The sequence below is a fragment of the Mobula birostris genome, chromosome 9, assembly GCF_030028105.1.
Source record: "Mobula birostris isolate sMobBir1 chromosome 9, sMobBir1.hap1, whole genome shotgun sequence".
Taxonomy (NCBI): Eukaryota; Metazoa; Chordata; class Chondrichthyes; order Myliobatiformes; family Myliobatidae; genus Mobula; species Mobula birostris.
The window spans coordinates 13,117,008-13,631,472 of record NC_092378.1 but is presented as its reverse complement, the minus strand read 5'-3'; the positions used below and the strand labels follow the sequence as shown (position 1 = coordinate 13,631,472).

Genomic DNA, 514,465 nt, shown 5'->3' with positions numbered 1-514,465 from the left:
TATATATTTCAGGCATTACCAATCTTTGTTCCAAAATCTTTTTTTGATAAAGTTGACTCAAAAATTTCTTCATTTGTTTGGCAAAATAAAAACCCGAGACTGGGTAAAATACATTTACAGAAAGCTAAGAGAGATGGAGGTTTATCATTACCCAACTTTAGATTTTATTATTGGGCAATTAATATTCGACATATGAAATTTTGGTTACTTGACCAGGATATACTATCCATTCCTAAATGGGTAGCATTGGAATTACAATCTGTTCAGGGCTATACACTTGGCTCTATTTTAGGTTCCTCTCTTCCTTTTGATTTGAAACGCCTCAAACAGGTATCTAACCCGATAGTTAAATATATCTTACGTATTTGGTTTCAATTCAGAAAATTTTTTGATCTTAACCAATTTGGGCTAGAAATTCCTATTTTAGGTAACATATTTTTTCCTCCCTCTTTTACGGATCGTGCTTTTCAAATTTGGAAGATTAAGGGTATTTCACGGTTTTTGGATTTATTTTTAGATGGTTTCCTTATGTCTTTTGAACAATTATCTAATAAATATAATTTATCAAGAATACATTTTTTTAGATATCTACAAGTTAGGAATTTCCTAAGTACTATACTTCCTTCTTTTCCAATGCTTCCTCCTACATACATTTTAGATACTATAATTAACCTTAATCCATGTCAGAAAGATGCATCGACAATGATTTATAATATCATCGACAATGATTTATAATATTATTATGAAGCTCCATTTGATAAGATTAGGGTAGATTGGGAACAGGAATTGGGGTCTATCATTTCCGTGGATGACTGGGGGCAGATTTTACAATTAGTCAATACTTCCTCTATTTGTGCTAAACATTCCCTAATTCAATTTAAAGTTGTTCATAGAGCACATATGTCCAAAGATAAATTAGCTCGCTTTTATTCTCATATTAATCCTTTTTGTGATAGATGTCTGGGGCAGATAGCCTCTCTAACTCATATGTTTTGGTCTTGTCCTACTCTGGAAACTTTTTGGAGAGACATTTTTAATATTATCTCCAAGGTATTGAATATAGATATCTCTCCTCACCCTATTACTGCTATCTTTGGACTACCTAAAATTTCCAGTAATCTTTCTCCTTCAGCCCGTAGAATGATTGCATTTCTTACTTTAATGGCGAAAAGATGTATCTTACAACATTGGAAAGAGCTTAATGCTCCAACTACCTTTTTTTGGTTTTCTCAGCCGATATTATACTTGAACTTGGAGAAAATTAGAAGCAATCTTTACGATTCCTCACTTAAATTTGAACAGACCTGGAGATCTTTTATTCAATATTTTCATTTAATGCAATTTTTTTTTCTCCTCTTTTTTTGCTCCATATTTATATACCCTTCTTGTTTTTTTTACTGTTTTTAATGGAGGTCGGGATTGAGGACGTGATTTTAAGTTTTTAAACTCTGCTTGGTTCCAAGTTAGCCCATTGCTTTGCTTTGCTTTTTAGGTTAGTTGCACGGTGGGTTTTTTTTGGGGTTTTTTTTTCCTTTTCTCTATTGGTATATATATATAAAATTAGTATACTATTATGTTACCTTAGTATGTTATGTTTAAATTACATTGTTTGTATCATTTTTTTTTGTATTAATATCTCCTGTAATTTTATTATATTCTAACAATGTATTAGTGCCTATATGGCTTACCTTTTTGTATACTTATTCAATAAAAAGATTTAAAAAGAAAAGAAAGACAAGGTTCCACACGGTAGGCTTATTCAGAAAGTCAGAAGGCATGGGACCCAGGGAGGTTTGGCCAGGTGGATTCAGATTTGGCTTGCCTGCAGAAGGCAGAGGGTTGTGGTGGAGGGAGTACATTCAGATTGGAGGATTGTGACTAGTGGTGTCCCACAAGGATCTGTTCTGGGACCTCTACTTCTCTTGATTTTTATTAACGACCTGGATGTGGGGGTAGAAGGGTGGGTTGGCAAATTTGCAGATGACACAAAGTTTGGCGGTGCTGTAGATAGTGTAGAGAATTGTCGAAGATTGCAGAGAGACATTGATAGGATGCAGAAGTGGGCTGAGAAGTAGCAGATGGAGGTCATCCCGGAGAAGTGTGAGGTGGTACACTTTGGAAGGACAAACTCCAAGGCAGAGTACAAAGTAAATGGCAGGATACTTGATAGTGTGGAGGAGCAGGGGGATCTGGGGGTACATGTCCACAGATCCCTAAAAGTTGCCTCACAGGTAGATAGGGTAGTTAAGAAAGCTTATGGGGTGTTAGCTTTCATAAGTCGAGGGATAGAGTTTACGAGTCGTGATGTAATGATGCAGCTCTATAAAACTCTGGTTAGGCCACACTTGGAGTACTGTGTCCAGTTCTGGTCGTGTCACTATAGGAAAGATGTGGAAGCATTGGAAAGGATACAGAGGAGATTTACCAGGATACTGCCTGGTTTAGAGAGTATGGATTATGATCAGAGATTAAGGGAGTTAGGGCTGTACTCTTTGGAGAGAAGGAGGATGAGAGGGGACATGATAGAGGTGCACAAAATAATAAGAGGAATAGATAAAGTGGATAGCCAGCGCCTCTTCGCCAGGGCACCACTGCTCAATACAAGGGGACATGGCTTTAAGGTAAGGGGTGGGAATTTCAAGGGGGATATTAGAGGAAGGTTTTTTCTCAGAGAGTGGTTGGTGCGTGGAATGCACTGCCTGAGTCAGTGGTGGAGGCAGATACACTGGTGAAGTTTAAGAGACTACTAGACAGGTATATGGAGGAATTTAAGTTGGGGGTTATATGGGAGGCAGGGTTTGAGGGTTGGCACAACACTGTGGGCCGAAGGGCCTGTAATGTGCTGTAGTATTCTATGTTCCATGCTCTATGAGATGCTGGAGCCAGTGTGGGAGAGAGCTGGTGTTGGTGCTGGGATGTGGGCTGGCCTCCAGTATCGCTCAGTGGAAGACAAATTGGATTGCATTTGTCTGCAGCTGCACTAGTGCATGATGAGAATTGGTCATCATCAACCTACAGGGCACAATACTCAGAGACAGTATATATACTGTATACGTGCATTTAATTATTTTTGTGTCAGTATGCTTTTCTGCTACAGAGGCAGAGCGAAACGCCAGGTCCGTCTCAATGGCCAAGCAGGGCCAATGGACTCATTGGGAGGGCCTGGAAAAGCGGAAACTTAGCTGGCGTGACATCTGGGAGGTGGAGGGATCTCGGCTAAGTTTTGTCATCAGAGCCACTTATGACCTCCTACTCACACCCCAGAACCTGAATCAGTGGTGGGGAGAAGACCCCGCTTGCTCTCTTTGTCAAGCACCTGGATCACTAAGGCACATTTTAACAGGATGCACCACGAGCCTCACCCAGGGGCGGTACACTTGACGGCATAACCAAGTTCTCAGACAGCTGGCATCAATCTTGGAACAGAGGCGAATCACCACAAATGCTCTCCCACAAACATCGGCAGGAAATGTCCACATTACACGATTTGTTCCAGCAGGCCAACTTCCAGAGCACCATATAACATCAAAAGATGTAAGCATTCTGCAGGTTGCTCAGGATTGGAAAATGGATGTGGACTTGGGAAAAAAAGCTTGTGTTTCCCCCAGGCATTGCGGCTACAACACTCCAGCCAGACACGGTCCTGTGGTCCACAACAGCCAAGCTGGAATGTGTTGTGGAATTGACAGTCCCATGGGAAGATGGTGTCGAAGAAGCTTATGAGAGGAAAAAGACCAAGTACTCTGAACTGGCAACTGAAGCTGCCCAGGATGGCTGGAAGACCAAGATTTTCCCTGTAGAAGTGGGATGCAGGGGATTCGTTGTTAAATCTACGACCAGTCTATTGAAGAAGATGGGGGTGAGGGGTCACTCCCTCTAGCAAGCAATCAAGTCCTTGTCAAATGCAGCAGAAGAAGGCAGCAATTGGATTTGGATTAAAAGGAAAGACAACAACTGGGCTGCAAGATGAAGACAGGAGGGTATGGAACTGAGTGGGGTGTATTCGGGACGCCAGGTAGCACTGTTGAGCCCTCTGGAGACGTCGTGGGCTTATCAACGAAACGTCAAAGAAGGAGGGTGCCCACTTGATGACCCCGATGACGTACCTACCCTCCCTCCTTGTCACCACTCCAAGCCCACTGCCAACATCGAGAGTGTCAACTTACCATAGGGATTGAAACATCAAGTCCTAGTAGCTCTACTGCGCTGTGTGCTGTTTGTAACTGTTGGTACTGTCTTTGCAACTTGACCCTGTAGGAATGCTATTTCATTTGGCTGTATTCATGTGTAGGGTTGAATGACAATTATACTTGAACTTGTAATGTATTGACAATATTAGCATGTAAGTATGAAATCAATTCAACACATTTAAGACTTGAAAAACAAAAAGAAAAGTGGCTGATGATTTCATATTTGATATCTCCATTAGTGCAAACAAGGTCTTATGCTTGCATTGCTCTAATCAATTTTCCTCCCAAGCATAGCACTGTAATGTCATGATGTAAATTATTATCTAATATCTCTTGGCAAAGCTTAATATCAATGTTAAAGGAGTGCAGAAAAAAAAAGAACACGCCTCATTTATCAATTGCATGCTCCCGATGCAGAGGAGATTTCATAAATCATGTTTGTAAAATCATAATGCCAGTATAGTACTGATTCAATCACCACTTGCTTTTCTGCTGGTAATAGGTTATTAAATATACCATCTGATGGTAGTTAGCACTTAATTTGAGTGTAGTGTGAAATATTTAATATATGTCATTTATGCTACAGAAGTGCAAAAATTGTTCTTTATGTAGTTTCAACTTGGTGACAATTGCACAATGCTCTCCACTTAGTGTGCTGGGGGAAATTAGAGCAGCTTAAAATGTACAGATCACTGTTTTGACATTTAAATGTACTGTTATGAATTGAAAATTGAGTGTCAAATTCATATGGTTTCAGAGAAGAAATTAGATTTCATTAGTACTGGTAATAGCAGGTATGGATTAATATCAGTGTGGCATCATTACGAATTCTGACGCAGGGACCTGGACCTGAAAAGCTTAACTGTTTCACTTCCAGAGGTATGGCCTGACCTGCTGTGTGTTCCCAGCGTGTTTTTTTTTGCTGTTGTGCCATCTTTAGGACGTTTTCAAACAGTTACTGAGCCAAGGAAAACGTTAATGCAGCCAGACAAAATAAGTTTGCCCACAGCTACTTATTTATTATCACTCATGATTAATGTTGTGCATGATGTTTGAGAAACGGTAGGTTAGTCTTGGCCTAGCTCTGAGAACAAATAATTCTATCTGATTACCTGTTTCCAGAGCACAGAGGTAAGTGGTGCATGAGAAGGACAAGCAGCTCAACCAATAAGCAAACAAAAGAATGATTATCTCATTCTTACAAAACTGGTTAGACTTAATAAAAAAAAATGTTTTTCCCAGACCTTACACATTAATAGTAATGCTCTGATGTATTTGACATGACATGCTTTTGTTCACACAATTGTTATGTTCTTTTTAGATTAATATCCGGCAGAAAAGATAGCTTAAATCATGCCTTATGTGAAAACTTGTTGTTATGTTGGATACAGATTTTAGGGTCCACTTTACTTTTTCATGGGCTTATTGTCTTTTTCACATGAACATAATACACTGTTTCTATGAGTAACTATGTCAGTGAAATGCAAACCCAAGAAAATCTGCAGATGCTGGAAATTCAAGCAACACACGCAAAATGCTGGTGGAACATAAGTGAAATGTTACACTGTCAACCTCTTGCCTTTTAGCAAACATAATTGGAGTTAAATACCTACACTGCTTTTATTTTGATGAGCAGAATGATTTGCTTGTTAATTTTGGCAAATTATAAGAATGCAAGAAAAGTAATTATGTAGAATTAAAATTATTATGAATTATACTGAGGTGGTATATTTCATCATTTTGAAGTTTTTTTTCATTTGTTTCATTACATAGTAACAACAAATTGTTTTCATTGGAATTTACATAATCACTAGGTGACTGAGACAATGTTACTGAAAAATTCTCCTAAAATTGCAGAGTAAACAACTTTTCAGGATACTGCTCTTGATTGCCTAAAGCTAGGCCATGAAGACTTCAGTTCTGAATTCATGTTCTGTTGTCCACATGTAGGAAGAGGAAGATGTTCCAAATGGTCTCAGAGAATGCGTAATGTGACCATTTTCGCAACGGGTTGTTGTAACAACAGGAAGTCTCCCTGCTTTGACGAAAGTCATTGCAAGGGTTTTCCTTAGTGGCTCCTCCCAGTGTCCAAAAAGCTACTTTCTAATTCACAGTGTGGATTCAATTTGTCTAGAGGCATAATGGACATGAAGCTTCCAAGCATGGCTTTGAACTTGTAAATTGCAGAGAGCGCACCAGCTACCATACATGCTCTTTCCCAATACCTTTGGCTTCATTGATCAGGAAAGACTGTGGAACAGTCTCCTCAAATTTAGTTGCTGGCAAAAAATTGTCCCCATTTTGCATTTGATCTACAATGACACACAAGTCACGATACAGATCAATGCAGACACAAGGCATCCTACGGATGCTGGAAATCTTGAGACACACACACACACACACACACACACACACACAATGCTGGAGGAACTCAGTGGACAGGCAGTTCATTTCTCCCCATAGATACTGCTTGACTTGCTGAATTCCTCCAGCATTTGGATGTATGATATTAAACAACAGGTCTCAGTGAACACCATTGTCAAAAATGCACAAACACTTTTCTCAATCTTTCTTGACCCAATGCTGCATCGCACTTCTATTGAGATAGTGTGGGAGTGGGGTTTAATGCGCTATTCCACGCCCACACTTCGGAAAGTCTGATCACCTGGCTGTACTTCTACTCCCTGAGTATTGGCAGAGACTGAAGTCTGCAGCACCAGTAGAGAGGATCAAGGAGGTATGGGCAAGGAAAGCACTTGTCTTCTCTGCTTTGGATCAGTGGACTGGACTGCATTCAGGGATTCATCTTTGACTTCATTAAATCCTGTGTGGATGAATGTGAGCATGTGAAAACTAGCTGTACGTTCCCAAACCCAAAGCCGTGGATGAACCAGGAGGTTTGAGAATATAACCAGAGCTGTGAAGATCCCAGCTGCACCTGGTGACCCTGCGATCTCTGTCTTGGAGGCCGATGTCAGGCTGCCTTTCAGGAGGGTGAACCCTCACAAGGCAGCGGTCTCCGATGGAGTACCTGGTAAGGCTCTGAATACTTGTGCCAATCTATAGGCGGGAGTATTCAAGGACATTTTCAACCTCTCACCGCTACAGTCAGAAGTTCCCACCTACTTCAAAAAGGCAACAATTATACCAGTACCCAAGAAGAGTAGTGGGAGCTGCCTTAACGACTATAGTCCAGTAGCACTCACATCTGCAGTGATGAAATACTTTTAAGAGGTTGGTCATGGCTAGAATCAACTCCTGCCTCAGTAAGGACCTGGACCCACTGTAATTTGCCTATCGTCATAATAGGTGTATGGCAGATGTAACCTCAATGGCTGTTCACACGGCCCTAGATCACCTGGACAATACAGATGTCAGGAAGCTGTTCCTTAACAATACATCAGCATTGAACACCATCATTCCCACAGTCCTGATTGATAAGCTACAGAACCTAGGCCTTTGTACCTCCCTCTGCATTTGGATTCTCGACTTCCTAACTGGAAGACCACAATATGTGTGGATTGGTAATAATATCTCCTCCTCACTGACGATCAACATTGGCGCACCTCAGGGATGAGCTTATCCCACTGGTCTGCTCTCTCTACACCCATGATTGTGTGGCTAGGTATAGTTCAAATGCTATCTATAAACTTGCTGATGATACAGTATTGTTGGTAGAATCTCAGATGGAGATGAGAGGGTGTACAGGAGTGAGATATACTAGTTAGTTGAGTGGTGCCACAGCAACAACCTTGCACAATGTCAGTAAGACAAAAGAGCTGATTGTGGACTTCAGGAAGAGAGAACATGAATCAATTCTCATAGAGGGATCAGAAATGGAGAGAGTGAGCAAATTCAAGTTCCTGTGTGTCAAGATATCTGAGGATCTGACCTGGTCCCAACATATCGATGCAGCTATAAAAAAGCAAGACAGTGGCCATATTTCATTAAGAGTTTGAAGAGACTTGGTTTGTCACCCAAAACACTCAAAAACTTCTACAGATGTACCATGGAGAGCATTCTGACAGGCTGCATCACTACCTGGTATTTGGGGAGAGATGTGGGGGCGGGGGGAGGGCTACTGTACAGGATCAAAAGAAGCTACAGAAAGTTGAAAAATTAGTCAGCTCCATTTTGGGTACTAGCCCCCATAGTATTCAAGACATCTTCAAGGAGCTGTGCCTCAAAAACATGGCGTCCATTATTAAGGACCCCCATCACCCAGGACATGCCCTCTTCTCATTGTTACCATCAGGAAGGAGGTACAGAATCCTGAAGGTACGCACTCAGCAATTCAGGAACAGCATCTTCCCCTCTGTCATATGATTCCTAAATGGGTATTGAACCCATGAACACCAGCTCACTCTTTTGTTTGTATTATTTCTGTTTTGCACTGTTTTAATCTATTTTATATATATATATATACACTTAATGTAATTGATTTACTTTATTCTATATTTTTATTGTACTGCTGCTGCTAAGCTAATAAATTTCACAACATATGCTTGTGATACTAAACCTGATTCTGATTATTAAGAAGTAGTGCTGAGTATATTCCAGGAACACACAGACCTAAATCTCAGTCAAACAAAGGTGTCAAATGCAAACAATGCCTACATTTGTATAGGCTTGGAAGCCAAGATCAAAGACATTATCAATCATTTCACTAAAGCTTTGGAGAGGACGAACTTGCATTCAACATCTGCAAAATAATGTTGTCTACCAACCTCGCCCCACTGTGCACAGTTACACTCCTCTGAGAACACGAATCTACCTCAGAACAACAAGCAAAGCAATAAAATAAGGATAACATTAGCACAGATATTGGAAAACTAAATTTGAAGATCCTTATCAAAATTCCATCAAATATTAATTTTATGGTCATACTTATTGCATCGTCATGTATTTATTTAACACAATGTTAATCCATTACATAACACTTTCACATTTTCAAGGTGTCCCAAAAAGGTTTGACAGAGAATTAATTATCATTAAGACTACATACCATTGTTTTGTTGATAACCATGTACTGTAGTCTAATTGATGGAGCCTTGAAGTCAATGAAGTCTTTCTGAGATTTTACAAATGTTGTAGGAATCATAATCAGTTCCACAAACAGCCACAGCTCTACACACTACCCTTGCGCATCTGAAGAAGGAGGATGCTTATGTGAGAATGCTGTCCTTGGACTACAGTTCAGCACTCAACACCATAATTCCCTCCAAGCTCGACAAGAAGCTCAGAGATCTCGGCCTTCACCCTGCCTTGTGTAGCTGGATCCTGGGCTTCCTGTCAGATTGCCAGCAGATGGTAAGAGTGGGCTCCCTCACACCGGCCTCTCTAACCCTCAACGCAGGTGCCCCTCAGGGCTGTGTCCTAAACCCCCTCCTTTACTCTCTGTATATCCATGACTGTGTCGCCACCCACAGCTCCGATCTGCCAATTAAATTTGCTGATGATACTACAAATCTCAAATAATAATGAGGCAGCCTACAGAGAAGAAGTCATCACCCTGACACAGTGGTGTCAAGAAAACAACCTCTCCCTCAATGTCGCAAAAACAAAGGAGCTGGTTATGGACTGCAGGGATGGGCTAACCCCTATTGACATCAATGGACCTGGGGTTGAGAGGGTGAACAGCTTTAAGTTCCTCGGCATACACATCACCGAGGATCTCACGTGGTCTGTGTGGTGAGAAAAGCACAGCAGCACCTCTTTCACCTCAGACGGTTGAAGAAGTTTGGTATGGGCCCCCAGGTCCTAAGAACTTTCTACAGGAGCATAATTGAGAGCATCCTGACTGGCTGCATCACTGCCTGGTATAGGAGTTGTACTTCCCTCAATCACAGAACTCTGCGGAGAGTGGTGCGGACAGCCCAGCACACCTGTACATGTGAACTTCCCACTATACAGGACATTTACAAAAACAGGTGTCTAAGAAGGATCTAAGGATTGCTGGGGACCCGAGTCACCCCCAACCACAAACTGTTCCAGCTGCTACCATCTGGAAAACGGTACCACAGCATAAAAGCTAGGATCAACAGGCTCCAGGACAGGTTCTTCCACCACCCTATCAAACTGATTAATCCATGCTGATACAGTTGTATTTCTATGTTATATTGACTATCATGTTATACGTACAATTTATTACAAATTACTATAAATTGCACATTGCACATTTAGATGGAGACGTAACATAAAGATTATTTCTTCTCATGTATATGAAGGATGTAAGTAATAAAGTCAATTCAATTCAATGTAAAATGACCAGTTGACGTGAATTTTGTTTATTGGCAGGGGGCTGGGGACCACAGCAGCAGAGAAACAGAGCAAGTAAATTGGTGGGACATAGGACAAGTAAGACTGAAAGGAAAGTAAGGAAGCTGAGCAAGGGTGTAGCTAATAAACCTGGTAGGATTGATGGGCTAAGATATGTTTATTTCAATAGCCAGTGTATTACAGGTTAGGAGGATGCACTTAGAGCCTGGATCAGTGCATGGAATTACAATGTTTTTGCCATCACCTTATATTCCAGCTGGATAGTCTCCAATCTGATCGCGTGAATATTGATTTCTCCTTCCAGGAAAAAAATCTGCCCCTCTGTTCCCCACTCTGACATTTTACCTCTTTTCACCTGCTGATTACTTACCCCTGGGTCTCCTCCTCCTTCCCTTTCTCTTCTGGTCTCCTCTCCTTATCAGATTCCTACTTTTCCAGCCCTTGTCCTTTCCCACCCACCTGTCTTCACCTATTACCTTCCAGCTAGCCTCCTTCCCCTTCACCCACCTTTTTATTCTGGCGCCTTTCCAATCCCGAAGAACAGTTTTGACCTGAAACGTTGACAGTTTATTCATTTTCATAGATTCTGCCTGACCTGCTGATTTCCTCCAGCATTTTGTGTGTGTTCCTCAGAGATAAATTGATTTTATCTGATTGCTAGTCTAAATTAAGAGACAAACATTTCCCAACAATAAAGCAATAAAAGAGTAAAATGGCACTTGTACTTACAAATTAAGAGTTAGATGAAAAGATTAGTTTTATTTGCCGTACACACAGCCAAATGCATCATTTGTGTCAAAACAAATTAGTACGGATTCTGCTGGGCAGCCCGCAAAATTTTTCACCACAGGCGCCAGTATAGCATGCCCACATCGCACTAACTGTGACAGTGCATCTTTTGAAATGTGGGAGAAAACCAGAGCACCCAGAGGAAACCCACATGGTCACTAGGAGAATGTACAAAGGAATTCTACTCAAGTAGACTGCAAAGCACCTCCAGCTTTCCTTCCGCTCAGAGAAACCTCTCCTGAACATTAATACTTCCCAATATACTGGGTCAATATGCTGAGGAAAATTTTGTTTTTGATCTTGTTTTGTACCATGTGATGGAGTTGATTGATGATTGCCTTTGGAGAAAAATGGCAATTAGACAATCAATATTATGTTGAGTTTAAAAATGATGTTCATTCTGAAGCTTGGACCCTAAACTGTTTCAATGGAATCTATCAAGGATTGTGTTGCGAGTTGGCTGGGCTTGATTGGCAAAATATTGTGAAAGATTTGATAGTGGACAGGCAATGGTTAATAAATAATAATAAATTGCAAAGTAAAAACATTCCCTTAAGGCACACAACTCCAAAAGGAAGCGAGATTCATCTGTGGCTGTCAAAAGAAATTAGAGATAGTCTTAAATCAAAGCAAGGGTTTCATAAATAGCATGAAGCTTTGGAATTAGGAACATATTAGAACTCAGCAAATGAGACCAAGAAACTGATAAAGAAAAGCAAGATAGAAAATGAGAGCTGACTGGCAAGAAAAATAAAATTGTACTGTAAGCACTTCGATCGGTGCATAATAATGAAAAGACTGGTGAAGGGAAATTCTGAGGGACAGACCCAGAATTTATTGTAGGAAGTAAGGGAATGGCAGACGAATTAAATAATTATTTGTATCTGTCTTCAGGATGATCATACACAAAACCTGCCAGATATTTGGGGTAAATCAGAGGTCGAATGTGTGGTGAGGTGGAGATACATCTCTACCAAAGGAGGTGTAAGAGGCTCCTTCACTTCGCTAGCCTGTAGGCCACCCTTGCGCAAGGTGTGGCACCTCCTTAGCCCCTCATTCAGGGTCATGTGAAGCCATGGGAGCAGGCGGAGGATGTTCATATGAGCAGCTGGTGCATATCACATTTTTGGTTATGTCGCCACTGATGCCAAGCAGACAACCTTTGAAGAGTGCTGATAATGGCTGGGGTCACCGGTCTTGTAAAGACACTGCCCACAAGAAGGCAATCAAACCACTTCTGACGAAAAATTTGCCAAGAACAATCATGGTCATGGATAAGACCATGACCACCCATGTCAACGTGACACGGTACATAATGATGATGATGAATGTGAATGGGGAATTGAAAGAATGAACAGTTGGTTTAAAAGTTCATATTAGAGAAGTAGATGAGTTTGCAATCAGATACATTTCAAGAACCCATTGATGTATATCTCACAGTTTTGAAGGAAGTAGATTTAGAAATAGTGATTGATACTTCAATTATCATCTTTCAGGATTCTAAAAATTCTGGAGTGGTTCCTGTGGATTGGAGAGTAGCAAATGTGACCCAACTATTTAAGAAAGGAGGAAGAGATAAAACAGAAACAACCAAACAACAGGAATTCTGCAGATGCTGGAAATTCAAGCAACACACATCAAAGTTGCTGGTGAACGCAGCAGGCCAGGCAGCATCTCTAGGAAGAGGTACAGTCAACGTTTCAGGCCGGGACCCTTCGTCAGGACTAACTGAAGGAACGTCGACTGTACCTCTTCCTAGAGATGCTGTCTGGCCTGCTGCGTTCACCAGCAACTTTGATGTGTGTTACAGAAACAACCAACCTGTTCACCTAACAATAGTGGTAGGGAAAATGTTGGAATCTATAATAAAAGATGTACTAAAAGAACAATTTGAACAGAATTGAGCAAGGTGAAAAAGGTAATTTGAATTTGGCTCATCTACTGGAGTTCTTTAAGAATAAGCCTTATAGAGTAGAAAGTAGGGAACCATTAAGAGATAATGTACAGTCCAGATGAAGGGTCTCAACCCAAGGTCTTCCATCAGCGTGGTTTTTGTCCTTGAACGTCGACACTTCTGAATCTCTTTCATTGTTTAACAACCACTCTGCTTTTCTGTAATATTCACCAACGTGGACCTCACGTTTTTTCCATGTACAAATCCATCCACCAAATTTGTACCCACTCACTCAGCCTTTCCATTCTCCTTCTGAAGCTTCCTTATACCTTTCTCATACTTCTAATACCACCCCTGGTCCTCTCAGCCAAATTGTTGATGTAAATGGTGAATACCTAGGGCACACATACTAACTTATTTATCACTTCTCTATTCTTTCAGACACATCTTCAAAGAACTTAATGAGTTTACTTAAAAACCTATTGTGAAACCTTGTGACTCTGCCTAATTCTTTTCAAAGTATTCTGTTAGCTGACAGCTGGAAAATGATCTATTTATTCCAACTCTGCTCTCTGGTAACTAAGATGAGAATTATTTTTTTGCTCTGGTTAAAGTGGACCCACTGGAGGACTTTGCAAACTGAATCACTGGGTTCATTCAAAACAAAACTTTGATAGATATTTGGATATTCAGGGAATTGCGGGATAGGGTGATAATTCTAAAAGATCAGCCAGGATGAAAGGAGATGCAACTTGGCAGGGCAGATGGTCTAATCCTCCTTTCTCTGTTACAGTTACGTTGACAATTAGGTGGCAACATTAGTGCATCTGTGATATCAGGTGAACTGAGGAATGAATTAAAGTGAAGTATTCACACTAACACTATACAGAAGTAAATGCATTAGTTTGTGTAGCTTTTAAAATATTTTACTAAACATGTAATAGATGGAAGGCACATGGGGTGGTAATTAAGGGGTTATAGAAACAAATTTCTACAGATGTACCATAGAGAACGTTGTAACTGGTTGTAGCACTATCTGGTAAGGAGGCTCCAATGCACAGGATATGAAAAAGCTGCGGATGATTGTAAACACAGTCAGTTCCATCATGGGCACTGGCCTCCTCACTGTTGAGGACCTCTTCAAAAGGTCATGCCTCAAAAAGGCGGCATCTACCACAAGGACCCCCACCATTCAAAACATGCACTCTTCTCATTACTACCACCAGGGAGGAGGTACAGGAGCCTACAGAGACGCATGCAACATTTTAGGAATAGCTTCTTGCCTTCCTCCATCAGATTTCTGAACAGGCCATTAATCCATGACCACTACGTAATTATTTTGCTCCCCTTTTTTTTGCACTACTTTTTAAAAAATATTTCTTATTGTAACTTAGTATATTTTTATTATTACACTGTATTGTTGCCATAAAAGAATAAATCTCATGAGTTATGTCAGTGATAATAAATCTGACATTGATTCCGATATTTTTAAAGATATCAGAATTATACTTGAAACCATTGAACTATGAAATGTTAATCTGCTTTACAAATAAAATTAGTTTTCATACTGGGGAGGTCGTTTTGTCATGATCTTAGCCTAGCCAGTCGCTAGAAACCAAGTTACACAGCCTTCAACTCCTGCATGGTTTCTAACCAGGAGAGTAGTCCAGTATTGGAGGGCCTGCATTTAAGGTGAAATGAGAAAAGTTCAAAGAGATGCGTGGAGCTGTTTTCTCCCCCATGGAGAATGTGGATGCCTGGAATGTGCTGCCGGGTTTGGTGATATCTATACTTCTCACTGCCTCAGTAATGCAGACACCAAAATCAGGGATTCCACACACCCCGGATGTTTTCTGTTCTCCCCCTTCCCATTGCCAGACACAAAGGCCTGGAACCATGTTCTACCAGGCTTAAGGACAGCTTATACCCTGCAGTTATAAGACAAACTGAATGGTTCCCTGGTATGAGAAGGTGGACTTCATCTACCTTGTTATGATCTTGCACCTTATCGTCTACCTGCACTGCACTTTCTCTGCAGCTGCTGCACTTTATTCTGCACCCTTTTTACCTTTTTACCCTATCTTGGTACATGAGACAATATTAAACCAATTCCAAAAGGCATTTAAGAGGCTCTAAGATAGGCACCGGGCCAACTGGTTAGGGTGTTGGGCTCACGATCTGCAGGTCGTGGGGTCGAGTCTCGGCCAAGGCAGCGTGTTGTGTCTTTGAGCAAGGCACTTAACCACACACTGCTTCAGTCCACCCAGCTGAAAATGGGTACCGGCAAATGCTGGGGGTTAACCTCGCGATAGACTGGCATCCTATCCGGGGGGGGGGGGGGTAGTCTCGTACTTTCAGTTGCTTCACGCCACAGAAACCAGCATAAGTACCGGCCTGATGGGCCACAAAGGCTCGGGGCAGACTTTGACTTTGATTAGTTAGGCACATGAATATGCAGAGGGGCATGTGGACCATGTGCAGGGATAAGGAGTTACTAGCTTAATTAGTTGTGCACACATCATGGGCCAGAGGACCTGCTCTTGTTCTGAATGTTCCGTGTTCTACATTTCCTACTGTAATAGTGCACCAAGATTGAATTTCATGTCACCTCCTGCATTGCTAGCACCTGTGGCGACCACAACATCACATATTTTTGAAAAGCAGGGTACCATTGAATGAATATTCTGGATTTCCATGTATAATTGCATATGTGCCATTACAAGACCTTGCCATCAGATACAAAGTCATTAGAGTAATGGTAGTTTTATCTTTGGCACAGCTGCTGTTTGGAATTAAATAAATGGTTGGAAGTGGCCTGAAAATCATAGCTGACAGAGGTCAGGTTGAAGACCTAAATACCACTCAGTGCTATACAGTACTTACACAATGAAATTTGATAATCCAATAATTATTTCTTTGGAAATTACTGTGGTTTGGTACCTGACCAACTGGGGCCCCATTGCCCACGTTCCTTTTTAAACTCTTTATTTCCAGCGCTCCTTACAGAAACCAACAGGATTCCATTCCATGCTCCTTTTAACTTTAACTGGATGATTCTGGGCCAACATTTTCTCCTCTGCTATCAGATTTCTGAATGGACATTTAACCCATGAACACTACCTCCTATATTCTTTGCACTGTTTATTTATTTTAGCTATTTATTATATATACAGTATATATATTCACTGAAATTCATAGTTTTTTATTATTATGCATTGCAATATACTGCTGCTGCAAAAACAACAAATTTCATAACATATGCTGGCAATATTAAACCTGATTTTGATTCTGAAATTGTATTGTTGTGTAACACCTGAAAATTTTTAATTAAATGTGGCATGGGGTAATCTGGAAAATCTGTCAGTCCAGCACTACCAAAGTTCTGAGAGTGTCTAATTTAACGAGTTGTACTGCATGTTGTATTGAACCAAGCATTATAGTTGTGTGGAACAGTTCAGCTGAGCCAAAACCTTTGTTCCCTATTATTTGTATGCTTGTAATGCAACAAGCATTTAGGTTCTGAGCTACTCTGTTTGCTATCTAATCCCTGGGAGGATTGGAGTGTACCAGATAAGTTTCAAGTCTGAGTGCTTCATGTTGTTTCAGGTTTTCTGAAGCCAATTTACTGTCAAATTTGCTTTGAATTAGTTGATCAGCTGTAAATAAAGTGAGGTAAAATTGCTCTATATCTATAATTTTGTATTTTTACCAATCTCCAGTACACTTAAAGTGGCAAATATGTTCCAAAGAACTCTGTATAATTTTTATCAAACGAAGATGCACAACAATATCTTAGGGCAGATAACCAAAAGAGATTGAGACTTTGGTAACCAAACACATGTTTATCTATGGTAGAAGTTGCAGGTCCGAGAATGGTTAAATGGACAGACTATGGACAAATAAGCAGAGGTGTGGATCAGCGTACCATTATATATTCTGTTTTAATAAAATAAGACTGTAATAGCAATAAAGCATGGAAATTTAAAAAAACGTATTTTAGGTGATCATTTTCAGCAAAAGGCCTCAGCACTACATCCTTCCTTTTATATTCTTGTCCTCTCGAGATGATTGGTAACATTGCATTTGTCTTCCTTGCCACCGACTCAAACTGCAAGTTAACTTTTAGGGAATCTTGCACGAAGACTTGTAAGTCCCTTTGCACCTCAGATTTTCTCCAGCATCTCTTTCCAGCAGTCTGATATCTATACCTGCCCCCTTTTTACTTTTTATATATCTGAAAATACTTCTGGTATCCTTTTTGATATTATTGGCTAGTCTCCCTTCATATTTAATCTTTTCCCTCCTTATGGCTTTTTCAGTTGCCTTCTGTTGGTTTTTAAAGCTTCCCAATCCTCCAACTTACCACTAATTTTTATTCTATTATTTGCCCTCACTTTTGCTTTTATGTTATCTTTGACTTTCCTTGTCAACCATGGTTGCATCATCCTGCCTTCAGAATACTACTTCTTTGGGATGTATCTCTCCTGTGCCTTTTGAATTGCTCCCAGAAACTCCAGACATTGCTGCTCTGCCATCATTCCTGCTAGTGTCCTCTTTCAATCAACTTTGACCAGCTCCTCTTTTAGGCCTCCGTGATTCCCTTTACTCTACTGTAATATGATATGTGTTGCTTGAATTTCCAGCATCTGCAGAATTCCTCGTGTTTGCATCTATCATAGTATGATCACTTCCTCCTAAGGTTTCTTTTACCTTAAGCTCCCCAATCAAATCTGGTTCATCACACAGCACCTGTGACAAAAGACCAAGTTATCAGAAGATTGATGCCGATAAGAGAGACAATGGGGAAACATTCAAAATGCTAATATGAGAGACGAGAGAGATTAACGAAAAGAGACAGAGTTCCGAGTATTGTCAGACCGGTTACTTTGAACCTGAACTGTTTGAAGTTTGATGGACAGGCGATACTCCAGCAGGGGGATAATAGGAACAGGTTCGCTAAGGCACGACAGACACCATGACACCACAAGATAACGAGACCCTAGAAGTGCGGTGCGCCCCCCCCCCCCAACAAGTTGGTGGGAGTTTTGGAGGTCTGATTGCGGGACCGACCATAGACGCACAGGGTGAAAAGGTACGATCGGCGGGAACCTGGTGTGTGTGTGTCCGCCCTTGCCTGGGTGCCGGGTTCACCGCAGAAGAACGATCGTATCCGGAATGGAGGGGTCACAGTCGGTGACCTCAGAAGACATTACAAAGGGCTCGCTCGAAAGCTAACTGCAAGGAATATCAAAGGTCTGTTTGAATCCGATTTGAATATCATCATTCGCTCTCTCTCTCCCCAACGGCACAACAGCAATTACTGCGAACTGAACTAAACTGAACTGAACTCTGCGTCACTTGAGACTGATCATTTTACCCCTAGACTGCGATAGAGCTTGATTCATCCTATTATCCTAGTTCTGTGTACATGTGTGTTTTATCATTGCTAACCTGTTGCATTTATATCCCTACTATTAGAGTACTGTGTTACTTATTTCTTTAACAAAACTTTCTTAGTTCCAGTAATCCAAACTCCAAATAAGTGGTCCATTTCTGCTGGTTTGGCAACCCAGTTACGGGGTACATAACACACCCAATCCAGAAAAGCTTTGCCCCTAGTGGATTCAACCACAAGCTGCTCTAAAAAGCCATCTCATGTGCATTCTACAACTTCTCTCTGTTGGGATCCAGCACCAACCAAATTTTCCCAATCTACCTGCATTTTGAAAGGTTTATTATTTCATGAACATGTGAAAAGAGTATGTCTTTCATGCTGAAATGGAACCAAAGTACTATTATTACCCTTAGACTGTATGGTTCCAAAACAGGAAAGGGTCATATTTTCTTTAGGAAATGAGAATATTTCCCAGAATCCTTCAGTATTCTCAATTGCTACTTGAACACTTAAAATACAATCCATTTGTCTTAACCTATTTGATTTTTTTCTATGATGATTTGGGAAAAAATCTTCAATTTAGTCAAAGGTAAAGATAAAATCATTAGATTTGTAAAATATTTATATGAAAACCAGTCATGCATTGAAACGAGTAATTACTATGACAATCTTTATGTATCTGAATAAGCCTCTTATGATTCACCGTCCTGAATTACTCACCTAGCATTTAGCAGACTACCAAGATGTGAGTTAACGTTCTTCAGAATAAAAATATTATTTTCGTCTAAGGCTGTGGAAGAAAAAATGAGAGATTCAATATAAGTACTGCCCTGAAAGCTAAAGGCAGTGTGTCTACAGATCAGAGACATGAAGCAACAGATGGCAAAATTAATCTCAAAATAATTGAGTCTGAATTTCAGTGCTGGTGCAAAGGTCCTATTCTAAGGTTAGCTTTATACTAACTCTGATTCAGAAACCCTGGCCAGGGCATCTGAATATGTAGTCCAAATGAAATTAAAATGAAACAGATAGTTTGCACTATTGGTATAGTAGGTTACTGTCAGTGGAGTCTGAAAGGATAAAGAGGACATGCCGATACAAATTACGTTCATAATATTTTTATGTATCATGTTTATATCATATACTGTTTTAAAAATAATTAATTGTCCTAAATTTAAGTAAGAGTTAAAAATGGACATTATGTTCTGTATTCAAACGTATCTCAGAGTCATAGACTACTATAGTACAGAGACAGGCTCTCTTGCCCATCTAGTCTATTCTAGCCTAGTCTTTTGCCTAACCCCATCTACCTGCACCTCGACCATGCTTCTCTATCCCTCTCTCATCCATGTACCTATCCAAACTTCCTTGACTCCCACCACTCCCACTGGCAGTTTATTCTACACTTGTACCAAGTCTGAGTGAAGAGGATCCCCCTCAGATTCTCCACAAGTATTTTACCTTTCATCCTAAACATGACCTTTAGTTCTAGTCTCACCCAATCTGAAGTGAAAAAGCCTGCAGGTATACGCCCTATCTACTCCCCTCATAATTTTGCATACCTCTATAAGATCTTCCCTGATTTTCCTGTGCTCCAGTGAATAAAATCCTGACCTATTTAATCTTTCCCTATCAGTCAGGTCCTCAAGTCCTGGCAACATCCTTTACATTTTCTCTGCATCCTTTCAAGCCTATTTATATCTTTCCTGCAGGTAGGTGAACACAATGTTCCAAATTCAGCCTCACCAGTGTCTTATACGACTTCAATATGACAACCCAACATCTGTACTCATTTCTTTAATTATGAAGGCGAATATGCTGGGGTTGCAGGGTGGAGATACATCTCTACCAAAGGAGGCGTAAGGTGCTTCTTCCCTCCTCTAGCCTGCAGGTCACCCTTGGGCAAGGTGCAGCACCTGCTTAGCCTCCTGGTTGTGACCATGTGAAGCCATGGAGGCAGGTGGTGAATGGTCATATGAACAGCTGTCGCATATCACAAATCATGGTTATATGACCACAGACGCCAGGTAGGAAACTTCTGAAGAGTATTGATAATGGCTGGGATCACCTGTCTTGTAAAGACACTGCCCAGAAGAAGGCAATGGCACACCACTTCTGTAGAAAAATTGGCCAAGAACAATCGTGGCCAAGAGCATGATGGCACGTCATATGACATGGTACATAATGATGAAGCTTGTTAAATATCATTACGACCCTATTTACTTGTGATGATGACAAGAGTTTTGAAAAGAAGAAAGAAATTCTCTTCCTTGTTAGGCAGTCCATTGAGACTGAGGATGACTTCCTTCCATTCATGGTTTATAAGTTCTGAGGAGATTGATGAGGCCAATTCTGGAACCACTAACTCTTTCATGGATCAGGAGGTCAGAGATCTGAGTTGGGTAGGTGGATAGTTTGTGAGGTAGTGCATTTTTATCTTCACTCACCCAGCACTTTCATGAGCTCCTGATACTTTGATTCAATGTTCTCAAGCTCATTTGAATGCTCCTCTTCTTTGAGCTGTCATGGACTAGAGGTTCCCAGGGGTCAGCGGTGATGCTGTACCTCTTTGAGGAGGATTTGAAAACATCCTTGAAACTTTTTTCACTCTCTGGTTGGTAATTCTCCTCCCAGGACAGAACTCAGAATAGAGAGCCTGTTTCGGGATTCCGGCATCAAGCATGTGACTGATGTGGCCTGCTCATCATAGCTGACCGAGAGTAACCAGATGCTATCAGTGTCAGAGATATTGGGCTGGGGAGAAAATGGTGATGAGGGTTCATTTATTTTGCAGTGAATTTGGAACATTCTGTGAGGAGAGTGTTTTTTTTTCTAGTGTCTACTATAGGTATACCAGGTCTCTGAAGCATATAAAAGGGCAGGAATCACAATGTCCTGTGGGCAATCAGATCTTGATCTCCATTAGAAAGGGCAAATAAAAATAAGGCAGCAGCCAGTGAAGCGGCCATTGTGTGAATGGGCTAGTGTTGGAGTGGCTTTGGCTCATCAGGCTTCAGCGAGCTCAGTCCTAGTAAGCTTATTCTTCTGATTCTTCATTTCTCGTCTGTTAGGTCATCATTAGAGCACTGAGAATGGCTCCAGGGTCTGTGCTTTGTTCTGTTTGTGAGGTGAGGGAATTCTGGGAGACCTCCAGCCTCCCAGACAACCACATACGCACCAGGTGCACCGAGCTGCAGCTCCTCGGAGTACGTGTTAGGAAAATGGAGCTGCAGTTTGAAGACCTTCGGCTCATACGGGAGACTGAGGAAGTGATAGATTGGAGCTACAGGGAGGTAGTCACCCCTAGGTTGCAGGAGGCAGGTATTGGTACTTGCACAATCAATTCATCTTTCAAGTTTTTCACCATTATCCACTATTATGGTGTTACAGGAATAACCAGCATAGATAGAGGACTGGCTGATTGGCAGAAGACAAAGAGTGGGAATAAAGGGAGCCTTTTCTGATTAGATGCTGGTGACTTGTGGTGTGCAGCAAGGATCAGTGTTGAGCCTGCTTATTTTTACATTATATGTCAATGATTTGGATTACGGAATTGATGGTTTCATGGTCAACTTCCCAGGTACAAAGATAGGTGGAGGGGCAGGTAGTGTTGAGGAAGCAAGGAGGTTGCAGAAGGACTCACCAGAATGCATGACCTCATATTTTCTCACATTAAACTCCATTTGCCACATGTTCACCTACTATGTCAGTGACTTAGATGAGGGAATCGATGGCATTGTTGCAAAGATTGCAGATGACCCGAAGATAGGTGGAGGGGCAGATAGTTTTGCGGAAGTACTGCAGCTACAGAAGGACCTAGACAGATTAGGAGAATGGGCAAAGAAGTGGCAGATGGAATACAGTGTCTGGAAGTGTATGGTCATGAACTTTGGTAGAAGAAATAAAAACAGAGACTATTTTCTAAATAGAGAGAAAATTCAAAAATCTTAAGTGCACAAGGACTTGGGAATGCTCATATAGGATTCTTCAAAGGTTAATTTGCAGGTTAATTTGGTGGTGATGAAGGCAAATGCAACATTAGCACTCATTTTGAGAGCACTAGAATATAAAAAGCAAGGGTGTAATTTTGAGGCTTAATAAAGCACTGGTGAGGCCTCCCTTGGAGTATTGTGAGCAGTTTTGGACCCCTTATCTAAAAAATGTTGTGTTGGCATTGGAGGGGGTTAAAAGGAGGTTCCCGAAAATGATTCTAGGAATGAAAGGCTTATCATATGAGAAACATTTGATGGCTCTGGGCCTGTACTCACTGGAATTCAGAAGAATGAGGGGAGATCTCATTGAAACTTACTGAATTTTGAAAGCCCTTGATAGAGTGGATGTTTTCTATGGTGGAGGAGTCTAAGACCTGAGTACCCAGCCTCAGAATAGAAGGTTGTCCATTTAGAATAGAAATAAGGAGCAACTTCTTCAGCCAGGGAGAAGTGAATTTGTGGAATTGATTGCTGTGGAGGCCAAGTTATTGGGCATATTTAAGGCAGAGGCTGATAGATTCTTGCTTAGTCAGGGTATGTAGGGATAAGGGGAGAAGGCAAGAGATTGGGGCTGAGAGAGAAAATGTATCAGCCATGATGAAATGATGAGCATATTCGATGGGCTAAATAATTTTGTTCCCATATCTTATAGTCTTATGGTCTTCATTAGTCCTTTAATTCAATTGACACCAGGCTGTTCTGGTGCATTGAAATGGTCATGAATTTCATCATCAATACATTTTTTTGCTGAGCTATCGCCCTGAAATACAGGAAGAGTTCTAAAGTGTAATGCAGTGTGGTAGCCTGGTAGATGATTAACATCACTTTGCCTCCACAGAAACTGCTTGACCTGCTGAGTTCCTGCAGCAGTTTGCTTTTTTTTGCTCCAGGTTCCAGGATATTCTTTCACTTGTGTCGGGCTGTTCCATATTTTTGTCTTCCTTGGTGAACTTCCTGGAATCTAGCCTTCATATATGTACGAATACAAGTTGTATCTGGACTCACCTGCTGATGTTTAACCCTAGCTTTAGAGTGCAGGCTGAACAGGTTCCCATCATTCCTTAATTTTAACCACATTCCTACACAAACTTAGTTAGTTGTAAGGTTGAACTGTTACAACCATGGATTCAGCAGTGCAGTAGTTCTTTTGTGAATTTGCACGTGTCAGGTAATTGTTATTTAATCATGGTAGTACTTAACTCCACTCTTGTCGTCATAGTGCTTGTCGAGACTTGGACAGAGCCTAGCAATGCTTCGCTGCTGTTTTGCATTCGGCCTCCCTTGAGCTATTGGACTTTCAAAGTCAACTGACTCTGAAGACCAGCGGTATTCATTTAATGTTTAGATATTCTTTTCAGCCACAGTGTTTTCCTTTTGAAAGTTTTAATTAATGGCCCTGTTTGGCCTAGCGTTTATTGTTTTATTTTCCCTTTAACGCTGTTCGTATTAAAGTCTGTGAGCTATCGACCTGCTTCAGTGTCTCTCACTCCGCACTTGGGCCATATCCGAACCATGGTGACACAAACACCACAGGAACAAGATTGAGAAGGTTGTTGGGATGTTATCTCTAAGGAGGTTAAATGTAATTCCTCCTTGGTATACGCTAGAATAAAATGTTAAACTGAAAGGCAAAATGGTGTTAGCTTGGAGCGGAACTGCTTTGAGAAAATACAGGAGAACCAGTCCACAGCAATATTTGAGAAAGTTAAGGGAGTACAAGTTTACAACCATAACAGTGGATAATGGTGAAAAACTTGAAAGGCGAGTTGATAGTGCAGGTACCAAATATATGGGAATTTCATGGGAAAATACTAGCATAAAGGGTTTGATGGGTATAAAACCACAGAAATTTCTTTTGTGCAACACACATCAAAGTTGCTGGTGAACACAGCAGGCCGGGCAGCATCTCTAGGAAGAGGTGCAGTCGACGTTTCAGGCCGAGACCCTTCGTCAGGACTAACTGAAGGAAGAGTGAGTAAGAGATATGAAAGTTGGAGGGGGAAGGGGAGATCCAAAATGATAGGAGAAGACAGGAGGGGGAGGGATGGAGCCAAGAGCTGGACAGGTGATAGGCAAAAGGGATACGAGAGGATCATGGGACAGGAGGTCCGGGAAGAAAGACAAGGGGGCGGGGGGACCCAGAGGATGGGCAAGGGGTATATTCAGAGGGACAGAGGGAGAAAAAGGAGAGTGAGAGAAAGAATGTGTGTATAAAAATAAGTAACAGATGGGGTACGAGGGGGAGGTGGGGCATTAGCGGAAGTTAGAGAAGTTGATGTTCATGCCATCAGGTTGGAGGCTACCCAGACGGAATATAAGGTGTTGTTCCTCCAACCTGAGTGTGGCTTCATCTTTACAGTAGAGGAGGCCGTGGATAGACATGTCAGAATGGGAATGGGATGTGCAATTAAAATGTGTGGCCACTGGGAGATCCTGCTTTCTCTGGTGGACAGAGCATAGATGTTCAGCAAAGCGGTCTCCCAGTCTGCGTCGGGTCTCGCCAATATATAAAAGGCCACATCGGGAGCACCGGACGCAGTATATTACCCCAGCTGACTCACAGGTGAAGTGTTGCCTCACCTGGAAGGACTGTTTGGGGCTCTGAATGGTGGTAAGGGAGGAAGTGTAAGGGCATGTGTAGCACTTGTTCCGCTTACACGGATAAGTGCCAGGAGGGAGATCAGTGGGGAGGGATTGGGGGGGACGAATGGACAAGGGAGTGGCGTAGGGAGCGATCCCTGCGGAAAGTAGAGAGAGGGGGGGAGGGAAAGATGTGCTTAGTGGTGGGATCCCGTTGGAGGTGGCGGAAGTAACGGAGAATTATATGTTGGACCTGGAGGCTGGTGGGGTGGTAGGTGAGGACCAGGGGAACCCTATTCCTAGTGGGGTGGCGGGAGGATGGAGTGAGAGCAGATGTACGTGAAATGGGGGAGATGCGTTTAAGAGCAGAGTTGATAGTGGAGGAAGGGAAGCCCCTTTCTTTAAAAAAGGACATCTCCCTCATCCTAGAATGAAAAGCCTCATCCTGAGAGCAGATACGGTGGAGACGGAGGAATTGCGAGAAGGGGATGGCGTTTTTGCAAGAGACAGGGTGACCAGCAACTTTGATGTGTGTTGCTTGAACTTGCAGCATCTGCAGAATTCCGGTTGTTTGAAATTTCTTTTGTGTAGGGGGAGAGGAGAAGGAGAGGAGAAGGAGAGAAGCGGTGGGGGGTGGGTGCGGGTAGAATCCTCTCCAGTGTTAGTGCTGAGTTGGATAGTGAAAAGATGGGGACAAGAATGTCAAAAAGGCGAGAGTATGGAGGGAGAGAGAGATGCATGCAAGTTTGGCATTCTGGAGATCAGCTCATTTAGTAGATGAGAAGTATTAGTTTGTCTTCTGTACAGCTACCGAACCATTTGTTTTCCCTTTGCTATTACATTTTCTATAACATAAATAAAATGATTTCTTATGGTTTGACACATGTACAATGTCTCCTTTGTTTGTGATAACTTGCGCTAATAGCTATTGCTGAATTAGGAAAGAACACAAATTAATTTTAAAATAATTTTTATTACAATAGCACAATCTCATTTGACACGGGACTTCATTGAAATTGGTTCATGCTATTGTAGGACACACATGAAAATGAAGACAAACTTCCAAGAGCACTGAATTTCAGGAAGTTATCCACCGTAGCTTTCAATTGATGAAGCCAAAGGCTTCAGTGAGGTTGAAGAAGTGAAGATGATTATTGCTGCTCCCTGCTTTTGTCTTGGAGTTGCCTTGTGGTAAAGTTCACATCTGCTGTGCTTCTATAATCCACACTGTGATTCACAAAGCAAGCCTTTGACCACTGGGAGGAGATGATTAATGGTGATCCTGATGATAACTTTCAGTGCGGCAAATGTGGGGTGGAAATATGTCTCTACCAAAGGAGGCGTAAGGTGCCCCTTCTCTTCTCTAGCCTGCAGGTCACCCTTGGGCAAGGTGTAGCCCTTGTTTAGTCCCCTGATCAAGGTCACATGAAGCCATGGGAGCAGATGGCTGATGGTCATATGAGCATCTGATACATATCACAAGTCCTGGTTGAGGGGCCATTAACACCAGGCAGACCATCTCCAAAGAGTATTGATAATGGCTGTGGTCACCCATCTTGTAAAAACACTGCCCAGGAGAAGGCAATGGCAAACCACTTCTGTAAAAAACTTTGCCAAGAACAAACATGGTCATGGAAAGACCATGATCGCCCACGTCATATGACACAGGACAAGTGAGCAGAAAGCCTCCCTCAAGTTACCAGTTTTTGACTTGTCCACTTTCTTGATGATGTTCACAATTCCAGCATATGTTAGGTCCAGTAGGATTTCTTTCTGTTTCCAGATGTGGACAATGGGAATGGAGATTTTGTGACTGAAGCTCTTCACTCTTGAGTTCTTGGATTTTCAGTGGGGAAACCATTTGTTCCCAAGGATTTTGTGTTCACTGACGTTAAAGAAATAGGTGTGAAAGTGGAGGAGGCAGAAGAGCTTGACATTATGTTGGCCCAGACCTCACCGAGCTGTGGGTGCAAGGGTATGAAGATGGGACCTCTGATGAGGTCAGACTGCCCAGCGTCAGAGATGGAGAAGATAGATGCTGAAGGATGGCAGAGGTTGGAGATGGGTAAAACATGAGGTCAGAAGTGAATGATGGGAGAGGGAGCTTGGTGAGTAGAGTGGAAGAGGGGAAGACATAGGAGAAAGGGGAGAGAAAGGTAGAGGTAATTTTTAGGCACTGGGTGGGATATAGTTTCAGTAGCAGCATGGGGTGGACGGAAGGAAGAGAAAGAGGGGGGAGAGGAGGGGGCAATATCTGGGCTGGACTTGGACTGATTGGGAATGTGAGCAGGCTCCTCTGGAACATCAGGGTCTGCAGTTGATGGAATTTCAGGATGTTAGGAACATGAAATTTGCTTCGGGGTGTGCACTAGGAATTGCAGATGTATTTGTTTTTGTGGGGGGAAAGGAGGGAGTGGGAGGGGAGAGGGAGGCAGAGGAGAGGGGGAGAGGAGATGGAGGAGAGAGGGAGGGGGGAGAGAGAGAGAGAGGGAGAGAATCAACTCAAGCATTGATGTTTTTATATTTATTAATTGTTATTGATTGATTTTATATCTTGAAAACTATGGTTCACCAGAAATCAGTTCTTACAGTTCCCAGCTGACACCACTGGTGATCAGGGTCAATTGATATGATGTGGACTCTTGTGTGATTGTCGCTCATGGTACAAAAGGTATGGGTTGACTTGAATCACCTGTACAAAGCAGACGGGTTGCATTTGGATCTGAGGGGGACCAAAATCCTTGTTGGCAGGTTTACTAGAGCTGTCTGGAGTGGTTTAAACTAATATGGGAGGGGGATGTGAACCAGTACGATAGAGCTGAAGATGAGCCAGCAGGTTTACATGTAGGTGGTGGGTGTAATTTGAATGTAAGGAAGGACAAGCCAATGATTTGGTACAAATGCAGACAGTGCAAAGAGTTAACTTGTACTACAGAGGCAAAATTCAAAAGGCCAAAGAATGCAGGACTGAAGGCACTGTATTTAAATGCACGTATTATTCAGAATAAGGTGGATGAACTCATGGTGCAATTAGAGACTGGTCAGTATGACGACGTGAGCATTACTGAGTCACGGCTAAAAGAAGGTCATAGTTGGGAGCTGAATATCAAAGGATATTCTTTATATTGAAAGGACAGGCAGGAAGCCATAGGCAGCGGTGTGGCTCTGTTGGTAACAGATGGAATTACATCTTTAGAAAGAGGTGACATAGTGCGAGAGAATATCGAATGTTTGTGGGTGGAGTTAATAAACGGCAAGGGTAAAAAAAAAGTATGGGAATCATATGTAGGCCTCCAAGTAATAGCCAAGATGTGGGGTTGAGATTGCAAAGGGAGCTGGAAAGGGCATGTAATAAGGGTAATGTAACAATTGTAAATGGGGACTTCAATATACAAGGGGATTGGGAAAATCAGGTTGGTGTCAGATTGCAAGAGATGGAATTTGTTGAATGCCGATGAGATGGCTTTTTAGAACAGCTTCTGCTTGAGCCTACTAGGGGAAAGGGCATGTTGGATTGGGTGTAGTGTGATAATCCAGATTTTATTCGGGGTGTAAGGTAAAGGAACCATTAGGATACAGTTATCATAACTTGATAACATGAATTCATACTACTATTTGAGAGGGAGAAGCTTAAGTCAGATGTATCAGTATTGCAATGGAATAAAAGAAAGTACAGAGGCATGAGAGAGGAGCTTGCCCAGGTGGATTGGAGGGGGATACTGGTGGGGATGACGGCGGAGCAGAGGTGACTGAGATTTTTGGGAATAGTTCACAACATGCAGGACAGATATGTCCCACAGAAGAAGTTCTCAAGTGGCAGGGATTAGCAACTGTGGCTGACAAGGGAAATTAAGGACCACATAAACCCAAGGAAACGGCACATAATGTGGCAAAAGTTGGATGATTGGGAAGTTTTTAAAATCCAACAAAAGGCAACTAACAAAGCTATTAGAAGGGAAAAGATGAAATATGAGGGCAAACTACCGAATAACATAAAGCAGGATACTAAAAGTTTTTCTAGTTATATAAAGAGTAAAAGGATGGTGAGAGTTGATATTGAACCACTGGAAAATGATGCTGGTGAGGTAGTAATGGCAGATGAACTTAATAAGTACTTTGCTTCAGTCTTTGCTGTCGAAGTCACGAGCAGTGTGCCAGAGGTCCATAAGTGTCAGGGAGCAGGAGTGAGTGCCATTGCTATTACAAAGGAAAAAAAGTGCTAGGCAAACTCAAAGGTCTTAAGGTAGATACGTCATCTGGACCAGGTGGACTGCATCCCAGAGTTCTGAAAGAGGTTGCTGAAGAGATAGCAGATATATTGGTTATGATCCTTCAAGAATCACTTGACTCCAGCATGGTTCTGGAGGGGTGGACAATTGCAAACGTCACTCCACTCTTTAAGAAGAGAGGAAGGCAAAAGGAAGGAAATTATAAGCCAGATAGCCTAATCTCAGTGGTTGGGAAAGTGTTGGATTTCATTATTAAGGATGAGGTTTCAGGGTAGTTAGAGGCTAATGTTAAAATAAGTCAAACACAGCATGATTTCTGTAAAGGGAAATCTTGCCTGACAAATCTGTTGGAGTTCTTTGAGGAAGCAACAAGCAGGGTGGACAAAGGAGAGGCACTGGATGTCATTTACTTAGATTTCCAGAAGGCATTTATTTGATAAGGTGTCACACACGAGTCTGCTTAACAAGATAAAATCCTAGGGCATTACAGGAAAGATACTGGCATGGATAGAGGAATGTATGACAGGCAGGAGGCAATGTGTGGGAATAAAAGCAGCCTTTTCTGGTTGGCTGCCAGTGACTACTGGTGTTCCTCAGGGGTCAGTACTGGGACCATTACTTTTCACATGGTTTGTCAATGATTTAGATAATGGAATTGATGGCTCTGTGGTAAAGTCTGCAGATGATACGAAGATAAGTGGAGGGGTAGGTAGTGCTGAGGAAGCAATGTGATTGCATCTGGACTTAGACATATTGGAAGAAAGGGCAAAATAGTGGCAGATGGAATACAGTGTTAGGAAATGTGTGATAATACATTTTGGTAAAAGGAACAATAGTGTGGACTATTATCTAAGTGGAGAGAAGGTTCAAACATCAGAGGTGCAAAGGGACTTAGGAGTCATTGTGCAAGACTCCCAGAAAGTCAATTTACAGGTTGAGTCTGTGGTGAAGAAAGCAGATGCAATGTTGGCTTTTATTTTAAGGGGAATAGAATATAAATACAAGGAGATAATGTTGGGCCTTTATAAGACACTAGTCAGGTTACACCTGGTGTATTGTCAACAGTTTTGGGCCCCGTATCTTAGAAAGGATGTGTTGTCATTGGAGAGAGTCCAGAATAGGTTCTCGAGGATGATTCTGGGAATGAAAGGGATAACATATCAGAAGTATATGGTAGCTATGGGCCTGTACTCACTGGAATTCAGAAGAATCTTTCTGGAACCTCATTGAAACCTACCAAATGTTGAAAGGACCAGTTAAGTTGGATGTGGAGAGGATGTTTCCCATGGTGAGAGTGTCCAGAACTAGAGATCACAACCTTAAAATTGAGGGGCCACCTTTTAGAGCAGAGTTAATGAGGAATTTTGTTTTAGCCAGAGTGTAGTGAATCTGTGGAATGCTCTGCCACGGTCTTCGGCGAAGGCCAAGATTGTGGGTATACGTAAAGCAAAAGTTGATAGTTTCCTGATTGGCCAGAGCATCAAAGGTTATAGCGAGAAGGCAGATGTATGGGGTCGAGTGGGATCTGGGATCAGCTATGATGGAATGGCGAAGTGGACTTGATCGGCTGTATGGCCTAATTCTGATCCTATGTCTTATGGTTCCAAGGGTGAATAATCTGACCCATACGGATGTAGCTCCAGAGACTGTTTCCAGCCCCTTTACCTCTGTTTATGAGCTGGGACTTTCACTTATCTGCTAACACACCACTTATCAACTAACACACCTTTCCCCGTCAGTGAGTTGTACATAGTTTCGGGGATTTGCTTTTGTCACTTCCCCAAATAACTCTGCCAAATTGGGAATCATTTTTCTAGATTAAGAGTCTTGTCCTGGAATACCAACTGCCCATTTTCTTCCACAAATGTTGACTGACTCAACAGGACCCCTAACAGGTCTTTTTTTGCTCCAGATTCCAATCACGTGGAGTCTCCATCTTCGGGCTTAACTCTTTCATCCACTGCCCATTTCAAATAGAGAGACATTTGTTTCAATAACCTTTTTCTAACCGTCTTCTACGTTCTCAGTGTCGAAGAGAGGGACCCAAGTGCATGGTTCCTTTAAAGTATTGTCACAGATAGAAGGATGGCGAAGGAGGGTTCGACAACTGGCATTCCTCAATCAGGACAGTAAGTACAGAAATTGGGCTATAGACAGAGGTTGAGACTACTCATTGCAGCCTAAGAGAATGAGGGGTCATGGAGAAGTGTATGAAATCATGAGGGGATAGATAAGGTGAATGCACACTGTTTTTTTCTCCTTGGGTGGGGGAACTGAGAACTAGAGAGTAGAGGTTTAAGGGGAGAAATTTAAAACAGGCAACTTTTTCGCTCAGAAGGTGGCCCGTAAAGGGAATGAGCTGCCAGAGGAAGTGGTTGAGACAAGTACAATGACTACATTGTACAGGACGGGAGAGGTTCCGGAGGATTGGAGGGTTGCGGATGTTGTTCCTTTATTCAAGAAAGGGAGTAGAGATAGCCCAGGAAATTATAGACCAGTGAGTCTTACTTCAGTGGTTGGTAAGTTGATGGAGAAGATCCTGAGAGGCAGGATTTATGAACATTTAGAGAGGTATAATATGATTAGGAATAGTCAGTATGGTTTTGTCAAGGGCAGGTCGTGCCTTACGAGCCTGATTGAATTTTTTGAGGATGTGACTAAACACATTGATGAAGGAAGAGCAGTAGATGTAGTGTATATGGATTTCAGCAAGGCATTTGATAAGGTGCCCCCTGCAAGGCTTATTGAGAAAGTAAGGAGGCATGGGGTCCAAGGGGACATTGCTTTGTGGATCCAGAACTGGCTTGCCCACGGAAGGCAAAGAGTGGTTGTAGACGGGTCATATTCTACATGGAGGTCAGTCACCAGTGGAGTGCATCAGGGATCTGTTTGTGATCTTTATACATGACCTGGATGAGGAAGTGGAGGGATGGGTTAGTAAGTTTGCTGATGACACAAAGGTTGGAGGTATTGTGGATAGTGTGGAGGGCTGTCAGAGGTCAGAGCGGGACATTGATAGGATGCAAAACTGGGCTGAGAAGTGGCAGATGGAATTCAACCCAGATAAGTGTGAAGTGGTTCATTTTGGTAGGTCAAATATGATGGCAGAATACAGTATTAATGATAAGACTCTTGGCAGTGTGGATGATCAGAGGGATCTTGGGGTCTGAGTCCATAGGACACTCAAAGCAGCTGCGCAGGTTGACTTTGTGGTTAAGAAGGCGTATGGTGTATTGGACTTCATCAATCGTGGAATTGAATTTAGGAGCCGAGAGGTAATGTTGCAGCTATATAGGATCCTGGCCAGACCCCACTTGGAGTACTGTGCTCAGAGGCTTTTTCCCAGGGCTGAAATGGTTGCCACAAGAGGACACAGGTTTAAGGTGCTTGGGAGTAAGTACAGAGGAGATGTCAGGGGTAAGTCTTTTACTCTGAGAGTGGAGAGTGTGAATGGGCTGCCGGCAACGGTGGTGGAGGAGGATAAGATAGAGTCTTTTAAAAGACTTTTGGATAGGTACATGGAGCTTAGAAAAACAGAGGGCTATAGGTAAGCCTAGTAATTTCTAAGGTAGGGACATGTTCGGTACAACTTTGTGGGCCGAAGGGCCTGTATTCTGCTGTAGGTTTTCTATAAAAAATTTAATAAACAGTTGGACAGGTATGTGAATGAGAAAAGTTTTAGAGGAATGTGTGTCAATCGTAAGCAATTGGGACTCGTTTAGGTGGGCATTTTGGTCGGAATGGACGAGTAGGGCTGAACGGCTGGTATTGTTTCAGTGCTGTGCTGCTCCGCTCCCAAGTACTGTACTAATCAGAAGCTTTCAGAGAATTCCCATTTGATTTCCCACTCTCAGCAGCTCTGACTCTAACCAAGCGGGATGTAAAAGGAAAAGCACTGCTTGAAGCGGTGAAATGAAACTTTTAAGTAACACACATAAAAGTTGCTGGTGAACGCAGCAGACCAGGCAGCATCTCTAGGAAGAGGTGTCCTGATGAAGGGTCTCGGCCTGAAACGTCGACTGCACCTCTCCCTAGAGATGCTGCCTGGCCTGCTGCGTTCACCAGCAACTTTTATGTGTGTTGCTTGAATGTCCAGCATCTGCAGAATTCCTGTTGTTTGCGAAATGAAACTTTTATATGTGCGCCGCACACATCAAAGTTGCTGGTGAACGCAGCAGGCCAGGCAGCATCTCCAGCAACTTTGATGCGTGTGGCTTGAATTTCCAGCATCTGCAGATTTCCTCGTGTTTGCGGTTTTGTATACGTGCGCATTCACTTTCCATTCTGCCTTTTCACTTTGTTTTAGGTAAGATTCGCAGGTGGGGAGGGGGAATGAATTTCGGTTTCCTCTACCGCTGGGTGGCGTTAATCATGGCAAAATCCTCTCATTGTGACGATAGCACTTTTGTAAGGTTGAGCACTTTGAGTTGCCAAGCTGCGAGTAAAGTTCTGGGGGAAAAATGCAACTGAATTCACTGAAAGCGAATAGGTTGTCCTTGGTCAGACTTTCCGAGCTGATCCGACAAGTTGTGCACTTGGGAACAGAAGGTTGTAGGCTTGACTGTAGCGGCGGGATAGTGCGGAGGGCTCGGCTGCAGTGGTCCGGCGCGGGGTTTAGGACTGCGTGGGTCCGCTCGGCATACCTCATCGGGACTCCCTGCTTGCTCCAGAATCACGGGACGCGGCGGAGTTTTCACCGCTCTCTAAGCTGTTCAGTCGCAGACTCAACTTACGAGGATGCGTTTCGCAGATCTGTCGAGGAACCAGAAGACTTTTGGAGCGAATGTGCCCAAGACATTGTCTGGTTCAAACCGTGGCAAAAGACTCTGGATTTTTCAAACCCGCCTTTTGTGCGCTGGTAAGTTACTGTAACAGAAGGAACTTCTGTAAAGACTAAATGTCCCCGTGCCGGCATCCGGGAGATTGCTGGCTGTAAACGTTTCATCTTTCCCGGAGTGGTATGCGACCGAGCTGAAAGTGGATTTGAACTGGGGACATTGCCAAAGGCGGATGTTAGTTATCCATTAACAGTACCCACGTGGGAGGACAGTCGGCAGTTCACTGCTGGTGCCAACTGATAAATTCTGAAAGAGATATGACTGAGAGATTAAGGTGACAAATTTTCAGGAGGTAAAACGGTAATAACTTAAAAAAACGCTACCTGAAGCGAAATCAAGATTGTATACGCTCATGAAATTAAGGTGGTGTTTGAAATTTAAACAAAAATAACTGGAATATCAACAAAAATGAACAGTAAAACAGTTTTTAATGGTTGTTTAGCGAGAAGTATTTCCAAGTTAGAGCTGCTCCCTCCCAGCACCAGGGATTTGCGTTCAATCCTGACGTCCGGTGTTGATCGTGTCCATAATCTTCCGTTGATTGTATGAATTACCCCGCGCGCTCAACTTCCGCCTGAAGACATGCGACGGGTTACTTGGTGAACTGTAAATTAGCCCAGAGAGCAGTTAACTGGAAAAAAAGGCATCAACCCAGACATGATGAGCACGCGAGAAAGGCTGGATTGCATGTTGACTGGGAAATAAAGAGAATGGGACTGATGGGACTACTGCGCTGGGAGTTAGTTTAGGCACTTTGGGCCAAATATGTTGCAGCAAGTGAGTAAGAGGCCATTCAACATTGAATGGCATCTTTGATGTCATATTAAACCGTGAGATAAATCACAGATCACATTCTGCTGGAAGAACAGGATTAGATTCCTATAATGTCATATTACTTCATGCTCATTCCTGCAGAACTGTGCCTTCGTCTAGGCTTGAATATTGCGCATCACTTCTGGCTGGCCGCCTTTAGCGCAGTTGTGGTCATGTGGTATTTGCGTTTGTGTCCCAACATGCACCTGGTACTTCTCACCTTCCCCATGCGTGTAAGTTTGCTTTCCACTCCAGTTTTACCGAAGCCTTGATTTAAAAAAAGTCTGCATTATATTTTAACATTTAGGCAGGAAATTACACTCCCAGTGTCTTTAATCGCCATCTATGTAAGACACCTGTGAGATATCTGCCCTTGTATTGCAAGTAAATTACTTTGCCACCACTGGCAAAAAAACATGCCTTTAGCGAATGATGTAACCTCTATAATTCCTTCTCCAGTCTTTGTCTCTCTTCCTGTCTTTAAGATGCAGCTCTTAAATTATTGCTCTGACCAAGCTTTTGATACTAGGGCTGATATTTCTTTTGTGCTAAGCTGTCATGTTTGATAACGCTCGTCAAGCTGCTTGGGATGTCTTACTACGTTTTTGTGCAATTAAGAGTGGTAAAAAAAATCGGTCTCAGTAAATTACTGTTGACAACAAGTCACTTTCTCTGTCTATTACATCCTCAAGGATTGCCACAGCTAACTGGAGGCCCATAGACAGCAACACCAGACTTTGTATCGTTTAATGTTCAAAGTTCAACATAAAATTTATTATCAGAGTACTGTACATGTATGTCACTACCTATTATCGAGATTCTTTTTCCTGCAGGCATAGTCGCCAAATCTATAGAATAGTAACTATAAACAGGATCAATGAAAAAGTAAGTAGAGCATAGAAGACAACAAACTATGCAAAGGCAAATATAAATAAATGGCAATAAATAAGGAGAGCAGGAAATAATAAGATGAAGAGTCTTTAAAGTGAAATAATTGGTGTGGGAACATCTCAAAGGATGGACAAGTGGGTGTAGTTATTTGCTTTTGTTCAAGAGCCTGATCGTTGAGGGGTAGTAACTGCTTGAACCTGGTGTTGTGAGTCCTGAGGCACTTCTACCTGATGGCAGCAGCGAGGAAAGAGTGTGGCCTGGGTGCTGAGGATCTCTGGTGATGGATGGTGTTTTCCTATGACAGCATTTCACGTAGATATGCTCGATGGTTGGTGTCTGTCATTCATTGTGATGGTGCTAGATTCGTTGTCATTGCAACTGCAGATTCCTGGTTAAACATAATATTTCATCAGTGAATCTAAAGCACTTGCATCAGTAATTTGGAGCCAACACGTGGAATCAAAAAGTTTAGGTAGACTGAGTCAATTTACAAAATGGTTCAGATGGCACAAGAAGGGTTCTTAAATCAATATTCAATATAGCTTTATTTCAAATAAAAATATGTTTATAGAATCATCATAAAGGTCAAACTAAATTTATCACCGAAGTATATATATGTCACCATATACAACCCCGAGGCTCATTTTCTAGAAGCCACACTCAATCCATAATAGGATAATAACCATAATAAAATTAATGCACCAACTTGGGCATTCAACCAGTGTGCAAAAGACAAGATACTGCAAATGCCAAAATAAAGAAATAATGAATAAGCAATAAATATCGAGAACACGAGATGAAGAGTCTTTGAAAGTGAGTCCATAGGTTATAGGATCATTTCAATGATGGGGCAAGTGAAGTTGAGCGAAGTTATCCACTTTGGTTGAAGATCCTGATAGAGGGGTAATAACTGCTCCTGGACCTGGTGGTGTGGGTCCTGTTCCACCTTCCTGATGACAGCAGTGAGAAGAGAGCATGTCCTGGTGACGGATTTTGCTTTTCTGCGACAACACTTGTTGTAGATGTGCTCAATGGTGCTTGCAGCAAAGTTACAACATTTAACCCAATATGTCTGTTTTAGCTGTCTAAAAGAGTTATCCGCTGTGATCAACATGCACAAAATGCTGGAGGAACACAACAGGTCAGAGAGTGTCTATAGAGAGGAATAAGCAGTCGATGATTCAGGCCAAGACACTTCTTCAGGATTGGAAAGGAAGGGGGAACTCACCAGAAACCTTTCCTTCCAATCCTAGTGAAGGGTCTGGGCTCAAATCAAAAGCTGTTTATTCCTCTCCAAAGATAATCCTGACCAGCTGAGTTCCTCCAGCATTTTGTGTTTGGTGCTTGGGATTTTCAGCATCTGCAGAATCTCTTGTGTTTACGTATCAACTAAGGTGATACTTTTCCTCGTATTTTCAACTATTCTTTTTACAGATGGTTAAACACCTTTTGAAAGATACCAGTTATTCTGTCAATCAGTATTATTTGTAGGATGCCTAGCTTTTCTTTTAACTTTTGTTATAAAAGAAAATAAACTTTGCATGCAAGACAACATTTTCCATCCTTTATTCCCATTAGAAGGATGTTGGCAAGCTGCCTTTTTGGATCTCTGCAATCCTTGTCTACAACACACTCGCAAAATGCTATTCACTTGGAACAGTTGATGTTTTCTGCTGAGACCTTTCATAATCCTCTTCCTTTCCAGTCCTGATGACCCGAAAGGTCAAATGTTTATTTCCTTTCATAACCGCTGCCAGATGTGCTGAGTTCCTCCAGCATTGTGTGTGTGTGTGTGTGTGTGTTTGTGTTGCCCAAGTCTTTTAGTAGTTTTGTAGCCACAGTTACTGGTAGCAGCCCTCCCTCCCCCCACCCTGTGAATTATTTAATTACTTGAATTTAAGTTGCCCATGATGGGAATTGAACTCTTGCCTCTGGATAAATAGTCCAAGATTTGGGTTACTCATCTAATAGGATAAGTTTTCTTCTGTCATACCATTCATTCTGCATGACTCATCTTTCATTTTCCATAAAAGACTGCTTATCCAAAGTGAGCTGCCTCTTTCTTACCCTCCGGCAAGTAATCTGTCAACTTTCCTCCCTGAACTGCATTGATTCTAAATAACCGTGTCCTTCAGTCAGAACTAATTTGCATCTTATATTTTTGTGGGATGAGAGTAATGGAGGACTTGAACATTGTTAATGTTATCCATCAATCAGTTTTCACACAGGTCCCTGTGTGTGTGTGTGTGTGACAGACAGACAGAGAGAGAGAGAGAAAGAGAGAAAAAGAAAGAAATGTGGTGGATATTTCCTTTTGTTCCACACATGCAATGACAGAGAGAGAACCTGGTATGGGAGAATAATGAGTCCTGGTAGAAACAGTGGAGATGTTATATCTCCCATACAGTATAATAAAATAATCACTGAATTTACCCAGAGTATACAAATCTTCAAAGGGTTTGATGCTGAAGAGCCATCTACTGACCCAGCAATAAACATTTATGCACAGTTCAACTGAGTTAATGAGGAAACTCAAGAAATGCTTGCCTTTCTGCTATGTATTTCAGGTTTGCTGATGGTGAACTTAATGTGTGCTATAATGCACTAGATCATCATGTTGAAAGTGGGCGGGGAGACCAAGTTGCCATCATTTACGACAGCCCAGTCACAGGGACTACACAAAGCATTACTTACAGAGAAGCTTTGGAACAGGTAATGCAGACTTCTCATTAAATTGTGTTTCGATGTCACTATCGTTGCCTTCTGGTGTCTGCTTTACAGACATTCAAGACATTTCCCTTGCTATTTGACCCTCATCTTACCTATACCCTGGGTTTTCACTCTCCTTTCCAAATCCTCCTTTTCTAATCTTTAAATGGTTCTTCCATATAGTCATTATCTGTACCCAGTCCTGAATCTCTTCGTGTGGGGTAAAGCAAGCTAGAAGTTGTAGAGCAGCATAACGCCATTATTTTTAAAAGTTAGTTAAACCCAAGTAATACAATGCACATCACATGACTGGTGGTGTAGTGGCATCAGCACTGGACTTTGAGGCAGATGGTCCTGAGTTCGAATCTGGCCGGGTCCCAACATGGGCAACAGCAGTATCTGTGCGGAAGAAAGGCCTGCTATCTACTTCTGTATCTTGCCATGAAAACCCTATCCATACTCTCACCATGAGTCATCAACGAGTCTTCGAGGTCTCAGTTGGTCGAGGTGGACCATGGATAGTGTGTCCTAGATACCAAGATAGGGCAGTATAATATGGAGAGCAAGCTGTTGCCGATGCAGCAGGCTCACCCCTCCACATATCTGATGAACCCAAAGGAACGACGGAGACCGATACATTTTGGCACCAGCAGTGACATGGGAGTTGCCAGTCAGCATTGAACTCAATATAGATTTGCCTTAGGGACTCCAGCTCTGGGATTTTTTCTTGGGGTTTACTCCCGAAGCCTTCCCCTTGTGTGGGTATAGTCACAAGGCAGCGGAGGTTTGAGATCAGAGTCTTATAGTCATAGTCATAGTCATACTTTATTGATCCCGGGGGAAATTGGTTTTCGTTACAGTTGCTCCATAAATAATAAATAGTAATAAAACCATAAATAGTTAAATAGTAATATGTAAGTTATGCCAGGAAATAAGTCCAGGACCAGCCTATTGGCTCAGTGTGTCTGACCCTCCAAGGGAGGAGTTGTAAAGTTTGATGGCCACAGGCAGGAATGACTTCCTATGATGCTCTGTGTTGCATCTCGGAGGAATGAGTCTCTGGCTGAATGTACTCCTGTGCCCAACCAGTACATTATGTAGTGGATGGGAGACATTGTCCAAGATGGCATGCAACTTGGACAGCATCCTCTTTTCAGACACCACCGTCAGAGAGTCCAGTTCCATCCCCACAACATCACTGGCCTTACGAATGAGTTTGTTGATTCTGTTGGTGTCTGCTACCCTCAGCCTGCTGCCCCAGCACACAACAGCAAACATGATAGCACTGGCCACCACAGACTCGTAGAACATCCTCAGCATCGTCTGGCAGATGTTAAAGGACCTCAGTCTCTTCAGGAAATAGAGACGGCTCTGACCCTTCTTGTAGACAGCCTCGGTGTCCTTTGACCAGTCCAGTTTATTGTCAATTCGTACCCCCAGGTATTTGTAATCCTCCACCGTGTCCACACTGACCCCCTGGATGGAAACAGGGGTCACCGCTACATTAGCTCTCCTCAGGTCTACCACCAGCTCCTTAGTCTTTTTCACATTAAGCTGCAGAGGATTCTGCTCACACCATGTGACAAAGTTTCCTACTGTTTCCTACGTTTTCCTTCTAGATGAGCTGCCAACCATGGCTGATGAGCCCCATCTGCCCAAAGCGACTGGTTTTAAGGTGCCAGTAACCTGCCTTTGTCCCTTCTCCTATCAATAGAAACTGTTCTGCTGTGCTTAGTAGCTAAGTTACATGTGAAGGCCAGGAGCTGGACTTAGTTGTTAGAGGCTATTTGAGGTAAATGCCACTGAGAGCATTTTGTAGGTAGTGGGTGCTTATCCCCATTACTACACCCACCTCCCCCCAGCTATAACAACCTCAAACAACCATAAATAACATAGCATAAGATACTGCAAGAAACAATAACAGACAGTTGATGTAACATTATATGATAAGTGTTACAATACCGATATATTGTTGCAGTTTCTGTACTTCAATGGTTCCATTTAATATCAGAGAATGTATACAGAACACAACCTGAAATTCAGAATCATGTTTATTATCACTGGCATGTGACGTGAAATTTGTTAACTTAGCGGCAGCAGTTCAATGCAATACATAATCTAGCAGAGAGAGAGAAAAAATAAATAAAATAAAACATAGTAATAAAGAAACAAGTAAATCAATTACGTATGTTGAATAGGTTATCAAAAAATGTGCAAAAACAGAAATACTGTATATTAAAAAATGTGAGGTAGTGTCCAAAGATTCAATGTCCATTTAGGAATTGGATGGCAGAGGGGAAGAAGCTGTTCCTGAATCACCGAGTGCGTGCCTTCAGGCTTCTGCATCTCCTACCTGATGGTAACAGTGAGAAAAGGGCATGCCCTGGATGCTGGAGGTCTTTAATAATGGATGCTGCTTTTCTGAGACACCGCTCCCTAAAGATGTCCTGAGTACTTAGTAGGTTAGTGCCCAAGGTGGAGCTGACTAAATTTACTAGAACCTTCTGCAGCTCCTTTCGATCCTGTGCAATAGCCCCTCCATACCAGACAGTGATGCAACTTGTCAGAATGCTCTCCATGGTACAACTATAGAAGTTTTTGAGTGTATTTATTGACATGCCAAATCGCTTCAATCTCCTAATACAGTATAGCTGCTGTCTTGCCTTCTTTATGACTACATCAATATGTTGGGACCAGTTTAGATCCTCAGGGATCTTGACACCCAGGAACTTGAAGCTGCTCAATCTCTCTACTTCTGATCCCTCTATGAGGATTGGTATGTGTTCCTTTGTCTTACCCTTCCTGAAGTCCACAATCAGCTCTTTTGTCTTAATGATCTTGAGTGCCAGGTTGTTGCTACAACACCATTCCACTAGTTGGCATATCTCACTCCTGTACGCCCCGTTGTCACCACCTGAGATTCTACCAACAATGGTTGTATCATCAGCAAATTTGTAGATGATATTTGATCTATGCCTAGTCACACAGTCATGTGTATACAGAGAGTAGAGCAGTGGGCTAAGCACACACCCCTGAGGTGCACCAGTGTTGATCGTCAGTGAAGAGGATATGTTATTACCAATCTGCACAGGCTGTGGTCTTCCGGTTAGGAAGTCGAGGATCCAGTTACAGAGGGAGGTACAGAGGCCCAGGTTCTGCAACTTCTCAATCAGGATTGTGGGAATGATCGTATTAAATGCTGAGTTATAGTCGATGAACAGCATCCTGACGTAGGTGTTTGTGTTGTCTAGGTGGTCTAAAGCCGTGTGAAGAGCCATGGAGACTGCATCTGCAGTTGACCTATTGTGACGATAGACAAAATGCAATGGGTCCAGGTCCTTGCTGAGGCAGAAGTTCAGTCCAGTCATAACCAACCTCTCAATGTATTTCATCACTGTTGATGTGAGTGCCACTGGGCAATAGTCGTTAAGTCAGCCCACATTATTCTTCTTAGGCACTGGTATAGAATTGGTTTGCCCACAGGGCTGCAGGGTCTTACCCTGAAGCCGTGTGTCTTCCAGGTTGCACACTCAGGATATCAAAGATGGCGGGGCAGTGAGCTGTGGGAGCAGGAGACATGGCTGTAAAGAACCAAAGTTTGAGAGTAGCTATAGATCACAGACTCTGACAGAACCCCATCTACCTTGAAAACGAGAAAAAAAAACATTAAAGGAAAGAAATGAAATTGTTTCACAGATGAGCTCGAAGAAACTACTCTCTGACAACATCTTAGCTCCGCCCAGTCTCTCGAACAATATGACGCAAGATTTTAACCCTTAACTAAGTATAATTCCAACTCCTATGCAAACAGTTCTGAATACAGCTTGTCCTGGTGTTGGCCCCTAGCTGTACAAGTTGAAACCTGCCTAGAATTTCTTTGAAAGCTGGCATTTACTGCTGTTATAATGGTCTCCTTTGCGTCGATATCCCCAACTCACGTGCACTTCCCCTGCAATGTTGCTGATCCTTGCAGACACCTTTTTCATGCTCTTGCAGAAGTGATACCTGACTGATCTGTCACAAAGTCATTTGCTTCTATATAGTTTAAACCTTTTATCATCTCTCCTCATCCCAGTTGATCAACATGTAAATTCCCATTATTTTAAGTGGGTTGCATAACCACCTGAAAGTGGTCGTATCAAAGAGGTTTTGATACTCATTATCATTATATGTCGTATGACGTAGGTGATCATGGTCTTATGGCCATGATTGTTTTTGGAAATTTTTTCTGCAGAGGTAGTTTACTATTGCCTTCTACTGTACAGTGTCTCTACAAGACGAGTGACACCAAGCCACTATCAGTACTCTTCAGAGATTGTCTGGCGTCATTGGTCACATAACTAGAACTTGTGATATGCACCAGCTGCTCATATGACCATCCACCACCTGCTCCCGTGGCTTCGTGTGACCAAAACTGTGGGTGGGGGGCTAAACGGGTGCTACACCTTGCCCGATGGTGACCTGCAGACTAGCAGAGGAAAGGAGCATCCTACAGCTTCTTTGGTAGAGACGTTTCTCCACCCTACCATCCAGTTTTGGTAACATACCTTGTATAAAGTCATTGGAGTTATTAGACCTCTGTGGTTCCTTGCATGGATCATTGTATGCTTGCCCCTGTATTTACTAGATATTCCCTTTCTTTCCTTCTGTGATCAGATGTGATTGGTTTTCCAGGATTGTCTAAGCTAATTGGCACAGATATCATAGTCAGCTGTTAGAAGCCGTTCTTTGTTCAGTAGAAGCTCAATGTGCTAGTTTTGTTTTCAGTCCATCAACCCAGGTCAGTTTGCAACAGGCTGACCACCGTCTTTAAGAGTTGGGCTAAATGGTCAGTCAGAGACTCTCCACTGATTTGTCCTTTCAAATGACGCAGCACAGAGCAACCCTGAATCAGATGTTTTGCAAAGGAAGTGTGAACAAGTGCAGTGAACTTGTACAGATGGCGGGCACTATCAAGCTAAGTTGTCTCTGGAATCAATGTTAAACCAGTTCTGTAAGAGTTGAAGTTGCAATTAATTAAAGGTTAAAACTATGCTCTGTTGCTGCTAGAATGTGTGCTGACACTTGTCGGCTACCCCCAGCACATCCTTATGTTGTTCAAGTTCAAAGTAAATTTATTATCAAAGTACACACATGTTACCATATACAACCCCGAGATTCATTTTCTTGTGAGCATACTTAATAAGCCATGATAGAACCAATAGAAGGCCGCACCAACAGGGCAGACGACCAGTGTGCAAAAGTCAACAAACTGTGAATATAAAATAAGAAAGAAATGATAATAATAAATAAATAAATATGCAATTAATATCCAGAACCTGAGATGAAGAGTCCTTGAAAGTGAGTTCATAAGTTGTGGGAACGTTTCAGTACTGGGGCAAGTGAAGTTACCCCTCTGGTTCAAGAGCTTGATGGTTGAGAGGTAAAAACGGTTACTGAACCTGGTCGTCTGAATCCTAAGGCTCCTGTAACTTCTTCCTGATGGCAGCAGTGAGAGGAGAGCATAGTGTAGGTGGTGAAAGTCCCTGGATGCTGCTTTAATGCAATAACGCACCGTGTAGATGTGCTTAACGGTGGGAAGGGCTTTACCTGGGATGGAGTAGGCCATATCCACTACTTTTTATAGGATTTTTTGTTCAAGGGCATTGGTGTTTCCATACTAGGTCATGATGCAGCCAATCAATATACTCCCCAACACACAGCTATAGAAGTTTGTCAATTTTAGATGTCATGCCAAATCTTTGCAAACTGCTCAGGAAGAAGAGGCACAGCCAAGCTTTCTTCATCATTGCACTTAGGTGCTGGGCCCAGTCTAGGTCCTCTGAAATGCAAACACTGAGGAATCCAAAGTCGCTGATCCTCCACCGCTAATCCCCCAATGAAGACTGGCTCATGGACTGCTGGTTTCCTCCTCTTGAAGACAATAATCAGCTTCTTGGTCTTGGTGCAATTGAGTAAGAAGTTGTTGTGTGGCACCACTCAGACAGATTTTCATTTTCTCTCCTATTTGCTGATTTTCTCTCCTGTTTGACCTTTGATTTGGCCTATGACATTGGTGTCATGAGCAAACTTGAATGTGGCATTGGAGCTGTGCTTAGTCACATAGTCATAAGTGTAAAGTGAGTAGAGCAGGGGGCTAAACACACAGCCTTATGGTGCACCTTTGCTGATGGAGACTGTGGAGGAGATTTTGCCAATCCCAACTGGCTGGGGTCTGTAAGTGAGGAAATCAAGGATTCAATTGCACAAGGAGATTTTAACCCCATGGACTTGAAGGTTGTTGATTAGTTTTGAGGGGGTGATGGTGTTGAATGCCAAGCTGTAGTTGATGAAGAGCATCCTGATGTATGTATCTTTGCTGTCCAGATTTTCCAGCATTGAGTGAAGAGCCAATGAAATGGCATTTAGCTGGTGAGTACCTCATCCTGCCAAAGCAAGAGGTTGAAGATCTCAGTGAACACTCCATCCTTTTGATCAGCACAGGTCTTTTACTTGGCCGGGTACCCTGTCTAGGCTGGTTGCTTCCTGTGGTTCACCCTCCAGAAGAATGTTCTCGTGTTGGCCTCAGAGACTGAAATCACAGGATCATCGGGGGCTGTGGGAGTTCATGAAGGTTACTCCATGTTTTGATGGTCAAAGCGAGCAGAGAAGGCATTCGGGTCATCTAGAAGCGAAGCTCTCTTATCACCTATGTTGTTTGGCTTCACTTTGTAGAATGTGATAGCATTTAAGCCCTGCCATAGCTGTAAAGCATTCTTCAGTGACTCACATTTGTCTGAAATTGTCACTTTGCAAGTGAGATGGCTTTCTGAAGATTGTACCTGGACTACTTGTAATTCTGTTGGTCGTCAGACTTGAATGCTTCTGATCTGGCCCTCAGCAGAGTGCAGATCTCATGGTTCATTCCGGGCTTCTGGTTGGGGAAAGACTCTGAATGATTTTGTGGGGGCACACTCATCTACGACTGTTTTATTAAAGTCCATGACAACGATGGTGTATTCATTCAGAGCCTCAGATGAGTCCTTGAACACGACCCAGACCACCTACTTGAAGCATATCCATAGCTGCCCCTCTGCCTCCCATGACCACCTCTTTCTTGTCTTAATCTCCGGAGCCTTGCTCTTTAACATTTGCCTGTAAGCAGGTAGGACAAGGGCAGACAAGCAAGCCAGTTGTGTTGGTTGTTAACTCAAACAACACCCTTCGCTGTATGTTCTGTTGTGCACGTGCTAAATAAATGAATCTGAAGATCTGAAACTGTATACAATCATGTTGGATCTGGTGATATTGATCCATAGGTTTTTCAGAAGTCAAGAAAAAGGTGTAAAACCCGTTTGCATATGGTTGATTATTGAGTGTTACAAGAGCAAAGAGTGAACAAAGAAAAAGAGAAAACAAAGAAGTTTTGGTCATCTTGTACAAAAAACTAGAAAGTAAACAAGATATTCCAGTGATGCCAGTTAATGTATATGATATCCAGTTTTGAGTGGCATGACATCTGCTACAGAAAAACTAAGAAGCTTCTAGAAAAATACAGAATCAACTACACTACAATTACTGGAAAATTCACCGAACAATTACACATTGGGTATCTCTTGTATCTAATAAAGTGGCTACTGAGTATCCTTATGGTCTTCTGTTATAGCCCAGCCACTTCAAGTTTTGACACGTTCTCTTTTCAGAGATGCTTTTCTGCATACCACTGGTGTAACACATGGTTAATTGAGTGATTGTCATCTTGCTGTCAGCTTGAAATAGAGGGTCATTTTCCTCTTCTGCCCTCTCTCATTAACAATGCATTTTTGCTCACAGATCTGCTGTTCACTGATTGTTGTTTATTTTTTGGTTTTTTTTGCACCATTCTCTGTAAATTCGGGAGAAAGCTGTACATGAAAATCCCAGGAGATCAGCAGTGCCATCCCATGTACATCTCCAACAGCTTCTGACAGTTTTCTGTTTTGGTGTGGACATATTAAAAAGGCAATGCCTCAAGAAGGCAATATCCATCATTAAAGACCCGCACCAACCAGAATCCGCCATCTACTGTTTATTATCATCAGGGAGGAGGTGTAGGAGCTTGAAGACACACACTCAGTCATTTTAGGACCATTGAAAGGAAGAGATCTAAGTCGCACCTACATGGGTAAAGTGTGTTGCTTTCAAATGCCAGTGTTTAGTTCTAACCACTGGTAACAAATTTGTACCACTGGTTACACACAGTCTCAATAGTCACAATTACACTGTTCATGACAGGAGAAGGGGAAAAGTCAATAGATTTTTTTTTGCCACTGCAGTTCCTGCTTTATCGAAGAAGGGAAAGAATCTCAGTGGGAATAATACTTGTTCACCAATGGGATCATTCCTACAAGCCTGTTATTTTTAATGTTATCTACAGTACTCTAACAGTAAAGTTCAGGGCCATGGTTATATTGATTCAAATTAGAAGATAGAACATTACAACACAGTACAGGCCCTTTGGCCCATGATGTTACGCTGAGCTTTTAACTTACTGTAAGATCAATCAAATCCTCTCCTACATACCTTCCATTTTTCTATAAACAAAACACACAAAATGCTGGAGGAACTCAGCAGGTCAGGCACATCCATGGAAACAATCGATGTCTTGGGTTGAATCCCTTCTTAAGGACTAAAAAGGAAGGGTGAAGATGACAGAATAAAATGGTGGGAGGACGTGATTGGTGAAGCCAGGTGGGTAGAAACAGTAAAGGGCTTGAAAGGAAGGAATTTGATAGGAGAGGAGAGTGGAATATAGGAGAAAAGAAAGGAGGAGGGGACCCAAAGAGAGATGATAGGCAGGTAAGAAGTTTCCTCCAACCACCTTGAAATTATTCTCCATTTTTAGGAGCCATTTCGCCCTTGGAAAAAGTGTCTGTTTTGGTGTGGTCGTATTAAAAAGTTAGTGTCCTTATAAATCTCCTCTGCACCCTGTCCAAAGCTTCCACATCCTTCCGACCATGAGAACTGAAAACAATATCCCAAATTTCATCTACCCAGAGCTGCAACATTACCTTACGACTCTTGAACCAACCACTGAAGACCAACACACCTTCATAATAAACTCTATAATCTTGTGTGGCAACTTTTAAGGGATCTATGCACATGGGCACCGAGATCCCTTGGTTTCTCTGCACTGCCATTAACCCTGTATTCTGCCTTCAAATTTGACCTTCCAAAATGAATCACTTCACACTTTACTGGGTTGAACTCCATCTGCCACTTCTCAGCCCAGTTCTGCATTCCTTCTATGTCCCGTTGCAACCAACAACAATTCTCTACACTACATATGTCATCTGGAAGCTTACTTACCCACACTCCTTCATTCAAGTTATTTATGAACATCACCAGGAGCACGGCGGGTCCTCAGTCTCCAGCATGACACTCTCTATCTCCCACTGTTTTGAAGTAGCGATTGAGAGAGTGACATCTTGCAGGGCAAGAGCCATTTGAAGATTGCAGGTCTTATTGGGAGTGAGTCATTGTTTGAGCCAATAAAAAAAGGAGGTGTAAGTGAAGTGTCCTTTGTATTAGTGGCACAGTGTTAGAGAGGTCTGGCTTTGGCAGAACAGGCTTGTGGTGAGGACAGTCTTGGGCAAGCACAGACGCAGGCTTTAAGTAAGTTTCCATTAAGTTTTTTTTTCTGTTAGTACACAGCTAAGGTGCTGAGAATGTGTCCAGAGTTAGTGATACGTTTCTTGTGTGAGATGTGGGAACTTTGAGAGACCTCCAGTCTCCATGATAACTACATTCATTCCTGCCTGTGGCCATCAAACTTTACCACTCCTCCCTTGGAGGGTCAGACACACTGTGCCGATAGGCTGGTCCTGGATTTATTTCATAATTTACTGGCATAATTTACATATTACTATTTAACTATTTATGGTTCTATTACTATATATTATTTATGGTGCAACTGTAACGAAAACCAATTTCCCCCTGGGATCAATAAAGTATGACTATGACTATGACATCTGCCTGAAGTGTACCAAGCTGCAGCCCCTTAGAGACTATGTTATACCGTTTTGGATACAGCTTGGTGTTGGGGTGGGAGCTTCAGTGAGCAGGTTTCTGGCACTGAGTCTGGATTTGTGACTCAAAAGGGAAGGGGTGAGAAGAGATGTGCTGTAGCGATAGGGGAATTGTTGTTCAGGGGGACAGAAAGGAGGTTCTGTGGACGAGAATGAGATTTGTTGCCTCCCGGGTGCCAGGGTCAGGAGCACGTTGGATCGAGTCCGCAGGATTTTTAAATGGGTTGGTGAGCAGCCAGAGGTCATGGTTCACGTTGGTGCCAGTGACATGGGTAGGATGGGTGGTGAGGTCCTGCAAAGTGTATTCAAAGAGTTTGGTACTAAGTCAAAGGACAGGACCTCTAGGATTGCTACCCTTACCTTGTGCTATTGAAGCCAGAAGTAGGAAGATCACACAGTTGAACACCTGGCTCGGGAGATGGTGCAGGAGTGAGCAGTTCAGTATTTTGGAACTTTGGGTCTTTTCCAGGAAAGGTAGGATCTGTACAGAAGCAACGGTTTGCACCTGAACTAGAGGGGAATGAACTAAAGTGCCAGAACAGTTAGTGGAGTGGTTGTGAGGAAAGATGTTGTTAAGCCTACTTACAAAGTCAGGAATTGAAAGGTTGAGTCTGGTGGGACTAATGTTCTGGGCTACGTATATTCCAGTGTGAGGAGTATTGTAGGAAAGGCGGATGAGCTTAGGGCATGGATCAGCACATGGAATTATGGCATTGTAGACATTACTGAGACTTGTTTGCAGGAGGGGCAGTACTGGCAGCTCAGTGTTCCGGGGTTCTGTTGCTTTCGATATGATGGAGCGGGAGGGATTGAAAGGGTAGGGATGGCATTGCTATTCAGGGAAAATGTCGTGGCAGTGTTCAGTGATAGACTGGGAGAACTTGTTCAGTGAGGCTACATGAGTAGGACTGAGGAATAAGAAAGATACAACCATCTTAACGGGCTGAAAATTGGCAATGGAATTTAACGCAGGCAAGTGTGAGGTTTACACTGTTGAAGAACAAACCACGATAGGTGCGACAGAGTGAGTGATAGAGCACTGAGTAGTGGAGGAGTGTGGTAGAGCAGAAGGATCTGGGAATACAGATCTGTAATTCCTTGAAAGTGGCATCAAAGGCAGGTAGGTTCGTAAAGAAAGGTTTTGGCACGTTGGCCTTTATAAATCAATGCATTGAGTACAGGAGATGGAATGCTACGTTGAAGTTGTGTAAGATATTGGTGAGGCCCAATTTGGAGTATTGTGTGTAGTTTTGGCCACCCACCTACAGGAAAGATGTAATAAGATTGAAAGTGTGCAGAGAAGATTTACAAGGATGTTGCTGGGACTTGAGGACCTGAGTTCTAGGGACAAGTTGAATCAGTTAGTTTATTTTCAAGAACCTTGAAGACTGAGGGGAGATTTGATAGAGGTATACAAAGTTATAAGGGGTGTAGAAATGGTAAATGCAAGCAGGCTTTTTCCATTGAGATTGGGTGAGACTACAACTCCAGAGCATAGTTTAAAAGTGAATTTTTGTTCACCTCTTTACTCAGAGGATTGTGAAAATGTGGAACGAGCTGCCAGTGCAATTGGTGGATGTGGGGTTGACTTCAACATTTAAAAGAAATTTGGATAGATGCATGGATGGTAGGGGTATGGCGAGCTATGGTCTGGGTGCAGGTCGATGGGACTAAGCAGATTAATGGTTCGGCACAGACTAGGTGGGCCGAAGGGCCTGTTTCTGTGCTGTAGTGTTTTGTGAGTATGACTCCACTACTATTCCCTGCCTTCTATGGGCAAGCCATTTCTGTATTCCTACAGTGAGGTTTCCCTGGATCCTATCCCTCCTGACTTTCTGAATGAGCCTACTGTAGTGAATCTTATCAAATCTCTACTAAAATCAATATGCACCACAATTGTTTGGATTAATTCTCCCATTTCATCTGCGACTTCCTGTAATCTTGCTGGATATTTAATAATCTGTTTTGACCTAAAACATATGTATAGATTATTTGTGCTGTATTGATTATCTGTTTGCAATTTGCATTGCTTCTAATATCATAAGATAAGGTATGACTACGAGAAGTGTTTTGTGGATCTGGTTCTCGCAGATGGTACAATTTGTCAGATTCGTACCTGAAATGTTAAACCTCTGAGGGTTTAATTCTTAACTGTGGTCAAGGCAGTCCTGAGCAGCATGATGTCCCAAATTGTCCTATCTTTGTTCTTGTCAGTTTTCCACTCTCCCCTTAAAATAAATCACCCACCTGCTTCTCCATTGTGTTATATTCTGGATTGAAACAGCTAACTTTCTCCTGAGATCTGTATGCATCTGTTTGGTGGACATTCTTCTAAACGGAGTCTGTAGATCAGCAGATTGCTGGTATTGAAATGTCTGAACTAGGATGCTGGACCTATCTCTGGTAACATAAACTTCTGCAGACCTCCGATTTCTCAGGATGGGAAATGTGCCTGTTGAACTCATTTCAAGTTAACAGGTTAAAGGTTAAAGAGATGTTCTAGTAATGAATGGGAGAAACAAACTAGTGGTCAGACTGTGTTGGTCATTGATACAAATGATGCATTTCACTGTATGTTTCAATGTACATATGACAAATAAAGCTAATCTTTAAATTTTTATTCTTGGATTTAAATCTTTATATTTTAATTTGTTATTAAGAGTGTACACATCCTTTAGGCTTCTGATTTCAAATTTATTTCTCATAAATGTAATATGTTCATGATAATTTAATTTAAATGAAAGTTTTGACAGTTAACGAGCTTGGGGGAACTGCAGATCTCATTAGCTGTCAAAGCTACTCTATCAACACTTGTGTGAAGAGTGGCCCTGTGGTGCCTTGAGCCATGCCAACAAGCAGCGAACTGGTCCCCAGGTGGAAGATTGTGTCTTGGACTGAGCTGGATTAAAATAGTGTGGTTCAGAATCCAGCACTTGTGCAAATTTCACTTATCTGTGCTGGCTGTGGCTACTTTTCCTTCCTGCTCGAATGTTCATCCATGTACAGTGACATTTAGGTGGGCCACACACACACACCCTGCTCTCACTTATCCTCACAGAACTGCTGCACTGTCGTTAAATTGTTTGAGTACTTGTTGCCAATTTTATTGGTGGTGTCAAAATTGAATATTCATTGGCGCCACTAATAAAATCCAACAAACTTTCCCAAGCAGATTCAAACATTGAAACCTGAGTCATAGACCTGCCTTATCATTCCAAGAATTGATTGACTTGTTGCACATTAAAACTGTTAAAACAATTGTTTTCTCCCTTAGATAAGGAGACCAAAATGGGAGTCAGTGTGCCTCTCAAAGCCCTGTACAACAGTAGCTAGACTAGTTCAAGGTGACTGGCATTTCTAGGAACTTGTACTGCATTCTAATTTCTAACATTAATTCTTGTTCAAAATATGTACAAATGCAAATAATGAAAAGATAGTTTTTCTTTTTAAAAATGTTCCTTATTTTTGGTTTCCTTACTGAAAAGAATCACCTACTACTTGAGAATATAGTCCATTTGCCACCTTTCATTTAGTAAGCAGCTACTTTGCGCTATTTCTGCCAATGGAAGCAGTTCAATGTTTTCACTTTTTCTAGGCTCTTAATCATTGTGAGCATTTCTAATTGTTTCTCACAGCAGCTATGCCATTATATGTAAATTTAGAGTCACTCAACTAACCCTAGGATGATTCAATTAAATCATTTCTGCATCCTATCTGGGACCTTCATTTTCTTGATGTCCAGAAGTGAACTGAATTGGGGGTAATATACCAGTTGTGGCCAATAGTGATTCAATAAAACCACCCTGTTCTACTCCATGCCTTCTCTTGTGTCAAGATGAGGCCATGCTGAGAGTGGAGGAACAATACCGTATATTTTATCTGTGTACCCTCCAATCTGATGGCATGAATATCGCTTTCTCCTTCCAGTATTTTTCCCCTCACCCTGCCCTCTTCTCTTCCTTTATTCCGTACTCTAGCCTCTTAGCTCTTCTCACATGCCTATTACTTCCCCTTGGGCCCCCTCCTCCTGCCCATTCTGCTATGGCCTACTCTCCTCTCCTATCAGATTCCCCCTTCTCCAGCCCTTGACCTTTCTCACCCACCTGGCTTCACATATCACCTTCCAGCCAGCCTCTTTCCCCTCCACCCACCTTCTAATTCAGGCATCTCACTCCCTTCCCTCTCAGTCCTGAAGAAGGGTCTCGGCCCAAAACGTAAACTGTTTTCTCTTTTCCATAGATGCTGCCTGACTTGCTGACTTCCTCCAGAATTTTGTATGTTACTTTGGATTTCCAGCATCTGCAGATGTCTTCAACCTGATAGACACATGGAGCTTAGAAAAATAGAGGGCTATGTGCTAGGGAAATTCTAGGCAGTCTCTAGAGATTACATGGTCGACATGCCATTGTGGGCCGAAGGGCCTGTAATGTGCTGTAAATTTCTATGTTCTGCATTTTGACTGCTATCTGCAAATTTTGTCTCCATAGGGTATATGTTAAAGTTTCACTGTTCCTGCAGGCAGTATGACTTTCGCGTAGTCGTCTCTTTGCTAATTCTTTTCAGCAGAGCTTCTGATTTTGCGTATTCCTGCACTGGCTTTTATCTACCTCGTGTCTACTTACTCCACTATCGGTTTTAATTCATTTGAACTTGATCAGTATCTTCCTAATGCTTTGTTGTACTTTCAAGCTTTCTGTTGCAATACCTGTTTCTCATTTAACACTATAAGAACTTATTATAACCCAGTGGTGATTAGTATTTACCAGAAAGATTTTGTGGGAACAAACCCAGTTTTCCTATGCAAACCATTCTTTCCCAAGTGAAGATCAGCTTGTACATCTCATACTTGTTAATCGTTAACTAAAAATACGACTGCACAAGTGAACTTTAATGTCTTTTTGAAATAACGGTTAATTAATAATTACAGTCTTGTGAGACTAATATCATTCTTGAAAAGCTAAATTGTGGCTAGATCAGATAATCCTTTGATAATAAAACTATCTGATTTATGCCTCAAGGTTTTCTGTCTTTTTTTTTGTGATCTGAGTATTGACAAGGTTACTGTTTATTGCTGGAATTTATTGCTGAAACTGCCCTTGAGAAAGTGGGGTTGAATCAGTCTTTTAAATCACTGAGGTATTGTGTAGGGAGTTCCAGCATTTGAACCAAGAAAGATCAGTGCTGTTTCCATATCAGAATGGTGTGCATCTTGGTGGAGAACCTGCAGGTGGTGGTGTTCTCAAACGTTGACTTGCTAAAAGCAATTGCAGGTTTGTGAGTTGGTGTTGGAGTATCCGAGGCAGCACATTTTGTAGACGGTGAAGCAACTGTCAGTTTAAAATTCAGATTTATTTATTAACATGTGCATCAAAATGTACAGTGAACTGCGCTGTTGGCGCTGACAACCAACACACCTGACGACGTGCTGGGGGGTAGTCCGTAAGTGTTGTCACACGTTCTGGCACCAACATAGCGTACCCATAATGCTCAGCAGAACAACAGAAACAGCAGCAAAACAGACCCCTTTCCACCCTACGGCCACCCACGTAATCACATGCACACGCAGAACAGTCTACAACCGCAGGACAGGTCACCTCTGGGTCTCCAGTCCTTGAGCCGGCATTCTGAGACTCATAGACAATTGTGTGCCAGTGCTGAGGGGAATGAATTGAGGGGGTGCCAATGAACTAAGTGGCTTTGACTTGGATCATGATGAGCTTCTTGAGAGTATGTTGTGTTGCACTCATCAAGGCGAGTAGAGAGGACTGAAAATCAGAATCCAAATCAGGCTGATTGTCAATGAACTATGCCGTGAAATTTGTTATTGTGCAGCAGGAGTACAGTACAATGCACTTAAAAAAACTACAGGTTATAATAAGAAATATGAAAAAAAGTTGTGCAAAAAGAGAGCAAAAATAGTGAGGTTGTGTTCATGGGTTCATGGTCCATTCAGACATATGATGGTGGAGGAGAAGAAACTGTTCCTAAAACATTGAGTGTGTGTCTTCAAGCTCCTGTGCTTCTCCCTGATGGTAGTAATGAAAAGAAGGCATGTGTTGGAAGGTAAGGGTCCATATGATGAATGCTACCTTCTTGAGGCATCACCTATTGAAGATGTCCTCAAATATGGGGAAGATAATGCTTAGATGGAGCTAGGTGAGTTTGCAACCTGCTTCAGCTTTGCAGTCTTTCCTCCATACCAGACTTTGATGCAACTAGTCAGAATACTCTCCATGGTACATCTAGAGTCTTTGGTGACATACCAATTATCATAAAGCTCTGAATGAAATATACCTGCTGGCATGCTTTCTTCATAATTGCATCAGTATACTGGACCCAGGATAGATCTCCAGAGATGTTGTCACCAAGAAATTTGAAGCTGCTCACCCTTTCCATCACACCCTTGTCCATTGTGGAAATGCTTTGGAATGTGAGGTGGTAAGTTTCATACTATCAGATTTCCAACCTCTTGCAGCTGTGGTATTTTTGAGGTCGATCTATTTGTGTGTCTAGTAAATGGTGAACCTCTTAGGAAGTTGCTGGTAATATCATGGAAAAAGCTGGTTAGATTGTCTTTATGGAGAAACTCACTGACTGGTACTTTGGTGGTGTGAATTTGGCTTGGTGATGCCTGAATGTTCCTGAGGCCATGCTTTAAATGGGGTTACCTTACTCCATTTGCTAAGAGTTGGGAATTTAATGTTGTGGAATCAACAGTAGTCACCTTTACTTCTGATTCTCTGATGGGAAAATAAGTCATTGATGAGGGAACTAAAGAACTAAAGATAGCTGGGCCTAGGTCGATGTTCTGAGTATTGGAGTTGGGATGCTATATTGAAGTTGGTGTGCTGAATTTGGAGTATTGTGGGCAGTTCTGCTCACTTCCCTGCAGAAAAGATATCAATAAGATTGAAGGAGTGCAGAGAAAATTTGCAAGAATGTAGCTAGGACTTGAAGACCTGAGTTATAGGGAAAGATGGAACAAGCTAGGACTTTATTCCCTGAAGTGCAAAAGAATGAGGGGAGATTTGACTGAGGTATACAAAATTAAGGTGTATAGATAGGGCGAATGCATGCAGTCTCTTTCCTCTTGGGCTGGGTGAGACTGGAATTAAGAGTCATAGGTTTAGGTTGAAAGGTAAATATTTAAAAGGAACTTGATGGAAAACTTCTTCACTTGGAGTTTATTGTGAGTGTAGAATGAGCTGTGGTGGTAGATATGAGTTCAAATGCAACATCTAAGAGAAGTTTGGATAGGTATAGTGCATGGATGAGAGGGATGTGGAGGGCTGTGGAAATGGGTGCAGGTAGATGGGACGACTCAGGAGATCATGTTGGCATGATCAGAACCTGAGGCAGGATCCAGGCCAGCTGGAAAAGTGGGCTGAAAAATTGCAGGTGGAATTGAATGCGGACAGGTTTGAGGTGCTGCACGTTGGGAGGACTTGCACGGTGAGTGGTAGAGCACTGAGGTGTGTGGTAGAACAGAGCGATCTGGAGTACAGATCTGTACTTCCTTGAAGGTGGCGTCACGGGTAGATAGGGTTGTAAAGAAAGTTTTTGGCACATTGTTCAAAGCTCAAAGTAAAATTTATTATCTGAGTACATACATGTAACCGGGTGCAACCCTGAGATTCTTTTATTGTGGGCATACTTAGCAAATCTATAGAACAGTAACTGTAAACTGTGGACATCAAGAACTATGAACTGTAAACATACTGTGCAAATACAGATATAAATAAATAGCAATAAATAATGAGCATGAAATAACATTATTCAGTCTATCAATATAACAAAATAACAGAATCCTTAAATGAGTGTTGCTGTCCCATTTTGTACAAGAGCCTGATGGTTGAGGGGTAGTAACTGTTCTTGAACCTGGTGGTGTGAGACCTGAGGCTTTTGTACCTTCCACCTGATGGCAGCAGTGAGAAAAGAGCATGGTCTGGGTGGTGAGGATGATGGATGCTGCTTTTCTACGGCAATGTTTCATGTAGATGCACTCAACGGTTGGGAAAGTTTCACCTGTGATGTACTGGGCCCTATCCACTACCCTTTTATAGGATTTTCCACTCAAAGGTATTGGTGTTCCCATACCAAGCTGTAATGCAGCCAGCCAGAACACCTCAGATCGACAGAAGTTTGCCAAGGTTTTCGGTGACATGCCAAACCTCTGCAGACTCCTGAGGAAGTAGAAGCACTGTTGTGCTTTTTTTGCAGTAATATTCATATGATGGGTTCAGGACAGGTCCTCTGTGATAGTGACACCCAGGAACTTAAAGTTACTGACCCTCTCCACCTCCGACCCTCCAATGATTACTGGCTCCTGGACCTCCGGTTTCCCTCTCCTGCTCTATAATCAGTTCCTTGGTCTTACTGACATTGAGTGAGAGGTTGCTATTATTAAACCACTCAGCCAAGTTTTCAATCATCCTCCTGTATGCTGATTCATCTCCAGCTTTCATGCCGCCTACAACTGTGGTGTCATCAGCAAATTGTATATGGTGTCGGAGCTGTACTTAGCCACACAGTCATAGGTGTAAGGTGAGTAAAGCAGGGGGTTAAGTACACATTCCTGCTGAGCTCATATGCTGGTGGGGATTATGGAGGAGATGTTTTAGCCAATCCAAACTGACTGGAGCCTGCAAGTAAGGAAATCCAGGATCCAATTGCACAAGGGTATATTGAGGCCCAGGTCTTGGTGTTTACTGATTAGTTTTGAGGGATGATGGTATTAAATGCTGAGCTGTAATTGATAAAGAGCATCCTGATGTATGTATCTTTGCTGTCCAGATGTTTCAGGGTTTTGTGAAGAGCCAATGAGATAGCATCTGCTGTTGCTTCGTTCGGTGAATTGGAGAGGATCCAAGTCACCATTCTGACAGGAACTGATGTGTTTCAACACCGGCCTCTTAAAACACTTCATTGACCTTCATAAATCAAAGTATTGAGTACAGGAAACAACAGGAATTCTGCAGATGCTGGAAATTCAAGCAACAAACATCAAAGTTGCTGGTGAACGCAGCAGGCCAGGCAGCATCTCTAGGAAGAGGTGCAGTCGACGTTTCAGGCCAAGACCCTTCGTCAGGACTAACTGAAGGAAGAGTGATCCCTTACTCACTCTTCACCAGCAACTTTGATGTGTGTTTATTGAGTACAGGAGTTGGGATGTTATCCTAAAGTTATTCAAGACATTAAGTGAGGCTTAATTTGGATAATTGTGTGCAGTTCTGGTCACCTACCTACAGGAAAGATACCAATAAGATTGAAAGAGTGCAGAGCAAACTTATGAGGATGTTGCTGGGACTTGAGAACCTGAATTATAGGGAAAGGTTGAATAGGTATGGACTTTATCCCCTAGAGCACAGGAGAATGAGGGGAGATTTAATAAAGGTAGTACAGATAGTGTAAATGTAAACAGGCGTTATCCACTGAGGTTGGGTAAGTCTAGAACTAGAGGTCATTGGTTAAGGGTGAAAGGTGAAAGGTTTAAGCAGAACATAAACCTCTTCACTCAGACTGTGGGTTCATTTTCAAAATTTAAGAGTAATTGACGGCAAGGGTATGGTGGACTATAGTCTGGGTGCAGGTCAGTGGGACGAGGCAGATTAATAGTTCGGCATGGATTAGATGAGCCATAGTGCCTGTTTCTGTGCTGTAGTGCGCTATGACTTTATGACTCTGCAACTATTGTGATAGCCTGTGTGGGGGATATTTGACCTCTAAAGACCAGAACTATCTTCCTTTCTGTTACGATTACTCCAGTGTTGCTAGCATTTTATTTAGGTACAGTGGGGAATAGGCCCTTCTGGCCCTTTGATCCGCACTGCCCAGCGATCTCCCCCAATTGAATCCTAGCCTAAATACAAGGCAATTTCCCTTCCAGCCGGTTTGTCTTCGGACTGTGGCAGGCAGCAGCAGGAATTGAACCTGGGTCACCTGAACTGTAAAGCGTTGTGCTAACCACCACACTACCATGCTGCCCTCCCTTGGAACCCATTGACTTCTGTTTTACCAGCGCTCTTGTACAACATCAAAAAAATGAGGCCAATCAAAGTGCTCATTCTGATAGGAAGAATGAAGAGAGGGGTTTCTTATAAGGGGGTATGGAAAGGGATGTATCTGACCATATCAGAATTTGGGAAATAGTTAGAAAGTCATAATGTTTTGCCAGCTTTATAGAGTTAGTCATGGATTGTGTGAGAGTGAGAGTAGGACGGTCATTGTCAGCAAAAATGATGGCATTTTAGAGCAGGGGTTCCCAAACTTTTTTATGCCATGGACCCTGACCATTAATTGATTGGTGTGTGGACCCCAGGCAGGGTGCACAGAGCAACACAGTACAGTTGTCAATGTACTGGATAAAGAGTGGAAAGGAGGAGGATGAGAAGGATTGAAACAAAAACTGTTGTTTCCAAATTTTCTTACGTTCTCACCTCTTCCCATTTTCCAAGGAAAACTTCCTCAGCTTCTCTAGTGTTCCCCTCGTCCCTGGAACCGTTTGGTAAATCCCTTCTGTCATTTCTCTAACTTACCTGAAGTGCGGCACCCAGAACTGGACACAGTACACCGGTAGTGGCCAGCTAGTGTTTCTAAAGATTCCTCGTGACATCCTACTCTCGTATTCTGTGCCATTGTGCTCTTTTAATCTGCCCTTCCTCTTTCACTGACTCGATATATATATATATATATATATATATATATATATATCATACAACCAGAGCTCTGTGCATGCAGCATATTTAGAATTATGCCACTTGGATTAGACGGCATCTTCTCATTTCTTCTACCAAACTGTAGTTCTCAGTACTGAGTCCCTCTCCACACCTCTATATCCTGGACGATGCAGGCGTCGTCACCTAAGCCAGCATTTATTGCCCATCCCTAGTTGCCCTTGAGAAGGTGGTGATGCTTCTCAGCTTTATGTTAATGTTATGCTCTGCACAAGTGCAAATCATTTGTATAGAAGTAAAAACAAACACAGGTCTTGGTGCCCGCTTGCACTGTACTCCTTCTTCTGGTCAAGGAAGCAGCCGTTTACTACTTTTCTCTGTTTCCTGAAGTTAAGATTTTTTTCCCCGTTTTATTCCATCTTGTGGCATCTTACCAGGAAAAGGAAATCCACACAATCCATATCAACCACACTTCCCTCAGAAATTCACCTTTACAAGCTAATCTGTCAAGTTGCTTGCCTTAAGGAAGGTTTGCATGCCTCTGTGAGAATCATTTACACTGAGGTGGTGCCACAAGCTCTGTGCCAACATACCGTTCTGACAAACCTCTTGGTCTTCAACCTGCCTTTTGAACTAGTATCAGAAACTCCTATTTCAAATACACAGGAAAATACAAGATCTTATGGTAATCTTGCTTTTGTTTCTGAATATGCAGAACTGGATCTTAAAAACTTTAAGTTGGTCAATTTAACTTTTATATGTTTAGTCCACTACACATGTATATTGGCTGTCACTGGGGATGAGGCAATAATTTATCTTTCTATATTTTCAAAGGATTTTATAGAATTTCAAAGTATGTTTATTATCTAAGAATGTATAAATTAGATTTGTCTTGCGTCTTGAGATTTGTTTGCTTACAGGCAGCCACAAAGCAATAAACCCAAAAGAACTCAAAAAAAATAAAGACTAACACCTGATGAGCGGAGAAAGGCGGTGGGGGAGGGGGATCACAAATCATGCAAACACTAGAGGTGAACAACAACATACTGAATCCTGGAGCGGCCCGCAGTAGGCCCAAGCCTCGGTATCAGTCCATTGTGAGCATGGAGCACAGCAGCTGGGGCAGTCTTCATAGGCTGAGCCCCATGGAGAGAGGAGTGAACTTCGCGGGAGAATGAGTGAAATTGGCTCTTGCTTCTGATCCTAATGCCCTGTCTTTCCAGTATATCGTTTAAATTGTCCTTGTACTGGGACCCGGCACCGCTGCAGTGAAAGGCCTAGAAACACGCCACCACGCGACTCGCTCTGCCCCCCCAGATTTCATCACCCAGCCCGAAGCCGCTCTTGATTTCTGCAAATTGGCTTGACACCCAGAGCTTTCCAACCTTGCACCCGGGCATGTTGTACGGGTATCAAACTCCTCTGTCTTGACTTCTCCTCTGCGAATGTTTCACTCCATCTGTGCGCATGCAACAGTGGTTTACGACCTTGCCCTGTACGCACTGAGATGTCTCTGAATTCTCTGAATCTTTTCACAATATTATGTACTGTAGATGTTGAAAGACCTAAATTCTCTGTAATCTTGCGTTGAGAAATGTTCCTTTTGAACTGACTAACAATTCTGTCACGAATTTTGGCACAACTTTTGTTGTGTGTGTTGTAGCCGTCAAATTCTAAATTTGTGTATATTTACAAAATACAATTAAGTTGGTCAGTAAAACTATTGAAAATCTTTTCTTTGTACTTATTTATGTCAGTTAAATAAAGGTTCACATGAATTAACATATCACAGATTTTTGTTTTTATTGCATTTTGGAAAATATCCCAACTTTTCTGGAAATGGGGTTTGTATGTGAATTGCATACGTCATAACGTGATACGAGCACGCCTCACTTAAACATGAAATTAGACACGGATTCCCGTGTCCTCATTTGAATTAGTTTCATATCTTGAAGTTCCAAGTATACACTGCTGACTCTCTCCACCACCAATCCCCCAGTGTAGAGTGGTGCATGTTCACCCTTGTTCCCCTTCCTGAACTCAAACATCAGCGCTTTAGTTTTACTGACCCTGCATGGGAGGTTGTCGTTGCAGCATCGCTCAACCAGGTGTCCTGTTTTGCTCAGATAAGCTGATGCATCATCACGTGTGATTTGTCCAACAACAGTAGTGGGCCTGTGTCCCTTCATTTCATCAATCTGGGATATTATTTTGCAAATTCCTACACAACCTGTCAGCATTTTTACCCTGTTATTCTCATGCAGTTTTGATTGCCTCTATCCCCTGTAAAGGGAATCAAATTTGCTAGGTTCTTATGAGGTGGACATTGTGTGCGAATGTCCTTAACTTCCTTGTGATGAGGACAAGGACTTTGCCTTTCCTCGTGCTTATCTCTACCTTTGTTCTTCTTGGTATCCTCTGAGGACTCATTGGAGCACTTGCCAAATAATTAACTGTCTTGTACTTTTCTTTAGTTGACCTTTCTACCCAGCACACTGACTGTACTGTCTAATCTAGGCAGCATCCTTGTAAACAACAGGAATTCTGCAGATGCTGGAAATTCAAACAACACACATCAAAGTTGCTGGTGAACGCAGCAGGCCAGGCAGCATCTGTAGGAAGAGGTGCAGTCGACGTTTCAGGCCGAGACCCTTCGTCAGGACTAACCTTGTAAATCACCTGTGCACCCTCTCTAAAGCTTCCACATCCTTCGTAAAAGAAACCGACAGAAATGAATACAACAATCTTAAGTCTCATCTAAGTGGAGTTTTATGGAACTACAATATTACCTCACGGCTCTTGAATTCAATTCCCCTGCCTAAATAGGAAGACACCACCTTAACCACCTGAAGAATTTGCATGGAATTTTTGAGGAATCTATGGATATGAACCCCAAGGTCCTTCTGTTCCTGCACAGTGCTAAGATTGATGGTTTTTTCTCGGACTATCCATTGCAGGTGGGAGCTCTGGATCACACTGCATATATAAAAAGAGAATACAACAGATATAAATAGTAAAACTAATTGAGCTGCTGGCTCCAAATACACAGGTCATGGAGTTACTGCCAGGTGCAAAAAAAGGTCATAGGCTTGTTCCTAAAGCAATCAAATTATGAAAGAATGCTCTCTTTTCACTGCTGCCATTAGGAAGAAGGTACAGGAGCCTGTGAACTCATACACAAGGTTTAGGAGCAGTTACTGCTTCTCAGCCATCAGGCCCCTGTACTATTGGGAATAACTTATGATGATTATGATTATGAAGACACATAGTTCTCTTTTATTGTCATTTAGTAATGCATGTATTAAGAAATGATACATTATTTCCTCTGGTGTGATATCACAAAACACAGGACAAACCAAGACTGAAAAAAACTAACAAAACCACATAATTATAACATATAGTTACAACAGTGCAACAATACCATAACTTGATGAAGAAGTCCGTGAGCACAATAAAGTTCAAAGTTTCTCAAATGTCCCACATCTCACGCAGACGGGAGAAGGAAGAAAAACTCTCCCTGCAATGCCGACCACAATCCAACTCTGAGTCATCTGAAAACTTCGAGCTCTGATCAGCTCTCCGACACCGAGTACTGAGCGCCATCTCTGTCCGAACGATTCGACCTCCTTCTCAGTCGCCAAAAGCAGGCGAGGCCGGGGATTTTGAGGCCTACCCTCCAAAAGATTCACGACTACACAGTAACGACAGCAGCGAACGGGTGTTTCAGAAATTTCTCCAGATGTTCCTCTGTGCTTTCACGTCCATTCTCCATCAAATCAGAATTGTCCACGACCCCTATTTAACAGATACGATATCATTTTCACCGGAGAGCTGCGCACGCGCAGGCGCGCCACCATCTTCTCCTCCTACCGGTTAACTTCACTTGCCCTATCACTGATCTGTTCCCACTACGTATGGACTCACTTCCTAAGAACCCTTCGTCTCTTGTTCTTAATATTTTTTGCTTTTTTATTTATTACTATTATTTATTTTCCTTGCTTTTTTGTATTTGCAGTTTGTTGTCTTTTGCACGTCAGTTGTTTGTTTGTCCTGTTTGGGTATGGTCTTTAATGGATTTTGTTTATCGTGCTTCCTGGATTTTATGAGTATGTCAGCAAGTAGATGAATCTCAGGGTTGTACACACTGACATATATGTACTCTGATAATAAATATACTTTGAACTTTGAAAGTTGATAGGTTTATGGATGGACATTCTAGTAAAGGAAATATGGCTACTAATAACGGATCTATTTAGTATGTGACCTTTGGAGATGTCTGATATTGATTGGTAGAATAAAAAACATTTTTCAAGATGGGGTGTCTCGTTGGGTTATTAAAAGACTGAATAAAGCCCCAGCCTACCCGACCTCTCTCCATGAACTTGGCCCCGTGAGTCTCAACAGCATTCTCATAGATTTCCTTTGTTCTCTACCCAGCTTTTTGCCGTTCATTAATTTATTATTGAGATACAGCACAGAATAGGCCTGACTTCCTGGCAAACCCTAATTTAACCATAGCCTAATCATGGGACAGTTTACAATGACCCATTAACCTACCAACAAGTACACTTTTGGAGGAAACCCACACAGTCATGGGGAGAACGTACAAACTCCTTACAGGCTGTGGTGGGAATTGAACCCAGGTCGTCAGTACTGTAAAACGTTGTGCTAACCGCTACGCTATCGTGCCGCCCCATCTTTCCAATAGCAAAGTGACCAAAACTGAACACAGTATAGATAGGCTCAGGATGCAGCAGAAGTAATTATCCTCGAAGTAGTTGGTAAATTATTCTGCAGGAAATGGTTTATCATTTTCACATTCTACACTGGAGGAAAGGTTGGTTTGGTGTGGTGTGTGTACTTTCTAACATGGGGATTCCGTAGAAAAACTGCTGATGCTGACTCCCAAGGTCTGACTGACCTTCAGCTGTTAGGATATTGTGTATTTTCCATCCTTATTGAACTCGAGGAATATCAAACACACATCGTTTCAAATTCCTTAATGCAAAAATAATTACCAAAAGGCTGGAAGTTTGCCTTTACTAAATGAAGTTCAGAGGAAATGAAGTCTTGGTCATGTTCAGAGAAGTAATTACATGCAGTAATTGCAGTAAAAGAAGGAAAAGACTTTTAATTATTCAACAAAATAATACCCACTTTTAGAGATACGTTAGTTTGCAAACAATGGAAAAAGAAATGAGCGTATTTGATGAAGTTGTGAAATTGTAATTTTACATTTCAAACCTGATTCAGCTTTCCTCCCAAGCACAGGGTCATGAATTGTGCTGGTGTGAGTTTAGATTTTCTAACTTTTCCCAGCTGTTGATGAAGCTTTCACACTGCCAGCAAGGGCTTAGAGAAGCTGCATTAAGAATAATTGGCAACAACTTCTCACTTGTTCCTTGCTTGTGCAATCTTTGGCATGCTACACCAGCCATTTTGACAAAAATCTGCTTTGAATCTCAGCTTCCAACATAAACAGCAGCAGCCATTTTGTAGCAATGCAGTTTGGAGGGAGAATGACTGTATGGCTTCAGTATTTGAGTAAAATCAGTAATCATATTTGATTTGGATATATTAATTTACCATCTGTACTTGCATTTGTGTACATCCCTAATATTCAAGGTGAAAGACAAAACATGTGCAACAAAGTGTGGGTTAATATTACTCTAAATTCATAGATCATTAACCTTTGGGAATGGGTTAGAGCAAAGTTGAATGGCTGGTTTGAGATCAGGAAAACAAAGTTCTGTGATTTTTTTTAAACTGTTGAATATCAATAATTTGCAGTTCTATATACCTGATTAATAGGCTGACTGCTTGTTGGATGAGACTGCTAATCTGTGACAGACATCCCACCTCTCCCGGGAGTTCCAGGAGTTTCCCACATATTAATAGTGGCTCCCTGATGCCTGCAAATTATATACAATATCACGGAAATCAATTTTTTTTTGAGAGCGAGCAAGAGAAAGCAAGAGAGAGAGCGAGAGCGAGCAAGAGAAAGCAAGAGAGAGAGCGAGAGCAAGCAAGCGAGAGCACGTGAGTGAGACAGCGAGAGAGAAAGCAAGCGAGAGCGCTTGAGAGCACGCGAGTGACCAGGAGAGAAAGAGAGAGAGAGAGAGAGCACGAGCGAAAGCGCACCATGGCAGAGTGTTCCAAAAAAAATATAAAACGTACGTCACCCCATGGTGACCCCATTGGTAATTATGGGTAAGATTGAAGGGAAGAAAGCAAGAGGAAGACAAAGACAAATGATGATGGAGACAGCAACCAGAGAACTGGAAATTAATACCAATAAATTGATCCACTTGACCCGAAACAGGAGTATGTTGGCCATGGCAGTCAAAGCTCAAACTGGGCACGGCACCTGATGATGATGAAAACACAAAATAATTGATTGCATAAGTATTCACCCCCTTTCATGTGACACACCAAATCATCACTGGTGCAGCCAATTGGTTTTAGAAGTCACATAATTAGTTAAATGGAAGTCTGTTTTTGGATATTTGAGTGCAGCCAAGGTGTCTGAATGAGGATGAACAAGGTGGATGAATTGAAAGTGCAGATGGTGGATGAATTGAAAGTGCAGATTGTTATTAATGATTATGATATAATTGGGATCACAGAGACACGGCTCCAGGGTGACCAAGGATGGGAGCTCAACGTTCAGGGATATTCAATATTCAGGAGGGATAGACATGAAGGAAGGGGAGGTGGGGTGGCGTTGCTGGTTAAAGAAGAGATTAACGCAATAGAAAGGAAGGACATAAGCCAGGAAGATGTGGAATCGATATGGATAGAGCTGCATAACACTAAGGGGCAGAAGACGCTGGTGGAAGTTGTGTACGGGCCACCTAACAGTAGTAGTGAGGTCGGAGATGGTATTAAACAGGAAATTAGAAATGTGTGCAATAAAGGAACAGCAGTTATAATGGGTGACTTCAATCTACATGTAGATTGGGTGAACCAAATTGGTAAAGGTGCTGAGGAAGAGGATTTCTTGGAATGTATGCGGGATGGTTTTTTGAACCAACATGTTGAGGAACCAACTAGAGAGCAGGCTATTCTAGACTGGGTTTTGAGCAATGAGGAAGGGTTAATTAGCAATCTTGTCATGAGAGGCCCCTTGGGTAAGAGTGACCATAATGTGGTGGAATTCTTCATTAAGATGGAGAGTGACATAGTTAATTCAGAAACAAAATTTCTGAACTTAAAGAGGGGTATCTTTGAAGGTATGAGACGTGAATTAGCTAAGACAGACTGGCAAATGACACTTAAAGGATTGACAGTGGATATGCAATGGCAAGCATTTAAAGGTTGCATGGATGAACTACAACAATTGTTCATCCCAGTTTGGCAAAAGAATAAATCAAGGAAGGTAGTGCACCCGTGGCTGACAAGAGAAATTAGGGATAGTATCAATTCCAAAGAAGAAGCATACAAATTAGCCAGAGAAAGTGGCTCACCTGAGGACTGGGAGAAATTCAGAGTTCAGCAGAGGAGGACAAAGGGCTTAATTAGGAAGGGGAAAAAAGATATGAGAGAAAACTGGCAGGGAACATAAAAACTGACTGTAAAAGCTTTTATAGATATGTAAAAAGGAAAAGACTGGTAAAGACAAATGTAGGTCCCCTACAGACAGAAACAGGTGAATTGATTATGGGGAGCAAGGACATGGCAGACCAATTGAATAATTACTTTGGTTCTGTCTTCACTAAGGAGGACATAAATAATCTTCCAGAAATAGTAGGGGACAGAGGGTCCAGTGAGATGGAGGAACTGAGCGAAATACATGTTAGTAGGGAAGTGGTGTTAGGTAAATTGAAGGGATTGAAGGCAGATAAATCCCCAGGGCCAGATGGTCTGCATCCTAGAGTGCTTAAGGAAGTAGCCCAAGAAATAGTGGATGCATTAGTGGTAATTTTTCAAAACTCGTTAGATTCTGGACTAGTTCCTGAGAATTGGAGGGTGGCTAATGTAACCCCACTTTTTAAAAAAGGAGGGAGAGAGAAACTGGGAATTATAGACCGGTTAGCCTAACGTCGGTGGTGGGGAAACTGCTGGAGTCAGTTATCAAAGATGTGATAACAGCACATTTGGAAAGCGGTGAAATCATCGGACAAAGTCAGCATGGATTTGTGAAAGGAAAATCATGTCTGACGAATCTCATAGAATTTTTTGAGGATGTAACTAGTAGAGTGGATAGGGGAGAAGCAGTGGATGTGGTATATTTGGATTTTCAAAAGGCTCTTGACAAGGTCCCACACAGGAGATTAGTGTGCAAACTTAAAGCACACGGTATTGGGGGTAAGGTATTGATGTGGATGGAGAATTGGTTAACAGACAGGAAGCAAAGAGTGGGAATAAACGGGACCTTTTCAGAATGGCAGGCGGTGACTAGTGGGGTACCGCAAGGCTCAGTGCTGGGACCCCAGTTGTTTACAATATATATTAATGACTTGGATGAGGGAATTAAATGCAGCATCTCCAAGTTTGCGGATGACACGAAGCTGGGTGGCAGTGTTAGCTGTGAGGAGGATGCTAAGAGGATGCAGAGTGACTTGGATAGGTTGGGTGAGTGGGCAAATTCATGGCAGATGCAATTTAATGTGGATAAATGTGAAGTTATCCACTTTGGTGGCAAAAATAGGAAAACAGTTTATTGTCTGAATGGTGGCCGATTAGGAAAAGGGGAGGTGCAACGAGACCTGGGTGTCATTATACACCAGTCATTGAAAGTGGGCATGCAGGTACAGCAGGCGGTGAAAAAGGCGAATGGTATGCTGGCATTTATAGCGAGAGGATTCGAGTACAGGAGCAGGGAGGTACTACTGCAGTTGTACAAGGCCTTGGTGAGACCACACCTGGAGTACTGTGTGCAGTTTTGGTCCCCAAATCTGAGGAAAGACATCCTTGCCATAGAGGGAGTACAAAGAAGGTTCACCAGATGTCCTGACGAAGGGTCTCGGCCTGAAACGTCGACTGCACTTCTTCCTACAGATGCTGCCTGGCCTGCTGCGTTCACCAGCAACTTTGATGTGTGTCACCAGATTGATTCCTGGGATGGCAGGACTTTCATATGAAGAAAGACTGGATGAACTGGGCTTGTACTCATTGGAATTTAGAAGATTGAGGGGGGATCTGATTGAAACGTATAAAATCCTAAAGGGATTGGACAGGCTAGATGCAGGAAGATTGTTCCTGATGTTGGGGAAGTCCAGAACAAGGGGTCACAGTTTGAGGATAAAGGGGAAGCCTTTTAGGACCGAGATTAGGAAAAACTTCTTCACACAGAGAGTGGTGAATCTGTGGAATTCTCTGCCACAGGAAACAGTTGAGGCCAGTTCATTGGCTATTTTTAAGAGGGAGTTAGATATGGCCCTTGTGGCTATGGGGATCAGGGGGTATGGAGGGAAGGCTGGGGCGGGGTTCTGAGTTGGATGATCAGCCATGATCATAATAAATGGCAGTGCAGGCTCGAAGGGCCGAATGGCCTACTCCTGCACCTATTTTCTATGTTTCTATGTGTGTCAGTTGATTGTCAGAATCCTGGCAAAAGTTACACCATGAAGACAAAAGAACAGTCCAAGCAACACTGCAAAAAGGTTATTGAAAGGTACAAGTCAGGAGGTAGATGAAAGAAAATTTCCAAGTTACTGAATATCTCTTGGAGTACTGTTAAGTCAATCATTAAGAAATGGAAAGAGTATGGCACAGCTGTAAACCCGCTTATAGCAGTCCGTCCTCAAAACCTGAGTGACTGTGCAAGAAGGGGACTAGTGAGGGAGGCCACCAAGAGACCTCTGATAACTCTGGAGGAGTTACAAGCTTCAGTGGCTGAGATGGGAGGGACTGCACATACAACAACTTTTGCCCAGGTGCTTCGCCAGTTGCAACTTTATAGGAGATAGGCAAAGAGAAAGCCACTGTTGGAAAAAAAACTCACATGAAATCTCAGCTAGAGTTTGCCAGAAGGTATGTGGAAGACTCTAAAATCCTTTGGAAGAAGGTTCTGTGGTCTGATGAAACCAAAATTGAGCTTTTTGGCCACCAGACTAAATATGATGTTTAGTCTAAGCCAAACACAGCACATCATCAACAACACACCATCTCCCCCTTGAAGCATGGTGGTACTGGTAGCTACATCACGCTGTGGAGATGCTTCACTGCAGCAGGCCCTGGAAGGCTGTGAAGGTAGAGGGTAAAATGAATACAGCAAAATACAGGGAAATCCTGGAGGAAAATCTGATGCAGTCTGCAAGACAACTGCGACTTGGGAGAAAATTTGTTTTCCAGCAAGACGATGGCCCCAAGAATAAATCAAAGCTACAAAGGAATGGCTTAAAAACAACAAAGTTAATGTCCTGGAGTAGCCAAGTCAGATTCCAGATCTCAGTCCAATTAAGAATTTGTGGCTGGACATGAAAGGGCTGTTTACTCACAATTCCCATGCAATCTGACAGAGCTTGAGCACTTTTGTAATGAAGAATGAGGAAAAATTGCAGTGTCCAGATGTGCAAAGCTGATAGAGACCAATCAACACAAGTCTCAAGGCTGTAATATCTGTCAAAGGTGCATCTACTAAATACTGACTTATTTAGTGAATACTTATACAATCAATTAATTTGCATTTTATATTTGTAATTAATTTAGATCACTTTGTAGAGATCTGTTATCACTTTGACACAAAAGAGCCCCTTTCTGTTAATCAGTGTCAAAAAAAAAACAGATTAAATCCACTGTGATTCAAAGTTGTAAACCAATAAAACATGAAGACTTCTGGGGGTGGGGGGGTGAATACTTTTTATAGGCACTGTAATTTGTGGACGTGGCACTTTTCACTTTCTTTAACATTGTGGCATTCTTATGGATAGAAAAAACTGGCTAGTTGCAGTTAAATGTAGGAGAGCTATTAAAATGTAAGATGGAGCCTTACACATTTTAGAATGAATGGAACAGCTTCAGTGAGTGGACTGTTGCCCTGGCACAACTTCATTAAATTAAGTGCAGGAGGAATCAAAGTCGGATTCTACCTGAATCATCTCTTCTGTTTTTTGGGATTAAAAGCCTCTCCTTGTCTTCACTTCCCAGTCCAATACTTTCTATTTTAAGGCTGCTACGGTTTGCAGAGTATTGCAATTCAAATGGGTTAATCGCACATTAACAGGCCAATTAGCCCATGTTATTAATGCTAGTATTTGCAGTCTGCATGAGCTTCTTTTGATTACTATCCACACCTTTATTCTAGCCGCATTTAGTTCAATCAATATATCTTCCTTTTCTTCCCCACTTAACTATATTTAACCAATTCACATGAGCTACTCGTAGCGCTGGTTGTTTAAAGTGTAAAAGCTTTCAAAAGTAGTTTAAAGTGATTCTGCAGATGTTGGAAACACAAAATGTTGGAAGAGCTCACTTGGTCAGGTAGCATCTCTGCAGAGGAATAAAATCTTAAACTGGAAATTAATTAAAAGATTGCCAAATTATGCAATTGCTCTGCTAGAATTACCAAGCAAGTAGTCTTGGGGCTGGACAATCTTTAGCTCAGTAGCAAATAATTGATGCTCTAACATTTTTGAAAAGCTTTGATGCACTGCGGGGTTCCCAACTAAGGGTCCATGGCATAAAAAAAGGCTGGGAAACCTTGCTCTAGAGCCTTTGTGATGTAACTCGGCTGTGGGTTTACATTATCCTGATTTCAAGTACTGTATAGATTGTACTTTACTCTTCAAAGGATTTAGGTTAAGATTGTCTAGTCTTGATATGTTTGAACTTGTTTGTTACCAGATGAATTGGCATGTTCCTTGACATACTTATTTGTTAGATGGCAATTTGCTTGAATTTCCATTGTTTGAAGTTTTTAAAAATATTATTTCTGCAGCAATTTATATTTTATTTCATTCTGGCAGTAATTGTTGGTTGTTAACATTTCATTTATTTTGGAACCATGTAGGTTTCCAGGTTGGCTGGTGTGCTGGTCAAGCATGGAGTAAAGAAGGGTGATCGAGTTGTCATTTATATGCCGATGATTCCCCAGGCAATGTACACCATGTTGGCTTGTGCAAGAATTGGAGCCACACACAGTTTGATATTTGGCGGCTTTGCATCGAAAGAGCTTTCTGTTCGTGTGGACCATGCCAAGGTATGTTTTGATGTGGTTTGTCAGATGAGAGTAATATTGAAAAAGCAAGGCAGTACAAAATGTGTTACAATAATAAGAACTATCATTTGGAACTGAAATCTGATAAAATGAACCTCCAATATCACCAAAATACTTCACAGGCAAGTTATTTTTTTAATTGAGTCACTTCAGTAGAAATAATTCAAAGAAATTGCAAAGGAAGTTAGCAGAGGCAGTCAGAGGTAAGGAGGAAGATCCAGAGTTTTCAATCTTGTTAGCTGATGGTCCAACTGAAAATGGTGGAATGATTAAATGTGGGATTAAAGCACTGGAGTGTGCAAATGTCCCTGAGGGTTAAACAGGACTGAAAGACACTATAGAGACGCAAAGAGCAAAATCATGGACAAGCCTGAGAATTTACTTATTTATTTATTAAAATACAGTGCAGAATAGGCCCTTCTGGCACTTTCAGCCGTGCCGTCCATCTACTCCTGATTTAACCTAAGCCTAATCACTGTACACTTTACAATGACCAATTAACCTACCATCCGGTACATCTTTGGACTGTGGGAGGAATCTGGAGCACCTGGAGCAAACCTGCATATTTCACAAGGAGGACATACTATACAGATTTCTTAGAGATGACTATAAAACATAGGAGCAGAATTCGGCCATTTGGCCCATTGAATCTGCTCTGTCATTTCATCATGGCTGATTTATTCTCTCTCTCAACCCCATTTTCCCACCTTTCGCCCATAACCTTTGATGCCCTGACTAATCAAGAACCTATCAGCCTCTGTTTTGAATATACAGTCGGCCCTCCGTATCCGTGGTTCCCCATCCGCAGGTTCAACCAACCGTGGATCGGGATCAAAAAAAAAAACCTGGAAGTTCTCTCTCTTGCACTCGTTGTTTGAGCATTGTTCGCCTCGCGTCTCGTTCGTTCACTATTTGTGTTGTGAGCGAGAGGAAGGAGTTTAAGGCTAGTAAGGGATGGCTGGCTGGCTATGTAAAGCGCTACAGCCTCAAGAACTTAACGATCATGGGAGAATCATCATCGGCTGATGCCGAGGCAGCATCAGCGTTCCCAGAAGAGCTACGATGGTTGCGTCTGTATTGAAAATGTTCAGACTTTTTTTTCTTGTCATTATTCCCTAAACAATACAGTATAACTACTTACATAGCATTTACATTGTATTAGGCATTATAAGTAATCTAGAGATGATTTAAAGTATACGGGAGGATGTGCATAGGTTATATGCAAATACTACACCATTTTATATACGGGACTTGAGCATCTGTGGAATTTGGTATCTGCGAGGGGTCCCGGAACCAATCCCCCGCAGGTAAGGAGGGCCGACTGTACTCAATAAGCTGGACTCCATAGCCATCTATGGCAAAGAATTCCACAGATTCATACCCTCTGGCTAAGTAAGTTCTTCTTTATCTCTGTTCTAAATGGATATCCCTCTATAGGAGGCTGAAGTCTCTGGTCCTAGACTCATCCATTATAGGAAACACATCCTATAATTGAACTCCGAAGTCCAGCACACTGAACTGTGATAGTATCATGCTACCCACTATGCTATCATGGCATTTCAAATGGTTAGAACTCAAGGTATTGCTTAACTAGTTGTCAGTGTCAGTCAACAGCCGTTGAGTTGATGGTGAAGAGTACTTCGTGTAAATTAGATGGGTGAATGGAAATCAGGTTGCAGTTTTGAATCCATCTCAAATTTATGATTGGTAAATAAAGGTGGCAGAGCAAACATACATGTAATCAAGTCTAGAGAAAGTGCAGTCATACAAACAGGCTTTAGCGGCACCTGATTTGATGATTGTCAAAATTGGGTGATATAGTTCAGGTGGAAAATATTAATAATCACGTGACTATGTGGGTTGAAGTCGGAAAGGATGGTGATATGTGTTGTGTATTTAATATTGCAGTAATATTTGAGTTGTTTTGTAAATATTTTGTTTGATTAAGCATTCTTTGTTGTTTACATTATTCATTATAAAAGTACGTGAACGGCATACGTCATCATGCCACCACATCATAAGTGGCGCGACTCGCTAAAGTAAAAACGAAACTAAGACACACATCTCCTAGCTCCATGTTTTTCTTTCAATTAGTTTTATGCTTTGGTGTTACAAACCATAACAGTGGTGATGAGTAAGTTTTAAATTGAACCCAAGATGACCACCTACCTGTTGAAGCGCAGTGAGACGTTAGAGATTTTTTTAAAAGTGCAGCGTGCTTTCTTCATGAGGAGAGGATGTTTGAGTTTAAAAAAAAAGGCAGAAAACGGATGAATTCACGGATTCATAAACAGTGAATACTAACTGATAAAAATAATAAAAAATAGCAGAAATGGAATGATAGATGTGTTTGATGGCAAAAAAAGATAACTGGATATTGTATACTGAGTTTATTGACTGGTATTTTAAAGCAAATTAAACAGCCAGTGAAAAGCCAATTTTGCTGAGTGCATGGGGTGGAAAAGCATATAGTTTGCTTAGAAGTTCAGTAGCTTGAACCAAGATAGCTGATATCGTGAAAGTTTCAGTCATACTTGAAAATTACTGGAATAAGGCACATTACATCTGCAATATACCACCCAGCTACAAACGGCTTGGTGGAAAGATTTGTCCAGAATGCACTGCAAACAATGTCAGCAGAACATACTACACTGACACTGAATCAGAATCTGACCAATTTCCTCCTTGCCTGTCAGAATGTATATCTCACCAGTAATTCTGTTCCTGAGTCATCTCTTGTGCTCACGCTTGGATCTCCTCAGGCCCAATCTCAGAAGGAGTATGCAGGACTAACAGCTGAGACAAAATGAAGGTTCTTCAAGCAAGGAGGTTGAATGTTTCACTCTGGACGAGCAGTCCCAGTGAGGGACTACAGCGGTGATCAAAATTTGGTACTTGGACAGAACTGGATCACACATCCACACAGTACAGATTGCATCTGATGTCATCTGGAGGTGACACTGCTCAGTTGAGGAGGGCAGAGTCAATTGTTCGAGAAGAAAAGTGTCCCGAGCTGTCAGAACCACTTCCTGCAGTCCCAGAGTCAACTCCTACAACCACCACGGAGGAGGTCCCAGACTCTGAGATTGTTTCACAGCAGAGTGACCTCCCTCATTAGGAAAAATGTTATGCCACAAGATTAAGCAATCCTCCACGGTGATTAAATCTTTAGGCCTAAATAGGATAACTGAAATTTTACTAATCGTTGCATGCCTATATAGTAGTTGTATTATACACTATAATAAGGCATCTGTTAGTCTTGTGAGACCATGGATCTGCGCCTGGAAAGTCTTCACTCTCCAAGGTGCAGGCCTGGGCGAGGTTGTATGGAAGACCGGCAGGTGCCCATGCTGCGAGTCTCCCCTCTCCACGACACCGATGTTGTCCAAGGGAAGGGCACTAGGACCCATCCAGCTTGGCGCCAGTGTCGTCGCAGAGCAATGTGTGATTAAGTGCCTTGCTCAAGGACACAACACGCTGCCTCAGCTGGGGCTCGAACTCACGACCTTCAGGTTGCTAGTCGAATGCCTTAACCAGTTGGCTACGTGCCCACTATAGGAGAGTTGTATATAGTTGAGATGCATTCTATATTGATTTGGAGTTTGTTGCTAAGCTGTGAGGAGTGTTATGTATTTAATATTCCGTAATATTTGAGTAATTTTGTAGATATATTGTTTGATTAAGCATTCTTTGTTGTTTACATGATTCACTACGGGTTATACAGTATATAAAAGTACGTAAACGGAATACATCATCACGCCATCATGTCATAAGTGCGCGCTTTGCTAAAGTAAAATTAAACTAAGACACGCATCTCCTGGCCCTGTGTTTTTCTTTCAATTAGTCTTGTGTTTTGGTGTTATAAAACATGACAATATGCTTTTCAAATACCCAGAGGCTTTGACTGAAATGCTAGTCTGTTTCCTTTCCAACCAGCTGTGTATATTGATTATCTTATATTATTTTTTAATTTCCATACTTCTGTGGGTTGAGAACTGTAATGGAACAAATCCAGACGGAGTTCTGAGAAAGCTTGTCAGAAATTTTGGAAGTTGCAGTACATTAAAGGAAAGGCTTGTAGGAGGCTGCATGGTGATTTGGCAGAGTAGAAAGTTCTGGAATTTTGTTTTGAGGCAGAGTGCTGACATGAAGAAGAGTGAGTGGTGTGTGTGTGTGTGTGTGTGTAGGGAGAGAATTGTTAACAGAATAGTGTGAGAGCTGAGGAAAGTTAGGTGGTCAGCTGATCATTGAGAATACGGCTGAGGGAGTTGGCGAAAGTGGACGAAAGGACTTGTGGGGTGGTACAAGGCGGCCAGGAAGCGAAGCTAGAGAACAATCCAGATAAAATTTTAGATCTTTGGCAGACTGGGATAGCAGATGTGAGAGAAAGCAGCAGAGGAGGTGGTTTCAGTCATGGGGATTAAGAAGCCCAGAAGATCCTGGATTGGGAGTTGATGATGGACATAAGTTCAGTGAATGATCAGCTAAATTCTTTCCTGATTGTTGGAAAAAGCCTAGGTTCTACACATCGGTGGTGTCATGTTGGCTTCTCAGTTGGAATCATTCTGCATAGAAACAGACTCCTTGGCCCAAGTTGAGAGTGACCATCAAACACTATTCCTACCTTAATCCCTTTGTTCCGTCCATGTTCCCATCAATTCCTCCACCCACTCGTACACAAAAGCAAAGTCATAACAGCCAACGAACTTAGCACCTCACGTGGGAGGAAACCGGAGAAGACGATGTGCTCAGGTGAAGAATATACCAAGTCTGCACTGGAGGTTGGGACTGGGGGACGTCGGCTCCACTGGCTGCATCACTCTGCTGCCCACAGATCATTACTGATTGTTTCCCACAGGAACTTGATTACATAGAACATAGAGCAGTACAGCATAGATCAGCCCAGGATAATTTTTCACCATTGTAATGCTAAGGAATCCCAATGAGGTTTGGACTTCTGCATGCTAAAGCAGATTTAATTCAGCTTAAAAGCCTCCTTGCCACTGGTTCCATTCAGGACCATGAGTACAAGCCAGGAGAGTTGGTTGCATGCTCTTCAGTCCTGAACACAAGGTCCACTTCTTATTCATTGACTCCATCCCCCTCTCAGTATTTAAAGCATTTGCAACGTTGGTGACATATTTGCCAATTGAGATGGCTTGTACATTTTCTCCACACTCATTTCTGACCTTGCTGAATCCATCTGCTGCTAATTCTTTCCAGATTTACGACTAGACTGAATAGTTGCATTAGTTCTGTCATACCTACACCAATTGGGTTTAATTAAAGCTCTGTTGTCCCTTTTACTCATTGCTGCCCTACATTGGCATGTTTTGAAAAAGGACTTAATTTAACTAATTTAATTATTACACTGAGTTTCATAGATCAATTTATTTGCTTGTTTTAAAACTAAACTACTGGAGACAGTCTTTTTTTTCCTAACATTCTCATTAGTTTTAACTCTGTCATTTTGCCATGTTGTCTCATTTTCCAAACATTCAAACTGATGTTTTTTTCTCTTGTGAGGCAGCATGCTGAATCTGATTAACCTTTATGTTTGACTCATCGCCTTTTTCCATGGCATGGAGCTCAAAGCAGCAGGAAGAGATCTAACTACAATTTACATACATTCGCCCACACATCTCCGTCTACATTTCATGAAACCTTTCAGGTTTCTGTCCTATCTAATTAAGGATTTACGAATTTGAAAAAAAAATGTTATTTTAATGGCATCTGTTTTTATTCCAATACTCTCATTAAATCTGAGGATAAATAGGAGTTATTTTTGGTATGTATAGGAACACCAATGCCCTTGGAATGGAAAAATCTATAAAAGGTAGTGGATACAGCCCAGTCCATCACGGGTAAAGTCCTCCCCACCACTGAGCCCATCTACAAGGAGCGCCTTCACAGGAAAGCAGCGTCCATCATTGAGGACTCCTACCATCCAGGCCATGCCCCCTTCTCACTGCTGCCATTAGGAAGGAGATCCAGGAACCTCAAGTTCTGCACCACCAGGTTCAGGAACAATTATTATCCCTTAGCTGTCAGGCTCTTCAAGCAGAGGAGATAACTGCACTCACCTCAGCTCTGAACTGCTTCAACAACCTATGGAGTCATCTTTAAGGACTCTACAACTTACCTTCTCAGTATCTATTGCTTATTCATTATTATTATTTTCTTTTTGTTCACTTTTGCACATTGGTTATCTGTCTGTCTTTGTGTGTTCTTCCATTCATTCTATTGTGTTTCTGTTTACTTTGAATGCCCTCAAGAAGATGAATTTCAGGGTAATATATGGTGACATACATGTATTTTGATAATAAATTTACTTGGAATTATTTATTCCCCTCTAGGGATGCTATCTGACTTGCTGAGTTCTTCCAGCATTTTGTGTGTGTTGCTAGGAGTTATTTTACTTTTACCCTTCTCCTGACGGTTTACTCTCCTCACCTCTTGGTGATCTTTGCTTACATGTACAGTCGGCCCTCCTTATCCGTGAGTTCCGCATGAGCGAATTCAACCGACTGCGAATTGAGAAAACCTGGAAGTGCTTTTCCAGCTCTTGTTGTTCGAACATGTACAGACTTTTTTTTTCTTGTCATTATTCCCTAAACAATGCAGTATTACAACTATTTTACATAGCATTTACATTGTATTAGGTTTAGATTATGAAGACACGCAGTGCTCTTTTATTGTTATTTAGTAATGCATGCATTAAGAAATGATACAATATTTCCTCCGGTGTGATATCACAAAACACAGGACAGACCAAGACTGAAAAAAACTAACAAAACCACAGAATTATAACATATAGTTACAACAGTGCAACAATGCCATAACTTGATGAAGAAGTCCATGAGCACAGTAAAAGTTCAAAGTCTCTCAAATGTCCCACATCTCACGCAGACGGGAGAAGGAACAAAAACTCTCCCTGCCATGCCGACCACAATCCCACTGAATCGTCCGAAAACTTCGAGCTCTGATCAGCTCTCCGACACCGAGTACTGAGCGCCATCACTATCCGATCGATTCGACCTCCTTCTCAGTCGCCAACAGCAGGCAAAGCTGGGGATTTTGAGGCCTACCTATTAGGTATTACAGACATCCCACCTCTCCTGGAATTTTTTTGAGAGCGAGCGAGAGAAAGCAAGAGAGCACGAGAGAGAGCGCGCGAGAGCAAGTGAGAGAGAGAGCGAGCGCGCGCCATGGCAGTGTTCCAAAAAAAAGCTATAAAATGTATGTCACCCCAGACTACACTAAAGTGTATCCCTGCCTAATAGGGGTCAAAATAATGACAGTGTTGCTCACTGCACTGTTTGCAACAGTGACTTTTCTATTGCCCATGGTGGGTTAAGACTGTAAAAGACATGTTGAGGTGAGTTTAACAGGTGTCATTCGTTCATTAGCGTAGCTAACGTTTTAAACTAGCTGGCCAGCTGCTAAGGAGCTACTCTATTGCAGACATCCCACCTCTCCCGGAAGTCTCCCGCAAATTGATGGTGCTACCTCCCTGAAATGAGTTTTTGCAGGGTAGGATGTCTGGTAGTATAAGTAATCTAGAGATGAATTCTGCAAGAAAATGAATCTCAGGGTAGTATATAGTGACATAAACATACTTTGATAATATTTACTTTGAACTTTGAGAGAATTCACATGGCTCTATTTTGGAGACAGACACCCTGTGAACTGGTGTTAATAACACTTAAGAAAATCAGATAATCCATTAATATGGAAGCCATTTTAAGTAGTTTGCCATTAACTTCAGTAGTGGTTCTTGAATATATCATTTTTAAAATATTTAAAAATTAGATTTTAATTGCTTATCATTTTGCTTGGGTATACCCTAAGTAAAATCATTTTGAAATTTCTAAGTCGCTATCTGGTTTTCAGATTTATTAAGAGAAAGGAATGAACTAAATGATGACATCCTGCAATGTAACTCAGTGCTTATGGTGCTGAGAGTTTTATTGCTGCCCCTCTGGAAAAATTAAAAAATGGGATAATTTATGAAAATAATTAAATGCAAGAAATCCTGTTTTATATAGAACAAAATTAGCTGAGTAAATCTCTTGAGTGACTACAAAGTAATTTATTGCAGTGATTTGGTACACTTGCAGGAAGATAGCAAGACATCCTGCATAACTTTTCATTTCCTTCGATATTTAGTTTCAATTGACTTATTTCTGACTATATAACCTTGAGGAACTGTTTCATGCAGTGACAATACATTGCATATAACACATTTGTACTTTCTTTAAATAGTATTTACATAGTGTATGCATTCCTGCACAGCATCTACATTAATTTTTCTTAGCTGTCAGAAAATGTAGGGTCAGGTACAGGTCGAATCGAGACGGTGGGTCCAGACCCCAGAGCATACTGAGGTGACTGAACCCGATGTTTGGATGTTGACTTAGGTGTTGGGCCAGACGGAAAAGGTCAGGGTGTCATAGCCTGAGGTGAGGGATGGGTCGGTGCAGCTCACTACCCGACAATGTTTACTCGGCTCTGCGCTGAACTACGGGTCTCCGGCTCTCTTTGTGGGCTTCAGTTCAGTATGCTATTGGCTTGTTGTTATTGTTTGCCTGATTTGTGTTTTTTTCTCTTTCTGCACATTGGATGTTCGACAGTCTTTTTTTATGGGTTCTTTTGGGTTTCTTTGTTTTGTGGCTGCCTGATCCCAGGATCAGAATCAGAACCAGGTTTAATATCACTGGGATGTGTTGCGAAATTTGTTGTTATGCGGCAGCAATACACGATAATAGAGAAAAACTGTGATTTACAGCAAGTATATAAAATAGTCAAATTAACTAAGTAGTGCAAAAAGTAAGTAGTGAGGTAGTGTTCATGGGTTCAATGTCCATTCAGAAACTGCATGGCAGTGGAAAAGAGGCTGTTTCTGGATCATTGAGTGTGTGCCTCCAGTCTGCTGAACATCCTTCCTAATGGTAGAAATGAGAACAAGGCATCACCTGGGTGATGGGGTCCTCAGTGATTGATGCCATCTTTTTGAGGCATTGCTCCTTGAAGATGTCTAGGATACTGCAGAGGCTAGTGCCCACGATAGAGATGATGAAGTTTACAAATCTTTGCAGCTTTTTTCGATCCAGTGTGGTAGCCAGCACCCCCATACCAGACAGTGATGTAAAATTCCCTCCTTTAACTTTTTCATTCATTCACCACTTCTTCCATTTAAGAAGCTTCTATCCATCAGACCAAATAGCAGCCTCCTTCCATGGTTTTTGTGGTTTTTGTTTAGCTTTGTTTAATAATGCTTCTGTGAAGCATACTAGATATTACACAGTGCTAAAAGGGAAGGATAAATACACATTGATGTCATTCATAGTTAAAGTTTTTATACAAAATACTCTCCCCATTAAATGAATCACATCTGTTCCCCTACACTGTAGCCCAAACTGATTGTCACAGCATCATTTGGAATTGAGCCATCAAGAAGAATAGCGTACATACCACTGCTGGAAAAAGCTTTGGAAATTGCTGAACACAAGCCAGAAAAAGTCATGATTTACAATCGACATAACATGGTGAGTGTTAAATTCAATCTGTTGTCATTTTCATATAAAACTTGCACCTGTGACATCTGCTTTAACAATTTTGTGAAATCTTTCATTATTTCTTTACTTAACAGTCATGCACCTTTGTCATATTTCTCATGTAGAATGATTTCCTTTTTTGCTTATTATGCCATAGGAGACCGTTCAGCCCATTGCCAGCATCCTATAGAGCTATCCTGTCGATCCTCTCATTTCCCTGAAGGGTATCCTCTCTCACATGATGTTTGATTGTTTTTGCAACTTTACCTCCACTATAATGTTATCTGTCTACTGCAACTAATCACCATCTTTGGGATGTGCGAGGAAATTGGAGCAGCTGGCAAAAATCTCTGTGGTTGTGGGGGAGAGGGCAAACTTCAGCATGCAAGGGCAGGATGAAGCTTAGTTTCCTCTTGCTGGGAAGCAGCTGCACTCACTGCTGTGCTGCCTCACAAATGTAAGTGGTTGCTCTCAGTAACTGGTCACTGAAAAGAAAATGGGAACGGGACTGTGAAATACCTTGCTCCAAATCCAGAAGTGATATCTGTGCTTCTTCTATACCCCTAGATTAGGTCAGCTGAGATCAGCTAATTGCCAGTCAGCAAGAATCAACCCTTTCCTCATTCCCTGTCACGCCCTGTTGACCTTGAATGCACACGAGGTCATTACCCGCGTGTCATCCATGTCAATGTGGGAAGGAGATCAACTCCTCGAGCTTGCAAATGATGGTGGGCTGAAAAGTATGTTTGACATAACATCTCTGCCGGCATTCTGGATCAAAGTCAAGGCTAAATATCCTGAGATAGCCACGAAAGCACTGAAAACGTTGCTTCCATTTCCAACATATCTCTGCAATGAATGCAACGAAAACTAAATCGCGGAATAGACTGGACATAAGGAACCCCCTTCGAGTATCGCTGTCTTCCATCACCCCTCGATGGGACCGTCTTGTTGCAGGGAAACAAGCCCGGGGCTCCACTGATTCAGCGATATTGGTGTGTTGCAATGATTTTATATGTTCATACGGGGAAAATATGTGCTGTGTGTTTAATATCTAAACGTTACTTAAAATGTTATGATGCTAGTGACTTATATAACCATATAACAATTGCAGTATGGAAACAGGCCATCTCTGCCCTTCTAGTCCGTGCCGAACGCTACTCTCACCTAGTCCCACCAACCTGCACTCAGCCCACAACCCTCCATTCCTTTCCTGCCCATACACCTATCCAATTTTTCTTTAAATGATAATATCGAACCTGCCTCTACCACTTCTACTGGAAGTTCGTTCAACACTTACTTCAAGCTCCCCTGATAATTGACTTATCACTATATTCATGCGAGGAAAATATGCGCTGTGTGTTTAATATTAAATTCGTTAGATAAACACTTTTAGAAACGAAATTGAGTGTATTAGCCACTTATCACCTGTATTCCAGTCGTGATTAACACCCCCCCCCCGAACAGAATCGCCAAAAACGACTTGTAGAAAAAAATCGGCACATACACGCATGCGCACTGGTGCCCGTGCAAGGCTTCATGGTCATTGTAGTCTTTCTTGGGGTAAACACAACGTATTTGTCTGCTACTCTTGTCCGTTGGCAACCCTACCCCCCCACCCCCCACCCCCGGGTCGGCCGGTCCGCAAGAATATTGTCAATATTAAACCGGTCCACGTTGCACAAAAGGTTGGGGACCCCTGCCTTAAAACACTTATCTTTGATTGAATCCTGTTATGAAGCAGCCATGCAGTTATCATTGAGATCGTACTGCATAATGCAGAGGCCTTGCCGTCTTTACTGCACGAGATTCTATAGACGCTGGAAATCCAGAGTAACACACACCCAAGATGCCAGAGGACTTCTGCAGGTCAGGCAGCATCTATAAAGAAGAATGAACAGTTGATGTTTCATGTCGAGACCCTTCATCAGGCCATCTTTATTGCTCCCATTTCCTGCACTCCTGTAAAGAATGTGGTTTTGGTGTTGGTTTATTGTTGTCACATCTACTTCGATCCAGTGAAAAGCTTTTGCTCGTGTGTCAGCCCGGCAGATCCCACGTACATTGAGGTAGTAGAAAGAAAGCCAGAATGCAGAATAGAGTGTTGCAGATACAGGAAAGTGCAGTATAGGGAAACAAATAAATTGCAAGGACCATGCTAATGTCGGTTCTCACACCTCCACCGGTCTCCTGTGTCATAATAAGCAAGAAATCATTCTGTAAGTGTCAAAGTAAATTCATTGCGCAGCCATAGTGTTTGTGGGAATGTATTCAAATGCACAAATTATTTTTTATTCATTATATGAAATGGTTTCATGATGTATAATGGTGTAAAAATGTAAAGTCAATGCCTTTATCTTCAAAAAAAAATGGAAGGTTCTGTGTCATTGGTATGGTACTAAATTGATAATTCCCATTGACTTATTATTTTATTGCAGTTTAAACAGGTCACCATCAATCAGATGGTGATTGTGGAATTAGTTATATAGCAATTATCTATTAATAAGCGCTAATGAAACTGAAGATTATAAGTTTAATGGACTGTGTAGTACAATTATGTACTGTTCTTCTAATTATATATTTAAATTATGTCATAGGAGAGAGTTCATTTGACCTCTGGTTGTGAGCTGGACTGGGATGAAGAGGTTTCCGCTGCCCAGTGCCATGACTGTGTCCCAGTATCTTCAGACCATCCCTTGTACATTCTTTACACATCAGGAACAACAGGAACGCCAAAGGTATAAATTTCAATTCCCCTGACGTGGCTTGGATTTTCCTAATGCGTAAAACATTTTAAAATTATAGGACAGCGTGTGTGTTTATTTAAAGATATGCAACAAATGCTGAGTTTGTGGAAATATAATTTAAAATTATCAGGAGAATGATAACTGTATTAACCAGAGAGTGAACACTATCAATATTACGGAAGAATACTTTGCATTTTTTCTCATTTTATCTAGGTACGTGTATACAAATGGTGTTCATTCTTCTTCATGGTTGGCTAGTACTGACATCCTCTGCGAGTCGACTGAAAAATGCCTGATAGCAAATCAGATGATTATTCTTCTCAGTGTAATTGAAAGACAGCAGGCTGTTCAAACTGGAGAGCAAGTAACTGAACCAGTCCTGCCCTTAGCTAAATAACCTTTTCTATCATGCACAGTCACACTGTTCCAGCCTCATTCAGTCACAGAAACACTGGTTCCTTTTCACTTCTATAATCTAGGGACGCAAAGAGAACGTGTAATGTGCTAGTGCCTTCTCACAAGAGATGGAGTATACACAACAAATGAGATTGATTGTTAAACTATTTTTGTGCCAAGATGAGGCCTCCCTCATGGTGGAGGATCAACACTTTATATTCCATCTCTGTGGCCTCCAACCTGACAGCAAGAATATCGATTTCTCCTTCCAGTAAACAAATTCCCCTGACCCCTTCGTTTATTCCCCACTCTGACATTTTACTTCTCACCTACCTATTACTTCCCCCGTGTTCCCTCCTTCTTCCCTTTCTCCTATGCTCTACTTGCCTCTCCTACCAGATTCCTTCTTCTCCAGCCCATGACATTTCCCACTCACCCAGCTTCACCTTCCAGCTAGCTTCTTTCCCCCTCCCCCCGCTTTTATTCTGGCATCTTCCCCCTTCCTTCTCAGTCCTGAAGAAGGGTCTCAGCCTGAAACGTTGACTATCTGTTCATTTCCACAAATATTGTATGACCTGCGGAGTTTCTCCAGCATTTTGTGCGTGTGTTGCTTAGGATTTCTAGCATCTACAGACTTTCTTGTGTCTATTTTTCAGGGAGTTGTTCGTGCATCTGGGGGATACACCGTAATGCTTAAATGGACCATGTCGAAAGTGTACGGTCTCAAACCTGGTGAGGTAAAGTTTACTTCTCTTACTTCTGCAAAATTTTCCACTGGAACCACATTATATAACATAAAGACTTCTTGTTTTGTATTTTCCAGGTTTGGTGGACTGCTTCTGACCTGGGTTGGGTAGTAGGACATTCTTATATTTGCTATGCGCCTCTTCTTCATGGGAATACATCCATCTTGTATGAGGTTGGTGGAAGGAGAGTATTATTCTATCTATGTTTTTGCAGAAGAGGTTGCAAGGAGGAGCATTATAGACCTTGAATGATGAGTGCATCAGGTCTCTAACTGTGCCATTGTAATTGATCAGGATTTAAGGGAGGAAGGAGTATTAGAAATTTTTTGAAAACATGTTTATCCAGTGAATCAAAGTAATTAGTGTTCTGCAATCTGTAGATATCGGAAATCTGAAATAAATTTGGGGACCACTTCATCAAGCTCCTCTGTTCCATCTGGCAAAAGCGGAACTTCCTGGTGGCTAAACATTTTAATTCTGATTCCCATTCCCATTCCGAGATGCCAGTCCACAGCCTCCTCTTGTGTCACAGTGAGGCCACCCTCAGGGTGGCGGAGCAACACCTTATATTCTGTCTGGGTAGCCTCCAACGTGACGGCATGAATATTAACTTCTCCTGGTAAAAAATAATTCTCTCCCCTCCCCTCTTCTTCTGTTCCCCACTCCTGGCCTCTTACCTCCTTTCACCTGCCTATCACCTCCCCCGGCTCCCCTCCTCCTTCCCTTTCTCCTATGGTCCACTCTCCTCTCCTATCAAATTCCTTCTTCTCCAGCCCTTTATCTTTCTGACCCACCTGGCTTCACCTATCACCTTCTAGCTAGCCTCCTCCCCTCTTTTTCAGCCCAGTCCAGTCCTTTTATTTTCTGGTGTCTTTCCCCCTTCCTTTTCAATCCTAAAGGCATGAAATGTTGACTGTTTATTAATTTCTCTCGATGCTGCCTGACCTGCTGAGTTCCTCCAGCATTTTATGTGTGTTGCTTTGGATTCCCAGCATTTGCAGACTTCCTTGTGTTTCAAATTGTAGAGATTCTGAGCAAATTTTCTGATGAAAGGTTCTACCTGACATGCTGTGTTTCTGTTTTTCTTAACGTATTACCATTCAGTGTAGGATTTAGAGTAGCTGCTGGTGGTCACTCTGTAGGCAATCTCCCAACGGATAAAATTCTCATGAGCTCAACAAGGTAGATTCTGAGTTGATGTGTTGGTATGGATTAGATGGGCCAAAGGGCCTCTTTCTGTACTCCAGTGCTCTATGACTCTCTGAATATATATGCAGGGGACATATTTTCAAAAGGTCAGTCATTTAGAACAGAGAGAAATAAATTCTTTAAGGCTTCTGAACCCTTGAGTTCACCATGCAGAAAGCTCTGTTAACAGAGTGTACTGAAGTTAGAAATTACTGGACTTTCAGATAGTAAGGGAAATATAGTTAATGTAGAAAAGTGGTACTGAAATAAAAGCTCAGCCATGGTCTTATTGAATGATGGAGCAGATCAAAGAGCCTCCTGGTTTTGTTTAAGCTCTTGTATTCTTATTTTAGCTTTATTTTTATGCACAGAAGATGCATAAAAACCTTTTCCTCCCTAAACCAGAATGCGTGTCTGTGGTTGAAATCTCGCCCACTGGGAATTAGAACCTCAGGTGGCCGTGGTTGTTGTCAGCCATGTGTGTAGTGATGTACATAGAGCCTATCACTGCAATTACTGAGTGGATGTACTGCATTTTCGCATACTATGAAGCGAGGAGCAAAGCTCACAGCAAAAAGACGTGAATTAATGTGCCCCATGGAAAATGAATGATTTTTGCTCACAGTCTCTGCCAGAATCCATTTCCTGTGCTCTATCCAAATGTTCTGAAGAGACTCAATCTCTATGTATATTCAAAGTTCAAAGTAAATTTTATTATCAAAGTACATATATGGAACCCTATACAAACCTGGGATTCATTTTCTTGTGGGCATACTCAACAAATATAGAATAATAACTGTAACAGAATCAATGAAAGACCACCCAACAAGGACTTTCAACCAGAGTGCAGAAGACAACAAACTGTGCAAATCCGAAAAGAAGAAACAGTGATACAAATAAATAAACAATGAATATCGAGAGCGGAAGATGAAGAGACTTTGAAAGTGAATCTATTGGTTGTTGGAACATTTCAATGATTGGGCAAGTGCAGTTATCTCCTTTTTCCAGAGGCTAATGTTTGAGGGGTAGTAACTGTATCTAAGCCTGGTGGTGCGAGTGATGAGGCTCCTGTACCTTCTTCCTTATGGCAGCAGTGAAAAGAGAGCATGACCTGGGTGATGGGGGTCCCCGATGATGGATGCTGCTTTCCTGCGACAGTGTTTCATGTAGATGTGCTCAATGGTGGGGAGATAGATTTTTAGGCAGTGAAGGAGTTGAGCAATATGGTGTCAGGGCAGGATTGTGACTTGAAGTACAAGATAAGCTATGTGACCTTACTGAAAGATGGACCAAGAACGATGGACTGAATAGCCTATTGAATTATTTGTTCCTCTTTGCAGGGGAAGCCTGTTGGGACCCCAGATGCCGGAGCATATTTCCGACTGTTATCTGACCATGGCGTGGTAGCTTTATTCACTGCACCAACAGCACTGAGAGTAATTCGCCAGCAAGACCCCGAGGCTGTGCTTGGAAGACAGTACCATTTTCCAAGGTGACTCTTCCCAGGCTCAAGAGCCAAAGAAACTGAAATGAGTATTGCTTTTTAAACCGCACTGCAATTTACTTCCTTCAGTTGATCTGATGTTGGAATGCCAGGGTCATTTTGCATGGTGAGCTTTATCTGGTTTCTTAGCACATGGAAGGGACCATATCTAGCAAAGGATAGATGGATATAGTATAGAAAAATGTGTGTTAGATTTCTTATTTGTTTATGTGAAGCCAACGTAGTTTATGCAGCTTTAGGATGAAAGGTCCTGCACTTACTTTACTTCGGCTGTGGTCAGATTGGTCAAAATTGCTTTCAGGCCTGCTTGAAACCATATGGGGATTGATTTAAATATCTTGTGGAAAAAAAAATGTGGGGAAAAGAACCAGAGAAGCATGCGCTAGCTCTGTCAACACCAAAGGGGCTGTATTTTGTATGATGCAGACATCCCACCCTGCAAAAACTCATTTCAGGAGGTAGCACCACCATTTCAGGGAGGTAGCAGCCCCGCCCCCTGCAACCCCATATTCCATTCCCCCCCCGCCCCCCCCCCAGTCGACCTCCAAGAGTGTAGGTAATACTTTGTTTAGTGATTTTGTTTAATCTGTAAACCAAGTTGGATATATGCAGAAAATGTGACATTAAAATATGTACATACATTATACTATGTTTATTCTCTTACAACTTTAAGCAAGTCTACAGGGAGTTTGGCGTCATCATGTAGGACATCAATAGAGTAGCTCCTTAGCAGCTAGCCAGCTAGTTTAAATAACGTTAGCTACGCTAATGAATGATTGACACCCGTTAAACTCACCTCAACACGTCTTTTACATTTTAACCCACCATGGGCAATAGAAAAGTTCACTATTTCAAACAGCACAGCGAGCAACACTGTCATTATTTTTGAGGTCGACTGTAAAGCCCGCCCACAGAGAAAACCGATAGGTCTACTTAGCACGAAGAGAGACCAATCAGGATGCTCGCTCTCCCTCTCAAAAAAATCGATTTGCGGGATATTGTATATAATTTCCGGGTATCAGGGAGCCACTATCATATGCGGGAAACTTCCAGAACTTCCGGGAGAGGTGGGATGTATGATGATGTGGAAACGCATTTAATTTCTTATCAGCTGAATTCCTGATGCTGACATCATGAAGTGAGCTGTACATGGCTGTTGCTAATATTATATTACAATATAATGTAGCAAGTCAACATCTGGTTAACATCTTTAACATTGTAGCATTAAACTTGAGCTGTTTGGTGTTTAAGATGATCATGAGTAATCGCGTGAATTAAAAAAAAGCATGTCAATAGCAATTTTAATCACATTTGAAACAATATGAACTAGAAAGTGCAAAAGGAAAATGTTTTGAGAGGAAATGGAGGGGGTGACAGGAGGGGTTTGGGGAGAGGAAGAGTTGCTGCATGAGAAAATAAGTACAGCAGCTGAAAAAAGTAAGAGGGAGGGAGAAGGATGGTAGTATTCTCTGGATGGCTGCAGCCTGGCAGCTAATTAAACTGAACGGGGCCAGTGGTCTCAGGCACTAATGGACACCACAAAAGTGTTTAGCAATAATGTGGATTTGATTTGAATAGTTATACTTAATTGTGGAATACTGGATTGCTGGGTTCCTGTGTTTGTGATTTCTACTCAAGCAGAGATAGTGAAATCAGCAGCGAAGGGATGACAATTGTTGACTCTCAAGGGAATGCAATTCTGTAAGCAGTTCCAGTAAACATCCTCAATTGCCGTCGAGGGTGAGGACCCACCTTCCTAATGCCTGTGATGCTTGGATAATGGAAAAACACTGCTTCCGTGAGCAGCTCCAACATTTTGAATGATTGGCCACACAGGAATAGGGATGAGGCTGCCAGGTGAATATGTTGTGTGACCTGGAATCCACATTATAGATGTCAGAGAGCCAAACTTATGCCCTTTTAAGTGAGGCATCTTGAGGCTTTTGTGAGTGCTGACTAGGAAACGGATTATGGCACGAGACAGGCATTGCAATGATTTTGGGGTGTAGTGAATGCTTGGGGAGGTTGCATTATGTTTAATGAACTCAGGTTTATTGGTCACTTTGACTTCAATGGAGGGGTGATTGGATTTCCATTAGAGCATAAGATAAAGGAGCAGAATTAGGCTAGTCGGCCATCAAGTTTGCTCTGCCATTTCATCATGGCTGATCCATTTTCCCTCTCAGCCCCAATCTCCTGCCTTTTCCCATATACCTTCATGCCCTGACTAATCAAGAATCTATCAATCTCTGCCTTAAATATACCAATGGCTTGGCCTCCACAGCCATGTATGGCAGTGAATTTCACAGATTCACCACCCTCTGGCTAAAGAAATTCCTCCTCATCTCCATTCTAAAAGGGCACCACTCTATTCTGAGGCTGTGTCCTCTGGTCCCAATCTCCCCCACCATAGGAAACATTGTCTTGACATCCATTGTATTGAGGCTGTTCAACATTCAATAGGATTCAGTGAGTTCACCCCTCATTCTTCTGAATTCCAGTGAGTACAGGCCCAGAGTCATCAAATGCTCTTGTTGTGACAAGCCTTTCGACCCTGGATTCATTTTCGTGAACCTTCTTTGAGCCCTCTCCAGTGTCAGCACATGCTTCCTTAAGATAAGGGGTCCAAAATTATTCCCAGTATTCCAAGTGATGATTGTCAGTGCTTTATAAAGCCTCGACCTTACATCCTTGCTTTTCTATTCTTTTCCTTTTGAAATGAATGCTAACATTGCATTTGCTTTCCTCACCACCAAATCAGCCTAGAAATTAACTTACAGGAAATTCTGCACAAGGTTTTTGCACCTCAGATTTTTGAATTTTCTTTCCATTTTTTACTTTTGGAGATGGCTGCTGTCAGGCACCTTAGCTAAACAGTGGAAACATTTAGAGGGTGGTGAATCTCTGGAATTCTCTGCCCAGGTGGTTGTGAGGGCTTTTAAAAAGGAATTAGGTAAAGATTTGAAAGACAAGGAAATGGTAGGACATGGGGAACTGGGGCAGACCAGCCAAGATAATTTTGAAAGGAGGTGTGGGTTTCGTGGGTCAATTGGCCTAAACCTGCTCTATTTTCTTGTTTGTTCTGTTTTTCAAAAATGCCTCAAGTTTCTTAGGAACTCTGTAGGAAGCCAAAGAATGGGAAAATCAGGGTGATATGCAAGGAATTTGAAAAAAATTCTTTCCTTTCTGTCATGCCATTAATGTTTTTACTCCAGATTCCGGACCTTATTTGTGGCTGGGGAGCATTGCGATCCAGATACTTTGAAATGGGCCAAACAAATTTTCAATGTTCCCGTTCTAGATCATTGGTGGCAAACAGGTAAGTATTGTTGATATCAATAGTTATTTGTAGTGTGTTATTATTACCTGCACAAAATACATGACTTGTGCTCTTCAGAAGTGCAAGGATTCAGGCGTTAAGGGGCAAGAGAAGCCATTGAGCCCGTCGACTCTGTGCTGCCTCCCAGCAGAACTATCCCATCAATCCCTTACTGATTTTCACTCTACCATTGCCATCATGCTGGGGACACCAGGCTAAGTTCAATAAGGAGTGGAGAAGGCCATGCCAGGGACACCATTATTGAGAGAGGGAAGTACAATTCCCACCTGTTGAACGCAAAAGAGAGAGGCAGGTGGCCCCACAACCAAAGGATCAGTTAAGTGCTCTGGAGCTCTGTCACCTTTAGTTCTGAATGGAGTAGGGCAGATAAATACTTAATTGAAGGATGAGATGCCAATGAGAATATGGAGGATGCCAATGTATAATTAATAAGGTTAAAAGGTTAATAAGGTTGAAGCAATGTTCATTTTATGCCAGGCCTGGCTTTTTCTCAAGGCTTTGAGCATTAAAGAAGCTGGTCATTGAGGGAAGCTGGGATTTGGTTGACATCTATGGCCTGGCATCAACATTATGTTTAGAATGCATATCAAGAAATTCCAGTCCAAGGAGTTATCAGTCACCAACCTTAGTTATGTGTTTTTGTTTTATTCACTTTATACTGTTCATTTTATTCACTTTTTGTGGGGTAGTGGTGGTATAATTTGTCCATCTGTGCTGATCACCCCATCCTTGACTAAGCTGTTCCACCGTGAACACGATCTGTTATGAGTCAACATGATGCTTTCAGATCAGGTCGTGCATAGCACATACCTCCGCCGCACCACTCAGGTGTGTTTCTGGGGTACAGGGGCTAGCGACCCTTGTGCCTGTTTTGTGTTCTATCGCTGAGCAGCAGTGAATCACCTGATTGGCCTCTCAGAGTTCTCTTTGGGAACTAGTTGACTTGATCAGCATTTCTGATCTGGCTATTGTTCACAATTGCACTTAATAAAAAAATATATATTTTGGGTCATTCAAATCTATACATGGGTTAAGCTGATAGGCAACAATCAATATAGATGGAAGAATATTTTCTTTATATAGACAACACCGAGTTATGATAATGCACTGAAAGGGAATTTAAACCGTGTTGCAGGATGTGCATTGAAATTGCTCCTCTGACGTCAGTGAAGAAGGTTAAAATGCTTGAATATTGCAGAAATGCTTACAACACTGTATTCAAAGGAAGTGCGGTGTAACTAGTGACACAGCTTTTATCATCGTATCTTATTTGGTGGGATATTTTGTTCATTTGGATATCAGTATATTTTTTGTAAGGTGTGTATGCTATGAAGAGGAGGATGAAAGTAAAGAGTTAAACCACACAGTAGCAGCTGCTTGGCCCAGACAGCTACTTTTAATAAAATGATGCAAAGTTGGAGCTTGAAAGATAAGAGAGGTAGATTTTTAAGAAAGATCTTTATCAGAAAGTTTAGGGAAGGGAATGGCTGAGTTTAATGGTGCACAGTCACCACTTACAGAGCAGTAGTTGGGAGTATACAAAGCATTGCATGGAGGAAAGTAAATGTCTAGAAAGATTGTAGGGCTGAAAAGGGTTGAGTGATAGGCAGGAATGAAACCATAAAGGAATTTGAAATAAGGGTGAAAATTATATTTAACTTCTCATACCTAAATAAGAAAACATATTATATCTTGTTAGAGCCTGCATATAATAGTGCACACTTTTTTAAAAAATTTCAACAGAAACAGGGTCTCCAATAAGTGCATCTTGTGTAGGTCTGGGGAACTCTCTAAATCCTCCTCCAGGACAAGCTGGAAGACCTGTTCCAGGATATAATGGTATAGTATCTTATTCATTTTTTGTGGGCAACTGGTTTGCATCCTATTATGTTTTCAAATTTACTTCGAGAGGAATTAGCAACAATGAATGTATAAACATATCCCAGGTTATGAAAGACCTGACTTTTAAAGTTCTGTGTTTTTAAAACCAACTTCCATTTTTTCAAATTATAATGTTTTGTGGTAATTTCTAATGACTTTTGGACTAAGGTCCTTTCCAGTACAAGTCATATCAGTCAATGTAAAGTGAAATAAACAGCTTGTAAGCATTTGCCAGATTTGAAATTCCTGGGTACTATATCTTTGTTACATACACAAGAATATAGGTTCAGGAGTAGGCCACCAGGCCCTTCGTCTACCTTGTCATTTAATATAATGTGGCAGAAATGGTGGCAAAGTTTGAGAGATTTACCATTCTTTGTGAGGGGAATTTTTTTTATAACTCAGTCTTAAATAACCGGAACTTGATTTTGTAGTTATGTCTCTATCTCTGGAGACAGCTTATCTACTGATGTCCACTATAAGCCTACTGACCCTCATAGCTATCTGGACTATTCCTCTTCTCACCCTGTCTCTTGCAAAAATGCCATCCCCTTCTCGCAATTCCTCTGTCTCCGCCGCATCTGCTCTCAGGATGAGGCTTTTCATTCCAGGACAAAGGAGATGTCCTCCTTTTTTAAAGAAAGGGGCTTCCCTTCCTCCACTATCAACTCTGCTCTCAGATGCATCTCCCCCATTTCACGCACATCTGCTCTCACTCCATCCTCCCGCCACCCCACTAGGAATAGGGTTCCCCTGGTCCTCACCTACCACCTCACCAGCCTCCGGGTCCAACATATTATTCTCCGTAACTTCCGCCACCTCCAACGGGATCCCACCACTAAGCACATCGTTCCCTCCTCCCCCTCTGCTTTCCGCAGGGATCGCTCCCTACAGGACTCCCTTGTCCATTTGTTCCCCCCCCCCCCCCATCCCTCCCCACCGATCTCCCTCCTGGTACTTATCCTTGTAAGCGGAACAAGTGCTACACATGCCTTTACATTTCCTCCCTCACTACCATTCAGGGCCCCAGACAGTCCCTCCAGGTGAGGTGACACTTCAGCTGTGAGTCGGCTGGGGTGATATACTGCGTCCGGTGCTCCTGATGTGACTTTCTATATATTGGCGAGACCCGACGCAGACTGGGAGATCATTTCACTGAACACCTACACTCTGTCCGCCAGAGAAAGCAGGATCTCCCAGTGGCCACACATTTTAATTCCACGTCCCATTCCCATTCTGACATGTCTATCCACGGCCTCCTTTACTGTAAAGATGAAGCCACACTCAGGTTGGAGGAACAACACCTTATATTCCGTCTGGGTAGCCTCCAGCCTGATTGCATGAACATTGACTTCTCAAACTTCCGCTAATGCCCCACCTCCCCCTCATACCCTATCCGTTATTTATTTATATACACACATTCTTTTTCTCTCTCTCCTTTTTCTCCCTCTGTCCCCCTTACTATACCCCTTGCCCATCCTCTGGGTCCCCCCCCCCCCCGTCTTTCTCCCTGGGCCTCCTGTCCCATGATTCTGTCGTATCCCTTTTGCCAATCACCTGTCCAGCTCTTGGCTCCATCCCTCCCCCTCCTGTCTTCTCCTATCATCCTATCATTTTGGATCTCCCCCTCTCCCTCCCACTTTCAAATCTCTTACTAGCTCTCCTTTCAGTTAGTCCTGACGAAGGGTCTCGGCCTGAAACGTCAACTGTACCACTTCCTAGAGATTCTGCCTGGCCTGCTGCGTTCACCAGCAACTTTGATGTGTGTGGGATGTTGAAGTGTTGGGATGAACAGTGGGTTTTCATGGACTCTAGATCATGGTCTCCTTGGGGGCTTTGCTGAGCTTGCATCCTGCCTGAAGGGAGATTGATGCTTTTGCTGAGGCAGGTGGGGGAGGGTTGATCCTTTGCTCTTGCTTATGCGTGAAAGGCAGGAGGGGGTCTCTGGGGTTCTGATGTTTTCCTGTCATTCATTCTTTGGGTTTTTTTTTCCTGCTTTCAGGATGCCTGTGGAGAGCAAGAATTTCAGGTTGTATATTGTATGAGTTCTGTGCTATTAATTGAACCATGGAAAACATTTCAAAATCTACCCTGTCAGTCCCTGTTCAGATAATAGATTTTTCAGTAAGGTTACTCCTTATTCTTCTGGTAAGATGGTGGTGTGCTCAGACGCAGTGTTTTCTGCTGAGTCAGCCAAAGGTGTTATTGCCTTTTTTTTAAAGTTTTTTTTACAATCGCTAGACCCTACTGGACATTAAAAACTTAAAGTACTGCAGGTCTACCTCATCAGTGAGTTGCTTATTGGCAGAGAAACTGAAGGAGCTGGACTTGGTGTGGACTGTGATGCCGCCTGCAATGGAGAGGTGTCAATAAGAGGAGATGTGCAAGCTAATAGTGATCATTTTAGTTGTGTTTTTTTGTGGATCGGAAGACCTTGTTGGACATTGGTGGTGTGGAATTCTGAAGATCAAATTCTTTGGTTTATCAGTGAACTGCAGGGGTGAATGGTTGGGGAGCTGCATGGACTCAGTTGTAGCAAGGACTAGGCCTCAAACCGCAATGTCACCTGTTTGTAGCTGCCCAGGGAAGGCATCATAGTTGGGAGCTCCTCCGGAGTGCCAGAGGCGGTGTGGCATAGCATCCATGCTGGAGTTGGTGCTGCCCCCCCAGTGCTCACTTGGCAGAATACAAGCTGTATTGTGCTCGACTGCAGACTGCTGCAACATTCATGGACTCTGGGACCTGGACTATATATTTTTTTTGAGACTGTATTTTACTGCTATCTTCTATGTGCTTGCTAACTTGTATATGCCATGTGTGCCTTGTGCTGTGTATGACTTTTGGTACTGTGTGCTTCACCTTGGCTCCGGAATAACGCTATTTTGTTTGACATGGTTATTCATGGAGGTTTGAATGAAAAATAAACTTGAATTTGAACTTCACACACAAAATGCTGGAGGAACACAGCAGTCCAGACAGCATCTAGGAAAAGAGTACAGTCGACGTTTCAGGCCGAAACCTTTCAGCAAGATGCTGAAGGGTTTCGGCCCAAATTAATCCCTTATTATGGTTGACAGGATGGCAACAAACCCCCTCTTTGAGCTGTTGTCCTTTCTGTTTAAAAAGTGCCAGTTAGAAGTTTGAAAAAGTGGACAGTGATATTTGAAGTAAAAATAATATTCAAACCAGAAACTTGAAGAAGTTGGTGTATCAGTTTGGTTGATAAGAAATCCTTCAGTTCGGTTATGGCAAAGGCTGAAAATTTTGAGCAACACACACACAAAATGCTGGAGGAACTCAGCAAGTCAGGCAGCATCTATGGAGGGGAATAAATAGTTGCCATAAGCTGAGACCCTTCATCGGTCCTGATGAAAAGTCTCATCCTGAAATGTAGACCACTTATTCTCCTCCATAGATGCTGCTTGATTTGCTAAGTTCCTGCAAAATTTTATGCATGTTGCTTGAGTTCAGTCGATTCTTTAAGAGGTGCTGTGGCAGAAGGATTGGTAGCTTTCTGCATTGCATTATGTAGGTAATATTTCTATTGGTGATTGTACTGGAGGAGCACTGTCCTTTTGAAACTGGAGTACCAATAAAGTGCATTGCATTGTATGGCAATAAGCTTTTCAGTGTTGGTACAGTTGTGTTTATCTAAGTATCTTTGACTTTTTTCAAATGTACAATTTTTATATTTTCACTGTAATGTCATTGATTTACAAAGATATTTTTCACTATAATGTTTAGTGTGCCATCTATATCACATTGTCTTTGACCTCTCTGTCAATATACTTCATGCTTATAAACTCCTCCATCAAGTGTTCTTTCAGCCTCTCCAATCTATCCACGCTAAGTAAATCCTATTATCCCTGTAATCATTTTTAGTAAATTCCCTTCAACATCTTCTGAAATGTCTTTACATTTTTTCTTATGCGTGGTGCCCAAAACTGGACATAATAACTCTTGTTGCATTTGGTTAATAAAATTTTGACAGAAAACAACCTCTAGGCAAATATACGTTTCCAAGTCTATTTTTATTTAAATCCAGAATTTCAAATTTCTTGAGAATTAAAATCACATCGGCCCAAATTTCCCCACCCGTAGTCTTCTACCTAGGCTCCTCCACACTCATTTTCCTGATAGGTACTGGTCTGATTCACTTTATTGGAGTGTTGTGTGGCAGAAGAGCCTGGCTTATGTAGATACCATTTTCTAGAGGGCAGAACAAGCAGTTTCTAAACCAGCTAAATAAAAGCACAGCTTGTGGAATTCCAGATAGCTGTCTGTAGAATATACAAAATGTCACTGATCTAAAAATTATTAAAAATCACACAGAAAAATCAAATACATTGGTACATCATAAAATATAATCTTTAAAAAGTTCTTAAAAAATTAAGACTTAACTAAACAATTAATTAATGTAAATTATGTCCTACACAGCATTTAACTATGCAGTTGTCTTTCTCTGTTCAAATGAATGCAACTGCTCTGCCTTCACCGGTCTAATCTGATGTATGTTTTGCAGGTGGACTCCTCAGTGACAAAGGCTGTAAAATTGCCACAGATTTGCTTTCTACCATTGGTTTCCATTAGGATTCCAATTTTCCAGTAACATTCATAAAAGGCTGGTGAAGAGCAACTGATTTTTGCTCTCTTGTGCACAAGTGGGAATCTGAGACTGGTCTCACTAATCTGGGGAAATGCCAATCATTTTATGCAAAGTCTGTGTCATCCTTCCTGGATTTTTCCATCTGTTCTTTCATTTTTACTGTAAAAGCACAATAATATGGTGAAAATTGGTATTGCACGTCTTTGGCCTATCAATTTGAGTACATGCAATCACTGATAAATGATAATTTGTGTAAAGCTATCTACAGGGTGTTAGAATATCAGATAATGAATGTGACACCTTAAACTCTGATTCTAATGCTGGTGTAGTTTAACATTAAAACTGCCTCAATAATGGTACACATTATATCAGGTGAGCCTCACCATCATGTCGCTAACAAATCTGCAATTCCAGCTTAGATATTTCCTTTTGTTTTGTCCCATTGCTGGTGCTAAATGCTTTCATAAATGTCTATCTTAGTAGATTAAAATGAGGTTTTGTGTTTGTAACGCATTGATGTCACATATCACAAAAAGGAACAGTGCACCAAATTGCAGTCCAAGTTATTCAGGACAGTTAAATGTTTTGAAATCTTACATAATAAAACAATCAAGCAGCATGGATAGTTATGTGCTTTATAAATCCAATTTATTTATTGAGATAACCGCCAAATAGGCCCTTCTGATCCTTCGAGCTGCGCCCCCAGCAATCCCCCGACTTAATCCTAACCTACTCATAGGACAATTTACAATGACCGATTAACCTTCCAACTGGTACATCTTTGGACTGTGGCACCTGGAGGAAACCCACACAGTCATTGGGGAGAATGTACAAACTCCTTATAGGCAGCGGTGGGAATTGAATCCGTGTCACTGGTACTGTAAAGCTTTGTGCTAACCACTACCCTATCCTGACGCTTTACCTTTGTACTTAATAGCACAGGAATAGACATGGCAGATAGGATATTTTGATAATCACCTTTAAGACCAGAGCAATAATTAATTTGAAAAAAAAATTAAGTGTAAATGTTTTAAAGTGGGTGAAAGAGAAAAACAATTATTGGCAGAATTTTCCAGGGTGAAAACTGGCATTGATCACAGCACTAGTATACCCTATCCTAGTGCATGTCACATTTGAACTATTTAATCTCCTTTCATGATTCTTATCATAATGGCCTGGAAACTGTGATAAGGGTCATAGTTACACACATCAAAGTTGCTGGTGAACGTAGCAGGCCAGGTAGCATCTCTAGGAAGAGGTACAGTCGACGTTCCGGGCTGAGACCCTTCGTCAGGACTAACTGAAGGGTCTCGGCCCGAAACGTCGACTGTACCTCTTCCTAGAGATGCTGCCTGGCCTGCTGCGTTCACCAGCAACTTTGATGTGTGTTGCTTGAATTTCCAGCATCTGCAGAATTCCTCATGTTAAGGGTCATAGTTGTTCAATCAGTGAATCACTATAAAGAAAAACAAATTATACTGACTGATGTGTTTTTCTAGTTCATGACTTTGGATATCAGAGATTTTTGTATTTATTTTGTTCATATCCACAAAAAGCAGTTTTTAAATATAACTTTTGATAGGTTTCCAGTAGTATGGTTAATTTGATTATTATAAGTATTTAATTTCCAAAACAACTACATTAAAAGTAAACATCAAGGCTTGTATTAACTTATTTGGATGATCAACATTTAATCTGGTTTTACTAACATGACTTTATATTTTATTCATTTTATAGCAGTGATTCTGGGCCATGACATGAAGGAAGTGAACCGCAATGAACTGGGGAATATTGCAGTCAAGTGAGTGCTAATTACTGTTCCAGGGTGCATTCGACATTGTTGTTCTATCTTAATAGGAGGGGCCTGTTTGGGAGAGGAAGCCCTCAGCTTTTGTAATAGGATACCACCTCAGGGGGCACATGAGTGGCAGCAGAGCTATTGATTGATATGCAGGATTGTAATACAGTAGTACTGAAAGCATCGACTTTGAATGTAAAGAATGAAAAGCTATTGCATGGCTTATTCTTGTAAATGTTTTTACTGTGAATAGAGTTTATTTTGTTCAGAAATATTATTAGATCTTCAAACACACAAGGATCAGTTCTTCAGTTTTAATCTAGACCATGCCATTCTTAAGAATGATAGGTAGTTACACGTGAATCTGATCGTATGTCTGAATATATTTCTTGGGTTGTGGGGATGACTTTTTTTTTACTATTTTTAATTGATCTTGAACGATGGCAGTGAGAGGTGTTTCCATAAATCATTGGACAGATGTTTCCAATATTGAGGTTAAGAAATGGCAGCTTTTGTCCGAATAAAATGATTTGGAGGAATCATGATGTTTGTATCCACCACTTTCCCTTGACCACACTGGTGACAGAAGCTGTGGGTGTTTGAGGTGTTGCTGTGTTGTAATTCTTATGCAACATAGCCACAGTACCCCGATGCTAGAGTAAGTGGTTGTAAAAGCTTTTGAACAAATGCTGATACGTTAGAATTGGTGAGGCCGAATTTGGAGTATTGTGTGCAGTTTTGGTCACCAAATTACAAGAAGGATATCAATAACGTTGAAAGAATGCAGAGAAGGTGTACAAGGATGTAGCCGGGACTTGAGGAACTAAGTTACAGAGAAAGGTTGAATAGGTTAGGACTTTATTCCCTGAAGCATAGAAGAATGAGGGGAGATTTGATAGAGGAATATAAAATTATGACGGGGTATAGATAGAGTGAATGCAAGCAGGCTTTTTCTACTGAGGCTAGGGGAGAAAAAAACCAGAGGACATGGGTTAAGGGTGAAGGGGGAAAAGTTTAAAGGGAACATTGGGGGGGCTTCTTCACACAGAGAGTGGTGGGAGTGTGGAATGAGCTGCCAGATGAAATGGTAAATGTGGGCTCACTTTTAACATAGAACATAGAATAGTACAGCACAATACAGGCCCTTCAGCCCACAATGTTGTGCTGACCCTTAAACCCTGCCTCCCATATAACCCCCCACTTAAATTCCTCCAGGTACCTGACTAGTAGTCTCTTAAATTTCACTAGTGTATCTGCCTCCACCACTGACTCAGGCAGTGCATTCCACGCACCAACCACTCTCTGAGTAAACAACCTTCCTCTAATATCCCCCTTGAGCTTTCCACCCCTTACCTTAAAGCCATGTCATCTTGTATTGAGCAGCGGGGAAGAGGTGCTGGCTGTCCACTCTATCTATTCCTCTTAATATCTTGTATAGCTCTATCATGTCTCCTCTCATCCTCCTTCTCTCCAAAGAGTAAAGCCCTAGCTCCCTTAATCTTTGATCATAATGCATACTCTAAACCAGGCAGCATGCTGGTAAATCTCCTCTGTACCCTTTCCAATGCTTCCACATCCTTCCTATAGTGAGGCGACCAGAACTGGACACAGTACTCCAAGTGTGGCCTAACCACAGTTTTATAGAGCTGCATCATTACCTCGCAACTCTTAAACTCTATCCCTCGACTTATGAAAGCTAACACCCCATAAGCTTTCTTAACTGCCCTATCTACCTGTGAGGCAACTTTCAGGGATCTGTGGACATGTACCTCGAGATCCCTCTGCTCCTCCACACTACCAAGTATCCTTGCATTACTTTGTACTCTGCCTTGGAGTTTGTCCTTCCAAAGTGTACCACCTCACACTTCTCCGGGTTGAATTCTATCTGCCACTTCTTAGCCCACTTCTGCGTTCTATCAATGTCTCTCTGCAATCTTCGACAATCCTCTGCACTATCCACAACACCACCAACCTTTGTGTCATCTGCAAACTTGCCAACCTACCCTTCTACCCCCACATCCAGGTCGTTAATAAAAATCACAAAAAGTAGAGGTCCCAGAACTGATCCTTGTGGGACACCACTAGTCACATCCCTCCAATCCGAATGTACTCCCTCCACCACTACCCTCTGCTTTCTGCAGGCAAGCCAATTCTGAATCCACCTGGCCAAATTTCCCTGGATCCCATGCCTTCTGACTTTCTGAATAAGCCTACCGTGTGGAACCTTGTCAAATGCCTTACTAAAATCCATGTAGATCACGTCCACTGCACTACCCTCATCTATATGCCTGGTCACCTCCTCAAAGAACCCTCTCAGGCTTGTTTGACACGGTCTGCCCTACACAAAACCATGCTGACTGTCCCTGATCAGACCATGATTCTCTAAATGCCCATAGATTCTATCTCTGAGAATCTTTTCCAACAGCTTTCCCACCACAGACGTAAGGCTCACTGGTCTATAATTACCCGGACTATCCCTACTACCTTTTTTGAACAAGGGGACAACATTCACCTCTCTCCAATCCTCCGGTACCATTCCCGTGGACAATGAGGACATAAACATCCTAGCCAGAGGCTCAGCAATCTCTTCCCTCGCTTCGTGGAGCAGCCTGGGGAATATTCTGTCAGGACCCAGGGACTTATCTGTCCTAATGTATCTTAACAACTCCAACACCTCCTCTCTCCTAATATCAACATGCTCCAGAACATCAACCTCACTTATATTGTCCTCACCATCATCAAGTTCCCTCTCATTGGTGAATACCGAAGAGGAGTATTCATTGTGGACCTCGCTCACTTCCACAGCCTCCAGACACATCTTCCCACCCTTATCTGTAATTGGTCCTGTCTTCACTCCTGTCATCCTTTCGTTCTTTGGGGTTTTCCTTTACCCTACTTGCCAAGGTCTTCTCATGCCCCCTTCTTGCTTTCCTCAGCCCCTTCTTAAGCTCCTTTCTTGCTACCCTATATTCCTCAATAGACCCCATCTGATCCTTGCTTCCTAAACCTCATGTATGCTGCCTTCTTCCACCTGACTAGATTTTCCACCTCACTTGTCACCCATGGTTCCTTCACCCTACCATTCTTTATCTTCCTCACTGGGACAGGTTCATCCCTAACATCCTGCAAGAGATCTGTAAACATCGACCACATGTTCATAGTACATTTCCCTGCAAAAACATCATCCCAATTCACACTCGCAAGTTCTAGCCTTATAGCCTCATAATTTGCCCTTCCCCAGTTAAAAATTTTCCTGTCCTCTCTGATTCTATCCTCTTCCGTGATAATGCTAAAAGCCGGAGTGCGGTGGTCACTGTCCCCTAGATGTTCATCCACTGAGAGATCTGTGACCTGACCCAGTTCATTACCTAATACTAGATCTTGTATTAACATTTAAGAAAAACTTGGACAGGTACATGGGTGAGAGGTGTATGGAGGGATATGGTCCAGGTGCAGGTCGGTGGGACTAGGCAGAAAAATGGTTCGGCACAGCCAAGAAGGGCTAAAAGGCCTGTTTCTGTGCTGTAGTGATCTATGGTTCTATGGTTCTAAGTGTTTGTAGGATTGTGCAATTGGAGGTTTAGAGAAATGGCAAAGAAGAAGAGCTGAGTCAAAAAACGAGAAGTCATTATTTAATCAAATGGCAGGGTAGGCTTGAGCCAGGGGACCTATTCCTGCTGTTATTGACTTGTGTGGCTGCAGAAGCAGTGAGGAAAATACATCTTATATAATCCACCAAAATCATGATTTCTGTCTTATAGGTGATGAGAAATTAGGAAGTGACTATTTTGCACTGGTGGAGTTTTTGTAGCTTTGCAGTCTGGTTAAGTTATTGGACCAGCTGTCTGAGTTCTGGACTGTTTATCCAGGGCTGTGTGTTCAAATCTCAAAATGGTTGCTGGGGAATTTAAAATTCAAATAATATCTGGACCTTAAAAAGTTGTTTCAGTAATGGTAAACTCAAGACCATTGGATTGTAGCAAGAACTCATTTGGTTGTAGCAAGAACTCATTTGGTTCAGTGATGTCCCTCGAGTAAAAACTTATCGTTTTTACCCATTTTGCCCTGTATAGGAGTCCAGACTCATTATCTGCCTTCTCAGTTGATGAGAAATGAGGGAAGGAATTGCCTATCTCTGAATGAATTTAAAAAATCCTATGTGGTCCAGTGGATGTTTATGGTGAGAGATTCAGCAATTGTGCCATTTTATGTCATGAGCAGGCAATTATTTATAGATTGTCCAAGTCCAGTGTCATTCCCTGCCGGTTTTTGTACTGTGTGAATGAGTATCTGAAGAATTTCAAAATCATCAGGATTCAATTCTATGACACCTTTTTATGAAGGAGATTGTGTTGTTGAAGTTGTTAGCCAAAGATGCTGGATTTTGGATTTTCAGTGGGTATGTTTGGAGCCCACAGAGATTACACCTTCCTCATTGACTTCAGTATTATAAGCCTTCCTTGGTGCCACAGCTCATCATATGGAAATAATTTTCAGCCAAAATTAAATTTGAAAAATGTGAATTAAGCATTTGCACTAAAAAGACATGGATTAAAATTTTACATAAAATTCTAAATGATTAAAAAAACCCAAATTGATAGCTTCACATTAAAAGTTTAAATAAAGATGTTGTAACTCATAACAAAGGACAAATAACAGATGTGACATTTTCTAATGAATATTTGCAATAATATGGGTATTTGGAAATGTCTCCATCTCAGCTGATATCAGTGTAAGTGACACAGCAATGTCATGTCTAGTCACTATTGTGTGATATAGTTTTCTGTAATTAACATGGAAAAATACAATTTCAATCAACTCGGCAGCAAGCAAAAAATAATAAGAGCTAAAATGACCTTTGAAATTCATCATTGTCCACAAAAAAAGAAAATGAATGAAATAATTGTGTTAATGTTATCCGCATTTTCTGAATGTGTTAAAATCAGATGTTAGTAAACTTGGATTTACTGCTGTGTGGAATTTGTGAGCGTTAGCATTATTTTTCCCATGTTCTATTCACCCAAAGGTCAGGGGTAGTGGAATGCCAGAAATAGCTTTCTAAGGAGACCTTCAACTATGTTAACCTGACTCAATTTGCAAAGTTCTCTCATAGGGATAGAAGAAAAACACTGCAGACCAATTCCACTTGCTGGTTTGAATGCAAAAGTCACATATATCAAAAATGGGGAGTTGTCCACTTTGGGCTATGCTAAGCTTTTAACATGGCACCGAGCAGCAAAGTATAAAGTGGCATTTCTCAGCATGCAAGATCACTCTGACTGGTCCTGAGAACAGTGTGGAAAAGCTGTTTGTATTTTAAACCACATAAATGCCAACTAATTGTTATACTCTACTCAAAGACAGCCACCTTCATTCAGACCTTACACCAGGATCCTTGCAGGCAACTTCCACTGAAAATTGCCATAAAATGTCACTGCTTTGCAAATGTCAATAGGTCAATGCAACTTTTACATTCTTACCTGCAGGAGGCATTTGGCTATGGTATGACTTCTAAAATTGCTAACAGTATGACCTCACAGAAGCTTCCTTAGTAACTTCCTGTCATGAGAGGCCTTTGACAAGGAGGTTGCCTGCTGTGTGCACTGTCCTTCAGATGCTCATGCAGGTTCCCTTGAGGAGGACCCTGATATCCAGCTAACATCACAGCAGTATGCACTCATTCCTTACTGACATTCCCTCTTAACTAAAAAGTTCTGATTATATTGTGTCATGGCTTTTTAAAAGTAACTTCCTGAGGTCTCAGAACAGGTGTTAACAATAGAAATTCAAACCCCAATGCCAGTTGTTCCTGGATCAGTGGGATTATGTGTGACTAATAATTTGGATAGGTGTGAATAAATTTAGTCCTTTAGTTTTGAAAAAGCGCTTTATAAGATCATGGAAGGATTGCTAATGCAATTTTAATGTCAGACAAATTTCAAAGCTGCTGTTTTACTTTTAAATTTACCTAGTTCTGGTGAAAACCTGCTGAATATACACAACACTTTTTGCATTAACATAATAATAGTACTGGCTTGTTTGCATTTCTGCTATTACAAGCTAGTATTCCTGTTTTAATACCATTGTTTCCTTTAAGGTTACCTTTGCCTCCAGGTTCTTTGACAACACTTTGGGAAAATGACAAGTGTTTTAAAGAGCTTTACTTTACTAAATATCCAGTAAGTATGATACTTTATGAATATCACATACTATTAAATGCAGTTTACAAGATGAGTGGATTGGATTTTTGGATGCTTAATATGAGAAGTGATAATGTTGGTGTCTGAAATAGATTTTTTGAAATCTAGAAGGCACTTCAAGGCCCCACACCATCCTGCAGCAGGTGAGAAGGAAAATAATGCCTTCTATAACCTATTGTTTCAGACCTTACTGGCTCAATCTAAAGTTAATTCATTCCTTTTAGCAGACAAGAGCGGACCCACTGGATGATAAGAATCTTTTCCTTTAAGCATGAAAATGCAGCATTGATTTAGTCAACCTGACAGTGGTCATCATCAGAATTGGAAATCAGGAATGCAGCTTGAACCGTCAAAAGTCAAAATGGTTCTCTGCTCTCCTGGGCTACAATGGTTCATCAAGCCAAGATCCCCTTTCTCTTCACAACATTCCTGAATTACAAATTTACCCTTCCTCCAGTTATGCAGTTATATTGCTGAGTGGCCTGCGACAGTAGTACCTTAGATTCCAGTATTGTCAGCATGAGCATGTTTGTTTGTTTCTTTGGATCCAAAATGGGCTAAGTGATAGGCAGAGGGTAATAATGGAAAGATGCTGTTCTAATTGGGAGTCCATGATCAGTGGTGTATCAAAGGGATGGATGCTGGGACCTTTGTTCTTCGTGAAGTATATTAATGACTTGGCTGTGAATGTAGGAAGTGTGTTTAATAAGTTTGTGCATAACATGAAAATTGGTGGTGTCGTTAATAACAAAGAAGGTTGTCTAAGGTTACAGCAGAACATGGATTGATTGGAAACTTGGACAGAGCATTGCAGATGGAGTTTAATCCTGACAACTGCAAGATGATACATTTTAGGAAGTCATAAGGTTAGGATGTACAGAATTGCATATTAAGGAATGTTGATGAACAGAGGGACCTTGCGTTCAAGTCCATAATTTCCTTAAAGTGATAACTAGAATAGTAAATAGGACGGTGAAAAAAGCATATGGAATACTTGCCAGGACATAGAATATAAGTATTGTGATTATAGACATTTGGACTGGGCATATTGTGTGCAGTTTTGGTTGCCACACTATAGGAAGGATGTGGTTGTACTGGAGAGGTTGCAGAGGAGACTCACCAGGATGTTTCTAGGGCTGGTGGATTTCAGTCATGGGGAAGCAATTGGATATGATGGATTTCCTCGGCATGAAGGAGGCAGAGGGCTTACCTGACAGCGAGGTAGCTAAAATTGAGGAGTAGGGGTGTCAAAAACAAGAGGGCATATGTTTGAGGCAAGAGGGATGACGGACAGATTTTGTCACAATTTTTAAGAGGCATTAAGACAAGCACTTGAATAGATAAGGTATGGAAGGATATGGATCTACACTGGAAACCATGATTAACATAGATGGGCACAGTGGTTGGCATGGATGTGGTAGGTTGTAAAGTCTGTTTCTGTACTATACAACTGACACTATAACCCAGCAGCTTTACTGGTGCAGGTCACTTAGTTTAGTGCTAGAACTTAAATAGAGAATGACCAGGCTATCAACAGTGTACTAACATGAATCATACTTGTAATCAGTAACTTGGTACCTCTATTTTTGCTTTACTTGAGAGGCTGTATTGATACTAAAAGAATTTGGGCTTATTCATAAACTACATACACATACAACTCATAACGATAATTCAACAGAATGGCATCAGTTAGAGTGAACTTTCATCCTTTTTTTTAAACTTTTATGTCAATCCAGGGTTACTATGATACAATGGACGCTGGCTATATGGATAATAACGGATATTTGTATGTCATGTCTCGGGTGGATGATGTAATCAATGTTGCAGGTCATAGGATTTCAGCTGGTGCTATTGAAGAGGTAAAATTACTTAATATTTTCTCTTAATCTTAACTCAAACTTTCCTGTAGTTAACAGACAGGAGTATTTTGTCATGAATTACTTATTTTTTGAAATTAAAATAACAATATAATATATTGAATATGTTTATTGACATTCTTTCAGTCGATTATCACTCACCCAGCAGTAGCGGACTGTGCGGTGCTGGCCTTTGAGGATCCTGTAAAGGGACATGTTCCACTAGCCATGTGTGTTTTAAAAACCGGTAGGATGGTTAATCTCACCTTTCAGTGCTACACAGCTTCAGTTAACATAGCAGAGGAACAAGGTAATCATATTTTTCTACATAAAATTATGTATAAACAGGTGTAACTGAGACAACTGAAAAACTTTCAGAAGAGATAGTTAAAATTGTTCGAGATTCCATTGGTCCAGTCGCTGCATTCAGGAAAACAGTTTTTGTACCAGAGTTACCAAAGACACGTTCTGGCAAGATACCTCGATCTGCACTTTCAGCAGTTATAAATGGCAAGCCTTTCTCAGTAAGTTTACGTTTTATTGTTTTAAATATAAGTTATTACAATGCTGGAAAATTGAAGACTTTTATGGGTTTACTTAGGTTTTCTTACCTGGAGCTTTGTTATTGTTGTTGTTCTGAAATATGAATAAGTAGTTTGGGTAGGGAACACGTTGCATCTAGTGATCACAATGCCATTAGTTTCGAAGCAAATATGGGAAAAAGATAGGTCTGGGCTGTGGGTTGAGATTCTAAATTGGAGAAAGGCCAATTTTGATGGTATCATAAATGATCTGGCAGGTGTGGATAGGAAAAGGCTGTTTTCTGACAAAGGTGTACAGTACTTGGCAAGTGGGAGGCCTTCAAAAGTGAACGCTTGAGAGTACTAAGATTGTATGTGCCTGTCAGAAAAAAGGAAAATATACCAAGTGTAGAGAACGTTGGTTTTCAAGAGATACTGGGGCCCCAGTTAAGTTTTAAAAAAAGGTGCATAGTAGCTACAGGCACATAGGAACAAATGAGATGCTTATTGAGGTGTAAGAATAGGGGTATGTCATTTGGAGCTTTGGATGTCATTTGCTTGGATTTGCAGAAGACTTTTGATAAGGTGTCTTGTTACATGAGGTTGCTTAACAAAATAAAATCCCATGGCATTACAGGAAAGATACTGGCATGGATAGAGGAATGGCTGATGGGCAGGAGGGAGTGAGTGGGAATGAAGGGGCCTTTTCTGGTTGGCTGTCAGTGACTAATGGTGCTCCTCAGGGGGTCAGTATTGGGACTGCTACTTTTCACATTGCTTGTCAATGATTTAGATATTGGACTCAGTGGCTTTGTGGCAAATTTGCATATAACACAAAGATACGGAGGGGTATGTAGTGCTGTGAAAGCAATGCAATTGCAGAAGGATTAAGACAAATTGGAAGAAAGGGCAAAAAGTGGCAGATGGAATACAGTGTTGGGAAATGTATGATAATGCATTCTGGTAAAAGGAGTGAAAGTGCAGACTATTATCTAAATGGGCAGAAAATTCAAACATCAGAGCTGCGACGAGACTTGGGAGTCCTCGTGCAATACTCCCAGAAGGCTAATTTACAGGTTGAGTCTGTGGTAAAGAAGGTAGATGCAATGTTGGCATTCATTTCAAGGGGTGTAGAATATAAAAACAAGGAGATAATGCTGAGGCATTTTAAGACAGTAGTTAGGCTGCACTTGGAGTATTGCGAACAGTTTTGGCCCCCATATTCAGAAAGGATGTGTTGTGATCGGAGAGTGTCCAGAGGAGGTTCACGAGGATGATTCCAGGAATGAAAGGGTTAACCTTTGAGGAGCGTTTGACAGCTTTGGGCTTGTACTCACTAGAATTTAGAAGAACGTAGGGGATCTCATTGAAACCTACAGAATGTTGAAAGGACTGGATAAGGTGGATGTGGAGAGGTTGTTTTCTATGGTGGGAGTGTCCAGAACTAAAGGGCAAAGCCTCAAAATTGAGGGGCAACCTGTTTGAATAGTGGAAAGGAGTTTTTTTTCAGCCAGAGAGTAGTGAATCTATGGAATATTCTGCCGCAAACAGTTAGGGAGGGCAAGACCATGGATATATGTAAGGCAAAAATGAATAGTTTCCTGATTGGTCAGGGCATCAAGGGTTATGGCGAGAAGGCAGGTGTATGGGGTTGAGTGGGATCGACTATGATGGAATGGTGGAGCAGACTCAATGGGCTGAATGGCCTAATTCTGCTCTTATGTCTTATGGTCTTATTGGGTATAAGAAATGTAAGAGTACACTTAAGAAAGAAATCAGGAGGGCTAAACGAAGGCATGAGGTTGCCCTAGTAGACAAGACAAAAGAGAATCCCAAGGGTTTTTACATATATGTTTCGAGCACAAGGACTGCAAGGGACAAAATTGATCCTCTGGAAGTTCAGAATGGTAATCCATGTGTGAAGCCAAAAGAGATGGGGGGACTTTTTTTTTTGCATCTCTGTTTACTCAGGAGGTGGACACAGAGTCTATAGAAGTGAGGTAAAATAGCATCAACTTCTTGGACCCTATACACATTACAAAGGAGTAGTTGTTGCTGTTCCGAGGCAAATTAGGGTGGATAAATCCTCAGGGCCTGACAAGGTGTTCGCTTGGACCATGCAGAGTGCAGAAATTGTCAGGTCTCTAGCAGATATTTAAATCATCCTTAGCGACAGGTGCGGTACCAGAGGATTGAAGGATAGCCAATTGTTCCACTGTTTAAGAAAGGCTCTTAAAAATAAACCAGGAAATTATAGGCTGGTGAGCCTGACATCAATATTGGGAAAATTATTGGAAATTATTCTAAGGGACTAGATAGCTAAGCATTTGGATAGACATGGACTGATTAAGAATAGTCAGTATGGCTTTGTGCATGGTAGGTCATGTCTAACTAATCTTATAGTTTTCAAGGAAGTTATCAGGAAAGTGGATGAAGGCAAGGCAGTGAATGTTGTCTACGTGGACTTTAGCAAGGCATTTGACAAATTCCTACATGGGAGGTTAGTCAAAAAGGTACAGTTACTTGACATTCAAGATGAGGTAGTAAATTGGATTCAACTTTGGCTTTTTGGGAGAAGCTAGAGAGTGGTAGTAGATAGTTGCCTCTCTGACTTGAGGCCTGTGACGAGTGGAGTGCCGCAGGAGTCAGTGCTGAGTCCATTGTTGTCATCTAAATCAATGATCTGGATGATAATGTGGTTAACTGGTTCAGCAAATTTGCAGATGACACCAAGATTGGAGGTGTAGTGGACAGCAAAGGTGGCTATCATGGCTTGCAGTGGGATCTGGACCAGCTAGAAATGTGGGCTGAGAAATGGCAGATGGAATTTAATGCAGACTAGTCTGAGGGTTTGCACTTCGGTAGGACCAACCAGGGTAGGTCTTACACCGTGAACAGTAGGGCACTGAGGAGTGCGGTAGAAGAAAGGGATTTGGGAATATAAGTCCATAATTCATTGAAAGTGGCCTTCACAGGTAGATGGGGACATAAGCAAAGCTGTTGGCACATTGGCCTTCATAAATCAAAAGTACATGAGATGGGATGTTATGTTGAATTTGTATAAGACATTGGTGAGGCCTAATTTGGAGTATTGTGTGTTGATTTGGTCACTTACCGACAGGAATGATGTAAATAAGCTTGAAAGGATACAGAGAAAATTTACAAGGATGATGCTGGGTCTGGTGGAGTTGAGTTATAAGGAAAGATTGAATAGGTTAGGACTTTATTCCTTGGAACGTTGTATATTGAGAGGAGAGTTGATAGACATATACAAAATTATGAGGGGTATAGATAGAGTTAACACAAGCAGGCTTTTCCCACTGTGTTTGGGTGGGACTAAAACCAGAGGTGATGGGTTAAGGGTAAAAGGTAAAAAGTTTAAGAGGAAACATGAGGGGAAACTTATTCACTCAGAGGGTTGTGAGAGTGTGAAACGAGCTGCCAGCACAAGTGGTTCATGCGAGCTCAATTTCAATGTTTAAGAGAAGTTTGGTTAGGTATATGGATGGTAGGGATATGGAGGGCTATGGGCTGTGGTGCAGGTTGATGGAAGTAGGCAGTTTAAATACGACTGTAGGACTCTGATCTGTTGGCTGCAATGACATTTCTAGTGCAGTAAATTATCTCCTTTGAAAGTAGTTGAGCTAATTTGGTAAAGGATGACAGATCTAAAATATAGGTTAGAAGCAGAAGGAAGTATTGACAGTATGGTTTTTAAAAATAAAATAAGTCATTGTATATCAATACATGATCAGATGTTGTGCATTTAGTGCAAAATAACTTTTACTATCTACAACATTTTTGCTTCACGGTTGCTAGATTAAAAGTAAACATAATAGATGGGAATTAGGAAGTGGGTAGCAAATAAAATGTAGGAAAAAATAGTTGTAGAAACTGCCAAGAAGAAAATCCTGAATGAATAATTGGGGAAAAACAATGTAAAAGTGCTTTAAATCTCTATTGTTTATGTATTGCACTGTACTGCTTTTGCAAAACAACAAATTTCATGACATATGTCAGTGACAATAAACCTGATATCTTGGAACTGCTCATAATTCAATGTATATTCTGAGAAATCAATCTAAGAATTATTTCAAAGTTCCAAATAAATTAAGTACATATGTCACCACATACAACCCTGAGATTTGCTTTCTTGCGAGCATTCTCAATAAGTTCAATAACCATAATAGAATCAATGAAAGATTGCACACAACAGGGTGGACAATCAGTTTGTGAAAGGCAAACTGTACAAGTACAAAATAAATAATAATAAATAAGCAGTACATATCAAGAACATGAAATGAAGAGTGTTTGAAAGAGAGTCTATAGGTTGGGGGAACAGATCAGTGATGAGGCAAGTGAAGTTATCCCCTCTGGTTCAGGAGATGGATGGTTGTGGGGTAATAACTGTTTCTGAACCTGGTGGTGTGAGTCCTGAGGCACCTGTGCCTTCTTCCTAAAGGCAGTAGTGTTTGACCTGGGTGGTGGGGGTCCCTGATGGTGGATGCTGCTTTCCTGTGACAACACTCCATGTAGAAGTGCTGAATGGTGGGGAGGGGTTTACTCTTGATATACTGGACTTTATCCTCTTTTTTTTGTATTTTCCATTCAAGGGCTGTGATGCAGTCACTTACTATACTCTCCACCACACATTTACAGAATTTTGTCAAAGTTTTAGATGTCATGCTGAATCTTTGCAAACTTCTAAGGAAGTAGATTTGCTGCCCTGCTTTCTTCATAATTGCACTTGCATGCTGGTCTTTGGACAGGTCTTCTGAAATGATAACACTGAAGAATTCAAAATTGCTGACCCTCTCCACCTCTGATCCCCCAATGATGACTGGCTCATGGACTTTGGATCCTCCTCCTGAAGTCAATGATCAGCTCCTTGGTCTTTTTGACATTGAGTAAGAAGTTGTTATTGTTGTGGCACCACTCAGCCAGAGTTTCAATCTCCCTCCCATATGCTGAATCACCTCCTCTTTTAATTCTGCCAACGATAAGTATAGCATTGGACCTGTACTTTGTCATACAGTCATAAGTGTAAAGTGAGTAGAGCAGGGGGCTAAGCATACAGCTCTGTGGTGCACCTGTGCTGATGGAGATTGTGGAGGAGATGTTGTAAATCCAAAGTGATTGACGTTCGTAAGTGAGGAAATTAAGGATCCAGTTACACAAGGAGATATTGAGACCAAGGTCTTGAAGTTTATTGAGTACTATTTTTCATAATATGAAAAAAAGAATCTCCATAAAAATGCATAGTTGTGCTTGGGCCATATAATTAAGACTTTTGCCTGGAATAAATCAACTTGAAGGCAATATTGTCACTCCGAAAACTTTTCTTGCCAAGAGTCCTACTGCCAATATTTCAGCATATTTTATGCATGCAAGGTTTTCTTGGCTCTTAAGAAGCCCTTAGCATCAGCAAGCTGTTGACAGTTGCCAGTGTATACCCACTAAGTTTACAAATAGCTGAGATTTTTTTTTCTAGAGGTAAGAATTATAAGCAATTTAGACGAATTAAACAAACCACCCATTTCCCTTTGCAAAGGGGTCAAGATTTAAAGATTTTGCTAGCAGGTTTAGCGGGGAGCTGAAGGGGTGATAAGGGCAAAATCCGTTGTTACCTTTAAACTGAATTTTGATACTTAGGCTTTACAAGGTGTCCCTTGGACCTTGTGGGAAGCTAGTAGAGAAATTGCAGGTGCACTGGCAGGGCTGTTTTAAATTTCCTTAGCTACAGTTAGCTGCCGGAGAACAGCTAATGTTCAAGAAAGGCTCTAAGAATAAGCCGCGAAATTATAGGCCAGTCAACCTGATGCCACACGGGTAAATTATTGGAAGGTACTCTTAGGGACATGATATATAAGCATTTGGATAGACTGTGACTGATTAGGGATAATCAACATGACTTTGTGTGTGGTAGGTTGTCTAACCAATCTCACAGAGTTTTTCAAGGAGGTTATCAAGAAAGGTGATGAAGGAAAGGCAGTGGACCATTCCAGTGACCTTACTGATGGATACTTCCATATCAGTCTAGACACCTCAAAAAATCTTAACTATCCTGATAGTTTGCTCAAGCAGATCCTGGTTGACAATTTGTGCAATCCATGTGCTGAATTGTTTGGGTTCCTTGTGGGTATCTAAACATTTTTTATGTAAAAGATTCCCTGGCAAAGAGCAGCCAGTCAGTTAGTTTTGTGGAAGGTATGAAAAAGTATGGCACAGTGAAACTGTTGCCAAAAAATGGGTAATGAACCTTTGAAGTGGGAAGTGGAAAAATGTTTGTTCCAAAAGCCTTGAAGTGTAGTTTGGTTTCCTGACAAGTTATCAGCTTGGGCTCAAGTCTAACACAAGCAAAACTTCAGTCAAGTTTAATTTTAATTCAGTTTTCCTTTAGCAAATTAATTTTGAAAGCTTTTTGGGTAGTAAAGATCCAAAGAGTATCTCCATTTCGGAAGCAAAACCTTGGCAGGACTTGCAGAGTAAATGGTAGGACCTTGTAGGATATTATAGAACTGACAACATTAGGGATACAGATAGATAGTGTGATGGAAGAGGAGTTTGGCATGTTTGCCTTCATTAGTCAGGACACTGACTACAAGAGTTGGTACAACACCTGCAGCTGTATAGGTCAATGGTGAGGCAATGTGTGAAGTATTGTGTGCAGTTTTGGTTATACAGTTATGAGAAAGAAGACATTGAGACTGAAAAGGATGCAGAAAAGATTTACAAGGATGTTGCCAGGACTAGAGGGTTTGAGTTATAAGGAAAGAGATTAAGGGAGCTAGGGCTTTACTATTTGGAGAGAAGGAGGATGAGAGGAGACTTGATAGAGGTGTACAAGTTAATAAGAGGAATAGATAGAGTGGATAGCCGGTGCTTCTTCCCCAGGGCACCACTGCTCAATACAAGAGGACATGGCTTTAAGGTAGTTCAAGGGGGATATTAGAGGAAGGTTTTTTACTCAGAGAGTGGTTGGTGCGTGGAATGCACTGCCTGAGTTGGTGGTGGAGGCAGATACACTAGTGAAATTTAAGAGACTACTAGACAGGTATATGGAGGAATTTTAGGTGGGGGGTTATATGGGAGGCAGGGTTTAAGGGTTGGCACAACATTGTGGGCCGAAGGGCCTGTACTATTGCTGTACTATTCTATGTTCTATGAAACATTGGATAGTCTGGGATGGACAGAGTGAAGTAGACTGAAATGTGACCTCATAGATTACAAGAATAATCATGAGGGGCATTGGCAAGGTGAATGGTCACCATCATTTTCCTCACAGTCGGGAGTCTAGAACTAGGAGATGTTGATATATTTAAAAGACATTTAGATTGGTACAAGGAAGAAAGACTTAGAAGGATATAAACCAAATGAATAAGTTGGACCAATGGGCTTACATCCATGCTGAATAACACTTAATAATGCTGTTAATAGATGCAGACTTCGAACATTCAAATTGAAAATGCATTCTACTCATAGAAGAGCTAGATCAAGTTCAAAACAGTGAAAGACATAAGGCCGAGTGTTTAGCACATCCGGGAACCTGGCACAAAATAATTAATGTTTTAAAAAATCAAATTTGTTTTATCCAAATCTGAAACTCTACACATTCATTTACGGAGCCTATGCCCCCCCCCCACTCTGTCTACTGTTACTGACTATAGAAGTTTAGCAGTGAGTGGAATTGATATTACTCCCAGTTCTGGCAGAACTCCTTAGGGCAGCTGAAGGACATCCTTCTCCCTCCCTGCAGTGTTTGACCACTATATCACCCCAGTGACCTGAGGCATTGGAGGAACATCATTCACTGAATTTAAAATTCCATTTTGGTAAACCTTTTGCATTCTCTCTCAGATATGACACTATTTTAAAATTACACATTATGTTATAGCTGTCAGGAAAAGCTAATTTATCTTTGAGAGGTGTTGAGAGCTGAAAATTGTTTATAATATTGAATTACATTAAAATTACATTGTGTAGATTAATAATGATGGCTTGTTATTTTGTGGTCTTAAACACTCCTACAACTTTAAAATGGGGCTGTCAGATTTGAAAGTTACCATAAATTTATAGTTAAATATTGTGGTTAAAATTATTTCACTAATTAAATAGTAACTTAACAACTTTATGTTCTGGATTACACCCAACTGATAATAGGTTCTTCGGCCTGCTAAATTCCCACTGACCATTAAAACTCACGAACAGTCATCAAACAATAATCCCATTTTATTCTTTGTAGATTTCACCAATGACCTACATGCTAGGAACACCTTAGTGGCTATTTAACTAATCCGATTAACTCACACAGTTAAGAGGAGAAAGTGCAAACTCCACACAGACAGCACCCAAGGTCAGGCTTGAGCCTTGATCTCTGGCTGTACTGCTGTGTCACTGGGCTGCCATTAAACTTTGGTCATCAATTTTGGTAAATTGTAGGATGATTGAATTAAAAACTTTCATCTTAATGATGGAAATTTTAAGGCCTTACAAGCCTGATTGAATTTTTTGAGGCTGTGTCTAAACACATTGATGAAGGTAGAGCAGTAGATGTAGTGTATATGGATTTCAGCAAGGCATTTGATAAGGTACCCCATGCAAGGCTTATTGAGAAAGTAAGGAGGCATGGGATCCAAGGGGATATTGCTTTGTGGATCCAGAACTGGCTTGCCCACAGAAGGCAAAGAGTGGTTGTAGACAGGTCATATTCTGCATGGAGTTTGGTGACCAGTGGTGTGCCTCAGGGATCTATTCTGGGACCCCTACTTATAGTGATTTTTTTTTTATATAAATGACCTGGATGAGGAAGTGGAGGAATGGGTTAGTAAATCTGCTGATGACACAAAGGTTGGGGATGTTGTGGATAGTGTGGAGGGCTGTCAGAGGTTACAGCGGGACATTGATAGGATGCATTTATAGTCTGTGGTGGCCAGTGCGATCATGTTTGCTGTTGTGTGCTGGGGCAGCAGGCTGAGGGTAGCAGACACCAACAGAATCAACAAACTCATTCGTAAGGCCAGTGATGTTGTGGGGATGGAACTGGACTCTCTGACGGTGGTGTCTGAAAAGAGGATACTGTCCAAGTTGCATGCCATCTTGGACAATGTCTCCCATCCACTACATAATGTACTGGTTGGGCACAGGAGTACATTCAGCCAGAGACTCATTCCACTGAGATGCAACACAGAGCATCATAGGAAGTCATTCCTGCCTGTGGCCATCAAACTTTACAACTGCTCCCTTGGGGGGTCAGACACCCTGAGCCAATAGGCTGGTCCTGGACTTATTTCCTGGCATAATTTACATATTACTATTTAACTATTTATGGTTTTATTACTATTTAATTATTTATGGTGCAACTGTAACAAAAACCAATTTCCCCCAGGCTCAATAAAGTATGACTATGACTATAGCAAAACTGGGCTGAGAAGTGGCAGATGGAGTTCAAACCAGATAGTGTGAGGTGGTTCATTTTGGTAGGTCAAATATGATGGCAGAATTTAGTATTAATGGTAAGACTCTTGGCAGTGTGAAGGATCAGAGGGATCTTGTTGCCTGAGTCCATAGGACCCTCAAAGTTGATACGCAGGTTGACGCAGGTTCAGAAGGCATACGGTGCATTGGCCTTCATCAACCATGGGATTGAGTTTAAAATCTGAGAGGTAATGTTGCAGCTATACAGGACCCTGGTCAGATCTCACTTGGGGAACTATGCTCAATTCTGATCGCCTCACTACAGGAAAGACGTGGAAACCATAGAAAAGGTGCAGAGGAGACTTACAATCATGTTGCCTGGATTGGGGAGCATGCCTTATGAGAACATGTTGAGTGAACTCGGCCTTTTCTCCTTGGAGCGACGGAGGATGAGAGGTGACCTGATAGAGGTGTATAAGATGATGAGAGGCATTGATCGTGTGGATAGTCAGGGGCTTTTTCCCAGGGCTGAAATGACTAGCATGAGAGGGCATAGTTTTAAGGTACTTGGAAGTAGGTACGGAGGAGATGTCAGGGGTAAGTATTTTTACACAGAGAGTGGTGAGTGTGTGGAATGGGCTGCTGGCGGCAGCGGTGGAGGCGGAAATGATAGAGTCTTTTAAGAGACTCCTGGATGGCTACATGGAGCTTAGAAAAATAGAGGGCTATGGTTAAGCCTAGGTAGTTTTAAGGTAAGGACATGTTCAGCACAGCTTTGTGGGCCAAAGGGCCTGTATTGTGCTGTAGGTTTTCTGTGTTTCTATCTTTAAAAAAATTATTATTTTCCTAACAATTTATTCTGAAAGCTTTTTGGGTTACAAAATTATTCTTGCATCAAGATATTATCTGTTACCATTTCTAAGAAAGTTTAAAAAACTTCCACAGATAACACCAGCCATCGAAGATCCAAGAGTTTTCTCTGACATTGAAGCTATATTGAAACAGAAGAAAATTGTATCTCAACTTTAAGTGCAATATGATGAACTAGTATTACTTTTTTATTCCTGTATCTATATGCTGCAAATCACTGAATGTAACATGTGAACTCTTTTTAAACCACAGTGCTCACATAGTATGAACTTTAATTTCTGTAATGATGCTGCACTGGAAAGCTTAAATATAGTATATTTTATCTAAAATATTAAAAATATATGGTACTCAGTTTTCCTTACTGTTGTCTGTATTTTTTTAAATGACCATGGCTCATGTACTAAGAATTGATTAATGCCATTCCAGTTGTAATACTGGCAGGAATTGTTTACCATTTTAGTAATAAAATTCTTAAAAAATCATAGAACTACAGTATATTTCAGTTCTATCCAAAAATGTTTAACATATGACTATTGTATAAAGGTAACCTCCAATTCCAATTTGTCTGTAATACTTTTTAGGACTTTGCACTGATTTAACACAAAGTCATGAAGTTGTAGAGCACCTAAAAGCTCTTCAGCCCACTGTATGCAAGCCAATCAAGTACCGATCCATTCTAATCCCAGTTATCAGCACTTTACCTGTAGGTTTCTCTGGCTTGGCAATTCATTTGCTTTTCTGTATTTTCTCAAGTGTTATGGGACTTCTCTGCAGAGCATTCCAGAGTCTAATCAGCTTCTGGGTGAGAAGTTCTTCCTCAGGTCTCCTCTAAATCCACATCCTCTAGTTGTAGATACCTCTTCTATGTGGTATTTCCTCCAAACCCATCAAAACTTTGCATAATATTATCACGCGTTCCCCCCCCCCCGCCATCAGCCTTCTGTTCTTCAAAACAGAATCACTCCTCATAACTGAAATGCCCCATTCCTAGTAATAATCTGACGAATCTCTTCAGTGCAAGCTCTTCCCAACTATAACATGGCAAACAGAACAGTACTCCATCACCTAATCAATATCTTATACACTTGTACTATAGCCCACTGGCTTTTGTATTTTATGCCCAGACTAATGAAAGCAAGTATTTCATATGCTGCCTTCATCTTATCAATCTATGCTACTGCTTCTAGATATTCTTGGAGGCTCTTCATTGTTTCAAAGCGGTCTACCACTTCATTACCCAAGTCAGCCCAAAGTGTATCTTTTCACATTTATCAAGATTAAATTCCAATCGACATTGATCTGCACATTTATCTCCTTAATATCGTCCTTTGCCCAAGGCTATTTTCCTCACCATGAAGACACCAATATTCTTGCGTCACTCACGTACTTAATCAAAATACTCTTATTCAAATCCAAATAATTAATGTTAAAACAAACAAAGGTTTGCAGCATGATACCTGTGATACACTCACTGGTCACGTGCTTAAAATCACAAAAACAATCCTTAACCAGAATCTGTTGCTTCATATCACAAGGTTAATCTTGTATCAAATTTTTCCAATTTGCAGAGGATCCCATGGCCCCTAACCTGTTGGACTAGTAGCCCATACAGGAGAGCTTGTGTGTAACTCCTTACCGAATTTCATAGAGACTACATCAACTACATTGCACAGTGTAATTTACATTTCTGGAAAAATTAATCATATTGCTCAGACAAAGCTGCACCATTCTTGATTAATCCCTTTCTATTCAAATGTAGACTAATCCTGCTTCTCAGATTTTTTCCAATTATTTTTATGTAATTACTTGCCTTTTCCCTGCTGCCCTTCTTTTATTAAAAAAAAAATCCACATTTGCTGCCCTCCAGACATCTGTGGTCAAAGGTTTAAAGTTTTGTCAGGAACCCAGCAATCTTTTTCCTTGCTTTCCAGAACAACCTGGAATAGACTCATCAGGTTCTGTGAATTTTATTTATAGCCAATTAGACATCAAGAAGCTTTTCAATGATAAAATGTTCTAGAATTTTCCTCCCTGAAATTTCCATTTACCATGTTGGCCTCTGAATATGGATAAGAAACATTTATTTAAGACTTCATGCACTGATTGTCGTTTTGGCTGTAACAAGCCTACTCTTGTCCCAAGTAATTTCTTACCATTAGTATACTTATCAAGTGGGATTTCCCTTAATTGTAAACATTCTGTAGTCCTGCAGGATTTCTCCTTATATTCAGTTCTCTTTACCACCCATACCATTTTTGTTATCCTTTAGCAAGCCCTCAATCATTTGACATCCAGGGTTCCTTAGACTTACTGATTTTACCTTCATGCTTATGAATACACATTGGCCCTAAGCTCACACCATTTCATTTATGAATGTCTCCCACTTAAATATAGACCTTCTTGCAAGTAACTGTAAATCAGTTACAGTGTACGTATATTGAATAGATTAAAAATCGTGCAAAAAATAGAAATACTATATATTTTAAAAAGTGAGGTAGTGTCCAAGGGTTCAATGCCCATTTAGGAATCAGATGGCAGAGAGGAAGAAGCTGTTCCTGAAATGCTGAGTGTGTGCCTTCAGGCTTCTGTATCTCCCGCCTGATGGTAACAGTGAGAAAAGGACATGCCCTGGGTGCTGGGGGTCCTTAATAATGGACTCTTCCTTTCTGAGACACCGCTCCTTGAAGATATCCTGGGAACTTTGTAGGCTAGTACCCAAGATGGAGCTGACTAAGTTCACGTGCTCTGCAGCCTCTTTCAGTCCTGTGCAGTAGCGCCCCCCCCGCCCCCACCACCCATACCAGACAGTGATTCAGCCTGTCAGAATGCTCCCCAAGGTACATCTATAGAAGTTTTTGAGTGTATTTGTTGACATGCCACTGTCTTGCCTTCTTTGTAACTACATCGATATGTTGGGATCATGTTAGATCCTCAGAGATCTGGACACCCAGGAACTTGAAACTGCTCACTCTCTCTATTCCTGATCCCTCTATGAGGATTGGTATGTGTTCCTTCGTCTTACCCTTCCTGAAATCCACAATCAGCTCTTTTGTCTTACTGATGTTGAGTGCCAGGATTTGCTGCGACACCATTCCACTAGTTGGCATATCTCACTCCTGTACGCCCTCTTGTCACCATCTGAGATTCCACCAATAATGGTTGTATTGTCAGCAAATTTATAGATGGTATTTGAGAGTAGAGCAGTGGGCTAGGCACACTCCCCAGAGGTGCACCAGTGTTGATAGTCAGCAAGGAGGAGATGTTATCACCGATCCGCACAGATTGTAGTCTTATGGTTAGGAAGTCGAAGATCCAATTGCAGAGGGAGGTACAAAGGCCCAGGTTCTGCAACTTCTCAATGAGGAATGTGGCATTGATGGTATTTAATGCTGAGCTGTAGTCAATGAACAGCATCCTGACATAGGTGTTTGTGTTGTCCGGGTGGTCTAAAGCCATCTGAAGAGCCTTTGAGGTTGCATCTGTTGTAACTTATTGTGGCGATAGGCAAATTGCAATGGGTCCAGGTCCTTGCTGAGGCAGGAGTTCATTCTAGTGATGACCAACCTCTCAAAGCATTTCATCACTGTAGATGTGAGCACTACCAGGCAATAGTCATGAAGGCAACTCACATTATTCTTCTTAGGCACTGGTATAATTATTGTCTTTTTGAAGTTAATTTTTAACTAACTTCAAAATTCTCCACCTTTGGCACTACTCCAAGAGTAGTACAAACAGTCTCAAAACACTTCCCTGGACACAATAAAATGGTCCAAGTTCCTTCTGGGGAAGTTGAAACACCTCATTACTACAATAACCCTATGACTCTTGTATCTATATAATTTGTCTATATCCTGTTCTGTGACTGTGTGGAGGCCAGTAGTATACCCCCAGCAAAGTGATCACCTCCTTTCGCTATGGCCTCAGCTGAAGAGCATTCTATGACATCCTTCCTCATTCTGACAGAAACAAACTCCTTAATTAATATTGCAATGGTACCACCTCTTTTGCAATTCTGTCCTCATGCCTGGAGATCCTATACCCTGGAATGCTGAGTCCTGTCCTTTCAACCAACAGCAGTAACACTAACATGTTCCCATGTGATGATCAACACTAAGTTCATATACCTTACTAGTCTGACTCATTGTATTAAAACAGATACAATTTACTTACATTCCTTCCATATGCCTAGGTGTGCTCTGCCATGGAGCTGACTTAGTTTTGACCATATCTTCCCCCTTTACCCCTAGTGGAACATGTCATGTCCTTTTCAGGGCGGTTAGTCCACCTTTGGTCCCCACCTGGCACTCAGCTCTCACCTGTGGCTCCCCGTAGCTGTTTGCATGCGACAGCGGCCACACCCCGGGCAACGGCTCGACAAGCCGGCTAAGCCAGGTGAGGGTAGCCGACGGGTCTCAAACCCTCGGTGTGATAGGGAGTTGTCTATCCCAGCATGTGAAGACAGACTCCGGTGGATTGAGCAGACGAGACCTATGGAAGGTCCAACGGTCAAGAAGGCGGTCTCTGCAAGCGTCGTGGAACGTGTAGAGCAGGACAAGGCACAGAAGACATCCTGGTCATCCACTCTGCCTAGTCCCATCTCCAGCCGTCTAGACTCTGTCTTGCCACTGGATCCAGATGGGAATTGGGAAGAGAGAGTGAGGCTGACGCTGCACAACTCTCCCTCACTTAAATCCAAATCACGCGCTAGTCTCGACACCATCATAATGGTGTCGAGGTCCTCATCGACGTCAATGATGGATGAACAACCAACCAACCACCCCTAGCTGTAGATCAATGTCTTATTCCTTTGCTGCACTTGTAAAGCCTTCCCAACAGCACTAGCAAACATCCCCAAAAGGATATTGGACTTGTTTGAATTCAGGTGTGACCCATCCATCCTGCACAGGATCTAGCTTCCTCAGAAGTTGTTCCAGTGATTAAAAACCCTCTCTCTAGACACACATCCTTCTGACTTATCCTCCTAGTCTGAAATTCACTACTATCTGGCCGTGGAAGTAATCCAGAGATTGCAAGCTTGAGGTTCTGCAACTTAGCTCCCTAAATTGATTTTGCAGGATCTCACCCCACTTAGACTATAACCTCTTGCTATTACTGTACCCATTCTAAAGTACCCTTCAACCATTCCTTGATTTTGATGCCAGGAAGGCAACACTGGAATCAAGTCTATAGCCACAGAAGCTCTTCTCTATTTCCCTTGCCATCAAGTTTCCTACCACTATTAACCTTAGAATCTTAATCCTTCCCCCTTGTGTAGCTGAGCCATCCACAGTGTTGTGATTTGGCTCTAACTGGACTCTTCAGACAAATATTCAAGCCCACCACTTTCCAACACAGAGAATGTTTTGTCTTTCAGTCTACCTCCCTTCTTCTGCTTAGTTGTCATCCATTCCTCTTTTGTCTGCCTTTCCTTACAAACAGGTATGCTCCAAACTTAACAGCACCACAGATGCACCGTAGTGCCTCCAGTCAGCATCCAAGCTCCAAAATTCAGCAGCCAAGCTGGTTAGCTCGGAAGTATCTCCTAAAGATGCAGTCATTCAGGCCACAAGAAGCATCTCAGAAATAAACATGCTGCAAGCAATATAACATACAAGACTGAGCTTAGTTATCATATTTTAAATTTGAAAGGATGACTTGAAATACAACCAAAATTCTGTTCCCACACTTAATTTGTTATAAAAAAAGGATAATATTCATCAACCACCTACCTGACCAGCATCAATTTCCATGTCTAACCACAGATCAGCATTGAGAAGATATCAAATGCGCTACTCACAAAAACATATACTTGAGATCTGCTGCAAAAAAAGTTATTTCACTGCCTACCTTTTATGTTCTTTAAAGTTCTAGTCAAAGTGCTCTTGTCCAGTGAGCTGAAATATAAATTGATCTCAATAGAAAAGGTAACAACTATAATTATAAAGGTAATTGCATCCAAGTTGACTTTTTCAATAGGCACATTTAATGTCAGGGAAATGTACGCAATATATATCCTGAAATTCTTTTTCTTTGCAAACATCCACGAAAACAGAGGAGAGCCCCAAAGAATGAATGCCAGTTAAAAATTTGTTAGAACCCCAAAGCCCCCCAACTCCCCCTCCCATGCATAAGCAGCAGCAAATCAATGACCCCCTCCCTCACCAGCAAAAAAGTATTAGCAAACCCCACTGAGCACTCAAGCATGTAGCAAAGCATCAATAAAGATACAGACTTGCAGTACCCCAAAGACAACTCGTTTACCCGGTATTCAATATACCACAGGCTCTCTTTGTTCCCAATAAGGGAAAAAGAGGTGTCCCCATTTCAAAGCGAGAGGGGAGACATAACAAAATAACTCGCTGATTTACGGTGTTAAATATCTGTTGTGCTGCTTTTTCCGAGCTCTGTGCCCAATGAACTCGGGTCCCAGTGCACACAGCCAGCAGCCAGCTCGCTGCTTTCGATCTTCCGTGTACTCCCACGACACATCAGGAGACAACACTGGCATTGAATCAGCCCGCCTCCAGAGCCACGAAAATTCAGCACCCTGAAGGCACGCTAGTCTTCCAGGCCTGAAACTACAGGCTTCAACTGAAAACCAACTGATGAAAATTTTACTTTAAAAGTTGCTGACTTTGAAAATATTCACTCCTCACCCACCAAATCCTGTGACTGTACAAAATGCTTGAGAACTCAGCAGATCAGGTAGTGTTAACGGAAATGGATAAACAATCGATGTTTTGGGCAGAGACACTTCTTCAGCACTGGAAAGGCCAGAGTGGGGAATAGAAGAAGAGAGCAGAGGGTGGGGAAAAAAAATTACCAGAAGGAGAAATCAATGTTCATGCCATCAGGTTGGAGGCTACCTAGATAGAGTATGAGGTGTTGCTTCTTCACCCTGAGAGTAGCCTAATCGTGGCACAAGAGGAGGCCATGGATAGACATGTCGAAATAGGAAAGTGGACAGGAATTAAGATGGTTGGCCACTGGGAAATTCCACTTCCTGCAGATGGAGCAGAGGTTCTTGACAAAGCGGTCCTCCAATGTAGAGGAGGTCACATCGGGAGCATCGGATACAATGGACGACCCAAACAGGATCCCAGGTAAAGTGATGCCTCAGCTGGACAGACTGTTTGAAGGCCGAGAATGGAAGTGAGGGAGGAGATGAATGGGAAAATGTAGCACATTACCCGCTTGCAAGGATATGTGCCAGGAGGGAGATTAGTGGGGAGGGACGAATGGAAACGGGAATCACAGAGGAAGATATTCCTGCAGAAAGTTGAGAGTGGGAGGAGGGAGGTCAAGATATGCTTGATTGTAGGATCACTTTGGAGGCGGTGGAAGTGGTGGATGGAGAATGATGTGGTGGATGTGGAGGCTCATGGGGTGGTAGATTAGGACAAGAGGAACTCTATTCCTGTTAAGGCTGCAGATATACAGTGAGCGCGGATGTCAGGAAAAGGAGGAGATGCAGGTGAGAGCAGCATGAAATCACGCACACACCATTTTTGTGGAGCGGGTTAATGACTATGTCTACCAATCTGCTCCAGCTAAGTCACAACTATTTTGCTGATTCTTACAGTTAGGCTTCTAAGAATCTCAAAAGAATACTTCATCAACTTATTTTGCAAGAGAAAGTAGACATATTAATGGCTTGAAAGCTTGGTTTCAACATGAGCAAAACAAAAATGATCATAGTGAATCAGAAGACAAATAATCACTGCATTCATAAAAGGTGCTATTTACTCACCAATAATTTGCTTACAGATGAGGAGTTTGATTTTTCCAGTCTTCAGAGTTCTTTACATACTGAGCTGAGTTCTATGGGTGAGTTGCTCCTTGATATCAGAGGAGGCATTTGATTGAATGTGACTTCAAGAAGCCCTGGTAAAAATGAAATCTATGGGCATCCAGGAGAAAATGTTCCAACAATTATGGTCATATCTTGTGCAAAGTGTTTTTGGAAGTCAATCATTCCAGTCCCAGGCATCTCTATGGGAGTTCCTTGTGGAAGTGACTAATGCTTATACTCTTTCAATTGCTTCATCATTGACTTCCTTCTAGCAAACGGCCATCATGTATGATTGGAAAATTCACAATGTTCAATTCCACAGAAAATTAAACTGTAGTTTCAGGCATAGGCCGAGAGGTAGCATGTGATATTCATACCATGTAAGTGCCAGATGACAGTAATCTTTAACCAGAGGAACTCCAATTATCTCCCTCTGTAACTGAACATCCTTACACACCATGAACAATGTGGTTGAGTGGCTTTAAATACAAAGAGCACAACAAAAGTCTGACAATTCTGCTTTGAGTGACTAACTTTTGGAATCTCCAAGACTTCACAGCATCTACCACTTATGTCAATTGTGTTATGGAAGGCTTTCCATTTACATAGGTGTGAGCAACTCCAGCAACACTCAAGAACTTCATTATCACCTAGAACAAATCGATCTTCTTGACAGGCATAGCATTCACCACTATTAACAATCATCTCCTCCACCAATGTAGAAACATGGCTGTAGTGTACAATTGAACTACAGTTACTTATCATATACGAACAAACTGCCACCCGTACATTATCCTTCCAGGTCACATAACATCTTGAAAATATATTGCTGTTCCTTAGTCAAGTCTGGACTTAATTCCTGGAATTTCTTATACAATCATATTGTAGCAGTAACACCACTAGGAGTATTACAGCAAATCAAGAAATTGTTTTAGCACCTTCTTTGTATCAGGGATGAACATAGAATAGTACAGCACAGTACAGGCCCTTCGGCCCACAATGTTGTGCCGACCCTCAAAACCCTGCCTCCCATATAAGCCCCCACCTTAGATTCCTCCATATACCTGTCCAGTAGTCTCTTAAACTTCACTAGTGTATCTGCCTCCACCACTGACTCAGGCAGTGCATTCCATGCACCAACCACTCTCTGAGTAAAAAACCTTCCTCTGATATCCCCCTTGAACTTCCCACCCCTTACCTTAAAGCCATGTCCTCTTGTATTGAGCAGTGGTGCCCTGGGGAAGAGGCGCTGGCTATCCACTCTATCTATTCCTCTTGTTATCTTGTACACCTCTATCATGTCTCCTCTCATCCTCCTTCTCTCCAAAGAGTAAAGCCCTAGCTCCCTTAATCTCTGATCATAATGCATACTTTCTAAACCAGGCAGCATTCTGGTAAATCTCCTCTGTACCCTTTCCAATGCTTCCACATCCTTCCTATAGTGAGGTGACCAGAACTGGACACAATACTCCAAGTGTGGCCTAACCACAGTTTTATAGAGCTGCATCATTACATTGCGACTCTTAAACTCTATCCCTTGACTTATGAAAGCTAACCCCCCAAAAGCTTTCTTAACTACCCTATCCACCTGTGAGATAACTTTCAGGGATCTGTGGACATGTACCCCGAGATCCCTCTGCTCCTCCACACTACCAAGTATCCTGCCATTTACTTTGTACTCTGCCTTGGAGTTTGTCCTTCCGAAGTGTACTACCTCACACTTCTCCGGGTTGAACTCCACCTGCCACTTCTCAGCCCACTTCTGCATCCTATCAATGTCTCTCTGCAATCTTTTACAATCCTCTACACTATCTACAACACCACCAACCTTTGTATCGTCTGCAAACTTGCCATCCACCCTTCTACCCCCACATCCAGGTCGTTAATAAAAATCACGAAAAGTAGAGGTCCCAGAACAGATCCTTGTGGGACACCACTAGTCACAATCCTCCAATCTGAATGTACTCCCTCCACCACCACCCTCTGCCTTCTGCAGGTAAGCCAATTCTGAAGCCACCTGGCCAAACTTCCCTGGATCCCATGCCTTTTAACTTTCGGAATAAGCCTACCGTGTGGAACCTTGTCAAATGCCTTACTAAAATCCATATAGATCACATCCACTGCACTATCCTCATCTATATGCCTGGTCACTTCCTCAAAGAACTCTATCAGGCTTGTTAGACACGATCTGCCCTTCACAAAGCCATGCTGACTGTCCCTGATCAGACCATGATTCTCTAAATGCCTATAGATCCTATCCCTAAGAATCTTTTCCAACAGCTTTCCCACCACAGACGTAAGGCTCACTGGTCTATAATTACCTGGACTATCCCTACTACCTTTTTTGAACAAGGGAACAACATTTGCCTCCCTCCAATCCTCCGGTACCATTCCCGTGGACAACGAGGACATAAAGATCCTAGCCAGAGGCTCAGCAATCTCTTCTCTCGCCTCGTGGAGCAGCCTGGGGAATATTCCATCAGGCGCCGGGGACTTATCTGTCCTAATGTATTTTAACAACTCCAACACCTCCTCTCCCTTAGTATCAGCATACTCCAGAACATCAACCTCACTCATATTGTCCTCACCATCAAGTTCCCTCTCATTGGGCAATGTATCTGTGCCTTACCAGCAATGCCCACATCCTGTAAAACAAATTTATAAAAATATCAAAAAATCATTTTGCCTGAGTCCCATTTTGAATCTTTGATATTTATGGTATGCGTTTAAATCCAGTTTGGATTGTAGTATCAAACTGCTTTTGATTGTACTAATACAGATGTTGAATGAACTAACCTTCAGTACTCTCAATGCACTTGCTGGTGAACTTTGAACAAATCTGTTCACAAAGTAGCTCTGTCATTCAGAGAACACAAACGTGCGCAATGTGGAAAATGTAACTATTCAACAAATGTCAAGTTATAAAGACTCTGTGGATAATACAGTATTTGTTATTATCTGGCTGAGATTAAGATTGTTATAATAATATGAATGGATTAGATGGAAAAGCAGTGGAAAAATATGAGTAATTGTTGTGACTGCACTTCCCTGAAGAAACTCCAAATCCAATTTTGAACAATTTTTGAAGGACTTATTAAATCCTGTCATTTACATAAAAGGTAAGAGATATTAACCAACCCATTTCACAATGGTTCACTGAAGTGACTTTGAAGTAGATCTTATCAGTGGCACTCTTTATTGACAGTGCAAAATAATTGGATCACCATTAACTTCGACTGTAAACGAATATGGGACTAAACAGAACGTGTTTGTTCATACAAAACAGCAAAAAAATGCAAAGGGAAATAACTAAAAGACAGTTCAAAAAGCTGAGGTCTAAGCAGCTTGAGCTTGCAACCAGAATATTAAAGCTATCACAATTTTCTTCAAATTTCTACAAAGAGTAACGATATGAGAACAAATAATACCACAGCAGGCAAGAAACTGGATCAAATGGCTGATATTTTACATACTTTCATTTGCATAACATTCTGTCTTTCAGTTATTTCTTCTAATAAAGTGAATTTAACAGTATAAAGTCTTTACAAGGCAAGCTTGGCAGAAGCTTGCAGGTAAGCTTAGAGTTCAACAAATGCCAAGTTATAAAGACAAAAGATTTGTCATAAACAAAGGTCAACACCAAATATACCAGTCTGCGAAATTTTGGCTCACATCTTTAGATCATAATAGCACAATTATGACAGAGCTGCAAAAGAAAACTTGATCCACAAGTCAAATTAATAGTGGACTGCAGAATAGGTTCAGGAAGCAGGTTCACCATCACATCTTTTAAATTAGCAGTTTAGAAGAGAGGGATCAAAATGTTTTTTTTTGTCATCTAAGTACAGTCTCATCACCTTACAAAAGCCCAGAGAAAAAAATCTGCAATGTAAGGTTTTCAAATATTCAACATTTGGATTGTGGCAGGATTCCAGCTTCAACTGCATGTTAGAAAGTTAGGAATATTACTGAAATTACAGTCCAAACTGCATTGTTTTAGTAAATTTCTGTAAAAATGGTTTTCTGTATTAAATATCACAAAGTCTATGGCGGGTGATGAGATACAAACAGCAGAATTATTTGACAATGAGTGTGTTCTGATTAAAACCACATGTAAATTCTGTGCAGTACTTTTTTTCTATAAAATATTTATATACATATACATATACATACAACATAAATATATATAAAGAAATCCATACACAATACATATGTTCAGCCAATATTATACAAGACGTTTTTGTAAACTGTGAGTCAAGAACAAATGACATGATACGATGGTGCTAAAACATGTCCATTCTTACATTGTGATGTCTGAAAAGACTGAGTGCAGTACTTTTCTGTCAAACATTTACTGAACAGTATCAACTCAGTTGATATTGAAATATAATAAATTGACATTTATGAATTATAACCATCCATAAGCTAATTTCTTTACAAAAACATTGTTGCACTTTGAGAATGTACTTTTAGCAATATCCAATTCATTTAACTGGCAAATTGCTGTTGGTATTGTCAGTCTTCAAAGCCAATGGAAGTTTTTGCATACGGGTATTGGCCAAATGCTGAAAGATAGAAAGTTAATATTACATTACAAAACACTTTGAAGCAAAATCAAACATTTTGAAGAGCAGTCAATAAATTCATTAGCTTTGGTTTTGGAGTATTAATACATTGTTACATTTCATCACAATCGGATTACCTTATGAAAACTCAGAAAAAAATTCTTTTATAACAGGTTTTCATCATTTAGCATCTGGATAGTGGCAAAATTCTAGCATCAATGGCAAATTAGAAGATTATGAGTATTACCAAAGTTACTAAAATAAAATGTGGTTTTGTTTGGAATCAGTTTTCTGGCAAAGTTTCCATACAGAGATCCTTCATACTTTGATTGCATGCAGCTGCCATCATTTAGCTGCATAACTCACACAGAAAGGCTAAGAGGGATACTGTCCCTTTAGACATGTCACTGCTGCAATGGATTTAATTGTTGCCATAGAAGTCAATAAGGCAGAGGAGGGTGAGCAGGATCCCTGCCTTACAGAATACAAGAGATTTTGATGGATGAAATCAACGTTAGGTTGAAAAGGCCCAGCAGGCCTTCCTAATTAGGAGAAGCTAGCAGCAGGTGCTAGTTGAGCTCACCTTAAGCAGTGAGACTCTGAGAAATACAAAGCAATTCAACAAAATATATGAAAATCTCATTAGATATATCCTGCCAAGAGTTGACTTCTCCTCAAACATCTTTTAACTACAACACTCAGACATATTAGGCACACATCACACATACTGCTTCATGTAATGTAAATTGGACATCCATTCATAGATCTGCTAAGGCAAGAATGTCACTGGTGGATAAATAATAAAGTTTCCTCTGCTTTTCGAGTCAAAACTATGAGGACTCATTAGAAAGTGCAATCTACAGTACTGTGCAAAAGTCTTAGGCACATTTACAAAAGTTCTGTAAAGTGAAGATGCTTTCAAAAATGGTGAAAGGTTTCTGAATATCAAAAAAATACTATAAAGAATAGTAAACAGTAAAAACTAAATCAAATCAATATTTGGTGTGACCACCCTTTGCTTTTAAAAGTGTATCAGTTCTCTTAGGTATATACTGAAGTGCAGCTATATAAGTAAATCGGCTGGTTCCTTCCAAGTAAGCAGCTTGGAGAACTTGCCACAGTTCTGCAGACTTTGACTGCCTTGTTTGTGCCTGTCTCTCCAGATAATCCCGATTAGCCTTGATGACATTGAGATCAGGGCTCTGAAGAGGCCATACCACCCAAAACCATTAAAAAAAAATGTAGGATGTCTAAGACTTTTGCACAGTACTGTACTTGATCTAGTAACAATTTTAGAATGGAAACTAGGATCCATATAGATGCTGGGTCTGTGCTGGCCTTTACTAAAGGAGGCTCAAATCACTGCACCAGTTCCTCAAAGCAGCATCCTCAACTCAACCATCATCAGCTGCATTTTCAATGACATTCCTTCCATTCCTGAAATGGGATCCTGTACTGTTCAATTCCAGTTGCACACCAGTCTCTTACCACTGATTTCCCACCTGGCACTTATCCTTGCAAGGACAACAAGTGGTACACCTGCCCCTACACCTCCCTCCTACCATTCAAGGCCCAAAAATGTCCTTCCAGTTGAGGTGCCACTTCACCTGTGCGTCTGTGTCCGTGCTCCCAGTGTGGCCTCTGGTATCTCGGTGAGACCCAATGTAGATTGGGAGACCACTTCACCGAGCATCTATGCTCCATCTACCAGAAGAAGCGGGATCTCCCAGTGGCCACCTATTTTAATTCCATTTCCCATTCCAATGCTGATATGTCAATCCACGGCTTCCTCTACTGTCGTGGTGAGGCTACACTCAGGTTGGAAGAACAACACCTTATATTCTGTTGGGACAGCCTTCAACCTGATGGCATGAACTTCAATTTCTTGAACCTCCCATAATGCTTCCCCCCCTTCACCATTCCCTATTCCTTTTCCCCTTTTTCCCTCTCCTACTTTATCTCTTGCTTGCCCATCGCCTCCCTCTGGTGCTCTTCCCACCTTTTCTTTCTTCCATGGCCTTCTGTCCTTTCCTCTTAGACTCCCCTCTTCTGCTCTGTATCTCTTTCATCAATCAACTTCCCAGCTCTTTACTTCACCCTTCCCACTCCCAGTTTCACCTATCATCTGTCGTTTTTCCCTCCCCTCCCCCCACCTTTTAAATCTACTCATCTTTCTTACTCCGGTCCTGCTGAGTTCTTTCAGCACTTTGTGTGTGTTGTTAAGTTCTGATAGTAGGTGATTTTAAATTTCCACATATTGACAGGGACTCTCCTACTGTAAAAGGGCTTGATGGGGAAAAAGTTTGTCAAATGTGTTCAGGAAGGTTTCCTTAATCAGTAACTAGAAATCCCAACTAGAGAGGGTATGATACTAGATCTCCTATTAGGGAATGAGACAGGGAGATGACAGAAGTTTGCATCTAATGGTCATAATGCCATTAGTTTCAAGGTAATTATGGAAAAGATTTGGTCCTCGGGCTGAAATTTTAAATTGGAGAAAAGCCAATTTTTATGCTATTAGAAAGGTTCTAGCAGGTTGTTTTCTAGCAAAGGTATACTTGGTAAGTGGGAGAACTTCAAAAGTGAAATGTTGAGACTATAGGGTTTGTAGGTTCCTGTCAGAATATAAGGCAAGGATAACAGATTTAGGGAACCTTGGTTTTTGGGAGATATTGAGGTCCTGGTTAAGAAAAAAAAAAGAAGTGCATAGCAGATAAGGTTTGGCAGGAACAAATGAGGTACTTCAGGAGTATAAGAAATGCAAGGGAACATTTAAGGTGGAAGCAACACACCCCAGATACTGGAGGATCTTAGCTAGTCAGCAAGCATCTATGGAAATATATAAGCAGTCGACATTTTGGGTCGAGGCAGGGTGAGGTTTCAGAGGATTAGAGGATAGATAATGTCGTGCTGTTCTTTAAGAAAGGCTCTAAGAATGAGCCAAGAAATTATAGGCCGATGAGCCTGACATCAGTAGTAGGAAAGGTTTTCTAAAGGACTGACTAAAGGCCTATAAAAAGTATTCACCCCCTTGGTAGTTTTCATGTTTTATTGTTGTACAACATTGAATCACAGTGGATTTAATTTTTCATTTTTTGACACTGATCAACTGAAAAAGACTCTTTCATGTGAAAGTGAAAATACAATTATTTTGTATTTTATATTTATAATTAATTTAGATCAAAATTGAGTACAAATATAAAACAGAAAATAAATGATTGTATAAGTATTCACCTCCTCCAAGTCAGTATTTAATAGATATGCTTTTGGCAGCAGTTATAGCCTTGAGTCTGTGTGGCTAGGTCTCTATCAGCTTTGCACATCTGGACCCTACAATTTTTCCCCATTCTTTACAAAATTGCTCAAGCTCTGTCAGATTGCATGGGAGTCATGAGTAAGCAAGCCCTTTTCAAGTTCAGCCACAAATTCTCAATTGGATTGAGATCTGGACTCTGACTTGGCCATTCCTGGACATTAATTTTGCCGTTTTTAAGCCATTCCTGTGCAGCTTTGGCTATATGCTTGGGGTCATTGTCTTGCTGGAAAACAAATCTTCTCCCAAGTTGCAGTTCTCTTGCAGACTGTATCAGGTTTTCCTCCAGGATTTCCCTGTATTTTGCTGCATTCATTTTACCTTCAACCTTCACAAGCCTTCCAAGGCCTGCTGCAGTGAAGCATCCCCACAGCAATAAGGCAGCCACAACCATACTTCACAGTAGGGATAGTATTTTTGATGATGTGTGGTGTTAGGCTTACACCAAACATAGCGTTTAGTCTGATGGTCAAAAAGTTCAATTTTAGTTTCATCAGACCATAGAACCTTCTTTCAGCTGACGTCCGAGTCTCCCACATGCCTTCTGGCAAACTCTAGCCAAGATTTCATGAGAGTTTTTTTTCGACAGTGGCTTTCTCTTTACCTCTCTCCAATAAATCTTCGACTGGTGGAGTACCCGGGCAACAGTTATTGTATGCACAGTTTCTCTCATCTCAGTCACCGAAGCTTGTAACTTCTCCAGAGTTGTCATAGGTCTCTTGGTGGCCTCCCTCAGTAGTCTCCCTCTTGCACTACTCAGTTTTTGAGGACGGTTGCTCCAGGCAGACTCACAGCTGTGCCATATTCTTTCCATTTCTTGATGATTGGCTTAACTCTACTGCAAGGGATATTCAGTGACTTGGAAATTTTCTTGTATCCATTTCCTGACTTGTGTATTTCAATAATGTTTTCACAGTGTTACTTAGAGTGTTCTTCTGTCTTCATGGTGTAGATTTTGCCAGGATACTGTCTCACCAGCTGTTGGACCTTCCAGATGCAGGTGTATTTTTACTACAATCAATTCAACTGCGCACAGGTGTGCAAAATCAGATCTCCATTTAACTATTTATGTGACATCTAAAACCTATTGTCTGCACCAGTGATCATTTGGTGTGTCATATTAAAGGGGGTGGTGGTGGTGGTGAATACTTATGCAATCAATTATTTTGTGTTTTATATTTGTAATTAATTTAGATCACTTTGTAGAGATCTGTTTTCACTTTGACACGTAAGAGCCTTTTTCTATTGATCATTGTCAAAAAAGCTAAATTAAATTCACTGATTCAGTGTTATACAATAAAACATGAAAACTTCTGGGGGTCAGGGGGTGAATACTTAACACTGTAAGTATTTGGAAAGGCAGAGTCTGATCAGGGTAGTCATTATGATTCTGTGCGCGCTAGGTTGTGTCTAACTAGTCTTAATGAGCTTTTCAAGGAAGTTACTAGGAAAGTTGATGAAGGCAAGACAGTGGATGATGTCTACATCGACTTTAGGAAGGCCTTTGACAAGGTCCTGTATAGGAGATTGGTTGAGAAGGTTCAGTCATTTCGCATTCAAGATGAGGTAGTAAATTGGATTAGACATTGGTTTCACGGGAGAAGCCAGGGAGTGGCAGTGACTAGCGGTGTGCCACAAGGATCAGTTCTGGGTCCGTTGTTGTTTGTTATCATCCAGATCATTGATATATATTATGTGGTAAATTGGATCAGCAAATTTGCAGATGACACCGAGAACGTGGCTGTAGTGGATAGTGAAGAAGACTATTAAAGCTTTCAGTTTTGCAGTCAATAGGAAAAGGTGGAATACGAGGGTAAGCAAGCGAATAATGTTAAAGATACCAAAAGTTTCTGCAGATACATAAAGAGTAAAAGAGACGTGAAAGTAGATAACAGACCACTGGAAAGTGATGCTGGAGAGTTAGTGATGGGGAGTGGGGTTGGGGGGAGATAAGAAAATGACAGATGAACTAAATAAGTGCATCAGTGTTCACTGTGGAAGACACTAGCAGTATGCCAGAAGTTCAAGAGTGTCAGGGGACAGAAGGAAGTGAAGTTGCCTGGGGAAAAGGTACTTGGGAAACTGAGGTCACCTAAACCAGATGGTAAACACCCCAGGGTTCTGAGAGAGGTGGCTGAACAGGTTATGGAGGTATTAGTAATTATCTTTCAAGAATCAATAGATTCTGGCATGGTTCTGAAGGACTGGAACATTGCAAATGTCACTCCATTCTTCAACAAGGGAGAGAAGCAGAATCATAGGACAGTTAGTCTGACCGCAGAGCTTGGGAAGATGTTGGAGTCGATTTTTAACGATATAGTTTCGGGGAACTTGAAGACACGATAAAATAGGCCGAAGTCAGCAATTTTTCTTCAAGTGAAAATCCTGCCTGACAAATCTGTTGGAATTCTTTGGAGAAATAACCAGCAGGATAGATAAAGGAGAATTGGTGTATGTTGTATACTTGGATTTTCAGAAGGCCTTTGAGCCCACAGTATTACAGGAAATATACTGGCATGGATAGAGCATTGGCTGATTGGTAGGAGGCAAAGAGTGGAAATAAAGGGAGTCTTTTCTGGTTGGCTGCCAGTGACTAGTGGTGTACCACAGGGGTCTGTGTTGGTACTTCCTTTTAAGTTATATGTCAGTGATTTGGATGATGGAATTGATGGCTTTGTGGCCAAATTTGCGGATGATACAAAGGTAGGTGGAGGGGCAAGTAGTGTTGAGGAAATGGGGAGGCTGCAGGAGGACTTAAGACAGATTAGGAGAAAGGGCAAAGAAGTGGCAGATGGAATACAGTTTTGGGAAGTGTATGGCCTTGGAATTTGGTACAAGAAATAAAAGCGTAGACTATTTTCTAAATGGAGAAAAATCTCAAAAATTCGAAGTACAAAGGGACTTTGCAGGTTGGGTCAGTGGTGAGGAAGGCAAATACAATATTAGCATTCATTTCAATAGGACTAGAATATAAAAGCAAGGATATAATGTAGAGGCTTTATAAGGCACTGGTAAGGCCTCACCTGGAGTATTGTGAGTAGTGTTGGGCTCCTTATCCAAGAAAGGATGAGCTGACATTGAGGGTTGTTCAAAGGAAGTTCATGGGAATGATTCCAGGAATGAAATGGTTGCCATATGAGGACAGATTGATGGTTCTGGGCCAGTACTCACTGGAATTTAGAAGAATGAAGAGGGAGCTCATTGAAACTTATCAAATGTTGAAAGGCCTCAATAGAGTGGATGTGGAAAGGATGTTTCCTGTAATGGGGGAGTCTATGACCAGAGGGCATGGCCTCAGAATAGAGGGATGTCCATTTAGAATAGTGATGAGGAGGAATTTCTTTAGCCAGAATGTTGAATTTGTCGCCACAGGAAGTTGTGAAGGCTATGTCATTGAGTATATTTAAGGCAGAGGTTGATAAATTTCTGATTAGTCATGGCATGAAGGTTTACGGGAAGAAGGCATGAGATTGGGGCAGAGAGGAAAGTGGATTAGCCGCGATGAAATGGTGGAGCATACTTGATGGGCCAAATGGCTTAATTCTGCTCCCATATCTTATGGTCTTATGATCTCGACCAGCTGGAAAAATGGCAGATAGTATTTCATGTGAACAAGTGTGAGGTGTTGCACTTTAGGATGACAAGCTAGGGTAGGACTTAAACAGTGAGCAGTAGGGCACTGAGGAGTGCGGTAGAACAGAGGGATCTTGAAAGACAGGTCCATAATTCTTTGAAAGTGATGTCACAGGTAGATAATTCATAAAGAAACCTATTGGCATATTGGCCTTCATAAATCAATGTACTAAGTACAGGAGTTATAACATTATAAGACATTGGTGAGGCCTAATTTGGAGCATTGTGTGTAATTTTGGTCAGTTACCTACAGGAAAGATGGAAATAAGATTGCATGAGTGTAGAGAAAATTTACAAGAATGTTGTCGGGACTCAAGGACCTGTGTTATAGGGAAAGGTTGAAAACGTTAGGACTTTATTCCCTAGAACATAGAAGATTGAGTGGAGATTTGATACAAGTATATAAAATTATCAGGGGTATTGTTAGGGTAAATGCAAGCAGGCTTTTTCCACTGAGGTTGGGTGAGACTACAACTAGAGATAGTGGGTTAACAGTGAAAGGTAAAGTGTTTAAGGGGAACATGAGGGGAAACTTCTTCATCAGAGGGGAACATGAGGGGAAACTTCTTCACTCAGAGGGTGATTAGAGTATGGAATGAGCTGCCAGTGCAAGTGGTAGATGCGGGTTTGATCTCAGCATTGAAGAGGAATTTGGATAGATACATGGATGAGAGGGATATGGAGGGCGACAGACCAGGTGCAGGTTGTTGGGACAAGGTAAAATAATGGTTCAGCATGGGCTGCATGGTCTATTTCTATGCTGTAATGCTCTATGACCCTAAACTGTGAATAGAGACAATGAAAAATCCTTTCAAATTGATGACATATAGCAGCTCCTGGACTTCTGTTGTGTTATAGATATCATTGTCTAGAAATTATTATTTACATATTTTGTCACACACAGTCACTGTCATGCTTAGAGATAACCCCAAATTATTTCCCCTGTAAACAGGAACTTAACCTAAGGAAGATGTCTGCATCTCCAGAAATTCTTCACTGTCATTGTCTAAGGACCAACAAATCCTTTAACTAAACGGCTGGGAGTGTGGTGAATAGTTTTTAAAAAGTCAAGGCCATTATTCTAAACCTCACAGTTTTTCAATCTAAATAGCAAAACCAGTCTGTATTTAGTTTTTAAATTGACAAATGAGGTGCGTTTAAACTGATGGGCATAATTATTCAAGCTCTTTCAGTGTGCAAAACTTACAAATTTAAATAATATATTTCCCAGGAAGCCATGTTAATATTATTGCCATGACAAAGATAAGTAAGGAACTTGATATTTACCACAAGACATTACTGTTTAATTTCTCTGGATGTCAGCAAGAGTAAGTCCGAATAGTTGAGTTGTCTATTCTTTGAATTCCTGATGAGGCAACTGGAATCACACAGGTGATCAATTAAAATAGCAAGTGGACTTACAAGCTGTACCAAAATAACACACATCTCAAAACTGAACTTGCACACACAAAATTTTGAAAATAAGCTGATAACTTACAATCAACAACAGGAATTCTGCAGATGCTGGAAATTCAAGCAACACACATAAAGGTTGCTGGTGAACGCAGCAGGCCAGGCAGCATCTCTAGGAAGAGGTGCTGCCTGGCCTGCTGCATTCACCAGCAACTTTTATGTATGTTGATAATTTACAATGATTAATTCATTTTGTTTTGGGATGCTTAATTGTTATATCTGAGATCAGAGGCAGGTGCTCGATTGGTTTGACAGACACATCCTTCCTTTGTTCACTCTCCTTCAACTTTCAAGAGTGTAAAGTCAAAGTGAAATTTTGATCATTTCTATTTTGTAACTTTTGCCTACAGACTTAGAAATAGATGGGAGATTCATCTCTGGATTCCTCCCCGGGGTTATGATATGCAGTCTGAAGTTGCTGTCTTCAACTATTTATTTACTCATTGCACCTTATACATGCATAATTGCTTACTCACTGCAGCTAACTGGACAAAAATGTGCCATTCAACTAAGTTTTTAAAAATATATACTTACAAATTTGTAAGGATTTAGATATTAAGCTGAATTCATTGCACAGGAAGCTTGTTAATAATAGGAAGTGAAAAAAAACAGGGTTCAATCACTAAATTCTTAAACTACGGCTGTTGTTTTTAAATCAACACCTAGAATGATCACAAATTTTGAAGTAAATTGAACAATTTCATTATGTTGGAGAGCAGTTCAACTTGAATTTGGCAAGGTAGGCATAAAAATGTATAAATTAATATTTTTTACAAACCATCAGAGGATCTTTTTGTGGAGGTTGTTGTTAATCTGAAGCCTGCAGGAAGTGTCTCAGAAGATCCTGGCATCATGCTGATTCCATGAACTTCACGTGGAGGGAACTGTTTTCTCCAAGAAGGCCCTCGCTGAAAATTTTTCTCATTAGTCTTGTGATAACATATGAAGAAAATAGTACAATAATATTCTTTGAAATACATTGGTATGTTGCTTTGCCTTCCCTGCCCGACATGAACTTTCATCCATGTAGAATTCCCAGGGCAATTCACAGGAGTATTATAAAACAAGAAATGACACTGAAGAAATTAGAACAAATGACTAATTTTGGTCTAAGTGATAGGAAATTAAGATACATATTAAATAAGACTGAAGTAGAGAGGTACATTCTTGGCCATTACATGTCATAATTAAATCAGGGATTACAAAGAGCATAGACAATTTGAAAGATTATATATAGGACTAGACATTATAGAAATAGGGTGAGGCCAGATCATGAAAGGATTTGAAAACCTATCTTAAAATTAAGACCAAATATTGGTCAGCAGCACAGAGGTGAACGTGACTTCCTGTTATTAGGACATAAGTAGCAGAATTTTGGATAATCTCAGGTTTATGGGGAGCTGAATGAAGGCAGCTAATCAGTGAGTGTTTAAAAAAAAACAGGGCTATTGGGATCAAAAACATTCATGAAGATTTCAGCAAACAAATTAACTGGGTTTGGGCAGAATTAGGAAATGTAAGTCTTACTGATGACCCAAATAATTTGTTCCAAACCTCAGTGTAAGATGTAATTTAATAAGGAATAGCATGGTTCAGTTTCAGATAGTAAGCAGGAAGAATATTGGAATGAGTGGCTGGAGAACTGTTTCAGTGGTTTCTGTGCATCCAAAATAAGAAATTTACCATGCCAAGATAGGAAAGGGGTGGTGATAAAATAAATATCATCAACATTCATGTGCAAACTGATTCTTTGTTTTCAGATGATATTATTAAGGGACAGCATGCACATAAAATAGTAGATCAAGAAATAAATTCATGGGGAACCTCAGTAGTTACATTGTGTGTGTAAAATGAGGAGCTTTTGCTGGTGATTCTTTTGCTCTGACTGAATAGCTAAGAAGATAAGATGTGGATGTGATTGATAGTATAAAGGAATGATTAACCATATCTGATTAACATTTTATAGTTGAATTTCCATTGAAGTAAATACACTTCCTTTGAATCATACATCTTTAAATTAATAAAAATGACAAATAGAAAATATGCAGATTTCATTTATAATATGATTGAGATAGGCAGGTGAATTCCTTAGCAAATATAAAATAAGACCTTCCAAAACATTAGTTTCTTGTGCTGAAAAGTCTGGTTTAAATTTTGGAGCCCCCTTAAGGAACACAAAGAAAATTGATTAATGGAAACTGCCATACAATCATATCTACACAGTTGATACCAGTTAATTGGACCATCGGTTAATCGGGCAGCTGCTTATTTGAGGCAACCCTGAAAAATGAAAATTAAATTGAGAAAATAGTCAGGATTCCCTTCGTTTATTTGGGACACCTTGTGGCTTAACTGAGGCAGGAGACTATTGCCGAACAGGTTCTAACTAGCATCAGCCACTTGCACTTGTGTGGCAATTAGATGCTACACCATGCTTAGAGTGAATGTTATTTAAATAGCATCACTTGTGTGTATGTGTGTTCAAAAAGCCATGATTTTTGACACCGATAGTTGACAATAAATAAGCAGTAAGATAATTTCGAATTGTTTTGCTCACTGGGGTTTCAAGCATTCAGTCTTGGAGATGCCAGAAGCAGCTGAGTGAAAATGAAACAACTTCATCAACAAGTGAGGAACTATGAAGGATTTCAAGGTATCAACATTCAAAGTGATTGTTATAAAGAAAATAAAAATTTGGAAAATGAAAATAAAGGCAGTTCATTATCTGTACTAGGTGCCTGTGCTTATTTTGTTTATTGTGTACACTGGATGACTTCCTCCATTGATAACTATTAGGAACTAATACACAGTTTTATAGTACTGTATTACTGTTGGTAGTGTTTGCATTTGTTCTGTATTTCCTTTAATACATAATTTGTTACTCAGATTGTCTTTTTTATACCTGTTTTACTATTTCTGTGAAACTTTGGCTAACTGGGGCAGCTGTTTAATTGGGCCACAATATACTGGTCCAGATGTGTCCCAAATAACCTGAATCCACTGTATAGAAGGCTCCTTTATTAATCAATCTAAAAAATAGATAGCAGAAAAGATTTATAAAAATATTAATTTTATAAAATCATGCAGCAATGTGTGGAAAATTACTTACATCATCAAGAGTTCTTTCTGTTCCTAGTGCAAGAAGGTTGTTATACTCTCTTTCAAGAACTTGTCTTGCCTGAACAAAGGGAAGATTTTACTTAATGGCTTAAAATGCAAATAAACAAATGAACCATTTCAATATTAAGCCATATTCAAGCTTAAAATTGAAGAGTTATATTCAGGAATAATTTTTACATTAAACATAAACAAACAACAGATATGTAGTTTTCTTATATATTTACCATCTACTCTGGCATAAGTGGATAAATATTTAGTCCACAGGAAAGCTTATTAAAGATTATTGTGTCTGGTCAGGGGGTCAGTTGAGTTCCAGATACATTGATAAGGCACTGAGAATGGATAGCTCTAGAGATCATTGTAAAGAGCTTCTGCAATACTACATTCAATGACCCATAATTATTCTCATTGGACACATGTGTACTACTATGTCCCATTTGACCCCTACTGTAACCTTCACAAGTGACTGCAAGTGAGGTAGGTAGGGGGATCCAAGAGACGGTGCTTGAGGAGTCTGAGCCCTTGAGCTTGTCCAATGGGTCAGCTTCCTGCTCCCTCGTGGATGGGAGTGGGGGCTGTAGGAAATATGTGCCATCGAACCATGATATTGTGATTCAGAAATCATTCAAGAGGGTGTGAGAAGAGAAATGTAATTGTAATTGAAGATAGCATTGTCAGGGGAATAGAGACAGAATTATCCGTCGCAAGGATCAAGAACCTTGAAAGCTGCATTGGATGTCTAGTGTCTGGGTTGTCGTAGTCCATGTGGATACCAAGAATGTAGGAAGAGTAAGAAAAAAAGTTCTGCTGAGGGAACTTGACATAGCTAGGGACTAAATGAAAATGCAGCAGCAAACAAGGGTAATGTCTGAATTGTTATCTGAGTCATGTGCAAATTGGCATTGGTTTAATTAAGTCAGAGAGTTAAATGTGTGTCACAAAGATTGGTGTGGGAAAGTGAGTCTGAATTTGCAGGACATTGCCATTAGCATTGGGGAAGGAGGGAACTGTTCCAATGGGATGGGCTCCACATGAACCATGCTGGGACCAGGATCCTGGCTAATTACTTAACTAAGGCTGTGAATAGGGCTTTAAAATAAATAGTATAGGGGTGTCAAACTACCAGTCCGCGGGATGAGTTGGGGGAAAAATATATTCACGACCATTTATTATGTATCTGTACGGCAGCCGCTCTCTCTCCCACCGCTGTCTGTGCCGCCTGCTGCGCCAGCAGCTTGTTGTGTGCACTTAGAAAACAAGAGGCGGCAGTTAACCATCCACTGGGCATAAGCACCTACCACTCTGAACTGAAGACCACTAGGGTCCCACTTACATCGTCAGACACAGTATAAACACAAGAGTACTCAGGTAAGTAGTCACAGAGAAAAATATGACAAGTACGCAGGACAACTCAGAACGCAAAAGGTAAACGAGCTTGAAGCAGCTCTGAAAAAACAGCAATCAGTGTTCACCAAAGGTCGAGAGTCTCATGATGGAGCTGTCAAGGCCAGCTATATTATTTCCAACAAAATAGCTACTGCGTCAAAGCCATACTCAGAGGGGGAATTCATCAAACCATGCATGCTGACGGCAGCTGAGCTGGCGTGCCCTGAGAAGAAACAGGCTTTTGGTAATATCAGCTTGTCAAGAAATACTGTGGCAGAGAGAATCGGGGACCTTGCAAGAGATTTGAACAGTCAACTAAAAGACAAAGTGAAGTCATTTATTGCCTTCTCTGTTGCAATTGATGAGAGCACCGACGTGACTGATGTAGCTCAATTGGGAATATTTATTCATGGTGTTGATGTATCTTTGACCGTCACCGAGGAGTTTGTGGAGATGGCGCCCATGACAAACACCACAACGGCGAATGACGTTTTCCCCAGCCTCGTCGAGACCTTGGACAGACTGGGGGTTGACTGGAGTCATGCTGTCAGCGTGGCAACAGATGGCGTACCGTCCATGCTTGGGAAAAAGGCAGGTGTTGTTGGGAAACTCAGAGAGAAAGTTCAGACAGAGAATTCAGAGCAGGAATTCTGGAATTTTCATTGTATTATACACCAAGAGGTGGTATGTAGCAGGAGCCTGAAAATGAACAACGTTATGGATGTAGTAATCAAAACGGTTAATTTTATTAGAGCCAAGGGTCTCAACCATCGGCAGTTTGACACTCTTTTGTCCGCAAGTAATATTGGACGCTGCCTACCCTACCACACTGAGGTCCGCTGGTTGAGCAGAGCGGTTGCGCTCAAACGTATTTTTCAATTTCGTGCGGAAATTGGACTACTCATGAACGAGAAAAGGAAGCCAGTGGCAAAGCTGGATGACCCAGACTGGCTTCATGATCTTGCATTTGTTGGTGGATACAACCGAGAACTTATATGTGCTTAATGTTAACATGCAAGGTCGCTATAAACTTGTTACGGAATACTACGACAGCATTCATACCTTTCAAATTAAATTCGGCCTGTGGGAGATACAACTATCCCAGAGCAACCCAGCTTATTTCTCCTCTTTGCAGTCCGTGCGTGTCGCTCATGGGAATAATGACAACATGGACAGGTACAAGGACAAAATATCACGGCTGAAATGTGAGTTTCAGAATCGTTTCCAAGTCTTCACTCAGCTCGAGAAGGAATTCTATTTTGTTCACCGTTTGCCGTCAGTGCAGCATCAGATGTGCCAGAGGAACTCAAAATGGAACTAATTGAAATTCAGTGTAACTCGGCTTTGAAATATAAATTTGAGACTGTGGGTCTGGACTCATTCTATCAATACCTGGGACCGATGTACCCCAAGATGACAGACTTTGCCTCAAAGATCCTTTGCATGTTCGGGACAACATAACTGTGAGCAGGCATTCTCTGTAATGAACATTAACAAATCCAAACTGCGCTCGCAGCTGACACACAGACATCTAAATGACATTATGAAAATCAGAACTGCCCAGAAACTGGTCCCTGACGTTGACAGGCTGGTTAAAGCCAAGAGATATCAGGTGTCTGGAAGCAGCAAGTGAAAAATGAGTGACACTGTGCGATGCACTGCGACATGTAAGCAAAATGCATTATCAAATATTATGTGTTATAATATTGTGATTCATCATTTTCTGACTGTTCTATTATTGTAAATGTGATCACTTCAATAAAAATTAGAGGCTGTGTTCATTGTCTGAGTTTGATTGCTGGAAGCAGGTTAATAAAAATTAGGTGCAATTGTATAGCCTACATTTACAATTTGTTTCATTAGGTCTACATTTGTGTCTGCTAAAGTTCGATTTCAAATGGTTTATTAATGGAAAGGGTGTGGCTCCCAAAACAATCTTAGCCAAAATAGCAACGTTTTTTCTCTCTCTCATCCCAACTTTCTTGTAGCCTACGACTGTAAGTTAATACCAATCATAAAAATAATGCTTGCTAGGCAATCTTCTTCGTAAGAAACAAAATTTGTGAAGTGAACCACTAGGTAGTTATAGAAGAGACTGAGACACACGAGAGCAGGTTGAAAAAAAGAAGGCAGCGAAAGTTGTGGGAACACGCATGCGTGCGCTCGCGTGTGCACAACTGATCCGGCCCGCATGAAGTCGCATTTTGCCCAATCCGGCCCGTGACCTAAAATGAGTTTGACACCCCTGAAATAGCAGGAGGAGGGATGAACAGCTTGGGAAAGGATTAATAAAATAAAATGGAAGGAGAGTGCAGAAGACGTTACTGAAGACTGCAGAATAGAGAAAAGGCAATGCAGAAAAATTTTCAATGAAGGAAAATATTAAAATCTACACAAAGACCTCAGAAAACATAATAGACGAGCTATGTTTACCTGTGTGTTTTGTGTGGGAATTTGAAGTATTAAAGCTAAACTGCTGTAGTTAAAGTTTTCATCCAAGGCAAGGAGTGCTCCATGGACACCACTTTCCATGAGGTTGTTTGCATAGTCTCGAAGACCAATTGACAGTATCCACCTGATGACGCGATCATTGCTCCATACTATCGTGTCTAGAAATGTGACATTGTATTGTGAGCATTTTCAACATTTCAGTCAAACTTAAATCTTAACTTAAAGGATACAATTCCATTTCCAATTAAGGATATAACATGAAAGCACCGGTGAACTAATTTTCTAAATGCTTTAACATTTTCCTTAGTTTCATAATATATTAAGAAATAATGCAACAATTTTTATTAGAAAATTAACATCTTCAAATATTCCATAAAGTTGTGTATTGGCAAAAATTACAATTCTCTGAAATAATCAAATTACACACAGAAGTACAATAGAAATATTTTTGCTGTTATAAGTTTGAAACAAAAGCTATAAATGTAAGATATTTAATATCCCTAAACTACATAGCATACCTCACCTATAGATCTCTTATCAAACTAAAAACTTAGGCAAACTTTTTCAAGAGAAACAAAAAACTTCACAGGCTGAATTTAGCAAGAGTAGACCCTTGCCTGTGTCGGCTGGTGGCATAGTGCCGCACTGCAGAGCGAAGGCTCCCAAGTTCGAATCCAGCCGGCTCCTTTGCACGCTTTCCATCCATGCTGGGTTGAGCGTCGAGCTAGCAACTCAGCCTCATAAAAATAAGAAAGCCTGCTACAAAACGCCGTCATGACAGCATCCCGATGACTCCACTCGGAGTTAAGGGCTTTCTTTTTCAGACCCTTGTCCAGTCTGGCTCTCCATGGTTTCCAACCAGCTGGTACAGAAGGCATTAGGCAAGATTTCAGTGGCAATTAGGACTTAGATGAGTACAATCCAGACCCCTCTCCCACTGCACTGACAACCTCTGCTACAGTGCAGGGCTGAAATCATATTTTTTCTAAACTGCTAAAGTACACAAAAGCACAAAGATATCTCAAAACATTAAAATAAAATAAAATCAATTAAAATCTGTCAAAAGGGATTTTAAACTTCTGCTGTGTCAGGTTGGTATACATCACACAGGCTGATTCTCAAATGTATTCATTTATCTGGAACTACAGGGCACAGCAGGCACAATCTTAGGTCAAAGAATCTTTACCAAAGAAGGGATAATTTAAAGATAAACATACTTTTAGGTGTAAAGATCCTCTTTCTCTACATCTGAACCCTGTTTACCTCCACATTGTATACTCATGCCTAGCAAGCAAGAAAGGTTTCAATAAATCCATTAAATTGGTTTCAATATACTCATGATTAGCTGATGAATATGATTTCTGTTGTGGATCTCCTGTATGCAGGATATGGAAGAAAAACCTTCACATCATTTATACAACCACACTTCCTAGGTGAAGGAGCAATTTATTCTGAGTCCTTTCAAGTTAGTATACTGTATTTCCTGTTTGAAATTGGGTGACTTAGCACATACCAGTTGACTGTTTTTGTTGTCTACAGACTATGAGCTTCTGGTTGCTTGTCAGTTCCATTCTCTGTCTTATGCCAACCTTGACCATAAAATCTAGAAACCATGTGCTTTGCCATTCCATCATGGCTGATCTCGGATCCCACTCAACCCCAAACAGCTGCCTTCTTGCCATATCCTTTGATGCCCTGGCCGATCAGGAAATAATCAACTTTCGTCTTAAATATACACATAGACACGGCCTCAACAGCAGAGCATTCCACAGATTCACTACTCTCTGGCTAAAACAAAATCCTCCTTACCTCTGTTCTAAAGGGTCACCCCTCAACTTTGAGGCTGTGCCCTCCAGTTCTGGATATACCCACCGTAGGAAACATCCTCTCCATATCCACCCTATCTAATTCTTTCAACATTCAGGTTTCAATAGGTACATTTAATGTCAGAGAAATGTATACAATATACATCCTGAAATTCTTTTTCTTCGCAGGCATCCACAAAAACAGAGAATGCCCCAAGAATGAATGACAGCTAAAATGTTAGAACCCCAAAGCCTCCCCCAACTCCCCCTCCCACACACAAGCAGCAGCAGAGCAACGACCCTAGCCCCACCAGCAAAAAATGAGATCCCTGTGCATTCATCTAAATTCCAGTGAGTACAGGCCAAAAGCTGCCGAACACTTCTCATATTTTAACCCTTTCATTCCTGGAAGCATCCTCATGAACCTCCTCTGGACTCTCTCCAATAACAACACATCCTTTCTGAAATATGGGGCCCAAAACTGTTGACAATATTCTAAGTGTGATCTTCCTGGTGTCTTATAAAGGCTCAGCATTATCTCCTTGCTTTAATATTCTATTCCCCTTGAAATAAATGCCAATATCGTATTTGCCTTCTTTACAACATACTCAATCTATAAATTAACCTTCTGGGAGTCTTGTATGAGGACTCCTAAGTCCCTCTGCACCTCTGAACCTTCTCCCCATTTAGATAATAGTCCACACTATTGTTCCTTTTACCAAAATGCATTTTCACACATTTCCTAACACTGTATTCCATTTGCCACTCTTTTGCCTATTCTTCTAGTTTGTCTAAGCTCTGCTGCAATCGCATTGCTTCCTCAGCATTACCTACCCCTCCACCTATCTTCATATCATCTGCAAACTTTGCCGCAAAACCATCAATTCCATTATCTAAATCACTGACTACAATGTGAAAAGCAGTGGTCCCAATATTGACCCTGAAGAACACCACTAGTCACCGGCAGCCAAACAGAAAAGGCCCCTTTTATTCCCCCTTGCTGCCTCTTGCCTGTCAGCCATTATTCCACTATCCAAGCCAGTATCTTTCCTGTAATGCCATAGGATTTTATCTTGTTAAACAGCCTCATGTGTGACACCTTATCACACACCTTCTGAAAATCCAAGTAAATAACAACCACTGCCTATCCTTTGTCCAGCCTGTTTATTCCTTCCTCGAAGAACTCTAACAGATTTGTCAGGCAAGATTTCCCTTTGCAGAAACCATGCTGGCTTTGACTTATTTTGTCATTAGTCTCCAAGTACCTCAAAATCTCATCCTTAATAATAGACTCCAACACTTTCCCAACAAATGAGGTTAGACTAACTGGCCTGTAATTCGCAAACAACAGGAATTCTGCAGAGGCTGGAAATTCAAGCAACACACATCAAAGTTGCAGACGGAGGAAATGCGAGAAGGGGATGGCATTTTTGCAAGAGACAGGATGAGAAGAGGAATAGTCCAGATAGCTGTGAGAGTCAGTAGGCTTATAGTAGACATCAGTGGATAAGCTGTCTCCAGAGATAGAGACAGAAAGATCTAGAAAGGGGAGGGAGGTGTCAGAAATGGAAGACGGAGGAATTGCGAGATTGTACTTCTTCCTAGAGATGCTGCCGACTGTACCTCTTCCTAGAGATGCTGCCTGGCCTGCTGCGTTCACCAGCAACTTTGATGTGTGTGGCCTGTAATTCCTTTCTTTTGCCTTCCTCCCTTCTTAAAGAGTGGAGTGACCCTTAGAATCTTCCAGTCATCTGGGATCATGGCAGAATCAAGTGATTCTTGAAAGATCATGACCAACGCATCCATTACCTCTTCAGTATCCTCTCTCAGGGCTCTGGGATGTAGTCCTTCTGGCCCATGTGAATTATCCACTTTAAGACCTTAGAGTTTGCCTCATACTTCTTCCTTTTAAATAGCAATGGCACTCACTCCAGCTCCCTGACACCTACAGACCTCTGGCACAATGTTAGTGTCTTCCACAGTGAAGACAGTTGCAAAACACCCATTAAGTTCATCTGCCATTTCTTTGTCCTTCATTATTACCTCACCAGCATCATTTTCCAGTGATCCAACATCAACTCTCACCTTCCTTTTACTCTTTATATAACTGAGAAAACCTTTGGTATCCTGCTTTATATTATTGGCTAGTCTGTCTTAATATTTCACCTTTTCCTTCCTTATAGCTTTTTTAGTTGCTTTTTGATAGATTTTAAAAGCTTCCCAATCTTCCAACTTCCCACTCACTTTTGCTATCTTGTATGCTCTTTCCTTGGCTTTTATGCAGTCCTTAACTTCCTTTGTCAGCCACGGTTGCCTACCCCTGCCATTTGAGACCACCTTCTACTGTTGGACATATCTATCCTGCAACTTGTGAACTATTCCCAGAAAGTTCAGTCATCTCTGCTCTGCCGTCATCCCCGCCAGTATCCTTCTCCAATCCACCTGGACAAGCTCCTCTCTCATGCTCTGTAATTCCCTTTATTTCTTTGTGACACTGATACACCTGGCTTATGCATCTCCCTCTTAAATTGCAGTATGAATTCAATCATGTTATAATCACTACTTCCTAAGGGTTCCTTCACATTAAGCTCCCTAATAAGATCTGGTTATTATACAACACCCAATCTAAAATAGCCTTCCCCGAGTAGGCTCAAGCACAAGCTGCTCTAAGAAGCCATCTTATAGGCATTCAACAAATTCCCTCTCTTGCAATATGACACCAGCCTGATTTTCCCAATCCCCTTGCGTATTGAAGTCCCCCATTACAATTGTGTCATTACGCTTATTATATGCCTTTTCCAGCTCCGTTTGCAATCTTAAACCCACATCTTGGATACTATTTAGAGGTCTATATATGATTCCCATTATGTTTTTTTACCTTTGCAATTTCTTAACTCCACCCATAAAGATTCAATGTCGCCTCTTTCTAACCTTAGCATCCAAAGCTGCTTCAAACAAATCCCATTGCAAGTTCAAGCAACAGAACATCACATTTTCATGGATTTGTTACAATCATCTAGAGAATGCCCAGAATCTTTATTTCCTGTTTCGAGCATTCACAGTATTGCCCTTTCTTAATTGCAGATTTAAGTCATAGAGCTGCACAGCACGGAAAACACTGCATCCGTGCCAACCTTTTACCCATCTACACTTAACTCATTTATCCGCACTAGATCTGTATCATTCTACACATTGCCCAAATGAGTATCTGTTTAAATATCAAATGTATCCGACTTCACTACCTCCTTTGGCAGTAAATAAAACTTACCCCTCAAATTCCTTTTAAAATTCCATCTTCTCACTTTAAATTTACATATTTTGTTTTTCATACCACTATCATGAAAAAATATCTGAGTGCATGTTTGTGGTCTTCTGCTGCTGTAGACCATCCACTTCAAGGTTCAACATGTTGTGTATTCAGAAATGCTCTTCTGCAAATCACTGTTGTAACATATAGTTATTTGAGTTATTACTGTTGTCTTCCTGTCAGCTTGAACCAGTCTGGTCATTCTCCTTTGACTTCTCTCTCATTAACAAGGCACTTTTGCCCACAGAACTGCTGCTCACTGGATGTCTTCTGTTATTTTGCACCTTTTGCTGTAAACTCTAGAGACTATTGTACATAAAAATCCCAGGAGATCATCAGTTTCTGGGATACTCAAACCGCCAGTCTGGCATCAACTATTTGTGGCGAGCACTTGGTCCATAATGACAGACGAGGAAGCTCTTTTACTCAACAACGGCTTTATTGTGATAGGCACCAACAGACCAGGCCCATGACCTGGAGAGTGAACCCCACCCAGTCTCACACAGACAGGGAAGGTGACCATCACACACCCACAAATACACAAGCAAATAATTGTATAACCCAAGCTAAAATGTAACAGCAAATGAACTGGAACTTCGCACCATAATCCCATAAAAGCATTTTAACTCAAGAACAATAAACAGTACTGGTCATTAGAAATGCAGGGGTGGAATGTTGACCACGCCCTCACCCGGAACGTCACATATTATTCCATGGTCAAAGTCACTTAGATCACATTTGTTTATCATTCTGATGTTCGGTCTGAACAATAGCTGAACCTCTTGACCATGTCTGCATGCTTTTACGTATTGAGTTGCTGCCACATGATTGGCTGCTTAGATATATGCATTAAAGGGCAGGTGCACAGATGTAATTAATAAAGTGGCCACTGAGTGTATTTATGCATTTCATAATTTTATATACATTTATCATGTCACCCCTCAACTTCCTGTACTCCAGGGAAAACACAGGCAGCTTATCGAATCTTTCCCTATATCTCCAATCCACGCAATATTTTGATGACTCTCCTCTGCATTCTTTCCACTGCAAATATATCCTTCCTTAAGTGTAGCAACCAATAATCTATGTTTGGCCTGATAATGTTTTGTAAGGTTACAACATTCTACAGTTTATATTCTTTATGTCAACCAATGAAGGCAAGTGTGCTGTATGCCTTCCCTATGTATCCATGTGGTCAATTTCAAAGCACAACCTATGTTATCTTACTCCAAGATCTCTTTATCTCTCACTACTCCATAGCACCCGAACATTATTGTGTATGTCCTATCAATATTTGATTTCCCAAGCTGCATCACCCACGCTTGTCAAGATTAAATTCCATCTGCCAATGTTCCACCCACCTTTCCATATGCTCTGCATCTTGCTGGAGCTTTAGAAAACCTCCTTTGCTATCCATAACACCACCAACATTCATATTATCTGAAAATTTACTAAAAGTTCAAAGTTCAAAATAAATTTACTATCAGAATACGTACATGTTACCACATACAACTCTGAGATTCTTTTTCGTGAGGCCTTTTTCATTAGCAAATCTATAAGAACAGTAACTGTAAACAGGATAAATGAACAACAAACTGTGCAAATGCAGATATAAATAAATAGCAATGATTATGAAATGACATGAAATGAAAGTGCATGAAATAACAAGATAAAGAGTCCTTAAAGTGAGACCATTAGTTGTGGGAACATACTAATCGTATGGTCTACAGATCTATCCTAGTCAGTTCCGTCCCAGCAGTGTGCCCTGCAATACACCACTGGTCACAGACTTCTAATAGCAAAATGATCCATCAGCCACTACCCTCCACTTGCCTTGCATCCCGTGTACCTTAACTTTTTTTGGACTAGCTTACCATGTGGGATCTTTTCAGACGCTGTTTTGTTTTTTTTAAAACACTTTCTTCAGACAGGCCTTCTCTGTTATTACTTGTTACTCACATTGTACTGTCATTCCCTTTTGCCACTTCTTTTCCCCCTTTTATTCTTTCATCTTCATTGCTTTTAACCCCTGTTAACAATTGATTTTTTTATTGTTTTAATGAAAATCCATCAATTGAAACGTGTTTCTCTTCTCACAAAATGCTACTCAAATGATTGGCATTTCCAGCATTTTCTATTTTTATTTTAAATCTCTAGCTATTGTATGATATTATTTTTGAAATATTTCTTTAGTGTATTGGCTGGTGTTTACGGTTACTTTGCTCAAATTAAACGCAGATATGTTGGAGCCAAAAGACATAAGAATCAATAGAAATTTGTCTGGTGCTAATTATATCTCCACAATGTAATCACCTGCCTTGGAGGGTACTCCTGGAGCAGTGGCTGCAGTGAGGTAAGGATTGTGTCAGTTGCCATTCTGGTGGAATGAAGGCGCATTCCCACTTCTTGCTCCGTAATAAAATGAATCATACCTTATCTCAGGACGCATTTCTCTTTCTCATCTCTAATCAATTTTACCAACAATTCAACTTTCAACAAAGATTATACCTTAACTGAATGCTTATTCAATCCTATGTATGTCAAGCTCATGGTTGTATCCGAGTCAAAAGAAAGCCACTAACTATTAAGCAAGTGACCAAACAACTGCACGTGCATCCATTGGGTCTATTTTATAGCCAAGATTGGATGCCATGCAAATTGATATCTAACCTGGATTTTAAAAATACATGTTTAAAACTAAATGCTATTTGTAGAATTTGCAAAATGTGAGAAATGCTGACATTGTAAATGATGACAGAGGTTTCCACAAGGGTATAACTGAAAATTGTTAAGTTTTCAGATTTCTAACTAGGAAGTTTTCCATCTGAACAAGATTTTTAGTTAAATATAAAACATAGTCGGTATTTAAATTCTAGCTCAAGCATAAGTAGAGCATGTTAGATAGATGACATGGTATTGGGGGCTATCAAAAGAGACAATTACCTCCCTACAGATGCCAGCTGATGTATTTTGCATTTCCAGCATTTTGTTTTGCTTTTACTTTGTTCACAGTTCAGGGAATTTATCAAAAAGGTTAAAGAAAAGCCAATTTAAATTGCTAATTACTTAGTTCAGCACAACACTGTAGGTTGAAAAATCACTTGTATGTCTATGTTGTAAAAAGTTGGACAGCACAGGAAAAAATAGGTACTATATTTATGACATAACATCATAAGACTAATATGGTGATACATTTTTGGCTTAATCTGAATGCCTTAACATAAAGACATTCAGTTTAAAGCATAACATGTTTTAAATTGAAACTTCCTGTTTTTCTAAGTTCCATTGCAAGTTTGACGTCTGTTTCCTGCCCATCCGTCAAGCAATTAATTCTTTGAGATGCAAATCCACAGGACTGATGCTTGAAATCTAATTGCGCCCTGTTGGATGCTGAGATTAAAGAACTCTACCTCCTGCCAGAATCAGCAGTACACAGCTTGTGACTGTTTATTCCTTAGTCAAACTGAGAGGAGAAGTTCAATCTGATGGTCTGTTAGACTTACCATCTATTAGCCTCCCTGCCCCCCAATCCTTTTCCGAGAAATTACAAATCTCTCTTCTGATTGAGTGGTTCTTATTTAGAGCCCCTTTCTATGGGGAAGTCCATTATGAGGTTTTCATGGTTATTAATTGAGAAAGAATGAAAAAGGATACAAGAAGAAGGCAGGGAGAGGTGATAGGCAGATGAGGAGAAGAGGTAAGAGGACAGAGTGGGAATAGAAGAGGGAAGGGGAGGGAAAAAAATTATTGGAAGGAAAAATCGATGTTCATGCCATCATGTTAGAAGCTACCTAGAATGAATATGAGGTGTTGCTCATAAGGTCGAGCTCCTCCACTCCATCTGCCAAAAATGGAATTTTCCAGTGGCCAACTTTTTTAATTCCTATCCCATTCCTGGTCCAACATGTCAGTCTATGGCCTCCTCTTTTGCCATGATGAGGGCACTCTTAAGGGTGGGGGAGCAACCTTTTTCCTTTTCTCCCACAGTCCAATCTTCTCTCTTATCACATTCCTTCTCCTCCAGCCTTTTGCTTTTCCCACCCACCTGGCTTCACCTATCAACTTCTAGCAAGTTGTTCTTCTTCTCCCACCCTCCCCAACTTTTTATACTGGCTTCTTCCCCCTTCTTTTCCGTCCTGAAGAAGGGTCTTGGCCTGAACTGTCAGCTGGTTATTCATTTCTACAGTTGCTGCCTGATCTACTGAGTTCCTCCAGCATTTTGTCTGTGTTGCTCTGGATTTCCAACATCTACAGAACCTCTTGGATATATACAATATAGAGTATGTTTCACCTACACTTAAGAAGTGTATAGTTACTTCTTAAGTATACCACTGTGGCTCCCCTCCAGCCTGCAGTACCAACAAGGAAAAGGGCAAAAGTTTCTACCATCTGCAGATTCCCCTCCAAGTCATATATTGTCCTGCCTTTGGGATATATCATGACTTTTTCATTGTCACTGGGTCTAAATTCTGAAATTCCTAAGAGCATTGAGAGATTGTCTTTAACTGGAAACATTGCAACTCACATGATTTTCCCAATGGCACTTAGGAATGGGAAAAATTAGTTGGCCTTCCCAATAATGTTCACATTCTGCACGTAAGCAACAACAAAAAAAAAACATGCTGGAAAAAGAGCACAGGAGTAATGGCATTCATCAGTTTGACTTGAATCAGCTCTCATGTGAAATTTATGCACAAATCTCACTAATATGGCATTGCTTATCATATTAGTGTTGATCCACTAGGTGTCATCTTGATGGTCACTAGCACCAGATGATTCAAACTGATTTTGATTGAAATCATGCCTGCATCACTAATGAGGAATTTGTCCAACTGTTCTTTATTAGATGGTCAGATGCAATCATGAAGAAGATGCAAAGTAATTGACAAGGCCTTTCTTGTTTGGCTCATCTGGAAGATTAAGATACTTGGGATCCACAGTGACTGGGTTGCTTGGAATCAGAACTGGCTTGCACAGAGAAGACAGAGAGTAATGATGGAGGGGTTCCATTCTGGTTGGAGTTCTGTGACCAGTGGTGTTCCATGGGATTCTGCACTGTAATTTCTGCTTTTTGTGAAATATATGACACAAAGCTCGGTGGCATTGCCAGAGGATAAAAAAAGATGTGGATTAATTATATATGCAGAAATAACAGATGGAGTTTAATATGGGCAAGTGTAAGGTGTTGCACTTTGTGTAAAAGGAAAGTACACAGTTAATGGCAGGATCCTTAACAGCTTTGATGTACAGAGGGATCTTAGGGTTCAAGTCTATAGTTCTGAAAATGGATGCACAAACTGGTCGGGTAGTAATCAAGATGTATGGCATTCTTGCCTTTATTATTTGAGGCATTGAATTCAAGAGTCAGGAGCCTTATAAAAATCTGGTTAGGTTATATACGGAATATTATAGACACTAGGCAACAGATGCAGAAGCTGCAGACAATCTGCTGGAGGAACCCAGAGGACTGAGTAACATCACTGGGAAGAAAGAAGCTGTCGGTATTTCAGGACAAAACCCCACATTAGAGACAGAGGTTCTAGCACTGATCCTTGCAGAACACTACTGGTCAGAATAACAGCCTTCCACATTTACTTTCTGTCTTCTATGGGCAAGCCAGTTCTGAATCCAAACATACAATTCTACCTGGATATCATGAATCTTAATCTTCTGAATCAACCTACCATGAGGGACCTTGTCAAATGTCTTACTAAAGTCCACGTAGACAGTGTCCACTGCTTTAACCTCATCAAGTTCCTTTGTCATCTCCTCAAAAATCATGATCAAGTTTGGAAGGCATGACCTGCCCTGCACAAAGCCATGTTAATTGTCCCTATGTAGGCAATGTAGAAATCCTATAATAAATATCGGTATAGGCCCATAAATCCTATACCTCAGTATCCTCTCCAGTAGCTTCTATACCACTGATGTGAGGCTCACTGGTATTAAGTAAATGGCTCAAGGGCGCAAAGTAATCAAGATATACCAAGGGGGGGTCTAGCTTAAGCTAGCACCCAGTCTCAGTGAATTTACACTGAAACAAACCTCATGAATTTTATGAAAGACTACATCTACATAAGTGGTCTGCTTCAATAAAAATTACAGAAGTGAATACCAATAAACTTCACTATGTAATCCAGGGCCCCTATATGTTCTTGTGTCCATTATATAGAAGATGCGGATGAAAAATTACAGACATGACCAATCTGCATAAATGCCTACTCATTTAATTACATTTTAATTTTCATTCATATTGAATTGCTTAATGGATAGAAATATAGCTTTTCCTGATCCAGCTTCTAGGTATTTACTTTCAACTACATGTACAAGAATTTAACTACATGTATTTTGAAGATGATTTAAATAAATAAAATATTTCACCTTCAAATATATCCAACATATTCATCCTAATATCTTAAAATTCACATCCATTGCAATGACTCCCAAAAAATATCAGTTAGTTCTAGTCACAATTTAGCCATCACATGTCACACATTACAATTTAGTTTTAATTCACGATGAGAAATGTCACACGTTATTAATATTTTTTTTTCATTTAAAAATCACATGTTCCACATTTCATTAATTTTGAAGCTGTAGGAAAACATTGCTCACCTTTAATTTCATGTTGGCTCAGTTCTCTCCTCTTTTCCAGTTCCTTTCGGTCATAATTTAACCGCTTCAAGCACATAATACCATACTGTAAACTTGTTCTAAAGAAGAACAATACAACAGATTTTGGAATTGTTTTGCAACTGTTTCTATTTATATATGCGTGTGTATGTTTATATATATATATACACATGTGGTATGTTTATATATATATAAAAAATTAGAGGGCCTTGACACTAGGGTAAAAACATAAACATTTACTTTGTGAGTCACCTATAATGCTGACTTCAGGAATTTCTGTAAATCTCTTGACAAACTGGGTGACCATTTACATGATCTTGGACATAATTATGAACATTCATCTTATAAAGTCTGAAAGTGCAGATGTAGTACTTGTGTTAACACAAAGTACTATTGTACTACTTCCACTGAATATATCATAAAAAGTTGGGAATTTGGTAATTGTTAGAATATAATGAAGGAAGTAATCCTTTATGTAAAAGTAGTAGTTTAAAACAGAAGTTAATCTGCACATAAAACTTTAAATAATTAACTATAATCAATTAAGATGAGCCATAGTAAAGTGTAAGTCAGTATCCACATCAGAAGAGTGCAGGTACTTGAGAAAAGCAACATAATTCCATGCAATCATAGTTTCAGTAAGTGCTAGGGTTTTGAAAAATCACCTCAGAGCTATTATGCTTGAGTGAGATATAAACACAGTAATGGGGGGGGGGGTAACAATTCAGTTCATAAGATAGTTTAGTACAGGTTTAGACTTGGTTCATGGTCAAATATAGGATGATGCAACCGTGACTTGAAGAGGTAATAAGATTTTATACGGGGTACTCATAAGGTACAAGATACTTGCTACCAATGTGTTTTGTCAACAAAGAAAGTAAGCAACAGAAAGTATTTTAAGTTGGGTGAGCAAAAAAGAAAGATCGCAATGGTCTGGCCTAGAAAATTCAAGGGAAGAGATAGTGTTCTCTTCAACTAAGATCAAAAGTTATTAAGATCTTGCTGGCTGTACAATGCAGGGTAAAGGCAATTGGAGAACAATGATAAAGGAGTTACCTGTTGCGTTCCATGTGGAAACCAACAACAGTTAAAACCTAAGTAAAACAGTGTGGAGACCCACATTGTGTGAAGGCTTGCATTTATTACTCCTTCCCATGACCCCTTAAGATATTGGTGATGAACCACCACCTTGAACTGCTGCAGCCTAGGTGGTAGCTGCTTGATACAAACAAATGTAATGCCCCTTTATTTCATAGATCAGTTGAGACATAACTCCATTACAGGAGCTGAGGTTTTAAAAGGGTCAGACTGGAGTGGAAAGGAAGATATAATCCCCAAATGAAAGATAGCAAAACAGATGGATTCCTATGATTATTTGACAGTGCCTTACTCCTTATTCCAGGCATTCATTTAATTAATTGAAATTAAAATCCCTGGCTGCCATGTGGAATTTGAAGTCCTATCTCAGATCACCCAACACACATCAAAGTTGCTGGTGAACGCAGCAGGCCAGGCAGCATCTCTAGGAAGAGGTACAGTCGACGTTTCAGGCCGAGACTCTTTGTCAGGACTAAATGAAGGAAGAGCTAGTAAGAGATTTGAAAGTGTAAGGGAGAGGAAGTGATCCAAAATGATAGGAGAAGACAGGAGGGGGAGGGATGGAGCCAAGAGCTGGACAGTTGATTGGCCAAAGGGATTTGAGAGGATCATGGGACAGGAGGCCCACGGAGAAAGAAAAGGGGGAGGGGGGGAACCCAGAGGATGGGCAAGGGGTATAGTGAGAGGGACAGAGGGAAAAAAAGGAGAGGGAGAAAAAGAATGTGTGTATATAAGTAAATAACGGATGGGGTACGAAGGGCAGGTGGGGCATTAGCGGAAGTTTGAGAAGTCAATGTTCATGCCATCAGGTTGGAGGCTACCCAGACAGAATACTGTATAAGGTGTTGTTCCTCCAACCTGAGTGTGGCTTCATCTTTACAGTAGAGGAGGCTGTAGATGGACATATCAGAACGGGAATGGGACGCGGAATTGGGAGATGCTGCTTTCTCTGGCGGACAGAGTGTAGGTGTTCAACGAAACGATCTCCCAGTCTGCGTTGGGTCTCACCAATATATAGAAGGCCACATCGGGAGCACCGGACGCAGTATATCCCCCCGGCCGACTCACAGGTGAAGTGTCGACTCACCTGGAAGCACTGTCTGGGGCCCTGAATGATGGTAAGGAAGGAAGTGTAAGGGCATGTGTAGCACTTGTTCCACTTACAAGGATAAGTGCCAGGAGGGAGATCAGTGGGGAGGGATGGGGGGGACGAGTGGACAAGGGAGTCGCGTAGGGAGCGATCCCTGCGGAAAGTAGAGGGTGGGTGAGGGAAAGATGTGCTTAGTGGTGGGATCCCGTTGGAGGTGGCGGAAGTTATGGAGAATAACGTGTTGGACCCAGAGGCTGGTGGGGTGGTAGGTGAGGACAAGGGGAACCCTATTCCTATTGGGGTGGCGGGAGGATGGAGTGAGAGCAGATGTGCGTGAAATGGGGGAGATGCGTTTGAGAGCAGAGTTGATAGTGGAGGAAGGGAAGCCCCTTTCTTTAAAAAAGGAGGACATCTCCCTCGTCCTGGAATGAAAAGCCTCATCCTGAGAGCAGATGCGGCAGAGATGGAGGAATTGTGAGAAGGGGATGGCATTTTTGCAAGAGACAGGGTGAGGAGAGGAATAGTCCAGATAGCTGTGGGAGTCAGTAGGCTTATAGTAGACATCAGTAGATAAGCTGTCTCCAGAGACAGAGACAGAAAGATCTAGAAAGGGGAGGGAGGTGTTGGAAATGGACCAGGTAAACTTGAGGGCAGGGTGAAAGTTGGAGGCAAAGTTACTGAAGTCAACGAGCTCAGCATGCATGCAGTAAGCAGCGCCAATGCAGTCGTTGATGCAGCGAATGAAAGGTGGGGGACAGATACCAGAATAGGTTTGGAACATAGATTGTTCCACAAAGCCAACAAAAAGGCAGGCATAGCTAGGACCCATATGGGTGCCCATAGCTACACCTTTAGTTTGGAGGAAGTAGGAGGAGCCAAAGGAGAAATGATTAAGAGTAAGGACTAATTCCGCTAGATGGAGCAGAGTGGTAGTAGAGGGAAACTGGTTAGGTCTGGAATCCAAAAAGAAGCAGAGAGCTTTGAGACCTTCCTGATGGGGGATGGAAGTATATAGGGACTGGACATCCATGGTGAAAATAAAGCGGTGGGGGCCAGGGAACTTAAAATCATCGAAAAGTTTAAGAGCGTGAGAAGTGTCACAAACATAGGTAGGAAGGGATTGAGCAAGGGGGGATAAAACCGTGTCGAGGTATGCAGAAATGAGTTCGGTGGGGCAGGAGCAAGCTGAGACAATAGGTCTGGCAGGACAGGCAGGTTTGTGGATCTTGGGTAGGAGGTAGAAACGGGAAGAAAACCATCCTCTGGGTTTCCCGCCCCCCCCACCCCCTTTTCTTTCTCCCTGGGCCTCCTGTCCCATGATCCTCTCATATCCCTTTTGCCAAGCAACTGTCCAGCTCTTGGCTCCATCCTTCCCCCTCCTGTCTTCTCCTATCATTTTGGATCTCCCCCTCCCCCTCTCAAATCTCTTACTAGTTCTTCTTTCAGTTAGTCCTGACTAAGGGTCTCAGCCCAAAATGTCGACTGTACCTCTTCCTAGAGATGCTGCCTGGCCTGCTGCATTCACCTGCAACTTTGATGTGTGCTGCTTGAATTTCCAGCATCTGCAGAATTCCTGGTGTTCTCAGATCATCCACCTAGATCTCTGCACTACCAGACCATTTATAAAATCACGATGCTATCAACCCATTGAAAATCCATCAATTTATGTAGCCTCCAACCTGATGGCATGAACGTCGATTTCTCCAACTTCCAGTAATTTTTCCCCTCTCCCTTCCTCCCCCTTCAATTCCCCACTCTGGCACCTTACCTTTTTTCCTCACCTGCCTATCACCTCCCCCTGGTGCCCCTTCTCCTTGCCTTTATCCCATGGTCTACTCTCTTCTCTTATCAGAGTCCATCTTCTCCAGCCCTTAACCTTTTCCACCTATCACCTCCTATCTTCTTACTCATCCCTCCTTCCCCATTCACCTGACTTCAACTATTACCTTCCAATTTATCCTCCTCCCTACTTCTGATTCTGGCATCTTCCCCCTTTCTTTCCCGTCCTGATGAAGGGCCTTGGCTTGAAATATTGACTGTTTATTCATTTCCATAGATGTTGCCTGACCTGCCGAGGTCCTCCAGTATTGAAAATATAACACAATTTCAAACAAATATTCGTAAAACAGGATAGTATAAACCAGGCTATTTGCCCTACTACGTTGTGCCAATCTTGATACCAATTTATATTAAATGCTCTCCTCCTGTATGTCATCCACATCCCTCCTTTTACCCCATATTTGTGTGCCTACTTAACAGCCTCTTAAATTCCAACAAAGTGTTAGATTCCAGTATTACCCCTGGTAACCTATTCCAAGCACTTACTACTTTGCATAAAAAAATTCGCTCCTCACATCATCTTTGAACTTCCCCCCTCTAACCGTACAAGCGTGTCCTCTGGTGTTTGATATTTCTACCTTGGGAAAAGATTCCAACTGTCTAACTTATCCTTGCCTTTTATAATTAAAAAAAAAACTTTCTCAGGTTTCCCCTTAGCCCCTAATGCTATAGGGAGAACAACCCAATATTGTACAACATTTCCTTATTACCCGCTAATCCAGAAAGCACCCTCTCCACAGTCTTCACATCCTTCCAGAATGAATTGCATGCAATACTCTGACTGCAGTCTGACTCAAGTTCTAGTTCTACAGTTCTGCAGCATGGCTTCTTTGCTCTAGTGCACAGCACCAATGAATATGCATTTTTACCGTCTTATCCACCTGTATAGCCACTTTCAATGAACCTTGGACCCCAAGTATTACTCTGTAGCTCAATGCTGTTAAGGGGTCTACCATTAACTATATACTTTCTCCTTTCATTTGTCCTCCCAAAGTGCAACACATCACACTTGCACAAATTAAACTCCATCTGCTACTTCTATACCCATCTCTGTAACTGACCTTCCTTTGATAGTCCTTTACACTGATCACAACTAAGCTACATTTACACTTAAAATTGTGTTATATTTTCATCCAAAAACTTACAAATCCACCTATCTAAATTTTCATCTAAATCTTTGATGTGTATCAGAAACAATAGACATCTCAGGTTCCTTAACGTTGTCACAGTCCGGGGTGGCAGTGGGGATAAGCTCCCACTGCCTGTTAAGTTGTCTCATTGGCGTGTGTCTAAAATAGCCTCTGATTACCAAGTCCAGCTCCTGGCCTTCTAGCTACAAATCCTGGCGGAACAGTTTCTACTGACAGGAGACGGGGGAAAGGTGGGTTACTGGCGCCTTAAAACCAGTTGCTACGGACAAATGGGGCTCGTCAGCTGTATTTGGCAGCTCATTTAGAAGGAAAACTCTGATCTCAAAGCTCCACTGCCTCTCATGGGAAAAGCATTGGAATAAAACCACGAGGAAAATTCTGGAGCTCGATTCCCTAAGGCAGTCCTACATTCAGGTCAATGTTGGCTGGCAACTCCTGTGATGCCACTGGTGCCAAACTGTACTGGTCTCTGATGTTCCTTTGGATTCATCGATTGGGTGGAGAGGGGGAGCCTGCTGCACAGGCACCAGCTTGCTGTCTATAGCATGTTACCCTAGCATGCATAGCATGTAGACAACTAGGATGCAACATCCATGGTCAATCCCAACCAATATTGGGCCTCATAGAGGTCTCAGCACTGGAACGTCTCTCACTGGTCATAGACTTTCAGTCAGATTAACAGCCTTCCACCCTTACTTTCTGTCTTGCGTGGGTAAGCTGCTCTAAATCCAAATTTGCAATTCCCATGCATTTTTATGTTCTGAATCAACCTATCATAAGCAAACTTATCAAATGCCTTACAATGTCAATGATATCTACTGTCTTACTTTCATCATGTTCTATAACAAATATTATAGAATATTATATCAAATAATATCACACTATACAACCCTGCAATTTTCTCTCTTTCAGATTTATTTTTTTTTCCACATATGTCCTCCTTTCTTCTTGAGAATGCCCTAATCCCTATGCTCAATGGCTTTCCACCACCCATTCTTATCTTAGATAGGATATTCTTATTTCCCTCTAAACGTCTATCCTCCTCTCCTCATCGTACATTACTGTACTCTTCTTCATGAACACATATTTCCGTCCCTCCTCTGAATTCCTACCCCATAATTGTGCTCTGCTTTCTCCCCAGTTTAATTCCCTGTCCTCTCATTGGTCCAATCTCTAGGAAGGTCAAAATCTGACAGAAAATGCCAACAGTTGATGCAGAGTTTAGCTTGATATAGAATATAGAAAACCTACAGCACAATACAGGCCCTTCGACCCACAAAGCTGTGCCGAACATGTCCTTGCCTTAGAAATTACCTAGTGTTACCTATAGCCCTCTATTTTTCTGAGCTCCATGTACCTGTCCTGGAGTCTCTTGAAAGACCCTATCGTATCCGCCTCTACCACTGTCGCTGGCAGCCCGTTCCACACACTCACCACTGTCGCCGGCAGCCCGTTCCATGCACTCACCACTCTCTGCGTAAAAAACTTATCCCTGACATCTCCTCTGTACCTACTTCCAAGCACCTTAAAACTGTGCCCTCTCGTGCTAGCCATTTCAGCCCTGGGAAAAAGCCTCTGACTATCCACACGATCAATGCCTCTTATCATCTTATACACCTCTCATCCTCCATTGCTCCAAGGACAAAAGGCCAAGTTCACTCAACCTATTCTCATAAGGCATGCTCACCAATCCAGGCAACATCCTTATAAATCTCCTCTGCACCCTTTCTATGGTTTCCACATCCTTCCTATAATGAGGTGACCAGAGCTGAGCACAGTACTCCAAGTGGGGTCTGACCAGGGTCCAATATAGCTGCAACATTACCTCTCAGCTCGTAAGCTCAATCCCACAATTGATGAAGGCCAATGCACTGTATGCTTTCTTAACCACAGAGTCAACTTGCACAGCAGCTTTGAGCAACCTATGGACTCGGACCCCAAGAGCCCTCTGATCCTCCACACTGCCAAGAATCTTACCATTAATACTATATTCTGTCATCATATTTGACCTACCAAAATGAACCACTCACACTTAACTGGGTTGAACTCCAACTGCCACCTCTCAGTCCAGATTTGCATCCTATCAATGTCCTGCTGTAACCTCTGACGGCCCTCCACACTATCCACAACACCTCCAACCTTTGTGTCATCAGCAAATTTACTGACCCATCTGTCAACCTCTTCATCCAGGTCATTTATAAAAATCACAAAGAGTAAGGGTCCCAGAACAGAACCCTGAGGCACACCACTAGTGACCGACCTCCATGCAGAATATGACCTGTCTACAGCCACTCTTTGCCTTCTGTGGGCAAGCCAGTTCTGGATCCACAAAGCAATGTTCCCTTGGATTCCATGCCTCCTTACTTTCTCAATAAACCTTGCATGGATTACCTCGTCAAATGCCTTGCTGAAATCCATATACACTACATCTACTGCTCTACCATCATCAATGTGTTTAGTCACATCCTCAAAAATTTCAAAGAGGCTCGTAAGGCATGATCTGCCTTTCACAAAGCCACACTGACTATTCCTAATCATATTATGCCTCTCCAGATGTTCATAAATCAGCAATCTCCTCCCTCGCCTCCCACAGTAGCCTGGGGTACATCTCATTTGTTCCCGGTGACTTATCCAACCTAATGCTTTCCAAAAGCTCCTGCACATCCACTTTCTTAATATCGACATGCTCAAGCTTTTCAGTCCGCTGTAAGTCATCTTTACAATCACCAAGATCCTTTTCCGTAGCGAATACTGAAGCAAAGTACTCATTAAGTACCTCTGCTATCTCCTCCGGATCCATACACCATTTTCCACTGTCACACTTGATTGGTCCTATTCTCTCAAATCTTATCCTCTTGTTCTTAACATACTTGTGGAATGCCTTGGGGTTTTCCTTAATCCTGTCCACCAAGACCTTCTCATGGCCTCTTCTGGCTCTCCTACTTTCATTCTTGAGCTCCTTCCTGCTAGCCTTATTATCTTCTCACTCTCTATCATTACCTAGCTTCTTGAACCTTTCGTAAGCTCTTCTTTTCTTCTTGACTAGATTTACAACAGCCTTTGTACACCACGGTTTCTGTATCCTACCATCCTTCCCGTCTCATTGAAACGTACTTATGCAGAATTCCACGCAAATATCCCCTGAACATTTGTCACATTTCTTCCATACATTTCCCTGAGAACATCTGTTTCCAATTTATGCTTCCAAGTTCCTGCCTGATAGTCTCATATTTCCCCTTAATCCAATTAAACGTTTTCCTAACTTGTCTGTTCCTATCCCTCTCCAATGCTGTGGTAAAGGAGATAGAATTGTGATCACTATCTTGAAAATGCTCTCCCAGTGAGAGATCTGACACCTGACCAGGTTCATTTCCCAATACCAGATCAAGCACAGCCTCTCCTCTTGTAGGGTTATCTACATATTGTGTTAAGAAACCTTCTTGAACACACCTAACAAACTCCACCCTATCTAAACCCCTCGCTCCAGGGACATGCCAATCGTTATTTAGGAAATTAAAATCTCCCAACAACGCTGTTATTATTACACCTTCCCAGAACCTGTCTCCCTATTTGCTCCTCAATATCCCTGTTACAACTGGGTGGTCTATAAAAAACACCCAGTAGAGTTATTAGCCACTTCCTGTTCCTAACTTCCACCCATAGAGACTCTCCTTCCATGTCTTCCTCCTTTTCTGCAGCCATGATACTATCTCTGATCAAAAGTGCCACACCCCCACCTCTTTTGCCTCCTTCTCTGTCCTTTCTGAAACATCTAAAGCCTGGCACTCGAAGTAATTATTCCTGCCCCTGAGCCATCCAAGTCTCTGGAATGGCCATCAACATCATAGCTCCAAGTACTGATACACGGTCTAAGCTCATCCACTTTGTTCATAATACTCTTTGCATTAAAATAGACACATCTCAAACAATCTCTCTGAGCGCGTCCCTTCTCGATCACCTGCCTATCCTGCCTCTTGCCCTGTCTCCAAGCTTTCTCTATTTGTGAGTCAACCGCCTCTTTCTCTGTCTCATCAGTTTGGTTCTCACTCCCCAGCAATACCAGTTTAAACTCTCCCCAGTAGCCTTAGCAAACCTCCCCACCAGGATTTGGTCCCCCTGGGATTCAAGTGCAACCCGTCCTTTTTGTACAGGTCACTCCTGCCCCAAAAGGGGTCCCAATGATCCAGAAATCTGAATCTCTGCCCCCTGCTCCAATCCCTCAGCCATGCATTTATCCTCCACCTCACTCTATTCCTATACTCACTGTCATGTGGCACAGGCAGTAATCCCGAGATGACTACCTTTGTGGTCCTGCTTCTCAACTTCCTTCCTAACTCCCTGTATTCTGCTTTCAGGACCTCCTCCCTTCTCCTGCCTACGTTGTTGGTACCAATATGTACCATAACCTCTGGCTGTTCTCCTTCCCACTTCAGAATATTGTGGAGTGATCAGAAACAACTTGGACCCTTTCACCTGGGAGGCAAACTACCATCCATGCTTCTTTCCTGTGTCCATAGAATCGCCTGTCTGACCCCCTAACTATAGAGTCCCCTGTCTCTGCTGCCATCCTCTTCCTTTTCCTACCTTTCTGAGCCACAGGACCAGACTCTGTGCCAGAAGCACCACCACTGTTGCTTCCCCCAGGTAGGCCATCTGCCCCAACAGTAGTCAAGCAGGAGTACTTCTTGTCAAGGGGTACAGCCACAGGGGTGCTCGCTAGCCTCTGACTCCTGCCCTTCCCTCCTGTCTGTTACCCACTTATCTGTCTCCCCAGGCCCCGGTGTGACTATCTGCCTATACCTCCTATCTATCACCTTCTTACTTTCCCTGACCAGACAAAGGTCATCAAGCTACATCTCCAGTTCCCTAACATGGTCCCTAAGGAGCTGCAGCTTGACGCACCTGGTGCAGATGTGGCCGTCGCGGAGGCTGGGAGTCTCCCGGACTTCCCATGTCTGACACCGATCACAGAACACTGGCCTCAAATGCATTCTTCCTGTCTGTATTCTACACAGACAGCCTACCTCGCCTCAATCCGTTATCGCCTAATCCCCACTGAGCCAAAGCCTTCCTACTCTGTCTCCTTCTACTCCGTCGCCCACTCCTCTGACGTCCGCTTTATAAAGCTGTCTCCTTTTAAACTCTTCTCGCTGTTCTCACTGGCTGACGTCCATGGTGTGCCCCGATCAAACTGCTGAAGAAATACATATGAAGACATATGTAAATTTAGGCTCAAAAGGACTGCTTTCGTGTGGTAATGTACTGTTTTCCACTTCCCCAAACAACTGTGCAAAGCTAAAGTATACTTTCAAGGCAGGATTTATTAAAACATTGCCAGCTGACCAGTAAGTCCATCGAACTACAAAAAAGTACACATTTTGTGAGTTGTGAATATACCTGGGGACACGGAAAACAAAGCAGAAAATACTGGAAAGAACTCAGCAGGCCACATAGCATCCATGGAAAGTGAAATAATGTTTTTAGATCTTAGATCCTCTTTCAGGTGTTTTGACAAAGGGTCTCAAACCACAATCATTATTTCTCTCTCTACAGTTACTGTCAGATCTGCTATTTCTAGTGTTTTCTGTTTTTTTTTCCCCTCGATTCCCAGCTGGTGCAGGTTTTCATGGTTGGGTGTGTTTAATCCTGTTTTGCTTCCAACTTTATTTTCACGGAGATGTATTTCCCTGAGTCACTGGGAATTAGTCCTGTTAATGAAAATTAAGTCCTGGGGTGATGCATAATTGTGCCCACCTCAGTCACTTCCTCTGGCAGCTTGTACTATTTACCCACCACCTTCTTTGTGAAAAAAATATCCAAGTCCCCTTTAAATCTTTTCCCCCTCACTTTAAACTTTTGCCCTTATTCCTATTCTGGGAAAAAATTAAGGGTTAAATGTATTTATTACATATTGTACATCAAAACAGACAGTGAAATACATCATTTATGTCAAAGACTAAACGTAGTATGAATATGTGCTGAGGGCAGTCTGCAACTGTCAGCATGCTTCAGGCACCAACATAGCAGGCCGACAATTTACTAACTTTGGAATGTGGGAGGAAACCCATAGGGTCACGGGAAGAGTATACCAGACAACGGAAGCAACTGAACTCCACTGATCGCTGGTACTTAAACAGCATTATGCTAACTGCAACGCTACCGTGTCACTCCATGACCATCCACTTTATCTATGCCCTCATGATTTTTTAAACCTCTGTGGGGTCATCTTCAGTCTCTTTCACTCCAGGGAAAACAGTCTCTCCTTATACTTCAAGTCCTCCAGTCCTGGCAACATCCTTGTGAATCTTTCCTGCACTCTCTCTATTTTATTTATATTATTCTTATACAATGGCATCTAAAACTGCACACAATATTTCAGCTGTGGTCTCAGCATCTTATACAGCTAGGACACAATGTTCCAACTCTTGTACTCAATGCCACTTTCAGGGAATTATGTACCTTTATTTTGGCCACGTACCAAGAACAGATTAACTTCTCATTAATTGCCTTTAAGAGACGTGAAAAATCTGGTATTAAATTTCAAATATTTAGAAGTCTAAACTGTAAACTCGGTGAGGCTCCCAGGTGAGATAACCCTCAGATAATAGGTGCACACATTGCTATCTATGACCACAGTTTTTGGTCAGTCTGGGGAAACTGTGAAGTAGGGGCACACCCCTGTGGAGAAAATCATTATACAGTATACAGATGCTCTAGAGAATCTTCACCTGTCTGAACTTCATATAGTAATATATTACAAGGGCTTTGAGTTTCAAGCTTACTCAGGTTTCTCAAGAATGTATTTTAAATAAAGATGTGCATTTGCAACACAATGTATGTCTAGATAGAGTCTTTTAAACAAAATTTAAACATACCGGTGAAAGCTATCCACCATTTTTAAATGAATGCGGAGATCTTTCTTCGTTAAGTGGTCCAGCATTCTAGCATCTACCAGGCACTCCATAAAATAGCTGCGGTACTGAGGTAATCCCAAACTAGGAAGCCACTCATTACCAATCCATTCGTGATTCATGTCACCGTAGGCCAAAGTCTGTTGGAGTGGGGAAGAGATTATTCATACAAATTCACTTGGGAGATTGATATTAAAAAAAGAATCATTAAAATCCATCATAAATCTTTGTAGTATAGGTCTACATCATCTTTCATTTCAATGAGTGTGGAGGTTGGAGTAGCAGTGAGCCAAAAGATACTAAAGGAACATTACTGAAAGATTATTGTTATTATTTCAAATTCCATCTTTACAAAGACAGATTTATAAACCTGCATGAAACGTGAACAAATATTCCACATTGTGTTGTTAATTAATAAAGAAATTAAATAGCAATGCCTAGCTCAGAAGTGAAATAAAAAAAATAAGTCGATATTCTATTTCTAGTCACATCTGAATTTAGTGGGCAGTGTTTAGCAGAGGTCTGCAATATACAGATTCTAGTGGATTTTCTACCCTCTGTCTGTTCCTCCAGCATTTTGTTTGTGTTGCTCGGATTTCCAGCATATGCAGACTTTCTCTTGTTGTGAATCTACAAACAGAACAATTTTTACCTTCCTTATATGCTACCCTACCCTCTTCCATTTTTTCTATCATGGTTGCTATTCTATATTGTTTATTGAGTATGCCCATAAGAAAATTAATCTCTGGGTTGCATATGGTGACATATATGTACTTAGATAATAAATTTACTTTGAACTTTCAAGGTACAAGATAAGTTAATAAGCATGAGTAGTAATAATTTGAGCACATGTATTTTCAAACTGAATTATCTGTTAACATGCATTACCTGAGCCCAACTGCCTTCTTCAGACTCCTGAAGGATTCCAAGAAAATATAGTTAATAAAAATCAAGTAATAAAAACAAAGTTCGACCATATGATTCTCAAATGAAAATATAAATAACATTGAATAAAAAAGTCATAACAAACTGCAGTTAAATTAAAATAAAAAACTGTTTACTTAAATTCAAGACTGAAATGGTTTTTCCCAAAATTAATCACTTTACTTGCCAATTTCATTTTGTAAAAGCTCTGTTAATGCCATCATATATTTAAGCTGTCATATCTTTCCTCTGATAAGCATATTCAACTCGTGCATATTACATTCATGTTCCATCTATCCATTTAACATTGTGCTAGTAAGAATAAAATTCTTTCTGCACTGTGAATGATAATTCAGATTAAACAAAACACATATACAGTACATGCATGAAATATTGTACAATTTTCTGGATTTTTTCCAAAATTGCCAGTCATATCTTCAGAAATGTTTTCTTTGTCTGAGTTATTCCAATTGGTTTTCAAAGGGCCTCAAGTAAAGTTAAATACTTTAGAATTCAGATTCTGTAAATCGTATATAATAGTAAATTTTTTTGAATTTTCTCAAAGATTTCTGGTAACTGTCAACAAATAAAATTTTCCATAACTTTAACTGTAGTGTTATACAAGTTAATAAGTTGCCAATTGGCAGATTTATATTCAATTGACATTCAAGCAAAATGGTTTGATTAGAATCTTGTATTGCAGAAAAGAACATGAATGATTATTTTGATCTGTATTCCAAATATTAACACTCTTACAATATAGCACTACATTTATAATATTTAGTTATATTGGTGCAGAACTACTTGCAATGAAATTTAGATTCATGATGCTTAACTTATTGGACTTTAATTGAAGTTTGCTCAAGCCAAAGCAATGAAACCTAGTTCTACTTTCCCTCTAATTTTCAAGTTTTTTTAAACTGACTGATATTGAACAAAGAAAAATATTTTTACAGGAAATATTTTTCAGGATAACAAACATACAGGTATATCTTGTATGGCCTTATTTACATTATCTAGAATGACGAGATATCCATCTGCAGTATTTGTTCCTAGATAACACTAATTCTCTAGTCTCAGCTGATGGTATCAGAGTGATGTCAGCAACTGCAATCTCAGTTGGGAATATCATGGGATTCACATAGGGCGTCTTGACAAATTTCCCCAGATTATAACTAATATTAAATCTAGATCTCAGAACAATGTGGGATGTGGTGCCCAATCAATATCCAAAGGAGTAAATCTAAGTATTTCGATCCTTGATCTGAGAGTGAATTTGTTTGAACTTTGAAAAAAGAAAATCACAGATGGAAATTCAAATTTTGTCAGTGCACAGGTAATGGACTGAGAAAAAAAATCCTTGCATTTATAGGAATATTTTGTCCTGAAAATGCCTCAAATGGTCAACAAGTTTATGAGTTACCTTAAATCAAATAAATAAGCGTGACAATAAACAGATAGTCAAAAAATCACAATGAGACAAATAATCAATGCTGATTGACAAGTAAATGTTGAAAAAGACCCTAGACTACCTCTACTTTTCAAAAAAGTGTCCTGGAAACATTTCTTACAGGGATGATGGGAAAGATCAGCAGAAAGAAAAAAAAGAAACTGAAGAGAAAGTCTTTAGGAATAGAGCCAGAAGCACAAGGGAAAAAGAGAGATTAAAATGAGATTAGAAAGAAAAAGGCAAGAAATGACAGCAGAAAGAGACTGAAACACAAGTGAAAAGAAGATGGAAGGAGAGGACAAACCAGCACTGGAATCAGTGGGAGGTTCATACTTTTATTTGATCAATGGTATCAAATCTGCAATCTGAAGAGGTATTAGCGTTTAAGTATGAGTGGTCAGAGATTGGGGAGAGACAGATGGTTGAATGAGAACAAGCCCACTTCTACAATTTGATTTTAAAACCAAGGAAACAAAAAATTTAAGGATATAAAAACACTTAATTTTTAAAAATAAAAACAGTATTTTAAAAATGTAATTTGCCCTTTATTTACCTTGACCCTCATAGCCATTTCTTGAATGGAAACGCTATTCATATTTGTTGGAGTTCAATTGTTCATCTATAATATTTGAGTGCAGGTATATGTAAGTCAGAGAAAAGGTAATATGAGAGATGGGTAGGACAAATATCTTCCATATAGTGAGGCCTGTGTTAATATAGCAGCATTCAGCATGTCCTCATACATGTATAATATTTACTGCGTTAGTAATGTTCAATGTGGCATTCATATTAATTGTTAAAACCAGAGTTACCACGGTAAATGTTGTATATTGCTTAATCAAGTAGTGGTCACTCTAACAACTATAATAAATAAACTGCGAAGTCAGTGTAGCTGAACAGAACGACGAGTGTAGATAAAGATGACAGTCTTTACTGACTAAATATATACCATGATTGGATTTGTCAGGCGTGGCTAGGCAGAATCCAACATCGATTAAAATAAACATAAATACATTAAGTACACTTGTGAAATGCAAAGTATCGAGTTGTGTAAAACCTGGGTCACTAGAGACTTCAAAAGAAAGAGAAATAGACTGATTAAGAGATAGAGATAGATGAAGAGGGAGAGGAGAAAAACTTCAATTAACATCTAAGCACACACTCCATTGGAAAACTGAGAACTTGTCATCAGAAATCAGGTAAAAAGGCAAGATGGCGCTGGTGTCGTGGGAAGCTTACAAAACCCTGAAATATACTTCATCTGAACTCCTCTCACTGAAAACTGCAGCCTGTAATTTCCCTTTAAATAACATACGTCTGAAATGTCTTAATGAATGAGTGATCTCACGATCTTCTGATGGACTCATTGGACTGCACTTGCAAGTACAGCTCCTTTAAGGAGGTACAGCTCTGATGAAGGTACATCACCATGACTGAAGGAGAGAGAGACGGAGAGGGCTAAAAGACAGACTAAAATGCTGGCTATGAAACTTCCTCTACCAGCATCTTGTAGCAAATGTACATTTGCTGGAGAACAAGATTGAGGTTCTAAGGGCAAGATTGCTGTATCAGAGGGAAATGAGGTTCTGTGTTTTGCAGAGACAAGGCTTCCTCTGGACACATTGGATATGCTGGTAAGACCAGAGGGCATCTCAATAAACTGAATGGACTGGAGTGCTGAATTGGAAAAGGCAATTAGTGGGTGTCTGTGTTTCATGATAAACTCTTTGTCGTGCTTGGACACGGTGGTCTTGTTCGCCCGACCTGGAACATCTAATGATTAAGAACTGACCATTCTACTTACCAAGCGAGTTGTTCTCCATGATTCTGATTGTAGTTTATATACCACCAAAAGCAGGTGCTAAGTGGCACTCAAGAAATTGAATGTCACCATCATCAAATAAGAAACAGTCTCTCCTGACGCCTATCAAATAATTGTTGGAGACTTCAATCAGACTTGTTTGAAGAAATCTCTGTCCAATTATCATCAAAATATCACCTGCACCACCAGGGGTCCCAACACACTCAACTACTCTTATACTATGATTAGGGATGACTACCATTCCATGCCTAGACCACATTTTGGGAAATCTGATCATCTAGCTGTCCTCCTCCTACCTGCATACATGCAGAGGCTAAAGAACAAGGCTCCAGAGATAAGGATATCAATGTGTTAATCATGGGAGGCACACAATTGCTTTGAGTCGGTGGACTGGGCCATGTTGAAGCACACATTAGAGGATCTGAATGAATACATGGCTGTTAGAAACTTTATAAAAACAGTTGTAGATCAGTGTGTCCCCATAACATCATTCAGATCCTTCCCTAACCATAAGGCCTGGATAAACCATGAGATCTGCAATCTGCTGAGGGCCAGATCAGTGACATTCAGATCTGGCGATCAAGTAGTAAATTACAAAAGGTCCAGATAGGATCTCCGAAAGGCCATTTCACTTGCAAAGTGGTAATTCCAGACCAACTTGAATCATTGAAGAATGCTTGACAGCTGTGGCAGGGCTTGAATGCTGTCACCTCCTACAAAGTGAAGCCAAGTGACATAGGTGATAACAAGGCTTCTCTCCCTGATGAATGCCCTTTATGCTTGCTTTGATTGTTAAAACACGGAGGCACCTTCATGAACACCCACAGACCCTGATGATTCTGTGATTTCAGTCTCTGAAGCTGATATGAGAGTATCCTTCAGGATATGCTTCAATTTTACCAGTGCCTAAGAAGAATGTAGTAATCTGCCTCAATGACCATCGTCCAGTAGCACATACATCCACTGTGATGAAGTGCTTTGACAGATTGATGATGAAACATATCAACTCCTGTCTTTGAAGCGACTTGGATCCGCTCCAATTTGCCTACCATTACATCAGGTGAACAACAGATGGCATTTTATTGGCTCATCACCCAATACTGAAATATCTGGACAGCAAAGATGCATACATCAGGATGCTCTTCATTGACTACAGCTCGACATTCAATACTATCATCCCCTCAAATAAGCTTCAAGTCCTTTGCCTCAAAACCACCTTATGCAACTGGATCCTTGATTTCCTCACTTGCAGACCAAAGTAAGTTTGGATTAGCAACAAGTCTCCTCCACAACCTCCATCAGCACAGGTACACCACAAGGCTCTATGCTTAACCCCCTGCTCTATTTGCTCTATACTTATGACCGTGAGGGTAGGCAGAGCCCCAATGCAATATTTAAGTTTGCTGACAACAACACTGTCTTTTCCCAAATCAAAGGTGGTGACAAATCAGCATATAGGAGGGAGATTGAAAATCCAGCTGAGCAGTGCCACAACAACCTCTCACTCAATGTCAGAGCATAAAACCATAAGAATAGGAGCAGAATTAGGCCATTTAGTCCATCAAGTCTGCTCTGCCATTCAATCATGGCTGATCCTTTTTTTCCCCTCCTCAATCCCATTCCCTGGCCTTCTCTATCCTGAGGCAGTGCCCTCTTGTCTTAAACTCCCCCACCACGAAAACATCCTTTCCACATATATTCTGTCTAGGCCTTCCAAGATTCGAAAGGTTTCAACGAGATCCTCCTTCTTCCTTCTAAATTCCAGCAATTAGAGAGCCATCAAACATTCCACATATGATAACCCTTTCATTCCTGGAATCATCCTTGTGAACCACCTCTGGACAACTGCAAAGCCAGCACATCTTTTCTCAGATGAGGAGCCCAAACCTGTTTACAGTACTCAAGGTGAGGCCCCACCAGTGCCTTATAAAGCCTCAGCATCACACCCTTGCTCTTGTATTCAAGATCTCTTCAAGTGAATGCTAACATTGCATTTGCTTTCCTTACCACTGACTCAACCTGTAAGTTAACTTTTAGGATGGTCTGAATAAGGACTCCCAAGTCCCTTTGCATCTCAGATTTTTGGATTTTCTCCCTGTTTAAAAAATAGTCTGCATATTTATTTCTACTACTAAAGTGTATGACCATACATTTTCCAACATTGTATTTCATTTGCCACTTTCTTGCCCACTCTCTTAATCTGCCCAAGTCCTTCTGCAGCCTAGCTCTTTCCTCAATGTGACCCGCCCCTCCACCAATCTTAAAACCATCTGCAAACTTGGCAACAAAGCCATCTATTCCATTATCTATATCATTGATATCCAGCATAAGAAGCAGTCCCAACACCGACTCCTGCAGAACACCACTAGTCACTAGCAGCCAACCAGACAATTATCCTTTTATTCCCACTCACTGCCTCCTACCAATCAGCCAATGCTCTAACCATGTTAGTAAATTGCTCAGCAAGATCAAGAAGCTGACTGTTGACATCAGGAGGTGGGAACTGGAAGTCCATGATCTAGTCCGCATCAGGAGATCAGAGGTGGAAAAGGACAGCAACTTTAAATTTCTTAGTGTTATCATTTCAGAGGATCTGTCCTGGTCCCCTCAACTATTAGGCATTTGAAGCAGAGAGGATAACTTCACTCACTCCATCACTGATCTGTTCCCACAAACTATGGACTCACTCTCAAGGACTCTTCAACTCATGTTCTTGATATTTATTGTTTATTTGTTTTCTTTCTTCTTGTATTTGCACACTCTGCTGTCTTTTGTACATTGATTGTTTGTCCATCCTGTTGGGTGTGGTTTTCATTGATTCCGTTGTGCTTCCTGTATTTACTGTGAATACCCGGGAGAAAATGAATCTCAAGAGTTGTATATGGTGACATACATGTACTTTGATAAGAAATTTACTTTATTCTGAACTTTGGTAATATCCGTATCATCCAAATAACTGGGGGTTTTAACAATGAAAATCAGTACGACAGGACTCTGAACCCCTGATAATTTAAAAGCAATATCTTTTAGGGAATTTGTTATACAGTACCAGTACTGCCATGGGGATGAGTTGTTGAATTTATTCAGTCAACTAAATTGATGGGGGGGGAGGGAACGTGAAGGGTAATATAGACAAAGAAGTGTAATGTGTTGCTAATAATAGGGACAATTCCAATAGGTTAGTCTGAGTGAATAGAGTAAAGGAATGAGCCAATATCACATTTGGATGACTTACAGCAGATCCTTGCTGACACCTAATGACACCAGATCCTTGCTGCCCACATATAATCCATATATCTGCCTATTGAAGAGCACCTCAAAAGACACTATTGTATCTCCCTTCACCATCACTCCTGGCAGTCTAATGCAGATAGAGATCTGCAGATGGAGAATGAGTGTCAAGGGCAGTAACAGGCTCAGATAGATTAGATGCTTTTCCTCAGATTTCTGTTGGGCCTCATTTTAAATGTGGAAGAGATAACAGATAGTTCCAAGGGGGAGTAGGATGGAAAATTAAAGTGGCAAGTAGCAGGAAGCTTGGTCACTCCCCTGCTCCACAAAGCAATCACCTGTCCTTCCCGTTACCTTTGGACACAAACAGTTTTTTTTTCCGTAAGTTACTTGTGCTTATTCCAATTCAGTGCATTCCCTATTCACAATGTAGTCCCCTTTCACTGAAGAAACCCAAGCAAAGATTTTATGATTGCTTTGCAGAGCACGTTTACTTCAATAATTCAGGACCATATTTTACATTCTCACTTTAAAATCCAACAGCACTCTCAGAGCGTCATAGGAAATCATTCCTGCCTGTGGCCATCAAACTTTACAACTCCTCCCTTGGAGGGTCAGACACCCTGAGCCAATAGGCTGGTCCTGGACTTATTTCCTGGCATAATTTACATATTATTATTTAACTATTTATGGTTCTATTACTATTTAATTATTTATGGTGCAACTGTAACGAAAACCAATTCCCCCCTGGATCAATAAAGTATGACTATGACTATATGGCTAAGAACCAATTTCACAGAGGCACCCTCTTCCATTGATTGAACACATTTTTTAGGCTTCTCTTAACTTAAGCAACCATAAACTCTTATCTGTGCTCAGATAACATAATAGAAATATCAATGTGTAAATGAATAGTGTCCATGTTCTATTTTCTATGTATAATATTATTTTAAACTCGGAATTGATATAATGAATTAGATGCTGAAGCAACATGGTAGCAAACATTTAGTTTCTTCTGTCTGCATGTAGACAAATTGTATATAGTGGTTCATTTGAATTATCGTATATGTTGCCTTTAACCAGATTTTAAATTTATGCAATGATTTATTTTCTACTTCGGCATTTGATCCCAGTGTGTTGGAAAATCATTACTATGCAGTGAAAACACAAGCCTCCTGCGACAGACTTGCAGTGTTTTGAAGTTCAAGCTGTGTATGTAAATACGATCATGGTGGTGACAAGGGGAGGGGTAGTACTGGCTGGGGAGGAATTCATGGATGAATGGATTCATTGGAGGGGTGATTTTATTCGCTGGTGCATTGGTTTATATGTTTACACAACATTATTTAATAACTATTTAAAATGGTTGTAAGCCAGTATAGTGACTATATTAAAACTTGCATAAACAACTATTATATGATCATATTAACCAATGCTATTGAAATAAATAGAAATATCAACAAAAATAATAATTTGTAGATATGCTGGATCAGCCACCATCTCTACATAGTGCATGTAAGTGATTCCAACTGTAGCCTTATGTTAGACACACAAAATGCTGGAGGAACTCAGAAGGCCAGGCAGTATCTATAGAAAAGAGTAAAACAGTCGATGTTACAGGCCTAGACCCTTCATCAGGACACAAATCCCAGCTCTCTGTCCGAAACTTTAACTGCTTACTCTTTTCTATAGATTCTGTCCAACCTACTGAGTTCCTCCAACATTTTGTGTCTGTTGCTTTGGATTTTCTGCCTATTTTCTCTCGTTTGTGGTCTTATGTTAGATGCTATTTAACCTTTATTCATGACCACCCTCAACCCCACAAGTAGCTGACAGCTTGTTCCCAATATCTTCACTTTCTGTTTTTCAGATATTTAGCTATAGCATTTTTAAAAGCAAATCATTATCATCAAGTATTAAATATAACCAGTTTAAATTTGTTTTTTGTCAGGCATTGATATTGTGTATAATGAAATGGATGTAATAATTGTTTTATTGAATTTGTATTCATATTGATTGGGAATAAAAGTTAAAAGCTGATAAGAAATCATCTTGCATTCCCATTTAACAATTACGTAGATAAAGACAAAACTTTGTCATCAGTTGCAATTACAGATGTGGTCAGCATGTACATTACAACATAATTATAATGGTCTGTTCATCTCTTGCACCTACTCCTGATTCCTGCTATATCCTTTGATACTGTCCTACTCCTGATACAGTCCTTTAAGGAGAGTGTTCTGCAATAAAAAAAATGGAGTTGCTATTATACTATTAATACATCTATACCAGTAACACCTCAGCCAACCATACGAAGTCATTTCAGTACTAATCCTTTGGAGATTACTACTTCACTACTAATAATTTGGAGAAGGAAGTCTGAGAATTGGAGCGGGACTGTGGCGGGAGCCATTTTGAATTTTTCTTCTTCACATCAGACTTCAGAGAGGTGGGACTGCACAGGCATGTGACATCGGGCAGTGAAGCGCAGAAGATTTAAAAGGAATACAGCCTTATACAGCGGACAGCATTGTTTTGCGGGCAGCGGAGTGAGCCGGGAGCAGAATGAAGGCTTAAGGGCTTTGGCTCAATAGGCTTAGGCGGAAACAGGCTAAGCAAGTAGGTTTGGTTTTCAATTTTTCCTGTTATTTGAGGAAAGGGGGAAGTATGAGTGTGAGGGCAGCTTGCTGTTCTCGGTGTCGGATGTAGGAGGTCCTGAAGGCTCCAGGCCTCCTGGATGTCCACATCTGCACCAGGTGCGCCGAGCTGCAGCTCCTAAGGGACCGTGTTAGGGAACTGGAGCTGTAGCTCGATGACCTTTGTCTGGTCAGAGAGAGTGAGGAGTTGATAGAGAGCAGTTACAGGCAGGTGGTCACACCGGGGCTGCGGGAGGCAGAAAGGTGGGTCACAGTTAGGAGGGGGAAGGGGGAGAGTCAGGTACTAGAGAGTACCCTGGTGGCTGTACCCCTTGACAATAAGTACTCCTGTTTGAGTACTGTTGGGGGGGGGCAGCCTACCTGGGGGAAGCAACAGTGGCCATGCCTCCGGCACAGAGTCCAGCCCTGTAGCTCAGAAGGGTAGGGAAAGGGAGAGGAGGGCAGTAGTAATAGGGGACTCGATATTTAGAGGGTCAGATAGGCGATTCTGTGGATGCAGTCTGGAGACCCGGATGATAGTTTGCCACCCTGGTGCTAGGGTCCGGGATGTTTCTGATAGTGTCCAAGATATCCTGAAGTGGTAGGGTGAGCAGCCAAAGGTCGTGGTACATATAGGTTCTAATGACATAGGTAGGAAAAGGGAAGAGGTCATGAAAGGAGAATATAGGGAGTTCAGAAGGGAGTTGAGAAGAAGGACCGCAAAGATAGTAATCTCGGGATTACTGCCTGTGCCACGCAACAGTGAGAGTAGGAGTGGAATGAGGTGGAGGATAAATGCGTGGCGGAGGGATTGGAGCAGAGGGCAGGGATTTAAGTTTCTGGATCACTGGGACCTCTTTTGGGGCAGGTGTGACCTGTACAAAAAGGACAGGTTGCACTTGAATCCTAGGGGGACCAATATCCTGGCGGGGAGATTTGCAAAGGCTACTGGACAGACTTTAAACTAGAATGGTTGAGGGGTGGGAATCAAATTGAAGAGACTAGGAGAGAGGAGGTTAGTTCACAAACAGAGAAAGCTAGTAGACTGTGTGTGAGGGAGGATAGGCAGGTGACAGAGAAGGGGAGTGCTCAGACTGAAGATGTAGGGGAGAAGGAAGAAAAAGATAATAAAGTTGCTTGCACTATTAGGGACAGAGAGTAAGAGGTGGAGAGTTTCTTAAAAGCATCTATTTTAATGCTAGGAGCATTGTAAGAAAGGTGGATGAGCTTAGAGCATGGATTGATACCTGGAAATATGATGTTGTAGCTATTGGTGAAACATGGTTGCAGGAGGGATGTGATTGGCAACTAAATATTCCTGGATTTTGTTGCTTCAGGTGTGATAGAATTGGAGGGGTAAGAGGGGGAGGTGTTGCCTTGCTTGTCAGAGAAAATATTACAGCGGTGCTTTGGCAGGATAGATTAGGGGGCTCGTCTAGGGAGGCTATTTGGGTGGAACTGAGGAACAGGAAAGGCGTAACAACACTTATAGGGGTGTATTATAGGCCACCTAATGGGGAGCGAGATTTGGAGGAGCAAATTTGTAAGGAGATAGCAGATATTTGTAGTAAGCACAAGGTTGTGAATGTGGGAGATTTTAATTTTCCACACATAGACTGAAAAGCCCATTCTGTAAAAGGGCTGGATGGTCTGGAGTTTGTAAAATGTGTGCAGGATAGTTTTTCGCAGAAATACATAGAGGTACCAACTAGAAAAGGGGCAGTGTTGGATCTTCTGTTAGGGACTGAGATAGGTCAGGTGATAGAGGTATGTGTTGAGGAGCACTTCGGGACCAGTGATCACAATGCCATTAGTTTCAATATAATTATGGAGAAGGATGAGACTGGACCCAGGGTTGAGATTTTTGATTGGAGAAAGGCTAACTTTGAGGAGATGCGAAAGGATTTAAAAGGAGTGGATTAGGACAATTTGTTTCATGGGAAGGATGTAATAGAGAAATGGAGGTCATTTAAAGGTGAAATTTTGAGGGTACAGAATCTTTATGTTCCTGTTAGGTTGAAAGGAAAGGTTAAAAGTTTGAGGGAGCCATGGTTTTCAAGGGATATTGGAAATTTGGTTCGGAAAAAGAGAAAGATCTACAATAAATATAGGAATCATGGAGTAAATGAGGTGCTCAAGGAATATAAAGAATGTAAAAAGAATCTTAAGGAAGAGATTAGAAAAGCTAAAAGGAGATATGAGGTTGCTTTGGCAAGTAAGGTGAAAATAAATCCAAAGGGTTTCTACAGTTATATTAATAGCAAAAGGATAGTGAGGGATAAAATAGGTCCTTTAGAGAATCAGAGTGGACAGCTATGTGTGGAGCCAAAAGAAATGGGGGAGATTTTGAACAATTTCTTCGGTATTCACTAAGGAGAAGGATATTGAATTGTGTAAGGTAAGGGAGACAAGTAGGGTAGTTATGGAAACTATGATGATTAAAGAAGAGGACGTACTGGCGCTTTTAAGGAATATGAAAGTGGATAAGTCTCTGGGTCCTGACAGGATATTCACTTGGACTTTGAGGGAAGTTAGTGTAGAAATAGCAGGGGCTCTGACAGAAATATTACAAATGTGATGAGAAATGGGAATGGTGCTGGAGGATTGGCGTATTGCTCATGTGGTTCCATTGTTTAAAAAGCGTTCTAAGAGTAAACCTAGCAATTATCGGCCTGTAATTTTGACGTCAGTGGTGGGTAAATTAATGGAAAGTATTCTTAGAGATGGTATATATAATTATCTGGATAGACAGGGTCTAATTAGGAACAGTTAACGTGGATTTGTATGTGGAAGGTCATGTTTGACAAATCTTATTGAATCTTTTGAAGAGGTTACTAGGAAAATTGACGAGGGTAAAGCGGTGAATGTTGTTTATATGGAATTCAGTAAGGCTTTTGACAAGGTTCCACACGGAAGGTTAGTTAGGAAGGTTCAATCGTAGGTATTAATATTGAAGTAGTAAAATGGATTCAACTGTGGCTGGATGGGAGATGACAGAGAGTAGTGGTGGATAACTGTTTGTCAGGTTGGAGGCCGGTAACTAGTGGTGTGCCTCAGGGATCTGTACTGGGTCCAATGTTGTTTGTCATATACATTAATGATCTGGATGATGGGGTTGTAAATTGGATGAGTAAGTATGCAGATGATACTAAGATAGGTGGCGTTGTGGATAAAGAAGTGGGTTTTCAAAGCTTGCAGAGAGATTTAGGCCAGTTAGAAGAGTGGGATGAAAGATGGCAGATGGAGTTTAATGTTGATAAGCGTGAGGTATTACATTTTGGTAGGACTAATCAATATAGGACATACATGGTAAATGGTAGGGCATTCAGGAATGCAGTAGAACAGACGGATCTAGGAATAATGGTGCATTGTTCCCTGAAGGTGGAATCTCATGTGGATAGGGTGGTGAAGAAAGCTTTTGGGTTGCTGGCCTTTATTAATCAGAACATTGAGTACAGGTGTTGAGATGTAATGTTAAAATTGTACAAGGCATTGGTGAGGCCAAATTTGGAGTATCGTGTACAGTTCTGGTCACCGAATTATAGGAAAGAAGTCAGCAAAATAGAGGGAGTATAGAGGAGATTTACTAGAATGTTACCTGGGTTTCAGCACCTAAGTTACAGAGAAAGGTTGAACAAGTTAGGTCTTTATTCTTGGGAGCATAGAAGGTTGAGGGGGGGACTTGTTAGAGGCATTTAAAATTATGAGGGGGATAGATAGAGTTGACGTGGATAGGCTTTTTCCATTGAGAGTAGGGGAGATTCAAACAAGAGGACATTGAGTTGAGAGTTAAGGGGCAAAAGTTTAGGGGTAACACGAGGGGGAACTTCGTTACTCATAGAGTGGTAGCTGTGTGGAACGGGCTTCCAGTAGAAGTGGTAGAGGCAGGTTCGCTATTGTCATTTAAAAATAACTGGATAGGTATATGGACAGGAAAGGAATGGAGGGTTATGGGCTGAGTGCAGGTAGATGGGACTAGGTGAGTGTAAGTGTTCGGCACGGACTAGAAGGGCTGAGATGGCCTGTTTCCGTGCTGTAATTGTTATATGGTTATAATCACACTCATTTTTGTTCGTCTATTGCATCAGCTGTTGGGTTCAGCTTTTTACTCAACTCACAGAAATTTAGAAAATATTGAAAATTAATCTGAAAATTGAGCAACTATAACACAATAAAATGCAATAGTTAACAATAAAACATACAGAATGCTAGAGGAATTCAGCAGGCCAGGCAGCATCTACGAAAATGAATCAACAGTCAACATTTCTGGCCAAGACCCTTCATCAGGACTGGAAAGGAAAGGAAGATACCAGAAAAAGGTGGGGGATGGGGATGTGCTCAATAAAGCGGTTTCCCCTATTACATCAGGTCTCACCAGTGTAGAGGCGACCTCGTTGGGAGCACCAGATACAATAGATGACCCCAACAGATTCACAGGTGAAGTGTTACCTCACAGATTCCTATCCCTATTCCTGGTCTGACATTTAAGTCCATGGCCTTCTCTGCTGCTACGATAAGGCTACTCTCATGTTGGAGGAGCAACATCTCATATTCTGTCTTGGTAGCTTCCAATCTGATGGCATGAACATTGGTTTCTCCTTAGGGTAATTTTTCTCCCCTCCTCCTTTTTTCTTCTTCAATTTCCCACACTGGCCTCTTACCTTTTCTTCTCACCTGCCTATCAACTCCCCCACCTGGTGCCCTTCCTCCTTCCCTTTCTCCCACAGTCCATTCTCCTCTCCTACCAGATTACTTCTCCAGCCCTCTGCCTTTTCCAATTATCACCTCTCAGCTTCATATTTCATACCCCCTCACCCACCTGGCTTCACCCATCACCTTCCAGCTCGTCCTTCTTCACCTCCCCCCCACCTCTTCTTATTCTGGCACCTTACCCCTTCTTTTCCAGTCCTGATGACAGGCCTTGGCCCAAAACATTGACTGATGATTCATTTCCACAGATGTTGCCTGACCAACTGAGTTCCTCATGCATTTTGCATGTGTTGTTCTGGATTTGCAGTACCTGCAAAATCTTTTGTGTTAACAATAAATCATATTAAGATTATTAAGAAAACATTTGTCGGGAAATGATTTTATAGACAGTTTTTTAAAAAATGTCAAACTGCTTTCCAAATCAGTAAATTAAATACTTGGAAATTTCCTGAACCTATTTCTGCTTCAAAGGAATTACATTTCAATGGTGTGGGTGAGGCAAAAAGATTTTCCTGTACATGATCACTCATTCTAATTAGATGAAGAAAGATCAAGTTCAAGTCATTCATTGAAGATTTGTGAATTGAGATTTGCTCCACAATCCCTGAGCTTCAATGGATATTTTCCGCCAATGGTCCTCCAGTTAGCTGCAACTCAAAGATTTGAGGTCCATTTCAGGTGTCATAATGTGGATACTAAGACAGGGGTCACTACCACCATAGTATCAAAAATAGAGGGAATTGAATTTTGGCTTTAATTATCCTCGTAAACATAACGAATAGCTGGACTGATTTATTTCATAAGAAACATCATGAATTAAGGTACATGATGAAATACTGATGTTAGCACTTCCTGTCTTATAAGTGTATGGAGTTCACCGATTAACAGTGAAATTAATATTATTACTGACAAGTAAAATAATTTCTTCTAAAATAGTAGAGGGATAAAGTTCAGGTGACAGAATAAATGAGAAACTGGAATTTGAACCAGGGGTGGGGGACAAGGCAGTGACTAGACGATTTAGAAGTGGCGTAAAGGTGGCATGGATGCAAACTATAGAATCCATCATAGAAGAAGCCTCAGCCTAAGCTTGGTTGGTGCAACTGTAACAAAACCAAATTTCCCTCGGGATCAATAAAGTATGACTACGACTAGCTCAATTCACTCTTCAATGAAGTGCTCCATTAGCTTTAATGATACACAGCAGTATCAAGTCGGACTACGTGTTGGCAGAAACCTGCAGCAGCCCAGTCACCATCGGCACTGGGGATATGACCACAGTGCAACACAAAAAATAACAGTAGTGTCTGAAAAAAAAAAGATTTGGAATATTAAATTTGTATTTATTTGTGTCTACAAATGCTTCAACGGATAGGTAGTGTGCATCAAAATGGCTTTCAGTACCACAAAGCTTGAGTGGTCAGGGACTGAACGAGACTCATCTGTAAAATTAGATAGGTGTTAATCATTTTTAATGATGTGTCCAACTTTAATATTTGTAAAAAAGTTGAATTGGTGACTGTTAATTGTGTAACAATGAAGGAACAAAAGCAGTTTTGAGAAATTTCCTGGTGTAAGATATTTTGCTTGATTATATAATAATTAGTAGGACACTAATAAATGGTAGATTATAGTCACTGAAGAAGGAACATTACATACATAATTGCAAAAGCCATACTGGATTTTTCATATGGGTAAACAGAGTTCACTTTCAGATCAATTTGAAAACATAGTATCTGTCAGATGAGGCAATTTTACATCCTATAAAGAGACAGTTTGTTTACTCTTCCACTTGATATATTTTGGACAAATTCGCTTATTTTATGAAAACATAACTGTGTGAAACAGAATAACTCAGACAAATGGTAAAATTACTGATAAATTTAAGTAGTTTCTCACAAATCTCTTTATCTTGATTTGGAAAGAATTGTAACAATAGTCTTTCTTACCTTATGTTGAGAGAAATTAAAATTTCAGCAGTTGAGGATATTGTATGATTTATCTTAATATATGATTATTTAAATTATGTTATAAGGATGTATTTAATGCATTTTCACTTTTAATTTACAAATTAAAGAGATTTGGAAACTAAGCATGCAAGCAGTGAATTGTGCCATAAAAAAATTAAATCAGCGTTAATGTAAATAGAGCAATAAAGAGGAGACTAACCATTCTTGCAGCAGATGTTATATTTTCCATTTCCTCATGAGTCACCCAGACATTTCCTGAGGGCTAATTAAAGCCCACAGAGAACCAATGTCAATCCAGGTGAGGCAGGCAATGTTAAAGAAGAACATAAAAACATAAGAAATAGAAGCAGAAATAGGCTGCATGGCCCACGAAGCCTGTTCTACCTTTCAATAAGATCATGACTAATTCCCTACCTCATTTGATTCATTCATTCCAAAAATTTTCTGATCTCATTCTTGAACATACCCAGAGTCTGAACATACACAGCTTCTGGGGTATAGAAATCAATAAATTTTCAAACTTCCAAGTAATGAAATCTTCCTTCATCTCAGTTGTAATTTGCGGACCTTTTATCTTGAATGCCACATGAATCCATGTTCTCCAGCCAGAGATTTTCAAAATCTATTAATCCCTCTAAATATTCTATGGTTCAATGCATTTACCTCACATTCTTCTAGATTTTAGCAAATTTCAACTAACTTTACTCAATCTTTCTTCATAGATCATATGGCATCTTCATGGCAAGTAGAAATCAAAATTGTATCTAATACACAAGTTGTGTTTTCACTAAAACCATATTTAATGCATCATATCTTCTTTTCTTGCATTTTACTTCTTTGCAATAAAGAGTAAAATACAATTTTAACTTCTTAAACATTGGTGTATTCCTTAACAGTTTCAGTGTGTTATGAACCAGTACACTTGGACATAAATTCTCACTAATTTAAAAATAGCTATTCCAATCAAAAGGACTAATCACATGTTTCCCTGCATTCAATTCTATCTGCTACCTTCTTGCCCACTATCTTCATCTGGTTGCATGCAGACTTTTCACATTATCCTCACAGCTCATCTTGCATGCAGACTTTTCACATTATCCTCACAGCTCATCTTACTATGTAAGTACATTCTGACCTTTCATCTAAGTCATTAATGCAGAGTGTAAATCATTTAGTCCTGATTCCTGTGTCATACCACTTGAAAGTTTGACAATTTGAAAATAAAAGGCTCATTATCCCTCATTTTCTTTCTTTCCTTTGACCAGATATCATTGCATGTTGGTGTATTTCTGTTCTGTGAACTCTTATTTGATGTAATAATCTATTGTGTGGCACTTCATGAAATGTCTGATGTAATTTTCACTAGTATGCTCTAATCTATCCTAAATTTCTTTAATCAACATAATTTGTAAAATCAGGTTTCATTGTATTATTTTCCCTTGTTATTCCATAACATCATTTTCCTGATAATTGATGGATTTACTTGTCTATTGTTTCCTATTTTTCTTTCCAATAACTATTTATATTTATATTTGTCAACGTCCATTTTGGAAATCAGTGTATTTTTCTCAAAATCATTATTGCTGCATCTCCTGTCACTGCAGTCAATTGTTTAGAATCCTATAAAAGATTTTAAAAATACATTGAGGCCACTTTATTATGTACCTCCTGCATCTAATAAAATTCCCACTAAATGTATGTTTGTGGTCTTCTGCTGCTGTAGCTCATCCACTCCAAGGTTTAACATGCTGTGCAGAGACAGTCTTCTGCACACTAGTGTTCACTGATGATACCACTGTTGGCCGAATCAAAGGTGGTGACGAATCAGCATAGAGGAGTGAGAGTGAACATCTGGTTGAATGATGCCACAACAAGCTCTCACTCAACATCAGCAACACCAAGCTGATTATTGACTACAGGAGGAGGAAATCAGAGGTCCACAAACCAGTACTTATCTGGGGATCAGAGGTGGAGAGGGTCAGAAACTTTAAATTCCTCGGCGTTGTCATTTCAGAGGATCTGTCCTGGTTCCAGCACATAAGTGCCATTAGAAAGAAGGCATGGCAGCACCTCTACTTTCAAAGAAGCTTGCAAAGTTTTGGAACATCACTTAAAACTTTGACAAACTTCTGCTGATACATGGTGGAGAGAACACTGACTGTCTGGTTGCATCATGGCCTGGTATGGAAACACCATTGCCCTTGAATGGAAAAGCCTACTAAACATAGTGGATACAGTCCAGTCCGTCACAGGTAAAGCCCTCCCTACCACTGAGCGCATCTACAAGGAGCACTGTTGCAGGAAAGCAGCATCCATCACCAAGCACCCCACCATCCAGGCCATACACTCCTCTTGCTGCTGCCATCAGGAAGGAGGTACAGGAGCCTTAGGTCTCACACTAGCAGATTCAGGAACAGTTAGAATCACAATCAGGTTTAATATCACTAGTATGTGTCATGAAATTTGCTGTTTGTTTTGTGGCAGCAGTTCATTGCAGTCCATAATAAATTAAACTTAAAATTACAATATAAATGTACTTATATATACATTTAGACTATAAATGTATATAAATTACATTTAATAAGTAGTAAAAAAAGAGCAAAAAATAGTGAATAGTATTCATGAGTACATTGTCCATTCAGAAATCTGATGGCAGAAGGGAAGAATCTGTTCCTGAAAGGTTGAGTCTGTGTCTTCAGGCTCCTGTACCTCCTCCCTGATGGTAGCAATGAGAACATGGTATGTCCTGGGTGATGGATGTCCTTAATGATGAATGCCACCTTCCTGACAAATCATATTTTGAAGGTGTCCTTGATGCTGGGGAAGTTGGAGCCTGTGATGGAGATGGCCGAGTTTACAACTTACTGTATCCTTTTCTGATCCTGTGTAGTTACCTCTCCATACCAGATGGTGATGTAACCAGTTAGAATGCTCTCCACTGTGCACCTGTAGAAATTTACAAGAGTCTTTGGCAACATACCAAGTCTCCTCAAACTCCTAATGAAATATAGCCACTGTGATTACTTCTTTGTAACTGCATCAATATGTTGGGCCCAGGATAGATCTTCGGAGAGTTGAAACATCTCACCCTTTTCACTGCTGATTCCTCAATGAGGACTGATTCCCACAACTTCCCCTTCCTTAAGTCTACAATCAATTCCATGGTCTTACTGAAGTTGAGTGCAAGGCGACGTCATGCAACCAGTTGATCTATCTTGCTCCTGTACCCTTCCTCGTAACCATTTGAAACTCTGCCAACAATAGTTGTGTCAACATCAAATATATAGATGGCATTTGAGCTGAGCCTAGCCACACGGTTGTGAGTGTTGAGAGAGTCGAGCAGTGGACTAAGCACACAACCTTGAGGTGTACCAGTGTCGACTGTCAGTGAGGAGTTGTTATTTTTGATCCACACTGACTCTAGTCTCCTGATGAAGATGTCAAGTATCCAGTTGTGAAGAGAGGTACAATGGCCCAGGTTTTGCAGCTTGTTGATTAGAACTCAGGGTGCGATTGTGTTGAACGCTGAGCTATAATCAATAAATAATTGATTATTTACCTGAGGTGAGTATTGTTATTGTCCATGGTATCCAAAGCAGAGTGGAAAACCAGTGAGATTGCATCTGCTGTAGACGTATTATGGTGACAGGCAAATTGCAGTGGGACCAGTTCTTTGATTAGGTAAGAGTTGTTTCTCTTATTACCTCTCAGCCATCAGGCTCTTGCACTAGAGCGGATAACTTCACTTGCTCCAAAACTGAACTGATTCCACAAACTATGGACTCATTTTCAAGGACCTTGCAACTCATGTTCTCAATATTATTTGTTTATTTATTTATTTTTTCTTTTGGTATTTGCTCAATTTGTTACCTTTTGTACATTGGTTGTTTGTCTATCTTTGTTGTATGCAGTTTTTAAAGTTGATTCTATCATGTTTCTTTATATTTACAGTGAATACTTCGTACTACAGTAACATGTGGTTATTTGAGTTACTATCATCTTCCTGTCATCTCATCATAGTTAATAATTTCAGTACTCTTCTGATGCCTTCCATCAGTCTAACCTGAAATCATCCAAAACTCTGTAGCTCGGTCCTAGCTCACAAGTCCTATTACTCTGTAATAACACCGATTCCCTGCTGAGTAACAGCACAATTTTGATATTCTCACCTATGGTCTTAGCCTTTCCCAAATCTGTAATCTTAAACTTTCTGAGATATCCAAGTTCCTCAAAATATGGCTTATGATTATTGCTTCATAACAGGCAGCTATGCTTGCTGGCTTTCTGATAACAAGGCTCGAAGTTCAGAAACTTGCTGATTCTCTTTCACTCTCTCTTTTAAGAGACTTCATAAAATCTAATCTCTGACCATCTCTACTATCTTTTTATGTGGCTTCGTATTAAATCTTATTTGATATTTTGCTATGCTAAATATGCTTTATAAATACAAGTCTTTCCAGTTGGAACAGGTGACAGATTCTAATATAGGATAGCTGTGATAAGGAGATGCAACATATACTGATAAACTTTCCTTATTATTTTTGAAAAATAGCTAATTTAATTTGAAATTCCCCTGCTGGTTTATTGTATGGTTAGTCATTTACATCAATAAACTGTATTCAGAATTCATACACTAGTACTAGTAAGACCTTCTATTCTTGACCTTATTGAGAATACATATAAAAACAAACAAATTTAATTGAATTTACATAAAAACAAATTACAAACACATGTAAGCAATAGGACTTATTAAAATTAGAGATTAATAAATGAATAGATGCGGGCATATTGCAAATTTGCTGTGCCTGTACTTGTTTAGGCACAAAAAAAATTGCCGAATGCTACAACATGCCAACTGTGGTAAAATCATGCATGCATTATTACAACTGGAACAACAGACCAAAAATGATGCAACAGCAGGTAAACATACATAATATAAACATCATTAGAAACAACAGTTATACCATCAGCAAAAACCAGGAAGGATAATTAGTTACAATTTATAATACAAGAGATGGTTTAGGGATTCAGAGGACTATGACTGACAGCATATTATATTTTTTCAATTAACATATTCAAAATGCACTGTAATCTATTTAAATTAGCAGCATTCTAAATAGAATTGATCTCAAAAGTGTCATATAGTTAATAAAATGATGGATTTTACTTGATATACAATATTCTTACTAGTTATTCCAACAAATACTGAACGTGTATTTTGTTGTGTATAGTTGCCAGCTTATCTTATTTGTGCTGAAACCAATGCACTTATAATTACAGTACATAAAAATACGTAAGAAATAGCTAAAAGGCAAAGTATACTTTAGAGCGATTTTAGAGTAAGTTCAGCAACTTAATCCAATCGTAAGATTTAGATGATCCTCAAATTACTAATGCTTCACTCACAGAATTAAATTTATGTCAATTGAATACTTCAATTGCATTACATGTTGGTAATTCATTGCCTGCTATCTGTTGTTCTATACATACCTTCACCATGCAAGTCTGAAAATAAGGTTAAAGATAAATGATACTCACTGTCCTGGATGTTGGAGGTGCTGATGGACTTGTTAATGATACCATTTCTTGAATTGCCAGTCTGAGTTTTAAACGATGAAGAGGATTGCTGATTCCTATTTCCCTTTGAATCTCAGTATCAGATAAGGCAGACATAATGGCACCACTCTTCACATTTGCCCGACAAGCAGCAACGTACCAAGCAGGCATTCCTAGCCAAAGCTGTACACGGCAAAAGCATAAATCTCAATTAACAAGGTTGTTAATTTATAATTAATTGTGCACAGAAAAAAAAGATATGGGTATCATTTTGAAAATGGAAGCAACCACTTAATAATTACATTCAAATAAGTTATGTAACACATTTGATACTTCATAAAGATCAAATTTATTTTTTGTTAAAAGATCATAAAAAATAGGAGCAGACAATCTGGCCCTCTTGTAGGCTCCACCATTCAATAATATCATAGTTGATCTTTTACCTCCGTACCATTTTCCCATAATTGTCCTAAAATGCAAACACCTATTGATTCCGGACTTGAGCATACTTGCAAATAAGCTTCCACTGATCTTGTGGGTAGAAAATTTATAAGATTTGCAAGCCTCTAGGTGAATTACTTCACATTTGTGAATAGCTGACCCCTTATTTTGAGTACATAATGCCTAACCAAGAGTTTATCTGTGCATCTGTTAAGCCCCAAGGGAACTTTGTAATTTAAATAAGCTCATATTTTGCATTTCTAACCTTAGTAGAGTCAAGGTCCAGCTTATCTAAATTCTCCTCATATGATAGAACAATCATCCCAGTAATCAATCCGATGAGCCTGTTTTGCACTTTATCAAGTACAAGTAAATCTTTCCCTAGGTAGGAAGACCAGATGTGTACGCAATGTTCAGAAATGTGTATAGTTAGAGCAAGAATTCTGTACTTTTGTACTCAAATCCTCCAAATCCTACTTTCATTCTTAAATGATTGTTGTAACTGCATGTTAACTTTCAATGAATCATATATAAGACATCTAAGTATCTCTGAATGCCAAGATTTTTCAAATTCTCACTATTTAAAAATACTTGATGATACAAAAGACTGCAGATGCTGGAATTTGGATCGAGAGGGAAAGGGAGATGGAAAAATGCAATGGAGGCCAGGAAGTAGAACAGGAGAAGATTTGAGAGGAGAGAAATGGAGGTGGGGCAGTGCTGGAGCTCGGAGATGGAAGTCCATTTTGGTAAATGCTCTACATCCAAAACCCAACCCTACATCCGACCTAGGAAGAAGTTGGAATGGGGGTCCATGGGCATTGGCTCTGTACATGTGCACCAATCTGGTATGATCCATCATATTCTGTACACTAATGCATATTTTTAGAATGAAATATTACCAGTGCAGACTGTATTTTGAAAGCTTGAGTGATATTTTTGTCATTTCACATTAAAATACAACTACAAGGTATTATATTACTCATTTATTTGTGCCCCTGACAAGCACTACTTCTTGCTGGTGAAACAAGTCTATAAAATTACCCCTGTTGAAAAAATAAACTTGAATAATGAAAAGTAAAGCATTGTTTAAATTGACTGAGTTGTTGTTCATCTCAGGGCACTATTTTGTTCCTTAGAAGTGACAAGTTATTTGTTTACATTCAGAAATTTAAAAATGATAAAACTATTCTACCTCAAGCCACGCTACTACTGTTGGTCCATCCCACTGAGCAAATGGCAAACCTTTCCTCCGAGCTTCTTCCAATAATTCATGCCTATAAAATATAACAAATACTTTGAAATGGACATTTTCATTTATTTACCAAGAGTCTGTTACCACAGTTAAGGCTCTAACCTTAAATTATTAATGTAAATAAGATGCCAAGTATGAAATTAGACTTCAGCAATTAGCACAAAGTAGCAAAAAGAAAATTAACACCTAGTTCATATTCTATGCAATTCCCTTTTATGTTCACATTTTTTATACTTGAACACCTTTTTATTAATAAATAAGGATATTTTCTATTAGTTAATACTTACTTTTTCTTCAATCTTCTGTCTTTTTCTGCTTGTGTTCCTAATTTGCCCAATCCAAGGGAATCTTGGTTACCGATTTCTGCGTCAAAGATACCTGCTGAAAGCAGGTGCAATTCAGCGTAAAATTAACAGAATTAACAATATACTTTGCAATAATACAGAAGTAATTTGGACATGCCAGAGCACCATTTAACATCAAAAGATGTAAGCATTCTGCAGGTTGCTCGGGATTGGAAAATGGACGTGCATGGACTTAGGAAAAAAGCTTGTGTTTCCCCCAGACATTGCGGCTACAACACTCTGGCCAGACACGGTCCTGTGGTCCACAACAACCAAGCTGACATATGTTGTGGAATTGACAGTCCCATGGGAAGATGGTGTCGAAGAAGCTTATGAGAGGAAAAAGACCAAGTACTCTGAACTGGCAACTAAAGCTGCCCAGAATGGCTGGAAGGCCAAGATTTTCCCTGCAGAAGTGGGATGCAGGGGATTCATTGCTACATCTACGACCAGTCTATTGAAGAAGATGGGGGTGAGGGGTCACTCCCTCCAACAAGCAATCTAGTCCTTGTCAAATGCAGCAGAAGAAAGCAGCAACTGGATTTGGATTAAAAGAAAAGACAACAACTGGGCTGCAAGATGAAGACACGAGGGTATGGAACTGAGGGGGGTGTATCTGGGACGCCAGGTAGCACCGTTGAGCCCTCTGGAGACGTCGTGGGCTTATCAACGAAACGTCAAAGAAGGAGGGTGCCCACCTGATGACCCCGATGACGTACCTACACTCCCTCCTTGTCACCACTCCAAGCCCACTGCCAACATCGAGAATGCCGACTTACCATAGGGATTGAAACATCAAGTCCTAGTAGCTCTACTACTACTTCTACTTCAATTTATTTTTGTTTGTCATTATAAGGGCTGCAACTAAGTTTCAAAATCTGCCTTTAAATGCCTGTTAACTTGCATTTAAGCGAGATAACTATAATGCAAATACAGACCAGATGAAAGGTTCTCCAGAGATTCAGGACTGAAATGTATTTCCCCATGGAAATAAAACTGGAAAGAGTTTTGAAAAAGACCTTGTTTTGTATAAATATTTTAGCAGGGTAACTTCAAGCTGATTTGATTTTCCCTGTTCTGCTTTATATTGCAGAATTCATATGCAGCCACGTACGTGTCTTATTTCTGACAGATGATAGTAATAGTGGGACCCTCACTGGGAATCTTACTCCACTAGTTTTGCAAATCCCAGATGACAATACTTAACAGGGGACTCTGAATTTGCCCTTCAGTTTTCATGTGAATAGGGCAAAAATATATTGAGAAATAAATAGGAAAAATGCTACAAATATAATCTCTTGCCTACGTTTTGTAGCATTCCTTTAATTTATCTAAAACATGGCAGGCATTCATATTTTGTATAGGTTTTCAGAGGGAAAAGGTTAAAGATGAAAATGACATAAATTAAGATTAACATTATTCCCTCTCTTGGAATTTATTTGCTAATGCTTCATGACGAGGTATTTCCTCTTTCTAGCACATTACCTGCTTTGCAAGCCAATTTCCTGTTGTTTCTGTAGAAATGAAAGTCCAGAGGAAAGGTTACTTGCATATCCATGTCTGGCAGGAAAACGGGATCCTAACAATAGAATCCAAACCTCAAACATGAAAATCTGTAAATTTTGGACATTTTTGCACTTCTATAGTGGCAATTCCCATGCTCCTCTACACTAAGCAACAATCAGACTGCTTGAGAAACATAGCAGGTTGAGCAGCATCTGTGGGGATTAGGAGGGAGGGGCGATGGGATTGTTGATGTTTTGAGTTAAAACCATGCATCAGCCAATTCATTTCCTCCCATAGATGATGTTTGACCACTGAGTTCCTCTAGCAGATTAGCATGTCACCAGCTAGCAATTTGGTGAGTATTCCTTTAAGTTGTGCACCTGGATTGGTTAGCTCTGCTGCTATATATTAGGTTTATTAAATGTGTCTATTCATGGATATGCTGTAATTTCACTGCAGTGGCATCAAGTAATATGGAGGTTAGAGTTCAGAATATACCCACTCTGCCTATGTCCAAAACAATGCCAATAAATTTGCTAAATGGGGCAATACATACCACAATCTTCACTTGCAATTCACCTACACGTTTCAAAGGAAATGAGCACTATTGTGCCAAAATAACAAGTGCTACTGAACCAAGTTATGGAACCACATGTTCATTTGTAAGTTTGAAAAAATAAGACACAATGATAAGTAGTTAAGAAAATCAGAAGAAGGAGAATTACCTTAAGTTATCTAAAAATAAACATGATAAAAATTGTGGATGTTGAAAACAGGAAATATAAAGGTTGGAGCAACACACATAAAAATTGCTGGTGAACGCAGCAGGCCAGGCAGCATCTATAGGAAGAGGTACAGTTGACGTATCGGGCCGAGACCCTTCGTTAGTATATAAAGGTTGGTTGTGCTGACCATCTGAAATTTCTGAACTCAGTATTATACCTGGAAGACTGTAAGGTACCTAGTTCAAAAACTGAGAAATAGTTTTTTCACCCTTTGTTGGAATAATGTCAGAGGCTAAATGACAGAGACTAATTATTAATGAAGAATGGATTGGAATTAAAAGATACTGCTCAGGCAAATAAACAAGATTTTGAATAACTTGTTAGATTGCAAACGAAGAGTTTTGGTATGTATTTCCATCACCTGCAGTTTTGATTTGGGAGAAAAATTGGCACTACAAATTAATAAACAAATTGGAAAATAGTTATGAGATAAATAAAACACAAAATAAATATGTCCCAATAAAAAAAAAGTGGCTAGCTCAAAGGATGAAGATCTGTAAAGAGAGGTATTGAAACAATACTGAAGCTTAGAAGACAGGTAGCTGTTAGACAAAGTTAATAATATTCAAAATAAATTCATAGAAAATCTAAAAAGGTTTTTACAAGCATAAAGTGGTAAAAGAATCTATAAAGGGTCTTCAACACAGGTTTGAATGCATGACGTTAAATATTTTGGATTAATTCATAGAAATTAGAATGGAAATGTGCAAGGTCAGAATAACTAATAAATGGTACAAAAGCAGGCAAAATTATCTAATTGTAAGCAAATATTATTTGAAGGTGAATACGTTTCCATCTTTATACCATGGAACTAATTCTGCTGATAAAGTTATACAGAAGAAAACAGAGGTACTAACCGCAGCTATATACAGTACATACATGCCACTGGGCTGGCAAAAAGGACCATCGATCATGGACTGCAGAACACCAAGTATAGATTTAATAACGTGAAAATAAAATGGGGATGTAAAGTGTTAGTTAAGCAGAAAGTTGAACTGATTTCTATCACCCGCAGTTTTTATGGTTTTCATTTAAGCAGAAACACCTGACGAAACTTGATTGCTTTCCATAAAGCAGAGAAGCGTAAGAGAACATAAACACAAACAATTCTGCAGATCCTAGAAATCCTGAGCAACAGAGACAAAATATTGGAGGAACTCAACAGGTCAGGTAGCATCTATGGGACTGAACAAATAGATGATTTTTCGGGCTGAGACCCATCATCAGGGCTGGAAAGCAAGGGGTAAGGTGCCAGAATAAGAAGGTGGGGGGAAGGGGACAAGGAAGAAGTACATCTAGAAGATGACAAGTGTAATCAGATGGGTGGGGGAGGGGACAGAAATAAGAAGCTGAGAAGTGAAAGTTGGAATAGATAAAGGGCTGGAGAAGAAGAAGTAGGGTGGCATAGTAACATAGTGGTTAGCACAACACTTTACAGTACTTGGAACCCAGGTTCAATTCCCACTGCTGCCTGTAAGGAGTTTATACGTTCTCCACAAAATCACGTGGGTTTCCTCTGGGTGCTCTGGTTTCTTCCCACATTCCAAAGATGTACTGGTCGATAGGACAATTGGTCATTGTAAATTGTCCCATAATTAAATTGGGGGATTGCTGGATGGTGCGGCTCAAAGGACCAAAGGGGCTATATGTGCATGTCAATAAATAAATATTGAAAGAAATCTAAGAGGAGAGGAGAGTGGACCATGGGAGAAAGGAAAGAAGGAGTGCAACTGGCGGGGGGGGGGGGGTGCGGTGATAGGCAGGTGAGGAGAAAAGGTAAGAGGTAAGAGGTAAGAGGTCAGAGAAAGAAAGGGGAGAGGAAAATTACCAGAAGTTAGGGAAATTGATGTTCATGCCATCAGGTTGGGGGCTACCAAGACATAATATCAGGTGTTGCTCCTCCAACCTGATAGTGGTAGAAGACAAAACCATGGATTGGAATTAAGGTGGTTGGCCACCAGGAAATCCTGCTTTTTTGAATGGAGTGAAGGTACTCAACGAAGCGGTCCCAAATTTATGTCGGATCTCACCAGTGTAGAGGAGGCTGCACTAGAAGTATCAGATACAGTAGACGACACCAAAAGATTTGCATGTGAAATATTACCTCACCCGAAAGGACTGTTTGAGACCCTGAATGAAGATAAGGCAGGGGGTGAATGGGCAGGTGTAGCATTTCTGTCACTTGCAGGGATGTGTGCCAGGAGGGAGATTAGTGGGGAGGGAAAATAGACAAAGAAATCAAGTAGGAAGCAACGCTTGTGGGGAGTGGAGAGTAGGGGTGAGGTAAAGATGTGTTTGGTGGTAGGGTCCCATTGAAGGTGGCAAGGTTATGGAGAATGATGAGCTGGATGCAGAGCCTCATGGGATGGTAAGTGAGGACGAGCAACTTTATCTCTGTTAATCAGTGATGATAAGTAGACGACTTCCAGGATGAAGGCTACAGTATTTTCTATTTTATTTTATGAAATGTAACATGAAAATAAGTTCACTTAATGAAGCTAATACCATTCAAAAACTGAAAAGAAAACAAACTTGTTTTGTTAAACTGGGATAGTGAAGTAGACAATATTTTTCTTTCTAGAAACAAATGTTTTTCTAAGAAAATAATGTAAGCAGTAAACAAAATATATATATAAATATGGTCACTTCATAAAATAAGAAATCTTCAAATCCAATAGAGCCTTTGATAAACAGATCACTGACCTTGAACTGATGCTAAGTGATCTTTGGCAAGATGTCCTAGACGTCCTTTCTCTCTCTTGCCAAATAAACGTCCGATTGAGGATTTGATTCCTTTTTTCTTTTGTGCCTTATGGAGTGAGTCCTGGCTACTTGTACTACTGTAGTTGCCCATTTCTGCTTCTATCGATGCTGAAAAACTGTGAATGATCAAAGTACATATATGTCATCATATACGACTCTGAGATTCATTTTCTTGCAGGCATACACAGTAAGTCTAAGAAACACGATAGAATCAAAGACCACACCAAAACAGGATGGACAAACAATCAATGTATGAAAGACAACAAACTCTGCAAATAGAAAAGAAAAAAAATGATGATAATAATAATAATAAATAAGCAATAGATATCAACAAAAATGAGATGAAGAGACCTTGAAAGTGAGCCCTACAAGTTATGGGAACAGTTCAGTGATGTGGTGATTGAAGTTATCCCCTCTGGTTAAACAGCATGATGGTTGAGGGGTAATAACTGTTCCTGAACCTGGTCACGTGGGACCTGAAACTTCTGTCCATTTTTCCTGATGGCAGCAGCGAGAAGGGAGCATATTTTGGGTGGTGGGGTCCTTGATTATGGTTGCTGCTTTCCTGCAATATTGCTCCATGTAGATGTGCTCAATGGTGGAGAGGGCTTTACCCGTTATGGTCTGGGCCACATCCACTATTTTTTGGAATATTCTCCGTACAAGAGCATTGATGTTTCCATACCAGCCCAGAATGCAACTAGTCAACATACTCAGGATACAAGTTGGCATTTTACAAACTTTTTATCTTCACTTAACATCTAAGAAATAAGCATTTACTACTGCCACTATTTCAACACTTCAATTATTGGGTACCAAATGAAACTGCCAATAAATGAAAGTGATGATGCCATTAAAATTTCAGTTCACAAATTTCCACTACCTAAAGAAATTAAAACATTTGTGAAGTGAAATAATTTTCAAAAATTAGCTAATTTTCTAAATCTATCTTATGGGCACAAGTACAGCAGAAGATGAAAAAATGAGTCACAGAATGGTCTCAAATAACTTCATTCTCAGAATAAATTTCTCTTTAAGTATTATCCTCTGAAACTTTTCTCTCACAGGAACGACAGAACTTTAAAATAATATTAATTTGTAATACATCTATCCTTATGTGAAATTTATTGATAAACTGATAGATTTTGGAAGTACAATATGTATATACAGTATATTGAATAATGTACCTCTGAAGGAACTACTAGGAATCGATCCCTACAGTGGCATACTCACCTTCGCACATCATCATGGTAGGATGGGAGGGTGTGTGTCATTCTGAGTGGCCTTGGTGATGATGGAGGTGATGTTTCACATTTTATTGTGGCTTTGTCTTCGCGACTATCTTCCTGCACGGCGGCAATCTAAAGAGCAAAAAGAAGAGTGTTGATTTTTCTATGTCTGAAAACATTGCAGCTCTAATATTACTTGGTAAATATATATTGCCACATAATATAAAATGCAATAACTAGTATTTGCTTACTTTCTGAATAACGACAGAAGATTACAATAGATTTCAAATTGAAAAAATGATTTTATATAAATTTACACACTGAAGTTTTTTTTGAAATATATTTATCTTAATATATAGTACTTCTATGGAGTGCAATTAATACAATTACCTTTCTCCGATGTTTCCTTAGATCACTAGGCTGATTTTGCAAAAGAATAAAAGGGACAAAATTAAGCAGGATCTGCAGATTTTCATTGTAAGCATTTACAATTTGACTCTGAATATAAGTTTACTATGTGTCGTACATCACAAACCAAACAGATATTTACACCTAGTGCTTTGAACATGCTTTCAAACCTAGACTCTCAAACTTCCCATTCAAAAATATCATGCAAGTTTTTATGTTAGGCTTGATCTATGATGATCATCCTATGCTATGATCTAAATATTTGAAATTCAAAAGATTTAACTTTTGTTTGCTCTGTACCCATATCAATAATTCATTTTTAAAAATTTCACAGTATGCACCCTCAAGAAAATTCACAAATAAACCATTGCAGTTCACCCATAAACTTACCAGAGTCATGATGCCCATGCGATCCATGTCCCGGGCAGGGCTACGTGCTCTGAATTTGGGTGTTGAATGTCCACTAATAGGAGGAGAGGAACTAGCTAGTGACGAAGCAGTAACAGAGCCCGTAATTGATCTCCCTGGATGCATTCTAGCCAAATTTAGACCTTCAAGGCTAACACTTCCCACTCGATTTTCTATTTCCTCAGCACGAAGTTCAGTTGATTCTTTCTCTTCCTGGATCAACCTGAAAAATGCAAAGTAGTTTTAAGATAGTCATGCATTTCAGTTCTATCACACTACAGGATATTTTTAATTCATTCAGAGGCAGCAAACCATTATTCAAGTAAATGTGTAAAATCTTGAATCATGATATAGAAAGAAAGAACAATCTTGAATGTATTGATCTAATAGCTATAGGGAAGAAAATCTGTTGTTCTTATGCAATTTTTACTCAAGGTAACTGCATTAATGAAAAATATGCTTGACTCATAAACAATCTCTGAAATGGTCTAGAGATGTACGTAACTGCTTATCACATAAACAGCACCAGTGCCTCTACATTACTCAAGTACAGATGAGATGAACAATAAATGCTTAGCTTTACAGCCATCCCACACCTCTTGAAAAACTGGTTTGGGCGATGCTCATGAATCTTTACCCAAAGAGATTTCTACACACTGATGGAGGAAACTATGAAACAAATATACCCAAACAACGTATGATATTGGAAATCATTGTAGTTGGCAAAATCTCAGATGGTGACAAGGATGCATATGGGAGTGCAAGAGAATGGCTGGTCTAGAGGTGTTGCAATAATAACATTGCAATCAATGACAGCAAGAGCAAGAAATTAGACTATCAAATTTCTACAGATGTACCTTGAAGAGCATTCTGACTGGTTGCATCACTTTTTGGTATGGAGGCGCCAATGCACAGAATTACAAGAGGCTTCAGAGGATTGTAGGCTGAGCCAGCACAACACTCTACACCATCAAGGACATCTTCCAAAGGCAGTGCCTCAAGAAGGTAGCTTCCATCAATAAGAACCCTCATTATCCATGACATGAGGAGGTAGGAACAGCGTCTTCCCTTTTGCCATCACATTTCTGAATGGTCCATGAGCACTATCAAGTGATTCCTCTTTTGTACTATTCATTTATTTTTATTGTAATTTATGCTAATCCATTATTCCTGCACTGTATGCTGCCACAAAACAACAAATTTAACAGCTTATGTCAATAACAATAAACCCCATTCTGATTTTGAATACTCAATAGTCAGGCAACATTCTTCTATATTCTTTTCAATGCATCTTTAACATTATTGAACTATATAATAATCTAACTGAATTCCATGTACCAGAACACATCAAAAATTCAAAGTTAAACCAATCTTTTGATTTCTAATTTTGTAAATGCATTCCACCACTCAAATCCCCTTATTAAAGATTGTGAGGTCAATTGCTGGCAAGGATTTAGTTGAGAATAGGCTGCTTTCACATCATACAAATTTGTGCAGTTGCCTGTTTCCCCATACACTAAACAATAGACAATAGGTGCAGGAGTAGGCCATTCAGCCCTTCCAGCCAGCACCACCATTCACTGTGATCATGGCTGATCATCCACAATCAGTACCCTTTTCCTGCCTTCTCCCCATATCCCTTCACTCCGCTATCTTTAAGAGCTCTATCTAACTCTTTTTTGAAAGAATCTAGAGAATTGGCCTCCACTGCCTTCTGAGGCAGAGCATTCCACAGAACCACAACCCCCTGTGTGAAGAAGTTTTTCCTCAACTCCGTTCTAAATTGTCTACCCCTTATTCTTACACTGTGCCCTCTGGTTCTGGACTCCCCCAACATCGGGAACATGTTTCCTGCCTCTAGCGTGTCCAATCCCTTAATAACCTTGTATGTTTCAATCAGATCCCCTCTCATCCTTCTAAATTCCAGTGTATACAACCCCAGTCGCTCCAATCTTTCAACATATGACAGTCTCTCCATCCTGGGAATTAACCTCGTGAACCTATGCTGCACTCCCTCAATAGCTAGAATGTCCTTCCTCAAATTTGGAGACCAAAACTGTACACAATATTCCAGGTGTGGTCTCACCAGGGCCCTGTACAACTGCTGAAGGACCTCTTTGCTCCTATACTCAATTCCCCTTGTTATGAAGGCCAGCATGCCATTAGCTTTCTTCACTGCCTGCTGTACCTGCATGCTTACTGTCAGTGACTTTCACCATCCTATATTTATCTAAATTACAACATACTTACTATCTCTTAACTCATCTGCTAAATATATTTTAAATCCCTTAAATAAGTCATTTTGAAACACAATATGACAAAGACAAAAGAACAGAATCCACCTTATTTCATTGTTAATAGCATCAAGCTGCTCCTGTAACATCATGGCAAGTGTCTGAGCATCAGAGTGCCCACTTGGTGAAAGAAGATCCATGGAACTAAATATTGTTTCTCTGTCATCATCATCAATATCAGACATTTCAGTGTCACTTTCAAACTGGTGGCTGCTCAGCATACCGATCTGCTGAGTTCTGCTCCATTCTTTGTCACTGGCTGCCTGCATCTGAAATGCAAAGGAAAGGTTAACTTTTTTAGGCTGATTGCTTTAATCATTTATTATGATTTCAATGAAAGGTCTACAAGAATCTTGGAGGAATGCAGATCTTCTGCTTAAGTTATGAGAGATGAACCTCATATTTCATAACTTCCCATGTCATCGTTTTAATTTCTCTGGTGGTTTGAAACCAAATGGGAAGCGATAAAATGTTATTTCTTTTTGTTTGATTTTAATTTCTCTATATTATCATTTGTATCTTTCTAAAGTCACAAACTTAGATCCATTAAAATCTGAATTTTCAAATCTGTACATTCTTGATATATTTAAAATCTACTGAGTTCAGAACTGCTATTTTTCATATGCTGAAGTCAAATATTACTTACACAGATTTTCATTTTCAGTGCAAAAATTGAAAGGAATTTTCCCTCCAGATCAGTGGGATTAGGTGTTAGGAATGTATGTAAATAGACTCAAATCCAGACTCAACTCACTTCTAAACAGTCACTTGCAGTTATAATAGAGATAGGGCAAAGCTTGGAGGGACTTACTTTCAGAAACTGGATCCTTTATTTAAATAGCTTAACAATTATTCATGTCTTAAATACTTAAACTTTAAAGCTGAACTTATGTTTTCTTGGAATAGAGAAGAGCAATATGGATTAGGTAAATACTGTTGCAGCACTGCTTCTTGGTAGTGAGTATGACTGGGTTTCCGTGCAAGTTCAAAGAGAACTTGTTTGAAATTTGGAATACTCCAAATGTTCCCAAACATGCCTGCTGAAGGCTCTAGTCAGCCCCCTCCCTCCATCCATCCATCCATGTCCCTGCCTCATTAATCATGGGGCACCAAAGATTTTCTCCATGTTCCCCAAATCCCCATGGCCACCTCACTGTTCTTCTTCAACCTTGAGCTCCCATATGATTTCTTGCCCTCCTCCTACAACATTAGTCTACATTAATGTTGTTAATTTTCTCTGCTCCTTGATTTCTTTAAACTGCATATTAATCTTCCAATCCAAACCCAACATTTCCATCAAATATTGATAACTCTACCTCAACCCACTCTCTCAGGCCTCACCATCAATATCTCCCCTAAACCTAAGCATTCCTGTACCCTCATCCATTTTCAATCAAATCCTCTGGTCTTAGTATATATTGTTTCTTGCTATCCCTGATCTCTCTCAATACTCCAACTATGTGTTACAGCTTTCTAAGTATTGAGTCTCTTAGCCCAAACTTTAGTCCCCAATCTCCCTATTTCTTCTAAAACTCAGAAAGTGATGGAAACATTCAGCACTCTTAAATCCTAAATGTTAACTTTGTTTCTCCTTCCCTAGATGCTGTCTAACTTGCTGAATTATATGAGAATTTTATGTACGTATTTCAGATTTTCAGCAGCTGCAACTTTTTCATTTCCTCTTCCTACTCATTGGTTCCAGCTGTTGTCAGGTCAATTAAGCTTTCAATCTGGTTGGCTGAAAGTAAATTTAAAAATTGGTAATCAGCAATAGTTTTTAATTTATTTAAAATAACTAGTCTTCTTGGTTTTCCAAGCAAAAGTATGTATATATCTAACCTCTATTAATATCAGGGCATTTATTGTTATTGAAAAGAATTGCAGTGCCAACTTTTGCATATTTAATCCTCTTGGCTTAAAATTAAAGATAATTTCTGAAAGAAATATCTGACATTTATTTTCTTTAGGATAAAACTATTACTACATCTTTTAAGGTTTTATTAAGATCTTAGAGTAAAAATGGATTTGTATGTCATTCTTATTTTCCCAAGCAGAAGACTAAAAAGCTTGAGAACACATACAACCAGTTTCAAAGACAGTTTCTCTCCTGCCTGTTATATCTCTTGAATGAACCTCTTATTCAATAAAAGTGTACACTTGATCCTTCAAACTATTTTGTTATGGACTTTGCATCTTATTAGTCTACCTGCATTGCACCTTCTTTGTAATAACACAATATTCTGCATTCTGAATTACTTTTCTTTTGTACTATCTCCATGTGCATATGCAGGGTATGATCTGTCTGTATGGTGCGCTAATGAAAACTTTTCACTGTGTTGGTGCATCAGACAAATATAAATAAATTTCCAATTAAGAGTTCAGCAAAATAAATTTTAAAAACTCCACTAATTTTCTATGCAACAGTTTTGTATTTTTGAGCTATTGATGAGATGTCACCTCAGTAACAATCTGATCTGACTAGAGATTATGTTTATTATTTTTTAAAGTATAATATTGATTGAAGAAAAATTATTGACACATGCACCATAAATAAACTTGTTACATCATGTCAAATATAAATATGTATTTAATTGTATTTAATCCTATTAATCCTACAAATTTAAGATTTAAACAAAAGATTTAATGATAACATTTATTCACATATTAAATACAAACCTTTGGTTCTTCTCTGCGGCCAATTGCATGCCCCTTCTGTGATCTCCTTAGTATTTTGGATGACCTAAAATGCTCAGATTGGCTATCTATCAATGAGCCCATGGAATACCGCTTATCAGGTGAAGGATCCAAAAGAGGCCTGCAGATAATAATAGTATGGACTGGAGGTCACTCCCTTTCAAACATTATTTTTACTGTAATTAAAGCTGAAAGGTTAGTATCAATTACAACAGCTATATTAATAATATTTAATATGTTATAAATGAAATATGTAAGTGAAAATTATACAAATACTTGCAATCTCAACTATATTCTACTTTTGTCTTGATAAGTTCTTCCACAAGTTTCTTAAGTTTTTTTAAGTGTGATGCATTAAACAAATACTTCCATAACAATTAACTGAGAATTGAAACAAGCTAAATTTGGTGGCTCTATAAATGAGCACAAGTATCATGATACAAAATTAATTGTATTGTTGATTGGAATACAGATAGCATAAGGATTTTGTAAATGACACTGAAAAACAGAAAGTGCTGGAAATAAGCAGTCTTTCAGGCAACAGCGTTGGCCAAATAAACAGCATTAACTTTTCAGACCGATTAATCTCTAAAGAATAAGTATGTAATGTTTGCTCATTTCACAGATTTCAGTATCAAACAAGCAGTAAATCAATGTTAATTAGATAGGCACTTCATCACAAAGTCAAGTAGCCTGAGTGGCCAGCTACACTAATCAATCTGCAAGCTTCACAAGCATATCTAATTGCTCACACATAGATCGATCTATACATTCCTAATAGCCACATCAGTTGAACAGATTCAATGACACTCAGTGAAATAGATCCCTTTGTCTTGCAGAGCTTGCTGATACACAAATAAAGACTGTAGGAATAAACTTTCATGGAAGTGATACTGCTGCTTGTTATTGGGATGATTCTTACCAAGGATTTGACCAGGAAGGATTTTCAATATTATTTCACATTTTTAAATTCTACCTTTCCTCAACCTACACTTTCTTCTGATTTGACCAATAGAAATGGTATAAGCACACGGCTGTACTTTTCATAGACTCACTGCTCCACACCCATTCTCCTTTACACATACTGTATATTGGTACCGATGCATGCCACTTACCAATTTTCCCACAAGTCTCTTTTCAGCCCAGGGCTCGATTCCATAGTTCTCCATCCTCAGTTGACTCAATCAGCTCAGGCTCTAAGACTGTACATTCAACAATCTACCCCCAAAACTTGGTAAGCCAAGATCAGTGCCCAAAAATTATCAAACCTTCCACTGACCATTTGATTTCCTAAACCACCAAGATCTAATGTCCCAATTTCAAGGTCCCTTATTTTCTGCTGCCACTCCACTGTTGCTGCTTATCTGATGGTCAATACAACCTCAGGACCACCACCACCAATCATCTCACCCCATGCTAAACATCCCAGGTGGGGAGACAGCAACAGCTATTATGAAGGCAACTCAGTTCTCTGCTCAGCATGACGTTTAAATTGCTGAATGACTATAACAATTAACTAAATTGTTTCTTACAAACAGTACTTAGTGATAGGAACCAGTTAGTTAAAAACCAAAATGAGCAAATATAATTGATAGTTATATAATTTAAGGATTCTATGTTATAAATCAGTATGCTATATATTACAAATAGGCACTGAATTGTGTTCTCATTTTATTAACCTGTTATGATTTCTGTTTACAGGGTCCATGAAATTGATGCTACTTTGCCTCACTTCTATAGACTCTGTATCTGTCTCCTGAGTAACCACAGATACAAAGATTGCATTTAAAATCTCTTCCATCTCTTTTTGGCACCGTACTTGGATTACTATTCTGGTCTTCCAGAGGTCCAATTTTGTTCCTTGCAATCCTTTTGCTCTTAACACCTGTAGAATCCTTTAGGATTCTCCTTCACCTTGTCTGCTAGAGTAACTTCATGCCTTCGTTTAGCCTAACTGATTTCTTTCTTAAGTGTTCTCCTGCATATCTTGTGTTCCATAAGCACCTCATTTGTTTGTATTTGCCAAAACTTGCTATGCACCTCCTTTTTTCTCTTAATTAGAACCTCAATATCTCTTGAAAACCAAGGTTCCCTATACTTGTTATCTTTACTTTTTATTCTCACAGCCACATACAAACTTGGTACTCTCAAAATTTTGTTTTTGACAGCCTCCTACTTTCCAATTACACCTTTGCCAGAAAACAGCCTGTCCCAATCCACACTTGGCCAGATTATTTCTGATACCATCAAAATTTGCCTTACACCAATTTAGAGTCTCAACCTGTAGCCCAGACCTATTTCTTTGTGCATTTACTTTGAAACTAATGGGATTGTGGTCACTGGATGTAAAGTGTTCTCCCACACAAGCTTCTGTCAGCTGCCCTGTCTCATTCCCTAATAGCAGATCCAGTATCACATGCTCTCTCGTTAGGACTTCTACATACTGATGAAGGAAACTTTCCTATACACATTTGACAAAGTCTATCCCATCTATTCCTTTTACAGTATGGGATCCCCAGTCAGTATGTGGAAAGTTGAAATCACCTACTTTAAAAACCTTATGTATCTTGCAACAGTCTGTGATCTCTTTATAAATTTTATCCTTTAAATCCCTGGGACTGCTGGGTGATCTAATGTGGTCATAGCTTTCTTATTTCACAGTTTCACCCATAACTCCAGTCTGTCAAGGCAGAGCACTTCTGTGACATTTTCCCTGAGTAGTAACACCACCCCTCTTCCTTCCCTCCCACTCTGTCACATCTGAAACAAACTCCGGAATATTGAGCTGCCAGTCCTGCCCCTCCTGCAACTAAATCTCTCTAATGACTACAACATCATAATTCCAGGTGTTGATCCATGCCCTTGGCTCATCAGCCTTTCCTACAATATTTCTTACATTGAAATATATACAGCTTAGGACACTAGTCACACCATGCTCAAACTTTTGGTTCCTGATTTTGTCTGTGGTCTTACCAACATCTGCTTCCACAACCTCTCCACTAACTGTTTAGGCACTCTCGTTCCTATACTCTTACAACTCTAGTTTAAACCGCACCGTGCAACATAAACAAATCTTCCTGCTAGAATACTAATCCCCTACCAGTTCAGGTGCAAATGAAAGAAAATTTAGAGAGCAACCACATGAAATGATAGATATGCACATTATAATTTTATTTTCTTCTGTTAGTATTGCAAAGAGAGTTGAGTCGATTTATATCAAAAGTACTGTTCAGTTTCAAAGTAACATTCACATACGTTTAACTGACATTTCTCTTATGGGTTACCTGGACATGGTTGGGTCCAGTAAAGTAACAGACTGCATTTTCATTTGTTGGACCTCTGAATGAAATTTTTCTACTTCTTCTGCTAATCGTTCCTAGGAAGAAAAGTAATTATACAAGTTTTACTAATGAGACAAAATTTTTATAACATAGCGTAAAGTGCAAATTGCAACAAGAAAATAACAAAGAATTGGTTTTAGAACCATCATTGCTATACCAGTGCATTAAACCACACCATCATTTATTGAGACACTAGTATCACATTGGCTGAAACTTGGAAAGGGTCATAATGTATTCCTATTGATGGCTTCTATGCTGCTCTCATAAAAAAATGTTTTTGCTACCAGCCGGCATGCCACTTTGAAAAAAAAATTCTTGCAATTTCAATTAAACTATCACTGGGATGATTATGAGATAGAAAATTGAGGAACTTAATCAATCGGTTACAAAAAGAGTCATAATAATACTATGATGTCTTTCAAAGGTAAACTGGTGCATGCACATGTCATTTTAAATGCAATAAATTAATTCACACAGTGCTAATTTTAAACTGTTGACATGTAATTGTAAATTAATGGTCATCTTAAGTTAATCAAATGCATAATGACATCATGGATTATCAACTTCAGTTTGCTACCAAAGACCTAACCTTTAGCATATGAACTGTATGTAACCTAAAATATCACCATATTAGGTCTTCTCCTGAACTAAGTTAAGAATGTTACCTTATCATGAAGAGACTCTTCAAGTTGTTTTCTTAAAAGTTCAGATTCTTGTATTAGTATGTTCTAAAATAATAAAATAATTTTTTATTAAAATATGACAAGTTTGACCAAATAGGCATGTTGAGTTCATTAACAGGGTTTGCACATAAATACCTCAGTAATTATAATACACTAATTTTTTTGCAAGGACTTATGATGTATTGTCAGAAGACATTGCTGGTACATTTAGAAAATGAGGAGACCAATAATCCATCTCATTGCTTAACAAGTAAAATCTAACAAGTGATAAAACAGGTCCCTGTTAAGTTCACACAGTGAATTTGGAGGTGCACTTTGTGCTGTTTTATTTTGCATTGTTAAACATTAATGGGGAGTAACTTCAGAAGTCCCAATTTGAAAGTAACTTACATTAATTGAAAATCCAGCTGCATTTGAAAAGCACAAGGTCTACAATTAATGCGGGCAATTGGATTGAAAAACTATTGGCAGCCTGAAACATGAGCAGGCACTCTGCCTTTCAAGCACTGCTCTTGGAAAACTTGAATTTAGGAACATGGTCCCATACTTTTGAGATGCCCATGAAACCTTCACAAGGTCTGAGATACAGTAATGAGAATATGCTGCAAGGGGCTGTGGAGGAGGAAATGCATGATTTCAAAGGTTTTACCCACAGCATCATATATCAATAGCCTCAAGACTTAGTCAAGGTCATCAATAAATATCATCTTAAAGCAATTATACTGTTACACTCGCACAACTTCATACAGGTACACCCGACACTCATCAAACAGGCTCTATCAATAATCTTTTCCAGTTAGCTTTCTGATGCCTCAATGTTCACATACATATACCACTACTTGAACAAACTAACATATCTCGTAAATGCTTCTAGATATTCAACAGTGGGTGGCATGTAATAGAGGTATATTTCAAAGTTCTCACCTTCTCTTGGAAGGAAAATCATTTGTGAAACACCTTCAAATACACAAATGAGGAAACAAGCGGAATTCTGCAGACGCTGGAAATCTAAGCAACACACACAAAATACTGGAAATCCGAGTCTGCAGAAGGGTCTTGACCCAAAACGTTGACCGTACTCTTTTCCTAGATGCTGCCTGAGCTGCTAAGTTCCTTCCTCCAGCATTTTGTGTGTGTTACACAAATGGAGATATTTGTCTTGAGAAACACTTTCAGTTATGTTCTGGAGTTGAGGTGATTGTTCTACAATCACAACCATCTTCCTTGCGTATGGAATGACTTTAACCATTTAGCCTCCCAATAGCCACCGAGAGGTAGAGGAACAAATATATAGACAGATTATTGAAAGGTGCAGAAACAATAGGGTTATTATAATTGGGGATTTCCTCAGTACTGATTGGAACTTCCTTAATACAAGAAGTTTAGATGGGGCAGGATTTCTTCAGTGCATCTGAGTGTATGTGCAGAGTCCAACCAGAAGAAACAAAATATTAGATCAAATTTTGAGAAATGAGCCAGGCCAGGTTACAGACCTGAGAGTGGGTGAACATTCTGGAAAGATGTGGTTGCACTAGAAAGAGTGCAGAGGTAGTTCATAAAATGTTGACTAAATTGGAGGACTTCAGGTATGGGGAGAAATTGGAAAGGATGTGTCTGTTTTCCAGGGCAGAATGGAGGCTGAGGTATGACTCATAGAGGTATTTAAAAATTTTAAGAAAGAGAGATCGTGTGGACAATTAGAATCTTTTTTTCATCGTAGGGATATCAAAAACACAAAAGTTTAGGTTTAAGGTGAGATGAAGGAGTTTTAAATAGGATTTGTGGTGTACTTTGCTTTTTGTACAGTGAATGATTGACGCCCGGAACTTACTGCCTGAGATGGTGATGGAGTCAGATATAATCACTATGTTTAAGAGACATTTAGACAGGTACTTCAATAAGCACAAAAGGATAAGGAGCTGATATAGGCTAATGGCATTAATGTAAATGGGAAAGAGATAGGCATGGAAGTTGCAGACCGATGGGACCATGTCCGTGCTGTACAACTCCATGAGCACGATAAACTGAAAGATACTGGGAAAAATATTTGAAAATTTACCTTATCTTCTAATGCGGCCATTCGTTCTTTTAAATGCAGCTGCAGTCGCTCATTAGACTCTGTCAACAATCTGTCCACCGTGTCTGACAATCGCTTATTGTGCTCTTCATTCATTTTCTCCCTCTGGTGGGCCTAAGACATTTAAGATAAAACAACAACTGTCATTCACTTCCCAAAGCTAAGATTCTGTTGATTTACTTTTTTAAAAGTTCAAACACACTCTGAATTGTGAGCTATGAACAGATCTAGCATTCTATATTTTGATAGAAGTTAAAGAACTAATTTTATTCATTATTCATTTTCATTTGTCCCTCACTTTTTGCTCATTTAGTTTGTTTCCCTTTTATATCACATACATCTATGTCTTTTGGCTTTACATATTAGAAGATTCACTAAGCAAAAACAATACATTTGGCTTAACCTCACTGAGACTGAAGCAAATAGAAATAATAATGAGAAAAGTGAAGTTAATAAGCACTTGGAGAAGTTCACATTATAATGTAGAGCAAGGATAGTTTTGCTTGAGGAAACTCGTTGTGACCAACTGGATTGAATTTTTTTGACGAAGTGATAGTTTGATGAAGGATTATAGTAGTGTTATAGCTTCAGAAGGAATTGAACAGAAATGCATGCTAGTGGATGGCCAACTAAAGTGAAGAAGGAAATAGCCAATTAGTGGCAGCATTGACACCAAGTTGGCTTAAAAAAAAGGAAAATCAACATACTCAGTTTTCCATGTTGGTGTGTGATAAATATTAATGTTCCTCAGGGACAGTACAAGGACAGTGTTTTGTTGGTTCATCAAATTGGGAGAAACGTGGAAGGTATATTATCAATATTTGCTGATGACAAAATAAAACTGTAGTATACTGCAGTTTGGAAAAGCCTTAGGTACAAAAATAGAGCTAGAGTGGCTAAGACTTTTGAACAGTACAGTATTTGTCAGTGTAGTGCGGAGAGAGAGTTTTTAAATCTGACAGGAGCAAAGGATGATGGGAATGATGAGGGTGGAGCACTGCAAGGATGGATGTGGGACAGGTGGCAGTGAAGGAGAGCCAGGCCAAGGGGTGGTGCAGCAGCAGACACACCCATCCTTTACTTACTTGATTCCAAACAATTGGTTTATTGATCATTATAGAATGTCTCTGTGGTGCTTCCCCCACCCCCTACTCCCTTCCCCTCTCTTGCCCCCTTCCCACTCTCAGTCCCAATAGAGAGCCTTATCAGAATCAGGCTCATCATCACTAACATATGTCAGGAAATGTATTTTTTTTGCAGCAGCAGCAGCAGTGCAGAGCAATACAGAAAATTACTACAGTACAGTTAACAGAATGAACAGCTGAACTGAAATTTAGCATTGAGAAAGTCATAAAGTGATATATTTTGTCAATATAGGTTAAGTGACACTGTTATAAAGAAAGGGCAGATACAGAGAAAGGGGGACTTCTAATGAGGCTGGGGCTATTGAGAGAGTGGCAAAGCGTGTGGGATTTTGCATGTAAATAGTGGAATACAAAAGTATTGAGATTATTTAGAACCTTTAGAAAGCACTGATCACACATCAACTGGAGCATCGCATCCAATGATGGTGACCAAACTTAAGGAAAGATGCAAAGATCCTAGTGAGGATGCAGAAAAGATTTGTTAATATGCTTAGAATGAGGAATTTCAGCTACAAAATTCAATTGGGGAAGTCAGGATTGTCCTCAGAGCATGAGAGTTGGAGATGTATTGATGAAGGCATACAATATCATGACAGGTTTAGGAAACGTAAAGAGAGAAGAGGAATTCCTTAGGCCCTGAGTGAAAATACTTTCCAGGGCAAGAGAAAAAGGTAAGAATGTGGCTGACTGGATTGATCAACAAAATGTGAATGTAAATATGATAAGCCAAATGGCATCCTTCTGTGCATTAATGACCTTATTATACAATAGTTCCAAATTGAATATCAGACATTTAACTGGGGAATGACAGTACATGCAGGATTTACTGAATAACAGATGCACTGCATCCATTAATATGCTCTGCTACTGGATGGAGTTCCGCCTTGCCTAAAATTCCAAGTGTTTATGATAGTGATTCACCTCTAATCTTAAAAAAGTTAGATCTACTGTAGAAGTCAAGATGGCATTAATTTCTGTCCACTTTCACTATTCCATTTTCTCCATTTCTCATTCTCTTCTGCATCTGTTGTTCAGATGAGGCTTTCTGTTCTAGGACTTCTGAAATGTCTTCCCTTTTTCAGGAAACCGAACTAAAAGATACTGTTAATTTCAATGGGGATTTTAGGGCTATAATTATGACAGAAAGGAGAAATTAGGAACTATCTTTCTTTTTGGTTCAGTTTATTGTCTTAAATTATTTATGTCTTTTGAGATTCATGTCCTTCCTAAAAAGACTATGAATGTCAAAGACTTTTAAGAATAATTATACACCCTCAGAGGGTTGAAGCAAACCACGTTAGGCCTTTCATAATGTAATGCTAAATGCTCTATCACCACTCAGACTATGAAGCTGAAATCAAGGATGTTTCACATCTAAAATTGTTAAGTGTGAGAATGGTGAGACAGCAGGAGATGATATTTCTTAAGAGAATTTGGCATGAGATTCTATTATTATTGTTATTCTAAATCATGAACTGAATCTTAATTCTCAATGCATTTGAAATACTGAACCAGCTGGCAAGTCACAAACCTAAAGTTTCAACAATGTATTTGTAGGATATAATTTATGCAATTCACAACCAAGTAAATTGAGTTGACAAGAAACAACAGTTCAATTTCTTATCCACAATTTAAGTATATGTAGCAAGGTGAGATGGCTGCAAAGCAGTGGAGAAGAAATGGACGGAGTCCATTTAAGACAGAAATCAGGAAGGCTAAAAGAGGATATTAGATCTTTCTGGTAGAAAGTCCTAAGGGCTTCTATAGATGACTCAGGAGACAGATACAGGATCTATAGAGCTGAGGCAAAAATGTAGTGAGGCCATGAACCATATCCAAATTACAGAAAAGGAGGTGCTTGCTGCCTTGAGGCAAATTAGGGTAGATAAATCCTCAGAGCCTGACAGGAAACTCACAGAAGGTTAGTGTAGAAATTGCAGGGGCACTGGAAGAAATATTTATAAAGTTCTTGCCATGGGTAAGGTGCTAAAGGATTGGCGGATTGCAAATATTACTTTGTTGTTTAAGAATGGCTTTAGGAATACACCAGGAAATTACAGGCCAGTGAGTCTGACATCAGTCGTGGATAAATTATTGAAAGGTATAGAGAGAGAGAGAGAGAGAGAGAGAGATAGATAGAGAGATAGATAGAGAGATAGAGAGAGAGAGAGAGAGAGAGAGAGAGAGAGAGAGAGAGAGAGCGCGCGCACTTGATTAGGGCAAGTCAATGTGAATTTATATCTGGTAGGTCGTGTCTAACCAATCTCAGAGATTTTCAAGAAGATTACCAAGAAGGTTTATGAAAGGAAGGCCGTGGATGTTGTCTCCATGGACCTTCTCCATGGACTTTAGCAAGGCCCAAGAGGCTGGTCCAGAATGTTAAGTCCCTTAACATTTAGGATGACGTAGCACGTTGGATACAGCATTGGCTTAGTGAGAGATGACAGAGGGTGGTAGTAGATGGTTGTCTCTCTGACTGGTGGCCTACGACTAATAGTGTGCCACAGAGATTTGTGCTGGGCTCGTTGTTGTTTGTCCTCTATATTAATTATTTAGATGATAACTTGGTAAAATTGATCAGCAAATTTCTGAATGGCACCAAGATTAACGGTGTAGTAGACAGAAGAAGTCAATCAGGGCTTGCAGTGTGACCTGGACTAGCTAAGAAAATGGGCTGAAAGAAGGCAGGTGGAACTTAATGCAGATAAATGCGAGGTGCTGCACTTTGGCAGGACAAAACCAGGGTAAGATTTACACAGTAAATGATAGAACACTGAGGAGTGCAGTAGAATAAGGAGATCTGGGAATACAAATCCACAACTCCTCAAAAACGACATCACAGGTTGATAGGATTATAAATAGAGCTTTTGGCATATTGGCCTTCACGAATCAGAGCACTGAGTACATGAGATTGGGATGTTACGCTGAAGTTATATGATACTTTGGTGAGGCTGAATTTGGAGTATTTTATGCACTTCTGGTCATTTACCTACAGGAAATATATCAATGCATCCACCGAGATGCAGCACAGAGCGTCATAGGAAGTCATTCCTGCCTGTGGCCATCAAACTTTACAACTCCTCCCTTGGAGGGTCAGACACCCTGAACTAATAGGCTGGTCCTGGACTTATTTCATAATTTACTGGCATAATTTACGTATTACTATTTAACTATTTATGGTTCTATTATTATTTATTATTTATGGTGCAACTGTAACAAAAACCAATTTCCCCCAGGATCAGTAAAGTATGACTATGACTATAACAGTGCAGAGAAACGTTAAATAAGGATGATGCTGGGGTTTGAGGATCTGGGGTATAGGGATAGTTGAATAGGTCAGGACTTTATCCACTGGGGTGTAGGAAAATGATGGGAGATCTTATAGAGGTATACAAAATTATGAGTGGTATAGTTATGGTAAATACATGCAGGGATAGTTCTACTCCCATGCTGTATGGTCTTATGGCTTTTCCCCCTAAGGTTGGGTGAAACTAAAGCAAGAAGTCATATGTTTAGGAGAAAGGTGAAATGTTTAAGGGGAGTTTGGAGGTCATCTTCTCTCAGAAGGTTCTGCAAGCGTGGACTGAAACATTACAAATGCAACTCCACTCTTCATGAAGGGAAGGAGGCAAAAGGCAAGGAATAATGGGTTGGTTTGCCTAACTTCAGTCTTGGTAAGATTTTACACCAGCGAGTTAGTGGATGCTGTTTAACTTAGATTTTCAAAAGGCCTTTGATAAGGCTCTGCACTTGAGGCTAACTGGTAGAAGGCAAAGAATAGGTATAAGTAGCTGCCAGTGACTAGTGGTGTTCCGCAGGAGTCAGTATTGGTTCCACTAATTTTCATGTTATGTGCTAATGGTCTGGAGGACAGAATTGATGGCTTTGTGGCCAAGTTTGTGGATGAGAGAAAGGTAGGTGGAGGGGTAGGTAGTGTTGAGAATGCAGGAAATCTGCAGAAGGACTTAAACTGGTTGGGAGAATGGGTAAAGAAGTCTCAGATGGAATATAACACAGTAAATGTATAGTCATGCACTTTGGTAAAATAAATACAGGCACTGAATATTTCCTAAACAGGAATAGAACATTAAAAAAAATCATTAGTGCCAAAGGATATGAGAGTCCTACTGCAGGATTCCTGAAAGATTAACTTGCAAGTTGAATTGGTAGTAAGGAAGGCAAAAGCAAGGCTAGCATTTATTTGGAGAGGACTAGAATATAAAAGCAAGGATGCAATGCAGTTTTTTGCTATATATCTATGGAAGAATGTGCTGGCATTGAAGAGGCTCATGTGTAGGTTTATGAGAATGACCCGGGGAATGAAAAAGTTAATATATAGGACTATTTGATGGCTACTTGCTGGAGTTTAGAAGGATGAGGTGGAATTTCATTGAAATCTACCGAATACTGAAAGGCTTAGATAAAGTGGATGTGGAGAGAATATTTCCAGAAGCTGTAGGGTCTAGGACCAGAGGGCAAGGCTTAAATAAAAGTATCTCCCTTTAGAACAGCGATGAGTAGCGATTTCTTTAGCCAGATGGTGGTGAATCAGTGGAATTCAATGCCACAGACAGCTATGAAGGCCAAGTAATTGGGTTTATTTAAGGTGGGGGTTGATAGGTTCTTGATTAGTAAGGGTGTCAAAAATATCAGGAAGCAAGCAGGAAAATGGGGATGAGAGGGAAAAATAAATTGCTTGAAAGGTGGAGCATACATGATGGGCCTAAAGGCCTAACTCAGCTCCTACATCTCATGGTGGTTAAATACAATTGTTGACAGGTTGGGGTTGGGGTCAGGATTCTGACATGCCAACAATTACCTGTGCATTTGAATTCCTGCTTACCTCTAAACCCAGCTCCTTAGTGGAGTTAAAAATCGCTCTTATATTTTTACATTTCCTTTGTTTTCAAATAGGTTTAATGGAGTCACACTGTTATAGCATGTAAAGTTTTGGAATAGTTAACCTCAAGTGCAATTGAGGAGGTAACATTTTTCAAGCTTCATGGCACAACCAATACAGTCACCAACGTTTAGATGAATATCTGCATTAGTAAGTGATAAGACATGCAAAAATGGAAAGAACTAACACAGCAGGAAAGAGATTTAAGTATTAATAGCAGATTCTCAATATGACTTACCCTTTGCAGTTCCTGATTCTTTTCTTCAAGCTGAGTCTCTAAGTGTCTCAAACGTTCTTCTATGCTACCATGTCTCTCTTCAGCCTACAGTGCAATTGAAAGAGCTGACAAGAACTCTTCTTTTATTCAACTGAAATACCTGTTATGAGTACTTCTCAACCAAGAAAAGTTAGGCCAAGCTCAAGCCTATACTTCCTGTGCTCACGATTGTTGAGAATTAAATAGGCAGATGAAAAGCATTTTGGACTCTAAAGCCTATATAACACCTGAACATCAGCAATATTTGGACTTGCATGATTCTACCACAATCCTGCTTTTTAACATTGATCTTTAAGCACAAAACTTCACAAGATTGTTTATTGTAGTTCTTCAGTGTGTAAGGGAGAACGAAAAATTTAAAAAACACTATAAATATAAATGTTAGAGCAATCTTATAAAACACAATGTATCAGTAACTGTTCTATACAGAGACTAATCGTATGTACTGTATATAGAGATGCTAGGTGATGTGTAGTTGTGGTGGGGAGTTGGTGGGGTGAGTTAATCAGCCTGGCAGCTTGGGAAAAGAAACTGTTTTTTTAGTTGTGTTGGTGTGGATGCTGCATAGCCTCTTCCCTCATGGGAGTGAGACAAACAATTAATAAGCAGGGTGGGTGGGATCCTTCATGATATTATTGCCCTTTTCCTGGCACCTTTCTGTAAATATGTCTTTGATAGTGGGTATAATGATGCCATTGATACGTTGGACAGTTATAACTACCTGTTGTAGAGCACTCCTGTCCACCACAGTGCAGTTTCTGTACCACACTGTGATGCAGCATGTTAGGATGCTCTCCAATGCACGTCTGTAGAAGGTTGTGAGTATTATTGTGCACAGACCAGCTCACTTCAGCTTCCTCAAAAGGTAGAGGCATTGGTGAGCTTTCTTGACTATGCGGGATGTGTGCTGCTACCATGAGAGGTTGCCTGATATGTGCACTTTTAGGAGTTTGAAACATGTACAGCAGATAGCTGCACTTCAGCATGGAGTCATCCAATGGTCAACAGTGTACGTATCCGACATCTCACTCTGTCCCGGAACTCATCATAGTGCAGCTTTATTCATCTGAATGGTGCCGCTGATCTATTTTTACAAGTTAAGCTTAGGTGATTTCTCTTGCTCATTTTTCTTGATTTTACAACAAAGAAGAAACAAGATCAGCTTTATTTGTCACATGTACAGTCCACTGAAATATACAGTGATATGCGTAGCTTGCTCTGGGCCTGTACTCACAAGAGTTTAGTAGAATAAGGGGTGGGGTGGATTGAAACATTGAATTTTGAAAGGCCTAGATAGAGTGGATGTGGGGGGGTTATTTTCTGTAGTGGGGGAGGGGAGGTCCAGGACTAGAGGGCACAGCCTCAAAATGGAAGGACTTCCTTTTAAAACTGAGATGTGGAGGAATTATTTAGCCAGAGGGAGATGAACCTGTGGAATTCATTCCACATACAGCTATGGAGGCCAAGTGATTGGGTATATTTAAAGTGGTGGTTTAATTAGTAAAGGCATCAAATGTTATGGGAAACAGGATTGAACATGATCAAATGATGGGCTGAATGGCCTAATTAGCTCCTATGTCTCATGGTCTGTGGTCTTCATGAACTTCATTTTCTTATTTCACACAATAGAACTAGCATTTATATATTGCTTTTTTTATTATCATTGTGACCAAATGCACTTATCAATTGATAACTTAAACTTTGGTAGGTAAACACAGCAACCAAATACACACATAGAAACCTAGAAACATAGAAAACCTACAGCACAATACAGGCTCTTTGGCCCACAGAGTTGTGCTGAACATGTCCCTACCTTAGAAATTACTAGGCTTACCTATAGCCCTCTATTTTACTAAGCTCCATGTACCTATCTAAAAGTCTCTTAAAAGACCCTATTGTATCAGCCTCCACCACCGTTGCTGGCAGCCCATTCCATGCACTCACCACTCTCTGAGTAAAAAACTTACCCCTGACATCTCCCCTGTACCTACTCCCCAGCACCTTAAACCTGTGCCCTCTTGTGGCAGCCATTTCAGCCCTGGGAAAAAACCTCTGACTATCCAGATGATCAATGCCTCTCATCATCTTATACAGCTCTATCAGGTCATCTCTCATCCTGCGTCGCTCCAAGGAGAAAAGGCCGAGTTCACTAAAGCTATTCTCATAAGGCATGCTCCCCAATCCAAGCAACATCCTTGTAAATCTCCTCTGCACCCTTACTATGGCTTCCACATCCTTCCTGTAGTGAGGCGACCAGAACTGAGCACAGTACTCCAAGTGGGTTCTGACCATGGTCCTATATAGCTGCAACATTACCTCTCGGCTCCTAAGTTCAATTCCACGATTGGTGAAGGCCAATACACCGTACGCCTTCTTAACCACAGAGTCAACCTGCGCAGCTGCTTTGTGTGTCCTATGGACTTGGACCCCAAGATCCCTCTGATCCTCCACACTGCCAAGAGTCTTACCATTTATATTATATTCTGCCATCATATTTGACCGACCAAAATGAACCACATCACACTTATCTGGGTTGAACACATTGAGCTTCTGTAAGATTAATGGCCATTTTGTCTTTCATCCTTTAGTTGTTGCATAATTTTTGAGCACAATATCTCCCTAGTTTACCTTTGTACAATGTAAAATAGAGCTTGAATAAGTAGTTAGAACTTCAGTTTAATTACTTCTCTCTGCCCATATGGTTCTCTTCTTAACAACACTGATCACATCTCAAAGTAATTGATGCTTTATGTCCATAAGTTGTGGTTTGAATGTGAGGACATTAGAACCTGGAAAAACCTATAAAGTAAGCCCTTCTGCAAAGTTTCAGTGGTAAAGTGAGAGGAGATCAATGGATTCTTCTGTCCATTTGAATTGTAATATTGTAATTTATTTTTACTCATTATACTGTGTATACAGAGAAATAAACAATTCTTTTATTCTCACTTCTATGTAATGAGACAGAGAATTTATGTGAGATATAGGCAAATTTGCTAATGGGTAAAAGTACACAAGAACTTAAAAACAGAACCCATTTATAGACATAAGATGCAAACATTCTGGCTGTAAAAAATAGAAAGCATAGCAAAAGATAGGGGAAGATAAACAGGAAAACACATAAAAATATAAAGCTCCTGCCGAATGGGAAAGATACTCCAAAAATTAAAAAGCATGAAAATAAAACTGCAAAAGATATGATCAACACGCGATATCTTTACATTTATATTGGGAAAAAGAAAAGTATCAGAGGTGCAACTTGGCCCCTTAAAATAGTTAACTCTGATAATGTAAATTAATGAAGACATGGAAGACAGGTTTGATGATAATTTTAAGCCTGAATTTATAGCAGAGAGAAAAAAAGCATTGACAAAGTAGGTCTTATCAAACAGAATATTTCATGGAGATGAATAAGAGAGTGGACAGGTATTATCTGAATAATGATATATGTAGGCATATTCAGAGTAGCTGCAAATGGAATTGAACCTTATGCAATCATCAATAAACATCTCCTCTGACCTTATGATAGAGGGACAGTTTTGATAAAGCAGTTGCAAATGACTGGGCCAAGGGAATCTTTACCTGGTCTCCTTGATGGCTACACTGGATTTAATGCTGTCTGAAGGTTAAGGACAGAAAGCTCTCAGATTCAGTTCTTTAGACCAGGTTAGACCACAGTTGTAAAGAGAGCTTTCCAATAAGGCACCTTCAGATGTTCATAAAAGTATCTAGGCTTCAATAAATGTCCAGCTTTTATATATGACTGTTTTCTTATTTCAGTCAATACAAATTTATATTTAATAGCTTAAGTAAAAGCTTCAGGTGTGGCGACCCGCTTTCTGGCACCCACGAACCGGCTCACAACAGCGCGCGCAGGCAGATGGCCGGCCCCAAAAAGGGCGCCAAGCCACCTTCACCAGCAGGGGGAAAATCCCGCGCGCGGAAAGGGTCTGGGAATATGCATTCCCCACAGCAGTCCCACCCCAGGGAGGGCGGGAACGGGAAGGCTTAAAAGCAGGCCGCGAAGTTTGAATAAACCTCTTTCATCGCAACTCTAACTCACCGACTACGTGTGGTTATTCTAGTGCTGTATGTAGCACACCGCTACACAGGGATAATTTATCAAGTATGTTACAGGTATTTTTGAAGGATTATAATGTCAGTAGGGGTTGGGGTTTAAGTGTCCTTAACAAGATGGATTTTGTAATATTATAAATACATATACTAACCTTTGTCAGGGCTGCAATTCGTTGGGCAAGTTCAGCTTCTACCTCTGGTAGGGTTTCTGCTCGCTTCATCGTTTGCTGTAGCTTTTGTTCAGCAAGTTCCAGACGTTCCTGTAACTGTCTATTTTTCTCTTCCAGCTAAGTTCCCATGTAACAGAGATGTAAAGATTTACTTGAATGAGCATCAGTACAAAAGTTTCTCTCTCTATAACTTTTAATTGCAACATGTAACATTCATAAACAATGTACAATTAAAATTAAAAATAATAAATTTATTCAATAGAATATATGTATTACCATATTTAAAATATTTTATTCTGTAATTTATTATAGATTTTAAAGTGGTATCCATTACCGTAAATGTTGAAAAGTTATCACGTTTATCTTTAATATTACTGTGACATACTTATTAATGCATTCTACAAATTAACTCCCAGTGCATTGAAAATAACAGTTCTAGTTTAGGATAAGTGAAAATTAATAAAATTACTGCCAAAAGTCTGGATTTTGGGTGAATTGGGCCTCCTGCCCATATATACCACTCATGCTCCCTATAATCCTGAATTTACCTGTTCCAGAATCACATGGCTGAACTTCCTGGCTGAGGTTATTTTAAAGCTGAATAAGATCAGTAGCAGCAGGAGCTTAAACCGTATTATTGAATGGCATGGATTATTCAAAACAAATGCCACTTAAGCTCTTCTGGAACTTGGATGGACGGAAAAAGCCTGTCACCAGCTTTGCCAATCCCTTTTCCCCCCAAAGTCAAGTTTATTATCATGTATGCATAGGTGCAAAGAAAAACTGACTGTCAGCTGCATCATATAAGGAGTGTTCACAAGAAAAACAAAACTTTTACAGGAAAATAGAAAATGAACAAAAATAATCCATTTTATTTCAAAACAATCAAATCTGCTGGAAACACCAAGAGGCATTCATCATCTCAGAAAACATAACTGCAGGGCAAGGCCTCAGGCAAGGATGTCTTAAGGACCTCTATCTCACCCCACCAACCAGTATGCTTCAGGCTGGAGAGTTATTAAAGAAATCCACATACTACCTTTGAAAAATCACTGTGAGCAGAAAGGCAATTTCAGGTTAAACTGGAATCAGTGATTGACACTCAACCGCTGTGGCAGGACTTACACAAAATAACTTCCTACAAGGTAAGATCAGGTAGCAAAAGTGGCAATGACAATCACTCATGCATGAGATCAATGCCATTTATGCACATTTTGATAAGGAAAAAGAATGACACACCCACGTGAAACCCACATATATCCAGATGACCCTGTAATTTCAGTCTCTGAGCCTAATTTCTAGGTGCGTAACTCCATGAAAGGCATCTAGTTCAGACAGCATACCTGATCAAATACTAAATATCTGTGTGGACTAACTATCTGGAGTACTTAAGAGCATATTCACCCTCTTGCTTCTGTAGTCTCAGGTTCCCACCTGTTTCTTTAATGCACCTGAAAGCCTTTAATGTCCATAGCATTTTTAAAAACTATTCAAAATGAAATAAACAACTGAAAATTTTAAAGGTGAAAGATTTAACTGAAACTTTTTATATGTTTTTAAATAACTAAAAAGATTAAAGCAAATGCAAATAATTGAAAAATGCAAATCGCCTCATTCTTATTGATATACAGTACAAGCACATTGAAACAAATGGGCTTGTATATCTCCAGGGTAAATGTTGTGGAATTCCAGGAAGCTCCTACTTTACCACTTGATTCCACATAGAGTCTTTTCACGGAGCTCTGTTGCAGATTACAGTGGAGCTGGGTTAGTAAGTTCAGAACTTCTATCTTCACACAGAAGTACCAAAATTGCCAAGCTTCACCTTCAGAGTTCCAACAAAATAGAGAAAAATCAAGGCCAGTATGTCTATTACATTATATTATACTATAGATTGGATTTACCATAAACGTAGATTACAAAGACAAATTTCCAATCCTCCAAATGCACTGGCATAAATACAATGAATGGCCCACAGTAGAATGCACTGGCATTTGAGATTCTTATTCCTCTCAAATTTTAGGAAAGCACCATTTGCTGAAGAAGTTCAGTAGAGAGGATAGAAATTCAGTTGGTTCAGGTTTGCTTGAGACTTTTCTCATAGGGTCAAGTGTTTGAAAATGTTTCACCTCTAATGGGAAGCTATACGGAAGAAATTTAAGGTGTTGAGAGTCTGAGTCTTGAATCAATTGCTAAAAGGTTCATCTGTTTAGAAATGGAAAGGATTTTTTTTAATAAATACATCATTTGTAGGATTATGAGTCTTTAGGATTCTCAAGACCAAACTGTAAATGGATGTCACTAAGTACATTAAAAGACAGGGTGCAGTGCTTTTGGCCATTGCCATAGATTGAAAAAAATATTCCTGGGGTAGATAATCACAAACCATCGTGCTAAATTCCAAAGAAAGCTCAAGGAGTTGAATCACTCAGCACTACTTGTGGTTCTAACATTCTTATGCTCACCTCATCTACCTGTGAATATCCATGTTCTTATAACTGACTCAGTTCTTCATTAGAGCAGTTCTTCACCCTTCTTTGCCTATGACTTGAAATAAGTATAATCTCTTCCATGAAAATGTTTCATTATTATTTAGCTAAACTATAACCTGTGGAAAACAATCTAAATTTGAAAAAAGTACAATAAACCTTTGAAATATACCACCCCATAGATTGGCATTGAGTTTACCTGCAAGTTCTGTTTCCTCTGCTCCCTTTACATTCATCATGGTCCTGTTTCTTGCATTAATTACACCTGGGTCTTGTTGCCCATGCTCCCTTTAAACAAGTTGGGCTCCATTATGTTGCTTTCTGAAACATATCAGGATCTAATTTCCTATTCCTATTCAAACACATTGGAGCTCTAGTGAAATTCCCACAATCCCTTTAAATTCACTGGGACCCCATACCAGCACTATTTTTTAAACACACAGAACACCAGTTTCCATAGTCCTTTTAAAAATATTGGGGCCCTGTTTTCCATGCTCCCTTTAACACATCATAGCCATGTTTTCCACAATCCCTTTATGCACACCAAGGTTCTGCTCTCACCATCTCTTTAAATTTAATGAGGTCTATTTACGACATTCCTTTTAAATATCTCAGGGCCCAGCATCCTTGGCTTCCTTTAAATTTACCAGAGTCATGTATCCCATCAATCCTTTAAAATCACCAGTGTCCCTGTTTCCCACGATTCTTTTAAACTTACTGTAGCCCTGTTTCCTTTGAATCCTTTAAACTTATTGGAGATTTACTTCCCAGATTTCCTTTAAATTCACTGGAAAATTTACTATGTTATCATAAAACATCTAAAAATAATTGAATTAGGTGTATCATGGTGTAGAAAAATAGTACAGAAAATCTGCCAATTCAGCATCACCAACATTCAGTCAGATGAATTTAAATGCATCTATGAAAATAAGCTGTTCCTCTTTGTCTTATTCCCACGATAATTTCAAAGTGATGATGTGGTCATGAAAAAGAATTAAGAAATGAAAAAAGTTATAACAAAACAATTAAATTCACTTCTACTCATTAAATTAAGTAAGAAACAAATATATAGTATACCTTCATTGCATCACAATTGTTTTCTCCATTCATTTGAATACACTTGCAATTGATTAAATCTGGAGCAGAAATGGCAGGCCTTCCCAAAGTAAGATCTGAAAATCTGTATAAGTACATAACTCCCTCCCTGGACTCTGTGAAGAGGGTCATAGTGAAATGCATTTGGGGACGCATCAACAATCAGCTGTGTAGAAGCTCGAGACTTTCACATAGGATACTGAACTTCTACACTGATATGGCAATAAATGGAACTGCCAGCATTTATGTGATTTATTCAAGGTAATACCTTTGACCTTTGCTGTGCCAGTGCCAATATGTCAACCTTCCTTTCATTATAATTGTTTTTACCCCTTGCAGAATTCTGGTGATTCTGTATTATGTGTGGATTTATAACATTCACTTAAAATGCTATAGTGCTCTAGATAAATCTTTGTACAAAACAGGATTCATGAGTATATTTCTAATTAGTTGTAGTATTTCAGATAAGGATACTGTGCAACCATTTACAAGTATACCTAAAAATATGCATCAGGCAAGTCTTGGGTACTTAAATAGAGGCAAGAGTTCCTCTGCCTACTTCAACCACTAACTATCTGCTTGACTCTGAATGAATCTTGGTTAATTTTTATTGATCCTAACTACTGAATCTTGAAACAGTTTTGGAGATCACTGTCTGTTCTGTTCTTTGTTGCCAGTTCAACATAAGAGATAAAATTCATTTTTTTCATCTTATTCTGTACGTTTTTTACTTGCATACAGCAGCCTAATCAATTGTTCTGAATTGGTAACATGTACAATTCAAGTACATAACTAGGAGTCCGCTATTAATTGCTGAGCTAGAATCTAGCAAAGTTACCATCTTTGTTTTAATGAAGTGATAGAAAAATATTGTTATCAAAATGGTAATTGCATAAACATTATATAAAACATCAGAGCACAGGCTATTCTCCTCATTGAGTCTGCTCCACCATTCAATCATGGCTGATTTATCTTCCCTTTTAACTCCACTCTCCCGCCTTCTCTCCTTACTATAAGACATAAGACATAGGAGCAGAGCATGGCCAACAGACTTTTCAAATCTGCTCCGCCATTTGATCACGGCTGATTTATTTTCCCTCTCAACCCCATTTTCCTGCTTTCTCCCCATAACTTTTGACACTCCTATAATCAACAGCCTATTAACCTCTTCTTCACATATACCCAATGACTTTGTCTCCACAGCTATCTGTGGCAATGAATTCCATAAATTCACCACCCTCTCTCTATGTGTGGCTGAGGAACTGGTAGGGTTTCAGATTTCTGGATCTTTGGTGCCTCTTCTGGAGAAGATATGATTTGTACAAAAAAGGATGGGTTACACCTAAACCCAAGGCGGACCAATATCCTTGTAGACAGATTTGCTAGAAATGTTGGTGAGGGTTTAAAATAATTTGGCTGGGGAATGGGAACCAAAGTAATAGGGTTTAGGATGGGGCATTTGGTATACAGGTAGATGTAGTGTGTAGTGAGGCTGTGAGTAAGGACAGACGAATGATAGGGCGAAATTGGAGTGTAACATGAGGGCAAAATCAAAAAGGGTGATGATTACAGGACTGAAGGTGTTATATTTGAATGCATGTAGTATATGGAATAAACTAGTTGATCTTGTAGGGCAGTTAGAGATTGGCAGGTATGATGTTGTAAACATCACTGGTTCATGGCTGAAAGAAATCACAGATGGGAGTCCAACATCCAAGGATACAAATTTTATATAAAGGACAGGCAGGTAGGAAGAGGGGATGGGGTGGCTCCATTGGTAAAAAATGAAATCAAATTCTTCGAAAGAGATAACATAGGATTGGAAGATGTAGAATCCTTGTGGGTAGAGTTAAGAAAAAGCAAGGAGAAAAAGACTCTGATAGGAGTAACATACAGTCCTCCGAAAAGTAGTCAGGATGTGGGGTAAATATTTGAGAGGTAGAAGCATAAGTCAGATGTATCAGTATCACAGTGAAATAAAGGGAATTATAGAGGCATGAGAGAAGAACTTGCCCAGGTGGATTGGAGGGGGATACTAATGGGGATGACGGCAGAACAGAGGTAGCTGAAGTTTCTATGAATAGTTCACAAGGTGCAGGATAGATAAGTCCCACAGAAGAGGTAGTTCTCAGATGGCAGGGCTAGGCATCCGTGGCTGACAAGGGAAATTAAGGACCGCATAAAAGCCAAGGAAAGTGTATATAAGGTAGCACTACTGGGTGGGATGTTGAATGATTGGGAAACTTTTAAAATCCAACAAAAGGCAACTAAAAAAGCTATAAGAGGGGAAAAGCTGAAATGTGAATGAAAACTAGCCAATAATATAAAGCAGGATACTAAAAGTTTTTTCAGTTATATAAAGAATAAAAGGGAGTTGAGCGTTGATATTGAAACACTGGAAAATTATGCTGGTGAAGTAGTAATGGGGAACAAAGATATGGCAGATGAACTTAATGGGTACTTTGCATCAGTCTTCACTGTGCAAGACACTAGCTGTATGCTAGAGATCCGTGAGTGTCAGGGAGCAGGAGTGAGTGTCATTGCTATTACAAAGGAAAAAGCGCTAGGCAAACTCAAAAGTCTTAAGGTCACATGGTCCAGATGGACAACATTCCAGAGTCACAAAAGAGGGTGCTGAAGAGATAATGGATGCATTGGTCATGATCTTTCAAGAACCACTTGATTCTGGCATGGTGCTGGAGAACTGGAAAATTGCAAATGTCACTCCACTGTTTAAGAAGGAAAGAAGACAAAAGAGAGAAAATTATAGGTCAGTTAGCCTAACCTCAGTGGTTGGGAGAGTGTTGGAGTCCATTATTAAGGACAAAGTTTCGGGGTACTTGGAGACTAATGATAAGATAGGTCAAAGTCAACATTGTTTCTGTAAAGGGAAGTCTTGCCTGACAAACCTGTTAGCATTCTTTGAGGAAGTAACAAGCAGGGTGGACAAAGGAAAAGATGTGAATGTCATTTATTTAGATTTTTCGAAGGCATTTGTTAAGGTGCCTCACATGAGGCTGCTTAACAAGATAAAATCCTATGGTGTTACAGTAAAGATAGTGGCATGGTAAAGGAATGGCTGAAATGCAGGAAGCAGTGAATGAGAACAAAGGGGGCCTTTTCTGGATGGTTGCCAATGACTAGTGGTGTTCCTCAGGGGTCAGTATTGGGACCACCGCTTTTCACATTGTTTATCAATGATTTAGATATCACAATTGATGGCTTTGTGGCAAAGTTTGCAGATGATACAAAGATAGGTGGAAGGGTAAGCAGTGCTGAGGAAGCAATGCAATTGCAGCAGGACTTAGACAAATTGGAAGAATGAGCAAAAAAGTGGCAGAAGGAATACAGTGTTGGGAATTGCATGCATTTTGGTAAAAGGAAAAATAGTGCAGACTACTATCTAAATGGGGAGAAAATTCAAACATCAGAGGTGCAAAGGGACTTAATTCAAAGTTTAATTCACAGGTTGAGTCTGTAGTAAAGAAGGCAAATGCAATGTTGGCATTTATTTGAAGGAGAATAGAATATAAAGACAAAGCGATAATACTGAAGCTTTGTAAGACACTCGCCAGGCTGAACTTGGACTATTGTCAACACTTTTGGGCCACATCTCAGAATCGATATATTGTCATTGGAAAGAATCCAGAGAAGGTTCACAAGGATGATTCCAAGAATGAAGAGTTTAACATATGAGGAGTGTTTGGCAGCTTTGGGCCTGTACTCACTGGAATTTAAAAGAATGCGTGGTGATCTCATTGAAACCTACCGATGTTGAAACATCTAGATAAGGTGGATGTGAAGAGGATGTTTCCTCTGGTGGGGGTATCCAGAACTAGAGGGCTCAGCCTCAGAATTGAAGGGTGACCTTTTAGAACAGAAGTAAGGAGGAATTTTTTTAGCCAGAGTGGTGAATCTGTGGAATGCTCTGCCACAGACAGCAGTGGAGGCTAAGTCTGTGGGAAGAAAGTTGATAGATTCCTGATTGTTTGGGGCATCAAAGGATATGGTGAGAGTACAGGTATATGGGGTTGAATGGGTTCAGGGATCAGAGCTGACTCGACAGGCTGAATGGCCTAATTCTGCTTCTTTGTCTTACGGTCTATGGTCTTAATCACAATGGATGATAGAAAAGGAATGTAAAAAGGGCAATGTTATGATAGTCATGGGGAATCTCAATATGTGGGTAGATTGGGAAAATCAGGTTGTTGCTGGATCCCAAAAGGGAGAATTTGTAGAATGGCTCTGAGACAGCTTTTTAGACCATCCTGTGGTTGGGTTCACTAGGGGAGAGACAATTCTGTATTGAGTGTTGTGTAATGAACCAGATTTGATTAGGGTGCTTAAGATAATGGATGCAGTGATCATAAATGATAGAATTCACCCTGCAATTTGAGAGGGTGAAGATAAATTCAGATGTATTAGTAATACATGGTGTAAAGGGAAATACAGAGGCATGAGTGAGGAGCTGGCTAAAGTTGATTGGAAGAGGACACTAGCAGGGATGACAGCAAAGCTGTAATGGCTGGAGTTTCTGGGGGGTGCTTTGAAAGGTGCAGGATAGATACATCCCAAAGATAAAGAAGTATTCTACAGAGAGGATGAGGTAATCTTGGCTGACAAGGGAAGTCAAAGACAGCATAAAAGGAAAAGAGAGAGTGTATTATATCACAAAATTTAGTAGGAACTTTAAGAATTGGGAAGATTAAAAAAATACAAGGCGACTAATAAAGTCATAAGGAGAGAAAAGATGAAATACGAAGGTAAGTTTGTCAGTTATATAAAAGAGGATATCTATTGTTTTTTCAGATATATAAAGAGAAAAGAGAGGTGAGATAGATATCAGACAGCTGGAAAATGACACTGGAGAGGTAGGAATGGGGGACTAAAAATGGCAGATGAACTGAATAAGTGTTTTGCATCAATTTTCTCTGTGGAAGACACTAGCTGTCTGCTAGAAATTCGAGAGTGTCAGGGGGCAGAAGAGAGTGGAGTTACTATTACTAAGGAGAAGCTTAGAGGTCTGAAGGTAGATAAGTCACCTGGACCAGATGGACTATATTTCATGGATTTCAAAGAGGTAGCTGAAGAGATTATGGAGGCATTAGCAACGATCTTTCAAGAGTCACTAGATTCTGGAATGCTTCCAGACGACTGGAAAATGCAAATATCATTTCACTTTAAGAAGTGAAGGAGGCCAAAGGAAGGAAACTATAGGCTAGTTAGCTTTACTTCCATAGCTGGCAAGGTGTTGAAGTCCATTATTAAGGCTGAGGTTTCGGGGTACTTGGAGGCACAGGATAAAATAAGCCAAAGTCAGCATATTTTCCTTAAGGGGAAATCTTGCCTGACAAATCTGTTGGAAATCTTTGAGGAAATATTAGGCAGAATAGACAAAAGAGAGTCAATGTATGTTGTTTAATGGATTTTCAGAAGGCCTTTGACAAGGTGCTGCCCATGAGGCTGCTTAACAAGATAAGAGCCTGTAGTATTACAGGAAAGATACTAGTATGGTAGAAAATTGGCTGACTGGCAGGAGGTACAGAGTGGGAAATGGGAATAAAGGGGGCTACCAGTGACCAGTGATCTTCCAGAAGGGTTGGTGTTGAGATCACTTCTTTTCACATTGTTGTGCAGGATTCCCTAAAGTTTAACGTGCCGGTTGAGTCAGTGAAAAGGAAGGCAAATGCAACATTACCAATCATTTCAAGAGGACTAGAATATAAGTGCAAGGATATAATGCTTAGGCTTTATATTGCATTGGTCAAACCTTATTTGGAGTATTGTGAACTGTTTTGGGCCTCTTATCTGAGGAAAGATGTGCTGGCATTGGAAACTATCCAGAAGAGGTCCATGAGAATGATCCTGGGAATGAAAGAGTTAATGTATGAGGACAGATTGATGGTGCTAGGCCTGAACTCGCTAGAGTTAGGAAGAACAAGTGTCGACCTAATTGAAACCTATTGAATATTGAAAGGCTTATAAAGAGTGGATGTGGAGAGGATGCTTCCTATAGTGGGTGAGTCTAGAACCAGAGGTGGCAGCCTCAGAATAGAGGACATCGATTTGGAACAGAGATGAGGAGTAATTTCTTTAGCTAGAGGGTAGTGAAATTCATTCTCACAGCCAACTGTGGGGGCCAAGTCATTGAGTATATTTAAAGCAGAGTTTGACAGCTTCTTGATTAGTCAGGATGTCAAAGGTGAAGGGAAGAGAATGGGGTTGAGAGAGATAATGAACTGGCCATGATGGAATGGTGGGGCAGACCCAGTGGTCCAAATGGCCTACTTCTGCTCCTATGTCTTATGGACTTATGGTCTCTAGCTGAAGAATTTTTCCTAATTTCTGTTCTACAGTGATGTCCTTGTATTCTGAAGGTGTGCCCTCTGGTCCTAGACTCTCCCACTATTGAAAACATCCTCTCCATGTTTCTTGGTTTTTCAATATTCGGTATGTTTCAATGAGATCTCGCTTCATTTATCTAAACACCAGTGAGTACAAGCTTACAGCCATCAAATGCTAATCAGTTTCATTCCCAGGATCTTTCTTTAAAACCACCTTTGGACCTTCTCCGATGCCAGTACATCCTTTATTGTATATAGATCCCAAAACCATTCACAAAACTTCAAATGTGGTCTGATGAATGCCTTGTAAATCCTCAGCATTACATCCTTGTTGTTATATTCCTCTCAAAATGAGCGCTAACATTACATTTTTCTTTCTTACTAACGACTCAACCTAAAGTTAACTTTTTGGGAATCCTGCACTAGATCTCCCAAATCCCTTTGCAGCTCTGATTTCCGAATTTGCTCCCTGTTTAATATGACTAGCTCAGGTAGACACCTTGGTTATCATTGGCGAGTTAGGCCAAAGGGCCTGTATCTTTAATGTATAACTCTGACTAAATGGTTAAGCTACATTTCAGAATAAAGAAACTTCAACAGTGGTATTCTAATATTTGCTTTAAAAGTCAATGCTGAAATTGACATCTCATTACTAGATCAACCTCTTATCATAAATATACTGAACCTGGCGTAAGAAGGCATCCTTATTTGCCAGCTCATTTTCCAGTTTGTCATTGATGTCATGTAATGAAGTTGATTCTCTCTGTACATTAAGGTACCGCTTCTCGAGTGTAGTTATCCTTTCTTCCATATCTTCTTTCTGAGCGATGACCTGTGAAAAATTAATAAAGCAATTTCATTAATCCTAGATCTTTTTTGCACACCAAAAACATGCTTCATAACAAATGGTAAAATACTTGGATTCATGTTGTCTTATATTTTTAAAATTATAATATGCAAAAACATTTTCATATATATTGACAACTATTTCTTCAAGTAAATATTTGTCTGTCTTTTAATGAATTTTGGTTACCATTCCATCATATCTTCTAAACTTTGGGACTCGCCTTCACACAATTCCCAGTTCTACCACCAGTGTGCCTCTTGCACTTGCTCAGATCTACACTTAGCATTGAGCAATTATGCAAACTGATTGAGCAATAAAAATTAACTATGGTTAACACATTAACCTTCAAGTTTCTTAAATTTTTAGACCCAAAGTACTTTAGTCCAAATTATCTGCTATCCAAATTATCAACTCTCAATGAGCACAAAGATTTCAAAAAGAAATGCTTGTTAAAATTCATACCTCTCTAATATCCCTCTGATATTTAGTACTCAATTCTTCTGATTTTATCAGATCTTTCCTGGCAGTTTCGAGATCTTGTTCCACTTCGGTAAATTGATTGGACAATGTTGCTAACCGTTCTTTTGTCTGTGTCATCTCAAAATTCTGTTTTTCCAGCAAATCCTGTAGTTCCACAACTTGATTGATTTCATCATGATGGTCTATTGAACCATTGGAAAGACGCTGCAGAAAAGAAAGGTAAATAGCATTACCCTTCAGTACTGATAATAAATTCAGGTAGCTTGCAGGTTAAGTTGGTAGTAAGGAAGTTGTTAGCATTCAATGTTAGCATTCATTTTGAGAGAACTAGAATAAAACAGCAAGAAAGTAATGCTAAGGATTTCAAAGGCATTGGTAAGAACATACTTGGAGTATGGTAAGCAGATTTGGACCCCATAACTAAGTAAGGATGTGCTGGCATTGGAGAGGGTCCAGATGAGGTTTACGAGAACGATCCTGAGACTGAAAAGGTTAATGTATGAATAGCGTTTGATGGGTCTGGGACTGTAATTGCAATAGTTTAAAAGAATGCAGGGGGCATCTCACTAAAATGTACTGAATATTGGAAGTCCTAGACAGAGTGGAGTTGGATAGGATGTTTCCAATTGTGGGAGTAGGATGAGGGGCACAGCCTCAGAATAGAAAGATTTCCCTTTAGAACAGAGACCAGAAGGCATTTATTTTGCCAGGGGTTGGTGAATCTGTGGAACTCATTACCACAGATGACTGTGGAGACCAAGTCATGGGGTACACTTAAAGCAGAGGTTTGATTAGTAAGGACATTAAAGATTGTGGGGAAAAAGGGCTGAGAAGGAAAATAAATCAGCCATGATCAAATGATGGTCTGAAAGGCCTAATTATGCTCACATGCCTTATGGTAAGGTTAAAAGTAGAGAAATGGAAGTGCTTGTTGAAAATCTGCCATTACGCTTATCTGCTTTTAATGTTACCTGCAAGTAAGAGAAAAATTTAACTGCATAAGGTAATTACAAACAACTACAAGGAACAGGTTCACAAACAGAATTATTATCACTGACCTAAATAACATGAAAATTGTTGCTTTGTGGCAGCAGCACACTGCAGAAATATAAAGATGTCGGAGCTCAGTGTTCAATTCTGACATCATCTGTAAAGAGCCTGTACGTTCTCCCCAAGGAATGTGTGGGTTTTCTATGGGTGCTCCAGTTTCCTCCCACAGTCTATAGACGTATGGGTAGGTGGTTAATTGGTTATTGTAAATAGTCCCGTGATTAGTTTCAGGTTAAATCAGGGATTACTGGGCAGTGTGGTTCAAAATAAAATAAATAAATAAAAATAAAATTACTATAATTAATGGCTCTGTCTGTCTAAGTAGACAATGGATGCACCCCTCGGGGCGCAGACCTGAGCGATGAATATGGAGATCCTGGGCTGCCCAGACATCAAGACCCCCCTCTCGGCTTCGTGGACGTGGTCCAAAGGAATGCGAAGCAGTACATTTGGCATCAGCTTGGCTGCAGGAGCTGCCGGGAGGTGACGTGATACGTCATCTAACTGCCTTAGGGGCTCCATTCCAGATTTGTGTAGGGTTTACTCCTTAGCCTTCTCTCCTCCTGAAGATACCCACAAGGCAGTGGGATCCGTAACCCTGGATGGGAGCCCATGCCAGGTATGTCAGCCGGAGCCAGCTGAGCCAGGGACTCATGTAAGGCAGGGTCGTCATGCCCTGTAGTAGTGACATATGGAGCCACTACCCACTACCTAAATGGGAATACAATATTACAAATTACAGAAATAAATATTGTCAATAGTGTAAAATTAAAGGAATAATGAAGTAGTACTCATGCGTCATTCAGAAATCTGACGGCAGAGGGGAAGATACTATTCCTGAATCATTGAGTGTGTGCATTCAAGTTTGTGTACCTTCTCCTTAATGGTATTACCAAGAGGATAGTATGTGCTGAATGGTGAGAGTCCTTAGTGATGAATGCTGCCTTCTTGAGGTACTCTCTCTTGAAGATGCCCTTGACAGTGGGGAGGGTTGTGCTCATGATGGAACTAGATGACTCTACAACCCTCTGCAGCCTCTTGTGATCCTGTGCATTGGAGTTACCACGCTAGGCCGTAAGAGCTTGTTAGAGTTTTTGGTAACATACCAGATCTCCTCAAACTAAGAAAGTAGAGCCTCTGGTATGCCTTCTTCGTGCATCAATATGTTGGGCTAGGAGAGATACACCAAGCTGTTGTTGCCCAGGAACTTGAAGCTAATCTCCCTATGCACTATTGACTGCTCAATGAGGACTGCTGTAGGAATTGAATACATTTACAATAACGTCCAATTAATAACAGAGAAATACATATATGTGTATTTGTGGATTTTCTGGCTTTTCCATGGTAATAGATTCAATCAATGGCAGTCATATTGGATTAACGTTGTCCAAACAATATCCATAGAATTACATCAACATGCTGAGATTGCACTGTGGTCCATATAATGACTCCAGGGAATCTGTCAATACACAGGAAATGCTGATGATACCTCCACCATTTGACATTCACCCTTGCTGAGCACACAAAAAAAAAATCGGATCCATTGACTACTCCTGGGTGACAAAATATTCCATCTTTTCTAATGTCTTATTATTTTATTTAAAATACCTTGAAAGGCACCAAAAAAAAAGACAATGAGACAAATGTTGGTTAGAGGTTAGCTCTCAAGAGCATTGTGCTCTTGAAAACTTTCTTCTGATAGCCAAATAAGTCAAAACTAATTTGCAATGTGTTCTAATTATAATTTTATAATTATTACACATTGACATGCAGGGCAATGTTCCTACTTTGGTGCTATACAATACCTGCAGTTAAAAGTTCAGATCCCTTTCTGATTGCTGCAAGAAATCTAAAAACGGATAATTTCTGAAATCTTCTCCACTCATTAACTCAGTGGATGCAAAATTTGGCTCAATATTACATATTATTTTGGCACTACTGATTCTGCTTTGGTTCCAAGATGGGACTTCTGGCATGTAGAGAAGTTAGTAGCATGGGTCTTACTGAACATTAACATGAAGATGTTAGCACAATCACAGTAAATTCCTAATAGATGAATGTTGAATAGTTTAAGCTTGAATGTTAATCAATGTGCAACAACTCAGTGCCAATGCTGCCATTTTAGAGATTAATGCTCCAGTTATCCTCCTTTTTTAACCTTCCATTTCACTGTTATTAGTCCCTTTTAAAAGAATTATTTGTAGGTCAATTACTAAATGATTTCTATCGTATGTTGGTAACATTATACACAGAAACACAAGGAAGTCTGCTGATGCTGGAAATCCAGAGAAACATATACAAAATGACAGAGGAACACAGTAGGTTGTGCAGCATCAATGGAAATGAATATACAGTTGAAGTTTCGGGCCAAGACCCTTCCATAGACATTTTGTGTGTGTTACATTGTACAACTGTTAATATTGCCTGGCCGTAAAGAGGTTAAGGTTTACAGTACTTTCTTAGTCCTTGGAAAATCTTCTCTTGACTTCAAAATTTCTCTACACATGGGTGCATTTCTAGTTACTCATAACATCATGTGATTGAAAGAAAGAGAACAGTGTGTATTGTACAGAAAAAGCAGCAAGAAGAGGGAAGGGAAGGCAGAGAGAATTATTTCCAATAGGAGGCCACATCCACCCAGAATGTTGTTTCTTGAACTTTAATAAGTATGTGTATGACAAGAGCATGACAAGAGTCACATTGCTAGTAGCTGGAATGCTGGTTGTGACCATGAACTTTTATAAATTTTAGTTCTCCCAACTTTATCATCTTAAAACAGCACTTCTAGTCCCTGGAATGAGGACTGAAATATTAATCAAAATGAGTGTCAAGGTTTATAAAGGTCTATTGCACAACTTTGTCATAATGAGGACATAGTTCATGTCATCACCTAACATCAAACAGATGAGGAAAAGATAAAGTAAGAAGAAAGAGGAGCTGTCAGAAGAAAACTTGCTGGCTAAGATGCTCTTAGCCAACAGAGGCAACTGTTTTCACAAAAAAGCCAACTCTAATTTCCCACTTGGGAACAATCTCATAGTTTATTTATTACTGACCATCATATTTTCCAGATTGGTACAATGCAAAGTTAAGCCACAGAAAATAAAGATTCCAAACCAATTTATAAATCACATCATATCACATCACATGGGTGCAAGCTTATGCACATCCCTTGAAGTATGTCTCACTTGCGCTTTTGCCTCTCTTAAGCTTCCTGTGCAATGTGACCCCCGTTGTTGCTGCATGGCTGGCAAAATGCATTGACTTGCAGTCGAAAGAGCTGCAGATGGCTCCAAAAAATATCCTTGAACCAATTCCAGTTTGCATAATCTTGGCATGTGCAGCAACAATCTGGGCTGACAGGTTTGCAGTGGTGGGAAGACAAATGCTGTTATGCTCAGGGAGGAGAGCAGGGTCCCGATGCACTGCCAATCCATAGAGTGGTGCTTTCACAATTTCAGCAAACTTAGTGAATAGATTTCTGGACAGTCGCAATAGGCTGCAAAGTTCTTTTGCACAGTGTTGCCCATAACCATGATGGCAGTGATCCTAGGTTGCATGATGGCAAGCTAAATCTGAATGACAATATTCTAAGCTTTCACTACAGCTACTAAGTGCTGGGTTGCTTCTACCTGTACTGTAGTAAAAACAGTAAATAGTTAGTGGATTCACAAATATGCTACATGGATTTTTGCACTTCCAAGCTCTGTGCACTTGAAGCTTGGTGCAGAACACTACACCAAATTAGTGGTATATCATGGTCCTCGAAAATGTACAGACACTTTATGGCAAACTCAATCATAGAACATATGGAAAATCTATAATTGCCCTAAGGAAGGTGGCACTACAGCTATTTTGGCTGAAGATTACTCATGCCTGGTGACTCATTATATGTAGATCCTGCTTTACGCAATTCATAGTTTGTGTATTAGAAGAGAGACTGTGGAGTGGGTGAATTTGGCTGTGGGATGAAGGACTTGGTTTGAGATTACTATTCCACAGTTTTAAGCCATCTCTAGACAGTAGACCAATGGTTAAGACATTGGGCACCCTTTTCTTTTAGCAGTGAGCAATCCTGGTTGTCATAGATTTAACTTAAGTGAAAAGCAGTATGACAATTTTTACAGTATCATAGTGTTGTTAATAAATCTGAAACTGACACCACAGAAGTATAAGACCATCAGACATAAAAACATAGAAGCATAGAAAACCTACAGCACAATATGGGTCCTTCAGCTCACGATGCTGTGCCGGACATGTACTTACTTCAGAAATTACCTAGGGTTATCCATTGTCCTCTATTTTTCTAAGCTCCATTTGGCCCATTGAGTCTGCTCCACCATTCAATCATGGCCAATCCTTCTTTTCCCTCCTTAGCCTTATCTCCCGGCCTCCTCCCCATAACCTTTGATGCTATGTCCAATTAAGAACCTATCAGGTTCTACCTTAAATACACCCAATGACCTGGCCTCCACAGCTGCCTGTGGTAATAAATTCCACAAATTCGCCACCCTCTAGCTGAAGAAATTTCTTCCCCATCTCTGTTTTAAATGGATGCCCCTCTATCCTGAGGCTGTGATCTCTTGTCTAAAACTCCGACACACCATGGGAAACATTGTTTCTACATCTACTCTGTCTAGGTCTTTCAACATTCAAAAGGCTTCAATGAGATTCCCCGTCGTCCTTCTGAATTCCAGCGATTACAGACCCAGAGCCATCAAACGTTCCTCGTATGATAACCCTTTTATTCCTGGAATCATCCTTGTGAACCTCCTCTGAACCGTCTCCAATGCCAGCACATCTTTTCCAGGATTAGGAGCCCACAATTGTTTAGAATACTCAAAGGCCTCACCAGTGCCTTATAAAGCCTCAGCATCACATCCCTGCTCTTGTGTTCAAGACCTTTTGAAATGAATGCTAACATTGCATTTGCCTTCCTCACCACCAACTCAACCTGCAAGTTTACCTTTAGGGCGTTCTGCACAAGGATTCCCAAGTCCCTTTGCATCTCAGATTTTTGGATTTTCTCCCCATTTAGAAAATAGTCTGCACATTTATTTCTACTACCAAAATGCATGACCATGCATTTTCCAACATCGTATTTCATTTGCCACTTTCTTGCCATTCTCCTCATCTGTCTAAGCCCTTCTGCATCCTACCTGTTCCCTCAACACTACCTGCCCCTCCACCAACCTTTATATCATGTGCAAACTTGGCAACAAAGCCATCTACTCCATCATCCAAATCACTGATATACAACATAAAAAGAAGCGGTCCCAACACCGACCCCTGCGAACACTACTAGTCACTGGCAGCCAACCAGAAAAGGATCCTTCTATTCCTACTCATTGCCTTCTATTAATCAGCCAATGCTCTAATCATGCCAGTAACCTTCCTGTAACATAGTGGGCTTTTAACTTGGTAAGCAGCCTCATGTGTGACACCTTGACAAAGGCCTTCTGAAAGTCCAAATATACCACATCTAGCGCAACTCCTTTATGTATCTTATGTGTAATCTCCTAAAAGCACTCTAACAGGTTCACTAGACAAGATTCTTCCTTAAGAAAACCATGCTGATTTTATTTTGTCTTGTCCTGTGTCACCAAGTAGTCCATAACCTCCTCCTTAACAATTGACTCCAACTTCTTCTCAACCACTGAACTCAGGCTGAGTGGTCTATAATTTCCTTCCTTTCTTAAAGAGTGGAGTGACATTTGCATACAACAAAGCAAAAATTAATGAATAGGGAAGCTTTTAGAACTTTACAGAGAGCAACTTAAACAATCATTAGGAGGGAAAAGATGAAATATAAAAGCAAACTGGCAAACAATATCAAAGTGGATAGTAAAAGCTTTTTCAAGTATGTAAAAAATAAACCGGATATGAGAGTGGATATATGACCACTAGAAAATGAGGCTGGAGAAATAATAACAGGGGCCAAGGAGGTGGCTGAATTAAAAGTATTTTGCATCAGTCTTCACTGTGGAAGACACTAGCAGTATGCTAGATACTGAAGGACAGGAGTACAGTTACTATCACAAGGGAGAAGGTGCTCAAAAAGCTGAAAGACCTAAGGGTATTTAAGTCACGGAGACCAGATGAATTACACTCTAGGATTCTGAAAGAGGTAGTAGTAGAGATTATGATGGCATTGCTCTCTGTTTTGCTATTACATTAGCTTTCACTTCCTTTATCAGCCATGGTTGTACGATTTTGCCATTGGAGTATTTGTTCATTTTTGGAATACACCTATCCTGCACCGTCCTCATTTTTCCCAGAAACCCATGCCATTGCTGCTCTGCTGTCATCCTCGCCAGCATCTTCTTCCAATTTAATTTGGCCAACTCCTCTCTCATACCACTGTAATTTCCTTTACTCCACTGAAATACTGCTATGCCAGACTTTACTTTCTCCCCATCAATTTCAAGTTGAACTCAATCATATTGTGATCACTGCCTCCTAAGGTTTCTATTACCTTAGCTCCCTAATCACCTCTGGTTCATTACATAACATCCAACGCAGTATAGCTGATCTCCTAGTAGGCTCAAAGACAAACTGCTCTAAAAAACCACCTTGTTGGCATTCAACAAATTCACTCTCTTGAGATCCATGTCCAATCTGACTTTCCCAATCAACCTGCATGTTGGAATCTCCCGTGACTATCATAGCATTGCACTTTTGACACGACTTTTCTATTTCCTGTTGTAATATGCGGTCCACATCCCAGATAGTGTTGGGAGGCCTGTGTATATCTGCCATCAGGGTCCTTTACTAAACCATTTGCTGGATGAGAAGATAGTGGATATCTATAATGTCCTTAAAAACCTACCGCTTTTGTCGATCTGGTTGCATCATATTAACAGTAGCTGTTAAATTGTTCATGGTAGTCAACTACATTTTGACCCCAGATCCTTCTGAAGAAAAATATATCCACAATCTCCTTTGTGCTTACAAATGCAGCAAACAAGGGATGGACTATTATTGAGGTCTATTAGGATGATGTCAAACAAATTGAGCAGATGGGATCTCGGGCACTGATGACAATCTAGGTGCATACATGCCAACAAGGAATAGTGATGAGCAAGATTTCCAGAAGTTGTCATGATAAGAGCAGCGATTAACGGGTCCCTTTCGGAATGGCAGGCGGTGACCAGTGAGGTACCGCAGGGTTCAGTGCTGGGACCGCAGCTGTTTACAATATATATTAATGATTTAGATGAGGGAATTAAAAGTTACATTAGCAAATTTGCCGATGACACAAAGCTGGGTGGCAGTGTGAAATGTGAGGAGGATATTATGAGAATGCAGGGTGACTTGGACAGGCTGGGTGAATGGGCAGATGCAGTTTAATGTGGATAAATGTGAGGTTATCCACTTTGGCGGTAAGAACAGGAAGGCAGATTATTATCTAAAAGGAGTCAAGTTAGGAAAAGGGGAAGTACAATGAGATCTAGGTGTTCTTGTACATCAGTCACTGAAAGCAAGCATACAAGTACAGCAGGCAGTGAAGAAAGCTAATGGCATGCTGGCCTTCATAACAAGGGGAATTGAGTATAAGAGCAAAGAGGTCCTTCTGCAGCTGTACAGGGCCCTGGTGAAACCACACCTGGAGTACTGTGTGCAGTTTTGGTCTCCAAATTTGAGGAAGGACATTCTTGCTATTGAGGGAGTGCAGCGTAGGTTCACAAGGTTAATTCCCGGGATGGCAGGACTGTCATATGTCAAAAGATTGGAGCGACTGGGCTTGTATACTCTGGAATTTAGAAGGCTGAGAGGGAATCTTATTGAAACATATAAGATTATTAAGGGATTGGACACGCTGGAGGCAGGAAGCATGTTCCTGCTGATGGGTGAGTCCAAAACCAGAGGCCATGGTTTAAGAATAAGGGGTAGGCCATTTAGAACGGAGTTGAGGAAAAACTTTTTCACCCAGAGAGTGGTGGATATATGGAATGCTCTGCCCCAGAAGGCTGTGGAGGCCAAGTCTCTGGATGCTTTCAAGAAAGAGATGGGTAGAGCTCTTAAAGATAGCGGAATCAAAGGTTATGGGGATAAGGCAGGAACTGGATACTGATTGTGGATGATCAGCCCTGATCACAGTGAATGGTGGTGCTGGCTCGAAGGGCCGAATGGCCTACTCTTGCACCTATTGTCTATTGTCTATAATTTTGTCTTGCACAACTAAAGGTTAGTATCAGCTTTAGATCGGGAGGTGGATTTAAGAGTTTGCTGATATTACTCATGAGGAACCTAAAATCAAGAGACCACTCGATGTATTGTTGATCAGATCATCAGAGTAATCAAGATGTGCTTCTGATGTTTGAACTGATATGAAAGTACCATTTAGTACTTATCAGAAAGTGTGTCTATAATATCATGCAGTTTGCCATACTCTGTGAAAGACTGCATTTCCACAAAATTTGGAACTATACAAGAAATGCTTCAGACTCTGCATTTTCTTCAGATGAATCCAGATCTGAAAGATCCTAAACAATACCAGTTTCCTATGATGTCAGAAATGCCTCCTGATATAGCATTGCTAATTATCATCATGGAACAAATATTTGAGCCACATGGAAGAATGATTTCATCCTTCCCACCCTTCTATATTCCAATGAAATGAATCAGTTCTATGAACAACCACCAGCACCTGTAAGAAATAAGTTAAAAAAAATCTACATGGAAGACCCACTCTATCCCTCAAACCCCTTTCCATCACTTCCCATGCCATTGAAACATAACAATCTACAAATAGCCAATAAGAGAGAAAATCATAAAAACTGCAAACACTAGAAATGTGAAATAGAAACAGAAAATGCTGGAAAAATCCATCAGGTCAGGCAGAATCTATAGAAACAGAAATAGTTAACATTTTTCTTTCCTGATACACATTTTTGAAAAAAATCTCCTTTGCTGTTGAATTGACAGTTATTTCCCTTCCAGCATTGCCAAGCTTGAAGATATTCTCCTCTGCTCTCCAAAAGGATTTACAGCTGTTACTGTCGTCTTGTTCACCTTCAGTGGTTTATCTTTCCATTTTCACCTTGTAAATGTTGTTGACTACTATATTTTTCCACAGCTGTATCTCTTTCCTCATCAAATGTCTTCAGTTGTAACTCATCTTGCATATATTTTACACATATTCTAATTTTCATAATTCTAATTTACCCAGAACCAGTAATGTTAAGAAAATCCAGTGCTTCTCAACGCAGTTTTGTCATCACATTCTAAGATCCATACTTTATGCAACATGTTAGTACATGTATGCTCTTAATATCTGTAATGACACTGGTGCAGTCCATCTCAAAGTTGTCATGGTCTGCAGTTCCACTTTTTTCTCTGCAACACTTGGCACTAGAACAGATTATCTTTTCCCTTTCGTCTGATGTAAAAGATTGTAAATTTCAACAGTTCCAATTTTGGTGGAGGTCTTCATCCTGAAATGTTAGCTGTTTCTGTTTTGACACTTGCTTCCCAACCTGCTAACTTCCTCCAGGATTTTCTGTTTTTATATCAAGTGAGAAAATACCCTGCAGAACTGTACAGTAGGCAAAATAGGCACACACAATCTCTCCAGCAAAGTTCTGTAGTCAGAACTGTTCACTGAGGAACTCGAAGTTACTTCATTCCACTGCTTTAACTTGCCTGGAAATAATACATGTGGAAGGGGAAATTCTACATTCCACTCAGCAATCTTTCACCAGCAGAGTTGGAGCAGATGTGCAAAGATCATTTGGATAGGATCATTTGCAATTTAATGTGTTTAAAAGCAATTGAGTATCTGTAATTTAAATTAATGTCACCATTAATGATCATACAACAAATGAATTTCAGTTGAAGCAATGTATTTACTTACCTTTCCATGAAGCCTCTGACCTGGCTCTGCTCCCTCTGCAAGTTCAGATTCTGTAGATTCTTCACTATTCTGGAAATGTGCTTTTTGCTCTTGCTGCAGTGCTATCTGTAAGAAATTCAATAAAATAAAATGAAGAATTAAAAAAAAACAATATTTCACTGAAAAATTAAAGCCACAGTATGATGATGTTCATTGACTACAATTTTCTCTAATTGATAAAAATCAAATATGATTGACATAGATAAATTGACACTTACATGTCATAAGCCAATTATATTAACAAAAGATTTTAAAAATTGGTTTTAAGCTAGTCAACATGGCTAATAATAGGTTTTAAGCCAAGTTGACCAACCCTGATTAGGAACAGTCAATGTGGCTTTGTGCATGGTATGCTGTGTCTAACCAATCTTACAGAGTTTTTCAAAGAAGTTATCAGGAAATTTGATGAAGGAAAGGCAATGAATGTTGCCTACATGGACTTTAGCAAGGCCTTTGACAAAGTCCCACGTAGGAGGTTGGTCAAGAAGATTCAACCATTTGCTAGATTAGACATTGGTTCTGCAAGAGATGCCAGAATGGTAGTGGATGTGTGCTCTCTGATTGGAGGCCTGGGACAAGAGGTGCGCGTAGGAATCAGCGTTAGGTCCGTTGTTGTTTGTCATCTATGTCAGTGATCTGGATGATAATATGGTAAACTGGATCAGCATATTTGCAGATGAGAACAAGATTGGGAGATGTAGTGCATAGCGATGAAGGCTATTGAAGTTTGAATTGGGATTTAGATCAAATGGAAAATGGCAGATGGAATTTAATGCAGTTAAGTGTGAAGTATTGCACCTTGGGAGGATAAACTGGAGTAGGACTTACATGATGAACTGTATGGCACTGAGGAGTGCAGTAGAACTCAGATCCATAATTTCTTGAAAGTAGCATCACAGGTAGATAGGGTCATAAAGGGAGCTTTTGGCACATTGGCCTTCATAAATCAAAGTATTGAGTACAGGAGTTGGGATGTTATGTTGAAGTTGTATAAAAAGTTGATGAGCCTTAGTTTGAAGTATCGTTTGCATTTCTGGTCACCTACTTGCAGGGGACAAATCAATAAGATTGAAGGAGTGCAGGCAAAATTTACAAGGATGTTGCTGAGACTTGAGGACCTGAGTTATAGGGAAAGGTTGAATAGATTAGGACTTTCTTCCATTGAACACAGGAGAATAAGGGGAAATTTGATAGAGGTATACAAAATAATGAGGGTATGGATATGGTAAATATAAGCAGGCTAAGGTTGGGTGAGATTAGAACGAGAAGTCATGGGTTAAGGGTGAAATGCTTAAGACGGACGCGAGGGGGAGCTTCTTCACTCAGTGGTGAGAACGTGGAAAGAACTGCAGCAGACGTAATGGATATCAGTTTGATTTCAATATTTAAGATAAATCATGGATGAGGGGTATACACGGCTTTAGCCTGGGTGCAGTCAATGAGACAATGCAGAATAATAGTTCAGCATAGACTGGATGGGCTGAAGGGCCTGATTCTGTGTTCTGGTGTTCTATGACTCCATAAGCCATCATCTCCCTCCAAAATTATTTTGATTTCATTCTCCAGAACCAGCACACATATAATCTGTAGGCACTTAAAGAAGTTGTACTTTAAGTCCAATAACAAGCTACTAGATATTGGATGCAAGGTACAAATGGCTGAATTTTCTTTTGCTTCACTACCTAGAGTAAACAGTAGTGCTGCACAGAGACCCTTATTGCTGGATTAGAGTTTTTGTTTGAATGTCACAAGTATTGTTTCCCAGCTATGGCAAGATCATATCGAGTGCAATAAAATTTCTGCCAAAAGCTCACATTGCACATAAAATGAAGTCCAAAAACACCAAAGTGACAGGTTCTGATGAAAGGTCATCCAGAATGTTAACTTTGTTTCTCTCGTCACATATTCTGCATTTCAGTAGTCACTGCTTTTATTTAAAATGAGACAATGATATATTTGAAGTAAGATAGAACACAAATCTGGTGGTACCAGCCTAGCACATTTTTTGAGCTATTGGATGTAACTCCAAATTAAAATTTATTCCACATTTTTTTATAAAACACGTTACACAAAAGTGTAAGTCTTTCTGTGAATTCAGTTAGTTTAAAAGAAGTGAAAAATAATATCAGCACTCTGAATGCTAGCTCTGGCCAGAAACAAACTGATGTTCCTCACCACAAACAAGAGAAAATCTGCAGAGGCTGGAAATCCAAGCAACACACACAAAATGCCAGAGGAACTCAGTAGGCCTGGCAACATCTACGGAAAAGAGTAGAGTCAACATTTCGGGCCAAGACTCTTCAGTAGAAGGCCTGCTGAGTTCCTCCAGCATTTTGTGTGTGTTGCAACGTTCCTCACCCTGGGGTTTCAGATCCCAGTCCCAGTCCACAATGCATTTCTTTGTCCTTGCCATATCTTGAGCCCAGGGCTCTGGCTACACAACCTATTTGTTCTGGAGATCTGGTTCACATTCTAGACAAATTAATGAACTAGATGTAAAAACACTGTGATTTCCAAACAATTAGATCCTGGGTTATCAGACCTTTATCCTGTTGAAACTAATCTGTTATCTACAATCAGAATCAGGTTTATTATCACTGGCAAGTGTTGTGAAATTTGTTAACTTAGCAGCAGCAGTTCAATGCAACACATAATACAGAAGAAGAAAAAAAAAGGGAAATAAATAAATTACTGTATATGTGTAATGAATAGATTGAAAATTGTGCGAAAACAGAAATAATATATATTAAAAAAAAGTGAGGTAGTGTTCACGGGATCAACGTCCACCCAAGAATTGGATGGCTGAAGGAAAGAAGCTGCTCCCGAATCACTGAGTGTGTGCCTTCAGGCTTCTGTACCTCCTACCTGATGGTAACAGGGAGTAAAGGGCATGCCCTGGGTGCTGGGGGTCAAGCCAAAAGGTCTGAGAATGCTAAGAATATTTGGTGTAACAAGCATTTTCAAAAATCCCATGTTACAGAAAACTGTATAAACTTAAAATTGGCAGGCCTTCTAAGGAAAACTATTATTAAGTATAAGCCTGAGTGCCTTTAAGAGTTCTGTAACAGTAGATTTTGGGCAGTGCACAGCTATGTCATGTGCTTCATTGATAAATATTGAGACTGAAATTGTTTATCTTACAAAAAAAATTCTGAATTCCTGCTTCACTGCAGAAACTTGGAAATTAATTTCTGAACAGGTGCTTGGATTGGGCAGTGAGGGTGTGGGTGAGACAGTTGGCTGGTGTGGCAATCCTGTTCCTCCTAGTTCTTCCAAACCATTTTATTCTTGAGCAGGTCAAGTAGTCAGGCCAATGGTTACCATTGTCTTTACTGGTAATAAATTTTGTAGAGAGGTCCCTGAAAGAGCAATATCTGTTAAATTAAAACATTTAAAGAAAATCTCAGCTTTAGGCAACTGTTTATGATGTCCAAAAATGGACCTGAGCTATTTATCAATTGCCTATATATAGCTATTCAAAACAGACCAACTCATTCCGCAATTTTCCAATCCTTGCATAGAATTTCAGCTCCAGACAATCGTATTTTAGGGTTCTCTTGAATAAAAAATCATAAGCCCATAACACATTTTAGGCACAACTTCAAATAACACCCAATGCTGAGTTAATATATTTCCTCACTTCCAGCATCATGCAGCAGCAAACAATAGGCTTGCAACATATTTTCAAAGCTTTGTACTGTTGTTTTCTGACTGCTAAAATCGGGATTTCCAGTGGGTTATGTGCTATAGAAAGTAGTGCTATTATTTCAAGAACAATTAGATGCTAAACGATCTCTTTTTCCTTCATAGAATCTCATTTCAAATCCCAGGTAAATTAGGATTTCTAAGTGTTTTTTAAGATCATGTTTGTTTGGCTATCTCAAACATGGTACAGACTATCTAACAGCCATTAACATTCTCCAGAGAGCTAAATCTGCAATGCAATTTACACCATGAGAAATGAGATGAACAGACTACCACAACCTATAAACTTACAGTTGTTTAAAAACTACATCACAAAAACATCACAAAGTGTTGCTTGGGAAGATCAATTGAAAGAAATACGAGTGGAGATAACCAACGGCTTGTTTAAAGAGTAAGGTTTTAAGTAGTGTCTTAAAGCAAGAAAAAGTGGTTTATAGAGACAGTAGGTCTGATAAAAAAAAATCTGGTGACAGTTCAAAGTGAATGGACTGCTATAAATTCAGACAGATTAGTTCAGATCAAGGAAGTGAAAGTGAAAATAGAGCTGGTCAATGTCACGCCTGACTTTTGTGAGAAAAGAACATAGCAAAGGTAGGAGAATGGGTGAGTTGAGAGTTCTGAAGTCTGAAGTCTGAAGGAAGGATCCATGGCCTGTATTGAATAGCATTAGAAGTGTAAATTAGGAAGAGGGGTTCAAATTTATATTTAGTTTGAAATTCATAGAAATGTGGATATAAGAGATTGAAGCTGAAGGTGCCTGCTGAGCATTGACTGGTCAGTTATGATCAGAGAGGGAAGGAGAAAAAGGACAGTTAAAATAGGTCAAGGGGTAATGTTAGATATGTGGATTATCACCAAAGAACAATGGCTGCAATTGCTCAGCACTTTAGTGTAAGGGTGTTTTATTTTAGGTGTGTCAAAAACCAAGCACAAAAATTAACCGAAATAATAAAAAGGAAGCTACCAATATTCACAAAAAAATATATCTACCAGAAAAATACAATAACAGCGCCATACTATTCTTGACCGATGTGAAGTCCTGGTAGGCCCGATCTCTCCCTCTCTGAGGGGAATGAACTCAATTACCTTCAATTATCAATAAAGTTAACTTAAGACTTCACATGAATTAGAATATAATGCACCCTGCAATATAATATATTATTTTATGTTATAATATAAACAGGAGTATCTATTGGAAACACAGTATACAAACAACATGCACACATTTACACATCCCCATTACTAAAGGAATGGGATATTCCATCATGTGTGGCAGGAAAAGAACAATAAAGCCAACCCGTATGCATCAGCTCAGTTTAGAGCTAATTATGAAAATATAACGAGGAAGACACTGAAGTACTTACACTCAGTGCAACAACAGCAGAATGACAAGGCAATGTTTGTGTCTGTGTGTAAATGCATATGTATAAGGAATGCATTTACCAAGTGCTCACCATCACAGGTAAATATAAGAGAAGAAATGGAGTGGTAGCTGATAGTCTACTAAGGTCTTGCAGTAACTCTTTCAAGTAGTTAACAGGCTGGCTGAATGAAGAGAATTTACTGATAATACCAGTGAGGAACTCACACATTGAGGTCCAGAAACAATAAAATGAAGTCCATATTGTAACCAGATTTGTCACTGTCATACTGAAGATTTATCTCGGGTGCATAAATAGATTTTAGAAGTCTCTTCTACAAGCACCTATAAGGGCCTTAGGAATAATTATATGCCCTTAAGCCCTTTGGCAACAGTTCTACCAGGAGGAACAAGGATTTTTGCACATGGCCTGTTCAAGTGACTCACTATAGAAGGAGGGGAGGAGGAGGAGGAGGAGGAGGAGAAACATGAAGCAGCTAATGCACCAGCAGTGACATACTGCTAGATAGAGGGGATGTTCTTCTTATTGTAAATTACATCAGTATACCAATTTGACAGTGGCTTGTAAGATGTACTTTCTTCAAACTTCACTCCACAGGTACAAAATAGTTGTGTCATATATCCAAGCATTAAAAGTCGTAACAAATGAAATGGCAACTTTCCAACCAGTGAACAACAAAAAGGCAAAACAGTGAAGTGGTGGAAGCAATTAAGCAATAAACTTAACAAAGTAACATGTCTTTCTGTAAACACAATTCTTCCTACAATTTTTATGTAGTACTAGAAACACAGGTATTGCAGATAGCCTGATTTGTGCATACATGTCTATTATATGTGATCTTAAATTAAGGCTGGTTTGCCAAATCCAGTAGCTGAGTTCATTCTAGCAGCTTTGCATGCTGAAATATTCTTAGTCAGGATCTGCATCTTTTGGAGGTCCAGTAAAAGATTCTGTAAATGCACCTGTGAACAGGCAGACTTGGTCATCAGTATATAATGCAGAACAAGGAGCACACATTAAGGGGAAAGCAAGGGGTAAAGCCTTTTGAATTGTGTCCACGTTCTTTTGTACCATCATTCCTCTAAAAGCCTGTCAGCACTTTACTGCTAACAATTAGCTGTATAACCTTTCATGCATATTAGTTGGGTGATGAATATTCAAGACCAAGGCAGCAAAATCAATATCAGGTTTATTATCATTTCCTTTTTTGATGTGAAATTTGTTGTCTTGCATTAGCAATTCAGTACAAAGTAGTTAAATTACCATAAGTTACAAAATAAATAAACAGTATAAAAAGGAAATAATGAGGTAGAATTCATGGACCATTCACATTCTAACTAAGAAGGCATTTATATTAAATGATCTGATGCCGAAGGCTTCCATGCACTTGTTTTCACAGAACGTTTATGTAAGCTCTATTTGAAGGGAGGTCTATAAAGGTAATGTTTACTGTTAGAAATCTTGATTTGCTGTTATTCATCGAAAATAAATTTGAGGTTTTCTTTTTTATTGCCAAGAGAACATATATATGAAGATACGAATTAGAAGCAAAAGCAGGCCACAAAACCTTTTGAGCTTGGTCCTCCATATGGGTGATCTGATTGTAAATTCAACTCTGCATTCCAGGCTGCTCACAGGAACCTTGTCAATACAGATGTTTACAGGATTGTGACAAACAAAATCAACATATGAACTTCAGTAGAAACATAGCATGAGAAAATGCAGCTCTTTCCATAAATCCTTTTTAGCTTAAAATAAAAATGAATGAAGTCTAGTTTTCAAAGCCTTCAGCACAGTGTTTAGGGACAAATAGAGCAGAATTTTAAACTATAATTTATACCCAAAGTGTCTGCTACTGAAGATCCTCCATGGGTCATTGTAGAGGTATTATGCATCTTCCTCAAGAAGTATTTTGCAGCAGACTATCAATAGAGTATTTCAGTTATTTTTTTTAAAATTAAAGACGAAAATGTTATATTTTCAAGGAGAACTACTTGGATATGCGTACACTTGACAACGTATATCTAGATTTCCTGGCTTTTTGGAACTACCACAAAGACACAATCGTCAACTTCAGCAAAATGACAAAGCAACCTTTTAGTGTACTCTACCAGATCAATTGATGTAAAACACTTAATTAAAATGAAGATTAATTCTTAGATAGCAGGCGACTCAGGTAATGGGTTCAACCCAGTTAGAAAAATAAGGATAATTTATGCTGACTCTTTGAGCAACTCCATCAATCCCATTCCCCCCATTTATTTCTCTCACCTACTCCCAGCACCTTCCCCCTTATACTTAGATAGATTCAGAGAATGGGCAAATAAGGGTTACATGGAATATAGTATAGGGAAGTGTGTGGTCATGCACTTTGGCAGAAGGAATAAAGGCATAGGTATGTTTACAGCAGACACAATCTCACTGACTCACCATTCAGCCTTGGATCACCTGGTCAACAGTAAAATCTAAGTCAGTCTGCTGTTTAATAACTACAGCTCAGCATTCAACACAATCATACCCTCAGTTCTAATCAACAAGCTCCAAAACGTGGGCCTCTGTGCCTTCCTCTACAATTGGGTCCTTGACTTCCTCACTGGGAGATCACAGATTGTGCAGATTGGAAATAACATCTCCTCCTCACTGACAATTGACACTGGTACACCTCAAGGATGCGTGCTTACCCTACTGCTCTACTCTCTTACAGCCATGATTGTGTGAGCTAGGCACAGCTCAAACAGTATCTATAAATTTGCCAATGACATAGCTATCATTGGAAGAATTTCAGATAGTAACGAAGAGGCATACAGGAACGAGACACATCAGCTGGTAGAGCAGTGTCGCAGCAACAACCTTGCACTCAACATCAGTAAAACCAAGGAATTGACTGTGGACTTCAGGAAGGGAAAGTTGAGGGAACACACACCAGTCCTCTTTGAAGGATCAGAAGTGGAAAGGGTGTGCAGTTTCAAGTTCCTGAGCAACATCTCTGAGGACCTATCCTGAGCCCAACATATTGATGCAATTACAAAGAAAGCACGATGGGGGTATATTTCATGAGGAGTTTGAAGAGAATTGTCACCAAAGGCAGTCACAAGTTTCTATACATGTACCATAGAGAGCATTCTAATTGGATGTATCACTGTCTGCTTTGGAGGAGCCACTGCACAGAATCAGAGAAAGCTGCAGAAAGTTGTAAACTCAGCTAGCTCCATCATTGACACTAGCGTCCCCTGCATCCAAGACATCTTCAAAAGGCGATGCTTTAAAGAGGCAACACCCATCATTAAGGACCCCATCACCCAGGACATACCCTCCTCTCACTGTTATCATCAAGGAGGAGGTCCAGAAGCTTGAAGATACACACTCAACATTTCAGGAACATTTTTTTTCCCTTTTGCCATCAAATTTCTGAATGGATAATGAACCCACAAACACTACCTCAGTATTTTTCCCTTGTTTGCACTGATCATATTCTACTTATTGTAATTTATTGTTTTTATTATTATACATTGCAATGTACTGCTGTTGCAAAACAACAAATGTTACTGCATACACTAGCAATCATCATCATCATCTGGTGCCGTGCCCAGTTTGAGCTTTGACTGCCATGGCCAACATACTCCTGTTTTGGGTCAAGTGGATCAATTCATTGGTATTCATTTCCAGTTCTCTGGCTGCTGCCTCCATCATCATATTATCAACAGCATATGCTAGCAATATTAAACCTAATTCTGATTTCTGATTCTGACTATTTTCTAAACAAGAAGAAACTTCAAAAATCAGAGGTGCAAAGGTACTTGGGAGTCCTTGTGTAGGATTCCCTAAAGGTTAACATGCAGTTGAGGCAGTGTAAGGAAGGCAAATACAATATTAACGTTCATTTTAAGAGGACTAGAATATAAGAGCAAAAATCTAATTCTGAGGGTTATAAGGACTTGTCAGACTCGATTTGGAGTATTGTGAGCAGTTTTGGGCCCCTTATCTAAGAAAAGTTGTGCCTACATTTGAGAGGGTCTAGAGAAGGTTCATGAGAATAATTACAGGAATTAAAGGCTTGACATATGAGGAGTGTTTGTTGGCTCTGAGCCTGTGCTCACTGGAGTTTAGAAGAGTAGGGGTGGGGGGTAGGGATCTCATTGAAACCTATCAAAAGCCGAGATAAAGTGGATGTAGGGAGGATGTTTCCTGTAGTGGGAGAATCTAGGAACAGAGGGCACAACCTTAGAATGGAGGGGCATCCATGTAGAACACAGATGAGCAGGAATATCTTTAGCCAGAGGGTGGTTGATCTGTGGAATTCATTGTAACAGACAACTGTGGAGGACAAGTCATTGGGAATATTTAAAGCAGAGGTTGAAAGGTCCTTGATTGATCAGGGCATCAAAGGGTATGGGGAGAAGACAGGAGAATGGGGTTCAGTGGGATAATAAATTAGCCATGATGGAAAGGCAGAGTAGACTCATTGGGCCAGATGGCCTAAAGCTGCTCCTATATCTTATGGTCTTATAGATGAAACTGTAAGGCCACAACGCTACCTGCTGCACAACTACATATATCAGCTAGCAGGAAATAGAAAAACAGGTCTTAAGAGCTTCTAAAAATACATGAAAAAGGAGAAAGATTAACTGAGGTTCAAAAGTTCAAAGTAAATTTATCATCACCATATACAACAATGAGATTCATTTCCTTGCAGGCATACTCAATAGATTCATAATAAAATAATAACTATAATAGAATCAATGAAGCACTGCACCAACTGGGCATTCAACTAGTGTGCAAAAGACAACAAGTTGTGCAAATACAAAAAGAAAATGAATAACAATAACAAACAAATGAGCAACAAATATAGAGAACATGAGATGAAGAGTCTTTGAAAATGAGTCCATAGGTTGAAGGATTATTTCAGTGATGGGGAAAGTGAAGTTGAGCTAAGTTATCCCCTTTTGGTTCAAGAGCCTGATGGTTATTAACTGTTCCTAAACCTGGTATTGTGAATCCTGAAGCTCCTGTAGCTTCTTCCTTATGGCAGTAGTCAGAAAGCAGCATGTCCTGGGTGATGGGGATCCCAGATGATAGATGCTGCTTTCCTGCAACGATGTTCTGTGTAGATGTGCTCAATGGTGGGGAGGGCTATACCCATGATGGACTGAGCCGTATCAACTACTTTTTGGAGGATATTCTGTTCAAGCTCAAAAGTGTTTCTCTACCATGCTGTGAGGCAGCCAGTCAATATACTCTCCACCATACCATCTATCGAAATTTGTTGAAGTTGTAGATGTCATGCTGAATCTTCACAAACTCCTAAGGAAATAAAGGTGCTGTTGTGCTTTCTTTGTAACTGCACTTACGTGCTGGGGCCAGGCAGGTCCTTTAAAATAATAACACCAAGGATTATAAAGTCCCTGAACCTCTTGACCTCTGATCCTCCGATGAGGACTGGGTCGTGGACCTCTGGTTTCCTCCTCCTGAAGTCAATAATCAGCTTCTTAGTCTTGCTGACGGTGAGTAAGTGGTTGTTGTTGTGGCACCATTCAGTTAGATTTTCAATCTACCTCCTATATGCTGATTCACCACCACCTTTGAACTTAGAGAATGAAATAGATTTTAAAGTTGAAAAAAGCTCCACTGCATTTAATTCCCTGAATCCTTATGTCTTAAAAAGAAGCAACTACAAAGATTAATTGGTTATGATCTGTCAAAATTTCCAAAATTTTGGAAAGGTTGCAGCTGATTGTAAGGTCACAAATGTAAGGCCTATTTAGGAAATGAGTGACACAAAATGATGAAACTTGGGCTATTTAGTATGGTATCAGACATTGGGGAAATACTGGAATCGATTATTAAGGAAGTAGCTGAAAAGTATTTAGTTAAACTTAATAGCAATATAGCAATTAGTCCTGGACCCAGTATAAAGATGCAGCCACAAGGAAAACATGCCAACATTTTAACTTTCTTATAGGAGGTTAATACACAGCTAGTGTGTTGAGAATAGGTTTGGAGATAATGGTATGTTCTTTGAGTGAGATGTTGGAACACTGGGATAATTACATCTACATTAAATGTACCGAATTACAGCTCCTTAAAGACCATGTTAAGGCACTGGAGCTGCAGCTGCATGATCTTCGGCTCATATAGAAAAATGAGTAGGCCATAGATAGGAGCTACAGAGGTAGGCACCTTTAAATTGCACTGGCAGGTACCTGGGTGACAGTCAGATGAGGGAAAGGAAATAGGCAGCCAGTGAGAGTACACATGTGATCGTTCCCCTCAACAATAGGTATAACACCGCTCCCTGGCCTTTAGCATTACCATGGAAAAGGAGAGAATCAGAGAGGACTGGAAAATTTTTAATTGGGGAAGGGCAAATTATGAGGCTATAAGGCTAGAACTTGCGGGTGTCAATTGGGATTATGTTTTTGCAGGGAAATGTGCTATGAACATGTGGTCAATGTTTAGGGATCTCTTGCAGGATGTTAGGGATAAATTTGTCCTGGTGAGGAAGCTAAAGAATGGTAGGGTGAAGGAACCATGGGTGACAAGTGAGGTGGAAAATCTAGTCAGGTGGAAGAAGGCAGCATACATGAGGTTTAGGAAGCAAGGATCAGATGGGTCTATTGAAGAATATAGGGTAGCAAGAAAGGAGCTTAAGAAGGGGCTGAGAGCAAGAAGGGGCATGAGAAGGCCCTGGCGAGTAGGGTAAAGGAAACCCCCAAGACATTCTTCAATTATGTGAAGAACAAAAGGATGACAGGAGTGAAGGTAGGACCGATTAGAGATAAAGGTGGGAAGATGTGCCTGGAGGCTGTGGAAGTGAGCGAGGTGCACAATGAATACTTCTCTTCGGTATTCACCAATGAGAGGGAACTTGATGACGGTGAGGACAATATCAGTGAGGTTGATGATCTGGAGCATGTTGATATTAAGGAAGAGGAGGTGTTGGAGTTGTTAAAATACATTAGGACGGATAAGTCCCTGGGGCCTGAGGCAATATTCCCCAGGCTGCACCACAAGGCGAGGAAAAAGGTTGCTGAGCCTCTGGCTAGGATCTTTATGTCCTCGTTGTCTACGCGAATGGTACTGGAGGATTGGAGGGAGGCGAATGTTGTCCCCTTGTTCAAAAAAGGTAGTAGGGATACTCCAGGTAATTATAGACCAGTGAGCCTTACGTCTGTGGTGGGAAAGCTGTTGGAAAAGCTTCTTAGAGATAGGATCTATGGGCACTTAGAGAATCATAGTCTGCTCAGGGACAGTCAGCATGGCTTTGTGAAGGGCAGATCGTGTCTAACAAGCCTGATACGAGTACCTTGAGGTGGTGACCACGTATATAGGTGAGGGTAGTGCAGTGAATGTGATCTATATGGATTTTAGTAAGGCATGTGATAAGGTTCCACACGGTAGGCTTATTCAGAAAGTCAGAAGGCATGGGATCCTGGGAAGTTTGGCCAGATGGATTCAGAATTAGCTTGCCTGCAGAAGGCAGAGGATCATGGTGGAGGGAGTACATACGGATTGGAGGGTTGTGACTAGTGGTGTCCCACAAGGATACGTTCTGGAACCTCTACTTTTCATGATTTTTATTAACAACCTGGATGTGGGGATAGAAGGGTGGGTTGGCAAGTTTGCAGACGACACAAAGGTTGGTGGTGTCGTGGATAGTGTAGAGGATTGTCGACAATTGCAGAAAGACATTGATAGGATGCAGTATTGGGCTGAGAAGTGGCAGATGGAGTTCAACCCGGAGAAGTGTGAGGTGGTACACTTTGGAAGGACAAACTCCAAGGCAGAGTACAAAGTAAATGGCAGGGTACTTGGTAGTGTGGAGGCGCAGAGGGATCTGGGGGTACATGTCCACAGATCCCTGAAAGTTGCCTCACAGGTAGATAGGGTAATTAAGAAAGATTATGGGGTGTTAGCTTTCATAAATCAAGGGATAGAGCTTACGAGTCGCGAGGTAATGATGCAGCTCTATAAAACTCTGGTTAGCCCACACTTGGAGTACTGTGTCCAGTTCTGGTCACCTCACTATAGGAAGGATGTGAAAGCATCGGAAAGGGTACAGAGGAGATTTACCAGGATGCTGCCTGGTTTAGAGAGTATGCATTATGATCAGAGATTAAGAGGAGACATGATAGAGGTGTATAAGATAATAAGAGGAATAGATAGAGTGGATAGCCAGCGCCTCTTCCCCAGGGCACCACAGCTCAATACAAGAGGACATGGCTTTAAGGTAAGGGGTGGGAAGTTCAAGGGGGATATTAGAGGAAGGTTTTTTACTCAGAGAGTGGTTGGTGCGTGGAATGCACTGCCTGAGTCAAGGTGGAGGCAGATACACGAGTGAAATTTAAGAGACTGCTGGACAGGTATATGGAGGAATTTAAGGTGGGGGGTTATATGGGAGGCAGGGTTTGAGGGTCAGCACAACATTGTGGGCTGAAGGGCCTGTACTGTGGTGTACTATTCTATGTTCTATGCTCTATATGATACCGTTGAGGGGAGGGGTGACCTATTAGGGGGAAGTTGCAGCGACCAGGTCTCTGGCACTGAGTCTGGCTCTGTGGCTCAGAAGGGAACGGGGAGAAGATCAGTGGAGTGGTGACAGGGGATTCCATACTTAGAGCAGCATGCAGGAGACTCAGTGGTCGTGAAGGAAACACTGGGATGGTATATTGCCTACCTGGTGCCAGGGTCAGAATATTGCAGATTGCATTCTAAAGAGGGAGGGTAAAAGCTGCATCGTAGTACATATTGGTACCAATTACATTGGTAGGAAAAGGGAGGAGGACTTGAGGAGAGAATATATGGAGTTAGGTAGAAAGCTGAAAAGCAGGATTTTCGGGGCTGTCATGCTGCCTGTGCCACGTGCCAGTGAGGGGAAGAATATTGGCAGATTAATGCATGGCTGAAGAATTGGTGCAGGGGCAGGGTTTCAGATTTCTAGATCATTGGGATCTCTTCTGGGGAAGGTATGGCCTGTACAGAAAGTTTACATCTGAACCGAGGCAGACCAATATCCTTGCAGGGAGGTTTGCTAGAGCTATGAGGAGGGTTTAAAATAACTAGGCAAGAGAATGGGAACCAGAGTGATAGAGCTGAGGATGGGGCAGATGGTATACAAACAGATGCAGTGTGTAGTGAGATTGTAAGGACGGACAAATGATAGGGCAAAGTTACAGTTGATGGGATGAGTTAAAGTCTAATGGGGAACCAAAATCAAAAAGGGTGAAGAATGCAGGACTAAAGGTATTTGAATGCATGCAGCATACAGAATAAATCTGATTATCTTCTAGCACAGTTAGAGATAAGCAGGTATAATGTTGTGGACATCTGAGTCATGAGTTGAAAGATGATCATAGTATAGAAGCTTAACATGAGGATACACACTGTATCAAAAGGATACGCAGGTAGGCAGAGAAGGTGGGGTGGCTCAGTTGGTAAAAATTGAAATCAAATCCATAGCAAGAGGTGGTGTAGAATTCTTGTGGGTAGAGTTAAGGAACTTCGAAGGTAAAAAGACCCCATTGGGAGATATTTACAGGCTTCTGAACAGTAGCCAGGATGAGGGCAACAATTTATGACGGGCGATAGAATAGCATGTAAAAACGGCAATATTGTAATAATCATGGGGGATTTCAATAGATTGAAAAATTGGAAAAATCAGGTTGCTGCTGGACACCAAGTGAGGGAATTTGTAGAATTCCTCTGGGATGACAATCTACAGCAGCTTGTGCTTGAGCCTACTAGGGGAATGGCAATTCTGTATTGGGTGTTATCTAATGACCCAGATTTGATTAGGGAGCTTAAGGTAAAAAATATAGAATAGATAGAATTCAACCTGCTGTTTGAGAAGCAGAAGCTAAAATTGGATGTCTCAGTATTAAGTGGAGTAAAGGGAATTACAGAGACATGAGAGAGGACCTAGGGAACACCAGCGGGAATGACGGCAGAATAGCAACGATTGGTGTTTCTGGAGGAAACTTAGAGGGCGCACGAAAGATATATCTCAAAGATGACAGGATTTTCTAAAACAAGGATGAGGCAACCGTGGCTGACAGGGGAAGTCAAAGCAAAAGAGAGCACATGAAATACAGTATTGCAAAAACTAGTGGGAAGGTAAAGGATTGGAAGCTTTTAAAAAGCAACAGAGAGCAACTATAAAGGCCAGAAAAAGAGAAAAGATGGAATTGGAAGGAAAGCTAGCTAATAATATAAAAGACAATCCAAAAAGTTTTTTCAGATATTTAAAGAGTGAACGAAAGATGAGAGTACATATCACCGCTGGGCAATGATGCTGGAGAGGTAGTAATGGTGGAGAAAAAAATGGTGCATGAACTTAGTAAGTATTTTTGCATCAGTCTTCACTGTGGGAGAGTCCACCAGAATGCCAGGAATGTGAGACTGTCAGGGGCAGAAGTGAGTGACATTGCTACTACTAAGGAGAAGGTGCTTCTGAAAGTCAGAAAGCAGATAAATAATCTCTGCTTGAGGTGTTCACTTTCTTTTAGCAGAAGCATCACTGCATCTCTTATGCAGTGCAAAGCTAGAAACTGAAATATAAACACAGATTGGCTGCTGCTGCCTGGAATGTTTTGGAGATTAACAAATTTAGAGAGACTATGACCTTTTCCTCTAAGGAGTAGCCAGTCACAGGTGCTGGCGCTCTGCCTTTGACTCTAAATGTTTTATTAAGAGTTCGCCTGTGACATCTAGAGATTTGTCATTGTAAAATATTTGTCTTAATTTTCATGGACACATAATGCTCTTACTTATTCTATTAATAATGATAATTGATATGTAATGTAAAAAAATGTTCTAACAAGTGAATGAAATTGCCTTAAATAAATAATTTAATTCCACCCTATGAGCCTCCACATTCAACAGATCATTCTCCGCAACTTCCACCCTCTTCAAAGGGAACCTACTACTAAAAGTATCTTTACCTTACACCTTCTCTCCACTTTCCACAAGAATTGTTCCCTCCATGATTTCTTTGTTGATTTGCCCCTCCCCATTAATCTCCCTCCCAGCACTTATCCCTTAGGGTGGCCGAAGTGTTACAAGTGTGCATTCACGTCCTCCCTCACCTCCATTCAAGGCCCCGAACAGTCCTTCCAGGTGAGGCAACACTTCACCTGATGATCTGCTGGGGTTGTTTATTGTGTCTGGTGCTCTCAATGGGGCCTCCTTTACATTGGTGAGACCTGTCATAAGTTAAGGGACTGCTTCGTTGAACCTCTGCTTCATCCGCCAAAAGTGCAACTTCCCAGTGGCCAAACATTTTAATTCCCATTCTTATTCCTGTCCCAGCATGTCGGTCTACAGCCTCCTCATGTGTCATGATGAGGCCACCCCTATGGTGAAGGAGCAACACCTTATATTCCGTTTGGATAGCCTCCAACTTGATGGCGTGAATATTGATTTCTCCTTCTGGTAAAAAAAAATTCCCCACCCTTCCCCTCTTCCACTATGGCTCTGTACATCTTCTCACCTGCCTATCACCTCACCTTAGGTTCCCGTTTCCTTCCCTTTCTCTTATGGTCAACTCTCCTCTCCTATCAGATTCCTTCCTCTCCAGCCCTTTACCTTTCCTACCCACTAGGCTTCACCTATCACCTTCTAGCTATCCTCGTTCCCCTCCCCCCACCTTTTTATTCTGACATCTTCCCCTTCCTTTCCAGTCCTGAAGAAGGGTCTCAACCTGAAACATCAACTGTTTATTCATTTCCATAGATGCTGCCTGACCTGCTGAGTTGCTCCAGCATTTTGTGTGTGTGTTGCATTTAATTCCACTGCTGTACCTACTTGTTTTGGTTTGCCTGCATGCCCATTTCTCTTAGAGGCCACACCCATGAAATCCATTTTGCCCAGTAATCTGTTTGCATTCATGCCTTCTTGCCGTATTCACATTGTGCGCTAGTTAGCTTCACAGTGTGCTAACTGTGTACTATCCTTGCATATGTTTACATAGTTAATGAATGACCTGAGCATGTTGCCAGCAATGCAATAGCCTGGCAGCCATTTTAACATTGGCTGACTAAAGCAACGTGCAGTATAGTCAATTTACAGGACCGACTGAAACCTGAAGCACAAATATCTAGAGACAACCCTATCTGCACAACATCACATGTAGCAAGTTTACACACTTGCCTTTGTATTAACTGCCCCAAATGCAACCAGGTACAATCAGAGCATCCTCAGCTCTGCATGTGCACACAAGTTCTGAGATGCAGATCTGCCGCATGTGTCTCTGGACTGGTCAGGCAAGGAGAGGAATGTCTTTAAGGCAGGAATACACTGCAGAATAATAATCCAATCTGCAGTAGAATAAATTATATGTCTACTGCCACTGAATTTGTGGAGTTGATGTGGTTGCACTAACTATAAGGCCCATATTTCTGGTCACTATTTTCCTATATCATGGCTTTAATAAACACACCTGACATTGCATGTAATGAATATGAGATCAAATAAAACCAATGGTTCAACCTCTGTTTGACTTGCCCTCGGCTATAACACTGGACAACAATTTTTTTTCAAAACTGTCGCTTCCTCAGAATTTTTTTTTGTTTATGATAGACAGCTTGAAGATGAATACAGGTACCAATATAATTTCAAACTACTTGTATCACGTAGGAATTTGGAGAAACAACAAATTAACTTTTATTGAATATAATGTGTTTAATTGCATAATGGTGCTGATGCTTTTCAACTCAGTTAAAAATATTTTGTTAATGATTTTCATTTGTACTCTGCGTCTGAGGCTTCTCGCTTAAGATGCAACAATAATTCACCAACATTGATGGATTCTAGTTGCTCTGGTATCTTTTCTCCATGACCGCAATGTCCTGGTGAAACCTTTCACCATGCTTATCACTAACAGCACCAAGATTTGCAGGGATGGGATGAAGTCTAAATGGGAATGCAGAAAATGACTCTTCAGTGACATGTTGCATTTCATGGTTTCATATGCTTGAAGCATGTTTTCAACCAGCTGCATGTAGGGTGGTGCTCTGTAGATGCCAAGAAAAATTTCAACAACTTCCTTGAATGCCTTCCATGCGATTTTCTCCGGTCCCACTAGAAATTCTTCAAATTGCCTGTCACTGATGACCCGTTTGATTTGTGGACCAACAAAAATGGAGTTTAATACAGACAAGTGTGAGGTATTGCACTTTGGAAGGACAAACCAAGGTAGAGCATACAGGGTTAATGGTAAGGCACTGAGGAGTGCAGTAGAACAGAGGGATTTGGGAATACAGATACAAAATTCCCTAAAAGTGGCGTCACAGGTAGATAGGGTCGTAAAGCGAGCTTTTGGTATATTGGCCTTTATTAATCAAAGTATTGAGTATAAGAGTGGAATGTTATGATGAGGTTGTATAAGGCATTGGTGAGGCCGAATCTCGAATATTGTGTTCAGTTTTGGTCACCAAATTACAGGAAGGATATTAATAAGGTTGAAAGAGTGCAGAGAAGGTTTACAAGGATGTTGCCAGGGCTTGAGAAACTCAGTTACAGAGAAAGGTTGAATAGGTTAGGACTTTATTCCCTGGAGTGTAGAAGAATGAGGAGAGATTTGCTAGGGGTATATAAAATTATGATGGGTATAGATAGAGTGAATGCAAGCAGGCTTTTTCCACTGAGGGAAGGGGAGAAAAAAACCAGAGGACATGGGTTAAGGGTGAGGGGGGAAAAGTTTAAAGGGAACATTAGAGGGGGGCTTCTTCACATAGAGAGTGGTGGGAGGGTGGAATGAGCTGCCAGACGAGGTGGTAAATGCGGGTTCTTTTTCTAACATTTAAGAATAAATTGGACAGATACGTGGATGGGAGGTGCATGGAGGGATATGGTCCATGTGCAGGTCAGTGGGACTAGGCAGAAAATGGTTCGGCACAGCCAAGAAGGGCCAAAAGGCCTGATTCTGTGCTGTAGTTTTTCTATGGTTTCTAAAAGTGCTTTCCTTAATCTTGGCATCAGTAATTCTGGGAAGCATCTGTCTCAAATATCAAAATCCTTCATAGAAATTTTTTGTGCCTAGTGATAGCAAATTCCATCCTTACAGTCCTGAACCCAATAATTATGACTAAAACCTGTCCTGCCATGCAGCAGCTGCGCTGCCTAAGCATGCCCAAGCATGCCTGGACAAGATAGGAAACTTTCCAGCTTACACTGTAGGCAACATTTTAATTGTCTTGAATTATGAATTGAAATAATAAACATAAGTTTATTAAAAAATGGTGCGTTATAGGGAAATTTCATGGTGATTATCATGATCAGCAGCCCAAAATTCATAAAATACACCTAAACGTATTCAGGAAGCAAAATCTTTGTTGTCCAGTGTAATCATAATCAGATCAAAGGGCACCTCTGTATGGCTGGGTGTTCTGGAATTAGGGTGAAAGGTCTCAAGCTGAGCAGGCAGTGTACAATCAGTGTTGAGTAGTGGTTTAGGTAGAAACAAGGTATCTGTGACACTTCAGCACCTGCAAGCAAGTACCAATTTTTATGTAAAACTAGAGAATGATGCACCTCAGATGCCTCACATGTTCCCATGGTATTACATACTCAGCAGCTCTCCACAACCTGCCCCAAATTTAATGACACTTAAAATTTATAATGAGCATTAAAATGTCTGATGCATCATTAATATGTTAAAATAAATAAGAAAACAGCTGAAATAGCATTTTGTACTGCAAGTATCTTTAAAGTTAACTTTAAAGGCACCCAACTTTAAGTCCTTCTTGCTGAAGTCACACTGTAAAAAGCCAGAAGGAGGCAGCAATGGTGTTTTTTTATAATGGAATATTTTGTGAAGTTCTGAACAGCTCTTGGAAAAGCGGCATGCTCTTGATAGAGCAGTCCATTCCACAGCCGCTACAATCTTTTTAGTGGGGCCTCATAACAGGTAAATAGAAAAGTAAGTACAGTGGCATTTTCACCTATATTCTAACTTGCCTATGATGTGCTAAGCACTATTGATTATCCTCTTACAACTATATTCCAGCACATTACTTTAACATCAACTCATTTTGCAGGTGCACCTATCTCCCGCTCAATGACTCATTTTTTCAACCCGTCTTACATTCAGTCATCTAGTAAAATCATTTTAAACATTTATTTTCTGACAGACTGGCATCACAAACATGTCTAGAATTTATTATCTATTCTTAATTATGTTTGAGAAGCTGGTAGTGAACCACCAGCTATAGTATTTCTGGTGGAGGTGATCTCAAAATTCCATTGTTGATAAAGTTCCAAGAGTTATATCAAGTAACAATAAAATAAAATATAAAATAATAAGTTAGGATGATATGTCATTTAAAGAGAAACTGCAGGTCATGGTGTTCCAAGCACATGCACCTTTATCTGCTTTTGGTGGTAAGATTTGGGTTTGGGAAGTGTTAGTAATGTTACCTACCTAAGGAGCAATGGTGGTGGAAAGAATGAAAGTTTACAGTGGTAGATCAAGTGTCAATCACATTGTTTTAATGGATGGCATTTTGAGTATTGTTGAAGCTGTACTCGTCCAAGCAAGAAAAGAGTATTTTGTAACATTCCCAACAAACATTTTAGGTGGCGCACAGTAATACAGTGGTTATTGCAACACTTTACAGTGCTATCGATCAGCAATATAGGCTCAATTCTCATCACTGACTGTAAGGAGTTTGTATGTTCTCCCTGTGACCACATGGGTTATCTCCAGGTGCTCCAGTTTCCTCCGACATTGGTTTCTTCCCACATTCCAAAGACGTACAAGTTAGGGTTAGTTTAGTAAGTTGTGGACATGCTATATTGGCACCAGAAGGTTGACAACACTTGTGGGCTATTCCTCAGCACATCCTCAGACTGTGTTGGTTGCTGACACAAACAATGCATTTCACTGTACATTTCTGTGTACATGTGACAAATAAAGCTAATCTTTTAATAAATAAACTCTTCTTGGGCTTCCAGCTGTGAACAGGTATCGATTTTAATCGACATTTCAGTGATAAACTCTGCCTTCTTCATCAGGGATGATGCTTGGGCACGTCTGGTCTGGTGGTATTTATACCCCCTTCATCTATCCTTCCTGATTGATTCATCCTTATCCAATCAGGCTTCTGCTGTCCCACCTTGTTTACAATCAAGACAGTTGTCCGTTTGCATTGATATCCAGAACGGATCTAATGTAATGGATATGGTCCCTAATCAATGCTCAGCTAGCTCGTCACAGAATGCATTTAGTCGCCAGAGAAACCACCGTGGAACACAACTCATGAATATAGGGATGGTGTCCTAGATATTCAAGAAACTTAGGAACTCAGTAAAATAACAGCCAGAGTCCACAGACACTTCTTTTAAGTTCCTAAAGTTGCAGGCAACCAGGTCCTGGGTCTTGTGAGGCTTTGGTTATCTGAAGATTCCTGCTAGTAATAGTCTTTGCTTCAAACTGACTGTGCCTCCTGACCCTAGATTTTCTACTATTACTGAGGTATTTTTAGTATCTCCTATGAATACAGGTGCAAAACATGGGAAAATTAGGAAAGAAATGAAGCAAAATTAGTTTAGGCCATGAATTGGGAAAGAAATTAAAGGAAAAACATGCTTAATTTGCTGACATGTAAACGGTGAATGCACGTTGGTAATGTTGTTCATGTTTTAAGTTACCATCAAAAATACAGTCTCAGTAAAAGAAAGACCTGTTGTTCATGAGATAGTGAAGTACTATGCTAATGCAAATGTTAATACTCCTTTGGGAACAAGTGACTAAGGAAAGTAGCTAATTAAGTCCAAGATTGATCTATTAAATAAAAAATGACTGGGTTAAAAACATATCCTTTGTTGAAAAGGATTCAAACATATTAGTGGTTACACGGATTAGAGAGCATGTCTTATGAGGAAATTTTGAGTCAGCTAGGACTTTTTGCTTTTGGAGCGAAGGAAAATGAGAAGTGACTTGATAGAGGTGTACAAGATAAGAGGCATAGATAAAGTGGAGAGCCAGAGACTCTCTCCCAGGGTGAAAGTGGCTAATACAAGAGGCTATAATTTTAAGGTGATTGAAGAAAAGTATAGGGGTGAGGGATGTCAGAGGTAGGTGTTTTTTTTTACACACAAGAGTGGTGGGTAAGTGGAATGCTCTGCTTGGGATGGTGGTAGAGACAGATACATTTGGGGAATTTAAGAGGCTCTTAGATAGGCACATGGATAGTGGAAAAATGGAGGGTTATGTGGAATCTTGGGGTCTGTGTCGTTGGTTGAAAGCTGCTGCGCAGGTTGAAAGTGCTGTTTGTTAGGAAGGCGTATGGTGTGTTGGCATTCATCAACTGTGTGATTGAGTTCAAGAGCCGTGAGGTAATGTTACAGCTACATAAGACCTTGATCAAACACTACTTGGAGTACTGTGTTCAGTTCTGGTCACCTCACTACAGCAGGGGTCCTCAACATTTTTTCACCGCGGACTGGTTAACATTGACAATATTCTTGCGGACCGGCCAACCGGGGTGGGTGTTCAAGTAGGGTTAAACTCACCTCAAAATGCCTTTTACAGTTAGGGTTGCCAACTTTCTCACTCCCAAATAAGGGACAAAAGTAGCAGTCAAATCCCGGGACACTTTACCCTGGGAAAAGGCTACCATGACCATGAAGCCTCGCGTGGACACTTGTGTGCGCATGCGTGATGTGTGCATGTGATGTGCACACATGCGTACGTGCCAATTACTTTCCCCACAAATCGGTTTTGGCTTAATCTTCCCGACTACACTGTACATACATTGTTTCTACTTTATATAAGCTCTGTATTTATCATATCATTCCTGCTTTTACTATATGTTAGTGTTATTTTTTTCAGTTTTATGTGTTATTTGGTATGATTTGTTAGGTTATTTTTTGGGTTTGGGAATGCTCAAAAATCTTTTCCATATAAATTAATGGTAATTGCTTCTTTGCTTTATGCCACCTTGGCACGAAAGGTTTCATTGGAATGCTCTACCTTAGCGGGGGAAATACAGGAGAAGGGCGGTCCCGTATGGGACAAACCAATATAGCCCAATATACGGGATGTCCCGGCAAATACGGGACAGTTGGCAACCCTATGTCCAAGTTCAACAGTGCGTGACAGGGAATGAGGAAAGGTGCAGCTGACTCATATCGTTTCCTCACGGCCCGGAAGCACATGCTTTGTGGCCCAGTACCGGTCCTCGGCCCGGTGGTTGGGGACCGCTGCATTACAGGAAGGATGTTGGTACTATAGAGAGATTGCAGAGGAGACTTACAAGGATGTTACCTGGATTGGAATACTTGGCCTTTTCTCCTTGGAGTGACAGAGGATGGGAGGTGACCTGATAGAGGTGTATAGGATGATGAGGGCATTAATTACGTGGATAGCCAGAGGCTTTTTCCCAGGGTTGAAATGGCTAACATAAGGGGGATAGTTTTAAGGTGTTTGGAAATAGGTACCGAGGGGATATCAGGGATAAGTTTTTCACACAGAGTGGTGGGTGCGTGGAATGCACTGCCGGCGGCGGCGGCGGAAGCGGATGCAATAGGATCTTTAAAGAGCCTCTTAGACAGACACATAGAGCTTAGAAAAATAGAAGGCTATGTGCTAGGGAAATTCTAGGCAGTCTCTAGAGTAGGTTACATGGTTGGCACAACATTCTGCGCTGAAGGGCCTGGAACGTGCTGTAAATTTCTATGTTCTATGTACTGTGGAGAGTATTCAGATTTGTGGTATCATCATTTGGTATGGAGTCATCAACGCACAGGATCAGAAAAAGTTGCAGCTCCATCATAGGCACTAGCCTCCCCAGCATCAAGGATATCTTTAAAAGGCACTGCCTCAAGAACAAACCTGACCATCCAGGATTTGCCCTCTTCTCATTACTACCATCAATAAGGAGGTACAAGAGCCTGAAGACACACACTCAATGTCTTAGAAACAGATTCTTCCCCTCTGCTATCTGATTCCTGAACTGTCCATGAACCCTTGGACTCTACCTGACTATTTTGATGCAATCAAAAATATGCACCCTGACCTGCCAAGTTCCTTCATCTTTTTCTGTGTGTGTTACCCTAGATTTCCAAAATCTGCAGAATCCCTTTTGCTCACTATTTGCTCTCTTTTTGCACTATTTATTTTTTATATATTCTTATTATAATTTTTATGAAATTGCTGCCACATAAAAATAAGTTTCATGACATATGTCAATGATAGTAAACCTGATTCTGGATTACAGACAAATTCTTTTTACTTAAGTGCACCATCTCATACTTCCTTAGATTAAACTCCATTTGCCAAATTTTCTCCCACATTCAACCTACCTATATCCTGTTACAGACTCCAAATAATCTTATACAACATACCCTCCTACTTATTTTCATGTCATCAGGCAAATCTGAGGCCTTATACACTGTCTGCTCCTCCTGGTCATTTATCAGCTCAAATAATTGAGGACCAAGAACCAATTCAGTAGTTACGACCATCCCATCTGAAAAAGAACTGTTTATATCACCTGTCTTCTATGCAATAATCAATCTACAATCCATGCTAACACATTTCTCTAATACCATGAATTCTTGTGCACCAGCCTTTTAAGTGATACCTTGTCTACTGCCTTCTGAAAATCCAGATATACTACAGTATGTCTATAGTCTACCGGCTATAGAGTTTACTTGTTATATTCTCAAAGAACTCTAGCAAATTTATTAAATATGATTTATGCTTCTGTATAAATCACTTCATAAAGTCACTTCGATTTGTTCTGATTACATTATGCTTCTCTAAATAACTATTTCTTCTTTGATTACAGATCCTAACATTTTGTTAACAACATATGTTGAGCTAACAGACTCATGATTACCCATTTACTGTCTTCCTTCCTTCTTCAATGGAATCATGTTTATCAATTTCCAATCTCTGATTCCTTTTTATCCTTTTCACCTCCATTCGATCATGTAAGACTCACTCGACTCCACTGCCAATAAGCTCTCAATCTGTCAGGATGTACCCAGCAAACAAATCTGAATAACATGAAGCAGTTTTCTGCCATTAAAGTGAGTAATATTTCTGGGAAACTCATTTTTCCATTATACAGCAGCTAAATCTTCCAGAATTTCACCCCACTCTCCACCACCTCTCACACTCCGCCCCGACAGCTAAATCAGTTCAGCTTCTCCCCCACCATACCTGTCATCCCTGCCCTTTCAGGGCCTTTATATGTAGAGTATGATCAAAATTTTGTTTCCAATTAAACAGTGGGATTACAGTGTGAGTAAATTATTGTTGCCAAATCACACAAAGTTAATTAAGTTGTACAAGATATAAAAGAAACCAGGCTTGTGGATTAACTTACGTTAGCACTTTCATTAAATATTTTAAATTGGATTAATGAAGATATAAATGCAAATTCAGTAAAGGCATTTTCAAAATTTTTCTGATAATGCATACATCCCTTCTAAACCATATCTTAATTGCAGATGTATACAATTTTTGCAAATTAACACTATAAATGTTATTTCGTAAATAACCACTGATTTAAATGTATTTTTAAACATTAATCAACACTATCTGTAAAGGTTTGAAACACATTTAACTAAAGAGTGTTAAAACATGTTCTGGGTATCATTAATGTGTTAATCTCCCTATCAGTCTTTATAGTAAGATAAAAAATAATCACCAACCAGATGGAAATTAAATCAGATTCCCTCAATGTGATCAAAACAAAATTAAGTTTGTTAAAACTGATATCTTAAATCAATTTGAGAGAGCAGATTAATATAAGAAATTGCACAAAAATTATTGCCAATTGTAAAACAATAAAATAAAGCAATTGTGCTTCTTAAAATTCAAATTGATTAAAATATTAAAAAATAGTATCACTGTTACATTTTGTCATATGGTCATTTTAGAGTCCATCGATATCATTATGACTCCATCAATGGGAATTGAATCTGATTCTGTTTAAATTATTACTGTCTGAAGACCAATGAAATTTTAGTGAATTTGATCAAATGCAGAGCCACAGCTGAAGAGATATTGGAGGTATCCCTCTGGGGACATTAACAGTTTCTGAGTTTGACAGATGCTTATACCTGGCTCTCAGAGGCTGGGTCCTTGGGCGTTTGAGCTATTAATGATCCTGTTAATCCTCAGTATTTGCTGGTGGCTGTATGTCTTGCTTTCTTTCCACCCACCATCTGCTTTTTGGTCACAAGTATATTTTGTTGGAACTCAGCCTTTAGAAGTCTGCATATACTTTTTTCCTCTCTTGAAATATGATGCGGATTCCAGTTTAAGATGCCATGTGTTTACAACTAATTAGTTCCTGGCTTCTCGGGTAATTTTTATCATATCAATTTTGAATTTTAAAATCCAGAAACAGTTTCCTCACAGAACAAGAATGTTCAAACCCAACTCCAGGTCTAACCTCTCCTGCTGAGACATAGCCAGCCTGCAGCAGGCATCTTGGTGCACTGGAGAAGACACTCAACACTGTCTCTGCAAAATTCTTCCAAAATTCACTGGCAAGATAAGCAAATTTATGCCGATGTACTCTTCCAAACCTATATTTCTAACATCCAGTCTCTCATTAAAGTCAATCAGCCTTGGTGGGCAAGCTACATATTCTGTAAGCCTAAAATCAGTTTTCCAAAACGAGAACAAGTTTTATCATAGGAATGCAGGAGAACAAACAAAAAGTTTCAAGGATCTTTTCAAGCAACACACACAAAATGCTGGTGGAGCGCAGCAGGCCAGGCAGCATCTATAGGAAGAAGTACATTTGACGTTTCGGGTCGAGACCCTTCGTCAGGACTAACGGAAAAAAGAAATGGTAAGAGATTTGAAAGTTTGAGAGGGAGGGGGAGACTCAAAATGATAGGAGAAGACAGGAGGGGGAGGGATGAAGCCAAGAGCTGGAAAGTTGATTGGCAAAGGGAATACAAGGCAGGAGAACACACAAAATGCTGGTGGAATGCAGCAGGCCAGGCAGCATCTATAGGATCTTTTCAAAACCTCTTTGGAAAAATGTAACCTTGTCTCTGATGTTTGGAATCCCCCGACCTATGGCTACTCAAAAAGGGGAACTAAATGCACTAGGACTTTATCATAGGACTATGCAGATGTCATGTGCAACCTCCCACCCACCTAACCTACAAACATCACATGTTCTAGATCTCCAGTTCCCAAATGGGATTTTTCAACCACCTCAAAACCTAATAAGCTAGAAAGTCAGCAGCACCTAAACACAATTTGAAGGTGGTGGCATTAACATATGCTCCAAAAACACTACAATTCAGTTGTTAGTCCTTACTTGCCTGGACAACAAAGGAATCAAAATGGTATTGGACTGAAGTGGTCTTGAGATACAGGGAGCGGCTATGGCAACTGGAACAGAATGGGGTTGAGTTGTGGGAGGTGGGGAACACCCACAACTTGCAAAGTAGATAGGAAGGTATATAATAATTTCCATAAACTCAGCAACGCTAATAAAATATGAAGAGTCAACATGGCTCTGAGGTTAGAATTGTAGCAGCCAATTTACACACACAATAAAGCCATTCTGACAATTTATTTTTGGGGGCTGGTAGCTGAAACAAATGCAATTCTGACAAATTTTGTTTTGCAATTGTGATTTAGACCTGTACTTAGTTTCAGAATACCAACTACATTTGGGATCAGAAAGATAGAATGTATTCATACAAACTAGCACACTGCATATTTATTAAATATTGTGATTTAGCATGATAGATAATACTGATCAACTGTCAATTGATTGAAATGGGTTATGGTAATTAACTGTGATATTCAAATTGGAATAAACTTCCTGGAGTCAACAACATTCCAAAGTCTTCAATAATAAAAACAACAGGAATTCTGCAGATGCTGGAAATTCAAGCAACACACATCAAAGTTGCTGGCGAACGCAACAGGCCAGGCAGCATCTCTAGGAAGAGGTGCTGCCTGGCCTGCTGCATTCACCAGCAACTTTGATGTGTGTTTCTTCAGTAATAAATCAAGCTTGAAAATAAAATCAGGAAACTAGCACAATTTGCTGTAACAATGTCATACACTGGGGAAAAATATCTGTACTGCAAATTTACCACAGAGATGCAAAATAAATCACTGTCTTCAATTTATCTGCAGCAATCAAAACCTGTGAAGTGAGTCATCACAGATTTACTGCAGGACAGGATACACTATACAAGTCATACTTAGTGGTGTAATCTGAACACTTGTGATTTCTGTCAGCAAGCAGTCTGTCGCTGCCAGGTTCTACCCTGCACTTCACACCTACTCTTGCATATGTAGTCAAACTGTTGTGCTTCTTAACATAGAAATTTGGACCTTACTGTCAGTGAAGTTATCAATAGAATATTAAATTGTTCATATTAAACCCCTTTCTTGTGTAATTTAATTCATGCATTAATTAACACTTCTAATAAAATAACGGTAAAAAAGTATTTGCTAAAAAACTATCAGCATTCACAAAAGCAAAAATTTAAAGCTTAGGTCATTCAGCCCATCACTTTAATGCCTGCCAAAAAGATCTATTAAGAGTGACTTCCTTAATCCATCCAGAATGACCTCCTTAATTTAATACAGCAAGCTTCAGCCACTAAAAATAAGTATATCATACACCTCCTTAAGCATGTTTAAATATTCATGATATTGTAGGTACGTATTCCAATGTCCCATTATTGATCCTATTTCTAATTTATTATATATACTCTTGACTTATTTATTGTATATTCCCTTGACTTATTTCTTGCCCCACCCCCAGCTATTCACTGTCAGTGAATTCAGGTCTGAATTCCATTTTGGCTAAGTTTATTGATATATTTTTGTTGTCCGGAGCTTTGTCCCTCACCAAGAACCAGACAGTCTCCTGCAAAATGTTTCATTAGAATTGCCACATTCAAAGACTACTCATTGACAAATATCATAAAAAGAAAGGGACACTGCATCCAATCACCTAGGACCCTGCTGCTAACATCACTGCAGTCCAAAAGCATTTGTTAACCATTACCCTTTGTCATATTTTGGATTTAATAATTTCTTGTTTTAGCCTTTTTAGTTTCTGATGAATTTGCATGTTAAGAGTCATAGAATTATACGGTACTGAAACAGGCTGCTTGGCTCAACTTGTCTACACCTTCTATGTTAATCCCAATTTCCAGCACTTGGCCCATAGCTTTTTTGCCCAAGTAATTCAAGTGCCCATCTAGATACTTCGTAAATGCAGTCAACAGCCCACCCTCATCAACTTGCTCAGGCAGTGCATTCGAAGTACTTACCATCCCACTCATATCTCCTCTAAATCTCTTCCTACTTACCCTAAATATACTTCCTCCAATTTTTTATACCTTTGATATAGGGGGAAATTTCTTGCAGTCTACCCTACCTATATACCACATAATTTTGCACACCTCAATCATGTCCCTTTCTCGACATTCTCTGCTTTAGGGAGAACAGACCAAGCTTCTCCAGTCTCCCCTCACAAATGAACTGCTCAGACAATGTTCTGATGAATTTACCCTGCATCTTCTGCTGCTCTGTTACATTCTTCCTATAGCATGGTGAACAGAACTGCATCAGCACTCCAGGTGAGATTTTACCAAGGTTTTATAAAGTTGGAACATAACCTCCCCATTTCTGCATTCAGTGTGCCAACTAACATAGCCTAAATATCACATTTGTATTGATTAAATTCCATCTGCCATTTTTCAACCCATTTCATCTATGCCTTGACAACTCTTTCCTGCTATCAACAACTCCTTAATCTTTGTGTCATCCATAAGCTATTGGCTGGGTCTCCCACATCCAAATCTTTCATGTATATTACAAATAAGAAGGTTCTCAACACTAATCCTTGTGGACACCACGAGTCACAGACAATAAATCACAATTGTGACCCTTTGCCATCATACTTCGTTTTCTATAGCTTAGCCAGTTTTGTATCCAGTTTCTCACTTTGAAATTATTATGAGGAACAAAGAAATGGCAAACGAGCTGAACAGGTACTTTGGATCTGTCTTCACTAGGGAAGACACAAACAATCTCCCAGATGTAACAGTGGCCAGAGGACCTAGGGTAACGGAGGAACTGAAGGAAATTTGCATTAGGCAGAAAATGGTGTTGGGTAAACTGATGGGACTGAAGGGTGATAAATCCCCAGGGCCTGATTGTCTGCATCCCACGGTACTTGAGGAGATGGCTCTAGAAATCATGGATGCATTGGTAATCATTTTCCAATGTTCTATAGATACAGGATCAGTTCCTGCGGATTGGAGGGTAGCTAATGTTATCCCACTTTTTAAGAAAGCAGGGAGAGAGAAAACAGGCAATTATAGACCAGTTAGTCTGACATCAGCGATGGGGAAGATGCTGGAGTCAATTATAAAAGATGAAATGGTGGCATATTTGGATACCAGTAGCAGGATAGGTCCGAGTCAGCATGGATTTACGAAGGGGAAATCATGCTTGACTAATCTTCTGGAATTTTTTGAGGATGTAACTATGAAAATGGACATGGGAAAGCCAGTGGATGTAGTGTACCTGGACTTTCAGAAAGCCTTTGATGAGGTCCCACATAGAAGGTTAGTGGGCAAAATTAGAGCACATGGTATTGGGGATAGGGTACTGACATGGATAGAAAATTGGTTGGCAGACAGAAAACAAAGATTAGGGATTAACGGGTCCTTTTCAGAATGGCAGGCAGTGACTAGCGGGGTACCGCAAGGCTTGGTGCTGGGACCGCAGCTATTTACAATATACATTAATGATTTAGATGAAGGGATTAAAAGTAACATTAGCAGATTTGCAGATGACACAAAGCTGGGTGACAGTGTGAAATGTGCGGAGGATGTTATGAGAATACAGGGTGACTTGGACAGGTTGGGTGAGTGGGCAGATGCAGTTTAATGTGGATAAATGTGAGATTATCCATTTTGGTGGCAAGAACAGAAAGGCAGATTACTATCTGAATGGTGTCCAGTTAGGAAAAGGGAAAGTACAATGAGATCTGGTTGTCCTTGTTCATCAGTCACTGAAAGTAAGCATACAGGTACAGCAGGCAGTGAAGAAAGCTAATGGCATATTGGCCTTCATAACAAGGGGAGTTGAGTATAGGAGCAAAGAGGTCCTTCTGCAGTTGTGCAAGGCCCTGGTGAGACCCCACCTGGAGCACTGTGTGTAGTTTTGGTCTCCAAATTTGAGGAAGGACATTCTAGCTATTGAGGGAGTGCAGCGTAGGTTCACGAGGTTAATTCTCGGAATGGAGGGACTGTCATAAGTTGAAAGATTGGAGCGATTGGGGTTGAATACACTGGAATGTAGAAGGATGAGAGGGGATCTGATTGAAACATATAAGATTATTAAGGGATTGGACATGCTAGAGGCAGGAAACGCATTCCCGATGTTGGGGGAGTCCAGAACCAGAGGCCACAGTTTAAGAATAAGGGGTAGACCATTTAGAATGTTAGGCTCACAGGTCTATAGTTATCAAGCTTTCATTGCTGCCTTTTTTGGTTAAAAGGAGGGATTTTGCTGCCCTCCATTTATCTGGTACCTGACTTATATCTAATAATAAATATTAAAAAAATAAATATTTTAAGATTTCAGCAATAGCACCACAACTTTGTACATGCTGGGATAAATCCAACTCAGACTGCAGATTTATCCACTTTTAAGACCTTAAAGGCATTCAGTGGCTCCTCTTTATTTATGGAGCCCTGCAGTAGATATTTAACTGAGCCTTTATTGAATTTGCCAAGTACAAATTATGCAAGGTCCAACATATAATTCTCCGTAACTTCCACCACCTCCAGTGGGATCCCACGACTAAGCACATCTTTCCCTCCCCCCCATTCTGCTTTCCACAGGGATCGCTCCCTACGCGACTCCCTTGTCCATTCGTCCTCCCCCATCCCTTCCCACCGATCTCCCTCCTGGCACTTACACTTGTAAGTGGAACAATTGCTACACATGCCCTTACATTTTCTCCCTCACTACCATTCAGGGCCCCTGACAGTCCCTCCAGGTGAGTCGACACTTCACCTGTGAGTTGGCTGGGGTGATATACTGCATCCGGTGCTCCCGATGCGGCCTTCTATATATTGGCAAGACCCAATGCAGGCTGGGAGACAGTTTCGCTGAAGACCTATGCTCTGTCTGTCAGAGAAAGCAGGATTTCCCAGTGGCCACACATTTTAATTCCACATCCCATTCTCATTCTGATATGTCTATTAAAGGCCTCCTCTACTGTCAAGATGAAGCCACACTCAGATTGGAGGAACAGCACCTTATATTCCATCTGGGTAGCCTCCAACCTGATGGCATGAACATTGACTTGCGTTAATGCCCCACCTCCCTTTCGTACCCCATCCTTCCTTTATTTTATTTAATTTATTTATCTCTCTCTCTCGCTCTTTCTTTCTCCCTCTGTCCCTCTCACTATAACTCCTTGCCCATCCTCTGGGCTTCCCTCCCCCTTTCTTTCTCCCTAGGCCTCCCGTCCCATGATCCTCTCCCTTCTCCAGCCTCGTATCCCCTTTGCCAATCAACTTTCCAGCTCTTGGCTCCATCCCTCCCCCTCCTGTCTTCTATCATTTCGGATTTCCCCCTCCTCCTCCCCCTTTCAAACCTCTTACTAACTCTTCTTTCAGTTAGTCCTGACGAAGGGTCTCAGCCCGAAACGTCGACTATACCTCTTCCTGTAGATGCTGCCTGGCCTGCTGCATTCACCAGCATTTTTTATGTGTGTTGCTTGAATTTCCAGCATCTGCAGTTTCCCTTGTGCTTGCGTTGCCAACTACAAAGTCTATTTCCTTTGTGAATACAGGTTAAAATATCTTTCAAAGACATTATCTGTACCTTTTGGCTCCAAACACAGATTGCTCACGTCATCTCTAATTGGTTCTACTTTATTTTTGCTCTATATTGTTTTGTTTATAGAATGCTATCCAAGTTGCCTTAACTTTGCCAGTGTTTTTTTTTCATATCAAATGCTTGCATCTACTGCAGATAGGAGAAACACTTTCCCTATTTGTTTGGGACAGTACAATCTTATGAAAATACTATCCCAATCCTTCTCAGAAGTGCGGAGAAAGATCTGACCTGCCATTTTTCTAGCTGCAACACAGCCTGTCTCAGCTCACGTAGAATTGATCAATGGCTCCTTCTGAACAGCACACCCAACAAGTTTTACACTTTGTTCTGGCTGATGTCTTGATATTCAGAGCTGACCAACCCAAATCCTCACTCTTGGAAGGGACCCAGGCCCCAGAGTGTATAAAAGTGACTGAACCCGATGCTTAGATGACAATTTAGGTGAAAGACCAGATCGAAAAGGTCAGGGTGTCTGGGCCTGGGGTGTGAGGCGGGCCGGTACAGTTTGTCGTTCCAAGTCATTTACTCATCTCTGTGCTGAACTATGGATCTCAGACTCTCTTTATGGACCACAGTTCAGAAAGCTATTTGGTTGCATTGATTGTCTGCATGATTTGTTTTTTTTTTCCTTTCTGCACATTGGATATTTGACAATCTTTTTTTTAATGGGTTCTTTTGGCTTTCTTTGTTTCGTAGCTGCCTGTTAGGAGGCGAATCTCAAGGTTGTATAATGTACATGTACTTTGATAATAAATGTACTTTGGATGGAAAGAGAAGGAATCTGGGACTAGAAGTTAGGGGATTAGGGTGTTTTAAGACACTAGTGACATGGAGGCTCAAGAACTAGTGTGGGGATATTGGATACAGTTGGTTGGGGAGGGGTTATTTCTATTTGATTTCTAGCTTCTGCAATACAGGGTCAGCAAAAGTTTTCTTATTGCTCAAAGTAAATAAGAGGGTGTACTCACCAGCTATGTCAACAATCTCCCAGTGAAGAATGCAGCTTCTTTATCATTCTTTTCTCAGTGAAAATGAGTACTATCCATGTACTGTATATGCTTAAAACAGACTATAAACTTTTAGATTTAACTACTCTAAGAGTACAAACAAGACTGCACCTTGCATATTTCTACATTCTTGACATGAGAAGTAAATAAACATGCTACACTAGTCAGCTGTATAAAATATGTATTAGTTATATTTGTCATAAGGCAATACATTGGGTCACATATTGTATCATGTGGTATGACCATTTAGTGATAAATATGTCTTAACTTACAAAGATGATCAGCTTAGGAAACTAACAGAATTGAAATTTTACCTTTCCTGATTACTTTGAAGACTTGCACCCTATCACTTTAAATATCATTGCCTGTTAAGTTTGGGTAAGCAAAAACTATATTGGATACCAGTCGAGTTTTGAAGAATCTTGAAAGAATGCTGTGCCTGCTTAAAAGTATACTTTCATCTTAGCCTAGATCATTTATAATGAAATATGGAGCATTTTTTTTGCCAAACTTCAAAACCTCAGCATCACAAAAAGGTGAGAGAAGAGTACCCAAGGAATGGCTAGTTGCAAGAAATGAGGAAAAATAGATTTCAGAAAGAGACCCAAAGCACAAATTAATTATCAGATACAATCCCATAATGAAGAGATTTAAATCCGTTTTCATCTGGGAAAACGGATCAATTTGTGTCCACATGCAATAAGATCTGGACAAGATTTACGTACAAGCAAAGATTACGAGAAGTGCACAAGTTTCAAAACTAAAGTGGAACACCCATGTAATCACTATGGCTACAAGGACATGTCAGAGATTGATGCCCTACAGTGAGTCACTCAACTCTTGTCTCCAAGTTGTTGAGCACCATCTACAAGGATGTCAGGAGAATGATGACATTCTCATAATTTGCCTAGAAGAGTTTAACTCCAAGAACACTCAAGAAGCTTAACAATCAGATACAAACAGACTGTTTCATTGATATTTCATTCAGCACCTTGAGCTTGTCATACATCTACCAATAATGCCTTGTGACTGCAGAGTATGCCACCCACACATGCATATAACATCTAAGGCTCCTTTTACAGAACCTCTCCACCATCACCTGGGAGGAAAATAAAACAGTAGGTGCATGGTAATATCACCATTAGCATGTTTGTCACCAAAATGTGGATATATATTGCCATACATTCTCGGCGACTGGGTAACATTCAAGATCCTGAACATCCTAGCTAGCAGCATTAGAGAAGAACAGGGATTCTAATAGTCAGGAAGGGAGTTTTAAATGATCTCTGTAGAAGGAATTAGGATAATTATTAGATGCTAGCATTACAAGTGATGCTAATTTTTAAAAAATCAACTTAACTGGAAAGCATGGGTATAAGACCAAACCAATTACCTTCAGTACACTGAAACAATGATTCTTGGCAAATTATTAACAAACTGCTAACAAATCAACCATGAGCACTGTGTGAGAAGCTGTTTATTCACATACCTGGCCTATTGGCTTGTACATTGCTCCTCCACTGATAGATTGGCTGGTAGAAGGCTAATGGTTTATGTCAATATTTCTGTCTAAGAAACTATTAAACAGTTGGCAATTTAAACTAAATGGATACTTCAAAAAGAAAAGCTTACAATATAAGAACATTCTTAATTGAGCTTTTTTTAAACAAAGACAGTTTCTAGGAAGTTCTGCATTAAACAATACTATAACAATGAGGGTAATTCTTAACACGATCCCTGAAGTGATGCAGCCATGAAACAGCAATAGTTGTAAACAATAAAATGACATACAGTATATAACATCCTTTCTTTAATAATGAAAAAGAATCTTTCAAAATGTCTAGATTTTGTTTACTTTTACACAAAATATTCCAAACGATTGAATTGATGAAAATCCTTCCAGATCTGGCCCTAACTGACTGTGGGTCTTTTGAGGTCTACTGTCAAGCTGTAGTGCTCTTGCTCTGCAGAATAAGTACTGCAACTTCCATAATCTCCATTTCTGGTTCTGTCAATCAAGCCTCAAGCACGGTATGCCTGAGACAATGCCTGTTTTTCCTTTATGGGACATGTTTTTCCATCATAACATCATGACCTCGGGCATAGTTTACCTCCAATCAGCACTACAATCTCTACTGATCCAATATGGGCTTCATCTTCACTGTTGTGGTGAGCTGATGCCTAGCAATTCTGATGTAATAGTGTGTTTTGGCCATCTCAAGTTGCCTTCCTATACTGTTTGCAGTTCTTCGAAAGCATTTCCACACTCATCTGAGAATAGAACAGCTCCAAGTAAAAAACAACTTCCTTCATATGTGTGCGCTTTTTCAGCCCCTCATGTTGTCATCCATAATACAGTATTTTGCAGAGCCTTTACTTTTCTGCTTTTTATTGCAATAAATTCCTGTTACCCAAAATTTCTAGTCTGGCTCTGAGTGGCTTTGCATGGTTTTATGCACTTTTCCAAAATGTTTTTTCTACTCCTATTAGTGTTGAATTGGACTCTCAAATTCCATATATAATTGGATTTCTGATCTCTTTACTCAAACTCGACTCCCAGATTCTGCATATAATTTGATCTCTGATGACTGAGTCCTTCAAATTTATGAAACTGCAAGTTATCTGCTATCAATCCTAGAAATGTTAGGATACTATCAAGGGACTCTGATTCCACATATTGGTAATGGTCCACTATTTCATTTCTAGGCTGATTTGAATGATTGTAATGCATCTAATACGTTCTTCAAGGTCTCACTTGAGACCTTTATGCTATGGTCCAACCCTTTCCCTTTCTGACCAATGGAATACTGGTTGGGTTTACCAACTGTAGTCAACTCAACATAATGTTATCATTCCCTCCAATTGTTAAAAAAAGTTATTGGTTGTTTTGAAACTAGCAGTTTCAGTGGCTTTATTTGCGTCACGATAAGCTGTTTCAATTGATTCTTACAGCAGATGGTCATATCTAATTTCATATGGGAGGGATCATGCCCAGAGTTTGGAATTCTAAGTCAGGCAGGTTTATTGTTTTAACCTGCACTTCTGATACAAGTATATCAATATAAGATACTGGAAAATAGTCCTTAATTTAAAATAACAACAAAGGTATTCATGTACAAGAAAAGATTACACTTACAATATTTTTTTCTGTGGCTTTCTCATGGAGAAATTAGAAGATAAAAACATATAAATATATGAATTATAAACAACAACAGGCCACTTGGCACAACCTCAACTCTGCATTCACATCTACCTGCAGTTATCTATCACACCCTTACTTAAGAATCCATCTACCACTGTCTTAAAGTATTCTAAGAGTCTGCTTCTAACAACACTCTCAATTCTTAAAGTGAAAATAGTTGCCTCACCTTCACTAAAATGGATTACCCGTTATTTTTATACAGTGTTACGTAGTCTTAGATTCTCCCACAAGTGGAGAATACCCTGTTAAGATCCACCAGATTCTTAAACATTTTAGTCAAGTCACCCCTCATGATTTTGAGCTCTTGTCTGTCCAACCATCCCTCCATAAGACAAGACATCTGATGTTGATATCAGTCTGATAAACCTTCTCTGAACTCCTTCTTTGGGCTCCTTATTTTAGAAAGGATATACTGACATTGGAGAGGGTTCAGAGCAGATTCACAAGAATGATTCCAGGAATGAAAGAGTTACTATATGAGGAACGTCTAACAGCTCTTGGATTGTATTCCCTGGAGTTCAGGAGAATAAAGGGGGATCTCATAGAAACATTCCGAATGTTAAAAGGTCTGAACAGATTAGATAATGGCAAAGTTATTTCCCATGGTAGAGGAGTCTAGGACAAGCGGGCACAACTTCAGGATTGAAGGACGTCCATTTAGAACAGAGATGCGGAGAAATTACTTTAGTCAGAGGGTGGTAAATCTATGGAATTTGTTGCCACGATCGGCTGTGGAGGCCAAGTCATTGGATGCATTTAAGGCAGAGATAGATAGGTCCTTGGTTAGCCAGGGCATCAAAGGGTATGGGGAGAAGGCAGGGGAGTGGGGATGACTGGAAGAATTGGATCAGCCAATGACTGAATGGTGGAGCAGACTTGATGGGCTGAATAACCTACTTCAGCTCCTATATCTTATGGCCTTAACTACTTCCAATGTATTAACATCTTCTCCTAAATAAGTAGACTTACATCCAATATAGAAAACTTCATATAAGGTCTTACTACATAAAACTAAAGTTTAACATCCTTATTTTTGTATTTAAAACTAGAAAATATTATAAACGCAACTGGCCATAGAAAGTATTACGATACACACCCATCCACGCCAGCTCCTAGGATTTAAACCCTCTAACTCTCCAGAGTATGGATTGAGTAAGCGTTCAGGACTGCCCCACTAATTGGCAATCATGTTTTGGCATTATAAATTGAGTACTTAAAGAGCACCTGAAAGGAGCCTCAGCACTCAATCGTAAGCTGAACTAGAGATACTGTCTAGCATTTTGCTTGTGCTTAGTTCTTGTTCCAGTTTTATACTACGTCTCAATCCTTGCCTCGGATACTACAGCATTACAGCCCTAACCATCTTTGTCAAGGTCTCTCACCACAGTACGATTGAGCCAACATGGACCCAAAGGGGTACCAGAGTCTTTTGTTCACCAGCTACAGTGAAAGGATTCCCAGACAGAGCCTGGAAATTCATGACCTCCAGGTTGCTGTTCATTAACTCTTGCAAGGAAGGAGCCGGAGTTGCTTGGGAGAGCTAGTCAGTCACTCTGTGGAGTCAGTACACCTTCCAACCCCAGAGAGCTTCACCAGTGATATGGGTTCTTGCAACAGCTTCCTCACTCAATGCTCATTCGTGTTGACACTCCAGCTGTCCTGATTCTCTTTGGAGCATGGTGAGGTAGCCTTCATTATCTCTTTCCTGACAGGTAGCCCTGGCCTGGGCCATTGCACATTAGGAATGAAGGTTGTCGATTTACTCAGATTTGGAGGAATTCATAGCCGCCATGAGGTAGGTGTTCCATCACCCCACTGGAGCAAGTTGAGCATCAGACCGTCTGATGAAGATGTGGCAGGGCAGATGGTCAGTGGTTGACTACGCTATCAAGTTTTAGATCTAGGCCCAAGAGAAGGCCTGGAACAGAGAGGCTTTGGCCACTCTAAATGGCCATGGACATCTGAGACAAACTGAAGGATGCCCTTGCCTTGGGAGAGCCAGCAGACCAGTCTGGTTGACCAGTCCATTTGTCTTGATTATCATCTGGCACAGTGAAAATGGGACTACGTCAAGAGGTCGAAGAGGGCTAGCCCAAGCCCGGTACCAATGCTTCGCAGTTCCAATCCCTGACTTCAGACTATGACCAGCCTGTCTCCTGCTCAAGCTCCTGGCGAGCCCATACACATCGGCTGCACTAGACTCACCGCTGAGGAGAGGTCCCGGCGACAGAGTCAAGGCTGCTACTATTATTGCAGAGAGACAGGTCACCTGCAGGCCAAATGCCCAAGGCTGCAGCCATCAGGAGAACTGCAAAGTCCATCCTGTGCAGGGAGGAGAAGGTGGCGATCTCCTGGGACAAGAACCAAAGAGAGGTGAAGGCTTTTGTGGACTCTGGGGCAACTAGTAATTTCCTGGACTTGGGGACCACCTGTCAGTTCAACATACCACTGTGAAAGTTGAGTCAGTCATGCCCGCAACTGTCTTGAATGGCCGTCTGCAAGGTTCTGGTAGGTCAGCAACAGACCTTAGTATTGTAGATGAGGATTGAGAATCATGTGCAGACATTAGTTTCTACATCATTGACTTGCCACTCATACCCCTGATAATTGGACAACCCTGAGTGTCCCAGCTTAACCCTTCTGTAAACTGGAAGGAAGAGAAAATAATTGCTTGGTCCAGTCATTGTAAGAGGGCATGTCTGCTGTGTGGGAATCTGACACCCAGACTCTTCCGAGACCAACAACTGACAACGGGGAAGACATCAGTGCTATGTAACCTGGAGCCTTCTAGTGACCTAGTCCTGCCCTCAAAGACAGACAAGTCGATCCTGGCCAAAGGGACTGTGTGAGTCCTGACCCTATCTAGACGGGGGCTTGCTGGAATTAGAGAAAGAGAATCTCTAGTTCAGGTGAAGGCCAAGGAGGTGCTCAAGCAGTCGGGAATTCTTGCAGTTAAGCCTAAGTGATTAAGCCGCCAGGCCCCGACTCAAGGAAAGGCTCCTAAAAGCAGACCCTTGGAGCCTGTTTCTGGGGCGCAAAAACTATCTGTAACACCGTGTTGTCATCGTCTGGGGATACCACCGAGGATTTGTACTCTGATTCGGCCACTGGTTCGATGAAGAAATCTAGTGAACCTAGGGAAGAGACTATGAGGTTTGTCAAAACACCCCTGCCACCTCAGAAGCTTAAGGAGTTGTCCTTGAAGGAATGTTCTGAGGAACTTCCAACACCGAGAGTGGTTCAAGTACCACGGTCTTGGAAGGGGTCTTCAGCAAGATAAAGCCCTTGACTCTTACACTCCACTGACCCTACAACTGTGCCACAGACCTATTGCCTGGTATTTGTCCTCCATGGGGTCGACCATATACAATCTTAGGCCCGGAGAGAAGTGCAATTAAAAAATATATAATGGAGGCTTTCGACCCTCCATCTTACCAGTTGGCGCAGGCTTCCTCATACAAAAAAAGATTGGAGCCTGTGGCCATGCCTAGATTATAGAAGGTTAAACTGCATAACAGCCAAGAATCGTTACCCACTTCCACTCATGAATACAGCTTTCAAGATTCTCCATGGGGCAAGAGCACTCACAAAGCTATACCTGTACATATCTGGTCTGCATAAAGGAGGGTGATGAGTGGAAAACTTGCATTCAAAAGGCTGATGGGGCATAATGAGTACTCATTGTGCTCTTCAGTCTTGGGAAAGCTCCAGCAGTTTTTCACACCTTTATAAATGACATGCTCTGGGATACTCTCCATAACTATGCCTTTGCCTACTTGGATGATATCCTAATTTTCTCGAAGTACAAGGAGGAGCATGTTTCTCACATCAGGGACATTTTAAAGAGGCTTCTAAAACCATGTACTTGATGTCAAGCTGGAGAAGTCCAAATTTCACATGACCACCATTTCATTTTTGGGCTTTTATCATTTCTAATGGGAATCTCAAAATGGACCCCATTAAGATCCAGGCAGACAGAGATTGGCCACCACCATCCAATGTGAAACAGGTCCAAAGATTTCTGGGATTTGCCAACTTTAACTGGAAGTTCATTAGGAACCTCAGCTCAGTAGGGCTCTGCTGACAGTTCTGACCAAGGAATCCACAGGTCCTTTTGTCTGGATTACTGAAGTGAAGGCTGCTTTTGCAGAGCTCAAACAATGGTTCACATCAGCTCCCAGTTTGGTTTCACCTAACCTTCTCTTTATTGTGGAGGTGGACACCTTAAACATTGGAGTGGGTGCAGTGCTGTCTCAATGGTCACCTTTGGACAGTAAACTGAACCTCTGTGCATTCTTCTCCAGGTGGCTATCCCCAGTAGAAAGAAGCTATGACATCAGGAATCAGGAGCCGCTTGCAGTTAAGTTGGCTTTGTACGAATGGAATCACTGGCTTGAGGGGGGCAAGAACCCTATTATCATTTGAATAGACCACAAGAACCTGGCTTATATCCAGGAGGTCAAGAGACTGAATTCCAGGCAGGCCAGATGGTCTCTTTTCTTTAACCGCTTAAATTTCATCCTGACCTATTGACCAGGGTCAAAGAACCAGAAACCGGACGCCTTGTCCTCTCAGTTCGACAAACCCGAATGAGAGGAGCAGCCTACCACCATTTTGCCCCAAGCCAAGGTTGTGAAGAAGAAGAAAGCCCTCAACTCCGAGTGGAATGATCAGGACGCCATCATGATGAAGTTTTTTTAGCAGGCTTTCTTATTTTTACGAGGCCGAGTTGCTACTCAACGCTCAACCCAGCACGGATGGAAAGCATGCAAGGGAGCTGGCTGGATTCGAACTCCAGAGCCTTCGCTCCGAAGTCCGGCGCTGATGCCACTATGCTACCAGCCGGCAAAGCCAAGGTTGTAGTGCCAATTAATTGGAGATTGACACTCTTGTTCGCAAGGCCTAAGTACAAGGGGAGATTCCTAAGAATGGTGCTCTGGGTTGGCTGTTCAAGCCAAATTCCGTCCGGTGTCAGGTTCTCCAATGGGGATATTCTTCGAGAATGACTGCTCACACAGGGACCCTCAAGTTTATCACGAGAAGGCACTGATGGCCTGGAACGGTGAAAGAGGTTTGGCAATACGTATAGGCATGTGATGTGTGCGCCCGGAACAAGGACCCCCCATACCCAACCTAAAGGACTCCTCCACCCTCTGCCTGTTCCAGAAAGACCGTGGGTGCTCATCTCCATGGATCTTGTCATGGGTCTTCTCCCATCCAAGGGGAAGACTGCCATCATGGTAATTGTCAATTGGTTTTCGAAGGCCTGTAAGTTCATTGCCTTGGATAAGCTACAATCTGTGGTGGAGACAGCCATAATTGTCCTGGAGACGAGACGAGATTGGTTTTCGAAGGCCTGTAAGTTCATTGCTTTGGATAAGCTACCATCTGTGGTGGAGACAGTCGTAATTGTCCTGGATGAGGTCTTCAAGATCCATGGATTCCGGTAAGACGAAGGAGCACATACCAATCCTCATAGAGGGATCAGAAGTAGAGAGAGTGAGCAGCTTCAAGCTCCTCGGTGTCAAGATCTCTGAGGATCTAAACTCGTCCCAACATATCAATGTAGTCATAAAGAAGGCAGACATTCGTCTTTCACCCGAACAACATGACCGCTCCATCTTAGTTGGTTCTTGGTGACGTGGGCTTCAATGCTTGTTGTCTTTGCTTCATTTAGCACACTGACGTTGGTTCTTCTAGCTTCCCAGGTAATATTTATGATGTTTCGAAGACAGCGTTGATGGAACTTTTCAAGTGCCTTCAGATGTCGTCGGTATGTTGTCCAGATTTCTGATGCATACAGGAGCGCTGGGACTACCACTGCTTTGTACACTAACATTTTGGTGCCTGTTCAGATGTCACGACCATGAAAGACTCTTGTTCGGAGACGTTTAAAATCTGTTCCAGCACAGTTAAGACCATGTTGGATCTCATCATTAAGGTCAACATTGGAGGAGAGGTGACTTCCAAGATACGGAAAGTGGTCTACATTTTCCAAGGTTGTTTCGCCAAGTTGAATTGACGGTTCTATCCGATTTGTCTCAATTGGTGACAGTTGACAGATGATCTGAGTCTTCTTGGAATTGATGGTAAGTCCAAGTTTCGTGTATGGACGGTGGAAGGCAGTCAGAATCTGTTGTAGAAGAGGCGGACAACAGAAGAGATTCAAAAACGTCTTAAAAGCCAACATGAAGAAATGTAACATCGACATCAACAATTGGGAAACCAATGCCAAGGACAGGAAACTCTGGTAAGCCATCATCCGAGAAGGAACAGCAACTTTCAAAGCCAACAGATGTGCAGAATTAGAAGAAGAGAGAAGAAAATGGAAAGAGAGGCAGCAACAACCAAAGCCCGATTTGCCATCTGAAACTACCTGTCCTGAATGCGGAAGAATTTTCAGAGCCAAGATTGGACTCATAAACCACTTGAGAGCCCATAAGTAGATCAACAGAACGAAGACCATCATCCTTGACCTCCAGGGATAGCCACGACGAAAGAAGGCAAGAGAGCGGCTATACTTTATTAGGAGTTTGAAGAAATTTGGCATGTCAACAAATACACTCAAAAACTGATAGTTGTACTGTGGAGAGCATTCTGACAGGCTGCATCACTGTCTGGTATGGAGAATCTACTGCATAGGACCGAAAGAAGCTGCAGAAGGTTGTAAATCTAGTCAGCTCCATCTTGGACACTAACCTACAAAGTACCCAGGACATCTTTAGGGAGCGGTGTCTCAGAAAGGCAGCATCCATTATTAAGGACATCCAGCACCCAAGGCATGCCCTTTTCTCACTGTTACCATCGGGTAGGTGATACACTCAGCGATTCGGAACAGCTTCTTCCCCTCTACCGTCCGATTCCTAAATGAACACTGAAGCTCTGGACACTACCTCACCTTTTTTTAATATACAGTATTTCTGTTTTTGCACATTTTAAAGAATCTAATCAATACACATAATTGATTTACTTGTTTATTTATTATTATGTTTTATTTTAATTATTATTAATATTTTTGTTCTCTCTCTGCTAGATTATGTATTGCATTGAACTGCAGCTGCTAAGTTAACAAATTTCACATCACATGCTGGTGATAATAAACCTGATTCTGATTTTGATACCAGGCTTCAGAAAGACCTAGTGAGTGGTATGACCATTTGAAGGGGGCAGAGGTCACCCATGACACATTACAGCATTCAGCACATGGGTTGTCACTGTTCGAATGCCAGCTTGGGTATCCTCTGCCACTCTTCCCAGAACAGGAGGTCAAGTTGGGGTTCCAGCGGCCAAAGATCTTGTCCAACACTGCAAGAAGAAATGGCCTAGGCCAGGAGAGATTTTGCTGGCCTCTACCGGGAAGGTGAAAACCAAGGCCAACCGAAGGTAAAAACAGGGACCCACTTTGCAGTCTGGGCAGCTTGGACCCTTTCAAAGCCCTCAAGAAAGTAAACCCAGTGGCTTGTACCTTGCAGCTCCCCAAGATCCTGAAAATCGATCTCACTTTCCATAATTCTAAATTAAAACCTGTCAGCACCAGCTCAGTTCTCATTCCAGCTTTGTACTGTATCTCAATCCTTGCCTTGGATACTTCAGCATTTGGGTCCTAACTATCCTTGTCAAGGTCTCTCATCACTGAAAGAGGTTGCAGACTCTTCATCAGAACTCTGTATTCCTGTCTGATAAAAGTTTTCGTCGGGTTTCTCAATGTGTTTGACCTGCTTCATTTTTGGTTTTACGTAAGATTCCTAGCATCTGCTGTTTTTGGATTTCATTTGCATTTGTACTCAATTCCCAAAGCAATAAATTATAAAATTGTAATGGCTTTTTAATAAGGACCTTTTGTGAATCATGCACCATGATACCCAGATCCTTTGAATCTCAGCTCTGTAGACTCTTAGAATTTAGGTGATACATCATTTCTTGTACTTTCTTACAGGAATGGACAATTCCATCTTTTCTTGCATTATACTCTTTTTACCTGGACCGTTCCCTCCTATTTAACTGTTCCATATGCATTTCTAATAGAAAATAGAGAATTTGAAGCATTCAGCAGGTCAGGCAATATCTGTGAAAAGAGAGAGAGTTAACTTTTATGATTGAGGTCCTTTCATTAGAACTATTTCTTGTAGCCTTATGCCATCTCCAAAGCTTATTTTGAACCTATGATGACTGGCTTTCAATACCTCAGCTGGGGAAACAACTGCACTTTGAAACTGTAAAGCTTCACAGACCGCTTTTTGCACACTTTGCAATGTTACAACAGAGAACAGGAAATTACATGTAATAGTCTCAAAACAACAACTGGAACAAAAATTTGCCGATGCTGGAAGTTCAAAACAATAACAGAGAATGTTGTAAGCTGGAAAAGTCAAGCTGCATCCATGGAAAACAATGGGCTCCTACCACCAAACACATCCTTTCCTTCCACCCACTCTCCGTTTTTCACAGGGATTGCTCCCCCATGATTCCTTTGTCCATTTGTCCTTCCCCACTAATCTACCCCCTGGCACATATCCATCCAAGCCTAGTCACCTTCTTCCTCACCTTTATTCAGGGACTCAAATAGTTCTTCCAGATGAGGCAACATTTCACCTGAGACTCTGTTCAGGTCATCTATTAGGTGCTCCTAATGCGGCCTCCTCTACATTGGTGAGACCCGACGTATATTGGGCACTGATTTGTCAACCACCTCCGCTCCATCTGCCAAAAGCATAATTTCCAAGTGGGCAACTATTTTAATTCTTACCCCCATTACTGTTTCGACATGTTGGTCCATAGCCTCCACTTTTGCCATGATGAGGTCACTCACAAGATAGAGGAGCAATATCTCAAATTCTGTCTAGGTAGACTCCTACCTGATGGCATGAACATTGATTTCTCCTTCCAGTATTTTTTTTTCCTTTTCCCCTCCCCCTTCCTTTTTTTTCTATTCAGTACTCTGTTCTCTCTCCTCATCTGCCTATCACCTCCCCCTGGTGTCCCACCTTCCTTTACTCCCATGGTCCAATCTCCTCTTCTATTAGATTCCTTCTTCTCCAGCCCTTTACCTTTCCCACCCATCTGGCTTCATCTATCACCTTCTAGGTTGTCCTCTTTTCCCTCCCGCAACAACCTTTTTACATAGAAACATAGAAAACCTACAGCACAATACAGGGCCTTCAGCCCACAATGCTGTGCCAAACATGTACTTACTTTAGAAATTACCTAAGATTACCCATAGCCCTCTATTTTTCTATGTTCCATGCACCTATCCAAAAGCCTCTTAAAAGACCCTATTGTATCCGTCTCCTTTTATTCTGGCATTTTCTCCCTTTTTTTTCCATTCCTGATGAAGGGTCTTGGTCCAAAATGTTGACTGTTTTTTTATTTCCATACATACTGCCTAACCTGCTGAGTTCCTCTAGCAGTTTATGTTGCTCTGGATTTCTAACATCTGTAGACTCCCTTGTGTTTATGATTTACCTCTTTATTAAAACAGAATCAGGCTGAATATCACTGGCATTTATCGTGAAGCTTGTTCTTTTGCGGCAGTAGTGCATTGTAATACATGATTATAAAAAAATTACAAATTACAGAAAGTATATGTATACAAAATTAAATTAAGTAAGTAGTGCAAAAAGAAGAAAAACAATAGTAAGGCAGTATTCATAGGTTCATTGTCCCTTCAGAAATCTGATGGTGGAGGGGAAGATGCTGTTCCTGAAACGTTATATGTATATCTTCCAGATCCTGTACATCCTCCTTGAAGGTAGCAATCATAAGACATCATGTCCTGGGTGATGGAGGTCTTTAATGATGGATGTTGCCTTTTTAAGGCATCACCTTTTACAGCTACTCTTGCTGCCGGTGAGACGTGTGGCCATGATGGAGTTTGCTGAGCTTACAACTTTCTACAGCTTTTTCCGATCCTGTGCAGTGATCTCTCCATACCAGACAGTGATACAACCAGTCCGTATGCTCTCCATTGTACATTATACAAATTTGTGAGAATATTTTGTGTCATACCAAGTCTCCTCAAGCTCCTAATGAAATGTAGCCACTGCCATGCCTTTTTTGTAATTGCATCAATATGTTGGGCTCAAGATAGACCTTCAGAGATGCCGACACCCAGGAACTTGAAACTGCTCACTCGCTCCACTTCTGATCCCTAAATGAGGACTGGTGTGTGTTCCCTCAACTTGCTCTTCCTGAAGTCTATAACCAGTTCCTTGATTTTACTGACATTGAGTGGAAGGTTATTGTGACATCCCTTAACCAGCTGATCTATCTTACTCCTGTATGCCTTCTAGCCACCATCTGCTATTCTGCCAACAATAATTGTGACATCAGCAAATTTATAGATGACGTTTGAGCTGTGCCTAGCCACACAGCCATGGGTGTAGAGAGAGTAGAATAATGTGTAAGCACACACCCTTGAGGTGCAACAGAGTTGATTGTTAGTGAGATGTTATTTCTGATCCACACAGTTTATGGTCTCCCAGTGAGGAAGTCAAGGATCCAGTTGCAGCAGGAGGTACAGAGGCCCAGGTTTTGGGGCTTATTGATTAAAACTGAGAGTATGATTATGTTGAATGCTGAGCTTTAATCAATAAATAGCAGCTCGACGTATGTATTATAGTTGACCAAGTGATTCAAGGTCAAGTGGAGAGCCAGTGAGATTGCGTCTGCTGTAGACCTATTGTGGCGATAGGGGAATTGCAGTGGAGTTGATTCTAGTCATGACCAACCTTTCAAAGCACTTCATCACAGTAGATGTGAGTGCCACTGGGCGAAAGTCAGAGGTGGCTCTTCTTAGGCACTGGTATGATTGACACCCTTTTGAAGCAGGTGGGAATCTCTGACTGCAACAGTGAGAGACTGAAGATGTCCTTGAACACCCCCGCCAGTTGGTTGGCACAGGTTTTCAGAGCCCTACTAGGTACACCATCAGAGCCTGACACCCTGCAAGGGCTCACCCTCTTGAAAGATATTCTGACATTGATCTCTGAGACAAAGATCACAGGGTCACCAGATGCTGTAGGGATTCGCACAGATGTAACTTTAATCTCCCTTTCAAAGCCTGCATAAAAGGCATTGAGCTCATCTCAGAGTGATGCATCTCAGCCATTCATGATGTTAGATTTTACTTTGTAGGAAGTAATGGCCTGCAAACCATGTCAATGATCTAGCCTTGAGCAGAATACAAATCTCCTGGTTCATTTACGGTTTTTGGTTTGGGTATGTCCGGCATGCACACACTCATCCATACAAGTCTTGATGAAGTTGGTGACAACTGTGGAGTACTCATTCAGATACGAAGCTGAATCCCTGAATATTGGCCAGTCCACCGACTCAAGGCAGTCCTCTATGCGCTCCTTCACCTCCCTTGACCTTACCACTGTGCTGGGCCTTTGGTCTCTGCCGATATGCTTGGAATAGTACAGCCAGGTGATCAGACTTTCCAAAGTGTTGACGTGAGATGGCACAGTAAGTATTCTTGATGGTGGTATAACATTTTTCAAGTATGTCAGCTCATCTGGTTCCATAGGTGATATGTTGATGGTAGTTGTTCAAACACCTCTACCAGGATCATGGCAGAAAACTCCCTCAGCAGATAAAATGGATGTCACTTGACCAAAAAATGTTCCAGGTCAGGTGAGCAGGATTGAGATAGAATCACCACGTATGTGCACCACGATAAGTCAATGATAAAGCATACCCCACCTCCTCTACCTTTAAAAGCTATCCTGTCTTTGCAAAGAATGGCGAAGCCATCAGCTGCAGCAGTGTGTCTGTATTGATGGGGGATAGCCATGTTTCCATGAAGCAAAGTACACAGCAGTCCCTAATGTTTTTCTGGTACTATAATTTTGCTCTGATGTCTTCAATTTTATTTTCCAGTGACCGTACCTTCATCAGCAGGATTGTCCGGAATGTGGGTCTAAACTCTCAGCATTTCAATTGTACTTGCAGACTGGTACGGTGTTCCCGCTTGCGTTTTCTTATAGGAGAACTGCACTCACAACCTGAGTTTGCTGTCTGGGGTCCATCAATTTTCAGGATCAATAAGATGTTTTAAACGTCTTAAAATGACCTTGCTTAATGAAGTACCCATGGCTGTGACTGTAGACTTCAGCTGTAGTTGGTCCTATCTGATTATCCCCATTGGAGCTGTACACAAAGACACGCCAGCTTTTGCTATAGTAGGGTATAGTAGGAATTCATAGTAGAAAATAGCATATTTTTGGTTCTGTAGCACACAGAAGAGATGTGTGAATGAGTATGTAGTGGTGAGTTGAAGAGGACTCCTTTATGCTGAAGGAACTCAGCAGGTCAGGCAGCATCCATGGAAGTGAACAAACATTTAACTTTTGGGGCCGAAACCTGTCATCAGGACTGGAAAGTTAGGGAGATGAGGCCAGAATAAGAAGGTGGGGGAGGGGAAGAAGTACACAATAAAAGGTGATAAGTGAAGTAGGTGAGTAGGGGAAGGTGGATGAAGTAAAAAGCTGGGAGGTTATAGGTAGAAAAGGTAAACGGCTGGAAAATAAGGAATCCGATAGGAGAGAAGAATGGACCATGGGAGTAAAAGAATGAGGATAGGCAGCTGAAGAAGAGGTAAGAGGGGATCAGAGTGGGTAATTGAAGAAGAGGGAAAAGGGAGGGGGGAAATTACTGGAACTGGGAGAAATCAATGTTAATGCAATCAAGTTGGAGGCTACCTAGATGGAATATGAGGTGCTGCTTCACTATGCTGAGAGTGGCCTCATCATGGCAAAAGGAGAGGCCATGGACCAACATGTTGGAATGGGAATGGGGATTGGAATTTAAATGATTAGTCACCGGGAAATCCTGCTTTTTGTGGATGGACCAAAGGTGCTCAACAAAGCAGTTCCCCCAATTTATGTCAGATCTCACTAATGTAGAGACAGCTGCATCAGGAGCACCAGTAGACAACCCCAACAGATTTACAGGTGAAGTACTGCCTCATCTGGAAGGACTGCTTGGGACCCTGAACGGAGGTGAGGGAGAAGCAAATGGGTAGGTGTGCCACTAGGAGGAAGATTAGTGGGGAGGGATAAATGCATAAGGGAATCAAGGAGAGAGCAATCCTACAGAAAGTGGCGAGTGGGAGTGAGGTAAAGATCTGCTTAGTGGTAGGGTCCCATTGAAGAATGCAGAAGATGCAGAAAATGATTGTTAGATGAAATGGCTCATTGGAGGCAAAGTGAGGAGAAGAGGAACTCTATGGCGGCGGCGGAAAGATGGGTTGAGTGCAGATGTCCAGGAAATGGAGGAGACGCAGGTGAGGGCTGCATCAATAATGGAGGAAGAAGAAACCCTGTTCTTTGAAGAAGGATATCTCTGATATCCTGGAAAGGAAAACCTCTTCCTGGGAATATATACTGCAGAAATGGAAATAAGAAAAAATGACATTTTTATAGGTTGGGAACAGGGTGGGAAGAGGTGTAGTCAAGATACTAGAGGAGTTGGTAGGTTTATTAAAGATATTGGTAGACAGTTTATTTTCAGAAATGGAGACAGAAAGATCAAGAAAGGAGATAGTGGTGTCAGAAATGAACCAAGTGAATTTAAGGGCAAGGTAGAAGTTGGTGGCAAAGTTGATAAAATTGACAAGCTCAGCATGGATGCATGAAGTAGCACTACCAGAGAAGACTTGGAACATGGACTGTTCACATAGTCAACAAAAGACAGATATAGCTGGGATCTATGTGGGTGATCAAGGCTACACCTTGATGATGATGATGATGATGACATCAACTCAGGCCTGAGAGGCCAGCGTCGGGCATTTTCATGCCTTACAAGGCGCGGAACAAAAGACTGTGTGGCACGCCACTCCTCATACAGACATTTCGCAGTATCTTTCTTTATTTTTTACGAGTTCAAGTTGCGAGCTCAACACTCAACCCGGCATGGATGGAGAGCGTACTCGGGAACAGCCCGACTGGATTTGAACCCGAGAACCTCTGTTCCGGAGTCCGGCGCTGATGTCACTGCACCACCAGCCGAGCCATACACCTTGAGTTTGGGGAAACTGGGAGGAGCCAAGAGAAATTTTTGAGTATGAGGACCAGTTCCACCAGTCAGAGTCTGGCACTGGAGTATTTAGATATGTGAAGTGACTGTGCAGACTGCCAACTGTGCCTGTAGACCACTTTAAGCGTTAAACATATGCAAGGATACTGGCCTCCGTAAATTAATTGATTTACATTTTTCAGTTTCCAGCAGATGAGGAGCAAATGCTGGTCTAAGCAGAGGAAAAGGGAAGAAGAAAAAGAGAAAAAGGAGGAAGGGAGAAAACATTTTAAGGTATCCTTTATGGATGATGATGATAACACCTGGATTTCAACAAACAACATCCAATTTCCATTTGAACATCTATAAAGAACCAAGTAGTTTGTGCTGTTTGGAGTGCGACCTGGACAATTTTCACTCATGAGCAAAGTGACAACTACTATTTGAGCCAAAGAGGCAATGCATAATGACGAACTATAACTGCATCATGTTGACATTCAGCATCATTGCATCACAGAATCCTCAATCATCTGCATCTGGCATTTTCAAGTGACAGCAACTTCACTAAAGTATACATGTTTCATGACAAAATCAGGTCTAAGTCTGTGTAATCTGCAGTCAATGAATCAACTCCTGGCTCTCTAAAGCTTTTCCACCACCCACAAGGAATAAGTTAAGAGTCTAATGGAATTCTGTTCACAGTTCTGGATAAATGCTACTGCACCATTCAAAAATCCTCTCCAAAAAAAAATAATCTGCTTGATTGGCACCACATCCATCACCTTGACAAACTCACTCCTGTCTTCATCATTGCTCTGTGGCTGCAGTGTGTACTGCAACAACTAGCCACTGCTGTTTCAGCAGCACCCCTAAAACTTGCAACTACCACCAACTGAAAGGACACCCCATTTATCCTACTCCAAATCGCATGCTATGCTGCTATTTAAACTATTTTGTTATTCCTCCACTGAGTTAAATATCATTGAGTTTTCCAGCTAAACATATCATGAGAGATTTTCAACAGTTGGGCATTAAATTATGGCCTTTCCAAACACCCTGAAAAATAGAAACAGATTTTTTTTTAATTTATATTTCACTGGATTTCCTATATTGTCCTCTCAGCGCCCATATGACAACTTGAAATTTATTCTAAATCAAATAATATTTATATACCATAAAAAACATACCATTGTGCATGTTTGTTTTGGCTAATTTGAATCAGTACTATGTGATGACGCACTCACACTTTGTTATTAGCACTAGCTGGTCACTGAAATTATGTTAATAAGATCACAATCCAATGGTCTGGATGGTTCAAGCCATTGCTTGCCAGCTACCTACTAGATACTTAGTCATATTACATGCTGTTCCATCATTTCTTGTTTTCTTTGTCCTACTCCTGATGGAATTTGGCAACTAGATCATCTGATAAACCGAGTGGCACGGACATCATTGGCACATACTGAAAACCATATGACCAGTCTTCCCACTTGCTGATGATGTAATATTCCAGGGGTTATGTACAAAGAGCTGAGGGACAGAAACATCAAGGGACTCATAGTTTATAGTATCTAGTGTCTACTTCATCATTTTCTTAAGTATTTGGCAAAGGCATCACCTTATCATACCCAATATATAACAAAGCTGAAAATATACCAAAATACCTCTGAAATTTCACTTAAAAAGTGAACCTGCTGAACAAAAATCCAACCATTTTCATTATTATGGTTTACTGAAGAACACTACAGTTCAGTTTTATAAATACATTGTTCTCAAATTATGACGTTCTTGTTTGTTGAACAACAGTATTCTCCAGCATTCAGAGTAATCTATTAGAAGTATTTGCTGTGATACCTGACATCATTGTATGGTATGAATATCAAGCGTAAACTTGTGACCCTACTACCAACAGCAGTATAAAGATCGACACTAAATTAACAATGATATTTTGCATTCACATTCCAAGGGCAGTGCCAAGTACTGTTTGAGGAAAAAATAAATAAAAGGTGCTTTTCTTCACCAGATAAAAATAAATATTTTAAGTTTGACAATTGAGCAGAAAGTGCTTCGTATGTTGCAATGGGAACACTTCCAAACTCTCCACTGGAGAATCTACACATCAACAGTTGTTTCCCCTTTACTCAAAGTTCAAGAAAGAGCCAATGACTATGTTTTTTCACAGCTTCCTGATGAAGCAAGAAGGCTCTGGCCAAACAGGTGTGCCAAAAAAATCGTGTTACCTAGATTGACAGTACCAGAGGTCCACACAAGCAAAAGGCCAGGAGACTCCAAGCTTGCTAGAAACTCAGTGTTACGAAGAGAAACCACTGCCTTGGCAAACTGTTAAGACTGGCAATTCAGTGATAAGCATACAACTGAGCTGACCTGCTAATCTTCTCACCTGAATCACTATTAATTTCTGGAAACTAAGGTAATAACTAAGAGTGTAACTAAGATTATTTGTTTGCTAGTTGGATGATCAAGCTCTGTAGTTATGTGTATTCTACACAAGTCAATTGGGTGAATCATAATCTCAGTATCTGAGTGTTATCAAAATAGTATTTGCAATATTTTGGTTGTTAACATATGACATATTTCACTGTATGTTTCGATATGTCTGTGATAAATAAACTTGAATCTTTTGATATTTTTAACATTGCAAAGAAAGTGATTGACATATTAATTATTTTAATGTAGTGCTGATCATGTTTGTGTGTACGTTTACCAAATGCACAATATCCAGAAATAAGATTTCATAATATAGGTTCAGAAAAAAAATTACCACAAATAACCTGTGAATAAGTACTATTTGATTCTACTTCATGATATGATTAGTTGCTGCGATCACACGTTGGTAAAAGTGGAATTTGGTCAGAAGCCTAATGATTTTAACTGAAAATTTGGTGATATTTCATTGTCACGTAATCCACATCATATATGGTTAATTAAAAGGCAAAAATAGTCTAACCAAAGAGATTTGTGTGTGAACTGGTTACCTCTTGGTTAGCAGCTGTCAATTCCTCTTCCAGTGTGGATACCCTCTCCAGAGCAATTCGTAGACGTTCCCTCACCTTCAGACAAAACACAACAAATTTGTATAAATTGTAATTTTTTTTTAATGCAAGTGCATTGTACTGAACTAATGTAGTCCAACATTATGGTTTCATAACTGATTAGTCAGATCCAATGATAATGCTGATCATGTAATCACAATTTCTCAATTTAGTCCACTTTTGCCTGTTTTCTAATTCAGTACTGATATGCATTCAGTACTTTTCAGAATTAGTTGTTACTTTGATGACTTAATCAAAACATTGCAATATTCCAACCTGGTACCGCAGCAATATTCATCTTAAACTGCTTAGACTGCCAACTAGTACTCAAACTCTTCATGAGATCATATACAAATGGACAGCATACAGTAAATTTGTTTCCTTCTTCATAAATATTGATTAAATTAAATGCATTCATAAATTGAAAACAATCTTAAAAGATGCAAAGGACGGAACAGTGAAGTTGACTGTGAAATGTTATAAAATGTAGAGTGAACCATTTGTTTGAAATAAGCTTGGGCTTTTCGATAAACATATCCACCAGCCTATCTTAGACCAGTGCTCAAGGCGAATATTAGAAAAGGTTATCAGAGGAATTCTATGAAACTTTGCTATTAGTCAAGAACATTGTTTGTTCAGGCACATTACTTACAATGCCTGTAAAAAGTATTCACCCCATCTTGGAAGTGTTCATGTTTTACAACATTGAATCACAGTGGACTTAATTTGGATTTTTTTTGACACTGATCAACAGAAAAAGACTCTTTCATGTCAAAGTGAAAGCAGATCTCCAAAAAAGTGATGTAAATTAATTACAAATACAAAACACAAAATAATTGACTGCATAAGAATTCACCCCCTTCAAGTCAATATTTAGTAGATGCACCTTTGGCAGCAATTACAGCTTGAGTCTGTGTAGATAGGTCTCTAACAGCTTTGCACATCTGGATGCTGCAATTTTTCCCCAATCTTCTTTACAAAACTGCTCCAGCTCTGTTAGATTGCATGGGAATCAGGAGTAAACAGCCCTTTTCAAGTCCAGCCACAAATTCTCAATTGGATTGAGGTCTGGACTCTGACTTGGCCACTCCAGGATATTAATTTTGTTGTTGTTAAGCCATTCCTGTCTAGCTTTGGCTTTATGCTGGGGGCCATTGACTTGCTGGAAAACAAATCTTCTCCCAAGTCGCAGTTCTCTTGCAGACTGCATCAAGTTTTCCTCTAAGATTTCCCTGTATTTCACTGCATTCATTTTACCCTCTACCTTCACAAGCCTTCCACAGCCAGCTGCAGTGAAGCATCCTCACAGAATGATGCAGCCACCACCATGCTTCATGGTAGAGTTGGTGTGTTTTTGATGATGTGTGGTGTTTTGGCTTACACCAAACATAGTATTGAGTCTAATGGTCAAAACACTCAGTTTCGGTTTCATCAGACCATAGCATCTCCTTCCAGCTGGCTTCAGAGTCTCCCAAATGCCTTCTGGCAAACTCTAGCCGAGATTTCTTTCTTTCTTTTCAAATCTTTTTATTACTATTATCCAAAATTAACAAGAGTACATCGAAGTAGGCAACACTTACGATGTCTCAAGAGAAAAAACATTGTTTCAAAGATTGAAAAAATTTTGGTGACAAAAAAAAAGAAAAAAAAACCCTACTAAGCAAGAAAAAGTGAGGAAAAAAAACTCCCCATTAGGTGTTCAACCCCAGAGCCATGCGTCATACAAAAAGCTTCTAAAGGTAAACATCAAACCGCCAGCAAGAAAAAAATACGTACCAAAAATTTACAAAGAGATCGTGGAGGGAATCTATCAATTAACTCAAATGATAGTAATGAGCAAATGAACCCCTCCGAGATTTCATATGAGTTTTTTTTCAGCAGTGGCTTTCTTTTTACCACTCTCCATAAAGATGTGACTGAAGAAGCACCCTGGCCACAGTTGTCATATGTGCAGTCTCTCCCATCTTAGCCACTGAAGCTTGTAACTCTTCCAGAGTTGTCATAGGTCTCTTGGTGACCTCCCTCACTAGTCCCCTTCTTGCATGGTCACTCAGTTTTGGAGGACAGCTTGCTCTAGGCAGATTTACAGCTGTGCCATATTCTTTCCATTTCCTGATGATTGATTTAACTGTACTAAAAGGGCTATTCAGTGACTTGGAAATTTTCTTGTATCCGTCTCCTGACTTGTGTTTTTCAATAACCTCTTCGTATAGTTGCTTAGAGTGTTCTTTTGTCTTCATGGTATAGTTTTTGCCAGGATACTGACTCACCAGCAGCTGGTCCTCTCAGATACAAGTGCACTTTCACTACAATCAATTGAAACACCTTGATTGCATACAAGTCTCCAAAAACAGATCTCCATTTAACTAATTATGTGATCTCTAAAACCAGTTGGCTGTACCAGTGATGATCTGTTGTGTCATATTAAGGGGGGAGGAGCAAGGTGAATACTTATGCAATCAATTATTTTGTGGTTTATATTTGTAATTAATTTAGATCACTTTGTAGAGATCTGTTTTCACTTTGACACAAAAGAGTCTTTTTTTCTGTTGATCAGTGTCAAAAAAATCAAACTAAATCCACTGTGATTCAACGTTGTGAAACAATAAAACATGAAAACTTCCAAGGAGGAAGAATACTTTTTATACGCACTGTACGTGGTTTGAAATCGCTAGTAGGTATTGCTTGTAAGCAAGATCTTTGGTATCCAAACATGCCAGGCTAACACTAGTTTGTGTTTTATGTTTCCTTTTCATTTTCTTACCTTTCAATTCTTTTAATCCTCCTTTCTTTCTTTTAACTTTTAAGGAAAATGGCAAAAGTTATTGGTCCAGTATCTTGCATAACTGCAATAAATAATGATACTATCTACAGAATGAGAATTTAGATAGTCAGTAAATTTGAAAAAAATATAGAAATATAGAATGGTTGTAGGCTCACGACAGTAATAGAAATGTCTCTCAAATGACAAGATTATTTATAGTGCATTATGACAATGAAGTCCAATTAATTGTGATGTAGAGATATAATCAATAGCTAGTGCATTTTCATGTTAATCAGGACCAGTCAGGATATTATCCTGATTATACACTCTCAGCCATTGTTTTGGTGTACTTAAAAATGTGATGGAAGTGAATTTCTAAAGGCTTCTCCCAATCTTCTTGTTGACTTCAGTACAGACCTTCGAGACATTACAGAAACCACAGAAACATTACAGCACAGAAACATTACAGCACAGAAACAGGCCTTTTGGCCCTTCTTGGCTGTGCCGAACTATTTTTCTGCCTTGTCCCACTGACCTGCACCTAGACCATATCCCTCCATACACCTCTCATCCATGTACCTGTCCAAGTTTTTCTTATATGTTAAAAGTGAGCCCACATTTACCACTTTATCTGGCAGTTCATTCCACACTCCCACCACTCTCTGTGTGAAGAAGCCCCCCCACCAATGTTCCCTTTAAACTTTTCCCCCTTCACCCTTAATCCATGTCCTCTGGTTTTTTTCTCCCCTAGCCTCCGTGGAAAAAGCCTGCTTGCATTCACTCTGTCTATACCCATCATAATTTTATATACTTCTATCAAATCTCCCCTCATTCTTCTACGCTCCGGGGAATAAAGTGCTAACGTATTCAACCTTTCTCTGTAACTCAGTTTCTCGAGTCCTGGCAACATCCTTGTAAACCTTCTCTGCACTCTTTCAACCTTATTTATATCCTTCCTGTAATTAGGTGACCAAAACTGCACACAATACTCCAAATTCGGCCTCATCAATGTCTTAAACAAACTCACCATAACGTTCTAACTCCTATACTCAATACTTTGATTTATACAGGCCAATGTACCAAAGGTTCTCTTTACGACCTTATCTATATGTGATGCTACTTTTAGGGAATTTTATATCTGTATTCCCAGATCCCTCTGTTCCACTGCACTCCTCAGTGCCCTACCATTTACCTTGTATGTTCTACGTTGGTTTGTCCTTCCAAAGTGCAATAGCTCACACTTGTCTGTATTAAACTCCATCTGCTATTTTTCAGCCCATTTTTCCAACTGGTCCAAATCCCTCTGCAAGCTTTGAAAACCTTCCTCACTGTCCACTACTCCTCCAATCTTTGTATCATCAGCAAATTTGCTGATCCAATTTACCACATTATCATCCAGATCATTGATATAGATGACAAATAACAATGGACCCAGCATTGATCCCTGTGGCACACCCTAGTCACAGGCCTCCACTCAGAGAAGCAATCTTCCACTACCACTCTCTGGCGTCTCCCATTGAGCCAATGTCTAATCCAATTTACTACCTCACCGTGTATACCTAGCGACTGAATCTTCCTAACTAACCTCCCATGTGGGACCTTGTCAAAGGCCTTACTGAAGTCCATATAGACAATATCCACTGCCTTCCCTACATCCACTTTCCTGGTAACCTCCTCGAAAAACTCTAATAGATTTGTTAAACATGATCTACCACGCACAAAGCCATGTTGACTCTCCCTAATAAGTCCCTGTCTATCCAAATACTTGTAGATCCTATCTCTTAGTACTCCTTCCAGTAATTTACCTACTACCGATGTCAAACTTACCGGCCTATAATTTCCCGAATTACTTTTTGAGCCTTTTTTAAACAAGGGAACAACATGAGCTATCCTCCAATCCTCCGGTACTTCACCCATGGATACCGACATTTTAAATATATCTGCCAGGGCCTCTGCATTTCAACACTGGTCTCCTTCATGGTCCGAGGGAATACCCTGTCAGGTCCTGGAGATTTATCTTCTCTGATTTGCCTCAAGATAGCAAGCACCTCCACCTCTTCAATTTGTTTAGATTCCATGACCTCTCTACTTGTTTGCCTTATTTCTATTGACTCCATGTCAGTTTCCTTAGTAAATACAGACACAAAAAACCTATTTAAGATCTCCCCCATTTCTTTTGGTTGCATATATAGCCGACCACTCCGATCTTCAGGATTGAAAGATTGATCTTTCCCAAGAGAGTACATGAAAATTCTCAGCAATTTTTTCCAATTCCACATATAATTCATTACAATGAATATTCTAAGCAAAAATGTGGATAATAGCTAGGATAGCTGGTAAAGAAATTAAATGTCACCCTATTTAAAAAATGAGAAATATGAATCATAGTTCAATAATTGAGATTTTCCAAAATGACTGAATAATTGAATAGGACTGGAAATGTGAGTTCAAAATAGTAACAGAGTTCTCTCTAATACCAATTCCTCCTGGTTTAGGGCAAATGAATCTATGCACACAATTGTCAACATGAGTATCTTATGACATTCAACAAACAAAAATCAGGGATCAAAGTACATCCACTTATTAGGTTCATATAACTATATACTGAATATGCATATCTGTGCCTGAGGAACTCTCTAAATGTACGTTTTGCTAAAATTATGCATGAATTACTGTTAACTTTATATTCACAGATTGGAAATTCCTGCATTTCTCCAAATCCTTTACATTAAAGGGAAAGTCCTGGCCTTTCAAAGACTCTCTGAAAAGTTCTAGTACAGCAAAACAGAGCTTTACATCCCAATATGCAGTGCCATGTTTGTGACTTGTCCATGGCAAGACTAAGTTGCACTTGTAAAACAAATAATAAAGAGGTATGTTAGAAGCTTTAAAATAAATCATGGAAAAAAATCATAGGTTACTAAAATGCAATTGATTCCTGCTCAAAATTCATTTTTTACAACCACCATCTCTTTTGCCTACCACCAATCTTGTTTCAACTCTGATAGTTTCATCCATGTCTGTCACTTCCACTTATGCCATATCTTTAACACAGAATTCCATTCCAAGTCTTTTCACAAAAATGAGTAAGGGAGCTTATGCAGACTCTCTTTGAAGAGAAGAAAGAAGCAGAGAAATGGCTAGAATTTAAATACTAAACTGTTTGAAGTCATGATAATACATAAAGTTGTTATATTTGGTCAGACAATAATCCAACAGTTTTGTTATCCTGCAGGATTGAGGATGGATATGAGTTGATATTATTGATGTCAAAGTTAAAGTAACACTAGTGAGCATAATGGAAATTAAAAACAAATGCTGATGCTGGAAATTTGAAATAGAAACATAATACTAGACCATAAGACCATAAGACAAAGGAGCAGAAGTTGGCCATTCGGCCCATCGAGTCTGCTCCGCCATTTTATCATGAGCTGATCCATTCTCCCATTTAGTCCCACTCCCCCGCCTTCTCACCATAACCTTTGATGCCTTGGCTATTCAGATACCCATCAATCTCTGCCTTAAATACACCCAATGACTTGGCCTCCCTGCTACCCGTGGCAACAAATTCCATAGATTCACCACCCTCTACTAAAAAAATTTCTTTGCATTTCTGTTCTGAATGGGCGCCCTTCAATCCTTAAGTCAAGCCCTCTCGTACTAGACTCCCCCATCATGGGAAACAACTTTGCCACATCCACTCCGTCCATGCCTTTCAACATTCGAAATGTTTCTATGAGGTCTCCCCTCATTCTTCTAAACTCCAAGGAATACAGTCCAAGAGCGGACAAACGTTCCTCATATGTTAACCCTCTCATTCCCGGAATCATTCTAGTGAATCTTCTCTGTACCCTCTCCAACGTCAGCACATCCTTTCTTAAAGAAGGAGACCAAAACTGCCCACAGTACTCCAAGTGAGGTTCCACCAGCGCCTTAAAGAACCTCAACATCACATCCCTGCTTCTATACTCTATTCCTCTAGAAATGAATGCCAACATTGCATTCGCCTTCTTCACTACTGACTCAACCTGGAGGTTAACTCCCAAGTCCAGTTGCATCTCAGAACTTTCAATTTTTTCCCCATTTAAATAATAGTCTGCCCATTTATTTTTTCTAACCAAAGTGCATAACCATACACTTTCCAACATTGTACTTCATTTGCCACTTCTCTGCCCATTCTTCCAATCTATCCAAGTCTCTCTGCAGACTCTCCGTTTCCTCAGCACTACCAGCCCCTCCACCTATCTTTGTATCGTCAGCAAACTTAGCCACAAAGCCATCTATTCCATAATCCAAATCGTTGATGTACAATGTAAAAAGAAGCGGCCCCAACACAGACCCCTGTGGAACACCACTGGTAACCGGCAGCCAACCAGAATAGGATCCCTTTATTCCCACTCTCTGTTTTCTGTCAATCAGCCAACGCTCCATCCACATATGTAACTTTCCCGTCATTCCATGGGCTCTTATCTTGTTAAGTAGCCTCATGTGTGGCACCTTGTCAGGCAGCAACTGTGGAGAGAGACACTTAAAATTTCAGGGTGAAGACTCTTCTCTGCTACTTTCAGAACTGGACAATCCAGCTGTAGGTTATTTACCCGTAATTTTGGCTAGATTTTTCTTTCACCATAAGCACCAATCGGACAGGGGTTTCCTACAGCCTTGCATTTTGCAATTGTTATGCTTCTTTGCTTGCCTTCTCTCCCTCTCTCTTTCTCTCTCTGTTTAACTATCCTAATTTCACAACTTTATGTTCTTTATTTGTGGGTGACTGTGTAAAAGAGGCTATGTAATATAGCAGAACAGTGCCAGTTTATCTTGTAATGCTCTCCCCCCAGTCCAGACCATAAGACAAGCCTGAATCTCTAGGCTAAACCAATCACCAATATATTTGATTCCACTGAGAGCTAAGTTTCAAAATGTGGTTGCTCCCTAATCCCTCCTCCTCCTGCATCATTATCCTTATGAGCTGTATCTTTCCAAGCCATGTGTGTTGATAAATATCCATTAGATGGCCTGTCTTTAACACCTAAGCACCTGAACACTTCAGCACCCTCCAACTGGAGTTATGAAGGTCAAACTATTTTATGGAGACACAAGAGACTTCAGATACTGTAACCTGGAGTGACATACAGAACTCAGAAGAAACTCGGCAGGTCTACAGAGGGAAACTGACAGTCAGTATTTCAGGATTTAACTGATTTATTGATATATCTTTCAAAATCAGCAGCCTAAAACACAAGGACCAGTGTTTAATCTCCATCAAGTTGGACCCTGGTCTACTTAATTGACCAGGCTTAACCACAATCTAAATACAAGAAAAAATATTTTTAGGGAGCAAGACTTTGATACAGTACTTCTGGCCCATGCACTACTACTCCTTTAACATAATATGCGTATAACTTAGTTATATTAAGATCTCCACTACTATATAATCCCTTCCTGCTGCCATTTGCTTAAAAAGATTAGACCTCCTGAGATTTGATTCTTGAGAGGATATAGCATTCTCACGACCACTTACAACCATCTTATGATTTACATTTGCTTCATATACTGGTAGGCTCAGAAAGGTCCGTCATCTACCTTGAACTAAATTACAGGTAAGGAAGAAAAAATCCTTTCTAATGTTCTGTACTGGTATTGGGAAAAACAGATGATACTCTCAATAGCTACATAATGCCATTTGTTTCTTTTAGTGTATTCAATACATTCATACATCATTTATAGTTTTTATGTATTTCTCTTTTCCTAAATTCTCTGGTACATATTAATTTCAAATTGGTCAATTCATCTTAACATATCTGCCAGTTTTCAATTCTAACAAAAATTTATATCAAGAACTTTAATTATTTTTTATGTTTATTTCAGATGCCAAATATTTTCAGTTACTTTTTGATTATTTGGGACATTTATGATTGGTCCAAAAAGAAGCAGTGGCTATTTATTCCCAATTACACTAAACACACAATGCCATTTATAGAAAATGTAAAGCCATCATGCTAAGACTTCATATATTTCAGGCTAAACCTCATATGGAAAACTGTGGACAATTCTATCCACCATAACTGGAGAATAAGTAAAGGTCTTAGTAAGGTTACAGAGAGATTTGTCAAGATGCCCCAATTATTGGAATTTAGCTCCATCAAGGGGTTGAAAACAGAAAGTTTTGGTAGGGTTTACAGACCAATAAGACCAGAATACTATAATATCTAGGAACAGAATTAGGCCATTTGGCCCATTAAGTCTGCTCTGCCATTCAATCATCAGATTTTTTTCCCTCTCAACCTCATCCTTCCCCCATAACCTTTAACCCTTAGCAATCAAGAACCAATTAATCGCAACCTTAAAATATACCTAATCACTTGGCCTCCACAGCCTTCTATGACAATGAACTCCACAGATTCACTACCCTTTGGCTAAAAAAAAACTTCTCATGTCACCTCTAAAGGTACTTCTCTCACTCTGAAGCTGTGGCCTTGGATCTTAGATTCTCCTCTTCATGTACACCAGCAGTCCCCAACCACCGGGCCGCGGACTGGTACTGGGCCGCAAAGCATGCACTAACGGGCCGCGAGGAAGCTATATCTCTGCAACGAATGCAACGAAAACGAAACTGCGGAATAGACTGGACATAAGGAACCCCGTTCGAGTATCGCTGTCTCCCATCACCCTTCGGTAGGACCATGTTGTTGTAGGAAAACAAGCCCAGGGCTCCCACTGATTCAGCGATATTGGTGTGTTGCAATGATTTTATATGTTCATACGGGAAAAATGTGCTGCGTGTTTAATATCCAAGCGTTACTTAAAATGTTACGATGCTATTGACTTATATAACCATATAACAATTACAGCACGGAAACAGGCCATCTCTGCCCTCTAGTCCGTGCCGAACGCTACTCTCACCTAGTCCCACCGACCTGCATTCAGCCCATAACCCTCCATTCCTTTCCTGTCCATATATCTGTCCAATTTTTCTCTGAATGATAATATCGAACCTGCCTCTTCCACTCCTACTAGAAGTTCGTTCGACACTTACTTCAAGCTCCCCTGATAATTGACATCACTATATTCATGCGAGGAAAATACGCGCTGTGTGTTTAATATTAAATTCGTTAGATAAACTCTTTTAGAAATGAAACTGAGTGTATTAGACACTTATCATCGATATTCCGGTCATGATTAATACCCCCCCCTTCCAAACAGAATCGCCAAAAACAATTTGTAGAAAGAAATCATACACGCTTGCCAAATCACGCATGCGCACTAGTGCCTGCGCAAGGCTTCATGGTCATTGTAGTCTTTCTCGGGGTAAACCCAGCGTATTTGACTGCTACTCTTGTCCGTTGGCAACCCTACCGCCACCGCACCCCCCCCCCCCCACCGGTCAGCCGATCCGCAAGAATATTGTCAATATGAAACCAGTCCACAGTGCGAAAAAGGTTGAGGACCCCTGATGTACACTATATCCAGGTTTCAAGCAGATCCACTCTTTCTGAATGCCATTGAGTATAGGCTCAGAACCATCAAATGTCTCTCATATGCTAAGCCTTTCTTTACTGGGATGATTCTTGTTACGTTCTTCTGCACCCTATCCATAGTCAGCACATGTTCCTTTGGATACAAGGCCTGGCATGTAATCCATCCAGTCCAGGTGACTTATATACCCTCTGGATTTTCAGTTTCCCCAGCATCTTCTCCTTAAAAATGGCCACTACATTCACCTTTGCCCCCTGACACACTTGAACTTCTGGCATGTACCTGTGCCTTCCATTGTGAAAACTGGCACAACTGAAGGTGGGGCAAAGTCAAGACGGCACTAAGCAGCGACTTCTTTGCTTGCATCTTTGGAAACCGCTCTATTTCTATCTTTGATAGTTCTTTTTTCCTTTTTCAGGGTGTGGGTTCTTTTGAAAACTCTGACTCGGTTCTTTGCAAGAATGGGACCTGCTCTCAGGGCCTCATGACCGGCTGCTTTTTGATATCCAAAGGACACGGCCTGGAAGACAAGTGCACCTTCAGGGTTCCAGAATTTTGTGGCTCTGGGGATCATGCTGAAGCATCGCAGAAGACACGGAATATCAGGTGCAGCGGGTTAACTGCCAAGGGTTATGTGTCCTGAGAGCCTTTTTGGTGCCAATTCTCTGGGTACCGAGTTCAGTAAAAGCGACGTAACGAACTTCTAACATCGTAAATCAGCGAGTTGTTTGTTATATCTCCCCTCTTGCTGTAAAATGGGGACACCTCTTTTTCCCTTATTTGGAAGGGAGAGAGTTTGTGGTACTTCAAATTACCGGGTGAATGAGTACTTTTTGGGATACTGCATGTCTGTGTCTTTATTGACGCTTTGCTGCATGCTTGAATGCTCGGTGGAGGGTGCTGATGGTTTTTTGCTGGTGGGGGTTATTGCCTTGCTGCTGCTTCTGCATGGGAGGGGGAGTTGGTAGGGGCAGGGGCTTTGCGGTTCTAATGTTTTAACTGTCATTCATTCTTTGGGGCACTTCTCTAATCTCGTGGATATCTGTGAAGAAAAAGAATTTCAGGATATATATTGTATATATTTCTCTGACATTAAATGTACCTACTAAAACCTTTTGAAATACCTATTCAGTCCCTCTGTCATTTCTTTGTTCCCCATTACGACTTCTCCAGCGTAATTTTCCAGTGGTCTAATGTCCACTCATTCCCCTTTCTTACCTTTTATGCTTTTAAAAAAACTTCTGCAAACTTCATTTATACCATTGGCTAGTTCACCCTCAGCTTCTCCCTCTCTATTGCTTTTCTAGTTGTCCTCTGTTGGTTTTTAAAGGCTTCCCAAATTTCTAGCTTCATATTAATCTTCGCTGTATCGTATAGCTTTTCATTTTATTCTATCCCTGACTTGGTTGCCTTATCCTCCCCTTAATATGCTACTTCTTCCTTAGAATGAAATTTTACTGTTTCTCCTGAATTGCTTGCTGGAACTCCTACCATTACTGTTCCACTATTTTCCTTACTAGAGTCTTCTTCCAATCAGCTGTAACCAACTCCTCCCTCAAGCTTGTGTAGTTATCTTTACTCAACTGAAATATTACAGAGATTAAGAACTTAAAGTTTAAAATTACCTAGAAGTGAAGAAATTTTTTTCAGTTAGAGCTTTCAGAATCTGGAATAGCCTATCCAAAAAACAAGGTGGACACCAATTCCATAAATAGTTTTAACAGAAATTCAAACAAGTGCTTGAAGATGAGGTATCTGCAGTGTTAAGGATAAAAGTGGACATGAGGTGCCAAACACAACTGGTCTCTCAAATTGTTAGCACAGGTATGATAAGCTAAATGATACAATGATTTTTTTTATACAATACTATGTCAACCTAAATTTCACTAATTTGACTCAAAAATCAAACTAATTGGAAAATCTAGAAAAATTCAGCAAGAAATACTTTGAACAACATTATTGACTGGGCTTTCTGTAAGAAGTGAGTTTATTCTAAACAAATGCTAAAAGCAGAATTGTGAAAATTGGCTGTGTGTCAGTAACAGAGAAATAACCCTCTACCAGAAGGAAAGAATTTAGCATCATGCAATTGGAATATGAATGCTCTGTACATGCCATGAAAGAAAATTCATCCAAGCATAAAGCAGGATGTAGCTTTAATTTTTGATATGCACAGAAAGTGCTTAAACTCGAAGTTGCTCTTTTAAATAGCATCAAAAATTGATATTCTGCAACCTTTATTCATTCTACAAGGTTGTTATGTCACTTCAGATTGAAGCATCACTTTACTAATATAACTTCATACTTTTTTTATATAACATTTGCAAGATATGTTTAAAATAATGTATAGTTTTTGCAGCAAGGTCAACTTCATTTTGCTCTTTGAGAAATCAAAATGTAATTCTTTTGATTCTTTGTGGAATAGATCATCTTCTACAACCAGGCTTCTGAAGCAAAATTCAGTAGTGTGACGGAACTTGAAAACTGAAGGTAATCTTATCTTTGAAGAACCTTACCAATTTTTAGCCCATTACAGTCCAACAACATTGTACACTGAATAAGTAATCAATTGTTGCATACATAAACACAAGAGATTCTGCAGATGTCATACATCTTGAGCAACACATAAGATTTTGAAGGAATTCAGCAAGTCAAGCAGACTTTGAGGAGGAAGACCTGGGCTCTGGCAGTATGGAGGAGAATAATCAGCTGACATTTCAGGGTGAAACCCTTCCTTAGGACTGGAAAGCACAAAGATGTTGCATATTACCAACAATTAACATGAAAATTATTCTCCATAATTCAGCATACTGTAATCTCCTGATCCAAATGCCTCCCTTATCCTTGTTCACAATTAAGCTCAGAGAAGAACACTGATTTGATAAATTTGTATTGGATCACATATAAAAACTAGTACCAGGGATAGTTTAATAATAAAGCATTAACGAATGGAATATACTGTAAAAGGCTACCTATTTGAGGAGTAATGATGACTGCAGTTTATGACATCAAGAGCATATCTAGGTTCCCAGGTAGAACTGAAGTTTAAGTACAACCCATAAATAAATAAATAAATCCAGTGCAAGGAGTAATCCTTGACACAAAGGAAGATCATTATGGATAGTGGAAAGCTAGTATTCTAATTTTATGATATTGCTATAGCACTCCCTAAGAGGAAGTAAGTTTCTCTAAACATCCAACTGCTTTATTAATGAAAGTCATTCCTGCTTCGAATAAGATGTAGTCTGCATTCAAGCATGGGATGTCATGTATCAGAAAACGTTCATACCTCAGAAACATCAAGCAGTGATCATTTATAAAAGGACAATGACAACATGGTAGTTTTCAATCAAGTTGTATACAAAAAAAAAAAGAGACAAATTCTTCATCACAGTTATGTCTGAAATGTAAAATGAGATAAGTTATCTGATCATTCATATAGTCCATTTGACTGGAACTGCTAATTAAGCCCAAATAATGGTGATTTTACTTTTTGGATTCATGGCAATTAGGGCCTAAGTGGCCAGTCACATTCCACTTTAACTTTCCAAGCCAGCAACAAAAGGAAACTTTCATTCCATGGATATGAATCAATATGGACTAGAAATAAGAACAATGTGGTCTAAAAATTGTTGAGTGCCCTCCAAAGACAATAATATGATGTTCTGATTATGAGCTTGTAGTTAACAACTTTTAAGCGGCACTCAAATTCAAGACTTTGCACAATGCACTGAAGATCACATGTCCAGAATTTTGTGACTAGAACAGGGAAGTTGAATGTAACAGAAGGCCATAGGGAAGGCTCACTGATGCCTGAAGTTCACTGTAGCGACAGACCAGGTAGCAAGGACCCAATCAAAGCATGTATGCGGGAGCGAAGTGATTCATGTTGCAGAATATCTAATGTTGGTGTCCGGAGGGATGGAAGTGTGGAAGAAGAGAAGTGAGGTAGAGTTAGTTGCTGGACATTGAAGACCTAATTACAAGCTGAAATTATGGAGAAAGGTGGTGATGTGGGGTCAATTATCAAGCATCTTTGGAAAAGATAGTGTATATTGTTGGGGAATCTCAGTACTTCAAAATTTTGATAATACTGCTCTGACTTGGGTTCCACTAGAAGTGCCTGGTTGAATGTTCAGAGTAGCTTTGAAATTCTGCATTACAGTCAACTCTGTAAACTATCTAGTCCAGATCTGTATCCCTAAAAAGGTGCAGCACTCAAATTTCAGGCCACCCCGCCACACTGGTCTTTTGTCTCATACAGGTTTAATAAATTTTAATAATTTTTGTATTTTTATTTGGCACATTTGGTGACCTGGTGGTATTTTGACCTTGTAATTTCAAATATTAAACTATTAGAAGTTTACTGAAAACTAAGTTAATCTTTCCAATGCCCCTGCAGCACACCAAGGACAGCTATTATACAAGGCAATACACATAGAACACACAGAATTCACAAATTCTTAGCATTTCACATGAAGTACAACGCAAAATTGAAACAATGTCAGTGTTAAAGTGTATAATCTCTCAAAGAAAGCAGAAACTTCCATTTGTATAGCTTGTTATTCTAATTTCAAGGAACAACAGTATTTCAACACTAAATTACATTTGCAATCAAATTTCATCAAAAATACACAATACAAACTATTTGACGATAACTTTGGTTCTTGCACATTAACTAAGTTTTTTTTCAATATTTTATAACACATGATTAGCCAAGCGCTGCCTTCAGAGTGCAAAGTTTCATTCCAGAATCTGAAAAATGACTGCTGAGGCCATATGGGTCCTCTGCATCAGGTAGAGAGGAGGGATAGGGACAGGAAGCTGGAAGGTGGGTAGTTTGGCATGTGGTGGTGCATTCCATTCGCCACTTATTAAGCTTTTGTATGGTTTTCTGTAATAACTTAAATGCTCCTTCTCCACTTTGGATTTAAAAGTAAGACAAATGCCTGAGCGGTTTAAGTTAAATCCAATATATTAATCCAATATTATTGCATCAGCAAATCCAGTGATAAATTGAGAGGCTTGCACAAGTAATATGCCTAAAAAGTGAGTGCAATGACACTAACTTTTGCCCCATATTTCCATTTATGAACACAAAACATTTTAATAAAGTTTATTTAGAGTTAAGAGATACAACTTCATCATCTGAGGCAACTAAATAAGCAATAAGAATATTACAACAACAAACTAGCAATGAAGTTTATGGTGCAGAATCAGAAAGGAATGAGTCAGTGGGTAGGGAATTGATGATGGGTTCTGAATAAAATGGCTGTGGTCTCTTCTGTATCAAGTTGGAAGGATATTTCCAACATATCCCTCTGCAACTGCATTCTAGACTTCCTGACCAACAGACTGCAAACAATAAGGATAAGCAACAACACCTCTGCTCAGTTGTTTTCAACATTTGTGACCCACAAGGCTACATTTTCATTCTCCTACTATATTTCCTATGCACTCATGACTAAGTGGCCAGATTCTGCTTTAACTCTATCTACCAGATTACAGGTGATTCCACTTTGGGCTTTATTTCAAATAACAATGAGTCACAGCACAGCAAAGAGATAGCAAGCTTAGTAACAAGGTGCCATGACAACAACCTTTCCCCTCAATGTCAACAAAACAAAGAAGTGACCATGACTTCAGCAAGGGGGTAGTGCACAAGTGCTTGTCTACATCGACGGTGCTAACAAAGAAAGTGTTGAGAATTTCATGTTCTTAGGACTGAGCATCACCAACAGCCTCTCCAGGTACAAACACATCGACACCACAGCCAAGGAAGCTCACCAATGCCTCTGCTTCTTCACAAAGCATGTCTCCATTGATCCTTACCAACTTTTACTAATGCACCACAGAAGCATCCTATCTGGATACATTATAGCTTGACTGCCCTTGATCACAAGAAATTGCAGAGAGTTTTGAATATAGTTCAGCACACCACGAAAACCAGCCTTCCCCCCCATGGACCCTGCCTATACTTCTCACTGCCTCAGTAAAGCAGCCTGGATAATTAAAAACCTCACCAACCCAGGGATGTTCTTTTCTCCCCTCTTCCATCTAGCAGAATATACAAAGGCTTAAAAGCACATACAACAGGCTCAAGGACAAGTTCTATCCCACTGTTGAAATGCTTGCTAGTATGCACCCTTGACCTCACAATCTACCTCGTTATGACCTTGCATCTTATTGTGTACCTGCATTGCACTTCCTCTGCAACTCTTAGTTTATTCTGCATTCTGTTATTGTTCTACCTTGTTCTACCTCAGTGCACTGTGTAATGAATTGATCTATATTAATTGTATGCAAGACAAGCTTTTCACTGTACTTCAGCAATAAAAAACCAAGCCTTATATTTCTGCTCATTCCTACAACTGTTGGACATGTTAAAACAATTCTAGTTTTCTCCTTTTTAACTCATGAAACTGGAAACTATGATGCAGTAACAATCATTGGAACTTAATTTAGATGCAAGTTCTCATTTAATGACTAGAGGCATTATTTCTTTTTTTGATGACATGCACAGTGGGATATTTTTGGTTGTCCAGAGACTTTAATGCATGCACTATGCACAGAGCTTAATAATCCTTGTTCAAATGCATAACAAATTTAAGACTCTAACAAATTCTAATGCTAATTTTAACACAAAGCAATATATGTACTTAAACAGCATAAAAACATCACGTAATAAACAATGGTAAGCACAAGCAACATTAAATATTTCCCACTTGACAGGTAGATAGAGAAATGCAAAATAATGATTCCGTGATTTCTTGAAATGTGATCTGTGCGAGTGTCACTTTCCTGTTGGTTGTGAAGACCCACAATTTTTCTCCTGGGTAAGCTACTTACCTTCTCATCTAAAGCTTTATGGTGTTCAAAAAGTGACTTTAGTGCCTTCAGAACCTCAACTTCACTGGAAACTCCTGAAGGAGACTGTGCCTGTCTTTTTACTACTGTCATTCTCAGTGATCGTTCGTGTCTTGACACAAGACATTCCAAATGTTCCAACAAAAGCTGAAAGATACAGTAAAATATTAGATTTGCTCTGTTCTTTAATAAACATAATTGATTTTGATCTTAAGTACACTTATAAGTACCTTTAATAACACTAGGTTCATATTTATTTTTGCCTCTTCCATCTTAAGATATTTTTCCAAACATCATTTTATAATTTTACTCATGTCAATTCTTTAAATAATTTGGTATTTACATGAAACATTATTTTTCTCCATTCCATAAATAGTAGGAATCGTAAACAAAACAGTCCCTTGTTAAACACCTTCCTTAGAAACATGCTTATTCTACTTGAACATTGTCTTTTGTCTACACCTCTCAAACTGTTTTGCTTCACGTTTTTAAAGCTCCACTAACTGCATATGCAATATCAATACTGCCAAAAGTTTCAAATACAGGTGTCCCCCGCTTTTCGAGCGTTCGCTTTACGAAACCTCACTGTTACGAAAGACCTACATTAGTACCCTGTTTTCGCTAACAGAAGGTGTTTTCGCTGTTACGAAAAAACGCGCGAAAAAAATCAGCGCGCGATAAAAGGCAGCGCGCGCCCCGAGCAGCCGCTCTCCCCCGGATTTGGAACGGCATTTTAGCCGGCATTGCTTTAACACATGCCTGTGAGCAGCCATTTGCAAGATGAGTTCTAAGGTATCGGAAAAGCCTGAAAGAGCTTGTAAGGGTGTTACACTTAGTGTAAAACTAGACATAATTAAGCGTTTTGATCGTGGTGAACGAAGCAAGGAAAAAGTGAGTTTGGCTTGTGGAAGCTGACGAAGATCATGTTGAAGAGATTTTGGCATCCCATGACCAAGAACTGATAGATGAAGAGCTGATGCAATTGGAAGAGGAAAGGATAACAATCGAAACCGAATGAGTAATGATAAAGTACGACTTTAATTTTGAAAGGTTATGTCAGTTTAGGGGATATTTGCAGGATGGTTTGAGTGCTTACAAAGAACTGTACGATAGAAAAATGCGCGAGCTCAGCAGTCAAGCAAGCCTTCCACATCAGCCACAGCAGACGACGAACCTCGACCTTCAACATCGAGGCGGGCAGTCATAGGAGAAGGTGAGCTGTCTGCCCTGATGACAAGATGACACCCCAGTGTCCCACCACCCCAACACCCAGGCCACGGACAGATACCGATTCGCGGAGAATGCAGCAGTAGCCGGGAGACACACAGCACATCTTTAAGAAAAAAGCCAAAATAAACATGCTAATTAATTAGGTACCGCCCGGCAAGTAATTGTCGGCCCAGATCAGAGGTGATGCAATCGGCACTGATCTGGGCCGACAATTACCTGCCAGGCGACACCAAATTAATTAGCATGTTTATTTTAGCTTTTTTCTTAAAGGTGTGCTGTGTGCCTTCCAGCTACCCCAGCATGCTTCGCCGATCGGTATCGGTTTGCTGCCCAGAGGGTCGGGGCCATTGCACCACCCAAACTCCGACGACTCAGTCTAACACAGCATCATCAGTGTGCTCTGCGCTGTCCCGATTCCGGTTAGTGATACCACACTGTACATACATTATTTCTACTTTATATCGGCTGTGTATTTTTAGGTGTTATTTGGTACGATTTGGCAGCTTCATAGCTTAAAGGTTACTGGAGAGCGCTTGCGCCGTGTTTTTGCCGACGGCACTTGCATGAGATTTTTGCTACAGAGGACAGTTCAGGCAATGATTGTGAAAAAGTATTTCTACTTTATATAAGCTGTGTATTTATCATATCATTCCTGCTTTTACTATATGTTACTGTTATTTTAGGTTTTATGTGTTACTTGGCAAGATTTGGTAGGTTATTTTTGGGTCTGCGAACGCTCACAAAATTTTCCCATATATATAAATGGTAATTGCTTCTTCACTTTATGACATTCTGGCTTACGAACCGTTTCATAGGAACGCTCTACCTTCCGAAGGCGGGGGAAACCTGTATGGGATTTCACCAAATTAACTGACATGCTCCCTCTAAAATTCTGGTGGAGTTCTATACCTGGTGAAGAATCTAAGAGACTACTAATAGTTATTATCAGAACTTCTGCTAACTCTCTGTAAAGGAAATGAAGAGATGGGACAAATGGACATAGAGAACTGAAAGGTGAGTTCAGAATTGTTGGTGGAGATGGACAGAATCAAAAGCTGGGTTGTCAATTAGCTAAGGACAACTAAGTCTTGCAGTTGGTTACTTTTTAATTCAACTTTATGGGAGCAGTGCCAGCAGGAAATAGGTGTTTCTTGTCCAATCTATCAAGGAAGCCAGCAAGCCAATTAGCACTCAGGGAACTGGCAATACATGGTGAATGTATGTACCAGAGAGTTCAAAAATAGATAATAAGAAATTGGCAAATATCTAGAAATATTATGCAATAAAAGACTGCCAAGATCAGATGAAATATGTGGATATGAAGATGACAAGTGTCACTATTTAAGCAAAGGAAAATGACAGAACTTGTAGGCGAATGAAACAAGGAGGAAAAAAAATTTCCCTATAATGCTGTCATCAGACTAATAATCTGGTTTGGACAAACCATGGAATATAAGTTAGCCACAAGTCCTAGAGTAAAGTACAAGGATTAGCTCACTTTGTTGTCTGTCCTGCTGATATGTTGGTCTAACAAAGAAAAACCTCAGCTTTGAATGAAAGAACAGCAAAAATATATTTGAACCTACATGAATAAATATTGCTGAAACTTCAGGTTTGCATTTCTTCCCAAATAATGAGTAATAACAATATCTCAGTTACATGCTTAGATAGCTTACTCTTGTGTTATTTCTCTCAGCTTTGAGTTCAGAAATTTCCTCTTCTTTTTCCAACAGTTGTTCTCTGCATACATTTAGTTCTTTTGTCAATGCAGCAAACTCCTGTTAAAAATGGAAAAATTTAGAATATTAATACATGGCTTACTTTCGTGAACACAATACATACAATAATATCTAAAAATTTCTATTTTGGATAATACATGGGAAAATTATAAAAATACTAAAAATATTTAAGTCATTTAATGAACTGCAACAGAACATTTATGCAAGCTCTCCTTTATGTTTAGGCCACTTACCTTATATTGCTTTTATAAAATAAGTGGCCTACACACAAAGGAGAAGCTTGCTTAAATTTTACATTGTAGTTCATTTTAACAGTGGTGTTTCATCAAGTGACAGTTACACAGTTTACTGATAATTTCACTTGGCCTTCCTGTACATCCTCAGCTTCGTAGGCTGTTTATTTACATTGTTTTTCCACATCTTCTTCATATGGTTCCAAGAATTGTTCTTTCAGAAGGATAAGTTTACATGAATGGAAAAAGGCATGATGACTTGCTTTGGGCCATGTGGAGAGACCCTCCAGACTTGCTCCAACAGCAAGAATTCTGTCTTAAAATGACATTAGTTTGTAAGACACTAACACCTTCCTGCTGCTGGAGCTACACCTTGAGGCCCATGGGCTTTCATTGTGCAAGAGCCACAGTTTGTTTTTCTTAAGAAGTCCTGGTCCCAAAGCAAAATACTCCAAAGAAATTAATTACCAGAAGTTTCACACTCAAGCTGCTGAATAAAAGCTTGCAGCAGGAGAAAATTCCACACCTTGTTTGCTGATTATTGTTTCCAATAATTATTGAACAATATTGAGAACAGGTGAAATAGATCCTTGTATCATTCAATTTAGGAAAAGGGTTTTTGAACTAGTGAATACCAGTTTTCAAGCTATTTGAATAGACCAACAAATCCTGCACAAACAGGATTTGACTGTGAGGTAGAATTTGTGCCCTAAGGTACAGTATCATAACCTGAAGTTCATCTAACCAATGATTATGTCTTATAATAACACCTTCTTCTTCTTCCCTAAAATTAGAGTTCATATAGGGCATAGACCTTTTGAAGCAATGCACCTTTAAATCACTTTTCATATTACTAAAGGCCAGTTTGGAAAACCGTAACTAACCAGATAGGTTAACTGTGATATTCATTGTACTATTAAAGTGAAATATAGTATTTATTCTCCATCTATCTTTGGCTTCAGAAATTGTTATATAACCCAAAAATTAAAGATAAACAAAAATTCAGTATTTTATCCCTTCAAACCTACAACAATTTTAAACTTGATGCCCCTAAACCAGTACTGTGTACAAAATAAATGCAACCAATTAGTGAAGTGTCAAAGTGTCACCCACTAACAGGAAAAAGTTGCTATATTACAAGTACTGTTAGAATAAATAACAAGTTTTCAGACTGGGAGATGTTGTGCTTTTCACCAGTGAAGAGGACCTTGGCAATTGTGGGGATGACTTACGCAGACTGAAACACTTGAGTCATAGTCATAGTCATAGTCATAGACATAGTCATATTTTACTGATCCCGAGGGAAATTGATTTCCGTTACAGTTGCACCATAAATAATTAAATAGTAATAAAACCATAAATAGTTAAATAGTAATATGTAAATATATAAATTATGCCAGGAAATAAGTCCATGACCAGCCTATTGGCTCAGGGTGTCTGACCCTCCAAGGGAGGAGTTGTAAAGTTTGATGGCCACAGGCAGGAATGACTTCCTATAACGCTCTGTGTTGCATCTCGGTGGAATGAGTCTCTGGTTGAATGTGCCCAACCAGTACATTATGCAGTGGATGGGAGACATTGTCATTAAGAAAGGGGATGTACTGGAGCTGTTAAAAGGTATTAAGTTAGATATGTTGCTGGGACTGGACGACATGTATCCCAGGCTACTGTGGGAAGCAAAGAAGAAGATTGCTGAGCCTCTGGCGATTATCTTATCAATAGGGATAGGAGAAGTACCAGAGGATTGGAAGTTTGCAAATGTTCTTCCCTTGTTCAAGGAAGGGAGTAGAAATAACTCGGGAAATTATGGACCAGTAAGTCTTACTTCAGTGCTGGGCAAGTTGTTGGAGAAGATCCTGAGAGGCGGGATTTATGAGCATTTGGAGAGACATAATTTGATTAGGGATAGTCAGCATGGCTTTGTCAAGGGCAGTCGTACCTTACAAGCCTAATTGAATTCTTTGACGATGTAACAAAGTACATCGATGAAGGTAAAGCAGTGGATGTAGTGTATATGGATTTCAGTAAGGCATTTGATAAGGTTCCCCATGCAAGGCTCATTCAGAAAGTAATGAGACATGGGATCCAAGGAGACCTTGCTTTGTGGATCCAGAACTGGCTTGCCCACAGTAGGCAAAGGGTGGTTGTAGATGGTTCATATTCTCAATGGAGGACGGTGACCAGTGATATTCCACAGGGGTCTGCTCTGGGGCCCCTCCTCTTGATGATTTTTATAAATGACCTGGATGAGGAAGTAGAAGGGTGGGTTAGTAAGTTTGCAGATGACACAAGAGTTGGGAATGTTGTGGATAATCTGGAGGGTTGTCAAAGATTACAGCTGGACATCATGGAGGATCAGCGAGATCTTAGGGTCTCTGTCCACAGGACACTCAAAGCTGCTGCGCAGGTTGACAGTGTTGTTCAGAAGGCATATGGTATGATGGCCTTCATCAACCATGGTATTCAGTTCAAGAGCCATAAGGTAGTGTCAGAGCTATACAAGACCTTAGTTAGACCCCACTTGGAGTACTGTGTTCAGTTCTGATTATCTCACTACAGTAAGGATATGGTTCTTGTAGAGAGAGTGCAGAGGAGATTTATAAGGATGTTGCCTGGAATGGAGAGCATGCATTATGAGAATAGATTGAGTGAACTTGGCCTTTTCTCCTTGGAGAGACGGAGGATGAGAGGTGACCTGATAGAAGTGTATAAGGCAGAGATAGATAGGTTCTTGATTAAAGCAGAGACAGATGATTATAGCAGAGATACATAGGTTCTTGATTAGCCAGGGCATCAAAGGGTATGGGGAGAAGGCAGCGGAGTGGGGATGACTGGAAGACTTGGATCAGTCCATGACTGAATGGCGGAGCAGACTCGATGGGCCAAATGGCCTACTTCTGTTCCTATATCTTATAGTCTTATAAAATGATGAGAGGCACTGATCGTGTGGATAGCCAGAGGCTTTCTCACAGGGCTGAAATGGCTAACACAAGGGGGCATAGTATTAAGGTGCTTAGAAGTAAGTACAAAGGGATGTCAGAGGTAAGTTTTTACACAGAGAGAGGTGGGTTCGTGGAATGCACTGCCAGCAACAGTGGTAGAGGTGGATACAATAAGGTCTTATAAGAGACTCCTAGGTAGGTACATGGAGCTTCGAAAAATAGAGGGCTATGTAGTAGGGAAATTCTAGGCAGTTTCTAGAGTAAGTTACATGGTCGGCACAACATTGTGGACCGAAGGGCCTGTAATGTGTCATTGATTTCTATGTTCTATGTTTGTATAGTGGTGTTGATGCAGTACATTAACCAGCAATTCTAGAGCCTCAAATTCAGAATCCTACCACAACATCTGGAAAAAATCTGAAATTTGAACACTATTACCTCCCAGTAATGGTGATTGTGAAGTTGCTATCTATTTTTCAGATATTCCTCAAGGAAAGGATTCATCACTCTTATGTATCTGGTCTTTATGATTTTTGACCCCACAGCAGTCAAGCTGATAGTTAACTGGAGTATGAAATGATTTAGCAACCCACTCAGTTAAATCAGATAGACAGATAAGAAGAAAACACTCTTTTTCAAGCATCAGATTGAGATATGACAAAGTCAATATTAACCCTTCTAATCTTGCAAACATATATGAAGTGGTGTCTAAACTGGAGAAGTTGGTGCAGTCAGCTAACAATCAGATATGGTCACACTCACAAACTCATATGTTCTAGACTTCTCCATAAGGATAGTTTCTATATAACTAGTGGGACATACTCATCTGAGGTACAGTAGTGGTACAGTAGTATACATATTTTGGGAGTCCTCAACAGTAGCTTCTAGCCCCGCTAAACTTTCAAATTGAGAAAATCTCCTACTGATTCACATATACCATCCCAAGCACATATCAGGTGTACACTATGTTGAATTCGACCTGGAAAAAGCACCTAGCCTACAGAGTGTCCTCTGGTTAGGGTGATTTGATTTCCATTATTAACACTAACATTATGACTAACAAAACTATTTGATTCTACAAGGACATAGTTGCAAGATTATGATTTATGAAAGTGAACTAGGAACAAAGAGAAAACCCTACTTGACCTTATTTTCAAAATCTTTCTTCATACACTTGTTCATCAAAGATTCAAAGTAATTCATTATCAAAGTATATATATATATATCATCATGTTCAACTCTGAGATTCGTTTTCTTGCAGGCTTATTCAGTAAATCCAGGAATCAAGATAGAATCAATGAAAGACTGCACATGACAGATGTGCGAAAGATAACAAACTGTGCAAATATAAAAGATAAAAGAAATAATGATAAGAAAGAATAAACAAGTAATAAATATCAAGAACATGAGTTGAAGAGTCCTTGAAAGTGTGTCCATAACTTGTGGGAACAGTTTAGTGATGGGGCAAGTGAAGTTGAATGAAGCTATCCCCACTGGTTCAAGAGCCTGATGGTTGAGAGGTAATAACTGCTCCTGTACCTTCTTCCTGATGGCAGCAGTGAGAAGAGAGCATAACCTGCATAACCTGGGTGCTGGCGGTGGGGGGCGGGGGGGGGGGGGTTGGGGGCAGTCCCTGATGATGGATACTGCTTTTGCTCTATAGTGCTCAATGTAGATGTGCTCAATGGTGGGAAGATTTTTACCTATGATGGACTTGGCCTTATCCACTACTTTTTGTAGGATTTTCCATTCAAGGGCATTAGTTTTTCTATACCAGGTTGTGATGCAACTAGTCAATATCCTCCCCACCACACAACCATAGAAGTTCGTAGAAGTTTTAGATATCATGCCAAATCTTCGCAAATTTCTAAGGAAGTAGAAGCACTCCCATGCTTTCTTTGTAATTGCACTTAGTTTGTGCTGGGCCCGGGACAGGTCCTCGGAAATGATAACACCAAGAAATTTTAAGTTGCTGGCCCTCTCCACATCTGACCCTCCAATGAGAAATGGCTCATGAAACTCCAGTTCCCTCTTCCTGAGGTCAATAATTAGCTCCTTGGTCTGACTGATGTAAAGTGAGGTTGTTGTTGTGGCACCACTCTGCCGGATTTTCAATCTCCCTCCTACATACTGTTTGATCACCTCCTTTGATTTGGCCAACAGCATTGGCATTGGAGCTGTGCTTAGCCCCACAATCATAAGTGTAAAATGAATAGAACAGGGGGCTAAGCACACAATCCTGTGAAGCATCTGTGCCGATGAAGATTATGGAGGCAATGTTGTTGCCAATCTGAACTGACTGGCATTTGCAAGTAAGGAAATCAAGGATTCAATTGCACAAGGAGGTATTGATGCCAAGGTCCTTAAACTTATTGATTAGTTTTGAGAGAATGATAGTATTAAATGCTGAGCTGTAGTTGATAAAGAGCATCCTGATGCATGCATTTTTGCTGTCTTTGCTGTCCATAACAGTTTAACTGCCATTAACAAAATATTCCAAACATCATTCTTTGGAAAATTAAGAAACTGCTTCTTTGCTGGTAAATTGTGCTCTTTTCATTTTGGTATAATCTCAAAGACTATATGGCTCTCAATTAAATCAAACATTAAATAGTGAGGTTCACAGAGTTAGAATAACAAGCTCTTCAACTCAGTTAGCCCATGCCAACCAAAATGCCTAAACACTTTAATTAAATAAGCCTGTGTTTAGCCCACACCCATCCAAACACGTCTTATCTATGTACTTGTCCAAATATCTTCCAAATATTGAAACTGTGCCTGCCTCTACCACTTTCTCTCATAAGGAATAGCTCATTCCATAGGCTCACCACCCGGCATGTGGAAAACCTTACCCTTTAAAATCCTTCCTCTTACACTTTAAACCTCTCTCATCTACTTTAAGACTCGACAAATTGGGAAAAAGGCTGTGACTATCAATCTCATCTATGCTGCTCAAATTTTCTATACACCTATATGGTCACCCCTCAGCTCCTTTGCACTCCATGGAAAACATTATAAGCTTATCAAACCTCTCCTTACAATTTAAGTCTTCCAGGCTAATTTTTGTGAATCTTTTCTGTCTACTTTCTAACACATCCTCCAAACAGCACCGTGACCAGAACTGCAGACATACTCTTACTGTGTTCTATCCAATGATTCATACAAATGTAATATAATGTCCCAACCTTGACTGACAAAGCCAAACACACAAAACACCTCTTTCGGCACCATGTCCACCTACATTGTCAATTTCAAGGAACTATGTACTTGTACCCCAAAGACCTGTTATTTAACAATGCTCCTCAAGGCCCTGGCACTTACTTAATGTCCCAAAGTACATACTGTAACTAAAATATTTAAATTTAAACCATGCAAATAAATCGAAACAGGCAATAGAACTGAGCTAAAGTTGTTGCAGCAAAAGAAACACCACCTGAGTTGCCAAATTTAGTCTCATTTACAAATTGTGAAGTGCTGCAAGTGTGAGTCATATTTGTAATTGGCAGCTCACGGATAAGAGAATAAAAAACTCTATGCTGCTGTAATGCAATTTAAAAGGATATTTGGTCAAGGATAGTTATAATTGTAGAAGTAAGATGATCATGTCTAACACTTATGGAAATAGGTTTCCTAAAATGGAAGTGAAAATTTATTTTTAACAAGCACAGAACTGAAGGAGCAAACACTTTTCCATGACCATGTTATGTCAAATGGATTTCTGGCAGAGATGGATATCCACAAACCGGCTTACTCCTAGGACCTTGCTGCAGCATTGCAAGGTTTATATGTAGGGACCACTGTATATCATATAAACTACATTATGCCAATGATGAATTGCATGGGGTTTACAGTCTAAAATATTCTAAAGGATTGAGGGAAGCAATTCCACATTTAAAAAATCTTCCAAAGCTGTTGAAATGCTGCTGTCTGACCAAATTTCTCCGCACACTATACTAACATGATTTTTGTTTCTGTATTGGCCATAATTAGCAGTTAGGTAGAACAGTACAGTACAGTAGAGGCCCTTGGCCCACAATGTTGTGCCAACCCTTTAACCTACTCCAAGACCAATATAACCCTTCTCTCCCACATAACCCTCCATTTTTCTTTCACCCATGTGCCTAAGAGTGTCTTAAATATCCCTAATGTATCTGCCTTTACAACCACCCCTGGCCAGAGCATTCCACACACCTACCTATCACTTTCTGTGTAAAAAATCTACCTCTGACATCTGCACCCTGAGAAAAAGTCCCCAGCTATCCATTCTATCCATGGTTCTTATCCTCTTGTGCACCTCTATTAAGTCAGCTCTCATCTTCTTTTGCACCAAAGTGAAAAGCCCTAGTTCACTCAACCTATCCTCAAAGACATGCTGTCTAATCCAGGCAGCATCCTGGTAAATTTCCTCTGTACCCTCTCAAAAGCTTCCACATACTTTCAATGATGAGCCAACCATAACTGAACTCAATATTCCAAGTGTTGTCTAGCCAGAGTTTTATAGAGCTGCAACATTATCTCGAGGTTCTTAAACTCAATCCCCTGACTAATCCCTGACAAAACACTAACTCTTATCCAGTCTGTCAACTTACAATGCACTGCAACTTTGAGGGATCAATGCATGTGAACCTCAATAGCCTTTTATACCTACACACTGTTAAGAAACCTGCCATTAACCCTGTATTCTGCTTTCAAGTTGATCAGGGATAGTGTCAGAGCTGCAGAAAAGGAGGAAGTCATAGTGGGGTTGTCTATGGAGTCTCTGTGGGTGGAAGTTAGGAATAGGAAGGGGTCAATAACTCCACTGGGTGTTTTTTATAGACCACCCAATAGTAACAGGGACATCAAGGAGCAGATACGGAGACAGATTCTGCAAAGGTGTAATAATAACAGGGTTGTTGTGGTGGGAGATTTTAATTTCCCAAATATTGATTGGCATCTCCCTAGAGTGAGGGGTTTAGATGGAGTGGTGTTTGTTAGGTGTGATCAGGAAGGTTTCTTGACACAATATGTAGATAAGCCTATAAGAGGAGAGGCTGTACATGACCTGGTATTGGGAAGTGAACCTGGTCAGGTGTCAGGTCTCTCAGTGGGAGAGCATTTTGGAGATAGTGATCACAAATCTATATCCTTTATTGGAGAGGGATAGGAACAGACAAGTAAGGGAAACGTTTAATTGGAGAAAGGGGAAATATGAGGCCATCAGGCAGGAGCTTGGAAGCATAAATTGGAAACAGATGCTCTTTCAGGGAAACGTACAGAAGAAATGTGGCAAATGTTCAGGGGATATTTGTGTGGGGTTCTGCAGAGGTACGTTCCAATGAGACAGAGAAAGGATGGTAGGTACAGGAACCGTGGTGTACAAAAGATGTTGTAAATCTAGCCAAGAAGAAAAGAAGAGCTAACAAAAGGATCAAAAATAGGTAATGATAGATATCTAGAATATTATAAGGCTAGCAGGAAGGAGCTTAAGAATGATATTAGGCGAGCCAAAAAGGGCCACGAGAAGGCCTTGGCGGACAGGATTAAGGAAATCCCAAGGCATTCGACAAGTATGTGAAGAGCAAGAGGATAAGACATGAGAGAATAGGACCAACCATGTGTGACAGTGGAACCGGAGGAGATAGCAGATGTACTTAATCAATACTTTGCTTCAGTATTCAGTACGGAAAAAGATCTTGGCAATTGTAGGGATGACTTGCAGCGGACTGAAAAGCTTGAGCACGTAGATATTAAGGAAGAGGATGTGCTGGAGCTTTTGGAAAGCATCAAGTTGGGTAAGTCACCGGGACCAGATGAGATGTCCCTCAGGCTACTATGGGAAGCAAGGGAGGAGATTGCTGAGCCTCTGGCAATGATCTTTGCATCATCAATGAGGACGGGAGATGTTTCGGAGGACCTGAGGGTTGCGGATGTTGTTCCCTTATTCAAGAAAGGGAGTAGAGATAGCCCAGGAAATTATAGGCCAGTGAGTCTTACTTCAGTGGTTGGTAAGTTGATGGAGAAGATCCTGAGAGGCAGGATTTATGAACATTTGGAGAGGCATAATATGTTTAGGAATAGTCAGCATGGCTTTGTGAAAGGCAGGTCATGCCTTAAGAGCCTGATTGAATTTTTTGAGGATGTGACTAAAAACATTGATGAAGGTGGAGCCATAGATGTAGTATATATTGATTTCAGCGAGGCATTTGATAAGGAAACACATGCAAGGCTTATTGAGAAACTAAGGAGGCATGGGATCCAAGGGGACTTTGCTTTGTGGATCCAGAACTGGCCTGCCCACAGAAGGCAAAGAGTGGTTGTAGATGGATCATATTCTGCATGGAGGTTGGTGACCAGTGTTGTGCCTCAGGGTTCTGTTCTGGGAACCCTACTCTTGGTGATTTTTATAAATGACCTGGCTGAGGAAGTGGAGGGATGGGTTAGTAAATTTGCTGATGGCACAAAGGTTGGGGGTGTTGTGGATAGTGTGGAAGGCTGTCAGAGGTTACAGAGGGATATTGATAGGATGCAAAACTGGGCTAAGAAGTGGCAGATGGAGTTCAACCCAGATAAGTGGGAGGTGGTTCATTATGGTAGGTCAAATATGATGGCAGAATACAGCATTAATGGTAAAACTCTTGGCAGTGCGGAGGATCAGAGGGATCTTGGGGTCCGAGTCTAAAGGACACTCAAAGGTTGACTCTGTGGTTAAGAAGGCATACGGTGCAATGGCCTTCATCAACCGTGGGAATGTTGCAGCTATATAGGATCCTGGCCAGAACCCACTCAGTGCACTGTTCTCAATTCTGGTCGCCTCTCCGCAGGAAGGATGTGGAAAATATAGAAAGGGTGCAGAGAAGATTTACAAGAATGTTGCCTGGATTGGGGAGCATGCCTTATGAGAATAGGTTGAGTGAATTTGGCCTTTTCTCCTTGAAGCGACGGAGGATGAGAGGTGATCTGATAGAGGTGTACAGGAAAATGAGAGGCATTGATCTTATGGACATGTGGATAGTCAGAGGCTTTTTCCCCAGGGCTGAAATGGCTCGCACGAGAGGGCATAGTTTTAAGATGCTAGGAACATAGAACATAGAAAATAGAACATAGAACATAGAATAGTACAGCACTGTACAGGCCCTTCGGCCCACAATGTTGTGCTGACCCTCAAACCCTGCCTCCCATACAAGCCCCCACCTTAAATTCCTCCATATATCTGTCTAGTAGTCTCTTAAACTTCACTAGTGTATCCGCCTCCACCACTGACTCAGGCAGTGCATTCCACGCACCAACCACTCTCTGACTGAAAAACCTTCCTCTAATATCTCCCTTGAACTTCCCACCCCTTACCTTAAAGCCATGTCCTCTTGTATTGAGCAGTGGTGCCCTGGGGAAGAGGCACTGGCTATCCACTCTATCTATTCCTCTTATTATCTTGTACACCTCTATCATGTCTCCTCTCATCCTCCTTCTCTCCAAAGAGTAAAGCCCTAGCTCCCTTAATCTCCGATCATAATGCATACTTTCTAAACCAGGCAGCATCCTGGTAAATCTCCTCTGTACCCTTTCCGATGCTTTCACATCCTTCCTATAGTGAGGTGACCAGAACTGGACACAGTACTCCAAGTGTGGGCTAACCAGAGTTTTATAGAGCTGCATCATTACATCGCGACTCTTAAACGGGAGAAGGAAGTAGGTACAGAGGAGATGTCAGGGCTATGTTTTTTATGCAGAGAGTGGTGAGTGCGTAGAATGGGCTGCCGGTGATGGTGGTGGAAGCGGAAACAACTGGGTCTTTTAAAAGACTCCTGGATAGGTACATGGAGCTTAGAAAAATAGAAGGCTGTGGGTACGCGTAGGTAGTTCTAAGGTAAGGGCATGTTCGGCATAGCTTTGTGGGCCGAAGGGCCTGTATTGTGCTCTAGGTTTTCTATGCTTTTCTATGTTTTTCTAAAATCAGTTATAAATTTCTTCCATTATCTTTATATGAGAAACTACAGGATCTCACATGGTCTGTACATACTGGCTATGTGGTGAAAAAGGTACAACAGCGTCTTTTTCACCTCAGATGGTTGAAAAAGTTTGGCATGAGTCCCCAGATCCTAACGACTTTCTACAGCGGCACAGTTGAGAGCATCTTGACTGGCTGCATCACTGCTGGCATGGGAACTGTACTTCCCTAAATTGCAGAGAATGGTGCAGATAGCATCTGCCGACACTATTCAGGACACTTACAAAGACAGGTGTGTAAAAAGGCCCTGAAGGATCATTGGCGACCCGAGTCACCCCAACCACAAACTGTTCCAACTGCTACCATCCAGGAAACAGTACCACAGCATAAAAGCCAGGATCAACAGGCTCCGGGACAGCTTCTTCCACCAGGCCATCAGACTGATTAATTCATGCTGATACAATTGTATTTAGATTATTAGATTAGATTATGAGGACACTCAGTCCTCGTTTATTGTCATTTAGAAATGCATGCATTAAAAAATGATACAGCGTTCCTCCAGAATGCTATCACAAGAAAACACAGGACAAACCAAAACTAAAACTTACAAAACCACATAATTATAACATATAGTTACAACAGTGCAAAGCAATACCATAATTTGATAAAGAGCAGACTATGGGCACGGTAAAAAAAAAGTCTCAAAGTCCCGATAGCCTCATCATCTCACGCAGGCGGCAGAAGGGAGAAACTCTCCCTGTCATGAACCTCCAAGCGCTGCAAACTTGCCAATGCAGCACCCGACCGCAGCGGACTCTGAGTGCGTCCGAAAACTTCGAGCCTCCGACCAGCCCCTTCGACACAGCCTCTCCGAACACCATCCTCTGCCAAGCGCTTCGACCCCGCCCTGGCCACCAAGCAACGAGCAAAGCCGAGGACTCGGCGCCTTCCCCTCCGGAGATTCTGGACCACACAGTAACAGCAGCAGCAAAGCAGACATTTCAGAAGTTTCACCAGATGCTCTTACATGCTCTCACGTCTGTCTCCATCAAATCAGGATTGTGCACGGCACCCTACTTGACAAATAACAGACATCACCACCAGAATGGCCGCTGCAAGCTGCGTCGCGCCGCCATCTTCTCCTCCCTCCCTCCATTTGTATGTTATATTGACTGTCCTGTTTTACATATTATTTATTATGAATTACCATAAATTTCACTTTGCACATTTAGACTGAAACGTTAAGATTTTTGCTCCTCATGTATATAAAGGATTACAGTAAGTAATAAAGTCAATTCAATTCAATGTATGAGATTTCCTAATTTCATTGAATCTGTAAATTCTGAAAACACAACCCCAGATAATATATTAGAGTAAGAAAGCAGTCTTTGATCCAATTTTTCCTGCCTTGCTTCCCAACTTCTGCACTTCCACTGCATGGCAGCGTGGTAGTAACATAGGGAATTTGAACAAGAACATCGATTTGTTTAGGATTAAGTCAAAAGAAGGAAAATGAATTGAATTAAGTCAAAATAAATATAAATATTTATTTATTTTATTTCGTGAAAGAGTGTGGAGTAGGTCCTTCTGGCCCTTTGAGCCTTGCCACCCCAGAAATCCCACAACCCCAATTAATCTAAACCTAATCATGGGACTAATTATAATGCCCAATGAACCTACCTGATACATCTTTGGACTGTGGCAGGAAACTGGAGCACCTGGAGAAAACCCATACTTTGTCATGGACCACCAATCAGAAGAAAGAAATTATTAGAAGATATGCATCCTAATACTGTTTTTCATCATGCCTGATCAAGTTTTTAAAATTATCATCAAGAGTATCATTGACTGTTACTTAACGTCCCAATACAGCTTTATTACCACTCCTTTTTAGGAATTCTACAAAAAGGGTCTGTGCCCTCAATAGGCATTGGAATTTTTCTTGCAAAATGTATTAAATTTTAGGAGTTTTAGATCTTCTGGCTGCAACTTTTTTTGTGTCTTTGATTCAACTGTAATTTTTTGCCAATAAGATCATCTTTGCTCATAATATAACAAAATCAAATAGAAAGAAAGATCTGTATTGAGAAAATCTTTTCACCTTACTTTTGGAACATGCCAATGATCCAACAAGGTAAATTTTTAAGTTTACAGATACTCAGAGATATAAGCTGTCATCTAACTGCTGAACAGAGCCTACTCCTCCCATTTGGATAAGCAGGGAAGCACCGCGAGGATCATGTTTTTTTATTTCTCAAGAGCCTTCAATACCATACAACCCTCATTGCTGGAGGGAAAGTTCCACTCAAAGCAGGTTGGCACTTCTATTGTATCTTGGATAATGGACTATCTGACTGGCAGAGCACAGTTTGTGTGGCTCACAGCTGTATGTCAGACATGGCCATAAGCAGTACTGGGGCCCCACAGAAACTGTATTAACTCCCTTCCTGTTTACCCTGTATCCCTTGGATTTTAGACGCAACACTGAGTCATGTCATCTGCAGAAATTCTCTGATGACTCAGCAATAGTTGGGTGTATAGAGGGAGGATGGGAGGATGAATACATGGCCCTGGTGGAGGGCTTTGTCAAATGGTGCAAGCTGAATCACTTACAGCTCAAATCAGTACGACAAAGGAGATGGTGATGAACTTCAAGAAGACTATGGTGAGGATGTGGATGTGGTGAGGACCTACAAGTACCTGGGGATGCACCTGGATGACAGATTTGAGTGGAGCACCAACACAGAGGCTGTGTACAAGAAAGGCCAGAGTCACTTCTTCTTTCTGAGGAGTATGCAGATCTCTCCTTCACATGTTCTACTAGTCTGTAGTCGCCAGTGCAATCTTCTATTCATTGATGTGCTGGGGGCAATGGCATCAACGTGGGTGATGCCAACAGGCTCAATAAGCTGATTAGAAAGGCTGGGTCTGTTGTAGGAGTCAAACTGGACACACTGGAGGCTGTGGTACAGCAAAGGACCCTATGGAAAATCCTGGCAATTCTGGACAATGCTTCTCACCCTCTGCATGCCACCTTAGCTGAACAGAGGAGAACCTATAGTAATAGACCAAGACAACTGCGCTGCTCCAAAGAGCGCTATATGAGGTCATTCTTACCCTCTGCTATCAGGCTCTATAATGAGTCAACCTGTAGCTGGGGAAGTGATGACACCCCCCCACCCACCCGTTAGACTGTTTGAGGTAACCTGCTTTTTCCTCTTTCTTACTTCCCATCTAATATTTGTGTATCTGTGCACTTATAATGCTACTGTGACACTGTAATTTACTTTGGGATCAATAGAGTATCTACTGTATCTATCTAAACTATGACACATCATAGCTGAATTGCACATACATGATTCTATGTTATTATAAGAGATATGGCCCAGTAAAAAGCCCTACTGGCCCAAAGAGCCTGCACTGCTCAATTAGACAAGTGACTAATTAGCTTACTAATCCATATACCTTCAGAATGTGGGATGAAACTGAACAAACCTCACACAGTCACAGGAGAAACCTACAAACTCCTTACAGAGAGCAGAAGAATTGAACATGGGTTGTTGGTGCTGTAATAGAATTAGGCTAAGTGCTATGCTACCATGCCACCCAATGCTGATCCTGAAAATGACAAAGTTCACAGGTCCAGATAATTTATTTTTATTATGTTGTGATATCCATGAATAAGGGGTTGGATGCAAAAAATAATTCCCCAACAAAGGCAACACTGGAGTTCGACTTCTTTGTTTTCTTGCCAGAGGATGGTATCCCTTCATTCCCCAGCACTGAAGTTTCCCAAGCTGAGCAGTCTAAACGCCTTTCGTATATGGACCAGGACCTTATCCAAGACTGGAAAAGAAGTCTTCCTTGTCTTTGTCCCTACCTGAAGCTTTGAGGGTTGGCACCCATTCACTGATAACCTTAGAGTGTTGTTTCAATGTTAGAATTAAACAGAGTCAAGGGCAGTTGTTTAATTCCACAAGACAAGCCACTAAGATGCTGGACTAGCTTACTCTTAATTACAAATTGCACTCTCTCCTGTTTTCCCTTCCGGAAGATGGCATACTCACTACCTTGTACTTTAAACTCGATATATCCTGCTTGTTGTGTCACACTCAGCATGGTGGTGTTGATGTTAGAAGCTGAGTAAGAAGGCAGAGTAGCATCCAGGTTTTTTGCTGTCAGTATTATGCATGAGGGAGGCTAGTTGCTTCTTGGTAATTCTAGTCCCCCTCATGGATAATGATGATGCATTGGGCAGTTTTCACTACTTGTTGTAGAGCCTTCCTATCTGCCACAGGGCAGTGATGCAGCATGTTAGGATCTCTCTGCTGTTCATCTGTAGAAGGGCAAGAGTATTGATGTGCATCATCCAGCTCCATTTGGCTTCCTCGGAAAGTAAAGGTGATAGTGTGCTTTCCTGATTATGTAGGATGTTTTCTGGGACCATGAGAGTTTGTGTGAAATGTACACTCCCACAAGTTTAAAACTTCTTGGAGTTTCCACTGCTGCACCATCATTGTAAAGAGGCATGTGAGTGGCGTGAGTTCTCCTAAAGTCAATAACCATCTCCTTTGTCTTGTTGACATTGAAAAAGAGATTATTTGCCACCACATCATTCACATCTGTGAAGAGAAGGATTTACCAGATATGACCGTATTCAAGAAAGGAGACAAATCTGACAGTGGTAGCTGAAATCAGCATTTCCCTACTTTCTGCCACAAGAAAAAGCATCCCCAGAGTCCTTCTGAATCATTTCTTCCGGTGGTGTAAGAGTATCTGTCCAAATCCCTCATCTGGATTTCTTTTCACCCAGACAATGGACATAATATCATTGAACAAGAACTTCAAGAAAAATTCAGTAAACAGCATCAGCCACTAAAAATGATCTTCCTCAATGTCACATAAACTTCAGTAGAAACTGGAGTACACAACTGTGACATTATCCCACTTTTCTTAAGTTTATTACTGTCATGCTGTACACCTCAGTTTTAAAAAATCTCCCCACATGAGAGGAAATAAACTTCAGAAGCTATTCAACTCACATCAACTATACTTCAGAACTAAGATCACCCAAATCTCAATAGTGAAGCTGCAGCATGCAGACAATGCTTGTCTTCGTATGTTTGGAAGCCAAATTCCAAGCCATTATCAGTTTGTTCAATAAAACAAACAGGAGAATGGAACTTGTACCCAACAATCTACAAGATAAAAGTATCCCCATTGTATCACACTGTCATCTAACATCACAGTGAGATTTTAGAAAATATGTGGTTACTAAGCATACCTTGGTACCACTTCTCAGCAAAGGCAGTTATTGAAAATGAAATACACCGCTTCTTTCAATGCACCAAGTTCAAGGTCATTGTCATTCAACCATACATATGTATCAGCTAAACGAAACAACATTCTTCTGGAATCAAAGTGCAAAACATAGTACATATATCACATACAGCACATAAAATATTAACACAATATTAATAGATAAAAAGTTCTTTAAGATTTACAAGTTGACATGAAGTGCATATATGACATATAGTGAAATATACAACAGTATAATTATAGAATTCTGCAGCACAGAAACAGACCCTTCAGCCCATCTATGACATGCCAAACTATTAATCTGCTTAGTCCCATTAGCTGCACCAAGACCATAACCCTCCATATCCCTCCTATCCAAATTTCTCTTAAATGTTGAAAATGAACCCACATCTACCACTTTTGCTGGCAGCTCATTCCATGCTGTCACTCAGAGAGAAGTTCCCCCTCATGTTCCTCTTATACATTTCACCTTTCACACTTAATCTATAACATCTTGTTCGAGTCTCACTCAATCTCAGTGGTAAAAAGGCTGCCTACATTTACTCTGTCTATGCCTCTCACGATTTTGTATACCTCTATTAAATATCACCTCATTCTCCTACACTCCAGGGAATGTAGTCTTAACCTATTCAACCTATCCCTGCAACTCAGGTCTTCAAGTCCTGGCAAAATCTTTGTAAATTTTCTTTGCACTCTTTCTATCTTATTGAGATCTTTTCTGTAGGTACACAACCAGAACTGGACACAATATCTCAAATTGTAGGCCTTACATCTTATATAACTTCAACATAACATCCCAACTCCTGTACTAATAGTTTGATTTATGAAGACCAATGTGTCAAAAGCTCTATTGACACATTGGTCTTCAGGCACACCCTATCTACCTGTAATGCCACTTGCAAGGAATTATGGATCTATGTTCCCAGATCCCTCTGTTTTATTGCACTCCTCAGTGCCCTACCACTCACCTTTTAAATTCTACCCTGGTTTGCCCTCCCAGGTGCAATACCTCATACTTGCTTATATAACGCTACTAGCACTGTCATAAGTAATGTGTACTGGGAGATAGCAGGGTGTTCAGAAGTCTCACAAGCTATTGCCTATTCTTATAGCTCTTGCAATACCTGTGACACCTTCTGCCTGATGATAAGAGGTCAAAGCGATTGTAGGATGATGGAAGGGATACATGACATTGATGAGGGCTGTGCAAATGCAGCTATTCTGCAAAATGTCCTGGATGGAGTGGTGGAGGGAGAGACACCGATGATTCTCTCAGCAATCCTCACAATCCATTTCAAGACCTTGCAGTCAGATGCCCTACCAGTCTCAAACTAGATGGCAATACAGCTGGTTAGGATACTCTCAATGGTGCTCTGATACAATGTGGTTAGAATGGGGCAGAGAGCCTTGCTCACCTCAGTTTCTTCAGGAAGCGAAGGCACTTTTGTGCTTTCATGATTAAGTATTGAGGGACCAGGTGAAACCATCCATCATGTTCACTCCAAGAATCTTGGTGCTCGAAGGAACTGTTAATGTGCAGTAGGGAATGGTCAGCCTGCAGCTTCCTGAAGTCCATAATGATCTCTTTAGTTTTGTCCACACTGAGACTCAAGTTGAGACTCACCCTGAACAGTCATTGGTCAATTGAAGTAAAGGGTATTTGAAGATCATAAACAAAATAGATTCTGCAATTGCTGGAAATCTTGAGCAACACACACAATATGCTAGAGGAACTCATTAAGTCTGACAGGCACCTATGGGGTGCATTTTGGATTGAGACCCTTCATCAGCATTGGAAAGGAAGGGAAGGGAGGGGAAGAGTACAAGCTAACAAGTGGCAGCCAGTAGGTTGATAGATGAAGATCAATGTCTCAGAACTGGCACAGAACTCAAGTCCTGCTGAGCAGCAGTGATCCTTGCACTCCTAATTACTTCTGAGACCTAGACTATCTAAAGTAGATATCCAAAAGTACTGGAAAATGCCATAAATCCTCCAAATTCACTAGAAGGGCTAACAATTATTTTAAATATTTCATCAACACTAAGATTACAAGCATAGACCTGCAAGTTACACTCAGACAGCTGTGGTGGACAATCGTTTGCATGTCTAACAGTAGACTACTGAATTTTACACTCCATTACAAACTCTGTTATAGGAAAGAGGGAAAGATTGAAATATATGCTCAAAGACCCCTCACAGAATGCAATATTCTAAAACTAAATGCAGTCTCTGGAACATGACCACTGAAGGTAAAGGTATGGTTTTGAGAATATCATGCATCAGAAGCCACGGGTAAATGGCAAAAGCATCATCTCACCTCACAAACTACCCACTTGCTTGCCTGTGAGGTACTTACTGCCCCATCTGTGGGAGAGTCTGCAGTTATGCCACAGACTACCTCAGAACCCACAAAACCAGGCTGCAGACAAATTATCCTCAATCCCTTGGAACTTCAATGAATGTGGTGGTTAGGACTTGCAATCCAAAGACTGTGACAGATGAACTAGACATTAGAAACCAAATTCTCCATAGCACAAGTAGAATTTGAATTACTTGTCCAAAATAAAGGAAAGTTATCAGTAATCATGAAACATTAATATTAATCAAAGAACATTATTTATGTGTGTTTAATGTGACTCTAGACCCATGTGGTTTGACATTTATTTTCTCTCCAAAATTAGCCCTGTAAGTCACTAGAGATGAGCAAGAAATAAAGTCCTTGCCAGTGCTGCTCACATCCTGTGAATGATCTTAAACAGTACCTCATGTCAGTTTTCACTGCATGGTGTAGAAGTGATAATAAGCTATTGCTAAGGAAATTGTACAGGAAAAAAAAGGCACAACACAAAATGCTCTCATGATGGTCAAACATAGAATGGAGATGAAACAAAGAATCAAAGAAGAAATCTAAATGGTTGGAAATACATCTTGGTAGAATCTTGGTCGGCCGGCTGGTGGCATAGTGGCATCAGCACCGGACTTCGGAGCGAAGGCTCCGAGTTCAAATCCAGCCAGCTCCCTTACACGCTTTCCATCCGTGCTGGGTTGAGTGTCGAGCTAGCAACCCAGCCTCGTAAAAATAAGAAAGCCTGCTAAAAAAAACACCGTCATGACAGCGTCCCAATGGCTCCACTCAGAGTTAAGGGCTTTCTTCAGAAATAACGTGTAGCTAATCTGAAATTGAAACTTCTATATTAGTATCCCAAACCAAATCATCCTTTGTTAATGTACATGCCTTTATTTATTTGATATGTAGTTGTATAGACACAGCAAATTGGTGATATGTATGAACCTGAATGTCAGTAAATATCACCAACTGCACCAACAATTACGAGATGACAGAATTCGGAGGAAGGAAGAGAGACAGCGAGAAGAAAAAGTGAACCAGTACAGAGAAGTTAGTCACGGATGCTAGCACAGTGATGCATGAGTGACAATGCACAGTACAATGAGAGATGCACAACTAGCAAAGCTATTGTGAAAATAACATGATGATGGCCTTAGGAAAGTTGATGAATTTGATAGTGCTAATGAAGACTGGGATTTGTACATCAAGAGTGTTAAACTGTAATGACGTGGATGAGGAAAAGAAAGCCTCCACACTTCTTAGCTTAATGGGTGCTAAAACACACAGTCTCTTACACAACTTAGTAACTCCCGAAAAGCCAGAAAGCAAGATGTTCAATGAAATTGTTGAAGTTTTACAAAGTCACTTTCAATAGGTTTCATTGGTACATTTAATGTCACAGAAATGTATACAATATAAATCCTGCAATCATTTTTCTTCGCAAATATCCACAAAAACAGAGGAGTGCCTCAAAGAATAAATGGGTTAACTGTTCGAACTCCAACACCCCCCAACTCTCCCTCCTATGCATAAGCAGCAGCAAAGCAACAACCCCCCTTCCCTACCAGCAAAAAGCATCGGCACCCCCCACCAAGCACTCAAGCATGCAGCAAAACATCAATAAAGACACAGACTTACAGTACCCCAAAGACTACCTATTCTCCCAGAAATTTGACATACCACAGGCTCTCTCTCTCTCCCTAATAAGGGACAAAGAGGTGTCCCCGTTTCACTTAAGCCCAAAATCACTGGTAATAGCTGAGAGATTTATATTTCACAAAAGGAACCAGTCAAAGGATGAAAGTATTTCTGAATACATTGCAGAACTGCACAGACTTTCCCATACTATGACTTTGGAGATGGACTTTCTGATGCATTTAGGGACACGCTTGTATGTGGCATGCATAGTTAGAGCACTGAAAAGCAGCTACTGTCAGAAAGACATCTAACCTTAGAACAGGCATTTACCATTGCAATATCAATGGAGACAGCAGCAAAGGACGTATCAGAACTACAGATAAAGAGTTTAGAACAGGAAATGCACAAAATGTCTCTGGTTGGTGCAAAAATGCAAAAATTTTATAGATGTGGCAAATCTCCCATGATGCAAATGACTGTTAGTTCAAAGAAAAAGTTTGCAGAAAGTGTCACAAACAAGGCCACATAGAGAGAGTGTGAAAGTCATACAAATAGAACAAACAAATGCATAAAGTGACTGAAAGTGAACTGAATCAGACAACACAGAGTCTGATAAAGGTGAGCTGTCATGTCTAGAATTGCATAGCATAACTGAAGCAGATCACAAAATCATATGGATCACAACAGATGTGTCTGCTGTAAAACTGAAAATGGAGCTGGATACAGGGTCAGTTTTGTCTATAATTTCAGAGGCTGACTACAACAGACTGTTTTCTAAGCTACCATTAGAAAAGACTTCAGTGATGCTAAAGACCAAAACAGGCAAAAAAAATGTCTCCTAAAGGCAAACTGAAAGTGAATGTGATGTACAGAGGCAAAACACATTAGCAGGAGCTTTATGTGTTGAAAAGTGAAAGGCCAGCACTTTTTGGACATGATTGGTTAAGAATAATCCAACTAGACTGCCACACAATCAAAGCTCGCAATGTGTCAACAGGCAACTGCAGCCCAAATGGTAGCCCTAACCAGAAGTTATCATAACTGCTTCATGTGTTTGAGAAGGGTACTGGTAAACTCAAGGGCCAAGAATGATGAAGAGCATCTCCAGAGCCTTGATAAAGTGTCTACCAGACTGAGTGAGTATCGTCTGCTCGCAACGAGAGGGAAATGTGACCAATTAACCAATTTCCCCTGGGATCAATAAAGTATAACTATGACTATGAGTTTTTCAAGAAGGAAATCTCATATTGTGGACATGTCATTGACAAGCATGGCTTACATAGGTCACAAGAGAAGATTGGAGAAGTGCTGCAGGCACCCAAGCTGAAAAAAATGTGTCACAACTCAGGTCATACTTGGGCCTTGTAAACTACTACCAACGGTTTCTCCCAAACATTGTTACAGTGCTTCACCCATTGAATGCACAGTTGCAGATAGCAGCAAAGTGGAAATGGTCAGAAAGATGTGAAAGAGCATTCAAGGAAACAAAGAGACTAAGAACATCAGATGAATTGCTCATCTATTATGACCCATCAATGCCCTTTTGACTGGCGTGCAATGCATCCCCTTATGATGGCATTGGTGTCATTTTGTCACACACTATGAAAGATGGATGTGAACACCCAGTTGCCTTTGCTAAAGATCACTGCCGAGCACTGAATGCAACTACCCACAGATTGACTGAGAGGCCCTTAGTCTGGAATGGGGAGTAAAAAAAGTTCCACCACTACGTCTATGGACCAAAGTTCACTCTAGAGACAGACCACCAGCCCCTTGTGTCCATTTTCAATCCCCGGAATGGAATCCCAATGATGTCTGTTACCCGATTACAACATTGGGCACTTTTCCAAGGAATCCACTCTTATGACATAGACTTCAAGAGTACCAAAAACACAGTAATGCTGATGGCTTGTCATGTCTTCCATCGTTGATAATTGAAGAAGAAAGATTTTCATTCTCTGAACCAGCAGAGGTGTTCCACCCAGCATAGAAACATAGAAACATAGAAAACCTACAGCATAATACAGGCCCTTCAGCCCACAGAGTTGTGTCGAACATGTCCCTACCTTAGAAATTACTAGGGTTACCCATAGCCCTCTATTTTATTAAGCTCTATGTACCTATCTAAAAGTCTCTTAAAAGACCCTATCGTATCCGCCTCTTCTCCACCGTTGCCGGCAGCCCATTCCACGCACTCACCACTCTCTGAGTAAAAAACTTATCCCCGATATCTCATCTGTGCCTACTTCCAAGCACCTTAAAACTAACTGTGCTCTCTTGTGTTAGCTATTTCAGCCCTGGGAAAAAGCCTCTGACTATCCACACAATCAATGCCTCTCATCACCTTATCCACTTCTATCAGGTCACCTCTCATCCTGCGTCGCTCCAAGGAGAAAAGGCTGAGTTCACTTAACCTATTCTCATAAGGCATGCTCCCCAATCCAGGCAACATCTTGTAAATCTCCGTTGCACCCTTTCTATGGCTTTCACATCCTTCCTGTAGTGAGGCGATCAGAACTGAGCACAGTACTCCAAGTGTGGTCTGACCAGGGTCCTATATAACTGCAACATTACCTCTCGGCTCCTAAATTCAGCTGCTGGTACAAATTCTGAAATGCAAAGAGAAGCAAGGAATGACCCGACATTGTCAAAAGTCTGTGACATCACCATGCAAGGATGGCCAGCTCATGTTTTTTATGTTTCCAGAGTTCTCAGTGTGTCTGTATGTGAAAGAACCCTGAAGTGTATGTAACACCTGTGTAGCACCTGTCTTATCACATGTGACTAGTCGCCGTATTCTTTCAGAAAATCAAATTACACTTGGATGCTAGTAGGCCAACAGAAGGTTCTAGGCATTGGAAGGAGGCAGGGAATAGAAACCACACACTTCTGGAAATAAGGTTTGTTTATAAGGAATAAAACAACATGTACAAAGTACTTACATGAGCAAGAACAATTCAAAATTTCAACATTCTGTTTAGGTTCCAAATCTTAGATATCAAACCAACTCAAATTCCTTTTTAATTAGAATCAGTGTGATTCCTTTATTACTCTAATCCCTCTAACTAATTAGATCTAGTGTTATTCCCTATTTAAAAGTTTACAGACTAAACTTTCCTTTTTACTTATCTCTAGTTAGTTAGAAAACCAAATGTAATTTCTATTCTCAAATATTATAGTTAACTTCACTTTCAGTTCCAGGCAGTATATCTACAAGTTTAAATTCAAATTCAAAAATTATATATCTATACAGCTTAACTCTTTTCACGACAATTCTCCAACAACACAACTCTTAAAGTAAATCTCATTCAGCAACTTATCAAAGTCTTTGTCAAAATAATAAGTTCTTGCAGAAAATCAAATTCGGATTCTTTGAATGAAAATAACTTAAACATCTAACCGTATTAAATCCTCTGCGTCATGACACATTTTGTTCCTGCGCTGATTCTTCATCTTGGGTGGCTCGCCATCCTTTTTCTTGGTTCATTGGATGAAACATTTGATCATCCATGGAAAGTCAATTCGCGAACTTGTACCAAAACCTGACCAAATTCCTTGGTATGATTTTACAGACCTAATTCCAAAATACACAGCAGGGATTCTGGACACTTGTCTCTGCCGATATTGTTTCATTATAGCTGCTGCGTGTTATAGCCATAGCTTCGTTAAATCTTTTATTGCTATTGTTTATCCTCCAGGGGTTTTACCCTGAGGTTTTCAAGTTAGTAGGGTAAAGATGCTCACTACTAATTCCACTCTTAACAGTTCATGTCTTCAGCTTCTAATCATTGCTGCGTTTCTCTCCTTGTCCATCCTGTGTCAGCCCTGCCCCATCCTCGCATAGCGTTTTTTTTCAAATTCTCTCTTTTCTAGATTTCAGTAAACCTCGATTTCATTGCTCCACAGGTGGAACTTTCTAACATTACATCTTTGGGTTGCATTAACCTGGGTTGCACGTGAATCTCCTTTTGTGGTTCCCTCTAAACTCCACACCAGTGTCAGAGAATCTGCATGAAGGACATCAGCGAACAGTCAAAATCAGAAGTTTCGCCTGGAGCTACATGTGATGGGTGGGAATAAACATACAGATTGAAGACTTGACCAAAAGCTGTTCGGAATGCCACAAATTTCAAAATGCACCCCACAGGCACCTTTACACCTTTACACCTGTACGCCTGTGGGAGTGGCTATCTTCACCGAGAGTGTGTATTGACTTTGCTGGGCCATTCAGAACGCTATGTCTCTGATTGCTCTGGATGCTCATTCAAGTGACCTGAGCTTATACCAATGACGTCAAGCACATCAGAAAAGACTGTTTCCATTCCGAGAACTATCTTCTCCAGAAATGGAACAAGTTGTGAGCAACAGTCGACCACAATACACGTCAGAAGAGTTCAGACTATTCATGAACAAATGAGAAATGGCATCAAAGATTTCAAGTCAGCTCTTTACCACCCAGTAATGAATAGGTTAGCTGAAAAGTTTGTCTAAACCTTCAACGAATCAATTAAAGCTATGGACAAGGTGGACAATTTTATTTTTGTGTATCAGAACTCCGTTCATGTGACGATAAATCAAACATCTGCAATGATGTTCATGAGCAGGAATCTGAGATCTTGCATAGACCTCCCGGACCCAGAGTAACAGAGGGAAGTACAGAATAAACAGTTCAGCCACTTGCCAAGTAAATCAGCAAGGAGCTTTGAGATTGGACAGGAAGTCCTACTGCGTGATTACCGAGAAGAAAAGTAATCACCTGGCAGGACAGCTACAAGAACCAGAGCACTGATGTACACAGTGGATGTTGGATATCATACATGGAGATGGCATGTGGACCAGACAAAGAACACAGCTAGGTCGTCTGCATCCATCAAGATGACCCATTGCAGCCTTCAGACTTACCTCTCAGTGCTGATTATGTCACCACGTGCATTGATTTGTTACTCTCTCTGCAAAGTGAATATACAAGTTAACCACCTCTGAGTGTCTGCCTTTATTTATTTGATATGTAGCTGTGCAGACACTACATATCAAATAAATAAAGGCACACACTCAGAGTATGAGAGTGCTCATTGTGCTCATTGGGCTTATGATGAGCAAACATCCCAGGGTGGTTCATTTAAATTCACTAGAAATGTAATTCATTCAGAAGCATCAGTCTGCTGTCTTTTATTCTGTTAAAAAAAATCAATAGATTATTCAATATGGGAGCAATGGCAAAAGCAGTGCAGGCCGTTGGTATTAGAATACAGATAGAAACAGATTTTTTTTAGAGATACACATGGTAACAGGCCCTTATAGCCCAACGAGCCTGCAGCACCCAATTATACCCATGTGACCAATTAACCTACTAGTCCATATGTCTGGAAAGTGTGAGTAAACTGGCGAACCCGGGTGAAACCTATATGGTCACAGAGAGAACGTACGAACTCCTTACAGACAGTGAAGGAATTGAACCTGGATGTCTGGAGTTGTAACAGCGATACACTGACCACTACCCCAAGATGTGAAGATGTGCCAGAGGTTCCAGTATTGGAAGCTACAAACTGTGTATCTGAAGACTTGTGTCAGTTCTTCTAAGACAGGCTGCTTCCCATGAAAGATGTTGATTCGGATAATGTTGACAATTACAAGGCATGTAGCAAATATATTAAAGATTTTTTGAAGATGTGACTAAACACATTGACGAAGGAAGAGCAGTAGATGTAGTGTATATGGATTTCAGCAAGGCATTTGATAAGGTACCCCATGCAAGGCTTATTGAGAAAGTAAGGAGGCATGGGATCCAAGGGGATATTGCTTTGTGGATCCAGAACTGGCTTGCCCACAGAAGACAAAAGGTGGTTGTAGATGGGTCATATTCTGCATGGAGGTCGGTAACCAGTGGTGTGCCTCAGGGATCTGTTCTGGGACCCTTACTCTTCATGATTTTTATAAATGACCTGGATGAGGAAGTGGAGGGATGGGTTGGTAAGTTTGCTGATGACACAAAGGTTGGGGGTGTTGTGATAATGTGGAGTGCTGTGAAAGGTTACAGCAGGACATTGATAGGATGCACAACTGGGCAGAGAAGTGGCAGATGGAGTTCAACCCAGGTAAGTGTGATGTGGTTCATCTTGGTAGGTCAAATATGATGGCAGGATATAGTATTAATGGTAAGACTCTTGGCAGTGTGGAGGATGAGAGGGATCTTGGTGTCCGAGTCCATAGGATGCTCAAAGCAGCTGCGCAAGTTAACTCTGTGGTTAAGAAGGCGTATGGTGTATTGGCTTCATCAATTGTGGAATTGAATTTAGGAGCCGAGAGGTAATGTTGCAGCTATATAGGACCCTGGTCAGACCCCACTTGGAGTACTGTTCTCAATTCTGGTCGCCTCACTACAGGAAGGATGTAGAAACCGTAGAAAGGGTGCAGAGGAGATTTACAAGGATGTTGCCTGGATTGGGGAGCATGCCTTATGAAAACAGGTTGAGTGAACTCGACCTTTTCTCCTTGGAACGACACAGGATGAGAGATGACCTGATAGAGCTGTATAAGATGATGAGAGGCATTGATCGTGTGGATAGTCAGAAGCCTTTTCCCAGGGCTGAAATGGCAGCCACAAGAGGGCACAGGTTTAAGGTGCTGGGGATTAGGTACAGAGGAGATGTCAGGAGTAAGTTTTTTACGCAGAGAGTGGTGAGTGCGTGGAATGGGCTGCTGGCAATGGTGGTGGAGGCGGATACGATAGAGCCTTTTAAGAGACTTTTGGATAGGTACATGGAGCTTAGAAAAATAGAGGGCTATACATAACCCTAGTAATTTCCAAGGTAGGGACATGTTTGGCACAACTATGTGGGCCAAAGGCCCTGTATTGTGCTGTAGATTTTCTATGTTTCTATATATCCTCAAATACTTAAGACAGTGGAGGGGGAAAGTATATTGGCACCAAAGGCGGAGCCAGTAAAGGTGATTGTTAAACATGCTATTCAGCATTCAGAAATCTGAAAAGATGTACCAGAGGTTTGTGCTGGCAGAAACACTGTTGAGCCAAGTTTTCCTCTGGCAAAAGTTGAAACCTAGAGCTGCTTTGTTAGATGTAATAAACAGGGCACAATGAGCTAAAATGGCTATAAAAAAGGGGACACATACAGGGCATCCAGAAGCAGAACCAGTCAATATATTAAGGGAAAGGTTAAAAAAGGTGCCAATTTGCTCTGTTCTTTTCACACAATCACATGAAGTAAAATAAAACTCATCACCTCTTAAGATAATCTGAAGTAAAATTGGAAAAGTGGAAATAGTTTGACCTTTTATTACAAAATGGGAGCTGGAACACCATAAAATAATGTGCATAATTTATCTTACTGAAAAAGCAAGTTAAAGCTGCCAAACCAAATGAAATTAAATATGCTAAAAAGGATCGGGCACATCAGGAATAGATGCAGAAGTAATCTCAACTTTGGGTATTAAAAGTATGAAACTTTAGAAAAAAGGAAATATCAATGCAAGTAAGGAATTCAAAGTTTAAGTGGAGCAAAAGAAAACAGTAAGGCTAAACTTCAGCATGGAGATTATAAATGCAAGAATAAAAGACAAGATACTGCATTGGGGGATTAAAAGAAAGAGAGGAAGGAACAATTCGCTAGAATATCATTCATAAAATAGAAAGACTCAGGAAAGTTGCAACGTATGTTGAAGATTAAAGATCTTTTTAAAGACAAGTTTTATTTGTCACACGTACACTTAAACATATGTTGGAATGCTTCATTTATGTCAATTCAAATCGGCGAGGGTTATGCTGGGCAGCCTGCAAGCGTCACCACTTTTCTGCCACAAACAAAACATATCCACAACTCACTAACCCTAAACGTGTGACTTTGGAATGTAGGAGGAAACCTAAGCACCCAGAAGAAACCTACGTGATCACGAGGAGACATACCAACTCCTTATAGACAGCAGTGGGAATCGAACTCCAATCTTACAGTTAGTGCTGTAAAGTGATAGTGCTACTGTTACGCTACCATGCTGCACTTTTTAGGAACACAAGTAAGTCACTTTATTCATATTGTGAATGTTAAAAGAATCTTCTTTGGTGAAAGCTTATTTAAGTTTTTCCATACTAATCCATTATTACTTTCCTCATACCATCATCATTTTTTCTCCTTGTAATGCTACCAGCCTAAAAGATTAACTCTTTCTCTCTCTACACATAAAACATAGAACAGTATAACACAGTACAAGCTCTTCGGCCCATGATTTTGTGTCTCTAAATTCAATCTAACATTTCTATGAAATGCTTTGAGAGGTTGGTTATGACTAGACTGAACTCCTGCCTCAGCAAGGACCTGGACCCATTGCAATTTGCCTTTCGCCACAATAAGTCAAAAGCAGACACAATCTCAATGGCTCTCCACATGGCTTTAGACCACCTATACAGCACAAACACATACATCAGGATGCTGTTCATCATCTATAGCTCAGCATTTAATACCATCATCCCCACAATTCTGATTAAGAAGTTGCAGAACCTGGGCCTCCGTACCCCCCCTCTGTAATTGGATCCTTGACTTCCTAACCAGAAGACCACAGTCTGTGTAAATTGGTGATAGCATATCCTCCTCGCTGTAGATCAATCCTGGAGCACCTTGGGTGTGTGTGCTTAGCCCACTGCTCTACTCTCTGTATACACATGACTGTGTGGCTAGGCATAGCTCGAATACCATCTACAAATTTGCTGGCGATACAACCATTGTTAGTAGAATCTCAGGTGGTGACAACGGGGCGTACAGAAGTGAGATATGCCAACTAGTGGAATGGTGCCGCAGCAACAACCTGGCACTCAACATCAGTAAGACGAAAGAGCTGATTGTGGACTTCAGGAAGGGTAAGACGAAGGAACACATACCAATCGTCATAGAGGGATCAGAAGTGGAGAGAATGAGCAGCTTCAAGTTCCTGGGTGTCAACATCTCTGAGGATCTAACCTGGTCCAAACATATTGATGTAGTCATAAAGAAGGCAAGACAGTGGCTATATTATATTAGGAGCTTGAAGAGATTTGGCATGTCAACAAATACACTCAAAAACTTCTATAGTTGTACCATGGAGACCATTCTGACAGGCTGCATCACTGTCTGATATAGAGGAGCTACTGCACAGGACCGAAAGAAGCTGCAGGGGTTGTAAATCTAGTCAGCTCCATGTTGGGTACTAGCCTACAAAGTATCCAGGACATCTTTAGGGAGCAGTGTCTCAGAAAGACAGCGTCCATTATTAAGGGCCTCCAGCACCCAGGGCATGCCCTTTTCTCACTGTTACCATCAAGTAGGAGGTACAAAAGCCTGATGACACACACTCAGCGATTCAGGAACATCTTCTTCCCCTCTGCCATCAGATTCCTGTATGGACATTGAAGCTTTGGACACTACCTCATTTTTTATTAATATACAATGTTTCTGTTTTTGCACATTTTTAAAATTCTATTCAATATACATAATTGATTTACTTGTTTATTTATTATTATGTTTTATTTTATTTATTTTTTTCTATCTCTGCTAGATTATGTATTGCATTGAACTGCTGCCAAGTTAACAAATCTCACATTACATGCCAGTGATAATAAACCTGATTCTGATTCTATCCCACATAACCCTCCATTTTTCTTCCATCCATGTGCCTAAGAGTCTTAAATGTCCTGAATGTATCTGCCTTTATCACAACCCCAGTAGCATGTTCTCCATGTAAAACAAACCTACCACTCTCCGTGTAAAACAAAGGGCCTCTGAAATCCCCCTATAATTTCCATAAAGTTATGCCCCCTTGCATTAGCCATTTCCACCCCGGAAAAAAAGGCTCTGGCTGTTCACTCAGTCTAGTGCTTCTTCTCATATTGTTCAACTCTATCAAGTCACCCCTCATCCTCCTTTGCTCCAAAGTGAAAAGCTCTAGCTCACTCAAGCCACCCTCATAAGATGTGCCATCTAATCCAGGTAGCCTCCTGGTAAATAATCTCTGCACCTTCTCTAAAGTTTTCACATCCTTCCTATAATGCAGTGACCAGAACTGAACACAGTAATTCAAGCATGGTCTAACCAGAGTTTTATAGAGCTACAATATTACCTCCCAGCTCCTGAACTCAATACCATGAGTAATGAAGGCCAAAACACCATCTGGTTTCTTAACCACCCTCAAGAACATGTACTGTAACCCTGAGGAATCTATGGATGTGGACCCCAAAATTCCTCTGTTCCTCCGGCCTTTACCCCTGTATTTTACCTTCAAGTTTGACCTTACAAAGCTTATCACTTAACACACATAAAAGTTGCTGGTGAACACAGCAGGCCAGGCAGCATCTCTAGGAAGAGGTACAGTCGACGTTTTGGGCCGAGACCCTTCGTCAGGACTAACTGAAAGAAGAGCCAGTAAGAGATTTGAAACTGGGAGGGGAAGGGGGAGATCCAAAATGATAGGAGACAACAGGAGGGGGAGGGATGGAGCCAAGAGCTGGACAGTTGATTGGCAAAAGGAGGCCTAGGGAAAAAGAAAAGGGGGAGGGGGGAAAAGCCCAGAGGATGGGTAAGGGGTATAGTGAGGGGGACAGAGGGAGAAAGAGAAAGAGAAAAAGAATGTGTGTATATAAATAAATAACAGATGGGGTACGAGGGGGAGGTGGGGCATTAGCGGAAGTTTGAGAAGTCAATGTTCATGCCATCAGGTTGGAGGTTACCCAGACGGAATATAAGGCGTTCCTCCAACCTGAGTGTGGCTTCATCTTGACAGTAGAGGAGGCCGTGGATAGACATGTCAAAATGGGAATGGGATGTGGAATTGAAATGTGTGGCCACTGGGAAATCCTGCTTTCTCTGGCGGACAGAGCATAGGTGTTCAGCAAAACGATCTCCCAGTCCGCGGCGGGTCTCGCCAATATATAGAAGGCTGCATCGGGAGCACCAGACACAGTATATCACCACAGCTGACTGACAGGTGAAGTGTTGCCTCACCTGGAAGGACTGTCTGGGGCTCTGAATGGTAGTGAGGGAGGAAGTGTAAGGGCATGTGTAGCACTTGTTCCGCTTATAAGGATAAGTGCCAGGAGGGAGATCGGTGGGGAGGGATGGGGGGACGAATGGACAAGGGAGTCGCTTAGGGAGCGATTCCTGTGGAAAACGGGGGTGGGGGGGGAAGATGTGCTTAGTGGTGTAGTGCTGGGATCCCGTTGGAGGTGGCGGAAGTTATGGAGAGTTATATGTTGGACCCGGAGGCTGGTGGGGTGGTAGGTGATGACAAAGGGAACCCTATTCCTAGTGGGGTGGCGGGAGGATGGAGTGAGAGCAGATGTGCGTGAAATGAGAGAGATGCATGTGAGAGCAGAGTTGATGGTGGAGGAAGGGAAGCTTATCACTTCACACTTTTCCAGACTAAACTCCCATCTGCCTAGCTCTACATGTCTCATTGTAACCTATGACAAACTTCTACACCATCTACAACATCACCAATCTTCATGTCACCTACAAACTTAATAACCCATCCCTCTACTTTCTCATCCAAGTCATTAATAAAAATCACAAAGATTAAGGATTCCAGAACATACCTCTGCAGAACACCAAGCACAGCATGCTCCATCTACAACCACTCTTTGCCTTCCGTGGTTAGGCCAATACTAGATTCCATGTCTACTGGCTTTCTGAATGAGCCTACCATGTGGGACCTTGCCATAGACTTACAAAAGTACATGTACACCAAATTCACTGCTCTGCCTTCATCAAATTGTTTTGACACTTACTCAAAGAATTCAATCACGCTAGTGAGGCAGGACTTGCCCCTCACATAGCCATGTTGACTATCCTTAATCAAACTATGTTCATCCAAATGCTTGTAAATCCTGTCTTTAAGAATCCTCTCCAATAGCTTGGCTACCACTGACATAAGATGCACTGGTCTATAATTCCCTGGGTTATCCCTATTATCTTTCTTGAACAAAGAAATAACCTTTGCCACCTTCCTATCTTCTGGTACTACTTCTGTGGCCAATGAGGACAAAAAGATAATCACCAAAGGTGTAGTAATCTCTTGCCTCACTTTCTGTCGTAACCTGGCCCCGGAAACTTATTTATCCTTATGCGTTTCAAAATCTCTCGCACATCCTCTTTCTTAATGTCAACATGGTCCAGCATATCAGCCTGTTCTACAGTGACCTCACATTCATCAAGGTCCCGTCTGAAACAAACTATTCATTAAGGACTACCTCTACCTCTTTCAACTTTAGGTATATGCTTCCTCTTTAATCACTGAAAAGTTGTACCCTCACTCTAGTTATCCTCCTGCTAGAACTCCTTGGGGTTTTCTTAATCCTACTCACCAAGAACTTCTCATGTTTCCTTCTTTCTTCATTCTTCTGCTTTTTTCTGGCTATCTTGTAATTCTCTGGAGCCCTGTCTTATCTAAACTTTCCTCTTGACTAGATGTTCTACCATAGTTCCCTCATACTATAATTCTTTCCCTGCTCCAATGGGATAAACCTAATCCGAGCCCCACATAAATGCTCCCTATACAACATCCACATTTTCATTGTTCATTTCCCTGAATATCTCTGCTCCTGCCTAAAACCCATCATAACTCACCATCCACCAATTAAATACTTTCTCATACCATCTGCTCCTATCCTTGTTCAAGGCCAAGGTAGAGGTCAGAGAGTTATTTTTCACTGTCTCCAAAACGCTCACCTGCCAAGATATCTGTCACTTTAAGGTTCATTGCCAAGCACCAGATCCAGTATGGCCTCTCCTCTAGTTGACTTGTCTACAGAAAGTATCCTTCCAGATCACCCTGAAGAAAAATTCTGCCCCAAACACACCTTTTGCACTAAGGAGTCAATCAGTTTTAGGGAAGTTGAAGTCGCCCATGACAATGACCATGTTATATTTGCATCTTTCCGAAATCTGCCTCCCACTTCTTAACCTACTAAAAATTCCCATAGCAATTTTGTTTTAATTTCAAATTTCCAGTTTTCACATTATATTGTTCAAACGAAGGATAATAACATGGTTCATAATGTTAATAGACAAAGACTGCTTAAGATGAAAATTAAAAACAGCTTTCAAAATATTAAAATAAGGAACACTGCATAGAGTCAGACTCAGAATAAGGTTTAATATAACAGGCATATTTCATGAAATTAGTTTTGTCGCAGCAGTACATTGCAATAAATAATAAAACCTATAAATTACAAGAAGTATATATAATAAAAGAAAATTAAATTAAATAACAAAAACGAGAAAATCTGCATATGTTAGAAATCCAAAGCAACACACACAAAATGCTGGAGAAACTCAGTAGGTCAGGCAGCATCTATGGAAAAGAGTAAACAGTCAACAGTTTGGGCCAAGCTCCTTCTTCAGAGCTCATTAAATAATTAACACAAAAAGAAAGGGAAATAAATACTCAGGTAGAGTTCATGGGTTCATTGTCCATTCAGAAATCTGATGGCAGAGGGGAAAAAGCTGTTCCTGAAATTGGGTGGGGGGGGCGGGTGTATCTTCAGGCTCCTGCCACCTCCTCCCTGAAGGTAGCATTGAGAAGAAGCCATGACCCTGGGTGATGATAGCCCTTACTGAGGAATGTTTGCCCTTTTGAGACATCGCCTTTTTAAGTTGTTCTGGATGTTGAGGAGGCTAGTGCCCATTATGGAGCTGGCAAAGTTTACAACTTTCTGTAATTTTTTCCAATGCTGTGCAGTGGCCCCCTCTATACCAGATGGTGATGCAACCAGTTAGAATGCTCTCCGCGGTGCATCTGTAGAAATTTGCGAGTGCCTTTGGTGACATACTAATTTTCCTCAAACTCCTATTGAAATATAGCCACTGTCATGCCTTATTTGTAACTGCATCAGTATTATGGGCCCAGGATTGATCCTCAGAGATGTTCACTCTAAGCACTTGAAACTGTTCACCCTTTTCACTTTTGATCTCTCCTTGAGGACTGGAGTGTGTTCTTTCGACTTACCCTTCCTGAAAGTCCACAACTAATTCCTTGGTCTTACTGATGTTCAGTGCAAAGTTATTGCTGTGACACCACTCAACCAGCTGATCTATCTCACTCCTGTACATTTCCTCATCATCAGCTGAAATTCTGCCAACAATAGTTGTGTCATTGGCAAACTTATACATGGGAGTTTGAGCTGTGCCGAGCCACACAATTGTGGCTGAGAAGTTGATTTTAATATTATAAATGTTAATGTAAGCCCACAGCATGGCATTTTGTGTTTTATAATTCTGATAGTAAATGCTGAGAGTAAAGTAGAACATAGAATAGTACAGCACATTACAGGCCCTTCGGCCCACAATGTTGTGCCGACCCTCAAACTCTGCCTCCCATATAACCCCCCCACCTTAAATCTTCCATATACCTGTCTAATAGTCTCTTAACCTTCACTAGTGTATCCGCCTCCACCATTGACTCAGGCAGTGCATTCCACGCACCAACCACTCTCTGAGTAAAAAACCTTCCTCTAATATCCCCCTTGAACTTCCCACCCCTTACCTTAAAGCCATGTCCTCTTGTATTGAGCAGTGGTGCCCTGGGGAAGAGGCGCTGGCTATTCACTCTATCTATTCCTCTTATTATCTTGTACACCTCTATCATCTCTCCTCTCATCCTTCTTCTCTCCAAAGAGTAAAGCCCTAGCTCCCTTAGTCTCTGATCATAATGTTTACTCTCTAAACCAGGCAGTATCCTGGTAAATCTCCTCTGCACCCTCTCCAATGCTTCCACATCCTTCCTATAGTGAGGCGACCAGAACTGGACACAGTACTCCAAGTATGGCCTAACCAGAGTTTTATAGAGCTGCATCATTACATCGCGTCTCTTAAACTCTAACCCTCAACTTATGAAAGCTATCACTCCATAAGCTTCCTTAACTACCCTATCTACCTGTGAGGCAACTTTCAGGGATCTGTGGACATGTACCCCCAGATCCCTCTGCTCCTCCACACTACCAAGTATCCTGCCACTTACTTTGTACTCTGCCTTGGAGTTTGTCCTTCCAAAGTGTACCACCTCATACTTCTCCGTGTTGAACTCCATCTGCCACTTCTCAGCCCACTTCTGCATCCAAAATAGCAAGCAAAAATTAGAGATAGTTTTAAACAACCTGCATCTGACTTGTTAGCACCTGCTACTAAAAATCTTCAAGTTCAAAGTAAATTTATTATCAAAGTACATATATGTCACCATATGCAACTAGAATTCATTTTCTTGTGGGCATACTGAATAAATCCATAAGAGAATAATAACCATAATAGAAAAAATGAAAGACAGCACAAATTTGGGCATTCAATCGGTGTACAAAAGACAACAGACTGTGCAAATACAAAAAATATAATAAATAAATAAGTAATAAATATAGAGAACATGAATTGGAGAGTCTCTGAAAGTGAGTCTAAAGGCTGTGGGAACATTTCTAAGTGATGCGACCAGGTGAACTTGAATGAAATAAGTTATCCCCACTATTTCAGGAGTCTCATGGCTGAGGGGTAATAACTGTTCCTGAGCGTGGTGGTGTGAGTCCTAAGGCTGGTACTCTCAGTTTTATAAGCATTTTGTTTCAATCACCCAAGCCCTTCATCAACAAGAATTAGGATTATCTTCACTAAAGATTTGGTATGTGTTCTGATGCCATGATTTAAACAGTGGGGAGGCAGTCTACCAAAAATAAGGTTGGCACAATGTATACTGTGCTGATTTTTGACATTAATATGTGTTCTTTGAGAGGGACAAATGCCATGATAGAGAAAGTGCTCTACATTTTCCAGTTCCTTTTTGTCAATATAGATGTTCCTTGTAGAGGGAACTGGTGGAGAAATTATTATTTTGGTAACGTTCAAGATTAATATGCTGTTGCAAGTTTCAGAGAAGTAGTTAAAGGTGGATGATAGTCTTCTGAACATGCAACCACAGTAATTTGACTAGTGTTGCTCATATCACTTTATCTCAGGCTTGAAGGCAAAGGGATGAAGAGATTACTTTTAGTCTGAAATGGGATGCTAATACTCAGAAGCAGATAGTAGTGGATTAATATATATAAAGCCACTTGAAGAATGTGAAAAAGAATGGGCCTGAGTTTAATCCCAGTTCAGGTGACAAAGGCAGATCTATTAGAAAGGATAGAGGTGGTCATCTGGTCATAGAGGAATCTTACAACTTCGGTAACATTTCTTTTGCAAATGAGCTTTGGCAGGATTGACAGGTTGGAGGCTTTGGTCAGTTTGATGCAAGCCACATGCATATCCATGCATTGTTTTTCACACTTTTCCTGGAACTTCTTGGCTGCAAAAATCATGTAAGAATGGTGTCAGTGGTGTCAAATCAGGACTCAAAGTACCAACTCTGCAAGCAAGTAACAGCCAGTTCAGTAAGATTCTAACAAGGTTCATTACAGCAAAGGAAGAAAGATCAACAGTGGTCATGGGTGATTCTGCCTTCTTTTATGAAAATGGTGATGATGTTTGTGCTATATATTCAGCAACATTATAGAATCATATCTCATAGAAGCACACATACAGGTCTTTCAGTTCAACTGGTTCATGACAACCAAGATTCCCATCGAAGGTTGTCCCATTTGCCAGCATAAATCTTTCCTATCCATGTATCTGTCCAAGTACCTTTGAAATGTAGTTAATGCACCTGCTTCAACCACTTCCTCTGGCAACTCATTCCATGTACAGATATCTTCAGTGTACACATCAAAGTTGCTGGTGAACGCAGCAGGCCAGGCAGCATCTCTAGGAAGAGGTACAGTCGACGTTTCAGGCTGAGACCCTTTGTCAGGACAAAGGGTTAGTGGTTTGTGGTTAGCAGGGGTTTCTCAGACTGGGTGCAGAGGGACAGAGTCAACGCTGTCTTTAATCATAGTTTATTCTTAACTTAGAACCTTTTGACAAAGTTCCTTCCAATGCACTACAATGTTTTATTTCTTTTTTTTAAGATAACTATCACAATCTTCAGATCTCGGCAGCATGAGACCAAATGAGCTTGATCTCTGCAGGTTTTTTTTGCCTTATATGACATAAGCTTCGTGATGGCTGTGTACAGGGTTTCCTAGTGATACTTTCAAACTTCAGAATTATTTTCCCGTCCAATGGACTTCCAGAGTTGCTAGCACTAGATATAAGGATCAACTTCATTTGTGCTGACTTCATCAGCACATTAATATCTCTCAGCCTTAACAGCTTGCTGGAAAGGACAGTTCAGAGTATCAACTGTAAAAGATGTGTGGAAATGAAACTAAACAATAATTTACTTGAACTTCCAAATTTTTCTATAGGTCACTATTAATGAGAACTGAAGGCCACAGAAAACATCTGATGGGAGAGATGAATAGTTTATTTTGTCTTTCTGTGGCTTTCAGTATTTCTGTGGACTCGAAGTTCTGAATACTATCTTAAATACTCCTTCACTTCAATCAGAGAACCATCATGAAGAAATACCTTTCTCCCTAGTTAATTCACCTGAACTAGTCCTTGGTCTCTTCTGGTTATCCCGACATAACCCATGGATTGATTGATCTCTGGAGGTACTCCAAGAGTGGGGACTGGCATGCCTGTCTACCGGTCTGGGTTCAGCTCAGGCTCCGTTCCATGAATTCCCTCTTGTGTCAGCTAAGGATGTGGACCTGTCTGGGATTCTGGCTGAATATGCAGATTTCCTTGAGGTTTTCAGTAAAAGAAAGGCCACCACCCTGCCCCTACACCGATCATCCGACTGTGCCATAGACCTCCTACCTGGCACTAGTCCTCCCCAGGGCCAGCTCTTTTCCCTCTCTCGTCCTGAAATGGTGGTCATGGAGGAATATATCAAGGAGGCACTGAGCATGGGGTTTATCCATCCATCAACCTTGCTGGCAGGAGCGGGCTTTTTTGTGAGCAAGAAAGATGGCAAGCTCCATCCTTGCATTGATTATCATCCCCTGAACAACATCACTGTGAAGAACCACTACCCTCTTCCCTTGCTGGTGTCTGCGTTTGAACATTTCCAGGGAGCACCATATTTTCCAAAACTGATCTGCGCAATGCTTACAATCTGATTCACATAAGAGAAGGGGGATGAGTGGAAAACGGCTTTCAACACCTCTAATGGCCACTATGAGTACCTGGTGATGCCTTTTGGTCTGGCTGTATTCCAGGCCTTGGTTAACGATGTGCTCAGGGACATGTTGAACCAGTTTGTGTTTGTGTACTTAGATGACATTCTTATCTATTCCTGCTCTCAACAGGAGCATGCCCAGCATGTCCGGAGTGTACTCAGATGGCTTCTTGAAATAACCTGTATGCCAAGCCTGAAAAATGTGAATTCAATAAAGACCAGGTGTCATTTTTGGGTTATATACTTACCCCATCTGTGTTCAAATGGACCCTAGTAAAGTTCTGGCAGTTGCAGAGTGACCCAAACTGTCTACAGTCAAACAGGTACGGCACTCCATGGGGTTTACGAATTTTTACCACCGCTCCATCCGGAATTTCGCTCTATCGCGGCTCCAATTAATGCACTCACCAAAAAGACCTCGGCAGGATTCCATTGGACGAACAATGCCGACCAAGTCGTTTCAGAGCTAAAGTGATGTTTCACCTCTGCCCCCACTGCTGCAACATCCAGATCCATCTCCACCATTGATTGTCGATGTGGATGCATCCGATATAGGCATTGGAGCTGTCCTCTCAGCGGTTGTCTGCTGATAGCTGGCTGCACCCTATGCTTTTCTTTCCCGTTGTCTGACTCCGGCCAAGAGAAATTACTATGTTGGGAACTGGGAGCTTCTGGCTGTCAAGGAGGCCCTGGAGGAATGGCAACACTGGCTGGAGGGGGCAAAGCATCCATTCTTGGTCTGGACAAACCACAAGAACCTCTCTATATTCAGGATGCTAAGAGACTCAATTCTCGTCAAGTCCGGTGGGCTCTCTTCTTCACATGGTTCAAATTCATCCTCACTTGTCGTCCCAGCAGCAAGACTACAAGGGCCGAGGCTCTCTCCCAGCAGTTCGATGTATCTGAGGACAATGCTAATCCACAGCCCATTCTTCCTCACTCGTGTAGCGCTGCTCCAGTGATCTGAGGAATACAGGCAGAGGTGAGGGCTGCCCAGCAATCAGATCCAGGCCCAGATGGGGGACCTCCCAACTGGTTGTTTGTCCCTGCTGCGGTGCATTCCAAAGTGTTGGAAAGGGGTCACTCCTCCTATCTGGCTGGACATCTGGGAATTCAACAGACTCAGGAGTTTATAAAGAGACAATTTTGGTGGCCATCTATGTCCCAGGATGTCCACAACTTTGTATCTGCCTGTCCCACCTGTACTCAGAATAAGACATCACGCCAGCGTCCTGCGGGTCTGTTATGTCCATTGCCTGTGCCCCACTGCCCCTCGTCCCACCTCTCAGTAGATTTCATCACTGTTCTACCCCTGTCTAATGGAAACACACCATTTTGGTCTTTGTGGATTGGTTTTCCAAGGCTGCCCACTTCATTGCCTTCCCAAGCTCCTATCGGCTTGTGAGACTGCCACGCTCATGGTTCAACATGTGTTCAGGCTCCATGACTTTTCTCAAGACATAGTGTCTGATCGTGGACCACAGTTCACTTCCCGCTTTTGGAAGGCTTTCTGCTGTCTTATAGGAGCCACGGCCAGTCTCTTGTCTGACTTCCACCCCCAATCTAATGGCCCGACTGAGAGTGAACCAGGAGCTGGAGACAACTCTGCACTGTCTTGCCTCTTCCAACCTGGAGCTTCCAATTGGTTTGGGCAGAGATTGTCCACAATAACCTCTAGCCGTCCTCCACTGGTATGTCTCCCTTTGAATGCCAGAAGGGATTCCAGACCCCGCTCTTCCCTAATCAGAAGATGGACGTAGGAGTTCCTGCTGATGAACAGCTGATCCAGTGCTACAAGTGCACCTGGAGACGAGCCAGGGATTCCCTGATGGGTGCCCATTCCTGGCAGGCTGATCGGCTCCATTGACAGGTAAGGCCATTCAAGCCAGGAGAGGAGGTCTGGTTGGCATCAAGGGATCTTCCCCTGAAAATCAAGGGCCAGAAATTGGCACCGCACTGCATGGGACCGTTTGTAGTGGAAAAGGCTGTCAACAAGGTGCCCTATAGATTGCGTCTACCAGCATCACTGAAGATCCACCCAATATTCCACGTTTCCCAGCTTAAGCCGGTTACTATATCTCCCCTGGCCCCAGTCACCCCACCTCCCCCTCCTCCCCACCTGGTAGATGGTTCCCTTGTCTATACGGTGCAGCGCCTCCTGGCACCTCACCAGGAACGTGGTAAGGTCCAGTATCTTGTGGATTGGTAAGGGTATGGTCCAGAAGAACATACTTGGATCCCTGCGAAGGACATCTTGGACAAGTCATTGATCTGGTACTTCCAGTGGACGGAAGTCTATGGTGCCTCAGGGGCTGTGCCTCGACAGGGAGGCCCTGTCACAACCACAGATTTGGCAGCACAGTAGATACGGCAATTGCACTTGTGAATATGCACGTGTCAGCTAATTATTATTTCATTGAGATAGTACTCCATACTTGTCATCATAGTGCTTGTCGAGAATTGGACACAGCACTACAGTGCTTCGCTGCCTGTTTGCACTTGGCCTTGCCTGGGAAATTGGACTGTAAGTCAACAACTGACTCTGAAGACTAGTAGTATTCGTTTAATATTTATTTGTTCTTTTCAGCCATGGTGTAGGCTTCATTCTTCTATTTGAGAGTTTTAGTTAACGGCCTTGTTTGGCCTAGCGTTTATTGTTTTCTTTCCCCTTTAATACTGTTCACATTGAAGTCTGAACTATCGACCTGCTTCAGTGTCTCTCACACCGCACTTGGGCCATATCTGAATCTGCTGATACCTTTAGGCAGGCTTTGTATACATCCTTGAATCTTTTCCTCTTTTGGTGTGATTATTACTTCCTGAGACTGAACTCAGAACAGACTATATATTTTGTAAATCAGGTGTCAAACATGTAAAGGACGAGGCCTGATCAACAATGGAGCTGTTGACCTGGGAGAAGGCACTAACATGGTTCCTTAATCGTCCACTGAATTTAGAGGATTTTGCAGGGAATGTTTGTGCTTTCTTTCCAGTGCCATGAGCCGATTGCTGTGGGTAGTCTGAGTCTAAATTTTCTGATTCGTTGGAAATGCACTTACGTCAGCTACAGGAAAGCAACTTGCTGATAGGCAGATGTGTCACAACAGACTTTTATTTGGTGGTGTGATGTATTTTAAACAAGTAAAGTAGAAGGAACATTGTGAAACTAAAGTTCATTATCACTATTTCAAAATGGATAATCCTGTGGTTTTACAAGAGGTCAGATGAGCAATCTGGTTATTATGATACATCGATTATTACTAGTCTCAGTCATCGTAGTTCATCACATTAATAGTAGCATAAGGGACACAGAAGATGAAAATAATACACAGGAAAGATAAAGCAGCAGTCTACGCATGACTAGGGTAAGGTTGTAAATAATGGCAAGAACAAGGCTGATTACAAAAGAATCAGAGAAAGCTGAGATTAAAATAAGAGAAAAAAGAGTACGTGAGAAAAAACATCTGCTATCAGCATAAAATCAGGATCCTAAACTATGCTAGTCATATAAATATTGAAAAGATAGCCCAAGGGTAATAGGAGTAGGCCTATAAGGGCAAAAATAGGAAACTGCACATGAACGTTAAGGTGACTATTAAAGTGGTAATAGATATTCTGCATCTGTATTTACCAGGGATTAGGGTACGTCCAAGGTGAATGTGAAGGAAGAGATAATTGAAACACCGGATTTGTTAAAATTGATGAAACAGAAATAATAGAAGGATGATCGAAACTTAGAAGTAGCCAAGTTACCAGAACATTTATGATGCACCCAAGGAGTTTGAGAAAAAAACTGAGGAAATTGTGGTGACATACAATAAAACATAAACTTCCAAAGCTCTGTGGAAATTATATAAGATAAGATGGATTTATGACCTCACAATCCACCTTGTTATGATCTTACACATTATTGTTTACCTGTCTATGTAGCTGCTACACTTCATTCTTCATTCAAGAGGAACAAGTGCTAAATCTGCCCCCTACCTCCTCCCTCACCTCCATTCGGGGCCCCAGACAATCCTTCCAGGTGAGGCAACGCTTCACTTGTGAGTTGGTTAGGGTCATATACTGTGTTCGGTGCTCCCGGTGTGGCCTCCTATATATTGGTGAAGCCTGACATAGATTGGGAGACCACTTCGCCAAGCACCTACCCTTAGAAAAAGTAAGATCTTCCAGTGGCCACCCATTTTAAGTCCGCTTCCCATTCCCATTCTGATATGTCTATCCATGGTCTCCTCCACTATCGTGAAGAGGCTAAACTTAGGTTGGAGGAACAACACCTTATATTCCGTCTGGGTAGCTGCCAACCTGATGGCATGAACATTGATTTCTCAAACTTCTGATAATGCCCCTGTCACAAGAACTGTGGGTCAACTGTCTAAGAAAAATAACAAGATGGCTTCAGTCACAAAAATAGATTGAGGTGCTTTTACAAAAATAGTGGAAAAACAAAAACTTGGATGTCCACATCAAAACAAGAAAAAAAATGAAAAGAAATACAATGTATATACACAGCTTGCAATTGTCACCTGTCTGGTTAACAGCCACCCTCAGATTAAACAAAAAAAACCCCAAAGCCTTAGTACCCCGAGGCTTATAACTGCTAAGACCCTCCCACTAGACCAACCAAAAGCTAATTAACTCAATTATCTTCCATTTCACACAATCTGAAACTCTACTGCCAGTTCTCAGAATAAGCACATATACCACATTATAGGATTCACCATTTCCTGGTTAAATAACTTAAATAAACCCCAAAACTTTACCACAAGATGAGTAATGAGGTAACATAACCCTTGACCCAGTTAAAGATGGTATCCTCCATCATCAGCACACCTGTGTAGGTTGCTGCTGCCTCTATATAAGACAACCCTATGCAGTAGCTCTGTTTCAGACCCAGTGACTGGAGGAGAGAAACGTCAGGTTATCATGACACTTTGGCAAAACACTTACTGGAAAGATGAAAATGAATAAATTGACCTGAGATAATTAAACTGTGACATAGTGTGTTTCTTTTTTTCATACCTATTACTGCTGGGGATGAGTATAAAATTGTGACTGTTGATTTATTGTGATGCGTGCGCTCACCACAATAACAGAGGAGAATAATGTGTGTGGATGACCCTTTGAGTATTTTACTGAGTGTGCCATGTGCCGTCCGTAATCAGTGATGGGCCTTCGTCACAGCCCCCTTCAACATTCCCCATCCCCTTTTCCCTCTCACCTTGTCTCCCCACCCACCCATCACCACCTACTAGTGCAACTCCCCCCTTTTCTTTCTTCCATGGCATTCTGTCCTCTTCTATCAGACTCCCCCTTCTCCAGCCCTATACCTCCTTCAATCAACTTTCTAGCTCTTTACTTCATCTCTCCCCCTTCAGATTTCACCAGTCACCTTGTGTTTCTCTCTTCCCTCCCCCACCTTTTAAATCTACTCCTCAGCTTTTGTTCTTTAGTCCTGCCAAAGGGTCTCGGCCCGAAATGTCGACTGTATTCTTTTCCATAGATGCTACCTGGCCTGCTGAGTTCCTCCAGCATTTTGTGTATTGTTATTGTTTTATCTTGTTCTACTTCAATGCACTGTGTAATGATTTGACCTGTATGAACAGTATGCAAGATAAGCTTTTCATTGTATCTTGGTACATGTGACAATAATAAACCAATTCTTATTACAAATCATGGGGTGATACTAGAAGAGGACTGGAGAATAACAAATATCCTTAGTACAAAGTGTTAGGTCTGGCAACTTGTGGATTTGTTAAGGACGGATTATGTTTTATCAGTTTGATAGATCAATGTGGAATGTACATGGATTTCCAAAAAGCTTTTGATATGCCAGATACCAGGATATCAGAAAAATTGAAAAAAGGGCTTTAAAAGACATGGCTAAGTTAACAGACAACAGAGGATCATGGTGAATGGAAGTTTTCACAAGCACAAGAAAGTCAACTGTGACCTTCCCCAGGCGAATAAGGAGGCAGGAATTATTTTCTCAATCTCCATCCTGATTTAGACTTGGGGGTGAAAGCCACAATTTCTAAATTTGTACATTAGAATCAGAATCAGAATCAGAATCAAGTTATATATATATATACACACACACATCTACCTTTGCAGCTGTCAAAGGAAATTGTGAGTGAGTGTACAAGGGTTCATTGCCCATTCAGAAATCTAATGGCAGTGGGGAAGAAGCTGTTCCTAAAACTTCGAATATATGTCTGCAGGCTCCTGTTCCTCCTTGATGGTAGCAATGGGAAGAGGGCATGTCCTGGGATGTTATCTTTTTGAGACATCACCTTTTGAAGATGTCCTTGATTTGGGAGGGCTAGTGCCCATGATTCGGGGGATACAACCAGAGGTCATGGATTAAGCCAGAAAGGTGAAAAGTAAGTGGAACATGAGGGGAAACCTCTTCACTCAGAGGGTTGTGAGAGCGTGGAATGAGCTGTCAGCACATGTGATACACAGGACATAGAAATCCACAGTAGATTACAGGCTCTTCAGCCTACCATGAAACCCACACTAGAAACTGCCTAGAATTAGCCTACTGCACAGCTCTACTTTTCTAAGATCCTAAGCATGTGAGCTCGCTTTCAACGTTTAAGAGAAGTACATGGATAGTAGGGGCATGGAGGTCTATGGTTGACGGGAGTAGGCAGTTTAAATGATTTTGGCATGGACTAGTTGGACTGAAGGGCCTGTTTCTGTGCTGTACTTCTCTATGACTCTATGATGGAACTGGCTGAGTTTGCAACTTTCTGCATCTTTTTCTGATCCTGTACAGTGACCTGTCCATACTAGACAGTGAGGCAACCAGTAATGTAGAAATTTGCAAGAGTCTTCAGTGACATATTAAGTTTCCTCAAACACCTAATTAAATATAGGCACTGTCTTGCCTTCTCTGTAATTGCATCAATATATTGGGCACAGGATAGATCTTCAGAGATGTTGACAGCCAGGAACTTGAAACTGCTAATCCCCTGATGACGATTGGCATGTGTTCCCTTGACTTCTCCTTCCCGTGAAGTCAGCAATGGCAGCACGCATGGCCGCTTCGGTGGTGATGTCTGTTATCTGTCAAGTAGAGGACTGTGCACAATTCTGATTTGATGGAGACGGATGTGAGAGTATGGAGGAACATCTGGAAAACTTCTGAAATACCCACTTCGCTGCCGCTGCTACTGTGTGGTAACCGGAATCTCCGGAACAGAAGGCCCTGAAATCCTCAGCTTTGAGTGTTTCAGTGGCTGGGGCAAGGTCGAAGGCGCTTGGCAGAGAATGGCGCTCAGGAGGCTGTATTGGAGAGGCTGGTCGGAAGCTTGAAGTTTTCGGGCGGATGGACTCAGTGTTGGCTGTGGTCAGCTGCTTCCAAGGCAAGTTGACAGTGCCTGGAGGTTTATGGCAGAGAGTTTCTCCCTTTTGCCACTTGCTATCGGGAACTCGGGAGTCAATCGACTCGAGGACTTTTGAGACTTTATTTACCATGCCCATGGTTTGTTCTTCATCAAATTATGGTATTGCTTTGCACTGCTGTAACTATATGTTATAATTATGTGGTTCTGTCAATGTTAGTCTTTGGTTTGTCCTGTTTTCTGTGATATCACTCCGGAGAAACATTGTATCATTTCTTAATGCATGTATGCATTTCTAAATGACAATAAAAGAGGACTGAGTGTTCTCATAATCTAATCTGAAGTCCACAATCATTTATTTCCTTGGTCTTACTGATGTTGAGTACAAGGGTGTTGTGACGCTACTCAAACAGCTGATCTAACTCACTCCTGTACACTTCCTCGTCACCATCTGGAATTCTCCCAACAGTAGTTGTGTCATTGGCAAATTTATAGATTGTGTTTGAGCTGTGCCTCGCCAGATAGACGTGGGTGTAGCTAGAGTAGAGCAGAAGGCGATGAACACCTCCTTGAGGTGCACCAGTGTTGATTGTCAGTGAGGAGGAGATTCTATTTCCAACCTGCACTGACTGTAATCTCCCAATGAGTAAGCCTCATCAGGTATTATGTGTCATTGGGTATGGCTGGTATGTTCTTGAAGGCACAGACTCATCCACACAGGTTTTGATGAAGTTGGTGACAATTGAGGCACATACATTTAGATTTGAAGATGAATCCCTGAACATAGTTCACTCCACTGACTCAATGCAGTCCTGTAAGCATCCTCCGACTGCCCAAGTTTAATACTTGATATATTTATAACATATTTTCCACTTTAGTTAACTTTATTTCATTTTAACTAGCCAATTTTGTTACCATTTACTAAAATTTTAACAAAGTTTAAATATTTCTGAATTTTAGGGGCAATCAGTGTCAACTTTCACAGCCAATAAATTTCCAATCCCACCTTTTGGCTGTCAAAGGGTGGCAGTGACTTTTTTTTTGAAGGGAAGAGCTTACTACACCATACATGCCCCAGTCATCATCTGCTGGTTTGCAATGTCTCACTATTCCTTACCTGGTCCAAATAAGAGTCAGTGTGGGTCGCCAGCTATTCCGGGCAGATTACCAGGTCAGGGTACAATCCGTTTTCCTGATAAAACTCAAAACTTTGCAGTCCAAAAATCTCCCTCTGCACTGAATGCACAAGGTTACAACTGATGGCACTAAGGTATTGCATAAAGATAACAAAAATGCAAAATTCTGCAAATTCTCCCAAGACCACCTTATTTTATAATCCAAAAATCATATTTAAGACAGCTTGATTCATGCAACTTCCCCTATTGATTGTACTATTTCCATCCTGTTTGCCTATTTCAAGAGCATGAATATAGAGTAATCTCAAATGGAAATAGTTAAGGGCTAACCATTAAATACTTTGGAGGAAAATACTTGAGTTGATCAGCTTTTTAGAAGTGTTTAATAAGCCTTTCCCCTGATTTTCACACTTGCAAACACCTATTGAAAATACATTCTACCGACACAGATCCATCTTTTTCGCATGGAACTTGGTGGCATTGTCATATAGCAAGGGTTTGGAAAAAGAGCTTGTAGTTGTATAAGCAAATTGCACAGAACATTGAACAGTATGGCAAAGAAATAGGCTGCACAGCCCATGATGTTTGTGCTGAACATAATTCCAATTTAAACTAATTTTTCTTGCCAGCACATAATCCACGTCAGAATCAGATTTATCAGAATCATATCTGTTATCACTAAAGTAAACTAGAAAATGTACATCAATGTTGTTAAGGGTCCTGGGATTAATTGCAGACTTCCTCCTTGTATTTGACCTCTGAAAGTACAACACATCATACTAAACTTCTCATGCTATTTCTCCACCCAAATTTCCAGCTGATCTGTGTCCTTCTGTATCCAGTGATGACTTTTCCTACTGTCCACTACTCCACCAATCTTTGTGTCATCTGAAAACTTACTAAACAACTAACGTAAATTTTCATCTATCATTTATATATATTACAAACAACAAAAGTCCCAGTACAGATCTTTACAGAACACCACTGGTCACAGTCCTCCATCCAGACTAATATCCTTCCACCACTACCTTCTGTTTTCTATGAGTAAGCCAATTCTCCAGGATTTCCTTTACAGTTTACATCCTGTATAAAAATGATTTGTTAATACAGTAGATTCCAGTTAAATGGTCCATTAGTTTATCAGGTAGCAGCCAGGATTCCCTTTGTTTACTTGGGACACTATGCCGCATAATTGTGACTGGAGACTGTTGCTGAACACTTTCTAACTAGCGTCAGTTGCATGAACTTGTGTGGCCATTGGACATTTACAACAAAGAGTTTTTAAATAGCGTCAGCTGCACATGTTTGTGTTTAAAAAACAATGATTTTCATCACAGATAGTTCCTGAGACATAAGCAGCAAAACAATTTAGAATTGGTTTGCTCACTGTGGGTTTAAGCATTCAGGCTTGGAGATGCCAGAAATGGGCAAGGGTGAAAATGAAATTATTTCACCATTTCAACAAGTTAGAAACTATGAAGAATTTGAAGGTATCAACAATCATCTTGAATGTTACAATGAAAATGAAGATTTAGAAGATGAATTTGTTGAAAGCATTGCATGAAGGCAAACCATTATCTGCACTAGGTGGTCTGTGTTAAGTTTGTTCATTTACAGTCTATCAAAAGAAAACTGCAGCGTATTGGTTGTCTGTCATATCCAGCATGACAGTGCAATCTCTGCGGGAGAGTTTTTAAAGTAGAACAGCTATTCCACTCTCTCCACCTTGGAAGCACAGGTGCAGTGGTATCACCAACTAAGGTCTTCCTAGGTTGCAATAGATAGCCATGACTTCTTCTGTGTCTTATCATGCCTTTTGCTTTCAACAAAATGTTGCAGAACCACCTTCATGGTCATTGGATTTCACTATTGATTTCATCCCCCAGTCTGCCTGAGCTGGATATGAGGGTATGAGGCCCACTGGCTTCCCTCACCTGGTTTAGCCCACTTGTCAAAATGTGCTACTGTCACATGCAAACAGCTATTTGGAGCCACAGGTAAGAGCTGAGAGTTCAGTGGGCTAAGCTGTTCCAGAGTGTACCTGACAAGCCCCTTCACCAGAAGTGCTACTCTTCCCTGGACACCCCATATATGGTAGCATACACTGGATGAATTCCTCCATTAATAAACATTATGAACTAATACACAGTTTTATAGTACTGCAAAAGCAACGGTAAGATTCTAATTTGTCATGTATTTCATTTAAATGCATAAATTGTTACTGAGTTAAATGGTAGTTCTTTTTTTTACATCTTTTTAACTATTTACATTAAACTTTGGTTCATTGGGGCCAATTAATTGGGCCAAAACGTACTGGTCCCGATATGTCCCAATTAACCAGAATCCACTGTACTTGAAACTGGGGTCCAAGGTGCAGTCACAAACGTCTGACTGGATTTATGCCAGATTTCATCTTGTTTAAAACGTTTGTGCACATATACTGACAGATGGTCACCTACAGAATGCAAAACAATCAATGTTTTATCTTAGCTCTGCCATTTTCTAAACGCATGCACTAAACTGCAAACCCTGACCCTATTATTTTAAATGCTCACGAGCTACTTGGCTGCTAGAGCATCCGGTCATCAGTGCAGATGCATGAATATTTCCTGAAATTTAAATGATCCACAAGATTTGAACTGAATCATACTGAAGTAATCTTCTGTTGATTTAAAGATCGTGCTGAAACCAGCTGCTTTCTAAACATTGGAGCCTTGATAGGATAAATAATTCAGAATGAGGGAAGAATCAAGAGGGGCTGAGTAGGATAAACTAATAAGAGTGAGGGGAGAAAGTTTAGGAGGGGAGGAGAGATGTTTTCATTACTTCGATTTCAATGAGATGACTTCAATCGGTCAAAGTGGTCCTGTTGAAAATCTCTTAACTGCTGCAGTGTAAATCCACACACAAAGAAAATCAAAGATTACAGGTATTACAACAGTCAAAATTTGAATATTTATGCATATAAAATGCATATGAATATGAATACGTTTACCTTGACAATCAATGCCACATCATTAAGCTTTTCCAGCACTGCACTGATGCTCCTCAGTGACCCTTCTGTCAGTGTTGCTAACTGTTTCTAAGAAACATGACTTCCAACACCCACAATTTCTCCTTTAGAAGCTAGGTATTTACAGACAAATACTGTCATTGAAAGTGTCAGGTCCTCTGCTGATGCATGCACTCAATGATTGGGGTGTCACCACCCCAAGGCAATTAGGGATGGGAAATAAATGCTGGTCCTGAAAAATGAATAAACACATTTCAAAAAAGAACTGGCTACATACAAGAATTGCATAAAATTGCAAATGTCAATCTTGCTTGTTGCCTGCAATGAAATGAACAACTATAGATTAATTACATACCATGACGCTCAGGTCTCTTGGTGGGGTAGTGAAGTAAAACAAGTGACTAACTGAATGAAATAGAAGGAACATGGGCAATATTCAAGAAACCAGAATAGGAACATCAACAACTCTCTGAGAAGGTGAGCCCTGTGCATTTGGAAGGCATAGTTGACTATGAAGTGTAAAATAGAACAGTCGTCCCCAACCACCGGGCCGTGAGGAAATGATATGATTTGGCAATATGAAACGATATGAGTCAGCTGTACCTTTCCTCATTCCCTGTCACGCACTGTTGAACTTGAAATAACCTACCAAATCATACCAAATAACACGTAAAACCTAAAATAACACTAACATACAGTAAAAGCAGGAATGATAGGATAAATACACAGCCTATATAAAGTAGAAATAATGTATGTACGGTGTAGTTTCACTTAACAGAATCGGGAAGATTAAGCCAAAACCGATTTGTAGAAAAAAATCGGCACGTACACGCATGCGCACATTATGTATGTGCACGTCACATATGCGCACACAGGTGCCCGCACAAGGCTTTATGGTCTTGGTAGTCTTTCTTGGAGTAAACACAAGTGTCCCACATTTGACTGATACTTTTGTCCCTTATTTGGGAGTGAGAAAGTTGGCAACTCTACCTGAACACCACCACCCCCGCATCCCCCCCCCCACCCCACCATCAGTCGGTCTGCGGTGCAAAAACGGTTGGGGACTCATGAAATAGAAGAAAGAATGAAGATACTAATGATTGCTAAATAAGTTACAAATTATCTGACACATTACTTCTCATGGTAATGTAGGGTTGCTTGAATTTTGGAGACTAAAATAATACAGAAGTATGTCTTCCTTTAAACTAAGAAGGTAGGCACTCAGTGGCCTCTTTATTAGGTTCACTTGCTCAGTAATTCAAAATCTAATCAGCCAATCATGTAGCAGCAACTCAATGCACAAAAGCATACAGACATAGTCAAGAGGTTCAGTTGTTGCTCAGATCAAACATCAGAATGGGGAAGAAATATGGTCTAAGTCACTTCGACTGTGGAATGATTGTTGGTGAAAAAGAGGAGTTTAAGCATCTCAGAAACTGCTGATCTCCTGGGATTTTCACACATAACAGTCTAGAGCTCACAGAGAATGGTGCGAAAAACAAAAGACATCCAGTGAGTGGAAGTTCTGTGAACGAAAACACCTTGTTAATGAAAGAAGTCAGAAGAGAATGTTCAGACTGGTTCAACCTACAGGTGCAGAAGGTCATGAACGTACACTCAAAGGGCTACTTTATTAGGTACAGGATATACCTAATATTGTAAGTGTGCAACTGAAATAAAGACTAGATTCAGCCAGTATTTAGTTTGCAGAAGAGCACACTTTAAAAAAAAAATTTTAATTCAGCTTTTGTCAACCCTATTTCTGGAAAAGAGTTAAAGTTTGCTAAGTGCTAAGATTATATTAATATTAAGAGGCTGAAAGTTTCAGTATGCAATATTATAATTTCCAAATATATTTTCCTGGCAATGGACAAGGGATGTACGCTTAGCATACTGTATTACTCTATCTATACTCATGATTGTGTAGCTAGGCCCACGCCAGCTATAAATTTGCTGATAACGCAACTATTGTTGGTAGAATTTCAGATGGTGAAGAGCAGGTGTACAGGAATGAAATAGATCGGCTGGTTGAGTGGTATCACAGCAACAACCTTGCACTCAATATCAGTAAAACCAAGGAATAGATAGTGGTCTTCAGGAAGGAGAAGTTGAGGGAGGAACATACATCAGTCCTCATCAAGGGATCAGAACTGGTAAGGGTGAGCCTTTTCAAGTTCCTGGGTATCAACATCTCTGATGATCTATCCAGGGCCAAACATATGAATGCAATTACAAAGGCAGCACAACAGTGGCTATATTTCATTAGGAGTTTGAGAAGAATAAGTAAGTCACCAAAGACACTCACAAATTTCTAAATGTGTAGCGTGGAGAGCATTGTAATTGTTTGCATCATCATCTGGTATGGAGAGGCCACTGCACAGGACTGGGAAAAGCTGAAAAAAGTTGTAAACTCAGCCAGCTCCATAATGGACACTAGCCTCTTCAGCATCCAGGATGCCTTCAAAAGGAGATGCCTCTAAAAAGTGGCATCCTTCATTAAGGATCCCCATCACCCAGGACATACTCTCTTCTCATTGCTACCTTCAAGGAAGAGGTACAGAAGCCTGACGACACACACTCAATGCTTCAGGGTCAGCTTTTTCCCCTTCCGCCATCAGATTTCTGAATGGACAATGTACCCATAAACACCACCTCAATATTTTTTCTCTCTATTTTTGCATGACTTAATTAATTTTATATACTTATTGTAATTTATAGTTTTCATTGTCATGAATTGCAATGTACTGCTGCTGCAAAACAACATTTTTTTTATCTATGCCAGTGATATTAAACATTCTAATTCTAAACATTTCCCTCTTCTAATAAAAAATTGTTGCTCTGAAATGTTAAATATTTAAAATAGCATTTACTAGGGATTTTAGTAATACATTTACTAGGAATATTGCTTCACCAGGAACATGAAACCACTAAGGACAATTTATAAAAACCTATGATTAACAATATCTTTGTTGTATTTAAAATAAGACTCTTAAAAAAAATGATCCTTATCCACTACCTGAATATACTTATATTCCTGTCTACTTATCTTCCAGTGTTCAACATAAAAAGGCTCGGCATAAAGCATTATTTAGGTCAAAAGAGGATAGAAGAAAGGCAAAACCGTACTGACACAGATGAGAATGCAATGGAAGGGAGGGGAGAAGAGGCCGGATTGCTCACAGAGCCAATTTATGAATTATTCTTTAATCAAGGTTTTTTTGTTTTGCTTTGACAGATTTTGTGGTGGAATTAATTTTGGATATTCTATGAATAGCTTATGCTTTATATGTTCTCCATACTCCATAATGGCCTCCCCTCAATTCCTCATGTGACAGAACTGATGAGCAACTGCTTCTGTACTCATGCTGCTTGCTGCTCCTGCCAATCCTATAGAGATACTTCAACATCCTGTTTCTCATTCAAGTTGTAAATCAGAACTAGAAATGTAATTTTCATTCATAAGCCCCATTTCTATGAGATATTCCACAACAATTAAATTGTAAATTTTAAAAAAGTCTGCCTCATATTTTCAATTGGTTTCCCGGAGCATCCAATTTCAGACGTTATCAGGACTAGAAATGAGTAGATAGTTTAGTGGCAATTTTTATTGCATTTTATGATCAATATCTAATCTTTCTTAGTAGATTGTTTTACCATTATTAATTATATTTAGGAAACAAGCACTTTCTGTTCAACCTTTTATTTATCAATAGGCTTTGATGTTAAAGGCTCTCATTTAATCATAGTTTTCTACTGATTTAGCTCAACTCAGCTGGGGAAGAAAGGAACACTGCAGTTTTCATTAGCATTTCCAAATTTGGTGATCATGTACATAAATAATTAATAGGTTGCCAGCGGTAATAAAAATTCAGTGTTCAACGTGCTAATTTATGTGAAGTTGCTTTGCACCTTAGCAAAAATGTGTGAAGAGGAAGTATTTTTACTCTGCTGCTTCATACAGAAGCATTTCAACAATCTAAACCAATAATGAATATAATATTAAAATCTAAAGAGTTTCAATTCCCCAAAAAATTTAACAGTACTATGCACTGATTCTGAAATATGTTTGCTCACAAAACTGGAGAAGAGGATACACACACAAAAAAAAAATTTGGAATACTGCAGGTCAATTGTCTCCTTGAGCCTATTCTGCCAATCAGTAAGATCATGGTCCCAACTCCATTTTTGTGGCTTTTCTCCAAAAAGCTACCTGTCTCAAATGTAAACATACCAAAAGATCAAGTATTCACAACTCTCACAACATGCTGGAGGAACTCAGCATGTATGGTTCAGTCCCTCCCCACCTACATCCGGGACACATCCCATGCCCTCCACTTCTTCAAAAACTTCCAGTTCCCCGATCCCAACCGCTTCATTTTCACTATGGATGTCCAATCCCTGTACACCTCCATTCCCCATTAAGAAGGCCTCAAAGCCCTCCGCTACTTTCTGGATAATAGACCTCACCAGTTCCCCACCACCACTACCCTCCTCCAGTTGGCGGAACTGGTTCTCACACTCAATAACTTCTCTTTTGGCTCTTCCCACTTTCTTCAGGCTAAGGGTGTAGCTACAGGAACTCGCATGGGCCCTAGCTATGCCTGCCTCTTCGTTGGTTATGTGGAACAGTCTATACTCCAAACCTATTCTGGTACTCCTCCCCAACTTTTCCTTCGGTACATTGACGACTACATTGGTGCTGCTTCCTGCACCCATGCTGAGCTCGTCAATTTCATCGACTTGACTTCCAACTTCCACCCAGCCCTCAAATTCACTTGGTCTATCTCGGACACTTCTCTCCCCTTTCTCGATCTCTCGGTCTCCATCTCTGGAGACAGACTGTCCACTGACATCTTCTACAAGCCCACTGACTCTCATAACAACCTCAACTATACCTCTTCCCACCCTGCCACATGCAAAAATGCCATTCCCTATTCCCAGTTCCTCCGTCTCCGCTGCATCTGCTCCAAGGATGAGGTTTTCCATTCCAGGACATCTCAAATGTCCTCTTTCTTTAAGGATCGTGGTTTCCCTTCTGCTGTCATCAATGATTCCCTCACCCGCAACTCCTCCATTTCCCGCATTTCGGCTCTCACCCCATCCTCCCGCCACCACAACAGGGACAGAGTTCCCCTTGTCCTCATCTACCACCCCACCAGCCTCCAGATCCAGCACATTATCCTCCGCAACTTCTGCCACCTTCAACAGGACCCCACCACTAAGTACATCCTTCCCTCTCCACCCCTCTCCGCTTTCTGCAGGGATCAGTCCCTCCGCGACTCCCTGGTCCACACGTCCCTCCCCACGGATCTCCCACCTGGCACTTATCCCTGTAAGAGCAAGTGCTATACCTGTCCCTACACCTCCTCTCTTGCCACCATTCAGGGCCCCAAACAGTACTTCCAAGTGAGGCAACACTTCACTTGTGAGTCTGTTGGGGTCATCGATTGCATCCGGTGCTCCCGGTGCGGCCTCCTCTACATTGGTGAAACCCGACGCAGATTGGGGGACCGCTTCGTCGAGCACCTCCGCTCCATCCGCCAAAACAGACAGGATCTCCCAGTAGCCACCCACTTCAACTCTGCTTCCCACTCCCATTCAGATATGTCCATACATGGCCTCCTCTACTGCCATGATGAGGCTAAACTCAGGTTAGAGAAGCAACACCTCATATACCGTCTAGGTAGTCTCCAGCCCCTTGGTATGAACATAGAATTCTCCAACTTCCGGTAATTCCCTTCCCCTATCCCTATGTCACTCTGCCCCCTCCCCCAGCTGCCTATCACCTCCCTCATGGTTCCGCCTCCTTCAACTACCCATTGTGTTTTCCCCTATTCTTTCTTCACCTTTCCTGCCTATCACCCCCCTGCCTCCGCTCCCCACCCCTTTATCTTTCCCCTTACTGGTTTTTCACCTGGAACCTACCAGCCTTCTCCTCCCACCCTCCCCCCACCTTCTTTATAGGGCCTCTGCCCCTTCCCTCTACAGTCCTGATGAAGGGTTCTGGCCCGAAACGTCGACCGATCTTTTCCATGGATGCTGCCCGACCTGCTGAGTTCCTCCAGCGTGTTGTGAGTGTTGCTTTGACCCCAGCATCTGCAGATTATTTTGTGTTTATGATTCATAACTCTCAACAGTAATGATTCCAAAGATTCAACAAACCTCTGAAAGGATTTGCTCCTCATGAAATTTTATGGCCAGCTCCTTATCCTAAGACAATGTCCTCCAGCTCTCAATTCCCATTACCTCCTTCTTACAAGGACCAGTTTTGTTATTTCCTTTCTTTTAATCTTATTTGACCAAAATAATTCTTCTGGTTTTATCACTTTATGTAGAAGTATTATGAGTGGTATTTATTGAAAAATCTCAAAATATACAAAAACCTGGGGTGTAGTTATTAAAGTAGAATTGTTTAAGTACACTGCATCATCTCCGCAAAGCCATTTCAGAAGCTCATATACTTCAAGAGGTCACCTTTCATTCTTTTAAGACTCTAGGGAATAAAGACTTATTCAATTTGTAATTATCCCATGCATCAATCTACTGAACAATTGCTACACTGCCTTTAAGAAAAAGGTAACCTTACCATGAAACTAAAACTGTACAAACTACACTGAATACAGTTATACAAAGATTTTCTTAGTCTTGAATTAACTTCTATTCAATACCACTATTGAAAACCAGTTCTATTACATATATTTGGTCCTGTTGAGGGAAAGCAAAACATAGGGTACAGGGTTCTCCCACTATCCGAATGTAGAACATTCCTATGAAACCATTCGTAAGCCAAAATGGCGTCAAGTGAAGAAGCAATTACCATTAATTTATATGGGAAAATTTTTTGAGCATTCCCAGACCCAAAAAATAACCTACTAAATCATACCAAACAGCACATAAAACCTAAAATAACACTAACATATAGTAAAAGCAGGAATGATATGATAAATACACAGCCTATATAAAGTAGAAATTATGTATGTACAGTATAGTTTCACTTAACAGAATCATGAAGTTTGAGCCAAAATGGATTTGTCGAAAAAAATTGGCACATACACGCATGTGCACGTCATGCATTCGCACGTACACACACATCACGCATGCACACGTACACACATGCGCAAGTCACACATGCGCACACACCTGCCTGCACAAAGCTTCATAATCATGGTAGTCTTTCTCGGGGTAAACACAAGTTTAAGGCCAGCGTCTTTTTTTGTAAAAGCGAAAATCCTCTTTCGGTTAAAGAAAACAGGTACTAATGTAGGTCTTTCATAAAAGTGGAATGTCATAAAGAGAATGTTTGGAAAGCTTGGGACACCTGTACAATTATTTATGGGATAAAAAATGCCACTGACCTAAGAGTTCTCTATTTATAAAGGGTCAAGAAAATTTCAACAAAGAGTTTCATATTGTCTTAGAAGACCCAAGCCTGGATACTAAGAAAAGAATCACCTGGCCAGTTTGAAAACATGGTTGAACCCAAATTTTATAGAAACTCAGCATAACCTATTACAAGGAAGGAATTCCCAGTCAGAAAATTTCTTCCTTTAGACCTCATTCAGGCTTCACTCAATTTGGGAAGTTAGTATTAATGCACCATTTTACACATCTGTGGCCTAGAATATTTTAATCCATCATGATGAAACGTCTTTCAGAAATGAAATAGATGTATTTTTTGTGCAACAGCAGATCCTCCCTCAACAAATTCTAAAAGTATCTGCAGAAGTTAAGATACTTATATACTGATAATATCTTATGTTTAAATGTCTTATGTTTGATGTAACATTTGCAAAAAAATAACTGACAGCACAAGTCTCAATAACTTTTCACTGTAACAATTTACAATGTGCTACTGGATACTATTATAGAATAATAAGTCAAGGTAAAATTCTAGAGGCATACAATGTACTTGACTACCTTTGAACAGAATTCTGAGGCCTGGTGACTTCATGAATCTCAAAAATTTACATTTGGAACCCCAATTTAAAAATTTATAGAGCAAATTTTAATCCTACCTGTTAAGTGATGTAACTCTAAAGCATTTAAACTAATTGCCAAGAATGCAAAACTGACTTTGTTTTTTACTTTAAACAAGGCACACATGTATCACAGGGTGGCGTGATGACATATGGCATTTACAGTGCCTATAAGAAGTATTCATACTCCCCCTTAGAAGTTTTCATGTTTTATTGTTTTACAACAGTGAATCACAGTAGATTTAAATTTGGCTTTTTTTTCTGACAGAAAATGACTCTTCTGTGCCAAAGTGAAAACAGATCTCTACAAAGTGATCTAACAATTATAAATATAAAACACAAAATAATTGATTGCACAAATATTCACCCACTTTGATACACCAAATCATTACTGGAACAGTCAACTGGTTTTAGAAATCACATAATTAGTTAACTGGAGATCACTGTGTGCAGTCAAGGTGTTTCAATTGATTGTTGTAAAAATATAGCTGTATCTAGAAGGTACAACTGCTAGTGAGTCAGTATCCTGGCAAAAATTACACCATGAAGACAAAAAAAAACACTCCAAGTAACTCCATAGAAAGGTTATTGGAAAGCACAACTCAGGAGATGGATACAAGAAAATTTCCTAGTCACTAAATATTCCTTGAATTATAGTTCAGTCAATCATCAAGAAATGGAAAAGTATGGCACAGTTGTATATCTGCCTAGGGCAGGTTGTCCTCAAAATCTGAATAACCGTGCAAGAAGGGGACTAGTGAGGGAGGCCAAGCTTCAATGGCTAAAATGGGCGAGACTGCCAGGGTGCTTCACCAGTCAGAGCTTTATGAGAGAGTGGCAAAGAGAAAGCCACTGTTGAAAAAAAATTCACATGAATTCTCAGCTAGAGTTTGCCAGAAGGCATGTGGGAGACTCCGAAGTCGGCTGGAAGAAGGTTCTATGGTCTGACGATGGCAAAATTGAACTTTCTGGCCATTAGACTAAAGGCAATGTTTAGTGTAAGCGAAATTCTGCTCACCATCAAAAACACACCATCTCTACCGTGAAGCATGGTGGTAGCTGCATCATGCTCTGGGGATGCTTCACTGCAGCAGGCTCTGGAAGACTTGTGAAAATAAAAGGTAAAATGAATGCAGCAAAATAAAAGGAAATCCTGGAGGAAAACCTGATGCAGTCTGTAAGAGAACTGCAATTTGGGGGAAGATTTTTTGCAACAAGGCAATGACCCCAGTATAAAGCCAAAGCTACACAGGAATGCCTTAAAAATAACAAAGTGGCCAAGTTAGAGTCCAGACCTCAATCCAATTGAGAATTTGGGGCTGGACTTGAAAAAGGCTGTTCACTCACAATCCCCATGCAATATGACAGAGCTGTTTTGTAAAGAAGAATAGGAAAAGAAATGCAGTGTCCCAATGTGCAAACCTAATAGAGACCTACCGACACAGACTCAAGGCTGTAATTGCTGCCAAAGGTGCATCTACTAAATACTGACTATATATTTGTAATTAATTTAGATCATTTTGCAGAGGTCTGTTTTCACTTTGACACAAAAGTCTTTTTCTGTTGATCAGTGTAAAAAAAAAGCCAAATTAAATCCACTGTGGTTCAATGTTGTAAAACAATGAAACATGAAAACCTCCAAGGGGTTGGATACTTTTTTTAGGCACTGTACATACTTCTACAGATAACCTGCACTGCATTATGTAAAGAACAAAGAATGCCTAATCAAACAATATATGTACAATATTACTCAAATATTACTGAAATATCTAATGCACAACACTACCCAATCAATGAAAACAAAGATACAAATAGCCTGTGATGTGTCAAACCCATTCAATTTGGATAAGATCTTATCTTGAATATTTAAACAGTTGGAGGTGACCTGTCAGAATCACCCAGGTTCCTCTTTAAATCAAAGTTAAAATATATCAAGCAACACACACAAAATGCTGGAGGAACTCAGCAAGTCAGGCAACATCCATGAATAAGAGTAAACAGTTGACGTTTCAGGCTGAGACCTTTTATCAGGACTGGAAAGGAAGGAGGAAGAAGTTAGAATAAGAAGGTGGAGGGAGGGGAGAAAGAAGTATAAGGTGGTAGGTAATAGGTGAAACTGGAGAGGGGGAAGGAGTAAAATAAAGAGCTGGGAAATTGATTGGTGAAAGAGATAAGGAAGGAGAAGGGGAAATCTGATAGGAGAGGACAGAAGACCATGGAAGAAAGGGAGGGAGGAGGCGCACCAGAGGGAAGTGATGGAGTGGACAGGTAGGAGAAGGTGTGAGAGGAAAATGCATGGGGAATGGTAAAGAGGAGGAGTTGGGGGCGGGGGGATAATAATTACCAGGAGTTCGAGAAATTGATGTTCATGCCGTCAGGTTGGAGGCTACCAGACAGAATATAAAGTGTTCTTCCAAGCTGAGTGTGGCATTATTGTGGCAGTAGAGGAGGCGATGGACTGACATGTCAAAATAGGAATGAAATGAGTGGCTACCAGGAAATTATGTCAACATATACTACCCTGAGACTAATTTTCTTGCTGGCATTTTCAGTAGATACAAACGCATACGCTTGAATCAATGAGAAGTTACACATAAAGATGGGCAAACAACAAATATGCAAAATAAGACAAACTGCCAATACAAAAAAAAGTAATAATAAAAAATAATGAGAATATGACTTGCAGTGCACTTGAAAGTGAGTTCATAGGTTGTGGAATCAGTTTAGTATTGAGGTGAGTGAGATTACCCATGCTCATTTAGGAGTCTGATGGTTGAATAGTAATAACGGTTCCTAAACCAGGATCCTAAGGTGTGGGATCTAAGGCTCCCATACCTTCTTCCTGATGTCAGCAGCGAGAAGAGAGCATAGACTGGATCGTGGGGGTCTTTGATAATGGATGCTGCCTTCTTGTGGCAGTGCTTCCTGTAGATGTGCTCAATGGTGGGGAGTGCTTTTTCTGTGATGGCGTGCGCTATACCCACCACTTTTTGTAGGCTTTTTTGTTCATACCCATGAGCGTTTCCATATCAGGTCATGATGCGACCAGTCAGGATTTCCTGCACTGTGCGTCTATGGAAGTGAGAGGAGTGACAACAACAACCTCTTACTCAATGTCAGCAAGACTGAGGAGCTGATTACTGACTTCAGGAGGAGGAAAATGGAGGTCCATGAACAGTCCTTAATAGGGGATCAGAGGTGGAGAGGGTAAGCAAATGTAAATTCCTTGGTGTCATCATTTCGGAGAATCTGTCCTGGGCCCAGCATACAGGTACAATTACAAAGAAAACAGCCGTGTCTCTATTTCCATAGAAGTTTGAAGTTTGTGAAGATTTGGCATGACATATAAAACATCTATGGATGTGTGGTGGAGAGTGTATTGACTGGCTGCATCACAGCCTAATATGAAACACCAATGACCTAGAACAGAAAATCCTATAAAAAGTAATGGATACAGCCCAGTCCATGACAGGTAAAACACCGTGCACCACTGAGGATAGCTACATGGAGGACTGTCACAGAAAAGCAGCATCCATCACCGAGAGCCCCCATACCCATATCACGCCCTCTATTCACTGTTGCCATCAGGAAGAAGGTATGGGAGCCTTAGGATTCAATCCACTAGGTTCAAGACAGTTATTACCCTTCAACCATCAGGCTCTTGAACCAGAGAGGGTAGCTTCACTCAAACTCATTTGCCCCATCACTGAACTGTTTCCACAACCTATGGAATCACTTTCAAGGAACCTTCATCTCATGTTCTTGATATTGATTGCTTATTTATTTACTTATGATTATTATTATTTTTTTCTTTTTGTATTTGCACATTGTTGTCTTTTGCACACTGATTGTTTGCCCTGTTGGTGCCTTTTTCATTGATTCTATTAATATTATTGGATTTATTGAGTATGCCCACAAGAAAATGAATTTCAGGGTTGTATATGGTGACCTATATGTACTTTGATAATAAATTTATTTTGAACTTTGAAAGTTTCAGATAACATGCTGAGAAATGTCACCATCTATCGCCAGTGCCATCTTGAATTAAATGTTTAGATCAAGTTCCAATGACTTATTGGTGAAAAGTTAATATTTTAATCAGATGCCTTTTAAAATATGTGGTCACAGCTTTCCTGTTAGCCAACTTAGCCAGACTTAATACGTTAGAATGTATACATTTTCTGACTTATAAGGTAAGAGAAAAATAACTTTATTGAACTCAGGAGGAAATAGTCAGTGGCCATTTTATTAGGTACTTCCTGTATTTATTGAAGTGGCCACTGAGTGTATGTTCATGGTCTTCTGCCCATCCACTTCAAGCTTCAATGTGTTGTGCAGTCAATGATGCTCTTCTGCATACCACTGTTGCAACACATGGTTATTTGAGTTGCTGTCTCCTTCCAGTCAGCTTCAACTAGTCTGGCCATTCTTCTCTGACCTCTCATTAACAAGACTTTGTTCCCACAGAACTGCTACTCGCTGGATGATTTTTTTTTTTGTTTTGTTTTTTGCACCATCCTTGTAAACTCCAGACACTGTTGCACATGAAAATCCCAGGCGATCATCAGCTTCTGAAATACTCAAGCTATCTGAACTGACACCAACAGTTATTCCATGGTTAAAGTCATCTAGATCACATTTCTTCCCTACTCTGATGTTCGTCTGAACAGACCATGTTTGGATGTTTTTATGCATTGAGTTGCTGCCACATATGCACTTTGGCAGCAGAAATAAATGTGCAGACTATTTTCTAAACAGGGAAAAAAATCCAAAAATCTGAGATGCAGAGGGACTTGGGAGTCCTTGTGCAGTACACCCTGAAGATTAACTTGCAGGTTGAGTCAGTGGTGAGGAAGGCAAATGCCATGTTAGCATTCATTTCAAGAGGTCTAGAATACAAGAGCAAGGATGTGATGCTGAGGCCTCACCTTGAGTACCTGTATTGTGAACCGTTTTGGGCCACTCATCTTAGAAGAGATGTGCTAGCATTGGAGAGGGTCCTGAGGAGGTTCACTGAGATGATTCTAGGAATGAAACGGTAATCATATGAGGAACATTTGATGACTCTGGGTCTGTACTTGCTGGAATTCAGCAGGATGAGGGAGCACCTCATTGAAACCTTTTCAATGTTGAATAGCTGAGACAGAGTAGATGTGGAAAGGATATTTCCCATAGTGGGAGAGTCTAGGACATGTGGGCATAGCCTCAGGATAGAGGAGCACCCTTGCAAAACAGAGATGCAGAGAAATTTCTTTAGCCAAAGGGTGGTGAATTTGTGGAACTTGTTGCCACATGCAGCTGTGGAGGCCAGGTCGCTGGGTGTATTTAAGGCAGAGATTGATAGGTTCTTGATTGGACACGGCATCAAAGGTTATGGGGAGAAGGCCAGGAACTGGGGTTGAGGAGATTTAAAAAAGGTTCAGCCATGATGAAAGTGGAGCAGACTTGATGGGCCAGGTGGCCTAATTCTGCTCTTATGTCTTATGGTAACAGTGAAATACAACAACCAACAAATTACATTGAGCTTTTATGTGGTAAAAACAGTAGGACCAGCATTGTGGGGATGTAGGTGGCTGAGGCAACTACAATTTGACTGGAGAGCTATCTACCATTTGAATGTCACATTCCCTGCATTCAAATTAAGCCAGCGAGTTAAGAAAGGTACTGGATAACGCCAAGCCACAGCTGTGTTCAAGGGTGGCATTAGAAAACTCAAACATATCAGGAGTAAAATGGTGTTAAAATGAAAATGCCATGCCCAAGTTTTACAAAGCTTGTCGGGTAGCATCGATGATAAAGCAGTCATGTTAACTATATCGCATGGAGGCTAAAGAAATTCTTTCCAAGACTGAGAGGACCTCATGAGCAAGGACAATAGTCCCAGTAGCCAAGGAGCATGGATCTGTCAGGATCTGTGGTGATTTTAACACCCAGTATTGGAAGTAGATCAATACCCTCTGCCCAGGATAGGGGATATCTTTGCAAACCTTTCTTGAGGAAAACACTTCAGCAAAGTGGTCTTAGCTGAGGCCTATCTACAGATAGAGATGGAAGAAAAGTCCAAAGTGTTTCTCACCATAAGCGCTCACAAAAGGCTTTATTGCTATAATAGGCTAGTTTGGGAGTAGCATCTGCACCTGTAGACCAGTTGCTGCAAGCGTGCCTAGGCAATGTGTTATCCGGATGACATAATTGTTAACAGTAAGGATGACAAGGAGCATCTCCAAAATCTCAAGGCAGTATTAAAAAGATTAGAGGATTATGTGCTCGGAACATGATGTAACATGTGTGAATTCTTTAAACCAAGCATCACTTGCTGTGGTCACACCATCGATGCACAAAGATTACACAAGTGTGCTGATAAAATTCAAACAGTAGTGGATGCCCCGAGCCAAAGGATGTGTCACAGTTGCAATACTTTTTGGATTTGTCAATTACTATAACAAGTTCCTTCCAAACCTAGGTATTGTACTCCAGCCCTTGAACACATTACTATAGAAGAAATGGCAAAGAAGAAGTGACAATGACCAAAGTAATGTCGGGTAGCTTTCAAAAAAGTAAAGGGAATGGTGATGTCAGATACTGCACTCATACATTATGATCCACATTGTCCAGTGAAGCATGCCATGCATTGTTCAGAATGCCAACACGTAGGGTATGGCTCATGTGACCAGAGAAGGAGTGCCAGGGTTAGGGGATGATGTGGGTGGAGACAAACTCATTCCTGTGACATCAGGCAAGGTCATTTGATTCCAAACAATTGGTTTATTGATCATTACAAAATGTCTTTCTGGTGCATCCCACACCCTCCCCTCTCTCTTCCCCTTTTCCCAACCATGATTCTCCCATTCCTGCCCCCTTCCCACTCTCAGTCCACAAAAGAGGCCCATATCAGAATCTGCTTTATCATCCTCACGCGTCATGAAATTTGTTTTTTTATTTTGTAGCAGTAGTATAGTGCTAATTACTAAAGTACTGTACGAAAGTCTTAGGCATCCTAGCTATATATTGTCTATGTGACTCAGACTTTCAAGCTAATTGAAAGCAACGTACACGGGGCTGGAATAACGTATCTTAGATTTGTTTTTACTTTAAGCAAGGTGCACACTTACTACTTGGTAGTGTCATAACATATCCGTAATAAATTATTTAATCAAACAATATAAGATGTTTCTCAATTTATAAGTGATAAGTGCGCACCTCACTTAAAGTGAAAACAAAACTATGATTCTTTACTCCCGGCTGTGTTTTTGCTTTCATTTAGTTTGATGTTTTGGAGTTACAAAACATATAACCTTTTATTTTAGAACTTCATCTGATAACTCCCTATTCATGATATATAAAGGGATAGGATAAACCAAGGTCACCAGACACTCTTGAATCTTTCAGTAAGATTTGAAAACCAGAAAAATAGTTTGCTAATAGTGAGATACCAATGTGTACTCAACTATGACTGGTTACGTGTGATGTGAGGCACATGGCAATGCATTGTGGAATACACAAAAGAATGAGTCTTAGACATTGTACAACAACTTGAAACAACATAATACAAAAGAACAGGTCTGAGGTAGTATCTTAAATGAACAAAGCAACTAATCCAACTGTTTCAAGTAAGGGTCATCGCAAAATTTGAAGAACATTGATGTGGAAAAGTTTAGACTTACAATTGAGAATTTAATGATAATTAACCATTGGATGAATGCAATTAAAAAGCATTGGAGGAATTTATATTCACAGTTCTAAGGGAATATCAAAATGCATCTTTCAGTAGTCTCCATTATCTGAAACTGTATATGTATTTTATTTACACTATAAATTTTGAAGCAATACTCGGTAACCTGTGGATGTATTTATTTGACCACAAAGTTCAAAGCAAATTTATTGTCAAAGTATATATATGCCACAATAGATATATATGCCACCTGAGATTTATTTTTCTTGCAGGCATTCACATTAGCTACAATGATATACAATGAACACACAAAGACGAGCAAACAACCAATGTGCAAAAGAAGACAAACTGCGCAATACAAAAGAAAACCAAATAATAAGAATAAATAAATATTGAGCACATGAGTTGTAGAGTCCTTGAAAATGAGTCCATATGTTCTGGAATAACTGTTCCTGAACCTGGCGGTGTGGGATCTAAGGATCGTGTGCCTCCTTCCTGATGGCAGAAGTGACAAGAGAGCATGGCCTGGAATGTGGGGGTCCTTGATGATAGATCCTGCTTTCTTGTGGCATCACTCCTTGTATGTGCTCAACGGTGCTCAATAGGACTTCTCTAGTTCTGGAATAGGTTGTATCCATTACATTTTGTAGGCTTTTCTGTCATGGGCATTGGTGTTTCCATAGCAGGCCATGATGCAACCTGACAGGATACCCTCTACTATGCATCTATAGAAGCTTGTCAACATTTTAGATGGCATGCTGAATGTGTGCAAACTTCCAAGTTGACCTTCTTTGTAATGGTATTTACATGCTGGTCCCAGAACAGATCCTCTGAAATGATAACACCAAGGACTTTAAAGTTACTGACCTTGTGACATTGGACTTAGATAAACACTTATGAGATTGTGCACTTAAATATCTGGTCAAGATAAAGCAAACAGACGTTATTTCACTGAAACTGAATTTCTGAGTAGTGTGTTACTGTAGCCAAATTATCAATTGGATTTTCACCAGATGAAGGAAGAAATTTTACCCTCACTTAGTTTCAAACAGATAATTCTGAGTTCTTCGGTTAGCAAAGGCTGATTCATCAAATAAGTAGATGTGAATAATGCTGAAATTACACCTTCATCAACTCACCTTCTATCAGACAAGAGGAGTGAACAGCACTAAATTATTTATTTGTTTTTAAGATATCATTCACTGAGATTAAACTTCACATGGTCAAGAAGGATGACTCCCTCCCAGCCCCTCACTCACCCCACCACATACACCTTTGTTGCACATATGATAGCTAAACCATTTTTTCAGGGAAATTCAAATATAAATTCTGCAAGCTTCAATTGATCCAAAAAATGTGTCCATAGGAACTGAAACCTAAAAAAAAATTAAACATAGTATTTCATCCAATATTGTAACAAATCTAGCACCACAGTGATAGTCCAACTGGAGTTGTATCAACTAGAAGGCACTAAAGATTGCATTCACAATCACCAGACAAAAGAAGTACAGTACTAATTGATGGGCATAAAATGACCATTTGCATTGGAGTGTTTGATAATGAGACAGAAGAAGATTAAGTGGATCCAACAGATCTACAAACAACTCAAACTGACCAGATGAGAAAAGTTGTATGTGCAATCAGTCAAAATGGCTGTCAATTTTGGGCATTTTATTACCGTTCTAGTTCTAGTTAATGGATGTAATTATTTCCAAGTTGAGCATGGTCACTGCATTTATTGGCATATTAGTCACCTATTTTGAAATAGTTTGTACAATCATTCCTATATTCTGCTAACATATTAAGCATAGCAATACCTATTTTTGCTTACCCCCAATACTGTCATTGTACATGTAACATTTTACAAATTCCTAAATATAGATTGATGTGCAAGATGTGTTTCAATGAATCATTATCTGACTTTTTCATCTTGAGCTAAATAAGACAAATGAAAGGATTTACAAACTCTCCTCACAAACATTGCTCAAATCTCTAACACCTTTAGAAGTTAAAGATTTCTTCCCTGCTCCAAATCCAGTCTCTTGCTGTACCCAGATTTAATTTGTTCCATTGCATGCAGCTATGTCACTCATTGCTTTGGGTCTAACATTAGGTATCTTCTCCCTAAATATTACTGCTCTTTCATCATTCATATTGAACACTAAAGCCTACCACTTTAGTCACCTGTACTTGCACACCTATTTTTATCTCATTATCCATCATATAAGACCTTCTCATCTAGGACATGCTCTTTTCTAGTTTCTGCCGTTGGAGAGGAGATACCGGAGCCTGAAACCCGACACTCAACCACTGAGAAACAGCTTCTTCCTTTCCACCATCAGACTTCTGAATGGTCCATGAATCCATGAACACTACCTCATTATTCCTGTTTTTGGCTTATTCAGCATTGTAATTAATAGTAATTTTTAATGCCTTTGCACTTTACTGCTACTGTAAAACAGCAAATTTCATATCATCATATGTCAGTGACAATATAATTCTGATTCTAAAATTTTGCTTGATAATGCTCTGCTAATCGCATATTGTATATGAGGAATCAAATAAATGTAAGCTATTCTGTGTATTAACCTTTCTAGCCTCATTAAGTAATATTTCCATTTAGAAATTCTCCTCATAATGCAAATTAGTGCCTTGAATTGTACTGGGGGAAACGTCCAAAGAATGATGTACAATAAAAATATCATTAACTGCAAAACAAAAGGGCCGCGGCAAAATGGCTTCCTCTTTTATTTCTGTCTTCTGTTTACATACTTGAGATATTCATTTAGGTTGAGTTTGAGGTGAAAGTTTAAGGAACCTAGTTGAAAGAGGAGCACCATTTTTTTTTTATAAAACTTCCATTATATACAGTACATTAGGGAAAAACAAAGTTCTCCCCAGAACTCAAAGGTAACCAGTTCTTATTGACACAGACTTTTTGTTACAGATGTGAAATGATAGCCCTCCAACCTGACTTATTGATGCAAATGGCAATAATTCAAGAGGTATCAAATAGATAGAAAACACATATTTCATGACTTTTAATGACTCATTCAAAAAATCTAAGCACTGTGGTTTAATTTTAGCTCATTGGTTTTGTACGGGTAGTTTGCATATTAGCCGTCTGTTCCTTGAAATACAAAATTGCAGAGAAATAATTTGTGCAATGAAAAATATATTGTTTTAAAATTTATTGTAGCAGCTTGATTCACATGCAAATTATTTTAGTACATTTTTATGTAAGCTTTGCTTACATGCAATTAACATTTGATATTATAATACTTTTTGTTGGTGCATCTTGACAAGCAGGTTTTACTGAGCAAATCACAGGAATATTGCTCAACTATCCAGATGGTATTTGTCAGTGTTTTGGATTGAATCATCACTCTTTGCAAATTTCCACACCAGACAAACCAAATGTAACGAAAAGCATTTTATGTTCTTATGCTACATCATGATATTGGCTTCATTCTTTCTGTTAGGAAAAAGATGCAAGGCTGATGGTGTGGACACGTGGAATAGGAACAAAAAGAAGTAATGAAGTAGGAGACAGAACTGTGAGAAATAAAGGACTGTGGAATAGAAATGGGGAAGGAAAGAAGAGGGAGCTTTCAAAGGAAGGGTGTCAGTAAAATTAGGAAACCTTTAAAACAAGTGTTGGGTGAATGTATAGTTTTCTATATGTCCTTACAAAAAGGTAACAGGAAATACCTTCAGTTAGTGAAAGGGTAATGTAATTTCATCCAGCTTTCATCCTGCCCTCAATTTTACTTGGTCCATTTCTGACACCTCTCTCCCCTTTCTCGGTCTGTCTCCATCTCTGGAGACAGTCTATCTACTGATATCTTTTATAAACCCACTGACTCTCTCAGCTATGTTGACTATACCTCGTCCCACCCTGTCACTTGTAAAAATACCATTCCCATTTATCAGTTCCTGTCTCCAATGAGATCCCACCACCAAGCACATCTTTCCCTCCGCATCCCCATTTTCTGCTTTCCGCAGGGATCGTTCCTTATGTCATTCCCTTGTTCATTGGTCCCTCCCCACTGATCTCTTTCCTGGCATTTATTCTTGCAAGCAGAACAAGTGCTACACCTGACCCTACACCTTTGGCAAAAGAATAAATCAGGGAAGGTAGTGCACCCGTGGCTGGCAAGGGAAATTAGGAATAGTATCAATTCCAAAGAAGAAGCATACAAATTAGCCAGAAAAAGTGGCTCACCTGAGGACTGGGAGAAATTCAGAGTCCAGCAGAGGAGGACAAAAGGCTTAATTAGGAAAGGGAAAAAAGATTATGAGATAAAACCGGCAGGGAACATAAAAACTGACTGTAAAAGCTTTTATAGATATGTGAAAAGAAAAAGATTGGTTAAGACAAATGTAGGTCCCCTACAGACAGAAACAGGTGAATTGATTCTGGGGAGCAAGGACATGGCAGACCAATTGAATAACTACTTTGGTTCTGTCTTCACTAAGGAGGACATAAATAATCTTCTGGAAATAGTAGGGGACAGAGGGTCCAGTGAGATGGAGGAACTGAGCGAAATACATGTTAGTAGGGAAGTGATGTTAGATAAATTGAAAGGATTAAAGGCAGATAAATCCCCAGGGCCAGATGGTCTGCATCCCAGAGTGCTTAAGGAAGTAGCCCAAGAAATAGTGGATGCATTAGTGATAATTTTTCAAAACTCTTTAGACTCTGGACTAGTTCCTGAGGATTGGAGGGTGGCTAATGTAACCCCACTTTTTAAAAAAGGAGGGAGACATAAACCGGGGAATTATAGACCAGTTAGCCTAACATTGGTGGTGGGGAAAATGCTAGAGTCAGTTATCAAAGATATGACAACAGCACATTTGGAGAGCGGTGAAATCATCGGACAAAGTCAGCATGGATTTGTGAAAGGAAAATCATGTCTGACGAATCGCATAGAATTTCTTCAGGATGTAACTAGTAGAGTGGATAGGGGAGAACCAGTGGATGTGGTATATTTGGATTTTCAAAAGGCTTTTGACAAGGTCCCACATAGGAGATTAGCGTGCAAACTTAAAGCACACGGTATTGGGGGTAAGGTATTGATGTGGATAGAGAATTGGCTGGCAGACAGGAAGCAAAGAGTTAGAATAAACGGGACCTTTTCAGAATGGCAAGCAGTGACTAGTTGGGTACCGCAAGGCTCAGTGCTGGGACCCCAGTTGTTTACAATATATATTAATGACTTAGATGAGGGAATTAAATGCAGCATCTCCAAGTTTGCGGATGACACGAAGCTGGGCGGCAGTGTTAGCTGTGAGGAGGATGCTAAGAGGACGCAGGGTTACTTGGATAGGTTAGGTGTGTGGGCAAATTCATGGCAGATGCAATTTAATGTGGATAAATGTGAGGTTATCCACTTTGGTGGCAAAAACAGGAAAACAGATTATTATTTGAATGGTGGCCGATTAGGAAAAGGGGAGGTGCAACGAGACCTGGGTGTCATTATACACCAGTCATTGAAAGTGGGCATGCAGGTACAGCAGGCGGTGAAAAAGGCGAATGGTATGCTGGCATTCACAGCAAGAGGATTGGAGTACAGGAGCAGGGAGGTATTACTGCAGTTGTACAAGGCCTTGGTGAGACCACACCTGGAGTATTGTGTGCAGTTTTGGTCCCCTAATCTGAGGAAAGACATCCTTGCCATAGAGAGAGTACAAAGAAGGTTCACCAGATTGATTCCTGGGATGGCAGGACTTTCATATGATGAAAGACTGGATCGACTAGGCTTATACTCTCTGGAATTTAGAAGATTGAGGGGGGATCTTACTGAAACGTATAAAATCCTAAAGGGATTGGACAGGCTAGATGCAGGAAGATTGTTCCCAATGTTGGGGAAGTCCAGAACGAGGGGTCACAGTTTGAGGATAAAGGGGAAGCCTTTTAGGGCCGAGATTAGGAAAAACTTCTTCACGCAGAGAGTGGTGAATCTGTGGAATTCTCTGCCACGGGAAACAGTTGAGGCCAGTTCATTGGCTATATTTAAGAGGGAGTTAGATATGGCCCTTGTGGCTAAAGCGATCAAGGCGTATGGAGGGAAGGCTGGTACAGGGTTCTGAGTTGGATGATCAGCCATGATCATACTGAATGGCGGTGCAGGCTCGAAGGGCCGAATGGCCTACTCCTGCACCTATTTTCTATGTTTCTATGTTTTCTATGTTTCATCCCACACTACCATTCAGGGCACCAAACAGTCATTCCAGGTGAGGTAGCATTTCACCTGTGAGTCTGTAGGGGTAATCTACTGTATCTGGTGCTCCCTGTGTAGCCTCCTCTCTATCACTGATACCCAACATAGATTGGGAGACTGCTTCGTTGAGCGCCTTCACTCCATCTGCCACAAAAAGCAGGATTTCCCAATGACTACCCATTTCAATTCTACTTTCCAGTCCCATTCCAACATATTAGTTCAGGGCCTCCTCTACTGCCACATTGAGGCTACACTCAGGTGGGAGGAGCAATACCTTATATTCCATCTGGGTAGCCTCCAACCTGATAACATGAACATTAATTTCTCGATTTTCTGTTAATTGCCATCCCCCTCTCATTCATCATTTCCCATTCTTGTTTCCCTCTCACACCTTCTGTTCGTGCCTGCCTATCATCTTCATCTGGTGTCCCCCTCCCTTCTCTTTCTTCCATGGTCTTCTACCCTCTCCTATCAGATTCCTCCTTCTCCAGCCCTTTACCTCTTTCACCAATCAACTTCCCAGCTCTTTACTTCACCTTTCCCCTTCTTCTGGTTGCACCCATCACCTGCCACTTTGTACTTCTCCTCCCCTCCCACCACCTTCCTTTCCAGCCCTGATGAAGGGTCTCAGCCTGAAATATCAACTGTTTACTCTTTTCCACAGATGCTGCCTGGCTTGCTGAGCTCCTCCAGCATTTTATGTGTGTCGCAAAGGGTAAGGGGCCCTCCTCTGAGCAAAATGTGCCAAAACTTATTCTTTACCAGTTTTGAAATGGAAGAGGAAAAGCAAACCAAATATTGTTTGTTGAAGGATAGAGTTTTGCAATAACTTAAAGTAAACCAGATTTGAAAAAAACACTTCTAAGTGGATGGGGGTATCTTGGTCTCGAATATTCCCTTTAGAGAAGGAAAGGGGGGGAAATTCAGTTTTTAGAAGTACTCTCAAATCATCTTAATAGATGGCTCCAATGTTTTACCACTAAATGTAAGGAAATGGAAACATTTCTTTTCACACAGTTATTGAACCGCATCTCTAAATGCATTGTTGGAATAAATAAACTCCACTTGACAAGAAGAATAATTTTAGTTGTATTCTCTCAATTGTCTGGAAAATCTTAGGGAACTTTCTATACAAATAAAGTCAGGTAAGGTGCAAGCTGGCGGCGAAGACCTGTTCCCAGAAAGGATACACGGTTGAAGTAGCAGGTCTGAGTAACCACGTGGTCGAAGAGTCAGTGAGCAGAAGAGATTACTGAGGGGGAGCAGTGAAAGGTGGTTTCACTGAACTTCCATCAAAGGGAAGATTTAAACTTCTTCAGGGTAGGCATCCCTGGAAGAGACTTTGCAGTCTAGTAATCCAAACACAAACAAGAGAAAATCTGCAGGTGCTGGAAATCCAAGCAACACACACAAAATGCTGGAGGAACTCAGCAGGCCAAGCAGCATCTATGGAAAAGACTAATCGACTTTTCGGCCTGAAACATTAACTGTACTCTTTTTCTGATATATTGTATATTTTCTGATCCAGCACACCCCTTCTGAACAAGGGAAGGTGTAATATTAATTACATACACTTATTCTCGTATTTCTTCCAAACTATTCTGGTCAATGAGAAATAATATGCTTTCCATAGAATAAATTCAGCAAAGGAGAAAAGCTCACCAGACCGATTAACTGAATGGCCAGCTTGTTAAACAATAAGAAATGAGGTCAAATCTGACTATACTCATTCATCTGAAGAAGAATACCGAGGAATCTCATTGAAATATATAAACTTTTGACGAGAACAGTAAGGCTAGACAGACTGGATGTGGCTAGGATATTTTCCCTGTCTAGGGACATGGAGGGAGCATCTACAGCAAGGTGTCACAGTGTTAGATTATAGGGCAAAATATTTTGATTAAAATTAGAAGAAATTTATTCACCCAGAAGTGTGGTAATCCAGTGGAATTTTCTACCACAGGGTGTGGTGGAGGCCAAATCGCTGAATATACTTGAGGAAGTCACATTCCAAATACAAAAAGTATCATGGGGTATGGAAAGAAAACAGAAACTGCATGAGTGCTGAGCAGGAAAAGCAGCACTCAATCAAAAGATAAGGTCTTTCCCACAAGTAAACAGACTAGATCCAGATATGAACACAAATAGCTGCGAATGAGAGCAGGAGGATCTAAGGCATATACATCCCCATAGTACACAAGTGTAGGTAGAGGTGTCAATCAACCATAGTTTCTTCCTTGAACCTCATTATCACAGATGCCGATCCTCAGTCAATGCAAGTCACTCTACATAATATCCAGAAATGGCTGAGAGCAATTAATATACTTGGAAGCTTTGGAATTCAACAACATCACAGCTAAGGAGCTGTGGAATAATGCTTTAAAATTGGTCATGCCTCTCGCCAACCAATTTATATTGAACTACCACAATGACATCTACCTGACATTATGTCCTGGCTACAAGTTAGCCAGATTCAGTCTGGCTGATTACCACTCCTACAGTCTGCTCTCAATTATCAGCATAACAGTAGACAATATCATCCACAATAACATCAAATGGCATTCATTCAGAATATTGTTAGGTTTTCTCATTACATTTTCCAATCTAAATATGCTTGATCCATAGTGGAAGGTTGAAAAAAGGAATTAGATATAATAGGACTTGCTAAAATAAATTGGTTCAACCCAAAAAATTTTCGAAATTGAAATCATATACGTTAAGTATGTTTAACTATTGGGTTATTCATTTGTTTATACAATTTAGAAAGAATAAAAGGAAGTTAAGTCCCTAAAACCCAATGAAAACCCTTGTAAAGAATTACATTCAAGGTTTACCCAATGCGGACTTGAAATTACATCCAAGTCCCGTAACCAAAATTTTAAATTTCGAATATTAATTGCCCAATAGTAAAATCTAAGATTCGGGAGCACTAACCCCCCCCCCCCCCCACCGCCCCCCTTTTTTAGATTTCTGTAAATGTCTTTTACCTAACCTAGAGTTTTTGTCCTGCCATATATATGAGGAAATTTTTGAATCAACATTATCAAAAAAAGATTTTGGAATAAAAATTGATACTGTTTGAAATACATATAAAAATTTAGGCAAAATAATCATCTTGATAGCATTGATCCAACCGATCAGTGACAAAGACGTTGGTGACCATTTAGCAAACAAAAGTTCAATCTGTTCAATTAAAGGTAAAAAAATTAGCTTTAAATATATCTTTATGCTTTTTCATGATTTTAACCCCTAAATATGTAAAAGAGTCAGTAACCAATTTAAATGGTAGACATCCATAAATAAGAAAATCAAAGGTATAGTACGATTTCGTGATTTATTTTCGGATAATTGTTTTATGTCCTTTGAACAATCATCTAATAAATATAGCTTGCCTAGATCTCACTTTTTTAGATATCTACAGGTTAGAAACTTTTTAAATACTGTTTCTCCTAATTTTCCAAATTTACATCCAATGGATATTTTGGAAAAAATTTTAGATTTAAATCTTTTTCAGAAAGGTGCTGTAGCAATTATTTATAATACAATTATGAATTTATGTCCTGATGTATCTAATAAAATTAAGACTGATTGGAAAAGAGAACTTAAGATCACTGTACTGATTGAAAAATGGGAAAAATTCTTTAATTAGTTAATTCATCCTCTATATGTGCTAAACATGCATTGATACAGTTTAAAGTAGTGCACAGGGCTCATATGTCTAAAGATAAATTATCTCATTATTAGTCTTATATAAATCCTATATGTGATAGATGTCATTCCAAGATAGCTTCTTTAACTCATATGTTCTGGTCATGTCCTTTGTTGAAAAAATATTGGAAAGATATTTTTGATATTATCTGAACTGTTTTGAATATTGACTTACAACCTCACCCAATTACTGCTATTTTTGGGTTACCAATGATAGAATCAAATCATTTAACCTCTTCAGCTCGTCAGATGATTGCATTTCTTATATTAATGGCTATAAGATCTATTTTGCTGAATTGGAAAGAGATTAATCCTCCTACCACATTTCATTGGTTCTCTCAAACTATGCTGTGTTTAAATTTAGAAAAAAATTAGAAGTGTTGTTTATGATCCCTCTATTAAATTCGAAAAGACCTGGAGGCCATTTATTCAACATTTTCATATGACATAACTTGACCTTTTCCAAACTTATTTTATTTCTTTGTAATATTGGTTGAGAGGAACGGAGTTGTCATCACTGGCTTCCTCTTTTTTTAATGATGTTACATAACAGCCCATGTCTTTTTTTTTAGCTTAGTTGATTAATTCTGTTTAGATTAGTTTTTTTTTGGGGGGGTTGTAATTTTTTTTCCTTTTTCATGTTTTTTTTAGATATTTTTCTTTGTTTTATATTGTTCATCTGTATCCTCTATGATTGGGAGTTTTATCATTTAAGTGTCAACTGGCTTTATAATTACTTACACTAATTATAACAATGTATTCCCAATAACTTTGTACCATTACGTTATGTTTATTATTATGAAACTAATAAAAAGTTTGAAAAAGGAAAAGGTTTTCTCACTACAAGCATATCAGCGGATTAAATTACGAATGAGGTACAGCTACTGTCATTCTATCTTCTCAATCTACCAAACTCCGCTCTTTCTTCTAGGTCTCTTTTTTTCTTGCCAAACTGGGTAGACTCACATGTGTACTTGTATCATCAGACTGCTTAACTCATGCTCACACAACTGTATTTCTATGTTATATTGACTATCCTGTTGTACATACTATTTATTATAAATTGCACATTGCACATTTAGATGGAGATGTAACGTAAAGATTTTTACTCCTCATGTATATGAAGGACATAAGTAATAAAGTAAGTTCAATATATTGCATTTGCTATGTATTTACCCACTCACTCAGCTTTGTAGTAACTTTCCTTCTTGCTTACACCTCCTATGCTGTTTCATGTCAATAAAATTTGAAATCTTGCATTTTCTCCTCCCAATCGTTGATGTATATTTTGAATACCTGTGACCCAAGTACTGATCCTTGCAGCATGCTACTAGTCACTGCCTGCTATATCAAGAACACCCCATTATTCCAATTCTATTGTCTGTATGTCAACTGATGTTAAATTGACACCATTATGTGACCAACAATATGAACTTCATTAATTTTGCACACATGCTTCCACATTGAGTCTTGACCTAGCATAACCAAATGGCCTGAATGAGATGAGGGACAATGGGGAGCATGATATTTTTGTCCACCAAGAGAAATCCCAATGAAATATGGTCACACAGAGAACTGCCTGAAGGTGACAAGTAATCCAGACCTCCCAGATACTTGGTGTTCACATCTTTTATAAGTGGCCACACATTATCTATATGTTTAGTTACAGCCTGTGCATTTCATGAAGAATTCCAGATTCATATTTCTAGCCCAGAGAGCAACACGTACAGTCTTCTCTCTGAACCTCTGGGAAGCTGGCAGTCTGATTCATTCACATGTCCATGAATATTTTAACTATCACCAGATGTTATGAAGTTCAGGATGCTAGTAGCCTTTACATCTACAGACAGAGTGTGCAGGCACAGGTGAGCAGTTTGAGTTTTCCCTGCAATAGGTAGCAGATCTCTGGTATCATCACAGAAAACAGTACTGTACCTTGATGTACTGCATTTATATTCAAGTAATACAATAAACCCTTGAAGTTGATATTCAAGATTCAAGTTGGAGGGTGACTTTTAGGTGGTTGTGTTCTGATGTTTATTATCATTCTTCAGTGAATGCGTGTAAAGGAAAACAAAATTATCATTCTGGATTTGATGCTGCATAAAAAAGCACAATAAACACAATGAACACAAAAAAACAAATATAAAAATAAAAACAATCCTATAAAACACAATGTACAAGTAATCTTGGGTGTGACCACATACACATGAAATTAGCTTATATACATAGATTGATTGTAAGTACACAAAGTGACAATAGGGGCAGGATTATCTGTACATAAGGTGACTCTGACAGGAAATGATGAGGTGAAGTGACTCTTGGCAAAAAGAAGCATATGAAAGCATAGCAGGGCAGTAACTGTGTAAGTATGAGGTGGAGAGTGCAAGTGTAAAGTGGTAGTGCAAGGGAGGATGAAGGGTTCTGAAGGGCTGTGAAGAGGAGTGGCTGATGTGTGGTCAAGAGAAGCTAATGTTAACTCAAATTGTTATATCTGCTCACAACCGTGGTACTTTGTCTCAAAAACTCCCACAGCCATGTGCAGTCAACAATGTTACTATGTTTCAGATTTTTTTAAATCATTCAAAGCATGTGGGTTTCATAGACTGATCCGGTATTTAATTGCCCAAGAAGGTGGTGGTGAGTTTTCTTCTTGTACAATGTACAATGCTTTAGAAAGAGAGCTCCAGAGTTTTGACCCAACAAAAGTGAAGAAACAGCAATATATTTCCATGTGAAGATGATTGTATTTGGATTTATTTTTTCCACATCCAAGGGAGTAAAAATCTTTATGTTGCATCTCCCACGCAATATACAAGCAAGAAAGAGGGGAAGTGTGGGAGGATATTGCCCAAACACTAAAATTGTATACATAATTGTTTTGTATACATATATGTATACTCAGATACACAATCAGATCAATGTGCAGTCTGATATATGTATTGATAAATCTGATGCTCTGGTGAAAGAAGCTGCTGGTCCTAGCCTTAATGCTGCAATACTGTTTGCCAGACGGTAGCAGCTGAAACAGATTGTGACTGAGGTGGCCGGAGTCCCTGATGATCTTCCAAGCCCTGTTGGGGCTTGGATATGGCACCTGTTGCTGTAAATATCCTGAAACGAGGAAAGTTCACATCCACAGATGTGCTGGGCTGCCCACACCACTCTCTGCAGTGTCCTGCAGTTGAGGGTAGTACAGTTCCCGTACCAGGCAATGGCACAGCCAGTCAGGATGCTCTCAGTGCTGCCCCTGTAGTAAGTCCTGAGGATTTGGGGACTTATGCCAAACATCTTCAGCCATCTGAGGTGAAACAGGCATTATGCTTTGTTCACCACACAGCCGGTAAAGTCCAGTCCAGGTGAGATCTTCCGTGATGTGTATATCAAGGAACTTGAAACTACTCACCCTCAACTACAGTCCCATTCATGCCAATAGGGTCCAGCCTGTCTCTTTTCCTCCTGTAATCCACGATCATCTCCTTTGTTTTTTGTCATTGAGGGAGAGGTTTTTTCTTGGCACCACTGTGTCAGGGCATTGATTTCTCTTCTGTGGGCTGTCTCATCATTGTTGGAAATAAGGCCTATCAATGTCATATCATCTGCAACTTTGATCAGCAGATTGGAGCTATGAATGGCAATACGGTCATGGGTGCATAGGCAGTAGAGGAGGGGACTCAGGACACAGCCCTGGGGGGCTCCTGTGTTGAGGGCAAGAGGTGCAGAGGTGAGGAAGCCCATCCTTGGATCCACCTGCACAAAGCAGGGTGCAGGCTACAGTTCCTGAGCTTCTTGTTGAGCCTGGGGGGAATTATGATGTTAAATGCTGAACTGTAGTCCAAGAACAGCATTCTAACATAAGCATCCCTCTTCTCCAAGTGAATGAGGTCAGTGGGTAGTACTGTAGCTATGGCATCATCTGTTAATCAGTTGTGTCAGCAGGCAAATTGTAGGGGTCCAGTGTGGGTGTAGCATGCTGCAGATGTAGTCCTTGATGTGTGGCTTGGAGGGTAACTTCTAGGTGGTTGTGTTCTGATGCTTTTGTTGCCCTCGTCTTTCTAGAAAGTAGTTGTGGGTTTGGAAGGTGCTGTCTAAGGAGACCTGGTGAGTTGCTGCACTGCATCTTGTAGATGATACAGATGGCTGGTACTGTGTGTTGGTGGTGTAGCGAATGAATGGTTGTGAATTGAGAGCCTATCAAGCAGGCTACTATGTCAACTATTGTATGAAGATAGTCGAGTGCACTGAAACTGCACTCACCCAGGCAAGTGGAGGGTATCCCATAACACTCCAAACTAGAATGACCTAATTCTGCTCCTATGTCTTATGGGCTTACAGAGCCTTGTAGATGGTGAACAAGCTTATGGAGTTAAGGAGTGAGCAGGATTTCTAGCCTGAAACCTGCTTTTGTAGCCATATTATGTATATGACTACTTCAGTTCCTCTTATAGTCAATGATGACTACTAGGATATTGATGATGGAGGATTCATTAAAGGCAATGCTATTGATCAACAGGAGGTGATAGCTGGATTTTCTCCTGTTGGATATCATTATATCCTGGTACTTGAATGTCACTAGTGTTACATGTCACTCATCAAGCCAAGCCTGAATATTGTCCAAGTCTTGCAGCATTCGGTTGTGGACTGTGTCATCATCTGAGAAGTAAACTACAGTGTGGAACATTGTGCAGTCATCAATAAATATCCCTAATTCTGACCTTACAATTGAAGGAAAGTCATTGATGAAGCAGCTGAAGATGGTTGGACTGAGGGCACTGCTCAAGTAACTGCTATACAGCATGGATGAAAAACGAGTGCAATGGGATCATTCAAAGAATCTCCAGGCCATTTGATTCACCCAGTCAACACTTTACAATAGGCATCTCTTTGTTATCATCTTATAACAAGTTGCTTATCCTCTTCCTCATCTTCCTGCTGCAGCTATCTATGGCAAGGTTGTGAAACTTAGAAAATAGATCATAATGAAATGTAAGTCACTTTTTAGTATATACTACTTTGAATCATGTAATTCTAGGCAATGGAATCTCACCTCAACAGACCTGACTACATACACACCAGATTCTTCTTGGCTCCTCACCTCTAGTTTCAGATCAGATAAGGAATCAAAGAGGTTAAGGAGTAAAGATATGACAAAAAGACAAATGGAAACAAGCCACTCTGCATGAGGATATTCATTCCATGACTGCAGAGATGCTGCATGGTTTAGAGTTATAGCTCTTGAGATATGTGTAGAATACCACTTCATGCTCTAAATTTTCAGGAAGCACACGATCCTCCACTCAAGTAGAATACCATGGTATATAAAATCATGAGGGGCACTGATAAAATAAATGGTCACAGTCTTTTTCACAGGGTACAGAATCTAAAGCTAGAGGGCAAAGGTTTAAAGGAGACCTGAGGAGCAAGTTTTCACACAGAGGGTGGTGGAATGAATGGCCAGTGGAATGGTACAGATGAGTTCAATTACAATGTTTAAAAGTCATTTAGACAGGTACATGAATAGTAAAAATTTAGAAGAATATGGACCAATTTAAGACAAATGGGGTTAGTTCAAAAAGGCAACCTGGTCAGTACGGATGAATTAAGCCAAGCAGTCTGTTTCCATGCTGCATTACTCTATAACATAGCGAAGTGCATTTTGAAAAGGAGGCATCGGTGACATCCACAAATAGTGATTAGCTATAAACTTCGATATGTGGCATAACTTAATTCAGCTGCTGCCACTGGTTAGTATAGTGTGAAGACTAATTTTAACATTAACCTCAAATAGCAAAGCAATCCAGCAGAGGCATTTGGCCACAATGTTTGCAATAGCTGACCCATATCAATTACTCATGTCTCGAAAAACTTTAGGTTTCTTGGTGAGGTGGAGGTAGGCGCACATCTCCTATACTTCATCACTCCTCTTTCAGAATTCTCTGACAAGTCACCCTTACCTCCAGAATATCTAACACTTCCACCCAAAGATACCTCAGCCATTAAGGCAGTGATGTGACACTGTGCTCATGACAAGTTTAGAATTTTTAAAAATTCATTCCCATGGCCCTGTTAGTCTCCTAAAAGATCTGTATTTGGTAACAAAGAAAAAACAGTAGGTGATGACTACTTTAAACAGTACAGAAATCATTTACAAAAAAAAACACTACTAAAAGCTCCCTATCTACAGAAGTGTGCTGCAGTTTCAAATGGGTTGGGTTCTATTGAACATTGTATAGTGATCTGTATCATTCTTGCACATGCTCTTATGCTTTGCATACAGGGAATTATTGGAGAAAATACTGAATGATGTACTAGGTTTGTGAGATGTACTTATTGAAATGCTATTGAAGAGCCGAGTAATTGAAAATGTGCAAGCATCAAAAATTATTTTTTCTAAGACATTAATTTTTAAGGAATATTGTACAGAAAATATTTTTGGAATATTCATCACAAATTTCTATAATGTAACAGTCTCTATGCTATTAGTTGGACAAGTACAATTAAACACTTTATATGATAAATATATGTTACTAATTTATCTACATGCATCAGAGCTGATAAATAAGCAACTACTTAGGTTCACTTCATTTAGAAATTTAATTGGCAATCATAACAAAGATTGACATACTCAGCAAATACTAGCATTGAATTTAAATATTTTTGTCTCACATTCTGATAAAGTGTTTGGCACGACTCTTGTATCTTCTACAATTTTCTCCCCCCTTCTCTCCGAAAGACATTGTTAGAATATTATTCCACAAGTACAATTTACCTTGTGACTCTGTTATCCTGTAAAGATCCTATTATTTGAACTTAATCAGAGTTGTATTTTAAAAAAATGGCATTATATCAAGCTGAATTATATACTCAATCGTAAGATATGCAATTCCAGCATAGATTGCTACAAATAATAATGTAAGTTGTGGCAAATAAATGTCAGTCATCATTTACTATACTTTCATCTGTCACCAAATGTTTTGTGGGCTTCTGTACGGCCACTTAGAATCACTGAGCACCTGAAATAGAACAGCATTTCTCCTCAAGAACCACCACTTCCCACTAAAGAAAGACGCACGGGTTCACAGATGGAACAGATCTTAACTGAAAGTCACGAAATACTGGCCTCCCCCCTCTATTGTCCAGAAAGTGCTAATACCTGAAATGGTGAGTGTGACCTTTAGCTAGAATGACAAGCTGACTTATTCATCATTTTCAAGCAAAGCAGCTGCAGTGGCTGGGATAAATTTACAGACAAAAATGAATAAGAAACAACTAGATTGTGTGATGGAGGGTTAGATATGACCATATCATCATCTTCCATTCTTCTCTCTACACCTCTTTTGGCTACTGTTCCTGTAGTTGCAAATCTCAAGATCATCTGGACATTCTGAAGGTGATTAAGACTGTGGTTACAATGGATTTCCAACACCCACCAATCTGCAACCAAAGGGAAATGTACACTTGCTTTGCAGTGTATTCATGTGATTTGTCTGTCATGGAAAAATTGCTAATAAACTATGGTGCAAAAACTGGAGAAGCAGTATGCATGCGAGTGTCTGAGTGTCCATAGGAATTTTGTTTGTCAGAGACTATTGTTGGAAGTGTAGTAAATGAAACAGGATCAAATGAAGATATGTAGTTATTTATAGACGGGATTTGTTAATACATTCACTGACCTAAGTCACGTCAATTTATCTTAACTCCTTTTTTCCTGAACTGAAAACTTGAGGCTAACATTAATCCTGGCATTGCCTTCCCACAAGTACTACTTTATATGAGAGAGCTTCCAAGTTTCCTGAATGAGCTGTGCTTACAAATCAACTGTTTCCACAAAGACAGTGTCTGATTTCTGAGTGGGCACAATAGTTCTGACTGATTTCCAGTATGTGTAATGACTTAAAGCAGCAGTATCCGCAAGTAGTGTTAGCAGAATACATTCAATGTAGAATATATACAGCTGGTGCTCAGAACTGAAATTGCTTATTTCTGTGTTCTAAATACTGAAGTAGCACAAATACTGCTGCTTAAATGCTTAAGTCATTACAAGGCAGCAGAGATAAATTACACAAGAAAATGATACAGGAGCAAACTTGACAGGACAGCAGGATAGTCATTTTATTTCTTATTTTCTAGTGCTAACAATCAGTTTAGTCAGACACAAATTTACCTGCTAGGTGCCATTATTAACATATGTTTTTCCGAGTTTGAATTAATTTAGTCCCTGACACTTGTATCTAGCAGCTTTCATACAACTGATAAAATATTATTAAGAAGGTACTGTACTAAAAGAAAGAGGCCAGCATAAAAAAGATTTAAATCAAATAAATAAACAGATCTTCTGGAGGTCTGTTATGAATGGCAGTGACAGAAACGTTTTTATATCAGAAATCACCCACTAAAATGGAAGAAATTAAAGTGAAAGTTCTGACTATGACAGGTGAAAAGAGCTCAACGTTGAACATATTAATGAGAAGTTTTTTGTTAAATAATATTACTATATGAAAACTAAATGTCAAGATATTTTTCAGCCTAATTTTAAATTTTAGCATTCCAAATGATCTGCAATTATTTTTAATGTTATAAACACTCAAATCCAAGATAAATAAACAGGTAAAAATAAGATTTAACTCATTAAGATGGAATTAATAAGCAATATTGAACACTAAATATGGTATATCAGTGTGGAAGATTCTATGTATTTAGGTACTTTAAATCTTCATCACTTGCTGCTACTAAAGGAATTACATCATTTCAAATTGTCCACTGCACATTAAGATTACAAGATATAACATTTTTACAATTGAAGTTCAATATTTTATTAACATACAGCAAGAAACCTTGAGCATACCATGCCTACCAAAATGATATGTTTATAATAACTGGGTATTATTTATTTGCCTAAATTAATTTTAAAATAAATTTACAGATTTTAAGTTTCATTATTTAACATTAGAATATATCAGGTACTATAAAAGATTTTCCAAAAGTCATTAACTATTTTCATGCCAGATTATGTTATTTTATGTGACTTTATCTCTTGTTCCTCTTAGAACAAAGCTTGATCTTAATTGTTAAATCACTGCCTATTGACGATCAAAGTTCAGAATCACAGCAATGATGTAGCAAAGAGCAAAAAAAAATTGCATGTGTTCAAAATCATCGTAATTCACAAGAAAACAAAGATTTCCTGATGAGCAGGTGTACAATTTCTCTAAAAAAATAGCTGTCCATTTGACACTTCATTCAAGATCTCCTAAAAGGTTGCCAAAAATTATTTCAGTAAATAATCCTGATATTATCATTCCATCAGAAAATGTGAGATTAAATTCACAAAACAGACAACAGGCATAATGCACAAAAAACGCATCAGAAAAATCAAATAAAGATTTTACTTGCATAAATTTACAGGTACAATAAAAATCTCCACTCAATTATTAATACCACATAAATTTTATTGAGACATTATTATTATGATACAGAAGCAATATTTTTCAAATATTTTCCCATTCATAATGTAAATAAATTTCAAGAGTTACATTGGTGAAAAAGTTAATTATAAAAAATAGATTGCACTGATTTACAACTGAGAAATACATCTGAAATAATTTTATTGGTTTCTACTTCTAATTGTTCCTTACTAAATCTTCAGTGTTTTACATATTCGGATTGAGCTTACCTGGAAAGTATAAAATCGAGTTCCATTAGGTGGATGAACCTTAACAACGTCTGTCCCAGTACTCATGTCAGAAAAAATCATTACTGGCAGCAATATGTAATCCACAGGTATATAATATTAAAGCTTACTGTTAAATATTTCTTGTACACCGTATAGCTGCTGTACAAATGAACTTTGCTGTTTCTTCAGTAACAGCAGTTAATACCGGCAGCATGTTTCCATGACTTTAAGTGATCCAAAGGTCATTCCTTTTGGTCGAATTAAAAACTACGTTAAAAATATCTGAAAGAATCTTGTAAAATTACTGAGATTTTTGCCAAAAAGCATTCATGCAAGCATTGTGAACCGAACCTGCTCATCAGCACTCAACAGTAATCACTGCTTTTAGCCTAGTGATTATGTTCAGCATCAGAATTCAGAAGCAACCAATGACATCATGCATCTCTGTTCATACAGCCGTGTGCAATGTAAAATTGGGGACCTCTTCTGACTGACTAGGAACTTGCCACTTACTTTGCCAGATTATCGGTTGCTTTTGCAATTTCACTGAAAAGTAACTATTAAACATATTTGAAAAGTTACAGTTTTGAAATGTGTTTCTTATAAACGCACAGAAGGAGGCTATTCAGCTCATCACGACCCAGTGATACAGTCCCATTACTTTCATTATCTCTCTTCTGAAATCCTGGTAATTTACTTTCTCTCACACGTACCATTTCTCATTCATCAACTTTCTCCTTTGATCCTTTGCTATTATCTACACACAGGTGTACTGCTGAATTGCCATTTAACCTACTAGTATATCTTTGATATGTGGTGGAAAGCAGCACACCCAGGGGAAAACAACGTGATCATGGAGAAACATGCATACTGTGCATATGCAGCACCCAGGGGCAGGTCTCTGAAGCTGTGACACAGCATAAATAATTGCTACACTACCATACTATTCTGCATTGCAATTTCACCTACATTGACATATTCCGATGATTACCCGTTAATTTTCCTAATACAGCTATTTGTGAAGCATAGTACTGCAAATATTGAATGCCTTATAATTCAGTTGTGGATTTAATATTTCATTGAAGTCACTCTATTGACATGACCCTTTGAAGCAGGATCATGCCAATACTTCAGTGATGTCAAATCAGCTTTAAGATAAAATTTGATAGCAAAATGAATTTGTAAGCTAATTGGTTTTATAATGGCACTGGTTAGCATACACTATAGCAGTTTGGGACATTGGAGTTTCATTCCATCATCATCTGTAAGGGGTTTGTACATCCTCCCCATGGACACGTGTTTCTTTCAGGTGCTCCAGATTCCTCCCATAGTCCAAAGACACACCAGTTAGGAGGTTAATTGGTCATGTAAATTGTCCCATGACTGGGCTAGGATTAAATCAGTGGGTTGCTGGCAGTGTAGCTCAAAGGGCCAGAGGGACCTACTCTATGCTGTATCTCCAAGTTCAAAGTTCCAAGTAAATTTATTATCAAAGTACATATGTCACCATATACAACTCAAGATTAATTTCCTTGTGGGCATACAATAAATCCAAATAACAGAATCAATGAAAGACCACACCAACTGTAGACAACAAAGACAACAAACTGTAAATACATAAAGGAAATTAATAACAATAAATATGCAATAAATATCAAGAACATGAGATGAAGAATCCTTGGAAATTAGTCCATAGTTTCTGGAAACATTTCAATGATGGAGCAAGTGAAGTTATCCCCCCGGTTCAAGAGATTGATAGTTAAGGGGTAATAACTGTTCCTGAATCTGGCAGTGTGAGTCCTGAAGCTCCTGTACCTTCTTCCTGTTGGCAGAAGTGAGAAGAGAGAATGACCTGGGTGTGGGAGTCCCTGATGATGTATGCTGCTTTCCTACAACAACATTCTGTGTAGATGTTCTCAATAGTAGAGAGGGCTTTACTCATGATGGACTGGGCCGTATCCACTACTTTTTGTAGGATATTCTGTTCAAGGCCATTGGTGTTTCCATACTGGGCTATGATTTAGAAAGTCAATATACTCTCCACTACACATCTATAGAAGTTTCTCAAAGTTTTAATGGTCATGCTGAATCTTTGCAAACTTCTAAGTAAGTAAAGACGTTGCTGTACTTGCTTCATAATTGCACTTACATGCTGGGCCCAAGACAGATCATCTGAAATGAAAATGCCAAGAATTTAAAGTTGTTTGACCTTCTCTACCTCTGATCCCCCGATGAGAACTGGCTCATGAACCTCGGGTTTCCTCCTCCTGAAGTCAATAATCAGTTCTTTGGTCTTGATGACATTAAGTAAGATTGTTGTTGTGGTACCACTCAGCCAGATTTTCAACCTCCCTCCTATATGCTGATTCATCACCCACCATTGATTCATCCAACGACCCACACAGATATATGTGTAAAACAAGTACAACAGGGGGCTAAGCACAGAGCCTTGTGGTGCGTCTGTGCTGATGGAGGTTGTAGAGGAGAAGTTGTTGCCAATCCAAAATGACTGGGGTCTGCAAGAGAGATAATTGAGGATCCAGTTCAGAATTAGAATCAGGTTTATTATCACTGGCATATGTCATGAAAGTTCTTAACTTAGCAGCAGCAGTTCAATGCAATACATAATATAGAAGAAAAAATATTAAATAAATCTATTACAGTATATGTATATTGAATAGATTAAACATCGTGCAAAAAACAGAAATATCTATTAGAAGTAGTAAGGTAGTGTTCACGGTTCAACATCCGTTTAGGAATTGGATGCCAGAGGGGAAGCTGTTCCTGAATCGCTGAGTGTGTGCCATCAGGCTTCTGTATCCCCTACCTGAGGATAACAGTGAGAAAGGGCATGCCCTGGGTGCTGGAGGCCCTTAACAATGGACGCTGCCTTTCTGAGACACCGCTCCTTGAAGATGTCCTGGGTACTTTGTAGGCTAGTACCTAAGATTGAGCTGACTAGATTTACAACCTTCTGCAGCTTCTTAAGATATTGTGCAGTAGTCACCTACCACTCCCCGCCACCCCCTATATCAGACAGTGATGCAGCCTATCAGAATGCTCTCCATGGTACATCTATAGAAGTTTTTGAGTAAATTTGTTGGCATACCAAATCTCTTCAAACTCCTAATGAAGTATAGTTGCTGTCTTGCCTTCTTTATAACTGCATCAATATGTTGGGACCAAGTTAGATCCTCAGAGATCTTGACACCCAGGAACGTGAAACTCTTCACTCTCTCTACCTCTGATCCCTCTATGAGGATTGGTATGTGTTCCTTCATCTTACTCTTCCTGAAGTCCACAATCAGCTCTTTTGTCTTCCTGACATTGAGTGCCAGGTTGTTGCTGCAACACCACTCCACTCGTGGGCATATGAACAGATATACATGTCTACAAGTTTGCAAAATGTTTAACTACCATATACTCTGGAGTATAAGCAGACCCCCCATTTTCAAGGTTAAAAAAGTGACTTTTTCATGTTACCTTTGTATAAGCCGACTCCTTTTGTAGAGGTTTTTGATTTAACCATAAAAGATCACAAGATCTCACATGTCGGATCCGGAACCCGGAAATTTTGTGAACCAGTACCTGCTAAGGAAACAGGCCTACACATTGTAGGGCGTTATAAGCGAATTCTTAATAAATAAATCAGGGAGGGAAATTTTGGATTAGGTCTCCAATGGTAAAGAATCCTCTGGAATGTAACCCCCATGAAACCATTTAGCGCCCATCGTAATCTCCTTACAACGTAACATGGGGTGGTGGGATCAGTACATGTACTCAGTATTGAGTTTGCGACCATCATGTACAAGAGATTAAAACAAATGCGATATGATGCTGGCTTCAAGCTGAAGGTTGTTGATTTTGCTAAAGGAACGAATAATTCTGCAGCTGCTAAGTTTATTGTAAACAAGAAACAAGTGAGAGAGTGGAGAAAGGCAGAGGACACGCTGAGGAAAATGTCAAAGACAAAATGTGCAAACCGTGGGAAAACATGCCAGAGGCCAGAACTGAAAGATCATGGGTGAATCACCAGCGATCGTCTGGATACATTGTTACCAGAGAAATGAATCCAGTTCAAGCGTTGAAATGGGATGAAAAACACTGAGGTCAGCAAAAATTTCAAAGCTACACAAAGTTGGTGCACTCGATTTATGAATAGATGTGATCTTGTGTTGAGACAAAAAACAAAGATTGCTCAGAAAATTCCCGCGGGGTGTTGCTGTTTATGTCCAAAAACACTGCCGGAGAGACAAAGCCGATTGCTTGAAGTGGGTTAAAGAGGTGCGGCGTCGACATCCCGAAGGTTTCAGGAAGGAAAAGCCGCTACTTGTCTGGGACATGTTCAAAGCTCACTTGCCAAATGAGATAAAAGCAGCATTGAAAGCTGAAAATACGGACGTTGCAGTCATCCCCGGTTTGATGTCCATGCTCCAGCCACCAGATGCGAGTTTAAACAAACCATTTGACTGAAAAACAGCCAATAAATACGACCTGTCTTCTGTGAACAACAGGAATTCTGCAGATGCTAGAAATTCAAGCAACACACATAAAAGTTGCTGGTGAACGCAGCAGGCCAGGCAGCAACTCTAGGAAGAGGTGCAGTCGACGTTTCAGGCCGACACCCTTCGTCAGGACTAACTGAAGGAAGAGTGAGTAAGGGATTTGAAAGTTGGAGGGAGAGGGGGAGATCCAAAATGATAGAAGACAGGAGGGGGAGGGATGGAGCCAAGAGCTGGACAGGTGATTGGCAAAAGGGATACGAGAGGATCATGGGACAGGCGGTCCGGGAAGAAAGACGGGGGGGGGGGGGACCCAGAGGATGGGCAAGGAGTATATTCAGAGGGACAGAGGGAGAAAAAGGAGAGTGAGAGAAAGAATGTGTGTATAAAAATAAGTAACAGATGGGGGTACGAGGGGGGGGTGGGGCATTAGCAGAAGTTAGAGAAGTCGCTGTTCATGTCATCAGGTTGGAGGCTACCCAGACGGAATATAAGGTGTTCCACCAACCTGAATACAACCGTGTATTCGTTTTTCCAAAGTTGGCACCCTCTGTATAAGCCGACCCCCTAATTTTAGGACCAAAATTTAGGGCCAAATTCTCAGCTTATACACTGGAATTTACAGTATTTTATAAACAATCAGTATATTATGCAGTAGTCAAGACTATCCCGAATCAATGCTTTTCAAAAAAATAGTAGAAATAGTGTTCATTTTACAAAGGCTATAAATCACAGATATATATTTCTCCTGTAGCAGTGTACTTTTCTAAAGAAGATTAAATTTTTGCTTGAAAACACACAATCAATTGTTAACAAATGGGATAAAGGCCTTTCAGGAGGTTTGGATTTCACAAAGGTACCTAGAAAGGGTCTGCTGAGCTAAAGAAATATGCACAGAATAAAGTTTTGGCTAAGATGGTAGAATTTCAGTCAGGTAAGGAAGGTACTGAGCCATCCAAATTGTAGCGTGACAATTCACACTAAGTGTTACATGTCCCAAACTGGAAGGGTGCATGGGATTTACCTGTTGAAGGCAGTGGGCACTTCAACTGCCATGGATAGAGCCAATTTGTAAATCTTTAGGAAGATGACAGAGTAGTCCAGTAGTACTTTTACAGGAGTGAGCCTCTGACGCACAACCTTTCATAGATTGCTGTAAAGCCCATGTGGATTAACAAAAGTAATAATTTTTGGCATCCTATACTTTCTCACAGAATATTTTATAATAGCTGGATTTAGTTTAAACTCTCAGGAACCTGTAGACCTTTGAGCCTGGTGGTAACTCTTCCCACTCCATCATCCTCAACACAGGTGCTCCCAAAGACTGTGTGCTGAATCCTTTGCTCTGCAAAAGACGGCACGGCTAAACACACAAGTAATCTCATTGTCAAGTTTGCTGATGACACAACAATGGTGGGGCTCATCATTAACACTAGATGGTTTACAGAGAGAACGTGGAAGGACTGGAGGTCTGATGCCAGGTAAATAACCTCTTCCTCAATGTCAACAAGACAATGGAAATGATTATTGACTTCAGGAGAACACATACCACTCTCACCCCACTTTACATCGACGGCACAGCAGTGGAATCTGCAAGTGGTTTCAATCTTTGAAGTGCACATATCACACTATCTCTTGGTCCCAGAATGTACTGTATCCTACACAATCAAGAAAGCTCACCAATGCTTCTACTTTCTGAGGAGTCTGAAGGGAGCTTGAGCATGCACATCAATAGTCACGTCCTTCTACAGATGTGCAGTGGAGAGTATCTGAACATCCTGCATCACTGCATGACATGGAAACTGCACTGCAATGGACAGGAAGGCTCTACAATAGGTAGTCAAAACTACCCAATGCATCACCTGCACAATCCTACCCACCATCAAGGACATATACTTTGTACTTTATTGTCACCAAACAATTGATACTAGAACGTACAATCATCACAGCGATATTTGATTCTGCACTTTCCGCTCCCTGGATTACAAATATTAAATATTAAAAATAGTAAAAATTAGTAAATATTAAAAATTTAAATTATAAATCATAAATAGAAAATAGAAAAATGGAAAGTAAGGTCGTGCAAAAAAACCGAGAGGCAGGTCCGTATATTTGGAGGGTATGGCTCAGATCCGGGTCAGGATCCGTTCAGCAGTCTTATCACAGTTCAAAAGAAGCTGTTCCCAAATCTGGCCATCCTAGTCTTCAAGCTCCTGAGCCTTCTCCCAGAGCAAAGAGGAACAAAAAGTGTGTTGGCTGGGTCGGTCGTGTCCTTGATTATCCAGGCAGCACTGCTCCGACAGTGTGCGGTGTAAAATGAGTCCAAGGACGGAAGATTGGTTTGTGTGATGTGCTGTGCTGTGCTCACGATCTTCTGAAGCTTCTTTCGGTCTTGGACAGGACAACTTCCATACCAGGTTGTGATGCACCCTAGAAGAATGCTTTCTACGGTGCATCTATAAAAATTAGTGAGGGTTTTAGGAGACAGGCCAAATTTCTTTAGTTTTCTCAGGAAGTAAAGGCGCTGGTGGGTCTTCTTGGCAGTGAACTCTGCTTGGTTGGACCAAGTCAGGTCGTTTGTGATATTGGCCCCAAGGAACTTAAAGCTTTCGACCTGTTCCACTTGCGCACCACCGATGTAAATTGGGTCGTGCAGTCCGCTACTCCTCCTGAAGTCAACAACCAATTCCTTCGTCTTGCTGACATTGAGGAATAGGTTATTGTCTTCGCACCATGCCACCAGGTTCTGAATTTCCTCTCTGTACTCAAACTCATCATTTCCCGAGATACGGCCTACAATTGTTGTGTCATCAGCAAACTTATATATTGAGTTTGATGGAAACTTGGCTACACAATCATGGGTGTACAGTGAGTACAGCAGGGGGCTGAGTACACAGCCTTGTGGGGCACCAGTGCTCAGAGTGATTGTAGAGGAGAGCTTGTCCCCTATTTTTACAGCCTGGGTCCTGTCTGTGAGGAAGTTGAAGATCCAGCTGCAGATCTGAGTGCTAAGGCCCAGGTTCCGGAGCTTAGGAATCAGTTTATTTGGAATGATGGTATTAAAGGCAGAGCTATAGTCAATGAAAAGGAGTCTTACATATGCCTCTTTATTCTCCAGGTGTTCTAAGGAGGAATGTAGGGCCAGAGAGATGGCATCAGCAGTTGACCTGTTGCTCCGGTAGGCAAATTGCAAAGCGTCGAGATTGACCGGTAGGCTGTGGTTGATGTGTGCCATAACAATGGCTGGAAGCACTTCATGGCAATTGATGTCAGAGTCACAGATCAATAGACATTCAGGCATGCCACCTTGCTCTTCTTCGGCACTGGGATTATCGTTGCCTTCTTAAAACACAAGGGGATCTTAGACTGAAGCATGGAGCAGTTGAAGATGTCAGCAAACACTCCAGCTAGCTCGCTTGCACAGGCCCAGAGAACCCGTCCCGGGACATCATCTGGGCCCGTATTTGTATATATAAATAATATATACAGAAAGGTGCCAGAGAAAGGCCAGCAACATCATGAAGGATCCCACCCACCCTGCTCATGGACTGTTTGCCCCACTCCCATCAGGGAGGCTACACAGCATCCATGCCAGGACCACCAGCGTCAAAAAGTTACTTTCCCTAATCAGTAAGGCTGATCAACATCTCCACCCACCAGCCCACCCCACCACAACCCCCTACCACCACTACTTTATCACTTCCTATCAAAGTCACCTGATATATATACACTCCTATACCTAGCATCACTTTATGGACACACAATCAATCTATAAATCTAAGCTATCTTATGTATTTATATTTATTGTGATTTTTTTTATTATTGTCTTCATCTTATTTGTTTTTTTGTGCTGTACCAGAGCTGGAATAACAATTATTTTGCTCTTCTTTACATTTGTGTAATGGAAATGACATGAAACAATTTTGAATTTATTAATTCTTTTCTGATCATGTGTAAATGCATCTTTACCTAAACTGTAACTTAATGCATTTTAAACTATTACTCCTATAGATATCAGATTTTAAAACTGCACAATAGCTGAACATGTGGCCCACCTACAGTACGTTAGAGAAATCAGTACTTTCTGATCTCCATCAGTTAATCATTCATTCATGATTACTCCTCTTTTATATACGTATTTAAACAGGAGCAGAACAGTTGCAATTAATAACCTTTCACTTCAGTTTCCTGAAAATAAGCAGAATACTCACTAATTATCAGCTCAACTAGACCTTAAATAGTGTGCTATGAAATGGTGCCACATGTTACTTTTCTCAATAGATCGATCCTCAAATCGGAATCGGAATCAGAATCAGAATCAGGTTTATTATCACCGGCACGTGATGTGAAATTTGTTAACTTAGTAGCAGCAGTTCAATGCAATACGTAATCTAGCAGAGAGAAAAATAAATTAAAAATAATAATAATAAACAAGTAAATCAATTACTGCATACATATATTGAATAGATTGAAAAAATGTGCAAAAACAGAAATACTGTATATTTAAAAAAAAGTGAAGTAGTGTCCATTTAGGAATCGGATGGCAGAGGGGAAGAAGCTGTTCCTGAATCGCTGAGTGTGTCCCTACAGCTTCTGTACCTCCTACCTGATGTGAGAAAAAGGCATGCCCTGGCTGCTGGAGGTCCTTAATAATGGACGCTGCCTTTCTTAGATACTGCTCTCTGAAGATGTCCTGGGTACTTTGTAGGCTAGTACCCAAGATGGAGCTGACTAGATTTACAACCTTCTGCAGCTTCTTTCAGTCTTGTGCAGTAGCCCTTCCATACCAGACAGTGATGCAGCCAGCCTGTCAGAATGCTCTCCACAGTACAACTGTAGAAGTTTTTGAGTGTATTTGTTGACGTGCCAAATCTCTTCAAACTCCTAATAAAGTATAGTTGCTGTCTTGCCTTCTTTATAACTACATTGATATGTTGGGACCAAATTAGATCCTCAGAGAACTTGACACCCAGGAACTTGAAGCTGCTCACTCTCCACTTCTGATCCCTCTATGACGATTGGTATGTGTTCCTTCGTCTTACCCTTCCTGAAGTCCACAATCAGCTCTTTCGTCTTACTGACATTGAGTGCCAGGTTGTTACTGCGGCACCACTCCACTAGTTGGCATATCTCACTCCTGTATGCCCTCTCGTCACTACCTGAGATTCTACCAACAATGACCGTATCATCAGCAAATTTATAGATGGCATTTGAGCTATGCCTAGCCGCACAGTCATGTGTATATAGAGAATAGAGCAGTGGGCTAAGCAGACACCCCTGAGGTGCACCAGGGTTGGTTGTCAGTGAGGAGGATATGTTATCACCAATCCACACAGATTGTGATCTTCCAGTTAGGAAGTTGAGGATACAATTGCAGAGAGAGGAACAGAGGCACAGGTTCTGCAACTTCTGAATCAGGATTATTATAATTAATCTTTTATATTTGAAATATGTCTTGATGAGCAACATGAACAGAAAAACATTACCTCTCCTGCCAGTTGGTTAAGATTAAGTTAAAACAGAAAGATTCCAATTCCCTCAGATCTTAATGTCACTTGTTTTAGCAGATCAGAATCCTGAATAGGATTCTAGAATCCGGAGGTGTATATTTAGAAATTCAATGGCCTATGTTTACATATTTCAGTCCTCTGCTCTTGTGTATTAAATTTTTAGGAAAGCTGAGTTCACAGATTGCTGTTAAATAAGTACTCTTCACTATGTACCAAGAGTTCTCTTCGCAGCCAAACAAAAATAGACCAGGTTTTAGTTCCTGATTCTGCAAAACCTGGCTAAACCATCCTGTGCCCATCCCTCAAACTCACCATCAGCTTCCAACCCCACAACCATCTTAAACCTTCTGTCGGGATTTAAACACTGTATCCTTTTCCTGGAAAGTGGTGCCTGGGCAATCTGATCTTTGTCCCCTATCAATCCAATACTGCTTTCACATTTCATTTGAAAAACCCTGGAGCTGATTGACATGTTCAAATGAGTATGGAACTTCAAGGTCCATAGTGCCTTGAAATCAGAGTAGTGTACTGCACTCAGCGTCAATAAATTTGTACAAACCATTTTACAAAGATTGTTTTAATGGCACCATCTACTGGTAAAATAGTTCACTAAAGTCTGATGGTACTGATTAAGCCAACATTGCAAAAAAATTGTAGTGCAGTCAGAGGTGTGGATGGAGGAAAAATATTTTCCCCATACACACCAATTATGTCACAAAGTTATATCTCTAGTGAATATTTATTTGTTTAGGAAATATCTAGTGCCATTTAGTGATCAAGAAAATTTAACACAGACATTTCCTGTAGAGTGCAGAGTAACAAACACAGGGACTTCAATAAAATAGTTGCAGCATTTATAATTCAAAAAAAAGCATAATTTTTGAAAATTCATTGTGAACATAAATGGCAATGGCAGTATCTGTTGTATAACTATAATTGCCCTTATACCTAAAGAACTTTTAAGACCCATGGTCACAGCTTATGATTCGCCCCTCCCCCTATATTTTTTAGCAGATACAGTTGTTTTTAGCTCTTCAACTTAATCACAATTGTGATAGAGGAGTTTGCCACTTCCCCCCAGAGTTCATCCTCAAAATTAATCTATTATACAGTAACACTCTAATATTCCAGCATCAGTTTGTTCAACATCCTGTTTACTCATTACTCTGACATGTGAGCCAGGGATCCAGAGTGCAAGAGGGCTCTGCAGCCTGAACAAAAGGTGCAAGTGCAGTTGGAACCCCAACATTGATCTGAGTGTGTGGCCAGAGCCTAGGCTGGGCTCTGGAACGACAGGGATCAGGATCATGTGTAGATCTGCATTCAGAGCCAGGGTGCAGAGTGTTACTATACTTCCCGCTTCCCTTAACCTCACTGGGTTCACTGGAAGCTTTGTTTTATACTACTGTATTATGCACAAGTGAAATAGAGTGTGTTTGGGTATTAACTGGAGTAATATTCAAAAGACTGTAAAATATGCACTAAAAAGACCTATAGGTATCGGATTACCTTATTTAAAATGAAGAGATCAGATTAATTACATAAGAGAATTTTATTCTCCCAGAATTCAGAAAAAGAGAAATTAAAATAAAATGCTTCAAATTTCCACTCCATAAAGAATTCTTCAAATTTCCACTCCATAAAGAATTTTAAAAAGTACACAAGCGCATACTGTACTGTACAAATGTGTACCAAGTTCACATGCACAACAATGGGACCTACTATTAACTATTTACTCTTCCTAAGTCACTGTGTGTTATCAGGGTGGCCTTAAAATGAGTGCCTCAGAGTGCTTGAACAGTGTGACAAGTAATGCATGAGGGGATCTCAATCTGATACTTGGTTTAGTACCTAGCTAATATAAAACAACCTGTTCTTCCTTTTACCATTTTTGACACTTGATAATAAGCTGCCTGCCAGTGGTAGTTGACAGTTATTCAATTAGAACTTGTAAATGGTCAGAAAAATAAAGTAAAATTACTGTTAGCACATGCCAAGTTGGCACTGATAGCATTTGGTGTATAAAAACAAACACACTTTGCTTATATGCAGGAAATTTGGTCAGTAGCAGCGTTCAACACAGAGTAAGCAATGTGTGTTACTTTGTATCTCCAAGCTTTTTATAGTGTGACTTGCTAAGTTTGATTTCTGTATATAGTGGGTTCCAGTTACTTGGGCTATTGGTTAATTGCGACAGCCGCTCATTTGAGACAATTGTTAAAGAACAAAAATTAATTGAGAAAATAGCTGGGGTATCCTTCACTTATTTGGGATATTATGCTACTTAATTGAAACAGGAGACGATTGCTGAACGCTGCTAACTAACATCAGTTGCACTTGTGTGGCTGTTAGACACTACACCATGCTTACAGCAAACAAATTCAGCTAATCGGGGCAGCTGTTTAATTGGGGCAAAATGTACAGGTCCCAAAGTATCCCAATTAACTGGAATTCACTGCTACTACTATTTTGTCTGTCCTAATAGAGTAGACAATTAAAAAGTTTATATCATAACCTCTAACAGGAATTGAATACAGATAATAAGAGTTTTTTTATATAATAGCAAACTTTGTATATAATACTTGGAAAGCAAAAGCTCTCTGCAGCTTGACTGGTGAAATCTGAATGACCTTCTTTCCACAGTGTGTCAGCATTTGTTTGCACTTGAAGGCTGTGCTCCAAGTAATTCTTGACTCATTCATTTAAGCATAAGAGAGAATGGGTCTTGCATTTTACTTTATAAAGACAAAATTCCTCTACCAAATTGCCCTTATTGCAAAGCATAATAAATTTTAATATTAAGACCTCTTCCCATAATTTGAGAGCCATCTCTTTTCAAAAGCTGAGTCACAAAAATATAAACAACGTGGAAATAGACCATTCGGCTACTTTTATGCCAACCAGCGGGCGCTGCACTTATCCCATCTTCCTGCATTTCATCCATATCTTTTTATGCCCAAGTGATTCAAATACTCATCTAAGTGCCACAAGAAAGCAGCATCCATCATCAAGGTTCCCGACCATTCAGGCTATGCTCTCTTTTCACTGCTGCCATTGGGAAGAAGGTATAGGAGATTTAGATCCCACACTACCTGGTTCAGGAACAGATACTACCCTTCAACCATCAGGCTTCTGAACCAGAGTGGACAAATTTATTCACCACAACACTGAACTGATTCCACAACCTACAGACTCACTTTTAAGGGCCCTGCAACACATGCTCTCAATATAATTTATTTGCTTATTTATTAAGTTTTTTTTGTTTGTATTTGCACATTGGTTGTTTGCCAGTCTTTACTTGTGTGTGATGTTTTCATTGGCTCCATGTTCCAAGCTTTCTCTGGCAATGCTCTCCAACTCTACATTGACAACTACATTAGTATTGTTTCATGCACTCACAATGAGCTCGTCAATTTCATCACTTTGCATCCAACTTTCACCCTAACCTTAAATTCACTTGGTTCATTTCTGACACATCTTCTCCCTTTCCTCATTCACTCTGTCTTCATCTCTCAATGTGGCCTCCTCTACATTGGTGAAACCCAACGTCGACAGGGGGACCACTCTGTCAAGCACCTCTGCTCCATCCACAGAAAGCAAAATTGTGGCCAACCATTTTAATTCAATCTACATTCTAATATGTCATTCTGTGGTTTCCTCTACTGCCACGAAGAGGCTACTCTCAGATTGGAGGACCAATACTTCATTCCCACTAGGTTACCTTTTTCACCTTTCACCTCCCAGCTTCTTACTTCTTTCCCCCACACATCTAGCTTCACCTGTCATCTAGTGTGTACTCCTTCATCTTCCCCCATCTTCTTATCTGGTTTCTTCCCCCTTCCTTTCCAGTACTAATGAAAGGTTTCGTCCTGAAACATCAACTGTTTGTTCATTTCCATAGATGTTAACTGACCTGCTGAACTTTTCCAGCATTTTTTGTGTGCGTTGCTCCGGATTTCTAGCATCTGTATAATCTTTTGTGTTTATGATCCTGCTGCCATTTTGTGATTCGCACACAAAAACACTGAGGTCTCTCTGAAGTATACCAATCTGCATAAAAGTATGCTTTTTGATTCTTCTTACCAGAATGCATGACCTCATATTTTTTTCACATTAAACTCCATTTGACAAGTGTTCACCTACTATGTCAATGACTTGAATGACAGAATTGACGTTCTTATTGCCATATAAATCCTGTCTGACAGATGTAATTCTGAGGTAGCTTCCTTGACACATATGTTCTGGTCTTGCCCTCTTTTGGAAAAATATTGGAAAGACATTTTTGATATTATTTCAGTTTTGTGTATTGATTTACAACCTCATCCTATTACTGCAATTTTTGGATTACCAGTGAAAGACTCTAGTCATTTATTCCCTTCAAGCTTGCCATTTGATTGCATTTGTTACATTAATAGTCAGAAGATCCATTTTATTTAAATGGAAAGATTCTAATCCCCCTACATTTCAATGGTTTTCCCAAACTAAAACATGTTTAAACTTGGAAAAAATTAGGAGTGGTACTATCGATTTGAAGAAACTTGGAGGCCATTTATTCAACATTTTCATATGATGTAAGCTGACCTTTTCTGAATCCTTTTCAATAACTTTTGTTTGCGTATGGAGGAGCGGAGTTAATGACAAATAATGATCTTAACCGATGAAACATGGCAGCCCAGCCTTTGTTTTGTTTTTTTTAGTGTAAGGGGACTTTTTCTTTGTATAAAATTTTTGAATCTTTTTCACGTTCAGTTATTAAGAGATTGGGAGGCTTAAATTACATATGTTACTCAGAGTCTGTGTCTGTATACGTTAACCATTATTAATGTAATCCCGATCTCTTTGTATCATTATCATTGTTATGTTTATCAATTTGAAACTTAATAACAAAGATTGAGAAAGAATTGACGGCTGTTGCAAAGTTTGCAGATAATACGAAGATAGGTGGAGAGGCAGGTAGTTTTGAAGTAATGAGGCTACAGAAGGACTTAGATTAGGAGAATAGACAAAAGTGCAGATGGAATACAGTGTTGGGAAGTGCCTGGTCACATGGTCAGAAGGGTACACTATTTTCTAAATGGAGAGAAAATTCAAAAATCTGAGGTGAAAATTCAAAAATCTGAGGCGTAAAGGGACTCGGGGGTCCTTATCAGGATTCCTTAAACATTAATTTGCAGGCTGAGTTGGTGGCGAGGAAGACAAATGTGATGTTAGCATTCATTTCAAGAGCACTAGAATATAAAACTAAAGGTGTAATGTTGAGGCTTTATAAGCACTGATAAGGCCTTACTTGAGTACTCTAAGCAGTTTTAGACCCCTTATCCAAGAAAGTATGTGCTGACATTGAAGAGGGTTCAAAGGAGGTTCATCAAAATGATTCCAGGTTTGAAAGGCTTGTCATATGAGGAGTGGTTGATGGCTCTGGGCCTCTACTTACTGGAATTCAGAAGAATGAGGGGTGACATAACTGAAACCTATCTAATGTTAAAAGGCCTTGATAGAGTGGATGTGGAGAGGATGTTTCCTCTGGTGAGAGAATCTAAAACCAGAGGACACAGCCTCAGAATAGAAGGGTGTCCTTTTAGAACAGAGATGAGGAGGAATTTCTCGAGCCAGAATGTGGTGAATCTTTGGAATTTGTTGCCACAGGGGATGTGGAGGCTATCAATGGGTATATTTAAGGCAGAAGTTAATAAGACTCTTGAGTAGACAGGGCATGAAGGGATATGGGGAGAAGGCAGGCGATTGGGGTTGAGAGGGGAAATGGATCAGCCGTGATGAAATGGCAAAGCAGACTCGATGGGCCAAATGGCCTAATTCTCCTCCTATATCTTATGGTAGCTATATCCCATTGCAGAGTCACAATATCCTCCTTGCAACAGTTGCAACATACTTTTTCCACAGAATTTCATGCCATTGACAATCTTATATACCTTATATACTGAACTTGCATATATAATTTACTAGCTATGTATGTCACATGAACACACCTTGACACCTTCATTAAACACACTAACAGCCTGAGGGCAGCAGAAAGTGTCATATAACTAGTGGCAAAAAGAAAAGCCAGTCCCCACCCACAGAGTGTGGAAAAGTAGTTTTTATTCATTATAGAGGCTAGTGGCAGTGCTGAGTTTGTTAAAACTAAAAAACACGTCCATATCAATTTCTCTTTTTCAAAACTGATTTACCTCTCACCATCTCTTGAGATTAAAAGATGGAAATACAGTATTCTAAGCATCTCCTCTCATCGAGACCATAACCTGCAGCCTTCCTCTTTTCAGTCTCATTTCTGACCAGGGACAGACATTCTGCAGCACATAACATTGAAGAAGACAGTAACCCATCATTTGATCTGGCATGTAGCTCTAAAACCAGCCTATTTCATATTGTTGAAGGTAGTTTTAGAAGTTGGATCTGAATGCAGTAAGTCACCAGGTATAAGGTGCATGCAGCCAGCCGGACTGGTATAACTATCTAGATAGTTACTGTACACATGTTCCTTTCCAAAAAACCTCCAATGAGGATCTTAATGAATGTTTGGTGTGTACAGAAAGATGTTTGACATTGGCGAGCCGGCCTGAAATGTCACAGAACATGGAGAAGTCCAGTCTTATATATGGTTTGCCAGACCATGCTCTCAAGCACAGAACTAATGATCAACACTTGAAGACTGAATCATCATGCAATATCTAATGGCCTAGGTCTCAGCTTCCATTGCTATCGAGGCAAAAATTGATTATCATTAGCAAAGTAGACTCTGAGCTGTGTTACATATCATACTTCTATCTCTTCTGTTCTTCTTGAAAGTCAGAGCAAGTGTCCTGTGTGTAACCAATGCAATGAGTTAACATTTTTTGTGACACAATTTAGCAAAGAAATCTTCAGAGCAGCATTGCACAACCATGATACTTATGGCATATAAATAAGGAAAGAATAGTAAAGACACAAGAATATAGCGCCACCTTCATTAAACTCCAAGTGCTTTCAGTGTACCTTCAACCTTTTGATTTCTCAAAAGGCTTGAAATGGAAACTGCAGTACAGAAAGAAGGGGTTGTACAAGAGGACCAAGATATCATGTCAGCTGAGTTATGATCACCAAGCTACACAAGTATTGCAAAAACAGTTCATAATAAACACAGCTTTGGGAACACAGAAGAGATTATAAAAGGGAACAGTAAAACCATACAGCAAATGTTAAAATTGCTGGGAGAAACCAACAGGTCAATATTTTAATTTGCATAACAGTACAAATATGGAATTAAATGTTGGACATGAATTCACCAAAACTTTAAGCACATTGTTTTTCCTAAATTGGAAATATAAAGATCAACTTCATATGAGCTGCATAGAAAAAGGAAAAAAATAATGAAACCATATAGTTAGCAGAGAGGAGTTTGCTATGGAACATTAACAAATGTTGACAGTCCAACAACACTGCAGCTTGGGATAGAGATAAATATGAAATTATAAAATAAAATCAGCCATAATTTATTGAGTTATTTCTACAAAGTAAATTACCTAGTAAAATAAACACATACATTGTGATAATCGCAAGGATCAAATGGGGGTCCTTAATTTGTTTCCGTTCTTTAATACGTATTGTAGTAAAGCTTTGTAGTAGAGCACAGAAAGAACTAAAAGAATTGCTGTTATTTCAATTAAAGTTAAAGTAAAAGTAGATACAAGAAAAAAATCCGCAAGTAAATGGGAATTTATTAATGGAATTTTCCTTGCTTCTATTTATCCAATTACTGCGTATAATTTATGTTAGTGTAATTAAAAGATAACGGGCATTAATGTACATGTGATGGAAGTCAGGAAAGTTCATTAACAATTAATCAAATGATATTTTTCTCCTGTAGCAGCAGTTATTCTTGAATAAAAAGGAAAAAACTGCACATGACAATTTAGCCAGTAACTGAGATACTAGGGAGGAAAGGGGTGGGTAATCAAAGGCTTTCATACACATCCAAACTTTTGACAAAATCAACTGCAAGCCATGGAAACAACTTAGGCATGCTAGCGGCTCTAGTTCTTTTGGAGATTGAAGAACTTTGATATGTCATAAAAATTCTTACAAATTTCTATACATGTACTATGGAGAGCACTCTCACTGATTGCTTTACAGTATGTTATGGAGCATCCAATGCACAGTATCGCAAGAAGCTGTAGAAGGTATAGATTTAGCCAGACCATCATGGATGGACATAACTTTCCCCATCATCAAGGTCTTCAAGAAGACAGCGTCCATCACTAAGGATGCTCACCATCCAGAGTACGGCCTCTTCACATAACAATCATCAGGGAGGAGGTACAAGAACCTGAAGACCCACACTCAAGGATTTAAGAATATCTCCTTCGCTATCAGATTTCTAAAGTGGCTGAGCATTATCTCATAATTCCTTTTTTGCACTATTTATTTTTGCAATTGGTAGTAATTTTAAGTCTTTGCATTGTACTACTGCTGCTACAAAACAAAAAATTTCACATCATATAACTTGGTGAAAAGAACCTGATCCTGACTGTTAAGATCCTAGAAATGAACCCTATGGCATTCTTGTAGTTCCAGCTTACCAAAATAAAAATTACCTATTTATCTCAACTTTTATTTTTAATGTGGACATGCCCTGGTACTTGTGAACCAGATCCCCAGCTATGGGTAAATAACCCCACTGCCTCGTGGGCAGAAACAGGAAAGACGAAGGCTAGGGGAGTAAACCCAAACAGCAAATTCAGAGTGGAGCCCCTCAGGCAGCTGGACGTTACTGAACATCCTTCCGACAGCTTCTGCAGTCAAATGCATTGCTTCATAAGCTTTCCTTTGGACTACACTGGTGAGGTCGAGAGGGGGAACTTGATGACTGGGCATGTCAGGATCTCTATACTTTCTGCCCAGGCTCATGATGACCCATAGTCCTTTGAGACAAATGGATGCCAACCATTAGCCATTTACCCAATTTTCTATCTAAGCTAATATATTACCATTAAATAGATATACTTTATTGATCCCAAGGGAAATTGGTTTTCGTTACAGCCGCACCAACCAAGAATAGAGCATAAATATAGCAATACAAAAACCACAAACAACCAAACAGCAAAATGCAAACTATGCCAGATGGAAGATAAGTCCAGGACCAGTCTATTGGCTCAGGCTGTCTGACCCTCCACGGGAGCAGCTGCAAGTTCGATGGCCACAGGCAGGAACAACCTCATGTGCCGCCCAGTGTCGTATCTCGGTGGAATATGGCCGAAGTCCAACAGTAAAAAGTTCAATATCCGGTCTACAAACACGTTCCTCGATCGTAATATGACCCGGATTGCACCATCTGTTGTTAACCAGAACAGCAAGTCCCCAACTCCTTTAGGCGTACCGCTCTCAGTGTACTCCTGGTCAGCCTGAACGGTCTGGAAGCCGTCTATGGAAAAGTTTTGATCAGGTATGTCCTCGTGCAGCCCCGTTCCAGTGAAACACATAACACTGCACTCCCGAAATGTTCTCTGATGCCTGGCTAGCACCGTGAACTCGTCCATTTTATTACCCACTGAACTCCTCTTCTCCATAAGTCTCTGTTGTCTCGACCCGGTCCTCTTTCCTCGACTTTGTGATCCCCCTCCACATCCTCTGTGTGTTTTCCTCCAGATTTCAGCAGGGGTGTCAGCTGCTCTGTTCGCTAAACCGGCCGGCATAAGCGCAAACAGCTGGTCCCTGGAATAAACAATGCGACCATGCTTCTGTCCCGCTAATGAAACGTGTCGGAATGTAACTATTTCCAGCGCTAAAAACCCAAATAAAACTCTCTCTACCAGCATGTTAGAGAGGGTGCAGCTTCGACGTGTTACCGTCAAAAAAAAATACAAAAAATAACGTAAGTTAAAAAGTAAGAAGAAAAAAGTAAGAATACTGATTGGAACGGCTGTAACAGGCTGCATGCACCACCGGCGCATGCGCACTTTATTTGTATTCAGTTATCTTTCCTGTATCATTTTCTAGAAATTTGAATGCATCATATCTGCTGATTTCCCCATCACACACCCTGTTTATTACATCTTCAGGCTCTAATGAATTGTCAAATACAATTTTCAGCCACAAACCATGATTGTTTGATTGAATTTTCCAAATATCCAGCTAATTTTTCTTTAATGATTGTTATTTAACATTTTCCCTGATGATAGTTGTCAGGTTAACTGACTCCCTCTTTCTTTAATAAGGGATATTACATCTGCTATTTTTTCCCTTCTTAAAAATAATTGTCAGATTACAAGTAGGTGAGGGGGCTTGTTAGTTTTTAGTCTCATTAATTTTGTAGCATCTCGTTTGGGTGGATGCTGTGTGATGTGTCCCCTGTTACAAATCAGCACCCCGAAATAACGAACAGTACATAACGAACAGTTGAGTTAGATATGGCCCTTGTGGCTACGGGGGTCAGGGGGTATGGAGGGAAGGCTGGGGCGGGGTTCTGAGTTGGATGATCAGCCATGATCATAATAAATGGCGGTGCAGGCTCGAAGGGCCGAATGGCCTACTCCTGCACCTATTTTCTATGTATGTTTCTATGTAGTACACAATATACGATTAAATGATTAAGCTTTATAATTCTTACTTTGACTATATGGTCAGTAAAGAAACAAAAAAAAAAAAGGGCCCAACCTTATTAAACAGTCCGTTGCGCAATGTTGGAGCTCACTGATAAGTCGATCGTCCACCATCGATCTCCTCCAGTCGTCCCTGCCCTTCAGACCTTTGCTCCAAGTCCACCCCGTCCGGTGGTCTACCAACTCTCTCTATTCATGTCTTCTCTCCTCATCTCTCCCTGGCAAAAGCCCGCGAAAATCTCTCTTCCAGATCACAAGAACAACAGCATTCCAAACCCCGTTATCTCTAGTCATAACCAAAACATTGCTGGGAGAAACCATTACAGTATCCGTGAAACCTTACAGTATGTTACACAGCAGTGAAACCCTACAGCATGTTACACTAGTAATAGCAATTATACTAAGATTCTCCCCTCTTTACACTTTTCACCATCATTAGGATACTTTTAGAGTATTCCACTATGAAGACAGATGTGAAATATTCCTCCAAAGGCTCTGCTAATCTTATCCACTAAGGAACCAGCATTTACCTTACTCCTTTTTTATATATTTGTAGAAACTCTTAGTAGATTTACACTTCTTGGAGTTTGCCCTCTATTTATTTTCTCTGTTCTTTTTAAGACATCCTTTTCTACTTGCTAGTTTTTCCAATACCCATCTTACAAATAGTCATAGTCATACTTTATTGATCCCGGGGGAAAATGATCTTCAAGACAGTATTTCAGTTTTATTTATTCTTAACTTACTTGGCAAGCACTCAGCATTGATTTGTTACTGCTGTCAGAGTCCACCTCCCAACATTGAACTGAAACAGGACTAACATTCTTGAGGGAGGTGCTGTAGGAAGGATTTAAACTACTGTAATTTGGCAAGGAAAAGATGCATAGAGTAGGTGTAGAGTTGTTAGGGTAGTGCAGTCAAAGGAAACCAAGTCAGCCCAATAGGCAAAACAAAAATAGGCATAATAAGGAATGCAAGACTAAATGCATTTGTTTTAAATTAGTGAGTCTGACTTGTAAGGCAGATGATCAGCATATGGGAATATGATATTGTTGTTATTACAGAGACACAGCTGAACAGAGGGCAAGACTGGCAACTCAATATTCCATGGTATAAAATCTTCCGGCATGATAGCAAGAGGAAGAAGCTGGTTGTAAAAGATAGGCACTGCATTAGTCAGAATCTAATACTGCAGTTACAAGAAAGGATATCCAAAAAGACTCTTCAAATAAAGGTAAAACTTAGGAACAAACAAAAAATGGGGAATATTTTGCAGGGATTACTGCAGACCTAACAGTCAGCATGAGATTGAAGACCAGATACGTAGATGACAGTGAGACACAAAGGTAATAGGACTATAGCAGTTGTGAAGTTCAGCTACCCCAATATTAATTATACTTCATTTTAGTGTGAAAGGTATACAAGGAATTGGATTTTTAAAGGTACAGTACTGTGCAAAAGTCTTAGGCACTCTAACTATATGCAATACATGTGCCAAAGACTTTTACAGAGTACTATAGAGTTAAATGAAAATGCCACACCCAAGTTTTGCAAAGCCCATCCATTTCCTGTGATAAAGCCATCTGTGAGCTAGATTGCATGGAGTCTGAAAGAATTCTTTCCAAGGTTGAGTGGAACCCATGGGCAATGACGGTGGCCCCAGAAGCCAAGAAGAACTGGTCTGTCAGGATCTGTGGTGATTTTTAAGGTCAACATCAAGCCAGTACTGAAAATACATGCATACTCTCTGCCCAAGATAGAGGATATCTTTGCAAACTTTTCTAGAGGAAAACACTGCAGCAAATTTGACTTGACTGAGGCCTACCTACAAATAGAGATTGAAGAAGAGTCCAAAGTGTTTCTCACCCCATAAACAATCACAAAGGGCTTTATCACTATAATAGGCATATCTGGAGTAGCATCTGCACCTGCACTCAGACAGAAAGCTATGAACCAGGTGCTGCAGGGCTGCCCAAGCACTCAGTGTAACCTGAATGATATCATTGTTACCAGTGAAGATGACAACGAATATCTCCAAAATCTCTGGACAGTGTAAAAAAGACTAGAAGATTATGGGTTCAGGGCATGATGCAACAAGTGTGAATTCTTTACACCAAGCATCACTTACTATGGTCACACCATTGATGGATAAGGATTTACACAAGTGTGCTGAGAAAATTCAAGCAGTAGTGGATGGCCCAAGGCAAAAGGACACGTCAAAGTTGTGGTCCTTTTTGGGGTTTGTCAATTACTACAACAGGTTTCTGCCAAACCTGGCTACTCTACTCCTCCCCTTGAACTGATTATTACAGATCAAGAAGAAATGGCAATGGACAAAGCATTGTGAGTTGGCAAAGGCAATGACGACATCAGTCGCTGTACATTATGATCTATATCATCCAGTGAAACTTGCATGTCACACCTCACCTATGGTATAGTTACATATTACATGTTATGAGCGATGGAAGCCTTTGCATTACATTTCCTTACAGCTACAAAGAAAAATTACATACTGTGGTAAACCATATATATGTTGTAACTGGGTTACCTGTCTGGACACGCCCCTCTGCTGACTGCTCCTGTGGCTCCTCCCACAGTCCACTGAATAAAGGCCATTGTGCCATTGCTCCTCCTCCTCAGTCCAGGGGCAGATACTCAGCATGGTGGAGGTCACATTTTACTGCTAATAAAAGCCTTTCAGTATTTACTCTACTTCCAGTCTTTTGGAGTTATTAATAGTGCATCAATTTTATTAGCAGTAATTTAAAGCATGAAACGCATCCTGAGACCCGACAAGTTAGACCTCGACCTGCAAACACCTGAAGCTGGAAACGTTTTCGAACTCTGGCTGGCCTACTTCGAATCATACCTAGAGGAGATTGAAGTGACCGAGTCCACCGCGAAGCGCAGAGTTCTCCTCTCCAGGGTCAGTCCACGGGTCTACTCAATGATCAGACAAGCCGAGCTACGACAGTGCGATGAGAGCCCTCAAAAGACAATACCTGCGGCTGGTAAACACCGTCTATGCGCGCCATCGATTAGCGACGCGGCAGCAGTGGCCCGGGGAGTCGAGTGCTGAGCTTCTCCGGGCCCTACAGACACTCGTGCAGACCTGCGATTGCTGAGAACTGACAGCCGAACAGCATGCGGAGCTCCTAGTGAGAGACGCCTTCATCACGGGGACCAGGTCAGTGTATGTGCACCAGCGGCTGCTGGAACAAGCTGATCTTACCTTACGTTCGGCGACTGAGCTGGCTGACACGCTGCAGGCGGCTCTGCACAACTCAGGCTCTCCAGGCACCCGATCTCCCAACGGCTTTGTGGGCGCCGCAGATCCCGCAACCCGTCGGTGAAACGACCACGGCTGCTGCCAGTCACGAGTCCATGAAGTGATACTTCTGCAGACTCGAGAAGCACCCCCAGAAACGTTGCCCAAACCGAGAAGCTACCTGCTCCAGCTGCAGAAAGAAGGGCCACTTCGCCAAGGCCAATAACCCACGGGTGCTCATGGGGCACCCCACCGTGCCGGACCAAGACAGCGACACAACCCTGGCCTCCGTGACCCTCGACCAAAGTGCTCCCCACCAGCTCGCAAGGTCAATGATGTACATCCTGGTGGAGGGGCGCAGGACAAGCTGCCTGTTTGACACGGGCAGCACGGAGAGCTTTATCCACCTGGACACGGTGCAGTATTGCAGACTCGTGATACGGCTGGTAAGTCAGACGGTCGCCATGGCTTCCGGGTCGCATACATCAGACATCCGGGGGGGGGGGGGGGAGTTGTGTAGCAACACTAGTGGTGCAGGGCACAGAATATTGAGACTTTACATTACTGGTCATGCCTCAACTGTGTGCCCCTGTGCTATTGGGGCTTGACTTCCAAAGCCACCTGAAAAGCGTGACAATGGAGTATAACGGGCCCCTCCCACCAATCACTGTCGGAAATCCTTAGTTTTGTAGGAATATGTCACATACCCCGCTACTGACCACCCCCCCACACTGACCCACACATCCCACCCAACACCATGCCAACAGCCACACTACGGACACCACTTGTGGCCTCTCCACCCTCAAGATCCCTCCCCCACCGCTGTTCGCCAGCCTGACCCCCCGACTGTAAACCTGTGGCAACTAAAAGCAGGAGGTACAGCGCGGGAGACAGAGCCTTCATTAAGTCGGAGGTGCAGCGGCTGCTTCGGGAGGGGGTCATTGAGGCAAGCACAAGTCCTTGGAGGGGGCAGGTGGTGGTTGTTCGGAACTGGGAGAAAAATAGGATGGTCGTGGACTATAGCCAGACCATCAATAGTCATAGTCATACTTTACTGATCCCGGGGGAAATTGGTTTTCGTTACAGTTGCACCATAAATAATAAATAGTAATAGAACCATAAATAGTTAAATAGTAATATGTAAATTATGCCAGTAAATTATGAAGTAAGTCTAGGACCAGCCTATCGGCTCAGGGTGTCTGACCCTCCAAGGGAGGAGTCGTAAAGTTTGATGGCCACAGGCAGGAATGACTTCCTATGGACGCTCTGTGCTGCATCTCGGAGGAATGAGTCTCTGGCTGAATGTACTCCTGTGGTTCACGCAGCTCGACACATACCCTCTACCCCGCATCGCGGATATGGTCAATCAGATAGCACAGTACAAGGTGTACTCGACTATAGATCTAAAATCCGCTTACCATCAGCTCCCCATCCGCCGGGAGGACCGCCCTTACACTGCCATTGAGGCAGACAGCAGGCTTTATCAATTCCTGCATGTCCCTTCGGTGTCACGAATGGTGTATCTGTCTTCCAGAGGGAAATGGACCGGATGGTGGACCACTGCCAACTGAAGGCCACGTTCTCATATCTGGATAACATCACCATCTGTGGTCACGACTGGCAGGATTATGACCACAGCCTCCAAAAGTTTTTCCAAGCGGCCAAAGCTTTCAATCTCACCTAATAACAAGGAGAAGTGTGTGTTCGGAACCACCCGACTTGCTATCCTTGGGTGTGTCATGGAGAACAGAGTCATTGGCCCTGACCCCAACCGTATGCAGCCCCTGTTGGAACTCCCTTTTCCCAACACCCTCAGAGCCCTCAAAAGGTGCCTGGGCTTCTTTTCATATTACGCCCAATGGGTCTCTAACTACGCAGACAAGGCCCGCCCCCGGTCAAGTCCACCATATTCCCTCTCTCAGCCGAGGCCCGCGCGGCCTTCAGCTGCATTAAAGGGGACATTGCCAAAGTAGCAATGCATGTGTTGGACGAGGCCATTCCCTTCCAAGTAGAGAGTGATGCCTCCGACTTCGCGCTGGCTGCTACCCTCAACCAGGTGGGAAGACTGGTGGTGTTCTTCTCCCGTACCCTTCAAGGCCCTGAAATTTGGCACTCCGCGGTGGAGAAAGAGGCCAGGCCATAGTGGAAGCTGTTAGGCACTGGAGGCACTATCTCGCCGGCAAAAAGTTCACCCTGCTGACTGACCAGCGCTCAGTCACATTCATGCTTAGTAACCAACAGCAGGGCAAAACCAAAAATGATAAATTTCTGGAGGTGGAGAATCGAACTCTCCACCTTCAACTATGACATAATGTACAGGCCTGGGAAGCTCAACGAGCCCTCCGATGCCCTATCCCGGGGAACGTACGCCAGCGCGCAGATCGACTAGCTGTACACTCTCCATGTAGATCCTTGCCACCCGGGGGTCACCTGGCTTTTCCACTTCGTGAAACCCCTGAACCTGCCTTACTCCCATGAGGAGATCAGGACGATGACCAGGGACTGCCGAGTCTGCGCAGAGTGCAAACCGCACTTCTACCGACCCAAAAAGGCACAACTAATCAAGGCCACCCGCCCCTTTGAGCGTCTGAGTGTTGACTTTAAGGGCCACCTTCCCTCCACCGACCGCAATGTGTACTTTCTTAATGTTATCGACGAATACTTGCGGTTCCCCTTTGCCATCCCCTGCCCCAATACCACTACCACATCAGTTATAAAAGCCCTGCGCAAGCTCTTTACTCTGTTCGGATACCCATGCTATGTCCACAGTGACAGAGGGTCCTCGTTTATGAGTGACGAGCTGCGCCAATACCTGCTGTCTTAGGGGTATTGCAACTAGTAGGACCACGAGTTTTAATCCCCGGGGGAATGGACAGGTGGAGAAGGAGAATGTCACGGTGCGGAAAGCCACACCCTTAGCCCTCAGGTCAAAGAGACTGCCGGTCTCCCGCTGGCAGAAGGTCCTTCCCGAGGCATTCCACTCCATCCGCTCCCTGTTATGCACGGCCACCAATGCCACCCCCCATGAGCAACTCTTTTCTTTTCCCAGAAGAACAAGTTAGGTCTTTATTCTTTGGAGCATAGAAGGTTGAGGGGGGACTTGATAGAGGTATTTAAAATTATGAGGGGGATAGATAGAGTTGACGTGGATAGGCTTTTTCCATTGAGAGTGGGGGAGATTCAAACAAGAGGACATGAGTTGAGAATTAAAGGGCAAAAGTTTAGGGGTAACATGAGGGGGAACTTCTTTACTCAGAGAGTGGTGGCTGTGTGGAACGAGCTTCCAGCAGAAGTGGTTGAGGCAGGTTCGATGTTGTCGTTTAAAGTTAAGTTGGATAGATATATGGACAGGAAGGGAATGGAGGGTTATAGACTAAGTGCAGGTCGGTGGGACTAGGTGAGAGTAGGAGTTCTGCACGGACTAGAAGGGCCGAGATGGCCTGTTTCCGTGCTGTAATTGTTATATGGTTATAAGTCAACCACTAGGACCACCCTACCAACTTGGCTGACGTCCCCGGGGGCAGTGCTGCTCCGAAAACTTGCGAGGAGTTAACATACTTCATGCGAACCCCCAGTATGCCTATGTGGTTTTACCTGATGGGCGGGAGGACACGGTCTCCATCCGCGACCTGGCGTCCACAGGAGCACCGGGCCCCTACCCCGAACACTCCATGGTGACTATTAACCCCGTATCCACCGATATATATACCCACGAGACACCGCACACTCCAAGCCCTACACAGACACCACATGACTATCCTATACAGGGCGCAACGGACACGCACGAGGAATTACCGACGCCTAACATGCTGACACCTCAAGTCAGGCCGGAGCCAGCACAACCACCGTCGCCGGTGCAATCACCACCAGTGCTACGTAGATCACAGCGACGGACTCGACCACCTGATAGACTTGACCTGTAAATATACTTGTTTTAAATATTGTCAGTCACTTCACCCCATGGGACTCTCTTTAAAAAAAGGAGGGGTGAATGTGGTAAACATATATATGTTGTAACTGGGTTACCTGTCTGGACATGCCTCTCTGCTGACTACTCCTGTGGCTCCTCCCACAGAACCCTGAATAAATGTGATTGCGCCACTGCCTCTCCTCTCAGTCCAGGGGCAGATTCTCAGCATGGTGGAGGTCATATTTTACTGCTAATAAAAGCCTTTCAGTACTTACTCTACTTCCAGTCTTTTGGAGTTATTGATAGTGCATCACATACAGATTTACAGAGGCCTTGAATCTGATTTAGGGTGTAAAATGTTTCAACCAGTACTTTTATGGGAGCTAGCTTACCCTCATTACTGATCATCAACCACTGGTATCCATTTTCAATCCACAGAAGGGTGTTCCATTAATAGCAGCAGCACAAATGCAGATATGGGCTCTTTTTCTTGGAGGCCACTTTTACAAGACTGAATTCAAGAGATTAATTATGGAAATGCTGATGGATTGTGCCGTTTACCCCTGGAAAAGGAAATAACTGAAAAATTTACAAAAAAGGACATTCCTTGTTATGTAATCTCCCTATTGCAAATCAAAAGTCTCTCAACTATAGCAGAGATCATCCAAAGGTAAACCAGAAAAGACTCCACACTGTTTCAGATCTACAAGGCAATGCAAAATAGCTGGAATGCGCAGCAGAAATTCCAGTTCCCCCATTTTTACCTGTGCCAAGAAAAACTTGCCCTTGATGGGGGTTGCCTTATGTGGGGATTGAGAATTGTACCATCCAAACTGAGAGCTAAAGTGTTGGAGGAATTACTTGCCAGTCATCTAGGTGTGGTCAAATTAAAGCATTGGCTCGAAGCTTTGTACAGTGGTCTGGAATAGATACACTCTTTGGGATGCCAACACGTCCAGAAGAGGCCAAAAGCTGTGCCTTTCCATCCCTGGGCACAAATTTCTTGGTAGCAGTGAATGCAGCTACAAAGTGGCCAGAATTGTTCCTAGTAGCCTCCACAACAGTCGCATATACTATTGATGTGTTGAAAAGCCTCTTCTCAAGGACTGGTGTTCCAGAACACTTAATCAGTGACAACGGACCACATTTGTTGCAAAACAGTTTCAATCATTCCTGAAAGTAAATGGAATAAGACGCATTGTCAGTTCTGAAGTCATTTGCCTACTTTTATTGTCTGCACAATTTGTTTTCTGTTTCTCTGTACACTGGGTGTTTGATGGTCTTTTTTTTAAATGGGTTCTTTAGGGGTTTGTTTTGTGACTGATCTCAAGGTTGTATAATGTATACACACTTTCATAATAAATGTACTTTGAGCCAAATCCTGACCGCTCTAACACTGTCCACTCACACATGGCCGCTCCAGTTATACCTCACCTCCTTTTATTGGCCCACGCTGAAAGCCTAATAGATCGTTATGATTTTAGCCTGCTGAAAAGTTCCGAAGGCACCCAAGCTCTTTTCATACCTCACGCTACCTCACCAATGACCTCTTATGCTGATTGCAGGCCGTCGATAAGTCCTGAAAGCACCTGGCCTCTTCCATTTTCCCTCTCCTCTTAAAATGGTTCATAGTGATCCTCGCTGGTGCCTTTTTCTCCCCTCCCCCCCCATACAAACAATAAACTTAAAGCAATCAAACAATTTAGAAGATACCTACCATTTAATCTGAAGCACTCAAACACCAGATGAGGTACTGCAGCATCATTTCTTGTGCAGCGTTGCTTAGAGATAGGATCCACTTGCAGTGAAAAGCACATAAGTTAGAAAAGGGAGCAAAGGTAACAGCTACCCGAAGAACTAGATCACCCACAAGTTCTGCATCTACAGGGACATTGAAGGGGCAGCCTACACCAAAAGCTGCTGAATCATTAGATCACCTGAAAGGGTGGGTGACATATGATGGGATCTGGGAGATCTATCACTAACCAATCCACTACAGATTTTATATTGTAACGCTCTGGAGAGGGGGGTGCATGGTCAGCAGCCCACCCCCTTTTTTCTAATGACCAGTACTGTTTATTGTTCTTGTGTTAAAATGCTTTTATGGGATTATGGTGGTAAATTCCAGTTCATTTACTGTTACATTTTAGCTTGGGTTATACAGTTATTTGCTTGTGTATTTGTGGGTCACCCTATCTGTAACCAGGGTGTGTGATGGTCACCTCCCCCATCTGTACGAGACTTGTTGGGCTCACTCTCCAGGTCATGGTGGCCAGTCTGTTTTATGTTTATCACAATAAAACAGTTAAGTTAACAAGCTTCCTTGTCTCTCATTATGGACTAAATGCTTGCCACATTGGTGTCAGGAATGGAATGCGAGATCGACGAAGAGGTTGAACAGCTACGACATCAAATAGAGTGTCTTAAGACCCGGGGGATAAGATGAGGGACCGAGTAGTATGACTTCTCCGCACCCCCGGGCAGGGCTCATGAAGAAGAGACCTGGAGGGAGGACCACAATATGGAGCCTGAAACATTTCCTTTTGACCATACTGAAGTTGCAGCCAGCTCTAATGCGGCTTTCTTGAGGCCAAGCATCATGCAGTATTTAATGACCAATGCTTTATTTTTTTCAATCTCCATATAAACTAAAACTATTAAAAGTTTGAGTCCTGCTTTGGAATTGAGTATATGCTATATAGGTTCACCTTGCCATTATAAAATTTACTGTTCCCATCACAGCTGTTAATATTGATGTTTACAGGGACTTTTCTGATATTACACTACTTCAGTAAACTGCCTTCCAACAGCCAATCATGGCTCCTGCCATGGTAAATTGACATTGGCTCCACAGAGGAAACAAATAGTCTCTCTCAGGATCTCTCAGGATCTCATCCAGGCTATCCCAGGTTGTTGTTGCAACCCGCACGGGGCTTTTCAGCCAAGACCTACATACACAATTGGCCTCCAAAACCATCTACATTTTCCTCCACTAGGCAAGCTACTTTCCATCAGCAATGCTGCAATTACAGACGCAGCAGTAGCACAGGTATAAGCACATGGGAATGATGAAATGTCAAATGTAAGCTTTGACAGTTAACTAGTTTTCTCTTGATTGCCTGTATGAAAGGAACTGCTGGATTATTGGGTTTCGTATTTATCAAATGTGGTCAAAAAGATCTGAGCTCATTAGTAAAAAAGTAAAGATGGGTAGTATGTTTTTTTTGTTTTTGTTCATATGTAAATGTGGGGCAATCTTGCAGCATCTTGAACAGTTTCAGTACTTGTGGTAGGAACAGTATGATTAGGTAGGTGGCCTCCAGTGATAGTGGAAGAAAGGTGATATTTTTAAATCAGTCTGGAGTGTGACTTGCAGACAAATTTGTACGCTATGTTTTCACATATTTGTTACGCTAGTTCAATGAAAATGCAAGATTGAGGGGTGTTGAGAAATATCTTTTGGCAAGTTGCAGCAGTGTGTTTGTGAACAGAGAGGGAGTGTTTAAGGCTTCAGATCAAGTGAGTGGGTTGTCCCACAAGTTTCTCAAATGGTGATAAATTCAATCAGTTTTGCCTTAAAAGTATTGGAAAGATTCTGGGGAGTCAACAACTGACACACTTTCTGGAGTACTCAAGCTCCAATCTGTTCACAAAGTCAAATTACTAAAAAATTTAAATTATTATTAAGAAACACAGTTTGCACATCCCAATCAACAAGAATATTATTTATTTAAAACTGAAATAGATATGACAATTACAGAAATTCTTGGTCAGCAAAAATAAAATTGGACTTCTTCCTTTTCAGGCAACAGATATAATTAGGTTTAAGACAGGAGATGCTCTTGAATAGAATATCTGTTTTAAAGGCATTTAGTAAGGCAAGTAACATGAATCCAAGGTAGCAAACTCCTGATTATTAGATTGACTATCTCAGAACCAATATTCAGGAAAGAAGTTGCCTTTATTGAATGCAATCATAAAGAATTAAATCAATGCCATGCAGCATTTTGCTATGAAACAGAGATGAATATCCAGAAAAAAAAGATCCACACCCTAAAGGATTAGATAACCATTTTCTCTGCATTGATTCAACCTGGGTCAGTTTTGGCTGATCAGACAGGGAGTGCTTGTTAATACAACAACACAGTGAGGTGGACATTAAGCAGTTGAGACAGATAAGTGGATATTAGAACAATAGCTGACAGACACCCAAGGAGCTTTGTGGGAGGTGTTCCACCAATCACATAGTCAAGCTGATCACAAGTGTAAATTAAGGATTTCAGAATTAAATGGGAAATTTGGCAAAGAGCAAGCTATAATCTGTGCTGTAATGGCTACAGTGGGCATGCAGGAAGGTTCCACTGTAGCAGCAGGTTAATCAGACCGAGAAATGTTTAGGTTTGTACTCAACATTCTTATGCCCATCTATGGCACCCATCAAATTGCAGAAGCAGCTTTTGTGGATTTTGTAAACCAGGAGAAAATTCACCAGCCAGTATAATGAACCTGGTTTCCTGAACCACACTAAATTAGCAGTCTGTGTCACTAGGCTCAATCCCATAAAATATTGCCTTGTAACTCTTCATCACCAGGTGGATAATTTTCTACTTCACCAAATTAGAAGAGATACTAGATGTATTTTGTATGCCTGTTTCAAACCAAAGGTACATCAGTAATTATTCTATCAATTATTTGACCATAACTTTCCTGCTTTTATCTGAATGGAGAGATACTGCAAGTAAGTGAAGCTTAGAAGCTTTTAGGTGTTTCAGCAGATGAATCACGAAAATTTAGCAGGTAGATCTAACAAGTAGTTAAAGCACTCAAATAGTACTTCAGTCTTTATTGTGAAGGGGTTAAAGCTTAAAAGAAAGTAAGTTTAATTAACATATTAAAATGTTGATAAGGCCACTCCTGGAATAAAGTACATATATTTGGCTCCAGACCCAAAAGAAGGATTATAGTAGCATTGGAAGCAGTCCAAAGGAGATTCACTAAGCTAATTTTTGGGATGAGAAGGTTAGCCTATCAAGAGGGGTTTGACTATTTGAATCTGTATTCCTTTAAATTGAGAAGAATGAGGGGTGACCTTATTCAAGCACAATTCCTAAGTTGCCTTTCATTTAAAACTGAGGTGCAAAGATACATTTTTTTCTCTCTGAAGATATCTAAGGTGGAGGTAGATAAATATTTGAAAGATTGAGAAGGTAAGAGTTATGGGGAACTGGCACAGAAAAGGAACCAAGGCCAGCATAGGTCAACCATAATCATATTGAATGGCAGGGCAAGCTTGGGGGGGTGGGGGGTGGGGGGTGGGGGGTGGGGTGGGGTGCTAATAGCCTATTCCCATTCCATTTTCTTGTGTCCTTGTGTTTTTATATTCAAAGCCCTCAACTATGTATGCTGCTTCCATCAGAGTTTTTTTGTACTTTTATTTATTTTCAATTTATTTAGAGATACAAGCACAGAAACAGGCTCCTCTGGCCCAACAAGCCTACACCACCCAATTATACCCATGTGTCCAATTAACTTACTAGCCCATACATTCTTGAAATGTGGAAGAAAACTGGAATATCCAGAGGAAACCCAGGCAGTCACGGGGAGAACATATAAACTACTTACAGACAGTGGCGGAAATGAACTCAGGCTGCAGGTGCTATATTAGGGTTACTGCTACACTACAGTGCCACACCAAAACCAAAGTCCATCTGCTTCTCAATTCTCCCAAGCTTCCTAACTTGTATTCTTTATGTCCTAGCATTAATAATCCTCAATATATTACTACACATTTTTCAGGATTGAATTCCATTTGTCCTTATTTATTCATCTTACCTACCCATCAATAGGATCCAATCTGTAAACTCGTAAATCGTTGGAGTCTTACTTTCAGACTAAATCTCCCATGACGGATCTTGTTAAAGGCCTCACCGAAGAGAATATGGGCATTATCCCCAGCAATACACATAGTAATCTCTTCAAAAATGCACTCAAACAAGTCACTCGAGATCTCCCTCCAACAAAGCTATGCTATTCCAAGTGTAGAATGTTCTTCCAATAACTTCACTACCACTGTCATTATACTCACTGTTCTCTAATTACCTGGATTATTCCTGCTGCTCTTCTGGAATAGAAGTACAATGGTGGCTGTCACCCAGCACTTCATCTGCAACCAGCATAACTTTTTAAAAAACCTGCATCAAATCCCCTGTATACTTCTCCCTTGCTTCCCATAGCAGTCCAGAATGAATACATCTCAACAAGCCTTGGGAGTTATCCACCTTTATGTCCAGTAATACCTCCAAAAGAACCTCCTTTTCAACAGTAATTTACATTAGAAGGCATGCTAGGAGCCGCACTCACGTCCCCATCTACATCAACGGAACTGTAGTGGAGCGTGTATCAAGCTTCAAATTCGTTGGTGTCCACATTTCCGAGGATCTCACCTGGTCCCTGAACTACTCCATCCTGATCAAAAAGGTGCAACAGCGCCTTTATTTTCTGCAGAGCATCAAGAAAGCTCACCTCTGTCCCAGGATACTGATGGACTTTTAACGCTGTACCACTGAGAGCACACTCACCAACTGCATCTCAGTGTGGTATGGCAACTGTCCGGTATTGGACCGCAAAGCACTCCAGCATGTGGTGAAAACTGCCCAGCAGATTATCGGCACCCAATTGCCCACCATTGAGAATATCTGCCATAAACGCTGCCAGGGCAGGGCAAAAAGCATTATCAAGGATGCATCTCACCCTAACCATGGACTTTTTACTCTCCTCCCATCTGGTAGGCGCTACAGGAGCCTCCGCTCCCGCACCAGCAGACACAGGAAGAGCTTCTTCCCCAAGGCTGTGACCCTGCTGAACCTCACATCACAGTGCTAAGCAGTATTGCACCCATATTGTACAATCTCAGTACTTTTATATTTGTGTGCTGTAGCACTTAGTTTTTATTCGCAGTTATTTTGTAAATAACACTATTCTTTGCATTTCTGGTCAGATGCTAACTGCATTTCATTGACTTTATATCTGTACTCGGCACAATGACAATGAAGTTGAATCTAATCTGATATTCCATCCTGAATTCTCCAACTGCAATGTCCTTCTCCTTAGGACCTCACCTGCATTCACACACTCTTATGCAGAGATTGTTCAAGTCTCTTCCATTTTGCCCTTCATATTCTCATAAACTTGAGGAAGTTTCCTCAAAATTTTTCACCAGTAATACTTAAGTCCCTGCTTTTTCATCCATTTTCTTTTTTTCTCCCCCACTACAAATTCTATTCTTCTGTCAGACCCATCCAAATTTCTATTCTGTACTTATGTCATATGCTTCCTTGTTTTCTTTATCCAAAAGTCTATATCTGTTGAGTGGTGTAGATCTAAAAAGGATGCTTTCAATGGTGTCTCAAAAAAAATTGGTAAGGGTCAATGGGGACATGCTAAATTTCTTTAACTTCCTGAGGAAGCAGAGGTGCTCGTGAGTTTTCGTGAACTGTGACATCTACATGGTTAAACCACTACAGGCTATTGGTGATGTTCACTCCTAGGAACGCGAGGCTCTCATCCCCTCACCATTCATAGAGACATAGGAAACCTACAGCACAATACAGGCCCTTCGGTCCACAATGCTGTGCCAAACATGTACTTACTTTAGAAATTACCTAGGGTTACCCATAATCCTCTATTTTTCTAAGCTCCATGTACCTATTCAGGAGTCTCTTAAAAGACCCTATCGTATCTGCCTCCAACACCATCGCCAGCAGCCCATTCCACATACTCACCACCCTCTGCTTAAAAAAAGAACTTACCCCTGACATCACCTCTGTACCTGCTTCCAAGCACCTTAAAACTAACTGTGCCCTCTGGTGTTAGCCATTTCAGCCCTGGGGAAAAAGCCTCTGACTATCTACCCAATCAATGTCCCTCATCATCTTATACACCTCTATCAGGTCATCTCTCATCCTCTGTCGCTCCAAGGAGAAAAGGCCAAGTTCACTCAACCTATTCTCATAGGGCATGCTCCCCAATCCAGGCAATATCCTTGTAAGTCTCCTCTGAACCCTTTCTATAGTTTTCACATCCCTCCTGCAGTGAGGTGACCAGAACTGAGCACTGTCCAAGTGGGGTCTGACCAGGGTCCTATATAACTGCAACATCACCTCTCGGCTCATAAACTGAATTGCACGGCTGATGAAGGCCAATGTATTGTATGCCTTCTTAACCATACAGTCAACCTGCACAGCAGCTTTAAGTGTCCTATGGACTTGGACCCCAAGATCCCTCTGATCTTCCACACTGCCAAGATTCTTACCATTAATACTATATTCTGTCATCATATTTGACCTACTAAAATGAACCACCTCATACTTTTCTGGGTTGAACTCCGTCTGCCACTTCTCAGCTCAGTTATGCATCCTATCAATGTCCCGCTGTAACCTCTGACAGCCCTACACACTATCCACAGCACACACAACTTCTGTGTTATCAGCAAATTTACTAACCATCCCTCCACTTCCTCATCCAGGTCATTTATAAAAATCACGAAGAGGAGGGATCCCAGAACAGATCCCTGAGGCACACCACTGGTCACCGACCTCCATGCAGAATATGACCTGTCTACAATGACTCTTTGCCTTCTGTGGGCAAGCCAATTCTGGATCTACAAAGCAAGGGCCCCTTGGAGCCCACGGCTCCTTATTTTCTCAATAATGTATTCATGTATACAGCAGCCTATGCATCGCCACTTCCTGAAGTCGATGACCAGCTTTTTTACTTTGCTGACATGTGGGAAAGGTCATCATCATGACATCATGTTACGAAACTTTCTACCTCTTTCCTGTATTCACTGTTATTAGAGATATGGCCCACTGCAATGTCCTCATCTGCAAACTTGTAGATTGAGTTAAGAAAACCTTTAGTGATTACTGCCCTTTGCTTCTCAACTCTGATCTCATTTGACACATCCTCTAGAATATTCTCCCTCATTATGATAGGAATAGGAGCCTTAATTAATATTTCAATACCACCATATCTTTTACATGCCCCACATTCCCCAACTCCAAAGCAAATGATGATTCTATTCCCTAGAAAATTGATTTCTAGTCTTATCCTGCTTTTAACTAATTATCTGTAATAGAATATCATACTCCTATTACCTAATCAAATACTCTCAACTCATCTGAATTACTGATCAGAATCCTCGTTTCAAAATAGATGCAAGTTTAGTCTTGCATTCCTCCCAAATGCAACGATTCCTTCCTGACAGACTCTAGCCACCTATACCTATTTTGCTATTCAATATTTTTCCTTTGCAGAATGTTCCCAATCCCTCCAAATGAAGTTGAAAGTTTTTATCTACAGCCTTAGTTATTCTTGCATGTTGGGACACTAGTCCCAGCCTTATTCAAGTGAAGTTCCTTCCAATAAAGCATAACTTTCTTTCCCCAATACTGTACCAATATGACATAAACTGAAGCCCATTTCACTCTTAGGAGTACAAGGCTCACATTTAATTCTCTAATCTTATTTACTATATGCCAATTGGCACATAATTCAGGTAGTAATCCAGAGATAATATTTGTGGTTCTGCTTCATTTTAAAATTTTAATCCTCGCCAATATTTTTATATATATATATATATACACACACACACACACACACACACACACAGTACAGGAAAAAAATGTCAATACATTGAACTAAATCACATATAAAGACTCCTTACCCTATATTCATACGTCAATTAGTTCGTAACATAGAAAAATAATAATTTTATTATATTAAAAAAACCTAACCCACTACCAAGACTGCAGCTGATTAGTTAAAAAAAAAGAAAAAATATTGCTAGTCATCATCTGTGCTTTAACAGCAAATCAAAGATTTTGAAAATAATTCAGAAAAGGTCCCCAAAATTTTAATCCTAACTGTTCATTCTCCTTCATCAGAAACTCTTTCCTTGATCTGTCTTTCCCCTTGTAAACCAAGTTTCTCTCCAGTTCCAAAGGTAACTCAGCCTTCAGGATACATATCCATGGCTGTAGAGCACAGTATCTATCCACAGCCAATATTGCCGTTATATAACTTTATGCCACTGTGTTCCTTTTCATTTGCCTGACTTGAATAGACGCCATATGAAGATACTAAGATCAGTTCACTCATTCACCTGCAGTCTTTGGATTCAATAACAAAGGGCTGCAAGAATCTCAAACACATTATACAAGGGAAAGGAGTGGAATTTCCTACATGCTGTTTTCTGAAACCTCAGACCTGCCTCACACAGTCAGACCTTCCTTTCCCTCTTGACTGGATCAAGTGTGCAGGTGTTACATTCAAGTCACACCTACAAACAGCATTGCATGCACTTGTGCTAATGTACATACATTTATAAATATCCTGACAAAGAAATACTATCTTAGAAATATAAAAAAATCTACAGCACGATGTCAAATTGTGGGTAGCATAGAGGTTAGCATATCGCTATTACAGTGCCAATGACCCAGGTTCAATTCCGCCAGTGTCTGGGAGGAATTTGTGCATTCTCCACATGACCACATGGGTTTCCTCTGGGTGCTCCAATTTCCTCCCACATTCTAAAGATGTATGGGATAGTAGGTTAGTCACACATGGGTGTAAATAGACAGCGCAGGCTCATTGGGCCCGTTACCCTGCTGTATCTCTAAATAAAATAAGTAAACTACTCCTATTTACCTTCACATGGTACAGTATGTATCCCTCTATTTCCTGCCTATTCATACACCAGTCTATCTTTTTCTACCACCACACCCAGACAGTGTGTTCTCAGCACCTACTACTTTGTGTAAAAATTGCCTTGAAGATCTTTAAAATTTCTCCACTCAAGAACAAATATAAATGGGGAATAAATGCTAGCCTTTCCAACAACTAAATAATTTGGCATCAGATTGCATATATTTTATGAATCAATAGTGTATTCTCAAAAATTGTAAAACAGCATTTATATTATAAATGGTACAGGTACACAACAATGGCTATGTCATCAGTGTGCAACATAAAAGCTCCATTCTCATTCACTGTAGCTGTGGTCCACAAGTTGACTGGTTGAAGTGCACCTTCAATAAATCCAAAAGACTGAAGTTGGGTAAAATACTGAAAGGCTTTTATTCGCTGTACAATACAAACTCCATGGTGAGTGTCTGCCCCCGGACTGAGGGGGAGGGGCAAGGCGAAACACCTTTATACAGGTATGTGTGAGAGGAGCTGCAGAGGCAGTCAGCAGAGGGGCGTGTGCAGACAGTTAACCCAATTACAACATAAATATGGTTTACCACTTCAGCCCTCCTTTTTAAAAAAAAAGAGTCCCGCGGGGTGAAGTGACTGACAATATTTAAAACAAGTATATTTACAGGTCAAGTCTGTCAGACGGTCGAGTCCGTCGCTGTGATCTACATAGCACCAGCGGTGATTGCATTGGCGACAGCGGTTGTGCTGGCTCCGGCCTGACTTGAGGTGCCAGCACGTTAGGCGTTGGTAATCCCTCGTGTGTGTGCGTCGCGCCCTGTATGCAAGTGTCGTGTGGTGTCTGTGTAGGGTTTGGAGCGCGTGGTGTCTCGTGGTTATATATATCGGTGGATACGGGGTCACTAGTCACCACGGAGTGTTCAGGGTAGGGGCCCAGTGCTCCTGTGGGCGCCAGGTCATGGATGGAGACCGTGTTCTTCCGCCCATCAGGTAAAACCACATAGGCATACTGAGGGTTCGCATGAAGTAAGTGAACCCTCTCGACCATTGGGGAGTATTTATTGCTCCTCGCATGTTTCCGGAGCAGCACTGGCCCCGGGGACATCAGGCAAGTTGGTAGGGTGGTCCCAGTGGTCGACTATCTGGGAAATATAAAGAGCCGCTCATGAGGGGTGGCATTGGTGGCCGTGCATAACAGGGAGCGGATGGAGTGGAGTGCCTCGGGAAGGACCTCCTGCCAGCGAGAGACTGGCAGTCCCTTTGACCTGAGGGCTAAGGGTGTGGCTTTCCACACCGTGCCACTCTCTTTCTCCACCTGTCCATTCCCCCAGGGATTATAGCTCGTGGTCCTACTAGTTGCAATTCCCCTAGCCAATAGGTATTAGCGCAGCTCGTCACTCATAAACGAGGACCCTCTGTCACTGTTGATATAGCATGGGTATCTGAACAAAGTGAAGAGCTTGCGCAAGGCTTTTATAACTGACGTGGTAGTGGTGTCGGGGCAGGGGATGGTGAAGGGGAACCGCGAGTATTCGTCGATAATGTTAAGAAAGTACACATTGTGGTTGGTGGACGGAAGGGGGCCCTTAAGGTCAACACTCAGTCGCTCAAAGGGGCGGGTGGCCTTGATGAGTTGTGCCTTTTTGGGTCGGTAGAAGTGCGGTTTGCACTCTGCGCAGACTTGGCAGTCCCTGGTCATCGTCCTGATCTCCTCAAGGGAGTAAGGCAGGTTCCGGGCTTTCACGAAGTGGAAAATCTGGGTGACCCTCGGGTGGCAAAGATCTACACGTAGGGCATATAGCTGGTCGATCTGCGCACTGGCACACGTTCCCCGGGATAGGGCATCGGAGGGCTCTTTGAGCTTCCCAGGCCTGTACATGATGTCATAGTTGTAGGTGGACAGTCCGATTCTCCACCTCAGAATTTTTATCATTTTTGATTTTGCCCCGCTGTTGGTTATTAAACATGAATGCAACTGAGCACTGGTCAGTTAGTAGGGTGAACCTTTTGCCGGCGAGATAGTGTCTCCAGTGCCTAATAGCTTCCACTAATGGCCTGTGCTTCTTTCTCCACTGCAGAGGGCCGAAGTTCAGGGCCTTGAAGAGTACGGGAGAAGAACGCCACTGGTCTTCCCGCCTGGTTGAGGGTAGCAGCCAGTGCAAAGTCGGAGGCGTCACTCTCTACTTGGAAGGGAATGGACTCATCCACTGCATGCATTGCTGCTTTGGCAATATCCCCTTTTACGCGGCTGAAGGCCACGTGGGCCTCGGCTGAGAGGAAAAATGTGGTGGACTTGACCAGGGGTGGGCCTTGTCTGCATAGTTAGAGACCCATTGGGCGTAATATGAAAAGAAGCCCAGGCACGTTTTGAGGGCTCTGAGGGTGTTGGGAAGAGGGAGTTTCAACAGGGGGTGCATACAGTCAGAGTCAGGGCCAATGACTCCATTCTCCACCCAAGGATAGCAAGTCAGGTGGTCCCGAATACACACTTGTCCTTGTTATAGGTGAGGTTGAAGGCTTTGGCCGCTTGGAGAAATTTTTGGAGGTTGTTGTCGTGATCCTGACGGTCATGACTGCAGATGGTGATGTTATCCAGATATGGGAACGTGGCCTTCAGTTGGCACTGGTCCACCATCCGGTCCATTGCCCTCTGGAAGACAGATACACCATTCGTGACACCGAGGGGGACGTGCAGGAATTGATAAAGCCTGCTGTCCGCCTCGAAGGCGGTGTAAGGGTGGTCCTCCCAGCGGATGGGGAGCTGACGGTAAGCAGATTTTAGGTCTATGGTCAAGTACACCTTGTACTGTGCTATCTGATTGACCATATCCACGATGCGGGGTAGAGGATACGTGTCGAGCTGCGTGAACCTATTGATGGTCTGGCTATAGTCCACGACCATCCTATTCTTCTCCCCTTTCCGAACAACGACCACCTGCGCCCTCCAAGGACTTGTGCTTGCCTCAGTGACCCCCTCTCTCAGCAGCCACTGCACCTCCAACTTAATGAAGGCTCTGTCCCCCACGCTGTACCTCCTGCTTTTAGTTGCCACAGGTTTACAGTCGGGGGTCAGGCTGGCGAACAGCGGTGGGGGAGGGATCTTGAGGGTGGAGAGGCCGCAAGTGGTGTCGGTGGTGCGGCAGTTGGCATGATGTTGGGTAGGATGTGCGAGTCGGTGTGTGTGTGTGTGGTCAGTAGCGGGGTATGTGACATATCCCTACAAAACTGGGGATTTACGACAGTAATTGGTGGGAGGGGCCCATCATACTTCATTGTCATGCTTTTCAGGTGGCTCTGGAAGTCAAGCCCCAATAGCACAGGGGCACATAGTTGAGGCATGACCAGTAACGTGAAGTCCCGATATTCTGTGCCCTGCACCACTAGCGTCACTACACAACCCCGCCCCCCCACGAATGTCTGCTGTATGTGACCCAGAAGCCATCGTGACCCTCTGATTTACCGGCTGTATCACGAGTCCGCAATGCTGCACCGTGTCCAGATGGATAAAACTCTCCGTGCTGCCTGTGTCAAACAGGCAGCTTGTCCTGTGCCCCTCCACCAGGATGTCCATCATTGACCTTGCGAGCAGGTGGGGAGAGCTTTGGTCGAGGGTCACGGAGACAAGGGTTGAGCCGCTGTCTTGGTCTGGCGCGGTGGGGTGCCCCGTGAGCACTCGTTGGTCGTAGGCAGCAGGAGGGGGCGCCTAACAAAATAGCCGCCCCCATGTCTCGCACGTGGTGGCGGCGTGCAGGGAAGATGGCGGCCGGCAAGATGGCGACCCCCATGTCTCACACGCGGTTTTGACTTACAGACCTTGGCAGAGTGGCCCTTCTGTCCGGCCGCGCAGCGTTTTGGGGGGTGTTTCTACAGTCCGCAGAAGTAGCACTTCGCAGCTGAGGTCGATTCGCCGGCTGGTTGCGGGGTCTGCGGTGCCCATGAGGCCATCGGTGGATCGCGTGCCTGGAGAGCCTGAGAGTTACGCAGAGCGGCCTCCAGCATATCGGCCAGCTCGATCGCCGAACTTAAGGTAAAATCAGCTTTTTCCAACAGCCGCTGGCACACATACACTGACCTGGTCCCCGTGACGAAGGCGTCTCTCACTTGGAGCTCTGCATGCTGCGCCGCCATCAGCTCCTGGCAATTGCAGGAACGCACGAGCGTCCGTAGGGCCTGGACGAACTCAGCACTTGATTGCCCGGGCCGTGTTGCCCTGTTGCTAAGCGGTGCCAAGCATAGACACTGTTTATCAGCCGCAGGTATTGCCTTTGAGGGCGCTCATTGCGCCGTCGTAGCTCGGCTGGTCTCTGATCAGCGAATAGACCCGTGGACTGGCCCTGGAGAGTAGAACTCTGCGGTTCACTACAGGGTCAGTCACTTTAATCTCCTCTAGGTACGCTTCGAAGCAGGCCAGCTGGAGTTCGAAAGCGTTTCCAGCTTCAGGCGTATGCGGACTAAGGTCTAACCTGTCGGGTCTCAACGCATGTTCCATGCTTTAAAATGTACAGCAAATAAAATTGAAGCACACCTTCAATAACTCCAAAAGACTGAAGTTGGGTAAAATACTGAAAGGCTTTTATTCGCTGTACAATACGACCTCCATGGTGAGTGTCTGCTCCCGGACTAAGGGGGAGGGGCAAGGTAAAACACCTTTGTACAGGAATCTGTGGGAGGAACCACAGGGGCAGTCAGCAGAGGGGTGTGTCCAGACAGTTAACCCAGTTACAACATATATATGCTTTACCACACTGGTATAATAAGGGTTTCAGTCAAACAGAACAAACCAAGGTTCTACAATGTAACACGCGAAATGATTGTTTTGATGGAGGAGTCTAGCCACCACATTCACTGCCCAACCAATTTTGCAATGATTTAATCAGTTAGATTTCAGATCAAAGCTAATTAGTAAACTCTTAATCAGGGAAATGAATCAGGATGTAGTTGTTCAGGTATGTTTTTGAAATAGATAAATATAAAACTATTGTGGAAAAAAGGACACAGAAGAAAATATTCAGATTTTGCTTGTTTAAAGACAAGTGTCAGCTCTGGAGTGCATGCAAACTAACTTTGGGAAAGAGCTACAGGACTGGAATACTTCTGTAAAACATCATATGCGAAGAAATACTATTCAACATAGGCAAAACCCTCACTGCCAAGGAGATTGTGCCTTGCGAGAATCACAAAAAATAAAACACCAAAGTTTGACAAGGATAGAATCATGATTGTAAAGTGAAAAAAGCCATACCACACTTTAACATATATGGATGGCCTACCTTTTCAAATACAGAAAATAGGTCAATTCGATCCTATTGGAAAATGACCCATTTTTGCACGCACGAACAGGAAACTGAAACTACAACATACACATAACCCATCATTTTGATCTCGCATATGACTGCACTAGCCAGATTCAGCTGAAAGCTGAACAACTCTTGCCTGACAGATCAATGGTAACTTAATGATTTAATGTTAGGAACTGGTCAAGAAGTCAAGTGCTATCCACCCTTTCTGTTTGACTTGTGCGTTAATTTGTTTTCTTCTAACAGGCTGCATTTTTGCTTTCATAACTTAAGTCTCATTGACTGTACAGCAATAAAGTTAAAACCAAAATCAACCTGAGGCTGCATTTAAATATCTAACCCAATAACTACTTCAGCCAAAGGCAGATACGTGATTAAATACGAGCAATGCATAGCTTTGCTATTGCCTTCACAAAAATGTATTTGCCTGCATCAATATGTATTTTTTTTAAATTCAGTTTTTGATATCTGGACATCAATGGAAAATCCATTATTTTATTGTCTTTTCCTAACTACTCTTGAAATACTGCTGAGCCATCTTTTTGAACAACTTAATGGGCAAAAAAACCATGTCTGCCAGGGCCTAACTCTTTACCAATTTACAAACTATTATTTTCCTCCTCTTTGTCTTTAACTTTCTGGTGTTAATATTACTTTTTGCTAGGAAGTTCCTGAACAGCCTAGGAAGTAACTGCTACACTCTCTCTAAACTGTGCATATTCCAATCACAGAAAGTGCATGTTTAAACTTGTGGATGTGCTGCCAATCAAGCAAACTGCTTTGTTCTGGATGGTGTTAGCTTCCTCAGTGTTGTTGGGGTTGCACTCATCCAGGCTAAGTGAAGATAATTTCAACACACATCTGATACATTGGCAGTGATATAAACATATTTTATGTGCCAGAAAGAGAGTTGCTCACTGCAAGATATTCAGCTTGAAGAATTCTTGAAGCCCAATGTCTAATTTAGTTGTGTTTCTGGTCAATAGTGCCTAGCAGGATGTGAATGAGCCTCCGGGTCCAACATATTATTCTCCGTAACTCCCCCAACCTCCAACGGCATCCCACCACTAAGCACAGCTTTCCCTCCCCCCGTTTCTCTGCTTTCCGCAGGGATCACTCCCTACGCGACTCCCTTGTCCATTCGTCCCCCCCATCCCTCCCCACTGATCTCCCTCCTGGCACTTATCCTTGTAAGCAGAACAAGTGCTACACATGCCCTTACACTTCCTCCCTTACCACCATTCAGGGCCCCAGTCCTTCCAGGTGAGACGACACTTCACCTGTGAGTTGGCTGGGGTGATATACTGTGTCCGGTGCTCCCGATGCGGCCTTCTATATATTGGCAAGACCCGACGCAGACTGGGAGATCGTTTTGCTGAACACCTACGCTCTGTCTGCCAGAGAAAACAGGATCTCCCAGTGGCCACACATTTTAATTCCACATCCCATTCCCATTCTGACATGTCTATCCACGGCCTCCTCTACTGTAAAGATGAAGCCACACTCAGGTTGGAGGAACAACACCTTATATTCCGTCTGGGTAGCCTTCAACCTGATGGCATGAACATCGACTTCTCTAACTTCTGCTAAGGCCCCACCTCCTCCTCGTACCCCATCTGTTACTCATTTTTATGCACACATTGTTTCTCTCACTCTCCTTTTTCTCCCTCTGTCCCTCTGAATATACCTCTTGCCCATCCTCTGGGTACCCCCCCCCCTTGTCTTTCTTCCCAGACCTCCTGTCCCATGATCCTCTCGTATCCCCTTTTGCCTATCACCTGTCCAGCTCTTGGCTCTATCCCTCCCCCTCCTGTCTTCTCCTATCATTTTGGATCTCCCCCTCCCCCTCCAACTTTCAAATCCCTTACTCACTCTTCCTTCAGTTAGTCCTGACGAAGGGTCTCGGCCTGAAACGTCGACTGCACCTCTTCCTACAGATGCTGCTTGGCCTGCTGCGTTCACCAGCAACTTTGATGTGTGTTTCTCTCTTTCTCTCTCTCCTTTTTCTTCCTCTGACTATACTCCTTGCCCATCCTCTGGGTCTTTCCCCCCCCCTTTTCCTTCTCCCTGGGCCTCCTGTCCCATGATCCTCTCATATCCCCTTTGCCAATCACCTGTCCAGCTCTTGGCTCCATCCCTCCCCCTCCTGTCTTCTCCTATCATTTTGGATCTCCCCCTCCCCCTCCCACTTTCAAATCTTTTACTAGCTCTTCCTTCAGTTAGTCCTGACAAAGGGTCTCGGCCGGAAACGTTGACTGTACCCCTTCCTAGAGATGCTGCATGGCCTGCTGCGTTCACCAGCAACTTTGATGTGTGTTGCTTGAATTTCCAGCATCTGCAGAATTCCTCGTGGTTAGGATGTGAATGATGATGTTCATCAATAGTAATGGCCTTAAATGTAAGGATAGGTAGACTCTTACTTATTAAAGATAGCTATTGCCTGATAATATATATTGCAAATAAAAACAAAATGCTCAAAATACTTAGCAGATCAGGCAGCATCTGAGGAAAAAGAAACAAGAGGATAATGCTCAAGTCAAAGACTTTACACTGGAGATAAAAGATTATATATGTCATAGGTTACAGACAATAGCCAGTAGATGGGAGAGGTGCCATTGAAGAAGGGAAAAGAATGATGGGAATAGCAGTGATAGATTGGAGGCTGTCAGAAAATGTTTGACATATTTTGGGTGGTTTGTTGAAAGAAGGGGGTGAAGGCTTGTTATAATGTCAGTTAATAATCCAACAGGCATATAAATAAACAGAGATAATGGAGAGCAAAGAAAAAAAACTCAAACTGCAACAATAAGATAAAGAAACAGCAGTTGCTGGAACCAAGTCTCAAAAGAGAATGCATTTTCAGTATTCTCATTTCTAGCATGTGCACTCTCTTTTGAGACTTGAAGAGTCCTTGGAAGTGAGTCTATAGGTTGTGGAAACAGTTCTTTTCTCCCTCCTACATGCTGATTTGTCACCATCTATGGTTCAGCCAATGATAGTCAGCAAACTTAAATTTGGCATTGGAGCAGCACCTACCCTCACAGCCATAAATGTAAACCGAGGAGAGCAGGGAGCTAAGCATACAGCCTTCTGGTGCACCTATGTTGTGTACAGTTTTGGTCACCAAATTACAGGAAGGATATTAATAAGGTCGAAGGAGTGCAGAGAAGGTTTACAAGGATGTTGCCAGGACTTGAGAAACTCAGTTACAGAGAAAGGTTGAATAGGTTAGGACTTCATTCCTTGGAGCGTAGAAGCATGAGGGGAGATTTGATAGAGGTATATAAAATTATGATGGGTATAGAGTGAATGCAAGCAGGCTTTTTCCATGGAGGCTAGGGGAGAAAAAAGCCAGAGGGCATGGGTTAAGGGTGAAGGGGGAAAAGTTTAAAGGGAACATTGGGGAGGGGCTTCTTCACACAGAGAGTGGTGGGAGTGTGGAATGAGCTGCCAGATGAAGTGGTAAATGCTGGCTCACTTTTAACATTAAAAAAAATTAGACAGGTACATGGATGAGAGGTGTATGGAAGGATATGGTCCAGGTGCAGGCCATTGGGACTAGGCAGAAAAATGGTTCGGCACAGCCAAGGGTCAAAAGGCCTGTTTCTGTGCTGTAATGTTCTATGGTTCTATGCTGATGGTGATTGTGAAGATGTTATTGCCAATCCAAACTGCCTGGAGTCTGCGAGTGAGGAAACAGTGAATCCAGTTGCACAAGGGGGTATTAAGGCCTAGGTCATGAAGCTTGTTGATTAGTTTTGAGATGATGATAATATTGAATGTGGAGCTGTAGTCAATGAGGAGCATCCTGATCAAGGAATATTCTCTGTCCATTTGTTCCAGGGTTCAGTGAAAAAACAATGAAATGGCATCTGCTGTTGACCTGTTGCTCTAATTGGAGCGCATCCAACTCACTCCTCAGACAGGAGTGGATATGTATTAGTACCAACTTCTGAAAGCACTTCATCCCAATGGATGTGAGTGCTACTGGGCGATAGTCATCGAGGAAAGGTACCATGTTCTTCTTAGACACTGGTATAATTGAAGCCTGCATGAAGCAGGTGGGTACATCAGATTTCCATAGTGAGAGGTTAAAGTTATTAGTGAACACTCCAAGCAGTTGAGCAGCACAAGTCTTTAGTGCTGGCCAGGTATTTGGTCTGGGTCAGATGCTTTCCATAGGTCACTCTTCAGAAGGATGCTCTCATGTTGCCCTCAGAGACTGAAATCATAGGGTTGTCAGGGCTATGGGAATAAATGAAGGTCCCTCCATGTTCTGGCAGTCAAAGCAAACATAAAAGGCACTGAGCACATCTGGATGTGAAACCTTGTTGTCGCTTATGACACTTAGACCTTGTTGTCACTTGTGTTGTTTGGTTTCACTTTGTAGGAAGTGAGAGCATTCAAGCTCTGTTGTAGCTGTTAAATATCCTTCAGTAATTCAAGTTTGGTATAGAATTGTCACTTCGCATGTGAGACTGCATTCCCTCTTTGACCACTCTGTTTTGGCTCTTACACTATTTTGTCGAACCCTAATGTTAGTTAAACTAGCAAAATTTCAACTCCTGCCCAGGTATGTTAGTACGATAAGATGGACTCTTGACCTCACAATCTAATCTTTTTGTAACCTTCCACTTCACTGCCCATTTGCACTGCGCTTTCTCTGTACGGTAGCACTTTATTCTGCACTGTTATTGTTTTAACTTGTGCTACCTCAATCTGTATTGATGACGTGCAAGACAAGTTTTTGCTGCTGTTCCGTATCTGCCTAGGTGCAATACTGAGCCCCCTATCTGTAACATTTAACTCAATTTTCCCTTTCACAAGATAGTGCCCAACCCTTTAGGCCTTTCCTGCATACTCCTTTATTCTAGATTACTAAATATTGCTCCTCAGAATTTGAAAACTTTTCATGGATTTTTTCACTCCTCTGTTCTCAATTATTTCTGTCAACTTACACTTCCTCCAGACACGTTTACTGACATCAGTAAGTCTCACCACCTCTTCTCAGCCAACACCAATATGTGTCATCCATTTTATCATGAAATCCATACTTGTTCTCTCCTCTCTTCCTCACTCTGCAATTTAAAACATATCCATTTTCTGTATTTTTCTAATTCTGATGAAAGTACATTAAATTAAAACAATTCCTTGGCTTTTCTACCCACTAATACAACCTGATCTCTAAGCACTTCTGGCATTGCCTGCCTTTATTTCAATTTTACACCATCTGGTGCTTCTTGGTTTGGGAATGAGTAAAACATTACTTATCATTTACCAGTCCCTGCCTAAGTGTTGTCATGGCCTTGCTGCAACCAAAAAAAAGCTTCATTATCTAACAGTAGAATATGGAATCAATGCTTCCGCGAGCATCAGCAAACATTCCCACTGATACTAGAAAAATATGGTCACTGATGAAAATAGTAAGTCCAGGACATGAGCAAGAGCTCATGCTGCAGTTTCCAAGGGCCAAAAGAGGCAACTCTGAAGAATCATAATGACCTTCTTTTGAATGTGCTGCGACTCCAAACTCTTTGATGTATATTGACTTCAGTTTTACCAGAGCTCCTTGAGGCCATGCTCAGTCAAGTTATTGTCAAGTCATTGACACTCACCTAACTTCAGGATTTCAATTCTTTCAGACATGTTCGTAACACGATCATAATACAGTCCAAAACCTATTAGTCCTGGTGAAATGAAAACGCGGCATCAGTGAACAAGTTACTTCTGAGTAAGCACCATTTGATCGCAACATTGCCAATACTTTTCAACATTTTACTGGTGATCAAGAGGAGACCCATTTGCTGGAATATATTTGTTCTGTTTTTCATGGCCAGGTCATATCTGGGCAGTTTTTCATATTGTCAGGTATATGTCAACTTTTGTTACTACTTGGCTAGAGGCGCACCCCAATTCTGAGAATCAATTTTTAAGCACAACAATAGGAACGCTTTCTAGTCCTACTACTTTGCTATTACTTCCAGCTGTTTCTTGACATGACTTTGAGTGAATAAAATAGGAAAAAGATTGATTTGTGACTGTAGGACCTTAGCAGTATGCCAAGAAGGTTGGTCCTTTCATCACTTCTGGTAAGTACTCCACCTTTGCTTTTGGCATTCGCATATTGGCACACTCCAATCATTGAGGATGGGAATACTCTTGGAGTCCCTGGATCCACTAGAATTCAAATTTAGATTTAAGTCTATGGACCTTTGATAATGACCTGCTGTGGGAACACCAAGTCCTGTCCATTGCATATTTTTTTTCTGTTTAGCATGCATGTACATTCTCAGGTTGGGACCTCAGTTTTAGGTATGCATGGTACTTGTTATTGACTTGGGCCAACTCCCTGGCTTGATTATTGTTCAAATACACCATAAAGTAACAGAATATGATGGAAGGCAATTCTGTTGCTAATGATGATCCAGATGTTTTAAGGATAACCTGTTCTATTCCAATTCTAAGCCATTTAGCACTGCCACTGAAAATGTTGATGTGTATCATCAGGGTGAAAATATGACTGTTAAGTTGTTGCTTAACTAATTGTTAAGCAGCTCTTCTTCTTTAGTCATAAGCCCCAAATGTTTTGTGAGGGAGATTTTGTAAGGTCATTGGAGTTATACAAGACTTTGATGTGACCAACTTCACTACTTAAGTCGACGCCAGTTTTGGTGTCAACACTAGTCGTCATCACTAGGTTTTATCTTTATTCTTGATTCAATATAAATGAGTGATTTTACAACTATAATCCATTAATCAATTATCTCTATGACTGAAACCAGTTTTTTTATTTAATATATCAAAAATCATTTAAGTGAATTTAAATTCATCAGCTGCCCATTAAAGGACATGAACTAACATTCCTGGATGTCTCTTAAAGCCATATATTTATACCCAAGAAGAGCAAGGTGACCTGTCTCTATGACTACAACCTGGAAAAGCTTACATCAACTGTAATGAAGTACTTTAAGAAGGTGATTATGGTGTGAATCAACTCCATCCTCAGAGATAACCCTAGATCCACTCCAATACAATCCTAGGTACCACCACAAGTCAATAGCTGATGTGATTTCTTTTCACTCTGTTCTGGACCATCTGGACAATAGGAACTCATACATCAATCTGCTGTTCATTAAGCTCAGTGTGCAACACAAACATCTCATCCAAACTCATCAAGCTTCGAGACCTGGGACTCTATACCTTCTGCAGCTGGATACTCAACATACTGATCAGCAGACCTCAGCAACTATCAATACAAGTGCACTCTAGGTGTGCTTAGCCCCTGCTCTACTCTCAATACACACATGACTGTGTGGCTAAGCACAGCTCCAATGCCATCCTCAAACTTGCTGATAACACTAATGTTGTTGGATGAATCATAAGCAACAATGAGTCAAGCTTACTAGAGCGAAATAAGACACCTGTTTGAGTAGTGCCACAGCAACCACCTTTCAATCAGTGTCAGCAAAACTAAAGAGTGGATTGTCAGTTTTAGAAAGGGGAAGGAAGGTGAACATGTGCCAATCTACTTTGGGGAAAATTAGCAGGGGAGAGAGTCAGCAACTTTTAATTCCTGGGTGTAAACATATTGGATGACTTGTCCTGGGCCCAGCACACAGATACAATCATAAGGAAAAAGCGCCAGAGTCTTTACTTTCTCAACAGGTTCAGCTTTTCACCAAGCACTCTAGTTTCTACAGATGTATTGTGGCATAATGGTCTGGTATGGTAATTCAATACAAAAAAAGGTAAAAATCAGAGAGTAGGGGAACGTCCCCCCCTGACCAATGGTAGTATCTATAGGAGGCACTGCCTCAGGAAGACAACATCCATCATCAGAGATCCCCACCATCAGGCCATGCCATCTTTTCAGCTACCATCAAGCAGGACATACAAAGTCTGAAGTGCAAGAACAGGTTCGAGAACAGGTACTTCTCTTCAGCATTGGGTTCTTGAACCAATGAGAAAAGCTCAAATAACTAGTCTAACAACACTATGACCACTTTAATCATTGTGCACTAAAACAGACTTGTGTGATCTTTTTGTTCTAATTATGTTCTTTCTTGTAAAAATTGTGTATAATTTATGTACTTCTTGTGAATGCTGCTTACATGATGCTATGTGCCTGTGATGCTGCTGCAAGTTTTTTTAATCGCACTTGTGCATATATGTACTCGACTTTGGGATTGTTAATTAGGTAAATTAACCACTGCACAGTCCAATATATTGAATGACATTGTTCCTATACCTCAGTAATAAATATGAACTAGATTCATCATAAAACTCATTTTTCCCCATTGAATGAACACATTCCTTTAATTCTGGTTTTAATTCAGCCAAGCAGATTCTCAGATACTGAAAAATCAACTATTTTCAGTCTTATTCTTTCAGGCTTTACTTGAGAGATAAGATGGAAAACTCATATTTGCACTTTTCCTTTCTGACAACTTTTGCACTTTACTAAATCCAATCATTATTTTGCTCTTCTCTTTTGTGTATTTGCCACTTAATTCACCAAATTTCATTTACGATTCTGTCTCAGTCTCTGTATTGTTAATTCACTCCAATGCTTCTAGCTTACACTTACAGCAAGTTACAGAACTAAATTTTATAGAAACTAAACGGGCAAAGGCCTCATTAAATCATAGCAAATAAATGTAAAATGAACACTCAGCTTAGAGAGAAAAAAATGTTGCAAGTCTGAAATAAAAACAGAACGCACTTCAATTACTCAAAAAACATTGTTGGATATTTGTTAAAGCAAATTATTGGACCTCTGTTGTAATAAGCATAAAAATTGTTCAGCATGATTGATTTTAAGCTTCAATAGAACTATAACTAGTACATGGATATTTTTGTTTATCATGATCTTGTATAGAAACTGCTGTGTGTTCAATTGCACTTGTATGTTGAGAGAAGCTACAGGGGCTCCTTAGATTTCCGAGATAGGGATCTTATACACGTGGGAGAGACTAAACTCAATGTCTAAACTTGATCCAGAGGTACAAATAACATTATCCTGACTGGAAACATACCAAGGCACAAGACTAAGAACAATAGTTGACTGCAATTACAATACTTTGACTATCACTTCAGGTCATCAGGAATCAAATGGAATACCTCAGAATTTTAAGCTTAGGTCAGTTTTTGCTGAGTGAGCTGAGATGTCAATTCAAAATCTACACCACACAATCAAAAGCAGCTACTGGATGTCTAAGTACACCAATCTCATCATTACCTTTTCAGAAGAATTCCCACCAGATTTCCCTTATGCTCCTAGAAACCTATCTCTGGCTGACATGCCAGAGGCTTACTTAAAGCAGGTTAGTATCTCCTGCAAGAGCTTGCAGAACAGTTTTCTCTAGGGTGTTCTTAGTGGACTGATGCAAGGCACTTGGGCCAAATGCAAAACTGCTGAGTTATCAACTCTCAGATCACCATCCTTCAGTCCAGCACAAACAGCACATCATTCATTTCGTAAGAACAGGAATTTCGCAACAACAACTGTGCACCCTTATCACCAATATTTACCTCTTTCATTGCATCCTTCAAACAAGTATCCAGTCACCTTATACGATACCTCGCTTCCATTACAACTACTGCCACATTTCATTTTCATGACAAACACAATCCTACTCTTGCTTGCTCACTTCATAACCCTCAAATTTCACTTCTCATTTGCTAGCTTTTCAGCTTCAAATTCTTCACTTCCCATGATACGAACCAATTTTATTTTCTATACATCACAGGTTCTGTTTTCCCCTTGCTTCTTTTCAGCATCTGCAAAACAAGCTAAAAGTTCTCATGCATATGCATCTTCCTTTCTAGAAGTCACTTTGGTTCTCTACAGGCAAAGGAGTAAAATCGGAAGAGGAACATTCGACATTCTGCTTTCATTGCAGCTAGAACAACATGTTTATGAGCACCATATATTAAAGATCTCACAGGACTGAATGTTAACACAGGAGATAGTGGCCTTAGCCAATAATTGTTCCTTATGACCCTCTGAAAAATGCACAGTTGTGCAGCTTGATTCTTTAAGCTCCAGCTAGTATCAAACTAATCACAATCATCACCAACCATGCCATTTTCTCTTTACCCTTAAATAGTTTCACGGACTAGTAAACATAACAAAAACTTCAAATAAAACTGCTACATACAATCATGAAGACATGCATGCTGACTCAGATGGTGTGATGGAGAAGTCTAACAGTTTTTCAGAACACAGATAAAAGTTTCCAGATTTGAAATATCAACATCAACTTCAGTCAAACGATATGCTATTTGCACCCATTCACCTCCCAAAATCCTCCCAGCATTGTGACTTTAACCGTTCAAGCCAGAAGTCCGTGAGAGATGACTAGCAGAAACTCACTGACCAGTTTTAATCTACAAACATGCTATGCCACTAATGTTGCAAAGACAGTAATCAGAATGAGAAATGTACTTAAATTACTAATAATAAACTGCAAACTTACTGTCATTTCCATTTCACTACAACTAGATGGCCAAACAAGGCAATTCAAGTGATCTAAAACAGCTATTGTGATGCAATTAGGATCCCACCATTATTTTGCTCTGAAACACAGAATATCCACCTGTTCACTGCAAGCTCATTTGGCTTTAGAATTTAAACAGGTCATTAATAATTTCTTCTAGTATATATCCCAACCTCCACCACCAACTACTCCAATTATACTTCAGTATACTGCTTGATTTCTCAGCTTTATTTTGCTGTATGGCTCAATACATCTGCTACTGAAATCTCTTTCCTCATTTTCATTATTTCCAAACTCAACTACTCTGTTAGCTAAAATCCAAATGCATAAAGCAACATTCAGAGGTGGATGTCTGAGCCTCGGTCATCATTCCCTCTCTCGCTCTCCCTCATCTGCCTTTCAACACTCTCATCAGGATCCACCCATCATCTTCAGCTTTTGCTCCAATCATTCCCTCCTTTTTATACTGGCTATCTCCATTCTTTCCAATCTAGATGAAAGCTACTGACCAAAACTTTGATTGCCCATTTCCCTCCATACACACTGCCTGACCTACTGAGTTCCTCCAGCACTTCGTGGTGCTCGAGATTCCAGCATATGCAGTCTCAACCCTGTTTCCATCTTGCATCAGCCATTTAATTTGTTATGTTGGAATAACTCCTAGTTTCCTTATTTCTCAAATCTGCTCTTACACACAATTTGATCTCTGTAAATTTCTCTAATATTCTTTAATCTCCTTACCAGATGTGTCTTCATAAAACTTACAATTCTCTCCCCACATTCCTCTCTGCTACTGATTTTTTGTCTAATTTTGCTTCTGGCTACTCTTTTTAAATTTCAAATTATCATGCTACTTGTGTAAAAAGACCACATTTTCAGGTTTAAAGAGGCTTTCAAAAATTTAAAAACCCAATTTTTGAGCATATTGCAAGAATACAGTTAATATAGCTACAGTGAATGTACATAAACAGTAGCGTTTAAACCTTTGAAGCATACAGTATATGATGTCCTGGAGAGTCAGTATTACTGTGTAGATCTGCCTTTTAATTAAGGAATAGTAGGAATAATAATACAAGAAAATGATATTGTGCCTTGAAAAAGTATTCAGTCCCCACAACTATTTTCACATTTTAAGTCTCATTTTCTAAATTCAAAATATATTGTAGGATTTTTGAGCTAATTTACAAAACATTGTGTATCGTGTCAAATCAAAAGAAAAATTCCAAAATCTGTCAATAGTTTACTAAAAATTAAAAAACAAAATTGCAAGGCTGAAAGAGAGTTCATCTCCTTTATAATTACTATGCTAATTTTCCTACCTTACCAAATCACCCAATTTGTTGTACAAAATTTGAGGATCACCTGTTTTCAATGAATTCATAATAAATACCCCTTCTCTCTGTAAGGTCCAGTAGATTTTCAAAAGACCAATCAAAATAAAGACAAAAGAGTATTCAAGACAAGTCAGGGAAATGATAACAGAAGCACAAATCTGGGGAAGGATACAAGACCATCTAAAAGGCACTGAACATGCCTTGGAGCTTAGTACAGTTCATGGTGAAAAAGTGGAAACAATACGAAACCACGGCTACACTGCCTAGGTCAGGCCACTCCTCTAAATTTAGTCACCAGAGAAGAAAGCCAGTTAAGAGATACTACTGTGACGCCAACAGTCACTCTAAGTGAGCTGCAGAAGTCAGTGGCTGCAAATATAGATGAATTTCATACCTCCACAATCTCTTAAGCTTTGTATAAAAAGGGTATTTATGAAAGAGTGGCAAGGAAGAAACCCTGGCTGAAAAAAGCATGATGTCCCATAAAGACTTTGCAAAGCATCACTTAGAAGATACTGTAAAGACATGGAAGAAGGTCTTGTGGTTGAATGAGACTAAAGTAGAACTTCATGGCCTCAGCACAAAGCGGTACATGTGGCATAAATCTAGTACTGTGTATTACCCAGGTAACAGCATTCCTACTGTGAAATATGGTGGAGGTAACATCATGCAATGGGGATGCTTTTCAGTGGCAGGGATTGAAAATCTGGTCAGGATTGATGGGAAGATGAAGGCTGCTAAATACAGAGAGATCTTGGATAAACACCTGCTAGCCCTTGTCAGAAAGCTTAAACTGGGGAGGAAGTTCATCTTTCAGCAGAACACCGACCCAAAGAACACTGTGAGGGCAACCATGGAGTGGCTTTAAATGATGAAAATCAATGTCCTTGAGTGGCCCAGAGTCCTGACCTTAACCCAATCGAACATCTCTAGCAAAAGATTGCTGTCCGTTGCTGCTCTCCAACTAACCTAGCACAGCTTGAACAATTTTGCTTGGAGGAATGAGAAAATCTTCCTCCATCAAGTTATACAAACCTAATAGAATCTTATCCAAAGGTCTACTGGCTGTAATAACGAGAGATGGTTCAACAAAGTACTGAGCAAAGGGGGATGAGTACTTCTGAACTGCTAACATTTCAGTCCCTGAATTTTTAGATTTTCACACTTTAGAGTTTCCCTGTTTTTGGGCTCTACTGTGAAAAAAGTAGCATGATATTTACAAATAAAATTTTGCAAGTATATTGATCAAGCTCTCTGATTGTAATTCTCAATTATGTTAACTTGTTGAATACTTTTTCAAGGCACTGTGGCCAAAACTACAAACAGGAAGTAGTCTTCAGCTGCTTTCAAATGTAACCCACAAGCAGTGATGAGTTTTTAAATTACAAGGACAATTCCATGAATAACACCACTATTAGTGAACTGAAAGACTGCATTTCATAACAAGTGGCCACTCAATAGATCACTTTGAAAACTGAGAAGGCAATCACTTGACACTTGTAAAAAAAAATTCTTAATTAAGATAGCATCCAGTGATATTTGTAAACTGGCATAACCATAAAACATTCAGAAATACACTGGCCAAATGCACAGACAGTAGGGGAATATTGATTGTACTACAAGTAAACAAAAGAATGAGATTAAGGCAGGTTCCAGATTGGTTATCTTGCCTCTTGGCACTTCAAATATGATACTTGTTCTGTCATTGAATACTTGGGGTGTTTGGATACCTTGAGAGGCATCGCTCATAATACTATAGTAAAAGAATGACTTATATATTTGGGTGTAGTCATCAAAGCTTTCAGAATATTAAAATGATCTAGCCTGTCACAAAAAAAATGTGCTTGAATATTCATAACTGGTCTTACCATTTAAAGATCTGATCAGAATGTACAGCTATAATTCTACAGAACCATGTCATCATACTCAAAATAATTGAACTAGTGAAAGCATAACAAATCACCTGTTTTTATCTTTTACTGAAAGAGTATTTTGAGTCCAGGAAGATTTTTCCACTAGATCTCTACACGTCTGCTTGTGCTGAATAAAGTCCTGTTACATCACATTGCTGGTCAACATATAGTTCATTTATTGCCATAACATGGGATCAAAAATGTGTTTTTAAGCACTGAAAAAAACTTGTATTTGAGAAGAAAAAGTAGCCTCAGTAGAAGACAGACACCCACATTTCAGGAAAAACTTCTCCACTACCATTAATTACCTGAATGGACAATGAACCTATGAACACTACCTCATCTATTTTGTATTTACTCTCTTTCTGCACTACTTACTTAAGTTTATATATTATATACATTCGTTGTTTGCTGTTGCAAAACACCAAACCTCACAACATATGCCAGTAATATTAACCATGATTCTGATATGAAATAAGTGAACAAATGGATCATAATTCAGAGAACAACAGCAAGTGCAATTGCTTAACTGATATGGACATCAAGTAGTATCTCCAATAAAAAAAGATGACAGTAACTTACAAGGAATTGGCAGCAGGTCAGGCAACATTCTTGGAGAGCATAATGGAGTTAATATTTCAGGTTGATCTTGGGTTTTATTAACCCAAGGCTTTAACTCCAGTCTTCCTCTCTCCACAAAGGTTCTCTACTAAAGGACTGTTTTTGCCATTTTCAGCTTCCATTCTTTTTAAAAAGACAACCCATTTGACCAGACTTTGGACTTACAGCATACCCAGCTCTTTGCAATTTAGTTTTTGTATCTACTCATCCGCTTGGATAGGTGACAGTTTAAAACCATGGCATCAAGAAAACCACATTCAAGGGGAGATGATAAATGCTGATAATCAGCAAATAGTTCATGGTTTCTGGCAAAAATTCATCACATACATTGAAAAAAAAAGTTGCAACCAGAAAGATTTATAATACAAATAATATCAGACTTTGTTGTTGTGTACATACATCTATTGATGCTTCTGGACACATCTTCAGTGATGTTCCTGGAATCATCAGGTGTTTCGGGTCTTTCAATATCATACAACCTCCTCCAGGTGACCCAGCCGGGGCTGATCAGACCCCAGCTTGTGTTCAGATGGCTAGCTACTTATGACTCCATGGCTCCCCTCTTTTGAGCCACAGCCATCTTGAGGCCCTCTCTGCCGCATCGGTGGTACTGCGGATGGCTCTCCCCTTCCTCTCTCCCTCAATGCCCAAAATGCTGAAGGCTCTAACTAAAGAACGGGCTACGAATCCCCTACAACCAACCTCCACTGGGAGACACCTCGCTCTCTATCCAGCCTGCTGACAGTTACTGACCAGTCCTGTGTACTTGGAGAGCTTCCTTTCAAAGGCTTCTTCCAAGCTATCTTCCCATGGGACTGTCAGCTCCAGCAGCACCACTTGCTTAGTAGACTCTGTTACGTACCCTGTAACTGGGTTGCCAAACCAGCAGAAATGGATCACTCAGTTGGAGTCTGGATTACTAGAACTAAGAAAGTTTTATTAAAGAAACAAGCAACACAGTACTTTAATCAAAAGGATAATAAGTGCAACAGTTCAGCAATGATAAACACACATGTACACAGAATTAAGGTAACAGGATCAATCAAGCTCTATCGTTGTCTAGGGGTAAATGACCAGTTTCAAAGTGACACAAAGTTCAGTTCAATTTAGTTCAGTTCAGTTCGCAGACAGTGGGGAGAAGGAGAGAGAGAGCAAAACGAATGAATATTCAAACGGCTTCCACACACAGACCTCCGCAGTCAGCTTTCGTGCGAGCCCTTTGTGGTGTCATCTGAGGTCACCGACCGTGACCCCTCCGTTTCCAGATACGATCACTTCTCTGCGGTGAACCCGGCACCCAGGCAAGGGTGGACACACACCAGGTTCCCGCCAATCGTGCCTTTCTACCCTGTGCGTCTATGGCTTGTCCCGCGACCAGCCGTACAAAAACTTCCCACCAACTTGTGGGAGACGCACCGCTTCCAGGGTCTCATTAACTCAGGGTGTCGTGTGTGTCTTGCCTTAGCGAACCTGTCCCTTTTCATCCCCCTGCTGGGGTATTGCCTGTCCATCACTTCAAACAGTTCAGGGTTCAAAGGGGGAGCCGATCTTGACAGCTCTCCTTCCGTTACTCTCTCCCGTCCCTTCATTAACATCTCCAAATGCTGCTCCATTGTTTTCCTTATCTCTCTCTCTCCTGAAGACAGGTGGCAGACCAACTGCTGATCCCACTGGTGCCAGCACAGGCCAGCTAACATCTTAATCTATGTGTATTCTCGTCACACTTCCCCCCCCCCCCTTTAAGGATTTTTACCAGGGTAAAAATTACAAACATGAATACATTATTTGATACACACAAATACACATCTTTATCAGCTATTTGGCTAATACAGCGAATTTGAAGTTGTCAACACCTGACAGACAGTCAGCCATCACATTTTCTGTTCCTTTTATATGTGTTATTAATAATCCCTTAGACCAGGCTCCAACTTAGCAAACTTCATAGTGGCCAAAAACACTGATGAATTGCGATCGATGTAACCTCTCATTTGGTTTCGTCCTGGACCACAATAACAGGGGTCGTCCCATTCCGACTTAGTTTTCTCTCGCAAGGGCTTAGTAGGAGGGGGAGGGGTAGTAACCGCAGAGTTATTGCAAAACTTCCTACAGTACCCCACCATCTCCAAGAGCCTTCTGAGGGCCCTCTTGTCTGTCGGGGTTGGAATGTCAGAGATAGCCCGCACTTTAGCTTGCATCGCTGCCAGCTGCCCTTGTGTCACCACAATTCCCAGGTAAGTGACCTTCGTATGGCCGAACTCATTTTTTTCCAAGGTTCACTATCAAGCTGGCTTCAGACAGCCGTATTACATCGCTAATACACACCTCTGTGTTCGTCAGCCCTTTCGTCACTGAATTACTCATTCTATAGGACTGTTGCTCGCTAGGCTGACCTAGTCTAACAGACACCACCCAACGTCCCAGTTCTTTGCATCGCCTCGGGACAATCAAACACACGTGTGCGAGTCGTTTAATTACTTCTCCTAAAGAGTCGCTTTGTTCGGGGATTAAGGGAGAGACCTTATCAGCAGAGCTGGCCGAAACAATAGCCTTCTCCCATCTGGTCGATACCATACTCATCTTTTCAAAATGTTTTTTTTCTCTTATCAGGGGGACCCTAGCTTCATTGATTTCCGCGCTAACACCGACTAGGTTTGTTAGCATATCAAAAGCCTGTGACCATCTCAGTTCGCGTCTGCCATGATCAATAACATCCTTCCTCCTGGGCAGCCGGTAAACCTCTTTCATGATTCCACCAACTGTTTCCTCCAGCACCGCAAAATGTCCACCAGGGGGTACCTTGTGGGCCAGGTTAAAAATCTCATCCCCATAACTCTTTTGCACCACCCCCCATTCCTCATCTGCGGGTACGGTACTTGGTTTCCCTTTCTTCCTTAGCACTTCCTCCTCCACACAATAGCCTACTGGTTCCCTTGTTAATTCTGCGTCAGAGGGAGCTGTGTCGGCCAAAACCATCAGCCCCTCGTCTCGCTCCTGCGCCTGCACAAATTCTTCCCTGGCTAATGCTAAGTCTGTCTCAGCTCCCTCACTACCTCTTGTTTCACTATACTCCTTCTTTTCACTTTCTACCCCCTTCTCGTACAAGGCTGGCAGAAACGTCTCAGCTAAATTTACTACCGCAGTCCCGTAATGAACCTGCGAGTCCATGGGCAGGGCCTCAATGCTGGCAGGCTGACCTGTCAATCTCACGACTGGGAACACGATTCCCCCGGCGACATCATTACCGAGCAAGACTTCCACGCCTTTCATCGGTAATTCAGGCCTCACCCCGATCGTGACTAGTCCAGAGACCAGGTTGCTTTGTAAGTGTATCTGGTGCAAAGGGACTGCCTCTGTCCCTTCCCCAATACCTTTGACCTTGACCTCCCCAGTCTGGGTCTCTGAGCTAAACTCTGATACACTCTTCAGTATCAGTGACTGACACGCTCCCGTGTCTCTCCAGATCCGCACTCGAACTGGTTTTAACCCCTCCTTCACTGACACCAATCCGGCCGAGATAAACCTCTCGCGCCCTTCCTGAACTTTGGCAGACCTGTCCTTCCCTAGCGGTTCGTTTACCAGCTCGATACAGCCAGTCAAAATCACCGTTTTTCCTTTTCCCGTCTCCTCCTTTGGGGCAAAGCACCTGGACGCAAAGTGTCCGACTTTCCCGCAATTATAACAGACGACCCCAGGAGGCTTCCTACCAGACTGCTCCTGGTCTACCTTAGCCTTCTCACTAGTCCCCGGCTTACTTTCTGACTTTTCTGGCGGACTCTCCCCGCCGTCCTGACTACCCTTCTGGTAGCCTTTACTCGGGGCAAACTTCATTTTATGCGTCAATGCATACTCATCCGCTAACTTAGCAGTTGCGGCTAACGTGGCTGCCTCTTTCTCATCTAGGTAGGGTCTCATACCCTCAGGGACACAACCTTTAAACTGCTCAATCAGGATCAGCTGTAGCTGGCTACAAGATTTGGACGCATCTTTAAACCCTCATTGGGTAAATCTTGAATCTAATTCATTACAAGGGTTTTCCTTGGGTTCGGTTTTAGGAACTTTACTTCCTTTTACTTCTTTTAAATCATATAAACAAATGAATAACCCAATAGTTAAACATACTTTACGTATATGGTTTCAATTCCGAAGATTTTTTGGGTTTAATCAATTCATTCTAGCAAGTCCCATTATATCAAATTTTCTTTTTCAATCTTCCATGATGGATCAAGCTTACTTTGATTGGAAAACCAAAGGTATAATATCTTTTTGCGATTTATTTTTGGATAACTGTTTTATGTCTTTTGATCAACTTTCTGATAAATATAACTTACCCAGATCTCACTTTTTTAGATATTTACAGATTAGAAACTTTTTAATTACTGTCTCTCCTAATTTTCCACACCCATATCCAATGGACACTTTGGAAAACATCTTAGACTTAAATCTTTCTCAGAAAGGTGTAATAGCAATTGTATATAATATAATTATGAATTTATGTCCTGATACCTCTAATAAAATTAAAGCTGACTGGGAAAGAGAACTTGAGATTAATATACCGACTGAAAAATGGGAAAAAATTCTTCAGTTGGTGAATTCATCCTCTGTTTGTGCTAAGCATAGGTTGATAGTTTAAAGTAGTTCACAGGGCTCATATGTCCAAAGATAAACTATCTCGTTATTACTCTTACATTAATCCAATATGTGACAGATGCCAGTCTGAGATTGCTTCTTTAACTCACATGTTTTGGTCATGTCCCTTGTTGGAGAAATATTGGAAAGATATTTTTGATATTATTTCAACGGTCCTAAATCTAGACTTACAACCTCATCCAATTACTGCTATCTTTGGATTACCAATGATAGACTCAAATAATTTAACCTCTTCATCACGAAGGATGATTGCATTTCTTACTTTAATAGCTAGAAGGTCCATCTTGTTGAATTGGAAAGAGATCAACCCTCCTACAGTATTTCATTGGTTTTCACAAACTATGGTGTGTCTGAATTTGGAGAAAATTAGAAGTGCAGTTTATGACCCTTCTATTAAGTTTGAAAAAATTTGGAGGCCATTTATTCAGCATTTTCATTTGATGTAATTTGATCATTTCCAACCTGGTTTTATTTCTCTGTACTGTTGTTGGAGGGGAGTGGAGGCGTCGACGCTGAGGTTTTCTTCTTTTCCATTTTTAAGTTGTTAGTTTTGCCCAAGTCTTTTAGTTTAGTTTAGTTTTTTTTTCTTTTGGGATGGGTTTTTTTTCTTTTTTTGTCTTTTTCCTTTTTTTTTTGCTTTATATTATCCGTGATCAGTTTTACATGTATGGGAGTTTTGGTAATTTTCACTATTTGGTTTTGCAATTACTCTTTTTTTAAATGTAACAATACATCTCATATTATTTGTATTATTGCTATGTTTTGTTTCTATATTTTGAAATTAATAAAAAGATTGAAAAGGTTCAGCTGTAGCAGTCTGTCATAATCCCCCTCTACCCCCTTCGAGGTGCACCAACGCTCACAATATGTCTGCATCTCACGGGCAAACTCTAAATACGTGCGGTCCCACTGCTTCCTCGCATTCCGGAACCTCTGCCGGTATGCCTCCGGGACCAACTCATAAATCCTGAGGATGGCCTCTTTCACCACCTCATACCTCTGGGCATCTTCCGCGGACAAAGCTGAGTAAGCTTGTTGGGCTTTCCCTTTCAGTACACTCTGAAGCAAAACAGCCCACTTATCCCTCGGCCAGTCCTGACTTGTAGCAACTTTTTCGAAATGGAGAAAGTACCGATCCACGTCGCTTTCGTCAAATGGGGGAACCAGCCTAACCTCCTGGGTTGCCCGGAACCCTCCACCTTGGTTCGGCACGGGCCCCTGCTCTGCCCTTATCCTTAACTTCTCCAGCTCGAATTCCCTTTCCCTCTGTTTCTCCTCTCGCTTCAACTGTCTCTCTCTCTCACCTTTCTAACTCTCTCTCCTGCCTTTCTAACTGTTTCTCTTGCCTTTCTAACTCTCTCTCCTGCTCTTCTCGCTCCAACTGTCTGTCCCTCTCTTTCTCTTCTCGCTCCAACTGCCATACTGGAACTCGTGCTCGAGTCACAGTTTTTCAAGCTGCACCTGTACCGCGTCTCCAGCAGGTTTTTCAATAGACACCACCTCCAGCTCCCCTTGGGGAAACACACCTTTAGATACATAGTGCTCTACGATAGCTCTGTGTATCTCCTCTCTCCTCATTGTCGACTTCCCCTTAGCAAGATTCAACCGTTTGGCCACAGCTACCAATTCCGATTTCCTGGCATTCTCTAATGCCTCCAAGGTCGGCACCTTTATAAATTCCTCAGCCTCCATTTCTGCTGTTTGTCTTTTCTTTCTTTCGGGAATTTTGACCCAATCAATTTACTCCGTCCCAAATTTAGCATTCAAAATCGCGGACGAGAACCCCACTTATGTTACGTATCCCGTAACTGGGTTGCCAAACCAGCAGAAATGGATCACTCAGTTGGAGTCTGGATTACTAGAACTAAGAAAGTTTTATTAAAGAAACAAGCAACACAGTACTTTAATCAAAAGAATAATAAGTGCAACAGTTCAGCAATGATAAACACACATGTACACAGAATTAAGGTAACAGGATCAATCAAGCTCTATTGTTGTCTAGGGGTAAATGACCAGTTTCAAAGTGACGCAAAGTTCAGTTCAATTTAGTTCAGTTCAGTTCGCAGACAGTGGGGGGGAAGGAGAGAGACAGCAAAACGAATGAATATTCAAATGGCTTCCACACACAGACCTTCGCAGTCAGCTTTCGTGCGAGCCCTTTGTGATGTCATCTGAGGTCACCAACCGTGACCCCTCCGTTTCCAGATACGATCGCTTCTCTGCGGTGAACCCGGCACCCAGGCAAGGGTGGACACACACCAGGTTCCCGCCGATCGTGCCTTTCCACCCTGTGCATCTATGGCTTGTCCCGCGACCAGCCGTCCAAAAACTTCCCACCGACTTGTGGGAGACGCACCACTTCCAGGGTCTCGTTACCTCGGGGTGTCGTGTGTGTCTTGCCTTAGCGAACCTGTCCCTTTTTATCTCCCTGCTGGGGTATCGCCTGTCCATCACTTCAAACAGTTCAGGGTTCAAAGGGGGAGCCGATCTTGACAGTGCTCCTTCCGTTACTCTCTCCCGTCCCTTCATTAACATCTCCAAATGCTGCTCCATTGTTTTCCTTATCTCTCTCTCTCCTGAAGACAGGTGGCAGACCAACTGCTGATCCCACTGGTGCCAGCACAGGCCAGCTAACATCTTAATCTATGTGTATTCTCGTCACAACTCAGACACTGGGACAATGTCTGGTCGCAGAGTGGTGGCTGCGATATGGTTGGGGAATTTAAGCTGCCCTTCGAGGTCCACCAACAGCTGCCAGTCCCTTGCAGAGGTCAGAATGCCTGCAGATGTTCTTTTGGCAGGTATTGGCTGCTCCCCAACTCTGACAAAGGCAATGGTCTGCTTGGAGGGTTGGGACCGCTTCGCCCACTCAACGCCTGCGCTGACGGCTTCAGCGATGGTCTTCAGGACCTGATCATGCCTCCACATGTACCATCCCTCACCAAGTGCCCTTACGCAGCCGCTGAGGATGTGCTACAGGGTTCCTCGCTTGGAGCACAGTGGGCACGCAGATGACTCTGCCTTGCCCCACGTGTGCAGGTTTGATGGGCTCAGAAGCACATCGTACACTGCCTGGATGAGAAATTGTTGGAAATATTTATCAAAGATCAAATGACATTCTCCTGAGTCACAAGCACAGTAAACATATGTTGATATTCATGTGCTGTCCAGTTTTTTTAAGTTATGTATTGCACTGTGCTGCTGCCATGGCTCACACAAGCTCAAACACTGATTGCTAAAACTAAGAAAACACAATTATTTGCAATAAGTGTAATCACTAATATGCCAGCAGATTATTTTAGTCAAAAATCTGCAAGGATAAACTATGACATTTTCAAAGAATGTCATAACAAAAAGTTTGTTCTTCATGTTCAGGAACACCTGCAATCAAAAGGGCTTACCAGAAAAGGTCACCTTGCCAGTGGATAATACCCCTTGTCTTCCTCATGAAAACCTTCTCACATCATAAAATGGCGATGTTTATAATCACCAAATATTCTTCTGAAATTCAACCTGTGGGTCAAAGGGATCGCTTGCATTCAAAGAGAATTATCAATCTGGATTGTAACATTAGTGAGGGCGATATATTTTATATTCTTTTAGAAGAAGCAGACCATCCTCAGTGCAATTTATTGAGTCTGAAACACTGCAAAACCAATCACATGGATCACATCACAAAGCAAAATCCTTTGAGAGCTATGCAGTCATAATAATTCAGAAAACATGCCTTGCAAATATTGCACGGCAAATAAAAAAGTTGGTTTGGAAAATAATGAGGAGCATGAACACCAAATGCCAGAAACCAAGACAGGAGCTACATTATAATAGTAACATTCAACAATATATACACTGTGGCAGCGTAGAGCAAGAGTGGAAAAACACCTATTTCCACTATGTCAGATTTCACACAGCTAGCTTTCATCTTTTGTGATGCACTGCTTGATTATGTACTTGAAGAAAAAACTATTTGTGAGGTACGGACAATTATTTGAAATAAGGCAAGCCAATTAATAAAATATCACTGTATACTTTAATAAGCAACAGAAGAACATTTTTGATCTTTTTAATGTTTTTTCATAATCCAGAGGTTGTTCCCTCTAGTACTCTGAAAAGCCACAAGTATAAATGCAAGTTCTTAATTATTGTGTATACATAACCATTCTTAACATACCTGGCAGTGTGACAGAACAGATTTATTGTTTGTTGCATTGATTAGCCCTATGTACATGCTGAAATGTAAACAGAAAATGCTAGATATATTTGATGTTATGCCGTTCGCTGAGCTTGACAATTAGCTTGCAGACGTTTCATCACCAGTCGAGGATCAGACAAGATCTAATCATTTTCATTTCAGATTTACAGCATCCACAGAGTTTTGCATTTCACTTATGTCTAGCCCACCAACAGCGCCATGTATCAGATTAATAAAGCTGGTATGCTAAGTAAATTTGGTATTGTTACTGGCAACTTAGATTACTAAGCCATGAATGTCTTTTCAAATTAATAATCTATAACCAGATATTTTTCAGCCATTCCCTTTTATTAAAATCAATAGAAAAAGGAGTCTTTGTCTCTCCTCAGACCTGGTACAGTATCTTTTGAAATGTTTACTCTGCAAACAGCAAGAATTGTCCTAAATTTTCGTAATCACATTTACCTTCATGTTGACTTGTTAAATTACAAAGTGCAACTTTTGTAATTCCACATTCAATGGGCATACATGAGAATCTTGTAGCTATCATCAATTTCATGAAGTATTGAGACAGATAGTTGTGATTTTGACATCACCATTCACAAAATAATCAGCATGTCCTTCACCAGCAATAATTTGTTGACACTATTATAATACAGAGGAAAGGGGTAATTCAATTTTCACACAGAAATCTCAACTAGTATTGATGTGACTATCTGTTTTAGTGATGTTGATTAAAAGATATTGAGTAGGGCACCAATTTTTGGTTCCATGGATACATTTTTTACACCCCCTATAATGGAGTGCTCTATTAACATACAATTAATGTCATGATGGATTAATTCTTATTAAACAGAATTATAAAGTTCATGTCAGCGTCTACTTAATCATGTTAGATTTCTTTTCCCATGCAAAGCACTTTTCAGTTGGAACAATTTTTATGTCTAGATTTAAAATATTATTCAGAGATCAGTATTCAGGCAAAAGTGATGGCCTCTGTGTATAATTTATAAATGTGTTCTGGTTTAATTTTTTTTTACAGAGACTAATAAAGCTAATGAACTAAAATTAGATGTTATAGGTTCATATTTTTCTTTTTGCTGTTTGCTCTAAGTTAAATAAGTAAAATATACTAGTCAACCAATTAAAAACACCAACAATATTTCACATTTAAGCATCACTATATTAGGAACCAGCTTGGCAACATGTGAAACATAACACTGCAGAAGATATTCATTGCTCAAACTGGTATCATTGCCCAGGACAGCAATCCTGTGACTGTCCAGGATAGCTGAGGAATGAGGGTGCACAAAGGTGCACAGCAGAATTTGTATTGACTTATTTTCTTTCTGTACAGATCATACATGACCTGGGTCAATGATACAGTGGTCTTTTTAGTTGTCATAAGCAAACAGGTACTAAAGTACAGTTAATGAAACCCTAGTCATAAGAGAAGTCATTACTGTTAAAAATCTCAAAGTTTATTAATTCTGGTCACTGGCATCTATTACAAATGTTTGCTCTCAAAAAATGTTCACATAAAAATGGCTTGATGCAGTTTTGCAAAATGGACTCAGGGTTATATCTCTTACAAAGGACTGAGACATATTTATAATAAAGTACTAGACAACGGGGTGACCCGTTGGGGCACCCTTTGAGAGAAGGGTAGTGCAGTTTGATGTGACCAGAATGAACATTAAATTTTCCTGAATGCTACTGGTATCGCTTTGCTTTGGAAATTGAAGAAGAAAACCTCAGTTTATTAAAAAAGAACAACGCGTAGCAAGACAAATGTAGCTCCTCCTCGTTTAACAAAGGACACTTTTGAGGGCATCATTTCTGGTTGATCTGCCACCCTTGTGCCTCTCGTTGTCATTCTGGAGACGTGCAGTCCTTTCATCCACCGTCTCTTCATCCCTTCTGTTGTTTGTTCTTTGTCTCTGATCTTGGAGACGTGCATTTCTCTGCTCCTTTGTCTCTTCCTCTCTCCTTCTCCTGTGCCTGTTTTTGGCATTCTGGAGACCAGTGCAGCCCTTTCATCCCCCGTCTCTTCATCTCTTCTGCTGTTTGTTGTTTGTCTCTGATCCTGGAGATGTGCATTTCTCAGCTCCTTTGTCTCTTCGCCTCTCTTCCTTCTATGCCAGTTGTTGTCATTTTGGAGACATGCATGCCTCTCCTCCTCTGTCTCTTCTTCTCTCATCTTTTTTGTCCTGACTGTTTGATTCTGGAGTCGTGCGTCCCTGGCCTCATCCGATTCTTGTTCTCTCCCTCTCCTTGCTGCTTCCTGATGACATTTGGCGTCATCTCTTGACCATAATGTCCCCCTTCTCTTTCCACGCGGCATAATTAGGATAACCGTACTTTTTTTTTACCCTAATGCTGGACAGAAGATATGAAGCAGTGGTTATCACCAAAGCCTCCAGGATGCTGATTATTCTTGATGATGTGGTCCGCGCTCTCCTAAATGGATGTGATACAGTCACCGCTATCCTTTGACTGTAGTGAAGTGTTTGATGGGCATCTCGAAGTACGTCATTACAATAAGATTTAATTATGTCTTATTGATGGGTCTCAGTTAGATCTGTCCCAATCCTGCACATGCTGATGGTGATTAGCAGAATGTGACTGCTCGAAATAGAGCTACCCTGCCCTTTTGCTCCGGTTGATGTCGCTGCTGTGAGCATCATGAGTCACTTCTGAGGCTGGCCGTGCGCATGCGTCGTGGTGTCGCATTGCGGTTTCCATCATGGCTGATATCGGCTCTCAGATGAAAGCAGGGCTGTTGATTTTGGCGACTGAGCAATTTTATACGAATATACAGTATAATCCTGAACTTTACCTGCATTCTGTAAGTTAGTGCATTTTAAGTCGACTTAGCCAAAAATAGTGCCGCTGAAATGCCACTATTTGCGCTAACTGGAGGTCACAAACAGAAAAACAGAATATGAGAGTTTTAGTAGTATATAGATAATCTCCAGTGTATTCTACAGCTTCAATAATTCAGTAAAAGATTACATACTTATACTCAGCCTTCTCCTGTAATGCGTTTCAGAAATTTCCAATAACATGAATCAAACTATAGAACAACTCTGCTGGGTAAAATCTTCTGTGAGCAGCCCTTCAACAGGCAGAGCTGCAGGTTGTCCAGGGGTTTTAAGCTGCTGCTATTTCTCTTCCTTCAACTGTTCATAGTACAAATGTGAAATCCATGATAAGAAAGCTACTTAAATAAGATGTGGTAAAGAAATTATAAAGAAACAAAGATTAGAAAGGCAGGGCATTCATAATTCATAGAGATATACAAACCTAATGACCTGAATGTATACTTGCAAATAAACTTCTCAATACAGCATTTTGATGAGTAAGTAACAAGTCTACCTTGAGGGAGAGATATCATCAGTCAAACCGTGCCATGTTTCAACTCTGCTTGAACTTTTTAATGCATGTATAACCTCCACCATTTAGAAACATCAAGTGAGATGATTCAAAAGTGGCTAGATTGTGTTGATATTCTAACAATCGTTGCCCTGATAAGAACATCCTGTATAGGAGGCATGGCTTCAAGATTAGATTTTTGCAATTTTAAGCTCTTATCCGCCATGTTTTCATGAGCAGTTTTGTCTCCCTTTCTCTTCACCATTTACACCTCAGACTTCAACTACTGCACAGAGTCTTATCTTCAGCAGTTTTCTGATGACTCTGCCACAGTCGGATGCATCAGCACAGGAGATGAGGCTGAGTACAGGGCCATGGTAGGAAACTTTGACACATGGTGTGAGCAGAATTATCTGCAGCTTAATGTGAAAAAGAATAAAGAGCTGGTGGTAGACCTGAGGAGAGCTAAGGTACCGGTGACCTCTATTTCCATCCAGAGGGTCAGTGTGGACATGGCGCAGGATTACGAATACCTGGGGATATGAATTGACAATAAATTGGACTGGTCAAAGAACACTGAGGCTGTCTACAGGAAGGGTCAGAGCCGTCTCTATTTCCTGAGGAGACTGAGGTCCTTTAACATCTGCTGGACGATGCTGAGGATGTTCTACGAGTCCGTGGTGGCCAGTGCTATCATGTTTGCTGTTGTGTGCTGGGGCAGCAGGCTGAGGGTAGCAGACACTAACAGAATCAACAAACTCATTCGTAAGGCCAGTGATGTTCTAGGGATGGAACTGGACTCTCTCACGGTGGTGTCTGAAAAGAGGATGCTGTCTAAGTTGCATGCGATCTTGGTCAATGTCTCCCATCCACTACATAATGTACTGGGTGGGCACAGGAGTACATTCAGCCAGAGACTCTTTCCTCCAAGATGCAGCACAGAGCGACATAGGAAGTCATTCCTGCCTGTAGCCATCAAACTTTACAACTCCTCCCTTGGAGGGTCAGACACCCTGAGCCAATAGGCTGGTCCTGGACTTATTTCTTGGCATAATTTACATACTACTATTTAACTATTTATGGTTCTATAAATATTTAATTATTTATGGTGCAACTGTAACGAAAACCAATTTCCCCCGGGATCTATAAAGTATGACTATGACAGTTTATAAATTTTGGGGGAATGTCATATACAACAATACAAGCAACCCCACATTATGGGGTGTTGCATTCCTAGAAAATTGCTCACGTCACGATTTTTCAAAATGCAAAGTTGTGTTATCTGCGCAGGCATCAAGAAACGCAAGAAGAATAAAAATTAAATTTTATGTGAAGTTATTTTCTTTCTCCAGTGCACATAAATTCACTCCATGGGAATGAACTTCATTCCATACCTCATATTTTTGGGTCACCTGTAGCATAATGGGACCAAAAAATTTGCCAGCTAAATCAAGTGAGTGCATTCTTCAGGGAAGTGACTACTTGACTACTAGAAAATAAAACTGCTTAGATTTTGTGTGGCTATCAGAATTGGATCTACCATGGAAATCAGTATGCAGCCATGAAATCTGATATGTTTTCTGTAACCATCAATCTTTGATCTACCATAGAAGTAACTAAGTAACTTGACAGATTCTATTGATGTTGAATCCTGAGCATAAAACCAGTATAACAAAGAACATATTGCTGTTCATGAATGAACACTAAGACAATATTAGTAAAGATACAGTTGCTCTAGATAATTGTATGTGACAAATAGATGGACAGTTTAGAGAACAGACCCAAGAAAAGTGAATGTAAAAATGAAAGAGGGCACAATTCCTTTGAAATCAGATTAATACGATTGATGGAAAGAGTGCAAATGCAACATCATATTCAGACACCATAATTAAGCTGTCACTTGAAAACTTCATTTGCGGGATGTAAGCTTTAATTGGAGGGCAGCATTTTTTGCCCATCCCAAATTATACTGAGAAGTTTGCAAACAGCCTTCTCCTTCAATCCTGGTAAAGCATCTTGATAGAACTCATATGCATGGTAAGCAACTTCAGCCAGCAGTTAAGAATCAGTCACAACGGTGTGGAGAAAAGAATTAGAACAGACTCTAGACTCAGTGAAGATAAGTTTCCTTCTTTGACTGACTCATGTAGCTCACAAATTTAATGGTTAATTTGACAGAAAGCACCCATTTATAGATTTTGCACAGAACTCTTATTCTCAAACTATCACACTAATTCTTGATATTCTATTCTCTCAGATCTGAATTCTACAACCACACAACAGAGAGGAGAGGAAGTCCAAACTGCCAAGAAATATCAGCAGTGCTACATGCCTTTTCAACCATATCCTGTTCAATCATCTTGGTCATCCATGACATTCAGCTTGAAAATAATCTTTTCAAATGCAACCTGTATATGGAAGATGACTATATGACACCCCAAAAAACAACAGATTTTACAAATTGAATTGAAGGACTTAGAAAGAAATGTATGGCTCACAAGAGCCAAACAGTAGACAAATATGCTACAATCAATATTTATTTTAAATAATTTCAATACAAAACCCTGGTTTCAACAAAAAGAATCTGCTGGATATGTACTGAATCAAAATTGTGCATTTTATTGATATCATTTAATAGGACATCTGACATTTCAAATGCAAATATTGCCCAATTTAAACTGCTCTTAGCCATCATTTCAAATGTCTTTTTCTTTAAACCTCCTGACCATCATGTTAACTTCTAATTTAGATAAAACATAACTGATTCTGTTTGTTTTTCAAATATACTTAAGTATCTCAAAATGACAATAGATTATTTTAAATCATTCAAGGTGTGAATACAAATTTCAATTCTGAATATTTACATATTTACACTTCACAGGAACTTAGATACTCCAATGACAGTGAAACAATAAAATCTCAAGAAAGGTAGCAAAACTTCTCTAATGATATGGTCTACATGTAAATTTCATTTCTAGAAAAGTTACTTTGAAACAGACATGAAAAACCTAAAGGACAGCAACCCAATATTTACTAGTTTCGCATATAAAAAAGAAAAGAAAATCATTGTTTAACATTTGCAATTGTTTTTAAATAATATAAATTCAGAGTTGTATTTAATTCAATATTTATTATTCACAATCTATCCATAAATAAATATTTTGAAATTACTTTCGAAAGTGTGCAGTGTTCATTTAGTAAATATTGGATTAGGGTGAAAAAATATCAAATATTTAAAGGCCGGTAGAAACTACATTTCATAATCCAAAAAAACTACAATTTAAGCTTAAAAATGTCATTGTTTACCATTCACCAAGGTACAATAGCAAAAACTAAGTCAACAGGAATGAAAGGGAAAGACCTCTACTAGTTGGAGACCTAACTGCGAATGAAAGAACATTTGGTGGCCTTTCGTTATTCACATTATTTTGGCCCAAAGATACTGCTACCGGAATTCTTCAAACCAACTATAATTCGTTGTTTCATCAAAAACATTCTTTCCATCACTAGGAGAGGTTGTTGTAATTACACAATATTTAGTTTCATTCTCAGCTGCTCACATAATGAAATACCTTATACTTGAGTGTAACAATACCTAGATAAAAAGGTGGGGAAAGTATTGCTTGAAAAACACAAATGGCAGGTATTGCCATTCTCCAATAGAAGAGTCTGATTCAATAACGTTATTATTGATGAGACATTGCCTTGAAGCTAACAATGGCCAGAAATTGCAGCTACAAGAGGTCAGAAGTTGTGCATCCTACAAGAGTGACACACCTCCTGACTCCAGTGGCTTTCTATCATCTGCAAATCACAAGTCAGATGGATGCTGGAATCCTCTCTACTTGAATACGGCTAGTTTTAACAATGCTCAGGAACTCAAACCTCGAACCTCCATATCTAGTAAGATTGGGGCAAAAGAGCATGGAAGCACCATTTCCTGCAAGTTTGCCCCAAATCACACACCATTCTACCTCAGAAATATTGCTATTCCCTCACTGGGGCAATATGTGAATTCTCAAATGTTACACCCAACAATGTGGAGTATATTCACCTGAAGGACTACAGTGGTTCTAGAAGGCAAATCCAGGCTAGTTAAGGAAAGGCAACACATGCCGGCTTTGGTAGTTTTTTTTATTCTTCTCGTTAAATTAATACATTTCGGAATAAAGTTTTGATATACCTGTGATACGGATAGATCCCCAGATGTAAATAACAGATTAAGCACATGGGCGGGGGGGGGGGGGAAGAGAGAGAACATTTAAAGGAAGAGAAGATGGTTCGACAGTTGAAAGAGTGCAGATTTGCAAATCTTAGCCTTACTCTGAGAAGCCGGATGCTCCTACCTGAGGCAATGCAGAGTTGAGCTGGCGCTGCAGAGAGTCCCTATCGTAGATGACATCCTGGAGTTTGCCCTGTGCCAGCGCCAGGCTCTCCTGGGTCTCCCGGAGGGTGTCGAGCAGCCGGTCGCGTTCGTCCAGCATGTTGACCATCAGCTGCTCGAAATTGGAGTCCTCCGAGCTGCTCTGGGAGCCCCTCTGGCTGAGGGTGTCCTCGCTGATGGTGGGCATCACCTCGCACATCATCGTCCCCCGAGTCTCTCAGGCCAGCGGCGAGGTGAGAAACACACACAAAAAAAAACCCACCTTCCAGCGGAAAATAGAGAGAATAATGCAAAGAAAAACCGAAATAGGAGCCCGCGCGGTAGTTCAGGGGGGGAACGCCGGCCACTGCTCCTGACATTTACCGCCCTGACACCTCTCCTCTCCTGAATCTCTTTTCACTATCTTCTATGTATATATAACACAGATGAGCAGTGCCACCCCAAGTTATGCTCCGCTCACATCCTTTACCGATTAAACCGGGTGAAAATATGAAGTGGGGGGGGGACGACTCCAGCCGTCACCGCCAACGGTTTGATCTCGAGCCGAGCCCCCGCCCCGCTTGTCACCGTCACTCTGAAGGCTGAGAGCGAGGTTTAGGAAATATTAATACCAACACACGGCTGTAAAATAGTCTTAAACGGGGACTAAAAGATGCGACTGGAAATTTGTGAAACGTGCGCGCGCGCTGCGAGCGGCCAGTTGCTGCCGGGCTCGAGCGGGAGGGGGGCGGGAGGGGGGCGGGGCGCAGCGGCGCGCGAGCCCGCGGGGCACCTCGCGGCAGCCGCGCTCCTACATCCTCCCCCCACCCCCCATCCCATCCCTCTGTGCCAGTGTATGCTTTTAGAAATAAATTGCCGGCTCCCAGCAACGACGGGGCTCATTATTACATTCTCTTTTGCCAACCGGCTCGGGCGGGAGAATTATAATGCGTTTCATCCGCCGAGCAGAGTGTGTTTCAAGCACGTTTCAGTTTTAAGTACCAATCCACATGGGCGTGCCCGGAGTTTATTTGGCATTACCTCATACCCCGGGTTCTGATAAACTGTCAAATGCTGCACCTACAGAATTAGCTACACTCTCGCCAGCTGTTCGGCAGCAAGGAAGGGCTGGTTGGCTGTGTGTAAAATTGGTGTGCAGATGATTTTTGGAGGAATGCTATATAATATTTTAAGCGTTGGCGGCGACGCGCCGTTGTAATGTAAAATATAGATAGTAGTGGAAACCAGATGTAGATTGCGTGCCACTCCCAAGATCCGTATGGGAGAGGTAGCTGTAATATCCGTACATGTCACCACTTTGTGCGCCCTCTAAAGCAGCTGCATACTTTCTCGCCAATGATGTCATTATTGAGATGTCATTGCTTATAGGTTGTATGCACAAGCATTAATTTGACATGCCTGACCCGGTACGTTTCCTTTTTAATTTTCAACCGGCTGAGGAACGGACTTTAAAATATCGTTATCGGCATAACATATAGTACGTGTAATAAAGTACCTGTCAAAACATTATCGCAATCCAAATGAAACAGAAACATACTAAATATATATATAAACATTGCTTGCAATATGAAAAGACTTCGGGTGATGTGAAAGATCTGAACAACAGTTATCCCTCTTACCATTTAAAAACTGCATGAAATAATTGTTCCGCGTAAATTACTGCATTCTTTCAGTTATACAAATTTGTGCCGAGCAAAGGTATCCTCTTCAAATATAATCTGAATAAAGGGTTTTAATTTATTGAATTGCCTTCAAACTCTCATTCACTGTTCTTCTCTAGCTTTGGTTAAAACGACACAATATTAAATATGGATGACAAAAAGGACAGAGGATGATGCGTAGGGTGTAAAGCACAACTTGAGTAATCAATGTTCATACAGGTTTACCAAATTTACATTTGGGATATCAGATTCCACTCCTACGAATATCGGCAATTAATTAAATAAATAACAGGAAAGCAAAGTATTTCTTATCGCCAAAACTAGAATTGTGCATTGGAAATCATTAGCAATTATTGTGTACCTGGAATATTGATGTTCTTCTGGCTGTGAAGCAACACACAAGCCAATAGTCTGCTACCTCTTATATGTGTTCACAGTTGCCTTACATAATATAAAATGCAAATCCTATGAATGCTGGAATTCTGAAATAAAATTCCGAAAGAGCTGAACATGAATGGGAGATCAAATAAACATCTGTGCATAGAGATCTTTCATCAACAAGGAAAAAATAGAATAAAAAGAGATGAAGTTTTGAGATGCGGAGAAAAAAAGGAAGACAAGAACAAAAAATACAGATTACAGGGCAAAAGACAAAATGAATGAATGAATAATTGAAGTGGAATGGTGATGACTGACATATTCATTCGTCCAAATAGTTTAAAGCAGAGGTTCACAAACTTTTTTATGCCATGGACCCCTATCATTACCGAGAGGTCCATGGACCCCAGATTGGGAACCCCCGGTCTAAAGTAACCAGGATAAGCAGAATGAACCTGAAATGTAAAAGATGGTAGGTGCTGAAACACTGCCAGGAGTTTTTGGAACTACCTTGATTCAATGTATAACCACCATCTTGTCAAGCGTTCAGAGTCTTATTGTTAACACATCTTTCAAAACTTAGGGAAATATTTTGAAGACGTGTCTTCCTTTCCATAAAATGTGCTCCAGTTTCAATTCTCATTCTTTAATGAGCAACAAAAGCAGTTGGCAGATGAATCCAGCTCAGTAGTAAGAGTGTACAATAAATACAGTGCAAATATTTAAACTGAATTTATTTTACGCCAGACGGATCCCCATATGTCCTCATCAAGAGAGCAAATGAGATCCTTCTCACAGATGTTCTACAGTATGGCAACCCTGTAATCATCAGCTAAATTTCTCAACAAAAAGAATGGGGCACTGAATGGTCTCTGGTCATATTGTCTCTTTATTCACAGATACTGTAGATAGTATACATGTATAAAATGTTAAAACATCAATAAATACAATTAAAAGTTAAACATAAGAAAATCTGCAGATACTGGAAATCCAAAGCAAAACACTCAAAATTCTGGAGGAACTCAGCAGGCCAGGCAGCATCTATAGAAATGAAGAAACAGTTGACGTTTTGGGCGAAGACATTTCTTCAGGACTAGAAAGGAAGAAGGAAGATGCTAGAACAAAAAAAAAATGGGGGAGGAGAGGAGAATAGTTAGAAGGTGATGGGTGAAGTCAGGTGGGTAGGAAAGGTTGGAGAGGAAGGAATCTGATAGGAGAGGAGAGTAAACCATGGGGGAAAGAGAAGGAGGAGTGCCACCAGGAGGAGGTGAAAAGCAGTTGAGAAGAGGTTAGAGGTCAAAGTGGGGAATAGAAGAAGAGGAGAGGAAGGAGAATTTTTTTTTACCAGAAGACAAAATTGATATTCATTCCATCAGGTTGGAGGCTACTCAGATGGAATATAAAGTGTTGCTCCAACACCCGTAGGTCAGACTCATCATGGCATAAGAGGAGGTCGTGGATCGACATGTTGGAATGAGAATGGGAATTGGAATTAAAATATTTGGTCACCGGATAGTTCCACTTTTGGCATATGGAGCAGAGGTGCACAGCGAAGCAGTCCCCCAATTTAGAGGAGGCTGTATCAGGAGCATTGAATATAATAGATGAGCCCAGCAGATGTGCAGGTGAAGTATTGCCTCACCTGGAAGGACTGTTTGGGGTGAGGGAGGAGGTGAATGGGCAGGTGTAGCACTTTGGCCACTTGCAGGGATATGTGCCGGGAGGGAGATCAGTGAGTAGGGACGAATGGACAAGGGAATCACAGAGAGAGTGATTCCTGAAAAAGAAGAGATGGGGGGGAAGGTAAGGATGTGTTCGGTGGTAGGATCCCTTTGGAGATGGTGGAAGTTGTGGAGAATGATGTGTTGGATGCAGAGGCTCATAGGATGGTTGGTAAGGTCAAGAGGAACTCTATCACTGTTAAGGTGGCAGAAAGATGGGTGAGTATGGATTTCCGGGAAATGGAGGAGATGCAGAGGCGGGCAGCATCAATGGTAGAGGAAGGGAAACCCTGTTCTCTGATGTCCTGGAAAGGAAAGCCTCATCCAAGGAATAGATGCAGCGGAGGCAAAGTGAGAAAAAGGAATAACATTTTTACAGGGGATAGGGTGGGAAGAGGCATAGTCAAATAACCATGGGAACCTGCGGGTTTATAAAAGATGCCGGTTGACAGTTTGTCTCCAGAGATGGAGACAGAGAGATCAAAAAAGGGAAAGGGTGTATTTGAGGTGGACCAGGTGAATTTAAGGACAGGGTGAAAGTTGGAGGCAAAATTGATGAAATTGTTGAGCTCAGCGTGGGTGCATGGAGCAGCACCAATGCAGTTGTCAATGTTGCGGAGGAAGAGTTGGGGAGCATTACCAGGGAAGGCTTGAAACGTGGGCTGCAGAAGGCACATCCCATAAATGAACTGCTGTTACCTGCTTCACCACGTGGCAGCACATTCCTCGTTCTTAACACGTACTCCTAATTTATTTGTTTTCTCAATACATGTCTTACAATTATGTTACCTTCATGTAGAACTCACTTAAAACAATTCACAATTAAGACAACTAGTTTATGATGTTTTAATAGTCGTGAGTAGGAAGTTCGTCTTCAATTGATAGAATGGATTTGGTGAAAACACCATCAGGGCAATTAATTACTATTTCGATAGCAATTATGCCATTAGTATATTACAGCTCTTCATCCTTGCTTACCATCTGTTACGCCAATGGCATTTAGGGCAGCAATGAAGGTCCTCCATCTTTGGGGGGTGTTCAGGGTTTCCTTCGTCATGTCAGTAGCTTCCCGTCAGTTTTAACTACCGTCAGTCATGCGAGTCTCGAGGGGAGACTCAGGAATACCATCACAATCAGATGTAGAAGGATTCTTCATTGCGGTTTCCTAAATAATTTTGTTTTCTCAGCCAGGATTGTTAGTCCTGAGCTGAACCCCTGAACCTGGAGGACTGGTGGACCACTCTTAGTCTGACCTCTACCCTTTGACCTGTTTGGCATGGCTGACCGATCCGAGAACCAAAGCAAAAAGCCCTGACTCCAACCAGCAAAGCAAGCTGCCAAACCACGGTTGTGGCCCTCTTGAAGGAACCCTTCATTCAGGAAAGCCAAAAAGCATAGAAAACTATGCTTTGTACATTTAGAATTGAAATTGAGCAAAATGTAAAATTTAAGTAAATAAGTGAGTAAATAAATCAGTAGATATGTAAGTAGATAGGTTGGGAGATAAGTAGATCGATAGATAGATAGATACAAAATCAAAATCACATTCTTTACGATTGCCAGAAATACCAATTTCTGATCCTTATGTAAATAATTACAATGAATTGAAGCAGAGGAGCTTGGAAGAAATTAACAGCTTAGTGAGCATTCAGAAACTTTTCGGAAATATATTGTAAAATGCAAGTGAGGAACCTGTCAAATTCTGAAGACAAAATTCTTCTCTTCTCTCTGGATCATCAGTTTTCTTTATTTTAAATACTTATTTCATAATTGTGATGAGAATAAATACACTGAATTTTACTTTGATTAGCAGAAATTTGAGTAGAATTTTCACCCTTGTGAGCGTATGTTTTTGAGAGTGGGCTGAGAATTAAGAGTGATAAAAGTGATTGAATTAGAAATTGTGTCAACTCATTGGTTTCTACATTTAACTCCAAAACAGCAGTATTTCTGTGGGAAATCCCTCAACAGAAATAGATTGATAATTGCAATATGTAACATTGCTTATCTAAAAGAAAGTTGAAATGTCAGTTCAGTTTATCAGAATTTTCTGAATTGCTTGGAACTTTCCAGGGAAACAAAGTGAGAACACAACATTGGATATCTGTTGATAGTGTTGTAAAAATATTTGCCAACAAATGCTGCATTTTACACATCTGCTTTCCTGAATGACTCTGAGGAAGCAGATGTTTTCACAACAGTTGTTTTAAAAGATTTTACAGAGAATTTTTTGTTAGGTTTTCATCTAAGTTTGCAAAATTTGCTGATTTCTGAAATTTTGGAAGTAGCTACAGCTTAACCATGATCTGTTGTTCTCCTGAGTTATGTTGTGTTACCAATATATTTTCCTCAATAGCTACTGTTAAAATAACCCAGTAATTGTGAATGTATCTGCTCTGTTTTTGTTGATTTGATATGCCTGGACAACTTTCCGCAATGTTTGGTAATGGAATACTTTGGCTAGAGGTGGATCACACAACAGTTGCAATGGTGGGTAGTCCCATTGCCTTTGGTCTGCTGAGATGTTAACCTTTTTTTGATATCATGTGGAATGAATCTAATTGTTTGAAGACAGGATTAGGTAATAGGTGAGATTTCTGGCACAAGCTATTGTATCTTCCTGGTGGCTGTCTGGATTGAACATGGTCACACATGTTTAAATTCAGTGTTTAGTAGACATAAGCTGGGCCCCTGGCTGAGCATGCGGATGTTCTTATCTACCAACCCCTCCCCTTCTCTTAGCAGTTTAATTACTGACCACTTTTAATGATGGGGTTAATCTGGATTGTGGATCTTTAACTTGATTTATTGATTTTGAGATTGTTTATCTCTATGATATACTGTTCTTGCTATCATTACTGCAATTTGCCTATCACCACAATAGGTCTACGGCAGATGCAATTGCAATGGCTCTACAGGTGGCCTTGGCTCAGCTGGACATTACAAATACCTTTGTCAGGACGCTGTTTACTGACGAAAGCTCAGTATTTAATGCCGTCATTCCTACAGTCTTGATTGAAAAGCTACAGAACCTGCACCTCTGTACATCCCTCTGCAACTGGATCCTTGACTTCCTAACCAGAAGACCACAATCTGTGTGGATTGGTAATAACACCTCCACCACACTGACAATCAACACTGGCACACCTCAGGGGTGTGTGCTTAGCCCATTCCTCTACTGACTCTACACACATGACTGTGTGGCTAGGCACAGCTCAAATGCCATCTATAAATTTGCTGACAATAAAACTGTTGCTGGCAGGATGGTGATGAGAGGGAGTACAGGAGCAAGATATATCAGCTAGTTGAGTGGTGTCGCAGTAGCAGCCTTGCACTCAACGTCAATAAGACCAGAGAGCTGATTGTGGACTTCAGGAAGGATAAGATGAGGGAACACAAGCCAATCCTCACAGAGAGATTAGAAGTGGAGAGAATAAGCAATTTTAAGTTCTTGGATTTCAATATCTCTGAGGACCTAACCTGGTCCCAACATATTAATGCAGCTATAAAGAAGACAAGGCAGTGGCTATATTTCATTAGGAATTTGAGGAAATTTAATCTGTCAAATGAAACACTTGAAAGTTCCTAAAGATGTACAGTGGAGAGATACATCACCATCTGGTAAGTGGGGTGGAGGGGGGTGAAATTACTGCACAGGATTGAACTAAGCTGCAAACAGCTACAACATTAGTTAGCTCCGTAGTATCCATGACATTTTCAAAGAGCAATGATTGAAAAAAGTGGTGTCAATCATCAAGAACCCCCACCACCCTCTTCTCTTTGTTACCATCAGGTAGAAGGTACAGGAGCCAGAAGGCACACACTCAGCGATTCAGGAACAGCTTCTTCCCCTCAGCCATCCAATTTCTAATGGGACATTGAACCCATGAACACTCCCTCACTACTTTTTTAAAATTTCTGTTATTGCACTACTTATTTAATTATTTAATAATTCATAATTTTTTCTATATTTATAATGTATTACATTGTACTGCTGCCACAAACTTAATGAATTTCATGACATATACAAATGATATTAAACCTTATTCTGGTTCTGAAAGTGAATACCGAATGTGATAAATTTTGGAAGTGTTGAACTTGAAGAAACAAGAAAGATGCAATATGGATTTCATCATCATACTTGGAAGTAATAAACAGATAGGAACAAAATAGGTACATCAAGATAGGATAAAGAAGATACTGATTTAATGGAAGCAATCACTTTAGCCATGCATCTCACAAATTAATCAATGCAACAGGAAAAGTAGAAAACAAATATTGCTTAGTCAGAAATGTGAAGCAACTGCTAATAGTAGACTGATTGCGGTTAGTCACAATGAAAAATGAGCTGGGGAAACTGACTAAGTAGTCCCTTGGATGTCCAACTTCAGGTAGATTGAGAATTTCCACACAGCCAAGAAATCTTATGGAGGTTCTAAGAGCTGCTACCAGTCAAGATGATCTGTATTATTGCTTCCATATGCTGCGTGAAAATAATGGGTTCTGGTATACAGAGACACAACACTGCAGATGCCAGAATCAGAAGCAATAAACGATCTGCTGGAGGAACTCAGCAAGTAGAACAACGTCTGTGGGTGTGGGGATGATGATTTGTCAATGTTTCAGATTGAATTCCTGCAACAGGATGCAAAATATTACATTTCCTCTCCCCTCATAGATACTGTTCAAACTTCTGGTTCCATCAATAGATAATCTGTTGCTTCTGGTATATAGATCTTAGAGTTTATTTTTAATTCTATTTCAATGTGTCCTTCAGAAGATTCATCTTGTGAAGAATACCATTTAGAGTGTGATAAACCATATATATGTTGTAACTGGGTTAACTGTCTGGACATGCCCCTCTGCTGACTGCCCCTGTGGCTCCTCCCACAGATTTCTGAATAAAGGTGTTTTCGCCTTGTCCCTCCCCCTCAGTCCGGGGGCAGACACTCAGCATGGAGGTCATATTGTACAGCGAATAAAAGCCTTTCAGAATTTTACCCAACTTCAGTCTTTTGGAGTTATTGAAGGTGCTTCAGTTTTATTCGCTGTAAATTTTAAAGCATGGAACATGTACTGAGACCTGACAAGTTAGATCTCGATCCGCAAACACCTGAAGCTGGAAACGCTTTCGAACTCTGGCTGGCTTGCTTCGAAGCGTACCTAGGGGAGATTAAAGCGACCGACCCCACAGCGAAGCGCAGAGTTCTACTCTCCAGGGCCAGTCCACGGGTTTATTCGCTGATCAGAGACCAGCCGAGCTATGACGGCGCGATGAGTGCACTCGAAGGACAATACCTGCGGCCGATAACCAGCGTCTACGTGTGACATCGCTCAGCGACACGGCAACAACGGCCCGGGGAATCAAGTGCTGAGTTTGTCCAGGCCCTATGGACGCTCGTGTGAGCCTGCAATTCCCAGGAGCTGGCGGCGGCGCAGCATGCAGAGCTCCTAGTGAGGGACGCCTTCATCACAGGGACCAGGTCAGTGTATGTGAGCCAGCGGCTGTTGGAAAAAGCCGATCTTACCTTAAGTTCGGCGATCGAGCTGGCCAACACGCTGGAGGCCGCTCTGCGCAACTCTGAGGCTCTCCAGACACGCAATCCCCCGATGGCCTCGTGGGCGCCACAGACCCCACAACCCGCCAGCGAATTGACCTCGGCTGCCGCAAGTCACGGGTCCACGAAGTGCTACTTCTGCGGACTCGAGAAGCACACCCGGAAACGCTGCGCGGCCCGAGAAGCTACCTGCTCCAGCTGCGGAAAGAAGGGCCACTTCGCCAAGGTCTGTAAGTCCAAACTGCGAGCGGGATCGAGCAGCGCCGCATGTGAAACATGGGGGTCGCTACCTTGCCTGCTACCATCTTCCCTGCATGCCGCCACCATGTGCGAGACATGGGGACCGCCATCTTCCCTGCACGCCGCCACCACGTGCGAGACATGGGGGCGGCCATCTTGGTCGGTGCCACCTCCCATTGCCTACGACCAACGGGTGCTCACGGGGCACCTCACCGCGCCGGATCAAGACAGCAACTCAACCCTGGCTTCTATGACCCTCGACCAAAGCGCTCCCCACCAGCTCGTAAGGTCAATGATGGACATCCTGGTGGAGGGGTGCAGGACAAGTTGCCTGTTTGACACAGGCAGCATGGAGAGTTTTATCCACCCGGGCACGGTGCAGCATTGCAGACTCGTGATACGGCCAGTAAATCAAAGAGTCACCATGGCTTCCGGGTCGCATACAACAGACATCCGGGGAGGAGGCGTTGTCTAGCAATGCTAGTGGTGCAGGGCACAGAATATTGAGACTTTATGTTATTGGTCATGCCTCAACTGTGTGTCCCTGTGCTATTGGGGCTTGACTTCCAGAGCCACCTGAAAAGCGTGACAATGAAGTATGATGGGCCCCTCCCACCAATTACTGTCGTAAATCCCCAGTTTTGTAGGGATATGTCACATACCCCGCTACTGACCACACACACACACATCGACCCGCGCATCCCACCCAACATCATGCCAACTGCCGCACCACCGACACCACTTGCGGCCTCTCCACCCTCAAGATCCCTCCCCCACCGCTGTTCGCCAACCTGACCCCTGACTGTAAACCTGTGGCAACTAAAAGCAGGAGGTACAGCGCAGGGGACAGAGCTTTCATTAAGTTGGAGGTGCAGTGGCTGCTCAGGGAGGGGGTTATTGAGGCAAGCACAAGTCCTTGGAGGGCGCAGGTGGTCGTTGTTCGGAACGGGGAGAAGAACAGGATGGTCGTGGACTATAGGCAGACCATCAATAGGTTCACGCAGCTCGATGCATCCCCTCTACCCTGCATTGCGGATATGGTCAATCGGATAGCACAGTACAAGGTGTACTCAACCATAGACCTAAAATCCGCTTACCATCAGCTCCCCATCCGCCGGGAGGACCGCCCTTACACCGCCTTCGAGGCGACAGCAGGCTTTATCAATTCCTGCACGTCCCCTTCGGTGTCACGAATGGCGTATCTGTCTTCCAAAGGGCAATGGACCGGATGGTGGACCAGTGCCAACTGAAGGCCACGTTCCCATATCTGGATAACATCACCATCTGCGGTCATGACCGTCAGGATCACGACAACAACCTCCAAAAATTTCTGCAAGCAGCCAAAGCTTTCAATCTCACCTATAACAAGGACAAGTGTGTATTCGGGACCACCTGACTTGCTATCCTTGGGTGGAGAATGGAGTCATTGGCCCTGACTCTGACTGTATGCGCCCCCTGCTGGAACTCCCTCTTCCAAGCACCCTCAGAGCCCTCAAAAGGTGCCTGGGCTTCTTTTCATATTATGCCCAATGGGTCTCTAACTATGCAGACAAGGCCCGCCCCCTGGTCAAGTCCACCACATTCCCTGTCTCAGCCGAGGCCCGCGCGGCCTTCAGCCGCATAAAAGGGGACATTGCCAAAGCAGCAATGCATGCGGTGGATGAGGCCATTCCCTTCCAAGTGGAGAGTGACGCCTCCGACTTTGCGCTGGCTGCTACCCTCAACCAGTGGCGTTCTTCTCCCGTACCCTTCAAGGCCCTGAACTTCGGCACTCCGCAGTGGAGAAAGAGGCCCAGGCCATAGTGGAAGCTATTAGGCAATGGAGGCACTATCTCACCGGAAAAAAGTTCACCCTGCTAACTGACCAGTGCTCAGTCGCATTAATGCTTAATTACCAATAGCGGGGCAAAATCAAAAATGATAAAATTCGGAGGTGGAGAATCGAACTCTCCACCTTCAACTATGACATCATGTACAGGCCTGGGAAACTCAACGAGCCCTCCGATGCCCTATCCCGGGGAACGTACGCCAGCGCGCAGATCGACTGGCTGTACACCCTTCATGTAGAACCTTGCCACTCGGGGTTCACCTGGCTTTTCCACTTCGTGAAAGCCCGGAACCTGCCTTACTCCCTTGAGGAGATCAGGACGATGACCAGGGACTGCCAAGTCTGTGCAGAGTGCAAACCGCACTTCTACCGACCCAAAAAGGCACAACTCTTCAAGGCCACCCGCCCCTTTGAGCGACTGAGTGTTGACTTTAAGGGCCCCCTTCCCTCCACCGACCGCAATGTGTACTTTCTTAACGTTATCGACGAGTACTCGCGGTTCCCCTTCACCATCCCCTGCCCCGACACCACTACCATGTCAGTTATAAAAGCCCTGCGCAAGCTCTTCACTCTGTTCGGATATCCATGCTATATCCACAGTGACAGAGGGTCCTCGTTTATGAGTGACGAGCTGCGCCAATACCTACTGGCTAGGGGAATTGCAACTGGTAGGACCACGAGCTATAATCCCTGGGGGAATGGGCAGGTGGAGAAGGAGAGTGGCACGGTGTGGAATGCCACACTCTTAGCCCTCAGGTCAAAGGGACTGCCGGTCTCCCGCTGGCAGGAGGTCCTTCCCGAGGCATTCCACTCCATCCGCTCCCTGTTATGCACGGCCACCAATGCCACCCCTCATGAGCGGCTCTTTTCATTTCCCAGAAAGTCGACCACTGGGACCACCCTACCAACTTGGCTGACGTCCCCGGGGCCAGTGCTGCTCCGGAAACATGCGAGGAGCAATAAATACTCCCCGATGGTCGAGAGGGTTCACTTACTTCAGGCGAACCTCCAGTATGCCTATGTGATTTTACCTGATGGGCGGGAGGACACGGTCTCCATCCACGACCTGGCGCCCGCAGGAGCACCGGGCCCCTACCCTGAACACTCCATGGTGACCATTGATCCCGTACCCACCGATATATATACCCACGAGACACCGCGCACTCCAAGCCCTACACAGACACCACACGACACTCCCATACCGGGCGCGACGCACACACACGAGGGATTACCAACGCCTAACGTGCTGACACCTCAAGTCAGGCCGGAGCCAGCACAACCACCATCGCCGATGCAATCACCACCAGTGCTACGTAGATCACAGCGACGGACTCGACCGCCTGATAGACTTAACCTGTAAATGTACTTGTTTTAAATATTGTCAGTCACTTCACCCCACGGGACTCGTTTTAAAAAAAGGAGGGGGTGAATGTGGTAAATCATATATATGTTGTAACTGGGCTAACTGTCTGGAAACGCCCCTCCGCTGACTGCCCCTGTGGCTCCTCCCACAGATTCCTGAATAAAGGTGTTTTCGCCTTGTGCCTCCCCCTCAGTCTGGGGGCAGATTCTCAGCATGGAGGCCGTATTGTACAGCGAATAAAAGCCCTTCAGTATTTTACCCAACTTCAGTCTTTTGGAGTTATTGAAGGTGCTTCAATTTTATTTGCTGTACATTTTAAAGCTTAGAGTTTATTTTTAATTCTATTTCAATGTGTCCTTCAGAAGATTCATCTTATGAAGAATACCATTTAGAGTTAGCATAGTAGCCGAGGACATTCAGCAACTTTTCATGTTAGTATGAAGTACTGAAAATTAACCAACAGCTGCTTCCTAGCACTTGGACATTCTGCGATCCCTGACAGGGACTGGACAAATATTAATTCTAACAATTAAAATGCTCTTTGCTGGCATCCTTTATGTTTTGGGAGGTGCAAGAGCCCTGCCTTAGGCTGCTGCTGTTGCATAGGTTCATCCACGGGGTACTGGACAGCATGTAAAGTAGCAATTGGGGGTGCTGGGGTGGGAAGAGGGATGGTGATTGGGAGGGGGAAGTAGAATCTTTCAGTTCATATCCAGACATTGTTTGTGGTTAACATGCTTTCACAGGAGTAATTGTTGATCTGAACGACTGGATGATTCAATTCCATCGTTGGCTGTGAAAGCACCCCCAACCCCATCTCTTGTGGACATGTGTCCATCACAACAATCACCTTCATGATTACTTCTGCGTGTAAGTATGGAGGTGGCTGAATGGCTTCCTACAGTTTCCTGGTTTTCCCTGATATTCCTGTGCTCCTTTCATAAAAGGGAGAATTATAAGATGTGTGAATGAAATTAATAGCAGGATAGATTAATGAGCAGAGAATCATAGAGCAGTATAGCATGGATACAGGCCCTTCGGCCCCATCTATCCTTGCTGACCAGAGTCCTGACCCCATTAGTCCTGGTTTCCTTTTTTCAACCCATATCCCTCCAAGCCCCAACCCTCTATGTACTTACCCAATGCTCCACGCAGAAAGTTTATCAAAGGTAACTGTGAGGGACAGGTACAAATCACATGAAAAAGAATGTTTAAACATGAGTGGTGGCTGCATATAAGGGGATGGGAGGAAGTGCACAAGCAGGAGGGGATGTACAATGCCGCTGAAAGTTGTGATGGAGTGAGGTGAGATATGCTGGACGGTAGTACAGTGGTTAGCATGATGCTATTGTAGCTCGAGGCATTCCTGAGATGGGTGTTTGATTCCGGTGCCATTCTGTACATCCTCCCCAGGTAATGTATGAGTTTTCTCCGGATCTTCCAGTTTTCCACAATCCAAAGATGTACCAGCTAGGTTAATTGGTCATTGTAAATTGTCCCGAGATTAGGTTAGGGTTAATCACGTTTGTTGGCAGTAGCTGGGGCAGCGTGGCTTGCCGGGCTGGAAGAGCCGACTCCGCCCTGTATCGCTAAATAAATGAATAAATAAATAACTGGTTCTGAGGGTCATGTTGAATGTGCTGCTTTGCTCACATTGCATGAGGCACTGAATCCAGGATCGAGGGAATACAATGTCAACGGCTGGCTTTCTTTTCACATCCAATGAGAAGAATATAATTTCCCTGTGACCTCCTAGTGCCTTTAGTGTGATGATAGCGTGGAGTTGCAAATTCATGGAAAAGTCCTGTGGTGACTGCTGCCCACTTTCTGTCTCCTTTATATTGTATTAACCCCAATGTTGTGCCACACTCATTATCATCATGCCTCCTCGTTTTCTTGTTTATTGGTCAAGAAACATCAATATGGTGGATCTCTCAATGCACTGATGTTAAAATTTAGTTCTCTTCATAAAGCAGTAAAATCCTCAATCAGTTTTACTTGACCTATCCATCATGTACTGTACTTAACTAACATGCATAGTTTTGTCAATCCAGTTGAAAAATAAACAATCATTCTAGAATTAAGTTGTTTTGCTTCATGAATTCCATTACGAACTATTACTCCATGAACAAGGACTAATTATCTTAAGCTGATTTTATTTGAAGACACAGAACCCTTGATTTTTAACATTAATTCAGCAAGTAAGAAATTTATCAGAATTTCTGCTGTTTTTTCAGCAAAGTTTTAGCAGCTTTTATATCCAGAAGCAGGATGGGAAAATTTGGATATGTAAAATGTAAATACCAATATGAATTCATCAAGAAAAATATCTAAACCTATCTTATTTTTTTTTGTTATTGGATATTCTGATTGAAATCCACTCATTTTCAATGGATGGCCCATGATTTTGAATTGGTTTAGGCCAGAGTAATAAGGCTATTTTGTTTATACTTTGATGAGTGGAAAGAGGTTTAAAGACAACAAAGGTAAACACAGATGAATTTTAATATGATGAAAGATAAGAGAAGCAATATTTAAAATGAATATTTAGATGTAATACATTTGCTGTATATTCTTCACTGTCCAATTTTAGCATCTATATTACCCCATCTAAGCTCTTCATAAGATGATTGATACTGAATTTAAGGAGGAATTTAATATGAACTAATAAGGCATTTGTGCAATTCCAGTGCTTATAACATTTTCTACCCTTCAGTTATTAAACTAATTCTATTGGCTCTGTAATTAAGACACAATTAAATTCTAACCAAGAAAAAAATTATTTTATTCAGTGGAGATAACTGCCCGTATATATATAAAATCACATCACTATTCTTTATACTGTGTGTATATATACGGTACAAACAATAGTGATGTGAATGACACAGTTCATTTTAAAAAGAACTAGGCCAATACTTGCCTATGGCAGACTACTTCATATTTCTCTACAGATATTTGATCCGAGTCTTCGTAGGTGGGAGAATGTGGTTGTTATGTACTTGGGTGGGTGGTACAACAACAAAGTTAATCTTTGTTTATCAATTATGTTCCAGCCTCCCTAAGGAATGGGCCAGCCTCGATATAACTTCCATGTTTGTCGCTTTTCTCTGTTTGTGTGTAATATTAAAGCTGGCAATACGTGTAATACAATGGTTGGTTTGACATCAGATTTAGTAGTCAGATCTGCGACTCAGTGAATACTAAGCAGCACAGTTCAGATAGCTTTTTGAGCAAGCAATTTTTGTAACGGTTAGAAAAATAGGACTTTGGGAATATAAACATGAGGTAATTCACCTGCTCAGTCTCTTGCTTTCCAGAAGATGCATTGCACTTTAGAACATAACAAATAGGAGCAGAAGTAGGCAATCTGGCCTGCCGAGCCTGCTCTGCCATTTAATAAGATAATGGTTGATCTGACCATCGACTCATTTCCACCTACTTGCCTCTTAAAATTTCAACATTTTTGGGATAACTAATATACATGTTATTTTGTTGGAATGACAGACATAATGTGTAAGAAAAAAAACAAATACCATTTAGCTAAAATTTTCACATCTCTCATGCCATGAAAACACTTGAACTGAATAAAATTACTTTCTAATTGCAAGCAACACACATCAAAGTTGCTGGTGAACGCAGCAGGCCAGGCAGCATCCGTAGGAAGAGGTGCAGTCGATGTTTCAGGCCGAGACTCTTCGTCAGGACTAACTGAAGGAAGAGTGAGTAAGGGATTTGAAAGTTGGAGGGGGAGGGGGAGATCCAAAATGATAGGAGAAGACAGGAGGGGGAGGGATAGAGCCAAGAGCTGGACGGGTGATAGGCAAAAGGGGACACGAGAGGATCTTGGGACAGGAGGTCCGGGAAGAAAGACGGGGGGGGGAGGGGACCCAGAGGATGGGCAAGAGGTATATTCAGAGGGACAGAGGGAGAAAAAGGAGAGTGAGAGAAAGAATGTGTGCATAAAAATAAGTAACAGATGGGGTACGAGGGGGAGGTGGGGCATTAGCGGAAATTAGAGAAGTCGATGTTCATGCCATCAGGTTGGAGGCTACCCAGACAGAATATAAGGTGTTGTTCCTCCAACCTGAGTGTGGCTTCATTACAGTAGAGGAGGCCGTGGATAGACATGTCAGAATGGGAATGGGATGTGGAATTAAAATGTGTGGCCACTGGGAGATCCTGCTTTCTCTGGCGGACAGAGCGTAGATGTTCAACAAAGCAGTCTCCCAGTCTGCGTCGGGTCTCACCAATATATAGAAGGCCACATCAGGGGCACCGGACGCAGTATATCACCCCAGTCGACTCACAGGTGAAGTGTTGCCTCACCTGGAAGGACTGTTTGGGGCCCTGAATGGTGGTAAGGGAGGAGGTGTAAGGGCATGTGTAGCACTTGTTCCGCTTACATGGATAAGTGCCAGGAGGGAGATCAGTGGGGAGGGATGGGGGGGACGAATGGACAAGGGAGTTGCGTAGGGAGTGATCCCTGCAGAACGCAGAGAGAGTGGGGGAGGGAAAGATGTGCTTAGTGGTGGGATCCCGTTGGAGGTGGCGGAAGTTACGGAGAATAATATGTTGGACCCGGAGGCTGGTGGGGTGGTAGGTGAGGACCAGGGGAACCCTATTCCTAGTGGGGTGGTGGGAGGATGGAGTGAGAGCAGATGTACGTGAAATGGGGGAGATGCGTTTAAGAGCAGAGTTGATAGTGGAGGAGGGGAAGCCCCTTTCTTTAAAAAAGCAACTTTGATGTGTGTTGCTTGAATTTCCAGCATCTGCAGAATTCCTGTTGTTTGCTTTCTAATTGCAGACAGTTTTGTAGCTATATATGTGGTCACTAGCTTTGTATGAAACAAATGTAGCAATTTGTAATGAGACAATTAATCCAAGTAATTGATTGTGATAAAATGTTGGCTGATCTATGTGAAATTCCTTTAACTTTACATGATGACCTGCAATCTTTTATACACCTGAAAAGTGAAATCCAGCTTTACAATCTCCTTGACATTCTTGAGGAACTGACATCTAAAGTGGATACTGAAAAGTCCTATAACATTACCTTGCTAGATCTGCCGGACAGCCTGTGTAAGTTTTCACCTGAAATGTCGTTACTCAAAGTTCGGCTTGAATATTATATATAAAACCTGAATATCACTATGGAACTAGCTGAAAGATAGTACTGCTTAGGGGAATGATGTTGGAGCAGAGACAGAAACTGAGATTGTGATGGCTAACCCAGTCGCACTTCATGGGTTTCCTCCCACATTCCAAAGACACACTGTTAGGGTTAGTAGGTTCTAGGCAAGCTATGTTGGTGCTAGAAGCCTGGTTATACTTGCAGGATGCCCCAGCACATCCTTGAACCATATTGACCATTGATGCAATTGACACTGTATGTTTCAATGTAAATGAGATAAATAAAGCAAATCTTAATATATGAAAACTGCTAGTTTCTTTATTGAACTTGTTATCTGTTTTCACCACTATTCAATACAGCAGTATATGGTGTAAAATTACTCTTTTTTCAATAGATTTTCAATGGATAGCTATTCAACAAAATCATCACAATATTCACCATTTTCATAGGTTTATCTCTCCTTATCTCTATAAACTCATTCACTTCTATACTCTGCCGAGGCATCTGAGCTCCTCCACCTATGTGATCTTGAGAATCCCTGGATGCTAATTGCTTCACTATTTGCAACCACGCCTCTAGCTGCCAGGGCTATATGCACTGAAACTTCCTCACTAAAGTTCTCTGCCTTTCTATATTGCTTTTCCACATCAAAATATGCCTTAATATCTCCTAATGTTCTAGGCATCAATATTCCTTTGATAACACATATGAATATTCCTAGTCTTAAATACATGGTGTTCTATTTAAATAGAATTTCTATGTGTCTAAATGCAACTATAGCTTCTTAATTGTGTGAAGAACATTGATTCAAAACAGTAATATAACTCAAGCTTTGATTACAGGGGAGGGAAGAGGGGTGATGCCATTGAGTGTGAAAAAATAGATAATGAGCACAAAGATCACTTAGGAAAAAGTTTACCCATTGCCAGAACTACATAGATTAAATTATGGGACAGAATTCACTGAACAAGTGTATCTCTTATGTTGTTATGTTGCACTGTAAAACTAATTCCTAACCAATTGGAAATACAGGCTGAAAACCTAATAGCAAGGGAAATGAGGCATTGTGACCGTAGTAACTGAGAGATCGACAATGTATTAGCTCCTTAACCAAAGAGATTTAAAGACTACAAAACAAATTGTTATTCCTCTCCATGCCTTGTGGAGCATTGGCCATTTCTTTAGCATATTGTCTTTTTTTTATGAGGCCATGTTGCTAGCTTGACACTCAACTCAGCACAGATGGAAAGCGTGCAAGGAGCTGGCCAGATTCAAACCCAGGACCACTTGCATTGCAGTCTGGTGTTGATGCTACTACACGAATGGAACAGTTGAAATTGAGATAAAATTGAGATGAGCAAATTAGTGAAATCAGACAGAGAAAAAAAAGACAGGATTAAGAGGGAAAAGAGAAGAAAACATAATAATTTTTTAAAATTGTTATTTAAAAAATATCCACTTTATAATTCTTATCCTGAAGGAATGTGAGCTTATCGTGGAAGTTATTCATTAACTAGGCCAGAGAGGTTGACAAGCAATAATAAACAATCATTACACTGCTAAAGTTAATGCTCTATAGTGGGTGTAATGAAGAATTAATGTACCAATGAAGGAAGTTCTTAAAAATAATTAAAAGATCTTCAGTGAAAAGCTAATTACAGAATTGCCCAACAACTTCTAGTGCTTCACAATTTGCCGTGAATATTTGCAGTGTCTCATGTTGCTGGATTATTGAACATTGAAAACAATTTAAAATATTTTTTGACAAGGAAAATTGGTTTCATCATCAGCACATCTCTACCATGGCACTAGCCTCATCAGCATTCAGGACATCTTCAAGGAGTGAGGGCTCAAAAAAGAGGAAACCATCATAAAGGAGCCCCATCACCACCCAGGACATGCCTCTTTCTCATTGCTACCATCGGGGAGGAGGTAGAGAAGCCTGAAGGCACACACTCAATGATTCAGATATAGCTTCTTTCCGTCTGACATTCAGATTTCTGAAAGGACATTGAATCCATGGAAACTACCTCACCACATTTTATTCCCTCTATTTGCACTACCTATTTAATTCAACTTATATATATTATATATATTTCTTACTGTAATTTACTGTTTTTATTACTAATATTGCAATGCACTGCTGCCACATAACAACAAATTTCATGACATATTCCAGTAATATTAACCCTGATTCTGATTCTTAGTTGTAAGATGTTACACACTGAGAGAGAAAAAATAAAAGATGTTTGAGAAAGAAAGATAAAAGAATAAACAACAGGAATTCTGCGGATGCTGGAAATTCAAGCAACACACATCAAAGTTGCTGGTGAACGCAGCAAGCCAGGCAGCATCTCTAGGAAGAGGTGCAGTCGACGTTTCAGGCCGAGACCCTTCGTCAGGACTAACTGAAGGAAGAGCTAGTAAGAGATTTGAAAGTTGGAGGGGGAGGGGGAGATCCAAAATGATAGAAGACAGGAGGGGGAGGGATGGAGCCAAGAGCTGGACAGGTGATTGGCAAAAGGGATACGAGAGGATCATGGGACAGGAGGTCCGGGAAGAAAGACAAGGGGGGGGGGAACCCAGAGGATGGACAAGGGGTATAGTCAGAGGGACAGAGGGAGAAAAAGGAGAGTGAGAGAAAGAATGTGTGTATAAAAATAAATAACAGATGGGGTACGAGGGGGAGGTGGGGCATTAGCGGAAGTTAGAGAAGTCGATTTCATGCCATCAGGTTGGAGGCTACCCAGACGGAATATAAGGTGTTGTTCCTCCAACCTGAGTGTGGCTTCATCTTTACAGTAGAGGAGGCCGTGGATAGACATGTCAGAATGGGAATGGGATGTGGAATTAAAATGTGTGGCCACTGGGAGATCCTGCTTTCTCTGGCGGACAGAGCGTAGGTGTTCAGCAAAGCGGTCTCCCAGTCTGCGTCGGGTCTCGCCAATATATAAAAGGCCACATTGGGAGCACCGGATGCAGTATATATAAATATATATATATAAAATAAAGGAATCTTGGGACTTATACCTTTTCCTCTTATCTTCCAAGTAGGGATCAGTTACAAAATTATCCTGAACTGCTTGCAAAATTTTCACCTTTTACATGGGTTAGATATTAAAGCTTCTGTCCCAATGCATCCTGAGCCCGAAATAAGAACAGCTTTAGCTACCAATACCATAGATTCGATTTGCGGTTCAACTTCTTATTTAGATTTGTAGTGAGTTTGGTATTTTCAAAGCAATGCTAAATGTAGAGGTTTGTCCTAAAAGTTATAAAACATTTTGAGAATCCCAAGCTTATTTTACCATAGAGTTATGTTGAAACTGCACAGACATGTTTTAGTTACCATACCAACAATCAAAAGGAGCATCTTTCTGTACATTAGCCTTCTGTAATATAATCCATATTTAGAAATGAAGGCCGATTCATATCTGTGTCATTTTATCCAACCAAGGATAAAAATTCTTTTTAATGAAGTAAACATGTAACACTGAAAATAACAGAACAGTTTTGATTGCATTTATATCCACGATCAGCGGCACACTTAATTGTACATTCTTCAGCTTCTGAATCCATCTCCTAATCTTGTTCATTATACGTACATTTTATAAATCAAAAAAAAATCCACTTTATCCCAGACTGAGCCATATAATATACCCGAATGTACCATACACAAATGTTGAAAAAGCTCAGCAGGTCAGGCAACTTCTACGGACAATAATAAATAGTCGACATTTTGGACTGAAAGGGAAGGGGGAAGAAATCAGAAAAAGAAATTGGAGAGAGGGGAAGGAACACAAGCCAGCAAATAACACGGGACAACAATTTTTTTCGGAAATGTTGCTCCCTCAGACTTTTTTTTGTTTATGATAGACTGCTTGAAGCTGAACACAAATATAGCTTCAGCCTACTTGTATGATGTAGGAATTTGGAGAAACAAAAAACTAACTTTTATTGAATATAATGCATTTAATTGCATAATGGTTCAACTAAACTAAAAATATTTTATTGATGATTTTCATTTGTAGTCAGTGTCTGAGGCTTCTCGCTTAAGTGTCCAACAATAACCAGCTAGCACTGATAGATTCTAGATTCCTTGATACCATTTGTCCACGACAACAATATCCTGGTAAAACCTTTCGTCACTGACAGTGCCAGAATTTGCAGGGAAGAAGTCTAAATGGGAATGCAGAAAATGAATCTTTTGTGACATGTTGCACTTCAATATTTTGTATGCCTGAAGCATGTTATCAATGCACTGCACATAACTTAGGGTAGCAGACACCAACAGAATCAACAAACTCATTCGTAAGGCCAGTGATGTTGTGGGGATGGAACTGGACTCTCTGATGGTGGTGTCTGAAAAGAGGATGCTGTCCAAGTTGCATACCATCTTGGTCAATGTCTCCTATCCACTACATAATGTACTGGGCGGGCACAGGAGTACATTCAGCCAGACTCATTCCACCGAGATGCAACACAGAGCATCATAGGAAGTCATTCCTGCCCGTGGCCATCAAACTTTACAACTCCTCCCTTGGAGGGTCAGACACCCTGAGCCAATAGGCTGGTCCTGGACTTATTTCCTGGCATAATTTACATATTACTATTTAACTATTTATGGTTTTATTGCTATTTATTATTTATGGTGCAACTGTAACGAAAACCAATTTCCCCTGGGATCAATAAAGTATGACTATGACTATGACTATAATTTGGTGCTCTGTGTTTGCCAAGAAAAATTTCAACAACATCCCTGAATCCCTTCCATGTGATTTTCACCAGTTCCACTAGAAGTTCTTTGAATTGCCTGTCTTTGATGACCTGTTTGATTTGTGAACCAACAAAAATGCCTTCCTTAATCTTGGCATCAGTTATTCTAGGAAGCATCTGGTTTAAATATCAAAATCCTTCATGGAAAATATATAGCCTTTCTAAAACCTATCCTGCCATGCAGCATCTGCCCTGCCAAAGCATGCCCAGGCATGCCTGGACAAGAGAGAAAAGTTTTCAGTTTACATTGTGGGCAACATTTTAATTGACCTGAATTATGAATTGAAATAGCAAGTATAGGTGATTTTAAAAAATGGTGCGTGATAGGGAAATTTCATGGTGATTTTCATAATCAGCAGCCCAAAATCCACAAGATATATAGGTACCTAAAAGAATTCGGGAAGCAAAATCTTTGTCATCCAGTATAATAAGTGAAAACAGGTGAGAAGGAAGGTGAGTGAGTATGAAGTGAGAAGCTGGGATGTGATGGGTGGAAGAGGTAAAGAGCTGAAGAAGAAGGAATCTGATAGGAGAAAATGGAGGACACTAACATAACCACAGTTTACAATTTCATCAGGATTCGAAGTTGAAGGCTTGGCATTATTCTTTTTTAGATCAGAGAGCTATGCTTCATTTTATTTGTTCTTCTGATCAGAGATAGGAAATGTAATGCAGCTCCTTACTTCTTCGCAATTTACTATTACTCTATATTTAGATTTTGATTGATGGCAAACGACTTCAGTGTTTGAAGATCTTACAATAGCAATAGAGTTCAGAGGCATAAAAAAATCACAACTGCTTCCTCTAGCATAACAGGCAATGCTAGATTTCTAGGAAATGGAAACAAAATAGGTTGTTTGTCAAATCTTTCTGTTATAGCCCTTTCAGATATATACACAGAGGGGATAAACTGAATAACCTCCAAAAACCTGCTTGGGAATTATACACAATTAATCTCCACTAGTTAGATTAAGTGCAAGTAGCACAGCATCTTATGCTGCCTGTTCATGGTTCGTCCATGCAGTCAGCAGCAACTACCCTGTTCATTGGCTGCATGCATTGTCAAAGGACCCAAATCAATGCTCGCTACGAAAAGTTAAAGCAACACTGCACCTTTCAAGAGGAAAGTGCATTGTGGCTGATAGAATTGGCGACATCATTCTGAACAGTGACACCAATGGCACAGGTTTTCCTGACAATTCCACCGTATAGAGCAAGTAAATTGTTCAACCCTTTTGAACACCATCAAAAATACACAGCATGTAGTGTGTTAATAGTTTCTAAATGTTTAATGCAATGACCAAAATAAAACAAAATACATCGCTGTGTAATGATTTTCTTGTAGTTCACTGTACAAAGAAATAATGCATAACATTATTCTAGAAACCATAGAAACCATAGAAACTACAGCAGAGAAACAGGCCTTTTGGCCCTTCTTGGCTGTGCCAAACCATTTTCTGCCTAGTCCCACTGACCTGCACATGGACCATATCCCTCCATACACCTCCCATCCATGTATCTGTCCAATTTATTCTTAAATGTTAAAAAAGAACCCGCATTTACCACCTCGTCTGGCAGCTCATTCCATACTCCCACCACTCTCTGTGTGAAGAAGCCCCCCCTAATGTTCCCTTTAAACTTTCCCCCCCTCACCCTTAACCCATGTCCTCTGGTTTTTTCCTCCCCTTGCCTCAGTGGAAAAAGCCTGCTTGCATTCACTCTATCTATACCCATCATAATTTTATATACCTCTATCAAATCTTCCCTCATTCTTCTACACTCCAGGGAATAAAGTCCTAACCTATTCAACCTTTCTCTGTAACTGAGTTTCTCAAGTCCCGGCAACATCCTTGTAAATCTTCTCTGCACTCTTTCAACCTTATTTATATCCTTCCTGTAATTTGGTGACCAAAACTGAACACAATACTCCAGATTCAGCCTCACCAATGCTTTATACAACCTTATCATAACATTCCAGCTCTTATACTCAATACTTTGATTAATAAAGGCCAATGTACCAAAAGCTCTCTTTACGACCCTATCTACCTGTGATGCCACTTTTAGGGAATTTTGTATCTGTATTCCCAGATCCCTCTGTTCCACTGCACTCCTCAGTGCCTTACCATTAACCCTATCTGTTCTACCTTGGTTTGTCCTTCCAACGTGCAATACCTCACACTTGTCTGTATTAAACTCCATCTGCCATTTTTCAGCCCATTTTTCCAGCTGGTCCAAGTCCCTCTGCAGGCTCTGAAAACCTTCCTCACTGTCTACCACACCTCCAATCTTTGTATCATCAGCAAACTTGCTGATCCAGTTTACCACATTAACATCCAGATCATTGATATAGATGACAAATAACAATGGACCCAGCATTGATCCCTGTGGCACACCACTAGTCCACTAGTCACAGGCCTCCACTCAGAGAAGCAATTCTCTACTACCACTCTTTGGCTTCTTCCATTGAGCCAATGTCTAATCCAGTTTACCACCTCTCCATGTATACCTAGCGACTGAATTTTCCTAACTAACCTCTCATGCAGGACCTTGTCAAAGGCCTTACTGAAGTCCATGTAGACAATATCCACTGCCTTCCCTTCATCCACTTTCCTGGTAACCTCTTCGAAAAACTCCAATAGATTGGTCAAACATGACCTACCATGCACAAAGCCATAATAAGTCCCTGTCTATCCAAATGCTTGTAGATTCTGTCTCTTGGTACTCCCTCCAATAACTTACCTACTACTGACGTTAAACTTACTGGCCTATAATTTCCTGGATTACTTTTCGATCCTTTTTTTAAACAACGGAACAACATGAGCCACTCTCTAATCCTCCGGCACCTCACCTGTAGACAGCGACATTTTAAATATTTCTGCCAGGGCCCCTGCAATTTCAACACTAGTCTCCTTCAAGGTCCGAGGGAACACACTGTCAGGTCCCGGGGATTTATCCACTTTAATTTGCCTCAAGACAGCAAGGACCTCCTCTTTTTTGATCTGTACAGTTTCCATGATCTCACTACTTGTTTCCCTTAATTCCATAGACTTCATGCCAGTTTCCTTAGTAAATACAGACGCAAAAAACCTATTTAAGATCTCCCCCATTTCCTTTGGTTCCGCACATAGCCGACCACTCTGATCTTCAAGAGGACCAATTTTATCCCTTACAATCCTTTTGCTCTTAATATACCTGTAAAAGCTCTTTGGATTATCTACTTGAATAAAAATAAAATTGACAACATTTTGTGAGGAACATATTTTTCACCTTATTGAATATCAATGAAACACTTTGCTTAAAATCTATGAGCATTTACTTGCATTGTTTGCAGGTATACAGGAACTTCTCATGACTGAAACATTACTGTGAAAAGTGATGATCAAGCTTTGAACCAAAAGAAAGATTGTTTCAGGTGGCTGTTGAAAACTGCTAGCTTCTGGCTTGCTTCCACCATCTTCAGTTTCCTGTTGATGTTTCGAACAAGACTACAGGAACGCTCAAGTTCATACGCTGGAAGACAAAGAGATATTTTTGTCAGGCTGTGCTTTTCAAAAGCATCAGAAACAAATGCTAAAACCAGTGGGGAGGTGGGAGTTTATAAAGGGGCAATAACGATAAAAGGGGCTGTGGGGGTGAGGTGCTCAGTAGCAATGGGGCAGCTGAGGGATTACAGGCTTAATTTAAGAAATGAATTACTTATTAAAAGCATTTGATCCTTAGTGCCTCATAGTTGATTAGAATGATCATATAATCAGCTCATCACTTGCTAACCCACCATTCTCTTAGACTTTGCTCAAATGAGTTTTAGTTGTTGAAAAGCAATTTAACGCTCCTGTATTTAGCATATCATGAGAAATCGGACTGAAAAGATTGTGTTACTTCTGGGCTTGGCACACACATTTTTGCTGTTCACTACTGTAAGTACAGTGTTGGCTAGTATGATTCCCGTACTCTAATCATGCAATTCCTGTGAATTAAGGTATGGAGTTGAATGGGGCAAAGTTCAGAATCTGCCCTTTCAAGTGGTCTTGACCACATTTCTCCAATCCATGGCCCAAACGAGATATCGCTGTCCCACTTTATGTACCTTCAAGCAGAGAGTCAGGTATTGCCTGAGCTGTGATGATGTCATAACTTTCCCCTTTATTGATTACAATGCTTGAGGTTGGGCTTAAACAATAGGTGATGGACCGTGGTCACAAAGCCATAAGATAAATGGAAGAAACAGAATAAAGAAAAAAAGAAGTATTAGACAGTGTGAAGTATCTGAAATATGGATTTATATACCAGCACCAAGCAACCAACAGCAGCCAATATGTCTGTTGTGTGAAGTTTATTTTCAAATGAGGGAATGAAATCATCCAGGCTCCTTGAACGTTAGAAGAGAATACACTCTGATAAAGAAAGCAAGAACTTGGCTTGTTTCAGTCACTTTGTCCACTCCACAACAACTCTGTTCAAAGACGAATAGATGAAATGTCTGAGAATGTGGAAGACACATTGTGCAACATACTTAGAACAACAGAATTTGCTCTGCAGTTGGATGAGCCAACTTTGCCAGGCAAAGAACCTTTGCCTCTTTGTTATGTTTGCTTCATAAAGCAATGGTTCAAGAGTAGTTATTTGCAAAGGGACTAGAAACAGATACAAAGGAGAAGTCAATCTTTCAGGTTGTTGAGCAATTTTTCAAAGAGAAAGACATTCCACACCAATATTCTTGTTTGGGCAACAGATGGGGCACCATCAATAACAAGATGCCACCATGGGGTTATTACTTTCTTGAAAAAATGGTACCTAGCATATTTACTCTGTAATTCCCAGACAATATCTTGTCACAAAAAAACCCCTAAGCAATGGCTGCACAAATCATTAAGTACTGTTATCACAGCAGTAAATAAATTCAAGTCCCATGCTCTCAATTCTCGACTACTTCAAGAGCTTTGTATTGAGATTGCTGAAGTTTGAATGCTTGCTGTTGCACACAGAAGTCAAATGGCTCTCAGAAGGAAACTGCCCGAGACCCTTTTACGCGCTTTTTGAAACTGTGATAAAAGTCTTTGAAGACACGAATGCTTCATTCAGTAATCAACTCAAAAATGTTAGGCATGACATTGCTTATTTATCTGAACTATTTGCAAAGTTTCATGAAATTAATCTTCAATTGCAAGGAAGTGATCAAATCAAGTCAGTCACCTCCACATTTCTGTCTAATTTAACCCTATTTTAGTGCAATATTGGCCTTTCTCTTCCGACTCAGAGAGGCTCAGAAATTTTCCAATTTTCAAATCTCTCTGAGTTGAAAGAAATAGAATACCTGATGATGATTTTCAAGTATACTGTACCCTCCTGGGTGAGCTGTATAAAGCCATAGAGAGACTTCAGAATCTTCTCTTGATCCAAATTCCAGATTAGGTAATGAATCCATTCCTGAACACTTGTAATGAGGAATTGACAGGAAGGATGAAGGAAGAACTGTTCTTGCTATAAAATGACTTTGAGCTGAAGCTGAGATTCAAAAAATCATACGGAGACTTTTGATTGCAGAAAGTAATCTCTGAATGCTACCCTGTACTGTGGAAAAAGGTCAAGATGTTCCTTATTGGTTTTTCAACATCATATTTAGTGGAGCATGGTTTCAGTGCAGTCACCCAACTCCTTTCAAAGCAATGAGACAAACTACTGAGCATGGGGATCTGCGACTCCTTCCAAGTGACATTCAGCCAGATATTGAGAAGCTGATATCACTGCTCCAAGCCCATCCATATATTGAGAGTTGAAAATGTAACAAAATAGTGAATGGTTAGACCACTAATATACAATCTAAAATTGTTGATGAAAATTGTTTTCATTATAATTAATTAAAGAAATAATTTTATTTGCAGCTTCAAATAGGTTTGAATAATTTTTGCAATCATTTGTCACTGCTTTGAATTTTCGTTTCCTATTTTCTTTCACTGTGCTTCATAAATCAAAACTCTTTATAGTTTTCATGAAATGGCTGGAAAAGCGGGAGAGGGCACTGGGGATGTGGTATGGGAGCCAAGGGAACAGTAACCCAAAAAAGTTTGGATACCTCTGTGCTAAACTAGTTAGTATTTATAAAGTAATTTGATTGTTGCCAAATAAGGTATGACTATGACTATTACTAAAATTAACAAACATCTTGAGAGCAGGAGATTATGATGTGAACAATAAAGTATTTGCATTATATTGTCAGGAAATTGAAACTTACTGTATCTTATGTAGAACTTTTACACAGTATGTTATTTTATATAATATTCAGAGTGAAAGATGTGGACTTTAGTAGGAATGATTAGCAATCCAAATGAAGCAGTTAATACATTGCAATATTATTTTGAGTTATATTTCTCAATTTAAAATAGAAAAAGAATGCAAATAAATATACATCTGACAAGTACATAGATAAGTAAAGCTATTACCTACAGAGCAGAAAATCTGGTCTCTCAAATCTGACAAAATATGGAGATTACTAGAGTTACACACACATAATGCTGGAGGAGTTCAGTAGATCAGGCAGCATCTAAGAAGAGGACTGTAGATTCAGTCGTTATATTTGTGGTCGGCGGACAAAGTAATTCATAATGAGGTAGTAAAGCCCCAAGAATTCAGTCATGTCATTTAAAAAAAAATTGGATAGGTATGTGGACAAGAAAGGAATGGAGGGTTATGGGCTGAGTGCAGGTAGATGGGACTAGGTGAGTGTAAGCATTCGGCATGGACTAGAAGGGCCGAGATGGCCTGTTTCCATGCTGTAATTGTAATATGGTTATATGGTTATAAGAAACAATGAAAATGTGTGAACGCAGCAAATACAAGAATCTCTCAGGGAATGGTCCCTTGCTGCAAAAAGTGGACAAGGACAAAAGAAGAAGCCAAACCTTCACCAACAAATGCATATCTTAACTTACTCTATCCAGTCCAGTTCTGACAATCATCCAATAACAATACCTAGTAATCATCAGATTTTTCCTAAAAGTCATTAGCTCCTATACAATCTCACCTCGTTGACCATTTCCATTCTCTCAGACACATCTCTCAGTTTTATAAGCTTTTGGTCATTCAAGTAGACAAATGACTAAAAGGCTTTGCAACACAAGCTCTTAACACCTGCAGAAGATGACAGGTAATCACTTCAGCTATAGTTAATGTCATTACTATTGCTAAATCCCCCACCATCAGCATCTCAAAAGCCAAAATTGACTAGAAGCTCAATTGCAAACTTCTAGAAATGGACAAAGGAGAGCATTCAGATTCTTTAGATCACAGTCCAGTACAAAGGCTCCAATGCACTGGATTGCAAAAGGCTGCAGAGGGGTGCATACTCAATCAGCTCCATCAATGGCACAACCGTCCCCATGATCAAGGATATTTTCAAGTGGCGGTGCCTCAACATGATGCCATCCATCATCAAGGACCCTTACCATCTGGGACCTTCCCTCTTTTTGTTATTACCATCAGGGAGGAGGTACAGGAGCCTGAAGATCTACATTCAATGATTTAGCATGGTCCATGAACACTACGTCATTATTCTTTCTTTCATTTTTTGTTGCAATTTATTGGAAATCTATGTCTTTGTGCTGTACAACACATTTCCTGTCATAAAAGATAGTGATAATAACAATAATGATAGCAAACTCACCAATAAAGTACTAAAAATAGCAAGAGCTTTGGGGACTTGGGAATGACATCTTCTTCAAGCTTCTCCCTTCCACCCTTAATGAAAAGGCAGGTAGGTGGAGCTGAGTCATATACATATATATATATATATATATATATATATATATATATATATATATATCTCAATGACGTTCTCCCTTTGACCATGTGGGTTTCGTCCAGATGCTCCAGTTTCCTCCCACAGTCCAAAGATGTACTGGTTGGTAGGTTAATTGGTTATTGTAAATTGTCTGATGATTAGGCTAGGATTAAATTGGGGGATTGCTGGGTGGCATGGCTTGAAGGGCCAGAAGGGCCTTTTCCACACTGTATCTCAATAAATAAATGAAATAAATGAATTTTTCTTACATCTATAGTGTCTATAAAAAGTATTCACCATCCTTGGAAGTTTTCATGTTTTATTGTTTTACAATATTGAATCACAATGGATTTAATTTGACTTTTTGACACTAATCAACAGAATAAAATTCTTTCATGTCAAAGTGAAAGCAGACCTTTACGAAGTGATCTAAATTAATTACAAATATAACACTCAAAATAATTGATTGCATAAATATTATCCCCCTTTAATATGACACACCAAATCATCACTGGTGCAGCCAATTGGTTTTAGAAGTCAAATAATTAGTTAAATGAAGATCTGTATTTGGAGACAAGCTGTTTCAATTGATTCAGGTATCTGTAAGGTCCAACTGCTGGTGAGTCAGTATCCTAGCAAAACTATACCATGAAGACAAAAGACCACTCCTAGCAACTCGATGGAAAGGTTATTGCAAAGCACAGGTCAGAGATGGATTCAAGAAAATTTCCAAGTCACTGGCTATCCCTTGGAGTACAGTTAAGTCAATCATCAAAAAATAGAAAGCATATGGCACAGCTGTAAATCTGCCTAGAGCAAGCCATCCTCAATAACTGAGTGACTGTGCAAGAACGGGACTAGTGAGGGAGGCCACCAAGAGACCCACGACAAATCTGGAGGAGTTACAAGCTTCAGTGGCTGAGATGGGAAAGACTCCGCATACAACGACTGCTGCCAGGGTGCTTCACTGGTTGCAGCTTTCTGAGAGAGCGGCAAAGAGAAAGACACTGTTTGAAAAAAAAACTCCAATGAAATCTTGGCTAGAGATTGCCAGAAGGCAAGTGAGAGACTCTGAATCAGCTAGAAGAAGGGTCTATGGTCTGATGAAACCAAAATTGAAGAGTATTGATAATGGCTGGTGTCACCCGTTTTGTAAAGACACTGACCAGAAGAAGGCAGTAGCAAACCACTTCTGTAGAAAAATTTGCCAAGAGCAATCATGGTCGAGACAATAATGGCCTACGTCATGACACAGCACATAATGAATGAATGAATAAATCTCCTTGATCCTGGCATTATTTGTCTTACTTCTTCAATTGAAGCAACAAGTCAGCAGCCAACTTGGATGTTGACCTGGCAGTGATGAAATGGCTTTGATAACAAGGAATATGTAAAGCCTTATCACAGGCAGAGGAAAGATGGTGTAGGTCTTGTCCGTGTCCAAGACTAGTTGAAACAACTGGCCAGAGACAAACTGAGGTGAAAATAAGTGACCTACTGCATAAAGTACAATGAACCAGATGGCAATGAACTACAGCCATGTGCAGTAAATCAGAGGTGCCTCAGGTGACAATGATTCCCAAGTGTGACTTTAACTGAAAATATTTATTCTAAAAGTCAAAAGAATTTTGAAGATATGAAACATAGCTAACAAAGGTGATGGAAAAGGCATGAGAAATAAGCCATATCTTATTTTATTTTAGATTTCAGTGACTGGTATGTTAGATGTTGACGATAGCTTTAAAAAAATGGCAAGGAGAAAACTTCGTTGAAGGAAATAATTGTATTCAACATGTAAATAACTTCCCAGATTCCCAATAAAATTCAAGATGGCTAACAGGGTTTGCAAAATACAGTAGATTCTAGCTAACTGGGCCATCGGGTAATCAGAGGACCCACTTCTCTGGGACAACTCTTAAAGAACAAAAGCTAATCAAGAAAATTGCTGGGATTCCCTTTGTTTATTTAGGACACTATGCCACTTAATTAGGGCAGGAAACTGTTGCCGAATAGGTTTTAACTCACATCAGTCTTGTGCACTTGTGTGGCTGTTCGACGCTACACCGTGCTTAGATCAAATAGTTTTTAAATAGTGTCAGTTGCAGGTGTTAATGTTCAAAAAGCAGTGACTTTTATCACTAATAGTTGGTGAAAAATAAGCGGTAGGAAAATTCAAAACCGTTTTGTTCACTGCAGTTTCAAGCATTCAGTTTTAGAGATGCCAGAAATAGCTGGGAGTGAAAATAGAACAATTTCACTGCTTCACCAAGTTAGGCCCTACAAAGAATTTGAAGCTATCTACTGACAATCACCTTGAATGTTACAATAAAAATGAAGATTGGGAGGATGCAATTGTCGAAAGTATTGCATGAAGGCAGTCCATTATCTGCACTAGGTGCCTGCGCTGATTTTATTTATTGCGCACACTGGATGAATTCCTCCATTCATAACTATTGGGAACTAAGGGGACAAGCTCTCCTCTACAATCACTCTGAGTACCGGTGCCCCACAAGGCTGTGTACTCAGTCCCCTGCTGTACTCACTGTACACCCATGATTGTGTAGCCAAGTTTCCATCGAACTCAATGTATAAGTTTGCTGATGACACAACGATTGTAGGCCGTATCTCGGGTAATGATGATTTTGAGTACAGAGAGGAAATTAAGAACCTGGTGGCATGGTGCGAAGACAATAACCTATTCCTCAACGTCAGCAAGACGAGGGAATTGGTTGTTGAGTTCAGGAGGAGTAGCGGACCGCATGGCCCAATTTACATCGGTGGTGCGCAAGTGGAACAGGTCAAAAGCTTTAAGTTCCTTGGGATCAATATCACAAATGACCTGACTTGGTCCAACCAAACAGAGTTCACTACCAAGAAGGCCCACCAGCGCCTTTACTTCCTGAGAAAACTAAAGAAATTTGGCCCGTCCCCTAAAACCCTCACTACTTTTTATAGATGCACCAGAGAAAGCATTCTTCTAGAGTGCATCGCAACCTGGTATGGAAGTTGTCCTGTCCAAGATTGAAAGAAGCTGCAGAAGATCGTGAACACGGCGCAGCACATCACACAAACCAATCTTCCATCCTTGGACTCACTTTACACTGCACGCTGTCGGAGCAGTGCTGCCAGGATAATCAAGGACACGACCCACCCAGCCAACACACTTTTCATCCCTCTTCCCTCCGGGAGAAGGCTCAGGAGCTTGAAGACTCGTACGGCCAGGTTTGGGAACAGCTTCTTTCCAACTGTGTTAAGACTGCTGAATGGATCCTGACCCAGATCTGGGCCGTAAGCTCCAAATATCCAGACCTGCCTCTCGGTTGTTTTGCACTACCTTACTTTCCATTTTTCTATTTTCTATTTATGATTTATAATTTAAGTTTTTAATATTTACTAATTTTTACTATTTTAATATTTAAGATTTGTAATCCAGGGAGCAGGAAGCGCAGAATCAAATATCGCTGTGATGATTGTACGTTCTAGTATCAATTGTTTGGTGACAATAAAGTATAAAGTATAAGTATAATACACAGTTTTATAGTACAGTAGTTCTATTGTTGGTGTTCTAATTTGTTCTGAATTTCATTTACATACATAATTTGTTACTCAGTTTGTCTTTTTTTTTATACCTTTTTAACTATTTTCATGAAACTTGGCTAATTGGGTAGTGACTTAATTGGGCCAAAATGTATTGGTCCCAATCTGTCCCAATTAACTGGCATCCATTGTATTTCAAACTGAAAGGTTCTTAGAAGATGAATAAATTCTGTGCTGGTGTGGTAAATTTGAATCTTGAAAAATCTTTTATATATTCCGATGAAGTGGTATTCTTAGATGCAAGTTAATCTCCAGCTGGATCTTATACAGAAAATGTTACTTTGTTATTACAATATTTATGTTCCTCTCAAATTTAGGATTGAACAATCTTAGGTAAATTTGTTAGAAAAACACTTTTTTTCTGCTCTCTTTTTGCACTACTTGTTTAAATTAATTTATATACAGTATATCTCTTTTTGTAATTCATAGTTCTTTTTATTATTATGTATTGCGCTGTACTGCTACCACAAAACAAATTTCATGACCTGCTAGTGCTATTAAATCTGATTCTGATTCAGTGCACAAAAAAGTGGTATCAATTCCTTTTGCAAAAGTGATGTGGATTTTGCACCTCTGGATCTCTTCTTTCTGATAAAGTGAAGTACATATTGCATTTAATGATGTGAGTTAGCAATTTCCGAAATAAAACTGGCATAAGCATGAAATTCTTAGACTCTATTACATAGTGGTTCTATTCTTTCATCAATCTAGCAAAGTCATCTGTCCTTCCATTGAAAGATGCAGAAGTGTTATTTTACTTGCTGCCTTGTGATGTGAGGATCAGCTTCCCAATGTTTATGACATGGATTCCTGCTTTGGCTCTTCTTGTAGGTTGACCAAAACCAATCCGAATTAAATCAATGTTTTTGAAACGATTTAACCCTTGGTTAATTGTGGGATAATTTGAAATGACCAATTAACCTACTAACCAGTACAACTTTGGAACGTGGGAGGAAACCAAAGCACCCGGAGGAATCTGTCACATTCATGGGAAGGAATGTACAAATTCCTTGAGGCAATGTCAGAAATTGAACACTGAACTCTGACACCCTAGGCCGTCAGAGCGTCATGCTAATCACTTCGCTACTGTGGCACCTTATAAGATATTATGATTCAGAATCAG

The 514,465-nt window shown here is 40.8% G+C and overlaps 2 protein-coding genes across 4 annotated transcripts; one reads left to right on the top strand and one right to left on the bottom strand.

The window, feature by feature from the left end:
* Positions 1 to 33,751: 33,751 nt before the first annotated feature.
* Positions 33,752 to 118,535, top strand: acss3 (acyl-CoA synthetase short chain family member 3). 3 transcript variants are annotated; one of them, XM_072267495.1, is made up of 16 exons: positions 33,752 to 34,206; positions 38,458 to 38,602; positions 71,272 to 71,460; positions 80,892 to 81,026; positions 83,633 to 83,773; positions 84,835 to 84,915; positions 85,002 to 85,097; positions 87,453 to 87,604; positions 90,832 to 90,935; positions 92,733 to 92,795; positions 99,181 to 99,244; positions 105,339 to 105,420; positions 107,178 to 107,300; positions 107,445 to 107,544; positions 107,646 to 107,821; positions 118,178 to 118,535. In XM_072267495.1, the coding sequence occupies exons 1-16, from the start codon at positions 33,809 to 33,811 to the stop codon at positions 118,259 to 118,261; spliced, it is 2,133 nt and encodes a 710-aa protein (XP_072123596.1). In that variant the 5' UTR covers positions 33,752 to 33,808; the 3' UTR covers positions 118,262 to 118,535. The 3 variants fall into 3 exon arrangements, with proteins under 3 accessions (XP_072123596.1, XP_072123595.1, XP_072123597.1); XM_072267494.1 differs by having other exon boundaries at positions 92,700 to 92,795; XM_072267496.1 differs by lacking the exon at positions 92,733 to 92,795.
* Positions 118,536 to 130,393: 11,858 nt separating this feature from the next.
* Positions 130,394 to 479,514, bottom strand: ppfia2 (PTPRF interacting protein alpha 2). The gene is made up of 31 exons (XM_072269332.1): positions 479,275 to 479,514; positions 319,206 to 319,307; positions 316,282 to 316,446; positions 299,136 to 299,210; positions 244,924 to 245,028; positions 234,000 to 234,221; positions 233,376 to 233,522; positions 222,745 to 222,879; positions 218,480 to 218,563; positions 212,179 to 212,310; positions 210,102 to 210,164; positions 209,380 to 209,471; positions 206,078 to 206,216; positions 203,450 to 203,670; positions 201,090 to 201,330; positions 200,682 to 200,711; positions 200,296 to 200,423; positions 199,003 to 199,178; positions 193,952 to 194,042; positions 193,605 to 193,686; positions 191,951 to 192,151; positions 186,612 to 186,674; positions 178,953 to 178,955; positions 170,549 to 170,584; positions 169,634 to 169,809; positions 157,563 to 157,660; positions 145,818 to 145,993; positions 141,988 to 142,056; positions 139,657 to 139,807; positions 138,693 to 138,783; positions 130,394 to 130,459 (listed from the first exon to the last, which is right to left on the bottom strand). The coding sequence occupies exons 1-30, from the start codon at positions 479,512 to 479,514 to the stop codon at positions 138,725 to 138,727; spliced, it is 3,702 nt and encodes a 1,233-aa protein (XP_072125433.1). The 3' UTR covers positions 130,394 to 130,459; positions 138,693 to 138,724.
* Between the last annotated feature and the right edge of the window lie 34,951 nt (positions 479,515 to 514,465).

Bases quoted from the DNA above. Each gene is read 5' to 3' on its own strand.
- acss3 (XM_072267494.1), top strand. From the start codon at position 33,809: ATGCAACTGAATTCACTGAAAGCGAATAGGTTGTCCTTGGTCAGACTT. The intron at 83,774-84,834 runs GTATAAATTTCA...TCTATTTTTCAG, and splicing joins GAACAACAGGAACGCCAAAG to GGAGTTGTTCGTGCATCTGG. The intron at 85,098-87,452 runs GTTGGTGGAAGG...TCCTCTTTGCAG, and splicing joins ATACATCCATCTTGTATGAG to GGGAAGCCTGTTGGGACCCC.
- ppfia2 (XM_072269332.1), bottom strand. From the start codon at position 479,514: ATGATGTGCGAGGTGATGCCCACCATCAGCGAGGACACCCTCAGCCAG. The intron at 316,447-319,205 runs GTAAGCTATCTA...TGTATCTTTCAG, and splicing joins CTGAGAGAAATAACACAAGA to CTTTTGTTGGAACATTTGGA. The intron at 222,880-233,375 runs GTTCAGTATATT...ATGGGAACTTAG, and splicing joins AGGATGCCTTCTTACGCCAG to CTGGAAGAGAAAAATAGACA.